The sequence below is a fragment of the Ovis aries genome, chromosome 3, assembly GCF_016772045.2.
Source record: "Ovis aries strain OAR_USU_Benz2616 breed Rambouillet chromosome 3, ARS-UI_Ramb_v3.0, whole genome shotgun sequence".
NCBI classification, from domain to species: Eukaryota; Metazoa; Chordata; class Mammalia; order Artiodactyla; family Bovidae; genus Ovis; species Ovis aries.
This window is the reverse complement of record NC_056056.1, coordinates 5,620,175-6,090,648: the sequence shown is the minus strand read 5'-3', so window position 1 is coordinate 6,090,648 and position 470,474 is coordinate 5,620,175. Positions and strand designations below refer to the sequence as shown.

The following is a 470,474-nucleotide window of genomic DNA, read 5'->3' as shown; positions in this document are numbered from 1 at the left end:
CTCTAAATCCCAGAGGGTTTCTTTCAAAAGAAATTTTGTCTTTAAAACTTTTTACTCTTTTTATGAAAGTTACAGATGAATTCCTCAATGAATCTTAGCTTTGTGCCAGACACTTGGCTACACACTTTATTCACCTCATCTCATTGAAAATTCAAAATGACACTATAAGTGTGTCATTTGCTCAGTCGTGTCCGACTCTGGGCTACCCCATCGACTGTAGCCTGCCAGGCTGCTCCATCCATGGGATTTTCCAGGCAAGAATTCTGGAGTGGATTGCCATTTCCTTCTCCAGGGGATTTTCCTCCCCCAGGGATTGAACCTGGGTCTCCCACATTGCAGGCAGACGCTTTACCGTCTGAGTCACCAGGAAAGCCCAAATGACACTGAGGTAGATGCTTTTAAGTGCGTTTGGCAGAGGAGGCAACTGAGATGGAGAGAAGTTGATCTGGCAACGTTCAGTCAGTTAGCAAGTAACAAAGCCAGGAAACAAACCCTGGCCTGGCTGATCACAAAATCTTGTGTGTTTACATCCTTAATCATCACTGGGCTGCATCTTACTTTAAAGAACCTTGTAGAAATAACTATCCCCAATCATCTCACCGCTGAATTATAAACACTGCTTATACTTCATGCATTTCTTCACAGTCATATTTTTCTATGATTGTAAATATTTTGTAGAGTTATTTAGGTTAAAAGTATTTTAAAAGCAAGTGTTTTACCCTAATTTTAACTTTATATCATAGTTTTCTACATCAAAAAACTCAAATTATTTCAACCACTGCATAACATTTCATTATATCATTAATCCGTAACTTATTTAACCCTTTCTCATTTATACTGTTGTTCAGTCACGAAGTCGTGTCCAACTCTTTTGCACCCTGGTGGACTGTAGCCCACCAGGCTCCTCAATCCATGGGGTTTCCCAGGCAAAAATACTGGAGTGGGGTGCCATTTCCTTCTCCAGGGGCTTGTCCTGACCCACGGATCAAACTCAAGGCTTCTGCATTGGCAGGTGGATTCTTTATCGCTGAGCCGCTAGGGAAGCCCACTTTCTCACTTGCAGATTTAGTTTTTTCCATTCTAAATTTTTATCCTGCCTTTTGTTGGATTTAGTTGAGTATTTTTAGTAGTTGGCTTATTATTAGCTCAACCTTTTGCCTTTTTTAAGTGAGTTCTCTAGGGTTTACAATGTTCGTATATCTTTAGCTTATCACGGTCTACCTTCATGAATGCTATGCCATCTCACAGGTAGTGTAAGCGTGTTATCAAAGTATGCTATCTTAGAAACATTCCACTTTGTGTTTTTGTTGTCATATGCATTGCTTCTACAAAGGCCCACAATAGGTTGCTATTTTTCTTTAGTCAAGTATCATTTTTAAAAGATTAAAAAATAACAAAGGTGTGTGTTTTATATTTATCCTTCTGTAGGAGTGGTAATGTTTCTTTATAAATATTTGATAGCATTCACCAGGGAATCCATCTAGGCCTAGAATGTGTCTTCATTTCAGTTCAGTTCAGTCACTCAGTCATGTCTGACACTTTGCGACCCCATGAACTGCAGCACACCAGGCCTCCCTGTCCATCACCAACTCCCGGAGTCCACCCAAATCCATGTCCATTGAGTCAGTGATGCCATCCAACCATCTCATCCTCTGTCGTCCCCTTCTCCTCCTGTCCTCAATCTTTCCCAGCATCAGGGTATTTTCAAATAAGTCAGCTCTTCACATCAGGTGGCCAAAGTATTGGAGTTTCAGCTTCAATATCATTCCTTCCAATGAACACCCAGGACTGATCTCCTTTAGGATGGACTGGTTGGATCTCCTTGCAGTCCAAGGGACTCTCAAGAGTCTTCTCCAACACCACAGTTCAAAAGCATCAATTCTTCTGTGCTCAGCTTTCTTCACAGTCCAACTCTCACATCCATACATGACCACTGGAAAAACCATAGCCTTGACTAGATGGACCTTTGTTGGCAAAGTAATGTCTCTGCTTTTTAATATGCTGTCTAGGTTGGTCATAACTTTCCTTCCAAGGAGTAAGCGTCTTTTAATTTCATGGCTGCAATCACCATCTGCAGTGATTTTGGAGCCCAGAAAAATAAACTCAGCCACTGTTTCCACTGTTTCCCCATCTGTTTGCCATGAAGTGGGTTTTGGTGGGATGCTTTTAAGGTATAAATTCAGTTTCTATGGTTTATATTGGGTTTACTCATGTCACAGACTTCCCAGGTGATGCTAGTGGTAAAGAATCCACCTGCCAATGTAGGAGGCATAAGAGATGCTGGTTCGATCTCTGGGTTGGGAAGATCCCCTGGAGGAGGGCATGGCAACCCATCCCAATATTTCTGGCCTGGAGAATCCCATGGACAGGAGCTTGGCAGGCCGTAGGGTTGCAAAGAGTCAGACATGACTGAAGTGACTTGGCACACCCACGCACTGCTGTCAGACATTTTTCTCTTCGGTCATCTTTGAGTAATCTGTATCTTTTGAGGAATTTGCCCATTCCATTTAGATTGTTAATTTTATTGGTATCAAACCTTTTCATAGTATTTTCTTATTATCCTTAACTGTCTGTAAGATTGATAGTAATGTTCCTCTTTACTTACCTTAGTGACTTGTGTCTGTCCGTATTCTTTTTATTTTTATTTTTTCAGGGGTTGCTGAGACATGCAGAGAATTTTCACTGATCACATATGTTTACATTTATTTTTACTTGTAGAACAGAGTCACAGATAAGAGCAGACCATTAGTAAGTATTAGTAGGGCTCGGGGGTCTAGCATAGCACCTAGTACACACCTAGCACCCTTTTTGTTCTTAATGTTTATTTTTTAATGGCTGTGTCAGGTCTTCTGAATGGGCCTCTCTCTAGCTGTGGGGCACAGGCTCTAGAACATGTGAGCTTAGACACCCCGTGGCATGTGGAATCTTAGTTCCCTGACTAGGGATCAAACCCATGTCCCCCTGCATTAGAAAGCGGATTCTTAACCACTGAACCACCAGGGAAGTCCCGTCCCTTATTCTTGATCAAAGTAATGAAAAGCTTTTTGCTGTTGTTGTTCCTCTATACATTTTCCCGCTTTTCCGGCTTTCTCTTTTCTGCTGATTTTCAGCAATTTGATTACGATAGGCCTTGTTATGATTTTCTTATGCTTATTCAACTTGGCATTCATTGAGTTGACCCTGTGGCTTTTTATCAAATTTGGAATGTTTGCAGATTTTTTCCGTAAATCGGTTTATCTACCCTACCTCCTCCTTTCTGGCTCTCTAATTATACATATCTTAGACCATTTGAATTGCTCCCTAATCTCTGAGACCCAGGGCATTCTTCTTCTTTGTTTAGTCTGTTTCCTCTCTGAACTTCATTTTGTGCAGGGTCTGCTGCTGTGTTTTCAAGTTCATTGGTCTTTCTTCTATACTGTCAAATCTGCTGTTATCTCAACAAGTGTATTTTTTCATTTCAGGTGTTTTTTTCATCAGTACAGCAGTCATTTTTATATCCAGTTTCTCTCCGCATCAAGCTTATGTTTTCCTGTACACCCTTGAACATACGGAACAAATTCATAATGGCCGTGTTCATGTCCTTTCTGTTAATACTCTCTTTCCTGTCACTGCTTGGTCTGCTCCTATTGACTGATTTTTCTCTTAACTGTGGGATTTTTCTACCTCTTTGTATAGCTCATAATTTAAAAATATTGACACGGGGCATCGTAGCCTTGCCTCGTCAGATTCTCTTGTATTCCCTTGAAGAGTATCGGACTTCCTTAGAGAAGGCAGTTTAGTTACTTATAGATTAGTTTGCCTGGCGGAGGGCACGGCAACCCACTCTGGTATTCTAGCCTGGAGAATCCCATAGGGTCACAAAGAGTTGGACGTGCCTGAAGCAGCTTAGCCCGCATGTGTGCAGATTAGTTTGAGCCTTCAAAGATTTGTTTTTAGGTTCTTTTAGGGCAGCTCTAGTTTTTGTTCTAGAGATAATTTAGCTCTACTTCTAAGGTGTAGTCTATCTAGGGTTCTTACTTGATGACTTGTATTCAGTGAGGTCTCTCCACTCTAGCTGGAGGAAGCAAAGAGTTTCCAGTCCTTTATGAGATTCCCGGTAATTTTTCTTTCCCTTGAGAATTGTTCTTATGTATGCTTATGAGATTTCACGCTGTACTTGGGGAGATTTGTTGTTGTCAATAAGTCGTGTCCAACTCTTTACGACCCCATGGACTGTAGCACACTCGTCTCCTCTGCGCTCTGCTATCTCTCAGAGTTTGCTTAGATTCACGTCCATTGAGTCGGTGATGCGCTCTAACCATCTCATTCTCTGCTGCCCCCTTCTCCTTTTGCCTTCAGTCTTTCTCAGCATCCAGAGATTTGCGCTTGCCCAAGTCTCAGCTGAACCCTATGCCGATGGCCGAGTTCTTTCCCTCAGTAGCTCCCTCTTCTCTGGGAGATGAGGAGTAGCCCCATAATTTCTAATTGTCTTGGCCTCCCTCAAACCCCATCTGCCTTCCTAGCAAGCTCACTAGACTCTTTGCCTCTCCTCTCCATTCTGCAGTTTGGGGATTATCTCCAGGCACAGAGCTCGGCAGCAGTAGGTCTCACCTTGTTTGCTCTTCTTTTTTCACAGTATTGGACTCCCCATTGTCGCATGTCTGAGAATAGTTCTTCCTTGTGTTTTGTTCAATTTCCGTTATCCAGAGCCTGTGGACTCCGTGTGCTGAGCGCGTGGTCTTGGTGGCCCCATGACATGCAGGATCTTAGTTTCCCGACTAGGGATCAAACCCACATCCCCTGCCCTGGAAGGTGGATTCGGCCACTGGCCCATCAGGGAAGTCCCGGCAGGATGGGATCTTAACGGGCCCTTTTCTCTGCAGTATTGATGGACCCAGTGGGCCATCAGGGTTGGAGCCTGGTCAGTCACCGCTCCACGCAGAGGCACTGCAGCATCATGGAATCTGGTCAAGGCAAATAAAAGCTGCCCTTGGTGCATGCTCTGGGTGATCAGGTCAGAAGACCCTTTTTTCTCCTTCATGCTGTGGGGGCGTCGCAACCATCATAGTGAGAGACGGGTGGGGAGGGGAGTGAGGCTGCACAGATCTGAGTTCAGATCTTGCCTCTGCCACTTCCTAACTGGGGACCTGGGGTGACTTCTTTAGTATTTTTTACTGGCATCAGTGTCCTTGGCTATAAGAGCAGGGTAACAGTGGTGCCCACCCAGGGCGTCCCTGGTGGCTCAGTGGTAAAGAATCCGTCTGCCGATGCAGGGGACACGGGTTTGATCCCTGATCCGGGAAAATCCCACGTGACTTGGAGTAACTAAGTCTATGCTCTAGAGCCCGTAGGCCACAGTTACTGAGCCTACGTGCTGCGACTCCTGAGGCCCGCACCCCTAGAGCCCGTGCTCTGCAAGAAGAGAAGCCAGCACAAGGAAGAGAAGCCCCACTTACCACAACTAGAGAAAGCCCATCAGCAATGAGGGCCCAGCATGGCCAAAAATAGATAGATACAATTCTTTTTTAAATTAAAAAAAAATTTTTTTAATGGTGCTCACCCTACACGGGCACTTCTTTATACAGCACCTGTGGATCTTGGGGCTCCTGGCTCCTAACCACAGCCCACGCAGCACACTTTTAGGGAGTAGGCGCCTCCTTGGTGCCAGTTTGGCTTGTGTGACAACTGGATTTTTGGTTACAAAGTCACAACTTGGCAGCTGGGTGCCTTTTGTTTATTGCCAGCTGCTGCCTCTGAGCTGATGAGCCTGAGCCCCGACCAGGGCCACTTTCTTGGCCTTGGGGGTTAAGGACCGCCTCCTACAGCTTTGCCTAAATGCCCAGCCCTGGACATTCTGACACAGGTTCTATTTCCTTGCAGGCTGGGAGCGGTGACCGTGTCTGCTGTGCCCACCGCTGTATCCTCTGGCACTCAGTACAGGGCTTAGCAAATGAGACGCGCTCGGTGAAACTGTATGGAACAAGTGGCAGGATTCTCCCAGGCCCTGTTGGTTATCATTGTGTTGTTTTCTTTCCTGTTTCTAAATCCCCCCATTTCTTCCTCCAGCTCCTGGTTGGGCAATGGGAGGGTTTCTCGTGTCTAGGGGAATCCTGAGAAGTCCAGTGCTGGGAGGCTGGGCCTCAGTAGGATGAATGTGTCGAGCAAGGACCCCCCCAGGCCCCCTCACCTTCTGGGGCCAGGGAGCTGAGGAAGGTGGGGTCCAGGCCACCAGCCAGTCAGGCCCACCTTCCGGTCCTCTCCTGCTTCCCTGGAAGAAACCAAACATTCCTGTTCAAAGGCAGAAGATGAAGTTGGTTTGTGCTGGGGTACAATCTGTAGACACTTGCATATAAGTGTTACACATGTGCACATTTATATGTACACATACACGTGTAGACATGCGTAGACATGCACACACACACAAAAGTGCATATATCAGAGATGGACAGCTTGATAAATTTCTTCCTGTGTATTGACCTGTGTGACCACCACCCAGATAAAGCGATGGAATCTTTCCAGTGCACTAGAAGGCTTCCTGGTGCCATGATGAGACAGGTGGAAACCATAGGTTTTTAAAAAAAAAAAAGGAAAGAATGCCTGCCTTCTTTTTAAACAATATTCCTTTCTGTATTTATTTTTGGCTGTTCTGGGTCTTTGCGGCTGCGTGGGCTACTCTCTAGATGTGGTGCCTGAGCTTCTCATCGCGGTGGCTTCCCCTGTCGCAGAGCGCAGGGCCTAGGTGTGAGCGCTGCAGTAGTCGCAGCTCCCGGGCTCCAAAGCACAGGCTCCGTAGCTGTGCCCTGGGCTTACTTGCTCCGCAGCATGTGGGATCTTCCTGGATCAGGGATCGAACCTGTGTCTCCTGCACTGGGGGGCGGATTCTTTACCACTGAGTCACCAGGGAAGCCCACCTTCCTTCTTTTCAAAACATATGAGGGCATGTTGGGCAAATAAGAAAGCTTCAAGCCACCTGGGCTGCCCCTATCACAGCGGTCCCTGGATGACCGGGGGTCAACGAGGGCATCTTGCTTGTCCAATAAGAGCTCCGTGCTGTGATTGGCTCTTGCCCCGCGGGATTCCAAGAATGGGTGACTGGGTGAAGGAGGCTGCACCTGCCTGTGACTCTCAGCTGATTTATCCTGGGACATCCCTGCTGCCAGAACACCGTGCTCCCTGCCCTGTGCTGGGTGGGGGCGCAACATGGCGGGGTGGGCAGAGAGGGGGCAGGACACAGCCTCCGCCCTCACCAAGCTGCCTCTGGGACCCGGATGGAAGGCATCCCCTTTTCCACTTCCAGTGCTCCAGTGCCCAAACAGAGGGAGGAGGAGCAGAGTGCAGAAGCTGCCAGCAGCCCAGACTGCCTGGCGCGGAGGCTGGACCCTCAAACAGCAAAGGTGGAGCCAAGGTCTCATCACGTCTGGTCCCAAAGCTGGCACTGCCCGCCCAAATGGCGGCATCAGGCACCCGCCCCCACCCGCAGCCTGCCCCCCTGCTTCTCCCCCTCCTTGGGACCCCAGCCAGACCTTACACTCGAGGCTCTCTGCTGACTGTCCTTTCCCACCTTCACACATTTGCTCACGTGAACTGCACCCTTCCCTACCCCCCTTCCTGAAAGCCAAGAGCCCGTTGGGCCCAGGCCGTGGCCACAGCCCAAACCAGCCCACCTGGTGGGGCCACGGTTGGCTTCCCCTGGGTCCCGAGCACCGGGGGGGCTGCAGGGAGGAGGCGGCAGGGCCCTGGCAGCAGCCAGCCAGGTGCCGAGCTGATCTGCACACGTCTCAGGCTGGGGAAAGGGCTCGCCTGGGGTCAGCGCAATCGATATCTCATCTGTAGCCCTCCTAGCGGAAGTGATGGCTATTGGAACATGGTAATGGGTGTTGTCTAGTGGAAGAGACTAATCTTCCCAGCTGTGGTGGGCTCTGCAGGTGGCCTTGCCGCTGCTCACTGGCTGCTGCCGCCCGGGGCCATCCAGGCACTTTTAAAGCCACAGCAGCCTCGCTGCATGCTGGCATCTGTCCTGGTTTCCCGGCAGCTTCCTGGCACGCCTCAGAGGTGACCCTGACCCTGTTTTTCTGGGCACATCTGGGGAGACCGAAGCTAGTGATTCACCCAGGGTCACTCAGTCAGTCAGCCAAGGGCCAGAAATAGATTCTGGTCTTTAGACTCCTGATCCAGTACTATAGGACACACTGGCCACGGCTAACTACAGCCTTGGGCCATACTTGGCCTTTAGGTATGTCAGGGTTTTCCACTGTCTGGCTCAATGCTTCTTTAAAAAAAAAAATTAGATTCAAATGCCATCACTATTGGCCACAGTCGCTACCGCTCCCTAACGCCTCATGCTCCCCGCTGCTTTACACATCTCGTTCCCTGTCTGACCTTAGATCACTGAAGCCAAGGTCTTGGCATAGAGGGGTGAGGAGGAAGAGAATCGGCCTCCTCCCCTGGAGAAGAGGAGCCACTACCCCGCCGTCCTTGCCCTGGCTCACAAGCCACAGCGGTCTGAAAGGCTGTAAGCCCCATGAAAAGAAGGGCTGCGTCTGTTTTGCCCACAGCCATGGATGACCTTCAAGGGCACGTTTCGAAAACATTAACTGAGCAGCTTCTATATTCCAGGCCCCATGCCAGGTTCTGGAAAATATCAGCCCAGCTAACACAGATGCTGGAGTGGCTTTCACAGCCTCACAAGCTGTAAAAAGGACATTGGAAAAGAAAGGGAGGGACTTCCCTGGTGGGAAGTCCTAACCACTTGACCACCAGGGAAGTCCCTCCCTTTCTTCACCTTCCAATGCAAGGGGTGTGGATTCCATCCTTGGTCAGGGAACTAAGATCCCACATGCCTCATGGCTGGAAAATCAGGACATAAACAACAGAAGTAACATTGTAACAAATTCAATAAAGATTTTATTTTAATGGACCACATTTTTTAAAATCTTAAAAAAAAAAAGAGAAAGGGAACCCAGAGGTTGTGAAATCCAAGCCCTTTGTTTTACATTTGAGGGATATTGAGGCCCCAAAAGATTAAGGGATCCAAGTCCACCCAGCAACTGATCTTAATTTTAACATCAGCAGCTTCACCTGCATGAGTGGTAACTCGGCAGTAAGTACTGACCCTCTGGGGGCAGGGGGTGGTGAGGGGGGTAGTCCTAGACACTTGTAGCCTCAAGCAGCTTGATGTCCTAGAAAAGCTGTTGAACCTTTTGGGGTCTCAATTTCCCCAAATATAAAACAAAGGGCTTGGATTTCACAACCTCTGGGTTTCCTTTCTTTTTCTTTTTTTTTTTTTTTTAAGATTTTTTTAAAAATGTGGACCATTTTAAAAATCTTTATTGAATTTGTTACAGTGTTACTTCTGTTGTCTGTGTTCTGATTTTCTGGCCATGAGGCATGTGGGATCTTAGTTCCCCGGGCCAGGGATTGAACCCACATCCTGTACGTTGGAAAGTGAAGTCCTTCCCTTTCTTTTCAAATGTCCTTTTTACAGCTCGTGAAGCTGTGAAAACCACTCCAGCATCCTCTCCATGTAGCTCCAGGGTCCCCTCTGGTGACAGCCGGGAAATCTCAGTGAGGTCAGGTCAGAACTTTAGACGTGGTTCCAGCCCATTTGTCTGAATTCCAGACGAGCCCAGGCAGGCCAGTGAGAAAGGACTCTGGGCTCATTTTGTTGTTGATTTTTGAAATGTTGGAGCTGTGTTTTGCCACAGGGGCGCGATATTTCTTGATAAATAGGCAGATTCCTAAGTTGGGCCCTTCTTGTCTGTTTTACAAGCTACCTGGGTGATTCTGATGCTCGCTGAGATTTGAAAACCATAGGCCTGGAGAGACAGCGGCCGATTGCATCTACTGAAGGGAAAGCCTGATAAAATGGGCCCTGTGATGGTTCCTCATTACCCACCTTGCCTCCATCAGATGCGGGAGGGGCCGAGTGCCTGTGTGTTTAACCAGGACTCTGCAGACTCAGCTGCACTGGCCATGCTTACCAGCCTCCCTGAGGAAGAGGGACAGAGGTTCCAGGGCCCTGCAGCGCTCCCTGCAGACCCATGGTGACAGTGGAGAGCACAGTGGTTGCAAACTCCAGTTAGAACTCAGGTGGACCTGGATTTGGAGCTGATTACTTCATCTCTCTGAGTCTCAGTTTCCCCATCTGTAAAATGGGCCCGATAATCGTACTTACTGTTTGAGGCGGCCTGAGGAATAAATAATACACTTAGCTTAAAACAGGGCAGGCCCCTGGTAACTGTCAAAGAAATGAGAACTGTTGTTCTATTATTATTGGGCTTTCCAGGTAGCACCAGTGGTTAAAAAAAAAAAAAACCATCTGACAATGCAGGTGGCTGTTAAGAGACGAGGGTTCGATCCCTGAGTTGGGAAAATCCACTGGAGGAGGGCACGGCAACCCACTCCAGTATCCTTGCCGGGAGAATCCCATGGACAGAGGAGCCTGGTGGGCTACAGTCCACAGGGTAGCACAGACTCAGACGTGACTGGAGCAATTCGGTGTGCTTGCACGTTCTATTACTATTACTACCTTCTATTTTTTCGGCCACGCTGCGAAGCGAGCAGGATCTTAGTTCCGCTTCCAGGGATCAAACCCGCACTCCCCTGCAGTGGAAGCCTGGAGTCTGAACCACTGGGGCATCAGGGAAGTCCTCGTTAAATTATGATTAATGATCGTTAACTCCACCAGCACCCCCACACACACTTGCTTCCTCCTGGGCCCCTCCCCCTACACCCTGACCCCGGGGTGGGCGCAGGCGCCAATTGTGACTAATCACGACATGAGTCACCCCCACCGGGGCTCCCAGGGACCCAGCCGGCCACTCAGTTAAGACGGTAATGAAGCGGCTGCAACACAGGAGGTCTTCCCATCTGGGACCCCAGCTGACCCGACTCCTGCCTGAGGTTTGAGAAATCGCCATGCGGACTCCAGAACTCCCAGCCCGGCTGTTTATGCCTGGTGTGACCGTTTATTTATGTCCGTGGCGCACAGGACCGGCCGGCTCCCGTCTCTGTTTGTTCTCAGCGTTCTTCCCCGGGGCCTCACCCTGCTCCTGCCAGGCCCTGATCGTGAAGACAAATGTCCCCACCATGGCTGCGGCCAAGGCAGCCCCCAGCCCTTCAGCACCACTCAGAGGTTGGGGTGGGGGTGATGAGACAGGCGTAGGGGTCCACCCCTTTCTCAGGGTGGGAGTAACCCAAGGGTGACCCTCTTACAGCAGTGGGTAAGAGACTGTGAGGCCCCAGGAAAGCTTTGGAAATGAACTCACGTGGGCTCCACACCGGGCACTGCCTCCACTCTCTAGGTGACCCCTCTTGGGGGAACATGATTGCTTCCTCCTCTTTTAAGAAAAATTTGTATTGAAGTGTAACTGATTTACAATGCTGCTTTAATTTCTGCTGCATGGCAAAGTGACTCAGTTACACACATACATACATTCTTTTTTTATATTCTTTCCCATTATTGCTTTGTCCCCAGTTACTGAATCTAGTTGCCTGTGCTACACAGGAGGCCGCTGCCGTTTACCCATCCTATTTGTAACAGTTGGCGTCTCCTAACCCCAAACGCCCACTTCCGCTTGTCCACCCTCACCCCTTGACAGCCGCAAGTCTGCTGCCCAGGTCTGGGACTCTGTTTCTGTCTCGAAGGTAGGTTCTCTCGTGCCGTAGTTTAGATTCCACGTGTGTGATACCACATGGTAAGTGAAGTCAGAAACAAGGCTTTTTGTTTTATTCAATGGGCTGCTTCTTTTATTCAATGACTATTTATTCCCTGTGTCCTAGAGGCTCTGCATTATTCTAGGTGCCCAGGATGTACCTGAAGACACCCCCTACCTCCTTGTCCCAGAGGGATGGCGGTGGTTTAGTTGTTAAGTCGTGTCCAACTCTCTGCAACCCCATGGACGGGAGCCCGCCAGCCTCCTCTGTCCATGGGATTCTCCAGGCAGGAATACTGACGTGGGTGCCATTTCCTTCTCCAGGGGATCTTCATGACCCAGGAATCGAACCTGCATCTCCTGCATTGCAGGCGGATTCTTCACTGCTGAGCCATCATGTTGGACAGTGGTCCGAGCCGCCTCCAAGGACAACGAGCAGGGGCGGCCGTGTGAGAATTGCAGGGAAGGGCATCCCAAGCAGAGGGAACAGCACCTACCCTGGAGGTTCAAGCATCTAAACGGGCTGAGTGGGCTCAGGAGGAAAGAATGAGGGCCTGAGGAGGGGGTGCAGCCGGGTGGCCCAGGGCTGCATGGCCCGGTTTGCTCTAACAGCATCCAGAACAATGGGTGGCTCACGTGGTTGAGAAGAGCATCCCCAAACCCAAGAGTCTTGCTCCCAGAGATCCGAGCCCCTTAGCCCCATCCTCCCTTCCCTCCTGCATCCAGGACTCAGTGAGGCCGGTTGCCCTGCCCTTGGGACCATGTTGGCCCCATGTGCCCTTAGGGGCAGGGTCTCCCTGGGTTGGGGGGGGGCGGTCCCTGCTCTGTCTGAGCCTTCCCAACAAGGCGGCTTTGTCTGACAGCTTGGAGGACCCTAGCACTCCACTCTAAGCCCCCAGCAGTGGCCTGAACAGAGCTCTGAAAGGCGGCTTTATCTGTGTCCCGGGGCAGGTTCCTGGGAAGCAGGCGGCCAGGGCTGGCACACGGGCTGGGCAGCAGCCTCAGGCCTGACTCCTGGGGCCACAGATGCAGAAAGAGGCCAGGGACTGACAGCTACCCTGGGAGGGTACAGTCTGTCAGAGCCCCGCCCCAGAGGGGGACAAGCGGACTCCTCGGGCATGCTGGTCCCCCCTCCCTGCCCCTGCAATCTGCTCCCTCTATCGCACCGGTCAGTGACATGGCCCTTTGTGCGGCCCCTGCCCTTTGGGACGAGGGAGGCAGGTAAGGCTGAGCCACATGCACACAGATCTCGAGGGCCTGCTCCTCACTCCCTTTCTCTGGTCCTGGGAAGCATCAGGGTAGAAACAGACCATTGGGGAGGGCAGCCTTCCAAATGAAAAGGAGCGTCACAAAAGACCTGTGCACCCTGGTGACTCATAAAGAATCCGCCTGCCAATGCAGGGGACGTGGGTTCCATCTCTGATCCGGGGAGGATCCCACCTGCCACGGAGCAACTAAGTCTGTGTGCCACAACCACTGAGCCTGTGTGCCACAACCACTGAGCCTGTGTTCCACAACCACTGAGCCTGTGTGCCACAACCACTGAGCCTGTGTGCCACAACCACTGAGCCTGTGTGCCACAACCACTGAGCCTGTGTGCCACAACCACTGAGTCTGTGTGTCACAACCACTGAGTCTGTGCTCTGGTCCAGGAGCCACAGCTGCTGACGCCTGCACGCCCTAGAGCCCGTGCTCTGCAGCAAGAGAAGCCACAGCAATGGGAAGCCTGCGCATCACAGCTAGAGAGGAGCCCCACTCACCGCAACCAGAGAGAAGCCTGCACAGCAAAGACCCAAGACAGCCAAAACTAAATAGTAAATAAATAGAATGTGTTTCAGAAAGAAAGAAGGGCCAGTGCCCTAAGCCACCTTTGGCGGGCTGGAGGTGAGGATGAGAACAAGAAAGAAATTCCTCCAGCAGTATCTCTGTCCATCCCTGCTCAGCCCCGGTTAATATTCCCCATGGTCATGACGTCCATGACTTGCCTCCCTGGGTTTACCTCTGAGCACCACACCTTTGTGCGGGGGAGGGCAGTCCAATTTTATAGATACGGATGCAGCCTCTTTAGGTAAAGAGGTTAGACTCTCTGCCTAAAGGCACCCAGCTGTTGAAAAGCAGAGCCAGGATTTGAACCCAAGTATGTCTGAGGCCAGAACCCAGGCCCTGAGTGCCGTGCCTCCCAGCTGAGCTGGCTCTGCCCGCCAGACAACAGCAGCGGGGTGGAGAAGCCACACAGCAGCTCCATCTGTGGACACACCAGGTGGAAGAATCAGGAGGACACCTGGTCATCCTCCTGCGGGGGACCCACTTACTGCTATTATCTACTTACTAGCTCTTCTTTAAGGGGCTCTGTTCTCTCTGACAAAAAGTGAGATCATTAGCACCACCAAACTGTACACTTAATCAGTTAAGATTGTGTTTTGTGTATTTTATCACATTTTTCATAAAAGCTTTAATATGCAAACATTTTTTAAAAGTGAGTTTACCAAAGCGTCAAAAGGCAGTAAGCCTATATACAATGGAATGTTACTCAGCCGTTAAAAAGAATGAAATAATGCCATTTGCAGCAATATAGATGGACCTAGAGATTCTCATACTGGGTGAAGTGAGCCAGACAGAGAAAGACGAATATCAGTGATATCACTTACATGTAGAATCTAAAAAATGATGCAAATGAAATCATTTGCAAAACAAATAGATTCAGACTTAGAGAACAAACTTATGGTTGTGGTGGCAGGGATAGTAGGGCATTTGTAGGACTGACATGTGCACATTGCAATATTTAAAATGGATAACCAATAAGAACCTACTGTATATGCAGGGAACCCTGCTCAGTATTATATAACAACCTAAATGGGGAAATACTTTGGAAAAGAATCAATACATATATATGTGTAATTGGATCACTTTCCTGTACACCCAAAATTTTCATGACATTGTTAATCAACTCTGCTGCTGCTAAGTCACGTCAGTCGTGTCCAACTCTGTGCAACCCCATAGACGGCAGCCCATCAGGCTCCCCCGTCCCTGGGATTCTCCAGGCAAGAACACTGGAGTGGGTTGCCATTTCCTTCTCCAATGCAGGAAAGTGAAAAGTGAAAGTGAAGTCGCTCAGTCGTGTCCGACCTCAGTGACCCCATGGACTGCAGCCTTCCAGGCTCCTCCGTCCATGGGATTTTCCAGGCAAGAGTACTGGAGTGGGGTGTCATTGCCTTCTCTACTCCGATACAAAATAAAAAGTTTTTTTTAAAGGCATTGAACACAAATCAACACCAACCCAAGTCTCCCTGACATACTGAGAGACGTGGAAGAGCATTATAAGGAGAGTATATTTATCACAATGGGGTCTGATGTAACTACATGCAAAATCCTAACTCACCTTGTGGGTGACTGACTGGGCCTGTTGCTTTGAGGAAACATCAGTCATTGCATGAGTGGGGAGACGGAGGCACAGAAAGGAGACGCAATGCAGAGCCCGTTGTAGCAAAGCCCAGGCTGGAACCGGCGCCCACTGGCCTCTAGGTGCACCTCACCCGGGGGCGCTGCAGGGTCCAGCAAGGACAGTTAGTGCCACGGAGAGAGTCAATTCCCAGGCAGGTTGATAAGATGCCCGGGTCCCTGAGGAGGAGAGAGGGATCTGAAATTCTCTAAGACGAGGAAAGGACAAATGCTTTTTTCCCCTCTACATTCCTTAGTCTTAGTCACATAAAACCTTTTTTTCTTTAAGCCCAGAACTGATTTGATTATACAACAAACAACTCAGTTGAAACTCTGTACTAACGATTATATAGCAACATTGTACCCTGCTTGAGGACAGTTTCTCCTTCCTGGAAACCTTCTGACTAGTCCTGATATCTTAAAATGTAAATTATGGGAGTGGGTCTGGTAAGATCTTTACAACCTTGAGACATTCTTTTGACTTATTGTCATAACCAATTTAAAAAGTATAAAACTCGCTTGCTAACACTAGCAAAGGCAGCACTCTCTGTCCCCCTCTGATGTCTGTGTCAGAGGCTTTCTCTGTCTCTCTTTATACTTTAATAAAACTCTGCTACACAGAAGCTCTTACGTGATCAAGCCTGGTCCCTGGTCCCGAAGCTAAATCTTCTTTGGAGATGAAGAATCCGACACTGTTCACCATAAGCTATCACCACCAGGAAGCAGAGGGGCAAAAGCCCCCTTGTTCTGCATGGCATCTGAGCTCACAGCCCATCGTGTGGCCACCAGGGACCTGCAGGTGTGATGTCTTTACAGTCCAAGGCCAGGAGCTCTGAGGCATCCCGGGGAGGACCACTGAGGCCGCCGGAAGGGGAAATGGGACGATAACAGCAGCCATCCTCAATGCTCCTCCCCAGGTGCTGTTAAAACTTTCACGCTCGTAAAGCTGGGGAAACTTTAAGGTGAAATCACTTGCCCATATGCATGAAACAAGCCAGGGGCAGAGATGGGACTCAGGTCTGTCACACTCCAGCAACTTCGAGGTGACTACCTAGGAAGATGGTGGGGGCCGGGAGGGAAGTTCAAGCCCCGTCGTTCTTCACGCCAGCTCTGGAGGCCCAGGCAAGCCTTCCCCACACCCACGCGGTGAGAGCTTTCCAGAACAATAAGCGCGTCATGCCGTGCCCCTTCCCTCCCTCCAGCTGACACCCTCCTGTGGTTTCTTAAGGAGTGAAGTCGGTCCCCAGCAGCCTCTGGAGCCTCACCGCCACCTGTCCAGACTCCCTTGTATTTTGTCCCTCAAACTGGCCCCTTCGCAGTTCCTTAAAAGCTCTGTGACCAGGAAGCTGAGCCCCATCTGAGCCCAGTTTCCCCACTGTCAGACGGGGCCATGTATTCCCCACCCCCTGGAGTCTGCTGAAGCAAGGACAGGGTGTGGAGAATTCTGTGCAAACTGTAAAGTGTTGTGCCCCCATTGTGTGGGACAAAGGAGAGCAGACAAGGCCGGGCTGCCCGGGGAGGCTGGGCGTCTAGCCACTTGGGCCATTGTCTAAGCATCCCTAGCATCTCCTGCCTCTCCTACCCCTTGCCGCTGTCCTCGTACTCCCTACTGTCCCCAGGGGACGTAGACCCACCCCCAGATTTACTAGGGCATGTTAAGAACACGGTTTGAAGCCATCTCTGAGGTCATGAGGTCATGGCAGTTTCCCATTGATCTATTTGTCCCTCCCTTGGCCGGAGCCCTTTGCCCCTGCCAGTCCCCAAAGCCGTATCAAACTTCAGCAGCCTCCCCCAAGCCTCGCTGCTCCCAAGCTAGGTCCCAAGGAGTCAAAACACAGAGCAGGGCTTTAAAACACTGCCCCTGGGCGATTTACCAGCTGGGCTGCCCAACCCCTGACCTCGGGAGGAGATGCAATGTATCTCCCTGGTTTAGTTGGATCAATGGTGCTGTGAAAAACAGCCCCAAGTGGCTCAGCTGGGACAGCAGAGAGGGACTCCCCCCACCCTGGAAACCCCACCATGACAGCCACTGAGCTGAGGTCTCCGTGCACATGTGGGCGCAGGACAACCCCAGGCGTGTCCACCAATGTGTTTCAAGCATGAGCCTTTAAGAGCTGGGCTGAGTCCAGCCACCTAGTTTTCAGATGGGGAAACTGAGGCTCGGAGGGCTCCTCAAGGTTACAGACCAAGTTCAAAGAGGTCTCTGATTTTTCCTCTCCCTGCTCAGCACTTCTGCCATCTCCTGTGGGCAAAGGTGGCGGTTCTGGCATTTGGGGTGTCACTGGCACTTCAGAAGGCCGAGATTGTCTTTCCCAAAACCTTCAGATCAGACCACAGTGGATCCAAGTGCCACCAGCATGGAGCTCCCCACTCTTGACTCTGCATATAGAAGTCAGATCCCAGGACAGTCTTCCGTCTCAGCTAAAACAGCCCTCCAAGGACAAAAGCCAGAGGCATCAAGCCAGCCTGTGTTCAGGCTCCTCACTCCCCGAGAGAAAACAGCAGCTTTATTTCAGGAGGAGGGTCACCAAAAGTTGGAGGCCCAGGAGTCCAAACTTTCCTCAGTCATCATGGGACCCTTACACCCAGCAGCAGGACCAGCAGGAAGAGGGGATGGTTCTCCAACCCCCTACATGAAGCAGAGTTCAGGGACCAAAAGGGTCACCTAGGAACTTACTAGAAAACAGAATTAGGGGCCCATTTCCCTAGGGTGTCCTAATCAGAATTTGTATTTTAACCAGGTCCTCAGCTGATTTGCATAGTTAAGGTATGAGAGGTGCTGGTCTCATAAAGTTAAGTAAGGAGGTTGGGAGGGGCGACATGTGTACATGTTAAGATCTTTACCCTGAAGAAAGAGACTAAAGATGAACATAGAAGGAAGGGAGGGAAGAGGGGGGTTGGGGGGAGTGAGGAGGATACCCTACCTGTGTCCAAAAGTATTTGAAGTAACTTCAGAACAGCACATAGCTATTTATTTAAAGACAAACAAAATAGGGAATTCCCTGGCAGTCCAGTGGTAGGACTCAGCATTTTCACTGCCCTGGAGTTCATCCCTGATTGGGAAACTAAGATCTTGTAAGCTGCAAATGTGGCACAGCCAAACAAAGAAGAAAAACACAACAGATCCCATCTGCAAGAAGCAGAGAGAGTGGTCCCGGAAGCAGTGAGACCGGGGTAGTCCCAGTTGGTGGTGGGGGGTAGGTTGGGCAGGACCCCAGTCACTCAGGGTCTCGTGCTACTAGAGGATTCAGATGAAGGGTGACATGTTTCAATTTAAATTTTTGGAAAGATAGTCACTTAAGAGCTTCCACCTCTGCTCTCTAAATGCCACCTGAGTAAGTGAGATTTTCTGCAACCAATGACTAACAGGGAGATAGGAGAGGGGATGTCTGACACTTGGAGGAGGCCTTGGTGGTCCTGAGTACTGGACAGATAAAAGAAGGTGGTGGGTGGGTAGAGGGAGAGAGAGAAAACCAAAGCTAGTCATCCACTGTGCTCACCAATGAAATTTTTTTTAATTTAATTGTAAGTTACACATGGTAAAGAATCCGCCTGCAATGCAGGAGACCTTGGTTTGATTCCTGTTTCAGGAAGATCCACTGGAGAAGGGATAGGCTACCTACTCCAATATTCTTGGGTTTCCCGTGTGGCTCAGCTGGTAAAGAGTCTGCCTGCAATGTGGGAGACCTGGGTTCAATCTCTGGGCTGGGAAGATCCCCTGGAGAAGGGAAAGGCTACCCTCTCCAGTACTCTGGCCTGGAGAATTCCATGGACTGTATAGTCCATGGGGTCGCAAAGAGGTGGACACGACTGAGTGACTTTCACTTTCTTTCACTTTGCATATGGTAAATTGCACAAATCTTAAGTGGACTTGCTGAATTTTTAGTACTTGGTACACCTACACAACTACTACCCAAATCCAGATATAGAACATGTCCAGTATCCTGGAAGGCCCCTTATACCCTCCCAGTCACTCTCCTTCCAAGGGCATATTTGGTACCTATCACAGCATAACAAATGACCACAAACTTACAACAACCATTTGTGATCTCGTGGTCTCCGTGGGTCAGGAGTGGACATGGCTTCACGGCCCTCTGCTCAAGGTCTCCCACGGCTGCAATCAGGATGTCAAGCCAGGCTGCATTTCCTCTCTGGGGCCCAGGGCTCTCTTCCAAGACCTCGTGGTTGTTGGCAGCCTTCAGCTCCTCGCAGCCATAGGGCTGAGGTCCCTGTGTTCTTCCTGGCCATCAGCTTTGGCTGCTTTTGCCACATGACCTCGTGCAGGCAGTTCACACCACAGAAGCTTGCTTCTTCCAGCCGGCAGGAGAATCTCTTCCTCCTAAGGCTTTCCCCTGATTAAGTCTGGCCCACCCTTAAAAGGAACTCGACATCCCAACTGCTTTGGGACGTTAGCTACCTCCACAAATGTCCTCCCTCTTTGTCATAGTCTACTGGCTAAAAGCAAACCACTGGTCCCACCCACAAACGAGGGGAAAGGATTGTGCAGGAGTAAACACCAGGAATAATGTGGGTCATCCTAGGCTCTGTCTGCCAAAGATGGTAATGACTCTTCTGACCTCTATCAGCATTAAGTAGAACTTTACCTTAGGGCTTCCCTGGCGGCTCAGAGGTTAAAGCATCTGCCTGCAATGTGGGAGACCTGGGTTCGATCCCTGGGTCAGGAAGATCCCCTGGAGAAAGAAATGGCAACCCACTCCAGTATTCTTGCCTGGAGAATCCCATGGACAGAGGAGCCTGGTGGGCTACAGTCCATGGGGTCGCATGGGGGATTCTGGACTGGATTCTAGAACAGTAGTAAAAGAACATTAATGGAAAAATTGGTAAAAATCAGATCTAAGTCTGTAGTTTAGTAATATTGGACTAATGACAATTTCTTAGTTTTGACAAATGTGTCATGGTTGCATATAAGACGCTAACTCCAGGGGGCGTGGGTGAAGGATATGGAGGAGCTCTCTGTACTATTTTTGCAACCTTTTCATGGAGCTGAAATTATTCCAAAATAAAAATTAGATTTAAGAAACAAATGAATAACACTGCTAGCAATCATCTGCTACTGGCCGAGGTGGAGTAATGGGTATCAGCTATCCCTCCCACCATAAATATCTGTAAAACAGGATCAAATGTGTAGTTGTTTAGTCGCTAAGTCATGACCCACTCTTGGGACCCCATGGACTGTAGCCCGCCAGGCTCCTCTGGCCATGGAATTCTCCAGGCGAGAATACTGGAGTGGGTTGCCATTTTCTTCTCCAGAGGATCTTCCCCACTCAGGGATCAAACATGCATCTCCTGCATCGGCAGGCGAATTCTCTACTGATTAGCCACCAGGGAAGCCCTGGACCAAACATATGAGGCAGCTGTTTTCAGGAAGTGCAAGGCTGAAATCCCTGGGAGAAGGGAAACCTGTGAGGTAAGCTCCACACTCACTCAGCCTTGGGAGGCAGGGCCCCAACCACAGAGCACAGAGCTAAGGTGCAAGCTGAATACAGCCATCCCCCTGAGCTGGTGAGGGAAAGGTCAAAATGGGGAACTGCTAAAGCAGCTGGTATCTGTGGGGCTGGAGTAGAGGTCGCTGGGCAGTAATGGGTTTCTAAGCAAGTGATCTGGGCTGTGCAAGCTCAGGACAAGACCCCGTGAGTCCTTCCAGAGAGCAGCTGCTATGGGGTGGGGAGCGGAACAGACACTGAAATCCAGCAGTGCTCGGAGAAGTTGGCAGTTCTGGTCCAGCCAGCAAGGAGAGACCCCATTAACATCATGGGCTTCTGGACCTTTCTTCTAGATTTCACATATAAGCTATATGATATGAGTTACACGATATTTGCTTTTCTCTTTCTGACTTACTTCACTTTGCATGACAATCTCCAAGTCTTTTTCCTTTTTTATGGCCTCCTTAGTATTTTTATGTGTAGAGCTTGGTGGCATTTCACATTTTCATGCAACTATCACCACCATCCACCTCCAGGACTTGTTAAGCTTGTTTTCATCTTGTTAAGCTGAAACTCTACGCTCATTTAACAGGAATTCCCCACTTCCCTCTCCCTTCAGCCCAGGAAGGGGTTATTGTTAAACAAGGCTGGGAGGGAAGACTTTCTGAAGTGGTGACATTTAGAAAGCAACCTGAGCTAGCCCTCCAGATGGAGGAGGTGGGGAAGGGATGCTCAAAGTAGCAGGTGCAAAGGCCCTGAGGTGAGAGTGGGGTCATGGGTTCAAGGAGCAGCAAGGAAGCTACTAGTGGGAAGGGGGGTATAGAGGGCAGAAGGGGAGGAAGGCAGGCGGAGGAGAGGAGAGATGGAGGGCAGGTCACATAGCATATTGTGGATAGAGTTGAGGACTTTGGCTTTTGCTCTGAGTGAGACAAAAGGCATCGGGGGCTTTTAGGCAGCGATGTGTCGTGGTTCCTCGCGGCACCACTGCCCTCAAAGGCATGGTCTCCAGTGACTGCTGAGTGAAGAGCCTGAGGCCGGGGCTCAATCTGGAGACCATTAGGATGCTACTGCTGGGTCTGCAAGATCCGTGAGGGGGCTTGGATCAGGCAGCAGGATGGAGCGGGTGGCCCGTGTTGGAGTCAGGATTGGTTCTGAAGGTGGAGACAGCAGGATGGGCTGATGGACTTGGTGTGGGGGTGGGGGGAAGGGCGGAGCCAAGGGGGCCCCAGGGTTCTGCGTCTGTTGAGCTCTGTGACCCAACTTTTTTTTTTTTTTTTTTTTCCCAGCAAGAACATATTACTACTATAATGAGAAAGAGAAAAAAGAGGCTTGGACTTCTCTGGTAGCACAGTGGATAAGAATCAATTCAGGGACAATGTTCCATCCTTGATCCTGGAAGATCCCACGTGCAGCAGAGCAACTAACAATGGCCATGGGCCACAGCTATTTGAGCCTGCGCTCTAGAGCCCGTGCCGAAGTACTGAGGCCCATGCGCCTAGAGCGCACGCACCACAACCAGGAGTAGCCCCTGCCTCTGCGGAAAAAAGGAAAAAGAGATTTAGGAGGGAAGGGATATGTGTACACTTATAACTGATTCACACTGTTGTACAACAGATACCAACACGACACTGTAAAGCAATTATCCTCCAATTAAAAATAAATTAAAAAATAAAAAGCAAAAAAAGAAAGTCTATCTTTTACTCAAGGGGGAAATCATCCTCTTTGCTGAAAGTGATCCTGAGGGAAACATTGCAAGAGGCACCGTCTTTCTCCGGGGGCCCCTTGAAGATGGTTTATCCAACTTAAGGGACTTAAAGCGGCGGCAGGGGCGGTGGTGGTGGTGGGGCCTAAACCCGCCTGCTCGGCAAGTCAGTCTCTTATTCCTCTTGTTCATACTATGCCTTTCCCGTCCTCCAGCTTCTGACCAGGGCTGGCGGGAATGGACAGAGCAGAAGAAGGCCCAGAACAGAGGACTGGGGGTCGGGTGAAGGACAGGGGAAGCAGGAAGGTATCGGTGAGTTGAATTAAATCCTTGCTTCTGGTAAAAAAGAGCATCCTTCTCCTCCATCACCTATTGGGCTGGCCAAGAATTTCATTTGGGTTTTCTCATAGCATCTTAAGAAAAACTCAAATGAACTTTTTGGCCAGCCCAATAGATTCCCAGCCCAGACTGGGTTCCCCTCCATGCCCAGTTCCTCCTGGCCAAGGACTGTCCTTGGCACCTCCCTTCATCCTCCCCTGTGTCACCTCCAGTATTTACCATTGAGGCTTGGAGAATCGGGCTCCTTCTGGTCTCACTCCTGTGCCCAGGCTCACATGGGTTCACTGGCCCTCAGTGTGTCCCCTCCCACTCCTCAGGGATCTCTCTCCTCAGAGCTTTCTCACTACTTTTCTGCTGCCCAGACATCTCCTTTCCTCCTCTTTCTGCCCACCTGAGGCTCTCAGTGTCCCCCACGCCTCTCCTCCTGACCGACCCTTCCAGCCCTCCCCACAGGGCCTCTTCCTCCAGGCAGCCTTCCTGATCCCCCACCAAGATGCCCTCCAGCCCAGGCAGCTCCTCCACATAGCACATCACAACTGTAATTAATAATTATCTGGGGTTTTAAATCATCATCTTCCCTCTGCTAACCTATAAGCTTCTCATTCACTCAGTATTCCCAGCCCCTAGCAGCATGCCTGACCCAGAATCAGGGCTCAAAACATACTTACTAAATGATCTATAACTCAGATAGAGACAAGTGAATCTGAAAAAGCCCCACCCAGGAGCTAGCATGCAAAATGGGCTTTGAAAGTAGATAAAAATGTCAGTAAGCAAACGTAGAAGGATGAGGGTTTCCAGGGAAAGAACTCACCATGAAAAAGGAATGATGGTAAGAAAGTGTATGTAACCTCAGTCCTCAAAGAGGTAAACAGAGGAAAGGAAAATGTCTTTAACCTTTATTGAACAAAAATTCAAGGAATGACTGTCCATCTGGATGGAGGGATGGACAGGTAGGTGGTTGGATGGATGATGAATGGATGGACAACGGGTAAAATCAAATCCTCTCCTTTTAAGAAACAAGACCTGGGAGAAAGGGGGTTAATAAAGATGCCTGCGTTGAACTGAGGTTAAGGAAAGCGGCTTTACCTCCAGACCATACCTTCACTGCCTACCCTTGTGCCAACCGCCTGTCTGCCACATGCCTTCCTGCTCTCGGGACCCCAGTCCCCGACTCCAGCGTCTCCCCCACAGGTACCTACTCCTTTGCTCTCTACTTCTTAGCAAAGTAGAGCAGAAGCCCCATCCATGAGAGTGACCAGGAGGTGGACCCTTTGTCCAAGCCCCTGCCCAGGGAAGGAGGGCTCCCTCCTCCCCGCTCCCTCCTCTGCCATCTCTCGGTGACTTTTGTCCTTGGACCGGCTGCGTGATCAGAAGAGGTTTCGTTCTCTGGCAACTGGGTGGCCATTAGGAAGCAGCAGACGCATTACCATCTCAGTGCACAATGGCTGGCTAATTCAGTTATTCTGTTTCACCTGAAGACTGTCTCTGCCATCCCCAGCCTCTCCTCTGGAGCAGGGCGGGCCCCATCTGTCGGACAGTTCGCTCCAATGTCTGCGGCCATTATGCCTCCACTCGGAAGACGGTGCGTGTGCACGCGAGCGAGCGTGTCTGCCTGTCTGCACTCTCTCCCTCTTGTCTCTTTATCATGCTCCCAGGGCTAAAGAGAACTTGCTTCAAAGAGTGATGTCAGATGTGTGCAAAACAGACCGATAAAACCTAATGCATTCGCTCCCCTTTTGTCTGCCTGGCTCTCCTACTAAACATTTCCCACTCAGAAAGCCACTTAAAACACATCAGCAGTAACTCCACAAAACAGCCACTTGTTGGCTAATTGTGCTAAGCAGCTGCCGGCAGGGTTGGGGGAGGAGTGGGCAGGGCGCCTCTCTGAGAAGCCCCTTTGCTTCCAGTCCAGCTTCTGGGGAAGGGTGCCTAGCCGGGGCATCGCCTCCCTTCTCGGCTGCTGCCCCCGGAGGCTCCCTCTAGGAGAGACGTGGCAAGGCTCATTGGATGGGGGACAGAGAAGAATACAGGCCTGGGCCAGGATGCCCTCCCAGCTCCCCACCAACTTGCTAGGGGGCCCCTGGGGTGGCGGAGGGTCATCACCCTTCTCTAGGACTCAGTTTCCACACCCGTCCCTGGAGGGTTTTGGACTGTGTCATCTAAGGTGGCTTCCAGCTCCCAAAGTCTGCCTGGAGGAGAACTCCAGGGCCTCAGACAGACCCGGGTTCAAATCGTGACTCTGCTCCAGACTGGCCGTGTGACCTGTAGCCCCAGTCTCTCAGAGCATTACCTTCCTGGTGGAGAAAACGGGATGGTTGCAATGCCTAGCCCTCACGGATGCTGTGAGAATTCACGGAGGTGGTGCCTGTGTGGATCTCAGAGAATCACGCTCTGAATGACTGGGGCTGCTTGTTACACAGCACCCTGACCCAGTCTCAGCAAATCAAGTAAGTTAAGTTGAGACCTGAAGGATAAGAGCTGAACCAGCACGAGAGGTCAGAGGTGAAGCAGGGCAGGATCACAGTTGGCATTGGTGGGAATGGTATATGCAAAGGCCCTGAGGCAGAGCTGGACGGGAGGACCAGAAAGGAGTCCAGGGGAAAGGCTAGAGAAATGGCAAGGGCTGGACTAGAGGGAGCCTACAGGACACCATAAGGAGCTTGACTTTATCCTGAGGGCAATAGGGAGTCACTGAAGGGATGAAGGCAGCAAGACATTCTCATGAAATTTCTCTTTTTCAAAGACTCTTATTGACCTCCAGGTGGAGAAGGAGTTGGGAGGTAGGGGTTGAGGGCAGAGACAGGGCTCTCTCCCTCTGCTCCAACTGCCCTAGCAAGTACCAGCGGGGCGGCGGGAGTGAAAGGTCCTCCTGGGGATGGGAAGAGGGAGGAGCCAGGATTCCCGCTCTGGATTCTCAGGCCCCCCAGCTCACTGGCCACTGGCTGGTGTGGCCACTGCCCAGTCTGGAGAGGCAGGGGTTAAGTGCAGCAGCCTTGCAGAAATCAGAGGATTACAGGGCTGCTGGTGACCTGTCCCTTCTGTCAGACAGACATGACGCACCCTGCTATCTCTGGGCTCAACTGTCACTGCCATGCACTGTATCAGGACTCCATTAGGAGGCCCAGAGCCAGCTTGCAGCTGTCAGGCCCGGGGGTGTGCGGATGGCCGGTCCTTCCCCTGCTGTGCCTGCTCACGGGGACCACCCAGTCCACCGGTGCAGGTTGCAGCTTCCACCTGCGGCTTTCCCGGAGGGTGTGGGCTCGGGTCTGAGCCTCTCCACTTTTAGCAGCTTCCTGCTCCTGGACATCGGATGGGATGCTGGATTCTCCGAACGTCAGTTCTCTCATCTGCACAGTGAAGATGGAGGTGGCACCCACCCCAGGAGGCCATAGGGTAGATTCAGCAAGGCTCAAGGCTTCCGCCAAGTGCCTAGCAAACTGGAGCCGCTGTACACTCCCTGCTTCTTTCAGCTCCCTTTCCGCACTGCGAGGTGCTGGCTATTATTATCACCCCATCTTCCACTTCTGCCCGTTTCCCTTTTGGCCTTGTCTTTGGAAGCTCAAAGTCAAAATGAACTGTTGTTCAAAATAACTCATTCTTCCCAGGTTCCTGGTATAATTACCACCCCCCTTCACCATCGCTTCTGATGCCTCCTCTATTTCTGCTTTGAAAACTTTAACTGTCCTTGGTGCATGTGATTTCAGGGGGAAAAAAAATCTTGCAAATGAAAATAACTTAATTGCTTTTTCTGACTTTCAAAGTAACACATGCTCCAGGAAAAACATCCAGACAATACAGAAAGGTAGAGGGAAGAGAGAAACAATGAGATGATTTTGAAGCAGCCTCAAGTCCTTTGTAACAGAGTTGGAATAAAACAGGGGTGCTCCCCACCTGCCCCCCAGCCCCTCCTGGACTCCCTGGCTTCAGCACACACCCCCTAAACCCCCTCTCAAGTTCTTGCTCCCCACACATGCTCTCTAGACTAGGCACTTTTTCCTTCCATTGAACTCTTTTCATTTCAACATTTATGAAGCGTCTGTTTTGGGCCAAGACTCATGATCCAGCCAAGTTGGACTCAAGCCTCTCAGCCTGTGATTAACGGGTGTTGCATTATTTCATTGCCTCAAGTCTAGACTTCTGCTCCCTCGCCTAGATTGTCAGTTCCTTGAGGGCAGATCCGCAGCTTCTGTCTCGCTGTGGCCCCACCCCTGGCATCTACTATTTCCAAGTAGGATTCCCCAGGTTTCCCCGGCGCCTCAGTGGTAAAAAAATCCACCTGACGATACAAGAGATGCAGGTTTGATCCCTGGGTTGTAAAGATCCCTTGGAGAAGGAAATGACAACCCACTGCAGTATTCTTGCCTGGGAAATCCCATGGACAGAGGAGCCTATGGGCCACAGTCCATGGGGTCACAAAGAGTCGGGCACGACTGAGGGACTAAACAACAGCAAGGACTCCCTGGGCGCCTGCAGGAGGGGTGGCCGCCCTTTAGCTCAGTACGCGTGGACTGAGCACATGTACCCAGGCCACGCTTTCTGCCCACTCTAACTCATCCGGTCCTCCTGTCTGCCATGGGATGTGGCTGTCATTACTCCCACTTGGCACATGAGAAAACTGAGTTCAGACAGGTTGGGACGCTTACCCAAGGAACCACAGCAGATGAGCTGAGAGTCAGGATTTGAACCCAAGTTTCTGAGGCTCCTGGGCCAGCTCTGAGCTCCTACACCGGACCGCCTCCTGGCACAACCCAGTAACAGTACAAGGCAGGTGATAAATGCTCTCAGCAAGGCATGTGCAGGACCAGAAGGACAGTGCCATCGTGCACAGGGCCCTGGGAAGGCTCCCTGGAAGAGGTGATGCTTGACTGAGTTTTGAAGGGTGCATGGAAGTGAGACAAACGGGAAACAGGTGGGAAGAATTGAAAGCAGAGGGGACAGCATGTAGGGCTGGTCAAAGGTGCGAGTCAGTCGTGACAGGAGGACCATGGGCTGTTCTGATCACTGCAGGCTGCACGTGGGGTTGGCTGGGAGGTGAGGTGAGTGGGGAGCATGTAAGGCTGAACCGTGAATCCCTTATACACTCTGCTCAGGCATTTGAACTTGAACTTGAACTTGATTCAAACAGCTCCCTGGAATTCTAGGGCTTCGTCAGAGGTGCCCCAGGAACCGGGAAGAAGATCAACCAAAGGGAGGTGGCCCCAGCCCCCACCCCGGTCTCAGGTAGCGAAGCTGTGCTTTCATTGGTTGTGAATTTAGATTTTCAGTGGAAAGTTCCTTTTGAAGGGTTCTGCAGCAAACATGTTTGAAATCGCTCTTGCAGGTTGTAGGATGTTTTCAGCTGGGAGTGACAGGACCAGATTTTTATGGTTTGTTTGTTCTTCAAAAACCTTGGTTGAGCCCCACCCTTCACCCTCCCTGCCCCAGGCCCTAGAGAGGGTGTGTTCAGGAGCTCCAGTCTTGGGGATGCCGTGTCTTAGGACTGAGGTCGGGATCCTTGGGCCCTAGTCCTGGCTCTGCCTGTAACGGGCACAAGCGCCCCCTCTCTGGGTCTGGAGATTTTGCCCCTTGACCTTGAACTTGATCTGTGCCTTTGGCCACAAGCCAAATGTAAATCTATCCCCTGTAGCTTGTCTTCAGGGCAGATGCCCACTGTTTATTTGTTTGTTTGTGTTTTTTTTTTGGCTGTGCTGGGTCTCCTCCCAGCTGCCGTCCCTGGCCTCGGGCTCTCAGTGGCTCCTCAGGGTCACCGCCCCTGACCTCAGACGTGGGGTAGCTCCTCTCGGCCGCTGCCCCTGACCTCGGACACAGGGTAGCTCCTCTCGGCTGTGCTTAGTGAGCCGGCTCGCAGCCGCCTGCCCCCGAGGCCAGGGCCGGTGGCCGGGAGGAGCAACCCAAGGGGTGGTGGCTGCAGGCACAGGAGGGCCTGGAGGAGCCATCCCACATTAAAGGTCAGGAACGGTGGTGGTAAGGAGATACCCCTCATCCAAGGTAAGGAGCAGTGGCTGTGCTTTGCTGGAGCAGCTGTGAAGAGATACCCCACGCCCAAGGTAAGATGGTAGGTGTTGCAAGAGGGCATCAGAGGGCAGACACACTGAAACCATACTCACAGAAAACTAGTCAATCTAATCACACTAGGACCACAGCCTTGTCTAACTCAATGAAACCAAGCCATGCCCATGGGGCAACCCAAGACAGGCGGGTCATGGTGGAGAGATCTGACAGAATGTGGTCCACTGGAGAAGGGAATGGCAAGCCACTTCAGTATTCTTGCCTTGAGAACCCCATGAACAGTAGGAAAAGGCAAAATGATAGGATACCAAAAGAGGAACTCCCCAGGTCAGTAGGTGCCCAATATGCTACTGGAGATCAGAGGAGAAATAACTCCAGAAAGAATGAAGGGATGGATCCAAAGCAAAAACAATACCCAGTTGTGGATGTGACTGGTGATAGAAGCAAGATCCGATGCTGTAAAGAGCAATATTGCATAGGAACCTGGAATGTCAGGCCCATGAATCAAGGCAAATTGAAAGTGGTCAAACAAGAGATGGCAAGGGTGAACATCGACATTCTAGGAATCAGCAAACTAAAATGGACTGGAATGGGTGAATTTAACTCACATAACCATTATATCTACTACTGCGGGCAGGAATCCCTCAGAAGAAATGGAGTAGCCATCATGGTCAACAAAAGAATCCGAAATGCAGTACTTGGATGCAATCTCAAAACGACAGAATGATCTCTGTTCGTCTCCAAGGCAAACCATCCAATATCATGGCTATCCAAGTCTATGCCCCAACCAGTAACGCTGAAGAAGCTGAAGTTGAACGGTATTATGAAGACCTACAAGACCTTTAAGAACTAACACCCAAAAAAGATGTCCTTTTCATTATAGGGGACTGGAATGCAAAAGTAGGAAGTCAAGAAACACCTGGAGTCACAGGCAAACTTGGCCTTGGAATGCAGAATGAAGCAGGGCAAAGACTAATAGAGTTTTGCCAAGAAAATGCACTGGTCATAGCAAACACCCTTTTCCAACAACACGAGAGAAGACTCCACACATGGACATCAGCAGATGGTCAACACTGAAATCAGATTGATTATATTCTTTGCAGCCAAAGTTGGAGAAGCTCTATACAGTCAACAAAAACAAGACCAGGAGCTGACTGTGGCTCAGATCATGAACTCCTTATTACCAAATTCAGACTCAAATTGAAGAAAGTAAGGAAAACCGCTAGACCATTCAGGTATGACCTACATCAAATCCCTTATGATTATACAGTGGAAGTGAGAAATAGATTTAAGGGCCTAGATCTGATAGATAGAGTGCCTGAATAACTATGGACTGAGGTTCGTGACACTGTACAGGAGACAGGGGTCAAGACCATCCCCATGGAAAAGAAATGCAGAAAAGCAAAATGGCTGTCTGGGGAGGCCTTACAAATAGCTGTGAAAAGAAGAGAGGTGAAAAGCAATGGAGAAAAGGAAAGATATAAGCATCTGAATGCAGAGTTCCAAAGAATAGCAAGAAGAGATAAGAAAGCCTTCTTCAGCAGTAAATGCAAAGAAATAGAGGAAAAGAACAGAATGGGAAAGACTAGAGATCTCTTCAAGAAAATTAGAGATACCAAGGGAACATTTCATGCAAAGATGGGCTCAGTAAACAACAGAAATGGTATGGACCTAACAGAAGCAGAAGATATTAAGAAGAGGTGGCAAGAATACACAGAAGAACTGTACAAAAAAGATCTTCATGACCCAGATAATCATGATGATGTGATCACTCATCTAGAGCCAGACATCTTGGAATGTGAAGTCAAATGGGCCTTAGAAAGCATCACTACCAACAAAGCTAGTGGAGGTGATGGAATTCCAGTTGAGCTGTCTCAAATCCTGAAAGATGATGCTGTGAAAGTGCTGCACTCAATATGCCAGCAAATTTGGAAAGCTCAGCAGTGGCCACAGGACTGGAAAAGGTTGGTTTTCATTCCAATTCCAAAGAAAGGCAATGCCAAAGAATGCTCAAACTACCACACAATTGCACTCATCTCACATGCTAGTAAAGTAATGCTCAAAATTCTCCAAGTCAGGCTTCAGCAATACATGAACCATGAACTCCCTGATGTTCAAGCTGGATTTAGAAAAGGCAGAGGAACCAGCGATCAAATTGCCAACATCTGCTGGATCATGGAAAAAGCAAGAGAGTTCCAGAAAAACATCTATTTCTGCTTTATTGACTATGCCAAAGCCTTTGACTGTGTGGATCACAATAAACTGTGAAAAATTCTTCAAGAGATGGGAATACCAGACCACCTGACCTGCCTCTTGAGAAATCTGTATGCAGGTCAGGAAGCAACAGTTAGAATTGGACATGGAACAACAGAGTGTTTCCAAATAGGAAAAGGAGTACGTCAAGGCTGTATATTGTCACCCTGCTTATTTAACTCATATGCAGAGTACATCATGAGAAACGCTGGACTGGAAGAAACACAAGCTTGAATCAAGATTGCCGGGAGAAATATCAATAACCTCAGATATGCAGATGACACCACCCTTATGGCAGAAAGTGAAGAGGAGAGGGAAAAAGTTGGCTTAAAGGTCAACATTCAGAAAACAAAGATCATGGCATCTGGTCCCATCACTTCATGGGAAATAGATGGGAAACAGTAGAAACAGTGTCAGACTTTATTTTTGTGGGCTCCAAAATCACTGCAGATGGTGACTGCAGCCATGAAATTAAAAGACGCTTACTCCTTGGAAGAAAAGTAATGACCAACCTAGATAGTATATTCAAAAGCAGAGACATTGCTTTGCCGACTAAGGTCCATCTAGTCAAGGCTATGGCTTTTCCAGTGTTCATGTACGGATGTGAGAATTGGACTGTGAAGAAGGCTGAGCGCCAAAGAATTGATGCGTTTGAACTGTGGTGTTGGAGAAGACTCTTGAGAGTCCCTTGGACTGCAAGGAGATCCAATCAGTCCATTCTGAAGGAGATCAACCCTGGGATTTCTTTGGAAGGAATGATGCTAAAGCTGAAGCTCCAGTACTTTGGCCACCTCGTGTGAAGAGTTGACTCATTGGAAAAGACTCTGATGCTGGGAGGGATTGGGGGCAGGAGGAGAAGGGGACGACCAAGGATGAGATGGCTGGATGGCATCACCGACTCGATGGACGTGAGTCTGAGTGAACTCCGGGAGTTGGTGATGGACAGGGAGGCCTGGTGTGCTGCGATTCATGGTGTCGCAAAGAGTCGGACACGACTGAGCGACTGAACTGAACTGTGCTGGGTCTCAGTTATGGCATGAGGGCTCTCAGTTGCAGTGTATGAGATCTAATTCCTTGACCTGGGCCCCCTGCGTTGGAGCTAAGGGTCTTAATGACTGGACCGCCAGGGAAGTCTCCTGGATGTCCAGTCTTGATTGGGCAGTGGCTGCCTGGGACAGCGCCTCCCAGAAAGGAAAAATAATCCCAATAAACACGGCAGCCACCGCTAGTCCCCAGTCCCCAGCACTTGCTCTGTGACAAGCACCCGTCATACCGTGTCCCTCTGAATCCTCAGAACCAGTCATCTTACAGGTGGAATAACTGAGGCTCAGCAGTGAGGTCTGTTGCCAAAGACACAGAGCAACTCCAAAGTGGAGGCAGGACTCGAACCCCAGGCCTGTGGCTCCAGCGTCTGCACTCATGGCCAGCAGAAGACAGGGTGGTGGGCTGGCAGCAGCCGTGAGTGCCCACCTGAGGCTGGGCACCCACCTCCTCAGGTCGGCCGGGCAGCGTTTCTAAGGAGGAGGAAGGATGGAGGTTGTGCTGGATGAAAGGGAAGGAGAGTGGACCACTCGGAGCTGGGGTCTAGTCCGGCCTCATTCTCACCCTCTGACTCGACTCCTCCGTGGGGAGGCCCTGCAAGCAGAGACCCCAGCCTGGCCCAGTGGCCCCCTCCGGCCTCTGAGAGAATCCGGTGACTCCACCCCTGGGGCTCCACGTGGAGGCACCTCTGCTCTCCCACCTTCCCAGTTGTGTGCCCCAGCTCTGTGGTGACCCTGTGGGTATCTATGGGCACCTCCCTGCCTTCGATGGTGGGCCATCACTTCCAATCCCAGAACGAGGGCACTGGAGGCTGGCCCGGATGTCTGCACTGCAGGTCACATGAGGGGTCCTCCTGCTCTGTCTCTGGGGGTCCACCCTCCCTCACATCAATCCCAAAAGGAGCAGCCCTGGTCTTGTCCTCAGCTACGCGCTGTAGTCGCTCACACCAGCATCTATGGATTTTGTGGCCTTTCCTGGAGATAGTTGGGCTGGGGGATTGGGTCCCAGAGAAGCCCTTGCTGCCCCCACACTTCTGCTCTTCATCCTCAGCCCCAAAGTCCCCTGCTTTCTTCTTCCTCTGCTGTGCAAAGCACCTCCTGACACCCTCTGATGTCTTAGGGCCCTGCTGGAAGTCTCAACCATCCCCAACCTGAGAAGTCGGCTACGTGGTTTGGCACAGTGGGTCCAGCAAGTCTGACCCTGCAGCAAGTTGTCTGGCGACAGGGATGCTGGATGGAGCTCCATAGTCATCCACCTGGGCACCACGATCGGGGACTGTGCTCGCCTCTGCAGGGGCCCTGCCTCTCAGCACTGGACTCCCTACAAAGGGTGTCATCACGGGCACACCTTTATGGAATGTTCTCTCCAAGAGGGAGCTCGTCGATCTTTCCCGGGTCATCCACATCTTTTTTTATTTATTTATTGCTTCTTTGAGTCGTGCTGTCTCCACTGCTGCGCATGGGCTTTCTCTAGTTACAGCGAGTGGGGGCTGCTGTTTAGTTACGGTGTGTAGGCCTCTATTGTGGGGGCTTCTCTTGCTGCAGAACATGGTCTCTAGAGAATCCAGGCTTCAGTCGCTGTGGCACACAGGCTTTGTTGCTCAGCAGCAGGTGGGATCTCCCCATATCAGGGATTGAACCCGTGTTCCCCGCATTGGCAGGTGGATTCTTAACCACTGGACTACCAAGAAAGTCCCACATCTCCTTTTCTAAGGGGGAAAAAGAAGCTATTCAAACCCTTATCCTAGTGGAATGCTCAAGTTCAGTCCTGTTTCCCAGATACTTCAAGTTTATATACAGTCAGTAAGTCTGTTAACAATTGCCGTTTTCATCTGTCATGAAAAATATCCCCTATGTTTATGTTACAGCCGACTTTTGCAATATCTGGGTGAGAAGAGGAGGCCGGGAGAGTGACTTCTGCAAGTGTTCATCGATTTGTGGATTCAGCAAATATTGTTGAGTTCCTCTTATGTGCCAGGTAGGCCCTGTGCTATGACCTCAGGATACAACTTTGAAAAAGGCAAACAAATGACCCTGACCTCGGGAACTTACAGGCTACTCAGAGGTTTAGCCAGTTAGTATAAAAGTCTCAGGAAGGGCTTCCCTGGTGGCTCAGTGTTAAAGAATCTGCCTGCCAATGCAGGAGATGCAGGAGATAGTGAGTTCAATCCCTGATTCAGAAAGATCACATATCGTTGTCACTGTGGTTGTTCACTCAGTCGTGTCCGACTCTTTGCAACCCCCATGGACTGCAGCACACCAGGCTTCCTGTCCTTCGCTATCTCCTGGAGTTTGCTCACACTCACGTCTGTTGAGTCTGTGATGCCATCCAACCATCTCATCCTCTGTCACCCTCTTCTCCTCCTGCCCTCAGTCTTTCCCAGAATCAGGGTCTTTTCCAATGAGCTGGCTCTTTGCATCAGGTGGCCAAGGTATCGGAGCTTCAGCTTCAGCATCAGTCCTTCCAATAAATATTCAGGGGTGATTTCCTTGATTTCCTTGCTGTCCCAGGGAAGCTCAAGAGTCTTCTCCAGCACCCACATGCCTTGGAGCAGCTAAGCCTGTGTGCCACAACTACTGAGCCTGTGCTGTAGAGCCCAAGAACACAATGCTAAAGCCCTCACACCCTGGAGCTCAAGTTCTGCAACAAGAGAGGTCACCACAATGAGCAGCCCCCACACTGCAACGAGAGAGTAGCCCCTGCTTGTTGCAACTTAGAGAAAGTCAGAGCAGTGACAAAGACGCAGCACAGCCGAAACTACATAAAGCCTCAGGGGAAAGAGGAGAGCATCCCTGAGGAGGCTAGGTCTGGCTGGGACCTGGAGGAGAAGGAATGTTAACCAGCCAAGCAGAGGGGAAGGATGTTCTGGGTGTAGGGAACAGCATGTGCAAAGACTAGGTGGTAAGAGAGCCATAGATCCGTCTGGGGAGCTGAACGATCAGCATGGCTGGAGGGAGGTATCCAGCCAGAGTGAAGGAGTTCAAAGGGGACAGGAGAGACTTGAGGGAGAAGACAAAGGCAGGGGTCAGGCCTGGCTGGACCCTTGGGCCAAGTTTAGGAGTATGGAGGCCGCAGAGGATTATACATTCAGGAGTGGCCCAATCAGATGAGCAGTTAGTGGAGGAAAGTTCAGGATCTGGCTTCAGAACGGTTTAAGTTCAAATCTCAATTCTGACATAAATCATCGATCTCGGGTAAATTGCTCAAGCTCTAAGCCTCAGTTTCTCCAGCTATAAGATGGGCACAATCATAGGTTCTACCGTCAAGAGACACAGAGAGGAGTCAATGAAACAGTGCGTGAAGCCAACAGCCCAGCTCCCACATGTGGTGGGTGCTCCGTGGACCACAATTGCTGGGGCAGACTCTTCGCTCTACCTGCTCACTGCTGTATCTTCACACCCAGGAAATAACAGACACAGTAAACACGTGTCAAGTGAATAGAGAAGCAGATGGTGGATTGGAGAGGTAAGCAGGAGTCAGCCAGGAATTCCTCTTGATTATGGAAGACAAGAAGATTAAGAAATAAGCTAATCCAATTATCAAAATGGGCTTCACAGGTGGCACTAGTGGTAAGAACCTGCCTGCCAATGCAGGAGACATAAGAGACGAGGGTTCTATCTCTGGATTGGGAGGATCCCCTGGAGAAGGGCACGGCAACCCACTCCAGTATTCTTGCCTGGAGAATCCCATGGACAGAGAAGCCTGGTGGGCTACAATCCTTGGGATTGCAAAGAGTCAGACATGACTGAAGCGACTTAACCTGCACGCAATCATCAAAATGTTATAAGCCAGCACAAAAGGTTAAGTAACTTCCACAAAATAGCATTTCCCTGCCCATTGACATGTGCGGGCACAGAGGGTCAATCAGTTGCCCAAGGGCACCCAAACAGAGAGAGCTCTGAGGCTGAAATTTGCATCCAGGTCCTCTGACTTTGAAGTACAACCACAGTGTCGCATGTCCCACCAAGTCCTGTTCCACTTGGACTGGCTCATGTGTTGGCCGCCCACCTGCAGGCATAGGAGGGGACTGGTGGGCACAGAAATCAGTGGTCCCCAGAAGGGGCTGGTCCCGATGACTTTTCAGTACGTCAACAGCTATTGGGATGGCCAAAAAGTTTGTTCAGGTTTTCCATGACATCTTATGGAAAAACTTGGATGAACTTTTTGGCCAACCCAATATTTATCCAACACCTACAGGTGCAACAGGGAGCATGAGCTGTTTGCACCAGATTTATATCTCATGGGGGTGGAGGTGTTGGACGTCAAACCAAGAATGACCAGTGGGTGGAGAGCCATGTTGGACAGGAACAGACAAGCTGATGGCCACTGGCAGGAATGGTGGCTGACCTATGGGGACAGTTCTGTGTCCATTTCCCTCCCCTGGAACCCACGTGCTTCACCAAGCCCTTCAACTAAAGGGTAAAAGTCTGCCCCCCGGGGCCTCCATGTCCCTGCTACAGGACTGCACCCAGGGCCCATCTGATTGGTCCATGCAGCTGTTCAGGATTTTCTGAGTCACCCCCACATGGTTACAGAGAGATCTGAGTAAGGCCCTTAACCCTAACCCTAATCCTGACCCTGATGGCAGAGAGGAGTAAGCTGGGAAGGCTCCTGGAGGAGGTGACATTTCAGGGGTTCTTCAGGCTGAGTGCGAGTTAGATGAGTGAAGAGAGATGAGCAGGGAGCAAGCCAGGTGGAAGGAGACACAGCTGCAAAGGCCTAGCGCAGAAAGGCACAGGGAGGGGAGGAGAGACTGATGAAGCTGGAGGGAGGCAGAGCTTTGGGGGGAGGGGAGGGTGAGATTTGGTTTTTATCCCTGAGCCAGGCCAATGAAGGGCTTATCCCAAGGTCAAAGAACCAGAAGAGGGTCAAGGAAAGGGATGGTCCTTGCTTGGTAGCAGGGGCCAGAGTAGGGAAGGGAGATATGAGTGAGGGGAAGCTGAGTTCTTAATGACGATGGCCCACACGCCATGGAGCAACGAAGGCTGGGGAAGTGAGCTGGAGAGGGAGGCACAGGCCCCCAGGCAAGTGACGGGTCAAATGAGAGCTACAATCCCCCATATGCGCCACCCTCCTAGGATCCTGGGGCCATATGCTCAGACATCATCCTCCCAGAGCCCCAGAGAGAGCTTTCTGGAGCTGGCGGCAGGTTCTAAGGCTCAGAGCAGACAGGTGGGAGTGTTGCAGCCCCCGGGCCTGGCTCCCTGATGCGCCAATTCCAAAAATGACAAACGGAGACCCAATAAGAAGGTTGGAAAATGGACCTCAGCACCTCCGCATGTTTATTGCAGATGTGGAAATAGCTGAGTTGAGAGGGGACCTGCAAGGCAGGGTGCCCACGGGGCAGCCGAGAGGCCCAAGGAAGCTGCTGGTACCCGTGATGGGCAGGAGGCCGAGGAGGGAGAGAAGCCCAGGGAGGATCAGGGAGCAACAAGGACACAGTCAAGGGTGGAAAGGACCAATGTCAAAATGGCCACACACAAAGACCAGTCGTGGTGTGGCCTCAGACTGTGGGGTGTGTGTGTGAGAGAGAGAGAGATGCAGGCTTGGAGGAGCAATTTCAAAAATCTCCAGCCCCTTAGCCCATCTGAAGACCCCCCCTTCTCTCTTCAACCCCGACCACAGAAAAAAATAAAGAGAGAGAGAGAGAGAAAGCGCAAGAGAAAGAAGGAAAACAAAATATCTACAGTTGTCGAGACAAGAGGAGAAAAATAGAGGCAAACATCCGTAATTTTCTCTGTGGGGCTTTGCGGTAATTGAGCCATTTGGATAAAAATAAAGGCAGCAGGCCCCTTAGGTAAGAAGAGCTTTTGCAATCTAAGAAGCTTGAATTATGCGTCTTGTGTCACTTGAAATCCCCCACCTCCCCCTTCCCCGAGCAGCCCAATCCACTTTCCCTTTTCTTCTTATTTTTTTTAAGTACCCTGTCAAATGCCGTCTGCAGAGCAGAGAATTTCAGCTGTCACAACCAATTTCAATTTTTCCCATGTGCTTTTCCCCCCTCGGTGTCCCCGGGGGAGGGGCCTGGCTGAAACCCCCGTTCCCTCCTTCTTGCATCCGCTCGCTCTTTTTATTTATCATTATTGTTAGTATTTCAAAACCAGATTGACATCATACATTTGTTTGAGGAGTGTTTAAGGACTGTGGTTTGCTTCTGGCGGGAAGCGGGGCTTGGCCTTGTAGGTTCCCAGCCTCCCTCCCACCCCTCCCCCATGCACCTCCCCACCTCTACCACCTTAGGCCCCCATCACTTTCTTCTAGGCACTCCCCCCAACCCTGATCCCTACCAGCCACTGGAGAAAATTCAGACCTCAAACACCACACTGATTCTTGAGGTTCTATCAGAACCACGGGAAGCACTCAGGGTCTCGGAGGGGCCCAAGGGGACAGGTGACCTGATTTGACCCACTTCCACTCTTGCCTGGAAAATCCCATGGACGGAGGAGCCTGGTAGGCTGCAGTCCATGGGGTCACTAAGAGTCGGACACAACTGAGCGACTTCACTTTCATGCATTGGAGAAGGAAATGGCAACCCACTCCAGTGTTCTTGCCTGGAGAATCCCAGGGATGGGGGAGCCTGTTGGGCTGCTATCTATGGGGTCACACAGAGTCGGACACGACTGAAGCGACTTAGCAGCAGCAGCAGCCACTCTTTTCCATCTCTCTTATCTTTTCTCTCATCTTTCTTCCCCTCTTGATTTGTGCATTAATTCAGTGGGCATTGAGCCAGGGTCTCCTCCTCTGTGCCCATCCTGCCAGGGTGCTCAACACCTGAAGGTCAGCAGGCACAATCCTTACCCTGGAGGAAATGGCAGTCTGGGGGAGTCAGGTCAAGAGCAGGATGGTACAGAGCCTCTGATGTCCTTGCTGGCGGCCGTGTGAGGACAGCGAGGCACAGCACGGGGCGGACCACTTCCAACTCAGCTACTGTGAAGCCTTCGCCAAGGAGCCACGCTTGAGGTGATGTTTGGAAGCAAATGAGACCAGCCTGCCAGATGAGCTAGGGAGGGGAGTTCCAGACAGAGGGAACGGCATGGGCAAAGTCTAGTGGTGAGAGTTGGATTGTGAGAAGTGATACGAATGAACTTCAGAAGCAGAAGCTGACTCACAGACTTAGAAAACAGACTTACGGTTGCTGGGGGGCAGGGTAGGGAGAAGGCATAGTTAGGGGGTTTGGGATATAGATGTTCACACTGCTATATTAAAAATGGATAACCAACACGGACCTACTGCACAGCGCAAGGAGCTCTGCTCAGTGTTACGTGGCAGCCTGGATGGGTGAGGGGTGTGGGGAGAATGGATACATGGCTGAGTCCCTTCCGCTGTTCACCTGAAACTCCCACAACATTGTTAACTGGTTATATCTCAATACAAAATGAAAAGTTAAAAGTCTGAAAAAAAAAAAGGATAACCAACAAGGACCTACTATGTAGCACATGGGCTGTGCTCAATATTACGTGGCAGTCTGCATGGGTGGGGGGTTTGGAGGAGAATGGCTACGTGTATCTGTATGGCTGAGTCTCTTCATTGTTCACCTGAAATTGTCACAACATTGTTAATTGGCTATACTCCAGTACAAAAGAAAAAGTGGTTTTTTAGAGTTGAATTGAGACCCCAAAGTCACATGCCAAAGTCCTAACCCCTAGTTCCTCAGAATATGACCTTATTTAGGAACAGGATCCTGGCAGGTGGGATTAGTTAAGGTAAGGCTACCCCGGAATCGGAGGGGACCCTCATCCTATATGATCCAGACAGACACACAGGGAGAAGCGGCCGTGTGAAGATGAAGGCAGAGATTAGACGGAGGCTCCTACCAGCCAAAGAACATCAACGCTTGCCAGCAAACCACCAGCTGGGAGAGGCAGAGAACAGGTTCGGCATCACAGCTCTCAAAAGGAGCCAGCCCTGTGGACCCCTTGATCTCAGACTTCCAGACTCCGGATCTGAGAGCCTGTAAATTGCTGCTGGTGAAGCCACCCAGCTTGGGGTGCTTTACAACAGCAGCTCCAGCAAACTAACGTGCGTGGAGAGCGTGAAACAACATGTTCTGAGAAGTGCGCGTGATTCAGCAAGGCGGGTGCTGGGAGTTTGAAAGGGGTGGGGTTGCAGTGCAGCAAGGCCAGATCCTGCAGAATCTGGAACATTATCTGGGGAGCAGAGGTGGGGGGATGGGGCGAGGGCATGAGAGCATTTTAAGCAGCAAAGGGGGTGAGATGGGATGAGCTTTATGTCTGCAGGGTCACGAAAAGTCTGACACGACTTGGCGACTGAAAAACGAAGTAATTTTATTTATTTATTTATTTATCAGTTTTGGCTGTGCTGGGCCTTCGGAGCTGCGCGCGTCTTTTTTCTCTAGTTGTGGCGAGTGGAGACTGCTCTCTAGTTGCATCATGAAGGCTTCTCATTGCGGAGGCTTCTCTTGTTGCGGAGCACAGCCTCTAGGGTGTGAGGGCTTCAGGAAGTGCAGCTTGTGCTCAGGAGTTGCCGCTCTCAGGCTCAGGAGCACAGGCTTCATAGTGGTGATGCGCAAGCTTAGTTGCTCCACGGCGTGTGGGATCTTCCTGGATCAAGGACCAAACCCTTGTCTCTCCTGCATTTAGCAGATAATTCTTTACCACCGAACCATCAGGGAAACCCTCAATTTTTAAAAACTGAAGTCTAGTTTTTAACTATACTTAACAGTGTTGTGTTAATTTCTGTTGTACAGCAGTGATTCAGTTATACGTAGAGATGCATTCTTTTTTAAAATTCTTTCTGACTATGGTTTACCAAAGGATATTGAGGAGAGTTCCCTGTGTTATACAGTAGGACCTCATTGTTTATCCATTCCATACATAAAAGCCTACATCTGCTAACCCCAACCTCCCACTCCATCGCTTCCCCAACACCCTCCCCCTTGGCAACCAGCAGTCTGTTCTCTATGCCCATGGTTCTATTTCTGTTTTGTAGATGTTGATTTGTGCCGTATGTTAGATTCCACATACAAGTGATATATGGTATTTGTCTTTCTCTTTCTGACCACCTCGCTTAATATGATAATCTCTAGGTCCTTCCGCGTTGCTGCAAATGCTATTATTTCATTCTTTTTATGACTAATACTCCATTGTGTGGGTGTATGTACATATATATGTATGTATAGCACATTTTCTTTATCCATTGTTTTGTCAGAGAACATTTAGGGTGTTTCCACGTCTTGGCTATTGTAAATAACACCGCTATGAACATTGAGGTACAAAGATCTTTTCGAATTCTAGTTTTGTCTAGATACATGCCCAGGAGTGAGACTGCAGGACCATACAGCAACTCTATGTTTAGTTTTTTGAGGAACTCCCACACTGCTTTTCATGGTGGCTGCACCAGTTGACGTCCCCACCAACACGGTGTAGGAGGATTCCTTTTTCTCCACAACCACTCCAGCGTCTGTTATCCGTAGACTTTTTAATGATGGCCGATCTGATCAGTGTGTGAGGCGGTTCCTGACTGTACTGTGGATTTGCATCTCGGGTTGAGCTTCGTTAAATGTGCACCCTGGTTGCAGAGGAAGCACTGAGGGGGTGAGGCGTCTTTCTCTCCCACTCCCTTGAATCTCCTCCCCGAGCACCAGCACTCCAGAGCCAGGCCTGCTTTACTCACCAGTGGGTTCTGGGGCTCACAACTTGGCCTGCTCCTCGTGGGCCCCACCCAGAGTCTGTCAAAGGAAGAAACAGTCTAGCAGCTCCAGGGTCCCCTTCCTCTGTTGCCCCCTTGGATAACAGCCCTCACGGAGGACCTGATGTGCGAACACAGAGGCTTCAGACAGAGAAGCAGCCACCTTGGGACCAAGATGAGGATGGTCGTGGATGAGGTGGAGGGCCAGGCACCTGCTTCTCAGTCCCTCTGATCCTCTTTAGTCCACCCAGGCTCCCAGTGTGAGCTGCGTGGTTTTCTCCTGTGTTGCTCCGTCTTCCTCTCTTGTCCTGCTCCCCCTGGGAAAGAGCAGAGAAAGGCCTAGAAAAGGCCAGGGCCCTCCTCCAGGAGTGGGAGGATCTGAGGCACAGAGAGGTTACATGACCTACCTAAGGTCACACAGCTGATAACAGGCAGAGTCAGGGGATTGAACCCAGGAAGTTTGGGCAGAGCCCTCACTCTCAACACACACAGCAACACTTCCAGAAAGGCAGTGCACCTGGTGGTTAGGGTATGCTACCTGGAGTCAGGCTGCCTGCAGCTGAATCCCACCTCCATCCCCACCCAGCTGAGCCGCTGGCCCACTCTGAGCTTTGGTCTCCTCAATGCAAAAGTGGAACACTAGTGGCTCCTACCAGTGGCAAATACTGGCTGCTCTCCACCGAGTTGTTTCCCTGTTCCTCCCAGGTACTCCCAGCCAGACTACATTTCCCAGGCTCCCCTGCAGGTACCATGTGACAGAGTTCTGGACAATGGAATGTAGGAGGAAGTGATGTCGCAGCTCCTAGGCCTGGCTCCTAAAACTTCCTGTGCCATTCTTCCCACTCTCTAAGCTGGGCCCATGAATGACCACATGGAACAGAGTCCCCACCCAACCCCCCTGCACCTCATGGAATGTGAAATGAATAGGAAATGTGCTCTTATTGTGGGGTTATTTGTTAAGATGTTAGGCAGCTCTTATGACCACCATCCCCATCAGCTCTCATGAGGACTGAAGAGTGAATCTTTCCAAAGTGCTCAGCGCAGCATTTGGTGTCTGTGAACCTCTAAGCTAATAAGTTACCATCCTTGTTCCATGTCTGCTTCCTGCTGGAGTGGGAGCCCCAGGGGCCCAGCACTAACCGGGTGTTCATAAATACACATCAGAGGGCTGGTGTGCCTGTGTCTGGCATTTGGGTCAGTGTTCCCTTCCCAGGCCCCCAGTCTGTAAGAGCTGGGCCGTCTGTCACTCTGTCAAGAATACCTTGAGCTGGTGGCTCCTGGCTGCTGTGGCCTTCCTCCTCCCCACAGCTGCAGACTCAGCCCTGCCTCCACTCACAGTGTGAGAAAAACGTGCTAGCACTTACTGCAGGAGCCCCCCAGCCTATGGCTATGCCTCAGAACCCAGGCTCAAAGTCCCTCTGCTGGGGTCTGAGAGCCTTCCCAGGATTTGGCTTCGAGGAGCTGAGAACCCCCTGAGTCAGATGCCATAAGGTGGGCAGTGCTGCCCTGCCTCCTCCCTCTAAATGTCTGCAGGCAGGGCATTATTACCACACAGGACTGTACCTACCAGCCAGCCCTGACTTCCTGCTACTGGGAGCTCCTTGGGAGCGCTGTGTGACTTTGAACCTGCACCTCAACCTCTCTGAGAGGAAGTTTCTTGCTTTTCTGCTCCTAGGGCCAGGCTACTGGCTATGGTGCACAAAGTAAGTGCTCAACCGGTGCCTGGGGTCAAGGCTCAGCTCACCCTTCCCATCCCAGCCGGTACTGCGAGGATGCATCTCGAGTGCTGAGTGGACATCTGCGCAGGCAGCGTCAGGACAGAACCAGGGAAGCCAAGCCCCACGCCCTGCGCCGGGGGCGGGAAGTCATTTGGCTGGAAAATCACTTGTCCACAAGCCCAAGCCTAGTCATGGAGTCGCGCTACCACGAGGGAAATTGCTCTAAATGTGAATCCACCTGCGAGCCTGGGGAAAGTGATTTTGATCCTCATGAGCGGACAGCAGTAGTCCTTCTGTGCACAATGTTTTCAGCCTGTCTGCCTTCCAATCACTCCTAAATAATATGTTTTATTTGGTGTGACTGCTCACAGGGGCCCTGCTCCACCCTGCACTGGCTGCAGAAGCGTAACATTTAAAATCTTATCTGAACAACAAAATTCTGTAAAGCAATTATCCTTCAATAAAAAATTAATTAATTTAAAAAATCTTATCTGCTTTTCATCTGTAATAAGCAAAACAGGTTTCAGGCTCCTGCAGCCATCTTGCCCAGCACTGAGAAGCAGCTCTCCCAAGGATAACTTTGGGTCAAGCCCATTACTCAAGAGACACTAGTGTGGCCCAGAGGGATGGACAAGAGAGACCAGGAGGCTGGGAAACAGCACTACTGGGTTCAAACCTTGAGTCCTCCACTTCCCAGCTGTGTGACTTCAAGTAGGCTGCTTGTCCCCTCTGAACCTCAATTCCTCATCCATGGAAGAGAGGATGAGGTCTTTGCCGACCCATGGTTCCTTTAACTCTGATTTCCCCAGGAAAGAACCTGTAGGGGGAGTTCTTGGTTTATTCCTTACCACCTGCCATGACAGGGCTTCTCTGGTGGTGCTAGTGGTAAAGAACCCACCTGCCAATGCAGGAGACATAAGAGACACTGATTCGATCCCTAGGTCCAGAAGATTCCCTGGAGGAGGGCCTGGCAACCCACTCAGTATTCTTGCCTGGGAAATCCCATTGTCAGAGGAGCCTGGTGGGCTACGGCACACACAGTTGCACAATTGAAGCAATTTAGCACATGCCATAACAGAGGATTCTAAAGTCAGCTTCCATATTTGCACACCCGTGTTCATAGCAGAAGTTTTCACAGCAGCCAAAAGGTAGATACAAGTGCCCACTGACAGATGAATGGGTAAACAAAATGTGGTAAGCACACAGGAATGTTCAGTTCGGTTCAGTCGCTCAGTCGTGTCCAACTCTGAGACCCCATGGACTGCAGCACGCCAGGTCTCCCTGTCCATCACCAACTCCTGGAGCTTGCTCAAACTTATGTCCATTGAGTTGGTGATGCCATCCAGCCATCTCATCCTCTGTTGTCCTCTTCTCCTCCTGCTCTCAGTCTTTTCCAGCATCAGGGTCTTTTCAAATGAGTCAGCTCTTCGCATCAGGTGGCAAAAGTGTTGGCGTTTCAGCTTCAATATCAGTCCTTCCAATGCACACCCAGGACTGATCTCCTTTAGGATGGACTGGTTGGATCTCCTTGCAGTCCAAGGGACTCTCAAGAGTCTTCTCCAACACCACAGTTCAAAAGCATCAATTCTTCAGTGCTCAGCTTTCTTTATAGTCCAACTCTCACATCCATGCATGACTACTGGAAAAACCATAGCCTTGACTAGACGGACCTTTGTTGGCAAAGTAATGTCTCTGCTTTTCAATATGCTGTCTAGGTTGATCATAATTTTCCTCCCAAGGAGCAAGCATCTTTTAATCTCGCATTGTAGGCAGACGCTTTACTATCTGAGCCACCAGGGAAGTCTAAATATAGATTATATTTGTATAAATTATATATTACATTTATAAATGTAAATATAAACATTAGGAATGGGAAAGGGAATACAATGATGGAGGAGATTTCAAAAATGAATAGAGAGGACTTCCCTGGTGGTCCAGTGGTTAAGAATACACCTTCCAGTGCAGGGGACCTGGGTTTGATGCCTGGTTAGGCAACTAAGGTCTCCCATGAAGTGAAAAGTCAAAGTTGCTCAGTTGCTCAGTTGTGTCTAACTCTTTGTGACCCCAAGGACTGTAAGCTCACGAAGCTCTTCTGTCCAAGGAATTCTCCAGGCAAGAATACTGGAGTGGGTAGCCATTTCCTTCTCCAGGGGATCTTCCCAACCCAGGGATCGAACTTGGGTTTCCTGCATTGCAGGCAGATTCTTTACCAGCAGAGCCACCAGGGAAGCCCAAGATGCCCCACGCCTCTGGGCAACTAACCCCACAAGCCATAACTAGAGAAGACCTGAGAGCCACAGCAAAGACCCCACCCGCCACAGTGAAGACCCAGTACAGCCAAAAGTTTAGAAAGATTGAAGAGAGCTGCATGTACAGATCTGGCTGGTAAAATTGAAAATCTGGATGGAATGAATGATTTATGACTTCCAAGGCCTTATAAAATTACCAAAATTGACTTTTAAAGAAGTGAAAAATCAAATAACATATTACCTATGGAAGAGATAGTTAATTTTCTCCGAAAATTCTCTCCCTGGAAAAAGTCTCCAGACCCTGAGAGCTTTATGTCTGGATTACTTCAGACATCCATGGAACAGGTAATCTCAAGATTCAGATTCTTCCATAGCAGACAGAAGAATGGAAGAATCTTCCCAATTTATCTCATGAAATTTGTATAACCTCGTTGCCAAGTGGTGATAACACAGCACTGAAAAAAGAAAACCAGAGACTATGTCTCTTACGAATATATATGCAAAAGTCATGAAATAAAATGGTCACAAAATCAGGATTTGGCAACAGTCATTGCTACTTTTCCTTTAATAACTTGCTACCGGTGTGAATCAGGAATTCATCTTCAAAATTTTTTAAATAAATGTTATTGGAGGATAGCTGACTTACAATGTCATAGAGTTTCTGCTGTGCAGCAAAGTGAATAGCTTATACACAAACCTATGTCCCCTCTTTTTAAATTTCTGTTCCCATATAGTTCATTACAGAGTATTGAGTTCCCATGCTATGCAGTAAGTTCTTATCAGTTATCTACCTTATACATAGTAGTGCATTGGAGAAGGAAACGGCAACCCACCCCAGTGTTCTTGCCTGGAGCATCCCAGGGACGGGGGAGCCTGGTGGGCTGCCATCTATGGGGTCGCACAGAGTCGGACACGACTGAAGCGACTTAGCAGCAGCAGTGTGTACATGTCAATCTGAATCTCCCAGTTTATCCCACCCTACCCCATCCTTCCCCTTTGGCAATGATAAATTTGTTTTCTATATCTGTGACACTATTTCTGTTTTGTTAATAGGTTCATTCGTACAAATTTTTTTTAAAAAGTGTTGGGTGCTTTTATGCATTTTAAGCACAAAAGCATGTCTATATTGAAAATAGCATGGGAGGGATATATAAATGTGAACTATAAAGTTGGTGTGGGGACTTCCCTGGTCGTCCAGTGGTTAAGAATCTGCCTTCCAATGCAGGGGGCATGGGTTCGATCCCTGTTTGGGGAACTAAGATCCCACGTGATGCACAGCAATTAGAGAGGCTGTGACTACTAAGCCTGTGCTCCGAAGCAAGGGAAGGCCACACGTCCCAGTTAGAGAAGCCCACGCACCCCGCAGCCAAGACCCAGCATAGCCAAAATAAAAAGAAAGAAAGAAAAACAAAATTTGTGTGATAGCTCATCTCATGTAGACACAGGCACTGCTGTGGAGGAAGCTTCTTACTGTTAGAGATAAAACCAAGGCTGCAGGGATAAACCAGAAAGACATAGAGCTGTGCCTTTTCATAGGTGTTAAATGCTGAGACCTCCTGGGAGAAGTAGGAGGCTACGAGGACTGGGCTGTTGCTGAGAAGCCTTGCTCTATTTCCTCACGTGTTTATTTATTCCCGTGGGAAACCTTATTGAGCACCCACTCTTCTTCCTTCTGTAAAAATGATTCCTGAGCACTTGCTCTGTTCCAGCCACAGGCTACAGGGCAAACAAGCCCCTGCCCTCAAGCTGCCACTCTCAGAACCCTCTGGCAACAGAGGCAGGCCTGGCTGGATTGGGAGCACCTTCCTGCTGCCGTGCTCCATGCTCCACCCTTCTCGGTCTCTGGCACAGAGTGCAGGTGCTCACAGATTGGGGGCTCAACCCTTAGGACACAGCCCACAGCCTCCTCAGCGATGCCAATCCTAGTAATGGGCACTTCCGACAACCTCTGGCCACTGTTTGCCCGAGCGCTCCCTGTGCATCCCAGGTGTGCTCCATAGAGTAACTCTGGGACATGGCCATTTTCCAGGAGGGACAAGTGGCTTCGTCAGACACTTAGGGGACTTGTCCAAGGTGAGTCAGTTACTAAGGGGGCAAGGCTGGGATTGGGCCAGGTCTGACCCCAGAACCTGTGCTCCTAACCACTGGGTAACCCGGACTGCCTCAGTCCAGGTGGGGCATCCGTTGAAGGTTTCCAGCCAGCTCAGGGTGTTTGGGATTCACTTTTCTCTTCTTTTTTTTCACTCTCTAGTTGCACTGTTCATGGACTGCAGTGACTTCCCTTGTTTTGGAGCTCAGGCTCTAGTGAGCAAGGGCTCAGTATTTGTGGCACACGGGCTTAGTTGCTCCAAGCCATGTGGGGTCTTCCCAGACCAGGGATCGAACCCCAGTCCCCTGCATTGGCAGGTGGATTCTTAATGACTGGGCCACTGGGAATTACCCCATCTGCTACTCAGACTACCTTATGTCCTAAGAATGTTACGAGAGTGGTGGGTATGGGGAAAGGAGGAAGGAGAAGAAGGGGAAAGAGAGATACATCAGAGAAAAGAGGTACTGGGAATCCTGTGGGGTGAAGCCACAAAAATCCCGAGGGGGACTTCCCTGGTGGTCCAGGGCAGCTGCAATATGCTGCTTGGGCAGATCCCTTTAGCTCCCCGAGCCTCAGGTTCCTCATCTGTAACATGGGGATAATTAATAGTACCCAACTCATAAGTCCATAAAACATAGATAATGTAAGTAAATGATTTAACACAAGGCTGCTCCTACTTCAGTAACCTTGACAACACCCTCACCATCATTATCACTTCTTACGATGAGGGGAAAAATGACAGGTAAGTGTTCATTTCCATCCTTTTGTTATCTGACCTCCAATATACATTTTTCACCCACTTAGATATTCTCACTATGCTTTAAAGAATAATATCTTTTCTCAAAATTGATTTCTAATTGGGAACTGTTTTCAGTGTCTTGTAATAACCTATAATGGAAAACAATCTGAAAAAGAATAGATTTCTATATGCGTGTGTGTTAACTGAATCACTTCCCTGTACATCTGAAACTAAGACAACCTGTAAATCAACTATACTTCGATTAACAAAGAAAAAGGAAAATTGTTTTATTATATGAGCAATTCACAAATACACACTGCTTGTTTTTTAAAAGCTACAATTAGGACTTCCCTGGTGGTCCAGGAGTTAAGTCTCTACCTGCAAGCGCAGAGGACACAGGTTCAAACCCTGGTCCAGGAAGATCCCACATACTGCAGAGCAACTAAGCCCATGCTTCCCAACTTCTGAGCCCATACGATGCAACTGCTGGAGCTGCCGCACCTACAGCTCACACACCACAACTAAAGAGTAAGCCCCACTCTCCACAACTAGAGAAAGCCTGCAGGCAGCAATGAAGACCCAGGAGAGCCAAAAAGAAATAAATAAAACTCAAAAGATGTCATTATAGGTAAGACTGAAAAAAAAAAAAAGTGAATGTGAAAGTCTCCCAGTCGTGTCCAACTCTTTGTGACCCCATGGACTATACAGTCCGTGGAATTCTCCAGGCCAGAATATTGGAGTGGGTAGCCTTTCCCTTTTCCAGGTGTTCTTCCCGACCCTGGGCTTGAACCCAGGTCTCCCACATTGCAGGCGGATTCTTTACCATCTGAGCCACCAGGGAAGCCCATTTTACTGCCTGTCCTGTAGGTCCTGCCATTTCCTCACAACTTCCCTCCCCTCCCCATCCCTCTCTAAAATGTTAGTTGCTCAGTCATGTCTGATTCTGCGCAACCCCATAGACTGCAGCCCACCAGGCTCCTCTGTCCATGGAATTCTCCAGGCAAGAATACTGGAGTAGGTTGCCATTTCCTTCTCTAGGGGATCCTCCCAACCCAGGGATCGAACCCAGATCTCCTGCAGTGCAGGCAAATCCTTTACCATCTGAGCCACCAGGGACGCCCACCATTCTCCAAAGGTAACCTCTATTATCTTTTTGCTGCCCTCTCCCTTGGGCGATTTTTTCCTTGCATTTGCAAGCACGTATACTTATCCTTTGAAATAAACTGGGTGGTTTGTGTGTACAGTACATCTGATTTATTTTTACATAAAGGGATTGTACAGATATATTCTTCTACTATTTGCTTTTTTTTTTTTTTTTGCTCAGTAACACCTCTTGATTCACTGATGTCAGTGAGAAAGGAAGGAGGAGGGGAGAGGGTTCCCAGCTGTGGAAACTTCAAGACCAAAGCCTGCAACTTGGACTAGTCATTCCACTGGGGCACTTGAATTTGCTGGGCTCGCCTTTGCTCTCCCCGTGGCTTATCTATTTTATCTTTACAAACAAACCACAATTGTTCTCTGTCTGAATCACCTGCAAGCCTCAGGTTCTGAAACATGAAAACATCTTTCTCTCCCCTCTGTCGGGCCAGACTATCCATTAGACCTTGCCAGTGGGAGGGAAGCTTTCTATGAGCAGCATTTATTTCTTCTTTACAAGATTATGAAAAGACAGCTCAGGGGCTGTGGGTACGAGGCCCAGGCCTGTTGTCAAGGCCTCTTTTCTTGAGCCCCAAGTCCTTGGAAGCTGTGATGATCAACAGGAAAAACCAGACAGACATGTGTCACTGCGAAGCATGGAATACTCACCCAAGGGTTAAAAAGCAGCCTGTGCTTTGACCCTGGAGTCAGACCCTTCCTGGGATTGTGGTGAGAAAGATAACCCACCACCTGGCCTTTAGGACTTTTTGACCCTTAAGGCAATCCCAGCCACTGATTTTGTCTCCAAGATGAAGCACCCTTAGCCAGGAGTGACATTTTGGTGAAAATGCAGCCAGGTTACTTCCTGCTGCCACATGGGGTAGCATTTTCTTTGGAAGCATCACATTTTTCCTGCTTCATGGCAGCCTGGCTCTAGAGAAGTGGTCATTGTTTTTCCCCCTGGCCTCCAAATCCTGAGCTGAGCCAAGTACAACACCAAGCTGAAGAGCAGAAAACCGGTGTTTCTAAGATGGACGTAACATAGGAGCAGGACACCCATGTGACTGGGAGAGAGAAACCTGCCTGCCTGCCATGTGACTGGGAGGGAAGCCTGACAGATATTTCCAGGCTTCACTAGGTTCAGCACACACACACACACACACACTTTTAACTCTATCCCTAATCTGTAGGACCTAAAGACTTGAGGATCTCTAGAAATCTCCAGGTAACAAATAGAGCATGCGCTCCTACAGTAACTGTTCTTTTCCTTTATAACCAGCAAGTGGCCCCCCCCCACCCCCACACCAAATGCCTACTGTATCCTTTGCAGTGTTCACCACTGCCACCACCAGCACTCCAGCCATTTCCGTCCGCTGACTCATGTCTCTTTCCCATCACAGATATCAACTACAGGCTTTCTTAATGGTTTGGTGATTATCTTCCGTCCGTTGTGACTCCTTCCTGGATTTTGTTTCCAGCCCTTGTTCTAACTATCTTGTTCCTGACACCATGTTGTCTTGGTGAGGATGGATTATTGCAGGCAAGGGACTTTCAGAGACCATACCTCAATAATCTATACGCAGGAAGAGCCTTTGTTGGGTGGATGGATGGATGGAAGGAAGGAGGTTTAATGTAACAAACCCTAGCAGTCATTAATTACTCTCTGCGCAGAAGGAAAAAGTTTCACAGGCAATCAAATGATTTTGAGAAAGCCTAGCCAGGAAAGAAGCTGTCTGTTCTATGCATGGTTAAGGATGAGGAGGGCTGAATGTGTCTAGTGGGGTACATGTATTTTATTGACGTATAGTTGATTTACAATGCTGTGTTAATTTCTGCTATACAACAAAGTGACTGGTTTATGTATCTATACACATATATACATGCACACACATAGCTATTCTCTTTCATCTTATTTTCCATGATGGTTTATCACAAAATATTAGATATAGTCCCTGAGGGCACGTATATTTTTGAATGCTGTCTGAGAATGACCCATTTAAATTCATCTTCTTTCAATCAAATCTGTTTCTTCTCTCACATACTCAAACTGTTTTGCGGGTCACTATTTTTAGTGGACAAGAGGTGTTTTTTCCATTGTACCCCCTTCTCTCCTGGTACAAGCTATATTTTCTTCAAGCTCTTCATTCCCTTCTCAGGTCTATGGCTCTGAGATCTCTGAGATCTTAAAACACTATGGCTGAGATTTATAGCTCAACTTTCTTCCCCCAGGATGGCTGATGTAGTCTTTTATTCCCAGCGTATTATAACAAAAGTTTCAGATAGGCCAAAATTGAAAGAATTTAATAGTGAACACCTATTAACCCCACCTCAGTTTCTCCTATGAACATTTCACTACATTATCTTTACCTCCTGTCTATTCACTTACCTGCCCCTCCATTAAGCACTTAATCTATCTTATTTTTGTTGCCTCTCAATGTCAATTGCAGACATCAATACATTTCCTCATAAACCTGTATCATTCAGTACATTTCTTCCTAAAGGTGTATCATTGATTAGAGTACAATATTTATCTGCATGCTTTTTCTTTCATTATAAAATTTACATACAATAAAATACACCAGTATTGACATATGCTAAATTCTGTACATATTGTTTGGCCCAAATTCCTATGAATATGCAGAATATTAACATTACCCCAGAAAGTTCCCTCATTCTCCTTTCCAGTCAACCTCCATCCTCAAATTTCAGAGGCAACTACCATCCTGATTTTTCCACTTGGGCTGTTTCCAGTTCTAGGCTATGATGAAGTTATTGTGATAGTTACTGTATAACTTTTTTTTTAATGGACATAGGTAGATATGTAGGACTGGAATTGCTGGGCTAAAGAGTGGGCATATTTTTAATTTATTAAGAAACTTCCACTCTTCTTCTTTGGTTGTACCATTTTACAGTTCCCAAAACCATGTGTGAGCATTCCAGTTGCTCCATACCTTGTCAATATTCGATATCTTTTCGGTTATGGTTTTAGCCCATTCTAGCCACCCAGCCATTCTGGGTGTGTAATGGTTTTAGTTTGTGTTTGTTTAATGACTAATAATGTTGAGCACATTTTCTTGGGGGATATTGATCATTTATTCATCTTCCTTTGTGGCGTGTCTAATTTTCTTTTTGCCCACTCAAAAAGATACATTCACTCCAATGTTCACCACAGCACTATTTACAATAGCCAAGACATGGAAGCAGCCTGTGTCCACTGGCACATAAATGGATAAAGAAGATGTGGTATATTTATACAAAGGAATATTATTCAGCCATAAAAAGAATGAAATAATGCCATTTGCAAACAATATGGTTGGACCTAGAGATTATCATATTAAGTGAAGTAACTGAGAAAAAAAGACAACTATCATATGATATCACTTACATGCAGATTATAAAAAATTATTCAAATGAATTTATATACAAAACAGAAATTGACTCATAGACATAGAAAACTTATGCTTCAGTTCAGTTCAGTTGCTCAGTCGTGTCCGACTCTTTGCGACCCCATGAATCACAGCACGCCAGGCCCCCCATGCATCACCATCTCCCGGAGTTCACTCAGACTCATGTCCATCGAGTCCGTGATGCCATCCAGCCATCTCATCCTTGGTCGTCCCCTTCTCCTCCTGCCCCCAATCCCTCCCAGCAGCAGAGTCTTTTCCAATGAATCAACTCTTCGCATGAGGTGGCCAAAGTACTGGAGCTTCAGCTTTAGCATCATTCCTTCCAAAGAAATCCCAGGGCTGATCTCCTTCAGAATGGACTGGTTGGATCTCCTTGCAGTCCAAGGGACTCTCAAGAGTCTTCTCCAACACCACAGTTCAAACAAATCAATTCTTCAGTGCTCAGCCTTCTTCACAATCCAACTCTCACATCCATACATGACCACAGGAAAAACCATAGCCTTGACTAGACGGACCTTAATCGGCAAAGTAATATCTCTGCTTTTGAATATGCTATTTAGGTTGGTCATAACTTTTCTTCCAAGGAGTAAGCGTCTTTTAATTTCATGGCTGCAGTCACCATCTGCAGTGATTTTGGAGCCCCCAAAAAGAAAGTCTGACACTGTTTCCACTGTTTTCCCATCGAAGTGATGGGACCAGATGCCATAATCTTCGTTTTCTGAATGTTGAGCTTTAAGCCAACTTTTTCACTCTCCTCTTTCACTTTCATCAAGAGGCTTTTTAGTTCCTCTTCACTTTCTGCCATAAGGGTGGTGTCATCTGCATATCTGAGGTTATTGATATTTCTCCTGGCAATCTTGATTCCAGCTTGTGTTTCTTCCAGTCCAGCGTTTCTCATGATGTACTCTGCATATGAGTTAAATAAGCAGGGTGACAATATACAGCCTTAACAGACTCCTTTTCCTATTTGGAACCAGTCTGTTGTTCCATGTCCAGTTCTAACTGTTGCTTCCTGACCTGCATACAGATTTCTCAAGAGGCAGGTCAGGTGGTCTGTATTCCCATCTCTTTCAGAATTTTTCACAGTTTATTGTGATCCACACAGTCAAAGGCTTTGGTATAGTCAATAAAGCAGAAATAGATGTTTTTCTGGAACTCTCTTGCTTTTTCCATGATCCAGTGGATGTTGGCAATTTGATCTCTGGTTCCTCTGCCTTTTCTAAAGCCAGCTTGACCATCTGGAAGTTCATGGTTCACATATTGCTGAAGCCTGGCTTGGAGAATTTTGAGCATTACTTTACTAGTGTGTGAGATGAGCGCAATTGTGTGGTAGTTTGAGCATTCTTTTGCATTGCCTTTCTTTGGGATTGGAATGAAAACTGAACTTTTCCAGTCCTGTGGCCATTGCCGAGTTTTCCAGATTTGCTGGCATATTGAGTGCAGCACTTTCACAGCATCATCTTTCAGGATTTGAAATAGCTGAACTGGAATTCCATCACCTCTACTAGCTTTGTTCATGGTGATGCTTTCTAAGGCCCACTTGACTTCACATTCCAGGATGTCTGGCTCTAGATTAGTGATCACACCATCGTGATTATCCGGGTTGTGAAGATCTTTTTGTACAGTTCTTCTGTGTATTCTTGCCACCTCTTCTTAATATCTTCTGCTTCTGTTAGGTCCATATCTACTACTGCGGGCAGGAATCCCTCAGAAGAAATGGAGTAGCCATTACGGTCAACAAAAGAGTCCAAAATGCAGTACTTGGATGCAGTCTCAAAAATGACAGGATGATCTCTGTTCGTCTCCAAGGCAAACCATTCAATATCACAGTAATCCAAGTCTATGCCCCAACCAGTAACCCTGAAGAAGCTGGAGTTGAACGGTTCTATGAAGACCTACAAGACCTTTTAGAACTAACACCCAAAAAAGATGTCCTTTTCATTATAGGGGACTGGAATGCAAAAGTAGGAAGTCAAGAAACACCTGGAGTCACAGGCAAATTTGGCCTTGGAATGCGGAATGAAGCAGGGCAAAGACTAATAGGGTTTTGCCAAGAAAATGCACTGGTCATAGCAAACACTCTCTTCCAACAACACAAGAGAAGACTCTACACATGGACATCAGCAGATGGTCAACACCAAAATCAGATTGATTATATTCTTTGCAGCCAAAGATGGAGAAGCTCTATACAGTCAACAAAAACAAGACCAGGAGCTGACTGTGGCTCAGATCATGAACTCCTTATTACCAAATTCAAACTTAAATTGAAGAAAGTAGGGAAAACCACTAGACCATTCAGGTATGACCTAAATCAAATCCCTTATGATTATACAGTGGAAGTGAGAAATAGATTTAAGGGCCTAGATCTGATAGATGGAGTGCCTGATGAACTATGGAATGAGGTTCATGACATTGTACAGGAGACAGGGGTCAAGACCATCCCCATGAAAAAGAAATGCAAAAAAGCAAAATGGCTGTCTGGGGAGGCCTTACAAATAGCTGTGAAAAGAAGAGAAGTGAAAAGCAAAGGAGAAAAGGAAAGATATAAGCATTTGAATGCAGAGTTCCAAAGAATAGCAAGAAGAGATAAGAAAGCCTTCTTCAGTGATCAATGCAAAGAAATAGAGGAAAAGAACAGAATGGGAAAGACTAGAGATCTCTTCAAGAAAATTAGAGATACCAAGGGAATATTTCATGCAAAGATGGGCTTGATAAAGGACAGAAATGGTATGGACCTAACAGATGACCAACTTAGACAGCATATTAAAAAGCAGAGACACAACTTTGATGACAAAGGTCTGTATAGTCAAAGCTATGGTTTTTCCAGTAGTCATGTATGGATGTGAGAGTTGGACCATAAAGAAAGCTGAGCATTGAAGAGCTGATGCTTTGAACTTCCATGTAGGAGAAGACTCTTGAGAGTCCCTTGGACAGTGGGGAGATCAAACCAGTCCATCCTAAGAGAAATCAGTCCTGATTATTCATTGGAAGTATTGATGCTGAAGCTGAAGCTCCAATAGTCTGGCCACCTGGTGTGAAGAACTGACTCATTGGAAAAGACCTTGATGCTGAGAAAGATTGAAGGCAGGAGGAGAAGGGGATGACAGAGGATGAGATGGTTGGATGGCATCACTGACTTGATGAACATGAGTTTGAGACAGCTCTGGGGGTTGGTAATGGACAGGGAGGCCTGGCATGCTGCAGTCCATGGGGTGGCAAAGAGTTGGACACGACTGAGTGACTGAACTGAACTGAACTGAGATGTTCTGGAGGTGGATGGAGGTGGTGGTTGCACAGCAATGTGAATGTACTTAATATCACTGAACCGTACACTTAAAAAATAGTTTAAATGGTAATATATGTAATCACAATAAAAAAGTAAATATTTATTTTAAAATTGATCAGATTTCCAAAACTAAAAATCGTGATATAAACAAGTGTCAGCCCAGAGGAAGAGTAACAAGAACTCATCTGCGGCTGGTGGGATGTGGGTCTTCCTTTGGAAATATTGTCCACGTTGGAGAGCAATTGGGCTTCATCTACCAAAGCTGACGAGGTGTATTGCCTATCACTCCCCCCAGCTCCCAGGAATTTCACCCCTGGGTGTACATCCTAGAGAATCTGCCAAACACTACATAAGCAGACAAGTTCAAGAAAGCTCATTGCCACATCGTTTTGTCACAGAGAAAAGAAACATGGAAACAATTTAAATAGTGATCCATAGGAGAAAGAATATATAATTTCTGGTTTATTCATATAAGGGAATCACAGAGTGAAAGTATCTAAAATATGGCTACATATTTGAACTTGCATACACCTCAAAAATACATGTGGGGCCAAAAAAAAAAAAAAGACACAAAGGATATATAGAGCATGATACTATTTATATAGCATTTAAAAGCATTAAACACACACACACACACGAACACAGTGACCATTAGAATGAATTTGTATAATTTTTAAAGGCATTACACACACACACACACATGAATACAGAGACCATTAGAATGCATATCACCAAGTTCAGGAAGGCAGTTACTACTGCAGAGGGAAGGAACAGGCAAGGATCATGGGGGGTTACACCAGGCTCTTCGCTAGTAACTGCAGTGCTGATTTCTTATGTTGACATTAGGACATGGCTATTCATTACATTATTCTATATAATTTGTGTATGTCTGAAACATTTCATAATAAAAATAATAGATCAGAGATTAAGATAATATGATGGGACATTGCCAAAAGGGTGTTTTCATTAATTTACAGGAATCATTGCTCTTTGAACGTGTTCAGTTCAGTTCAGTCTCTCAGTCATATCTGACTCTTTGCAACCCCATGAATTGCAGCATGCCAGGCCTCCCTGTCCATCACCAACTCCTGGAGTTCACTCAGACTCACGTCCATCGAGTCTGTGATGCCATCCAGCCATCTCATCCTCTGTCATCCCCTTCTCCTCCTGCCCCCAATATCTTCCAGCATCAGAGTCTTTTCCAATGAATCAACTCTTCGCATGAGGTGGCCAAAGTACTGGAGTTTCAGCTTTAACATCATTCCTTCCAAAGAAATCCCAGGGCTGATCTCCTTCAGAATGGACTGGCTGGATCTCCTTGCAGTCCAAGGGACTCTCAAGAGTCTTCTCCAACACCACAGTTCAAACAAATCAATTCTTCGGCGCTCAGCCTTCTTCATAGTCCAATTCTCACATCCATACATGACCACTGGAAAAACCGCAGCCTTGACTAGATGGACCTTTGTTGGCAAAGTAATGTCTCTGCTTTTGAATATGCTATCTAGGTTGGTCATAACTTTTCTTCCAAGGAGTAAGCGTCTTTTAATTTCATGGCTGCAGTCACCATCTGCAGTGATTTTGGAACCCCCCAAAATAAAGTCTGACGCTGTTTCCACTGCTTCCCCATTTGAATGTATACTTGAGCTCAATACTGGGGACACAATGGCAAACATGGACATAGCGCTGCTCTCTTGGAAGTGACGGTCACATGGGAGCATTAATCAGATCATCAGGTGAATGAATGCATGATTTAGAATAGGTGCTCCGATTTCCAGAAAACAGATTGAGAGTTTTCTATGTGGAGTCTAACTGGCCCAAGAGGAACGGCTTAAAGACGCTGACACTGGGAGATGCCCACCAAATAGCCCAGTTGGACCATTCTACACTGAAGTCCACAGTCAACAATCCTCACCTATGCTCACTTAATCAACCACTCAGAAGCATGAACAGGCCACCATGTATTCCGAAACATTTGAGGAAGTCTGCACCATGAAAGATAGGGGCCATAAAGCCTACCTACTTGATTGATAGATAATTACATACATACATACATACAATATAAGAACAATAACCTGTATTCCACATGAAATGTACAATGAGAGTAAACTTTTATTTTAAAAAACTCTTTATCATCCTCAGAGAGACAAGGAAAGATAGTCTACCCAGGAAACAAGAACAAAATGCTGCTTTTTAAAGAAAGGAATGTTGGGAGAGCACAGAAGAGCTCTCAGGAATTAAAAACATGAAAGCATAACTGAAAAACCCTACAGAAAGACAGGAAGATCAAGTTGAGGGAATCATAAAGAAGAGCAAAAGACAAACAGCAGGGAAACAGAAAAGATAGAACAATTCGAGGGCAAGTAGAGGAGGTCTGTTACTCAAATGATAGCTCTAGAGAGATGAATAGAGAAAGTGAGGGGGGGACATCCTCAATGAAATAGTTCAAGATAATATTCCAGAATTGAAGGACATTAATTTCCACATTGAAAGAGTAACTGAGGGGCCAATATAATGGATAAAAAATATATATCCACTTCAAGATACATCACCATGGAATTTCAGAACACTGTAGGAAAAAAGAACCCTGGATATTAGAAGACAATGAATGACGTCGTTGATGTTCCAAAGGATAATTATTTGCAATCCCAACTTCTACAACTATCTGAACAGTTGAGAGGGCAGAGTGGAGATTGTTTTGGACAAGCATGGTGACAGAAAATTTACCTGTGTGTATCCTCACAGGAACTTACTTGAGGATGTAGTACTGCTCTAGGAAGAGCAGGGTGGTATGGGGGCAAGATTGATACTCTTACTATGACGGTGAGATACAGGGTAACTTTGTAACCATCCAATCACTTAACATTGCTCTTAGGAATGTCCCTGTTCCTCATCAGTGCTGGAGAGTCTTAATAATTTTCCTTTACTTTTAGATTTGATGTTGACATGCTCTTTAGCCTGCATTTGAAATCCCAGTGGAAGCGTGACATTAGAAAAGAGGACCTATGAAAACCTCTAAATGGAGAACACCCTGCTCACAAAGAGTTACTGCTGTGAATTCTTTATGCCTCACGGAGGAAGAAAAACTGTGCAGACCCTGAATACCAAGTTTCCCCAAGTTACAAATGACCAGATGCCAAGGATCCTTAGCATAATGAATACTGAAAACACCCATACAAAACCCTTTACGGTAAGGGTCTACCCTACAACATTCCACCTTCATATTTTGTTTCTCTGAATTTTTTTAGAAAATCATGTTACTGTTCAGAAATAGTTGCCTTTTCTCCCTAGAGGTGGATTGGATTTCTCCACCATTTGGCTGGTACTTGACCACTTGGCTTGTTTTGGTCAGTTAAGTGTGAGCAAATGTAATGCCTATTACTTTTGAGGCAGAAGCTTTAAAAGACAGGTCGTGCCTTACCACATTTTCTTTCCTTTTTGCCTTGATGATGTTTGATGTTTGAGACAGAGGCTGTTCTATCAGCTCTGGTTGAAGAGTGAAGACAACGTGTTGCAGAGTTACAGTCTACCTGTGATGTTCGTCATGCAGCATGAATGTTCATGTTCCAGTGAGAAATAACCTTTCTTGTTATAAGCCACAAAGGTTTTGAGGTTTGTTACTGAAGCACAACCTAAGCTCTTCTTACTGATATAATGTCATTTCCAAGTGGCTTCTAGTTGCTGATATCTAAGGAGGCATTTCATTGTCATCAGGAATGTCTTTCTAAACCTCTGAGTGGGAATAGCCTGTTTACATGACAGTCTCATATGCAAAATGAGTAACCACAGAGTATGTGATTTTTTTTAACTTCTGAGAATCTTCTTCCTACCCAATATGAGCAAAATTATTCCCATTCATTAATTTCAGAAATACTGAGAGCCGACCAAATGCCAGGCATTGTGTTAGGTATTAGGGAGAACAATGAACAAGACGATACAGTCCTGGTCTCAGCAGAAGTGTTTTATTCTAGTAAAAAAAAAAGACAGATAATAAGTACACAGTGATTTAAAAGCAACTGCAATACAAGCTAGGATGATGAAGTCTAGGGTGTTAGTAGAACATAGAACACTGACCTGACTGGGTCTGGGTCATTCTCCTTTTTGGTGCTCCCAGAAATATTAACGAGAGTTGTCCAAAGCTACTCAATCACTAAACAGGAAGAATGGGAACCTCATTATCTTATTTAGGCATTCTATAGTCTTTGGAATAAACCTTGAACTGTGTCTTATATTTGGACCAATCACCCTGTTTTCATTCAAAGGGCGAGCCAGCTGGAATTTGAATGAATCAACACAGTACTCAGTCGTGTCTGACTCTGTGACGCCATGGACTGTAACCCACCAGGCTCCTCTGTCCATGGAATTCTCCAAGTAAGAATATTGGGATGGGTTGCCATTTCCTCCTTCAGGAGATTCCAGACCCAGGGACTGAATCTGAGTCTCCTGCACTGGCAGGTGGATTCTTTACCACTGAACCATGGGAGAAGCCCATAAATCAATGTACTCATCTCAGAATTTTTTAAAATATTCAAAACACAAGTATCACTGATACTGGGTCAGCAGAGCCATTCTCATTTGGGAAGGCTGATGCCATATCCTTGATTTTTGTAAGAATAAGAAAGTTAAAACACTAGCAAACCCAGGCTGGACCACAAATAGATGCGTTGGCCTGCCTCATAACAGCACTTGAACAGCAGCAACACAGCCAGCTATGTGATTTCCAACATTTCGGCCAAAAGTGATCATCTCCAATATTGCAATCTTGCCCAATTCTTTTATTTTACCATAACCTGTGGAGAAGGAAATGGCCACCCACTCCAGTACTCTTGCCTGGAGAAGCCCATGGACAGAGGAGCCTGACTGCCTCCAGTTCATGGGGTCGCAAAGGGTTGGACATGACTGAACAACTAACACTACACACCATAACCTAGCAATTAATCCAACTTGGTTTTATTCAATTCAAAATAAGTTTCTAAGTACCTAGGGATACAGGGAAAGATAAGACTCAGTCTCTGCTCTAAAGGGACTGACAGTGGAATAGTGAAGTCACTAACAAAGGAAGAATTGCTCTTGGATTATTGGCCAGTTATGGCTCTTGCTGCTAAGTTGCTTCAGTCGTGTCAGACTCTGTGCGACCCCATAGATGGCAGCCCACCAGGCTCCCCTGTCCCTGGGATTCTCAGGCAAGAACACTGGAGTGGGTTGCCATTTTCTTCTCCAGTGCATGAAAGTGAAAAGTGAAAGAGAAGTCGCTCAGTCTTGTCCGACTCTTAGTGACCTCATGGACTGCAGCCCACCACGCTCCTCCATCCATGGGATTTTCCAGGCAAGAGTACTGGAGTGGGGTGCCATTGCCTTCTCCGGTTATGGCTCTTACTACTTTGTAAAACCTACAGTCTCCTATTAGTCTAACAAAAAGGCTCCAGAGAAGTCACACTAGATTTTATCTTTATTTTCCCTTTCTTAGCACTCATCTTCCTTCATAACTTCAGATAGTGCATACAATGGTTGACAACATGACTCTTCATTAAAATTCAATTCCTTAGCACTATAGGGCTTGGAAATATTAATCACGAGGGTTAAGCCAAAGAGGGGCACCCCAATTTGGACCTGCCACTGACACGATGGGACTCCCCTGGTGGCTCAGATGGTAAAGAATCTGCCTGAAAGGTGGGAGACTCAGGTTCGATTCTTGGGTCAGGAAGAGCCCCTAGAGAAGGGAATAACTACCCAGTGCGGTATTCTTGGGGCTTCCCTGATAGCTCAGTTGGTAAAGAATCCACCTCCAATGCAGGAGACCCTGGTTGGATTCCTGGGTTGGGAAGATCTGCTGGAGAAAGGAAAAAGTTACCCACTCCAGTTTCTTGCCTGGAGAATCCAATGGACAGAGGAGCCTGGCAGGCTACAGTTCATGGAGTCACAAGGCTCGGACACGACTTAGGGACTAAACCACCACCACCACCACCACCGTGACCACTGACAAGATGCGTGTCAAGCCCCTAAATCTTGTTTCTTTGCAGGGGGAGGGCGTTTGCTCATCTGTTAAAATGCACCTCAAAAGCTCAAGGTGTCTCAGTATTAAGATTCCGTCCCTCGCTTTGAAATATCCGTTATCTAGTTACTCAAGCCTTCCAAGAAGCCCTCTGGCAACACTGTTTTGACTCAGCAAGCAGTGAAGCAACGATGGTCTGGTGGTATTCCGTTTCCCTTGAGCCCGAGTTCGTGAAGGAATGTGCCAGAAGACACAACCGCTGGCTTCCACAGAAGCGTCCTTTCAGAGCCGTGTCGCTAAGCAACGCCAGGTGTGGCATTAGCTCATCCTACTGCAAACTGATGAGGCTGCAAGAACTCGGGCCCAGGATTCTGCAAACGTGGGGCACTGACATTTTTCTGGTGCTGTTGCTTGCCCTCCAGCCACCCTCTGGGTCCTCACGGTGCCATTTCAAACCGCTTAGTCCCAATATTCCTAATCGATGGTCACTTTCTGAGAGGGACAGCCAGGGTGCCGTCTAGGGAAAGCCACGTCACTCCTCTCTGGGTTTCCAAACAGCCGACAGCCGGGCATCTCGGACCACAGACACACGCCTCAAAAAGTCTGTCACGACATCGTCGACGGCCCTAGATGAAGTCGCGTCTGGAAATGGCCAGGGAGCGACCGGTGCCCTCAAGACCAGACGACAGGGCCAGCCCCTCCACTTCCGGCTGGACCGCGGTCACGTGCCCAGACCCAGCCCCGCAGACGCGGCTCCTCTCGCGTCGGCGAGCGTCCCGGCTTCCCTTCCGCCGGAAGTGGGGCGACTTTCCCTTTCCGGCTACGGGTCCCCAAGTGGAGCGGGAGGCCGGACAGGGTAGCCGAGCGGCGGTGGCGGCGGCTGCGGCGGCGGCGGCGGCGGCGGCGGCGGCGGCGGCGGCGGGCGGCGGCCGGCGGCGGGGGCGGTAATGGCGGAGCTGGTGCAGGGGCAGAGCGCTCCGGTGGGGATGAAGGCTGAGGGCTTCGTGGACGCTCTGCACCGGGTCCGGCAGGTACGCGCGCGGCCGGCCGGCGGGAGCACAGGAGCCCGAGGCGGGGCCGGTCGGGCCTGATGGGGAGGAGGAGGGGGTCTGGCCTGGGGGCGGGACGTAAACCTGGGCTGACGCCCCAGCTGGGAGCTTCGGCAGTTTCTTGGGGCGCCTGCAGCCGGGAGGAGCCATGGGATGAGGCGCCAGTGGGAGGACCAAGGCCCAGACTCTCGGGCGGGTCTCCTAGGTTCTTGCAGCTGCTGGGAAAGGGTTGATCCAGGACGCCTGGGCCCTGTCGCGCCCTCGCGCCGGGGCGGGGGCTGGACCCGCAGGGCAGCCAGCCTGGGGTTCTGAGGTTTACAGGGGTAGGGAACTGGGGAGCTCACGGAGTGAACCCGGGTCTAGGCAGAAGGGGCCTGTGTCAGGCCCAGTAGCTTCTTAAAAGTGGGGAAACAGCCTGTTCAGACTAGGAATTAGAGGGTAGTTTACTTTTGAGTGTGCTCTGGGAGAGGGAAGTTGTTAAGTAGATGTGGATGGTCCATAAGACATAGACATTCCTTATGGGCCATAGTTTTTCCTCTTTCAGGGAGCATGTGATAATGGAGTCATTCCAGCAGTGAAATTTGACCATCTGACAATGTCGTGCATTTTGTCAGAGTTAAATAAACTGATTTTTAAGAGATTGCAAGCTTCCCTGGAGAATGAATATGGGACCTGCCAGAAATACTCTTTGGTTTCTGGTATGATGCTTAGAACAGAACCTGTATTGTGTGTGAAACTTAGCGATAAGTTAGCTCTAACACTTAAACTTCTTTGCTGAGTGTCTCATACTCACCTTTTCCTATTAATTGTAGGCATACTAACGGATTCTTTAAAAGTTGGGCTATAACTAATTACTGCTTGATTCCTAACAGAAAGCTACAGGACCCATTGTATTAGAAGAAAGTCTCAACTCGGTCGCTTGAAGATATGGTCTTTACACCTCTTTCCAGTATTCCAGGGAAGGGAACCCTACCTGTTTCCCAGATACTGACTTTTCATTTTAATACTGATGCTCCTGTAGACATTACACTGGATCCCAGAAGTTTCCAAACCTGTGGTTCAGCCTAAAATTTTGTCTGATGACTTGTTACTTACTGCCTAGGCACCAAGCAGTATGCTAGTGAGTATCCATCTTAGACTTCAGAGCCAGCCAGTGGCTGTAATGGATGAACAGTGCCATCCAGCTCCCTTCCACCACTCTGCTTGCCGGCGTGTTACACTGCTCTCCTCTACAGTACAGGGTCCTGAACCTTGTTTCTCACTGGCTACTAATAGGTAATGGCTTTTCACTCTGTGCTGATGTGTGACAATCACCTTGTCGGCCTCTGTATCCAGGAAGAAGTATAGTCACTCCCCTAAAGAGCTCAGATCCTCAGTTTGCAGAAGGCCTATAGTTGAACATAAATGAATTTTGAACCTTTGAGAAGACTTTCTGCTTCTCTTGAGCCAGTGGTTGAACTCGTATTCTTGGACAACCTGCTCAAGAGGGAGGGAGACCCTCTGTTTATATGCTGACCTAATGTGGATTGTTGAAGCAGTGGTGTTTACTACTAGCAGAGGAAACTTCACTGGAACTGTTGCCAGCTCTGAAATGCACCATTGACTGGAGCAGTTATAAGCCCAATGGAGACAGTGCTGTAAGTGTGTCACTTCTGAATGTTAACAGCTGGAGGTCGATACTATCTCCAAGGACTGATGGCCTTAAAAACTAAAGAAAACACAGGTTTGTGGCTAATTTTAGGTTTATTTATAGATTGGCAATGGGCACGAATGGGATGTTAGAAATCTAAAATATTGTGTGCTTATAGTAAAGCTTACCCCAAAGGGCCTCGTACTCTTTGGGCATCTGGTGGCGGTGTTTCTACTTCGCCATTGTATACACAGCGTGTTACAGAGGTGTGATCTCCCCTGCCACCGCCCCCCCCCCCCCCCGCCCCCCCCCCAATAATTGGAGATAAAAGACCGTGTATTTCTTTAAATGATTGCAAAGCTTCCCCTTCTCTCAGGTACCCTTGTAAACACCAGGGTCTGTTGGTAAGGCCCTCATAAGTTAGTCAGGGAGCAGTGAGCTGTCTAATGCTCAGTTTATCCAGAATATCACAGTAGAGTCTGAGTTGACCCTGCTGGGATTTGAACCTGTGGTTTCTCTTCAGTCTGGTATGTGGAGTTCAGCACCTAATCCACTAAGCTTCCCTCCTAGCCTCTTGAAGCCTCTTTTCATATCCTTTGGACGCTTTCCAACAAAGGGAGCCAGTTGTTGCTGTTAGTTCGCCCTGAGCCTGGCATTCCTATATCTGAAGGGAATCTCTGAAGATATCATATAAAATTTAAAATCTCTGCAGCATCATGAAGTCCGGTGAGTTAATAGTGTTTGGCCAAAGGGCTCACATAGCCATCTTGTAGGAAAGTACACACACGTAGAAAGGTGTTCTAATTCAATCCCACTGGTGAAGATCTAAAACTGCTGGGTGCTTCTGCTTCCAAATGATTGTGACCAAGCCAGTAGAGAGTCTGTGGAAAGTAACATTTCGACCGGTTTTAAGACCTAGGACCTATTCTTTACCAGCACATTTTTTGGGAGCTGGTGGGCGGCATGGGGCCTCAGAAGTTCCACAGTCTGCCCGGACTTGCTTTCCAGTGCCGCCAGTTCACACTTTGAGCCTGAGCAGTCAATGGTTCGGCCCCTGTGCTGTGAAGACACACCACGTGTCCTTTAACAGACTGTGTGTCCATCATTTAAAGGGCTGTGTTCATTTCCCGCTGCACACCCCTTGAGGAGGGATGCCTTTGCTCACCTCGTGTGTGATGTGTGCGCCTCACGGCAGAGTCATGGGTACTGAATGCTCAGTCGCTGTGCATCCACTGAGACCATCTCAGGCATGCCTGCTGGTTGAGGAGCTCAAATCATCATTTCACAAGGGGCTAATTCTGGTGTGTGCATTCTTTTGAACTTTCTCAGACACTTGAAGAAAAGCAGCATCTGCGGGACATCTGTGGGCTGCTCGGTATTTTACTTTGGTGGGACCCAGTAGAGGACCCTACAGGGAGCAAGTTCCTGGGTAAGGGTTTTCATGATGCGACTGAGTCCCTTTGGGTCACCAGACTTCATCTTTGGTGTGGAAAAGAGTAAATAAACAATGCATTCCACTGGATGCCTCTTAACACCATTCTCATTTTCAGCTGAGGCTTCTTTATCTTTCTCGTAAAATCTGACAGCCCATGTGTATCATCAAACTAATGTTTCTGTTACATGTCCCAAATTCAAATTTGCCTAGACCAGAGATTTCAAACTGGTGGCCTGTGGAATAGAGAAGGCTCAGAGTGGTCCTGCAGGCCTGTACTGTTTGACCACAGGGGTCCACCACTTGATAACCAGAACAATTCCATGCGAAAATGGAAATTTCCAGCTCAGCCCTGGCCACACTGCTCCCATGTTCTGCAGTGAGCTGGACCTGAGTAGCAGGAGCTCAGTAGCAGCTGCCCCTTTGCACGTGATGTTGACTCTCTGGGTTGCCTGGGTTCCCACCGCCTCATTTTATGCTGCCCATTGGATTGCCTAATCAGCAGCTTTTCCCCCTCATCTTTGTCCAAATTTTAAGTCCATACTGTTACTTGAAATTTCTAATGGAGAGAACACTGGGTGGAGAGTTAGGACATCTGAGTCTCCTGCAAATAGCTACATGACCTGGGGCCAGCTCTGCCTTTCCCAGCATTTGATCTGCAAGCTGTTCATAGGTCTTCCATGGAAAGGGCTCATGGCCAGAGAGGTTTGGGGGATACAGGGTTAAATAAAGGTGAATTGGCTTCTTCACTTCAGGACTTCTCGGAGCCCTTGTTGTGTTGTTACGCTCAGTCTTGACTAACTCTTTGCAATCCTCTGGCCTGCCAGGTTCCTCTGTCCATGGAGTTTTCCAGGCTAGAATACTGGAGTGGGTTGCCATTTCTCAGAACCCTAAGTTTGCTTCTACACATAAAGTCATACTAGGGTTTGGGATATGCATTGTAAATATGCCCAAGATCTATGACTTTTTACCCTCTTTTCATGAAACCAGATCATCTCCTGTGGATCAGACCTTAGGAAACATTAAGCTAGATAATCTCAATGGCCCCTTCAAGCTCACAAACATTCAGAGCTTCTGTCTAGCTAGATCTGAAAAAAATTTTGACGGTATTATTTTGATTCTTTTCCTTTCGAATGTGTTGTGTTGGGTGTCTATTCAAGCTTCCCCTCTCCCTAGCTTTTCTGTGCAGTTCTTTCACTCTGTTAAGAATCACCCCTCTTGAAAATGTTTTGTGTGTAGAGTTCAGTTACAAGGATACTTGGGAAAGAATCTCCAATACTTTTGGAAGCATGAACTGCATTTTTATCCTAATGTCAGATGATAGCAAAGCACTTGCAAGACCGAGTAGTGTTCATGGAAATGGTGATGTAATTCAGGTTGCCTGCCGCTATTTGAGGATCTGCTCAGCCCAGGACCCCTTGCTGGGTGCAGGGGCACCAGTAATGATTAATAAGACAAGCTTACCACTGGTTTTATCTTACCGGGATTAGCTCCTCACAACAACCAAGTGAAATAGTCAAGATAAGGGCTATAATTCCCATTTTATATTTGAAAAAAATAAGCCAAATAATAAGTTTTCTCAGAAGCATGCAAATAATTAATGTATGTGATAGTTCTTGGACCCTGTCTTCTGTGTTCTAAGAGAGACTTGGTTCCTTTGTAGTGGTAGTTTTGTAGTTTTCAATTTCAATGAGAATTCTGCATCAGGGTCTTCAAACAAAGCATTGAAAGGATGCTAGTGCAATTAGATGGAACATAAGAGAGGGCTTCCCTGGTAACTCAGAAGGTAAAGAATCCATCTACAAAGCAGGATACCTGAGTTTGGTCTCTGGGTTGGGAAGATCACCTGGAGAAAGGAATGGCTACCCACTCCAGTATTCATGCCTGGAGAACTCTTGGACAGAGAAGCCTGGTGGGCTACAGTCCATGGGGTCCCAAAGAATCAGACATGACTGAGCAACTAACACTAGGGGAAAAAGTAATGGCCGTGTCATCTTTAGGGCCTTTGAGGGGGGCTCCTAGCTGGAAAAGTATTTTGGCTTAGAGCCTCAGCTAGTCATCGTAGCATTTTGCGTATATTAAATTTAGCAAACATTTACTGAGTACTTTCTATGTGCCAAACATTTTGCTGTGTGTTAGTGAGGTTCTTTAACTTTTTTTGGAGTGTGGAACTTTACAAGACTTCCGAAAACTTTGAACTACGTCTCAGAAATATTTAAATAGTTCTGTCTGTTATTTCAGGAGGTTTATGAATTCTCTAAAGCTAACCCCTGGAGCTCCCAGTCAAGGAACCTTTGTCCTTGGAGTACCAGGATGATTGAGAGAGGTCCATGCCTCAAAGAGCTCCCTACAGTGAGGAGAATATAATCAATAACTTCCTCCATGAGATCGCACCACTTAAAGGTAGTTTACACAGTGCTTTGCAAACAGATAATAGAGTGTTTAATTCTCACCAAATGTGGGTGGCCTGTAGTTGTCAGGAAAAGCTACCGAGAAGAGCTGATATCATATTCGATTGTTTTGGTTAATGCCAGTTAATAGGGCAGGATCAGACAGGGCCCCACCTCTAATGACAACAGCAGTAGCTCCCATTCAGTGGGCTTGCGTTGTGGTGCGTGCCAGGCAAGGACTTTGATACAGGTGTCTCATTTGATGGTTGCAGAATACACAGGAGGTGGTGAAGTGTAGTGAAGTGATTATTAAGATGACTGGATTCATTCTATCTGAGTTCCGATTCTGGTTCTGAAAACTACTAGGTTAGTGACTGGCCAAGTTATCTAACATCTATGCCTCAATTTTTCTCATCTGTAAAATGGAGATCGTGGATGGTGGTTTATAAGGATACACACAGACATATAAAACCACCATATAGATGCGTGTATATATTTATGGAATAGCTTGGGAGGTAGAGGTGGGTAGTGACTGAAAGGAGCTTGAGACCAGCTTCGAGGGCACCAGTCATGTACTGTTTCCTGATCAGGATGCTGGTTGCACAGGCATTTTTGTATATGAAAATTCAAGTTAACAACTTGCCTACGTACTTTTCCGTATTATTATTAATTCAGTAAAGGATTAAAATAGCAAGGACTTCCCATTCCTTACGGTGTGCCCAGCATTGTTCCGGGTGCCTTACATTGTTATCTTGGTATCCCCTTGGATACAGTTCCAGCAGACTGGCTCCAAACCCCACGGAATTGAGACTAGTAGCTACTTTCTGAGGTCACTGTGAGGATTAAATGAGGGCACCATCAGACACTTAGTACACAACAAGCTTGATAGTCTGTCTTCATAGTAACCTAGGTAGTGGACTTGACTCTATCCACGGCTCTGGACCCTGCTCTCTGGGACTTGCTCACTCTTGGCCACTGGGTTCCACTGCCCTGGCCACATACTGTTTCTTCAGCTGTGGAGAGCAGAGACTTTCTGTCCAGCCTGTGAATTCATCAGGGGTGAATTCTCCAGGGCAGGGCCACTCGGGGCAACTTTAGAGCAGAGGTTCCAGGGACACAAGTTGGGTTCTTCCTCTCCGAGTGGTGGTGTGCGCTGTTGCCTCTGCTTGCTGGCCTCCTGAGAATCAACAGTGCCTCTTGAGTAGCCCGGACACAGCGTGTGGACGGCTTGCTGCCGCTCAGATGGCCTTGCCTGTTTCCATTGAGTATAAAGTTTTACTGAATGTGAAGCTGTGAAAAGAGACACAGCTTCCTGTTTGGATTTATAGGGTGACCTACTCTGATGACAGAGCTTAAAGATGTGATTGATTAATTGCCCTGGTCCCTAATGTAAGTGAATTGTGTACCACCTTTAAGTGAACCTTCAATATTCTTTTTACTTCATATTTTAAAATCATTGTAAAATTTAGATTTACTTAAAATGTTTTTGAACCTTCATCCATGCACCTCCCCAAATTGCCTTGTGCTCCTTGGAAAACAGTGGTTTTGTTCATCCCTGCATTTTTCAGGGAGCAAGACCACTGAAGGTCTTGCCCAAGGTCATACACTGGAAGGGCCAGCTAGAAGAGCCGGGCTCATGACTGACTACTGGTCCAGTGCTCCCCTTCCCTTCTCCACATTTCCGCTAGCTGCTGGCAGTGGAGGTTAAATGTCATGGCATTGATTTATAAATATTTCCTCTATTACCGTGCTTAAAATAGCACGGATAGTGAGGTAACCCACTCTTGCCACCTTCCCTCCAGAAGGGGGGAAAGTGAATCCAGTAGCAGAAAATCAGGACCAGCGTCCCCTCAAGGTCATGCTTTCAGATAAGCATTGGCATGGCCTTGTTCTTCTTGGAACATCCTGGCTTCTGTGGCTCTTTTCTGGCCTACACCATATTAACGGAAGATGTACCTTGCTTCCCTTAAGCAGCTGCTGTTCAGGATGGTCAGTTACAGGCATGACGAATTGCTGGAGTTCTGTGTACTGGAACTCATTAGGCTTTAAGTCCTCGGGGAGTGACTCTGGTTAAGAAAGCATTAGGTGGAAGAAAGAGGAATAGTCAGCCTAGTGCCAGATTAGTATCATGGACTCTGGAGTCAGGCAAGCCTGTGCTTCATTACTGTTTCTGCCACTTATAAGATGTGTGACTCTGGGCAGGTCACTCAGCTTCTTTTAAGCTTCACTTTTTCTTGTCTTAAAATGGAAATAGTACTGCTAACCTCCTAAAGAATCATCATGAGAGATAAATAAGATAGCATCTTTAAACTGCTCTTAGAGTGCCTAGACATAGTAAACATTGATAACACTTTAACTCTTATTATTTTAGAAGGCATTTAAAAGGGACAGAGGAGCCTGGTGGGCTGCAGTCCATGGGGTCGCTAAGAGTCGGACACGACTGAGCGACTTCCCTTTCACTTTTCACTTTCCTGCATTGGAGAAGGAAATGGCAACCCACTCCAGTGTTCTTGCCTGGAGAACCCCAGGGACAGAGGAGCCTGGTGGGCTGCCGTCTATGGGGTCGCACAGTCTGACATGACTGAAGTGACTTAGCAGTAGCAAAATCATTTCTTAGAACAAGGTTGCATTTGTTTGAATAAATACATACATTGTTTCTCTATTGCTATAAAGAAAGATTACAAAAATCATTGAAAAATACATTATAAATATAAAAATTACAAAGTATATTATAATATACAATGTAATATCAATGTAAATTATGATATAATTGTGTATTATAATGTTAAAATACTTCTAACTTTTGTTTAGCCAAGGTTCGAGTGCAGTTATTGACTTCAGGGCTACAACTCTTAACCATTATCTTGTACTATTTTTCTCCTAGCGAAAATTTCCCAAATTTATAGCTGCCTAAAGCAAACATGATTTAAAAACAAATCTGAAATCCTCAGTCATGTTTTAGGATGCTTGTTGATTTAATCAAAGGTAGGAGCAGAAAAGCTACTGTAACATAATGATTTACTATCTTAGCTTTGGGAGAAAGTGACATTCTGGCAATATATGAAACATAGTATATAAATTATAAGGAAGGCCAAGGACTCAGGAATAACATCTTGGCTACTTTGGAAGGAAGGAAGAAACTCGAAGCCAAGAGGCATCAATAGAAGAGGGTAAAGAGGGACTTCCTGGCGCTGGAGTGGTTTAGATTTTGCCTTCTAATGCCAGGGTTACCAGTTCGATCCCTGGCTGAGGAACTAAGATCCCTTGCCTCACGGCCAAAAAACCAAAACATGAAACAGAAGCAATATTGGAAGAAATTCAGAAAAGCCTTTAAAAAATGGTCCACATTTTACAAAGGATGGAGAGTGTGCCAGATATGCAGAGCTAATCCTGTCTTTGAGGGTGATTCGGCACACATGCTCTTGGGGGACTCCACTGATAATCACACCCTTTTCCCCTGTGTTTCGGGGTCCTCCTCACTGTCTCTTGCCAATATGTTGGTCTGTCTTTAAACCAGTAATCTTGGAAAGCCCCACATCAGCCATTTACCTGCTCAGTTCATTGTGGCAAATGAAAGGGTCTCCGTGGGGGCATAAACTACTGCAGTATCCTCACCTTTTAATCACTTGCTTTCCCAGCTGAGTACTTAAAGATAATTTTTGCATCTCAAGTAAGTAGCCAACTTTCCACTAGCTTATCCAAAACAAATATAGAGAGCAAGATTGCAAGTTGGTGGTAAAATGCTGTTAGGCAAGATTTATATAGTATTTTGTTTTAGAACAAATGGCCACTTGCCTTGAAGTTTGAATATAGGAGATGAGGTTTCTGTCAGCAGTCTCTCTTAACTTTGCGTGTTTAACTTAAAATAATATTTTAAAACAAGCACCTATCCAGGCTACCGTCATCTGTAGCCTCGACAGGGCAGACTCTTGTTTTTTAAGTCCAGATATTAAATTATATTCATGTATATGCTCTGCACGGCATATGATCTGTGTGAAATGGGTGTGGCTGTGTTCTAATGAAACTATTTACCGAGACAGGTAGTTCACCAGCTATGGCTTGCTGACTTCTGGCCTAGAGTAATTCCTAAATGGTCTTGCTACTTTTGTCCCCTTAGAATCTATCTTCCTTGTCCAAGGGAATCTTTTAAAATCATGAATCAGCAAGTTACTTCTTTTACTAAGCCTTGTAGTTGCTTCCCATCACCCTTCATATAAAACGCAAGGCCCAGATTTTTCTGACAGTCCAGTGGTTAGGACTGCACGCTTCCGCTCCTTGGGGCACAGGTTCAATCCCTGGTCAGGGAACTAAGATCTTGCAACCTAAGGGGGTGCAGCATTAATTAATAAATTCTCTATATATACATATAATTCAAGCCCCTTCCAATGACCTCTAAAGCCCTACATGAACTGGCCATTGCCCACCTCTTGGAGTACATCTGGTTCCTTCTATTCTAGTGACATCGACCTCTCTCTCAGGCACATACCTGCCAAGCTTGCTCTAGCCTCAGGGTCTTGGAACAAGCTATTTCCTCTGCCTGTAATGCTCTTCCTCCTCATGTAGGTCTCAGATGACAGCTGCCTTCCCTGGTCACCCCATTTAAAGTGGCCCCTCCTAAGGGCTTTGTGTGTACTTGCTTTTTAGTTAGTATTGTGTATATCAGCAGCTGAAATGATCAGCTTACTGATTAGCTTGTGTACCTGTGACTCCCCCCTGACTCTTCTTCACCACTGAGCCTGGAACACAGTAGGCCCTCAGCTCTTGTTGGTTGAGTTGCCTTGTCTTACAGCCCTGGTATTTGTGAAGTGCTTTCTCATGTGCAAAGCTCATTTGTGTTCAGAGTATGTTGTTATCTTTCCAGAAACTACGAAGCAGATAGTGTTATACCCAGAAGATCTTAGGCAGAGAGGAAAGGTACTTGCCCGACATCACAGGACTAGTAAATGAAAGGATAAGACCTGATCCAGGATACCTAACATTAAATTCTGCCTTAGGTTTTCAGTATCGTGACTGTCTTTGGTCATTTATTTGTCTAAAGTACTTTATGTTGGTTCCGGAAGCTCTCAGACTTCTGGGCACATTTGGACAACCTCAGGAAAGCTACCTCTGAAAGGCTCTGCTCTGGGACATCTGTGCTGGCCGTCCCTTAATCCACCCTGGCTTGTTAGGCTTAACTGAGGGACTAACATCAAGAGCAGTTGTAAACATTCCTTTGATTGAATCAGAGCTAATTTATGTGAGCGTCACATTTAATCCCTAATTCCTAGTAGACAAGTGTAGGAAGCTCTCCACAGCATCTGTTTCTGGCGGAAATTTAATAGCTGTGTTCTGTTCTTTAACTGACAGGTAAACATTAAACGTTAAAGTAGCACTCACAGGTTATCTTGATTTCTCCAGTGCAAGAATCCTTCCAAACTAGCCTGGGCAGACGGTCATCCGCCTGCTGTTTGGACTTCCAGTGAAGAGCAGCGTGTTTTATGTTTTCATGTATTTCATCATCAGTTTATAGGTGTTGAAGTTTTAAGATGACAAACATTTCGAAAGAGCTGTCAGATTTGAACAAATTCATGGCCTTTTAAATATTGCTGGGGAATGTGTTCCTTAAGGAAACCCTGTGTTAAAATATTTTGAACAAAGTTCTTCATATTTTTGGCCTGCTTTTTTCCTTAAAACGTGTTTTAGCTGTATTTTAAGTGATGACTTAAAAATTTGCTTGTGGAAGACAAGTTTTTGGAAGTATCATTTCAAAAGACACATTATTACTAAGACTAAAAGAAAATTCAGGAGTGCAAAGTCCTTGTCCTGTAGCGTTGCTTTAATTAATCTCCTTCGGGTAGAGAAATGGGGTAACAGTCCTTTAAAGAAGACTCTTGTCTTCCTCCCTTGGTGGAGCCATGATTTGTTACTGAGTATTTAAATCTGGTTCTCTCTGTAGATTGCTGCTAAAATTGATTCAATTCCTCACTTGAATAATTCCACACCTCTAGTGGACCCCTCAGTGTATGGCTATGGAGTACAGAAACGGCCCTTGGATGATGGAGGTAAGTTGCTGTGAATGCCTTTGCCTTTCAGGTGGTAGTAAACCTGCCAGTTCAGTTGAAATCTGTGTCAGCCATTTCCTTAACAGCTTTCCCCAGCGTCACTCTAAAGAAGAATGGTTGAGGGGAAATATTTAAGATGATTTTCCTCAGCAATTCTGCAGCGTTTGAGTTCTTATTTGCCTTGATAATACAGGAAATCTTTTCAGCTGGGCGAGAGGGTAAAAGACAGTCTTAAAGCATCAGCTTGGAAGTAATTTGACTGCCTGGAGTTTTGCTTGATTTAGCCCCTGTTATTCCAGTGCGTATGTGGGGATTGAAGTTCCCACTTTTCTCCAAAGAGAAACTGAGATTGGGGTGTGGCTCTGAGGAAGCTGTGACTACAGGCTGACCTTAAAGAAAGGAAGGAGGGGGCATGACCTTCCTTCAGTCTCTGCTGGGTTTGTTTTTTTCTTCTTCTTCACCATTCCCATTTATAACAGGCAGCTAGCAGCATCCATTTCCCTTTCATTCATCCCTTTGTTTATTTCATTGGTTTGTTTATATACCCTACTCATCCCCAGAAGGATTTGAGACCACTCAGAAGTGCATATTACCAGCACTTCGGCTAAGAGACTCAGATGGGTTTCTGCAGAGCACATGGACTTCCTTTATCATGTTTCACCTCCCGCAAAGTGGGACCGTGAAGGGACCCTGTAATACGTGAGGCTGCACATGAATATGCGCGTAGTGGCTGGGCCAGTGTCTGCTCTCCCTGTCCTCTCAGTCTGCACATGTGCACAACCATGTCGGTATGTTCACATATCACAGTGTTAAATGAAAAAAATCAAAGTATACAGCAGTATATATTGTGTAATCTTCTTTTCTTAAAAAAAGTGCATGTTTTATGTTCTTGGAAAAAATGTAATGTGGCATGACTGCTCTCTGGTCTCTTTGAGGATTCTAAAAGAGCTCGGCCATGGGTTTTATAAGCAGAATAATTGTATAGACTCACGGTGCAGATTTTAAGGGTACAACACTCAATTTGGGTGTCAAAGTTCTTGTCTATTTAAGAAAATTATCAGTGTTTATGATCACACACACAAGCTCGTCCCCAGAGCCACTGGAACTAAGGTGACCGTTTACGCTGCTCCTCTGAATCAGTGCACTGTGGTTGTCTTACGTTTGATTGGTATCAGTGATATCTTAGGCTAAATATGAGTGATTTCATTGTCTGCATTTTTGCCTTAGCAGAAAGCTGTCATGCAGAGTAACCTTCTCTACCTTTTCGGGACAATCATGTTTCACTTTCCCTTACAGGACATCAGTGTAAAAATAACACGAAGTGCCCAACTCTGAGCATACGTATCGTTAATGGACAGTGTTTCTCAGGCCACCGTTTCCAGAAATGGAGATCAGTGCATGCCACAACTCTCAGCCTTGTTTTCACCCACTGCATGGTGTTCAAGTGTAAAATTTGTGCTTACAGAGAATAGTATGGCTATGTCCTTTGCCTAATGAGGGCCTAAAAATTTGCAAATGGAACCTTTGGCATCTTGCAGACGTTTTTTTCTCCCAGTAAGAGATAAAGGTTCAATCCCTAGATTAGGAAGATCCCTTGGAGTAGGAAATGGCAACCCACTCCAGTATTCTTCACTGGAGAATCCCATGGACAGGAGCCTGGCAGCTACAGTCCATAGGGTTGCAAAGTCGGACACAACTGAGCGACTGAGCATACATGCGTGCAATCCTTTGCACACCCTTTTGTAAGAATGTAGCTAGTAAGTCACCAGCAAGTCCAGACTCTCGCTTGAAACTCCAGTCCATTATTATATGTATATCGTCACCTCTTTTTTGAGAACCATAATTTTTTGCATGTCTGCCTTTGGGGGACGCAGTTCTTGTGATCAGAGAATGAATGCAGTTTCTCTCCTCCTCCAAAATGTTAAGTCTACTTTTAGTAGGAAAGAACTGAAACAGTACTTTCACCTGGGCCTGGGTCTTCCGTCATCCACAAGCCTGTGTCTCTTACCACAACAACACTGTTTTGAACTACAAGAGATTTCCCTCAGCATTGTGATTTGATAAAATTAACCCTCTCTTCTGTTTAGCAGAATTCCCTCCCCCCCCAAGTTGGTCTCTGTGTAGAATTTGAGATGTGCTGAGGAGCTTAGGGAGAGCTGGGCATCTGGGTCCTGCCCCAGGCTCTTGTCAGTTGTCCCCTGACAGGGCTGAGGTCACTGGGCCAGTTCTGTCCTCGTGACTAAATATGTGGATAAACAGAGCCCGTCATGAAAAGAGATGCTCATGTTTATCAGACAGCTTTCTAAGGATCACAGTCTCAATGTTTGTGAGGTGAAAGCTTAGAAAAGCAGAGACGAGCAACAGGCAGGAATCCCGGCACTTTTTTCTTAGCCATAAAGATTTCCCAGGACTTTGCAGGTTTTTTGTTTGCTTGGTTTGGCTCGGAAATTTTTTGACAGAAGTTCAGCAGATCGCTTAAGCAGTGTGAACTTGCTAACTTTCCTGTGGAGCCGGGTTCTTTGACCTTTAGGAGGTTAAAGTGCAGTCCCCTAGAGGTTTTTTGGAGGTGTTACTTGAGTCTGTTTAAAAGTACTGCAACTGATAAGTCAACCAGAAAGAACTTTTAACTTAGGGCTAATTCGGGACATTGGGATATGCAAGCTCATGTATGAATGGGAAGATTTTCAACAGTGCTAGGCAGTAAACCAGAAAAAAAGATTTGTTCCTGATGCAGAAAGCGATCTGGGGTCGTTATGTTCCAAGGCAGTTTGGAGTTGTCCGTCAGACGGCCAGTTCAGGAGCCACTTGGAACCCAAGAGCTCCATGCCCAGCTTCCAGGGCCGGCCTCGGTCGGCCCCAGACCAAGGCCGGCCCTGGAAAGCGCAGCACTCTGCTGTCCTCCAGCTTCAGGTCAGGTCCTTTGAACTCTGAACATCTGTCGTGGCACCCACACTTTCTCTCGATCTTTGAAGTTTGCCTACCGATTCGGGAAGAGCCCCGCGGGTCTGGGTGTGACAGCGTTCCCATCCAGTACCTTCTTCAGGCTTCCGCTGGACTCACGGAACCAGTTCCATCTCTGGTCTAAGAGCTGTGGCCGCTTCCGGAACCCGGGGGCCCAGCCCTCCCCAAGGTGACCCCCGCCTTCTGCCCTCTAGGCTGGCTCCCCCGTTCTGCGCTCTGCGGCCGCCTCCTCATGGGGCTTCTCTTTGCCTAGCTGACTCCTCAGTCTAGGACTGGCCGTGGCTTCCTCCTGGGGCCCTGTCTTCCTCCTCACCTGTGACTGTCCAGTGCCCTGCTCCCACGCCGCCTCTCCTCTTTGGTTCCCCCAGCTCTCCTGGTCCCCCCCACCTGCCGTTCTCACACGCCTGCCTCAGGAAGGGGTCCGAGACGGCCCTCAGCTTTGACAGCAGTTCGCCCATCTTCCTGGGGCTCATCCCGCGTGCATTCTTCGGGAGGCAGAGACTGTCGCCTCCTGCTCCTTCCGGATTCTGCATGCCATGGTCAGAGAGATGTTTCCTTGATTCCCCTGCCTCGCTCCTGCAGCGAGTGAGCGTTGATTCCCCTGCCTCGCTCCTGCAGCGAGTGAGCGTTGATTCCCCTGCCTCGCTCCTGCAGCGAGTGAGCGCTCCACGTCCACGTTCTCCCTCTGCGCTTCCTGTGATGAGCCTGTAGGAAGTTTTTGAAGAGTAAGCTCCAGATTTAAGAGAACAGAGCTAGCTAAGTGATTTAGAAGTGCAGATTTCCGTTTAATCTGCATCAGAAGTTGGCAAACTGTTTCTCAGGCTTGTAGGCCATAGGGTCTCTGACCCACTCACTGAGCTCTGCCATTGGCATTCGAAAGCACTTAGACCACACCTAAACAAGTGAGCAGGACTGTGTCCCCGAACTGGTTGTTTACAAGAATGGGAAGCCGGCCCTCCTCCGGCCAGCCTTGTCAAATAATTAACTCCAACACTTGCTTAATCCTCAGTTAGGAAGGGGTGTGAGGATCCCCCTCCCTAGTTTCCTTAAACCTCCCTGTCTCAGGTTCCCCTACCCAACTCTTGACTGCCAGAGAAAGCAGGTGATTTCTGGCATTTCTGTGGAGCTGTTGACAGATGGACGGGGCACTCTTGCCACTGTCTCCTCCATGTTTCCAGGGGCAACGGAGCATCTTATCCAGGTTTTTACCCTGGGAGAGATTTAGGTCCTCATGTCCCCGTGAGCTTTTTAGTTGAATCAAACAGACCACACACTGTCCCTGTCTATTCTCTGAAGAGTGGCACCAGAGTTAGAACCTGGGGTAAGTAAAGAGCCGTTCCTGCCATTGTGTGGGGCAGGGCTGGGGGCTGTCACGCTAGTGATTTTGAAAATATGCCTGCCTTTTTACCAAAGGTTCACCTCTGGTGCTTTGGTAAGACCATCTTACATTGACCACCACTTCTGTTCCTCGTGTGGACAGAAATGAAGTGAAGGAAGGAGAGTTCTTAGGTGCGCTGCCAAATGAATCATTTACAGGAAGATTGGAAGGGGTGTGTGTGTGTGTAGTCCTTTCCAAGTTTCGTTTCAGCACTTGTGGCGTAAGGCAAGGAGAAGGAGGAAAAAACAGTGCGGAGGAAAGATTGTTTAAGGTCCCAGGCTTTTCAGAGAGAGAAGAGGGCAGAGAGGTGCCTGTGCTTGGGAGTAGTGAGGGCTGGTTCTTGCAGCTGCCTGGCCAGGGTGTCTGGACCCCTGCCCCTGTTCCTCAGTGGGGAGCATCTACTTTGCATGGACAGGAACATGTACCTCGGAGCTGCTGCTCTTTTCCCCGCGTGGGGGGGTCATAGTGGATGCTGCGGGTATGAAGAGCGGAGACTAAAACTCGGTTCCTAAGGGTCGCAGGGGAAGAAATCAGGGGTGTTGTCAAGTAGTAGTCTTCAGGCCAGGGTGCGTGACGTTTGCCTGGGGTGGACGAGCTCACGGATCCTCCTCCAGCTCTTGCACCTCTGTGCACCCTCTCCCCTTAGGCGGACGGATCTCTGAGAATCGTGTCTGCTGGGGATTCCACGTGGGGCCTCCCTTTCCACACCCTTTCTAATAGCACCCTTCCTTAGTTTGTGGTGGCTCGTCACCAGGAGAGGCAAAGTCCTCAAACACCTCAAAAGGGCTGAGTCTGTGGGTCCAGTGGCGAAGAGCCCACCTGCCAGTGCAAGGGACGTGGGCTCCATGTTTCCATCAGACTAGTCACTGCGCACTTACTGAACACGCGTGTAACTGTGTTAGTAAAAAAGTGTATTAAATACGTATCCCAAATACGTATCCGTATGTAGTCCCTTCTGTTTTCTGTTTCATTTTTTAATAAAGTTGGTTGTGGCCCCCTAAACTGGTTTCATTACTACTGGATGAAATGAAAATAAGCCATAGTGCTGAAAATAAGCATCGCACACTTTATTTTTCCTCATAATTTTCCTCCAGAGACCGCTGGTGGGCGCTGGCACTGGGGAGGGGCGCAGGTGCACCCCTAACACCTCTGCACCCCTGGAGGCTAGGGTAGCTGCTGCTCATCGTGGAGCCTTCTGCTTTCCGCACTAGACTCGAGGCTGGTTTGTTTATGGCTGTGTGGATCTTTGTTGCCGTGCTCGGGCTGTCTCTGGTTGCAGAGAGCAGGGGCTACTCCAGTGGCCGTGCCCAGGCGTCCCACGGTGGTGGCGTTTCTTGTGGCTCGCGGGCCCTAGAGCTCGGGCTCAGTAGTCCTGGCACACGGGCTTAGTTGCCCCAAGGGATATGAAATCTTCCTGGATCAGGGATCAAACCCATGTCCCCCAGATTAGCAGGCAGATTCTTACCTGCTGAACCACCAGGGAGGGTGGAACTCTAAATTGCTTGAAGGCAAATATGACCTTGCTCACCATTTTATGCCCAAGACCCAGCGTGGCGCCCAACACCCGAAAGATGGTGCAGGGGTCACCTGGGCACAGGCATTCACGCCCCTGTGCCCTTTGCTGAGGCACCTCCATCAGTCAGATGAGACTGGTGGTAACAGCCTCTGCCTCCCAGGGCACTTGCAGGACTGGATGAGTTTGTGCCGGTGAGGCACCTAGAGAAGCACCGTTGCAGACTGGTGGTGGGCCTTTCCCGTCACGGGGCACATTCAGCTGCACCTGAGAGGGACATTACTGGGATAAACTTGGATTTACGCTCACTTTTAAAAAATAATAATTTGCTAAATTAGTAACAGGTTACTTGCCCAGGGACTCTCAGCTGAATTTAGCCTGTCAGTGTGTTGTGGGCCCTAGGGCATGAGCTGCTGCATTAGAACACAGGCAGCCTTTGTGTTGTCCTTGGGAGAAGAGCTTTTCAAAGCTGCTTTGGAAACTGCAGGAGTGGCCGCAGCTAACTGCTGCTGTGGCCAACCTTAACCGGGCTCAGAAAGGCGCTGGTCAGAGTCGCGGAGTCGGGAATCCAAGCGCGGGCGCAGGCTTGTGTTCTGAGGCTAAAGAGGAAGGTTTGGTTGGTTGGTCGGTTTATCGTGCCGGTCACTGGAGCACTGTGGGCACGTCCTCCCGGACCTGCCCTCTCACCCGGCCGCGTCCGCTGCTCTGTGTGCGTGTTTTCGGTGTTACAAGCGATGCCGGGCGCTTGGCCCCTTGGGCTGTTTTGAGGCTGGGCGTCGGGGGCTAACCATTAAGATTGTGTGTACTATAAAGCTGGGTATATTCCCCAGTGATATTTTGTTAGCATTATTTTGGAGCGGGTCAGGGGTGGGGGGGTGAATGGAGACTGTTTTTCCTCCTCTCTAAGGTGAAAAAATGTGTCCAGTGCCTTATTTTTTTCAAAGATCATGATTGAAATCAGCAGCAGATGACTCTCCAGAAAGGCGTTCTCGTGTTGTTTTTCCTCATGGATGTTTTCTCTGGGAAGCTCATCTTTCCGTTGCCCAGATGGCCTCCCATTGCAGAGCGTGCAGGGATAAGTGAGAGCCGCACCTGAGTGTGTGCCGCACACACGCGCCAGGAAGTCTGGAGGCCAGGTGAACCATGGTTGGCCAGCAGGTGCCATTAAGAGGAAGTAGGATTGATTTTATTCAGCATTTTTCCTTTTTTTACAGTAAAATGACTATAATTGTTAAATCGAGCTTGCTCGACGTCCCCATATGCCTCCGTCGTCTGACCCTGTTCATCCTGAAGACGGAGAGAAGCCCCCCGTTTGTTTGCCATGTCCCTTACCTAACTGCTGGTTTTCATTTTTAGGTACCAAATGGGACTGTTTCAGAAGGAAGTGAAACTTTAAATCTCACTTTTTCCTCCTCGAGCGCTGGCATTTGCGTGGAGGAGAGAGACGATCTGTGCTGAAGAGTCCAGCAACTTAAAGGGTTGGGTGTGGATTTGAATTTGATTTCACTCTTCAGTGGGGGGCTCCCAGCAGCCCGTCTGTTCGTGGGGTGACAGTGTGCGCCCTTTATTTTCCGTCTCTCTAAGCACCTCACCACCACTTGTCGCCGGAGCAGTTGGCTGTCAGAAATGATACGGTGTGTGTGACCCCCGTGACACATACTTTGCTGACAAAAAGAATTTCCCTTTTTTTGATGAGAACAAAATTTCAAATGGCTTTTGGCCAGGAGCCCTCCGAACATTCTCGTGAATCTCATGAAGTCCTCTGGCAGTGCCACCCTTCCGTGCTGCCGCTTTTCTAGCTGAAGTATCGGCAGATCGGCCACCAGGTAGCAAGGCAGACCCTGAGCCAAGGTCCGGCCACGTTGCCCCAAGCAGGGACTAGTCCCCGCTCTTCGGTGTTTGTATCACGTCAAGACATTTCAGTTTCTTTGTCCTCGCTGGTTTCTTGACCCCAAGGGAAAGAGTTCTGACCGTGAGCAGGGATGCTGAGCGTGACCCTTAAATAGGAAGGGGTGACCAGACTCAGCGGCTCTCTGTCGTGGACCTTCTCCTCCCGCGTGTTGTCCTCTCGCCTGCTGCCTCTGCTGTGGGCGATCCTCTCTCACAGCGTCCAGGGCCTGAGGGGGCGGCGAGGAGTCTCCTCTCGGGCTGGTGCCTGTCCGCTTCTCACACGGAATGGGAATCGTGGACACAGCCTGTGCGGAGTGAGGGTATTTGTCATGCTCAGACTGGAAGCCCAGAACGAAAATGTTTAAGAGTCGATAAAGAGCAGTGCTGTTATCTCTGAGATAAGCAGGGTAAGAGTATATAAGGTCGGTGTTTTGGCTGTAGACCATTATCGTGCCATTGATCAAGGAGAAATATGGTATTGACTCAGTAGCTTTGTGTACTTTTTTGCTGTGTGTTTCTCCAGGCTTTCTCTTCTCCTTTTAAAACATCATAATCTGGTTTATTTTCCTTGGTTGTTTTACGACCATCTCCTCTGCAGTCCAAGAATGACAGGGTTAAGTTCAAGCAGAAAGAAGAGCTGTTGGAACCCTAGATTTCAGATGTCGGACATGTCCCTCTTTGTTCTGAGGCTGATGTAATTGATTCTTCCCCACTTAGCGTGTATCTGTCCTTCTTATAACTTTGCCTGGAGACATATTTTTGAATGCTCTTGTTAGCATTTTGTAAGATTCATTCAGTTCCTTGTGATGCAGTTGGGATGTATACTTTTTCATTGTCTGCTGACTGTTTCCTGGGCTGCATTTTCCAAAGAGAAATACTGCAGATTCAGTTTTTGCTGATGGCTGGTGGAGACGCTCATCAGTAGCTGAAAGAGGAGAAATGAACACAAAGCATAGCAGAAGTGGCGTCGCGGGAGTGTGCTGCAGACTTGGTTTTCATAATTAGAGCCTGTTGGGCACTGTCGTCTCTGTGAAATGGGCTTGAAAGACAGTTGCTCACTCCTAGCGTCCGTGGCGTCCAGACTGTGAGGGTGGCTCAGCGAAGAGGCCCAAGAAGGGAGGAGGCCAGCTCCTCATTCCTCTCCTTGAGATGCTTATGCTCCTGGGAGGGTAGGCAGAGTGGGGGGGATGCCCCGTGGTGTAGCCAGCAGGAACATATGTGCACGTTCTTAGAGACTGCAGCTGCCACGGAGCAGTCCTTAACAATGCTTCTGAACGAGGAGGTTAAATCTTCTCATTTGTTTTAAAAAGGGAAAGAAGGGACCCTGGCCATCTTTACATTGAGTTTGGATCCCAAGCGGGAGGGAGGTAGGAAGTGAGAGGGATTTAGCGAGCAGGATTTTCTCCCAGGCTGCTCAGCATGTGGACACACAGATCAATTTCTTATCCTGCGTTCAGCTGGACACTGGGTTAGAGACTGTTGATCACGACATCCCCTCCTGTTTCATATCATGTAACGCATTCATTTCAGCCACTGAGCCTAAATTACTGTTTGCTTTCTTTCTGCCTTTCTTTTTTTCCCCCTCTCTGAAATGGTAAGAAGTCGTGTAAGGATGAAGTTAGTTTATCCGTGCTAATGCTTTGATTTTTCTTTTTTCTTTCTCTTTGCCACAGTAGGTAACCAGTTAGGGGCCTTGGTACATCAAAGGTAAGCAGTGGGTTATGTTTTATTATTTATTGATCATTTCTAATTGTTTATTGATCCACCATCTGTACTAGAGTGTAAGAAAGTCAGAGGTTGAGAGTGTGAAAAACCATGGGCTAGATTTCTTTTTAAGACTCAACTTTTTTTGTAGCCCTTTCCAATATGGTGTAAGCTGAAGGGATAAACTGATACTTGGTATTAAAAATCAACCATTGTTGTAAAACTGAACTTAAAAGACTTCTGGGATGTTGAAGCTGCTCTTTCTGTCCACATATGTTGAATTTAAAAGTAGAGAATGTGAAAATTGTCCTCCTGATTTGATGGTTTTCCCCATGTTCTGTGAATCATTCACCTCTTTGCTTGAGAAAAGCCATGCTAAAGAAGTGTGACTTGACTGGGCTTTCCCAAGATGGAGCCTAGGTTGCTCCAGGAGTCGGGGCCCAGGATGTGGAAGCCTGGGTGCCCTCCCCCCCCACCGCCTAGTTAGAAGCCTCACCCCAGAACCTTGGATGGGTGCCCCTTGATTTCCCTTCCTCAGTTTCTCCCCACCACTCTCCCATCAACATTGAGGATTTAGAGAGATACAGAGACCTCTGGGCTTTAAAAAGGCCAGTCTGTAAGACAGGATATTTGTGGTCACAGTGCTACCCTTCTAAAAGAGCAAAATATACAGGAAACCCACGAGGCGGGGGGGGGGGGGGGTTCCCTTCCCTGAGGCGTGAGATTGCATGCGGCGTGCTCATTACTGTAACGTGTTATCCCTAACCTTCAGCCCTGGTGATAAAGTTATAGCCGCTTGTATTCTCTGCCTGTTTGGGAGCTTCTAGACGTCACCGGGCACTATCCTGGTGACTTTTTTGTTGTTTCTTTATTTGCTTGTTGTTTGGTGTTGTTTTTTTTTAAATGAATTGAAATACAGTCATTTAACTGAGGTTGTGTTAGCATCACATGTAACTTTCCTATAAAGCCGTAGTTCGTCAGGATTTTACTTTGCAAAACGTTCGTGCTTTGTGCCTTAGAGCAGTTTCAGCCTTGGGTTTATAATAGGGCCTTGTCTTCCCGGGAGCCCAGGGAAGCTCATCTTAACTACATTTTTCCCTCAGAGAGAGTCTGCTAAAATTGTTCTGCGAGCCAAGGAGCTGCCTGAGTTTCTGAGTGGGGCTGGTGCTGAACGCCTTCTAGGAAATTCCCCAAGGACTGTCTCCTGAGAGTAGACAGCTCTGTGCTGCAAGCGCAGGTAGCAGCCTGGCGGCTCCGCGCCCAGGAGCCCGGTTACCTTTCACCACCACCAGGGGACGTCCCAGCAGGGCCCTGGGTCTCTCGTCCAGTGGACCGTTCAGGCCGGCCAAGGCCTGGCGTTAGCATTTACAGTCTAACTGCTGAGGAAGCCAGGGATTCACGTGTCCCCAGAGACGTAGAGAACCCTCGTGCATGTACAGCATGAGGATGAAAGCACGGGAAGCCCGCGGCGGCCGCGGCTCTGCTAAGTGCTGCGCTTTCCCTGAGAACATGCGCTTGATCCAGCCCTTTACGTGATGTGTAAAGATCCAGCTGTGTAAGGGAGGTTTGAAAGTGCTTGCTTTTTTTTTTTTTTTCTTTTAAACTACTTGCATTTAGTTTTCTTCCTAACGTAAATGTTTAGATTTAATTGCTTTCTGGGGTGTTGGGCAAATTGGATATTGTCTACAACACACTATATGGCAAAATTTGAAGAGTTGTTTGAAAGAACCAATGCAGCAGTTGTATTTTTTTTAAAAAAGGCCCATAATGGATGGGGTAGCATTTAACAGAAGTCCCTTGCGGAATAAGCAAGGTAATCATTCTGTACTGGTCAGCACCAATTAGGCCTCAGCGGGACGCTGGTTCATTTGGGACGTCTCATCCCACGAGGCAGATAAATTAGAGGGTGGCCAGAAAGCAGTAAAAAGATGGGAAACAAGGACTGTTGACAAGTAGCTGTCTCTCTCCATCTGAGAGACCAGAATCGAAGGCTAAGCACGCCCCACGCCTCAGAGGACCTTCAGCTGTTCAGCACTGCTGAGGGTAACTTTAGGAAGAAGTCAGTGCTTAGTGGAGCTGATGGTTCCATGAAAGAGGTTTCTTGCTTTGACATAGGGAAAGGGAGGCTTGGGTCTTTGCAAGAAGTGACTGATCAAAGGGGTCTTCAGGGGGGCTACCTTTGCAGATGGTTGTAGACTTGTTGGCCATGTTGGCATGATTTACTTGACACGATTGCCAACATGGGAAGTTTGAGGAGCTGAAAATGATGGCAGAATTCTTTATTCTGTGTATTTTTCCAAAATGTTCTTTGTTGTTTTTAGGGCAGTAATAACAGAAGAATTCAAAGTGCCTGATAAAATGGTTGGATTTAGTAAGTATCCACGTTATATGCTTTTTCCCTGATTCCTGTCCCTCGTGTTCATTGCAACCCCCTTAGCGTGTCTGTCACCTGTAGCAGAATGCTCTGCACACTGCGTTCTTCAGAGCCCCAAAGCGCTGCCCCAAAGCGGGACTCCCTGCGGGAATGTTGGGCCATGGGCTCCCCGCCGACTTCAGCTGGGGTACCTTTCTTGTCTGCTGTGTTTCACGCACAAGTTCTGTGGCTCGCTGGTTTGTTGTGCCGTGAGCCAAGTATAAATGTTTGTTGCGTTAATGAAGTCATCTGCGCATGGTTAAATGTGGAGTAAGGGGCATATCCTGACCCTGTTTCATCTGTTTCAGTTATCGGCCGGGGAGGTGAGCAGATCTCACGGATTCAAGCAGAATCTGGTTGCAAAATTCAGATTGCCTCAGGTAAGGGCTGATTTTTCATAGATCTCAGTGTGGTAGAAACCAGTCTTTATTACAAAGTTTTTCAGACGTAGTACCTCTGCCTGTTGCTTAGGAGTCTGTAGGGGCTTGGTAAGTACATGCGCTGGCTGTTTTCCCTGCAGTGGAGCTGGCCTCCCAGGTGAGAACCAGAAAAACCAGAGCAGAAGCAGGTCCTGGCGAAGCTGCCCGTCTGGCCTCTGGGGAGACAGACCCTCTGCAGCTCTGGGCCCAGTGTGGTCCCTCCCGAACACCTGCTGGTCCCGGACCTCTGTTTTCTGCACCAGAATGTGATGTCAGGCAGAGTGGGGCCTGGAGGAGTGCTGCTGTGGCTCTGGGCTCACTGCTGGGGTCTGCTCACCACCCCCCTGGAGTTGGTGGTCCCTGCCCTTCATGGGAAGGGGCCGGCTGGAGGCTCTGGCTCCGTGAGCATGTGTGAAACACAGCTCAGGACCTTCCCCAGTGGGGTCATTTTGACCACGTGAGATGGAGAGACACACACTGAGGAAGAAGAGTTGTTACTGTCATTTATAATTTCATCAACTGAGTTCGACCGCTTTCCACAGCAGAGGACAGGATTTAGAGGACATTTGACGACAGAAATGTTTGTCATTTTAAAAGATACTTCTATAGTGTCTCGAAGGCAGTTGCTGCTGTTGGCCATTTGTCTTTCATTTTTTTGAACATGAATTTTCAGAGGCAGGTTTTTGTTGTTGTTGTTTGTTTATTTTTAATTGGAGGATAAGTGCTTTACAGTGTTGTATTGGTTTCTGCCATACATCACCATGAATCAGCCATAGGTATACATATGTCCCCTCCCCCTTGAACCTCTCTCCCGAGGCAGTTTTTTTTTCTAGGAACAGAAAAAGGGTCCTGTGTGGTGTTGGAAAGTAAGGTTTTTTTCCCTCTCGTCAAATGGCCCAGAACCAATTCCACATGGATGTCACTGTTCCCTTGGCATATTTGTGCGGTTACTGGTAATAACTCTGATGTGCATACCATTAAACTCCACACTAGTGTGCCTCAGAGCTGCCGGCAGGTACCCTTTAAACTTCACTGCAGGTGGACAAACTGAGGAGCAGTGGGTTAAGTGACTCTGGCACTTACTAGCACACTCGTGGGTCAGGTATGCAGCTGAGGCTGGTAATTAGGACCAACGCAGAGCCCACGGCTGCATCCTTCCCACTGCCCCCTGCAGGACTTGTTTTTATTTGGAGAATCCAGGCTGGAGCTCCCAGCTTCATATTCTTTCTGCAAGCGGGAGCAGACTGTTTTTCTGGGAGCTGGGGCTTCTGTGGGGCTGGTGTAGAAACCAGCCCGAGAGAGACAGTCTATACACAGAGGCGAAGGCGCACGGTTGCCTGATGCCCACCAACACACCTCGTCTTCTTGATTCTTCTTGTAGAGAGTTCTGGGATTCCAGAGAGGCCCTGTGTACTTACCGGAACCCCAGAAAGTATTGAGTAAGTTTATTTTATTTACTTTCTCCTTTTCACTCTTCTTCCTCCTTCCCCAGCCGGGGAGAAATGGAAGGGCAGAATTGTTACTGAATACTGTCGATCTTTGCCGCAGTCTGGCCACGAAACGCAGATGCTTCCTTAGAGGAGGATCTGGGAGGTTGCCATGCCAGGGTAGTTGTTCTGTTACCTTAAACACAGAAGGCATCACCTGTGTTTTTCCAAACCCTACAGAACTTCTCACAGCTGCCATAACACCTGCTTCCTAAAGCAGGTCCTCCAGAGTGTCCGTTCACCCTGCCTGAATGCTCTCATTAACTCACTTCTTCCTTGTTAATAACCTCCTTTACCTGAGCAGGTTTGGATCAGTTAAGCCTCTCTCACTTTGGGAAGCGTTGAGAATCCTGGCATCAGGTCTCTTGCCTGGGGCTGGTCCCATCGCCCTTCTGATGTCTGTGAACCCAGTGAGTCTACTCTTGGTGGCCGTTGCCCCGCTCAGAGGGCCCTGTGGACCAACCAGAGGGTGTTTTGCCTCTTGGGGCCCTGAGAGCAGCCTTGGGACAGGCCTTGCTCTCACACACACATGCCCAGAGACCTGTACCAGATGCGGGCCTCCTAAGTCCCAGAACCTCCTGGGAAGAAGGAGGTGCTCACCCCGAGTCTGCTCCGTCTCCTCTTCCCATCTCCCGAGCAGCGTCGCGTCTGGGGACAGTGGTGCTGAGATTATGTCTGGCTCAGTAGGTAGGGCTGTTTTATTGTTTCCCTTTCTCAGGGAGTCTAGATGAGTTTAAATTCTCTTGTTCTGCTGTAACATTGCAAGCAGTGAACCAGAATAAACACCACTGGCAGGTGTGCATTAGAGGGCAAGCAGGATGCTTTCGCTGGAGTCAAGGCATTTTTCTTCCAGCGCAGGTTAATCTAGTACACAGGCAAAATATTAAAAAGCTGCTGTAACTGAGAAGATGCACACGGCTGACTCTACACAAAGGCTCAGGACTGCAACAGGCAACATCCATTTCCTGCCGTTCACCTTCTTCCTCCTCTTCTAAACATTCCTGCTTCCTGTTCTGCCCAAGCAGTCGAGGCAGCAGGGTTATAACTTGAATAGAAAACCTTTTTCTTTGTTTGCTTCAGTGCGCAGTACAGCCAGCCTGTTCAGTAGCTATTAAAGGAACCACAAAATAGAGCGTACCTGGTGATTCAAAGAACACACACTGCAGGTAACAGCCAGGGGAGATTCTGGTGCAGAAAAGGAAATTGGCCGGACGGAGGCCTCAGTAGGCTGGGCTGCACTGCTTCACCATTACAGTTTCCCTCCCCTCCCCCGCCATCGCCCCCGCTGTCTCCAGGTACATCAGCATACCATTCCAGGGGAATGCAGGCTTTTGACCATCCGAAAAGCACCAAGTGGGTGTACATGGCCCTGCAGTTGAACTGGGGCCCTGCCTCCTTTTCTTCCCCACCCTTGAAACTGAGCTAGTGACTCTTAGCCCTAGCTGAAAAGTCACCCAAGCAGTCTGGTTGGTTATGGAGAAGAAATTCGGAGTTTGAGGGTTCAGATGACGACTACTAACCCTTGCTTTCTTTCTTCCATCCCGTCTTTCTCCTTGCTTTCTCTTCTGCCCTTATTTAACCACCGTCCGTTGAGCGTGTGCTCTGTGAGGAGGGTTGTGCTGGACTGGGGCGCAGAGAGACGCAGGGGGATCAAAGGTAGGCTCTGCCACCGAGGCTGCTGACGTTTGCATAGGAGACAGGCGTGTGTGTGGCATGCACACGAGACACAAGGGCAAGGGCAGACGTGGAGGGGCTGTGGTGGGACGTTGCTCTTGTGGTGTGTGTTGCTTTCAACTTCCAGCCCGGTAGCGTGGCGGATGGCAGAGACCTCCCAGGTAGTGGGGGCAACAGCTGGAGCTGGCTGGAGGGCAGCCTTGACCCCTTCTTGTGTTTCCCCGGTGCTGTTTGTCCCTTCCCGGGCGCCCAGAGCATTCCCTTACCCACTAGTTCTCTTGTTGTTCTTCTCCCTCCCAAAGACAAGCCAAACGGCTCCTGGGGCAGATCGTGGACCGCTGTCGGAACGGACCCGGCTTTCACAATGACGTTGACGGCAATAGCACGGTCCAGGAGATTCCCATCCCTGCGTCAAAAGTGGGTCTGGTCATCGGCAAAGGCGGGGAGACGATAAAGCAGTTGCAGGTGCGTGACCCCCGGCCAGCAGCACTTCAGCGGGCCTTCACTGCCTTCATCTTCCCAGCTCGGGGGGTTTGGTCATGGCTCTGGCTGGCCCGAGCTGGGCTGGCTGTGCACCACGGTGCCGGGCTCCCCCCGAAACCTCTGCCCGAGGGCTTCCACACTTCTGAACATTTACTGTGGCCAGGCTTGATGCCAGCTGTGACACCAAGGCCTGGGGTCCCCCTGAACGGGCAGCACCCACTGTGGCAGTGAAGCCCTGTAGAGACTCTCAGATGAAGATCCTGTGTCCAGAGCTAGCAGCACTCCTGCTCATTAGCTGCCAGGCCGTGGGTGCAGTTGTGCACTTTTCTAAGGCTCAGGCTCCTCTTCTGTAAGAGCAGGGAGGCACTGGCCTCACTGCTGTCATGAACTAAAGTAATGCCCGTTATCTTCATTTATGTGAGACCCTGAGCGAGGTGCCCACTACTGCATAAATGCCTCATGAACTGCTCTGAGCTCCAGATTCCCTCATCTGAGACATGTGGGGCCAGGCGTGCTTTAGGATTTAACGCCCCCAGCAAGTTCCGGGGCTGCACTGCGTAATCAGATGGAGATTTCCATGGCTGAGCATAGTAATAGTCACAGTCACTGAGAGGAGGACTAGAAGTATGCTTCCGTGAGTTTGAGTTAGTTTTGCTGCCAGATTTCATTAGGAGCAAGCTGTTATTTCAGGGCTCAGGGCCTTTGAAGTTGCAGGTCAGGGTTGTGGCCTGTGTGCTGTCGCAGAGCCCAGTCCTCGGAACCAGAAGGCTTTCTGCTGAGGACCTGTGTGCCCCCACAGGAGCGGACTGGCGTGAAGATGGTCATGATCCAGGACGGCCCATTGCCCACGGGAGCAGACAAGCCCCTTCGCATCACCGGAGACCCGTTTAAAGTTCAGGTAGGAGAGAAACCGTGGGTCAGGCAGGTCCCGGGTGTGGTGGCATCACTTGGTGGTGTACTTGTTATGTTTTATGTCATTTGGGAAATTGTAAGGGGGATGGCCCTTGATTTAAGGATTTAAGGTAAGCTATCTTCTCACTCCACGTTTGAGGGTGAAAAGAACTGAATCATGCTGCCCAGTACCAGGGCCGCTGGCCACAGGCGGCTGTTGGAATAGTTCAAATTGAATAAAAAGCGAGTCCTTTATTTACACGGGCCCTGTTTCAAGTGCTCAGAGCCAGCCAGTCCATGGAGGCTGTGGCAGGGGCAGCGCATGCAGAGAGCTTGTCCACAGCACAGACGATTTTGTTGGCTGATGCAACTCTGATCCGATGCAGTTTCTGATGCTGACCTGTGATCAGCTCAGATGCAGGCTCCGTGTGGCTTTTGTTTGTTCTCTCGACCCATTTCGACGAGACAGCTGGCTGAGGTGGGAGGTGACTAAAAAGATGCCCGGACCACGGAAGGCACGTGCGTGCCGTCATCGCAGGCACCCCGTGTGCCTCCGAACACCGCCCCCAGTGCCGAAAGCGGGCAGGGGCTCAGGTCTCAGTCATCCAGGGGCTCCGCCCTCCAGCTCTGTGACTGTTGGCAGGAGTGGGCATGGGAGCATGTCTGTCCCCGTGAGACACGAACGCTCGTTTTTCTGCCGGCCTTCGCTGCATTTTGAATCTCTCCAGAGCGACACACCTTGGATCCAGCCTGGCAGCAACAGCTGTCCTCTGTAGGGGATCTGGGGCTGTGAGCTGGGCGAGGCTACCAGTCTCTGACAAAAGATTTCCCCTAGTTCTTAACACTGCCGTTCAGCTGAGCTCAGGTGATGGTCCCTGGTAGATATCATCTGATAACACTTTTTTCTGGTCGGGGTCTTCATATAAAACAATGATTTGAAAACAGGATTGAGGACAGGTGATTACAGTGGCTGCTCTGCTTAAGTTCCGGTCAGCAACGCGGCCCTTCACGCCCGCCCTTCACTCAGCCCCCTCAGGTCCCCCAGAGTTTCCAGCCTCTTTAAATGTAGAAAGACTGTACCTAACCCTCCCGCACTTGGCTCATCCAGTCCAGCCTGTGGCCTCCACTGCTGTGTGTCATAGAGCTCTTTGGATGGAGGGAAGAACTGGCTGGACAGCAGAAAAGCCACCTCCCAGAATACCTCCACTTTTTCCTTCGCTAGTGGAACATTTGGCTTTTGTAGGAAAGGTACCTGGGCAGAGAGCTTATTTCATTGATGTTTCATGAATTTGCAAGAAAATTATTATAAAGGAAAGTTTTTAGTATTTTTAATTTTAAAACTTTATTTTTTATTTGGGAGAAGCTGTCTGCTGTATTTAGGGTAAACTATTCTTTGGGTTGTTTTTTTTTTTAATTTTCCAAATTTTTTATTATGAAAAACTGCAAATATAAAAGTTGAAAAGATAGTGTAGTGAACATCTGAATACCCTCAACCTGCTTATACCATTTGCGTGTGTGTGTGTGTATATATATATTTTTTATTTTTTTACTTTGCCATTTGTGAGTAAATGGGAGGTACCATGTGACTTTTCTGGGCTTCCCAGGTGGGTCAGTGGTAAAGAACCCCCCCACCAACGCACAAGATGAGGGTTCAACCCCTGGGTTGGGAAGATCCTCTGGAGAAGAAAGATGGCACCCCAGTTCGAATATTCTTGCGTAAAAAATTCCGCGGAGAGAGGAGCCTGGCAGGCTATAAGTACATGGGGTTGCCAAGAGTCAGATGCAGCTGAGCACACGCGTATGGCATTTTGCCTCTAAATCCTGCAGTGTGTATCTCCTAAGAATAAAGCTCCCTTTTTTATTAGAAAGCAGCCTAGGAAAATAGTAGTAATACCGTGACATCATCTTAACAGTCAGTCCGTATTTCAGTTTCTCCAAATGTCCTTGGACATTGCTGTTTTGGTTTTTCTTGTTGTTTGATTTGATTTTTCCAGAACTCTGACCCTTTCTGGGTTCCCACAAGACCTTGACTTGTTACATGTGGTTGCTCCTTCGCCCCGGCTCCTCTGGAACTGGTGCTGGCCTGGGCGGGATGGACTGACTCAGGGACCTCCAGGAGGAGAGGACCCTGGATATGCCTTAGAGATGGTCAGGTGTGGGGCGTGGGCTTGCCAGTTGGGAGGAGGCACTTGAGCTCCGCGAGCCGGCAGGTATTTGTAGGCTCCCGGGCTGACCTCTTGCCTTGACCTCCCTGGAGCTTCTCTGCTGAGAAAGCTACCCCACAGTCAGAGCTCTCAGATACCGCCTCTTCCTGCCAGAAAGAGATGGCACACTGGAAGTATAGTGGGACGACCATAATCGAGTTCTGACCCAGCCCGTGTGTGCTGACCCCCCTGCAGCTTTAGCAGACAGTGAACCCCTATCTGTGGACACTTGAGATTTGATATACATGCCATGCTGCTCGCCAGCAGCCTGCCCCTGTCCCAGGTAACAATAAGAGTCATACAACACAGTGAGTTCTCCCACAGCTGAGCACCTTCTGAGGCTTTGAGCCCAACATAAGAGGGTTTAATCTTTCACCTGGTGTCATGTGTTTTTTCAGGGCTGTTTTCCTTAATGCCTTTTATCTGTATTTACGCAGCAAGCGAGAGAAATGGTCTTAGAAATCATCCGAGAGAAAGACCAAGCTGACTTTCGAGGTGTGCGCAGTGACTTCAGCTCTCGAATGGGAGGAGGCAGTATAGAGGTATGCTCGAGTTACAGGTTAGTAGGCAAGCTTAAGGTTGAAGGCCACGTTCTGTTAGCATTCAACCTTGAGCAAGTTATTTAACGCCTATCTCATCTGCAGTACCCAATAAGTATGCTTGCTTCCCTGGGGGTGTATGGAACGAGTGTCAGCTATAGTGAGGGATGCCAGCTGCGTACATTTCAGGGACTGGAGTCTTTCCCCTGGCTTGGGGTTGTGCTTCAAGGCTTACCCCACTGCCCAGATGAAGACCCAAGTCCAGGTTCTCGCGGTGACCTGTGTTGTGATTGTATCTAACCCCAAGCCTATTTTACTGATGAGGTGGAATGGGGTTGTAATGCATCCTTGATGTTGCTACAGCGTGAGTGGATCTTGCAGACATGATGCTTGATAAACTCAGCCCAAATGCAGAAGGTCAGACATCATGTGGTTCCACCTACATGAAGCGTCAGACTAGGCAGAGAGACAGAAAATAGCATAGAGGTTACCAGGGCAGTGTGGTTTCACAGATACCGACTGCTTATTGGAGTGATGAGAGGGTTTGGGGCATAGGCGTCAGCGATGGTTACACAGCACTGTGATGGTATTTAATGCCGTTGAAATGTCACGTTTACAGTGGTTAGAGTGATAAGTACTATGTTACATGTATTTTACCACAAAAGAGTGAAGGACCATGTACCAATGTGTATGGTACATTTATGCTTATTTCATAGAATTTGGAAGATAAATCTTAAATGTTTTTAAAACTCTTTATCAGGTTTATTCTTGCTTTACTTCATTTTTGTAACTATGTTTGATCAAGTCTCATACCTGCTAGATGCATTTAATGGACAGGAATACAGTCATCAACCACAACATTTTTCCTAAGAGGAAAAAAATATGCTTTATGTATCATTTCCAGCAATGTGTTGTAATAAAAGTCATTGTATGTATACACACTTACACCAGACTTGCAGAAAAGACAGGTTTGCAGGGAAATGCTGATGAGGTTTTGTTTCTCTGTGCTCAGGTGTCTGTGCCTAGGTTTGCTGTCGGGATTGTAATAGGAAGAAATGGGGAAATGATCAAAAAGATCCAGAACGATGCCGGTGTGAGAATTCAGTTCAAACCAGGTTGGTTTTGATGATTCTCGAAATCTTCAGCATTATGAAGAAGTAAAGAACACCTCACAAAACAAGGTCTTTGTTTTGTTAGCCAACTGTGTGTTCTTTACTCTCTCTCTCACCTTTTCTCTCTTTAGCAACATTCTGTTACCAGATTTCCAGTCCAGTTTCCCCTCCAGCCCTCATTTCTTTCTGTGGATTTGCTGGCAGGGTCATGCTTCATGTACCAGAACACACTAGCCCAGGAGTGTCCAGGCCTTTTTCTTTTTTTTCTTTAGATCAGTAAAAGTTAAGGGAGTAGGGTTCAATATTAGCATTTCCAGCTTTTAATTTGCTAATTAAAGATTTAAGAGCAAACACCTTATTTTTTATTTCATAAAATTAAAGATAAAACCATTAAAAAAAAAAATATTGTCCTTCCCTGGTGGTCTAGTAGTTAAGGCTCTGTGCAGGAGGTCCCAGGTTCTATCCCTGGTCAGGCAACTAAGGTCACACAAAGCACCGTGGCGTGGCCAAAAAAAAAATCTTAAGGACAGTTAAGTGTTACAAATTTACTTTTATGAGCAAAATTATCTACAGCGTCTTTATTTTCCTCATCTCTCTGAAAACGGGAAAACATGATAGACATACTTGGAAAATATGGCCATAGCTCAGGTCTGTTTTCAAGTTTAGTTTCTGTGATTTTTTTTTTTTTTTTTAACATTTATTTATCTGGCTACGCTGTGTCTTAGTTGCGGCATGTGAGATCTAGTTCCCTGACCAGGGATCCAACCTGGGCCCTCCGCACTGGTGGCGCGGAGCCCCAACCGCTGGACCACCAGGGAAGTTCTGTGATACCTCTTTTAAACGGCTGTAATTGCATAATGAGGTTTGACAGAGACCGTGCAGAAAGATGTAGCCATGCATGTTTCCCTGCCTAAAATGTGTCCTAAATGTAGAGATGTGTTCTTATTATCCCTTCAGTGGTGGTAGGAACACTGACTGCAAATCAGATTGATGCTTGTTTCCTCCTGAAGCAGGGCTTTTCCTAATCCCATCTCTCCCGTCTTGTTCCGCAGATGACGGTATTAGTCCAGAGAGAGCTGCACAGGTGATGGGGCCCCCGGACCGATGCCAGCACGCAGCGCATGTCATCAGCGAGCTTATTCTCACAGCACAGGTGGGTCCGCCTCTCCAGAGTTCTCGTGTCTCACCCTGGAGAAGCACCCTGGAGCAGTCGCCTCCTCTCAAGTCCCATTTCTAAAAACCGGTACTCTCGTCAGTTACCTCCCTCCAAGGTTACAGCCAGCAGCTTCTCTCTGTCTGTCTTTTAACTGCCTTCATTTTATTTTTTCCCTGCCAGTTTATTATTATTATGCCTTTTTATTATTGCGGAATCTAGATTGTCTTCACAAAAGTAAGTTCCTGACTATTTAAGCCACTTGGAGGAGTCATAGTGCAGCCGGCCGGGTTTCGAACAGTCGGGCACACCCTATTATAAAACAAGTCAAGTCTGCTCTTAGCAGGCACTTCGTTATCGGCCAGAATTTTAAAGCTGTCTTCAGGCACCAGAGTCCGCACTCACGTTCACATTTCTCTGGAATGAGAGCGGGCTCACGTGACACCGTCCCCCACTGTGTAGCCCGTACTCCCCATTGCTCTGGGGAGCTGTTGTAGCTGCTGGTCGGTTGTCATGCCATGTCTCCCAGGTTTGTAGGAAAAGTCAGAGCAGTAGGAGCTGAAGAAAGAAGCAAAAGGTTAGAAGCCATCATCCCAGCTCTACCATCTTTCATGTGGCCTTTGGCAACCTAGCCATTGAGCCCTTCTGGGCATAGTTTTCTCAGCAGCAAGCCAGGGAGGTTGTTTGTACCTGATGGTACACCCCACATGATCCCCTGAGTCATCTGGGGGTGTACCTGTTGAGGTTACAGATCCATGGACCACCACCTTCCCCACCGCCCCACCCCAGATTCCTGAATCAGAATATCCAGGAGTGGCTTGGGCTGCCCATAGTCCCCAGGCAGTTCTTAGGATGAGGCAGGTTCAGAGAAGAGTCATGGATTCCTGTCTGACATCCTTCTTCGTGGTAAGAACTGATGATCCCGGAACTGCAAAGCTGTGAGATGAGGAGGAGACAGCCTTGTCTCCCAGAGCCCAAGGCATCCGCTTGTAGAAAGTCGGCTGCATGTGTGCGTTCTCATGTAGATCCCTAAATCACCTTGTTTGCTGGTCGTCTGTCGCTCATAAAAGCAGAGTGCAACAGGAGGCAGTCGTCAGCTCGGCTTCCTGCTGGTCTAGATTCCCGGTAGACATTCGGTTCACTCTTGGCCCACAGCAGCCGGTTCACTTACTCTGCGCTGTGTCACGAGTCTGTTGAGCTGCCCCTTCCCTGAAGGAGGTCTCAGCTCCACCGGGTTTGCCCTCAACATTGAAAAGATTTTCAGGGCTGCCGCTCCTGAGCGCCTCACAGAATAGAGGCCGGAATGACTGCTTCACCCTGGAGAGAAGGGGGTCTTCCTCTCTTGGCCGCCGGATGTAGGCCTTCTGTCTGCTGGGCGAACAGTAAGAACACATCGGAGGCCCCTCCAGCCCCAGACCACGGGCGGGTGTGCCTGGCTTCCCCTCCCTCTTTTGAGGAATGAGATAACCAGTTTTGGTTGATTTGCTTTTGTTTTTAACCCTTTTATTCCTCTTGCTGGTTGGATTGCAGGGTGCTGTGCTTTAGCCGACCCTTTTCAACCCCATGGACTGTAGCCCGCCAGGCTTCTCTGTCCATGGGGCTTTCCAGGCAAGAGTACTGGCATGGGTTGCCATTTCCTCCTCCAGAGGATCTTCCCGACCCAGGGATTGAACCAGCGTCTCTTAGTTTTCCTGCATTAGCAGGCAGGTTCTTTACCACTAGCGCCAACTGGAATTGCAAGGTAGTCTGACTCTCAGAGCAGTGTCTGAATTGTTCTTTATAGCAAACCCTTGTCGGGGGAGGGCCTGAAGTCATCCTTGCCACTCACATGTCACTTTCAAAAGCCCATACGTAGCTCTTCAGGCTTCTGGTAGGCTCAGCACTGAGAAAACCAGCTCCTGATACCTGTAGACTGGGGCCCAGTGATTAAAACTCCCAGATCAGGGCTCCGGGCTTCAGACCTCGGGCTTTCTACCTGACTGCCTGGTTTAGCTGGGTGTGTTGGTGCTGTTCATGTAGCCACGTGATTTGTCTGCGCACGTCTCCTCGAATGTTCCTGTGATTTGTGTTAATCCTGGTTTTAAAGGAGCACGTCAGAATCTGAAATGTGGGAGAGGTGCTCGGGTCCTGACGTGTGGCTTTGACCGTGTCCTGTCGCTCAGCCTCCTCCCCAGAGAGGGAAACTCGTGCTGGAGGCAGCGGGGAAGCACCACTTGAGCTCCGCTTTCTTCCAGGAGAGAGACGGCTTCGGAGGCCTGGCAGCGGCCCGGGGCAGAGGCCGCGGCCGCAGCGACTGGAGCGGGGGCACCCCCGGCGGCGCCCAGGAGGTGACCTACACTGTGCCGGCTGACAAGTGTGGCCTCGTCATCGGCAAAGGTAAGCGGTGCTGCACTGCTCAGCCTGAAGGCAGACAGGCCGCACGTCCAGTGCCTCCGAAGCACGAGGTTCACGCCGTTTTCTACCCTTGACCAAAGGGGCCAGGTGCGAGGCTTCTGCTGCCTTCCAAGGCACCCTCCTTGCCTGGGCCTTCTCGTGAACGGGGCAGAGCGAGTACTTCATCACCGAGTGGAAACAGATGTTGTATAAGGGAGACCAGCTGCCTGCTGAAGCAGCCTGGGTTGTTGGAAAGGCACAGGTGAGGGGACCCTGACTGTTTGTCAGTGGACTGATTGGGGATTAACTCACTTGCAAGGAACTTGGAGGAACCATTCAGATCATTTCTTCCAAGAAGATTGCTTTCTGACAAGTGCGTCACTTTTTGCCTTACTGGATTTGGGTTTTTGGTCTGTATTGATGAAACACGTGAAAATGACTTTTATCTTTTCAGTATGTTTACCATGAGTAACAGACACCCTGTGGAGGGAAATAAAAATTGGTTTGTTAGTTGTTTCTAGGCATTTTAGAGAACATTAGGTAAGAAGCCCTTGTTACTGGCTAATGTGGCTGCTGCTTCAGTGAAAGGCAAGGGAGAGAGCAGGCCGGGCTCTGGGCCATCTGAGCTGGCCCGGCAAGAAAGGCTGCTGAGAGCAGGTTTGGGCCTCTGAGGCAGTAGGCCCAGCTTCTCCGCCCTCTAGGCAGAGCCCCTGAGCTGGCAGGAAACTCCTGTTCAGCACCGGGTGTTCTGTTTGCTTCTCAGTTCATTTCTTTTGTACGTATCTGACAACATATGGAAGATATAAAAACCATTTTCTCCCAGAGTTTCCCCAATTTCTGTGATCACCAGGCATCTTCTAGCCGTTGGAGGGGTGCTGGCATCCCACGGAACGCGGCCCAGGGACATCTTCACCCCCAGAAAGCCGAGGCTGCCGAGGCTAGTGCCCCCGAGCTGGCCTTCGGTCGTCTCCCAGAGTCCGTTCTGGGCCCTGCTCTCAGACACTGTGTGTTTTATGCTCTTTTAAAACGTTTTATCTCCTGTATCTGTGCTGTCTCTTGGTTATTAACCTCTCAGAGGTGGGAGGAATGACGTGAGTTTGTTCTGATTTTCTGGCAGGGCATATTCATGCTGGGAGGTGTTCAGTGGACATTGTTAGCTGCCCAAATGCTGCGATCATTCAGACATGTGACCCAGACCGTCAGCTGGCCTACTGCCATGACGTTAAATCCAGCTGACGCCTTGGAGTTCGAGAGTCAGATCTCGGTTTTTCTGTGCTTTTGGAGAACGGTCATGTCAGTGAAGGTTTCATGGGAAGTGTCTTCTCCAGAGCTGGCGGAGCCTTGCTGTTGGTGCTGTGACAGTTGCTTGTAGTCGGTGATGCCTCAGCGCTCACAGGACAGCCTGTCTGTCCTCTGTAAGGTCCTCCTGAGTGGTCCCCAGAGGAGGGAGGCGGCAGAATGCAGCAGTCACAGATGCTGTGTCCTACCGCTCCAGGAGCAGCCTCAGGAAGCCAGGATGTATTTCGCTGGGGCGGTAGCTGGGGTCTTTCTATAACTCCCTCCCCACAAGGGCTGGGTCTGAGGTCTTCCTGTTTCCTTGGGAATGGTGCCGGGGTGAGGGGCGCCACCCGCAGGCAGGCCTGCTCCCACCCCCCCACCCCCCACCCCCCCACTACAGCCCTTGGACAGACGCTGCGCCTCCCTGGGCCCCTGCTGGATTTCCATGATAAATACAGCAATGGTGACAGATAGTGTGGCCAGCCCTGCTCTTGTCAGCCAGGCCTTTTAGCAGGTTTGATTAATTGCTTTACGATTTCACGTCCGGCCGGGGGGCCACTGGTGGGTCGCTTCTGCCCCCCATCAGGTGGAAGAATGGAGCAGGCTGCTGAATGTGCCTGGAGACAGCCACCATGTGCCAAGCTGGTGACCTCATTTTGCAGGAAGATGAACTTAAATTAACTCCTTCCGGCCCCTTGCAGTTTTTCGGTGCCTCCTCACTGTATTAGCATGCGCCCGGCGCCTCGGGGAAGAGTCTGGGGCTGCAGGCCCGAGTGCCTGACCTGAAGGAGGGGGCTGCTGGCTGGGCCTGCGAGTTCTCAGTCCCAGGCATGCATGCCCTTTCCTGCTCTTGGCTCCGGGACCAAGCGGTCTGGGCAGAAGTGGGATGTGCAGTGAAGGGTCTCCCACCTGTTCTTAGCTCTTCATCAGTCCCCCCAAACGCTCTTGCCTAGGAGCGAAGCTGCTTACCTTTCATGATGCAGAGAAGAAAATTCACAAGCTGTGGGTAAAGGTCAGTAGTTTGGGGGCCGGGAGGGGCTTGTACCAACCCGGAAGTAGAGCGAAGCTGCTGAAGACTTATGACTTTCTTGCACTGGCTAGCGCTGCCCCCAGGACCATGTGTTTGCTCGAGGCAGAAAATGCAGGGACGCTGTGCTTACACTGTAGCAGATCTTCAAGAAAGCCATCCATTCAGCCTTTGGGTCAGCTGGGCTTCTCTTTTTATGAATTTCCTTTTAAATTGAGCACCACCCTAAACCCAGCTAGCATCCTGCCCAAACTGATGCTGAGCCAGGCTTTCCTGAATGCCCACAGCCGCCTGGTTTCCTTCCTGTGATGCCAAGGGCCGCTCACGCTGCCTTCAGGGAGAACGGCCAGACCCAGGCCCCATCTTGGCTCCCGGGCCCTCGTAGACTCCCCTGGTGCTTTGAGGATGAGATGAGACAAGGTGCAGGCCGTGCCTGTCGATGGGGCCCCTTACTCACCTTCGCCTTGATGCTTTGTGTACATGTGGGTTTCCAGCCATGCGGGTGAGGGGCAGGCGGGTGAGGGGCAGGCTGGGGAGTGAAGGATTGTGGACACATTAGTATGAAATGACAGTTGGAGGTTAGTTTTGACTCTGGGTGGGGAGGGGTGACACAGAGACTGGCCTCTAGCCTTCGCTTTGATCCTCTGAGGCTCCCTGGTACCCTACTCCAGATTTTATACAGACTGTTCTCCTCCAGTTTTATAAAATCCTGTGCTCCACATTCTCCTTGTATTCTGGCTTTACCCCACCCCAAAGAGCAGAGCGGATCTGTAAGTTCTGTGAAATTTGAAAAGAAGAATCAAACCATTGTTACCCCGGTGGAGCTTTTGTTACGCAAATTTCATTAAGAGACTGGGACTCTCCCAGATTTTCAAAGAGTCCAACTACATTTTCGTTAGCCCCACTCCACCCAGGCCTCTGTGACCCCCATCCTCAGCCTGCCTCTCCGTCTAGACCCGCCCCCGCCCCCGGGGAACACAGAGATTTGAGAAGCGACAGGACGGGGAGTTAAAGGCCGGATGGGCTCTGGGTGTCGCTGGGCCTGTGGCCGTCTGTTTGACCTGTGGAGGGAGGGGACCAGCTGTGCGGTGACCCCCCCCGCTGGGGCTGAAGGCCCCCATTGTGCCAGGGAGGGGCCACCGGCTCGCCATCCTTGGGCGGAGAAGGAGGGAGCGCCTTCCCCAGCTGAGCTCACTGTGTGTAAATCTGCAGTCCAGGGCGCCTCAGCCCAGGACAGAGACAGGGACCAGTGGCTGCTCCATGGGCTCCATACCTCAGCCTGGCTCAGAAAGCAAGCCCAGCTTCACCGCAGAAGTCTGGTTTCACAGGTGAGACAGCCCTAGAACCATTCTCAAGCATAAGTGGACAGGACTTGTCAACTCTTAGGACGAGCGCTGGTGGGCGGAAAGCTCCCCCTCCTCCTCTGCGAGCTCCAAGCTTGGGGTTTGCCGCAGTCGCTGCTTACCCTTGTGTCTGTCCTGCCGCCCACAGGGGGCGAGAACATCAAGAGCATAAACCAGCAGTCGGGAGCCCACGTGGAGCTTCAGCGGAACCCGCCCCCCAGCACCGACCCCAGCCTGCGGATATTCACCATCCGGGGGCTCCCTCCGCAGATCGAGGTGGCCAGACACCTCATCGATGAGAAAGTGGGCGTACGTACGCGGGCCCTGCCGCCGGCTCGGGAGTCGCGGGGGTTTCTTTTGTCTGTCCGAGGTACCTGCTTCCCCCCAGAACCTCACACTTCCTGGGCCTCTGGGTCCTCCTGTGATGCAAGGGCCGCAGCCCCCTCCCCCTGTGCCGAGGGGCAAGGTCACGGTGCAGGGACACGGGCCAGGCCCAGACGCGCAGGGTGCCCCTGGCCACCACTGCTCGGCCCGAGCCGCGGCCCCGCAGGCTAGAGGAGCAGCCGGGCGGCAGCCTCCCCCAGCTCTGCCCCTGGACCCCCACGGGCCTCGCCCTGGTGGCCAGCCCCTCAGGCAGCGTTCATTGACTCTGGCTTTAGTTTCAGGCGCCTCAAAGCAGATAAAGAAAGGGAGTGTTGATGGAGGACAGATGGGCCACTGCTCACCTCAGAGGGGCCGTAGAGTGGCAGAGAGAGCCGTGGGCCGGCCTAAGTTGACGGGAGAGTCCAGCAGGTTGGTCCCTCCCCCAGGGCGGCACGCCAGGGCAGGCGCGGTGGTGCAGGACTGGCGGCGTGGCGCATCGCCACCCAAGGGGCAGCAGCCGCCCCGCAGTCAGGCCCTTCCGCGGGGAAGGAAGGCTAGTGAGTGCCGCAGGGTGCCTTTACCCCACGAGTCTCTGTCTCCCCGGAGGCTGTGGTTCGTCCTGGGGCGGGCCTGGGCAGAGGGCACCGGTGCAGCCGGCGGGCAGTGAGAGTTCCCTCTGTGCCCTGACAGGGGACCAGTCTCGGAGCTCCTGGACCCTTTGGACAGAGTCCCTTCAGCCAGCCGCCTGCTGCACCTCATCAAAAGTGAGTCTTCTGCACCTGTGTGGACTGCGAGAATTCCCTGCCCACCTAGGAGGCCCTCCTTTGCAGCTATTCTGGGGATGCCAGCCAGAAGCCCAGGGTGTGGGCAGAACCCATCCCCGTCATCCCTCTGGCCTGTCCATGGCTCACTGACCAGAGCTGGGCTGAGAGCCTGCCCAGAGGGCAGAGGGTCCCCTGGCCTGTCAGCATCCCCAGGGAGGGCTTCCCGCCCTGGGCTGGGTTGGGGAAGGGAGTCTCTTGTGAAAGCCCTTCCTGTGTTGGGTCTTCAGCTCTTGTCTTTATTTTTCCCACTTTCTTTCAGCACCTTTCCTCCAAGGAGCTCAGGGTGCTTCCCAAACATTGCTGCTAAAGTGAACGGAAACCCCCATAGCGCCCCTGTGAGGTGGGTGGCCTGCCTTCACTCTGCACATTGGCTTCTCGGGAGACCTTGGTGCTGGGGGTGGGAGGGGATGACTCTGGTGGGGAGGGGGTGGGGGGGTGACTGGTGGGGAGGGGGTGGGGGATGACTCTGGTGGGGAGGGGGCGGGGGATGACTCTGGTGGGGAGGGGGGTGTGCCCTGGCCTGGAATGAATGGCCCTTGTCCTCCGCAGTGGTCCTCCTGCCTTTCTGACCCAGGGCTGGGGCAGCACCTACCAGGCGTGGCAGCAGCCCACACAGCAGGTTCCAAGTAAGTGATTCGGGAGGAGGCAGGACCGCCCCCCACCCCCCAGACAGGCCTCCTGGGGCTTGGGGCACGTCTCCAGCTGGGGGGGACCTGGGCCTGAGGACTCCTCAAACCTTTCTGTCCCACCAGCCCTGTCCTCCTCAGGGCTGCAGCCTTCACTCCTGTTCCCTGCCGAGGGTCCGAGAGGCCTGCGGTTTGGCCTGAGTGCCCCCGCCCCGCACCCCACCCGCCCCACACTGGGTGCCCACCCGCTCTCTCCCTCTGGTCTCCAGGCGGCTTGGCCTGAGTGCCCCCGCCCCACACTGGGTGCCCACCCGCTCTCCTGCTCTGGTCGGCAGCTTGGCCTGAGTGTCCCCGCCCCACACTGGGTGCCCACCTGCTCTCCCGCTCTGGTCTCCAGGCGGCTTGGCCTGAGTGCCCCCGCCCCACACTGGGTGCCCACCCGCTCTCCTGCTCTGGTCTCCAGGCGGCTTGGCCTGAATGCCCCCGCCCCACACTGGGTGCCCACCCGTTCTCCCGCTCTGGTCTCCAGGCGGCTTGGCCTGAGTGCCCCCACCCCGCACCCCGCCTCCCCTGCACTGGGTGCCCACCTGCTCTCCCCCTCTGGTCTCCAGGCGGCCTCCTCCCTGTCTTCTTTTCTGGCAACATCTTAGGAAGGGACTCTTTCTATCTCCTGAACTTTCAGAAAACACAGTTAGAAAATTTGCTCTCTTAAGAAAACTGATTGTAAAAGAGAAAGAGGTTGCTGGAGGCACACCCACACCCTCTCTCCAGCCTCCCATCAGCTTCAGGGACTCATTCTTATGAGTTCTGTCGCTGGTAAAGCTTATTTTTCATAGGCTTCCCCCATACCCCCCCCCCCCCCCCCCCCCCCACAAAAAAGAGCCAAAAGCCCCACGAAATTGCTTACCTTAGGTTCTTTTGTTTTCGGACATCTGAAGGGCCAGCCTGGTGGTGTTTGGAAAGCGCTCTTCAGCGCCTTGGCAGGCTTCCCTCGGTGCCAGGCCACTGGACATGCTGCAGCTTTGCTCTCAGGGGCTGGGCCCAGGGTTCCCCCCACCCCCCAGCAGAGCGCTGGCTGTGAGCCCTGCCCCAGGCACCTGTCAGATCCATAGCTGGAGAAGCACCCAGGAGTCCAGAGCCTGGCTGGATGGCCTTAGGCGTATACCCCCTTCTCTGGGGCTCCATTTCTTTTGTCAGTGAAATGAAGGATTTGGATTTGATTTCTAAAGTACATGTGAGCTCTGACACTGCATGGCTGTGTTTTTTACCTTCTCTTCCCTGGCATTTTCTCAACAAAACGTTTTACACGTGCAGAATATCCTTAAGAACTCCACCACGAACACCTTCACACCACCCAGGTTCTTCCTCCCCATTGCACAGTGCTCGCTCTCCCCACAGCCCGGCACATCTCCTTTCCTCCTGTTCCACCAGAAGGCACCCCCAGCGTGGGAAGCGGCCTGGGTCAGGGCTCTCCCATGCCCATCACCCAGGACAGAGAACTGGGGAGGAGCCCCTGACTGGTGAAGCTCTCCCCTAAAGCTGCAGGGTTCACGTGCATCTCTGAGGGCCTGGGGGTTCCTGCAGAGCCCACCCTGCTGCTGCCCCAGGCCCAGGTGGGTAAGGAGTCAGCAGAGGCACGTGGGCCGGGGAAGCGGAGCGCAGCTCGTCCTGGTTCTTCAGCAGCTTCATCTGTGCTGTCGCTTGGTTTACTCGGGAATTGAGAACTGATTTTGGCCTGTGAAATCTTGTTGAGAAGAAAACCCCGTTGCCCACGCCCCCCATGTCTGAGCAGGGTGCTCCCTCTGCCCCGTTCCTCACGCCTGGCCTTCTCCGATCGACAGCCTCCTGTCATCAGCGTCCAGGTCCGAGTCTGGTCCTGTCATGGTGGTCCTGCCCCGGTAGGGTGGGGGCTCTTTCCCCAACCCGTGCCCCTCTCAGTCCTCAGTAAATTAACTCTTGGGGAAAGCATTTGACCATGAAACCTGATTTTGAGTATGTCCTTCCTGCCTGAGGATGAGATGGTTGGGTGGCATCACTGACTCAATGGACATGAGTTGGAGCAAGCTCCAGGAGTTGGTGATGAACAGGGAAGCCTGGTGTGCTGCACTCCATGGGGTCGCAAAGAGTCGGACATGCCTGAGCGACTGAACTGAGCTTCCCACCTGCTGCAGGCGGTGATTCTAACCAAAGGAAGGACATTGGTGGGGCCTTCACAGGGGGACACACAGGCCAGCCCTCAGCAGAAGAAAGGTCCCACCTTGTCTGTGGTCAAGTCTAGTAACCGCCCCCCCCCCCCCCCGCCGCCGCCTGATGCCCCAGACTGACTGCTGCTGCTCTGCGCCTCCCACCCCAGCCTTTCCGCACCCAGTAATTCAGAGAGGAGGGCAGGGGCCACCCCACACACGTCCTCTACCCACCAGCCCACCCTGGACAGTGCGAGGCTGGGTGGGGGTCAGGTGTACGTTTTGGCGTCAGTCCCTCGCTGCGTGTACTTCGTCTTGTCATCTTGAGCAGTTTCTGGAACTTTCCCTATGTGTCTCCTGTAATTTTCTCCTTGTCCAGAGGCAGCCATCAGTCTTTGAATAGAAGGGGCAGCGCAGGGGAGTAGTCAGTGCCGTTTGGACTCTCTGTCCATCTGAGGGCCAATCCAGGGAGCTGCAGACAGCGCTCAGGGCCTCAGGCTCCGGCCTCGGAAGCCCAGGTCTCTGACCCAAGGGAGTCAAGGCCGCTCCTGCTGCTTGCCCCAGCCTCACGGGGCTCAGTGGCATCCGCCCCCGCTGGCCTGGGGGGCCCTGCCAGGGGTGGGCCTGAGCCGGCCTGCCTCCTTCCTCCCAGGCCAGTGAGTGAGTGCGGAGAGCAGGGCCCAGAGCCCTGACTGCCTCTGTGTTCTCTGCGCAGGCCAGCAGAGCCAGCCACAGAGCAGCCAGCCTGACTACAGCAAGGCCTGGGAGGACTACTACAAGAAGCAGAGTGAGTGCTTCAGCCTCTGCACAGGGAGGGGCCCGGAGCCCATGGCCCCGTCACCTTCGCCACGTGCCCTGTGTGCGTCCATCTGGGCATCTACCTTTGTCTGCTCCACCCACCCCAACCCTGTCAGCGAGACGCGCGGGCGTCCTTTGCCTTCCTCCCCTCCTCGATCTTCCCTTTCGGGCTCCACACGGGGCAAGCCCCAGCCCGGGCTGTCCATGTGAGAACCCTTGGTTAGACCCAGACCGGCCGGGGGCTGTTGACTGTCGGCCGCCTTGCCACCCGGCCGCTGCCCGGCTCTCCCTGGCCATCGCGGGCACGTGAGACGGGGAGGAGGGAGACTCAGGCTGCGAGAGGCACTGAGGCCGCGGGAGACTCTGAGGCTCTTCTTCCAAAGCAAGCTCTTCGTTGTGCCAGTTTTCTCCACTAAGCCAGTTTTTTTAAAAAGAGGAGAAAGCTTCATAACGGCAACCCCCCAAAAAAACCTGCTGCAAGTGGATCATTGCAGGTGAGTCCTGAGCCCTCCGTGCGCATCCCACAGTGCCGGGCCAGCGCACTCAGGTGTGGCCAGAAGAGGCATCTCGTGTCTTGAGTCTGAAGGGTGTCACTTGCTGCTCTGAAGAGCGCGGGTCAGACACTGTCAGAGAAGCAGCCATCCTGTGTTTGCGATCGTTACCAGGTCCATAGCCCTTCTAGGGCCGGGGCCTGGTCAGCGGGGTCACCGTCGCCTGGAGCAGCCAAACCCCCCCAACCCCCACGGTCCAGATTCTGGACCCCCCTGGGCTGCGATGCCCTGTGCAGGCGCGCGTACACACCCCCGCCGGGGCACCCACTTCCTCGCCTTCCCTTCTCCCACTCTGGCCCCGGGCACTGGCAGGGAGCTGGCTGGACAGACAGATGGACGCCGAGGACGTGGCTGATGACAGAAGCAGACTGTAGGTGTGGTCGGGACCCAGGCGAGGGAGCGCTGACAGCCGTGCTTGGGCAGGCCACGTCTGCCCGGACAGTGTGGGCACCAGGCGCTTGGTCCAGGCGCCCCCTGGGAAGCCTTCCAAGAGGCTCTGGGAAGGGGTCCCTGCAGACTGACCGTGCCCTTCCCCTCCCAGTAACTGGCGCTCTGCTTTGCCCGTCAGGTCACGCCGCCAGCGCCGCGCCCCAGGCCAGCACCCCACCGGACTACACCATGGCCTGGGCGGAGTACTACCGGCAGCAGGTTGCCTTCTACGGGCAGACGCTAGGGCAGGCGCAGGCCCCCAGCCAGGTCTGTAGCCGATCGCCCGCAACACCGGGACCGCCCGGGCCTCCGCTCCCCCTTCCTAAGCCTTCTGCGTGTGCATGACCCCGGCCCAAGCAGTACGGAGCCACCACCTTGGCCCCCTCCTCGCCCCTGCTGGAACAAACTGGAGCCTCTTAGGGACAATAGGTTAGGCAGACCGCCGAGCTGAGCGGCCTCAGTGTCTTCCTCTGGACCCAGGCTCCCAGTTGTAAGTGAGCATGCCAGGCTGAGCTGGCCCCGGGCAAGCATGGCACTGCCCCTGGGGACTGGTGGCCACTGCCCAGTGCTGTTCTTGAAGAGGGCGGGGTGGCCAGGCTGTCACGCTCATCCCCAGTCAGCAGTGAGGGGCAGCAGGCGGAGGGCGAGTGCCCCCTTCAAAGGCCGGAAACCAGAGGGCTCTGTCCAGAAACAGTTTTCTTCCAAATGTGGGGAAGACGGGACCAAGGACTCCCACAAGCTGATGCCAGTCAGGTCCCTGTGGACAGTCCCTTGGTGACCACAGGCCCTGAACCCCCAGACCAGTCTGCCGTCTCACTGGGAAGCTGGGCCCTGTGGGGACAGGAGTTGAGCAGGGGCGGTGGTAGGTGACCGAGGAGGAGTGTCACTCGCTCACTCCCCTCTCCCCGCCCAGATCCCTGTGGAAGGAGGTGCCTGAGGCCTCCTGTGTGAGAGCTTGTCTGGGCCAGATCCCGGGGTGCGAGGCCGGGAAGGCACTTAGACATTGGTGTTCACGCGGGTGTGTGTGTGTGTGTGTGCACGCCCAAGCACGCGTGTGCCAGCGTCCATTACCTCCATGCAGACAGAGCCCCAGACAGCACACCAGCACCTGAGACTGCCCTCAGACTAACCTGTCTCCCCCTTCCTTCCACAGGAACAGTAGGACCGAGACCCGCGGCTCCCCTCCCCTAAAAGCATTGTGAGCAAAAACCTATTTGTAACAGAGGTTTTTAGATTTGCAAACCCTTTGATGAAGAACCTTTGTTTTGTTCTGTGAAACACTATATTTAGATTAACAGAATTTTTCTAAAAATCGGGAGAATTAGTTACTAAAAATTGCTGACAATTTTTGTTTCATTATTTTTGTTCGTTACTTCAAATGTATAAGCTCTGGGAATCTTTTTGGAGCAATACCTGCAAATTCTGGCCCCAGAATGTGCCTCAGAGCAGTGACATTTCAACATGGTGTGTTCTGTTTTTGTTTTGTTCGTGTGTCTTTTTATTTACAGTTTTTTCTGTTGCAACAGAAAAAAGTGGCTTGGAAGTCTTAGGTGGTGTGTAACAAATTCTTTAAAAAAATTTTTAAACAGTATTTAAATATTCTTAAATGTGTAAATTCATTAAATGTTTTACTTCTAATTTCTTGTATCTTGGCTGTCTGGTTTTATTGCATTTTTTAAAAAACTGAACTATTATGTATTGTAATTAATTATGTGCATTCTGAATTGAGACAGATAATTGTATTGCTGTCCAACAGGGATCGGGAGGGGGCATTTTTTAGGGTTTGTATAATTTCTAGAGTTCTAAAGGGGTTAATAATATAAAAATGTTGTTGTGTGTTTAGCAGACGTCTTTTCACGTCTCCATTATCTACCGGTTGCAATTGTGTATCTAAGACCTCCAAGCTTGTTTTAAAAACAAAACAAAAAGCCTTTCTCTATTCTCTCAGAAATATAAATACTGTTATTTTTAATATTAAAAATAAATTCAATATAACTTTTAACAAACACTGTGGAACATTAAACCGCATAAAAATGTAGTAACTATTTTTTAATTCCAAGGTGTTTTTTGCTTTTTTCTTTTAAATATTTTCTTAATATTTGTCAAATTAACTAGATGAACAAATAAATCTAGCATTAACCGCAATATGAATTAAATAATTTTGGTTTAATAAAAGGGATAATATGATTTCCAATGTTTACTGTAGTGTATCTTGTACAGGTAACATGTATTTTTAAAGGAAAGAAAAACGGAATTGAAGCTATTTTTTTTCTTGCATTTTTCAGTTGACCTGGGGGACATTCCGTTTGAGATGTACTGAAGTTACAGTGTCTGGGGGGTTTTCTCCTTTTTTTTCCTTATAATGCTTGAAATGTCTAACTATTAAAAAAGGCAATTGGAAAATGTTATGCATGTGTTTTTTTGTTGTTTTTTTTTTAAAGACGTGTTCTTTTTATTTGACTGACAATTCATTTTACACTCTACATAATAAAATTTCCACAAGACATCTTGTGGGCAAAGTATTTTTCGGTCTGTTTGCTTCCGGTCTTCTTGTTCCTCCCGTGGCCCCTGCCTGCCACCCGCCCCTCCAAAGAAAGGCAAGGCTTCTCAGCCCGTCACCGTGTGCTGCGTGGCTGCGTGGCGGAGCTGACCGGGCACAGCCTGCATTTGCAACTCCTTCGTTAAGCTAATTTTATCTTAATGGCTATGCATCGTCTGACAGTTTTGACTTTAGAGCCTGGGTTACCATCAGCCCATCTTACCTGTCACATCTACGCATCTCTCGATGTGGGTGTGACACCAAGAAGTCAGTAACGGGTCTCCTTGCTGTCATCGTAAGTGGAGCCGGAAGATTCACAGAGGGCAGTCGATCCGGGGGCGGGGGGCGGGGGGGCGGTGATCCACCCACGTCCCCGCTCCTGAGTCAGCTCCCTCCCGCCCACCTCCCCACACACCCCTGGGAAATTTGAACCTAAACGGGGGCAGCCTGGACGTGGCCCGGTGCATCGTTTCATCGGCCGCCCCGCTGGTTCCTTCCACAGCCTGGGGTCCACCCCTTCCATGGATGGGTGCTGTTTTCTCTCAGCCCCACCAGTGGTGGGACCTGGGCAGCTGGGAGAGCTGGAAAGTGCCAGCAAACATGGTCGTTCCGTTTCAGTGTTTTTATGAAGGAGGCAAAAAGCGGTGCCCTTACCCACGGGTTGAAGCCAGGGAGGGTCCTGTGGATTCAGGACATGGGCACGCTGTGGGCCCTGGACTGGAGGGTTTTTGAGGGGGTAAGGAGATGGGCCTTTGAACTCGTTTTCCTGCTTCCTTTCCCGTTGGTGGAAGTGACCAGAGCTCACTTTGAACTGAGCTCTCCCCTTGACTCTGAACTCGCCTCCCTCTGCTGTGAGCCATGTGTGTGAGGCACCTCTTCGTTTAGACACAGGGCTGCAAGGAGGACCCTGTTTAGAACCTCCTTATGGCTCATTCTCATGGCGTGTGACTCCCGTTCTGGTCCCTTTTCTTCTCTCTACCCCAGGCTCTTAAGAGGAGGGGGAAAAAAAGCATCTGTGGCTCCTTTAGGCCAACAAGGGGTGTGGAGAGCCGCCCATCTGTAGCCATTCTGAGGCCTGTTGAGAGCCGGAAGACAAAAAGGAGACGTGGCATCTCTGACTACACCTCTAGAGAATCGACTTTGACGTTGAGAAATTGAATAGTAAAAGCCACTTGGAAAGGAGGGGGTCACGCCAGAGAAGGGCATAAACGCTGATGGTGGGAATGGGGTTTAGGGAGACGGCATTATAGAGAAGACTTCCTTCTAATTCATCTTCCAAGCTCCGTGCCAAAACAGCATTTGGCATGGTTCACAGGGAGCGATTGTGTGATAATGAACCCTAAGGTGTCCCTTAATTGAAGACTGAGCATTGTGGTTTGTGCCAAGAGTCATAAATGGCGCAGGCTTGCGGGAGGATGCATTTTCTTAAATGTATCGGTAAGTACAGATTAGCGCTTGTCCCCAGTGAAATGCCCATACTATAAATTATGGAAATCTCTCTCTCTCTCTGATGCAACCTTTTATTGAGGGGGGTTGGGGTGCAGTACAGCGGGAGGAGGGGGGAAAGTTTGCAAGCATATGAAATTTGGCCTCTCATTAACATGGCGCCCACGGAAGATGGTTTTCATCAGCAGTCTGGTGTCCTGGAAGGCTAAAGTGCTTGAAATGTACCAAGTTCAGCGATTGTGTTCCATTAAGAAAGCTGCATGGTCATCACGGGAAGGACAGTCTGTGTGTTGGGGGAGGCGGCGGAGGCGGGGCAGGGGCCCAGGCTGTCTGCAGAACTCTCGCCTCACCTCCGTCCTCCATCACACGAGCACGCCTAGTCTCTGCCAGCCACCTAAGCTCCGGTTCCAAGGACCCAGCCAGGCTGTTCCCCATCCACCCAAGAGTTTGGGCTCGGGGTGGCGAGTCCTCCAGCCAGGGTGCCTCCATCAATACCCCTGGTCTCAGGTAGGAGGCGTCCCTCTCCAGGGGTGATCATCTGTGACATCCTCACGCAGTCAGGGTGGCTGGGGTACCGACAGCGTGGTGCAGGGCTTGGTCCACAATGGAGTCTGGAAGCCACGGAGCCTCTGCTTCTGGCTGGCTACAGCAGCACTGTTTCCTGAGCCCACGTCTGGCCCGCTGGGACCCAGCTGGGGTTTTTTAAGATGGGCTAATGCAAATGGTCCTGATAGACTCTTCGAGATTAATGGCCAGAAAGTGGACTGACACTCAATTCCGCAGGGGGTGCTGGTCTGGGTCCACATCTTGGATGGGTGGAAGGGCAAGTGAAGACAGCCCTGAAACAATGGGAATCTTTGCTGGCCTTTGTCTTGAGGGCCTGTGAGTCGCATCTCCCAAGAAGGTTCTGGCCCTTTTCAGGCATTTCCTCTACTAGGGGTCTCCACACCTGGGGAGTCTGGCAGGTCCATGCTTCCCCTTTCACAGATGAGGGCTCAGAGTTAGAGGCGAACCAACTGCCTTTATCCACCCAAGAATGCGGGCCTTCCATGCCGGCTTCTCTGCTCTGCTTCCCCTAAGACTTCAATCGAGAGAAACACAACTGCCCGCCAGGAGCTCGTGGTCAAGGAGCGGGGACCCTGCCATCACCACCAAGTGAGATGCTTGGTAGGAGGAGGAGACAGTCGTAGAGCCGATGCCACTGACAGCCACGGGCAAGGCCCTGTTGGTGCACTGCAGTCAGTCATCTTCACTGATGCCGTATTTGCAAATTCACCTACTCACTAAAATGCATTTATAACCTTAAGATCAACACTCACCACACTTTTGTGGTTATTCCTCTCTTTAGCGCACTCTCTTTAGTGCCATGTATTTTGCATTTTTGTGCTTTCTCTGGGTGATTTTGCATTTACAATGACCCCTGAGGTAGCGCTGTCTAATGATGTGCTTTACAGAGAAAACACAGGTGTGAGGTAAGCTTTGTTCAAGCATGAGGTGCTGTTGGCTGTGAGTTCAATATTAACGAATCAACAACAATACTCTGGCCACCTGATTTAAAGAGCCAACTCATTGGAAAAGACCCTGATGCTGGGAAAGATTGAGCGTAAAACGAGAGAGGGCAGCAGAGGATGAGATGGTTAGATGGCCTCACCTACTCAATGCACATGAGTTTGAGCAAGCTCTGGGAAATTGTGGGAGGACAGAGGGCCTTGTGCTGCAGCCCATGGGGTCGCTGCAAAGAGTTGGATACAACTTAGCGACTGAACAACAGCTGTATATAAGAAACATATATTGTGTTTCTTTAAAGAGAAACACAAATGAAGCAAAGTTATGTGCTGGTCAGTTGATGAAAAAATGCAGTGAGCTTATATTTCCCCAAGGAGCAAGGGTTCAGTATTCACAGGTTCAGTGTCTACAACTTTATAGAACATCACATTGCAAATAACAAGAACAGACTGTATCTCACTTTCCCATGAGAGCCCCATGGCTCTGGGTACCCACACAGGAGATGAGGAACAGGTTTGAGTAGGTTCTTGCCAAAGTCACACCCCAGATATGGAGACAGCAGAGCAGGGCTCAGACCTCAGTCTGACTGTAAAACCTGTCCATCATGCCCCGCCAAGGACAGAAACAGACATGTTCGAGGGCCCCCTGAGTTGGTTCTGGAGAGATCTAACAGGGTCAGCCCACAAGGGGAGCAGAGTGGAAGGTTTAAAGATACAAACTCAAGCTTCCATCTCCAATACTCAACAGTTTCCTCATCCACAGAGTGGGGATAACAGCTACCTCCCAGATCTTGGGGCTGAGTTGGGGGATCCATGACTGTATGTAAAGCTCTGGCTTATCCTGAGCTCTCAGAAAGTAGCAGCTTAGAGTAGTCACTGAGTCCACGGCTTCTGACTGCTTTGATGGTATTTTCTGCTCCTCTCTGAGGGCCAGGACAGGCTGAGATCTGTCAAATGTCAGCCTCAGCACGGACCCTTTAAGCTTCCCCTGGGGTCTCTGGGTCTCCCCAGGACACATGATCTGAGGCCCAGCTTCCCCCAAAGTCTGGGCAGCTATAGGAGATGCATGCACGCTCAGTCATGTCTCACACTTTGCAACCCCACGGACTGTAGGCTGCCAGGCTCCTCTGTCCTTGGGATTCTCCAAGCAAAAGTACTGGAGTGGGTTGCCATGCCCTCCTTCAGGGGATCTTCCCAACCCAAAGGTGAAATCCAGGACTCCTGTGTCTCCTGCATTTCAGGCAGATCTCAAAAATGACTTTAAAGCTGCTAGGATTTTGTTAGGGATTGCACTGAATTTATAAGAAGAATTGACAACCTAACAACATTGCCTTCCAGTCTATGAATGTGGTATATCCCTGTCTTATTTAGTTCTTTGATTTTGCTCTATAATTTTCGTGATTTTTAGTATACAAGTCTTGCACATCTTTCCATTGGTTCCTGGATTTTTTATATTTAGCTATTATCCAAAAAGATACTTTTTCCATTTCACTTTGTTGGCTGGCGATAGAAATATAATTTATGCTTACACATTAACTTTGATTCCAGTGACTTTACTTGAATTCTTTATTAATTCTAATAACGTATAGATTTATGTAGCATTTCTATGTACAGAATCACGTCATCTATAAATAACGAAGGTGTCTTTTTTTGCATTCCAATCTTTATGCCATTTGTTTCTTTTTATTGCTTCCTATCACTGGCCAAGACTGCCAGTACACTGTCAGCTGAAAGGAGGGAGGGAGGCCTCATTTGCAGTCTTAGGGCACACTTTCAATAGCTCACCATTCATTATGTGTGTGCAATCATCACGCATACTTTTCATCAGGTGAAGAAGTTCCCTTCTGATTCCACGTTGCCAGAAGTTTTATCATGAATGGGTGTGGAATTTTTCACATGCTTCTTCTGCATTTTTTTCACATGTTTTTTCATGGACATCATCACATGAATTATCTCCTTTTTAATTTTAATGAAATGAATCGCATTGATGAGTATTCAATTTTTTAATTAATTTTTTGCTGTTTCGCAATGTTGTCTTAGTTTTTGCTGTACAGCAAAGTAAATCAGCTATCGGTTCAGTTCAGTCGCTCAGTCATGTCCCACTCTTTGTGACCCCATGGACTGCAGCACTCCAGGCTTCCCTGTCCATCACCAACTCCTGGAGCTTGCTCAAATTCGTGTCCATCGAGTCAGTGCTGCTGACCATCTCATCCTCTGTCGTCCCTTTCACCTCCTGCCTTCAACCTTTCCCAGCATCGGAGTCTCTTCCAATGAGTCAGTTGAAAGAAAAGTGAAACTGTTAGTTGCTCAGTCATGGCCGACTTATTGCAACCCATAGACTGTAGCCCGCCAGGCTCCTCTGTCCATGGGATTTCCCAGGCAAGAGTACTGGGGTGGGTTGCATTTCTTACTCCAGAGGATCTTCCCGACCCAGGGATGGAAACTGGGTCTCCTGCATTGCAGGCAGATTCTTAACCACCAGGGAAGTCTATAAATATATAGAATGTTTCATGACTTTGTCATCCTTGGGCAAGGACTGTGCTAATCTCTATATCATTTCAATTGTAGCGTATGCACTGCCTAAGCGAGCACGATTTTTCAAATGTTAAACTAGCCTTGTATTTCTAGGATAAACTTCACTTGGTGGTAATGTATTATCATTCCAGTTATCATTGGATCGATTTGCTAATATTTTTGTTTAGGATTATTGTGTGCATATTCATGAGAACAATCTATAATCTATACCATAACTTAACCCATTGAAGACCTGAAACGTGCCCACCCACGCTTCCAGCTTAACTCATTCCCATTTGGGTTATACGCCCACCGTTCCTGCTGAGGAAAGTTCTCACTCTGCACTTGGTCTTGGAATTCAGACTGCCGCTATCTACTCCAGCAAAATCGTACCCAAAAGTTCATCACTCAGGTTATTACTGAGTTCCATGCTCAGTTAGAAGCCAGGCAAGAGGGAAATGGCAACCCACTCCAGTATTCTTGCGTGGAGGATCCCATGGACAGAGGAGCCTGGCGGGCTACGGTCCATGGGGTCACAAAGGAGTTGGACACGACTGCGCGACCAAGCACGCAAGACTCTAGCAAGCAGGTCATCTCAGCACGGCCAGCAGTCATTGTGCAGTTAATACCCACAACTAACACCACTGGAGAACCACCTATATACTCAAGGCACTGAGCTTGACCCTAGTGGTCAAGTTCTCCTGTCTCTCCCCCTACAGATCTTCTCGCCCTACAGAGCTCCTCCCCCTATAGAGCTGGCCATGCCAGAGAGGGGCTCCTTTACCCCTGGCAGTGGTTACTTAGCAACTCAACTTTGAAACAAAAAGTTCTTCCCACACGTTCTTTTTGAATCTTCTTCATCAGTTTTATTTAAGAGTTTTCCAAGATAACAAGGTAAGCAGTTCAAATACCATTGTCATGAACAACTGCGTATTTGTCTGAGTCAAGGTCACACCCACACTGTGCAACCGATGCAGAAATAACGTGGATGCTGTGGCTTCCGAGAAACTCATCCCCAAACTCCTAGTTTAGATTCTATCATTAGCCATGGACTGTTGGTTTTGCTGTTTAATCGCTCAGTCATCTATGACTCTTTGCAACCCCGTGGACAGCAGCAGCCCAGGCTTCCCTGTCCTTCACTATCTCCCAAAGTTTGCTCATAACTCATGTCCGTTGAGTCAGTGAGGCCATCCAACCATCTCATCCTCTGCCGTCCCCTTCATCTCCTGCCCTCAGTCTTTCCCAGCTTCAGGGTCTTTTCCAATAGGTTGGCTGTTTGTATCAGGTCTGGCAAGTAAATATGTAAATATGAATTTAGCCATCTCTCACTGTTGAAATGCCACTGTATTTGTTCTCTTTGGTTTTCTGCAGTTTGACGGTGTCATGCCCAGACGCGGCGCTTTTTGTGCATCTGTTTTTGTTGTTTTGATTCTTTTTTTTTGTTTTAATGTTCTCTGAGCTTCCTAGATCTATGGCTGACTGCCTGTCAATTTTTTTAAGTTAAAGTAGAGTTGATTTACAATGTTGTGATAGTTTCAGGCATATAGCAAAGTGATTCATAATATATATATATATACATACACACACACACACACACACATGTATATATATGTGTTCTTTTTCAGATTCTTCTTCCTTACAAGCTGCTGTGTTGTTTGTGTGTGATCAGCTGTGTTCATCTCTTTGCAACCCCATGGACCGTAGCCTGCGAGGCTCCTCTGTCCATGGGATTCTCCAGGCAAGAATACTGGAGTGGGTTGCCATTTCCTCTTCCAGGGGATCTTTCTGATTCAGGGATCAAACCTGGGTCTCCTGCTTCTCCTTCATTGGCAGGTGGATTCTTTGCCGCTGCACCACTTGGGAAGCCCTATAGGTTATTATGAGGTATATTAAGCATGGTTTCCTGTGCTATGTGATACGACCTTCTTATTTACCTAATTTATACTGAGTAGTGTGTAGATATTAATCCCAAGTTCCTGAGTTAGGAGGGATAAACTAGGTGCCTGTCACTAGCTTTTGAAAATTCTCAGCCATCACTATTTCCGATATTCTGCTCTCTCGCTCTTTCTGCTCCTCATGGGGTCCCAGCTTCACAGACGTTACAGCTTTGGAGGCAGCCTCACAGTTCTTGGCTGCGCCTCCTGTTGTTTCTTGTATTCCCTTTTCTCTTTGCACTTCACTTCAGGAAGTTTCTCTTGACATCTGTTCAGATTCACTGAGTCTTTCCTCAGTCATGCCCAGTCCACTGATGAGCCCACCAGAGGCATCCTTTATTTCTGCCATTGTCTTCCATCTCTAGTATTTCCTTTTGATTCTTCTTTAGAGGTTCTGTCTCTCTGCCTAAATTACCCATCTGTTCCTGCATGGTGCCCACTTTTTCTATTAGAACCCTTTATTTAGTAATCAGTTATGTTAAATTCCTTGTTAGAGGGACTTCCCTGGTGGTTCAGTGGTTAAGAATTCACCTTCCAATCCCTGGTCGAGGAGCTGAGATCTCACATGCCACAGGGCGGGAAAGCTCGCATGCTATAGCGAAGAGCCCACAGGACACAGCCAAGACCCAGACAAGATGAAGACCTAGTGCAGCCAAAAGTCAGTCAATCAGTCAATCAATCAATTCCCTGTTTGATAGTTTCAGGCTGGTGTCCTATCTGAGTCTTGTTCTGATCATTGCTCTCTCTCTCTTCAAATTGTATTTTTTTTTCACTTACCTTTTGGCATGCTTTGCAATATTTTACTGAAAGCAGCACACGTTGTATGAGATGACAGGAATGGATGGGTTTTAGAATGAGGGTGCACATTAATCTGCCTAAGAGTAAGGCTGTATGTAGAGCTCTCCATAGATGTAGGTGCCAGAAGCTTCAAATTCTTGAGTGTCTTTTTCTGATTCCTCCCCTGACCTTGGGGTTCCCTATATGCTCCTCCTCAGATAGAATCTGAGACATGCAGCTCTTTCAGTGGCAATGCACCAGTTAGCATCAGTTCAATTCAGTTCAGTCACTCAGTAGTGGCCAACTCTTTGTGACCCCATGGACTGCAGCACGCCAGGCCTCCCAATCCATCACCAGCTCCTGGAGTTTACTCAAACTCATGTCCATCCAGTCAGTGATGGCTTCCAACCATCTCATCCTCTGTCATCCCCTTCTCCTCCTGCCCTCAATCCCTCCCAGCATCACGGTCTTTTCAAATTAGTCAGTTCTTCGCATCAGGTGGCCAAAGTATCGGAGCTTCAGCTTCAGCATCAGTCCTTCCAATGAATATTCATGACTGATTTACTTTAGGATGGACTGGTTGGATCTCCTTGCAGTCCAAGGACTCTCAAGAGTCTTCTCCAACACGACAGTTCAAAAGCATCAATTCTTCGGCGCTCAGCTTTCTTTATAGTCCAACTCTCACATCCACACATGACTACTGGAAAAACCATAGCTTTGACTAAATGAGCCTTTGTTGGCAAAGTAATGTCTCTGCTTTTTAATATGCTGTCTAGGTTGGTCATAACTTTCCTTCCAAGGAGCAAGTGTCTTTTAATTTCATGGCTGCAGTCACCATCTGCAATTAGCATACTAGGGCCCTGCTGGGGCCCTGGGGAGGGGTGGGGGATGGGGAGTACCCTGGCATCTCCCAGTTAAATATCAGCCTTATCTTTATTTTTATACTTCGGTTGCACGGGGTCTTCATCGTGGCCTGCAGGCTCTTCACTGCAGTGCACAGGCTTCTCAAGTAGCAGCTCGAGCTTTTCTTGTGGTGCCTGGGCTCTAGAGCACACGGGCTCGGCAGTTGCTACTAACCCTGGCATTGGAAGACAGACTCTGAACCCCTGGACCACCAGGGAAGTCCCCTAAATGTCAGTCTTTCAGTGCACCTGTGTCTCAGGGTAGTTTCTTCCAGTGGTAGATCTTCACACTTTGCCTCCCCCACCTTCTCTGGCTGCAGCAATTCCAAGCAAATTCCTATCCCGTTTGTTTCTCTCTGAGGTGATTTGGGAAGTCTGGAGGGAGAATTCCCATTCCCCACATGGAATTGGGCTTCCCTGGTAGTTCAGATGGTAAAGAATCTGCCTGCAATGCAGAAGACCGGGGTTCCATCTCTGGGTCTGGAAGATCCCCGAGAGAAAGAAATGGCAACCCACTCCAGCATTCTTGCCTGGAAAATCCCATGGACAGAGGAGCCTGGTGGGCTACAGTCCATGGGGTCACAAAGAGTCGGAAACGACTGAGTAAATAACACACACACACAAGCACACACATGGGATAAGCCTCTAGCTGAACTTCACCAGGATTTTTCTCCTGTCCTCCCACCAAGGACTCTAGAGGGTCTTCACAGATCTTCTCCTGGAGAACCTGGTGGGATTCCTGGAGATAAAACCCATGAAAGTATGAGCCTTCCCCCGCCTCCGAAGACAGGAAACCCTGGGAGTTTCTCAGCCAGTCCATATGCAGCCTTCCAGCAATTCATCAAAATTACCACTGGGTGTTCCTACCAGCCTGTGGCCCCAGGGATTGCTTCAGCTGAGCAGATCTCAGCTGTGATCCTCCAGAGTCCCATCTCTCCAGATGGCAGGGTGACAGCTCGCCTCGCAACCTCAGTTCTCTGATAGACCCAAGAAGAACTGCTGATTTTCCATTCGGGAAGGTGATGCAAACTCAGGGAGGCAGTGAAGGACAGGGAGGCCTGGTGTGCTGCAGTTCATGGGATCACAGGGGGCTGGACACGGCTTGGCGAATGAAGACCAAAAAAAGGTGAAGATGATGATTTCCAAGTTTTCCACATGGCAGAGCTGTACCTGAAAGCCCTGTAATTGTGTTCTAATCAGATTCCTTCCCAAGATCTCACCCAATGAAAGTATTTCACTGCTCACCCAGAATTCAAAGCCCCCCATCTGGGGGTGTGAGAGTGTAGCTTCTGGGACTTCCCTGAGGGTCCAGTGGCTAAGACTCCATGTTCCCAATGCAGGGGGCCTGGGTTCGATCCCTGAGGGGAGAACTAGGTCCCACATGCCAGAACTAAGGGTCCACATGCTGCAGCTAAAGATCCTGCATGCCCCAGTGAAGACTGAATATCCCATGTGCCGCAAGTAAGACCAGGCACAGCCAAATACACACATACATAAACATTAAAAAAAGAAGAGAAAGTACACCTTCTCACTTCATGGTGAGAAAAAATGGGCATGGTAGGCTGGTGGCTCCAAGTACTCCCTTCACAGGAGCTGTAGAGAGGAAGAGGACATTTTGACCAGCGGGAGAACAAGGAGGCGAAGCTTCTCTTCTTGAAACTGCATGGAGAAGGAGTCTCCATCTCTGGCTAACATCTCACGGCGTGGCGTGGGCACGTGGATGTGCCTGGCTTGCTCTGGAAGCATCAACATGCTGAAGGTGGAAACCAGCTGAGTCCTCTTCAGCCTCTCAGTGCCTGGACAGGGCTGGTGCAGCGCGAGTGATCCTTAGATGCTGGCTGAACTAAATGACCTTGAACCAAAGTCTCTGGAACCAGAAGCCACTAGGGCCAGGCTGACCCTGCAGGATATGACAACCCTCAGTCGATCTCCAGGTCCAGCCTGGCACCCAGCAGGCATACATTAAACATTTGCATAATTAAAATAAATACATGAGGGACTGTCCTGGCTGTCCAGTGGTTAAGACTGTGCCTTCCAGTGCAGGGGGCGGGGGTTCAATCCCTGGTGGAGGAAGTAAAGTCCCACATGCCTCTGGGCCAAAAAACCAAAACAGAAAACAGAAGCAATACTGTAACAAATTCAATGAAGACTTTAAAAATGGTCCACAACCAAAAGAAAAAAAAATCTTAAAAATAAATAAATACATGATGGTCTGAGAGACTGGGGTGTCCAGAAACCTCCAGGAAAAAAATCCAATTTGTGACTTACTGGATATCTGAAAGTGAAAGCCGCTCAGTCATGTCCAACTCTTTGCGACCCCACGGACTATACAGTCTCCAGAATTCTCCAGGCGAGAATACTAGAGTGAGTTGCCATGCCCTCCTCCGGGGGAGCTTCCAAACCCAGGGACTGAACCGAGGTCTCCTACATTTGGGGCGGATTCTTTACCAGCAGAGCCAGCACGGAAGCCCTGGATAACCTGGAGTGGCACATTTCCTTTCACTGTAACTGTACCTTATTTGGAAAAGGAAATGGCACCCCACTCCAGTATTCTTGCCTAGAGAATTCCATGGACAGGGGAGCCTGTCGGGCTATGGTCCATGGGATAGCAAAGAGTCGCGCACGACTGAGCACACGGCACACACCTTATTTAACTGGTCTGCAAGTGAGTTTTTGTTTTTCCTGATTGCCCAAAGTCTGCCCTCAGACAAAGAGGAGGAGGGGTGGGAGGATATACATGAGTCTAACATTAAGAAAAATCTCCATCCAATTTGAAATGGATAAGCAACAAGGACTTACTGTATAGACCAGGGAACTCTGCTCCATATTATGTGGCAGCCTGGATGGGAGGGGAGTTTAGGAGGAATGGACACATGCGTGTGTGGGTGATTCCCTTCACTGTTCACCTCAAACTACCACAGCACTGCTTTCTTTGTGTGTGGGTGTTTGTTTTCTTTTTTTCTTTATTCTTTTATTTTATGGGATTTTTTTTGTTTTCTCTTTTTTTCTTTCTTTATTTTTTATCACAACATTGTCAACTGGCTATACCCCATACAAAATAAAAAGACTTAAAAAAAATCTCCATTCAGTCCAGTTGAACACCCATTTTCTGATACATCTAGAGTCCTGAGCATGGGGGCACATGGAGAGCTTTCTTCTCTGCCTTATATTCAGGCTTATACACGGATATGATGATACCACCCTGAGGGCTTTCTTCACTGGCTGTGCAGAGAGCAAGGAAGGCATAGAAGGGAAGGGTCCAGGCTTGGAGAGCATCCACTACTCTTGCACAGCCTCCATTTCTCTGCTGTAGGATGGGGGGACTGTGGAAACCTACCTTGCAGAGTTGCTACATGAGCTCTTCATTGCCTCTGCACCTGCCTGACCCAAGGCTGCAGAGGCGTAAATGAAGCTCTCAGACAGCGGTGGCCCTCACCACTTTATACTCCGTGCTGCGGACTGTTTTGGAGCTAAGACAGCAATGATGATCGGATGCCACGGGAGCGGCATCTCTCTGTGCATGAGACATAGGACTGGAGGCAGGAAGGCCCAGGGAGTCTGAGGCCCCAGCTAGGATGAGTGGGAGCAGGCCTGGCTGGCAGTTGTGGGTCCCTCTGGCTCAGCCTCTCGGGTCTCATGACACACATCCCACTGCCTCGTGTCTACCCATGTGGGAGCATCCGAGGCTGGGCCTTGGCGTCTCCTCCCTAACATCCTAACTGGGGCCCAGGGTTCTGAGGATCTGGGCTGCCCTAGCCTGCTGGCTATGCTGGCTCGATAGCTCCTGGAGGTCCCTAGATGCCACTTCGCTGGGACACAGAGGCTTCCTCATGCCACCCAGAGAAGGTGAACAAGTTCAGAGGCCTCATGGTTCTTTGAATTAGCCCACACCAAGAAAGCTGAGTGCCGAAGAATTGATGCTTTTGAACTGTGGTGTTGGAGAAGACTCTTGAGAGCACCTTGGACTGCAAGGAGATCCAACCAGTCCATCCTAAAGGAAATCAGCCCTGAATATTCATTGGACTGATGCTAAAGCTGAAACTCCAATATTTTGGCCACCTCATGCGAAGAGTTGACTCACTGGAAAAGACTCTGATGCTGGGAGGGATTGGGGGCAGGAGGAGAAGGGTATGACAGAAGATGAGATGTTTGGATGGCATCACTGACTTGATGCACTTGAGTTTGAGTGAACTCCGGGAGTTGGTGATGGAGGGAAGGCCTGGAGTGCTGGAATTCATGGGGTCGCAAAGAGACACGACTGAGCGGCTGAACTGAACTGAACACCATCTTGCCTCCATCCACCCCCGTCATTCTTTCCCTGGCTGAGCATCCGCTGTGTGTTAAGCCCCAGAGCTGGCCCCAGAGACCAAGGAAGATCCAGACAAGGTCTCTGCCTTCCAGGAGCTCCCAGTCTGATCACCAGGCTGTGAATATGGCAGAAGGGAAGGTGAGCAGGTGCAAGGGCCCAAAGATGGTGGAGGAAGGGCCTCTGGAGAAAGAAGGGGGCGGGGAGTGAATGAGTCAGAGACGCTTCCTTGGAGCTGGTCCTAGGCACACAGGAAGGGCTGAAAGCTGGTGAGGGGCCAGGCCAGAGGGCCTGGAGAAAGACAGGCAAAGAAGGGTACCACCCATCTCCCACCTACCCCGGGCCCCAGCCTCCTCTCTTCATCCTTCCTGCCTGCTTTCTCCAGACCCTCTCCCTGTACCCAGTCTCTGTGTCCCAGGCACCCCCATCCCTGCCTCTCCACCATTTCTCTGACTCTCAGAAGTCTCCCCAAGCCCCAGGCTCTTTTGGAATCCCTGCCTCCACTTCCTTCATTTCTCTGCATCCTTGGATCTCCGAAGTCTCAGACTAAGTTTTATCTTGGCCTCTCTTTGCCTCCGTCTCCCTCCATCTCTGCCCGACTCTATCTCCTAAAGCCTGTGCCTTCCCGCGCCCCTCCTGGAGTTCCAGCTTGCCCACGTGCCTCACCCCTCAGCCCCGCCGCATCGATCTGCCAGGACTTCGGCGCTGCCAACCGCTGGCCTGGAGGCCCCGGGCGTGGGCGATACGGGGAGAAGGTTCCAGGAAGCGCAGAGGAGGAGGCACGCGGGCCTCCGCGCCCAGAGAGACTCGCGTGCCAGTCACCTGCCTGCCGGCCTGGGAGCAGATGACGGCGCTCGCCGTGGGAACCCCCGGGGCGCGCCTTTGTCTCCCCGCGGCCACGGAGGCTAATTAGATTGGAGATGGGGTGGGGCGGTCCTTTTTCACGGCGGCGCTGAGGCCGCCACTCCGCCCGACAGCCGCGCGCTAGCCAGCCTGAGTCACGTCTATTGAAACCGTTTCGGCGGACCGCGCCCCAACCCCATCTCCGCAGTGGTAGCTTCTTTGCGCGCGCGAGAGGGGACGCACCCCGGAGCCCCGAATCGGCCTGCGGGAACCGAGGAGACACGGGCCCCAGGCGAGGAAGGAGTTTTCTTAGGCCCTGCGGGCTTGGGGACCAGAGAGACTGAGATTTAGCAGAAGAGAGAAATGGGGGGGAGGAAGCCCAAAGGGTGTGAGGAAGCCGGAGGGGCTGCCGGAGCGCAGGAGAAGGAGAGAGTGCCAGGGACGGAGCGGGAGAGAAGGCGAGACGTGGATGGGGGCGCGCGACGGCTGCGGAGAGCTGGCGGAGCAGGGACGTGGCGGGAGGAGACGGGAACCCGCGTGCGGGCTAGGAGGGGCGGGGGCGGGAGCGCGGGGCGGGGGAGGGCGCGAGGAGCAGCCAGAGGCAGCCCGACCCGCCGACCGCCGGACGCGCGGACCGCGCAGGGGCCCCACTCCCGCCTCGGGGCTGCAGCGCAGGGGGCCAGGGGACCGGGGTAAGCGGCCGGGGCGCCGCGGGTCCGCATTCTTCGTCTTTTCTTTCTCCGGCTCATTCCGGCCGATCGATACCTGCGCGGGCCCTGCCCCCGCCGCTAATATCTTTTTAATGAGTTCGCAGGGCTTAGAGCGAGTGAGAGCTGCCCTCCAGGGTGGATTTTCCCCTGGCAGATGTTTCGGGAGGAGGAGGCGCGCGGGGCCCCCGGGAGGTGGGGACAAATCTCTCCCTCCGAGGGGCGAAGCAGAAGACTCTTCTAAAGTTCAAAAGAAAGACGGGCTTTCACTTGGCCCCCAAAAATGTATTTCCCGGCGGACAATGGGCTCCTTTCTGCGCCTCCTAGGGCCGGCGGGGCGGGAGGGGCGGGAACCGGTGCGCCGCGGCCCCGCCTGACTGACGAGCGCCCCCTCCACCCCGGACCGGGGCCGCCGAGTGAGGGCGCGGAAGCCGGGAGACAGGCTTCCCCTCCGATCACCCCGGGAAGAGAGCAGACCAGACCTGAGCGCACCGGCGTGAACGAACGTGCCTTGCGGGCAGAGGAGCGGGGCCTGGGGAGCCCTAGGCGGCCCCCCTCCCACCCTGTGCCCTGGGCCTCGCAGATGCGGCCACCGCACTCGAAGGGGCTCCTGCGGGTGCCGCGAGGGGAGGTAGGACAGGCCTCCGGCGTCGGGCTGTGGCCCGGGTTCTCTCCGTGATCCGCCCAGCGCGGGTCAACAAGTAGAAATCACCAGCCCGCCTCCGGCCGCCGCGGGGCGCGGATTGCCGCTTCACCTGCCCGGATGTCCACCTGCCCCGCCCGCCCGCCCAGTGCCCCTCAGTCCGTGGCGTCGGCCTGCTCGCCGCCGCCTCCCTCTCTCCACTCCCGTGGGCGCGCAGAGAAGGGGGGACCCCGGGCTATGAGGATGACCTCCGAAGAGCCGCGGCCGATTGATTCGTTCCGCCCGGAGCCCGGGCCGCGTGAATAGGGGCCCGGGCTGCAGCGGCGGCGGCGGAGGCGGCGGCGGCGGCGACGACGGGGATAAAGATGTTGTCCCAGCCAGGGGGAGGGGGCGCGGGGCGGGAAGCGGGGCCATTCACTCCTGGCCCGGCCCCTGGGGAAGCCGCGCCGAAGAAAGGGGGCCGGGGCCTATTCAAGCCCTACGAGCCTCCCACAATGGACCGATATACTGGGGGCCTCTCTATTAACGCCCATGAATATTAAAGAGATCTCGGAGCGGCGGCCCGCGGGCGCGAGGGCGGAGGTGGCGGAGGTGGAGGGGGTGGGGGTGGGGTGTGGGGGCGCCTGCGTGTTCAGGCCAGGCCCGGGCTAGCGGAGGGGGCTTGGAGCGGACACACTCCGCGCCCTGGACCCCCGAAAAAGGACTCGGTTCATCCGCGGAGAAACCTCGGGAAATGCAGGGCTTTCCCTCTCAATCTCAGAGAGGGTAGATGCAATCGCGGGGGCCTTGCTCCCCAGTTCCAAGGGGCCCTAAGACTGGGGCGCGGTTGGATAGGTCGGCGGCTAGACACGAGGCACAAAATGTGAGCGCGCGGTGGAGATGCTCCCGGGCCGCTCCGCCTCCGTCCCGCCCACAGCACCGCTCTCTGCGTTCGCGGGTGCAGGCGAAGGGAATAGGGCTCTCTAGCTGCAGTCACTTCATCTTCTGACCCCGAGCCAAGAAGGTCCAGGACCTAAATGCTGCACCCCGGGACAGAGGAACCGCACAGACTTGGCTCGGTGGGGTGTGGCCCCTGGAATCGGCAAAATTCGCAGGGTATTCATTGGAAAGTGACCTGACCCAGAAAGACACAAGGCGCGAAGAAGCCTCAGTTCACAAAGTCCAACCCAAACCATTGCCCACACAGGGACACCGAGGCTCAGAGAGGAGAAGGGCCGTCCCAGGGATGACAGCAGGCCTCGATCCGCCGCTGTCTCCCGGAGGCGCTCGCTGAGCTTGGCTGCGGCTCCTGGGGGCTCTCCCCGACGGCGTAGTCGCCTCCACCCTGGGCGCATCTTGCTCTCCACCGAGTCTTCCTAGAAACAGAGACCCAGGAGCGGGGGAGACTCCCACGCCCTGAGTCCCTCCGCTCCCCTCGGAGTCGAACTCTCGCCTCAAGCCAGAGCCAGTGTGGCTCTCTGGCGACGTCTGGAAGAAAGTCGAGGTTCCCGGGACCCTGACCTGCGCGCGGGCTGCAGCTTGCTCCTCTGCCGCGCTGCCCTCTGCTGGCGCCACGCCCGACGGTCGCCCCTGGTGCCCAGTGCGGCTTCCCCTGAAGCATCAGACTCGAGGTGACTTCAGGCCTTGGGTCTGAAGAATAGTGGTTCCCGCCTTCCTGACTCTACGCCCCGATGGTCACCCCGGGATGGCAGGAGACCCCTGGGCCGAACCGTGTGTGTCTTGGTGTGTCCGTGGCTGCCAGGTGCAGGGCTGGCTTAGCAAAGACAGGACTCGGCTGCGAAGGGAGCTCTTTGCCAAGGGGCATGAAGACAGTACTCCTTGTAGGAAACCAGGCCCCCTTGCCCCTCTGCCCAAGCCCCCTCTCTGAGGACAAGGCCTGTGTGTGTGTGTGTGGGGGGGGTCCCATTCCTCCAGCTCACCAGTGAGCGAGCCCAAGGCACTGGCCTGAAGGTCCAGAAAACCGGTTATTGGAATCTGACATTGGTGGGAACGGTGCGGAGTTCAGCAGATGAAGGTGCCCTCGGTGCTCCCCATCCCTCGTCTGTGGCTGGGGAGTAGGGGTGGGACTTGAGAGTAACCCTGGGTGGCAGCAAAGCCCGCAGGTTAGCGGTGGCCTTCCCGCTTTGGTTCCCGGCTCCCGGTCTCCCGAGAGAGACTGCGCTCGCCCTCTGGGAAGCCTTGGAATCTTCGTGAAGAGAGTCTGCTGGCCGGGTAAGGTTGAGGTGGGGTGGGGAAGCAAGCAGGGAGAGAGGGAGTGAAGTGGGAGGCCAGCGGTAGGAGGCAGGAAGGGGTGCAGGACGCTGGCGGGCTTCCCTAGGTCGCAGCTGAACTGAAGGAGTCAGGGGGCTCGAGCCTCAAGCCAAGGGAGCAGCGCGGCCCGGCCCCGGGGAGCTCCCTGCAGATGCGGAGGCGTTCGCTCCTGGGCACTGCCGTTCCCGTTGGCGATGCTCCAGGGACCTCTTTCGATCTCCCTACATCCGTCAGGAAAAAGCCTTTGCCAAGCGACCCGCGAATTTCGGTCTGCGGGTGTGCCCTTCCCAACCCCGATCTAGCCCCACCCGAGGACCGGGAGATGTCTCCCGCGAAGCCGAGACATCCCCAGCCCCGACGGCGGCCGCAGCTCCGCCCCGCAGCCCTCTCCGCCCAGAGAGGAGTTTCTCCACCGGCTACCGGCAGCCAGCCGGGCGGTTGCAGAGGCCCGTTTGAAGCGAAGCGGCTGTCTCCGCAGCGCCGTCTGCGCAGGAGTTCAACGCGGGCCTGCGCCGGGCCGGCTGGCTCCGGGGCGACTACCGCAGTCTGGGGCGTGGAGCGCGGGGAGAGCGCGGCACCCGGCGGGCCAGGCAGGGCCAGGGAGCGCAGGGGAGGTGAGTGGCGGCCTGGCCCGGCCGGGATGCAGAGCGCAGATCCGGCCTGGGATCGTGGGTGAGTGCGGGGCCCGAGGGCAGGCGTCTCCTCCTGCCTAGTCTTGGTCCCTGGAGTCCGAGCGAGCCTCGCTACACCCCCTGCCCTGCTCCGTCCCCCTCCTCTCTTCGCCGCGGGCCGAGCCTCCTTCCTGGCCTGGCGCTTCCCAAGGGGAGAGGAGGAGAAAGAAGGGGGGGTGTGCTGGCAGGGCCAGGGAGGGGCGGGAGGAGCGCGGGGTGGGGGGGACCGATCCGAGCGGCCAAGCGCCCCCGCCCCTTGAGCTCTGGCGGCGAAGGCTCCTCGCGCCTGGGCCGGGTACAACAAGTCTGTCCTCCGACGTCAGGGGGTCATTAATAACCAATTAGGAGGGTCACTGCGGCTCCTATAAAGGCGCTGAGATTTTTTGCCAAGGGGAAGACCGACCGGGCCGGGTGTGTGAGAGGCGAGCGCGCGGCGGAGAGCCCCTCGCCGCCCGTTTCTCTGCAGCCACCCGCCTCCCACCCACCCCGCACCGCCCGCCCCCGCCTCCCCGCACCCGCCTCCGCCTCCACCCCTGGCTCTCCAGCCCTTCGCGCCGCCTCTGCCATCGCTGCACATTTCCCGTCTCCCTCTGCCTTCTGCCTCGGGCTCCCTCGTTCACTTCCCTCCCAGCCACCCCCTCGCTTCCCTCTCCCTCGGCCCCTCTTCCTTCCCTATCACAACTATCTTCTCCCGCTCCTGGGCTCCCCCCCAGCTCGTCCAACACATCCCCCGCCTCGGCCGGGCCGTCCGTCCGTCCGTCCGTCCGTCCGTTCGTCCTCGGCGCCGGCGAGCCCCGGGCCGCCCATGATGGGCTCCGTGCTCCCGGCGGAGGCCCTGGTGCTCAAGACCGGGCTGAAGGCGCCGGGGCTGGCGCTGGCCGAGGTCATCACCTCCGACATCCTGCACAGCTTCCTGTACGGCCGCTGGCGCAACGTGCTGGGCGAGCAGCTCTTCGAAGACAAGAGCCACCACGCCAGCCCCAAGACCGCCTTCACCGCCGAGGTCCTGGCGCAGTCCTTCTCGGGCGGTGAGTCGCGCCGTCGGGGCGGATCGCATCCCTCCCTCCCCGCAGCCCCCTGATTCCCGGGCCCACACGCGCGGGCCGCGGCAGGGACCAGAGGGCGGTGGCAGCCGCTCGCGCCCATCCGGGAGTTCCACACGCGGCCCGTGACTCAGTTTCTCGTAAGCCGAGCCGGGGCGCAAGCAGCCAAGCCCGGGCTGGGGGGCGCCTTCACTGCGCGCGGCTCGAAGTCCGAGATTTGGGCGCTCAGGCTGTCGGCCCGCCGCCCCCGCGCTTCCCCAGCCGCCCCTCACCCTCCTTGAGCCGGCGGGTTCCCGGCATTTAAAGCCTTACTAGGCGTGTAATAGCAGTTGACTCAAAAAGAAGGGGTTTTAAATTCATTTAGTTAACTTGGGCTTGACCCGCGAGAGTTCCCACTTAAACCAAGAACTTTAAAAGGCAGCGAGGGCTGGGGAGGGGGCGGAGGGAGGGCGGACAGGAGAGAAAGCGGCGAGAGCGAGCGAGGGAGAGAATGAGAGAGGGAGAAAAGTTTCTTTTCTTTAAGATGTCTCAAGTTCTTACTCCTCATTCATCAACCCGCAAACAATATCTTTCCCCGGCGCTGGCATCTCTGCGCGTCGCCCCCTTTTCCCCCTTTACGATTTCTGTTCCTCTCTTAATTTACCGTGCAGACTAATTCCACTTCCATTCACGCTATGTCAACCGTCTAATCCCCCCTTTTTGTAAGGGGAATTCCTCGGCCCCTTTTAAACAAGTCCCCTCCGCATTGAGCTACAATTTACTGCTACAGCATTCTTCCAGGGCTAATGAATTTAGAATTAGCAATTTCTTTCGAATGGAGCCGAATGAATGCGATCACTTTAACAGCGTGACAAATTGCCGGCCGCGCCGCAATGGACACCGTTTAACCCCCTCTTTCAGCCGGCCCGCTCGCCGGGTATTTTCCCAGGTAGCTTAGAGGGGAACCTTGTAAGACATGAAGGCCGCCCCTGTGCGCCTCTCCGCTCCCACCCCGGCTGCCCGGCCAAGGCAGGAGGACCCCCCCCCCAGGGGGTTGCGGGCCGCCCCGGCTCTTGTCCACCGGGAGAAGCGACTTCGCGGCTGGCCTAGGTCCGGGCACTGCCCTCCCTGGCAAACCCGGATCTCGCCGGGAACCCGGGCACGCCCAGGGTCACCCAGAAAGCGTGAAATACCGCCCGCCGCCGTCGCCCGCCTTTCTTTTTAGCCGCCTCCGCCTCAGAGCCCGACTTCCTTTCCCAGCACGGTCGGAGCGCCGCGGGCGCGGGGTTCCCCGCACCCCAAGCGAAGTCAGAGCCCCTGGCCGAGCCCGGGGTCCTCCGACAGTGCCCTGCGCTCCGTGCCGGAAAGCGCAGCGCGCGCGGAGCCACGGGAGAACCGCCCAGAACCCGAGCCGGGCGAAAGAGTTCTGGGGGGGCCGTCACCTCCTCGTGGGACCGGGCCTCAGTTTACTCATTGGTTAAGGCCTAAACTGCCGTCGGCCCCGCAGTTCTTAAACTTGGCCGAAGTGGAGGGGAAGGGCGGTTGTGGATGTTCTGAGAATTCGTGGAGAGACCCAAAACGAAAACAAACACAAGAAAACTCTCCTAGAAATGAATTCCAAAGGCACCTCTTGCTTTCGGAGGCTCCGCGGGTTGCTGAGCCTTCACCCCCGGGGGGGCGGGGGAGGGGAGGGAAGAGCCGGGCCTCCCTGCCTTCCGCTCTGACCCAGTCCCCCTGCCTGGTGGCCACAGAGGTTCAGAAGCTGTCCAGCCTGGTGCTGCCGGCCGAGGTGATCATCGCGCAGAGCTCCATCCCCGGCGAGGGCCTTGGCATCTTCTCCAAGACGTGGATCAAGGCCGGCACCGAGATGGGCCCCTTCACTGGCCGTGTCATCGCTCCAGAGCACGTGGACATCTGCAAGAACAACAACCTCATGTGGGAGGTAGGCAGGGTCTCTGGGTCGTGGGGGTGAGGGGAAGAGCAGCGTGGACTGCGGGGTGTGGGATGTGGGTGGGGCCCTGGCTGCCTGCCTGACCCACTGCTGGTTCTTCCCTTGCTGGAATCTGTAGGCACTTTGGGCTGGGCCATGACTGGTCCCTGAGGTCGATTCCTTCACCTTGCCTGATGTCTGGAGGTTCCTCCCCAAATCACAAGGCGAAGCCTCTCTCCTCCTGTGAACCTTGGGGAGCACTTCTGGGGCTGGGGTGGGGCAGCACCGGGACCCAGAGAAGTCATGTACCTTGCCCAGAGTCCCACTGGAGACCTGGGAAGCCATTCCTGGGAGCCACCTCCCTGCCACCTGCATTTATCCCCTCACTCCAGCAGCAGCAAAAGAGAGCCCCTCAGAGCCAGCCTTGGACTTGGGGTGATCATGGCTGGAAGGAAGGATGAAGGGAGAGGGTGCTTCCTGGGAGTCGGGCTTCTCAAACCAGATGGGACAATGACAGCGGACACGAGTGCCATTGAACTGGCATAGAGTCCGCTTTCTGAGCATGGAGTCCGCTTTCTGAGCACCGGGCCTGCATTCCACCAGATTGTCTCAGCAGCCCAGTGGATTATTATTCCCATTTTAGAGAAGGAAAGTGACCTTCCATCCAAGGACTTCTGTCTCTCCTCCCAACAGTGCCAGATGCCAGCAAAGCCCCCCCCTCCCCCCCCCCCCCCCGCCCCCGCCTTGGGATAAAGCCAGTCCAGAGCACTTCCGCCTCCTGGGGCTCTCACTTGGAGGAGGTCAGCTGATGCACCCACTCCCAAGTGTCATTTCCCCTCCCTTCCCCAAGGCTCCACCACGACCCCCTCCTAGCAGATGCTCAAGGAGTGGGACAAATCCTGCACGTGGTCACAGGAGCAGCGGGGGACGGTGGGGGGGGAGGCCACGGAGATGCCCCAAGGCCTCTCGTAACCTCACCTCCTCCAACACCTCTGAAGGCCTGGGCCAGCAGTTCCTTTCTCCACTGGCTGCTGGGTTAGGAAGTTGGGCTCCAGGAGATGTAGGAGTGCTTTTGATGGCTCCCACAAAGAGAGGCCAGGCCAAGGTCCCCAAGTGGGCCAGGCTTCCCTTTATAGGCCCCTCTGTGTCCCCCTCTGAGGTCCTGGCCAGCGCTCTCCACTGCTTCCCCAGAGAGCTGGCTGGAGGGGATGCCGTTTTGGTCAGTGATCTCCTGGAGAGACCCCTCTTCATCCGGGGGTGGGGAGGCTGGGGCAGCAGGAGCCTGTGGGGCCCTGGAGACTGACTCCCTATTGGTCACTTCCAGCCAGCCAGCCTCAGGCAAATCGCCATACTGCTCTGAGCCCTCCCTTCCTCCACTGGAAAACTGAGATGATGAGATGATAATAGCTGTGTCCCCTTCCTGGGAGTGCTGGGAGGCTGGAAAGAGACACTGTGTGGATGTGCTTGGTGTGGTGCCTAGCCCTGGCCCCAGGCAGCACACACCACACAGCCCTGCCTCATCCGGCCCCCGATTTACCTGCGCCCAGGTGTTCAATGAGGATGGCACAGTGCGCTACTTCATCGATGCCAGCCAGGAGGACCACCGGAGCTGGATGACCTACATCAAATGCGCCCGTAACGAGCAGGAGCAGAACCTGGAGGTGGTCCAGATAGGTACCAGCATCTTCTACAAAGCCATTGAGGTGAGTGTGTGTATCACTGTGTAGGGGGCAGTGGGGGTACAGCCGGGCTGGGGTGCAGGGCAGTTGTGTCCAGGGACTGTGGTGGAAGCAAGAGGTGTGTGCTGGGGAAGATGCTGGCCTAGCTGGCCCTGCCCAGGCTGGAGGACTGAAGCCCGAACATCATAGTCTCCAGGAGCATGACCTTCAGGGCAAGCTTCCTGCTGCAGATCAGAAAGGACAGAACCTTTGACTGCAAGCCATTGTGAACATCATGGGTGCCTCAATAGCCAGGTCCCGGGATACCTGCTGAGGGGGTCCTGGGATTGAGAAGCCACAGAGATGCAGAGTCATCAGAAAGTGGCCCAGGGAAAGCATCTGGTGGGGAGAGAGGTACTGAGTCAGCAGTGTTTTGGCTGTGCGTTGCCCGTCATCCTGCATGCATGGGCCACCAGTGACGTGTGGGTGGCGTGGATCGCGACTCTAGCCTCAGCTATCACATCCTCATCACTAGAGGCTGGGCTTTTTTAGATGTGGTATGAGCGTGATCGCGTGTAATCCTCATGTGTTTAATCTGCGAGGAAGGCTTCTGTGATCATCTACCATTTACTGGGTCTTACTTGGTAACGGGCAGACTCGGGAGCTTTTACGGGCTTTGGAGTGGGGTGGGGGTAGGAGGATGTTAGCATTGATATCTGAGCGAGTGAATCTTCTCAGACAAGACGGAAAGCGAGATAGCAGGCAGATAGATATCACTTCCCATGATGGGGGTGGGGGTGGGGTGAGGAGCGGGCCAGGCCCAGGGCAGGAGGTTCAAGGGGGATGGAAAGGAGGTATGAAATGCTTGGGCAGAGACAGACAGGCTTATGGTATTTGGGGAGGGGATAATGGCATGAGTGGTGGTAGTTGAGGCAGCCAGGCTGTCGGGACCCTTAAGACCTTGTCCCTTGGCAGGAAAGTTGCTCAGTGTCTGGCGCAGGAGGGGGGCTCGCAGCCCCGCCTCCCCATGGCAGGTTGGCAGCAAGTGCTGTGAGGGGGTGGGGGGGCGGAGGGGGATCGTGCCCCCATAGTCTTCTGGACCCCATGCTTGTGGAAGGAGGCACGGTGCCTCTTGGGGTGGGGCTGGGCTTGGCTGAGTTTGGGGGTGTTCTGAATGACTCCTCCTTCCTTCAGTCCATTTTCTTCCTGCAACTCAGAGCCTCACGTTTTTCTAAGGCTCTGAGGGGGCACTGGACAGTTGTCACTTAATGACAAAACCCCAGGGAATCTCCCAGGGGTGGCAACAGAATGGCCTTTGCTTGGGCCCTGGTGTGGGCAGGAAGTATGTTCCATTGAGGGCCGGACCCAAGGAGGAGCAGGAAGGGTAAAGGGAGGTTGGGGATGCCCTGGAGGTTCAGGGGTTAGGGCTCGGCGCTTTCAATGCCAGGCCCAGGTTTGATCCCTGTCTTGGTACTGAGATCCTACACCCCCTGCTGTGCAAAAAAAAAAGGAAGATGAGCAGTTCTTGGACTGAAGTTTGCATGAGACGGGGTAGAGTAGATACAGGACTGATCCGAACCCAGGCTGAGGGTGGAGGTGCTTCTTATGGGAGAAAAGCCAACCCTAGGATTGGCCTCATGTGTGGCTGAGCCCCACTTCTGGCAGAGAGCACCCCCTCTCACCTGCTCGGTCTCACATGTATCCTTAACATTTGTGCACTGCTCCTTGGCTACCCTGAAACAGATGAGATGGGGGACTCACACTCATTCCATCCCTCCCACCAAGAGACGTGCGCACTCATACACACACACACACGCACACACACAGGGTAAGGATGCCGACGTGATTTTAGCAAAGGACTCCCGACAGCATCAGTCATGGAGACAGGAGTCTCATCTCACTGTTCAGGTCACTGGCTGAGCGCTGAGCAGAGTCAGGAAATAATAACAGACATTTGTACAGAAATTCAGAGTCAGAGGGCAAGGTGGCTAAGATGTGTTTCCACGGAGGAATCTAAGATTATCAGACTTTTAAAAGTCATCTACATTTGACGGGGAATTAAAACTGAAGAAAAGAAGGGAATTTCCTAGTGGTCCAGTAGTTAGGCCTCAGCCCTTTCATTGCCGAGGGCCTGGGTTCAGTCCCTGGTCTGGGAACTGAGATCCCAAAAGCCACCACTCGGAGCGACCAAAAGACAAAACAGAATAAAATACATTTTAAACATTGAAGAAAGAAGATTAGGAAAATATATCCTCCTGGATATGATCTAGATTAGTGGATATCACCAATTTGGCTATCCGTGCTTCTACAGAATTAGCAAGCCGAATGCTGGAGCGAGGGATAAGAAAACACAAAATATCACCCATTTTACTTTAAACAAGTGATGTTGGACACATTTTTTTTTTCTGGTGGTGGCAGTTTTCTTAAAGTGATGCGCCAAAATGTCAGATGCCGCTTACAGGACCAGCTGTGCGTCTGGGTGTGTCTGACTGACTGCCATGCAGCAGGGCTCGGCTGGAAGAAATTCCTGCTGCCCCCCGGCCACTCCCCCAGACGCCTCTGCAGTATGGGGGTTGTTTGTCCTGTGTTTGTGTGAGGGAGCCAAGAAGGGTCTGTGCCATGACCTGTTTTCTTAATCTTCCCGTCACCCAGAACTGCTATGTTTATTTCATAACAGTAACCCGTTTCTTGCGAAAAAAAAAAAAAAGAAAAAATGGAAAGAAGCATCTTCATAAAATAAGCAGAATATACTAATGTGGCTCTGAAATTTTCTATAAATTCAAAAGGAAGGCCGTCCAAATGGAGACGAGGGTGGTGGGTTTCTGGGGCCAGCCGGCCCAGGTGGATTTGGTATCTGGCTGGATTTGCTGGCATGTTATACTAGGACCTTCCTCCCTTTGCTGTCTTCTACCACGGAAGAATTGACTGTAACCTCAGGTGCCTAAAATGACATTTCTAGAAATTGCCCAGCACGTGGCACATGGGCACTACATGTTAATGCATAAGTCTTTTTCTGGGTGATGGGAGCTGGCTCGAAAGCAGACACACAGACCTGTTTCTCCCAGGAAAACAAAAGGGATAAATAAAATTGGCTGCCCTGCGAAGCAAGAAATTTGACCCCCAAATTCAATACAAGTAAAGTATTTAGGAATAATTTATACAAAGTTTGGATTTGGGAACTGGGAAGAAACTTCTCAGGCTTTCCTCGCCCGATGTTTTGGCATAGGACTGTGCCCTGAAATGTGGGCTCTTCCCTTGTTTTCGACTTTTCTTTTTGTTCCAGGCTATTGAACTTCTTCTCCCCCTAGAGCCCAACAGCTCCATCTCTCCATCTTTCTTTTTCTGTGAGGACAGGCTCTATTTTCCTTTCAACCTTGCTCACTGATGGGTGCAGTTAAGGGACTTTGATTATTAATAATAAGCATCATTAATGATGCTACCATCCGTGGAGCAGCTCGATGTGCCAGCACCACGCTAAGGATATTCGCAACTTTCATCCCCTCAGCCTGGGGCTTTCCTGATCCCCATTTTAATGATGATGAAACTGAGGTTCAGGGGGATCTTGGGAGACTGTTGAGCTGTGGTTTGAATTTGTCTGATCCCCGAGCAGAGCCCTTGGTCACTGCGCCATGGGACCTCCCTGACCAATATCTATTTGCTGGAACTCTATTAATTGGTGTGTCAGGACATCTGTGGTACAATGGAAATTGATATTCGTCCAGATGACACCGAGGTCCTTCTGGATGAGGGTTTCTGTACCGCCGGGGGCAGGGGCAGGGGGCATCAGAGCCTCCTGGGAGCATGTTCCATGTTGTGACATGAATTTATATTAGGAAAACAAGCCCAAACCCCCACACATTTTCAACTGATAATAAAAATTCAGAAATGGGTCAGGACAAAACTTCTGGGCTGACAGGGAAGGTGAAGAAGCACACATGGGAGATCATGTAATTTGTCAACTTAGGAGTCAGGCTCTGAAATTCACCCAGAGTCTTGATGATGCGAACTTTATGGTGTGGCATTTGTCTCCTTGGGAACTGCTTTGTTTATTGTGTGTCCCGAGTTAGTCTCTGCTATCCAGAAAAGTGAGCAAGCAGCTGATTCTCATTCTCTGAGCCCCGGTGGAGAGCCCCGGCTGGGCCAGGCCAGAGTGTTGACTGGAAAGAAACGGGGCTAGGGTCTTCCCAGGCGGTCCAAGGGTTAAGACATCACACTTCCACTGTGGCGGGAGGGGTGTGGGTTCGATTCCTGGTTGGGAGACTAAGACCCTACATGCCGTGCAGTGGGCACCTCTTCAAAAGAAAGGAGAAATAGGGCTCCTGAGGGCACTGGGGGTCCCTGCAGAGGACCGTGGCTGTTCTTTGCTCTCAGGCGACCAGCATCCGGGAGCTTCCGGCCAGTGGTACTAGGCTCTCAGGGAACAGGCTGCCGGTTCTTCGGCTCTCCTGGTCTTCATCTCTGGGGCCACTGGGAGCAGGCAGAGGCCAGAGGTCCAGGCCAGGAGCTGCTGCTAATTCCCTGGAGCTCTGATGGGTAGAGAGAACCTTCAGTGCCCGGCCTCCAAGAGGTGAGGCTGCCTTCCCCAACGCTGCTTTGAGAACTGGACACTTCTTTTTTTTTTTTTTTTTTTTCTTGACCGGGATAACCTCAATTACTCTCATGTCATCAGTTCTGATTACTTTGTTTTTAAACATATTTAATTTTGTACCGGGGTACACCGATTAACAACGCTGTGATAGTCTCAGGTGAACAGCGAAGGGACTCAGCCACACATACACATGGATCCATTCTCCCCAAACTGGAAACTTCTTGCTGTCTGGGGATGTGTGTCATTGTCAATTCTAGCAGGTTCTTTTTAACAGATTTTCTTTCTTTAAAAACTCTTCTTTTTGTGGGACTTCCCTGGTGGTCCAATGGCTAAGATTCCACGCTCCCAATGTAGGGTGCCCAGGTTCGATCCCTGGTTAGGGAACTAGATCCCACATGCTGCAAATGAAAAAAATAAAAATAAAAAAGTCCTTCCTGTTGTAACTAAGACCCAGCACAGCTAAATTAATTAATTTAAATGTATATATTCTTTTTGTATAAAAGCAATATGTGCTTGTTAATTCTTAAAACATTGGATGCAGCCTGTAGAAGATATAAGTCAATTTTAATCAACATTAAAAAAAAAAAAAAGGTCTCAAAATGACAAACCCGTCTGAGGGAAGATTCGCAGAAAACCAGAAAACGTGGCTGGGCACCTTGGGTGGGAGAATTACTTTTCCCAATATGCTCCTTTGTGTCTGTCACTGTTTTAATTTTTAAAATCCAGGAGTAAAATTAATTTTCGTCCATCTGAAAAACGTGTCCGTAAATAAATGACTCAAAACAGTCAGTATTAAAGCTCTTATTTTAAAAACATTATCCCCAAGCACCATTCTGAATAACAATCCTCAGAATTCGTGCATTTCCAGATGTTCTCGGCTCCTCATTCATCACCATGACAGTTGTCACTGTTACGTTTATGTTTCGTAATGGTTATCGCTGTCAGTTCAAATGAAAAGGCCGCTGTTGACTTAGGCATTTGACTCCCGGACTGCAAGTCTGGAGATGGCGATGCAGTTTTCAGAGACATCGTGGGGGCTCGCTGACCCCTCTCACCCCACCTCTGGGCTTTCCCCTCCTGCTCAGTTGGTGCCAGCACACAGTGGCACCAGCGTGGTATTGGTGTCCTGGGGGCACACGGGCCAGCCTGTGCTTTTCTTTGTTGTTCTGCCTTGTGGCATGCGGGATCTTAATTCTCCAGCCAAAGATTGAACCCGGCCTTCGGCAGCGGAAGCGCCAAGTCCTAACCACTGGACCTCTGAGGAATTCCCCAGCCTGTGCTTTTGATGGTCACTAAAGGCAGAGCCACGGGCATCCTGGGCCCCCCTCGCCACACTGAAGGCTCTGTGGGGACAACTGGGGGACCCAATACCCCAAAGGTGGATGTCCAGCAGGGTGCGGTCACTGTTTTACAGGTGAGGAAAGTGAGGACTGGTGACAGAAGGCCACTTTCCCAAGGGGGCACGGTCAGCAGGCAGGGAGCCCAAGCGGACCCCGACCTGTGTGGCCCCAGCACCTGAGCCAGAGCCCTTGGCAATACCATCTCCTGAAGGAAGGGGCATGTATAGGTGTCTGGACAGCTGGACCACTGGTCACTTTAGAAGAACTGTGATGTACAAAGATCTGGTGTCATCTGAACATTGAAGCCAGGGGCTGGGACAATGTCGGAGGTGACTGACAGAGTCTTAGAATTGGGGGGACCTCAGAGATCATGCTCCCCACCCCCCTCATTTGAGGAGACAAGCTTAGGAAGGCCGAGTGCTCGCCTAAGGTCACCCAGGGACCCAGGGACTGAAGGCCCACCAGCACCATCTCTCAGCAGCTTCCTTCATAGTGAATTTATCCTGAATACTTTACTCCATTACCCTCTTTTCTAAGGGGTTCACCGAACCTCTCCCAGCTTTTCCAGCAGGGCCTCCAGCTCTGACCTGCTGGCCTCCTCGACGGTGGCTGAGCCTGTGAATGATCAGAGGCCACGAGGACTCTTGCTGCTGAGCCAGATTCTCATTTATCTGCTTTTAGGCATGGCCTAATTTCCCTTGGCTTCTGAGACTGCATGTGATCTTTCCATATTTAAACCCCATCAATCTGAGCGGGCGTGGCACCCTCTGCCAGGCTCCTCGTCACTCACTGACCATGTGGCTTGCCATGACACCCCAAGGGCCGTGGGGTCTGTTGGAAAGGGGCATGGGGACCTCAGGCTGAGTCATCGGAGGATGGACATCGCCTAGGCCCCCTGGAACTTTGTTTCTTCCTCCCCCTCCTCTCCCTGCTTCCCTCCTCTGCAGAGTAGTGCAGAGCTGGCTCTGATGGTTTGAGGTTCTTCCTGGCTCAGACCAGAGGAACGCAGGTGTGGTGAGCAGAACAGTTCTGTGATTGGCAGGGGTCTGCAGGCCAGAACCAAAGGGAAGGGATGGGGGCTTTCTCTGTGACCCTGGAAGCCAAGGAGAAGGGTCCATTCTAGGGTGATTTCAGACAGCCTACATGGAGTCCTGTGTGATTTTTTTGTATTCACTTCAACTAAAAGAGAACTCACCCGGGGACTTCCCTGGCGGCCCAGTGCTTAAGACTTTGAGCTCTCACTGCAGGGGGCACGGGTTCAATTCCTGATCCAGGAACTAAGATCCCACATGCCACGTGATGCAGCCAAAAAACCAAAAAGGACCCACTAGGAAAACAACCCAGCTGTTGCCTGGGGGTGTCCACCTTGCTCTGGGCTGATCAGAGAGTGACCCCCAGGGTGGGTGCCAAAGTCACTCCTCTAGGGTCCAGGCCTCAGGAGGTGATGGGCCTTGCCCGCTCACCTTTGCTCTAGCTGGCTGGGACCTGAGGGTTCTTCACCTTGAGTAACTGCCTGCCACCAGAGGGGTGGCAGGCCCCTGGGATGTCCCAGAGGAAGGGGTCAGCACCACCTCAGGCGTGAGCCTTCCGCAGCCTCCCTGGATTGTCACTGCAGAGCCCTCCCGATGGCAGGTCCTCCCCTGGGAGCAGCAGAGCCCTGTCACTGTGGAGTTCTCTGCCGTAGACCTATCGTTGTTTAGTTCCCAAGTCATATTCGACACTTCTGCAAACCATAGTCTATAGACCACTAGGCCCCTCTACCATGGAATTCTCCAGGCAAGAATACTGAAGTGGGGTGCCATTTCCTCCTCCAGAGGATCTTCCTGACCCAGGGACTGAACTCTCGTCTCCTGTATTGCAGGCAGACTCTTTACCTCTGAGCCATCTGGGAAGCTGTACCACAGGCCTATGACATGACGAGACAGATCCCATTTAAGGCTGGGTGCCCCGGTATGTCTGGAGGCAGAAGCGTTCATTGATCTGAATGCTTCTTTTTTAGCCATTTGCAGGGAGTCATACAGAGGCCTGTGATGGGGAGAGAAGTGTATGTGACATGATGCTGCCTCCTGGATGCGCTGGTTGAGAGATGTTTCCAGAAAACCATTAGGCAGGGTGTAACTGAGAACCACAGGGCGCCCCGCAGCCCATGCTCCTTGGGGATGTCTGGCTTAGCCCTGCAGACCTGAGGGCTGGTTGGCTCTGGTTCCCCTTGGAGAGAAATTACAAGTTTTCTAGCTTTCCTTCTTCAGTTACTTCTGCTTGAAGCATGGTTTCCATCCCATTGTTGTCAGTTTGGGAGAGCGGCCAGGAGGCAGCTCTGGTCCCAGCAGCAGAGCCAGGATGAGACGATGAGAAGCCTGGGCAGAGTGGAGCAGAGGGGCGGAGCATCCCAGGGCCTCCCGTGTCTGTGAAGCTTGTTGGAGATAGCCTGGTAGAAAGGGACCCCAGTGTGGCTCTCTTGGGGCTGCGACTGTATCGACATGTCCATGGTGGGAGCTAGGACAGCTCCTCCTGGCTGTGAGCAGACATCCTCCCCTGGCGGGGGGGCAGGGAACATCCTCCTCTGCTGCCTCCCGGACTTCCTCTTGCCTCCTTCCCTACAGATGATCCCTCCAGACCAGGAGCTGCTGGTGTGGTATGGAAACTCACACAACACCTTCCTGGGGATCCCTGGTGTGCCCGGACTGGAGGAGGAGCAGAAGAAGAACAAGCATGGTAGGTAGTCCCCATGAGTCCACAATGACAACGGACCCACAGAGAGTGAGAGGCTGAGGGTGTGTGTGTGTGTGTTTGGCAGGGAAACTCCTGGCCTCTGGGGACCTTGGTTCCGCCTCCAGCAGTGTCAAGCACAAGGCACTTCCTGGTTTAAGGAGGCTGATGCCCCTGGAGCCACTGCCATGGTCCAGGCATGGATGGAAGACAGTTCTGATTCTGGACAAAACAGACTGTCTGGGGGCAGATTGGGTGGAGGGAGAAGCAGGGTGTGGCAGAGGAGCAAGGGGCCAGGCAGTAAGGACACTGGATTGAATTCCAGTTCTGCTGTGCAATTGTGGGAAATGGCTCTGCGCTCGGTTTCCCGACCTCTAAAAGAAGGATGTTTGTTGGGCAAGATGATGTCTAAGTGCCCTCCCAGCTCTGTCCATGGTGCTGGACCTGGCACAGAGTAGGTGCTCAGCATGCATCTGTTGAATGAAGGCTGAGCAGTGTGTGTGCACGTGTGTGTGCTTGTTGGGCGGTGGGGCGGGGTGGGGGCAGCACTGATCATCATGGTAGAGACCATTCGCTCCAGACCTATTTCCTGCCAAGTATTTGGCTTAACCTTTTACAGGTATCATCCCACTTGGGTCCTCATAAAACCTTTGTGATATTTGGTCATTTTTATTTTTAAAGGACGACTCTGAGGCTCAGGAACTACTGTCTATCCAGCCCTTGGTCTAATGCTTCACACACCATTTTTTTCTGATCCTCATAGCAACTTTTTGCTGTGATAAGTAATGATAACGATGTCATCATTACTTTCATTTTGGGGATGAGAAAAGTGAGGTACAGTTCACTGGTACATAGTTGAAAAAGTGAGTTGCCCAGTCAAACCCAACTCTTTGCAACCCCATGGACTGTACCCCACCAGGCTCCTTTGTCCATGGAACTTTCCAAGCAAGAATACTGGAGTGGGTTGCCATTCCCTTCTCCAGGGGATCTTCCCAACCCAGGGATCGAACCCAGGTCTTCTGCATTGCAGGCAGATTCTTTACCATCAAGGCCACCAGGTACATAGATGGCACTCAGTAAATAAATGTGGGATAAATTAATGAAAGGTTTTGGGGGGGAAGAGGAGTAGTTATAACAGTTACTACCATTTATGCCTAAGTCCAGGCTTAGGCAGGTAAAGTGCTCTGTACAGAGTAGCCTTTGAAGATGTCAGCTTTTTTTGTGATTATCTCAGGAAGATCCCGTGGAGGATGAAATGGCAACTCACTCCAGTATTCTTGCCTGGAAAATACCATAGACAGAGGAGCCTGGCAGGTTACAGTCCATGGGGTCACAAAGAGTCTGACACGACTGAGAGCTGAGCGTGCATAATCCCCGTGAGGTCGTAGTAGGTTCCCATTTTAAAAAAACTTATTTTTCAAAATTTACTTATTTAATTGAATCAGAGGATAATTACTTAACAATACCGTGATGGCTTTTGCCTTACATCAACATGAATGGGCCACAGGGCATCCATGTGTCCCCTCCATCCCTCCCCACCTCCCTCCCCACCTCATCCCTCCAGCTTGTCACAAAGCACCTGGCTTTGGGTGCCCTGCCTTCACGTAGGTTCTCATTGTACTGGATGAGAAACTTGAGGCTTCCCCGAGAGGGTAAGTCACTAAGTCCCCGAGATCTCGCAGCATGGATCTGGAGTCCAACTCCTAACGGATGCCAGGTCAGGGCGCTCGCTGCCCCTTTCCACCCCCTGTGCGGCGCCCCCAATCAGTCGGCGGAAGGGTCACCCCGACTGATTGATGATCCGAGGCGGCTGAGCCCCGGGAGGGCGCCCCTTGGGGAGGCGTACGGGGGGGTGGGGCGTGGTGTCGAGCCGCCGGCCTCGGGGATGCTAACGAGGCTGCTCTCTCTTTCTCCTTCTTCCCGCCTGCCCGACCCCACCCGGACTCTGCCCGCGCGGCCAGAGGACTTTCACCCCGCGGACTCGGCGGCGGGCACTGCGGGCCGCATGCGCTGCGTCATCTGCCACCGCGGCTTCAACTCGCGCAGCAACCTGCGCTCGCACATGCGCATCCACACGCTGGACAAGCCCTTCGTTTGCCGCTTTTGCAACCGCCGCTTCAGCCAGTCGTCCACGCTGCGCAACCACGTGCGCCTGCACACAGGCGAGCGCCCCTACAAGTGCCAGGTGTGCCAGAGCGCCTACTCCCAGCTGGCCGGCCTGCGCGCCCACCAGAAGAGCGCGCGCCACCGGCCGCCCAGCGCCGCGCTGCAGGCCCACTCGCCAGCTCTGCCCGCGCCGCACGCGCACGCGCCCGCGCTCGCCGCCGCCGCCGCCGCCGCGCACCACCTGCCGGCCATGGTGCTGTGAGCCCCTGCGCCTGCGTGCGCGGCCCCGCTTCCCCCGCGCGCCCCCGCTCACCCCCGCGCGCCCCCGCCGCCCAGACCCCAGGCCGCCACGCGACACCTGCCGCCCAAGGTGCTGTGAGCACCTGCGCCTGCGTGCGCGCCCCCGCTCCCCGCGCCCGCGCGTCCCCGCTCCCCGCGCCCGCGCGCCCGCGCCTCCCATTCCCCGGGCCGCCGCGCGACACGTGGCTGTCATCTGTCCCGACGCGACCCCCGGCTGTAGGCGCGCCCCAGAAATGACGCCCAGGCTTACTCTCTTCCCCCCAGTTTCGCACAGGAGGACCCTGAGGGGCGAAGTCCCTCTCCCAGGCCTTCCCTCCCCTCTCCCCGACATCGGCCACCTCTTCTTCAGACGGTCCCCGAGTCGCGCGCCTCTTGAGTCGGCTGACCGGGATGATATAGCCCCCTCGTGGGTGGCCGGAGAGGGGACTGAAAGCCTCCGAGGGTCCTCAGCGAGGGGGAGGGGAAAGGCAGACTCCCACCACCCTCACAGAGAGCCGCGTGCTGGGAATGGAGAGCGACCTCCCTGTCCCAGGGTGGGCACAGCGGGGCTGGCACGCGCCATCTCTCTCCTCCCTCCTCAGGGACTGCTATCCTGCAGTGTCGCCCCCTCCTTGAGAGCTGGGGGCTGGCGGGCTCAGGGGCAGCCAGAGGAGGCCGGAGAGACCTGCCCTTCCCTGCGAGGATGGGGTGGGGGGTGCTTCTCTCCTCCGGGCCACCTGCCCCCCACCCCAAAATGGGCTCCCTGGGGACACACAAGGCACAAATGTGCCAAACAGGCTGAGAAGGAAGGCAAAACCGCGGTGGCTCAGCGGTGAAGAATCTGCCTGCCATGCAGGAGACCAGCTTCGATCCCTGGGTGGGGAAGATCCCTGGAGGAGGGCACAGCAACCCACTCCAGTATTCTTGCCTGGAGAATCCCATGGACAGAGGAGTGCAAAGAGTAGGACACGACTGAAGCGGCTTAAGCACGCACCAAGGCAAAATAGAAGTCCACTCCCTGGGATAAGGCCTGCCTCTCTTTGGGCCTACGCTTCCCCTATCCCCATCTGTAAAATGAGAGAATTGGACCAACGCCACCTCGCCTTCAGCTCTAACGTCAAGCTTGGAAAGGGGATGCGGGGCCCTCCTCACCACCCTCCGGCACCAGGAGGCCAAGACTGGCTTTTCGGCCCGGAAAGCATCTCCGAGCGGTGCGGGATGTCAGGAGGTTCCGCCCTTGGCTCCGTCCGGTTTCCCCACGGTCCGGGCCATGGGCGCCCTCTAGTGTCGCCTTTCCCACCTTGCAGTCATTTACTAGAATCCCGCCTAGGGCGTTTTGTAAAATAAACTATAATGATGAAAAGTATAAAATGTATAGAGTTTTCAAGAACCTGTGCTCTACTTCCAGAAAACGGTCACTTTAACTTTGTATATACTTATCTTAAATGATATTTACGAACCTGTGATATATATTATTTGATTGTACATGTAGAACTGTAAATACATTTGTACCTCTCTTGTATTCTAAAATAAAATTTACTTGGAACATTTACCACTTAGCATCTGAATGGGTCGACGCTTTTGTCTGCATGAAAGGGGAATGTGGAAAATACCTAGGAGTTGGAGAGCGGGCAGGAAGAGTTGTTTCACCTACTGGTTTTTAAAATAACCATCCTTGTCGCAGCTGGGGCATCAGCTCCCCAGAGAGAAGGCCACAGTATAAAGCAGTCAAGGCTCACAAGGCGCTGGGCAGATTCCTCCTAGTTCCCAGCTGACTCTCAAATATCAGTGTCTTGCTTTGTTACTGCCCCCAAATCTTCGCTGCTTTTTTAATTAATTTTCATGGACAGCTTGAAGGAATCCATGCAGCCTGTGCAGGTGGACCAAGATGGACATCAAGTACCCTCCCAATGCCCAGAATTTCAAAACGCTCTGGTGCCCATTTCCAGACCCTCCTTCAGGAACAACAAAGAGCAGGGAGGTCATCAGTGTAGAGCCAGGCCCTGGCTGTCCTCTCCAGGACCTCCTGGCCAGGAGAAGGTGCACAAACTGGGAAGTGTGAGTTCATGCCTGTGCCCCAGCATGTAACAGCCGTGAGGCTGTCACCCTTCCAACCTGCTGGCATCCATCAGGCTCACCTCTCTGTGTATTCTAGCTGTGTACACACACACACACACACCCCTGAAGATGCTGGAATTCACACTTGTACATACAGGCCATGCCCATTTGGAGCTTCAGGTATTCCCAAAGACCCAGTACTTCGGGAACTGATGTCTTTGGTGCCAGTGGGGACATCACTCTTCGTACTCTTCCGCTTCATCCCGTTAGAAATCTTTCTTCGCCTTTGATTCCTCGAGAGACGTTTTCCGATGCCTCTGATGGCCCCTGGCCTTCCCCTCCTCTCACTGCAACGGCATTGTCAGACTTCATAAAAGTCAGTGGGCCGGCCCTTGATCAAAAATCTAAATTGCTTTCTGTAGGTAATTTTATGAAGTTCCAACCGGCAGATCTGAAGGGCAACAGCCCCTGCTCCAGAACCCACCTGGTGGCAGCAGGCTGTAATTGCAGACTGAAGTGCTTGTGTTCGATATCGTTGCTGGCACTAGAGATAACAAGATGAGCAGGGAGGCATTGGCTGCCTGAAGGACTGCACGCACGTGGGGGCTTCTCTGGTGGCTCAGCTGGTAAAGAATCCGCCTGCAATGTGGGAAACTTGGGTTCGATCCCTGTGTTGGAAAGATCCCCTGGAGAAAGGAAAGGCTACCCACTCCAGTATTCTGGCCTGGAGAATTCCATGGGCTTTACAGTCCCAAAGAGTCATGTCCCAACCCAAACAGTCGTGTCCCAAAGAGTTGGACACGACTGAGTGACTTTCACTCCTTGCTGGGAGGCTTGATACTCAAAGCTTAATCTCTTACTTTGTTCACTTTTTCAGCAGGGGGCTCGGGCTCCTTTCCCAAGAGTGCATGTCCCCCTGCTCCCAACAGAGGCACACAAATACACCACCTCCCAGTCAGCCCGCAGATTCAATCCGAAGGGCTTGCTGCATATCATATAGGCATGCGGTATAGACCAGCTGGTCAAAGGGTAAAAATAAATAATTAAGTCTTTTAGGATATTCAAAAATAAAATAAGAAATAAAAACAGATCAAATTACTTCCTTGCTTAGAACACTTCTGTCAGCTTCCCTTTTCCCAAGAATGAAATCCAGGTTCATCTTTGCCTGACTCTGCCCGTCTGCGACTGAACCTGCTCCCTCACCCAGTACACACGCTGCAGCCAGAGGTGCTGGCACCGCGGATGTATGTGCTTCTGCTACTGTCTTGACCTTGTAGCCTGAATCTTGGAAAACTCACTTATTCATTCTTGTAGCTTTGGGAAGTTAGATTACGTAGGACCTCTGTGTACACGATAATGTTGTGTGTGATTAAGGCAGTTTTATTCTTTTTTCCAATCAATATGACTATCATGTCTTTTTTTATTGCATGGTTCAGGACCGCTGGGTATAGAGAGTTCTAGATAGAGGTCACTGCTCTGTGTTTGAAACTCTACTTGGCCATTCACTAGCTGGGTGAACTTGGACAAGTGAATTAATGTCTGTGTGTCTCAACTTCCTCAAATGACAAATGGGGTGATACTTGGCTCCTAAGGAGATTGTGAGGACTAAGTGGGACAATGGATGTAAGTGAAATACATGACTTGGGATCTGGCATGTGGTAAGTGCTCAGCAAATGGAAACCATTGTTAACACAAGGATGCCTTTGGTGGAGTGAAGGGTTGTGGCTGCTTCTATCACCCACCTCACTGGGCATCCCCCAGGGGCATCTAAGGCAGCTGTCCATCACCCCATCTCCTGCCCTTTCCATTAGCCATTATCCTCGGAGCTCTTGAAATGGAGGAACAGATATTCTAAGCTCTCAGCTTCCTTCCCACTTTGGGGCTGGTCTGCTAGGCTGCAGGGCCATGATGAGGTGGGACAGATTAAGGACAACGGCTTGTTAGCACCCATCCTGACTGCTTCCCATGGCATGGCTGCCTTGGGGAAGTCAAACTTTGTGCATGTTGGCTCAGGGCTTCAAGGGTGGGTGTTGTGGGAGAACCAGGCTACCTGGTCTGTTCTGATGGGTCTTTGGAGTCCTGTAGAGGCACTTCTGACACGCGCTATCAAGGTGATAGACAGCTGCCTTAGTCACAAGTCTGCCCAAATGTAAGACAAGGAGGGACAGACTGCCATTCTTAAAATTCGTGGACATGCTTAAGAGCTGCCATAGGCATCAAAACTGTTTCTGATATTTTGGGGAGAGGCAGTCCTCAAAACATGAGGTCCTTGGGTGGAAATCTTTGTGCACGTCTCTGACTGCAAAACTTCTAGGGACCGGGGGCTGGGGGGAGGAATTCCCTGGTGGTCCAGTGGTTAGGACTGCATGCTTCCGAAGAGCTCAGGGCTAGAGGGCTCCTGCTGCCTCTGTTTTCACACTTTTCCTGATTTCCTTTTTGGTTACTTTCACTCAGAGTTCTCTGTGGCCCTCAACCCAACTCCCGAGTGTCAACAGTTCCTGGCCTTCAAGGCTCATTTGAACACCATTGCTGTCAGGAGGTCTTTCTGTCCTCCTCTCAACCCTCTGATCCCTGAGCTCCTGACCGAACACCCTGATGCCTGGGGTAGAAACGCTCCAGAAATGCTTGCGGAATAAGTTCATTCATTCCACAGATGTTTGCTGAGTGCTGTTCTGAGAGTACCTGGGTTTGTTTTTCTATTTTTTCATCCTGTGACTGCTCTGCATGGCATCTGGGATCTAGTTCCCTAACCAGGGGAAAATTCAGTGACAAGAACTAAAACAGGATCAAGTGATAGAAACAGGACTAGTCTAGATAAGGTGGTCAGGAATTCTTCTCCAAGGAGGTGATATATGTGTTGAGATCTAAGTGAGGAGGAGATGCAGGAAGACCTGGGAGGAAGAGCGTTCCACACAGACAGCACCAAAAGTATACACGTCCTCGGTGCCAGCACCTCTGGCTGCAGCGTATGTACTGGGTGAGGGAGCAGGTTCAGTCGCAGACGGGCAGAGTCAGGCAAATATGAATCTGGATTTCATTCTTGGGAAAAGGGAAGCTGCCAGAAGTGTTCTAAGCAAGGAAGTACTTTAATCTGATCTGTTTTTATTTCTTATTTTATTTTTGAATATCCTAAAAGACTTACTTATTTTTACCCTTTCCATTATGGTTTATTTTTAAAAAGTGAAAGTTAGTCACTCAGTTGTGTCGGACTCTTTGTGATCCCATGGACTGTAGCCCACCAGGCTCCTCTGTCCATGGGATTTCCCAGGCAAGAATACTGGAGTGGGTTGCCAGTCCCTTCTCCAGGGGATCTTCCCAACCCAGGAATTGAACCCAGGTCTCCTGCATTGTGGGAAGATTCTTTTACCATTTGAGCTACCAGTGAAGCCCGGTATGGTTTATTACAGGATAGTATATATAGTTGCCTGTGCTATACAGGAGAACTTTTTTTTTTTTTTCTTTATGTGTCTTGCTCATTTTTGTTTCATTTTTAGTTACACGTTTTACTGAAGTGTAGTTGGTTTATTTTGTTGTGTTAATTTCTGCTGTACAGCAAAGGGATTCCGTTTTATGTGCTCAGTTGCAGAGTCATGTCCAACTCTTTGCAACCCCATGTACTGTAGCCCACCAGGCTCCTCTGTCGGTGGAATTTTTCAGGCCAGAAAAATTGGAGTGGATTATCATTTCCTATTCCAGGGGATCTTCCTGACCCACAGATTGAAACTGTGTCTCCTGTGTCTCCTGCATTGGCAGGCAGATTGTTTACCACTGTGCCACCTAGGAAGCCCCACTCAGTTCATATGTATATGAACATATACAGTTTTATACATATATGTGTACACATGCATTCTTTTAAAATTTAATTAACTAATTATTTAGTCACATTGCCATAAAATAATTTTCTTTTTTTCTTTACTTTTGTATACATTCTTTTAAAAAAAATTTTTTTTTCCATTATGGTTCATCAGGCTTCCCTGGTGGCTCAGCTGGCAAAGAATCTGCCTGCAATGTGGGAGACCTGGGTTCGATCCCTGGGTTGAGAAGATCCCCTGGAGAAGGGAATGGCTACCCACTCCAGTATTCTGGCCTGGAGAATTCCATGGACTGTATAGTCCATGGGCTCGCAAAGAGTTGGACACGACTGGGTTACTTTCACTTTGTGGCTTATCACAGGATACTGAATATAGTTCCCTGTGCTATATAGTAGGACCTTGTTTATCCGTATATAATAGTTTGCATCTGTTAATCCCCAGCTCTCAATCCATCCTTCCCCTATTCGCCTGGCAACCACAAGTCTGCTCTCTCGGCCTGTGAGTCTGTTTCTGCTTTGTAGATAAGTTCAGCTACCTCTGGATGCTGTACAGAAACTGGCTGTAGGCATGGTAAAGGCAGAATTAGGGAACTGAGTCAGGCGGTGATGCCATTGGCTTGGGGTGATGGCCCTGGTGCTACACAGATGGGGAGGTAGATGGATATGGGAGGAAATGGTGAATGTTAGACCTGTTCAGAAATTAATATCACTTTGGGAGTTCAGACACCTACTCACAGACTTCTGGACCCCTCTTACAAAACCCCAGTGCTTAAATCTGGGCTCAAAAATCAGTATTTCCAACAAGCCTCTTGGGGATGTGATGCAAAGTCGTCCATCAAGGATCATAATGCCTACCTCCAAGATGAGCTGACTTCGAGGAATGTAAAACATAATTATTTTCTTGTTGTTGTTTTGGCTGCGCCAAGCAGCTTATGGACTCTCAGGTCCCCGATGAGGGATCAAACCTGGGATCCTGGCAGTGGAAGCACAGAGTCCTAACTACTTGACCGCCAGGGAATTCCAATAACATAACGTTTGCTTAATGCAAAGCACCAGACGCTCAGGATGTGCAGGCTCTAGGGTGAAGCAGGTGCAGTCAGGAGGAACATGGCCCTGCCGCCAACTGCTGTGTGAATTCCAGTCCTTTTGGGGGCCTCAGTTTCCTCCTCTTTAAAAAGGGACCTGCAGTGGACAGAATGTTTATGTCCACCCCAAATTCATATCTTGAACTCTTAACCCCAAGGTGATGGTAGTAGGAGGTGGGGCCTTTGGGAGGTGACTAGGTCATGAAGGTGGAGCCTTCCTGAATGGGATTGTGTGCCTTATAAAAGAGACCCCAGAGAGCTCCCTGGCCCCTCCCACCATGCAGGGGTCACAGGGACCCCTTATCTGAACCAGACACTGAACCTGCTGCTATACTAAGACAGATCCACAACCCCAATATTGTGAAAGGCTCCATAAGCACAGTGCCATGAGAACGGGAGGCATTATGGTTATGTCCATGCTTCCTTGAAACTGGACAGTGTCAAGACTATAATCCAGCATGCAACTATAACCCAGGACTAGAACGTGGTCTAGGAGCATTCCCAGGCCTGGCAGCCTGACTGAGCTATACTGCTTCAAAGGACACCACTGCCCTCTTCTGGTCGAGAGCAGACTCAACGGATGCACCCTTTCTCATACTTTTCTTGGCTCTAGCCCCTTCTCCTCTGTCCTCTGTCTTATGAGATGGTTGGATGGCATCACCGACTCAATGGAGATGAGGTTGAATAAACTCCAGGAGATAGTGATGGACAGGGAGGCTTGGCATGCTGAAGTCCATGGGGTCACAAAGAGTCAGACATGACTGAGCGACTGAACTGAACTGAACTGAGCCCCTTCTCCAGGCAAGGAGGAGGGCAAGTGTCTGGCTGTCCACTTACTGATGACCTGTGAGCAATTAGAATCTATATAACTGACTACCTTACAGGGTTGGCTTTCTAGACAAATGTAGTTGTGAGCCACGCTTAGGTGAAAGAAATGCTATCCTTTTGAAGATTTACCAGGCTATTGGTCTGATGGGTCTTCAGGAGAAAACAGACTTAATTTACTGGTCTCAGTGAGTGGTGCTGATGCAAGTTATTTTATTTCATCCTATTTAGAATCCCTGTACTGGGCTGTGCTGTGCTAAGTCACTTTAGTCTTGCCTGACTCTGCGACTCCCGACTCTGAGACTCCACAGACCATAGCCCACCAGGCCCCTCTGTCCATGGGATTCTCCAGGCAAGAATACTGAAGTGGGTTGCCGTACCCTCCTCCAGGGGATCTTTCCGACCCAGGGATTGAACTCGTGTCTCTTATGTTTCCTGCATTGGCAGGCAGGTTCTTTACCACTAGCGCTACCTGGGAAGCCTGCATGAAGAATTATCACCTCCAATTCCCTGAGGTTGAAACTAAGTCTGTTGCGAATGCTATAAAGCATGCAGGGCCAAGGGTGAGGGAGAGGGTAGCACCTGGGGAGAGGGACAAGCGAAATACTCCTGACGCCTAGATAAAACCACATATCCTTCCATCTGTTCATCACTGAACCCTTAGGACAGCTCCTGGCTCATTTCACTGTGTGAGTAAATGTACGCGAAAATCTTTGTATTGTGTCCATTTGTCCTCCCTGACAAAACATACCCGCTTGGCAAGATTTAAATGTGTTCTTAGACGGCTTCTTGCTTTTTCCAAAAGAAATACCAGGGAAATCAGCTCGCTTAAGAAAGAATGGAAACAGCACCTGCAGCACTGTTTGGGGGTGTAGATGATGGTTGGTGCTGAACTAGCACTCACGAAGTGACAGTAATGTAGAATACAGGGGCTACTAGTAACAGTACGAAAAGAGACTCTTTCCTCTGTCCAAATAGTGTTTTCTCCTCTTGATCCTCCTGGTCAATCGCATACCAAAGAAGAGAGATTTCAGCAGCTTTGAATTGGAAGGAAACTCAGAGGCCCACTTCACAATTATTTATAACCCTGGAAAACAGTAAGTGAGATGAGCACAAGAGTTTTGCTGAAAAGTCGAACGCTATGCAACCTGAGATTTTATTATTTGACAAGAGCAGCCTTGCCAATAGTAAAAATGGCAACTTGACTCCTTCCTTCCCTTCGTGTTAACCTAATGGTTGCCAGTAGCCAACATGGAGGCCAGACCGTGAGTTCCCGTTGGCGGCTGTTCTGAGGCCCCGCCCCTATGAGCGACGGCTGGAAATTGCGGAGACGGAAAGCGTGACTCCGAGTGGGGCTGCGCCTGCGCGAGTTATTGGCGCCAAGATGGCGTTGGAGATGAGGCTTCCCGTCGCTCGGAAGCCTCTTAGCGAGAGCCTGGGCCGCGAGAGTAAAAAGCACCTAGTGGTGCCAGGGGACACGATCACCACGGACACAGGCTTCATGCGGTACGTGGGGTTGTGGGGACACTGGGCGGCAGGGGCGGCTGCATTGCTCTCTTTCCGCATCAAACCTGGGCCTGTGTTCTGCATCTAAGTGCTCGCGGTACCCGGGGCGCATCTGGGAGCATCTCAGTTGCCTCGTTTTCGAGGCTTCGGACTTCCTACTTCCTGCTTCTTGTATGTCCCCGTCTGTAGCTGCCTCAGCTCCCCCGAAACCTTCCTGTCCCGATCACTGGTAGCTGTGACTCGTGGGTCCTGTGCCTCAGGCCCCGATTCTGAGGCCTTCCTCGTTGAACCTGCAGCTAGGGCCTCCTCACAGGTTTCGGCGGAAGGGATGGTGGGCGTTTTTGACTTCTTCCACTTAGCCCTCAGCATTCCGTCTCCTAGCCAGGGGCACGGTTTTGGAACGAGCCATTGCTTGGGCTTAAAGAAAGTGAAGTCGCTCAGTCGTGTCCGACTCTTTGCGACCGCATGGACTGTAGCCTACCGGGCTCCTCCGTCAATGGTATTTTCCAGGCAAGAATACTGGAGTGGGTTGCCATTTTGGGCTTAGGGGGCATGCAAATATATTATGTTACATGCACCAGAATAGGTAACTTTGAGTCTGAGGGCAGGCTCCAGCTTAAGGGCAGCTGGGGTTCCGGTCCTGCTGCCGTCACAATATTAGCTGTATCACCTCTCCGAGGTCAGTTTCCTCGTCTGTAAAATAACTATTCCAGAGAATGGTGAGGATTCCATGAAAGTGAAAGTGTGGAAGAGTTAGTCCCTCAGTCATGTCCGACCCTTTACCACCCGGTGAACTGTAGCCCGCTAGATTCCTCTGTCCATAGAATTCTCCAGGCTAGAATACTGGAGTGGGTTGCATTCCCTTCTCCAGGGATCTTCACCACCCAGGGATCCAACCCAGGTCTCTGGCATTGCAGGCAGGTTCTTTACTGTCTGAGCCACCAGGGAAGGATTACATGAGGGGTAATGATTATGAAAAAAAGTAAGACTCACCATTCTATCACCATCACAGTGGTCAACACTACTCATACCTCAGGCAGCCTCTGCCCTCCCCCCATATGCATATGAGAGAGGTACAGCGTTTATTCCATTGCCCTTTAACCTCTTAGTTTGGGATTATTGGTTCCCAGGAAATCTTAAGATTCAGTCCTTTATTCATGCAGTCCATAAATATTATTTGTGGTTGGGGTATAAACTGAACAAAGAGGAAATCTCTGTCCTGGTGGACTTTATGTTCTGAGACAGACAGATGAGAAATAAGCACAACAAACAAGTTATTTAGAATATTTGCTGGTAAATGCAGTAGAAAAGAATAAAGAAGTGAGGCAGGGTAAGTGGAGCATAAGTTGGAAATATGGTGGGGATGGCAGCCGCAGGGCGGGTGACTATTACAAATGGGAGAGTTGAGGAAGGCCTGGTGGAAAAATGCCATTTGAGTCGACTTGAGTACAGTGCAAGAGATGGCCACGTAGGACTCTAAAGAAGGAGTGTTTAGGCAGAGGTGGCAGCCAGCAGAAAAGCCTGTCTTTGAGGCAGGAGGAATCAGATTTGAGGAACACATTGTTCTGGCTGCTAGAGGTCACCTCAAATATTACCCTGGTATCCTTTGTATCTTCCTGTTGCAACAGGGGCCATGGAACCTACATGGGGGAAGAGAAGCTCATTGCATCTGTGGCTGGCTCTGTGGAGAGAGTAAACAAGTTGATCTGTGTAAAAGCTTTGAAAACCAGGTGAGAGCAAAAGGTGTGTATTTTGTGGCATCTGAGTTGCACAGCCAGGTCTTTTCTGCCATGACACACCCCCTACCCCCAGCCCTGCCTGCCCTGTCGTTCTGTAGGGCTGGGATTTCGGGAACATGACTGGAGGAAGGGTAGAGATGACTGTAGGTAAGGGTAGGCTTCAAAGGTTTCCCTACGATATCTGACCTCTTCAAACTTGGGTTCCCTCTCCTGCAAAATGAGACCTTGCCTGACCTCCTGGGTAGGATTTTCCTTGGAATTCACCGAAATAGTGTGTATAAAGTACTTTACACAGAGAGCCGTCTGCCTTGAGGGCTCAGTAAAGGTTAGCCCCAGAACATGAGCCAGTGGGGTTGGAACAGAGTGAGCAGGCGAGTAGTAGGAGCAGATGCAGAGAGGTGAGGTAGGCAGTCTGCATGCCCTGCAGCCACGATAAACGTTTCTGACTTCCACTCTGTGCGGTCTAGGAAGGCCCTGGAGCAGAAGGACCTGATCCGCCGCCCTCTGTTTTAATGGAGTCACTCTGGCTGCTGTTGGGGGCGGGGGTGGGGCAGGGTTAGGGAGCCAGATTCCTGCTCTGTTCTCATCATCTCGGTTGGTGGTGGCTTGGACTAAGGTGATAGCCATAGAAGTGGGGAATAGTGATCAGTTCTGCGTGTATTTCGTGTTCTGCGTGTATTTACTGTGAAAAGCTGTAGGATTTTGTATGTGGGCTTTTCTACACGTAGGACTATGTCTGTGAGAAGAGATCGTTTTATTTCTTCCTTTGGGGTGCTTTTTATTTTCTGCCTACATTGGTAAGGTAGAGGTCTTAGAATCTGCTGCTGGACCTGTCCTGGAGCAGGAGAGAGAGGGGAGGAGGGAGATACACACGGTTCCTCCAAAGACTCCAAGGACTGTGGCTTGAGCAACCGGAGGGGTGGAGTTGCTATTTCCTGGGCCGGTGACAGTTGGGAGAGGATCCATTTGCTATAGTGGAATTGAAGGGGCTGCTAGAAAGCTTTGTTTGAGGTTTCTAACTTACGCAGATTCCTGTTAGGCACGTAAGTGAAGGTGCTGGGTAGCCAGTGGTTGACTAGAGCTAGAGCCTGAATTCAGGGGAATGGTGGACTCATCGGTGGCATTTAAAGCCATCAACTTGGGTAAGCTCACCAAGTGAGTGTGGGCTGGAAAGAGAAGAGGCCCAAGGACTTAGCCTTCAGAGTGGAGGCTCTAATTCATCATTAGAGTTGGGAGGAGGAATTAGGAAAGGGATCCGAGACATGCAGCCAGTGGCTGAGGGAGACGTGAGTAGACCGGTTTGGGAGGTACCTGCCTCACTTTCCTTTCTCCTCCTCTGGCTGATGTGGAACTCGTCTGTGTTCCAGAGCCCACCAGAAAATATCCCTTGCATATCCATTTTTCATGCAGTTAACAAAATAAGGCGTTTCAGACTTAATGAACTCCTTGCAATAAATGGTATAAGAATAGTTGATGGGGACTTTATATGCATAGGAATGTTGGAAGTTGTCAGTTCCTGAAACTTAAGTTCGAACAGCATGGTTATGTGAGCTTACCAAATGTGGTGCCTGATCCAGGCCTGCGTGCTGTTTAACTGAAATCGCAAATGGTACTCGGTCTTGTCATGGAGGCTTTTCACTGATGGAGGACCTTCTGCTTTTTCTTTCAGATATAATGGTGAAGTGGGAGACATTGTAGTGGGGAGAATCACAGAGGTAAAGTCTTATCAGATTGGTTTTTACAAAGTAAAAGTGAGCTGGTGATCTAATGGATGAGATAGTCGTCCTATTACATGCAGTTACACGAAAGAAGGATTCATTGTGTTTGGCTCTTACGTGACCTTTGATGTAAACAGTTTGTTTGTGAACAGTTTGATGTAAGTGGTTTGTCCCATCAGGGGTTATTGTTCATTTGCAGTGTGAGCTCTGGCCTCTGGAGTATGTGTCCAGGTGTGGGGTTCCTTTGTTTTGTAGGTTCAGCAGAAGAGGTGGAAAGTGGAGACCAACTCCAGGCTGGATTCAGTCTTGCTTCTCTCATCCATGAACCTTCCCGGAGGAGAGCTGGTAAGGATCTCCAGCTAGGACTATGTATAGCTTGCTGGTGAGAGTGCTGGGATCCCTTGCTCCACCAGAGAACTTTGCTTTATACTGAGGTTGCCACTTGTACTCCTGTTTGTCTGCTGTGAATTTTGCTGTCTGGATGTACACGTAGGCTTTTCACTTGGCCCACGCCTCCCAACTCAGGCAGCAGTTGGTATGTGGTAAAATCTGGGATGTCTGTGGGGAAATCCCAAAGGAGAGTTGAGAGACGCCCTCTCAGATGCTTGGTGCTAATAGTTTTCCTTTTCTGGGTGTATCAGTTTTGTTCAGTGAAGGTCTTGCTTGAAAACTGTGTTTACAAATCAGCTTTACATGAATCGAATGGCATTTGATTATTCCAGACAACCGCAGTTACCTAAGCTGCTTCCTTTTGTAAAATGCCATGCTTCAGCCTTATCTTCAGGCGAGCATCTATTTACAGAGAGGCTCGTGGTGCTTGGCTGGCTGGAGAATGCCAAGATCCAGGAGGCATGATTCAGTTCCTGAAAGAGCTTAGACTAGCAGGGACTATGAGATAACTGGTCTAAATACCCTGCAGTCCAAGAGTAAACAAGTGTGCGATTGTACAAAAGACATGATTAAATTCCCCGCGAGAAGCTTATAGGGAAAATGAACGGTGGAAGTTGATCCTATCCTTGAAGGAAGGCTAGAATTTTAACAATGAATTCAGGAATCTGAGATAAACGGAAACGTGTGAGCAAAGATACAGTTAAGCAGGAGGTAGCCAGTCCTAGTGGAGCGTGGTGGGCCGCACGGTTCAGGGTCAGACTCCCTAACGTGGCCTTCCTGTGTGTTTCAGAGGCGAAGATCTGCAGAAGACGAGCTGGCAATGAGAGGTTTCTTACAGGAAGGGGACCTTATCAGTGTATCCTTCACCTTGCATTCCAGCATCTTCATGTTGGCTGGGGAATGGGGCTTAGATTGTCGGTCTCTCACAGGAGAAAATGGTAATCCTGGCCTCGACCAAGAGCCAAGGCCTCTGCTGCAGCCTGTCTCTTGCTTTTCTTTTTACATTAAAAAAAAATTTGAGGTATAGTTAGTTTTGGGAGCTTCCCAGGTGGTGCTAGTGGTAAAGAACTTACCTGCTAATGTAGGAGACGTAAGAGACCGGGATTCAGTTCAGTCCTTGGGTTGGGAAGATCCCCTGGAGAAGGCAATGGCTACCCACTCCAGTATTCTTGCCTGGAGAATCTTAGGGACAGAGGAACCTGGTGGGCTACAGTCCAGGCGGTTGCGAAGAGTCAGACACGACTGAGTGACTGAGCGCGCATGCTCACAATTAGTTTTATGTGTATAGCAGAGTGAATCAGTTATACACACACACATATGAGAATATGTAATCTTTTTCACAGCATTTTCCTATATGTGTTATTACAAAATATTGAGTAGAGTTACTGTGCTAGACAGTAGGTTCTTGTTTATCTGTTTATGCATAGCAGTGTGTATATGTTACTCCACGATGCCTCATTTATCCCTCCCCGCCCCATCTCCTCAGCCCAGGCTACCCTGCAGCTCTTGTTCAGACCTGCTGCTGCTCAGTCGGGTTTTTGGGTCTTGTAACTTGTGGTGGCTCATGCTTGAAGCCAGCTCAAAGTTTCCTGGTGATGTTAACTTTTATCCCAGGAACGAGAAAAGGTGGTGTTCATGTCCGGATATTCATGACAGCCGAGGGGGAGAGGTTAGGTCACAGCAGTGTGACCTCCGAGTCCATCTACAGCTGCAGGCGGGACTGGTGGACAGACGCGAGGATGGAGGGGGAACCAGGGACATGGGTGATGAGAAAGTGTTTGTTCCTTCATCACCGACCAGGCTGAGGTCCAGGCAGTGTTCTCTGATGGAGCCGTCTCTCTGCACACGAGGAGTCTCAAATATGGAAAAGTAAGTTGGTCTCTGGGTGTTCTCACTGGATAAGTGAGACTTCAAATCCGTTTCCCGGTCTCCAGCTGTCTCTGGCATTCTGGCCTAAAGCACCTGGAAGTTAAGTGCTAACAGGCTGGCATTGCACATGCTGACTCACGCGGTTGAGGGCTGGTAGCATCGTAAAGCACGACAACACTCACCCTTTTTCTGCGGGGTAGATTGTTCTGGCACAAGAGCCCCTATGACCCTTGGGCCTGGCCCAGCGGCTGTCTCACTCTCTCCCAAGGGGTGCGGTGGCTTTGCACGGCCTCGGTCCTGAGTTGCAGACAACGGAGCTCATGGACTGATGAAACTCGATGGCCCCCGGCCCTTGGACAAACATCCAATCAAGAAAATGGATATTATTGTTAAGAAAGATGGGTTTGTCACTTGAGCCTCTGAAGGAAATTTTGTTGCTTTTCTTGCTATAAGGTGACAAGAAATTATGGAGGCTATTTATTTTTTTTAATGACAGCATGTTTTCCCAAACAAATGATGACTCATTAGTCTTGGCTTTGGGTGAACTTTCTCATTTTCTGAGTGGAAAAGAAACCTCGCTGGTCAGTGGAGTGGCTGCAGCCAGCCATGCCCTCACCCTTGAATCAGGAGAGACAGGCTCACTGCCTGTGCTGACCTTTGTGGGCCCGAGGCCTGTAGCAGACGCGCCATCTGCGGGATGTGGGCCTTGAGCTCACCTGCCAGGACCGGGGATGTATTTGTGCCCAGCCCTAGGCCAGTCCCCTTCTCCAGTGGCATGTCTTGTGGGCAGGCCAGGCGGTTGGGGTCAAGGGGAACAGGGCAGTGCTCCTTGGCCCTCAAGAGGCTCAAGCCCGCATCTTCATTGGCTCCACCTTCTCTCAGCCGTCACACCAGCCCTGGATCAGAGCATGATGACGCTTGCAAAGGAGAATAAATGGTGGAGGAGAGTGTGAGAGTCGCCTTCTGTTGGGTGTGTAAGTGACACCTGCCTCCGGAAGGTGTCTCTCTCTACTGTGCATGCGCGTTCATGCCAGTTATCACCAGCAAGGACCCCGATTCCAGCCTCCCTAGGACACAGTCTGTACTCTGCTTCATAGTCGCCTCACTGGTGATCCTAGTGACTTAATGTACAATATATTTTTTTTTAGCTAGGTCAGGGCGTTTTGGTTCAGGTCTCCCCCTCCCTGGTGAAACGGCAGAAGACCCACTTCCATGACCTGCCGTGCGGTGCCTCAGTGATCCTGGGCAACAACGGCTTCATCTGGGTCTACCCAACCCCCGAGCACAAAGAAGACGACGCAGGGGGTTTCATCGCAAACCTGGAGGTGAGCACACGCCGCCCGCCGTTGCCCTGTTGGATGCAGAGGCACTGAGTGGGTACTGTGCTTCTGCGGCAGGTGGGGGCGCTCCCCGTCTCTCCCTGCTGCGTGGCTGTAGTTTGAGCTGGTTTGCATTTCCACTGAAGTCTGCTCAAAACATCGTGCTGCCCTCTCTTGTTCTGGAGAGATGAAATCAGTGACTTTGATCTCTGCTGGCCCAGATGGCAGTTGCAGGGTAACAGCCAAAAAGCCACTGGGGAGCCATCCTTTTTCATCTTCCCTGGAGTCAGCAGTTTGCTTGGTTTGGAGTCCCAGAGTGATCCCGCCTCAGTTGTACGTGGTTCCTGTGATCTGCTGTAACCATTCACTCATTCTGGTCTTGATTCTGTTTGCCTCCCCTGCTAGCCGGTCTCCCTCGCCGATCGAGAGGTGATCTCCCGGCTCCGGAACTGCATCGTCTCACTGGCAACTCAGAGGATGATGCTCTATGATACCAGCATCCTGTACTGCTATGAAGCATCCCTTCCGCATCAGGTATGCCACCTAGGGCTCCCCTTCTCGCTGTTGTGTGAGCAGGCGTGCCGTGTCATCCGCTCCGTGGCCCCCCACGTCCCTTCACCATGCCCACCAATATGAACTCACCTGGTGGACTCCCTTGTTGGCTGGTAGAGCTTTCCCCGAGATGCTAATAATATTCTCAATGTCTGATATCCATGTGAGGGTTTGTGGGCAGTTGGAGGTGCCAGGTGGGGCTGGTTTATGACAGCGACCCCCTGGACTTCATCTTGGCCATCCCAGTTTTAGCTGCCTTTCTAGGGAATGCTGGAGTAATAGCATTGTTGTTCTTGTTAGCTATATCCCAGAGAACCTTGCTGATTTGTTAAGCTAGTTCTAGCAGATCCTTCCTTGCAATATGTAGCCTCTGATAAACGAAAGGAAAATGGAAGGCTCGTGTTAGCCAGGCTTGGTTTCTACATTTGGGTTGGCTTGATGGTGTGCTTACTGACTGAACAAATTACCTTTTGTCTTTTCTTTTTCAGATCAAAGACATCTTAAAGCCAGAAATAATGGAGGAAATTGTGATGGAAACACGCCAGAGGCTTTTGGAACAGGAGGGGTAAGAAGAAGCATCTCAAGGCCAGGACTGTGTGGACCCAAGCAGAGCAGTCCTTGAAAGTGGAGAATCTGATTGGCAGTCCCTGCATGCAGCTCAGTGAAGAACCGGGAAATTCATCACTGGACCTACATCAGGCTGCCTCTACCTTGAAGACCTGCTTTCTCCTGTTTTAAGGCAAAGCGAGGGGGAATGTGATTACTGCTGCCAACCCCTTGAGTTGCCCACAGACTTCGGGTGCTATGGGTAGTTTCAGACCCTTAAAAGCATTCCGAGTTCCAGCCGAATAGACTCCTATCCTGGAATCATACGGGGAATCTTTTGTCTTGTAGTCACTGTCAACTCACCAGGCACAGTGCCCCATGAAATTGCCCCTATATAAAACATAGCCTCCCTGATCCCCCCAGTTGTCAGTTTTGGCCTCCATTCTCACCTCCTCTGCATCTCGAGAATGACACTGAAGACTGTAGCTTGGTAAAATGAGCCCAAGAGTCAGTGGAAGGACACAGCGACCGGGGAGCCTTTTGCTTGGTTGGTTCTCATTTCCTGTTACATGTTCCTCCTAGTGACAGATGTAAGTACATCCCCGCCAGGCTGCCTTAATCTGTTCTGCCTTTGAGGATGATCTGTAAGAAGCTGAATAATTGAGAGAGAGAATGAATGTTTTGGGTGCTCTGATAAACGTGAAAACAAAGTAAAAAAGTGGAGATGGAAAAAGAAAAGGTTTTCCTCCTATAACTGAAGCAGCAATGCATTTGATTTTGAATAATTCAGGGTTGAAAGGTAAAAACTAGATACTGAAGTTCTGTGTAACTGAGAATGGCTAGAATTCCTGTGTATTTTTCAAATGACTTTCTAAACATGGTGCCCTGATTTGGGTTTGGGGTAAACAGTTCTTTTAAAGTCAGTATATGAGAGTGCTATTTGGTGAGCTGTTTGGTTTTTTTTTTTTTAATTTATGTATGTGGCATCACTGTTTCTGTTCTTGTATTCTGTGTAATACTTGGGAGTTAAATACAGGTGAAGGATGACTTGGGAGACAGAAATTCTTCTGACAGAGGCCCTTAAATTTAAACCCAGAACACCTAGTACAATTTAACCCTAGGACAGTTTCAGTAGTGATTTGGAGCATATGACAGTTTTGAAACATAGCTCAGCTCTTTTTTGTTAAATTGTACGTCTTTATAATATTCAGTCTGTCTCCTGTTTTGAGGAGTTTGCAGTCAACTGAGTGTTGCCCAGGCTATGTTGCAAATGTAGGTTTGCTCCCTGTTTTTGAGATCATGTTCTAGGTTGTATGTCCCTGAAGGGAAGGGAATGGGGAAGGAGGGGAGCCTGCATGCCTGGTTTGGGTTGGTTTTGATCAGGGCTATAAGTGGGTTTGTTGAATGTTTGCCCTTCTCACTTGGTCTGCCAAGCTGCCAGCCTGTAATGTTCACTCAGTATATCCTGAATAGTGATTACCTACTAAGTGGTACTTTTCTTGTGGCCCACTAGAGGGTGCCCTTGTTAAGCATAATTTCAGTAAGTTTTTTTGTTTTTTTTTTTAAATAAAGCTGAAGTTTTTACACCGGTTCTGAATTCCTCTAGCACTGTGTAGGTTGCTTTGCTTTATAAGCGTGAGCACAAAATTAGGCTGAACTACGTCATTCTTAGTGGAATATATGAGCTTAAAGGGATTTATTCAAATTTGGCAACATTTATTTACTTCTGTCAGGCATTTGCTGGGCTCTGGATTCTAGTTTTAAGTCCTTAAGAATATCATTCTACAGTGTTACACAGTGCATCTCTGGAAAAAAATATTATAGTCTGGCTTGGGGGTTCACCTAAAACTAGAAAATAGCAGGAAGTAAATTGTGAGGAGGGATAAACCTTTAAATCAAGTGCTGCTGGCCTCTAAAGCATAGTTAGTCTCAATATTTATGGGAAATAAAGTCCTATTTGATTCTCATGATAACCTTGTAAAGTTTGATATGACTCGTTTATAAATGAAAGCCATTCAGATAATTAAAGTGACTTCATTAAAGCTCATTAGCAACTATGGATCAGTAGGCTTAAGTTCTTTGGATGAATCATAAAGCAACCCTTGAGAGAAGGGGTTGGACTGATAGTGAAAGGATATGGGGTCCAGAAATGTCATTTCCAGCATTGAGACCTACACTTTGGATTGTTACTCATTTTGTACACTGCCTGTCCCTCCCATGTCTGCTGTGGGAGACAAGGATGAGTCCTTCCACCCCTGCGCTTCATTTGTATCCCAGCACCTAGGACAGTGCTTGGCACACGGGCTGAATAATGCTTATGAATGATTTATTAGTTCAAGAAGTGTGGGTTAGAGTTCTGATTTGATTGGTCAATTTTAAGCTAGAGAGTGAAGAATGAAGATGCGTAGGAAATGATGAAAGCGTGAAAAGGAATAAAAAGTGAAATCTTCAAAGAGAAAGGGTGATGGTAAAGATAAGATGATGGGTAAATAGAGGGAACAGGGCGTTGATGCTTGAAGACTGATCTATAAGCCAGGATGACGTTCATCAGCCAGACTACTCAGTGACAGAGCAAAGCTAACCCAGTTAACATCTAAATTCTGCTTCTGAATTCGCTTCACATTCAGTAACTCCAGGGAACTCTATGTTTACAAGCCAGTATCTATAAAATCAGCACCATTTCCCAATCCAGCAGAAATATTTCTAAAATACACAACTGAGCATGCAACACCTATAATGCTACTGGTTTTCCCCTACTATCAGTAGCAATTTCTAAAATATCAACTAACATTAGATCAACAGTTACTTGATATTGAATGGTACAAGAGAAAATTCAAGGCTTTGGAGTAGTATCAATCTGGGCTCAAATTGTCACATGACTAGGCCAGTGACCTTGAGTAACTCACATCTTGGTTTTCTCATCTGTATACAGGGGATAACATTACTTGTGTTACTGGGCTACAATACAGTAAGGATTAAATGAGAATATGGTTTATGAAGAGCGGAAGACCATAGTGTAGATTAGGTGTGATGAGTGGATTCCCTTAGAGATGGGTATATCCTGGCAGGTGCATTGCTCTGGGGAGACTTGGAGAGTGAAGAAGGGGACCAGGAGGGTACATTTTAGTTGCATAAAAATGGGTTATGGCATGTGTGGATCCGGTTGCACGGGTCATTAGCTAGTTCTGTAAACTCAGCAGTTTCGGCTAACATGTTTTCATGTGACTATGTGTACACCCCTGAAATTAGATATTGTAATCTTTTTCTGCTGTTCCCCCCCACCTCCAGTTTTCTTGAGAAGTTGACATACATCAGTGGACAGTTTAAAGATTCTTTCTCACTCAAACACCTATGTTTATGCGATGCCTCCGAAAGGTTCTTAAAATGCTATTAATGAGTGGGCTCCCTGATACTCCAAAGAAACAATTCGTTAGCAATATGTCGATGCTCTCCAGTTGTTTATTTTTCGCTCGTTCTAATATTTATGCTGCTTGGAGTCAAGGTGGAAGTTCGGGGTGAGGGGCGGCAGTGGAGGCACCAAATAACGTCGGTTTCCTGGAGCGAACTAAATTCTCTCTCCTAAAGAAGCTCAAAGAAGCGATCCAACTCCGGTTTTGGGGAAATCCAATCCGCAGTTTTCCCCTTGCTTTGGTTCCTCGCCGGCCTTACCAACCCGCTCAGGGAGACATTGGCCAGCACCGTGCGAGGCCGGCTAGAGTCCACCGGCTCCCAGGAGGGCGGGACCGACGCTCAGGAGCCGGGAGCAAAAGGCCAGGCTCGGGCGAGCGCGGGCGGGGGCGGGGGCGCCGTAGGACCACAAATCCCGGCCTGCCCCACGGGCTACGCCGAAAGTGGTTGGCTGGGAGCTCTAGCCCCGTCGGCCAATGGGATGCAGGAGAGGGAGCTGACCCGGATTCTCGGGGACCAATGGCAGTGCAGGGGAGGCGGGAGCTTCCTTACCACTCCTCTTGCCCCTCTAGAGAACCACATTTAACAGATCGTACGGGGCCAGGCCCTGCAGGGCAGGGGGACCAGAGCCGAAAGAAGCCGCAGCGTCTCCGAAAGCGGTGTCTGGAGGGTCCCGGTCCCCACGCGAAGCGCGCACCGGACGTCATCGGGAGGCGGGGCCGGGGCGGGGCCTGGCCTCGTTGTGGAGCGGCTAGTAATCCATCATGGCGGCCGCGGGGGTCGGTGACCGTCCCTGAGCAGCGCCGGAGCCGGAACCGGTTCCTGGGTCCTGCAGCTGAGGAGCCCGCCTTGCGTTGTCCACGGCCCCTACTTGGGCGGGGAGGCCGGGTCTTGCGACGGAGCCCGGGGGATGTGACTGCCTGGCAGCGGCGGCCCTAGCCACGTCCGGGCCCGGGGGAGGGGGGTGTCTCGGACAGAGACTCCCCCCCCAGGCTCGGGGCAGCTGAGGCCGCCGGGCCTCCTCCCGGTTCTATCCTCTACCCGCCTTCGGGGCCGCGAGAGCCCGTCGTCCCGTATCAGCTCCATCCCGGCTCTGGGACCCTGGGGTTGTGGTCTCTTTCCCCAGACCTGGGGACACCCCGTTTCCTGAGGCTTGGAGGAGCGTCGCCCCCGGAGTAAGCCGCCCGTGCCCCCCGCCCCGGCAGCCTCCCTCTTTACCCCCGAGCCGCCCCTTAACTCCGAATCCCGGCCTCAAGTTTGGCCTCGGAGCGCCCCCCTCATTCAAATCCCTTCCCTGCTGTCAAGTGGCCTCCCCTCCCCAGCCCCCCAACGTTGCTCCCGTGAGCCTGTAATGCCCTGACTTCTTCCAATGTCACCTACGGCCCCCTCAGCCTCAGCCCAGCCAGAAACTTTAATGCAGAGGAAAAGCCTGGACTGGTTTCACAGGCCTTTTAAAAAGCGGACTTAAAAAGTTGCTGGCCATGCATTCCTTCTCGTCAGAGGGCCAGCTCCCGCTGAAGTCGGGGTGACCCGTGTCCTTTTCCGGAGAGCAGAGTAGAGAAAAAGCAGGAGCGGCAGCTAGTGTGGCAGGAAATTTGTTGGAAGATGGAGACACCAAGATAGGGGGTGGGTGACTTCCCCAGGAAAAGTTCTGGAGGAGCATTCAAAGACCGATCCACGTTTCCTCGATGTGTGGAAATCGACACGACTTTAGCCTCACTGACCGTTGTACAGCATCCCCTGTGAATATTTCTCTTTAGGTTTTTCTCCTTGAAAGGGAGGAAACTTAGCCAGTAAAAGACACTTGAAATCCAGGAACTTTGAGGTCGCACTGCAGTTACATTACTTCGAGTTGATAAACTGCGAATATAATCGGAACTCCTGTTTGCACACGTCAACCTAAAATCTTCACTTCCTTTTATTGTGGAAGATGTCTTGTGATTGACCTCAGTTACTGACTGGTGGAGATGCGGTGAATGTGAAATCCCACGTAAAGACCGTTTCCTTCTCAGCTCACTGATCATTCTGAAAGATCTTGAACCCTCTTCTGGAAAGGGGTGCCTATCCTTGCTTTATGGGGCAGCAGCCTGGAAAAGTTCTTGGGGACCAAAGGAGGCCAAGTCTGCCTGCCCTGCACTTTATCAAAGGAGCAGGCAAGAAGGAATCATCGAGGCACGGGGGTCCACACTGCAATGTGTTTGTGGAACACGGTGAGTGCTCTTCAAGATTTCTGGTCCTATTTTCCGCTTTGCCATGCGTAAGGAACTTTGGAACCACAGGGCTTGTGTTGGTTCCTTCCAGTTCTACTTAAAACTTCAGTTCCTCTAGGTATCTTTTAATCTCCGGTGGAACTTTCTTTGTATAAGAAAAAGTTACTTGATGACACTGGATGGCTTTATTCGAAGTCTTACTGCTTATTTCTTGCCTGATTCCCTATCTAATTCACCGTTGACCTTGGACAAGCCATTTTACTATTCCAGCTTCCTGAGAAGGTTGGACTTAGGGGATTTCTCAGGATCCATAGTCCATGATTCTGCTCTGACCTACGGCCTGGGCTCTTCCTTCCTCTGAGGTACATGGATCCTTCACTGCTTTATCTGTGGGGAGCTTTCAATCTTATCCTCAAAGGGGTTTGTGCACTCGCCAGAGCTGAAAACCACAGGCCCTAGTTGACACTAATAACCTTGATCTTTTCAGTCATAAGTAGAACTTGAAAATCCTCACTTTGGAGCTGTGTGGAAACAGCTGAAGGGAGGCCACATTCCTTGTGAACTGAGGAGCCCCAGCTTTCAGTGGTTTCACCTGAGACGGGGAGTAGTCCTATCCTCAGAATGGAGCTTTTTCCTCCTTTCTTGGGGCAAGAAAGGTTGTCTTTGACATTTTTATGAACACCACTGGCATTTGAGTGCTGACAGTACATATTATTCTGGTCACGTCCAGTAATTCTGCGTGAAATTTTAACGCTAAGGATCAGCTTAGACCGATGTCTGTGCCAGGGGCCAGCCACGCACCAATTAATTAGTATCCTGTTTGTACTGTCACAGCCTGACATTTTTCAGACCTAGTACTTATTTAAGTATCAGTCAAGCCCACCCACCCTCTGTAAGCAAATGGAAGACGTGTGCAAGTAGCATATACTTTGAAATTCAGTCACAAATACCCTTAACAACCTGTGACTGCAATAAACAAAGTTTTCTATTCAGTGAACTTGTATTTGACAGTTGAGGTTTGATTTTCTAAATAATCTGGGTACTTGGATTTTACTTTTGCCTTGAAACACGAGTTGTATTTTAGCATTGGTTTTAGACAGGTAAATAGCGTATTATGGTACTTCCCACGATCAAGATTTGTAAGTGAATTATTTGCATTTCAACCAGTGATGATCGTGCAACCTTAGGTAGTGAAAATTGTTCAGTCTCTGAGTCACGTCCGACTTTCTCCATAGACTGCAGCTTGCAAGGCTTCCCTGTGCTTCACTGCCTCCCGGAGTTTGTTCATATTTATGTCCACTGAGCCAGTAGTGCCATCCAGCCATCTCATCCTCTGCCACCCCCAGTGAAAACTGGTACAGACATTTTGGAGAGCTTTGACCAATCATATCTGAATTTAAGATGTACATAGCAGTGACCCAGTAATCTCACTTCTAGGAAGCTGTCCTAGCATGGAATAGTGTAGTGCCCTTGGTGTGCCTTTCACCCCTTCAGAGGGTCCAGAGGTGAAAGCTTTTCACAAAAACACAATTCTAAGATGTTGGGCTTCCCCGGTGGCTGAGCAATAAAGAGTGCACCAGCAATGCAGGAGTTGAGGGTTCTATCCCTGGGTCAGGAAAGTCTCCTGGAGAAGGAAATGGCAACCCATTCAAGTATTCTTGCCTGGAGAATACCATGGACAGAGGAGCCTGGTGGGCTACAGTCCATGGGGTCACAGAGAGTTGGATATGACTGAGCTGACCTTAGCATGCACTCACACAAGACATTATTTGCAATTTTCGCAGTAATGGTGCAAAAGTAATGCAGCTTCTAAGCATGAATCAAGGTTGTGGCAACTAACCATAGCAGCCATTGTGTTCTTCATGCCACGCACTCATAGTAAACTAGTAAAAATACATACATACGTATATTTTTTGGTTTTCACTTAAGGATGTTCCTGATGAAAGAGCAAGAAGTATTAATTTTATCAGTTCTCAAGTATTATGTATACATCTTTGTAATCTTCACTGAAGGAACTGGAAAGTACTTCTGTGTGCTGTTTGTCTCTAGGAAGAGCTTTGGGCAGTGGTTAGTTCAAGCCGAACTTGCTGCTTTTTCATAGACTACCATTTTTACTGACAAACTGTGGTTATTCAGATTTTTAAAATGTATTAAAAAGTGTTTCAAGGAGAACAGCTGGTGGTGTCTGTTGTCAATGAAAACATCTTTGCTTTCCAGCAACAATTAGGGTTTTGGAAAACTTGTATCTGCTCCTGTGAAGTAGAGATTGGTGATAATATTTATAAACACACTATTTTGGTATCTTATAATGGAATACATTATTTGGAAGGCCTGCATGATTCAGTGAACTGATATTTTGTAAATGACAACACATGATGTTATAAAGTCAAGCACAGGTAAAAAAGATTCATTCGAGGGGCAAGATGGACCATTGAATTTTAATGTAACAATACAAATATTAATTGATAAGAGTTTTAGATTCTGTATCAAAACTAGCCTTTAGGAAACTACCACTTACTGAGTTTGGTGTAGCTTCAAAGAACAGTATCTACAGTTATCTACAAATGGGGGTAAACAAGGCATTTCCCAGTGAAAATAAACATGTTTTTTTTTAGGTGAACAAATGAATAATTTAAAATTTTCAGTTTAAATTTATACTATAGTAAATATTGATGAGATAATCTATATAAATAAAAGCACTCGGGTTCTATTTAGTTTTCAAGAGTGTAAAGAGGTCATGAGATAAAAGTTTTTAAACTATTGCTATAGAAAGTCTATCAAGAAGTCATGTAGGGGAGTGAGCAAACAAACAGAAATACGAAATCACATAAGGATGTTTATTGCCAGCATACTGTAAATGCCAACACGGAAAGCTGTCGGTGTAATGATAAGTGGAAAAAAGCAATTGGGGGATCAGTCTGCATGGTGTGGCCCCATTTTTGTAAAACAAAAATTAGCTATTTATTTGTTCATGTACAGAAAAAAGTATAGAAGCATTTAGACTGACATAATTGTTAATCTCTAGGGAATTGGGAGTTAGGTGGAATAGCAGAAAACTTTCACTTTTTACTTTGCATTTGTGATGTTTCAGACTTCATACAACAAATTTGTTCTATTTTGTAATACCCAAATTAGGAGGGTCTAAAGAACAAATTGATGACATCTCAACCAAATAGTCAATTCTTTGTGATAAATATTGTTTAATGAAAGAAATTGCCTAGATCATGTTTTAACTGAAGACAAGTGAATTTCTTTAGACTTTGGGTATACTTTTCCCAGGGGAGCAAATGGTTCTTGATCTCTCACAGGCTGATCTTTCTAGAGTTGGCTAATATCCATATAGTTTGGATTAAAAAACTTGCAGCCATTACATACAGTATTGGACCAGACATGAATCTGGAAGCCCAGAATAATGTTGTGTGGTGTGGTGGTGGTGATGAACCTGAATGGAATGGGCAGCTGGCAGCTTTTTGCTAAGATTATTCAGGTCAAAGGGCTAGCCATATGTACAGGCAACGGGGGGAAGGAAACCATGGTATTGTTTCATGGACCTTCTGTTCCTTCCAAATTTCAGTGTCTTGACTAAAAATTCACTTTTGTGAAAGTTGGTAAAACAGGATTGAAAGCATTCTCTAGTAAACTTGTTTACTTTAATGTGTCCTTCTTTTCTCAGCAAATATTTATTGAGCTCACACCATGTGTTTTAGTCATTGGTGATACATTAGTGGGTAAAAGCACCTCCCTGCCCTCCTCAAACTTACATTCTAGTTGGTGGGGTTGTGTTCATTGTTCAGTCGCTAAATGGTGTTTGACTCTTTGTGACCCCATGGCCTGCAGCATAGCAGGCTTCCTTGCCTTTTACCATCTCCCGGAGCTTGCCCAAACTCATGTCCATTGAGTCAGTGATGCCATCCAACCATCTCATCCTCTGTTGCCTCCTTTTGCTCCTGCCCTCAATCTTTGCCAGCATCAGGGTTTTCTTTCCAGTGAGTCAGCTCTTGACATCAGGTGGCCAAAGTATTGGAGCTTCAGCTTTAGCATCAGTCCTTCCAATGAATATTTAGGGTTGATTTCCTTTAGGATTAACTAGTTTGATCTCCTTCCTGTCCAAGGGACTCTCAAGAGTCTTCTCTAGCATCACAATTCAAAAACTTCAATTCTTTGGCATTCAGCCTTCTTACTGGTCCAACTCTCACATCCATACATGACTACTGGAAAAACCGTAGTTTTGACTATATGGACCCTTGTCAACCAAGTGATGTCTCTGCTTTTTAATATGCTGTCTAGGTTTCTCATAGCTTTTCTTCCAAGGAGCAAGCATCTTTTCATTCCATGGCTGCAATCACCATCTGCAGTGATTTTGGAGCCCAAGAAAATAAAACCTGCCACTGTTTCTACTTTTTTCCCATCTATTTTTCATGAAGTAATGGGACTAGATGCCATGATCTTTGATTTTTTAATGTTGAGTTTGAAGCAAGCTTTTTCACTCTCCTTTTTCACCCTCATCAAGAGGCTCTTTAGTTCCTCATCACTTTCTGTCATTAGAGTGGTTTTATTTGCATATCTGAGGTTGTTGCTACTTCTCTTGGCAGTCTTGATTCCAGCTTGTGATTCATCCAGCCCAGCATTTCACATGATGTACTCTGCATATAACTTAAATAAGCAGAGTGACAGTATACAGCAAAACCTTTCCCAGTTTTGAACCAGTCCTTTGTTCCATGTCCGGTTCTAACTGTTGCTTTTTGACCTGCATACAGGTTTCTCAGACAGCAGCTTATGTGGTCTGGTGTTCCCATCTCTACGAATTTCTTGTTGTTTTTTTCATCTCTTAAGAATTTTCATAGTTTGTTGTGATCCATACAATCAAAGGCTTTAGCATAGTCAATGAAGTAGAAGTAGATGTTTTTCTGGAATTCCCTTGCTTTCTCTATGATCCCGTGGATGTTGGCAATTTGATCTCTGGTTCCTGTGCCTTTTTCTAAATTCAGCTTGTACATCTGTAAGTTCTTGGTTCACATACTGCTGGAGCCTAGCTTGAAGGATTTTGAGCATTACCTTGCTAGCATGTGAGATGAGCACAGTTGTGTGATAGTTGGAACATTCTTTGGCATTGGCTTTCTTTGGGATTGGAATGAAAACTGACCTTTTCCAGTTCTGTGGCCATTGCTGAGTTTTCCAAATTTGTTGGCATATTGAGTGCAGCACTTTAACAGCATCTTCTTTTAGGATCTGAAATAGCTCAGCTGGAATTCCATCACCTCCACTAGCTTTGTTCGTGGTAATGCTTCCTAAGGTCCACTTAAATTCACACTCCAGGATGTCTGGCTCTAGGTGAGTGATCATACCATTGTGGTTATCTGGATCTGGTTAAAAGAATCATTAAGACCTTTTTTGTATAGTTCTGTGTATTAATGCCACCTCTTAATCTCTTCTGCTTCTGTTAGTTTTTTGCTATTTCTGTCCTTTATTGTGGCCATCTTTGTGTGAAAAGTTCCCTTGTATCTTCAGTTTTCTTGAAGAGATCTCTGCTGCTGCTAAGTTGCTTCAGTTGTGTCTGACTCTGTGGGACCCCATAGATGGTAGCCCACCTGGCTCTCCTATCCGTGGGATTTTCCAGGCAAGAGTACTGGAGTGGGTTGCCATTGCCTTCTCGGTGAAGAGGTCTCTAGTCTTTCCCATTGTATTGTTTTCCTCTATTTCTTTGCATTGTTCACTTAAGAAGGCTTTCTTGTCTCTCCTTGCTGTTCTCTGTTGACTGTATCATTCCATTTCTCCTTTTCGCTTTCACTTTTCTCAGCTATTTGTAAGGTCTCCTCAGACAGCCATTTCACCTTCTTGCATTTCTTTCTCTTTGGGATGGTTTTGGTCACCGCCTCCTGTATAATGTTATGAACCTCTGTCCATATTTCTTCAGGCACTCTGTCTACCAGGTCTAATCCCTTGAATCTATTCATTATCTCCACTGTATACTCACAAGGGATTTGACATAGGTCATACCTGAATGGTCTAGTGGTTTTCCTACTTTCTTCAATTCAAGCCTGAATTTTGCAATAAGGAGCTCAGCACCAGCAACAAGTAAAACATAGAGTTGCTGAGGAGCTGAATAACAGAAAAGGGGACAGGGAATGTTAGGGGGTGACTTTAGTTAGGGTGGCCAGAGAGGCTCTTTGAGAAGGTGGGGTTTGAATAAAGACCTAAAGAGGAAGGTGAGGGAGCAAGCCATGGAAATAATGGCTTTCAGGCAGGAGGGGAATCAAGGCGTATGGGGGCCCTAGGTCAAGCTTGCTTAGCAGGTTCGAGAAGCCCAGAGTACCTGGAGCAGAGAGAGTGAAGGAGGGTTGCAGGAGATGAAATGAGGGAGCCGGGAGGTTGGCTGGAGAAGAAAGTGGCCTTGTTGTCCATTTCAAGGATTTCGGCTTTTCCTCGTGTGGTCTTGGGAGAATTTCGAGAGAGGAGGACCACAGCCTGATTCATGCTGTAATGCAGTCTCTGGCTGCCTTGTCCTGAAGGGGAGCCAAGGAGGCAGGATCGAGTCCACCGGCTGTTGATGGCACTAGTCTGGGTGAGAATGGCGCTGGCTTGGTCAGGGCGGTGGCTGCGGTCAAGGGGTCAGATTCTGTGAGAATCTGAAGGCTCTCCTGACTAGATTTGTTCTTAGATGTGGCATGTGAGAAAAGTCAGGGGTCCGGGGACTGAGTGACCGGAAACATGGAGTTGCCTTTTCCTGAAATGGGAGCCAGAGGGTGGGAGGGTGAGGAAGCGGCGACCACCTGGAGCTGCTGCTTGCGCTCGCTGCGTGTGAGGTGCCTGCGCGTGGGTATGTCAGATACGCATACATGCATGCTCCAAGCTTGAGTTCAGGGAAGCACTCCAGGCTGGAGAGGGAACCTGAGGGTCACCAGGTTCTTGATGGTATTTAAAGCTACGAGAGTGGATGACATCCCCAAGGGAGAACCTCCGTGTGTGTTTCGCATAAGCAAGGTGCCGTTCGGTAGTTTATGAAGTTAAGACTTGACGCCTTTATGCAGGATTAGTTTGAATTTTTTTTTTTTCTTTTGTGGGGGTCAAGGTGGTGATATTCAAAATTTTATAAGAGAGTGATTTTAACTCATGTTTAAGTTTTAAATCCCATTTCTCTAGGTTTTTCCACCCTAAATCAGAAAGTTGCGGAGTTAAAAAAATTTTGCACACAAGTTTTCCTGTTTTTCTTGGTAGTAAATGTTTTTAATATAAAATCATTTCAATTTGTAAAGCTTTGTAATGCTTTTCTAGTTAGTACTTTTTAAAATTGAAGGTTTTCTTTCTCTAAATTATTTCTAGATTTTCTAATTTTTAAGTTAGTACATTCTATGTCTTTCAGGGTATTATTTAATTTGTACATATCAGATGTTTTATTATGAGCTTAACTGAAAAATGATTATAAGAAATTATTTACTCTCAGTTTAAAACTATTTCACTGCTTTCAAATAAAACTTTATGCAAGGTAATCAAATAGGAACTTGATAGAGCAACAATATAGTTCTTACTATTGTTAAATTACACTGTGTAACCGTACGGGTTAGGAGGTGGGAAAAAGAACAGCTGTTGAGTCTTATAGGTATTGAAGTTCAGTCAGCTCTTTAAATAAAGGGGTTGTTTGGAAAGATTATATCATGTACTTTATGTTAGGGATTGGGGTTGTGATACATGAACTAAGATGCAAAATTGTGTGTTTGTACATTTCTTCAGGCATCCTGTTATTTTTCATAGTCTAATACATTTTGTATGGCTTTGTTTTTCATAAAATCTTATTCCCCATTTTTTTTAAACAAACTTATTTTTGGCATTACAAGTAAGTTTTTTAAAAATTTTATTTACCTGTTATTTATTTTGGCCAAATCATTTTTGGCTGCACCGGGTCTTCGTTGCTGCACGCTGGCTTTCTCACGAAAGCCTCGCCTGGCTTTAATTGCAGCAGGTGAGGGCTACTCTCTGTTTGCAGCCGGCGGACTCCCCATTGCGGTGGTTTGTGGAGCTCTAGACACTCGGCTTTGAGCAGCTGCAGCTGCAGGGCTCCAGAGCACAGGCCCAGTAGTTGGGGCGCGTGGGTTTAGTTGCTCTGTGGCACGTGGGATCTTCCCGGAACAGGGATCAAACTCATGTGCCCTGCACTGGCAGGTGGATTCTTTACCACTGAGCCACCAGCGAAGTCCCTTGTTCCCCTTTTTAAGAAATAAGCTAATAATGTAGAAGAAAATAGAAAATTCAGAAAACAGAAAAATGGGATTAGTAACGGAGGATGATCAAAGGTGATTTAACTGAAAGAGTTTTTACCTTCTTTAAATGAAGCAGCCTAGCAAAGAAAATAATAGAAATTGGAGAAAAGAAGAAATCACTTTGTATTGTTTAGGGACTTTGCCTGTGCCACAGATCTCCATGTGATAACCACTGGTGTGTTGTGAAGTGTGTTGCAAAGAGATGCATTTAATGAGTGGGAGGGAAAAGGACGAGTTAACATGATTGAGTTGGGAATTATACCCATAGGAGTATGTCAGGCATATTATCTGAGTCTATGGGCTAAAAAGATTAAGACCGCTACTTAGAAGATGAGCTGCAGTAAGGGGAAGCACTCCCTTAGGGCCTTCTGTGTACATCTTCTGTGTCGTGGTTGTGCCCCGGACATCACTATTCTGTGTGTTCAAAACCCATCTGCCTTTCAGCACTCTGCTTGACTCCCTCCTCCTTCTTAAAGGCAGATTTTGATGTGTTGTTTTTAAAGTGTTTAATTCCCAGATATTTGGGACAGTCTAGATATCTTACTGATTTCAAAGTTAATTCCATGTCATCAGAGAACATCCTCTGTAAAACTGCAGTCTTTTGATATTTACTGAGATTAATTTTATGGCCCAGCCTTTGACCTGTCTTACTGAATGTTCTATTTCTACTTGAAAAGAATATGTGTTCTGCAGTTGTTGGTTGTAATTTTCTGTAAATGTGAATTAGATCAAGTTGGTTGACAGTGTTGTTTAAAATCTTCTACAGCCTTACCTATTTTGTGTATACTTATTTCATCTGTACTTTTGCTCAGTTTCTTTTTTGGTGTGTTTTGTTGCCGATCCTCAGATGTTAAAAATCACAGCTATGATAGGTTCGGGGGTTTTTTTGCTTTTAATTCTATCTTAAAAAAAAATTTTTTTTTTAGCTTTAAAACCTTTTATTAGAAAACAAAGATGGTGGGGGAGAAGGGGGTAACTAAGCATTTAATCAAAGAAGCCAGGAAAGCAGAGTAATCCCACAGTACACAAAAGAAGAAGAGTGGCAAGAATGAAAACACAAGCTGAGAGATGGAAATGATAAAAAGTGCCGCAAGCTGGGACTCCCCTGGTGGTGCAGTGGCTGAGCATCTTCCTGCCAACGTCGGGGACTCAGGTTTGATCCCTGGTCCTGGAAGATGCCATGGAGCAACTAACCCCGTGCATCACCACTCCTGAGCCACCTCGCCTAGGGCCCGTGCACCCCACTGAAGAGTAGTCCCTGCTCACTGCGACTAGTGCAAGCCCACTTGCAACAGCGAAGACCCAGCACAGCCAAATAAGTAAATAAATAGACAAAAAAAATTTTTAAATATACCAAAAGCTGACTTTGAAAGAAATTTTATCAAACAGGCAAACATCTAGTGAGATTGATGAAGAAAAAGAAAAGGCATACAAGGGCAATATTTAGAATGAAAATGTAACTATAGATATTCTGTTAGTTTTCATGTCATATAGTTTGAAACTCTGTTAAGTCACCAGACTTTTTTTTTTTTTGGTCCTATTTTTCAGTTGAGATGCTTTCTGTTGATCTACAAGTTCACTAACTCTCTGCAGTTTCTAATCTTCAGTTTCTTTAAAATTTTCATGTCAGATATAATCAGTTTAAATTCTGAAGTTTCCATTTGGTTCTTTTTTATAGTTTGAATTTTTCTATCGAGATTCACCATCTTTTCACTCATTAGGTCCATCTTTTCCTCCAAATTCTTGAAGGTAGAGACCTGTCTGTTAATTCAAATATCTGGGTCAAGTGAAAGTGAAAAGTGAAAGTCACTCAGTCATGTTCGACTCTTTGCAACCCCAGGGACTATACAGTCCATGGAACTCTTCAGGCCAGAATACTGGAGTGGGGTAGCCTTTCCTTTCTCCATGGGATCTTCCCCACCCAGGGATTGAACCCAGGTTTCCTGCACTGCATGCCGACTCATTACCAGCTGAGCCACAGGGGAAGCCCAGTCTGGTTCATCTTGGGGTCTATTTTGATTGATTGCTTTTCCCCTGCCTTAGGAGTCACATTTTCCTGCTTCTTTGCATGTTTAATTATTTTTGATTATGTATCAGACATATGCATGTTACACTGTAGGGATTTTCAATACTTTAGAGAGGTTTTCATTTTGCTCTGACAGGCGGTTAAGTTACTGACATGTTCTTTTGGCCCCGTAGGTGGTTTGTATTTTGTTAGAGTGAGTCTGTTTTTGGATTTAACCTTAGTCCAGAGGCAAGGCCCTTACTGTAGAGGACATTCTTGATGCTAATGCTTGACTTTTCTGGAATCTGGTGTTTAGCAAGGTCTCTCTGCTCTGGACTGGCTGCACGTGCGTGTTTTGGGCCCTGTGAAATCTTGGTACTTGTGTTCACTGCTCACCCTCGCAGCTGATGCTGCCTGTTGAGCCTTATGGAATGTCATCTTGCACGTGCGTCAGCCACCTGCTGTTGTCTTACGCTTTCCGCTTCCCAAAGCCTCCACCTCTCGGATGTCCTGCCTGCAGTTCCAGTTGCCTCAGCAGTCTGGAGTCCAGACTGTCTTCTGCAGTTCACTGGGACTGCTGCTGTCAGCTTGGGTGCCATCGTCTCCCTGCACCATGGTTGGGAAAGTGCCCCGTGCAGGAAGTCGGAGCGTCCCTGCTGTCTTCCTCTTCTCTAAGGGTCACCGCCCTGCCTGTCTTATGCCTGAAAACAGTTGTCTCGTTTATTTTGTCCAGTTTTGCATTTGCTTAGGGCGAATGGATATCTGATACTGCACTGTGGCCAGAAGCAGAGGCTCAGGTCTACAGGTTTTTCAACCCGAGCAGTATATATCTATGTAGATTTCTGTGCTTTGATAGCTTCTTTCATTCCATGTTATTTTTGTAAGACTCATCCATGTTGTTGCAGGTATTGGTAGTTTGTTCATTTTCATTGTTAATTAGTATTCTGGTCTATAAATGTTCAAAAATTTATTTGCACATGCTGTTATTGATGGCCATGCAGATTATTTTCAGTTTTAGCTACTTACAAATAATGCTTCTACGACCGTTCTTATTATGTACCTAGAAGTGGAATCGCTTGTTTACACGGTATAGGCATGTTCTCCGTCAAAGAGCTTTCCAGTCACTGCATCAATGTCGTTCCCATCAGCAGTGGAGGAGACTAAGTTTCTTTACATTCTTGTCAAACCTTGATACTGTCAGTGTTTTAAATGTCCACTTTTCATGGGACTCTGCAGTAGTGTCTCATTGTGGTTTTAATTTGAACTTTTTTTGTAACTCATGATATTAAGTACCTCTTCAGATGTTTATTGGCTATTTGGATATCACGCATATATACACATACATCTATGTGTTTCTTATTGGTTCATAGGAATTGTTTATATATTCTCAATCACTTTTTGAATGCATTTATTGCAAGTATCTTCTCATACTTTGTGGCTTGTATTTTTTTTTCTGTTATTCTCTTAATGCTATCTTTAATGAACCAAAGTTCTTAATTCTAATGTTCAATTTAACAGTCTTTATGATTAGTGCTTTTTTTTGGTCCTATACAAGAAATATTTGTCCACCCCAAGGTCATGGAGAAGTTTTATTCTATTACCTTTCGTATTTAGACCTATAGTTCACTTGAAATTGATTTTCTCTATGTAGAGACAATGGTTTGTTCCCCTCCCCCCATATTTAACTAGTTCTTTAACTGAGAAGAATGTCTGCTGCTGCATAAATCAGGCATCCACGTGTGTTTAGGTCTGTGTGGGGATTGCTCACTTATTTGTTCTATTTGTCTGTCCTGGCACCAGTGTCAGGAAGTCTTAAACACTGTAGCTTTAAAGTAAGTCTTAATAGCCAGTGGAGTATGGAGAAGGAAACGGCAGCCCGATCCAGTATCCTCGCCTGGAGAACCCCACGGACAGAGGAGGCTGGGAGACTGCAGTCCGTGGGGCCGCAAAGAGACGCACAGGACTGAAGCAACTTAGCCCAGAGTAAGACTTGTTCTTCGGGATTGCCTTGGCTATTCTTGGTCCAGGTACCTTTTAGATACATTTCTGGATACATTTTAGAATTACTTTAATTAATTTCTATACCAAGGTATTACTTAGTATCAATAGACAGTAGTAGGTAGTAGATATTAAGGTGGATACTATGTTGATAGCTACACTCTCTTCACTGGTAATGCACAAGGGTAATTGTATCCCCAGAGCCTAGCTGAGAGCCCCTGTTATCAAGTTTGGGGACTTTTCAGTAGGAAATAGTATCTTGGATTTACTGTGGGTTTAATTTAATTAGTAGCTCTCCTCTGAGTGAGGTTGAACATTTTTAACATGCTTAAGGGATATACGTGTTTATGTTGCTGCGAACCGTCTCACCAGGCTCACTGTGTGGCAGATCCTAAAGAGGTAACTGCAGGGCCGGGTTGCTTGCCTGCATAGCCCCTACCGCCCTCGGCTCCTTCACTGCCCTGCATCTCACAAGGAACAGCCCCACCCCAGCCTCCAGAGGGGTTCTCGCCAGGCAGTTTTTAGCTGTCGCTCTGCATTAGAATCTCCTTGTGTGTGAGTCACTCAGTCGCATCCTACTCTTTGTGACCCCATGGACTGTAGCCCATCAGGCTCCTCTGTCCGTGGAATTCTCCAGGCAAGAGTACTGGAGTAGGTTGCTGTTTCCTTCTCCTTAGGGGCTTGAGAAGACTTCCATCTAGGTTCCACCACTCGGGAGGATTTAATTGGCCTGGGGAGATACCTTGGGGAGCCTCAGTTTTTTTATTTGTTTTTTAGCAGAGAGATATTTTGCACAAAAGGATTACTGCCAGGGAGGGAAAGGGGCTGTTGTGCTAGAGAGAACACTGTGACCGTAAGGTCTGCAGAGTGTCTCCTCGTTTTCGTTCTTGTTTTTAACCCTCTAGGTGATTCTGACAAGCAGCCAGGACTGAGCACCCCTGCCCTCAGACCTGCACAGCATCTGAATGACCCTCTGATGGAAAGCAAGGCCTTCTTCCCTGGAGCTGGGGGAGGACGGTCTTTGCTTCTGGCAGTCAGTGTAAACCATGAGGCAGCACCTGCAGGCCGGAGCCCGGAAGCCTTGGGAGGCTCGGCACTGGGGTGGATTGGGGGAGTGAGGGGGACGGTGTAGGACTGCTACTGCCAGCTGACCTTTGGACTTTGAATTATGTGACATCACACTGCTTCCCGATTGTTTAAGCCAATTTTGTGTTGGATTTACTGTTACTTTTGGGCTTCCCAGGTGGCGCAGTGGTGAAGAATTCACCGGACAGTGCAGGAGACACAGGAGATAGGAGGGTTTGATCCCTGGGTTGGGAAGACCCCCTGGAGAAAGAAATGGCAACTCACTCCAGTACTCTTGTCTGGGAAGTCCCCCGATCAGAGGAGCCTGGTGGGCTACAGTCCATGGGGTCGCAAAGAGTCAGACACAGCTGAGCACGCCTGCGCTTTCCTATGACTTATACCACCGGTGTTCTTGCAGAAAAGGCAATACATTTTAAGGTTATTTCACCTTTCCATTTTTTGAAAGAAAAATGGCAGATTTATTAGTCTTATGGATTCCCTGGTGGCTCAGACAGTAAAGAGTCTGCCTGCAATTCGGGAGACCTGGGTTTGATCCCTGGATCAGGAAGATTCCCTAGAGAAGGGAATGGCAATGCACCCCAGTACTCTCGCCTGGAAAATCCCATGGTTGGAGGAGCTCGGCAGGCTACAGTCCATGGGGTCACAAAGAGTCGGACACGACTGAGTGGCTTCACTTCTGCGTTTGTATTCTACTTTCACACTTGTTTTTATGTTTTGTGAAACTGGCAAAATTCTGTCTCATAAGGATGCTTCTCCCTACCACGGACTTCCCTTGTGACTCAGCTGGTAAAGAATCCACCTGCAAAAATAAGTTAAAAAAAAGAATTCACAAGCAATGCAGGAGACCTGGTTCAATCCATAGGTTGGGAAGATGCCCTGGAGAAGGGAAAGGCTACCCACTCCGTTATTCTGGCCTAGAGAAGTCCATGGACTGTATAGTCCATGTGGTTTCGAAGAGTCAGGCACGACTGAGAGACTTTCACATATTTGGGCTTCCCTGATAGCGCAGTTGGTAGAGAATCCACTTGCAATGCAGGAGACCCTGGTTCGATTCCTTCCTGAGTCAGGAAGATCCGCGGGAGAAGGGATAGGCCACCCACTCCAGTATTCTTGGGCTTTCCTTGTGGCTCAGCTGGTAAAGAATTTGCCTGCAATGCAGGAGACCTGGGTTTGATCCCTGAGTTGGGAAGATCCCCTGGAGAAGGGAAAGGCTACCCACTCCAGTATTCTGGCCTGGAGAATTCCATGGACTGTATAGACCATGGGGTCGCAAAGAATCAGACGCGACTGAGCGACTGTCCCTCTCCCTACCACACTGTACTAATTGTATCCCTGAAGTGTATTGCTGGACTGCCTTGTTACAGCACCGCTTTGTTAAAGATGATAGGTTATTTTTATTGCCTTTAAACCCAGTCCTGGGTTGGTAGTGCGGCCTGGCTACTGCCACTTCTTGGGAGACTGACTGGGCCAGCCAGTGCCAGCCCTGGCACAGTGCCTGACCCTCCTGTGCTTGGCTGTTCCTGTGGTCAGCACCCCAGCTAATGTGCTGAGCTCCGGGTCAGTTTAAAGAACACAGGACCTCTGGCTTAAGGAGGTGTTGTGTTTGTTCCGGACTGTTTTACATGGAAGCCACATGGTAAAGCGTGCTGAGTGCCCAGGGTAAAGACTGGTCAAAGACTCAGCTCATTTTCAGTGTCTTCCTTGAGGCCTGCTGGTGACCACTCTTGTCTAAATATTAAAACTGCTTCTGCCTCACCACACTATCTGTTCCTGAGAGATGACAGTTGGAAAACCAGATACAGTCATAATGCAAAGAACCTCAAAGTGTAAGATACAGTCAGAACATTGCCGAAGGGGAAAGAAATGTCACAATAATGTTTATCTTTCAATTGCCCTTCCTTCCACAGTAGTAACTGGCGACATTTGACGAGTACATTCAGGTACTAGTCCAGTCCCTTGTGATACATTAAGTTATTTAATACAACTACAGTTTCAGATACTTTTAACAGCAAGGAAAACATGGAAACTAAGAAGTGATCATTATTAGCACATTTGGAAGGTTTGTTTTGAGAAGCACATCTGAGGTAGTTGCTGGGATCAGGTGGTCTGCGTGGGTGAAGGATAACATAAAAATGTTAAATCGTGCTGTTAAAAGTAATAGTGACAGTTATTACTCTCCACCACCACCACCCCTCCCCACCATTATTCAAAACAAAATATATTGTTCAGTGGCTACACGGTAAGGGAAAGTTTTTATCCTTAGAAAAATGTGTGTTTCATTGGTGATATGTAAGCCTTTTCAGCCTAGTAGGGAAAATGGAGCTCTTGAAATACAAAAGTGCGTTTCTTCTGTTATGCGTTAGCAGGAAGCTGCCTGTATAGCCTTGTCTTACTTTGGCTAAGCCATGACATATGATGTTTAATTAGTAGCACCTGCCTTGGCTTTGTCCTAATCTACGATCATGCCATCATGTCATTGTCAGTTAAATGCATAGCATTTCCTGATTTTTTTTTTTAGGGCTCTTATTTTTGAAAAAAGTTTAATTAAGATGTGGGCATAACAGAGAAATAGCTGAGGTTGTGGTGCTGGAGAAGACTCTTAAGAGTCCCTTGGACTGCAAGGAGATCACACCAGTCAATCTTAAAAGAAATCAACCCTGAATATTCATTGGAAGGAATGATGCTGAAGCTCCAATACTTTGGCCACCTGATAACAAAGAGGAGCTGACTCACTAGAAATGACCCTGATGCTGGGAAAGATTGAGGGCAGGAGGAGAAGGGGGGTGACAGAGGATGAGACGGCTGGGTGGCATCACCAGCTCAATGGACATGACTTTGAGCAAACTCCAGGAGACAGTGAAGGACAGGGAAGCCTGGCGTGCTGCAGTTCATAGGACTGCAAAAAGTTGGACACAACCTAGCGACTGAACAACATCAACAAGGACATGACAGAGAAGCGCCTTCAGGAAATATAAGATGTAGTACTTTAAAAATAGCTACTTTTTTTTTTTTTTTTTACAAAAACAACATATATTTCTGTAAATTATTCAAAGAAGTAATTTAAAGTTCAGTCAGCATTGTTCAAATGCAAAATTAATGCTCTCCTGGGACAAGTAATACGTGATCAAAGTAAGAAAAATGTAGGTGTCCTACGACAGTTTTCAGGGTGCATTGGGGTTAGTGTTTCCAAATTATGAAGTCATGGTTATGGGATGGATTCTGTAAGTTGATCAAACTCTGTATGACTTTCTAAGTTCACATCATTGTTCTGTAAGAATGTGTAATCATGACGTAGATAGTGAGTCAGTGGAGTCAGTAACACATGATTCTTTAATTGAAATGAAGGTTTTGTTTAAATTGGCTTGTGGGAGGACTTACCAGTAAATTCATAATGAATCCCATAATGAATGGCCACAGATAACACAACCCAAAGAGCCATGTCCTTGCACCTGGGATGTCCTTGAATTGCAGGGCTGGAAAGAACTGGAAATTGGCTCCTTTTCTGTGCATAGGTACAAAGTTCCTAAGCTAAGTGGGCGGCTGCTCTGTGTGGTTGCTGGTCGTGGGGCTGCCTGCTCCCACAGATGCCACGGGAGACCTGTGAGCCCACCAGAGTGCCTGTGTTGGCCAAGAACTGTGGGTTACATGGAAGAGGGCAAGACCACCCGTGTCCTCAGCCATTTACAATCCAGCACAGAGAAAAACAAGAACAGGGTAAGGAAAATGTAGCGAAAAGGAAATTGGATGAGAGCCTAAGAAAAGGGATAAAGTAGGTTTGTTGGGATTGGCGACGCCCAGCTGCTTGGCCACCGCATAGTGCCAGGGCTCTGGGGGCTGTGATAAGTCGGACCCAGACCTTCCATGCCCTTAGCAGAGCAGTCGCCAGCCCCATCGCCTGGGCCCTCTGTTGTGGTGCGGTGCTCATTCCTAGGCCTACTAAGGTTACAGGGTCACGTGTACTCTCTGGTTGTCTTTGGTTTGGGCTGAACTCAAAGGAGGGCCATCTGTGAGGGATAACAGTTCTCTTTCCCACGTATGTGGGATGTCTCCAGCTGCGTAGATGTCAGTCATTTTGAGGCTGTGCGCTCAGCAGTGAGTCAGACAGGACGCACACTGGGGCTTTTCAGTCATTAACCAATGCAGTGCACTTAGACAGACTTCTGAGAAGGCCGGATGACTACATGCCAAACCGTTTCTCCCCTGGCTGGAGACTGAGTCCTATTTCAGCAAAAGGGCGTTAGGTGAAGTGGAGGCTTGGACACCAGGTGTTGTCATATACCCCTTACCTGTTGCACCTGCCCCGGTAGTGCTTTCTCTGTGCAAAGCACCATGCAGAGCCCTTGCTGTGTTACTTTTTTTAATTTTTTTTTTTTTTTTTACAATTTATGACTAAGTGTATTCTTTTTCTCAATTAATTTATTTTAATTGGAGAATAATTACAATACTGTGATGGTTTTTGCCATACATCAATGTCAGTCAACCACAGGTATACATGTGTCCCCCGACACACAGCCTGAACCCCACCTCCCACCTGGCATATTATTATTTTTAAAAGTTACCAAATAATGCCAGAGCCCTTACGCTAAAGAACAATCTAAGTGTGGGGTGTTGTAGCTTAAAGCCTTCTGGTGGTTCCTATTATGTGGAGCAGCAGTCTCTATTTTTGTAAAATATCACATACCTTTATCTCTCAAAAATTTTTGAGCCAACAAATTATAGTTCCCAAATAACACCAGAGCCCTTGTGCTAAGGTACAATCTGGCGCTTTGTAGCTCAGAAACTTCTGGTGGTTCCCATTATATAGTGAAGCAGCCTATTTTTGTGAAAAATTATGTACTCTTATCTAAAAATTGAGCAGGTAAACCGTATATATGTATATACATATTATACATATATATATATATATATATCTATATTCATTTTATTTCTTTTGCTGAAGTTGTGTTAGAGTTGAATTGTTTTCACTCGTTTGCTTTTACAGAGACAAAAGTGGGCAAGAATAAAGGTCGGGAGGTGAGAAGGTACTCTCCCTTCCTTAGGACCTTTTAATTGTCTGGTGTGTAGGTGGCTTAGACTGGCCTGCCTAATAGACCACCCTGCAGTTTTGGTTTGCATTTTTCTGTAGAAAGAAAAAAAAAAATAAACAACAGCATAACTCTTGATACCTCCTTGTTTCTCCCTTCCTCCCTTCTGCCTGCGAATTCTGGCTCACAATAGGAAATGGAAACTCCCGGAGTGAGGGGGAAATGACTTTCACATTTATGTTGACCATTCTGAAGCTCTTTCCCTCAGATTTCAGCCTGAACTCTTTTGAGAACAGACTTTAGCTCTTGTTCTTTGAAATGCATATGGAAAATGTTTATCAGCATTGAAATTGGCCCTTTTTTCCTTTCTTTTTTTTTTTTTTTGGCCACACTCTGCTACATGGGGATCTTAGTTCCCCCTGCCAAGGGATGGAACCTGTACCCCATGCATTGGAAGTATGGAGTCTTAAAACCGCTAGTCCACCAGGGGAATCCTGAAATTTGTGGCATTTTTGATCTCCTAAAACTCCCTGTATTGTCTAATTATTAAACTCCTTCTTGTTTGATTGTGGCTGGTTCTGTTCTGGTTCTGTTTTTGAAAGAGAAATTGAAGATTAAGTTAATAAATTAAAGTGAACCTGGGAAAGTAAGGCTTCAGAGAATGAGAGTATATGTTGAATCAAGCCTTCCCAGAAGTGAAAGTACAGACTGTGGAATACACAGGGGCTCTTTTGTACCTTGACAGGTTCCTGCTTCTGTGTCTGCCTCCTTGTTCCAACAGGGAGATAAGGGTGATACTGAAATCATGATTTTTTCTGAATTCAGATTCCTGTTTACCACTTACGAGCAGTGTGACTGCCGACACCAGCATTGGTTTAGTTGATACTAGCTGAGGACATCCTCTGTGCTACATGTTTTGCTCGGTACTAGCAAAGAACTACAGAGCCTCTTGATGAAAGTGAAAGAGGAGAGTGGAAAAGTTGGCTTAAAACTCAGCATTCAGAAAACTAAGATCATGGCATCCGGTCCCATCACTTCATGGCAAATAGATGGGGAAACAGTGGAAACAGTGAGAGACTTTATGTTTTGGGGCTCCAAAGTCACTGCAGATGGTGACTGCAGCCATGAAATTAAAAGACACTTGCTCCTTGGAAGAAAAGCTATGACCAACCTACTGCTGCTGCTGCTAAGTTGCTTCAGTCGTGTCCGACTCTGTGCGACCCCATAGATGGCAGCCCACCAGGCTCCCCCGTCCCTGGGATTCTCCAGGCAAGAACACTGGAGTGGGTTGCCATTTCCTTCTCCAATGCAGGAAAGTGAAAAGTGAAAGTGAAGTCGCTCCGTGTGTCCGACCCTCAGCGACCCCATGGACTGCAGCCCTCGAGGCTCCTCCGTCTATGGGGTTTTCCAGGCAAGAGTACTGGAGTGGGGTGCCATTGCCTTCTCCTGAACAACCTAGACAGCATATTAAAAAGCAGAGACATTACTTTACTAACAAAGGTCTCTCTAGTCAAAGCTATGGTTTTTCCAGCAGTCATGTATGGACGTGAGAGTTAGACTCTAAAGAAAGCTGAGCACCAAAGAATTGATGTTTTTGAACTGTGGTGATGGATAAGACTCTTGAGAGTCCCTTGGACTGCATGGAGATCCAACCAGTCCATCCTGTTGGAAATCAGTCCTGCATACTCATTGGAAGGGCTGAAGCTGAAGCTCCAATCCCTTGGTCACCTGATGCAAAGAACCGACTCATTGGAAAAGACCCTGGTGCTGGGAAGGATTGAAGGCAGGAGGAGAAGGGGATGACAGAGCATGAGATGGTTGGATGGCATCTCTGACTCAATGGACAATGAAAACTCAATGGAGTTTTTTAGTAGGCTCTGGGAGTTGGTGATGGACAGGGAAGCCTGGCGTGCTGCAGTCCATGGGGTTGCAAAGAGTCGGACATGACCGAGTGACTGAACTGAACTGAGCAATACAGCAAGTGTTTTTTTTTTTTTTTTAAGTGTATATATTTACAATTGTATTTATTTGTTTTTGGCTGGGCTGGGCCTTCACTGCTGCTCGGGCTTTTCTTTAGTTGTGGAGAGCAGACGCTGCTTCAGTTGTGGTGCATGGGCTTCTAGTCGTGGTGGCCTCTCTCTTTTGCGGAGCACACGTTCTGGGGCGCGAGGGCTTCAGTGACTATGGCTCCCGGGCTCTAGAGCACAGGCTCGGTAGTTGTGGTGCACAGGCTTTGTTGTGCCAAAGCATGTGGGACCTTCCTGGACCAGGGATCGAACCCATGTCTCCTGCACTGGCAGTGGATTCTTGACCACTGAGCCGCCAGGGAGACCCAGCGAGTCTTTTTAACTTCTCAGAGTCTCTGGTTCCTGATTTGCAAAATTGGAATCGTAGTACTCCCCTTGATTGTACTGTTGATGGGAGAATTAAATGAGATAATAAAAAGTCTAACAAAGCCTGGCACTTAGCCTCTCAGTTCAGTCACTCGGTCATGTCTGACTCTTCGACCCCATGGATTGCAGCACACCAGGCCTCCCTGTCCATCACCAACTCCTGGAGTTTACTTAAACTCCTGTCCATTGAGCCGGTGATGCCATCCAACCGTCTCATCCTCTGTCGTCCTATTCTCCTCTCACCTTCGATCTTTCCCAGCATCAGGGTCTTTTCAAATGACTCAGGTCTTTGCATCAGGTGGCCAAAGTATTGGAGTTTCAGCTTCAGCATCAGTCCTTCCAATGAACATTCAGGACTGATTTCATTTAGGATGGACTGGTTGGATCTCCTTGCAGTCCAAGGGACTCTCAAGAGTCTTATCCATCACCACAGTTCAAAAGCATCAATTCTTCGGCGCTGAGCTTTCTTTAGAGTCCAACTCTCACTTCCATACATGACTACTGGAAAAACATGACTACTTAGCCTCTAACAAATGTTAATTATTGCTGCTCTTATTATTTATAATTCTAGAATCATATACCTGTCAGTAATAAGGATCAGGCCCAAAAGGACTAAACTAGAGGAAAATTAAGAAAGAAACTCTAGTAGTGGTAATGTTGTGATGAGCAGCTCGCCAGAGACAAGATTGCACAGTGTTGGTAATTACGGATTATCTGTAAAATCCATGGGTTATACCTGAACACACAGTGACACTGGAATGCAGTGCCTCAAGAGAATTCTCAAGAAAACCCCTGCTTAAACTGTAAATACTTTTTTTTATTAAAGTACTTCCTTCAGGGTGGTTGGAGGATGTGAGCTGTAGAGATCTTTCCATTCCTGCTCCTTGAAATGTGTGCCTCTAATCACCTGCCCTGAGGATTTCCTTGTCGTTTGGGCCTTCGGGCCGTTCTTGCTGCTGACCAGATGCCTCTTTTTCTTTCCCTCCCGTAGTTTCTTATTTCTTCAGGACAGTTATCTAACCCTTGAATCTACTGCCTGTCATTTCGCACACATTTTTTTTTCAGCCCTTTTGTCAGAGTCTGCATAGGTTTTTATTTGTGAACCTTTGTAGATTCAGGAGGCACAGTTTCATGTAACGTATTGTGGATAGGGACTTCCCAGGCGGTCCAGTGGTTGAGACTGTGCTTCCAGTGTAGGGGGGCATGAGTTTGACCCCTGGTCGGGGAACTGAGATCGTACAAGCCACGCAGCACGGCCAAAATAAATAAATAAAAATAAGGATAATAAAACAATTTAAAAAATATTTATATTCATATATTGTGGTTAGTTTGCTAGAGATTAAGTTCTGAGGTTTTTAAGCAACCCTGCAAGCCTTCAATTTTCCTTGGTCAGAAAGATTTCTTGCATGGGTAAAAGCCTAAGGAATTTAGTGGTCTACCAGAGCCTGGGGGGCTGCAGTCCATAGGGTTGCAGAGAGTTCGACATGAGTGAAGCAGCTTAGCACACACACACCAGAGTATTTGCATTCTTTCTTTGTGTTGTTGTGATGGCTGATTCTCCTCATGACTTTCTAGGCATTTGTCAATTTAAAGAAGTCTGTAGGAATTTGAAGTAAAGCTTACACTCTGCTGGTTATTTGGCAACTGGTTTTCCAGGCCCTTGCTTTCAGCTTCCTCCATCCTTATGCTATTTAGCCATGTTATTTTTCGCCAGCATCTTCATCTACCATAGGATGAAGGGAAGAGGTGAATTTCTTTGAGGCTTTTCCAATGCAGAATTATTTTTTGACTTTATGGTCCTTAGGCTTATGTTTAGTTACTTAGTGAATGTGGGCTGACCCAAATGTCTTTGGAGAATGCTTTGGGCTCAAAAGTTATTTAATTCTTTATCACTGTGTTAGTGCTGATTTAATTACAGAAGATGCGGAGGGAAGATATAGAATAAACTATAAATAACTACCGCTCACGACAACAGGACACAAAATGCTTTCACAGCCCCAGTAACCTTCCTCATGCGATTCCTTTGCAGTCGCTCCCTCCCTCCCTCCTTAGCCGCTGGCAACCACTGATCTGTTGTCGTCTCTGCGTTTTGTCTTTCTGAGAATGCCACATTAACGGAACCATGCAGTGTATAACCTTTGAAGACTGACTTCTTTCACTGAGCATAACACCTTTGAGACGCGTCCAAGTGTTGCGACTAGCACTAGCCTGTTCCTTTTCATTACTGAGTAGTAGTCTGTTGTGCCCGTCACCACGGTGTGCTTATTCATTCATCAGTTGAAGGCCATTGGGGTCATTTCCAGCTACTGATGCGTATGAACAGAGTTGTTATAAACCTCTGGGTACAGTTTTTAATGGGAACATAAGCTTTCAATTCACATGGCATGTTAGTTTCCTATGAATGCTATAACAAATTACCACAAGCAAGAGAAGTTTCTTTCCCCACTGCTTTAGAAATTAGAAGTCTGAGACTAGTACTGCTGGGCTGAAGTCATTGTGTTGGCAGGGCCTTGCCCCTTCCAAGGTTCGAGGGAAGAACCTCTTCCTTGCTGTTCCAGCTTCTAGAGGCCACCAGCGAGCCTTGGCTTGTAACTCCTTCCTCAGATCCCTCCAACCTCTCACTTCCATCTTCTTCTCCTGTTTTGTAGTCCTGTTTCCCTCAGCCTCCCCCTTCTTTTTTCTGTTAGATTCATTTGCTTGTTTTATTATTTAGATTCCATGTATAAGTGATAACATATAGTATTTGTCTTTGTCTGACATTTCACTAAGCATGAAAGACTCTGATGCTGGGAGGGATTGGGGGCAGTAGGAGAAAGGGACGACCGAGGATGAGATGGCTGGATGGCATCACGGACTCGATGGACATGAGTCTGAGTGAACTCCGGGAGATGGTGATGGACAGGGAGGCCTGGCGTGCTGCGATTCATGGGGTCGCAAAGAGTTGGACACGACTGAGCGACTGAACTGAACTGAACTGATACCCTCCAGGTCTATCCATGTCCTTGCAAATGGCGGAATTTCATTCTTCTTTATGGCTTAGTGGTGTTCCACCGTACGTATGTATGTGTGTGTCCACGTGTGTGTGTGTGTCTCACACCTTCTTTACCCACTCTTCTGTGATGGACGCTTGGGTTGCTCTCATATCTTGGCTGTCGCAGATACTGCTGCTGTGAGCACTGGGGTGCATGTATCTATTTGAATTAGTGTTTTTGTTTTCTCTGGATATAGACGTGGGAGTGGAATCACTGGATCCTGTGGTGACTCTGTTTTCGGCTTTTGAGGAACCTGCACGTTGCTTTCTATCGTGGCCAGTTACATTCCCGTTGACAGTGGCCAGGGTTCCCTTTCTCCGCATCCTTGCCAGCATTTGTTACTTGTGGTCTTTTGGGTGATGGTCATCCGACAGGTGTGAGGTGGTCGCTCACTGTGGTCTTGATTTGCATTTCCCTCTTGATTAGTGATGTTGAACATCTTTTCATGTGTCTATATGTTTTCTTTAGGGAAAAAAAAATGTTTATTCACTCTCTCATCCCATTTTCTAATGGTTTTCTTTTTGATAATGCGTTTTATTAGCTGTTTGTATATTTTGGATATTAACCCCTTATCAGTCATATCATTTGCTAGTATTTTCTCTCTTTCTGCAGGCTGTCCTCTCATGCTGTCACTGGTTTCTTTTGTTGTGCGAGAGCCTTTAAGCTTAATTAGATCCCATTTGTTTATGTCTGCTTTTGTTTCTTGCCTTAGGAAACAGATCCAAAAAACTACCTACAATTTATGTTAAAGAATGTTGTGCCTATGTTTTCAAGGAGTTTTATAGTTTCTGATCTTACATTTAGGTCTTTAATCCATTTTGAGTTTATTTTTGTATATTATGTGAAAAATGTTCTAATTATATTCTTTTACATGTTTTCTGAGTATACCAGTTATTGAAAAGACTGTCTTTTTCTATTGTATATTCTTGCTGCCTTTGTTGTAGGTTAACCATAAGCGTGTGGGTTTATTTCTTGGTGTGGGTATTACTAGGTCACCTGTTAAGTTTATTTAGTTTTATAGGAAACCCCCAAACTCTTTTGCAGAGGAGCTATCATTTGACATCCCTACCAGTACCTTACCGTGCCAAAATCCCCGGCTTCCTTACCAACACTTGGTATTATCTTTTTTTTTTTTTGGCTATTCTTGTTGGATATTTCTTTCTGGTTTTAATTTGCATTTCCCTGCTGGCTAATGATGTTGAGAATCTTTTCATGTGAAAACTTTATACTCTTTTTATTGCCTTTATAAGTATGAGGAGGAAAAGAGTGAACTGAATCATAGCTGAAGAAAGACCATGATAGTCTTGGAGCAGAATCTGGCCCAACAGCACTATTATATAGTATCGTTTCACATGCTCATAAGTTTAAGCTCAAAGTCCTTCAAGCCAGGCTTCAGCAGTACATGAACCAAGAACTTCCAGATGCATAAGCTGGATTTAGAAAAGGCAGAGGAACCAGAGATTAAATAGCCAACATTTGTTGGATCATAGCAAAAGTAAGAGAATTTCAGAAAAGCATCTACTTTTGCTTCATTGACTATACTAAAGCCTTTGACTGTGTGGATCACAACAAACTGGAAAATTCTTTTAAGAGGTAGGAATACCAGACCACCTGATCTGTCTCCTAAGAAACCTGTATGCTGGTCAAGAAGCAACAGTTAGAACCAGACATGGAACAACAGACTGGTTCAAACTTGAGAAAGGAATATGATAAGGTTGTATATTGTCACTCTGCTAACTTAACTTATATGCAGAGCATATGATGCAGAATGCCAGGCTGGATGAATCACAGGCCGGAATCAAGATTGCTGGGAAAAATATCAGCAACCTCAGATATACAGATGATACCCCTCTAATGGCAGAAGCGAAGAGTAACTAAAGAGTCTCTTGATGAAGGTGAAAGAGGAGAGTGAAAAAGCTGACTCCAAATTCAGCATTCAACAAACTAAGAACATGACATCCATTCCTGTTATTTCATGGCAAATAGAGAGAAAGTGGAAGCAGTGACAGATTTTATTTTTTTGAGCTCCAAAATCACTGAAGATGGTGACTGCAGCCATGAAATAAAGGACGCTTGTTCCTTGGAATAAAAGCTAGACAGTGTATTAAAAATCAGAGCCATCACTTTGCTGACAAAGGTTTGTATAGTCAAAGCTATGGTTTTTCTAGTAGTCATGTACTGATGTGAGAGTTGGACCATAAAGAAGGCTGAGCACCAAAGAATTGACGCTTTTGAATTTTGCTGGAGAATGGGAGTCCCTTGAACCTCAAGGAGATAAAACCAGTCAATCTTAAAGGAAATCAACCCTGAATATTCATTGGAAGGACTGATGCTGAAGCTCCAATACTTTGGCCACCTGATGCAAAGAGGAGCCAACTCATTGGAAAAGACCCTGATGCTGGGAAGGATTGAAGGCAAAAGGAGAAGGGAGTGGCAGAGGATGTGATGGTTAAATAGCATCACCTACTCAATGGGCATGAATCTGAACAAACTGTGGGGATAGTGAAGGACAGGGAAGCCTGGTGTGCTGCAGTCCATGGGGCTGCAGAGAGTCAGACACGACTTAGTGACTGAACAGCAACAGTACAATACCACATTGCAAGTCTCTTTTATTCCATGTAATGTATCTTCTCTCAGGTTTCTTTATACAGTAGTATCTGAGTTGATGATATTCTTGATCGTGTTTTAAGAGGTGAATGTTATGTAGCTTTCTAATGAATAATTTTAAAAATCTATAACATGTTGATTCTTTACCTAATTATCTTTTTAAATGAAGACTCTCTCCCAAACCCTGTCTCCACCACGACCCCAAGCACGATATGAGTTTATCTTTTTCCCGCTGTCAGGCTGCAGTTCACGCCGGTGTGACGTTGCTATAGATCACTTTTAGGGACATTTAATCATCATTTAGACTAGATTTGAAGGACAACCATTTATCTTCTCCTGAAGCAGCGATAATTTATCGTAATAAATTGTGCTAAGTTGTGTTTTGGTCCTTGATTAAGCCCAACACACTAGCTTCTGATGTGTGAGTTCTTATTGAGTTATGAGGGGCAATTAAACGAATGCTGGTAACCATTATCTGAGAACTAAAAACCTCAGTTCAGAAAGGCATGGCAGAGTAGAGTAAATGAACTGATACAAAATAAACGACGTATCTTTGCATTATTATGTTAGTCTAATTGTGTTCCTTTTAATATGACATTTGGGGTTTAATATAAATAAATAGCACCAAGTTTCAATCTCTGAAAATTGAAGAGCCCATTATTTAACCTAAAAATGGTCATGGCTCAGAAAATGGGATTCCACGTCATTTCCTTGCTACCTGCCAGAATCCACCCCCCTCCAAAGAGGTATCAGTTCCCCTGCTCCGGCTGCATTCTTTGCTTATCACTGTGGTGTTTATCACTCTGTTTTATAATCGCCTCTCTATCATTTCCTCTTACATGTCTTTAGAGCAGAGATTGTGTTTAGTGGCTATCGCATAGGATGTTCAGTAAGTATTCAGTGACTGAGTGTGTAATGAATAGTTGAACCTGGGTGATGTTTTGAGCTTGGAGAAGAAGAAACCAAGGGAAGGTGTGTTAGCTGTCTGAAAATATTTAAAGGATGGTCATGTAAGAGGAAGCTGGTCTCACCCTACACCGCTTTGGACGGCAGAATTACGAGAAGTGGATGGCAGTCACAAAGTAAAACGTGTTTGGGCTCAGTGTGGAAAGAGTTTTCAGACAGGAGAGCTGTTGAGCAATAGCACGAGTGCCTCGGGAAACCAGGATCATTTTATCACTGGGGTTATTCAGAAGGCGGCAAGATACGATGATAAAGAGGGATTCAAATTCAGAGGGGCCTCTCAGGATTCTTCCTTCTCTGAGTATCTTCATTGAGTGCCCTAGGGAACGGTCTCAGGGAGATGATTCTTTAATAAGGGAGAGGAGATGTCTTCAGGTGGCAAAGGAAAAAGTTTGTTAGGAATGGCTTGGCTGCAGTATTCAGGGTGGTGCATGGATTAAGGCAGAAAGGCACTTTGGGCTTGCTTCAGCGATGACCTCAAATGCAGAGCCAAAGATTTTGGGGATATTTGGCAGCCAATGATAGTTACAGAAAGTGAAGTTGCTCAGTCGTGTCCGACTCTCTGTGACCCCGTGGACTGTAGCCTACCACGCTCCTCTGTCCATGGGATTTTCCAGGCAAGATTAGTGGAGTGGATTGCCATTTCCTTTCCAGGGGATCTTCCCAACCCGGGGATTGAACCTGGGTCTCCTGCATTGTAGGTAGACGCTTTACCATCTGAGCCACCAGGGAAGTCGAAAGTTACAGAGGATTCCCATTAATCTGTTAGCATCATCAGAGTATCCCCGGTACTTAGAACAGTAGTTGACACATAGTACCTGTTCAATAAATGTTTGTTGAAGGAGTTTGTCAAAAGATCAGAGCCATGATTTAGCATAATCAGTCTGTAGTTTGAGAAGGAGGTAAGGAGAGCCTGATGAACAGCAGTGATGCCAAGAGCCATCTTGGGTATGGGCTTGACTGGGTTGGTCAGGTGGGCAGAGATGGGCAAGAGGGAAAAGTGATTCTCTTGAACTTCAGTCTGGTAACCAGAAACAGCAGTGAAATACGGCAGTTCCTTGTAGTTCTTGCCTAAGCAGAAGAAGGTGAGGCTTGTTCTGGACGTGCGTTAGTAATGATGTTGGGTTGACAGTTTCCATCCACTCTTCTCACTGTGTTTTGCACACAGCTGCCACTCGTTCACCACTTACTTCCACGGTGTTCATGGTTCCCACGTGACTTGGGAAGTCTAGGTCTCTAGAGAGAATCCACTGTAATGAGAGAGTCAGTGCCTGGTAGGATTTACTCCCTGTAGATTCAGTAAGACGCGCCCCTCACCTGCTTTTCCTCCTCACTCTTAAGGTGTGTTTGATGTGTTAGCTATAATAGTGTGTAAATTAGGAGACCGTTTTGAGCAATTCTCTCCTTTTTTGTATCTTGGAAAAGCTAAGTGAAACTGTATTTTCTTGTGTTTTGGACACCCTGAAGCTCCTCTCCCTGGGCATGTGGCGTTGTGGAATGAAGGCTGTCTCTGCAAACCCAGCTCCAGGGGCGTCTGCTTAGCTGCTGCTCTGCCTGGTCTCCAGAGATGGGGTCTGTGACCTGCCATCGGTGGGCGTCTGCCCCAGGTGGCCAAGGAGGCCGGGGCTCGTTCCAGGACCTGGGCCTTTCACGCCTTTAATTGTGCAGAAAGAACACCCTTTAGCGTCAGGATAAGTTTCTGTCAGAATAGCCTAGTGTCGCCCACACTTCTCCTTTGTTAGAAAGCGATCTGCAGGCTGTGTGGTCGCTTCGTCAGGTATGCCGTTTAGTATTTCTCTGTGAGAGAAGCGGCAACCGCTTTTCTTATGAAGACAAACGGGTTTCGAAATGCAAAGATCAACAAATAGAAGGTGGTTCCCTGCTGCAGCAGCCTGCTTCCAAGTTTATACCGCTTTAGGAAAGCAGCTGAATCTGGGAGGCTTTGTGTTTTCTCACTTCCTTTTCTCCTTGACTTTGGTCACACAGGGTTCACACAGAGCCGAACCCCCCGCCCCAGGTCTCCTGCAGAGAGCTGCTTCTTGGGCTTTCTGCATCTGGGTGGGGAGTTTAATTAATTATGTGGTCAAATGAAAGGCATTTACTTCAGGTCTTCCATATGAAATTGCAACAGACTTTAGATTTCCAGTTAGCTTATTCAGTGGGTCACTTAATTCTTTATGACTTTTAAAACATTTTGATGAATTCAGGCACAACAAAGTTGGTGCCTTTTTTAGCTGTTTTTCAGCACTGCTATAAATGGCTGTTTTGTCTTCTAAACCATTGAAGTCCATTTCACTCTTAACATTTCCTCTTCACCTTCAGACTTACCTTGACAGTGTCTAAGGCAGCCCGATAGTGTTTCACCAAAAAAGAGAAATAGTTAGGGCTGTAGGAGTTGAGGGGAAGATGTTGTTTTATTGCTGCTGTTTGCCAACTTATCTTCAAATGTCTAAGGGAACTTTTGTGCCCATGGTGCCAGCTGGCCACTGGCCTCTGCAGAATTAGCGTTGGCTGGCTACATTCTATTATGTGATAACTGATCTTTGTCCACTTTGCCTTGACTGTAAGGAGGTTTTGAGGTGTGTATGCCTGGGGCATTTTAAAAGGAAATGAAAACCAAACTCTTTCTTGCCCAGTCCTCATGGCTGTGGGATGTGGGCATTTGGAACCAAGCTCTTCCTTGCCCTATGCTCATGGCTATGGGATCAGGGCATTTGGAATCCTCTAGAACCTCAGCCTGGGCAGAGCAGGGCTTCTCTTGGTGTTACCTGCTGGATTCGCTACACAGTTGACCTCAGGAAAAGGGGGAGAATCCTGAATGCTGTGTGGAAAGGGGGGTCTCAGGCCATTTTATTCTTCAGAATTTCCTTCTGACCTTGTGGGAAGGCAGTCTGGGGCCCTCAAAACTTGCCATGTAAGGGAAGAAACAGAGATTGACTCAAGCATTCTTTCTCAAGAGCTCAGAACAAGTTGCTATAAGACAGGCTCTGAGTTCAGCCCACTGGGGAGGTCTGCTCGCCTCCTGGAGAACGCCAGATCCTGTTGAGAATCTAATGTCGTACAAGAAACTGGAGAGTTCGGGCAAGATTCTGAGAAAGCGGAGAAGCCACGGTCTCTCCAGGGCGCCCCCACGCACTGTCTTCTCTCCCCCAGGAGCGTTACCCCAGTTCCCTTCCTTGAAGGGATATCGTTGACATCACCTCGGCGGTCCCCTGACTTAGATTGAGGGCTTACTCTGAGTGGGCCACATGCTGCTGTGTGCTCGACATCTCATGCCCATTTTGCTTTGCAGAGTGGCTAAGAGTTTGGGCCCAGGAGTGAGTCAGACCTGGGGATGGAGTTCTGACTCTGTCTTTACTAGCTTCAGATCTGGCTGCTTGTTTCAGCTAAAATCATACCTGTTTCCTTGGGTTTGGGAGGGCATTCTCTCACTCATCAGAGCAGAGGGAGGCCTGGTAAGTGCCTGACAGCAGTTCCCCAGGGCTGGGGAGGCCTGGGGACACCCCAAAGCTTGCCGACTCACGTAGAGCAAGGGGTGAGCGTTTCCCAGGATGTCTGCCATTTATTATCGTAACTGTTGAGCATACTGTGTCTGGAATTCTCCTAGTCTCTGGCTTAATCCTCCAATCACGCTGCAGCGCCAGTGTCACTGAGTAGCCGCGCTTCCCATCTTCTCAGTGGTGGGCCTGGACGAGAGCCGAGGCTCCTGTCGCAGGCTTGGAAGGCTCAGCCTTGGCCACCTTGCAGCTCTTTAGTGTTCCCACTCCAGCCTGGTTCAAATGTGGCCTCCTTAGGATTGTCGCTGCCTTGCCTACGGATCCTGGGGCTGTCGGGATGTCGTTTTGCTGTGCCAAGGAGAAGCAGCTGCTGGGTTCGGTCTCTTGCCCCCTCCTTAAAGGCAGTCCTTTGGTGTGGCGACTTCCAAGTGGCTGCTATCAAGTGGATTCCTGTTATTCTTGGGCTTGTAATAGACAGCGCCATCCTATCACAGGAGACCTGTTGTTTCTGAATTTCTTTCCGTTCTCTTAACATTCACTCTTACAAATGTCAGGGGTTCTTGAAAGCAGGAAATACTCCATTCTTTTCCAAGTGGCTGCATAACTGATCCTTGTAAGAAGACCCCAAAATATTAGGTGACAGCTTTTCTGCTAAAACATTAGGATAACACATCCTTAACATACTGCTTCTCTACTTTTTAAGGAAGAAAGTTTCTTTTATGTATTTTCTGGGTGGCTAAATGTATCTGCGCCGCCCATCTCCCCGCCCCCCGTGTTTCTGTGACTATTCATGGGCGTTGGCATGTCACTGAAATCTGATGATTGCCTTTGGAGCGGCAAATCACACCTCTAACCTGTCAATCCTTCCCCGCCCTGGAGCTTCTCCCAGCTTTTCCTCTTTCCTCTGTGAAGGAAAGGTCTTTTTTCGGAAGCATTTTAGGACCAGGAGGACAAAAATCAAGAAATGCTGAAATATCCTGTTTTAACCAACTCCCCCTTTAATTTTTTTTGAAAAATCGTTGGTAGACATTGACAGATTTCTTCCATGCGATGTCACGAACATTGCATTTCGCAGCTACCATGTGACTGGAAGATTCTCCCAGTTAAATTATTCTGCTTTGAAATAATATAAATCTTCATTTAGTGGGTTATCCAGCCACTTCTTCAAATTAAAAAAATATATATTCTAAAAGTTAAGTGTTTCCTACCAATGAAATCAATGTTATGTTTCTCTCCATTAAATAAGTGCTCATTATTAGAAAAGAGAACGCGTGTTTTCCCATCAGGTGTGTTGTGTATGTTAAGTCACTTCAGTTGTGTCCGACTCCTTGCGACCCTGTGGGCTGTGATGAATAGTGTGTATTTATACATGTCTTTTGGTAAATACAGATAAGAATTCTTGAACTGCTAGCCATAGGGTATGCATATATGAATTTTTAATGAATACTGTTAAAGAGAACTCAGAAGTATAGAAAGGGATCACAAAGGAAGTAAAAGCCATCCACAATTTCACTGAGCTCTCCGATCCTGTTTAGAGATAACCCACTCTTTGTTCTGTAGAAACCTTTCAGATTTATTTCTCTGCTCAGAGCTATACGCCTCACATATAAAAACTGTTTATTTGCTTTTAAAAAAAAGTTTCACAATACATTGTAAATATTTTCCCATGCCACTGAATGTAGAATATGGTAACTTTTTATTTTGTGTTGGGTGCATGTGTATGTACTTTATAGTGATTGCATATGTTTATACTGATTTTCAAATTGAGCCCTCCCAAAGGAAAAAGGAATAGTTGGGTGCATCAAGTCTGCCCCGCGCTCGTACAGGAATCACCGCATCAGATCCTCACTTCATCTGGCCACGCGCACTGGCCTCCTCTTGCTTTCGGACTTTATGCTTTACAACTTATTTTTCATACAGAAACCTGAATAATCTTTCAGGAATGCAACTGAGATCATATTGCTCCTCTGCTAAAAACCCTCCAGTAGCTTCTCATGTCACTTTAGCTAAAAGCCAAACGCCTAACCAAGATCTGCCCCATCCATGTCCCCAGCCTCCCCCCACAGCCACACCGGCCCCATCTTGCTATTCATTAAACAGGACAGATCTGTTTCAACCGTAGGGTCTTTGCACTGCTTTCTAGTTCCTCTGCCCTGGGATACTGGGTGATGGGCTTTCCTTCCTTTCAGATCCCAGTGCAAATTGAATTCAAGTGAAGTGAACCCCAGAATACATGTACTTGGTAGGAAAACTTAAAAAAACCTAGCCAAGGGGCTTCCCTGGTGCCTCGGTGGTAAAGAATTCGCCTGCCAGTGCAGGAGACACAGGTTCAGTCCCTGATCCGGGGAGATGCCCCATGCCTCAGAGCATCTAAGCACGCGTGCCACCACTATCGAGCCTGTACTCTGGAGCCCGGGAGCTGCAACTGCTGAAGCCCTTGCTCCTAGAGCTTATGCTCCCCAGCAAGGGAGGCCCCAACAGTGAGATGCCTGAGCAGCAACGGAGAGCCAGTACGGCCAAAAATAAATACGAGAAATAAATAAAGTTAAAAATCTAGCAAAATGTAGGCTAGAGCATGTCACCTTATAAATTCCACTACTGACTCCACATTTTGGTCATTCTTTTCATTTCACTTAGTCCATTTATTTTTCTTTTGACAAAATATCTGCTATATGCCAGCTCCGTTGTACTGGTGTTTGGTGGGGTTATAGCATTAAAAAAAAGAAAAAAAAGACAGTCATGATTCTTGCCTTTATGGGGTCCTTTGGGGTCATTAATCCTGCTGTGGAGAAGGCTGCCTGGTGGAATGATTCAGAACTCAAGTTCTGGAGTCAGACTGAAAGTGAAAGTGGTTCAATCATGTCTGACTCTTTGCAACCCCAGGGACTATACAGCCCATGGAATTCTCCAGGCCAGAATACTGGAGTGGGTAGCCTTGCCCTTCTCCAGGGGATCTTCCCAACCCAGGGATCAAACTCAGGTCTCCCACATCACAGGCGGATTCTTTACCAGCTGCACCACAGGGAAAGTCCAAGAATGCTGGAGTGAGTAGCCTATCCTTTCTCCAGCAGATCTTCCCAACCCAGGAGTCAAACTGGGGTCTCCTGAATTGCAGGCAGTTTCTTTACCAACTGAATCTCTCAGGGAAGACTAGTGGGATTCAAAAATGTTGGTCCCACCACTTGTAAGTTTTATAGCCGTGTTTCATTCTGCATCCCAGTTTTCCCATCAGTATTATCTATTTCTGCATGACAAATCTCACAAATCTCCTCACAGTGTAGAGGCTTAAGACAACAAGCATCATGTCACAGTGTCTGTGGGACGGGAATTTAGAAGTGGGTTCGCTGGCTGCGTCTGGCTTGTGGTCTTCAGTGAGACTGCAGGCTGGACGTCAGTTGGGGCTGCAGCCATCTGACAGCTTGACTGGGGCTGGTGGGGGCGGGGGGTCGCTTCCAAGGAGGCTCCCTCACAGGGCTGGCAGGGTGATGCTGAGTGTTGGCGTGAGGCTTCAGCTTTTCGCCACATGGCCCTCTCCACAGGCTACCTGAGTGGCTGCAGAGCAGGCAGTCCAAGAGACCACAAGGCCAAAACCACTGTGTCTTTTATGACCTGGCTACAAAAGTCACACTGTCATTTCTGCCATATCCTGTCGGTTATACTGGCCAGCCTTATTCAGTAAGGGAGGGGACTAAAGTTTGCCAGCAAAGGTCCATCTAGTCAAAGCTATGGTTTTTCCAGTAGTCGTGTATGGATGTGAGAGTTGGACTATAAAGAAAGCTGAGAGCCGAAGAATTGATGCTTTTGAACTGTGTTGGAGAAGACTCTTCAGAGTCCCTTGGACTGCAAGGAGATCCAGCCAGTCCATCCTAGAGGAAATCAGTCCTGAATATTCATTGGAAGGACTGGTGCTGAAGCTGAAACTCCAATACTTTGGCTACCTGATGCGAGTAAGTGAGGTTGCTCAGTCATGTCCGACTCTTTGCGACTGTGGACTGTGAATAACTGAGTTATTTGAAAAGACCCTGATGCTGGGAAAGATTGAAGGTGGGAAGAGAAGGGGATGACAGAGGATGAGATGGTTGGATGGCATCACCGACTCAATGGAGATGAATTTGAACAAGCTTTGGGAGTTGGTGGTGGACAAGGAGGCCTGGTGTGCTACAGTCCATGTGGTTGCAAAGAGTCGGACATGACTGAGCCACTGAACTGAACAGAAGGTGCGGTGGGAATCACTGGGGACCACGTTGGATGCTGACTGCTATACCGGCCCTGCAGTGACCATCCTAACGGTACTCGCATCCTTGGGTTATAGTGAGGATTAAATGAGATTATACGGGTAAAGTGAGGAAAACTCCCCAGGACACAGCAGGCACTGCAGGCATCTCACTTGTGACTCTGTGTTGTCATTAACCACCACCACTGCCTCCTCTGCCCACCCAGATGAGAAGCGGCCCTAACATAATGGGTTTGGGGGGAGGGCAGGAAGAGGAGACATTTAAGCTGAGACTGGACCGGGGGCAGGCTTCGGGGCAGTAAGAACTTTCCAGGCCAAGGGGTAGCACATGCGAAGGTCCTGAGTGGGCAGGCTGCTGAACGGGGAAGGGAGAGTAGCCACGACGGGGCAGAGAGCAGGTCGCACCCAGCTACAGAGGCCAAGATATGGCCATCACCATGCTTTTTAGGGAGAGTTTCTTCTCTAGAAGAACAGCTGTGTTTATCCAGAAGGTAGCAGAGAAAGTAAGAGCTGAACTTTCTGGATTGCGTTTATCCTGCAGAGGGAGGTTTTTGTGTACCATGCATCTCCCCAGAGCTCTTTGTTTTCTCTCGTTACCCCTGGAGGAACCAGGTCTTCTGGTTCAGACTAAACTCTGTCGCTGACCTTTCTACATGTCAGAGGTTCCTTCTCTCATTAGAGGGTCTGGGCTTTTTGTCTCAACAATGTATTTGGTTTACTAAGCAGGATCAGACTCCTGTTCTAGTGAATATGTGCAAAAACCTTGGAAATCTCTACAGATTTCTCATTCCTTGTGCTTTTATGTGTAGGGCCAGGCATTTTGTGTTTTGTGTTCCCGACACCGTGTGTGGATTAATTGAATCATTTCAGGAGATAACAGGTAGTATGGCAAAGACTACCACACTATTGTAAAGTAATTAGCCTTCAATTAAAATAAAAAATAATTTAAAAAAAAGAAGCGCCAGGTAGAGTTTGTGGTGTGCTTGGGGCCTGCCTCCAAAGACTGAATTCCCCCTACCCCTGTTCTTTGTGGTCAGAGTTGCCCATATTCAGAATTTGTTACCTTGCCAAGATGATTGTTTATTCTTTGTTTACTCGTAAATATAAACAATATGCTTCTCTTTGGATTTTGTAGGCCTTTTTGAAATTATATGCAGACATTTGTATATCCACGTGGCGTGTGTGTGTGTGTGTGTGTGTGTGTGTGTGTGTGTGTGTGTGAAGGCCTTTATTGCTTTCTCAGGGCAGTTGTTAGAGATGCGTGGAGCGGCTTTGCTGCAGTCATGATAATGCTGTAGCTGGCAGCCCGGGCCACCTGGGCACTGCTCACCTGCTTCTCTGCCGAGTTCTCCCAGGAGGAGGGAGCATTGCACGCACCTGTGGCAGGATGGAAACCTCGTCTGCCTGGTAGATGTGGCCACGCCACGGTCTATTCTAATCTCCATTCACAAGCACTGAACGATGTTGGCAGTTTCTCTCCCCAGGATCGTCTTCATAATCCATTTTTGTATGTTATTATTTCCTCAGGATAAGTTTTCTAGAAGTGGGATCGCCTGGAAGATGTGTCCAGTAGAACAGTCCACCTGTGCACTGACAATAACAGAGCAGTGTTTATTTCTCTTTATGAAGGAGGAAATTCACATCGCTTTGTGGTGTGGAGCCATACTTCCACCCGACAGCCCCTGTGTTTCTGATCTGTCTCTTAGGCCCCCAAGAGCCCTTTTTGCCTTTTTTTTTTTTTTTTTTTTTTACCATAGCTTAATGCTTTAACAAATGTTGAGATTTTTGAAAGCGTTATAAATCTAGTAGGGCATCATAGTTTGGCACATTTTCCAAATCCTGGCACGGGCCAAAAAAATCAGTCCTATGCAGACACTTGGTGGAAAAAAAAAAAAACCCTTATCAGCAGAGTTAGGTACGGAGACGTCACAGGGACCAGGTGCTGGTCGCCTGATGAGCGCTTCCCCGAGGAGGGCAAAGCCAAAGCAGAGAACTGGGCGAATTCATGAGGGCCTGTCTGGCAGCACGGAGACCAAGTGGGTGCGGGTCATCGCCCACGACAAGTTTCCCAGGGTTGCCGAGAAAGGGCTGCCCAGCAGCGGCTTCCGGTGCGTTGGTGCGCGCCGAGGAATGCGGCCGTGGCCGGGGCACTGCACACACACATGCCGAGCACACTTGCCCTCCCCCCGGCGCCCCCCACCGCAAGCTGCTGGCCGCCAGCGCCGAAGGCGGGTCTGGCCGGGCGGGACTGTTGGCTCTGGGAGAGAAGGGTGATCCCAGACAGACTCTCGCGGAGGACCTGGAGGAAAGAAGGGGAAACCTGTGGTGGACGGCCGCCCAGCCCACGGAGGCTTCTGGCAGGAGGCGGGAGGGCGCGTAGGTGGGCTCCCCCGGGCGGCTGTGTTGGACGCAGCTCGTTAGGGCGCAGCTGAGAGTGAACTCTGTGACTGTGAAGAGGAAGACGGGCAGGTGCTTTCAGCGTTGTTGTTGTTGTTGTTTACGTTAATGGGTTCTCTCCAATCCTGGTCTTCACACTGTGGTCCCGTCCTGTTTTTTTTCCATGGCTGGGGAAGAGGTGACAGCCTGTTTCCATGGCATCGTCTCCCCAAGTCCGGCCCGCTCCCCAGTCCCGCATCTGAGGTGGCAGCAAAAGCTCCAAGAAGAAGAACTAAATCTTAGAAGAATCCTAGCATCCTAGAATAAAGGCTAAGAGCAAGGGAACACCACCCTGGCCCCTCACCACCACCGCCGCCTCTGTTGGGAAAAGTTCTCCGCCTTCCGGCTGGGTCTTTTTCCCCTCCGTGTCTGCTCGCCTGCTGTCAAAAAGACCCTTCTGCAGACATCCATGTCAGACCTTTTCACTTCCCAGTTTTCGTCCTCCGCTGGGTGCTCACCTCAGGAGGGAGTCCCCAGTCTCCCTCCACGGCCTGTGGGCCCTGTGTGGTCTGGGCCTGGTCTCCTGCTCAGACCCCCGCTCCCGTCCTTCCCTCTGCCCACTGCGGTGCTCTGCCCTGTCGGTGCCTGCCCCCCAGCCCTGCTCTGCCCTCTGCTGGGTACTGGTACACCAGCTCTGGTTACTGGCCTTTCAGATCATGCAGTCCCAGCTCACATGGCACCTTTAGGAAAGAACTTCCCCGGCAGAGCGCCCACGCCAGCACCAGCTCTTTCTGCCCCTTTAATTTCTTCCCAACTCGTGCCATCTGAACTCAACCTCGTTTATTTATGGAAATAGTTGGTTGTGTGTGCTAAGTCGCTTCAGTCTTGTCAGACTCTTTGCGGCCCCATGGACTGTAACCCACCAGGCTCCTCTGTCCATGGGATTCTCCAGGCAAGAGTACTGGAGTAGGTTGCCATGCCCACTCCAGAGTATCTTCCTGACCCAGGGATCGAACCCGTGTCTCTTACGTCTCCTGCACTGGCAGGCGGGTTATTTACCACTGGCGCCACCTGGATCTCCCAGCTCTCTATACTCCTAAAATGCGGAGGACCCCTTCATCACCCTACCGTTTTTATTTGGCCACACTGCTCGGCATGTGGGATCTTAGTTCCCCAACCAGGGATTGATCCCATGCACCCTGCAGCGGGAACACAGCGTATTGCTCAGGGAAGTCCTTCATAGCCCTGATCTTCTAAAGGCTTGCTTGGCCTCAGAATGCCCTGGAGAGTCTGACCTCAGGAGGGAATACCAAGTTTTAGTTGTGAAAGAGTTGCAGTTTGTCTGAGAAACTCACTTGATTCTTTCAACCAGCCGCAGAACAGCCCTCCAAAATAAAGTGTGCACACACATCCATCCCCGCCCGCCCTCTACACGCGGAAAAAGGCACCTCTTTTAAACAGCAGTCGTCACCCGCAAATGAGCAAAGGAAATTTTCGCAGGAAAAGCAACAATTAAAATTCAGCCCCCTAACATGTTAAACTTAGTCATCAAAATTTAGACAGAGGGCAATACTGGAGCAAAGGTCTTGGTTTATTTAGAAAGTGAATTAGAAGAAAATGATTAAGTGGAACCTATAGATTAAAGGAGAAGTAACCACAGTACATGGTGCTTATTAAGATCTGAACTCAAGCAAACTGTAAAAATTGGAGTGGTGGAAATGCGTTTATGAGCTGATGGGGGAAATTTGAACTTTAACTGAATATTGGATGATATTTAAGATTTACTGTTAATTTTTAGGTCTTATAACCCAAAGGATCCTTATGTTTATAATAGACTTTATCTTCTAGAAGCACGTATTAAGATATTTATGATTGAAATTATGTAGTATCAGATATATGCTTCAAAATTATTTGGGCCAGAGGAGTGGGCCAGGGTCTAAGTGAAAGATGACCAGCTGTGCGTCGATACTCGCTGGAGCCAGGAAGAGCAGGGCGTGGGGACACGGAGTATGTGGAGTGCCCGGAGGTTCTGATGCTCTTCTGCTTTGAGATACATTTTTTCAAACTCCCATAATGCCCTTTTTTTTAACTGTGAGATTTTATCCCCAGACCCTGCATTTTTGCTTGTAGCTGTCCGCTGGCGCTGAGTCACTGCTTCTCTCAGCTGCATCTCTTAACATGGGGATCTTTCCCTGTGCGCTTCGTTCACGTGTACAACCGTCAGAGCCCACGGCCTCCTCTTTCTCTGTTTCCTTGTTGAGAGAAAGGTTTGCTCGGCAGCCTCATTGGTGAACCTGTGAACTACTTTATGATTTGCCGAGCGTACCACTTCCTGGGAGGCTTGGTGTGAGCCAGCACCTAGCAGCAGCAGGCAGACGACTTCCGTTTTGGGAGCAGAGCCGCTCTGGGATAGAGTCCTCGACGACTCTCGCTGTGTGTCCACCGTCTGATGGGGATGGAGGAAAGGCCGCACCAAGTATCAGGAACGGGAAGACCTCCCCTGGCGGCCACTCTGCACCCAGACCAGGCCGAGAGTCCCTCTGGGGGCCCCCAGAGCCCCTCTCGCATCAGCCCTGACTTGTACCAGTCGGGGGGCTGAGGGGGTTGTTACTGGGTACAGCCAGTGAAGAAGAAAGGCAGTGACTTAGGTGGTGGCCAGGAGTGTCTGACCTGTGCACTGCTGTGTTCCTGGCACAGAGCAGGACTTGTGGAAGGAAGGATTTAGTGTGTCTTTCCAAAGCCCTGGGGCACTTATCTGTAATAGGCCCTCTCGTCGTTGGGTCATTGGGAGAATTAAACTCTCTACGAGGAAGCTACCTTAGAGCATTTGGAAGGAGTTAGGTACACGTTATTAGGGAATGGCTAAATAAATTATGGCCATGGTTCTGTGTAACATTCTGCAGCTGTTAAAGAGATCAAGGCAGCTTTACATAGACACGGAGAGACGTTCAAAACATTCAGTAGAAAAGCAAGTGTAATATGGAATACAATCCCATTCATTCCACAGGGAAAAGTGTGGGTCTGTGTAGGAAAAAGTCTGTTGATGGTGGTTATGTCCTGGGAGTGGAATGGGTGCGGGAGTATGCTATGGAGAAGGGAAGGGGCATTTTCCCCTCGTTATTTCACAGGTGTCTGAAGTTGACATAGAAGAGGAAGCAGTAAAGGGGAAGAAACAGAACTGTGCTTGTTACATAGTTAGCTCAGCAAACTGTAACTTCTATGAAGGGTAGTTATAAAGTTAATAAAGGATAGAGGTTAGTGACAGAGAAAAAAAAATCTGACCAGTTTTTGTTTAACTTTTCTAGAATGCAACTTCTTTAGCTTCTTAAAATACAACTAGTCTTTAATTTGGAAAGCTAAACTGTGGACCTAGTCAGGTTTATTGAGGTATAATTTCCGTATAGTATAAAACTTAACTCTTCAGGGTACAGTTCTATGGACTGTGACGAATGCGTGCCGTTGTGAAATTGCCACCTCATTCAAGACACAGAGCCCTGCCCTCATCCCCTACATCCCCAAGCGCTGCTTCTTTGGAATCGTCCCTACCCCACTCCCTCCTCAGCTCCTGACAACCACGGTGAGCTTTCTGTCCTTATATGTACAGGGCATCGTATAGCAGCCATATAGTGTATGGCCTTTGGAGTCTGGCTTCTTTCACTCAGTGTCACGCGTCGTGAGTCATTCTTGGTGGAGCATTTTATGCGAGTCCCTCCCTTTATCCCTTTATGTCTCTGAGCGGTATCCCTTTGCGTGGACGTGTCACTGCTCGTGTATCCAGCCACCAGCTGAAGGACAGTGCTCCAGCCTTTTAGAGCACAGACTTCTGGCTTTTGCTCTTAGCTTAATTTCTGTGAATTTTGCATCCTTTTTTTTTTTTTTTTTTTAAAAAAAAGAACAACACCCTAGAAGATTGCTGAAATTTTATAATATAGGCTGTTACTTCAGACTCCTCAGATGAGAAGAGCTGCATTAAATACAAATTATTTGGAGATTTTAATTTTTTGTTTATTTGACACATGTAGTGTTTACTGTGCACCAGGCACTGCTCTAAATACTGCTTTACAAATATTTATAAAGTCTCAGGCACATGGTGAGTGCCATATACGTATTTGTTAAATAAATAAATAAAATTGAAAGTTGCCAGATAACCTGCATCTTATACAGAAGAGCTGTGGGGTTGGGACAGCGAGGCAGGAGACCGGGATTGCAGGGCCTAGCAATGTTCGTGCCCCACCTCTCAGCCCTGCCCCAGTTACAGTTGCCGTGGGGATTATCGACTCTGGGTCTCACTAACATGAAATCAGGATCCCAACCTGAACCCTCCTGAAAAGAACAGAGAATATCTTATTAGACTTATATTAAAGTCTGGTCATTTGTGAAAGTAATCTGTCATAAGATACTCTATAAAGTGTGGGCCTCCCCTCCTGTTCTGGAGCACAGAGCGCACTGTAGTGGCATCTGTTAGAAGTGTGCTCACGTCAGTCACCGCATGGTGGCACTCCCTTAAAAAGTGAGATTGGGGAAAACTAGAGGTTTGGGCGTGGAGTTGAGTACGGGCAGCTGGAATGCCAGTTTATGTTCTATACATTTGTGCTTTGAGCTTGAGGGGACAAACCTAGAGCCCTTTCATTCTGTTGGCTCAACAAATCATGCAGATGTCAGAATATAGGAACATTTGTTCTTTCGTAAGCACTGTGGCATATTCATGGTACATTTACCAGTGCTAGACTTTTGAAATGCTGCAGATACCTTCACTCAGAAGCGTGTGTGCTTATTAGGGGGAAAAAAATCTGTAAAGAAAATATCATCGATATTTCTCCTTCTAACACTGGTATTAAAAATGCTGCCTGATAATTACTCTAGGGAGTGCAGTTTTAACGTGTAGTTGTGATCCTCTTGAAGCAAAGTGTACATGCCCTATAGATTTGAAACAGATACTTCCAAACAGTTCTTGCTGTGACTGTCTGGATTTAAGTGATTTGTATCAGAATGTCAGGCTGGTTTGGCTTCCCAGGCGGCACAGTGATAAAGAATCCTCCTGCCGATGCAGGAGACTCGAGTTCGACCCCTATGTCAGGGGGATCTCCTGGAGGAGGAAATGGCAACCCACTCCAGTATTTCTTGCCTGGAGAATTCCATGGACAGAGGAGCCTGGCGGGCTATAGTCCATGGGGTCGCAGAGTCGGACACAGGCACACGGTCGGCCCTTCTGCACCTTTGGGAGATATCTCCCATTGTAATAATTTGCCCTTAAGGATTTTCATTCCCGAGTCTGTTCAGTGATTCATTTGCCAAGTATTTATTGTTTGTTTACAAGAGCACAAGGCATTGTGCTAGAGCTGTGGGAGATTCAAAGATGGTCCTGGTTTTCAGGAACCAAGTTGAGAAGATGAAACACCCAAGCATTTAATTCAAATGCTAGCCATGATTTAGTTCCCATTAAGAGTGTAGGTGAGAAGAATTACAGTGGTCGAGAGGAAGGAGAGCCTGCCACTCACTAGGGTGATAGGTCAGGGGGAGATTTGGGAGTGGTATTGTTTGGTGGGGGGAGATGAGGAGAGAGAGCTTTGGGGCATATGTGGAGGCCAGGAGTAAAGAGGTGGGATTTCACCACAGCCCAGGTTGAAAGGAGTTAAGGGTACAGGACAAAGACTCAGCTTCTGGGTAGAGTGCATGTCAAGAGCCCGAGGAAAGGGAAATACAAGGCCCATAAGGATTAGGTTTTGAACCAACTCTGCTCACCCTCCGGGTTTTATTGTTGAAGGATTTGGGATGGAGTGGCATAATGTCATAGGACTTGGAAATTTAGCATCGCCTGCAAGCACAGATAACAAGGGAGACGTTCACTGGGGACGTGACAGGTTAACTGTTCTGAAAATCCACCTGATAAAAATGCTTAGACACAATGCTTAAACAGATGACATCTTTTAGTAACTTGCAAGAAAAGGGGGAACTCCTCAAGGCCTAAAAAATAACGGACAAACTGAAAATTAGAGGCTCAAGGAAACCACAGCTGTCTTGGCATCATTTGCTGTTTTCAGTAACCAAGAGGCCTTTTCACACCCCGCCCCACCCCCAGATAGTTTTATTGAGGTATAATTGACCTATCAGTTCAGTTCAGTCGCTCAGTCGTGTCCTACTCTTTGTGACCCCATAAACTGTAGCACCCCAGGCCTCCCTGTCCATCACCAACCCCCGGAGTTCACTCAAACTCACGTCCATCGAGTCAGTGATGCCATCCAGCCATCTCATCCTCGGTTGTCCCCTTCTCCTCCTGCCCCCAATCCCTCCCAGCATCAGAGTCTTTTCTAATGAGTCAACTCTTCACATGAGGTGGCCAAAGTATTGGATTTTCAGCTTTAGCATCAGTCCTTCCAATGAACACCCAGGACTGATCTCCTTTAGGATGGACTGGTTGGATCTCCTTGCAGTCCCAGGGACTCTCAAGAGTCTTCTCCAACACCACAGTTCAAAAGCATCAATTCTTTGGCTCAGCTTTCTTCGCAGTCCAACTCTCACATCTGTACATGACCACTGGAAAAACCATAGCCTTGACTAGACGGATATTTGTTGGCAAAGCAATGTCTCTGCTTTTGAATATGCTATCTAGGTTGATCATAACTTTCCTTCCAAGGAGTAAGCATGTTTTAATTTCATGGCTGCAGTCAGCATCTGCAGTGATTTTGGAGCCCCCAAAATAAAGTCTGACACTGTTTCACTGTTTCCCATCTATTTCCCATGAAGTGATGGGACCAGATGCCATGATCTTCGTTTTCTGAATGTTGAGCTTTAAGCCAACTTTTTCACTCTCCTCTCTCACTTTCATCAAGAGGCTTTCTAGCTCCTCTTCACTTTCTGCCATAAGGGTGGTGACATCTGCATATCTGAGGTTATTGATATTTTTCCCAGCAATCTTGATTCCAGCTTGTGCTTCTTCCAGTCCAGCGTTTCTCATGATGTACTCTGCATATAAGTTAAATAAGCAGGGTGACAATATACAGCCTTGAGGTACTCCTTTTCCTGATTTGGAACCAGTCTGTTTTTCCATGCCCAGTTCTAACTGTTGCTTCCTGACCTGCATATAGGTTTCTCAAGAGGCAGGTCAGGTGGTCTGTATTCCCATCTCTTTCAGAATTTTCCATAGTTTATTGTGATCCACACAGTCAAAGGCTTTGGCATAGTCAATAAAGCAGAAATAGATGTTTTTCTGAAACTCTCTTGCTTTTTTCATGATTCAGCGGATGTTGGCAATTTGATCTCTGGTTCCTCTGCCTTTTCTAAAACCAGCCTGAACATCTGGAAGTTCACGGTTCACATATTGCTGAAGCCTGGCTTGGAGAATTTTGAGCATTACTTTACTAGCGTGTGAGATGAGTGCAATTGTGCGGTAGTTTGAGCATTCTTTGGCATTGCCTTTCTTTGGGATTGGAATGAAAACTGACCTTTTCCAGTCCTGTGGCCACTGCTGAGTTTTCCAGATTTGCTGGCATATTGAGTGCAGCACTTTCACAGCATCATCTTCCAGGATTTGAAATAGCTCAACTGGAATTCCATCACCTCCACTAGCTTTGTTCGTAGTGATGCTTCCTAAGGCCCACTTGACTTCACATTCCAGGATGTGTGGCTCTAGGTGAGTGATCATACCATAGTGATTATCTGGGTTGTGAAGATCTGTTTTGTACAGTTCTGTGTATTCTTGCCACCTCTTCTTAATATCTTCTGCTTAGGTCCATACTGTTTGTCCTTTATCAAGCCCATCTTTGCATGAAATGTTCCCTCGGTATCTCTAATTTTCTTGAAGAGATCTCTAGTCTTTCCCATTCTGTTGTTTTCCTCTATTTCTTTGCAACTGCTAATATTTAAAGTGTACAATCTGATAAATTATGATGTATGTATACACCCCTGAAATCGTCACCATAATTGAAATAATGGAAATACCAGTCATTAGGTTTTCTTATGACCTCCTGCAGCCCTTCCCCGTCTGCACTGCCCGTCTCCTGTCAGCCACTTCCCTGTTTTCTCTTCCCATGTGTTAGTTTTCATCTGCATAAAATTCTAGAAAATACAGTCATATCCTGAATACTCTCACCTGTTTTGAGAGTCACCCGTACTGTTGTGTGTATCGGTAGTTTGTCTCTTTTTATTGCCAAATGCGACCGTTTGTCTGGACATGCCGCACTGTGTTTATCCACTCACCTGTTATTGGACGTTCAGGTTGTCTCCATTTGGGGCTGTTACAAATAAAGCTGCCAGAACATTTGTGAACAAGTCTGTGTGGACATATGCTTTATTTCCCTTTGGTATACAGCTGCAAGGTGGAGTGGTTCACTCATATGGTGGGTGTCTGTGAGACCTGTATTTTAAAGGCTTTTTGGGATAGGAGACAAAGTCTGGAGCTTGTGTTAAACAGGCAGGTGGAACTGAGACTATCGTATAAAGTTAGGATTATTGAAGTGCTACCTATATCTCTAGCAAAATGGTAGATTGAAAAAATAAGCCCATTGGCAGATTTTCTTTTTTTTTTTTCAAACTTGTCTGATTTGGCCTGTACTTTGAATTGCTGGGGTGGGGGTGTGTGGTGGTGGTGGGATTCTCCTTGGATAGTTTTTACCCTAGGCCTGCTTTCTCATGCAATTTGTTTGAATTTACCTGATCTATGTAGTCTGGGGAATTCCAAAAAGAGAAATTATCTTAAAGAGATCCTGGGTTGATAGAGTTCCTGGATACTGGCAGTAGTCAATATATATCCTGTTTGGATATAGCTGCCTTTATTCTAGCCTTAGCCCAGGATTCCCACAGATAGAGCCTCTCCAAACATGAGCTCATAATTCTCAATTTAAAAATATGAGGAAATAAGCAACTATGAGTGCAAGAGAGAGGAAAAAAGCAGAACTAGTATGGAGCTTTGGATATTAGAATTATAATATAAAATTATAGCTTAAAAGCAGAGCTAAAATCCTATGAAGAAAGATCTGGAAGAATTGAAAGCAGAGATACATAATCAGTGAAACTAAACGTTAGTGGATGAGTCAAACAATGTATTAGACATAGCTAGAGAGAGTTTTTGTAAACTGGGAATAAAGCTGAAGAAACACCATAGAATACAGTGTAGAAAGACAAAGATGAAAACTGAATATTAAATCTAAAGAAACAGAATGAGATAATTTAAAATAAATAGCAAGGCAGAAAAAGATAAAAGAGAGTAGGGAAAAGGCAGTATTTGAGAAAATGATGCTAAAAATTTCCAAAAATACTGAAACCCAGAAATATTTAGATTTAAGAATCAGAGTAAATCCCAAGTAGAATTAAAATTAGAGAAAGCATTATCCAGGCAAATCAGTATAATATACCACCAAAGGCATAAAGGTGATCTTAAAGGAGTCAAAAAGAAAATTGATTGCCTCCCAGGGAGACTCCTCTGCAGCAGCAGTGGAAACCAGAAGATAGTGGAGCAGTGTTTTAAAAGGGCTCAGAGAACATGATTGCCAAACCTAGAATCTTAAACTCAGCTAAAATATAACTTTTTAATAATCAGGGAATAACGTTTTCAGATAAATGAAAACTGAGCTTTGACCTGGAGCAGACTCTCACAAAGAAACTTTTATACTTTAAGGAAAAAAGGGGAAAGGACCCCAAAAGGCAGAACAGATGTCTGCAATGCAAGAGAGACTGTGTGTGCTTGAGTGGTATAGCCACTGTGAGATACAGAAGTTAAGCCTGAGGGGTCAGTCTGCTCTAGGTGGCCTCTGTGAAATTTGAATCAGGTGAGCTCTAAGTGACCCTCAGTTGACAAGTTGTGGTAACTGATTTCCAGGCACCCTGGTGGCCAGGATGGTATCACACAGGAGAAAGCCTCGGAGGGGCTGGGCAGAGTAGGGAGAGTGCAGACCACCACGGAAGCCGTGAATCTGGGTCGTGTTTACCACAGGGGCTCTTTGTATTAATTTCATATTTGCCCTCCTGGACTTTGCCTTTTTTCTAGGGTTTTGGGAAATTTCCTTGACTACCTCTCATGCTTTAAAAAAAAAAATCAATAATTAATTAAGCTGCCCCAAGTCTTAGTTGTGGCATGTGGGATCTGGCTCTCCCACCAGGGGTCAAACCTCCATTGGGAGTGTGGCCACTGGACCCCCAAGGAAGTCCCTACTTTTCATTCATTTTTTTTTTTTTTAAGAATTTTTATTTATGTAGTTGGTTATTTTTTGACTGTGCTGAGTCTTCACTGCTGCACGGGCTTTCTCTAGTTGTAGTGAGCGAGGGCGGCTCTCTTCTCACGGGCTCAGTGGTTGCAGCTCCCGGACTCTGGAGCACGGGCTTAGCTGCTGCTCCTCAGTGTGTGGGGTCTTCCCGGATCAGGGATCGAACATGTCTCCCCTGCATTTTGCAGGCAGCTTCTTTACCACCGAGCCACCAGGGAAGCCCTCAATTTTTTTTTTTTTTTTTAAATTTCAGCACTCATGTTTTTAACTACCAGAGGGTTTCTTTTTTAATTTTTAAAATCTTTTCTCTAGCATGACATTCTTGATTTCTCAACATGTAATCTTTACGAGACTCTCTGAGGGTATGAATTAGAGGAGTTGTAGGGTCTTGTGTTTTGGTGCTTTAAATTTTTTTTTCCCGCTAAATTACCTGTTCCCTTCAGGGTTAATCTGTTTGTCTTGATCTCTTTCTGTGATGCTCTAGGCTTTCCTCAAGAGTCTGGTGATCCTTGTTGTCCATAGAAAAGTGGGAATCGGGAGGGTGAGTGTGTATGTGGGTGAGTAGGGGAGTTAAGAAACCTTCTCCGGTGGCTTAGTTGACAGCGGGGCATCAGTGGGCTGCATCTGTGCTTTGCAGACTCCTTTGGAGCAGACTCCTCCTTGCTGGTGGGGTGAGTGTCCAGGGGTGCAGAGGTGGGTCAGGTGTGGGTTTTGGCTGTGGATCCTTTTGTGCTCAGGCTTGCATCCCTCAGTTTTCACTCCCCTGTCTCACTTCCACCCTACGTTCTGCTTGCCATCTCAGTGCTTGGAGTTCTCCCGGCACATGGGTTCCCTCTTAACCACTCTCCTCTTTCAAGACTGCACAGCGGTGATTTCCTCCGCTCTGCTTCACCAGGCAATGTGTACCCATCCACTTTCAGATTCTAAAAAAATTTAGTTAGAACTTCTAGTCCGATGACAACCCCACTCTCTTTTCTCTTCCTTGTCGTGGGTTTAGACTTCCTTTGAAATTCCTGTGCTGTAATTTAAAGGCGCCGCCGTCAGAAGAGGAGTTGAGCACGCATGCTCAGTCCATCATCTTTCCCCAGAAACCCAGTCGTTATTTTCCCACCGTTGATGATGATGGATGACTGCAGATAGAGGAAAGCATAGGCCATGAAGCCAAATATACAGAGCCAAATATGGAGCTTAGAATTTTTTAGAGGTTTCTTATATTTTGAAAATTTGTCATTTTCTCCTTGAAAATTAAAAAGTTTGTGGCAATTAGGGAAGAAAAAACTTTCTAGTTGATTGAAAATTATGATTGAGATTTAAATATTACCATATATTGAGAACTAGGACTTAGCCCCTCGTGCGCTGTGTTTGCAGCCTCTGGTCTAAGCAGCTGCCAGGTGAACGAAAGCCGAGCTGGAGCGACAGAGTGGCAGTACCAGCACTGGAGATGTGTATGCAGTTGTTAAGATGATTCAAGTGGTAGTTATGGCAACGGAGATCAACAGAGGGAGAAAGAGGGAGATACTGGAAAAGCAGCCGCACATTTTAGTAACAGTCATTATTCACAATGGCAAAGCTGTTTACTATAAAAATTCCATCCTCCGTTGCCTCTTTGCTGCCCTCCGCCATTTTTTACTTTATGTTAGAGCTTGCTGACTTATGGCATATTGGGGTACAGTTTCACCTCTGATACAAAGTCCTGTAAAGTCTTGAGATATGTTAAAGACTTTAGTCCCCAGTAGTAAATCCCGAAAGGGCCTTGTACTGTTTATCCCTTTATGCTTGGGGAGGGGGAGCGTATACATTTATATAGAGAAATGAGTTCAAAGTGGTGCATTTGATGGTGAACTATCTTAGTTGGGTGCCTCAACTAAGCACCCAGTAATACAGAGCATGTGAGTAATCTGTTACCTGAGGAGCTTCTCTTTAAAACACTGTCATAGGTCTGATACTTTGGGTGGCTAATGTGCCCTCAAGGCTCCTCTGTCCACGGAATTTTCCAGGCAAGAATACTGGAGTGGTTGCCACTTCCTACACAGGGGGGATCTTCCTGACCCAGGGATCAAACCCTTGCCTCTTGTGTGTCCTGCATTGGCGGTAGATTTCTTTACCACTATCGCCACCCATGTTGAAAGGATAAAATAGAAATATGATGAACTTGTGTTTGATTTTGAGAGATACTACAGGCAAAGCCTGACATTATAGCTTGATTATTCGAGGTTTTATTATTTACAGCTGCTCAGCTGTTGTATTAATAGACCCCACTCTGCTTTCTGGCACCACGGATACCTTTTATAATTTGAGTGTTCTCAGAAAGAACACTGTGTGAAAATGGTCAGCCCCAAATGTAAACTACTTTAATAAAAAAAAAAAAAAGGCACGCACATTTATGTTGGTTCAGTCTCTGCCTTTCGGTCATGTGTTTTGGGAAGGAAGCAGTAGGGCTTTTAGGAAATGTGCTGAACCAGGTGACCCTGAAGTTACCTGGCTTTCAGGCCAGGCAGCTGTAGCCTTATTTGCCTTTCTTTGCCACATTGGCGGTGATTGGGACTGTCTGTGTGACTGGTCTCCAGATGAAGCCCCTTGAAGCTTCAGGCTTGGACTCCGTTAACCTCATACTGATTCTTATAGCGAGTGCTTCCTTGCCTCGGGCCTCTGTCCTTGCTATTTCCAGGTGAACTGTTCCCCCGGCTTCTCATATCCCACCCTCTCCTCTCCTTGGCAAACATCACCTCTTCCTCAAGGTCTCATCTTACCTGTCACTTTCAACGAGGCCTGTGCACTCTCAGCCAGATCGTCTAGCGCCTGTGTTAGTCCTTGTTAGCACTTCTCCGTGCTCACAACGAACCCTATTAGTGTGACAGTCATTTAAAGCCTCCCTCCTTCACTAGACTGTCAGCTCTGTGCAGGGAAGGCCCGTGGCTGTCGGGGCCTGCCTGCTCCATCTCCAGTGCCCGCACGGAGCCCAGCGCGCGCCGTGGGCTGCTGCTCCTCGATTTTAAATGGCCGCGTGGAGGTCCGCCACAGCCAGCCCTCCCCGTTTCCCACTCTCCCTGTGATTGCTGGATGCAGATGGGGACTGATGCAGGAGTTGAGGGGAACCATTCGCTGCTGTCTCTGTTAGCACTGGAAGGAATATTGAGTTACAGCCAGCACTCAGTTTTTTCTAATAATGGGGCAGGAGAGCAAGGATAATTGAAATTGCCCTCCCACTCCCCACAAAAAAAAAAAAAAAAATTAGAGGAGGGAGCTGGAGATGTGTAAGAGACCCAGCACTGGAGAAATTTGCACTGGATTTCTCGTTTTGATTCTCCTTTTACTACATAACCAAGTAAGTCTAAGAAAGTAGACTGGACCCCAGATAGGCCGAGAAGGTGGATCTGAGGTCCTGAAGAGGACAGGCAAGCTAAGAAAAGATGTGGAAAAAGTGGTCAGGGTCTTTTACCAGTTGAGAAAAGTTTTCAGACTGTGATGAAATTGAAGATGAGAAGCAGAGCATTCTCGTCACCTGCCCAGTCCTAGCAGTAGTTGTGCGAATGGGTGCCTGATGGATCTGTTGGCTCCCCAGACAGCCTTTGCCTGGATATATTCACAGTCTGTTTTGAAGTTGTACAGAGAAGCTCACTTGCGTCATTCTGAAGATGCAGTGAGTCAATACAGTCCCAAGGGAGCAGTAATGGCCTTAAACAGAAACTTGGAATGAAAAATAGCTGTGGATTTAAAGACATAGTACTTTCTTCCTATGACTTCATTTGGTGCTGGTAAGACTAATTCACAGATAATCCTCTTTAAATGATAGTCCTTCAACACATTTGGAATCCCCCCCCCCCCTTCACTTTTCTTATTTAACCTTTTAAAAAAGGTTAGGTACTTGGTTTGGGGAGACGCTGCTGATAGAATTCTGTATCACTCGTTTGCGCGGTCCTGCACTGCCAGCACAGACACATACACAGACACGCCTCACCTTGGACTTCTCGGTGTAGTTTTCACTCATCATTCTTGACCTCAGTCGTGTTGACATGCAATGGGATTTTCAGTGGAGAAGAATCACCAGAGAAGAATTTTCATTTAACAACTGACTGTATTTATATGTACCGTTTCAGCTGGAATTTTAAATTGGTATCTTTTAATAGAATGGCAGATAACATCTCACTGTAACAAACATCAAGGGGATTATCCAGATTCCTACTTGAAAATGTCTTTTATATCAGCAAATTTGCCAGCTGCATTGTTATCTATTAGTGTGTACTAAAAGTATATTATTTTGGCTTATATTGAGATTAGAGAATTCCCAGTGGAATTTTCCCTCTTAACTCTCTAAATCTGCGTTGCTTTTTTTTCCTCTCGTCTCCTAAACAGTGAGGCTTCTGGGCAGGAAATGAAAGAAGCAGCAGCAATATAGAATAACGCAGTGGTTTTCAAACATTGTAACCTGTGTGGGGAACATATTCTCTAGTACGATTCACTCTGTGTGTCTGAAGAAAATCTGTGAATTAATACACACCCTCTTCATCCTGCACAGTGATTTTTCTATTTTATTTCAAAAAGTTGAAAAATGCTGGGCTATGCCTTACTAGTGGATTTCATGACCAGGAATGAGTCCTGATCCAAGTTTGAAGAGACGGTATAAAGAGTATGGGCCCCAGAGTTTCTCTGCCCAGAAATCCTGACTCCACCGTAACTGGAGTGGGATCTCATAGTTACTGGGTTACCCCTTGAAAGCTTTGGCTCTGACTCCCATGAGATAGGAATGGTGATAACACACACCCACCTCAAAGGATTACTGAGAGGATGCAGAGAGGCCATGAGCTAAAGCTCTTAGCACGGTGCCTGCAGAGACCTCCCCGGTAATTGTATTTAATGGCTGCTTCAGTGGTGGTCAAGGTTCCCCTTATTAAGATGCTGCAGCTGTATTGGCTTCATGGGAAGTCATGAAATTTCCTTTCCTGAAGATGTTAAGAAGGATTGATTGACTTATCAAGAACATTTATTTTATTTTCTTAATTTTTTATTATGAAAATTTTCAGATAAAAATTTCCGGTAAAAACTTGGAATAATAAGTGCAGAGAACAACCAGTCTATCCCTCCCCTTGATTCATCAGCTATTAACAATTGCCACACCTCTCCGTCTCTCTTTACATACAAACACCTCCTTTTTACCCAGCCACCTGGAAATTGCCTGTAGACTCCTGATAGCAGAGAATAAGGACCTTCTCTCTTCTACCAGCGCAGCACCATTGGTGCACATAAGAAAATCAGCATGGATCCAGTAGCATTGTTCAACGTGCGGTCATATGCAAAATTCCCCAACTCACAGCAATGTTTTAAAGATGAACCATTCAAAAGAGTTAAGGATGAACCAGATGGCCTAGGAAGGTCCTCACTCCTGTGAAGATGAAAATAAACACCCAAAGTGTAACTCTCCAGTGGAATATTAAATCAGCTGCTGGCCTCCTTTTATATGAACCACAGAGAGCTGCTGAGATGAGATGGAGCCTGGGGTTGTCTCCTCTGTGTGGGGACAGCCATCACACCTGCAGTAGAGAGAGCATCCTTTACTCGGCCAGCTCACTGAGATGTGCTCTGATAGTAAAGTGAAGCACCAGAAAGGTATCCGCCAAAATGCAGAGAGGTGGAGCAGCAGGTTACATGTGAATTTGGACAGCTGTGAATTGGGAACCCGTGTTTTGTTGGAATTAGAATGTGTCTGGGTAGAAATTTAAGTTCTTCCCTAAAATTGAGAGTGACCAGGGTGTCTTTTCGGAGAAGGCAATGGCACCCCACTCCAGCACTCTTGCCTGGAAAATCCCATGGACAGAGGAGCCTAGTGGGCCGCAGTCCATGGGGTCGCGAAGAGTTGGACACAACTGAGCAACTTCACTTTCACTTTTCACTTTCCTGCGTTGGAGAAGGAAATGACAACCCACTCCAGTGTTCTTGCCTGGAGAATCCCAGGGACGGGGGAACCTGGTGGGCTGCCGTCTCTGGGATCGCACAGAGTCGGACACGATGCGACTTAGCAGCAGCAGCAGCAGCAGCAGTAGGGAAGTTTGTGCGTGTGTGTTTTTTTAAGTACACAGAGTAAGAAAATGAAAGCAACAAAGGAAGGTATTTGGTAGAAAGTAAGGTCTACCTTGCTAGTTTGTCCTGTGTTTTTTCAGAGCTACTTTAATTGTGAAATGTCCATTATTTCACACTTAAAAAGCTCTATAACAGATATTTTATAATAACTATAAATGGAATATAGCCTTCAGATATTGTGAATATTGTGCACCTGTAACTTATATATCAATTATATGCCAGTTTTAAAAAGTGGTTAAAAAATTAAAAATTGAGAAGAAAAACTCTAATATCAGGATGGATCTTATAATAATTCTATTAGAATGCCATGGTTTAATGATACATAAAGTAAATCTGTATCTCACAGTGGCGTCTTAGACGTGATGAAGTTTAATATTGTATGTATATACAAGTCAGTGTGTTCTTTTTGGTTTTTCCCTCTCTTTTAAAGACATATAGTAGTGTAGATGAGTGATAGATTTATATACTACCACCTACTGTGCAGAGATATGAGAGTATTTTTTTTTTCTATAAATCACCAATCTGTCTTCCTCATAAATTGCCATCTTGTAGTGGGGAGAAGTGTTTTAATTAGCCAGTTAACAAGGTCTGATTTCCTTTCAGTTTAAAAATTGCCTTCTGGGTGAGCTCTGAGGCTTCCACATTTCCCTCCTCCCCCTCCCCTGCCCTTCCCCAGGAAAGAATGGCATCTGAGTGGCTTGAGGATAATGAGGTCTTGTGATGAGGCCAGGCTCCGTGCTCGCTGCCTTTGCTGATCTAGTCCCGTCTGGGCCCTTTGTGCAGACGTCCCCGGAGGTGTGTTTGGTAACCTTGCGTTCTCTTTTACTCTTTGTTTCCATCAGGCCCGGCTGACTAGCCTCGTCTGCCTTTTCAGTGCATTCACCCTGTGGCAGATGACATGGCTCTTGACTTGGGGTTTTTTTTTTTTTCCGTGAACCAGAAAAGAACTTCTGAGTCCCTTTCTTCCCACACAGAAACTAAGGGAGGCTCAGAGTGCTTCGATTCAGGCTTTCCCTGTGTCTCGTCCTGCCATGCCACCGCCCCACTTTTATTCTGTGGCCTTCCCTGTGTATGGACGGGAGGTTGTCCTGCAAGGTGGTCCCCTCTCGAGTTTCAAGTGGGGCACAAGCCCGTTATTTCCCCTCTGTCTACAAGCCTGCCCTCCCCTCCCGTCTCTGTGCCAGGTCCCCATTTATTGCCTTTCATCTCCAAATCTGTTTTTCTTTGCCCTGCTTTGTGACATGGGATCTGGACTCTGTAAGCATTTCTTCTTTGCCAGCTGGCTTCATGTTAGGCTTTGTCAGTAGAGGGACAGAGTTGAAGGGACCCCGCAAGGCTATCGAGGGAGAAGGGGTTTCCTTCCCCATTTCCGGTGTGCAATTTTCAGTGGGGCATGGCTTTTCGTGGACTACGCCCAGTGACACTCAGCATCCCTCCCAGACCACCCAAGAGGCCACACTGGGGACTGGCTCCACCCATTCACACACTCTCCTAACAGGTTTCCCCACTGCATGGCCCACGTCCAGAGGCCTGTTTTGCTCCTGCTGGCAGGTGTCCTTGCCCCCAGCTAGCTGTGTGTTCCTGCAATGGAGCAGGACCTCTCTGTGCAGGGTGTGAGCCTCATCTTTGGAGTGGCGGGGAGGCTCTTCCAAGTTGTTAGTTCCTTCGTCGTGTGCTTTCCCTTGGCCCTGGATGACTTAGGGCAGGGGAAGTACCAGCTGGGTGTGTGAGAGCTGGATAAGGAGGTGGTTTGGAATGAAGGCTCGGGATCACGGGGCCGATGTAAGCAGCTTGGCTGGGTACTTTGGCCCTTTAGTTAATGGATGCCAAATAGACACATAGGGACTCTTAAGAACACACAGTTAGAAAGCCCTCTTACTAGTTAACAACTTTTTGTTAGTTAATTCTTTATATTAAAATTTCCCTGTACAAATTACTGCTGTGGTTTCTGTCTCTTGACTGATACGTCTGTCCCTGACTGATACGTCATCCCTGCCCTCAGAATGTTGCAGGAAGGGGCGGTGATGACATGTCTGTCTATTTTGCTTCTTCCTCTTCTCTTCACACTTTGATATGGGAGGCTTAGACCTGCTACTTCTTACTGGTAGGACTTAACTCCTCTTACGTTGTCTCCTCCCTCTTCCCTAAGGCAATAAACGTCTCTGCCAACTTGTCATAGGACATTTAAGTTGTTTTGTTAACACAAACAGTGCTGCAATGAAAATATATTGAAATTAGTCATTAGCTTTCAAAGCTGGTTACCATATAGTAACGAGTAATAAAAGTTGGACTAGTAAGGATGAAGGAAGGACAAAGAAATGACTAGTTGGAATGAAAGGAAAGACTAAATTACTTTTATTTAGATTATTTCTTTTTATATTTTAAAGCTCTGGTATTAGGTATAGACACAGTTAGGACTGTTTAGACTTGAATGGGCCTCTTATCATTATGTATCATCCCTCCTAATCCCTGGTAATACTTTTTGTTCAGATAGCCACTTCAGCTTCCTTTTGATAATGCTTATGTAGTTTTTTCCCTATTCTTTTACTTTTAACCTACCTTTATTATTACCCAAGTGGTAAATTGCTGTAATTTTCTACTTGGAGCCAGACACGTGGTTGCTTGGGACAGGGAATTGCTTGGTCCCCTTAGTCCTGTGCTGGGGCTTTCTTAGCATTCCAGCACTTCCACCCTCTGTGGCACACAAACTCTACCTTCTATGGCAGGTGAAGTCACTCAGTTGTGTCCAACTCTTCGAGACCCCATGGACTGTAGCCTACCAGGCTCGTTTGTCCATGGGATTTTCCAAGCAATAGTACTGGAGTAGATTGCCATTTCCTTCTCCAGGGGATCTTCCCGACCCAGGGATCGAACCCAGGTCTCCCACATTGTAGGCAGATGCTTTACTGTCTAAGCCACCAGGGAAGTCCCTCTATGGCAGGAGTGGAATATAATTTCTCACGGGCTGCTCCTCCCCAGCAATAGCAGACCTCTATATTGTATTAATGACCAATTCAGTCAACGATGTCTTTGCTTCTCCTCCACCCCCAGAAATGGTAGATCTTTGCCTGGATCCTGGGGTGCAGGGAGGGTTTCTTGCCCTTCCCCCTGGTGGATTAAAAAGCATTATTTGAGAGAATTGTCCAGGAAGTGGGCACGACTTTATCCCAAGTCAATACTGGGGGAGGTGAAGCGCTCTCCAGTCTCCCTCTCTGCCCCCAGTCTTTCTCATGAGCATCTGGTATAATCCTCATGGGAAGGAGCTTGCAAGTCAGTCCAGACAGCAGTGATGTTTGGACCCCCCAGAGATCTGTTATACTAAGCCACAACTGTTATAAGAATTCATTAAAATTTCAGCTGTTTCCCTTTTACCTGATTTTTATGACATCCAGCTTTTTCTCTTGTGCTATGTGAAAGGTCGCACAGTCTGTATGTCTTGTCTCTCCTTGGAGGGACTTGCCACTCTTTAGAATTCAGTTCACTTGGTTACCTCGTGACCTCAGCTCTCTTTGATTAGCTCAAGAAATGTTACAATTTTATAGATACTCTTAACTTTTTCTTGTTAGGTTGAGAGAGACTTTTTCTTACAACTTTCTGTATCTTAAATGGGAGCAGAGCTCTGTATTATTTCTTCACCTGTTCCTCAGCAGGAATACTTGGTAAACTGGAGTTTTAGGTCCCTTGCAGATCAGTGTAGGTTGCTAATGCAAGCTCTGTATGTCTGCTTATTCTGTTTTCCACGTCTACCATTGGCTCAAGTTAGATCACCCACTTTTTTTCCTTTGTATTTTGAAATTATTTCAAAATTTACAAGCTATTTACTAGGATAGTATAGAGATTCCCACACGCTCTTTACTTAGATTCATCGATTTTTAGGATTTTTGTCAGTTTACATTTGCTTTAGCCTTCTTTCTTGCACCCCCCCATATGTGTATGTGGATATAAAATTCATTTTTCTGAGTCAGTTGAGGTTGTAATATTTGTCCCTTAATGTTTCAAATATATTTCCTTACAACAAGAATATTCTCTTATTTAACTGCAGTGTGATTACCAAATTTAGGAAAATTTTAACTCTGATGACAATATTCTTGTTTAATCTGTAATCTGTGTTTCCAGCTTTCTCAGCTGTCCCAGTAATGCCCTTTAGAGCATCTCTCCACCCCCACCCCCAAGTGTAGGACCCAGCCGAGGATCCGGGATTGCATTAAGCAGTCATATTCTTTAGTCTCCGGTAATCTCGCACAGTTCCTTAGTATTTCTATCTTGCGCAGCACTGATATTTCTTAACGAATATAGGCCAGTTATTTTATAGAATGTTTTTCAGTTCTGGCCAGTTTCCTTCCTGTTAGATTCAGGTCATGCACCCCTGGTTAGAATACTACAAAAGTCAAGCCATGTCTTTCTCATGGTATGACATCCAGGTACCCACAGTGTCCTTCTGCCTGTCATTAGTGACATTGATTTGAAGTGTGTGGTTTGGATAATTAGTTGTTGGTTTTGCTCTCACAACTAAAAAGCAATCTGTGGGGAAGACATTCTGTGACAATGTAAATAGTCTGCTATTACAAAACTTTACCCCCAGAATAAGCATCCATTGATGATACCCTGGTACATCGATTCGGATGACCTGGAACTTTGGTGGGGGGAAGGAGGGGAGTAGTGTGCCTATGACAAACCTTGGGCTCTCTGAGGATAGAGAAGTGAGTTAGCTGGTGATCCAGGACTATTTCTTGTGAAGCCAAGACTTGAGAGAGGTTAGACTCTCAGAGGAAAGGTGGACTAGGAGAGAAGGACTTTATATAATATCAAGCAGCAAGAAAAGTTTCTGTTTCACTTTTGGCTTTGGGTGGAGGACAAAGTTAAAAAAAAAAAAAGTAACATAAGAACTGTGGCTACTGACCTGCTCTCACATGGATTTGGAAACTGATTTTATACTATTTGTGTGACCCCCCACCCCCCTCCAATAACTACAAGTTGATTCTTGACTTAAAGTGGACCTAGGTTTTTAGTGGTCTTGGGTGCTTGACAGAAGCAAATCAAAGTCTTCTCTGGACTCAAAAGAGTTCCTGTGGGTCATTCCAACCAATGTGAACACACCAAAAAAGCTGACAGGCAGACACACAGAAGATATGAGCAAGCGTCACTAGAAATCATAGTCAGCTCTGACATCTAATGATTTCAGATATTTGAAATATTGGATGTTGAATATAAAATAAATTCACTTAGTAGTTTTTGGAAACAAAAGGAGGAGTTGCAAGTATGAGTAAATAAAAAGATATCATCAAGCAGAACCAGGCAAATTTATTTTAAAAACCAAATATAATGTCAGGAAGTGAAAAGTGTAATCTTTGAAATAAAAATTTCAAGAAGGGATTGAATATGGAAACAGATCTAGCTGAAGAGAGAATTAGTGAACTGGAAGATAAATTTGGAGACATAACAGAGCTTGCAGTTTGGAGAGAGGGAGAGGCAGACAGTGGGTTGGTTAAGAGAGAGTACATAGTGAGAGGATCCAGCTTATGTTTAATTGGAGTTCTAAGAAAAAGATGCTGTGGAGAATGGCCTAGAGGAAATACTGAAAGCAGTAATGGGTGAAAAATTTTATAACTGATGAAATCAAGCCATCCCTTAACATGTGTGACAGCTGCTGCTGCTGCTGCTGCTGCTAAGTTACTTCAGTCGTGTCTGACTCTGTGCGACCCCATAAACGGCAGCCCACCAGGCTCCGCCGTCCCTGGGATTCTCCCAGCAAGAACACTGGAGTGGGTTGCCATGTACTTCTCCAATGCATGAAAGTGAAAAGTGAAAGTGAAGTCGCTCAGTCGTGTCCAACTCTTCACAACCCCATGGACTGCAGCCTATCAATCTCCTCCATCCATGGGGTTTTCCGGGCAAGAATACTGGAGTGGGGTGCCATTGCCAGAGCGAGTGCATCAGTATAAATGGAAACTTACACACCATATGTCTAAATATTTAAAAGTTACAAATGTAACAAACTATTAAATAAAGTATGTTCTGTATTCCTTTCTCGGTGAATATACCACAGCACCCTAGAAATTTAGAGTGTCCAGACTTCGCAGAATTTTGCACTGGCATGTAGCAGCGCACACTGAGCCAAACCCCGGCCTATGGCCTGACCCTCTTCTCCTTCTTCCCCCGGCTGTTTTCTGCACTGCCTAGGAGCCTTGAGCACACACGCATGGATGTTTCACCCTACATATATAATCTCAGTTCATACTTCTCACAGACGTGCCACCTGAGGACACCCTCTGGCATGTGTCCACACTGCTGGTGCCTTCCACTTTTAGAGTAGACATGAGGAAGAGATCCAGGTAAACCCTGACTGTGGGCTGGAGCTGTTTAGGTAGGGGATTCCAGGGTCCCGGGTACCTGAAGTATGCTACACAGGCTCTGGGTGGACATATCCCCTGAACCTTGAGACCACTTGCCTTATGGAGAGAGCTGGATTCTGTTAAATTGTGGAATTGAGGACAGGGGCCTCTCTTGTCCTAAGTTCTAAGGGTGGTAGAGAGAGAAAAATTCTCAGGTTCGGGAAGCCTATTAAAGTCCAAAGCAGTCAAAGAGAAAAGGGAAAGAAGGAAAGAAACACATGTCTAAATATATAGTGAACCTACAGAACATCAAAAACAGAGAAGACTCTTAAAATAGCTATAGAGAAAAGACAGATTACCTACCAAAGAGCAGAGCGATGGCTGGCTTTACTACAGCTAGAGAAGCCCTGAAATGGTGGAACGATATTTTCAATGGAGGCAAAGAAAATAGCTGTTAGCCTAGAATTGCATAGCCATGAAACTGTCTTTCAAGAATGAGAATGAAATAAAGACATGTTCAGGTAAATAAAAAGAATTTACCACTGAGAACTCAGCACTAAAAGACATTCCCAAGGATATATTTCAAAAGGGAAATGACTCCAAGAAAAAAAGTGAAATTTAAGAAGCTGAATAGACCCAGAAAGGTGGATTAACTTGCCTGAAGATCCCAGGTGGTTTAGAGCCTAGCCAGGATTTAAACCTCCAAATCATCTTTCTTCCATCCAGACAGAATGAGAGTAAGAAAGTTGACAACAGAATAGCATTTCTGTCTAGGAAGTAGACCTAGGGTGTCTTGGGGTTCACTTGTGAGGTAAGCCCTGCATGTTTGCCGGGACCCACCATCACTTAGGTTGAGACAGTCTCTGGGAATTTGCTCTGAGTTTCTCATTGCTAATGTGTCATTTTCCCTTTCTCTGGACACTGAAGTGGTTGCTCAAACTGAGAACTTTCTTCTTTATTTTCTGCCCTTAAGAGGCCACATGGTAGCCTAAGGCCGCAAGTAACCTAAAGCCTCTTCTGTGTTGCCAGGGATGTGACCGTTTTCATTTCACTCATGGGCTCTTGATTTTCTTCTTTTTCCTTTCCAGTTTCCATCAGCTTCTTCTTGCACTGACCACCCTTCAGGTGTTTCATCCTTCTCCCAGCCTTCCACAGACCAGTAGCTGCGTCAAGTAAGATTTCTGACGTAGGGTCCTGGGCAGTGCAAAGAGTGGAAATAGCGAATAGGGAGAGTATAAGATGGGTTAAGATGTGTGAAACATGTTGAATAGGATATTTTAAGAGAAAATCAACTAGAATCAAATTAAGAAAAAAAGATTTTTAAGAGCTATTTCAAATAATACTGTACCTTCTGTTTACGTGGTTGTGCTGGCAACATTGGTCGTGTGACATCATCTCATTTGGTGTCATATGAGATGGCCGATATTATCTCAGCTGTATGGGTAAAGGTTGTTGGGCTTAGAGAGGTTAATTGACTTGCCTGTGTTCATGAAGGGACAGAGTCCCAGGACTCAAGCTCATGCCTTCTTGGTTTCTAATCAGATACTCTCCACCAATACCATCTTGCTTTGTATAGTAATGGCTCCTAGATGTTGCTAAGGAACAACACTTTTTAATCAGCCACCAAGAACCGTATGAAATTTGCTTATTTTTAGTATTCCTGTCAGTATTGATGAATTTCTTCAAAAGTTTCTTCCATAGATTTACTTTGCTCTGCATTCCCCTAGTTCCTCCAAGGACTCAGCCTCTACCTGCTTTGTTCTCAATAAGTATTGTGAAGTCTAACCTGGGCCCAAGTAATTATGAATTTTTAACAGATGGTAGTCATACTAATCCGGAGAAGGCAATGGCAATCCACTCTAGTACTCTTGCCTGGAAAATCCCTTGGACAGAGGAGCCTGGTAGACTGAAGTCTATGGAGTCGCTGCAAGTCGGACACGACTGGGTGGCTTCGCTTTCTCTTTTCACTTTCATGCATTGGAGAAGGAAATGGCAACACACTCCAGTGTTCTTGCCTGGAAAATCCCAGGGACGGGGGAGCCTGGTGGGCTGCCATCTATGGGGTCGCACAGAGTCAGACACGACTGAAGCAACTTAGCAGCAGCAGCAGCAGCAGTAGTCATACTAATCAGGAATCCCTATAATTGGAATGTTCTTAAAACCTTTCAGGACATTGTTGATATTATCCTCTGGGTGGATTTTAGAAGTTTCAGGCTGTTTCTTCTGAGAAACAGCTGTGGTCCATATAAGCTGTGTTGCGAACTGCACATTTTGATTTGAATTTTAATACTGAGCTTTGCCTGCTTTTTAAAGAGTGAGGTAAACCCAGCTAATGAGTGCAGTTTCAAACCTGGGCCACCATTATCTTGCTGGTGACATTGGATGGTGGTACATCGCTATCTTGTTGAGTTTAAGTTTGTGACTGCCTTTAAGTCATATGTATTATTTTTTACCTGTAAGCTTACATCCGTAAATATAGCAGAATACATCATAGTCAGGTTCATAAGCTAACTGATTTATTTTGGTCATTTAGTGAGCCTGGGAAAAATCTTTTTTTAAAGGTCTAGTTTAAGATACCTTAGACCATAAAAATATGTGTGTCTCCTGGCCTGTTCTGTCTTTTGAAGGCCAGATTTCATCAAAACAAATGAATCACTGTTTTTTCTTCCTTCCTCATCCCCTAATTGGTTTCCAAAATAAAATGATTAATGGCTGCATTTCTCAACTGCACTGTTTTGATTACAGTCCTGCCACCAGTACTGATGATGCATTGGGAAACACTTTCATAACGGGTGATATTCCTGACTGGGTCACATGACTTCATGAAGGGTTCCCCTGATATATTGCCACTAGGAAGTCTTCAAAGAAGCAAGCTCTTTTTTATGCTTTTGTTATAAGTTAAGGAAAATGATTTTAAATAATGAAACCTTGTTTATGATTCAGACTCCCCTTTTTCTTGAGATGTGTTTTAGTTTTCAGATTGGAAAATAAGTATGCATTTTTTGGAATTCCCTAGAGCATATTTTAATTCAAGGAGTGGTTTTTTTGTTTGTTTGTTTTTTAACCAGTTTGTGTGAAAGCATCATCGGTTGGCCCACTGGCAGAATGTTGTTATTCCTGACTATAGGCCCCTCTCTCCTGGTACCCTGAAAAGAGTGGCTCCCTTCACGTTTCTTCAGCACTTTGATGTGTGATATGGTGGCATAAAGCTATTTGAGCTAGCTAGTGCTAGTGAGACACAAGGGTTTTGGGGGGCATCCACTTGTGCTACGGTTGGGCCTTTTGTTCATTGGTACACTGCTCCTTGCCGTGATTTCTTATAGCAAGTTGGCCATTGAGTGTTTCCTTTATAGCAACAGGAAGGAATAATTACCCAGATATTATGAAGTGGGTGGTTTTAGAATTCCACTTCAGATGGCATTGACCCTTAATGCAGCTGGTTTTACTTAATACATTTTGTTTAAACAAACCCTATTCCTGGAAATAGTTTCAGAATAGTCTGTTCCTTGTAGCTGTTTCTTTGCTCTTATTTTTAAAATTGTTTTCCCAACAATATCATAAGTACATGAGCATGACAGATTCTACTTTTGCATAACTGGCCAGATATTTTTTGTTCAGGTACATTTCTCTGTAAGAGACTCTGATGTCTAAAAATTGCAGCTGGCTGAAGAGATAAATTATAGAATAGGTATTTTTCACTTTATAAACATGAACAATTCTTAATAAAAAGCCATGGTTGGGCTGATTAAGCAATCAGTATATTTTTCAAGTGGGATGTAAATTTCTAATTATTTAAAATTTTATTTATTTATTTTTACTTAGAGGATAATTGCTTTTCAATAAAGTATTGGTTTAAATTTCTATTTTAGGTATGATACTATAATACCAAAAATAAATTTTTAAAAAGACAAATAGAAATAAAAAAATAAGATACTAGCACTCTCCACTCTGACTTTTCTAAAATAAATTTGTATTACTTTATCAAAAAATTTTTAGTGAGAGAATCTTTTTTATATATTGATTTTTAAACTAGTGAATGTATTATTTTATCAAAAACATTATGACAGAAAATAGGGCTGGCTTGGCTTACTAACATAAGGACAGCAATCCTAATATTCTGCAGCATGTTGGAATCCAGTAGGGGGTTCTTTGGAATTTAAGTTCATTGATGTATACCTCAATTAAAAACAACAACAACAACAAAGAAATGGTGCTTATGTAAACCTCAGAACTCTAGAATCTGGTCAAAAGCCGGGAAACCAACAAGTGGAGTCCCAGTGAACCCTTCAACAATAGATATCTATCACTATCCTTAGAAAACAGGGCTTACGGAAATTCACCTTAACACTGTTTGCTTAACAGTGGAATTAGGTTCTTAATTCAACCAACCCATCCAATCAATAATGAATAACTATAGGACTTGGCTCTAAGTATGTACAAAGGTGAATTGGACATAAGACATAGTTTCAGCTGCCTGGGGAATTCACAGTCTAGCTCTTCTTTTGAGCAAAATATTACTTAAGTTGTTGCCTTAATGGTAGGCTAAATCTGTCTTGGAATTAATCCAAGGTGATTTAATTACTATGAAATAGTTACACCAGTAAGACTTAAATTCCAGAGAATGCCCTACTGGACTCCAGCATGCTGCAGAATATTAAGATCCCTGTTCATATGTTAGTAAGCTAGGCAAGCCCTATTTCCTGTGATGACTTTTTAAGAGTAAAATAATGAATTTGCTAGTTTAAAAACTAATGTGTAAATAAAGTAGATTGAGAAGTCATACTCTGACCCTTGTGCGGAACTACTTGGTTATTCCATTCTCATTTCTTGCATGAATAAACACTATAGTCAGTTTTGTTAGATGTCTTTCCATCACTTCGTTGTGCAAACGTAAGCAAAAATGAATTCATATACTTTTAAATCCCATTCTTACACAAAGCTAGAATACCAGTTCAAAGGTGGTCAGGCAGTAGGAATTCTATCTTACTTGGGAGAGGATCAGCCCTTTTTTTCTAGTCAGGACTTCAGCTGATTGGATGAAATCCACCCGCATTAAGGAGGGCAATCTCATCCAAAAACACCCACGTGGAAAGAACCTGAATAACATTTTGACCAAATATCTGGGTACTCTGTGACCCAGTTAAGCTGACACATAAAATTAACCATCACAAGGGTCTTGCCTCAGTTAATGGTAGAATAAACGCTAACCTGGTCTTGCCTAACAACATTTAAGAGCAAAACCCCAAAGGATCAAACTATTTCCCAATTGTATCTCAGAACAGAGCTAAAGAATAGTTTTAGCAATGGAAAAATACCTAGGACCTAATATGGTAAAATTCACAATGGCTGCATCCAATCAAAAATTGTAAGGAAGTAAGAAATACAACCAGTGACTGACCAGCAATGACACAGATGGTACAGTTAGCAAATACGGACATTAAAATAAGTATTATAATTGTATTCCATATGTTTAAGAAGCTAGAGGAAAGATTGCGTTAGAGACATGGAAGATAAACTTCTAGAGATTCCAGATGAAAAATATGCTGAATGAAATTGACGTCAGAATAAACAGCATAGAAGTAAAGATTAGTGGTTTTGAAGACGATGTAAGTTGTCCAAAATGAAACACAGAAAGAAAAGAATCGGAAAAAAATTAATGAACAGGGCATCACTGAAGTGTCGCGCCAAGTGTATATGTAACTGGAATGCCTGACAAAGAAGGGAGTATGAGGGACAGAAGAAATAACAGAAGCGAAGAATAACTGGGGGAAAAAAAAAAATCTCCAAATGTAATGAAGGTGATAAGACCATAGATCGAAAAATCTCAAGAAACTCCAAGCATTAAAAAACATGAAGAAAAATGGTTTCAAGGCACATCATACTCAAATTATTTAAAACTAGTGATAGAGAAGAATGTGAAAAGCAGCCATAGAAAAAGACACATTGCGTATATAAGAATGAAGCTCAGGCTGACAGCAGATTCCTCTTGGAAAACAGTGTAAGCCAGGCGGCCGTGGAGGAACATCTTCAAAGTAACAAAAGAAAAAGAAAATTGTCAACCTAGAATTCTTTTCTTGGTAAAAATGTCTTTCAAAAACAAAGGCAATATAAAATCTTTTTCAGGGATATTAAAAGCTAAAAGAATTCATTATTGGTGGGCCACCACTAAAAATATGTTTAAAAGAATGTTCTTGAAGCAGAAAAAAAATGATACCTGGTGGAAACCAGAGCAACAGAAAGAAAGTAATACACTGGAAAAAGGATAACTATTATTACAAATATGTAATATTTCTTCTCTTTATTTAAACCTCTCTTTAAAAGATATGTCTTTTAAACAAAAGCAAAAATAACACACTGTGGCATTTATACCTTATGTGGAAGCGAAGCACCAATGGGAGTGGGGAAATGGAAGCATACTATTGTAAGATTCTTTTTCTAATATTTATTTATTAATTTGGCTGTGTGGGGTTTGAATTGTAGCCTGTGGGATCTTTCATTTTGGTGCACAGACTCTCCAGTTATGGCACGCAGGCTTAGCTGCTCTACAGCGTGTGGGATCTTAGTTCCCCCACCAGTGATCAAAACCAGGTCCCCCTGCACTGCAAGATAGCTTCTTAACCACTGGACCACCCAGGAAGTCTCAAGATTCTTATACCATATGTGAAGTTAATATATCATTTGCAGATAGACTGTAATAAGTTAAAGATGTATATGATAAACTCTAAAGCAGCAGTTATAGCTAATAAGCCAACAGAGATAAATTGTAATCATGAAGTCACTTACCACAAAAAAGGACAGGCAGAAAAACTTGGAAAAGCAAACACAGAGCCAATTACACATCAGTACTTGTCTTGTTCAGTTGTTAAGTCGTGTCCAACTCTTTGCAACCCCATGGACTGCGGCACACCAGGCTCCTCTGTCCTCCACTATCTTCTGGAGTGTGCTCACATTCATGTCCATTAAGTCATTGATGCTGTCTAACCATAGCAGTACATCTGAAGCTTACTTTTTGAAAAAGAATAGATTGGATAAATATAAAATAACAAGATGATAGATTAAAATCTGTCATTGATATTATGTTAAATAGAAAAGTTGTAAATGTCCCAATAAAAAACAGAGATTGTCAGATTGGATGAAAAAGTAATACCCAATTATATGCTGCCTACAGTGAACGTACTTTTAATATAAAGATGTGTTGTTGTTTATCGCAAAGTTTTGTCCAACTCTTTTGATACAGATAGATTAAAATCAAAAGGGTAGGGAATAATGTACCGTATCAACATCAGTTAAAAGATAACTTGAATGGCTGTATCAGACAGAGTAGATTTCAAAGCAAAACATATTACCAAGGGTAAAGAGAGTCATTTCACAATGATAAAGAGGTCAGTCTAATAAGAATCTATAATCCTAAGTGTTCATATATGTATTAGAGATTCAAAATACATGACTCAAAAACTGATAGAACTTCAAGGAGAAATCCACAATTATATTTGGAGATGTTAACACTTCTCACTCAGCTGATGGAACACATAGACAGAAAATCAGTAAAGATATGGGAGGTTTGAACAATAAAAACAACTCTCTTGGTTTAATTTATGTTTACAGAACACTCTGGCCCCACCTCCAAACAGGAGAATACACATTGTTTTCAAGTGCATGTGAAACTGTTACCAAGATAAGTCCTTTTCTGGGCCATTTAAAGGGTCTAATGCATGTAAGTTGATTCAATTCATAGAAAGTATGATCTCTGACCACAGTGGAGTTAAATGAGAAATCAATAACAGGGAGATACCTGGAAGAGCTTTCAACTATTTGCAAATGAAATAACACACTTTTAAGTAAAACCATGAGTCAAAGAAAAAAAAAATCAAAAGTGAAATTCTTAAGTATTTGGAACTGAATGAAAGTGAAAATGCAATGAAAAATTCGTGGGATCTTTGCTCTTCCTCGAACCTTCCCCGTCATCCTCCCTGCCCCACTGACTGTACTTTCTGTTCCCTGGGCTAGGAAAGTGCTTCCCCCATAGTTCACGCTACCCGCTTTGGGTCTTTGCTCAATTGCCATCTCCAGTGATGGTTTTCCTAATCACTTTATTTAAAATGTTGCTCTCAATCCCTACTCTTCAATGTCAGCATCCCCACCCCTATTAACGTGCTTTATTTCCCTAGTGTTGTGTTTTGGTTTTTTTTTTTTTCAATTTATTGTTTGGCTGTGTGGGTCTTCACTGCCGCTTGGGCTTTTTCTCTAGTTGTGGGGTGCGAGGACCACTCTCCAGCGAAGGTACAGGGGCTCCTCATTGCGGCGGCTTCTCGTTTCGGAGCGCGGGCTCTCGGGCACACAGGCTGTAGTAGCTGCGGCATGAGGGCTCAGCTGCAGCTCCCGGGCTCCGGAGCACAGGCTCAGTAGTTAGCTGTGTTCTGTTGCTCCACGGCAGGTGGGATCGTCCCTTACCAGGGATCCAGCCCGTGTCTTCTGCATCGGCAGGCGGATTCTTCACCACTGAACCACCAGGGAAGCCCTCTCTAGTGGCCTCTACCCTCCATGGAGTCTATAATTTACAAGTTTATTTTGTTGTCTCTCTGCCGCCACCCCACCCCCACCCTGGGCGTGTGAACTATCAAGGGACAGGGGTTCTTTTCCCCTGTATTCTAGCTGTTGTAACCCTGGCGTGTAGGACAGTACCTGGCTCTTAGTAGGTACTCCATACACGTTTGCAGAATATTTAATGTTTATCTCTTAATATTTATATTAATATTTATCTCTTATTTATTGCAGAATATTTAATATTTATCTCTTTTGTTCTCACAAAAAATAAAAGAAAAAAATTGTTAATCCACTATACTCAAATACAAAATTAAAAAAAAAATTTTTTTTTAAAGAAAACCAACTTCCTGTCTAAAGATATATATTCTCAGATTGTCCCATGGTTTATAATCAGGAATTTTTAAACCCATGGACTTATGAGGGGTATTCCTCTCTGTTGTGGTGAGAGTGAGGGGTCATTATGAGAGCAACATTAGTCAAAGAGAACTGTCAGAGGAGTTCTTAGGCAGATAAGTTGTAGAAAGGATAACGTGTGAAATTGAAGCTCTGAAACTTGACCCCTTTTTATTTATTAATTTTTTAAATTCCTTTTAAAGTAAATACTTGCATATTTCTTGGAAAGCTAACGTGTACCCCCATCCAGGCATAAATGTACCCCATTTTGAAGGCTAAGACCAAAGTTTAACTTAACGATGGATATTTGCTGTTTAAACAATCTACAGTGAATGTATGTATATTTGAATGAATATGTGTATATTCACATCCACTTGTGTGTGTATGGATGGCTATATAGAGTAAACCCCCCAAAATATAATCACTGGGTCAGAGCGTAAATAAATTTATAGTTTTGATAGATATTGAATATTGTCAGATTTCCCTTATGGGGCTTTTTGAGACTCAGGAATCAGATATGCAAACCCTAGGCAGGGTCAAGAGCTCATAACTATAGGACAAAGTCAAAGGCAATTCTGTGGCCTTAAAGAGTGGAAAGCTGCAGAATTAATTAAACAGTGCCTTCAGTCCTTAGGAGACTGCAAACCTGCTCAGCCCCACCCCATCCTCATCTTTGTACACCTTACCAGCAGGAAGTTGAACACCCAGGGCTCTGGACACTGTTTTTCATAAAGCTTTCTGGCTCACTTGATCTGGAAATGTTGAGAGGAATCAGTTGCAGCCAGCCAGGGCTGACCGTCCACACTTCTGATGTGATTTGCTGGAGACCTGCCCTTCACTGTCCTGTGGCCCCAATGCTCCTAAGTCCATCTGTGAAGATTGACTGGCTGTGGGCATGGTCTAGATAAGGGAAGCCAGTCTTTGGGTACGATGCTGGCATTTGTAAGTTAGCAAACCTAACTTATCCTGGTCAGGAAAATGCCTGTGGTCATTTTTAAAAAGCCCTTGACAAGGAGAAGCAGAAAGATTTACCTTAGACCTTGAATCATCTTATCGACCAAGAGCTGGGACATATCACAACAGCCATCTGGTACAGCCTTCATTTTGCAGGTGAATGAGGCTCAGAGCTGGCAAAGTGCCTTCCCGAGCCTTACAGAAACCTCCGGAACCCAGGGCCCACTGTCCTGCAGGGCTTCTCTCCATCCGCCACAGCTACCTCTCCTCTGTGGTCACCAGTGCCTTCCCATCCAGGTCCAGGGAGGTTTGCATTAGAGAAAGACAACTCTTTTGCATGGATTTCTGCCACCTGGAATGCCAAAGGATAAAGCTGCTTATCAGTGCCACGTGTACTTCTGATATATATTCATCTTTGAGTCTTGTAGCTAGAAGGAACAGAGGCAAAGAAACCAAATGGTATAGACTGTTCTCACCCCTCTAGGACCACTCCTTTAGTTCTGCTAATGAAATTCTCGCCAGCCAAATCAAGTCCAGTAATGCAGTGCCCTCTCACAGCCCCTGAGGGGTGTTATTCACAGGGAAGCACCAAGCTGGGGCTCTGGCAGTGAGTGGATTCCCTGAAGGAAGAAGGAAATGTTTTTATTACGTTTATAATTTACCTACAGTAAAATGTGCCCCTTTTAGAGGTTTGAGTTTTGACGGTGCTCACAGTCATGTACGGCTTCCCTGGTGGCTCAGCAATAAAGAATCCGCCTGCAGTGCAGGAGGTGCAGAAGACGCTGGTTCCTGGCTCGATCCCTGGGTCGGGAAGATCCCCTGGGAAGATCCCCTGGAGTGGGCATGGTAACCCACCCCAGTATTCTTGCCTGGAGAATCCCATGGACAGAGGAACCTGGTGGGCCACAGTCCACGGGGTTGCACAGAGTCAAACACGGCTGAAGTGACTAAGCCCAGCACACACAGTCCTGAAACTACCACCACCCTTGAGATCTAGAACTGCCCCATCACCCAGGCCTCCGGTCCTGGTTCGTCTGGTTGTCAGCATATCCTCCCAGCCCCAGCAAGCACTTTTCAGTGTTGTTTCCTGAAGATGTTGTCTGTTATATAGGATATCATACATAGAATTGTGAGTCAGAATGCATTCACGGTTCATCTGTGTTGTTCCATGTAATCAACGTGGTTCATTCCTTTTCATTGCTGAGTAGTGTTCTGTTGTGTGATGGTGTGGCAGTGTGTTCATCCACTCAGCTGTTGAAGGACATTTGAGTTTCCAGTTTTTGATGGTGATGAATAAAGCCAGTATACTGTACGTAAGTTCACATATCGGTTTTTGTGTGAACATTAGTTTTCATTTCTCTTGATTAAATAATTAGGAATGGAATCGGTAGGCCATATGCTAAGGGTATGCTTAGCTTTTGAGAAACTACCAAACTGGTTTTCGATGTGAATGTGTTACATTGCATTCCCCATCAGCAGTTCACACCAGTTGCTTCACATTTTTACCAGCACTTGGCATTTTCTCCCAGTCTTGTCCTTTTCATTCTCTCAGGAGTGTCTTTAGAAGAGCAGAAATTTTTAATTTTTATCAGTTATTTCTCTTAAGGTTTATACTTTTGGTATTGTATCTAAAAAATTTTTGCTGACGCCAAGGTCACAAAGATACTCTTCTAGAAGTTCTGTAAGTTTTCATTTAGCATTTATGGTGCATATTGACCAAGTGTCATCATTTTGCATATGGATGGCACAGTGTTCCAGCTCCATTTGTTCAAAAGACCGTCCTATCCCCACTCAACTGCCTTTGTACTGCCTCTGTGGAGAAGCAATTCAACACGTATGTGTGGGTCACTTGTATGCTATTTAGTTGATTTCTATATTCTGAAAGGAAATGGTACTGTACTACTGGTTTCTCCACTGGAAAACCTTTCCTGACATCTCTAGGCAGAATGTCTAGGCTCTTCCTGGGTCGGGGAAGATCCGCTGGAGAAGGGATAGGCTACCCACTCTAGTATTCTTGGACTTCCTTGGCTCAGCTGGTAAAGAATCTGCCGGCAATGCAGGAAACCTGGGTTCAATCCCTGGATTGGGAAGCACCCCCTGGAGAAAGGAAAGGCTTCCCACTCCAGTATTCTGGTCTAGAGAATTCTGTGGACTGTATAGTCCCTGGGATCGCAAAGAGTCAGACACGACTGAGCAACTTTCACTTCACTTCTAGACAGAATTAGCCACTTCTTCTGGGCTCCTGTAGCTATTATGCATATACTTATTATTGAAATTTTCTAAACTGAAAGATGGCTCAGCTGGTAAAGCATCCACATTCAGTGCAGGAGACTGCCTGCAATGCAGGAGATCCGGGGTTCGATCCCTGGGTCAGGAAAAGCCCCTGGAGAAGGAAATGCCTACCCACTCCCGTATTCTTGCCTGGACAATCCCACAGACAGAGGAGCCTGGCGGGCTACAGTTCATGGCGTCTCAAGAGTTGGACATGACTTGGTGACTAAACCAACCACAACCTTTCAATTCCTTGTTTCAGTGTCTGTTCCTCTTTCCCACGTCTCTCTCAAGACCAGCATCTTGAGAAGCCTGGAAGTGTGTCTTCTTCCTTTTTATCGTCTTCATCACCACTGGCTCTATAATGTTCGTTGAATGAGCAGCCCATTCTCAAATCTCTGATGACAAGTCAAATCTTTGATTAACAAGTAATAAGAGTTTTATGAGAGCAAAGTCAAGGGTCAGACAAGGATCAAGAAGTGAAGATAAACACCCACATCTCTTTAAAGCAGGAACTGTCTCTTATTCTAGTTTGATGTGACCTCTGTTTTGCCAGGCATGCATGGGGTGGATCCATGATACTAGGTACAGCTGGGCTATTGGTGGAATCTTGGCTTCGGAGCATGCCGGCTTCTTGAGTCCCTCTTCTTGTGGGATTCCTTCATGCTGGGCTTCAGTCACAGCGGCTTCATTGGGAATACAGTCTTCCCTCAGTACGTCCTTTGAGTTTTGGTTTTGTTTCCTTTTTTTGGGCCGCACTGCAAGGCCTGTGGGATCTTAGTTCCCTGACCAGGAATGGAACCCATGACCCCTGCAGTGGAAGCTCAGAACCCTAACCACTGGACTACCAGGGTATTCCCTCCCTTGAGTCGCTTTGGAGATCAGACAAGAAAAAGTAAAGGAGAAGTCTGGACAGTATTGAGAATTATTGACTAATTAACTTTTGCAGTTCCTTTGTTTGTCAGGAACTTCAGACGCATGAAATATTCCTTCCTAATTAATTCCAGGATTTAACTGGTTGCTTCTCCTTGGACTTCGGAAACGTAATATTTACCACCTAGACATTTTTCCTACAATAAATCTTAAATATTCTTAACATCCTGTTCTCAACTAATTTACCATGATTTTCGGTTTCTATGAGAAGTTTAACAGTTTGGACTGTGTCCAGAAGATGAGTGGTACCAAGGTGCATATTTGGGAACTCAAAAGTTGCGTCCCTGCAGGCTCTGTGAAGGTGGAGGCTGGAAACTGCAAGGACTCGTGAGCATGTCTGAGTGCTTCTTATGAATGGGAGGCATGTTTCTGTGCATTTCAGTGTTAGTCTTCGATGCACCAGGTATCCTGGTTGTACATCCAGTCCTCCCCCACACATACACTCCTCAGCCAGGAATATGCCAGGAGACAGGACAGGTAGCAGGGCTGGGCGGAACTGTTTCACGTTTACCCTCTGGGAATGGGGCTCTTGGTAGAATCATCTCGAAATGAGATGCTACATACCCACAACGCACAGTAGGTTTTTGGTTCACAGCAGGGAACTGAGCGGCCAGGCTCTCTCACCCTCTCTATGCTCTCCAGTTAGGAAATGGAGTCAGAATCGTAGAACGCATTGCTTGCTTTCTTTTTTATTAACATTTTTTTGAGGTAAGATTTACATGCTATAAAATTTACCATTTTAGTGTACAATTCAGTGATTTCTAGCAGATTTATAGAGTGTGCAGCCATCACCACAGTCCAGCTTTAGAACATTTCCATCATCCTAAAGAGATCCCTCGCGCCCCTGCAGTCAGTCCCACCGCTACCCCCAGGCAACCTGTAGACCTGCTTTCTGTGTCTGTAGATTTGCGTTTTCTGCCCGTTTCATATAAATGGAATCATACGCTATGCGGTCTTTGTGACGGGCTTCTTTCACATCACCGTGTGTTTTTGAGGTTCATCTATCCTTTGTGGCTGTTGTTGAGTGGCTCCGCAGTGTCCACCTCTTTTGTGACCTCATGGACTGTAGCCCACCAGGCTCCTCTGTCCATGGGACTTCCCAGGCAAAAATGCTGGAGTGGGTTGCCATTTCTATTGTAGCACCTCATTCGCTTTTGTTACTGAATATTAACTCCATTCTTTGGATATACATTTTGTTTAATTCATCAATCGATGGATATTTGGATTGTTTCCAGTTTTTGACCGTTACGAACAATGCTACTGTGGACATTCATGTGTTGATACGGTTTCATTCCTCTAGGGTAGATTCCTTAATAGTAGAGATTTTTGGGTCTTACAGTAAATTTGTGTTTAACTTTTTAAGAAACTGCCAAAGTATTTTCTGTAGCAGGGCTGTACCATTTTAGGTTCCCACCAGCTGTTCAGTCGCGTCTAACTCTTGGCGACCCCATGGACCACAGCACACCAGGCTTCTAGTTTCCCTACATTCTCACCAGCACTTGGTTTTGTCTGTCTTCTTGATCATAGTTATTTGGGTGGCTGTGAAGAAGTACCCCATTGTGTTTTTAGCTTCCCTTTCTAGAATAACTAATGATGCTCAGCCTCTTTTCACGTGCTTATTAGCCATTCATATTTCCTTTTTGGTGACACTCCAGTTAAAAATCTTTGTATCCATTTTTTATTTGGTTTGCTTACTGTCTTATTGAGTGTTGAGTTCTCTGTGTTCTGGATGCAAATTATTTCTCAGATATATCATAGAACACAGAATCTTCTAATCTTCTTCACACCAGTCCTGGAGACTGTGGAAGGTGAAAGGGACAGTTGAATACTAGTAATAACAGTTAATGTGTAATATTTGAGTCTTTGCTATGAGCTGGATACTGGACTGTGTCTTTCACAGCGATTTATTTAAAACACTTTCTCAAATTCTACAGGTTATAGGGCAATTTCAAATGCTTGCTCTTTGATTAACAGTTTTTACTAGATAAAGAAAAGAAACAGTTGATTTGGGAAATTCTTAGCTTTATAGGAGTTAGAACTGGTCTTTTAGTATTATGGTAAAGAATAAATGGCTGTTGTGCAGACACAAAATATCAGTGGTTTGAACAACTGCATGTTTATTTCTGGCTTCTGGAACAGTCGGGCGTTGGCAGTCTTGCATGTGTATGAGGCCTCCACAGACTCTATCTTGTAACTTTTCAAGTGTAGATTCTACTTCATGATCCAAACGGCCACTCCAGCTAGCCTGTCCCCTTGCAGGCAGTGGGAAGTAGAAAATGAGAGGGAAGCTGTTCTCATTCCTTTTAAGAACGTGGCCCAGAAGTTACACGCATCACTTCTGCTCGCCATGTTGCTCAGAGGCTCATTCGTGTCCGACTCTTTGTGACCCCATGAACTGTAGCCTGCCGGGCTCCTCTGTCTGTGGGATTCTCCTGGCAAGAATACTAGAGTCGGGTGCCATTTCCTCCTCCAGGAAATCTTCGAACCTACAGTCACTTGCATCTCCTGCATTGGTAGGCGGGTTCTTTGCCACTGGCGCCACCTAGCTCTAGCAGAGCGCCACCTCTGCTCCCCATATCATTGGTTAAAACGTCAGTTCTGTCGCTCAGTCGTGTGTCTGACTCTTTGCGACCCCATGGACTGCAGCACGCCAGGCCTCCCTGTCCATCACCCACTCCAAGAGCTTGCTCAAACTGATCTCCATCGAGCTGGTGATGCCATCCAACCATCTCATCCTCTGTCATCCCCTTCTCCTCCTACGTTCAGTCTTTCCCAGCGTCAGGGTCTTTTCCAGTGAGTCAGTTCTTCACATCAGGTGGCCAGAGTATTGGAGCTTCAGCTTCAGCATCAGTCCTTCCAATGAATATTCAGGGTTGATTTCCTTTAGAATTGACTGGTTGGATCTCCTTGCATTCCAAAGGACTCTCAAGAGTCTTCTTCAACACCACAGTTCAAAAGCATCAATTCTTCGGCACTCAGCTTTCTTTAAAGTCCAGCTCTCACATCCATACATGACTACTTGAAAAACCGTAACTTTGACTAGATGGACCTTTGTTGACAAAGTAATATCTCTGCTTTTAAATATGCTGTCTAAGTTGGTCATAGCTTTTCTTCCAAGGAGCAAGTGTCTTTTAATTTCATGACTGTGGTCACCATCTGCAGTGATTTTGGAGCCCCCAAAATAAAGTCTCTCGCTGTTTCCATTGTTTTCCCATCTATTTGCCATGAAGTGATGGGACCGGATGCCATGATCTTAGTTTTCTGAATGTTGAGTTTTAAGCCAACTTCCGCTCTCCTCTTTCACTTTCATCAAGAGGCTCTTTAGTTCTTTTTCACTTTCTGCCATAAGAGTGCTGTCTGCATATCAGATCTGCGTATCTGAGGTTATTGATGTTTCTCCCGGCAATCTTGATTCCAGCTAAAACTTAAGTTACATGGTAATGACTAGGTAAAGAGAGACTAGGGGCCATATGTCCATCTAAAACTTAGAGGTTGAGGGTGAGAGAGGAGAACAGATGTTAGAGGCCATTGTTGGGCTTGGCGGTTCCTATAACTAGTCTGTGTGGGATTCTCATGACTTTTTCATCAAAGAAGGTCTAGTTGATACGCTGTTATTGGCCTAAACCTTTTGGAGGAGTTCATTTTACTCTTGTTTTAGAATTGTTCTTAATGGTGAAGTAGCCATAAATACTAAATATGAATTATTATTACTTAGGGAATGTGACGATACCCTAGTGATCAAATACAGTTCTGGAGCTGCTTGACTGAATATAGATTTTATATACCAGTGGTAGGAAGGTGGCAGACAAGAGGACACCCTCAGCTTTGTTTTGTAGCTTTTCAAGTGGCTCTTTCCCCCGACAGTGCCGTTTAATGAGCAGTTTCTCCAGTGTTAACTGTAGCTGCTCTTCTCTGGTTAATCTGTAGTTCTGTATTAATATGCCAGATCTGTCTCTTTAGGAGGAAAAAGAGCAGCAGTGTTTCGTTTAGAGATGTCATTGCTTCTCTAAGGACTGCAGTAATTTCTAACAAGTGTAGGGAAGAAATCTTCTGAATCCGTTTGTCCTTTGTATGTTTAAAACCTTGACAACAAAACAAATTGGTACTGAATGTTTGGAAGAAACAAACATTAACGCTCCCTGAGCGTTTCATTTCTAGGTTTTTCAGGCCTTGCTAACAATTACCAAGAAATCCGCTTTCCCGGGTGCAGCTCTGCTGCTGAGAAGGTTTTAATATCGAGGGAGCCCATACTTTCACAGCCCATTTCAGCTGCCCCAGAGATAACTTGGATAAACACGGGCTCCTCCACGTACCTCCTAATCCCTGCTGGGTCTTACACTGTGGGGAGGTTCAGACAACTTGTTTTCTTTCCCTTCTGGCCCTTCTCTCTACACTCCCCTCCAGCTGCCTCCTTCCCCCCACCCCCAAAGTAACGTGATCCCCTAGGCCTGCTCTGCTGCTTTCGCAGATTCTTTTAGTCTTACAGAAAGAGAGGAGAAAAGATTAACCATTGATTTTCCAGTTCAGACGGAACAACACTATAAAAGCCAAAAGCAGTGCTAGTGTTTGAAAATAAAAGGAGTACTGTTTATAAATAACCAGCACTGGGCTTTTCTTTTTTCAACCAGTTCTACTTAAGTGAGCTTAAATTTACTTTATTATAAAGAAAATAGTTTGAAGCCTTTAGATTTCGGCAACATTGCTCTTTTTTATTTGTCTTGTAGATTTCTCAATCTTTATTCAATATTCTGATTAAAAACAAACAAGACTTTCCACGATTTAAAATAAAATTCTGTGGCATTTATTTTAAAAGTTAACCAAAATGAAAGGGACAAAGACAATTCATGAAATCATGCGAAACCTCTTTAAATTGAATTCAAGCAACTTAGAGTTTAATAAAAATATCCCAAACTATTTCTGTTTAATAACATAACTGTTTATAATTTAAAGTTATGTGACTGGATTTAAGAATTCAGGCATTGGTGGTTTCTTCACTACCAGCAATATTAAGATTTGAGACCTGTAGCTTGCAACAAATTTTAGATACTTTTTCAGCCTCATATCCTAAAATTAGTCTGTCAGCTCTTGCCTATGGGTGCCTCGTGGGCGTCATATAAGGAAAAAGTCTAGCAAGGTAATTCAGAGATCCGGGCTCTTGCTCTGGCTCTGTCGCTAACTGGCTATAAGACCTTGTCAGGTTACTTAACCTGCCTCAGTTGTTTCATCTGTAAAATGGTCAAATGAGACTCTGATTTAAAATGATTAAAGTTTGCAGACCTGTTTTCATTTTTACTACCTCCCCCAAGCACTACTGGAACAGCAGTAAGATGATTTTTTTTTTTTTTAAGTGAAAATGTATAAGGACAAAAAGAACCCAGCAAGAAAAGCAGATAAGAAAGGCAAAAATGTGTTTTGAAACTGGAAGGCAGTCAAGAGCGTGGTAATAGGACTTCCCTGGTGGTACGATGGATAAGAATCCACCTGCCAATGCAGGGGACACAGGTTCGATCCCCAGTTGGGGAAGATTCCATGTGCCACAAAGCAGCTAAGCCCCCCAGCCACAACTACTGAGCCCGCACGCTCCAACTATTGAAGCTTTCGAGCTAAAGCCCGTGTTCCACAACAAGAGAAGTTACCACAATGAGAAGTACCACAATGGAGACCTAGCACAGCCAAAAATAAAGGAATAAACTCATTAATTAAAAATAATTAAAGAAATACATATATATATATATTTTAAAAGTTGTAATAGACCTAGCAGAATCAAAGAAACTAAAGCCTAACCTCTTCTGAGAGAGACACTGATTAGAAGTAAGCCAGTTATAAGAATCTGAGAGGGAAAAAATAAGAAATTGGAGTCTTTAGTACTACAAAAAGCAGGGGGTGATGAGGCTCTTACCTGAAATCAAGGGGATCAGTGGAAAGCCTGTAAAAGAGTTTTTAGATTCTTCATACCCCTTTCCATCCCTGTACAGCCAGATGACCACTTCTCCTTCCCACTTTCGTGAGACGAGAAGTGTTATTGAGAAATTGCCCTATAAAGACTCCAGACTCCGGGGTATTACCCCCAGCAGAGGTGTGGGTACACCATTGGGCTGAAACCGGTGGGGTGGGCAAGAGCAGATTCTTTTTTGAGTCTGCATACTGAATAATGAGATTCTCCAGCCTGCTTCCTAACAGAGAAGAGATGGAAAGAATCCTTTCTAGAAAAAAAAAAAAAAAAAACAAAACCAAAACTGAATGGTCTCAGAGAAAAGCCGACTTGGGCATTCTCTTGATGGAAAAGCAAGCTCACCACCTCCCTTCATCTAAGTCGATGTGTTGCGCCCTTTCTGTGCGCACTTTCTAGCTCCTCCCCCATGTATAATGAATGGACAGCCAAATTAAAAGTGCATGATAGATAAAGGGTAAAAGAAATTCACAGAGAAAGGGAACACAGTGGGAATAAAGACAATGTAGGAAACAGAAGAAGAGTTCAGAAGAACTATACAGGAGGCTTGGAAAATAGTCGCTCTCAGAAAGCAAAGCATAAAGCAAAGACTCAGACAACAAAACAGAACAGGTAAGAAGGTTAGAAGCTCAATCCCAGGGCTTTAGTAGCCATCTGGCAGGACTTCCAGAAAGAGACACCTGAGAGCAAATGGAGGAGAATTTATGAAACAGTGTATATCAGAAAAATTTCAGAACTTAATGAAGTGAGTATTTTCTGGAGTTCAGTGACTTAAATCTTTGAATTGGACTGGCTCCCTGAGTGCACGGTATAATATATGAAAAAAGACTCACTCCAAGCCATCTCATTGTAAAATCTCAAAACACTGAGAATATTAGAAGATCTTAAAAGCTTCCAAAGACAAAAGCAGGTGATATATAAAAGATCAGGAGTCAGAGTGGATTTATATTTCTAAACAACAGAACTGAGAACTAGAAGATAGCAGAGAGATAGATGCCTTCAAAATTAAGCAGGGAAAATGATTTTCAACCTACAATTTTATACCCAGCCAAACTCACTGGAATGGAAAGGCATTTTTTTCAAATATGCACCTCTCCCCAGCCCCAGGAAGCTACTGGATGGTGAATTCCAGCCATACGAGGATGTGAGTCAATAAATATAACTGAGGCTATTTTAAATGTTTTGTAATATTTGGAAAAACTACTACTAGTTTTTTAACAGATATTTGAAATGTTTGGGGAAAAAACAGTAATAGATATACAGAAAACTAATCAAATGAAGAAAATCAAGGCAATTATTAGGTTGGTGCAAACATAACTGTGGTTTTGGACTGTGAATTTTAAATCATAAATATACATCTTTATTAATCAAGAGAAACTGTTACAATCAACACATTTTTTTCCAATGGGAAATAAATTTGTTTATTCTTTTAGCATAAAAATCTGTGCTTTGGCCTATGACGACCCCTTGGAAAGCATTTTCTGCCTCCTGCTGGTTGTGGCAGCATTCTCCCTGCAAAAAGTTGTCAAGATGCTTGAAGAGGTGGTAGTCCGTTGGCAAGAGGTCAGGTGAATGTGGCAAAACTTCACAGCCCAACTCTTTCAACTTTTGAAGGATTGGTTGTGCCATGTGCAGTTGGACATTGTCATGGAGAAAAAGTGGGTTCTTTCTGTTGACTAACGCCAGCTGCAGGCAATGCAGTTTTGGTGCATCTCATCGATTTGCTGAGCATGCTTCTCAGATGTAATAGTTTCGCTGGGATTCAGAAAGCTGTGGTGGATCAGACGGGCAGCAGACCACCAAACAATGACCGTGACCTTTTTTCAGGTGTGAGTTTGCTTTGGGAAGTGCTTTGGAGCTTCTCAGTCCAGCCACTGAGCTGGCCATTGCTGGTTGTCGTATAAAATCCACTTTTCATCGCACATAGAATAAGAGAAGACAACACTTCAAAACGATGATTTTTTTTTTGACCTGCAGTCAGCCCGTGAGACACCCACTTACCGAGCGTTTTCACCTTTCTAGTTTGTTTCAAATGCCGAATAGCCTTAGGTAGAATGGTCAATGTTGAGTTCTTCAGCAGCTTCTCATGGAGCTGTAAGAGGATCAGCTTCGATGATGGCTCTCAATTGCTTGTTGTCAACTTCCGATGGCTGGCCAGTAGGCTCTTTACCTTCAAGGCTTTCATCTCCTTTGCAAAACTTCTTGAACCATCACTGCACTATCCGTTCTGTAGCAGTTCCTGGGCCAAATGCATTGTTGACGTTGCGAATTGTCCCTGCTGCTTTATGACCCATTTTGAGCTCGAATAAGAAAAATCACCGGAATTTGCTTTTTGTCTAAATCATTTCCATAGTCTAAGATAAAATTCGCAGCAAGTAATAAGTCATTAGCCAAAAAAAAGTGAGACGTGCACATTAAAATGATGTATAAAATAACCACATTTATTTAAGAATGTATTCCAATATCAAATGGCAAAGTTAACAGTGCAGAACTGCAATTAGTTTTGCAACCTAATAATATCTCCAGGATAAACAAAGTTATATAATAAAGGAAACATTCACAGTATATTATTGGTGGAGCAATGAACAATATTTATGTCATCGCAATAATGATCAACACTGACCGTTGTTGATTTAACCAAAAATTATGATTGTATTGTTATGGGAGATTGGAGACGGTGATAGCATGGTACTACTATAACCAGTTAATATAGCATGTGGAAAGTTGATGAATCCAGAAACAACAATATGAGGATATTAAGAATCTGAAGAAGGCTGCCTTTGGAGAAACAGACAAGGGGATGGAGTCAGGGGACTTCTGATTTTATTGGATGACTTTTTAACCATGTTTTTAACCATGTACTTTTATTACTTTGATTAAGAATAAAAATAAGACTATTTAGGGCATACCAACAATACTAGTTTCCTCTGGGAGAAAAATCGCTTAATAGTAATGTTTGACTTGTCAATTATAAAAATATAGTAAAATCTTTCTAGAATGAGATTTTCTAGAAAGTGGAGGTAATTACCCTAAAGCAGTTCAGATGTGCCTCTGCACCCCACCCCCATTGAGAATTGTAGGTCTGGAAGTACCAAAGGGAGTAACACAACAATCAGTGTTTTGCGAAAGACCGTCCTATGGGTAGACCGCACATCAGGTTCTCAAGTTCTGGGCCTGAAATAGACTTTCACTAAAGATGTGCGGTGTGGAGTTTGTGTTTTGCCACCAAGCTGTGGTTGTAAAACTTTGTCTTTAGAAGTTAAAGATAGGACTCTCTGTGACATTTGAACCCTGGTTGCTACTCTTACCCCATAACTAGTGTTTCTTTCCCTTAATAAAATAAGTTGATTTCCTTGTCCCTTGGAAAACCTCCAGACTGCTTTCACTCCCTTGGACTGTGTTTTCTGGAATCATTTTCACGTATCACATTTGTTAATTTTAGCTCTTGACTTGGTCCCAGTAAGACTTAGGCAGGAACACAGAACATCACCTGATACAGTAAGAGTCCTCTTTTGGAAATAAAAATACTGTTCACTGAGCACCTTCTCTGCATGGGGCACTTTTCATACACTATTTCTAATTTTCATCACCCAGCGAGATGGCTCCTCTTAAGACCACCCCACAGTTTTACAGACTAGAAAACTGAGTGACTTGGCTTTGCCACCACAGTGAGTGGAAAATCTGAGACTGAGAATAAGGTCGTGTGATGTCATAGCTCTTTCAGCCTCACTGCATGGCCTCCCGTCTCACCTGGTTCCCCCACACCAGAGTACCTGGACCTTTGTGACACTTGACCAATAAACAGTGTTATCTCACTGAAAATCTATGATACTTAAAGAGATGCATGCATGCCCTTTATTTAGGGGCAAAAGTAGGTATGGTTGATATGTTCTTCTAAGCCACATTTTCCTGTGGATTGGACCCATCACTTGGGAGCCTGGCAGGCTCTCACTGGACAGTGTCTGCACATCAGAGGATGTAGTCTCTGTTGGCATGTGAAATAGTGAAATAGCAAGCATGTACATACCTCAAGATCTTTGCTCTTTCCTCCTAAAGTTATTAACTGGGCTGGAAACAGGGAAGGGATCAGTCAGATCTGGGATCATTTGGTCCTGGGGGTCCCAAAGCAGGCACCATATCAGATTTCATGTCTCCCTTAAATCCCTACCGCCATCCTGCTGCTCCCAGGTAGAGCTTCCACATCCCGCCTCCAGCATCCATATCCTGCTTTCTTCCCTGGAGCAACTTCTGTGGTGGGCCCTTTCCTATCCACGCCCTGCCCCCAGCAACTACTTTAGGAAAAAAAAAGGACTGAACTCCAGACTTTAAAAAAGTTCATTCTTTATCCAAAATTTTCAGAGAAAAGTCCTCTTTTGGTAACTTGTTTTCAGTTCAGTTCAGTTCAGTTGCTCAGTCGTGTCCTACTCTTTTCGACCCCATGAATCGCAGCACGCCAGGCCTCCCTGTCCATCACCACCTCCCAGAGCTCACTCAAACTCATGTCCCTCGAGTCGGTGATGCCATCCAGCCATCTCATCCTCTGTCGTCCCCTTCTCCTCCTGCCCCCAATCCCTCCCAGCATCAGAGTCTTTTCCAGTGAGTCAACTCTTCGCATGAGGTGGCCAAAGTATTGGAGTTTCAGCATCAGTCCTTCCAATGAACACCCAGGACTGATCTCCTTTAGAATGGACTGGTTGGATCTCCTTGCAGTCCAAGGGACTCTCAAGAGTCTTCTGCAACACGACAGTTCAAAAGCATCAATTCTTCAGTGCTCAGCTTTCTTCACAGTCCAACTCTTCACATCCGTACATGACCACTGGAAAAACCATAGCCTTGTCTAGATGGACCTTTGTTGACAAAGTAACTTGTTTTAGAGTTATACAATTTCTTAAATGCAGAAACTGCTTTCAGATGAATAAATTTTAGAAATATCCATCCCTGTTTGTCCTATTTCCAGGGAAAACAAGGAGGAGCTCTTCCTTCTTCCAAAACAATGGTTGTCAGACTTATGTATGCACGCACATCATCTTCAGATCATGTTAAGATACCACCATTCCTTATATTCGGATTGTGTTAAGTCTAGACTGGAGAGCAAGAGTCTGCATTTTAAACAAGCATCCCAGGCAATTCAAAATAGGTTGTCCATGGACCGTGCTTTTAGAAACACAGCGCAGATCACATATTTTAATGTAAGTAAGCAAAGAGTCGGACACGACTGACCAGCTGAACTGAACTGAACTGAAGGACCTTTATTCTTTCTCATTATTCTGAATACATTTTAAAATATTCTTAAATAGTTCTAATTCCATCAGCTGTTTCAAGACATTTTTCAATAGTTAATAATTTTTATTTCATCCTCTGGCTTTGCTACAATTATCCACCTTTCACTTAAATTACAAATTATGTCCATTTTGGAAAGTTCAAGGGCTTTAGACCTTACTAATTCCTAACTATGTGAACCTGGACAGACTGTTAACCTGTCCCTGTGCCTGCTTACCCCTCAGTTTCCTTACCTGTGAAATGGAGTTAAACTATAGAAAATCTATAGGATTGTTGGAAGGTTTGTGCCTGGCACATATTAAAAGGTTATTCCTTTCCCAAACTGAGTACAATGTAGCAAACAAGTTACTTCACAATCTTTTAGATTTGTTTTCCTTTAAAAAAAAAAAAAAAAGTTAATGGCCTTTAGGCTTAAGATTACTTAGAGGAATGCTTCTTGGGCTTCTGTTCTAGTAAGTAGACTGGAGCTCTCCTATCTGCTTGTAGCAGAATGGTTTTTGTACTTGTGAGTGAGTTTCAAAAGCATCAAAACTTAGATCTGGAAAGAATAGTCGTAGTTTAATTTGGTAGTGGGGAGCTTGGCAATATTTTCAGTGTTCATTGCTGCGAATTCAGTGTTTTCCCAGACCTGTTGATGTATGGTTTTATAACTATTTTAAAAGATCTGGACACAGTTTATAAGCATTACTCATTTTAAGATGTTTTAAAGGGATAAGTTCATTTTAGACTCAAGAGCAGAATATTAGTAATAGTCATTAACTTTTTAAAATAAACTTACATCTTAATATAAAATATAGCACATGCAAATATCTGGACCTGTTTTAATTGATAGAATTCAAGGATATGGTTAAAATTGCAAAAATGCCCACTGTTCTTCTCATTAAGGTGCCTATTTGAATATAGCCCATCACATTACATCTGAAATGCTATATATTGACTGACTTTATTATAGTCTGATCCAAAGCCCTTGAACTTTCTAAAAGGTACCAACACAGTAGTTTTCAGCTTATTTGTATTGGTGGCACCCTTTGGGATTTTATTTTTGGCATTATACTTGGAGGTTGAAAGGTTCAAGTAACAGTTGGCCGTCATTATATACGGGCTGTTTGACAGAATGATAGTGTCTCCCAGCATCTATCAATAGATGGCATCCACAGTCACTTGTCACCTCATAGCCCTGTGGCCCTGTGTCTCCAGGCAATGGGAAGTGCTGTGTCTTCTTAGCTGCTCATGAGGTCTGACCTGGTACCACAACACAAACCACAGGTCACTTAGACATTTTGTATATGAATCAGAATTTGACAGGACATCTCTGAAAAATTAATGCGGCTGAGAAACACTGTGATACACACTAGTCACATCTGGTCCAACCTTGAACTGTCAGGTTTTGGCAGACCTGAGTGAAGGTCTTGTTACTTAGCCATTCCTAGTATAGTGAACATACCCAGATTTTTGTCATTACAGGATAGGTTGGACCACAGCTTTGCCTCTGGGACTGATGACTGTAGCATGGTAACCTTAGTTATTTAGCCAAAGATAAAGATATATGTAGCTTTAATTTACTTGGGATTTATTTTTGGTGAGAAGGGACTGCATAATCCACTGGTTAGGAGCCTGATCCTTGGAGCCAGGCAGACCTGGGGGTAGTCCAGCTCAGACTTTGGGCAAGGTGTTTGACTCGTCTGAATTTCAGATTTTCACCTGAAGAATCAGGATGAATTCTGTTTTCTGTACAGAATAGTTGTGCACAGGTAATGACTGGACGGTGTTTCTCACAGGAGTCTGACTCGTAGTAGAATCTCAGTACCCCTCAGCTCTTAGTATTCCTGGACGCTATGATGTATACTAACTTGATTTTTCTCCTGTTGCAATTTAGTTATCTAACACTGTTTAAACAACTTCTCCTTCCTATACTTACTGAAACGTTTCCAATTTTGTTAAATTATTTGGTATGTCTGGATTCGTATTCCACTGATGTAGATTTCCCGTTTGGTGCCAAGTCACACGGTATTGTTATTTTTTATGTTGTTATATGTGATGATATTGTCTATTGGAGCCAAGCACAGCAGTGAGTGAAAGTAGCTCAGTCGTGTCTGATTCTATACAGCCCATGGGATTCTCCAGGACAGAACACTGGAGTGGGTAGCCTTATCCCTTCTCCAGGGGGGAAATGGGTTTTAAATAATGTTTTCCCCTCCCCCGATGGCACACACCAAACAAGAGAAAGAAAAATGAGGCTTCTTAAAGAAGGGGTGCAGGCCATGCCCCTCATCAGGGGGAGACTAAACTCTCTTTATTAATAATCAGACATTGTGTTTGACCTCACACGTCTCCTTTGTCTCCTGGTCTGGATGTATGACTTGACAAATGTGTTGCAAACTTGCGTAGTACTGCGGGTTGCAGCTCTCTGATTACTCACTCCTCAGACACCCACTGAGTTGGCCTTAATCACAGTAAGCTCACCGAATAGAAATGAGACCAGTATTGATAACTGCAGAGGAATCTGCCTTATTCACCAACAGTCAGGGGACACGGGGTTGGCCGGGGCACCGCGCCCGGTGCAACTCGCTCGGCCTTCAGCGGTGCAGTTGGGGGTTGGGGGGTGGGACCTCCTCCCAGAGATGCAGGAGGTTCCTAAAAGTGATGCTGAGCAGGCCCGCCCTCCCCCGACTTGCCTGCCATAGTTGCTGGTGTCTTTTCTTGGGGCGTCAGGACAGTACTTCGAAACTCGGAGAACCAAGACGTGCCGCGCTTAAAATCGCCATCCCCCCGCTTTCCTTAACGTCGAAACCCGCGAGGCGTCGGTTTTGGACGGAAGCCCGGGCGGGGCGGAACACGGGGCAGCCCTTGGGTGCGGGCGCGGCGCGCAGAGGGTTAAGGCGGCGGGGGCGGGCCTCGCGGGGCCGGGCTCGGGGCCCCTTTGTTAACAGGCGCGTCCGGAGCCGAGACCGGGAGCGGCCGCGGGCGCGGGGCGGCGGGGCAGGCGGCATGGCCGGGCCGCGGGGGCCCGGGGCGGCGCGCGGGGCGAGCCGGGCCTGAGCCCGCCGCGGAGGGCAGCCCGGGGCGCGGGCTCCCCGACGCCTCCGGCGCGCCAAGATGTTGGAGATCTGCCTGAAGTTGGTGGGCTGCAAATCCAAGAAGGGGCTCTCGTCCTCCTCCAGCTGCTACCTGGAAGGTGAGCTCGGGGGAACGGGCCGAGGATGGCCGCGTGTCCGCCGCCTGGCCGGCCTGCCTTCCTAGGCCTCGCCCGGCCGCGCGCGCGCGCTCCCTCGGCGCCCGCCCTCTCCCCCTCTCCCCTCTGCCTTCCTCCTTCGCCCTCTCCCGCTCTCCGCTTCCTTCGCCCGCCCCTGGGCGCCGCCGCCAGCGCGGAGGGTGCGGGGCGCCGGGCCCCCTCCAGCCCACCCCACCCCCGCGCGCACTAACCCCAGGGTGTCGGAGGAGCCCACACCGGGAGGGCCGAGTCGCGGGGCCCTCACGCCTGCGGGGTCTCCCCGAGAAAGTTTGAGAACGCGAAGCGTACAAGGCCCAAAGGGCCTCGTGAGCCCACGTCGTGGAATTTCCACTGCTAATTGGGAATTACGCGTCCAAAAGGTCGACCCGTGTTTGTGAAACAGACGATTTTCATTAAAGTCTCGTGGACAAAAGGGAACACGGCTCTACCATTTATGGATACAGAATTTGAAGTGATCTTTCTACACCATTCCTCCCCCCCCCCCCCCCAACACACACACACACTCTCTCCATCTTATCTACGGACCACGAAGAGGTCGTAAGAATTCTTAAGACTTCTGCGGGGAGAAAAGAGAAGTTTCACCGCATTTTAGGAAGATTTTGAATGAGTCCAGGGCACTTGGAGGAGGGTCAGCTCGTGTTAAGTTCCTTTCGTAAAGCCTCAGAGCCCGGGCGGTTCACTTTTGCCCTCTTCCCATTCTACTCCCCTTTTCTTCTCTAATCCCCCCACCCCCCCGCCCCTTTTTCCCTTTTCCTGTGTGTCTTTGTTTTCTGTCCTGGTAAGGTGACAACTGGAAAAAAAAAAAAAACAACTGACTATGATGAGTGGCCTTCATTTTGTAGCTTCAGGATGAAGCGGAAATTTATCTGACTTGAGGACTCGTAGCCCCAGACTATTGGCTTTCAGCAGAAAAGTTAATTGTACTTTAGGGATGTAAATCTGCTTGCATTTGTCTGTCCTTTTTATTTAGGACTTAAAACAGGAGTAGAAATGTAAAGCTCCTTTTAGAACAAGTAGAATTCCGGCTGCTGGAGTGCCATCGGAGTTGTAACGTTTTTCTCTTTAAAATGAAGGAGAAATGAACAGGAGGCCTTGTTCATTGTCTCACCTACTTTTCTTTTCTCTCCAACTTTTTGACCCAAGGGTCTGCATGAAGTCACAAGCGCAGCTCAAACCATAAACACCAGTGGTACAGACGAAATCAGTTGTCCCTTCTTGCCATGAGACGTGTATATTGGCCGCCTGGGAGAAGGCGCAACTAGATGGAGTGGGCTCACAAGATCTAGCGTTTAGAGGGAGAAAATGGTTTATTTGTCCCTAGAAGTTGGCATGTGAGCCGCCAAAATCATCTTCAGTTAATATGTTGCTTATTTTCCAAGTTGCTCAGAATTCTGAGCACATTCTCATTTACATCTGTAACGAGTTAGTGTTAGGCATCACCATCCATTTTGCAGATGATGCTTCAGGCAGAGTAGATGAATGGACTTTTGTAGCCGCAGAGATGGAGGAAGGTTTAGGTTGCAGCATTGTTGTGACATTGTTTTGTATTCCCTGGAGGTAAACAGTAGATTTAGTTCTTACCTGGATGGTTTAATTATGGGTTTTGGGTTTGTTTGTTTTTTTTTTTTGGAGGCGAGGGTTTACAAAATCTGATGTGTCTTGAAATGACGTTGACTCTCAAGTTTAAAAAAAAAATTCTGATTACAGCAGACTACCTGGCATTAAGTCTCCATCTAGGAAAGTATCACTCTAGGAATTCTTTTCTGTTACTGAGTTTTCCTTCTTTCATTGTTAAGTTTAATTGGAGAAGGTAAATGAAATCATTGTTTTGTAGTTGAAGGAATTTAACAGACCTAAGTGATCTTTTCTTAAAGACTGGATGTGCTGTTAGCTGCTTGGGAAAAATATTTCTAACATCTGGATAAGTAATCCAGCCTTTTTGTTTTTACCGACATCCTAAATCAGTCAGTGTTTATTGACACACACTGGGAGCCCAGGTGTCCCAGGTGCCCAAGAAAATCGAATATGATCAAGTTTTCCATTGAGAGTAAGTTCAGCCATATATGCAACTTGATCATGCATCTATTTCGATTTAGGCCTAGATGCTAAAGCAACAATTATTAAATGCTTACTGTATTCTAAGCACTGTTTGAGCATACTATGTGATTTTATTTGCTTATTTCTCATGATAGCCCTTTGGTTCCTTCCATTTTATAGATGAAGAAAACTTGATGCATCTGAAAGTTAGAAAGCTCGTCTAAGGTCACAGAGCCCACAAGTGGTGGTGCCAGGACGTGAACCCTTACTGTCTGGCCCCAAAGAGCCCAGATTTAGCCACTATATGCTTTACCAGCTATGACTGTTCATCTCTTTTGGAACTCTCTGTGGATGTTAAAATAGTATCTTCAGAAACACTCTAAAGCCTGAAACAGGGATTTTTTTTTTCTTTCTAATACTGATTAAAAATGACTACTTTTAGCAGTAAAATTTAAAATGTTTAAATACTTATCAGAATAGCTGTACATCATTAAAAAATTCTTAAAGGTTAGTGAGAAGAAATTCTGTTCTTCATCCAGAAACCTCACTTGAGTTTCTTGTGTATCCTTCTAGAAACATTTTATGCATATATAGGCATTTATAGCATTTAACGTCCATGTTCCAGCTTTGCAAAAATGTATGTTTATAGGTATATCTGTCCTTTATGGCCATATTGAACTTTACGATCTTAGGTCTACTTCAAACACGAAGTTTCTGATTAGTTTCTTCTCTCTCCTAGAGGTGTGAAAGAATCATGAACATTCGCCAATTGAATTCTCCCTGCCCCCCCCCCAGTTTACTTTGACTTGTTCGTGTGTTTGTGTTTGCGTACACTGTGCATGAATCTTACATGTGGACGTGTTCTGTGAAGTGAACTCTTTGTGAACTGTCAGCACTTATTTTAAGGGCCCACTTTGAAACGCTTCTATTCAGCAGTTAGCTTTCTGGTGGAGGCTTTGTGTGGTGCCAGCCACACAGATACACTTTTAGAACTCCTGCCTCACAGAAGCTCATGCTCTCTTTCTAAATACTCTCTTCTGAGGTCATCAAATACTTCCCTTGTTTAGTAACAAAGAAAAATCTGAAGCTCTTTCTGTAACCAAATAGAAAGCCAGTCAGTCCTTTTCATTTGAGGGTTACATTGACATTGTTGAGCATCAATGAGGTGACAGTTCTTTGGCACCAAGCACTTCATAGACATCCTCACTTCATTCTCATACTGACACTATGAGGTTTCTAGAGAGGAGGAGGAAGAAGGGCCCCAGTTCAGTTGGGTAGGAAAAACATTTGAATATGGAGTCAGGCGAACCCAAGTTTTCTTCATGTCTCAACTCTTCTGCCTTCTTACCTCCAAGACCGAGAGAACAAACATTCTCTGGCCAGCCCACCTTCAAGGATTGTTTCTGAGGATCCAGGAGATGAGTCACAGGAAAGCTTTGAGACCAATGAAGTGCTAAGTGTATGTATTTATACTGATGTGAGGCTCCTTTGGGATGTCCTTAAATCCAGGCAGTATTATGGCTAGAATGTTGCCAAGGTCCTGTTCTCCTGGGAAGCACACAACTCCCAAGCCAGCCCGCCTGGCCCGGATGTCAGCCATCCTGCCAGTGAAGTGACTGTGGCATGTTGCTCTCTGAGCCTCGGTGTTCTCATTTCTAATAAGGCTCATCGTAGTCCCTGCCTTCTTGAGTTGGGAGATTCACATCAGACATTTCATTTAAACTGTTTAGCACACAGCAAGATGTTAGCAAATGTTAGCTGTTGTTAAATATTTCATGGTCTAAAATGTTGGCATTGCCAATTGCTGTAATGGCTGAAGTGTGATGATAGAATTTGAACTAAACCCACCCATAGTTTTTCTTGTTAAAAAAACAATTTGTTTCCAAGTTTGCTTTGATGCCTATAATTAATACTTCCTGTCCTTGGTTTTAAGGAAGAGTATCTTCTCTTCCTCTGACCCTTTCTTACTCCCATGGTGAATATTTTAATTGTGAAAGAAAAATCCTGTTGGCAGGAAGAGATGCCATAGTTGGCATCTTATTTCTCATCTCTAGAGATGCATTTCCACAGCTCCAAACATGTGAAAACTGAAAACTTCATACTACTTATTACCTTATTGTAAAATCAGGCCACAATTTTATCAGTGTAATCACTGATCTGAAATAGAAACAGGAAAAATTATTGATGGATAGGTTTTAAAAATGCATAACATTGTACAGGATGGTGACCATAGTTAATAATGGTATATTGTATATTTGAAAATGACTTAGAGAGTAGATCTACGTTCTCCTCACAAGAAAAGTCATTTGTAACTGATGGATGTTAACTAGACTCCCTGTGGTAATCATTTCATAAATGTGCACATATCAACTCATTATGTTGTACACCTTAAATTTAGACAATGAGGTATGTCAATTCCATCTCAATAAAACTGGAAAAAATAAAACCAGAAGTATATGGAACCAAGAACCAAAGATCAGATGAGACATTGAAAGAATTTAACTTTTCCTCCGTAATGATGATCTGGCATTGAGAGTGCAGAATCCTAACCACTGGACCACCAGGGAATTTTCGTGTTTTTTACTCTTTTTTTAGTGGAAAAATTTTAAACCTGTAACAAAAGCAGACAGCATAGTGAAGTCCCTTGTACTCCTGTCCATCTTTAATAGTTATCACTTATGGTCAGTCTTGTTTCTTGCCTAGTGAAGTTCCAAAGCTGTTTGGAAAAATAGCTTGTTAGCTGCTGACTTCTGAGAGACTTAACTTTGTCCTCAGATACTGACAGTTGTTATTCTCTGAAATTGGCTTTCGAATGCTTCTGTCTTAATCCACACCTTCGATGCTTTGTTATATACTGTCTGTGTTAGGTGGTGGTGATAGAGCAGACAGACAGAAGGAGGAGGAGGTACAGACTAGGAGACAAAGGCAAGAAGACAAGTTGAGACAGGAGAGGCGGAAACCAAAGATGAGAGCGAAGGGGGCGGTTAGGGCTAGGACAGGGCCAGAGGGAGGGCGGGGGAGGGGAACAAGAGAGGCCCAAGTGGAGAAGGAAAAGAAAGAGCCAGAAAAGAAAGAGCCAGATCACGAGAGAGCAACGCTGAGACTGAGTGAGACTGAGAGACAGGTAGCCGATGGAGGGATTCCTGGAGAGAGAGCACGTGAGGCGCTTCACATCTGCTTCCATTTCCTGCACTCTCGAGTACGCTCATAATAGAGGCTACTCAATGGGTTGTGGGGATTTCGTGCAGATAAAGTGCTTGGCACAGTGCTGGCACTCAGCAGGGATCAATAAGTACTAGCTGTTGTTCCCTTACATTCAGTTGCATAAACTTCAGCCTTATTACTCTTAAATTCTACCTAATCCCTATCAGTCTTATCAGTCCTCAAATTTAGCCAACAGCGCTATACACTGAATACCTTAACCTTAAAATTTAACTTAAAGATGGGCCATGAATAAATAGAGTTGACCATTGTGTTTTGGAGACAAAATACCTTTATTGGGGTTACATTCGGTTACTCCAGTTTTTGTTGTTGCCTAAGTCGAGTTCCACTCTGTAGCCCCACAGACTGCAGCACACCAGGCTTCCCTGTTCTTCATTGTCTCCCGGAGTTAGCTCAGATTCATGTCCACTGAGTCAGTGATGCCATCCAGCCGCCTCATCCTCTGTCACCCTCTTCTCCTTTTGCCTTCAATCTTTCCAAGCATCAGGTCTTTTCCAATGAGTCGGCTGTTTGCATCCGGTGGCCAAAGTATTGGAGCTTCAGTATCAGTCCTTCCAGTGAATAGTCAGGGTTGATTTCCTTTAGGATTGACTCCAATTAAGGTTATTCCAATAGTAATGCCCGATGAGACGACGTTCTAGGGAAATTGCCTTCCATTGGGCAGCCTCTTCACTTCACTTGGGTCTAAGTGACCCAGGAGCCTTAATGATGCTCTAACAGAAAATAGGAAATGCGAAATGAGGGCTTACATACCCTTCCAAGCCTGGCAGGCAGAGGAGGAGGCGGCTTTCAGTCTGTTGCAAATGGCCTGTGACAGAATAAAAAGGCTTTTAAGGTTAGTGGGCTCACTGTGGCCACTTTGACTCTGGGCCAGTCCTAACCCTTTCTTCCCTCACAAACAAGAAGTCTGTGGAGGCATCTCGGCCTGTTAGGAGACAGTAATGAATCCTGTTTCTTTTGAAAGCACAGAGAAAGGTACTTTCATGCTACACCTTGTTTTAGGTTCTTGGCTGTGGTGTACATTCCATTTAAAAAGTTACTGTATTTCCTAAATCTTGCTAAGTTTTCCTGGTTGGGTTGCATTTGCTTCTCATCTTTCCCGTCTGCCACTTCTGCTGTTCTTACTTAAGGTTGACAGGTCATTAAGGTGCACTCTTCAGTCATGACAAACGCAGGATTTTCTTACAACTGAGTTCATTCTAAGAAACCCTGAGCAGGGCTGAGTCATATATTGTATTAGGCAGGGAAACTGAAGACTGTGAGAAGAACGCTCCATCTCTGCCCCAGAGGAATTTACATTATTGTGGTAACAATAAGAGAAGGGATGATTACCCTTTGTTGCGGTGCCCTGGTGCCAGGCTCCATGCCCGCATGGGTGCGGAGAACGTCTCCACCAGCAAGTATGCCTTGACCCCGCCTGACGGCCCGACTCGGTTTTGAAGCCATTGTGCAGTTGAGAAAATGAGGCTCAGAAATTAATATCTTAAAGACATGGTGGGCTGTGATTTGAACAAGCCTTGTCCACCCTGGAGCCCAGGCTTAGTGTCCCACGAGGGACATGGGGGCAGATTCCTCACGGCGCCCTTACGGACATCAGGTCCTTCCCGAGTGTGAGGCGAACCGGAAGTAATCAGCCAGAGGTGAGGGGGGGGGGGGGCAGAAGGACCAGTCAGAGGTTTCCTGGAGATGGTGCGGCGGGAGGATGAGGAGGGGCTAGGCATTCCAGGGGCAGTGACTGGCCCTGGCCAAGGTGCTCACCGCTGAGGCAGCAATGGGGAGCCCACAGGGGCATATGGGAGGAGGCTGAAGGAAGAGCAAGCGTCCTGCGGGGGAGATGGTCCTTCTGGAGCTCGGGCTCCTCCCGCAGAGGTGGCGGCAGCAACAGCCCCCGCCGGTGTCTGGGGGAACAGTGTCTCCTACATTGTCGGGCCAACTGCCAGCTTCCCCGTGAGGCACAGGATAGCCCTGTTCCTCACATCGCCTCAGCTGACCGCGCCAGTAAACGTGACCGAGGCCCACAGGTAGGGCCGCCTCCCAAGCTTTCTCTTCGGCTTCTCGGCCGGCGGCCATCTTGGTGGATTTTAACAGAAGAGCGACTTGGGTCAGATCTGCCTTTTTTTAGGAAGACCGCTCTGGTGGCAGTGCGGAGGTGGAACGAGGGGTCGGATCAAAGCTGGGAACCAGTCGAGGGTGTGGAAAGTACAGGCTTGCTGAGAGATTTGGGAGGAAAAGTGGCCAGGCTGTGGGTGTGCGCTGACTGGATTGAGAGGGAGAGGGGTGTGAATGTTGAGTTCAGAATGACGTGAAGGTAGTAAAGTCTTATATGTCGGTCCTTGTACTCCATTTTTAGTCATCATAGACTTCATTGACAGTAGATTCTTAGAAAGTGACACGAAATTCCGTTGTTTTGTTTTTACTTTCTGGTTGAGCCAAGGGGGACGGGACTGTGTATCTTCAGAAGAGTTAGTATCCGAACTGCCTATCTGGACAGAGGTTAGGATGGAAAATTCTGTTTTCTAAAATTGACTGCCTAGGAGTATCACAATATAAAAAGGTTCTCAGCAATAGTTACACCTTGGGCCAATTTAAGTAACTTGTTAAAAAACTTTTTTAATTTTTTAAAAGGGATTTCTCTGGAAGCCCATCTAATTTATTGCCTATAACACCCCTAAATGGGAAGTAATGGAAAGAAAATTATTAGTTCTTTTTACTTAAAAAGAAAGAAACTTGCATAATCTGGACTTCACAGGAACTTACAGCGACCCCCTTTCTAGGCCTGTCTCTTGTCCGGTTGCTGGGTTCTGCTGAACTATGTCAGTAGACATGAACCTGCAAGGCCCTTGGGGTCTGGGATGACATTCAGAGGCTCCATGTCCTTGGATAGAACAGTATTTAAGACTTTATTTCACTAAGTGCTAACTGAAAATTAGTGTTTTATCTTTTTCTTTTTACAAATGTATGTAACAAACCACAGTAATATTAGCAGTGCTTGTGACTTTGCCAGCAGTAGAACTCAGATATTTTCATATCATATAACAATTGTGATTATTACCTAAATTCATCGCTGCTTTGAAAGGACAGCTACTGCTGGAGCTTGCAATTTAATGTGTTAATAAAGGAGCGTATATTTAATGCATAGTAAAGAAACACTGTATTACAGATTACTTTCAAAAGATACTTTGAGGACTGTTTGAGTACAGTTGTTCTCTTCATTGCTCCATGTTTATTTGATGTGTTTGCAGACTTTATTCTGAGGAGTTCCTGGGCATCAGCAGAGGGCTCACAGCACAGCAGAGGTGAAGCCCCCTCCCTGAGTAGGCTTGATGTGTCAGGCTGACCTTGGGTCCCTGTGTTAAGCAGGCTTCTCTTGCTGGGCATGCTCTCATTCAGAGTCTACTTCCTTCCTAACCCTGCTGAGTTCTCCCCACTTCACAACTCCTGGTAGTCCATGTCTGTGTCCTTAAAAATTAATCCACAGGACAGCGCTTGTCTTCTGTTAGACTTTTTGCTTTGAGGGTATGTACATTTCCCTGAACGGTTGTTTCTCCATCAAGGAGCAGAGGCTGTGTTCCTTGCATCCTTACCTCATTGCCCTACCCTTGCTCCCCAGCAGCTGACACAGTGTTTTGGGGGCACATTGTGTTCAGAGTGTAAAGTTAATGCCAAGCCTTATTCAGCTAAACTTGTTTTTTAGGTTTAACTGCTCTGGGTGAGGGTGTAAATTACAAAATAAAGGACCATGTAGAATGTAGATAAAATGACTTTCATCGAGTTCAGATTGTGGGAAATCATCCTTTTCCTCTAGGCTTATATTATAAAAAGTTGTATCAGACTGTTATAAACTGACTTGAGAATAGTCTGAGCATGATCTCATCGGTTGGAACCGAGTGTGAAATAAAACACGAAGCCGTCCCTCTTTTTTGAAGGATCTGTTTTATAGATTTTTAAATTACAGAGATTCCTTGAACTGGAGGATCATATTGAAGGGGCCACAAAGGAAATAAGACTAAAGCGACCAGGATTTAAATAATGGAATGTGACCAAAAGTGAAGGGGGTGTTTATCACGTGTGACATGCCCTGTCCTCTCTCCCCTCCTCCCTTTCCCCTCCACCCCCCCCCCCCCCACCCCCCCCTGCCAAGAGCCACGAGGTGGACAGTAATGACTGCCACATAGCCTGGCTATCTGACTCCGGCAGGAACCGTGAACTTGTACAATCACCAACAAGAAGGTGGGAAGCTTTCCTGGAGGTGAAGCCTCCCTTTCCCTCCCCTTCACCCCTTCCTCACTTGTATCCCTCCCACCTCCTCCCCACCACTCCCATCCCCTCCCGCTTTGGGACTGAAGTACCCTGTTCCCCTCCTCCTTGGCAGTGGCAGCTTTAGCAGCAGCCCTTGAGAGTCTAGACCAGACATGCCATATGGGAGAATCTTTTGTAAACATTTTTGATCAGTGACTCACAACTTTTAAGAAAGAATTATTTTGTATAAAATGATCTTTAAATTATACTTTAAAGACCCAAGCGCTTTTCTTCGAATGCTGTCCAAGGAAGTTAATCACTCACAGCTCCAGTGAATTCTGCGGCACCATTCTTACAGACTTCTCAGTTTGTTGTCACGTTGGAGCCATAACTTTGGAGCACGTTTAGATAGCACCATTCTTGGTGTTCAACTGGCTAATTAATGACTTTTCCTGAGTTTTGTGGGTGAGTGGAAACCTTTTCATGACGGATATGGTAATAACAAAAAGATTTCCAGTGAGGTGAGAGGCATTCTTGAAGATAAAAATGTTAAATATTTTAAAGCTATGACTCAGGATGGCGCAGAAAATGTTAAACTAACATTTTTAAGAAGAATAGATGCAAGGATTTCTTTATCCGTTGGCAGAAGAGGGGAGCTATTTTGGGCATCGTTTTTTTAATGAATCCTTTGAGCTCCTTTAAGGGTCCATCCGGGGACTGGCAGGAAGTTCATGTATTAGTCAAGAAAGATTTAAGTACATTCTGCAACTTGGGCCTTGTAAGCTGTGATGATTTTTAAGGTTGACGAGCATCGTTCACTATGAAATGAAGCAAGGAACTTGGCATTTATTCGTCGTGAGTCAATTTTGACATCAGCCTGGATTGGGAATTGACTGGAAGGTTTTGGTGTTGGACTGTGGCTGCACTTCAGCGTCTCGATCCAGAGGCATGCATGAGCAATACTTCCCTTTGGGCTTTGGCCATTAATTTGTGGAATGGAGCAAGAACTGGAGAGGAAAATCGAGAGGCTGCCTTGGATTTCCTGACGTCCTGTTGAATCAAAAAGCAGTGGGAGGCCCTTTCCTTCCTGACAGAGAGGCCTCATCCCCTCACATGAAGTTCTCAGCATCTGTCTCCATGTGAGGGACAGTCCCCCTTTAATAATCCACACTTTAAATCGATAGTCACCCCTGGGCTGGTGTCTGTGTTCTGCCCATTCCAGGTGTTTTCCAGGCCACTTCCCCCGATTATGTAACTTTGATCAAATCCAGATGCTGCAGAATGTTTGATAGAAGAGGTCAGATGGCCTTTGAGAAGAAAAGCATTTCTGTATTCATGACTCTGGTTTAATTTCCTGTGTAGCCCTGGTCTGCCAGAGCCGTGTGCTCACGCCCACGAGGTTGGGATCCTGCAGGGAAAGGCACATGGACTTTTTCAGGACGAAGAGAAAAGAGTCCCTCCTCCCCCTGTGTACTTTTTCATGTTAGATGATCAATTATATAAGCGTCAGCTGGCTTCTTCATGACCGTTTTTCTATTCTTGTAATTGTTCTCTGGTTATAGAAACAATTCACATTCATGATGAGAAGTATGCCAGGATATAGAAAAGAAAAAAGAAAACTTAAAATGTTTGTAATCCCACCACCCTGTGTTAAACTACTGTTAATGGTACTGTTGACAACTACCATGCATTAACTACTATTCACATTTTGGTGTATAGTTCCTTCTGGACTTTTTTCAATTTTTATAAAATTATGGATTGTTATAATATGTTTCCAAGTTGCTAGATATGTTTTTCCAAAAATATTTTGAATGACATTATGACTATATTCTATTTTATGGATGGACGACAAACTAACCTATCTTAATGGATAAATATTTTGTGCTTTTCCTTTTTGGTGCTGTTATTTTAAAAATCAGTACATATAAGTCATTGGAGAAGGAAATGGCAACCCAGTCCAGTATTTTTGCCTGGAAAATTCCATGGACAGAGGTGCCTTACGGGCTGCAATCAGTGGGGTCTCAGAGAGTCAACACAGCTGAGTGACTGAGCATATACAAATCATTGTTTGGGTCTCCTGGGATAAATTCCTCGAGGTGTATCTAAGGTGATGGAACTCCTCAAAGACTCAGTTCAGCTCCTGTTTCCAGTTTTTCTCCTAAAATGTTCCAGCAGTGTCTACATCAACTACTAGCACTGTATGAGAATGCCCATTGCATTGAAGTTTTATACTGTTAGCCTCAAGAAAATGTCCCTGCCCAACTTGACAGAGAATTTGCCTTTCTTTGATTACAAGAAAGGTTAACATGCTCTCCTTGTTTAGTAGTAATTTAAATTTTCTGTGCATTGCTTATTCATAGTTTTGGTTTAGTGGGAGTGTGTATGTTAGTCACTCAGTCACTTCCGACTCTTTGTGACCCCATGGACTGCGGCTCACCAGGCTCCTCTGTCCGTGGAATTCTCCAGGCAAGAATACTGGAGTGGGTTGCCGTTTCCTTCTCCATTTTTCAATGGAGGAGGGTTTTATCTTTTCCCTTTCGATTTTCAAGAGTTCTTTTATGTTAAGGTTCCTTTGCCTAATAAGTCTGCTTAATAAACGACCATAGACACTCTTTTGACTTAGTTTCACTTAACTGACTCTCTGCAGCGCGGAACGGCCTGGCTCCCTTCAAAACACACGCCTCTCTGGTGCCCACAGAGTCGAGCAGCCGCTCCTCTGCCACATTCTGCTCCCACCCTCTGAGTCACAAGCACACCCAGAGCCACTTGTGTTTCTTCCCACACCCCTTTTTTTCAGATATTCTGGTTTTATTACTCGGTTCATATGAAACCAGTGAAATCCAAATGTGAAGAGATTTGTCTATGAAAATTTAGGTCAGTGCTTTAGAGAGACTCTATAAATGCAGGTGTCTTTTAAAAAAATTGTTTCAGGACTAGGTGTGAGTGACACAACTGTGAACAGTTGGAAGGGATTGTCCTGGGATTTTATAGCGAGTGGCCCACCCTCTTCCTCCACCTGCAGGAATGTAGAGCTGGAACTGAGATGAGGCATCATGGGTGGATGGTAAGACAGCATCCAACTCTAATCACACACCCACGCTCAGGACAGTCCTCGGCCCTGTCGTCAAGACTAGCAAATCAGTGTACATTCAGGCGGGGCTAGAGGATCTCATGTTTTAATTTTCATGAATTCCCTGCTGTAACCAGCTTTTTTGGTTGATTGGTCAGCCTCTGGTCACGATGGCACTAGATATGCTTTTAGAGCTATGTATACTGTAAGTACTCAGAGAACAGGGCCTAACACATCTCACTAAGCCTTTTGCACATTCTAGGAAATGATAGTGTCACAAGACCCTCTTCCTTGAAATTCTCTTTGCCTTCATGATTCACAGGATGAAATACCAAGCGCAGTGGTGACGTAATTTGGGACTTACTCTTTAGAAAAACAATTCCTGAAGATTCACTGTGGTCAGTAATACAAAACTAGGGTAGAAAGGGCTTCTTATTTATGTTCTATTGGTTTATTTCAAAGAGATTGTTTAAGAGTGTTTGTTTCTGAAAGTTTTCCAGCTGTGTTTCTGGAAGGTTAGCCTAGTCTCCCAGATACTTTAGGTGCCTCTAGTGTGTCCTTTGAAGTGACTACTGGAAAATCATGCCCACCCCTGAGATGAGTGTCATTCCCCAAGAAAACATGTTTGGGAAAAACATGTTTCCCATAAAAAAGGGAAAAACTGAAACAATTTTGTTTTCTTGCTTTTGTGTTTTGGCATAAAAATCAGAATTTCCCACTTTCCTCCTTTTTAAAAGTTTGATTTCTTACTGTAGTGTCCTTAAATGAGCATTCGGATTTCACCCCATAATATTCTACAACTGTAAAGATCTACTTGGAGTAGATTTGCTGCCTTGAAAGAACCTGTGGAGAGTTTGAACAGAGTTCGAAGAAAAAAAATCGAAGACACTTCAGGAAAAAATACTGAACTGTGTTTAACCCCTTAGTGGGTAATAATCACACGTTCCTAACATAAAAGATGTTGATTGGTTTTCAACTTTTAGAATATACTTTGGCGATGGCACCCCACTCCAGTACTCTTAGCCTGGAAAATCTCATGGACGGAGGAGCCTGGTAGGCTGCAGTCCATGGGGTCACAAAGAGTAGGACACGACTGAGCGACTTTGCTTTCACGTTTCACTTTCATGCATTGGAGAAGGAAATGGCAACCCACTCTAGTGTTCTTGCCTGGAGAACCCCTGGTGGGCTGCCATCTATGGGCTCACACAGAGTCGGACACGACTGAAGTGACTTAGCAGCAGCATAGACAAAAATGGAAGACTTTGTTATGACAAAATAGAAGAACAGAACTTTTACACAAAGTAAAAGAAAATGAAAAGAAGGCCTACTTGGAGTATGTATGTGGGGAAGCAGGGGTAGGTAGACGGAAGGGTAGGAAGTTAATATCCTTATCTTGTGAGGTAAATCATTGAGAGATACTGACTCTAGCAGGGAGAACAGGAAATTAAAGTGGAAGTCTGTTACTGAAAATAGAAAGGTAAGTAGTTGAGGCTGGTGTGGGAGAGGGAAGGGCAGTTGTAATGATAGGATAGCTTGTGTTTAGAGAGATAGAGGCGATCACCAAAATAAGGCAACTGTTACCTCTGGGTAACAGAAGAGTGGGATGGAAAATGTTTGTCCTTCATTATAAGCTCCTCAACGCTATTTGATTTTTAAATTATGTATGTATGTTAACATTGGTACATTTGAAAACATTTTAAAGCAAGAACCTTTTGCTCTGTATTATAACATAAATTACCAATGGCAAAGAGGTGTGCGGGTGGACCGTCTCTTTCTCATATAATTCATTTTGAGTTAAAGAACTTAAAATTTAAACCGTTTGGCAACAGTAAGTAGTTACCTCTCAGGAGTGTAAATGCTTACAGTTTTTCACAAGATTTGGAAATAGAAGAGTCTCATTTTTTAACCCCCTTTTTTGTTAGTAAGTAGTATGTACACATATTAAGAAGTAAAAGTAAACCAGGAACGTATAATGTTCGAAACACAGATTTTGCTCCTGAGAATGAAACTCTTTTCCATTTCTTCTCTTTCTCTTCCAGAAGCCCTTCAGAGGCCAGTAGCATCTGACTTTGAGCCCCAAGGTCTGAGCGAAGCAGCTCGTTGGAACTCTAAGGAAAACCTTCTTGCTGGTCCCAGTGAAAATGACCCCAACCTTTTCGTTGCACTGTATGACTTTGTGGCCAGTGGGGATAACACTTTAAGCATAACTAAAGGTAAAGGAGCTGTGGGCAGCTGCTGCTGGTTGCAGGAGACAGAGATGGGGGAATGTGGCTTGACTGGCCCCACCTGTGCTTGTTGAAAGAGCGGTTTGGAGTGCAGAGAGAGCCAGAAAAACTAGGAGCATCTTTATGAGAGTCATTTTTCCTTCAGGAGAAAAGTTCTTGAATAGTTCTTAGCAAAAGCAGAGCTTTCTCTATTTTGTATTGAAAAAGACATCTGGACCAAACACTGAAAACACTTTTTTTTTTTTTTTTAAGAAAAAGTATTTTTCTACAAAAAGCTTCCTTATATTAGAAACTAGGGCACTTGAATAATAGATTTATAAAAACTGTGCCTATGTATTTATCTACATATTCACTGTCAACGGGAAACTGCATACTCATGCAGTTCTAAGTGCATCTATTTATGTGGACCTGCTAAAATGCTAAAATGAAGTAGGTATTTAGGAATTTGGAGGGGTTTTTTTGTTTGTTTTTTTTGTTTTTTTTTAGTAATCACAGAAGAGTGAATGAGAATGAACGTGTTAGCTTTTAAACCTGACGAGTCCGGTTCGGGTTCTTTTCTTCTAAGGTGAAAAGCTCCGGGTCTTAGGCTACAATCACAATGGGGAGTGGTGTGAAGCCCAAACCAAAAATGGCCAAGGCTGGGTCCCAAGCAACTACATCACGCCGGTCAACAGCCTGGAGAAGCACTCCTGGTACCACGGGCCTGTGTCCCGCAACGCCGCTGAGTACCTTCTGAGCAGCGGGATCAACGGCAGCTTCTTGGTTCGGGAGAGCGAGAGTAGTCCTGGGCAGAGGTCCATCTCACTGAGATACGAAGGAAGGGTGTACCACTACCGCATCAACACTGCTTCTGATGGCAAGGTAGGCGGCCCTAGGCAGGGGTACCGATGGGCCGGGATGGGGGCCAGAGAACCTGCTGCTGGGCTGCTAAGTTCTTGCAGCAAAGCAAGAAGATGTTTGAAACAGCAGGCATCATCCCACTAATCTGGTCAAAGACCCTCTGTGGAGGAGCAGTCGTGTGCAGTTAGAGGTCCGCAGCGTGATGTTCTTTCATTGTCCTCCTGGAGTGGTATGGTCAGCAGTTTCATAAGACAGGTGGACTGTTGGGTTGTGGACATACTTCTTACATTAAGACTCTCCCTTCTTAGAAAATCTCTTGTTATAGTAATTTATCCTTAGTGAGAATTCACACAATGGATGGTTATTTTTAAAGTGAAAGATCACCTTAATAGTACCTCTCCAAAACAAGTGTGGTACGTGGCCTTCTTCCTGTCGATAAAATCACGTGTGAATGTAATATATTTAAATAAAGATGGGATCACATTATACCCATATATTTCCAAACCTGAGCTATAGTTTTGTAAAGGAGTTGATATATATGGTTTCTTGATCTTCCCATAAACAGTCATTAAGAGTCCATGAAGGGAAAGGAGAAATTTACATTTACTGAGTTCCTACTATTCTTTTAAACCTCACCTTAGTCCTCAGGACAGATAGTGCTTTTATCTACATTTTTGCATTAAGGAAATGAATTTTTGAAAGTGAAAGTCACTTAGTTGTGTCTGACTCTTTGCGACCCCAAGGACTAGACAGTCCTTGAAATTCTCCAGGCCAGAATACTGGCATGGGTAGCCTTTCCCTTCTCCAGGGGAGCTTCCCAATCCAGGGATTGAACGCAGGTCTCCCGCATTACAGGCAGATTCTTTATCAGCTGAGCCACAAGGGAAGCCCAAAAATATTGAAGTGGGTAACCTATCCCTTCTCCAGCTGATCTTCCTGACCCAGGAATCGAACTGGGGTCTCTTGCATTACAGGCGGATTCTTTACCAACTGAACTGTCAGGGAAGCCCCCAGTGAAGGTTTAGAGGGATAAAATTTCTTTATTGAAGATCACATAGTGAGTCATCAATGGAACCAGGCTCAGATTCCACTGTCTGCTTCATGCTGTCATCAAGGGTATAGATAGGTGGATTGTCAGCATGGGTCCAGATGGTGTATGTATTTTTTAATAACATGTATTGCGTGCATATGTTTTAAAAAAAGAAAATCAATTGCCATGAAACATAATTCTGTCCCCTAATTCAGTTCCCCTGCCCGGAGGCAACTACTATGACCAGTTTCTCCCATAGTTCCTCTGTGTATACTTGTTTATACTTTTTAAGAAACACAAGTGATACATAATCTACACTGTTCCACATCTTGCTTTTCCAATCTAATAATATATTTTGGAGATTGTCTTATGGCAGCACATTCAGAGCTGCCTCATTCTTCTTAATGACTACATAGTATGGATTTTTTTTAAGCAGTTCCCTATTGGCCAATTTTTGGGCCGTTTCCAGTCTTTTGCTATTATAATGCCATTTTGAGGTGGATTTCAAGCCTTTTAAAAAAAATCTTGGCCCACTGTATGAAAAAAAAAAGAGCTTTACACCACCATCCCATATATACAGTAGTAACAGAAGGTTCAGGAAATCCTACTCATTACTCTTACTGTATGTAATGCACTCTGATATTTTGTATACCATTCTGTTCTGTTTCATTTAAAAACATTCTGGGCATAATCCACTAAATTTATTCCGTAGACCCCACTGGTAGGTCATGACCAGCATTTTGAAATTACACTGCACATACTTCTTTGTGTACAGTCCAAGTTATGCAAGATAAGTTGCTAGAACTGATTGAAGGTTATACATATCTAAAACCCAGAGTGCGGCCTCATCAGCATGCTTTGCAGATGGTGCCAGATTACTTTCTTTAGGAATTGTGCAGATGTGTTTTCTCACCAGCAGTGTTGTGAGAGTGTGTTCCCTTTCCCCTCCTTAGCAGTCTGTTCTCAGACTTGCAAAAACCTATCACTGACTGGTAAAGATGATATCTCATTATATTTACTATACCTGTGCTTCCTAAATTAATCTTTTCTTATACATTTGAAGTATACCAAATTTACATTTGCATTTAGGTATATTCTCTTTCATTGGTCTGTCTCTTCATATACCAATACCAGACTTTTTAATTGTACAACTTTAAAATATATTTTAATATCTGGTAGGGCTAGTCCTTTTTTTTTGGCCAAACTTCGGTGGCAAGCAGGGATCTTCATTCCCTGACCAGGGATCAAACCCATGCCCCCTGCATTGGAAAGCAGAGTCTTAACCACTGGACCAACCAGGGAAGTTCCTAGTCCCCTTTTCTTAATCTTGCTAGCATTTTCGTGGCTATTCTCACACATTCATTTGTATCATATAGACTCACAGTACATGTCTTTTTTCAGTGTTCTCATCTGATGTTTTTCTGATCCTTTCCGTCACTGCCCATGTCTTTACACCAGCACCAGAGTCTGTCTGTACGACAAACAGCATAGGCTGCTGTTGACGGGCGCCCAGAGTGCGGCCTCATCAGCATGCTTTGCAGGCCATTGTTCTCAGCCCAGCTGTGGAGCCAGGTCCTTCCATTCTGCAGATATATTCCAGGGTGCTAGGCCCTTTGCAACTTTGCCTTCAGGCCACAGGGGAGCCTTTTCAGTGAATTAGAACAGAGTGCACCACCCATGGCGGGGAGGTGATTTCCTGGAGCTGACAGCTTGCTTCCCATCTGTGCTGTTTACCCAGGGCGAGCCATGCTGCACCGCAGTAATCAGGCAAGGTCTGTACTGAACAGGATAATGGTTTCTTTTCCCTGGAGTTATTTAATCAGCATCCTTGGAACAGATGCAGGGCAGGCATGATCTAGTTTGACAACTCATTAGCTGGGGGTTGGTCTGAAATATTGTTAAAGCGGGGGAGAGAGCAAGGCCTGCGTGGATACATGATCTGTAGCATTCATCTAACGAGGAAGCCCAGCTCCCTGTCTGGAAGCTGGTGTGTGCCAGGTGGGTTCCTTTCATTCCAGGTAGTCCACGGGGAGCTGACCAGGCAGTGTCCATTACTGGGCAGCTCATGAGTATGTCCTAGGTTTCTTGACCCCCCCTCCCCTCCTCTGCCCCGCCCCCAGCAAAGACTCTCCGTTCAGCTGTCCCAGCACCTGGAGACTTCTCAGCCCATGGGGTCATCAGGTCACACTCGAGGGGACTCTGTTGGGTGGGGTCGTATTCCTGGAATGAGTGGAACAGCCTCAAAGTCGGAGGGAGGGGGAGGTATTACAGCGGCACATGGGACAACGTGGCTCGGCACTGAAAAACGCAGCTCGCATAGCAGAGCTTTGATGCAATCCTTTTTGGATTTCGAAGGGGAAAATTTAAAGTTTGGTGGGAGGAATAGGCCAGGGTTGAATAAGTCTAATTCTTATTTTCAAATTAGCTAATCTTTAGGAAACAACTGAAGTTTTAGAAGATTCTTCTCTCAGGCCCCACAGGATTTCTTTCTGCCTCCACCCTCTTGGCTCTGGTTTCAGCAGCCCTTGTGGCTGGTCCGTCAGCCTCGGGCCCCAGAGCCCAGGACTCCGGGATTCTCAGGCGAGCCTCTTGGAAGGGCCATACCAAACAGCCATTGTTGTTTCCTGGGTGTCCTGCGAGGTTTAACAGTCTCTAGATTCCCTGGGGTTTGGTTTTTGTTCTTGATGCTTTCTTAAAGCCTGGAACCCTCTGCCAGCAGAGTTAAAGCGGAATTAAAGGCTGCTGTTCCTCCTCCACCACCCACCCCCGTCCTTCTCCCCTTGTTTGGTTATTTGTGTCTCTATCTTTCTTACTTGGCGGGACGCCACTGCCAAGCCCCATAGCTCCTCACAGCCCTCGGTAAGTGTTTTTCCTGCCTTTCTTCAACGAGCCGCCCAGTTGGCGTTTATTTTCACGGGCTGCTGAAGTCAAAGATTCGGGGTTGACAGGAGCAGAATCTGGGCCTAGCTTTAGCAGAGGTGGCATGACGGGGCACCACCTGTATCACCTCTCATGTCTTTAAGACCTGCCCGCCCTGACACTGGCTCAGCAGGTGCAGGCACCTGGTGAAAAGCCTGCTGAACCAAGCTGACCTTCCCTAGTCCAGGAGACCAGGGGGAATTATTAGTGAGGACTGCCTTCCTGCTGGTGTTTGAGGAGCTTGGGAGTTGCTGGGCAGGTGTCACTTCTGGCCTCACAGCCTGTAAATCACACATCCGAGTTCGGACGCCAAGGTCTGAGGCAGCCAAAGGTTGCCCAAGTCCGATGAGCCCGTGAGCCTGGCTGTCAGGAGGAGAGCTGTTCCTGGTGAGTGTCTCTGACAGGCCCCATCTCTCGGGTCCCCCGCGTGATTAGGAGGACGTGCAGCCCTGGCTGAGCACCCAGAGTGTTTACGTAACTGGGCGCATAGCGTGGTGACATGCCAGTCATAATGCTCATTTCACTTTCCCCTGTGCACATGCCATGAATTCCTGATGACGATTCCCCCAGTTCACTAAGCAACATGCCGCTCACAGAGCAGCCCTAAGCAGAAGGAGGCCCCCAGACTTGACTCTTAGAAGATGGCTGTGCCGTACGTTGAAGGGAGAGCAGTGTCAATATTTAATAAGTGTCGGGATGTAAATTTTATGTTGAAAAATGAACTGAGTCTCAGGGTCTGTAAATTTAATTATTGAGAAGGATAAAGTTTGCCCAGTCAGTGAAACCTCCCATCATTCTGAAATCTCTTAACCAAGGAGCTTGAGAGGGAATCAGCTGAGACCAAGAACAAATTCTGCATAAACTAGGGCTTAGGGGAGCCATTAGCATTCTGTGCAACTGAGTGAACTTGATCCTCAGGTTGGAGAGCACCGCTTTCAAGCTGACGGGGAGAAACGGGAGCCCAGCAGGCGGAACAGGCTCTTCTTCTGCCTGTGCTGTGCACAGATTTCCAGGCTGGGAGGGTCACTCTGGTCCAAGGGGGATGCCTTCTTGGAATGGCTTTTCCCTCCTCTCATCACTCCTTGGTAGGAAAAGTGCCCACCAGCTGAGCAGCCAGAGAGAAAAGGACTTGGGGGTGGTCTGCAGCCTATAGTGGTGCAGTCAGACTTTTCCAGAAGAAGGACAGGGGTTAGGAGCTCTCCCTACGTCCCCCACTCCGTCATCTTTGTGAACGGCAGGTGCACTGGTGACTTAACACTGACTGGGGTGTCGTGTCATCAGTGTGCAGACATTAAACTGAGGGCAGTCTCAGCAGTGCCCTCCTCTGCCAGCCCCCAATCCTGCCTCATTCAGAGGGCCTGCGGGTGGCCCATGGCCTCTCCCTAGAGCGGTTCACTCATGGCTTGGTCCTCGGCGCTCTGAGGTGTGAAGGTGGGGCCTCCTCACCCTGACTGGTCCTTCCACCCAGAGGCGCCCTCTTCCTGAGGGACAAGCTCCCCAGGGCTGCAGAATCGTTCTGCATGGTTCTTAGGGTTAGAATTTTATTTTAGTAGAATTGCTATAAAAAGAGTGCAGATTATAAACCTGTAAGCCAGAATCATTCCTGAATATTCATTGGAAGGACTGATGCTAAAGCTGAAACTCCAATACTTTGGCCACCTGATGCAAAGAACTGACTCATTTGAAAAGACCCTGATGCTGGGAAAGATTGAGGGCAAGAGGAGAAGGGGACGACAGAGGATGAGATGGTTGGGTGCATCACTGATTCGATGGACATGAGTTTGAGTAAACTCCAGGAGTTGGTGATGGACAGGGAAGCCTGGCGTGCTGCAGTCCATGGGGTCGAAAAGAGTTGGATATGACTGAGCGACTGAACTGAAATCACAATTTGCCACTGGCTTGCCTGATTTTTAAAAATTTGTCGTCTTCGCAAGCAAAGAAAGATCTCTTATTAAGCACTCCGGTTTACCTCTTGAGAGCTATAGGTGGGATCTACTTATATATTTGTTGTTATTTCCTTCCTTTAAACTGTTTTTACTGCCTAAAATTGCAGACATGCAGAGAGTAACAAAGCCTTCTGTTGCCAACAGCTGAGGCCACAGCCCTGTCATAGGTGTTCTGGGCTTTTTCTTCCTGTGTCTTTTTTTTCCTTAAGTAGGGAGTTAATAGAGCTGCAGCTGACTGATCCTGTTCCTTCTGTCCCTCTTGCCTCAGGCATCACCACTGTCCCAAATCTGTATTCCTTCTTCCCACATCTTTGCAGTTTGGGCAAGGCTTACGAACACCTAGTCGTGATTTTAAAGATCCGTTCCACCTTGAGTGATTGTCAGCTGCCCTCAGTAAGCTAGCAGAGTCACTTGTATGCCTGGATCCCGAGTGTTCTCTGTGAATTTTAATGTGAATTGGTTTTGGTAAGGAAATACCCCCTCACTGCATCATTGAACCAAAAAGAAGGAAGAAAGATAGCCGTCCTGTCCTCGTGCTGCTCTCTGCCAGCCTCTGCCTTTGCCTTCCTCCCCTTTGCATGTTCAGATGAAGATGCCACATGGAGGGGTTCGCTGTGTGGGTGCTCACCTGCTATCAGTCTCAATTTGAGACTGACGTGTATTTGTGTGTCTGTCCCTTTTCCTTACTTCCCTGTGCTGGAGGGGGCTGTGTGGCCTCTGTGTAGCCCTCCATGCCCCCACTCTGTCCTGAGAGAGAGCTGGCAGGGCATCCCACATGGGCACGCCACGGGCATTTGCAAGTCTTGGCCTTTGATGCTTCCTACTCAGCCCAAATCGAGGGAGTAGCAATGAGGAGATTTATGTTTTATTTAGTGATTTTCACCTCTGATCACTGTTGTTGCTGTTCCGTTGTTAAGTCATGTCCAACTCTTTTGCAGCCCCGTGGACTGTAGCCCTCCAGACTTCTCTGTCCATGGGATTCTCCAGGCAAGAAATACTGGAGTGGATTGCCATTTCCTCCTCCAGGGGATCTTCCCTACCCAGGGATCAAACCCACATCTCCTCCATTGGCAGGCGGATTCTTTACCACTGAGCCATCAGGGAAGCCTGATCACTGTTTAGTTCTAGATAATTATATCATTATAAGTTTAGGGTAATAAACATAATTATTATAATTCATTTTCATTTTAATCAGCAAATACTAAGTTCTCCTGTTTATTAATTTAACCAACAGCATTTATTGAGTACCAGTTATGTGCTTGTATCTTTTTCTGGACACTGGGGACACAGGATAAAAGCGGATGGCCGAAGGGCTCTATTCTCATGAAACTGGGATTCTGGTAGGTGGAGACAGACAGTAACCAAGCAGGTAGACCAGGAATCATCAGCCTGAGGTAAGTACAGTGCGGAGAAGTAAGACAGGTGATGAGAAGACGGGCGCTGAGCCGTGACTTTGCGTTGGCCAGTCAGGGAATACTTCATGGATGCTGCCAGTGTGCTCAGGCTGGTTACAGAGAACCAGACGTGGCGGTCAGGCAGGTGGAGGATTTCACAGAGAAACACAGCGTGAGTGATTTTTCTCCACCCGGGGTCCTGTGTGGAAGGTGGTTCCTCTGAGGGGCTGCTGTGTGTTAAGGCTCCGCAGACAGAGCTGGCCTCCTGAGTCGCTGGGTTCTGCTCGCTGGCTGAAGGCTGTCCCTGTCTCCTCAGCTCTACGTCTCCTCAGAGAGCCGCTTCAACACGTTGGCCGAGCTGGTCCATCACCACTCCACTGTGGCCGACGGGCTCATCACCACTCTCCACTACCCGGCCCCCAAGCGCAACAAGCCCACCGTCTACGGCGTGTCCCCCAACTACGACAAGTGGGAGATGGAGCGCACGGACATCACCATGAAGCACAAGCTGGGGGGCGGCCAGTACGGGGAGGTGTACGAAGGCGTGTGGAAGAAATACAGCCTGACGGTGGCCGTGAAGACCCTGAAGGTAAGCCCGGGACGTGCCCGGCAGGCCGTCCAGCGAGGCCAGGCGCTCGCGGCGCCTCAGTTCCGGGGAGCCCTCCGACGCCTGCCTGCACGCCCAGCCCCAGGCCTGACTCCCCGGCACACGCCGTCTGGGTTTCTATGAGCGGGTTGACTCACTCTCTTATTCTCCACGTGTTTCCACATATGCTGAGAGCTGAGAAGTGCTATGGGGTTTTTTTTTGGTGTAAAACGATTAGTCATTTGAAGGAGTTTTTTCATTCTATGGCAAGGGTGTTTTAAAGCTGCAGCTTTCCGTTCAGTTTGTGTGGCATTTGAATCACTTCCTATTGAGTTAAGAGGGCGGGGGTGGGTGGGCAGGGAATCTCTTGAGTTTTGTAGGAAACAAAACCAAATCTGTGGGTTTTTTTTTTAGATGTGAGAGCAGATGCACCAGGTGTTTCTAGTAGGTTCCAGTTCTCTGTATCATGTGTCCAGACGCCTGGAAAGACAAGTGTGGGGCTGCCCCCACCAGGAGGCGTTAAGAAAACACGAGGGCTTCTTGCTAACTCAGATACTGTCTATTCTGTGCCCTTACCTGTGGCTTTCCCGCTCAGCTGATGCCTAGTGTTTTTCGTGTCCAGGCGGCTCTTAGGATGCCCAGGGAGGGAAGTTTTCATTTGCAGGCCTCCACCTCCTTAAAAGTGTGACCCACAGTTTTAGCTGTGGCGAGAGTGTCCCCTAGTGTTGACCTGTGTGGTTTTCACTTGCTGTGCCCAGAAATGGGAGAGAGGGGAGCTCCATTTTTCAGCTATTGGCAGAGAAGCAGAACTGAAATACCCACCCCTGGGGAAAACGAACCCGAGTGTGTACGTGCTTCTTTTCGAAGGTCGTTCGGGTACATGTGGCCAGAACGCCTGCCCTTTTGGGACCCAGTTAATGCCCTGATGCTCTCACTCAAAGGCATGACAAAATAGAAGTTGTGGTTTCCGGTTGCTGCGAAGTGACACTTTAGAGAAAAGATCCCATTCTTTAGTCCCAGAGACCAAAGGTGGCTTCCTGGCCTTCGTACTGAGCGCATCCCATTAGCTTGGTCCTTGGATGCAGGATTGATACACTTGGTGGGGGGGATGGCATGAATATTTTGAGGACTCCTGTATATTTTCCAGATAGTGAAGAATTTGGTAAATGCTTATCAAGTTTTAAAAATCCTCTCATTTGCCAGACCCTGAGCTTAACACTGGGATTGTGAAAAAGGAATTGGACAGACTTCTGGCCTCGGGCCGCACCTAGGCAGTTAGAGCGGTCTGTTTGGAAGAAGGCAGTCTGGAAAGTGCAGGTGCTAGTCTCTCAGTCGTGTCCACTCTTTGCGACCCCATGGACTGTAGCCCACCAGGCGCCTCTGTCCATGGAGTTCTCCAAGCAGAAATACTTGAATGGGCAGCCATTCCTGTCTCCAGGGGATCTCCTTGACCCAGGGCTCGAACCCGGGTCTCCTGCACTGCAGGCAGACTCTTTACTGTTGAGCCACCAGGGAAGCCCTGCTCGGTTGTCTAGTTAGTAGGAGAAATGGGTCGGTGTGCCACTCCCTGCACCATGTGTGACGGAGGCTGTGATCGCGACAGGAGCTCGGAGCTGTAGCGCCACGTGGGGACGAGAGGAGGGATGGGTGAGTGCTGCTGGCCAGGGAGAGGGCAGGATGGACCCTAGCCAGCCACAGGAGGAACAGGGTGAGCAAGGGGACGGAGCTGGGAGAGGGAGGTAGAGGGCAGAGTGGACTCGGCATGTCTCAGAGCCCTCGAGCCCGCCTGAGGAGCTGGGGTGCTATCCCGGAGGCAGTGGGGCACCCTGAAGGTTTTGATACACAGGAAGAAGGTGATCGGATTCACTGCTCCTGGGGCAGCCCTGTCAACGGGCTTTGAATGAGCTCAATGGAGGCCTGGCGACGGCACGGCGATGCGTGCTCCCACGTCCCCATGTGGCCACAGCTGCAGACCAGACCCCGGGAGACAAGGCCTTGGCTGGCTTGCAGAACTGGTCAAGGCCCAGGCGCTACCCACATGCTTGCCAGGATTTGCCAAAGCCAAACAAGAGGAAAGGCACAGGCAGACAGCGGTCTGGGAGAGGCCTATTCGAAAACTTGAGGAGGAGGTAGCAGCTGCACTTGGGGAAACCGTAGCCCACTAGCTGTGCTGAGCCCTTGTTTTCTGAATGACTGAAGAAGATGCTTCTAGAGGAGAGGCTCCCTGGAGCTCAGGGGGGTTTTATTCTACCTGTATATCACAATTAACTGGAAGTGGGTGCCTTCCAGAATGTACTTCTCTAATGATGTGTTATTAAGCTTTTTATACTTTTAATGATTTTCCCTAAGAGCCTTATTAACTTATGATCCTGCAGTTCATGAAAAAAAAACTACAGAACATAGTTGCATAGATTTCTGTGACCAGTCAGTCATTCCCAGTGGCAGCTAATTAGGGAAGGGGGAGTGTGTCATTTTCTAGAGGTGGATTAACCCAATAATAAGGTACTGAGCAATGGCTAAATAAATGATCCCTCCTTCTAGGCCACTCTGCTCAGAAAACATGTGCACAGTATGTTTCTCGCTTATCAGATCAGCCTGGTGTCAGCATTTGGGGCGTTCATCTCCACTACAGACGTGGAGAGTTTGTGTGGGCTCTAAGTGACAGTGGTGGCTGTCGTTTACTGATGCTCCCAACGTGCCTGGCAGAGTCTGAGTGCTTCATGCTCTGCATAGAGCATCTCATTTAATCCTTCCAACCTGAAGAGAAGGCTGCTGATTACCCCGACCATTTCAGAGGTGAGAGACCTGAAGCAGGGGGAGGTTCACTAACTGGCCTGGCGTCAGTTGCATGGCTGGCAGTGACAGAGGCAGGGCGTGGACCCAGACATCCTGCTGCAAAGCCCAGATCTTTCTAAAAATTGTTACGCAGCGTCTGATTCCTCGTATACCATGATGAATACACAGAAACTACAGTTGCGCACCTTAAAAATCACCTTTCCCCAGCCCCACCCCCACCCCATTCCCTTCCCCCACAGGCTGTGACCTGCCTTTCTCTTGAAGACACCTTGGGAAGTCCTCATGTTCTAGCCCAAGCTTTTGTCCGATTAGCCAGTTCTCACTGAGGCCCTCTTTATCCTTCCTGTTTGGTATCGCAGGGCCCTCTGCAGACAGAACCAGACCCTCCTTAACCAGCGGGGGAGCAAGGCCCTGCTTTTAACCACCACTGTGTATTGATCCTCCAGGCAGCACTGGTCTCTTCCCTTCAGGGAAAAAGGAAGACCAGAAGAGAGAAAAAGGGGACTGTAGGTTGACCCCTTTTCATACTGATATGGGGTTCTCAAGGCAAGAATACTGAAGTGATTTGCCATTCCCTTCTCCAGTGGACCACATTCTGTCAGACCTCTCCACCATGACCCACCCCTCTTGGGTGGCCCCACGGGCATGGCTTAGTTTCATTGAGTGGGAGAAATATCAGTAACCTCAGATATGCAGATGATACCACCCTTATGGCAGAAAGTGAAGAGGAACTAAAAAGCCTCTTGATGAAAGTGAGAGAGGAGAGTGAAAAAGTTGGCTTAAAGCTCAACATTCAGAAAATGAAGATCATGGCATCTGGTCCCATCACTTCATGGGAAATACATGGGGAAACAGTGGAAACAGTGTCAGACTTTATTTGGGGGGGCTCCAAAATCACTGCAGATGGTGACTGCAGCCATGAAATTAAAAGACGCTTACTCCTTGGAAGGAAAGTTATAACCAACCTAGATAGCATATTCAAAAGCAGAGACATTACTTTGCCAACAAAGGTCCATCTAGTCAAGGCTATGGTTTTACCAGTGATCATGTATGGATGTGAGAGTTGGACTGTGAAGAAAGCTGAGTGCCAAAGAATTGATGCTTTTGAACTGTGGTGTTGGAGAAGACTCTTGAGAGTCCCTTGGACTGCAAGGAGATCCAACCAGTCCATTCTGAAGGAGATCAACCCTGGGATTTCTTTGGAAGGAATGATGCTAAGGCTGAAACTCCAGTACTTTGGCCACCTCATGAGAAGAGTTGACTCATTGGAAAAGACCCTGATCCTGGGAGGGATTGGGGGCAGGAGGAGAAGGGGACGACGGAGGATGAGATGGCTGGATGGCATCACGGATTCGATGGACGTGAGTCTGAGTGAACTCCGGGAGATGGTGATGAACAGGGAGGCCTGGAGAGCTGCGATTCATGGGGTCGCAAAGAGTCGGAGCGACTGAACAACTGAGCAACTGAACTGAACTGAGGTTGACCCCTGTGGTGGGAAACTGGAATTACAGCAAAGGCCTCCTCATGGGGAACGTTTAGTTTGAATTTTGACAGTCTTGAGCTGCCTAGTAAAAGTTTGTACATCAGTCATCTTTGTATAAAACAGCTGTGTAAGTAATATAATTTGAAAAAGTCTGCCATTGATCTAATTGTGTTAATATTGACTCATAAGCTAGCTGACAAATTTACTGTTAAAATAGTGGAAAATAGCACTGTTGAGAAAAGTTGGAGCTTAGCCCCATCTTCAGCTGCTGACCTGTTTTTCCAGTAGGTGATATATATACATAGTTCCCTCCACCCTTGAGTGTCATGTCCTTCTGGAAATAGTCCACACGTGTGTTCTCTTTTTAACCATGTGGTAGCCTGCTACAGATACAGCTCTGAACCTTCTGTTGCTGTATCTTGGCAGTTCCTCCTTGACAGTACTCGGAAGGTGGCCTTGGTTTTGGTCGATATTTTAGTATCTTACCAGCCTTCCGTAGACATGCGTCTTCTCTCCTCTCCTTTGCTGTTACACGCAGGGTACAGGGACTCTCCGTGTTTGCACGTGTGGGAGACTGAGCTGGAAGGTCAGTTCCTCTGAGAGGAAACTGCTGGGTCCACGTGCTCGTACCGGCGCGCACTCCAGCACCCGTGCGGAGGAGGTGCCCGTTCTCCGCACCTGCGCTGGCACAGTGTGTGTTCGGTTTGGGTTCTGCATTTGTCACTCCCCCGGCCCTCCCCCAGGAAGCTGGTCTTACTGGGGAGCTCCAGTCACAAGCAGACAAGGGAAGGCCCCAGGACACCGGGAACCCTGGCCAGTCTCCGCGGTCGCTCTGGCTTCGTGAGGAGCCATGTGCTGGGGAGAGGGGCTGCTGCCCTGTCACGTGGGTTCCCTCTGGCCATGGAGCTCAACACGGCTACACTACTGAGGACCAGAGTCTGGGGTTCCTCTCCAAGATCGTCCCTTATGGACTTTTCACTTGTGCTTTAAGCCCCCCCCCCCGATTTGTGAACCAGCCGCCTTCCTCACTCTAGCTCAGAACCTCCCCTGTCTCTCCCGCGTGTTGATCCTGGTCGAGCTGATGGTGCGGGGTGGCACTTCAGTGTGCTTGTAACTGCACTCCTCTGACGCTGGGTAAACACGAAACGTGGAAGCTGATCTACCTTAGACACGAGCCCAGCCCAGCCAAGAGAGAGGTCTGGAGAGGAATGAGAGCTGGGCTGGACTTAAAAATGGTGTTCTCTCCTGTGCCGTAGAGTTCCTGCTTTTGGGGATGAGGCCAGTGAGCAAAAAGGATGAAGCTACCTGTGACTTGTTGAGTCTGAGAGAATGTGAAAAAGACCCCAAAACCAATGTTAAGTAAAGAACCAGCCTGTCTTCCATACAAGCAATATGTTTAGCCTGCTTCTCAGGAATAGATATCAGCTGTCTTAATAATAGTGACAGTGAATCCCCCAGAGTGGTGATGACCGTGTTCTGAGTGCTGCCCTTGGCGCTGTGTACGAGCCAAGTAATGCCTTCTTTCCGTTCGGTAGGCAAGACGACAAGTCCAGCGATACTGTCACCTGTCACGTAGGTGACTGACCGTGGTGACACAGCAGCAGAGCTCGGTGGGGATACCTCACGAGCATCCTCTTAACCACTGGGCCAGCCACAGCTTTCATCCACATCCAGTCAGGCCTCGTGAAGAGAGGCCAGGGGACCCATCTCCCTCCTTGACAGACAGGACTGAAATTCACAGCCTTTACTCACAGTGTGGACTTCGCCCTAATCATTCAGAATTCCTTTTATTTTACTATGTAAATGGACGAAACCTCTTCAAAAAGGTGATGGAGATTTTTTAAATGAAAGGACTATAACAGGATAGCATCAGGGATATTTCCAGTTTAACACAGCTACCAATGTAGGATGCTGTTAGTAGTTTAAGTTAAAAATTGAACCAGGCCTGCTTCCAGCAGGGGGAGACAAGTTCACACAAGATTGTCCTGAAAGACAAAAAACAAGGAGTTATTTATACTGTCCACATGCCGTGTGTGTGTCTGCATGTGTGTGTGTGAGTGAGTGAATGAGCGGAGAGAGAGAAGGATGCCTTTGAAAGCCGAAGAGTTCCTTTGCTCGTCCACGCCCCTCAAGACCTGGAACATGGTTCTTGTAGAAGAGTCAGTAGCTACAAGAGCAGTATTACTTCAGAAATGATCTCACTCTGCGTGGTTCATTAGGGGGCCTTTACGCCGACAAGCCTTCATTCAAGGGCTGCTTGTTGAACCTACTGTTGGCTGAGCAGGAGTCGTACAGGCCCTGGTCCTTCCCGTGAGTGGCATTGAGTCCCGTGGTTCCGGCAGGCACTTGCCCCCCAGCCATCCGTAGTAGTGTGTCGCCCTGGTAGATCAGAGCCCGCCACCCCAGAGACAGTGGGGTCCTGCAATGCGGGAGACCTGGGTTTGATCCCTGGGTTGGGAAGATCCCCTGGAGAAAGGAAAGGCCACCCACTCCAGTATCCTGACCTGCAGAATTCCATGGACCGTGTAGTCCATGGGGTCTCAAAGAGTGGGACATGACTGAGCAGCTTTCACTTTCACCCTGGTAGATCAGAGCCCACCACGCCAGAGACAGTGTGGTCTGCTCAGCGTGCTCAGGACAGAGAGGACTTGAAGAATTAAACAGCCAGGAAGGTGGTGGCAGGGGTGTGTTCTTTTCCCACCCATGCAGCTTGACACAGACACCACCCAGGATGTTTAACTGACCTTAGAATGGCTCACCTTTTTTTAAAAAAAACAACTTTCTTTCTTTCTTTTTGGCTTTCCTGGGTCTTGGTCGCTGTATGGCTTTTCCCTAGCTGCGGTGAGTGGGGCCGCCACTCTCGAATTGCGGTCCGTGGGCTTCTCAGTGCAGTGGCTTCTCTTTTTGCAGAGCACAGACTCTAGAGCACTCAGGTTTCCGTAGTCGCAGCACGTGGGCTCAGTAGATGCTTAACAGAATCTGCAAACAATAAACACTGGAGAGAGTGTGGCGCAAAGAGAACCTTCTTACTCTGTTGGTGGGAATGTAAATTGATACTATGGAGAACAGTATGGAGATTTCTTTAAAAATTAGGAATTAATTGTGGCTCATGGGCTTAGTTGCTCTGCAAGGCACGTGGAATCTTCCCAGACCAGGGATGGGACTCAGGCCTCTCGCATTGTTTGGTAGATTCTTTTCTTTTTTAAATTTATCTAATTTTAATTGGGGGATAATTGCTTAACAGTGTTGTATTGGTTTCTGCCATACAGCGACATGAATCTGCCATAAGTATACATATGTTTCCTCCCTTTTGAACCTGCCTCCCACCTCCCACCACATCCCACCCTCTAGGTTATCACAGAGCACCAGTTGAGCTCCCTGCTTCCTGCAGCAAATTCCCACTGACTGTTTTACATATGGTAATGTATATGTTTCTATCTCAATTTGTCCCATCCTCTCCTTTCCCCACTGTGTCCACAAATCTGTTGTCTATGGGTCTCTAACACTGCCCTACAAATAGGTTCATCAGTACCATGTTTTTAGATTCCATATGTAAGAGTTAATATGATACTGGTTTTTCTATTTCTGATTTACTTCACTCTATGTAACAGGCTCTAGTTTCATCCACCTCACTAGAACTGACTCAAATTTGTTCCTTTTTATGGGTGTGTATTATTCCCTTGTATATATGCGCCACAACTTCTTTATCCGTTCATCTGTTGAAGGACATCTAGGTTGCTTCCATGTCCTGGCTGTTGTAAATAGTGCTGCAGTGAACACTGGGGCACATGTGTCTTTTGAAATAGTTTTCACAGGGTATGTGCCCAGTAGTGGGATTGCTGGGTCATACGGTGGTTTTAAGGAATCTCCATACTGTTCTCCATTGTGGCTGTTATTAACTTACATTCCCACCAACAGTGCAAGGAGGTTCCCTTTTCCCCACACCCTCCCCAGCATTTGTCGTTTGTAGATTTTTTCATGATGGCCATCATCTCATACAGTGAGGTGATACCTCATTGTATTTTGGTTTGCATGTCTCTAATAATAAGCAATGTTGAGCATCTTTTCGTATTTATTAATCATCTGTATGTCTTCTTTAGAGAAATGTTTGTTTAGGTCTTCTGCCAGTTTTTTTATTGGGTTGTTTGTTTTTCTGATATTGAGCTGCTGCTGGGTGGATTCTTTACCACCGAGCTACCAGGGAAGCCCTCACCATTTCTATAGGGCAGTAAATTATGTCTGCGTTTCAGTCCCACCAAGCCCTGAGCTGAGTGATTCAGGGCGCTGACACATCCTCACTGGTCCTTCTTCGCTGGTAAACACGATTGACCAGAGCAGGACAGCGCTCAGTAGAGGGCGACCTGTCCTCTGGAGGTCATCCCCAGGTGCCAGGGTGGGAACCGGCAGCTACAGTGAGTAGGACACTTTAGCTCTTTGTTTCCCAGAGGGGCCGCAGGTACAGTGTAAAGAAAGCTCCACTTTTAAAGTAGTTGATAAAGCTTTCTTCTTGGGGAACCTGGTTTTCAAGACGTGCTCTCCCTGTCTCCCCTGCAGTCTTGCTCTTCAGACAGACTCAGACTCCATGTTGAAACCTGGGAGGGTAGGGTCTCACTTCCCTCGTTGGCCTTTATAGCAACAGACTACGTCACATCTCATCCATTCGCTTCTTCCTTTGGTGGTCAGAAAAGAGGTCTCCCCGACATAAGCCCACCCCCATGATCTTGATAACAGGGCCAACCCCAGGACCCAGCATCGCAGCACTCCACCCTGATAGGTGAGGAAATGTAGAAATATTGTCACGTTTGCTCTGGGCGTATGCTAATACCTTTGTCTCCCCTTGGCATTTAAATACTGTGAACTCGCTAAAACGTGGTGTGGGCTGGTGATCACATTTATGAACCCGTTGCTAGGGGAGCTGCTAGTGAGGCTTGTTTTAGGATCTGAGTAAATTGACCTGACAGGTAGTGGCGATTGCTTCATTAAGGGCTGCTTGAGACCACGTTCTTAAGAAACTCAGCGTCCTGTCTTGCTGCCACATCTTGAGGCCCTGGTTCTTTGGTAGTGCTATACATCTTTTTGTGTCATCAAGGTCCCTTCTCTTGAATCAAGTACCTTTGGGATTCTTCAAGTGATTTTTTTTTTTTTTTAATGTTAAACGTTTTGGGAGTCCTTGGAAACCAGCCGTTCCTTAGGGAAGTGGTACCACCCTTGTGGTGGTTGCCTTCACACATCTCCCTCCCTCCCCGTAAACTTCACTAGGTGATGGAAACAAGTAGTCTGCATGGAGTCACCAGAGCAAGTCACCAACGTACCTAGCCGGCTTTGCTGTCGTGCTCAGGGTGAGAATTCAAAAGCTCCACGCCATAGTGGAAAATTCTTTGTGCTGTTGGGCTGATGACTGGCTACCTTGGAACCTGTCCAGAAGGATGCCGTGGTTGAAACTGGTGGACCAGGATCATTGCCCGTCAGAGCTCCAGCTTGTGTTAACCATTCAAGTCGTACTTCCCCACTAGAACACTTTCCTTGCTGAGATAATGTCATCACTTCTTTCTTTCCTACAGGAGGATACCATGGAGGTGGAGGAGTTCTTGAAAGAGGCTGCAGTAATGAAAGAGATCAAGCACCCCAATTTAGTACAGTTACTTGGTGAGTGTGAGGAGCTCTGAACTTTGAATTAAATTCTCCAAGTGATACAGGCGCTATTGGAGCAGAGGTGAATGGCTCACTGCCTTAAAGTTTCTGGTCTGTACGTCTGTTCCCCACCTGCATCAGCCCTTGGTACAAAGAGGCCTGTGTTGTATGGGTGTGTTTGTGTGTGTGTGTGTCCATGCACCCACACAAGTGAGAGATGGGGTGTGTATGTGTCCATGTGCCCACACTAGTGATGGATGGCAGGTGTGTGTCCGTGCACCCACACAAGTGAGAGATGGGGTATGTGTGTGTGTGTCCATGTGCCCACATGAGTGAAAGAGAATATAATAACTTTTAGTTGATACCCGAAAGTGGTCAAGCACAAGTCTCAAATCAACATCTTGAAACGTAAGAATTTCAGAAGTTCCTTCCTGAAGCGATTCTGTACGTAGAAATATCCATATATCCATTGGGGTGATGACTTAGTGTGTTTGATGTGGCCCGGCCTCTGCTCTTGAACTCAGTGGCAGCCTCTTTCCTGTTGAAGCCCATGGGCTTGAGAGGAAGAAAAAAGGGGGGGACCACGTCCCTCCCACGGAAACATCATCTCAACCGGCGAGTGCATGGAGTCATCGCAGGACATGGGACCAGGATGTAGGGCAGAGTGAGAATCCGTCTCAGAAGCCTCATTCTTCAGGGCTCATCTTTTCTGGTGTGTGTTCCATTGGGAGCGGAGCGGCACGCTGAAGCCTTGTCTCGTTGGCAGGGGTCTGCACCCGGGAGCCCCCGTTCTACATAATCACTGAGTTCATGACCTATGGGAACCTGCTGGACTACCTGAGGGACTGTAACCGGCAGGAGGTGAACGCCGTGGTGCTGCTGTACATGGCCACTCAGATCTCGTCTGCCATGGAGTACCTGGAGAAGAAAAACTTCATCCACAGGTAGGAGCCCCAAGAGGCCGCCCTCCCCGCACCAGCAGAGTCACGGGGCAACAGTGGGACCCGGGCATCCTTTTACAAAAAAACACCCCAACCTACAAGGTCTTCTGGCTCAGCCTCTGACTTTTTTAGTGCTGGCAGCTGCTTGAACCTTGGAGCAAAGGCAAACACCAGGTTCCTGACGTTGCCAGGCTGAGAAGTATTTCACTGCAGAATCATTTTGGACTAAGAGGAATACTGAGTGAAGTTTATCAGAAGGCGCCCCTTTTCATTGACAGGGCTCCCTGTGACATAGGGCACCTGTTACTCCTCCAGGGCTGGGGCTCATCAGTAGTGTTGTGACCCCTTCCCAGCAGCCGCTGGCGTGTTTTTTCCCCACAAGCTCTCAGAAACGGCCCTACATGGGTTTTGTTCCCGTGTTGTGTGTGTGTGTGTTTTCCCCTCCCTTCTGGTAATTATCATTTCATTCTCCACTTAACTTGCTGTCATCTGGTTCAGGGATGTTTCCACCATTGTCAGGATTGTGTATGCGTAGTTCTAAATTAAGCATCTTGGCTGCTTCAAAGCCTGGAGTGTTCTGACCTTCAAGCATGCCACAATTATCTTGGTCTCCACATTCTTTGCTGGTGGAAATGGCTTCCTAGCAGAGTGACGGCCTGTGCAGGACAGGGCCTGATGGGCTTTGCCGGAGTCCTCTATACAAGATGTTCTCCAGCCACCGTGGTGACCTTTCCTTCCCAATTAACTCAAGTATGAAACCTGTACACGGAACTTCGTAGTGAGGAGTAAGAGGAGCGTGTGTGAACTGCTGGCGGTGCCTTGTATGACAGATTTTTCTCTGCTCCATGAGAGTCTGCTTCAGAGGCTCCTGTCACTCAGGAAAGTGAACCCTCTGAGGCTGCAAATTGAAATTTCTTGACTTCTGGTTTGCCTTGCATGGCTCGGTTCATTCTCTCTTCATTCACGCAAACTTAAAATGCTTTACTGAAATCCTATTAGGCACAACCCTCCTGAATTTCCTTTCCCTCTCATTGCTGGTGATCAGGCTATCTCACACAGCCATCGCCTTCAGCGGGTGCCTCTTCTCACCCCGCACTCCAGGTTGCCTTGAGATTTCATGGTTAACGTCCGTGAACCAGAGATTAGGCTCCTGCCTCCATGGGAGAATCAGGAGGCGAAAGGAAGCCGATTATACAGGAGAGAATCCATAGGATACATTTGGATACGCATCAGGAAGAAATAGGAAAGTGGGAAATACAATTTGGATAAAGAATGTCGTGGGCTTTATTTTATCCTGTTGAGTCTAAATAGGACAAGCAGAGACTCACGCTGAGTAAGTTTCTCGAGATCAAGGCCTGGCCTGGATGTCCGCTCCTGGTGCCTGGCACAGGGTAGTAGTCGCTGAACAGACTCCTAAGGACACTGTCCCCAGGCATCAGTCAGTGCTCTACTGTGAATTCACTACCACGTACAGCCACCCTAAGAAGCAAGCACTGCTATCATCATCTTCATCTTATGGGGGAGAGAACCGAGTCCTAGGGTGATTTGCTCACTCCAGGTCCTGGGGCCAGGGAGCCTGTTCCCCTGCCACCCTCTATAGGTAGAGCTTTGTGGTTACTATTTACAAGTAGATGTATTTGTTTAGGATCTCCCATTTTCCCATTGTGGGTGTTGCCCCTTGGTAAACAGTGGTGGAAGATTTGTAAAGCTGACAGCCAGCCAGGAGCTCACAGATAAACTGTTTCCTTTCCCAGAGATCTTGCTGCCCGAAACTGCCTGGTAGGGGAAAACCACTTGGTGAAGGTGGCTGATTTCGGCCTGAGCAGGCTGATGACAGGGGATACCTACACAGCCCACGCCGGGGCCAAGTTCCCCATCAAGTGGACGGCACCCGAGAGCCTGGCCTACAACAAGTTCTCCATCAAGTCGGACATCTGGGGTAAGGGCCACTGCTTTGGTTTTGTCCTCGCCTTCGTCTAGGGTGGGGCTGTGTCCCCATTTTGCTTTCTCTCCTTGCCTTTTCAGTTCCTTTTCCCTTGCTCTTTCATTTCTTTCTCATTGCTTCCTTCTCTTTTTGTTTTTTTACTTATTTTTCAATTTTAAAAATCTCTTCTCCCATGTTTTCTCTCCTAAATGAGGTAAAAGTGAGGGTTTTTTTCCTCTTCCAAAATAATTCAGATGAACTCTTTCCCCCAACTTAACAACTTTATGTCTTCTTCACTGTTAGATTGCCTGGATGTGCAGGGCAGCCAGCCCGCCCTGCAGGCACCCAGGGTCCGCCTCTGTGGAGAGAATGCTGCAGAGTCTGGTTTGAGATTCAAGTAGAATGTTCCTCTCCAAAGCCTTGTGTGACAGTATTTTATTTTTACTTTTTGTTATGCAGATTGTCAGCAGGCAGTCAAGGAGGCAAGAGTTGCCTGGTGACTCCAGGCACTTGCCACCCCCAGCTTTGCTGTCTTCACCTCGTGGTACCCTCTCACCCTATACCCCCCGCCCAGCCCCAACTCTTGTTATTTCAAAATAAATTCCAGACAGCATAATGTTTTGTCCATGAATATTTCATATGTCTCTTAAAGACGGCTTTTGTGTTTGTAGAACCGCAAGTTGAGTTTAGTTTCTGAATTTTGTGTGCTTAGTCACTCAGTTGTATCCGACTCTTTGCAACCCCTTGGACTGTAGCCCGCCAGGTTCCTCTGTCCATGGGATGTTGTTTCAAGCCAGAATACTGGAGTGGGTTGCCATTTCCTTCTCCAGGGGATCTTCCCGACTCAAGAATCGAACCCATGTCTCCTGAATTACAGACAGATTCTTTACCTGCTGAGCCATCAAGGAACCGGTTTCTAAATAGTAGCAAATATCAATGTTTAAATTTCCAGTTAATCATAAAAGTCATGCTTTTTTTTTTTAATCTGTTTGAATTGGGGTGAAAATGCAAATTTCCCAGTGCAATTAGTTGATGATATTCTTTAGGTCTCCCCTAATCTGTAAACTCCTTTTTTGTCTCTCTGTGTCTCTCGCTGGTTGTTTGTCGAAGAGGTCCTGCCATTTGTCCTTTAAAGTCTCCCACATTCCGGATTCTGCTCACTGTCATGTTCCTCAGCCTTCACTGTTCCCAGAAAATGGGTAGTTGTACCTAGACACCTTGATCACATTCGGGTTTGACTTGTTTTGTTTTGGTAAGAGTACTTCATAGGAAGGAGGGTACCTTTGATCAGTAGCCCCGTAATTCTTGATTTTCCCTCTGTCTAGAGCCACTGATGGTTGCCAAATGACAGTTCCTTGGTTCTGTCATTCCTTATTCATTTATGAGCTCCATACTTCTATAAGAAGAAACTTCCTCCCTCCTACCATCTGATTACAGTAGGGGGTACAGTTCATACAGGAAAGACAAATATAAACTTCCTTGCCATTATTAACCAGTTTCCAAGATAACAGATTGATTTCTTAATACCCTCCAGTGGTGACCAATTCAGTTCAGTTCAGTCGCTGACTCTTTGCGACCCCATGAATCGCAGCTCTCCAGGCCTCCCTGTTCATCACCATCTCCCGGAGTTCACTCAGACTCACGTCCATCGAATCCGTGATGCCATCCAGCCATCTCATCCTCCGTCGTCCCCTTCTCCTCCTGCCCCCAATCCCTCCCAGCATCAGAGTCTTTTCCAATGAGTCAACTCTTCACATGAGGTGGCCAAAGTACTGGAGTTTCAGCCTTAGCATCATTCCTTCCAAAGAAATCCCAGGGTTGATCTCCTTCAGAATGGACTGGTTGGATCTCCTTGCAGTCCAAGGGACTCTCAAGAGTCTTCTCCAACACCACAGTTCAAAAGCGTCAATTCTTTGGTGCTCAGCCTTCTTCACAGTCCAACTCTCACATCCATACATGACGACAGGAAAAACCATAGCCTTGACTAGACGGACCTTAGTCAGCAAAGTAATGTCTCTGCTTTTGAATATGCTATCTAGGTTGGTCATAACTTTCCTTCCAAGGAGTAAGCGTCTTTTAATTTCATGGTTGCAGTCACCATCTGCAGTGATTTTTGGAGCCCCAAAAAATAAAGTCTGACACTGTTTCCACTGTTTCCCCATCTATTTCCCATGAAGTGATGGGACCGGATTCCATGATCTTCATTTTCTGAATGTTGAGCTTTAAGCCAACTTTTCCACTCTCCTCTTTCATTTTCATCAAGAGGCTTTTTAGTTCCTCTTCACTTTCTGCCATAAGGGTGGTGTCATCTGCATATCTGAGGTTATTGATATTTCTCCCAGCAGTCTTGATTCCAACTTGTTTCTTCCAGTCCAGCATTTCTCATGATGTACTCTGCATATAAGTTAAATTAGCATGGTGACAATATACAGCCTTGACGTACTCCTTTTCCTATCTGGAACCAGTCTGTTGTTCCATGTCCAGTTCTAACTGTTGCTTTCTGACCAATTAGGTTTTGCTTTTCTTTTGTAGTATTATTACAGGCTCTTGGATTTAATTATATTTGAGTATATTATAGATTAATCCACTGCAGCTGTTTTTTAAAATTGATATTCAGATCGTCTCAACTTTGGCCCATCGGAACTTCAAATTATTCCTGGTTCTTTCTGACAAAACCCTATAGTCTTCTATAGCATCTGTGCTATCTGAAATGAATGAAATACTCCAGGTTCATTCTCTGCCCCAGACCTGAACCACCCACTTCTCCAAGGAATTCAGGTTCCTTAGTGGGACCTGGAATTTCAGTGATTTCGTTAGATTTTAATGGAATTTTTTGAATTGGAAGGGACCTTAGAGATAACTTCACGTACCCAGGAGAGGTGCCTGTTGGAGGCACGCTGCTAGTTGGTCACTGAGCGGCGACTAGAAATGGCCTCTTCAGTTCTAGTCCTAGGCGCCTTCCACCGCATCTCCCAACAAGATGGCCATGCTCCCTTAAAGACCCTGGAGGGGCTGGTCACCCCAGGCCCCTCCTCTACTATAGCATGTGCTAGTCCGTGGGTGTGAGTGACCGGAAAGCCTAATTCTGTCCTGTTCTGTCCAGGGCTGTTGGTAATTAAGAACCTCATAAAATGTCAGAGTGTCTGGGCTGCTTCTGAGGGTATAACTTCTGAAATCTGCTGCATAGTTAGCCAGTTTTGAATGCGGTGCAGTCAAATCTTAAACGCGTCTTGAACAGTCTTGCTCTTTCTTTTTTCTTTTAGCATTTGGAGTGTTGCTTTGGGAAATTGCTACCTATGGCATGTCACCTTACCCAGGAATTGACCTGTCCCAGGTGTATGAGCTGCTGGAGAAAGACTACCGCATGGAGCGCCCGGAAGGCTGCCCAGAGAAGGTCTACGAACTCATGCGAGCATGTGAGCCTCCCCCTGCTGGTTCTGATGTGGGCTCTGTAGGCAACCCAGTGCAGGGCGTGTGTGTCAAGTGAGGGGTTAAAAGTGCTCCATTTCCTCTCTTCTTTCCCATTCTTCAGAAGCAACTACTGTACAGTTTGGAACTTTTTTTTTTTTCCATGTTTCTATGCGCTTTTATTCATATATAGTATTTTACGTATGAGGGTTTTTTGTTTGTTTTTCATGCAAAAGAGACCGATGGATACCAAGCCTGGGTGGATAAAAGTCACTCAGAATATTTGCCTACTATACAAGAAATTTGCATTTATTAATAAGAACCCCAAGTTTTACAACCCTGTGAGCTGTAGCCCGCCAGGCTCCTCTGTCCGTGGGATTGCCCGGGCAAGAATACCAGAGTGGGTTGCCATTTCCTTCTCCAGGATCTTTCCAACCTAGGGATCCAATTTGCATCTCCTGCATCGGTAGGAGGATTCTCTACAGCTAAGCCACCAGGGAAGCCCATATATATTATGGGCCCTGAAATTTCAGCAATTTACATACACACATACATACACACACACACACACACACACGTGTGTGTGTGTGTTATATGTGTGCGTAAGTGCTACGTGTATGTGTGTTATGTGTGTGTTATAGGTTGTGTGTGTGTAAGTATGTAACGTGTGTGTGCATATATAAAATGTATAAAAATTTATCACCTCAACTTTTTTTTGTACTTAGCAGTGGAACAGGCCTGTGTTTCCATGTCTGTGATTCAGAGCAAGTGCACCCTCTTTCCCCCACTTCCCTGTCTCATATCTTTATGTAGCTGTCTGGCATCTATTGCATGATTTATTCATTCATCCAGTCTGCTTTTGATGAGCATTTGGTTGCTTTACACATTTGTTGTCGTTGTTTTTTTTTTTTTGTCATTATAAATAAGGCAGGAACCAGCACCCTCAAACATAGACCTCTGTGCACTTTGCTAGTACTTCTTGAAGTTGAACTGTTGGTTCAGGGAGCTAAGTGCATTTTAAATTTTGATAGGTTTTATCATCTTTTTCTCAAAAAGGTTATATGAATTGATACTCTCAACAGAAGTTTCTGAGAGGGACTCTATGTCTTCACCTAATGGGATTTAGTCATCCCTTAATCCTCATTTTAACCTTGTTTTAATTAGTACATCTTTTCTGATGAGGAACTTGGGCTTTGATAACCATGAAATAAGGGTAAGGTAGGAAGCAAGCTATTGGCTTTAGTAACTTTCTATGTTTGCTGGAGGCAGGCCGGTAAAATCCTATTTGTAAATGTAGTTGTTGCTGTCAGCCTGTCTCTGGGATTTTAGACTCCGTATTCCTGCCAGTATGTAAAATTTTCTCAAATTCTCAATGTCTGTAATAGGACACAGTGACATTCATCACTTTAACTTGTCATAGCAAAAGATGCTTAAGCAGGATTGGAATGTTAATTCCCAGACTTTCCACTGAGAATGTCTCGTCCCCCCATGTTTGCGAGGCATCGTGGGCAGTCTGACTTGGGTCTCATCTGCAGGTTGGCAGTGGAATCCCTCCGACCGGCCCTCCTTCGCTGAGATCCACCAGGCCTTTGAAACGATGTTCCAGGAATCCAGCATATCAGATGGTAAAGTGCCCGTCCTGGGGGTGCCCGTGGTGGAGAGCGAGGTCGACCTGGGAGGGACAGCCATGTGGGGCCCAGCCCAGGCCTTCAGTCCACTTCCTGCTAGAGCGTGTGGGCCAGCATCTCGCCGGAGACCAGAGAGTGGAGCAGGGGTGCTGAGGGTGGCTTTCCGTCTCTTGCAGCCAGGGTTCTGAAAGTTGCTCAAGTACTGTTTCTTCAGAGTGTGTGTCCCTTTTCTGTAACCGTATATAGTTTACTACTGTTGCCTTAAGAAGAGAAAGCCAACATACCACAATGATACCACTGCTGATGACTGCTGGTTTTGTTCTTAATTTTTTTGGTGTTTCTTAGAAGTGGAAAAGGAGTTGGGGAAGAAAGGCATGCGAGGGGTTGCAGGTACCCTGCTGCAGGCCCCAGAACTGCCCACCAAGACGAGAACCTCCAGGAGAGCTGCTGAGCACAAAGACACCCCCGACATGCCCGAGACACCCCACTCCAAGGGCCCAGGAGAGACTGGTATGTGCCCACCCCCCACCTGCCTCGGGGGCCCCAGGGAGTCAACCCTAAACTGAAAGGCAGGCACATCCCTCATGAGTGGGCCAGCTGCAGAGAGGAAAGTTCTCCTTTTCTCTGCACTCTCTACCCACCCCACCCACGGCCCCCATCAGGTAGGAGCCATTGCTTCCACAGTAGGCAGAGATGTTCATGAAACCTACAGGAACAAGCCCACCTTTTCATGTATCATTCACACTGTTTGTGGTTGTTCTGCACTGTGGACAGATAGAGCAATAATAAACACTGAACCAAACAAAGAGCAGCTCGTTGTGAAAGCACTGATACGAAAAGCTCCCTGGTGCTGATGGAGCCATGAGACCCCCGGGGCAGAGCTGGGGTCCTCATTGTCCCTGAGAAGAGGCTGGTGCTGTCCCCTTGACTAGCGAGGGCGGTGGGAGCACTGCAGGAGGGGTTAACATGAGCAAACATGGACCCAGTGCTTCCTGTGTGCCAGGCTCTGCTCTGAGCAAGGCTGCTCTGGTTTTGCAGTCGCCCCAACCAAAAAGAAAATACAGAAGTATGGATTCCAGAGCAGACCAACTGGGTGGAGATGTCTGCAGTGGGCCAGGTGTCTGGGTTTTAGCTGCCTCTAGGGGATTGCTCTGATGGGCCACATACTCTGGGTGAATGGGAAGGGACAGGACAAAGCCAGAATCTACAAGACCCCATGATTCCAATTTTTTTCATCATGTTCTTGTTCAGTCACTCAGTCGTGTCCGACTCTTTGCGGCCCTGTGGACTGCAGCACACCAGGCTTCCCTGTACTTCACCATTTCCTAGAACTTGGTCAAACTCATGTCTGTTGAATCAGTGATGCCATCCAACCATGTCCTCTGTCGTCCCCTTCTCCTCCTGCCTTGAATCTTGCCCAGCATCAGAGTCTTTTCTAATGAATCAGTTCTTGGCATCAGGTGGCCAAAGTATTGGAGCTTCAGCTTCAGCATCAGTCCTTCCAGTGAATATTCAGGCTTGATTTCCTTTAGGATGGACTGGTTTGATCTCCTTGCTATCCAAGGGACTCTTCACGAGTCTTCTCCAACACCACAATTCAGAAGCATCAATTCTTCAACATTCAGCCTTCTTTATGATCCAACTCTCACATCCATATATGATGACTGGAAAAACCATAGCTTTGACTGTATGGACCTTTGTTGGCAAAATGATATCTTTGCTATCTAATACACTGTTTAGGTTTGTCATAGCTTTTCTTCCAAGGAGCAAGCATCTTTTAATTTCGTGGCTGCAGTCACCATCTTCAGTGATTTTGGAGCCTAAGAAAATGAAGTCTCTCATTGTTTCCCCATCTATTTGCCATGAAGTTATGGGACGCGATACCATGATCTTCGTTTTTTGAATATTGAGTTTTAAGCCAGCTTTTTCACTTTCCTCTTTCATTTTCCTCAAGAGGCTCTTTAGCTTCTCTTCGCTTTCTGCCATAAAGGTGCTGTATCTGAGGTTACTGATATTTCTCCCAGCAGTCTTGATTGCAGCTTTTGCTTTATCCAGCCCAGCATTTTGTATGATGTATTCTGCATATAAGTTAAATAAGCAGGGTAGCAATATACAGCCTTAACATACTCCCTTCCCAATTTGGACCCAGTTTGTTGTTGCATGTCTGGTTCTAACTGTTGCGTCTTGACCTGCATACAGGTTTCTCAGGAGGCAAGTAAGGTGTTCTGGTATATCCCAGCTCTTCCATAGTTTGTTGTGATTCACACAGTCAAAGGCTTTAGCATAGTCAATGAAGCAGTGGTAGATGTTTTTCTGGAATTTTCTTGCTTTTTCCATGATCCAGCAGATGTTGATAGTTTGATTCCTCTGCCTTTTCTAAATCCAGCTTGAACATCTGGAAGTTTTCGGTTCATGTACCGTTGAAGCCTAGCTTGGAGAATTTTGAGCGTTACTTTGCTAGCGTGTGAAATGAGTGCAGTTGTGTAGTAGTTTGAACATTCTTTGACATTGACTTTCTTTTGGTTTGGAATGAAAACTGACCTTTTCCATTCCTGTGGCCACTGCTGAGTTTTCCCAATTTACTGGCATATGGCGTTTACACCATCTCTTAGGATTTGAAGTAACTCAACTGGAATTCCACCATCTCCACTAGCTTTGCTCACAGTGATGCTCCTAAGGCCCGCTTAACTTCTCCCTCCAGGATGTCTGGCTCAGGTGAGTGATCACACCACCGTGGTCATCTGGGTTATTAAGATCTTTTTTGTATAGTTCTGTGTAATCCTGCCACCTCTTTGTAATATCTTCTACTTCTTTTAGGTCCATACTATTTCTGTCCTTTACTGAGCCCATCTTTGCATGAAATGTTCCCTTGGTATCTCTAATTTTCTTGAAGAGATCTCTAATCTTTCTCATTCTATTGTTTTCCTCTTATTTCTTCACATTGATCACTTAGAATTTTCCACAGTTTGTTGTGATTCACAGTCAAAGGCTTTAGCGTAGTCACTGAAGCAGCAGTAGGTGTTTTTCTGGAACTCTCTCGCTTTTTCCGTGATCCAGCAGATGTTGGCAATTTGATCTCTGATTCCTCTGCCTTTTCTAAATCCAGCTTGAATATCTGGAATTTTTCAGATTTCTTATCTCTCCTTGCTATTCTTTCATCATGTACCCATATTTTAAAAGTTGAATGTGTAGCTCCTGTACATAGGTATTGTATATGTACTGCTGCACAAATACATTTACTGTGAAATAGAGCAAAAATATACACTTAAAAGGTTTACATAAGAGATAAATTATCCTGCTTTCTTTGCACACTCCCTGGACCGTCTTGCTTGCCCTGCTTCGACAGCATGTAAACTATCTAGAACCTGGCCCCTCCATCCTTCTGTTAGTCGTCCTGATGTCAGGAAGTGGGACAGCGGTGGGGAGGAGGGGCCACTCTGAGAACTTTCGGCTTATTAAAAGGCCAGTGATAAGCCATCATGTTCATTTACCCCCCATCAGTATTCATCTGAGGGGTATTCTGATATGTAATCTCATGGCGTGCCAAGAGTGTCAATTAGCTGTTCAGCCCCTGAAACAGAGCTGTGCATAATTCATTAGAAATTCACTCTCTTCGCCTTCCTCCGACGGGGCTGAGGTTTGGGGAGGGCCTTGACTTGCCCGGATCTGGGAGTCCTGTGTGCAGCCTGCTGTTCTGACAGATGCCCCGTCCCTCAGTGTCCCAGGTGCTGATGGCCACCGCGCTGCTCCCGCCCTCGGAGGGAGAGCTCTGTCACTCACTCGCGGGGAGCTTGGCAACGCCAGAAAGATTTCTTAGACACTGTTATTCATATTTAAAGGATGCCCATTTAAAAGTTTTAAAAGGTCACCCTTCTAGTTCCCCGAGCATAATAGCCTGTTGTCACTGCACTCTGTGGCACGCGGCCCCTCTCCCTCCTGCCCAGCCTTGCGGGAGCCGCAAGCAGCCGCCTGGTGGGAGAGGCCCAGCTCCTGACCCTGTGCTTGGCCTCGTCTGCCTTGTACCCTCCAGATGGTGGTGTGCAGGGGCCTTTTCTGCTTTAACAGGGGTGGGGCAGTGGGCGCGGGTGCCACAGCTTTTTGTTCTGCTGTCTTCAAGGAGAGAGAGCTTAGCTCTGCCCAGTAATGACAACACCAACATGCAGTGCCAACAGCTACTGAGGATTCCGTGCCAGGAGCTGTGATAAATGCCCACATCCCTTCTATTCTCACTGCAGCACTCCAGGTAGCTCTAATGTGCTCCGTTTCATCGATGAGGAGGCCGAGGGTGAGCAGAGAGAAGTCACTCGCCAGGGTCGGGCAGCCCAACCACACACGCAGGCCTGGCAGAGCCCAGATGCAGGGCCTTTCTGTGAGGAGAGGCCGCCGGCCCGTGCGAGGCCAGGCTCTTCGCTTCTGGCCTGGACTCGTTCAGCTCTTCCCTGTGTGTTTCAGATCCTGTGGACCATGAGCCCGCTGTATCTCCACTGCTCCCTCGAAAAGAGCGGGGTCCTCCAGATGGCGGCCTCAACGAGGATGAACGCCTGCTTCCCAAAGACAAGAAAACCAACCTGTTCAGCGCCTTGATCAAGAAGAAGAAGAAAACTGCCCCGACCCCTCCCAAACGCAGCAGCTCCTTCCGGGAGATGGATGGCCCGCCCGAGCGGAAAGCGGCCAGTGAGGAGGAAGGCCGGGAAATCAGTAACGGGGCACTGGCGCCGGCACCCCTGGACACAGCGGAGTCGGCCAAGATGCCGAAGCCCAGCAGCGGGGCCGGGGTCCCCAATGGAGCCTTCCGGGAGTCTGGGGGCGCGGGCTTCCGGTCGCCCCACCTGTGGAAAAAGTCCAGCACACTGACCAGCAGCCGGCTGGCTGCCGGTGAAGAGGAGAGCGGTGGTGGTGCCAGCAAGCGCTTCCTGAGGTCCTGCTCAGCCTCCTGCGTGCCCCATGGCGCCAAGGACACAGAGTGGCGGTCAGTCACCCTACCTCGGGACCTGCAGTCCACCAGCAGGCAGTTCGACTCGTCCACCTTCGGAGGCCACAAAAGCGAGAAGCCGGCCCTGCCTCGGAAACGGGCAAGCGAGAACAGGTCTGACCAGATGACCAGAGGCACGGTCACCCCGCCACCCCGGCTGGTAAAGAAAACCGAGGAGGCCGCCGACGAGGTCTTCAAGGACGCGGCTGAGGCCAGCCCGGGCTCCAGCCCGCCCAGCCTGACGCCAAAACCGCTCCGGAGGCAGGGTGCGGCTGCGCCTCCCTCCAGCCCTCCCCACAAGGAGGATGCCGGCAGGCCCAGTGCCGCGGGGACACCCGCCGAGCCGGCACCCCCCACCAGCCGGGCCGGGCCAGGAGCTTCCGGAGGGCCCAGCAAGGCCGCCGCCACTGCTGCAGAGGAGCCCCGGGGTAGGAGGCACAAGCCCGCCTCCGAGTCCCCGGGGAGAGACAAGGGGAAGCTGTCCAAGCTCAAACCCGCCCCACCGCCCCCGCCACCCACCTCCGCTGGCAAAGCCGGGAAGCCCTCGCAGAGCCCAAGCCAGGAAGCAGCCGGGGAGGCAGGCGCTGGGGGGAAGGCGAAACCCGTGGCTCTGGCTGTGGACGCCGTGAACAGCGACACCACCAAGCCTGGCCAGCTGGGAGAGGGCGCCAAGAAGCCTGCACTCCCATCCGTGCCAAAGCCGCCGGCATCCACCAAGCCGGCAGGGACCCCAACCAGCCCCGCCCCCACCCCCACCACCTTGCCGTCAGCACCCTCTGCCCTGGCAGGGGACCAGCCGTCCTCCACCGCCTTCATCCCACTCATATCAACCCGTGTGTCTCTTCGGAAAACCCGGCAGCCTCCTGAGCGGATTGCCAGTGGCGCCATCACCAAGGGCATGGTGCTGGATGGCACCGAGGCCCTGTGCCTGGCCATCTCCAAGAACTCGGAGCAGATGGCCAGCCACAGTGCCGTGCTCGAAGCCGGCAAAAACCTCTACACGTTCTGCGTGAGCTATGTGGACTCCATCCAGCAAATGAGGAACAAATTCGCCTTCCGTGAGGCCATCAACAAACTGGAGAACAACCTCCGGGAGCTGCAGATCTGCCCAGCAACAGCAGGCGGTGGCCCGGCGGCCACTCAGGACTTCAGCAAACTTCTCAGCTCCGTGAAGGAGATCAGCGACATTGTGCAGAGGTAGCAGGAGCCGGCGGCGCACGAGGGCTCCCTGTGTGTGCCCGGGGCAGCGGGCAGGCGGCCGCCAGGACCCGCGTGTGGGAACCTTGGCCCAGAGCTCTGCACCGGGCAGAGCAGAGGCCGCCATGGAGCGCGGCGCCACGACTTAGTCCTGCGCTCGCCGCCCCCCTCCGCCGGGCCCCCGGAGCCTCATCCAAGTTCTGTCTGTGGCGTTCCCGCTCTCTGGACTGCCGTGGGCACGCCAGCCTCCTCCCTGCGTGTGGGGCTTCAAAACTGAGCCCTCAGGGCCAGGCGGGAAGGTCGATGAGCACTTCCTTTCCATCTTCCACCCTGGAGAACCTCCACTGGTTCTGCGTTTGCCCTCTTTGTCTCGAGGAAGGAGCACCCTGAATGGGAGCTGAGTCAGCAGGGCCTGGGGACTGTCCCCTCCACTCACCCCAGGCAGCGAGTGTACCCTCCCCTCACTCGGGCCGCCTGCTGAGGACATGTGTCCAGAGCCACATCCTGGGAAGTGCGGCCCGGGGATCACCCCACTCCCCACCCCCCCGCACCATCCCCCCATGTGAAGGACGGCTCTTGACTGGGGGCTGAGATAGGCCAGGGTGCCGCCACCAGCCAGCCTCTGGGTCCCGGTCTAGGGGGAAGCCAAGGAGTCTGCGATGGGGAGAGTTTCCTCGCCGTCCTCTCCAGGTCCTCAGGGCCCCATCACCTGCTCTCCTGTGACATGCACTGCTAATCCTGGATAGAAAGCTTGAGTCTGGAGGGTAGCAGGGTCGCGGGGGAGCACACAGGGGCTCCAGCGGCAGGAGGGGATGGCGAGCGTGGGGGCGCAGCCAGGCCCAGGATGGCCCAGAGCGGGGCCTGGCAGGTCGGCAGTGAGCACAGTTACCTTCCTTCCAAATTCCCAGGGGCCCCTGATAAGGTGCTCAGTCTTCACTTCCAGTTGCTCTCTTTCATTCCATCATGCTCCTTTAAGGCAGAGTAGATTCTTGCAGGGCTCTTTGCCTGGTGACAAGTCAGTCTTCAGCTTTCCAGAGTTCTTGAAGCATTTCCAAACTGCCCTTAGCACAACTGCCTCCCCAGCGAGAAGGAGCCGCCATCGGGTGCCCAGCGCGCACGTAGGAGGAAAAGGACTGGGGCACCAAAGCCCCGCCCAGCGTGGGCCATGCCCCAATGGGCATGTAGCTTATGTAATTACCACGAGCAACACTTAACCTAATGTTCCGGTGGGAGTCATCAGGGATGAAGAGAATCAGACAAAGGAAACCCCAGGAAGTGTCTCAGAGAGCAGTCTTCAGCGTCATCTCCCCAGGCTGCCCAAGACTAGGCTCGGGGGCAGGAGCCCACATGCCCTTGACCTTGACCTGGAGCAGCTACTGAGGAGTGGGCCGGTACCTGCCTGGGCCTTGCTCAGGAGAATCGGAGGAGAAACCAGGAGGAGACCGCGTCCCACCCGCTCGCCAGGCCGCCCCGTGCCCATGACCTCGCTTGGGCCCTGTTTGTACACTAATCACCTGAGTTTGTCTTTTATTTCTCTGATAGAGATGGTTTCCTCTGGGTCGTTTTATGCTGTTTTCACAGCTCCTCACCTCTTTGCCCCCCCGGGCTGCTGTGCTGCGCAGACCGAGGGGGGTGTGTGCCCGAACACCGCCAGTGGCCTTGCAGACGAAGCGGAACGAAGCCCACCAGGTCCCCTCCACTGCCCGTTTCTGAGGTACTTGTCTCTTCCCGTTCACACGATGTGCCACTATATTTTGCATTTATACTTTGGTATTACACTCTTTTATAGACTTGCCCTTTTATAAATGACCTGTAAATAGTTTCCCACTGTCCTCCCTTCTGCAATGCCTATGGTGTCTTTTTTTTTTTTTGGTCCAGTACATTTTGTTTCTGTATATGACTCTGTTTTTTTGAATCCACGTCTCTCCTCCGTAGTATTTTTTAAATAAATGTTTACAACACCAGACCTTGGGGTAATTGCTGTGGTCCATAATTCTTCCCTGTCATCCTCAGAGCCCTGGCGTGTGCATGGGCCGGGAGGGAGCCAGGCTTTCCAGAAGCGGCTGGGCTGTGTCGGATCTCACACGACAGGAGAGAACAGGAGTGCGGCAGAACCCCGCACCGGCCGTGTCACCAGCCAGCCCTCACGTTGGGCCCCTCTGTGCCCTCGAGCCCTGCTTGCCAGCGGCCTGGCTTGGCGGCAGCACTGAGAACAGGCTGTGCTCCCATGCGGGCCGCGGCCGTCTGGCGTGGGAAAGGAAGACCAGCGACAGCGGTGCCGCCCGTCCCTGAGATGGGGAGGGGAAGGTCACGTCCGGAATGCCTCTCTGGCCTGAAAGTGTTCAGCCCTGCCCACGGGCTTTTTCTTTTTCTCCTTGCATTTGAATTCACTTTCAGCCACTGTCATCAGTCCCCAAAGCGCTGTCCACTCAATCGTGTTCAGTGCACCAGGCATCTTATTTCTCGGTGGACGAAGATGAGGAGGGTGTGCCAGCCTGCGAGGGGATGGAGCCACCAGCCAGGGCCACAGCATGACTTCTCCCGCGGGGACCTCCCGAGGGGGTGTTGGCGTGTCCTCAATATCCGTTCTCCATTTGATGCCAGCTGGTGGCTGGGAAAGTGGACGTCGGGGAATTGAGTAGCTGCCCCTTGCTAATGATACTTATTAAGCTAGCAGGCCTGTCAGAGGACGCACTTCCTGTCCACCAGAGCCTCTTTCCCAGAGACCTGGGCAGCGAGCTGTGCCGCTCCGCAGCGGGGGCAGTGGAAACACCAGCCCGGAGACGAGGTAAGCGGGACCCACGGTGTGTGCTCAAGTGGCGTGGCCCCAGGCGGCACCGGGGCACAGGTCTCCTCGTCTCACGGAGGCAGAAACGGGCCCAGGCCACCGGGTGGGTCAGTGGCAGAGCTGTCGCTGGACACCAGAGCTCCCGAGTTGGGGACTTTTCCACGGGGAGCAGGCTCTTCGTTTGAGTGGCATCTCTGAAGTCTGAAAGAGGACGTGGTGTTGCAGTGACAGTCCCCGCTGACGGCTGCTTCCCCTGGGTCAGCCATGCATGGGTCCTGGACTCCTCACGGCAGCCTCACAAACAGGGTGAGCTGTCCCGTCTTCCCACTGCCCAGCAGAGAGCTCGTCCAGTCACAGCTCCCACGCGGTGAGACCAGGACGAGGCCTCGTGTACGCGCCAGTCACCCTGGCAGCCGTATCAGCATGAGGCAGGGTCTCAGAAGGCTCTAATCCAAAGTAACGTCTTCCACGAGTGTCAGGCAAGCTGAAGAAGCTTCCCTGGGTCTCACCATTCTAGGTCAGTGGTCCTGAACCTCTTAGGTCACAGAACCCCTTGAGAACCTAGTGAGGACTGGAATATAGCCCCAGGAAGACATCTCTGTGTATACACACGATGGTGGCCAAAGGTCTGAGTCGTGCCTTTGAGGTCCAGAACCAAGGAGGGGGCATCAGAGGGCCAGGCCCCAGAAGGCGGGCAGCTGCTATTGACATGGTTACCTCAAAATGTATAAGCCTCCAGCCTCAAAAATTTTTAAAAACCTTTCAGATCCCCAAACTGAAAGCAATCATCAAGAGGGGAACAGAATAGGTAGGGGTGGTGTGTTCACGCCATGGAATGTTGGGGGGCACTGGGAGTGGGAGGGGACAGACACCCCACTCCATGGTACATGGTGCCAGGCAGCTGCCAGACCCAGCACAGTGATGTTTAGACGGGCACGTGGTCTGGTGGAAGAGGTCAGAGGGTGGGCGACACTGGGTACGTAGCCTGGGTGGTGCCGGCTAATGGGTGTGTCACTGGCTGGAAACTCATCCAGCCACGCTTAGAATTGGGGCACATTCCACATGTATGTTCGGTTGCACTGAAGATTTTCTTAGAATTTCAGCTTCCAGGGGAGTGCTTTTAGCTACTCTACAAATGCACTCCAAGTGCACTCCGCACCACATGGGAAACCCCCACACTTTCAGAATTAATAAGGGAGGTTCTGTGACCATCTTCATTTCATGGGTGGGAAAGCCAGGTTCAGAGATGTGCGGCAGCTAGCCCGGGGTCACACAGCACGTGCCTGCTTAACGCCTACTGCGCCTGACTCATCTGGCGACAGTCCAGATGGCCACAGCACGATCCGCGGAGACCGGGGCTCCAGGGCCAAGCTCACCTCCCCTCCTCCATCGTGAAAGAGGGGAGGTGAGAACTACAGCTCGCCCAACCCTGTCTGTCGGCATCAGAGGTGTTTTATAGACAGCACTCCTCAGCTGAGCACTCGGGGTGGGGGACCCATGTCGACGTGCTGTCTTCATATAGAAGATGTTAGGTGGGACAAGACTGCCCAACCGTGGTGTCCCCTGTCTTTGGTGCCAGCCCTCTTCCATGGTTGCCCCCCATCTCAGCCCAGGGCCCCGGCTCCCTGCCTGGATGGTGAGAGCGCCCTGCCTGAGTCTGGGTCCCCCCTGGTGTGTGTCTTGCAGCATCTTTGGCGCCAGGCGCTGTTGGGACGAGTTGACGCCTCACTTGCTGCAGCTGCTGGTGATGGTCTGCTATTGCTCCCGCCCCCAACATCTTTTTTTCCTGGACATTTTTATTAATATTTCAAACATGCAAGAAAATACTGGCAAATATTCCCCATCCATTTTAAGAGCTAAATACCTGGAGATCTGCACACCAAGATGGAGTGTTTTGTGTGTGTGTCTTGAATGCTTAACATGAGCGAATGCGTCAGCTCCCAGGTGCCTGGGCCAGAGGACAGCACGGCCACGCCAGGTGGAGCTGGCCAGGCCACCGGGGGAGCATAATCGCCCTGCTTCCAAAGCAGATGTTTTCCGAAGAGCCTCACCCTCACTAATCTGGGGAGTAATCTCCATCAAGGAGAGGGGGCTGTGTGGGGATGGCAGGAGAGACCCCCAAGCCTTTACAGAGCCGGGGGGTCGAGAGGTGTGGGGAGGTTAAAGAGGAAGGTTAGCCAAATGCAGTGGAGTGGATTTAACAGATCAACGCCCGTAGCAGTTTGATTGTTCTCATTTTCAGGTTTATTGAGCTTGAATGTACAAGCAACTGGAGAGGACAGCTTTGTTGATTTCTGTTGAATGATGAAAGCCTAATGACAGGTTATCCACTTTTGAAGGCCCGCCCCTCTCCCCCTCCCCGCTTTATCTCGGATTTCTCCACCGAGGTTAACCTAATCCTAGTAAATTAAAAGCCAGCCGGTGCATACCCACAGCGTGCGTAAGCACGTTTGGGAGCGTTTTCCCCCTCGGTGACCTCCAGGTTCTCCGTTCTCACCGTGAGTGACTGCGGGGGTGGTCCTTTAGTCCCGAGAGTAGAAGTCGCCGAGCGCACGGGACAGGGGACCTTGCTGCAGGGCGTCCCTCTGCCCTTGGTCTGTTGTGTTTCCCCCGGTGTGCCACGAGCACATTCTCTGGCTTCTTTGTGTGTGTAAATGAGCTACGGGCTGGAGTACTTACTCCAGGATGCTGCCTCGCCTCCCCCTGTATCTGAGTGGAAGTGAGCACGTGCGAGCACATGCCTGGGTGACAGCCCAGGCTAGGACCCCGCCTGCCTCCTCTGGCCACCTCGTGTTGTACGGCCTCCGCAGCGGGGCTTTCCTTGACTGGTTTCATGAGCTTTCCCTCCGTGGCTTCAGGGCTGAGTGTTTGCTTCTTTCACCCACAAAGACCACCACCCCCCCGCCCAATCAACCTGTCACATTAGCAGCAGACCTCCCGGCTCCTCCCTCCCTCACCAGTGGCAGAGGCCAAAAGGTACGCCGTGCCTCCCAGACTCAGCGTCACTGCCGGCCCCATCACCACGGCCCTGAGCCCAGGACATGTGCTCTAAGCAGCTTGCTTCAACATAAGGCGAAGCTCCAACTCCTGCGTCCCCGCCCCTGCCCACATCCCATTTGTGCTCCCCAGTCAGCCCGCCTCTTTTTGTGGCTCAGATCTGTCACCCCTTAATGAAGTGACTTTCCAGGCTGCCGAGGATTGAGAGCTGCTACCGGGGAACCTAAGTCTCTAATAGAATGGGAAAAGCACTGTGAAATGCTCTGAGGTGCCAAGCTGGGCCCAGGCCCAGTGTGGTTCTAAAAAGGCTAATAAGAATCTACCAATTAATTGTGACAGCTCAATGGAGAATTATTCAATTGTGAACAGGGGCAAGCCATGGCTCCCAAGGGAGGAAGAGAGGTGTTGCCATGGCAACATCGATACAGGTTCTGGTCCTGGCAGTTGAAGCCAGCCAGGGAGTGAGGAGCATCAGACTGCTGAAGCTGACTAGGGTCAGAACGCAGGACTCACCAAAGCCACATTTGAAGGAGATGCTCCGCCTCGCCCCAGGGCTGCCCAGCACGGGCTTCCCTCGGGGCAGAGCAGTTGCTTTCAGAATTCTCCTCGCTTGGAGAAAACCAGGGCAAGAGCTGTCTAGCGCAAGAGGAAAAATGCACCACCCCGTGTGTCTTTCCCTGTACCTCTGACCATGGATATTTCACCAACTGCCAATTAAGGAGATGCCTGGAGAGGTGTGTGGGGTACAGGAGACACGATTTCCATCTCCCCAAAGTCAAGGCAACTCGAAACTCGGGAAGCGAAGTTCCCAGGGCACAGAGGACCTGCAGGCAAGAGTCAGGCGGGCTTCCCGTCACAGTTTGCAGTCACTACAACTTTTATTTCAAAAGACAATACATTCACATTCTGAACACTGGACACTCAACCTTGCTGCAGCAAAAAAAAAAAAAGTATTCCTTCCTCATTCACCTCCCACGAGGCTTCTCGGCTTGGCAAACCTTGTACCACCAATGAAGACAGTTGTCAGAAGGGCTGGGCAGCGGGTTCCGAGTGGCATTGCAACACCGCAGCAAGGTTTTCTTGTCAGAGGGATGTTGTCTTAATGGGATGGAGAACAAGATTTTTTTTTTCCATTGTTAACTTTCAGAACCACAGTCTGTACCCAGTGGAATGTGCTCGCTCACAGTCGCACTTCAGATGTCAACCCCTGACGTCCTGGCAGAGACTGTCAAAACTTGGGTTATCCTACAGAATCACTCAGGCCACCTACCTTTAGGCCAGAGCCAGCACAGCCAGCTCTGCCTGTTCAGATTCGTGGTCCAGGGGCATCCTCAGCTCCAGGCCCCCAGAGGAGGGGGCTGAAACGCAGCAGACTGCCAGGGGGTGGTGCCGGATGTGGTATCTCTTGTTACCTTGCTTTTCTGGTCTTTTGAGCTCCTTTTTGACACCATCCAGGGTTTTTTTGCTTCAGCAAAGTTGGAAATCAAAAGTAAGCACCCACCTAACCAATCCTACTGCTTTTATAATTCCTATTGTTGTCCTTTATAAGAAGACCCCACACCTTCTCATGTCTTGGTCTTTTGAGGCCAGAGGAGAAGCGTGTGGAAACGGCGGGGATGGGGTCGGGTGGCCCTTCCCAGGATCACTGACCCCTTCATCCCCGGCCAAAGCGGAAGCTGAAGCCCCCTTTCTTCCTGCTGTAGCCATTGAGCTCCTCAGCCAGAGTCCCCAACGGGCCCCCCACCTTCTCGGCCTCCTCCAGGAGGAGGCCAGTGGCCTCGCTGCCGTCGTCCTGCCTCCCGAGACGCAGCTTGAAGCCAGCACGCGCCCTGCCCAAAGCCCGCAGCTCCTTGGCCATGATGAGCAGGGCGTGTGGGTGCGGGGCTCTTGGCCACCCAGGGGGGCCCCACGGGAAGGGGCGTCCCCCTGCTGGGTGCGTCCAGCTCATTTCACGTCCGATGCCCCCTACGGCGTCCACGGGCTCCTCTGTGTCCAACACTGGGAAGCAGGCACCCAGGGGCAGGAACAGGAGGTAGGGCAGGGAGTAAGGGTTCCACATCTGGTCCAGAGGGGAGAGAGGAGGAGGTTACGGGCTGCACCCCGGGGCCACGCACAGCTGTGCACATGCTTCCCGGGGACCCAGGCCACTGTCAAAGGTGTGAGCTGGCGGCTCGGTTGAGCCCAGCCTGCAAGCAGCGTGAGGAAGTGTCACCACATTGGGGGACCAGGCCCTTATTTTCTTAGCAGGTTCAGGAGCCAGCCGCGCCAATTAGGCTGGTTCTCCCTCTCCTGCAATCTTTTGACGGCCTTGGCAGCTTAGCACACTAATACCACTGCCGCTGGGATGGCTTACAGGCGGCCCTGGGAGAGCTGAGCAAATTTGGGCTCATTCTTCCCTTATTATAATTATTGACTCTTGGGCCGTATCATCTCAGAGCCATAGGGTAGAGTTAATAGCATCTACCCCTCTTCGTTTTCAACTCGATAATAAATGGGTCTGGTTAAGCTGTTTAGCGGGGATGCTCTGCTCGTGTCTCTGCGACGTGGAAGCCAGTTGCTCCCGAAAGCAGGAACCAGATCTGACGGCCCGGTCTAACTCAGACATCCTCCCAGAGAGGAGTGCTTACCAGTGCCTGCTGAGCACCAACTGTGTACCTGAGTGACAGTGATAGTTGCCCAGTTATGTCCAACTCTTTGCGACCCCATGGACTGTGTAGCCCGCCAGGCTCCTCTGTCTGTGGACTTCTCCAGGCAAGAATACTCAAGTGGGTTGCCATTTCCTTCTCCAACTGTGTAATCTGGCTGCGAGGTAAACCTTTGCCTGCATGGTTGCACTTTACCTTCACAGTAAACCTAACTTGAAGCCCTGTTATTCCCGTTTTTATTTTCAGGCAAGAGAACTGTCAGAAAGGCTAAGAGACTGTGCTCAGGACCCACAGCTAGAAAGTAGAGGCTCTAGGGTTCCCGATTCTAATGGCCAGGGGGCTTCTTGGACTGTAGGCCAATTTAACCATCCCTACCTGATACTGTCCTGGAGGGCCTCCCTTATTCCCTTCTACAGAGAAGGCAGGATCCCCAACCGGATGACGGGCCCAAGATCTCAGTTCTGTAAGTGACAAAGCTGGGAGGCAAGCCCGGGTCTAATTGGGCTGGACGCGGGAATGGCTCCTCTACCCCCTGCACGGTGGTCCATGGGGATACGAAACAGAAATAGAGCTTCCCCCCAGTGCCCCTGCCTTGGCAGTAACTGCTCGTCCCCTCGCAAAGGAAGCCTCTTTGGGAACGACCACGTTGGGTGGGACCTGGCTGGTCCTCTGAGGAGAGCTGAGGCTGGAATAGAGGGAGCGTGTTCTGGAGAAGACAGCCCCGGCCTCCCAGAGCTCTTTCCAGAAATGGCTCCCTTGAAGACATTTCAAAATGTACTCAGCCCAAAAAGCTTTAAAAAAAATATTAAAACATGTCCTCCCTCCTCTTCCCAAATCCAGCCCTCCTACGCCTCTCTCATCTCCTGAGACTGGAGCAACCTCTTACCTGCCTCAGGGAAGCCTCTCCGTCAGCATCTGGGTGAAGTGGGGGCTTTTCTCAAGGGCTTTCCTCCCCACAGAAAGTGAGGCAGACAGCTTTGAGATCAGGTGGGAGTCCAGCCGGTGGATGAGTCCACCTGGGAATAGCCTCTGGGTCTCAAAAGAGGGGGCACCTTCTCTCCTTCCCTTTGGGGGGAGCATGGACCCCTTCAGGAATCCAGTGGGAGCTTGGAACCTCCACACCAAAAACTGGACCCCAGCACAAGCTGGGGCTCAGGCCCCATCATCCAGGACTTGGCAGGAGAAGACAGAGGGAGGCCCAGTGCCGGGCCCTGGAGGGCACCCGTGGCCAATCTCTGCCTGCTCCAGGCAGCAAGATGAGGTGCCGGTCACCACCCCTCAGGGCCTTCCCAACCCTGTGGGTCCCCAGGATTCCTACCGCCTGCGCCCAGCTCCCGACCTGCAGGAGGCCTGAGTGCGATTCCTGCCAGGAATGGAGCGGCCGTACTCACGGTGCTGCGGGTCTGCTCCCAGCTGGGCGGCTGGACCTGGGCCAGGCTGGGCAGAGCTGCTCTGGGTTCTTGTCCAGGAGGTGCAGCTCCCGGGCGCTCCCTGCTTTATATAGCGCCCTCACAAGGGGGCCCGTGCCCTGGGCACTCCTGATTGCTGCACATTCCTGACCCTGGGATTCCATTGGGGACCTGGTAGTGAAGGATGGACTGCGTGGACCGCGTTGATAAAAGACCCAACACAAACAGGATGTGGTCTGATGAGAAGCCAGACAGGGCCGCCCTTTGGGCAAAGGCAGCCTTGCTTGGAGGAGCTGGGGCGCCTCGTTCACTGTGAGTCACAGTTGTGGCCCTGAGGTCCCACCCGGCCCGGAGGAACCCTAACGGTCCTGCCTTTGTCGGATCTGCTTCCCGGGCCAGCACCTCCACCCCCAGGGGACTCAGGAGGCCAGACGGCTTGGAGCCCACCCTGGCCTGTTGCACGGGTGAGGTGAGGAGCTGTGTTCGGTGCCACAGGTCGCCTGCTCCAGAGCCTTACGAGGGGCATCAGTGCCAGGAAGCTGAGCTGGGCAGCATGAGAGGGCATGGAGAGGGGTGAGACCAGCCCATCTCTCAAGTCCACACCCCCTAAAACACTGGAGAGTGTGCCTTTTTGCAGGGAGGCTCAGTCCCACCAGGCTCCACTGCCCAGCGCGGCGGGCCCCACTGAGCCTCACCTGGGGAAGGATGGACGGACCCGCGAGTATGCTCAAACCTCGTCCGCCTCTCTGCCGCAGGCCGTGGAGACGGGGCTGTGAGCCCAGTGTGGGGCTCGTCGAGGCCTGGGTGAAGGTCACGGTCGTGGAGGGCACTGGCGTTGGTCACTCCCCAGCCGCGCACTCACTGGTAGTTTCCCCCGTGAGCTCAGAGGCCCAGGTGGGGAGTGCACGTGCGGTCACCTGCACCACCTCCCCACAGCAGGGCACAGGGCTGGGGGGGCGCACCGCGGGTACACAGGTCCCTGTGGGGTCCACTGGTCCCTCAGCATCTCACACCTCAGGGCACTCACCCCACAAAGCCCGGTGCGCCCCTCCACCTGCCCTGTGTGTGATCACTGAGCACCCCTGGGGCCTGCTGGGCATGGGGTGGGGAGCGGGTGGGCTGCGGGCTAAGCCAGGGCACGGGGCCCCTTGGGCAGCATGTTCTCCAAGGCACCAGCCAAAGGGGCATGGCCGGTGCCCAGCACAGGGAATTGCTCTCCTGGGGGCCCCCACTGGCCCGTAGCAGCCCACAGACCCAGGAGCATCCCTCCTGGCCCCTCCCCTCCCCCACCCCTTCCTCGTCCACCGTCAGTGTCAGGGGAGACCAGCAGGAGGTGCCCAGCACAGCCCCAGCCTCTGTGCCTCGCCCAGCCTAGATTTCCCAGAGCGTGCCAGGCGGCGAGGTGAGCAGGGGCTTGGCGAGGCTTCAGCTGCCCGGCAGTTGTCTGGGGGTGGCTGTTCAGGCCGGACTGAGTATTGAGCCCGGTGGATTCCGGCTCCAGGGCCCTCACCCTGCTGACCTGCATTGGCTTTGCCTGTGAGGTACTGGTGTGCCTGAGCGTTCAGTTGCTTCAGTGGTGTCTGACTCTTTGCGACCCCGTGGACGATGACTTGCCAGGCTCCTCTGTCCATGGGATTCTCCAGGCAATGCTGGAGTGGGTTGCCATTCCCTCCTCCAGGGGAATCTTCCCGACCCAGGGATCGAACCTGCGTCTCGGGCTCCTGCATTGCAGGTGGATTCTCTGCCGGTGAGCGACCGAGGTGCTAAGGAAAGGGGTGGGAATCACCCCACATGGGAATAGATGGCCTTAAAGACCCTTCCCCACTCCCAGCGACCTGAGGAAGGGGCTAGAGTCTTTACTCCCCTCATGGTGACGGGTGGGGAGACAAAGGCACCGAGATCAGAGCTGTGTCCTGGCGCTCCTGTCTCCAGCCCCGCCTGTGGCAGGAACGAGGTCAAGAGGAGGCAGGCAGCGCGGGCTGCCTCCGGGCCCCTTGGAGGGGTGTGCTCAGCCTCTTTGGTGAGGGCGAGGACTTTGCAGGCAGGCGCAGGCAGAGGGCACACCGTGTGCCGACTGGAGCAGGTGCAGAGCCAGGTGTGTATATGCGCGTGCGCCTGTGCATACGTGTGTGAACGTGTGCGTGTGAGCTGGGAGGTGCGGGGCCCTTTCATCTCCCTGGTGAGTGCTGGCTGGTCGTGACATTGGGTGTTGGTTGATGACCAAGCGCAGCCCACAGTGGGGTCACTGACTCGCTCTGGGGCCTTGGGCCAGATGCTTGCCCTCTCTGTGCCTCAGTTCCCATGGGCGTCAAATGAGGCGGTTTGGTTCCCAGGCTGTGCCCTGCAGAATTCCTTAGGGATGGCTGGGAAGACTGGGGACAGCAGAGGTGGGGGTGAGCCCTGAGGGCCCCCTCCCTCCCCCTAGGAGGAAAGTTCCACCTGGCTGTTAACACACTGGGCTGAAGACAATTCTGCTGTGAGAACAGCCCCTGGCGTGGTTCAGGACGGGGGTGGGGGTGGGGGGGCCGCGGGGTCCAGGGCTCTGAGAAGTGGCCACAGAAGGTCCCAAGTGTTGGGTGTGGGTGGGGTAGGGGGCAAGACTGGGGGCAATCAGGAGTCCTCCACCCCAACCCTGGAGCTGGGGCACCCGGAAGCAAGTCTGATGTCAGATTTGGTGCCAAACATCCCAACCACAGGGGCTTGCCAGCAGCTCCCCAGGACATCTGGCCCAAAAGATTGGTTTCAAGTCCCTTCCCGGGCTCCTCAAAACCCCTGGACTTCCTCCAGGGAACGAGCCCCACTCCTGGGCAGGAGGGGGTAACAACTGTAACACGTGGGGGTGACTGACACGAGGCGGCAAGTGTGACACTCTGTAGGAGGGCGGGTGGGGTCTGTCAGGGTCAGCTTCCAGAAGCAAAGGCTTTGCCTGGCACCCCCAGTGAGCACAGGAGGCTGTGGGGGAGGGGGTCCCGGGGCCACCAGGGTCCAGGGGCCACCAGGCTCCCTGGGAAGCCGTCCCTGCAGAGTGGTGGGGCTGTGTCCCGGGATGTCCAAGCTGACCGGCGGCCTTTGCCCTGGCAGAACCTGCCAGGAACCCGCGAGGCGACACAGCCTGGCTGTGGTAAGGCCCCTGCCTCGGATCTCAGATGCCTTCCTCCGCCACGCTTCAGGCTCACGTGAGCCCCTAGGGTCAGACTCCCCCCTGCTCAGCCACAAGGCAGCCGTGGCCTCGGGCAAGTCTGATCAGTGCCTGAACCTCCAACTCCTCCTCCTGATGGGGGCCCACAGCAGAGCCCACACTGTGGGGAGGGGAGTGTGAACCACAGGGCACAAGGCAGGTGGGCCCAGGGTGGAGGCTGCTGGCGTCCAGGGGAGCCCGGACAATGCCCTCTTCAGAAGCATTTGCCTCCTAGTCGGCTGATCCCCCTCAGAGCTCCCAGGCGTGCCAGCTGAACCCTCCTTGCCCTGGGACTCTTACCATGTGGATTCTCCCCTGGGTAGGTTTAGTCACTCAGTCATGTCTGACTCTTGGAGACCCCATGAACTGTAGCCCAACCAGGCTCCTCCGTCCATGGAACTCTTCAGGCAGGAATACTGGAGTGGGTTGCCATTTCCTCCTCCAGGGCATCTTCGTGATCCAGGGGTTGAACCTGGGTCGCCTGCACTGCAGACAGTTCTTTACCAGCTGAGCCACCAGGGAAGCTATTTATTGGTCGCTAAAATGCCAGCACCCCTTGTCAGCTCCGAGAACCTCCGGGTGCCTGAGTCACCGGACCTCGGAACGGTGCTGTGAGCCGGGCCAGAGGAGTTGGGTTGGGTGGCAGAGGAGCGGGGTCCCCCTGGGGTGTGGGTGTGGCCGGTGGGAAAGCAGGCACCCATGGCCACCTAGGTGACTTCCCGAGGCCTGGCTCAGGGGTCTCACCCCGCGGCGTCCCCGTGGGCCTGATTCAGCGCCGTCAGCGGGCAGGACCACATGCCCGTCAGCGAGGACACTTTGTGGAGGGGACCGATGCTAAGGACGGTCCAGGGAGCCTTGGGCCGCAACTTCGGTCTACACAGGCCAGCAGTGCAGACACCCCAGCCCGGGGGTCCCCTTGCAGGCCAGCCCGAGGCAGGACACTGGGCACATTCACTTCCCCTGGCCCCCACCAGGTCCCCAACGCAGGCACTTGATAAATACTGGATTTCATTACAGCAACTCAGGGGACTGCTATGTCCTTAAGCTGTAAATTTGTTTAACAGTAACAGTCGTTAGGGACTGATTTTCTGAATGGGGCTTCCCCGGTGGCTCAGTGGTAAAGAAGTGTTGTCTTAGTTGCTCAGCTGTCTCTGACTCTTTGCGACCCCGTGAACTATACCCCGTCCGGCTCCTCTGCCCATGGAATTCTCTAGGCCAGAGTACTGGAGTGGGTAGCCGTGCCCTTCTACAGGGGATCTCTCCAACCCAGGGATCGAACCCAGGTCTCCCGCATTGTGGGCGGATTCTTTACCAGCCAGGGAAGTGGTAAAGAATCCACTTGCCAGTGCAGGAGACACAGGGGTTGTGGGTTTGACCCCTGGGTCGGGAAGATCCCCAGGAGGAGAAAACGGCAACCCACTCCAGTATTCTTGCCTGGAGAATCGCATAGACAGAGGAGCCTTGCAGGTTACAGTCCATGGGGTTGCAAAGAGTGGGACACGACCGAGTGCTTGAGCACAGTGACCGATTTTCTGAATGAAGAGTCTCCACTCCTCAGGACTGCAGCCCAGCCACAAGAGAGACCCACTGAGACCGACTGGACCCTGGGGACCGTGATAGGAAACAAGGGCCCAGGCTCAGCCTCGGGAGGTGCGCTCTTGAGGCGGGAAGGCCTCCCCTCTCCCACCCCGATGCCCAGGCTGCTGGGCAGGAGTGGGGCTGGTTCTGCCCGGGGTCTCGTGCAGTTCCTGGGGGTACGAGCTGTCTGGGGAACAGGGGTTGCCCGTGTCAAAACAGCCACCCTGGGGAGTGTGCACAAGGCAGTCCTGGCACCCTGGGGTGTCTGACCCACCCTGTGGGGCACCGAGCAGCGGGAGGCAGAGGCCCGAGTCGGTCACCACGAGACTTTTTATTGGAGACAGGACCACACATGACGCCAAGTGTACACGGGCCCCACGAGCACCCGTCCCGGGCTGGGCTTTGTCCCTCATGTGGACGGTCAGGTAGCCTGTGGGTACGACAGCATGACCAGGTCAGAGCCCAGTGGACACTCCTTACCCCCCATCCCCATCAAGGTCCAACATCAGCCCCCCCGGGCCTGCCAAGTCCTGCGAGCTGTGTGGGCACTCGGGGTTTGGGGGCAGCCCTCTCCCTTCTCACAGATGAAGAAACAGGCCCTAGGGGGATGCCGGCCAACCCATCAGACCAAAGCCTCGTGTCCTCATCTGCACGCCCCTTAACAGTCTCTCCCGTGAGCATGTCAGTCCTCAAACTCCACGTCAGGGCCCTGTCCCGGGTCCCCCGACGTCGGCACACACAGCGTCCCCACCTCCCTCCCCTTCTGCTGAAGTGTAACACGACCAGCGGGTCCTGTAGATGGACCCCACGAATCCTCTGAACCCTGGGTGACGGGGCTCCCAGCTTCTGGGCCAGAGGTCTACGTGGATGAGGGTGCGTGGCCATGGGGGACCCGGAGGCGGTGGGTGCTGGGGTATGTGGCTGTCACTTCTGCTCCAAGACCAACGTGACAAAACCTATTCACAGGCAGCTGCAGGGGGGCCATGCCATCTGAGAACAGCCCCCGGCTCCATGCTCAACTCCTGCTGACTGTGCCGAGGCCTTCAGGCTGGAGACCCAGGGCCCGTCCACGCTATGAACGCGGGGAGCTGGGGTGGCTGGCTGGGTGGCATCTCAGAGATGGATCCAGAGTTTGAGCGTCAAGGATTGAGGCTGATCCCATAAAACCTACCTGTGCCTATGGAAAGGAACTTTCGGAAGCGGGGAGAGTAAATCCCCTGCCTGAGGGTCCCAGTAGAGAGAGCCCCCCGCCCCCCGCCACCGCCACTTGGTTCTCGCCTTATCGGGGAAGGAAGGAAAAAGCAGGAGGGGGTTGATCAGGCAACGTGGTATGGCTGGGTCACAGGCAGCCCACTGTCAAGCCATCGACTCCGTCATCGTGATGGTGGGTAGGCGTCCGGGTGCAGTGACCGTGGGTCCCAGGTGGCCTTTACACGCGTCTGTCACCTCTCCATCTCTGTCGTGCTCTCGCTGCCCCTCCCCTGGCTCCCCCAGCACGCCCTTCCTTCTGTGGTCACTCCCATCTCTGGTGATAGCCGCGTGCACTGGAATCACACTGTGGGCTCCTCCAAGCCAGGGTCCAGGCCTGCCTTGCGCACCTCAGCCTCCTGGCCCTGGGAAAGGGTGCCCTTTAGGAAGGGGGTGCACTGGCCTTGGCTGTCCTCACCACAACGGGCCGTGTGCCCAATCAGCCAGCTTTCGGTGCGGCCGTGTCCCTAGAGATGCTAGACCTGGGTTGCGGAGGGGGACCTGGGATATCCAGCAGGAAGGAACCAATGTCTCCAGGTTGGTCTGACACTCCTAAAAGCCACCCTTGCCCGGCCCCCAACCAGGCCGAAGCTGTGGCTGGTCTGTTCCTGGGCCAAGCCCTGGTATGAGCGCCCCTGAGCCTCCTGACGCACACGCACATCTGTGAACCCATTAACATCACGCTCATGAGGAGCGTGTTTGCTGACAGATCAGAAATCGCTTGGCACTTTCTAAACAGTGGCTGGCACTGCGAGGCTGGCAGCAGAAGCTGGCTCTGGTCTGGAGCTGGAGGAGGGAAGGGGGGTCCCCAGGATGAGGACGCAGGGCTCCACATGGCCTCTGCTCCTTGGCTGGGGGGGTCCCAGAGGCCGGGGGCGGGGGCGGCTGGCTCTCTTGGTTTCTCGAGGATGGGGAAGGGGCCAGCAGGGGGCCCCGTGTGGCCGTCTTACACACATCTCCAGCACACCGCCCCCCCCTGCCTGCACCTGGCACTCCTGTTACCACCCTGGTGACTCGGCTGTCATCGCCAGTTCCTTGGCTGTCTCTGATTCCAGCTGAGGGCCAGGAGAGCGGGGACCGGGTCTTGTCTGGAAAACCTTGCCAAACGCCCAACAACCAGGTGAAGCTGGAGGGGACCGGCCAGGTCCCCTGGCATGTCAGAGGCCCTCGGGGCCTTTCCTGCTGTTCGTGGCCAACTCTGGCCAACTTTATTATTATTGAAGCACAGACCTTGGTGGGAAGGGAACAGAGGGCTGGATCCCACACTCCCCACTTGACTGCCTTCAGGTGTCCTGGTTAGGTATCACTTCTAGCCCCTGCCTGAGGAGGGGGTCACTGGGATGCCCACCCTCTGGGCCGCTCTCCTGGCCCTCTCAGGTCCCTACAGGCGGAAACTCGGCAAAACAGCCCTGGGCTTGGTTCTGACACTAGGACCCCAAGGCTGGTTGAGCAGGACGTCATGGGCTGAAGTCCCCACTCTGCCCCTCCTGGCCGCTGGCCTGGGGAACCTGCGGTTCTTGTTATGCAGGAGCAGTAACAGTGCACTGAGCGTTGAGAGGATTTGATGAGAAAGGTCTCTGAATGCCTGGGAGGTGCTTCAGTCTCCCCCACTTGCCCAGTGACACCCTCCCTTTCCCCTGACCCAAGGTGGCAACACCCACAGTCAGCAGCAGGGGGCGGCCTCCCCATTGAGACAGCCATGTCCGGGCTGACCAGGTACCAGCCACCAAACCCCTCTGGGTCCAGCATTCTCCGTCCAGCCCGCTCCTCGGAGGACCTAGGATTCCAGAGTCCCTGCTTGGAAATTGATGGTGCGGGTGGCACAGCCCTGCCAATGCCCCGAAAATCAAGAGGTCTTCACCGGCCCAGCACAGGTCCTGTGCCTCCCACAGGCAGGAGGATGGGGTAGGGCCAGACTTCAGCTACCCCTGGAAGGCAGGAGGATGGGCAGAGAAGCCAAGGGGACTGGGGACCTCCCAGGCCTGAAAAGACATCGGGAATCAGGGTGGGTGGGTGGGGAGGGCTCCAGGGAACGGATCTCAGTCACCCCGGGGTGTGAGTTCCTGAAGGCAGCTGCACCCCAGCCTGGCCTCGGGACGTAGAGGGATGTGGCCACCTAGCCTGTGGGCACAGGCAGCCCTGAGTACCACGACTCCCCAGTCCTTGGGAGAGAAGGGGACCTCCAGGCACCAGGGAAACTGAGGCGGGGTCTAGAGGGTCAGAGGAGGCTGGCGTCGGAGCTGCCTAGAAATAGCTGACCCTTCCCTCTCTCTGTCTGCTAGAAGAGCTCCAGGGGTGCCATCTGCCCCTCTTCCGCCACCCATGACTCCAGATGTTTGGGCTGGCAAAGTGGAAGGGCTGCCAGGAGCACATGGCCGACTCCTGGCCAAGGCTGAGGCAGACACATGGCCCATGGAGCTAAAGTCCGGGCAGGCAGAATTTGGGGTGGTCAAATTTGCCCCGCCCCATCAGCAGGGGCAAATTGGGGGTGGGGACTGTGAAGGTGCTGTGTGGCCTCACTCGTTGAGGGAGTACGTCTGGTCGGGGTTGGCCTGGCCCACCCCATGGCGAGGGCAGGTCAGTCATGCACGGGCAGGCGGGCATCTGGGCAGGAGCAGAGTTGGGGTGGACGCGGTGACGGCGGCGGGCAGGGCTAGGGGCGTAGTGACGGCGGGGGCGGGGGCGAGGGGTGGGGCGTGGTGACAGCAGGGGCGGGGAGAAGGGCGGGGCGTGGTGCCTGGGGGCGGGGAGGGGTGTGGTGACTGGGGGCGGGGAGAGGGGCGGGGGCGTGGTGTGGGGGCGTGGGCGTGGCGACTGGGGGGCAGGGAGAGGGCATGGTGGGGGTGCGGCGTGGTGACGGGGGCGGGGCGAGGGCGTAGTGGGTGGGGAGAGGGGCGGGGCATCATGGGTGGGGCGGGGCCGGAGCGCGCCAGTCTAGCGGTCCTCACGGACCGGCCGGATCTTCATCTCGGAGAACTTGAGTGAGTACTGCCAGCCCGTCCAGGAGGACCACTCGACGCCGTCGGCATAAGAGGCGTGTGCGCCGCGCAGGTACTGCCCGTTGAGGTTGGACGTGTGGCAGTTGCGGTACCACCAGGCTCCGCGGTAGAAGGCGGCGCAGTTGTTCTCCGAGTGGTCACTGTCACGGTCCTTGGTGGTGAACTTCATGCCGCTGTGCTTCAGGAGGGAGTCCCCTGCGCAGGTGCACACAGGTGTGTGTTCAGTGGGGCACAGGTGTGTGCACATGCTTCCCGTGCACGATGCACACACGTGAGCGCGCGCGCACCTGCCCCCTCCCACACCTTTGGTGTCCACAGGCAGCCCCAGAGCCACCCTGATGGTCCCAGCGGCTGTCCCTGCAGCCTCTCCCTCCTTCTAGCTTTGTCACACACCCTGTTCCGAGTTTTCTTGCCTCGGCCTGGGAGGAGAAACCCAGCCCAGAGTGGGTGGAGAGGCTCAGCAGAGCTCAAACTCCAGATGTGCTGATTCCCGGCGCTGGGCTCTTTGCGCATCTGCAAAATGGGTGGTTCTGTGGGAGAGGCCCTGCAAGCTTTATGTGGCTGGGATGAGGACTAGCTGGGGATTTGGTGGTGGTGATGAGAAGCCTTGATGCTGGCCCCTGGCCTGGAAAGACTTCCTTTTGTCCTTCCAGCTGGGGAGGTGCTTGGGCCGCCCCGATCCTTCCCCACCCCCAACCGCAGCCTGGACCCCTACCTGCCGTGCCCGAGTAGTCGGCCACGGTGAGCGGGTATCCGTCTTCCTCAGGGTCCACAGAGAAGAGCCCCACGCCAAAACTCCCATAGTGGGCATAGGCTGTGCCATTGTCAAAGTCCTCTAGGTCCACATGTAGCTCGTAGGCCGCCTGAGTGGTCAGAGCGTGGATCCTCTTGAGCCCTGAAATACAGGAGAGAATGATGAGAGAAGTTGGTGGCTGAGGAAGTGACCTCCCTGGAAAGAACCAAGGGGAGACGAGAGCTAAGCTGATGTGGTTGGTGACAGAAAGAAACTACTACCACCAAGGGTGTACTTTCAGCCCTGGGCTGCTTCCTTCTTCCTGCAGAGCTGTGTTTGGCAGGAAACAGGACCGACGGTTTTTCATGTTTTGTGTTTTTCGTGTTTGCTTTAAATCAGGCTGTGCTTCCCAAATGTTTTAAGCTGAAGGCTGGTAGAAAGGCTGCGGGAGTCAAGAGGAGTCTGGAAAATCTTCTGGGTTAGGGGTGGTGGAGCCTCTATCTTCTCTGACACTCTGGGCTCCAGCCAGATGGGATCTGGTCCTCACGTGCACTCCCTGGCCCGACAGCCTTTGTACATGCTGTTCCCTCTGCCTGAGACACTTTTCCCAACTCTCCTCACCTGCTTTGATGTTGTTCTTTAGTCGCTCAGTTGTGTCCAGCTCTTCACAACCCCATGGACTGTAGCCCACTAGGCTCCTCTGTCCATGGGGTTTCCCAGGCAAGAATACTGGGGTGGGTTGCCATTTCCTTCTGCAGGGCATCTTCCCGACCCAAGGACAGAACCCACATCTCCTGCATTGGCAGGTGGATTCTTTACCGCTGAGCCACCAAGGAAGCCCCCTCACCTGGTTACTTTCTGTTCATTTTCAGGTCTCACTTCCTCAGGAAGACTGCTTGACTTCCTGTCGAGGTGGAGGACCTCTGCCAACCCAGGTGCCCCCTGTTGGTGCTTATCATTCTGGTTCCAGCTGCCCATTTCCATGTCGGGCTCCCCCCTCCACCAGTGTGGAAGCTCCATGCGATCAACATGACTGTCCTGCTCACTGTGGAACCCCAGCATCTGAGGTGGGCCAGCTCACAATAGTGAAGTGAAAGTGAAGTCGCCCAGTCGTGTCCAACTCTTTGCGACCCCCTGGACTGTAGTCTACCAGGCTCCTTTGTCCATGGGATTTTCCAAGCAATAGTACTGGAGTGGATTGCCATTTCCTTCTCCAGGGGATCTTCCCGACTCAGGGATCGAACCCAGGTCTCCCACATTGTAGACAGACGCTTTACCGCAATAGGTGCTAGTAGACGAGAGGCAGAAGACCATGCCTGGCTCTGGACACCCCTCAGCACACCCTGTCCTACTTCCTTCCCTGCCCCGTCCCTCCCCTCCTGCGCTCTCCTGTGCCCACCCTAGGGTCTCATGCCAGGCCCTCCCCTTCCCCTTCCACCCTGCCCCCGCTACTCACACTCAAGGTGCTTCCCTGCCAGTTTGATTACCTCTTGATTAAGAGGGCTTTTAATTAAACCCCTTACAAGTTATTGGCACCAAGTGACATTTCATCAGCCTGTCCCTCCTGCCTTCCTTTCCTGCGTGGGTCAGCGTGTGCATGCCCCCAGGGCGGGAGGGCTGTGTTGGCTCCTCCCCAACCAGCCCAGAGGGAAGACTCCGGTCCACGTCCAGGGCAGAGAAAAAGGAACCATGACGAGAGCAAAAGCCGTCCAGACAGCCAGAACCTCCCTGCATCCACTGGAATCCGTCACTGAGGACCCGGCTGCCGGAGCCCAGGGACCTCGTCTCTCTGGGCTAGAGCCTCATAGCAAGCTGCTGGCCCTCTCTGGGCCCCAGGCTGCACACCCGTGGAGTGAGGGCCAGAGGGCTTCCCAAGCTGCAAAGGGCAGACCATAGGCACCACTGGCAGAAGCCCCCACCCCCCAGACAGCACTTACAAATGCCAGGCGCTGCTATGAGAGCTTCACGTGGATTAATGAAGCCGGGGGGATTCGAGTGAGTCCGACTTAATTAAAGGGTCCCTGTACAGCTCTTAGAACAGCGCCTGGCCCACTGCACACATGATCCAGGTGTTTGCCACTGCTGTCATGATGCAGTGAGACGGCTGCTAGTATTATCCGTGTTTCATAGAATAGGCGCCAAGAGGTGAAGTCACTGGCCCAGGTCCTACAGCTGCTAAGTGGCAGAGCTCAACCCAGGCAGGCTTGCCAGATTCTGTGCGCTCATTTAGTTCTTGCCCAGGACAGAGGATCTGATCCAGGAATAAGGCAAGAGGGAGCCCAGCCCTGTGGGGATGCTGGAAGATTCCTTTCCCCACCCCCGAGTGGGCCCCATGGACCCCCATTAGGACAGCACTCTGCCAGGATAAGCAGAGTTCCACTCCTTAATGAGCCAGCCTAATGCCTACAGGGGGCCCCGGGGCAGGTGTCCTGAGGGAGGGGCTGGGGTCTCCCTCCTCTCCACCCTTCCTCCCCTCAAAGCCCTCTTCCCCCCTGCCTCCACCTCCCTCATCTTTACTCTCTGGGTTTCTCCAGTCCTTGTTGATCCGCCAGGATGCTCACAACCCCTACTTCCTTGGACCCCTTGGGTGCTTGGAGTTCCATCCCCACCATCCATCAGAGTTCAGATCACAGAGCATGAGGAAGAAGATGCGGAAACATACTCAGACCCCCTATGTCATCCCAGTGAACTCCCAGGTGGATTAAAGAGCTGAACCTACCACTGAAAACTGAAAAGGCATTTTAAAAATAGACATTTTTATGACACTGGGAGAGAAAAACAGGGCCTAAAACTCAGAAGATATGAAGAAAAAGACTAGCACAATCAACTACATAAAAAAAAAAAAGTTAAAACTCCTAGGAAATAAGCAGTAATGTTACCCAAAAAAGAGAGGCTGAAAGACAAATGACTGGGAGTAACTATGTATCAGGGGTATTTGACAAAGAATCAATAACCTTAATATATAAAGAGCTCTCATAACTCAATAGGAAAAGACACAACACTGGATGAGAAGGTGGCAGGGGAATGTGGAAAAGCAGAGGCAGGGCCCAGCACAGGCCGGTTGAGTTCTGGGCTCCCGCTGACATGCTCATCGGGGCTCCCTGCTGCCAGGAGCTGGCCAAGGCTCCACTTAGATGCTTTCCCTGCACTCAGTGGCTGCTGACAGATTTCGGTTAAGATGCCAGGAGCGGCGGGGGCACCAGTGCTGCCCTGGAGGGGGGCGGTGCTGACCCTCAAGGGGAGCGTGAGGGTCGTCTTGGTCTTCCAGCGCCTGCATCGGCCACAGCTGCCTGAGCCGACACAGAAACCAGGTCCCAGGGCGCCCCCAGCAGGACGAGCACACATCCTCGCGGGACCCACCCACGGCGGACGCACCGCCCTGGGCTTCCCGCTCCTACAGCGCGTTCCACTGGACGCTCAGGTCCCCTTTCTATGCAGAACCTGGGAGCCGACCTGGGCATGAGGAGGCCACGGAGACCTGGCTGGCATCCTTGTGAGGAGGGGGCTCGTGCCTGACAGCATGCATTGCACAGGAGAGGGCGGGCCAGGCGTCGGGCGGGGGTCTCACCTAGCCAGTGCTCCCCTGTGAGCTTGCCGAAGCCATCGCGGTATGCCTCCCAGCCTCGGAAGAAGTTCACGGAGCCATCCTCCCGTCGCTGAAACACCTGAGAGGGGATTGAGAATGCAGAGCTGGCCCCAGCCTTCCCAGGACCTCACATGCGTCCCTTGGCCCCCCACTGCCCCTCACCCGCCCCTTCAGGGAGCACAGGGGCTGGGCCTCATGTCTCTTAACAGCTCTCGCTGGGACCTGGACCGGGGAGGCTCATGGTATCCCGAGGCAGGGAGACTGACCGAACGCCCCCAGGCCCTGAAACGCCCCCTCAAGGAGGAACTGGGGTGGACTGGGGTGCAGTGGAGAAAGCCAGACTTCCAGACCCACTCTGCTGCCTCGCTGTGTGACCCTGGACTGGTCCCATATCTGCAGGGACCTCAGTTTCCCCACTGGTCAAATAATAAGGGGGTGAACAAGGGTCCCTGTACCTTTTCCTGGGTCAAAACAAAACTGAACAAAAGCTCATTGTAGAGTTTTTAAAGACTAATAACACACATACACACACACACACACACACACACACACACACGGTGTCCCTGGTGGCTCAGATGACAAAGCGTCTGCTTGCAATGCAGGAGACCTGGGTTCGATCCCTGGGTTGGGAAGATTCCCTGGAGGAGGGCACAGCAGCCCACTCCAGTATTCTTACCCGGAGAATCCCATGGACAGAGGAGCCTGATGGGCTATAGTATATGGGGTTGCAAAGTCTGACACGACTGAGTGACTGACACCTCACTTAACACACACACAGACACACACTGGGGCTTGTCTGGGTCTCTCAATACGCCCCTGCTACATTCATGTACATCCGCCCCAACCCTATTAAAAAGCCCCTGGTAGGAGATCGGCAGGGGGCCCTGGGAAAGCAGAGCTCTGGCCACCTCTCAGGGGAGCACCAGAAGTCCGCAGCCAGCCGCCGGGCCGCTTCTGTTCTTCATTTTAATAACATTCTTGATTTGGGAGTCCGGAATCCCATCGGTTAAATTGCTTTGAAATAAGTAGCACGCTGGTCCAGGCCAGAGCTGCCTTGAGTATTTACAGGATCCGCTGACAATCCTGTTCCCCCGCTCGCCGCCCCCCCGTCCCCGCTCCGCCCCCAAGCCTTTCTGTCTAACAAGACTTTTTCTTGCTCATTTGCAGAGGCAGCACTCGCCCCCACCGCCTCCATCTGCGCCGGTGTCTGAGGTGTTAGAGGTTTGGCCGCCGCACAGAGCCACCCGATCCATTGCTAAGCAGCCGGACTTCAGCCGCCTGGAACCGCCCTGTGCGGCGTCTGCCGGTAACTGCGGGTCTGTCCGCTTGGCACGGTCCATCACCGCGGCCGCTCGGGCAGCTCTGACGTCAGGTGGCGGGAGGCGACACCTTTTTCCTTTGCTTCGCTACCTTCAACCCGGCCTGGCCCTGACACGTGAAAGTCCTCAGAAGGGACGGGAGCAGAAGGAAATTCGATCAGGCTCGGAGATCAGAGAGCCGGTGGAAAGCGGGTATTGATGGCTGCGGATTGGGACTCTGAGCACGCGCCCTTTGAAAAGCCTAATCCTGGCAGAAGCTCAGACACTCCCCCGAGAAGGCTTCGGACAGCAGAACCTGTTTCTGCAGGAAGAGCAGGGCTGGGGGGGCGGGGGGGGGGGGGGGGGGGGGGGAGGGCTGCAGGGGCCGAGGAGAGGGGCAGGGGCGGGGAGGACAGCGGTTCCCAATCTGGGCTCTAGAGCTCGGGTGCTGCCGCTTAGAGTGCCAGCCAGTGACGCTGCCTCGCTGAGCCTGTTTCCTCATCTGTAAAATGGAGATCTCAGCATCAAACCCCGCTGACCACTGGCTGTAGATAGCTAAGATTGTAAAAACACAACAACAAAAAGAAACTGCCTGCAATGCAGGAGACCTGGGTTCAGTCCCTGGATGGGGAAGATCCCCTGGAGAAGGGAATGGTAACCCACTCTAGTATTCTTGCCTGGAGAAGTCCATGGACAGACCAAGGGGTTGCAAGGAGTCGCACAGGACTGAGGGAGTAACACTTTCACTTTCACCCACAGACAGTCCGCTCAGGGCCTGGCACATGGGCGGTGGTCAGCCCATACCCGCCAAGGAGCCCCACAGCCCCAGGACATGGGCCACCAGGGCCTCCCCTCCTCCCTTCTCTCCCTGCCCCCGCACCAGGCCATATTCCTCCCAGACTTGGGCATGTCTCCTCCAGAACTGTCCCAGGGGCCTGTCCCAAGTCTATTCCCCCAAATGTCCCACTGAGCACATCCGTGTCAGGAACCAGCTGGGAAATCCAAGTCAGGGCCCTTGGGGCAGGGAAACATGGCGTGAGGCCTGGTTGAGGGGATTCCCACCCAGGCCGGAAGCAGGGCAGATCAGAGGAATAGTGGATGGCCAGAGGGGCTGGCTTCTGGGAGGGGATCCAGGGTGACCCTGGAGCAAGAGCCCATCCTGGCCCCTGCATGTCCCAGTGTGTGGTCCAGGAACATCATTCCTGCCCCCGGGGCCACGCTTGCCTCACCCACCGCTCAGCCCGCCTCCCAGACCTCAGCGAGGAACAAATCACAGAGGAGTTGGTATCATGATTGCCATCGCTGTTGTTTTTCCTGTTCCCGCTATTATGAAGTGGAAAGTGGGGGTGTCACCCTTGCAGGCACAGGCAGGACACGAACCCTAGCCACTGGGACAGACAGACCAGCTTGGGCTGAGAGCTGAGCACAGCTGACGCTCAGGCCAAGGTCTCCTGGCCCGGTGCACACACTTCCTTACCCTGGGAGCCGGGTTCTGGGCCCCCTGACCCGCCCCACTTTCCACTGCAGGAGCTCGGACACTGGCCAGAAGTCAGGCAGCTATGAGTGGACAGTCTGACTCACCCCGCACTCTGTAGCCTGAGGCCGTGCTGGACACCGGGAAGTCCGCGTCTCAACACCCACATCCACATGCTCACTTGCCACCCACCAGGGAGGGGCATCCCAAACCTGCCCCCTTGTCTCCTTGGCAGGCCTCTCAGGGCCAAGAGCTGATCTCTCAGCATCCCCCCATCTTCAGCCCCCCTTTCCTGCTCCCTTTCCAGGCTGGGTGCCAGAAGCAGGCAGGGCCCCGGCTGGGGCTCAGTCTGGGTGAATGATCAGAGGTGGTGAGCACACATTCCACACCACGGGGGCCTCCTGGCCTCTCTCCTCCACTTGGGAAGCACCTGCCGTCACTGAGAGCAGCAGATGTCTTGACAATCCACCGCAGCTCAGAGGTCAGAGCATCGTTTGCCAACATGGGCGCTCTTCCGAGTGGTAACAAACCATGACGGACCCCTTCCAGGGCTGAGACACAGCTGCGCCGCAGCTCCAAAGAAGTGGCTTTTAGACTCTTGGACCGTGACCCAGGGAAATGTAGTTGACATCCTGACACACATACTCACAGCTCTTTGTATCTGAAACAAAAGCTTCCTGAAACGATACTTGTCCTTCAGATGGATGGATGTTAATATTTTCCACCCTGTTCTTCTGTTCTATTCCACTCCATTTCATTAAAAAAAAAAAATTGTTGCTCACAACCCATTAAATTAATTTCTCCACCAGCCAGTGGATCACAACCCGCAGTTTGAAGTTGTCGGCCTTTGCCATGGGCTGTCTTGATCCCACAGCTCCAACTCTGGGTGACAGAGCATGCCGGGCAATGGCTGGGATCTCAGACTTGAAAGCCCTGGTCTTGCCCTTGAGCTGACCACAGCATGCCATGCGTTCCAGGTGGGCACAGGCCACAGGTCATCCGCAGGTCCTCCCAGGCTCCCAGGAGTGTTTCTTCAGGGTGAACTGCAGTCGTGGCTTCAGATTTTTGGAAACGAGCTGGGCTTTAGGGACCCTGGAGGGCCAGATGTCACCCACCAGAAGGCCTTCAATTACAGAGCAAGGATCAGCCAGACAAGAAGATACAAAAAAGAAAGCAAGGGACTTCCCTGGTGGTCTAGTGGTTAAGACTCCACGCTTTCACTGCCAAAGGCCTGGGTTCAATCCCTAGTCGGGGAACTAAGATTCCCACAGGCTTCTCAGTGTAGCAGGAAAAAAAAAAAGACCTCTCGGAACTTCCCTGGTGGTCCAGTGGCTAAGACTCGGCATTCCCAATGCAGCGGGCCCGGATTCAATTCCTGGTCAGGGAACTAGATACCCCATACTACAACTAAAATGTCCCATGTGCTTCTGGTAAGACCTGGCACAGCCAAATGAAAAAAAGGGGGGAGGCAAGTGAAGGATTGAGGCGTCTACCTCCCCCTCCTCCATCCCGGCCACAGAACAGGAGTCTCCATTTAGGCAAAAAAGGTGGGGGAAAGGTGGGGAAACAAACGATTAATTTTAGGGCTAAAATATCCACTGGCCCAGCTCTTGGGGCCTCTCCCTCGGGTTCCGGCTGCAAAGTGATTGATGGAGAAACGCTCCCGCGGCCTCTTGGGCAGATGCCACGAGTGGGAAGACAGACGGGCGCGTTTTTCTGGTGCGGATTCTCAGAAGCCAGCCGCCTGCCGCCCGGCATCTTCCAAGTGCCGCTCGAGGAGGCTCTGCCAAGGGAGCGCTGGGCCCACATGGTCCTGCAGATGGTACCCGGAGGTTTCAAAGGAAGGAGCCGCTGCATTTGGGCGGCAGGAGGGGGTGGGGGGAGGAGCAGAGCGGCCGACTGTCCCCTGTTTGTCAGACAGGCTCCTGGGGGCCTGTCTCGCGCTCTGCAGGTTCAGCGTCCTCTGGGCCTCTTCCTCCGATGGGCCCCGGCTGATCTCGTTAGCCATGCTGCCCACAGTGCGGAGACCTCCTGAGAGTCGGGGCGGGGGCCTGGCTCTGTGGTCACCCCATTGCCTTCAAGGATGATCTCAGTCCTCCCCGCCACAGCCCCGGAGGAAGGGGTTCATGCTCCCATTTGACAGATGAGAAGACTAAGGTTTGGAGAGGTGGTGCGATCTCTGCAGAGTAGGAGTGCCTCAAGGCGGGGGCCCACTGAAACCTGACGCAGGGAGACTGAAAGTACACAAAGCTGAGGGCGGCCCGGGGGTGCCCCATGGCTAAGGGGGTGGACGTTGCCCCCTAGGCCCGTGAGCTCCCCATCCCTCCCTCATCATAGCTGAGCTGAGCGGGTCCCAGGAAACGCACTGGGCTGGCACCCAGGAGATTCAAGTTCTAGCCAGGCTCCAGCCGAGGGCCGTGCGACCATCTGAGTCTTGGTTTCTCTCTTCCGCAAAACGATAGGGTTGCTGCTGCAGACCCCGTGTGGTGTGCCTGGACTGGTGGGGGGACTCAGACCTTCAGAGAGCTCACAGCCCCAGGAGAGATGGATGCACAGGCCAGCAGCCTCAGGGCAGAGCAGCTCCCAATCTGAGGTGTTCTTCTGATATTTGTGCCTCAGTTTTCTCATCTGTAAAATGGGAATTATAGGAGCTCCAACCCACCAGCATACGGGTGACATGGTTAAATGGGCTGGTTGATAACACAGCATTCCATAAGGGTCACACTTGTTACATTTGTCCGGAGCTCAGAGGAGGATGAGCCACCTGCTGGGATGGTTGGGAGGGTTGGGTCCTAGAGGACTTCCTGGAGGAGGAGATGTTTGGGTGGACTGCAGATTGAGCAGGGTCTTGGCAGGTGGTCAGAGGAGCTGAGGCACAAGAGACAGGCACAGGGTGGGTCCAAACACTATGAAGTGGTGGGGGGGAGTCTCTGCCGCCATCGAAGGGTCCCCAGGAGGCAGCATCTGAGATTTTTCCTCGACTCTGATGAAGCTGCTGTGGGAACCAATTACAGGCAGAACTGTGTTGGTTTTGCTCCACCAGCCTTCCCAGGCCTCCTGAGCAGGCGGTTCCGGGAGGAGGGGTGGCAGGCTATGGCAGAGGCGGATTTTTGTCTCTAAAGAACAAAGAACTTAGACGTGGAACAAATGCAGCCCTTCAAAGCCGGCCCCTGGGGACGCTCTGCCGGCTTTCCCAGGAGGCAGTTGCTCCTCCAGTCCTTTCTGGACACCTCTGGGCAGCAGCTCCCAGCGCCTGGGCTTGCTAGCAAGAGCACAATTGCTGGAATAAGGCTGAACTGAGTTCAAATCTTGGCTGTGCCTCTCGTGGGTCGTGTGACCTCAGACAAGCTACAGGACCCTTTCTGAGCCTTAGTTCCCCTCTCTGTGAAAAAGAAAAAGGTCCCGTCAGGGACTTCCCTGGGGGTCCAGTGGCTAAGACTCCGAGCTCCCCACAGAGGGGGCCTGGGTTTGATCCCTGGTTAGGGATCTAAAGCCCTCACGGTGCGACTCAAGATCCTGCAGGCCACAGCTAAGACCTGGGCAGACAGATAAATACATATATTTTCAAAGGCCCCATCAGCAACCCCTTTGTCAGCCCTGCAGGGTCACAGTGAAGACGCCACGCAGGAAAAGGCAGGTGTGAGCCCGGCGGGTGGGGGAGGGACACGGTATGCCTAACCTCCCTCTCTTTCAGAACCAGCCGCCGAAGCCCAGAAGGAAGTGGGCCCACTCCTGTCTGTGACTGCAAATGGTACCCCTGGGCCTGGCGCCCCGCCACGTTTCCCAGGCTTGGCAGGCGGCGGCTGTCGGCTCCAGGCAAACAGCGCTCGGAGCTGCCATTTATCAGATGCTGAGGCGACGGGCTGAGCTCCACATGCCCCCGCCTCCAACCCCGTCTACATTCAAAGTTTGAAAAATCCTAATCGCTCCCGGCGGATCACTCACGGACCAGAGGGGTGCCGTCAGCAGTGGATGTGGTCATTACTAGCGTGCACTTGGAGGGCTCCCCCGGAACACTGGGAAGCCCGGTGACAGCCACTGATGTCACGCAGGTCTCCTTCTGCCTCCGCAGCCCCTGGGACACAGGGAGGAGACCGCACCCTGATGGACCCCCAAGTCCTGCTAGGAGGCGACCCCAGTGTGTACCACAGCAACACCCGCCCCCATCACCTGCATCCTGGCATCCTGGCTGAGGCTGGGAGCTTTCATCTCTCCCGAGCCTGATCCCCTGCTGGGCTGGGCTCTGTTCAGGGGTTCAGCTCCTTTGATGTCTTCCCAGTAAGAGAAGGATTTTCCTCAGCCTGGGGAGCACAGGTAGGGAGGGAATGGACATGGTGGGAGGGGAGGTTTGCTCTCGCAGTGGAGCCAATTAGAGACCTGTCTGAGTCGGCTGACCCTGCACGGCAGTAAAATGCCTGGCAGAGAACGCAGGCTTGGGCACTCGACTGGTGGGGCCAGGGGAAAGCTGGCGGCACCGTGGATCTGAGCGGGGGGCGCAGAGCAGAGTCAGTCCTATTGCAGGTCCCCGCGGTAGGAGACGCTGAACTGGACCTGACTTCTGTGACCTCGACTGGTGATTATGCAAAGATGAGGGCTTGGCAATCAGGCCGGCTGGCAGCTCTGCTGAAACAACCCTGGCGGGGACAAGGCTATGTCCCCAGGGGCCGAAGGGCAGGACAGTGGGGGACCCAGTCTGCGGACGCCGGCTGGACCCTCCTTCCAACCACAAAACCCGAACTGGGCCCTGGGCCTGGTCATCCTGTTCCCCAGGCCCTGAAAGGTGGCCAGCGTAAAACACAAGGGCCACCCCACTGGCCAGATGAGGAAGGGGACGCCCCCAGAGGGAATGTGACCTTTCCAGTTTCTCAGGGCCCCGGGGATGAGCTGGAAACGGCTGCTTCATCCCACGCATCACCCTTCCAAATGAGGAAATTTGGCTTCTGTTTTTAACACATCTTCCTCCTCTTTAAGAACACTGCTTGGGATTCCCCCAGCGGTACAGCGGTGATGACTCTGCCTTCCAATGCAGGGGGCGTGGGTTCAATCCCTAGTCGGGGAACTAAGATCCCACATGCTGTGAGGTGCAGCCAAAAAGGTGAAAAATAACAAAAGACACTGTTTGACCGTAAGATCCTACAGGGTAGAGCCAGTTCTTCTGTTCTCAAGGAATTCCTAAGGCTCAGCAAGGACCCTTGGTGCCCCTCCCTCTTCCTCTGCCCCTGCCCCACAAGCAAGCAGCATGTGGGGGATTCTGACGCCCACCCCCCAACCATGAAGAGCACTGCTTTATTCCCATTTAACGGGTGAGAAAAGTGAGGTTCCAAGAGGGGAAGTTATGCCGCCAGAAGATGCCAACGGCTACCCATCCGGCAAGTATTTAGGAGCATAGATGGTGTGGCGGCATCGTGTGGATGCCTGAGCTACGGGGGCCACCAGGTGACCAGCTGCTGCCCTGCAGAGCTCTAGCCTGGTGGGGACGCAGACAGACAACGCCTGACAGGTGCAGAAAGGGAGCACGAGGGGGGGACCCGGGAGGACTCTCAAATGACCCAGCGACCAAGCTGGGCCCCTTGCCCAGGGTCACAGGCGAGCAGGGGGCAGACTGTGCATCCTGCCTTCCTCCTCCTTTTGCGGGGCGGGTGCGGGTGGGGTGCACGGGGCAGGGTCAGCAGTGGCCTGGCTCATCAGCTTGACCCCGTGTGGCCTGGGTCACTGTGGTCAATGGTGAGTGTGGAGAGGGGCTGGGGCTCCACCAGGGCCAGTGGCCACATCAGCAGAGAGGCCACCTTGAGGCCTGTGCCCCCTGTCCCCTGGCCTCATCCCCACATGGTGACTCCCACGCTCTCTGCAGGGGTTCAAGGCCCCTGCAACCCCCGCTCCTGAGCTGCTGGCACATTCTCCGCCTTGGCCCCACGTCTCTGGGTCACTCCCTCCCAAGAGCCCACCGTGCCCCCAGGGAGAAAGCCCGACTCCTATAGCATCTGCAAAACCATGCTACCCAGGCCCTGCCTGCCTCCCTACCCGTGCCTGGCCCCCTGAGGGCTACGTCAGCAGAACGGAGCCACCAAGGTCCCAGAACAAGCCCTGCCCTGCTCCGCGCCACCCACCGCACATGTTCCCTTTGCCTGGACATTGTTCTCACCTCATCCCCCTGTGCCCCAACCTCCCAGTCCAGGAGCCTCTCTGGCTGCCCCAGACAGGGTAAGGGGGCTCTCCTCTGGGGTCTCCCTGGACCCCTAGCCCTGCAGCCCCCATACAGGTTGGCTGACTTGTCTAGTTCCCTGCCAGGCTGGCACCTTGCTGCGAAATCCTCTGGCTGGTGGTTGTCACCCCATGGTTGAGCCGTAAACTGACAAGTGACGCCTGGTTCCACGAACTCGCGTGAGGCTGGGCTGCTTACTTGCCAGGTGCGTGCGTGCTGAGTCACTTCAGTCGTGCCTGACTCTTTGCGACACTATGGACTGTGGCCAGCCAGGCTCCTCTGTCCGTGGGATTCTCCAGGCAGGAATGCTGGAGTGGGTTGCCATGCCCTCCTCCAGGGGATCTTCCCGACCCAGGGACGGATGAACCTGCATCTCTTACGTCTCCTGCATTGGCAGGCAGATTCTTTACCACTAGCACCACCTGGATGACCTTGAACAAACCTCTTGCCCTCTCTGAGGCAGCCCTGTGGGTCTCCAGGGGTTGGAGGAGGGCTGGAGCAGTACCAGCAGGGCCACAGTAAAGTGGCCACTGTAAAGTGCCCCTAGGCAAACAGGGATGCTGAGTGCCAACCTCTTGCAGTTCCGGCTCTCTGGGAAGCAGGTTCTGGTTGGCGTGTCTGGCCCCAGGCACCCTGTCCCCCGTGTTGGCACTCGAGGCCTGGCAGTTTGGACATGGAGCCTAAATGAGGATGGATGGTATCAGGGTCCAGCAGAGCAGCAGCCAGCTCCCTCCCACACAGCAACTGAGTTTCTGAGAGATTCCGTGTGGCAGGGAGGTGATCCTGACAGATGCCCAGAGGTATCCGGGAAAAGATTGCTTTTGACGGAAGCCCAAATGGATATTAACGTCTGTGGGCCTCGCTAGCCCTTCTCTGCTGAGAATGGCCTTTCTTCCAGGCTGGCTGATCCAGGTGTCTGGGCGGGAGGGCTGGGCAAGCCTGTGCACCTCATCGACTCCCCTCTCATCACCCCCGAAGCCCAGGCCCAAGGAATTACCCGCCTCCCGGCCCCAACCCTGATTGACTTCCCGGGAGACTGGCTTCCATTCCACCCAAGTGGAAGATGCATGGTCCGGGCCGGCATCCTGGTCTTTCATTAAGCCTGTCCTAACCCTTAACTCTGATTTCTCGGCTCTGGCTGGTGTATCAGAGCTGTTCTGCCCGCCAAGGGGGTCCCAGAGGTGGAGGCCATAACTCAGATGCTCCAAGATGGGAAAACAAAAGTGCTTTTAGGCTCAGATGTGAGTCCAGTGCATTTAAACGCTCCTCTCTCCGGAGCTTGTAGGGACATTTAGAAGAATGTTTGTCTCGGGGTCCTCGGGGGACTCTCAGCGGCTCTCACACCAGCTCCCGATGGCAGCTCTGCCCTCCGAGAGCATCTGCTTGGGCCCTGCCCACCCGCCTCTCTCCGGCCTCCCCGTCTCGCCTCCTGCTCCGTTTGGCCGACCCCGCTGCCCTCACCCTTGTATGCCAGCATGCACCCCCCAGGTGTTTAGTTTTGTGGCTACATTCCCCCTGCAAAGGCAGAGTTGAGGACTTGCGGCGCAGACAGGGGGAGACCTGTGTGTCAACCCTGCTGTAGAAGGGGCTTCTCCGCTGGCTGATTAGGAGACCTCCAGGTCTTCAAACCAGGGCCTCTGCCCCGCCGCGCCACCTCCTCCTTCTCTTGGCCCCAGGGAGGTCTTGGGCCACATGCGGCTCTCACCCTTGTCTTTCCATTGCTCCCAATTCCCATCGGGTCAGGAACCAGGAGGTGCAAGGAGATGGCAACGGCTCCTCACCAGGAGGCCCTGGGGGCGGGGGCTCTGCTCACAGCAACGTGCTGCCCCTTGTGTCTCTTGCACACGCACCATCTACTGAGTAACTGAAAATCTCCACCCTGGAACTCACATTAGCAGCCGACAGTCCCAGGACCCAACCTCAGCAACCCCCTCACCCCTCCAGAACCACTGCCCAGGGTGGGGGCGGGGGCTGCAGGCTCAGGGAGTGGAAGGCGGCTCCACTCAGACTTCGGGATCTGACACCTGCTCCTAAGTGGCCCCCACATGTCAGCACATGCCCCCCACTTGCCCTGTGGAGGCTTTGGTGAGATCACAGGCAGGTTTGCGATGGCTGGTGAGCCCCTGGGCAGGGCCAGGCAGAGCACCCCGGCTCATGTGCACAGCCTCCTGGGTCACCCCGGCATCTGCCCAGACCACCTGCAGGGCCCAGAGGAGGCAGGGCCTGGCCCAGCCTGCCGCACACCCCGGGAGACTCACCGTCCAGCCGCCTCCATCTGTGCGCATGTCACAGTAGACCTGGAAGCCGGCGGGGTCGTGTGTGGGGAAGACGGAGTAAACGCCGTCCTCCTGCTGTCCGCTCAGGAGGACGTCCAGACAGTCACGTGGCCGAGAGCCTGAGACAGGGAAGACCGTCAGGGCACTGGGCCCCACACTCACGTTCCTGCCCACTCTCCTGTGTCCCTGGGTCTCTGACTTGTCTGTCCAGCAGTGTCAGGTGGGCTCCAGAGCACTGGCCTTGGGGGCAGACTATGGCTCTGCCTCTCCCTGGGCGGATGTGGTGAGTGAGCACCCTCTCTGAGCCTCACTCTCCTCATCTGGAAAATGGGTGCAGTGAGCTCCACCTCATCGAGCTGGGAGAGGGGTCAACAGGAGGGTATAGGTAGGGTGCTCAGTGCTGCCCGGCAGCAGGAAGTCCTCGGCACACAGAAGCAGTGTAGCCTTGTCAGTTGGGCAGGTGGGGGACGTTGTGGGAATGAACCTGGGCACCCAGGTCATCCAAGGAAGGCAGTCCCCATCTCACTCACCATTGGCGCAGCCGCGAGGCCGCGATCCCCTGGCAGGTGCCCTCTGAAGGTCAGCCTTGACGTGGGGTCGGGCCAGCCCCCGGTCCCTCTGCAGGGCATCCAGGACATCGCTGACTGAGTTCACCAGGTGAGCCATGTGGCCTTGGCTCTCAGAGAGAAGCTGTAGGGCACAGAGGTGGGTGGAGCTCTGAGTGGATGGGGCACTGGGTGGGTGGAGCTTCAGGTGGGTGGAGGCACTGGGTGGGTGGAGCTCCAGGTGGGTGGGGCACTGTGTGGGTGGGGCTCCAGGTGGGTGGAGCTCCGGGTGGAAGGAGCCCTGGGTAAGCGGAGCACTCAGTGGGTGGATTGCTAGATGGGTGGAGCTCCAGGTAGGTGGAGCTCCTGGTGAGTGAGCACTGGGTGGGTGGAGCTCCGGGTGGGTGGGGCACCGTGTGGGTGGAGCTCTGGGTGGGTGGGGCACTGGGTGGGTGGAGCTCCAGGTGGGTGGAGCTCCTGGTGAGTGGAGCACTCCCTGGGTGGAGCACTTGTGGGAAGAGCACTCGGTGGGTGGAGTATTGGGTGGGTGGAGCTCCAGGTGCCTGCGGGCACTGGGTGGGTGGGGTTCCAGGTGGGTGGGGCACCATGTGGGTGTGGCTCACCCCGTGAGTGGACCACCAGGCAATAGCTCTGGCGCACACACACTAGTCCTCACGGTGGAGGCACTCTCCTGGTGCAAGCTCCTGGCTTACTCTGGCCACCGCCCACGGTGGTCTCAGCCCCGGTGTGCAAAGGACGGAGGCTCAGGTGGGAGGAGACACCGCAGGCCCTGTTCTTCATCCATTTCTGTGCCTTCAGCCCAGCTGAACTGACTAAACGAGACCCCGCTGTTCAAATCCCAGCTCACCCACTTGCCAGTTACATGGCTGCAGGTGAGTGATTAACCCAGCCTTGAGATGGGGCTAACCTAGCCTCTCTGGCCCAGGTGCCTTGGGGATCAGTCACAGCGTGAGGCCCCCAGCAGGGACTCAGCATTCAGCACCTGGTTGCCTGCCTCAGTATGGGGATTCATGAGGCACCTTCCAGATTACAAAACATCTTCACTCAACATCTCTTCTCATCACCCAGCAAGGCTACAAAGCAGGGGTGCTGGGTCTGCCCTCCACAGGTGGGACCCTGGAGGCCTGCACCCCTGATGTCCACCCCTTCACCTGACCCCATAGCATTGCCAGGTGGAAGGGCTTGAGGTGTCATCCCCTTGTTATAGATGGGGAAATTGAGGCCCAGAAGGGGAGGTCCCCCACAGGCTGACTGGCAGGAAAGGAACCCAGGGCTGTGCCATCGTGCAGGGAGCCTAAGGTGGGGGCAGGCCGGGCGATGATTTGGACCCAGGCTCTGGTGTTGATTTTGAGTTTTGGCTCAGGACCCTCCTCCAATCACTTTCAAATAACCCTGGAAGGGTAACTAAACCCCTTTCACATTACTCTCCTCCCCGCGAACCACCATGGTGGGCCCTGTTTTCTGGGGAGGGGGGAAGGTTCACGACAGCATGTGTTCATGCTTCTTTCTTGATTTGTACCGTTCCCACTGTGATCGCAGTCCAGAGGTTTGGGGCTCAGTTAGTGCAGCTCTGTTCCACCTGGGGTCTCTCGGTTGTGCCTGATGCCTGAGGGGTCTGTGGTCTGTCACCTCCCCACCCCAGGGCTCTAGCGGGAGGGAGGCAGGGTCATAGGCAGACTGCAGTCAGCCAGCGAGCATGCAGCTTGCTGGGTCTTTACACACCAAATCTGTCACTGGCCAGATAATAGCTCGTTCGAGGAAGGGAAATAGAAATATACAGTGCCAGCAGTTCACAAAATATGATTCTCAGCTTGTCCGGGAGCAGGGGCCCGACAAAGCTTTTAGTTTCCTTGTCAGTTTCCCCTCTGCTGAGCAGGTGATTCAGTGGGGGCTCAGGCCCAGGGAAGAGGCACCCAGACAGGTGGAGAGAACATTGAGGCGGGGTGGCAGCTTTCTCCCGGGGTTTTATTGCAGTGTCCTGGAGACAAGCCCCATTGGAGGAGCCCTGTGGTAGGATGCAGGCAGCCCCAGGGAGCAGGGGCAGGGGGCGGCCCTGCGGGATGTGAGCAGGAAAGATCACCGAGCCCATCGGTTCAGTCGAATCTGTACTGCCCATCCTTCTGTGACGAGGCAGACACACTCGAGAAACTCAGGCACAGCCAGCTCTTGCTAACGGGCAAGGAAGACCTCAGTTTAAACCAGCAAATGATTAAAGTTGAAAATGTACATAAAAACATGCCCCGAATTAATGGGGAAAGTCAGTCCCTGCTCGCTGAGCCGCACAGCTGCATTCAAGAGGACTTGGCGACTTTCAGAGGCAGTGAAATCCGAGCTGCTGTTTCCAGCACTTCTCAGTTGTTGGAGCTTAAACAAGTCGCTTTGCCACGCTGAGCCTCGGCCTGCCACTCCGTAGAATGGGGGTAACGATTCCCTCCACTTCCTGGGCTTCCCTTGTGGCTCAGCTAGTCAAGAATCTCCTGCAATGCGGGAGATCTGGATTCGCTCCCTGGGTTGGGAAGATCCCCTGAAGAAGGGAAAGGCTACCCACTCCAGTATTTCGCCCTGGAGAATTCCATGGACTGTATAGTCCATGGGGTTGAAAGAGTTAGACTTTCACTTTCACTTCATCACCTCCAGGGGCTATTGTACTGCAAAGTGTTTATTACACACAGTGTGGACCGAAAAAAAGATTTTCAGTGGTGGCTGCCCATAGGCCGAAACTTCAGCTTACAAAGTTGCTACCATCTTAATAAAGGAAGTGGGAATGCGTAGACAACGTCCCTCACGTGCCACACGCCCACCGAGCCCAGTACAGCTATGAGTGCCAGCATCCTACTGGGCATGGACCGTGCTAGCCCCGTGTTACTGGTGAGGAGGGCAGTGCCCCGCCCAGGGAGGGCACTGGAGGTGCTCAGGGACCCACAGCGGGTCCTCAGTGAAGCCTTGACTCTACTGACTCAAACCGTGAGGGCAGGAACTCAGCTCTGCTGCTCCCGGGCCAATGGGTCTTAGACATCTGTACATCAGTGCACAGGAGTCGCCCAGGTGCTTGTGGACCTGCTGGGACCCAGGGGTTTGGGGGTGAGGTCCAGGGACATGCCTTTTAACGAGCAGCTCTGGTCACTCCAACAGGGAGTGCTGTGGGCATTGCTCTGAGAAGCCCAGGTCTCCGGCTGACAGCGGAGGGTCTGGGAAGCTCTTAGAAGGGGAACTAGGAGCTATAGCAGCATGGCTCTGCAAGACACATGGTCTCTGAAATCACCTTGAGTCTGTGGGAAATGAGTCAAATTAAACATTCTTGTGAGAAGTGAATATATCAGGTGAGCCGAGGCAGTGCTGGGCCCCAGAAGAGCCATTAGTCTTCAGGGGATGGCTCTAGGCCTCCGTGCAGGTGAGCGGGTGGGAGGCCCAAGGCTCCCACCCAGTCCCCCGCCCCTGCCCTGAAGGTGAGTGTTTGTGGGCGGGCCAGGCTGTCCAGGGCTGAGCCACGGGGAGAGCGAAGTGAGGTGCCCAGATGCCCCAGAAAGTCTGGAGGTCTCCCCGACCCCTGAGGATGAGGGGCAGGGCCGCTGCAGATGGAGGGGCAGCAGGAGGGCAGCTGAACACCCCCCCAGGATGGGGAGGCCGCCTCCCCATCAGTCACCCTGACAGGATGACAAGGACTGTAATTTCTCCAGCTGCAGCCTTCGGGGGAGGGAAAAGGCCCGTCACTCTTGAGCTGGTGAGTGACCAAATGCCTGGCCATCTCACGTGTCCGGAAATGGGCTGGACCCATGGCAGGGGTGGGGCTCGCCTCCCAGTCCCTAAGGACCTAAGTCATGGGGGTGGGGGGTGGGCAGCAGATAGAGTAAAGGCTGGAGGCTGGGCAATGCTCCAGAGGCCAGATGCCAGGCCTGACCTGGCCGCTGTGCACAAGCATGTAGTGAGCCGCTTCAGTCGTGTCTGACTCTGTGACGCTATGGGCTGTAGCCCCCCAGGCTCCTCTGTTCAGGGGATTCTCCAGGCAAGAATACTGGCATGAGTTACCATGCCCTCCTCCAGGGTATTGTCCCAACCCAGGGATCAAACCTGTGTCTCTTACATCTCCTGCGTTAGCAGGCAGGTTCTTTACCACTAGTGCCACCTGGGGAGACCTGGCCACTGTACCCCGGACAAATCACTGCCCCGCTCAGGCATATCACTGTCCCCCGGCGGGCACATCGCCCCACGTGGAGCCCTCCCGGGTCTGGTAAGGGCAAGCGGGAGGTGGACTGCCACTCTGCAGCCAGACAGGCCAGGCTCAGGTCCCCAAGCTGTCATTTTCAGCAGGGTGCCCTTGAGTGAGGGTCTTCGCCTCCCTGAGCCTCGGTGTCCTCATCTGTCAAGTGGGGCAATGATGACTCACCCGCCCCATAGGCAGGCGCCCAACGCCGTGCAGACCCGGGAAGGGAGAGCTGCTGTGGTGACCCAGCAATGCTACAAATCATTGCGCTGTCTCAGCGGAACAGACGCCTTGGGGCCTTAGTTTTCTCTTCTGGAAAACGGCAGAGGCCCAGTGAGCTGATCCTGAACCCTGACTCCACGAGGGGGAAGATTCTTGCTGGTGCTGCAAGCGTGGTCAGTGTTAGAAACCCTTCACCCAGACCTACTGATGCGTGCTGGGACCTACCTGGCTGGGCTCTGGTCGGGGCTGGAGTGGGGCGGAGGTGTTGGGGACACACTAAGGGTCGGGTTGAGCTCTTCAGTTGGCACCCCCCTTCCCTGGAAGGCTGTGGGCGTCAAATGGCAGTGGATGGGGTGACCTGGCGGAGGGGGTACAGCTCTCTCTGACCACATGGCACAGCCGAGGGTGGGGGTGCTTGCCACTGAGCACCACATGACCTTGAACTTCTATTAGCCTGATGGAGGCCACGTCCTGCGTCTCCTGTGTCCATTGGCACAGGTGCGCCTGGGAAGCCCCTCCAGGCCTGGATTTGACTCGATGGATGGATTTGACTGATGGATGGACTACTGCCTGCCATGGAGACCACACTAACACCCAGGTCACCAGGATGGCTGCACGAGCTGTGTGACCTGGGGTGAGACTCCCACCTCTCTGAGCCTCATCTGCTTGTCCGCAGACGGGAATCACAACAGCCCCTGGCCCTGGGACAGAGTGACGCCGTGGGCAGCAGGCACTCAGCAGGGCCAGCAGGTGGTGGCAGCCCCCCCACCCACCCCTGCCCAGATCCTGAGGGAGGCACAGACCCCCCACCCTTACCTGGATGAGGCGACCCTGCTCGCTCTGGAGGGCACTGAGCCCCTGGCCCAGGGCACCGTGCCCCTTCCGCAGCCCGGAGCACTCGGCCTGCAGCTCCGAGGCCCGGGCAAGCAGCCGAGGGAGCTGGTCCGCCAGCGTGTCCAGCAGTTCCTGCTCCTGCTCGCCCGGCAGCCTCGGCTCGGCCTGGCGCTGGCTCAGCGCCTGCAGCACAGAGGCCTGGGCGCCCTCGAGGCGGGCGAAGCCGTCGGTGAGGTCAGGGCACCGCGGGTCAATGAGGATGCTGAGGCGCGAGCTGTCGGCCCTGTCCACGGTGACCAGCGCGCTGTTGGCCCCAGCCGGCCCGGTGCTGACGACGGGCGGGGGCGCCGTGCCGGGCGCGCGGGCGTGGTTCACAAGCAGCACGGCGCTGGTGGCCGCCACGGCCAGCAGCACGGCGAGGGACAGCAGCACGGTACACAGCACACAGCTGCAGCTTGGCCGCTGCGGGCCAGCCCGGGCACACGGACGCAGACAGGACAGAGGGCAGGTGGGAGAGAGAAGGGACAGCATCAGGGGCAGGCCCGGGCCTCCGGCTCCAACCCTCGGGCAGGGCCCTCTGGCCTTTGTGAAGCCTGGGCGAGGCTCCTTCTGGGGGACGAGGGAGGGGAGTCTCAGAGAAACAGAGCCCCAGAAGGGAGATAGAGAAACAGGCCCGCACCGGCCGCCCCCCAAGAAGGCAAGAGAGGCAGGGAGACAGAGATGGGGATGGCGACAAGAGGAACCAGGGCAGAGAGCCAGGAGATGGAGGGACAGTCCCTTCTCCCACACTGCCCCTGCCCCTGGCGGGCACATCACCGCACGTGGAGCCCTCCCGGGTCTGGTAAGGGCAAGCGGGAGGTGGACTGCCACTCTGCAGCCAGACAGGCCAGGCTCAGGTCCCCAAGCTGTCATTTTCAGCAGGGTGACCTTGAGTGAGGGTCTTCGCCTCCCTGAGCCTCAGTGTCCTCATCTGTCAAATGGGGGCAATGGTGACTCACCCGCCCCATAGGCAGGTGCCCAACGCCCATGCAGACTCGGGAAGGGAGAGCTGCGATGGTGACCCAGCAATGCTACAATCATTGCGCTGTCTCAGCGGAACGGACGCCTTGGGGCCACGGGCTGCTGTCACTGTAGGTCTTTTCAACCCAGAGCACCCACACCCTGCGTCCTGAAGCCACTGCAGGCCCACGAGGCTGCCGTGAGTCCCCAGGCCGGGGGTGGCCTCCTGAGCACCTCCCCACCCCCTTTCCTCTCCTGCCTGCCCTTCCTTCCTCCCCCTTTTTCACAAAGCACCCCTCCACCCCCTGGACCCAGTGCAGCTTGTAATTAAAGGAGGCACCGTGATGGAGCACAAATCCAGACTCACTGGCCCGCATCACTCACGGCCCAAGGGAAGCCTGTGGAGCAATCACAGCCTTTGACACACGGGGACACTGAGGCCCACAGAAGGCCAGGGGCTTGCCCACAGTCACCCTGCAGATGAGAAGCTGGGCTAGGACTGGACCCCCGCCTCCCGCCTCTTCCCGGGGCCAGGAATGTCCAAGCGCTGAATTTTCCCCACATTTTCAACTTTCTGAATCCAAGAGGCATCTTTAAATGAGTTAGTATATTAAAGCACTTGGAGCCATGCCTGGCACACTCTGTTTGCGCAATAAATATTAGCGGCTTTTATTATCTCATGATCAGTGTGCACAGAGCATCTGGAGGTGTCGGGTTTTTTATTTTCCACCCAAAGTGCTATTTCTGTGTCATTGATGCTAGAATGTCCCTTCCCCCCGCTTTTTTTTTGTCTCCATATCTCAACATCTCTGACATATGGGAGGATCTTACAATTGTGATTGACAACTTTCTTTCTTGGTGACCCATAAAATAGCCTCTAGGGACATCCCTGGTGGTCCGGTGGTTAAGACTCCATGCTTCCACTGCAGAGGGCACAAGTTTGATCTCTGGTCAGAGAACTAAGATCCCATGTGCAGCAGGATGCAGCCAAAAAAAAAAAAAAACAATCCAGCCTCTTATACAATGTTTTTCTATGAGAAAATATGGTAGAGCAAGTAGCTACTTTTCCCTAAATTCAAATTCTACAAGTAACTCCTGAATCTCCCATTTGGCACCAGAGGAGGAGGGGGTCAGGGGTCTGTGTTGTTGGAGAGACAAAGGAGAGGGTTCCTTAGCCTGTCCCTGCAGTGATGGGACTCAACATTCTACCCCACCTCTCCACACCTGCCCAGACATGCTAGGACTCCACACAGTGGCACGATTTACTCCAGCCAGACCTGAACACGTCAGCTTCCCTCCACCAGCTCTACACAGGCTGCTCCCTCAGCCTGAGGCATCAGCTTCCCCTCCTTCTCTTCCACAGCTAAACTCTCTTTCTTCAGGGCTCAGCTAGATGTCACTTCCTCCAGGAAGCCTTCCTAGACTGTTTCCTCAGCCCTCCTCCCAGTTTGGGTGAGGCTCCTCCTCAGTGTTTCCTCACAGCCCTTGCTCCTCCCTAACAAATACAGTCATCGCCTTTGACTGCATTCATTCACTCAAACATCCATTCAGTATTACCTGGTGTTCCCCTCGAGCCAGGGTCCAAGCCAGTCCCTGAGGGGTAGCAGTGGACAGTCATGCCAGCCTTGCCTGTAGGGACCTCGTGTCCCATGGACTATGACTGTTACCCTCTTTGGGGGCATGATCCCCTTGGAGATGATGTGGATACAAGGGAAGCTAGAATTCTGGGGCCTGCAGAGCCCAGGTCTAGGAAACCCGCTCTAAACCGTGAGCCCCACCCTCCCCCAAAAGGCATAGAGCGGCTGGTTGTTGGATGGATGGAGGGCAGGACGGGCGGGCTAGGTCATTTCTCCATGACCTTGTTGGCGTAGGAGGTGAAAGCCCTGGCACCCATGGTGCTTGGCAGGGCAAAGGGTCATGACCTCCATGCTGAGCCCTGTGCCCACCCGGGATGGCCTGGCACAGAATGAAGGCGGCCTCCAGGCTGCCCCAACCTTGCCACGAGTCAGCAGGATCCATGGGGCGGACATTGCATTGTTACCGCTATCACTTGAGTTTATGCTATGTTCCCACCACTGAAACCTCCAAACACCCCCTTGTTGTGGTTGGTTACATTTTGCAGATGGGAAAACTGAGGCTCAAAGAGAGAAGAGCCTTGCCCAAGGTCACAGGAGCATTTGAACCCAGCCCTGGTTGACTGGGTTCAAACCCATCGCCCGTTTGTGCGGCTGTTGCTGACCATCCAACCACAGTCCTGCCTTGTGGGAAGCCTGGCCAGGGTTTGAGACAAAGCCCTGTGTCAGCTGGTGAGTCCCTGTCAGTCCCCTCCCGGACTCCATTGCGAGACACCTTGCCCCGAGCAGCTCTGAGTGCCGTCCTCCACAGGAGAGTGTTAAGGTCCCCAGCTGGGGAGGCAGAGCGGCCAGCCACGTCCCCCGTGTGCGTCCCCAGGTCCTCTTGGGCATCTGCTTCCACCCAGGCCCTAGGTCCCTGGCGGGAAGGCCAAGGGTGCAGAGGAGGGGGCACACTGGAGAATGTTGCAGGGGTTCCCCCGAGGGGCAGGGGGACGCCGGAGCCTGGAGATGAAACCGGCCACTCAGCAGAGGAGAATCAGTCTTCAGAGATCACCTTAAACATGAAGTGCTGTTCGCTTTTATAGGCTGTAGTTTACGTGCCTTGCAAAGAAATCTATCCAAGACCATAAGGGGGGCTTCGGGTGTGAGCCGCCCAGTGGAGCGTGCGGGGGGCTGGCATTTAACTCATCAGCCCTTGGCCAGGGCAGAGTGGTGCATGCCTGGGGTCCCCACCTCCCAGGGGCAAGGAGCCTGTAGATTGGGAAAGTATCCCAGGTCGGGGGTGGGGGGCATTCGAGGAACCCCAGGGTCTGAGACCTGCTGCTGGGGCTAAACACTTGTGCAAGCTTCCGGCTGCGGGAATGTGGCTTCGTCCCCTGCATGAGCCTTAGTGCTGGCCCGCGGTCCAAGGCGGCCCAGGACTCCCCAGCCAGGGTAGGACACGGTGGGCTCATGCCAGGGGAGGCAGGAGGAGAAAGCCCCAGAGCTGCCTCATTAGAGGGGGAGCAGCATCCTGACTGCCTCCTCTGAGTCCCCAGCCTCCAGGGATGGCCACGGGGTCTGGCTGAGACCAAGATGCTCTGGAAGAAAGGGCTCCCGGTGGCAGTGCTCTGCCTGCACTGTACCCCACGTCTTATTTATTTTAAGGCCATACTGTGCAGCATGTGAGATCTTAGTTCCCCAACCAGGGATCGAAACTGTGCGCCCTGCCCTGGGAGTGTGCAGGGGGCCACCAGCGGGCCACCACGGAAGCCCCTTTCCCTGTGTTTATAAGGGAGCTGGGTCATGGTCCCACGAGCAGGCTGAGACTACACTCCTTGTAGCAAAGTGGGAAGAAGAAAACCTCCCCCAGGGGGAGGCCAGGCAAGGTGAGATCCAGGTGCAAGCCGCTCCCAGCCCCCATCTCCTAGGAGCACCCCAGCCCCAGAAACACACTGTGTGGGTCTGCATTAGGAAAGCCAAGGTGCGGCAGTATGGTCTGAGCCTGGCAGAGACTCAGAGTTGCACCTAGGCTTGTGGATCGTCGCGAGCAGGGCAGCCCAGCCCCTGCCCAGCCCAAAGACCCTGCGGGAGACTTTCTCCTCTCTCCCCAGGAACGCACATCTGCTCCCCCAGCCAGGCAAACAGCGCCTGACCTGGGCTGGGCTCTGATGCTTTGGCCCTGGGAGAAGGAGCGTCCCAGAGATCCCTTAAAAAGAGGAGGTGGTTGTTCTGCTCAAAATTCTGCGGGGGGGGGGGGGGTCCCAAAGACTTAGGAAGAGGGCTTGCTGGCTCACTCTATGAGTCCTAGGGGAAGAGCTCTCTGTCTTGCCAGAGGCCTCTGCACATGACCCACGCTGAAGGCCATCTGAAGCCTCAGGCCACCAGGAAGGCCCCAGGAGACTGGCCAGAGGTGTTCTAGGGACAAAGAGAAGGGTCTGGGAACTGCCTGTGTCCACCCCTCCCAAAGGAGCTGAGCCACCAGCCCTGTCACTCCTCAGAGAGCACTCAGCTCTGAGTCCATTTCCGATGAGGGAGGGTCTCTTGATGTGTCTTGTGAGGGTCTTGCTCACCCTCCGCACCCCTCAGATCTCCAGGCCTCCAGCCCACTGACCCCTAAACCAGGCTCGTTCCACCCCAAACCTGAGCCCTCCTGAGAGTTCCACCCAGGGATGATATCAGCCTCACTAGCCCCCTCCAAAACAGGGGACCTCCCTGGGCTCCCCTCCCTCATCCCCACCCCCAGCCAGCACCTGGCTGGGTCCACTCTGACCTCCTCGAATCCCCAGGGCCCCTCTGTTCCTATGGCCCCCCAGCCCTGATCTGGTCCAAGCCGCATCGTCTGCTTTAAAATCACAGCAACCATCTCCCCATTAGCCTCCCCACCTCCTCCCAGCCCTACCAACCAATACCCCACCCAGAGGCCCAGGACCCTCCTGATGGCAAAGAACCCAGGACGCTCCGCTCAGACCACCATGGGGCTGCGGAGGCCTCAGGAGCAGGTCCCGCCCCACCCCCAGCCTCTGCTATTGCCCCCTCCCCCCATCCCCACTCCTGCCCAGCTCTCTCAGCCGCCTGCCTGCGTGCTAAGTCACTTCAGTCGTGTCCGACTCTTTGTGACCCTATGGACCATATCGCCCCGCCAGGCTCCTCTGTCCATGGGATTCTCCAGGCAAGAACACTGGAGTGGGTTGCCATGCCCTCCTCCAGGGGATCTTCTGCATCCAGGGATCGAACCTGCATCTCTTAAGTCTCCTGCACTGGCAGACGGGCCCTTTACCACTAGCATCACCCGGGACGCCCCCTCTGTCATTTCCCCCAACACACGCTGGTGTCACAGATCTGGCAGACACTGTCCAGCTTAAATGCCAGAGTGATCTCTGACCTCCCACCCCAGCCTCCAGCCTCCTCATCACTGCCGCACGCTGGGCTGGGGGTGAGCTCCACGGGGAGGGGCTCAGGAAACAGAAGGAGAAAGGAGTCTTTGACTGGCAGGCCCTGTTCTCTTCAGCCTCCTTCCCTTCCAACCCGGACACAGTGACCTCTGCCCAAAGCCCAGGCAATGAGGACAGAGGCAGCATGGTTTTCTTTATAGTGCCCATCGTGGTTTGTCATAATCCCATGATGCGAGTGTGTTCTTCCCAAGAGACTCTAAGTTCCCGAGGCACAGGTTTACAGCTGTCTCTCCTAGAAGAGGGAGCGACTCTATAAATAGCCACTGAGTGAATTAAATGCAGCAGGGTTTAGGTTAGACATCAAGAAGAACTTCCCAATGAGAACTGTATTCCCTGTATGGAATATTTTTCAAAGTTTTGAAAATATCAAGAGACACTGCCTGGGATGGTTCAGAGGTTGACCTCCTTGTGGGGTGGTTTGACTCAGGGATTGCTCAGAAATGAGCCTCCCCGACCCCACAACCCCCTGCAACAAGAGAAGATAGTTACAGGGTGACTTTCTGCCCCACACTAGAAGATTAGGAGAATTATGACTATTTCTGGGTCCTTTTATCTGAGCAACTCTGAACTCCTGGCAAATATCCCACCATCACCTGCTGCCCTAAGGGTGTGAGAGCCCCTTGGTTTCACAGGGGGAGAAGTGAAGCTCTAATGAAGTAGGCACCTTGTCCAAGGTCACTTGGCAAATGAGGAGCTGAGGCTGGACAGGCCCAGGATACAGCCGGCCCGAGGCTGTCCGCAGAAACAGCAACACTTGGATGTAGGCCCTTCAGTGGCAGTGGGTACGGTGTGTGCCCTGGAGAACCACGCACTAGGTACCAGAGCCCTCTCCTTGAGAATTACATAATGCGCCCAAGTGGGAGGAGCCAAGGGCAGCCAGCCTCTCTTCCCTTAGTCTTCCCAACAAGGCTCATCGGCCACCCAAGTTCAAGTCCTGGCTGCAACTCTCAGCCTCAGTTTCCTCATCTGTTTAATGGGTCGATCATTCCTGCTGCCAAACTCCTAGAGTGGTTTGACTAAGAAACGAGAAGTTATGCAGATGAGCACAGCTGGCACTCAGACTGTGGCTCTGGGACCTTTTCTGGAGGAAGTACCTTGTTAGAGAACCTCAATCAGAGCCTTCTGGAGGGAACTGGGTGGTCATATTGCTTTCCCTGGTGGGCAAAGAGGCGATCAGGACTTTGACAGCCTGGCAAATGGGTCAGGCTGCTCTGAGAACCACCTTCCTCAAGGGTGTACAGCGCTTGACAGTTTGCAAAGCACACCATTAATTCACTCAGCTCTTGTTAAGTCCTTGTGAAGTGAGGAGGAAGTAGAGATTGCTGTTCCCATTTTACAGATGGTAATGTCCAGACTCAGAGAGGGGATGTAACTTACCCAGTCGCAAAGCATGTCAGTGGTGGAGATGAAACTAGAAGCGATGGATGCCAGAAGGCCAGGCCCAAAGGAACCCTGGCTCCCTTTTGACAGTGGGCACAGGAAAGGGCTTGCCTCCTACCTGAAGCTTCAGACAAGCCTGGAGCTGGCAATGGGACAGCCTGTCTACATGTGGGATCACCAAAGGGGTGGAGTGAGAAGGTGGTGTTTGATATTGGCCCAGGCCGCTGGGACCACAAGCTCTTGGTAGCCTCCGATGCCAAGGGGCAGACAGCTGGGCTCTGGCCTGGTGGCAGTTGGAATATATACCCCACGACGCAGCAGAGAGGCCAGGGCTGACCCAGGAGGCCTTACAGCCACATTTCAAATAGATCCCCCAGAAGCCACCTCCCCTTGAGACACATCAGCACTCGCTGCTCTCCCAGCTCCTCCTGGCCGGGTTTCATGCAGTTCATTTCAGCAAAAATCCCTCAACTCCCAGTCTGAGCTGCATGGAAAGACAGGAGCTTGGATCCAGGGGGAGACCCCAGGATGGGGGCCCAGAAGAAGTATGTGTCCAAAGGGAGCTCCTGCTAGAGGAGGGACCAAGGCTAGGGACCAAGGCAGAGATAAAGGCAGCTGAGTGGCACAGGCTAAATGCTGCTGGGAATCAAGGCGGAGCCTAAGGGGCATCAGGCATCGGGGAGGGCTTCCTGGAGGAGGTGGCATCTGAGTAGGTTTTGAAGTATATGTAGGGTTTCCCTGAGTGAAGTGTGTGTGTGTGTGTGTGTGTGTGTGTGTGTGTGTGTGTGTGTGTGTGTGTTTGGGGGACGATGAGGCAGCAAACGTTTGGAAACAGGCAGTCTGGTATCATTTGCTTGTTGGCAAATGACAAGCAGTCAGTACCTGTAAGGGGGCTCACAGGAAAGGAGAATGGACCAGGATGCATTGGGAGAGGGACGGAGTCAGATCTGCTTTGAAACTTTGCTCTCCCGCTAACATGCTGTGTGACTTGGGTGCATGCCTCGACTTCTCTGCGCCACCATCCTCCTGCGACAAGGGCACGTGCACCCCTGCCTCCCCACCCAGGCTGCTGCCGACAGCGAGGGTGTGCAGACGGTTGGGAAAGGGCTTTGCAAAGTGTGGAGGCATGTGGCTCCAGACAACGCTCGCTCAGGCTGCCGCTCCCGCTCCCGAGAGAGTGAGGGGCCCGCCAAGGCCCGCCCCTGCCACCCCCCTCCTGCCTCTGCAAACAAGAACTGTTCCTTCCCCAATGACATCTGTCTGGGAGAAATTTGAAATTTAAAACGGGCAGCTCCATTATTTCCTCTCCTTGGCTAGCAGACCTCGGCATCTCGCCTGCCTGCCCCAGTCCCTGGGCAGCCCAGCCTGGGGCGGCCCCGGGGCTGCCCCTCCACTCGGCTTCCCATCCCTAGCCCCCTCTCCGGCCAGCCCTGGAGCTCTGCCCTCACCCGCCTTCCAGTGCACAGCCCTGGGCATCCTCCACAGCCCCCTGAAGAGGCAGCACAACGCATGGGATGAACAGACCTGCAGCCCAAGGACCCGGGGTTCAAATCCCAGGCGAGCCACAGGCCTGGGGCAGAAGCAACCCTCTCTGAATCCTGCTTCCCTTGTCTTAAAGCTGGAGAATCACAATATCCAGTGTTCTTACAGGAGGCAAATATTTATTGACCCTCTGCTGTATGAGGGTAGGGATAGGCTGGCTAAAGGGTGAGGATTCAGAGGAGATGAGGGGGAGGGGGTCGCATGCCAGGCGCCTAGCACGGGGTGCTACCCAGGGTGGGATACTTGGTAAATGGTTCAGATGCCCATTGTAGAGATGAGGAAACAGAGGTTCGCGCTCAAGGGCTGGTGACATTGTGAACTCTATGGGTCCCTTACTTTCTCTGCCCAGGCGTGCACCTGAATCCGTTGGAGGAGCAAGGGGGCTCCTGCAGGGGTGCCGCCCCCATCGGCAGCCCGAACCCCAAGTTCAAGGGTCTCCTCTGGAGCCAAGGAGGGTGCCCGCCCCAATTCGGGCCTGTCGAGCCTCACGGGAGGTACACCCCAAACTCCAGCCCGGGTGCCCAGCCCGCCGGTCGGAGCCGCCACCGCCTCGCCCACCGCGCGGGACGCCCGTGTCCCCACGCCCCGGGCCCGCGCGTACCTGCGGCTTGTCGCGCGGCCGGTCCTCAAGTTGGGAAGCGCCGCCCATGGTCTTCCACCGGTCGTTGACCATCTTCCGGCAGGACCGCTGGCGGGGACGCTGGGCGAGGCGCGCCGCTGCGGAGCGCAAAGGCGCCGAGGTGGGCGCGGGCTCGCTCTGTTCGCCGGCTTCCCGCCTCGGTGCCCCGCACCTGGACGGCCCGGGCCAGCGGGCGGGTGTGCGAGTGTGTGTGTGTGCGTGTGTGTGTGCGTGCCGGCGTGTGCGCGGGTGTGTGCGGGCGACAGCGGGAGCGGGAGCGGGAGCGCGAGAGCCGCCGACCGCCCGCCGCCCGCCCGCCGCTCGCGCTGCGCGCCGTCCCCGCTCCCGGCTCCCGCGCCTCCCCTGCGCGCTCCTCCCTCCTCCCTCCCTCCTTCTCAATCTCCGTGTCTTTTTTGTCTCGGACTCTCTTTGCCTTTTATTGCTCCCCCGCTCTCCCTCTGATACACACGCACACACCGCGGACGGCGATGGGGAAACTCCACCTCCCCAAAGGCTAATTAACAGAGAAGAGGCGGGCCGGCCGAGACCCCCGGGGCCAGCCCGGGAGGACAGCAAAGAGCCGCGGGCAGCCCTCCCCTCGCCGGGCCCCGAGGGGCTTGAGAACCCCGGGGGCCGCCTCCTCGCAAACTTCCTCCCGGGCCGGACCCGCGCCAACTCACCGTGCGCGGGGAGCGCGGCGCCGGGCAGGCCCCGGGGGCGCCCCCGGGGGGCCTTCGGGCGTCTCCGGGGAGCGGCGCCGCGCTCCTCCCGGCCCCCTCAAGGCGCAGCGGCTCACCCTGAGACCCGGCGGGGTCCGGGGGCGGGGGCAGCCGAAGGGCGCCCCCTGCGGGTGTCCGAGATCTGAGTCCGGGTCCCGGGGCAAGTGCGCCCAGGCCCGGAGTCTCCGGTCACCAGGGACCGCCCTCTCCCGACCCTGACGCGCGAGGCCGGCCCTGGGGGCTCCTCGGCCAGAGCCGGTAGGCCTGCGTCCGGTGCTCGCGGACGGAGAGCCGGCCCCACGCCTTCTTCTCGCCCAGGCGGCCCGCGGTGTCGCGTGCGAGCCGCTCCGCGCTCTGCCCGCGCTCGCGGCCGATCGCCCGCATTCCCCGGGCGCGCCCAGCGCTGCCTCGGCCCCCGCCTCCTCCTCTGCCCGGGAGAGGAGGGATTTGTGCCGGGAGGGGGCTTCTTAGTCGCCCCCTCCCACCAGCAGCACTTTAAAAAGCATTTAATCCGCCCGGTGTAGCCTTCTGAGGTAATTGACAAAAGTCCTTAATCTGCTCTGTTAACGAGCTGCTATTGTGACTCCTGACCGGGAGGCGCCCACACGACCGAGGCCGCGCTCCCGGCCGGCCGCCCCCTCCCCCGGGCCGCCGTCAGAGCCTGACCGACTGCCCCTCCCCCGCCCCTCTCTGCCGGGGCCCCCCCATCTTCGGCTCCCCCAGCTTCAGAATAGACTCCCGTGTTCCCTTCCCCACGCTTCTCCGCAGAGCTGTGTTCAGGCTCCCGGGGCGCCTTGGCCCGCCAGGCTGTTCCCTGGCACCGTCTCCGTCTCTCTCCCACCGGCTCCCAGTCTGTCGCCCCGTACTCGTCCCCTCCCGGAGCCCTCACGGGTGCAGCAGACTGCCTGGGGGTGGGGGGGCCCTGAAAGCTGGGGTTGGGGGGCACTCGCTGCCCCTGGCATCCGAGTGGACTGTCATTCACCCACGGAAGGTGGATTCTCAACCTGCCAGCCGCCTCCTCCTTCCAGAGCTGTCTACCAGCCTTACCTGCAGCCTACTCCCCAGGCCCAAGGGAGGCAGTCGGCCGCCTGGGAGTTTGGGTCCCCCAGCATCGACTGGGAGTCGGGGACCTGGGTTGGAGCCCTGGTCCCTGTGCCCTTTCTCGATGTCATCTTTCACTTGAGGCCTTTCCTGTAGGTTAAATGGATTGGCAGGGGGGCCATCAGCCTTGCGGAGAGGCATGTGGTGACCGAGTGGCCTGGGGCTAGCAGCTGTGCCTCTGAGCCTCGGGTTCCCCACGGTTGCCAAAGGGCCAACATCAGCCTCTTCAGAGGGCCCTTGTGAAGTTCTGAGAGACAGTGCGTTGAAACACCTGGCAGGGTGAGACCTCAGACTTTCCTGCTGTGACCTTGAGGAGACTCTCCAAGCCTGGGTCTCCTCACTGAACAAGAAACTGCCACCTCCCCCTTCTAAATGGGGACTTGTGAGGTTTGCAGACGTGAGGCGGGAACTGCAAACCTGAGTCCGGTTTGGGAAGAGGAGGTAAGCTCCAGAAGCGTCACTGTGCAGACAGAAGGTCACCCTCTGGGGGACTCTGAGCTTAGATTGTGAGTGGAGGGAGTGCTAAGGGCCAGCAGACTTTTGGGGTATCTGCTCTGGATGGGTGGGGAAGACATCCTAGAGGAGGGGGTGGGGCACTGGGCTGTGAAGGTGGAGACACCTGGAATGTTGGGGGCAAGGCATTCCAGGCAGTGAAGCCGTAAAGCAAAGGCAGAGGATGGGAAATGATGGTTCCCCGGCACAGGCAGGTATCAACCAGAGGACGCCAGCCGGAGGTCCTGCTCCCAGGCCTGCAGAAGGGCGGTTGGACAGGTAAGCGGGGGCCACCTAGCGGCTGCTCCGAGCACTGTTTGCGGTCAGCCTGTCTCACGCGCTGGGCCACAGATTCCTTACTTTCCTGCCTTCTGGGGTGTGGTGAGTGCGGGGTGTGGTGAGTGCGTGTGTGGGAGTGGTCTTCGCCCATGACCCCCGCTGTGATGGTGGCCCCTGCTCAGTTCCCCCAGAAGAAGAGCCCGCCTAGAAGAAGGGGGCCGCTGGCCTCTGCGCAGCGCCTTGCAAGCTGCCCTGTCTGGGGGAGAGGAGGGTCCGCCCTCTTTGTGTGCTCCAGGTCTATATGAGCAGACGGGCAGCTGACCGTACAGAGGGGACAGTGCCCCTCCCCCTAACTTCCTAGTTGGTGTCCACAGAGCCCCCGGGAGGAGCCTAGGTGTGCTCAGTGGAATCAGGGCTGGACCAGGGCACTCCAGCCAGGACCTCAGGGCAGCTGCTCCGGGACCCCGCCCACTCCCTACACATCCCCTCACCCTTCTCCCTCTGGTTCGCTGATTCCCCGTGCTCCTGTCTTTCCTGCCTTTGGCCACTTGGACATGATGGCCTCACCAACAGAAATCCCTCATGGGGGATTTTGAAATTCCCAAAAGAAGGGCTCTGATTCATCCTGCTCATCTTTTGGAGCCAGGACGTGTCACTCATAGGTCATCAGCTGTCCTTGGCCAGGTGCCCACCATAGTGTGAAGGAGGGGATGGCTGTGGGGTCCTGATGCATGGTACCCCCTTTTCTTTGCAGGGGGGGGTACAGGACAGGCTGTGAGGCCTGCCAGCCTGAGAGGGATGGAAAGGAGGAGACCCTTCTCATCAAGGAGATGAGCATGGCCGGAGATGCCGGGCCAACAACATTCAGGTTACTGCTGTCCGGCTCGCTGGGATCCACTGCCCCTCATTCCTACACTCGGCCCTGCGCCGGGCACACAGCATCCTCCCAGCCACCCTCATAAGTGAGCGATATTGTTATCCTTGTTTCACGGATGACAAAATTGACTCCCAAAGGTAAGTTACATAACTTGGGTAAAAGTGCTATTAGCAAAAATGATATAAATAATAGCTACCATTCAGAAAGCATTTTTCATGTGCTGTGTACCGTTCATCAGCAATAGATCTTATTTCACGTGGTTCTCCACAAAAGCCCGTGGATGTTATCGATATACCCATTTCATAGATGAGGCAACTGAGGCTCAGAGAGGTTAAGTCCCTCAGCCAAGATCACACAGCAACTGATGGAGCCAGAATGTGAACCGAGGGCTCCTCACTGCTGGAGTGCATCTTCCTTTCTTCCTCGCCTCTGTCCTCTTGCTTGGCCAGCGCTGGGCCAGCGCTGGGAAGCCGGCCTGTGGCAGGAGCTCAGCACACGTGGGCTGAATGTTGAATATGCTTTGTCTCATGGGGACCGGCTGGCCGGGAGGCTGGGACCTCTGGCCTTCGTCCACCCAGCCTCTGCCCCGCGCTGCCAAGGGCGCTTGACTCTCACTGTAAAGCTGTCTCAACTTCACTCTGACAGTTACATTTATCATTAAAAATAAATTTATCTTGGCTTCCCACGGCATGGAAAGCTACCATGCGGTGATTCAATGGGCTTGTCACCCCTCACGGTTAGGCACGGGGAGCGGAACAACTGGATGGTCTCCAGCGCTGGCTCTTCATTTTCTGCGGCTGGAGGCAGAAGCGTACAGTGGGCTGACATTTAATTTAGAATCCAACATACCTTGACATAAACCCATAATACAAAGGCGGGGGCGGGGGTGGGGGCTGCCAAGCCCGGCGCGGGTGGGCGGCGGTGGTGGGGGGAGTCCAAATGACAGGGCGGGTTTCTTTCGTTTTATTTTTTATTTTTGCTTTGTCAACACTGAGTGGTGATGACAGGCTAGAGGCCGCGATCAAAGGCAGGAATTAGCACGGAGTGGACGTGCGTGTGTGAGCGTGAGCTTTTGGCGCTGATGCGCTGTGCATGGGCGGGTGGGTCTGCGCCCCAAGTCCCCTGGGATGCTGTGCGTGGCCACCTCTGCCGTGGGTCTGTCAGAGGGCGCCAGGGAGATGCAGGCCGAGGCTGAGGCCGGAACCCAGGAGCAGGATAACTCGGGCCTGGTGGGCGAGACGGGGCCTCCCTGTGGGTCTCAGTGTCCCCAGCCCTCTTCCCACGTCCTCTGAGACGTGATCAGCACTCTGGAAATATGGAGCAGGGGGGCAACACTGGTATTTTCAAAGCTGGAGGCAGAATTCTGGCTTTTTATTCAGCAAAACATCCCGATGGACTACTTGGGTGTAAAAAGCTGAGGCTCAAGCTTCACTGGGGAGGGAAGGGCAGGACCTGGAGAGGCGGGGAGGCAAGAAACTCGGAGAAATGTGGTTTCGGCAGAAGCAGCTGGAAGGGGAGGGGATGTGGGGGAGGGGAAGGGAGGCAGAGGGAACCAGAGGGGGAGGGGCTGAAGCCCACCCAGCCGCCTGGGGGCCTGGGGAGAAGGCTGGGCTGGGAACCCCAGCGCTGATGTGAGTGTGAGTGGGGTGTTTGTGGTTTCCGAGCTGTGATACAGGAGAGCCCATCTGTTATCCCCCAGTCTTTGGTTAAGAGTCTGCTCTGCTCAACAACCTGTGTTGGAAAGGCTTGGGAGAAATGAAGGAAGTGGGCCCTGCCCCTACCAAGGTGGTCGCAAGGCACAGTGAAGGGTCGGCTATGGCAGGGGACAGGAGGGATGCTACAGCTGTGGTCCAGAATTCAGGCCAAGCAAGAAATCCAGCTGGCAGGTGATTTAAGCTTTTGTTATAGAGGAATCAGGGTAGGTGCTGTTTTGCTGAATGCCCGCTATGCACCGTGTAGGTGACTTGAATTTTCTCACGGAAACCCCGGCCGGTACCTAAGAGGCAGATTGCTAGCATTTCTTATGCCACTTCACAGATAAAGGAACAGCTGAAGCACGTGAAGGCCGAGTGCCTTGCTCAAGGTTATACATCCGATAAAATCACAGCATCAATTTGACCTCCGCATTCTGGTCCCAGAACCCACTCCTTTAGAATTCGGGGACCCCTATGTGGCTAACCCTCAGGTTCCCGATGTTTGTTGTTCAATGAAGGAGACTGGGTGAAGAAAACTAAATCTCTTGCAACCAGTGGCCACATCCCAGCCCACACGTGGCCAAACCCTCAAAGGCGGTGTGCCTGTTTCTCTGCTTGTCTCCTGTTCTGGGCGCTGTGATACTGGGTTCACCGTCTTGAGTCCCTGCTCTGCTAATTCCGTTGCGCCTGCTTCCCCGTGTGTTTTCTAATTTTGGATTGCGTGTTCCAACTTGGTCAGAACTTTATCTTCGGGAATCCGGTGTGTTCTGAGCTGAGAATTTGTCCTTCTCTGGAGGAATGGCTTTTGTTTCCACTAGACAACTGAAGATGCTTCAAACTCAGAGCTACTTTAAGTTCTTATCTTGTATGTAGAACGAATTCAGACCCCAAATCCTCATGAAAACAGATTTCCGTTTGGTCACCCAAAGTGGAAACTTTTTCCTGGTCCTTTTCCCTTCCCAAGGTGGAATTTTTCCTAGCCTGCCCATCTCTAGGCAGGTTCCCTAGCCCTGGTTCTTCTTGATTTCTGCCCCTGTTGATTCCGTCTTTATTTTTCAGTCTAACTACACATTTAAAGGAACTTCTGTGGTATCATATCCACCTTTTGCAGGCGTCTGTTGTTGTGGTAGGTGACTGTGGTGGTTTAGTCACTCACTCGTGTCTGGCTCTTTGTGACCCCGTGGACTGTAGCCCGCCAGGCTCCTCTGTCTGTAGGATTCTTCAGACCAGGATACTGGAGTGGGTTACCATTTCCTTCTCCCGGGGATCTTCCTGCATTGCAGGTGGTTTCTTTACCGACTGGGCCACCAGATAGCAGTTGAGTCTACCATGTTATCAAAAACACAAGTCTAGTCTACCATATTCAGAGAAGGCAATGGCACCCACTCAAGTACTCTTGCCTGGAAAATCCCGTGGGCGGAGGAGCCTGGGAGGCTGCAGTCCATGGGGTCGCAAAGAGTCGGACACGACTGAGCGACTTCACTTTCACTTGCATGCCTTGGAGAAGGAAATGGCAACCCACTCCAATGTTCTTGCCTGGAGAATCCCAGGGATGACGGAGCCTGGTGGGCTACCATCTATGGGGTCACACAGAGTCGGACACGACTGAAGCGACTTAGCAGCAGCAGTAGTCTACCATATTATAAAACACACAAGTCCCTTCTTCTCTCAAGACTTCCCTGGTGGCTCAGACGGTAAAGCGTCTGCCTACAGTGCAGGAGACCCAGGTTCGGTCCCCAGGTTGGGAAGATCCTCTGGAGAAGGAAATGGCAACCCACTCCAGTACTCTTGCCTGGAAAATCCCATGGACAGAGGAGCGTGGTAGGCTGCAGTCCACGGGGTCACAGAGAGTCGGACACGACTGAGCGACTTCGCTTTCACGTCTTCTCTCATGCTTATTTACTTTTTTTAACTAAAAAAATAAATTCTAATTTATGTATGATAAAATGCACAGATCTTTTTTAAAAGATTTTTTGATGTGAACCATTTTTTAAAGTCTTTATGGAATTTGTTACAATATTGTTTCCGTTTTGTGTTTTGGTTTCTTGGCCACAGGCAGGTAGGACTCCTAGCTCCCCGACCAGGGATGGAACCCATACCTCCTGCATTGGAAGGAGACGTCTTAGCCATTGGACACCAGGGAAGTCCGCAAATGCACAGACGTTAAGGGCAGAGTTTGGTGAATTTCAGCCGTCACTCCTGTCATTTCTGTCACCCTAGGAAGTTCTCTCCTGCCCCTCCCCCGCCGCACACGGTCCCCCCAGAGGTAACCCCTGCTCCGCCTTCTATCACCACAGCTTCGTTCTGCCTTTTCCTAAAGTTCATGTAGTGGAACCACCTGGTGTGTGCTCCTTCGGATCTGGCCTCCTTCCCTCAGCGTTGGGCTGAAGAGATGCGTCCATGTTGCGTATTTCGGTCGTTTCTTCCTTTTTACTGCAATAGTATTTTATTTATGGTTCTGCATAATTGGCTTAAGCACTTCGCTGGTGATGGACGTTTGGGCTGTTTCCATGCGGGGCTGTCAAGCCCAGCGTTGCTGTGAACATTTGTACGCCCGTGCTGGTACACACATGTACACAGTCCTTGGAATCGCTGGGTGACAGGGTGGGAGTAAGTTTAGCTTGATAGGAAGCAGCCAAGTTGCTTTCCAACGTGGCTATACACCCTGACACCCCACTAGCCGTGTCTGGGGGGTGCGGGTGCCCTGTGACTCACACCTGGCTTCCTCCCAGTGCGCCTGTGGATGCCACGTGGGTGATGGTGGCTCTGATGGGGGTGCTCGAAGCCCCATCGCTTGCTCCCTCAGTCATTCTGCGAACATTTCCGGAGCACCTCCCCTGCTTTGTCTCATTCATTAGGGCCTCGGGATGGCTGGGCGGCCTGCCCGCTGGTGCCACTCTGCCCATCAGGGTGCCCTCTCCCATCACACCCACCTGAGGGTCTGTCTTGCAGCCGTGGTCTGGAGGGCAGCTCGGCTGTCATCTGCGCTCTGGAGTTGATGTCTTGCTCAAGCCTCAGAAACGTGTCAGCGTGTGGAAGAGCCTGTCAGTCATCATTCTATTTCCCAGCCTCCCCGCTCTCTCTAGCCGCACTGCCCAGTACCCAGCAGCATCAAGGGCTGAAGGCCGTGCCTCCTGAAACAGTGGTCCAATTGCTTCGCAGCGTGGTTATAGCCTTTGCTACCCCCATTAGCAGCATGAGGGGGAAAATAAAATTCAAAGCCCAAATTGGACTTCCCTGGTGGTTCAGTGCCTAAGACTCCACGCTTCTGCTACGGGGGGCACGTGTTTGATCCGTGATCATGGAAATAAGATCCCACATGCGGCATGGCACAGCCAAAACGAAACAAAAAAATCCCAGGTCTCCCCGAGAACAAGGCCCCGGCCACGTGCTTGTGGTGGGCATATCTCCTTGTTAAACTCCTGCTCCTTCACGTGGGTGGGCATGCCCTCAGTCTCCTCCTTCACTGAGGGTGTGGCCCCGGCTTTCTGCTGGGTTCTGACTCCCTGCCTTCCCGGATCTCAAGGCCTTGGAGCGGGAGGTTCCAGGTAGCCTCTGTCCCATGCTCCAAGTCTCACCTGAGTGACAGAGGAGGCTAGACAGAGAAAGCCCGGCAGGCAGACAGGCCCCCGGGAGCTCCTCTGGGTCAGAACATCCCAGTGGGGATTGGCCTGCCCTCCACGGGGGCCCAGGGCTCAAGAGCCGTGGTTCCTGTACCATCTGTGTCCCCTTCTGGAGACCCATCTGAAAGCCCCGTGCACCCAACACCAGACCCGCTGAGCACTGGCTGAGAAACAGATGGGACAGACTGTGGCAGGGATGACTGTGAGGAGCCCAGGGACGGGAACACTCAGACGGGAGCCTTTTGGGCTTAGGTTCGCAGGTAATGCCTTCTGTCCATCTGTGTTTCTGTTTTCAACTCATCAGTTTTTCCAGTTGTAAAGATCGCCTAGTTTAGCTAGGTTACCATTTGGGAGTTCTTCCTTCCAGTCTTTCTTCTAAGTATTTGCCAGAGACTACGGGGCTGTGGCACTAGCAAAGGCTCGGGAGTCTATCTGTATGTACCGATACATAACACAGACAGGAAAGAATCTTGGCAGTGTTTTTCTGAGCAGGCCGGTGAGGCTGAGATGGGAAAATACCAGCAGCACTTATTCAACATTTACCAGATATCAGTGCAGTGGGCACAGCTGAATCTCTGTCCATGTGGGTACTCATGGTTCCAGAATGTGCTGTACCTTCTCCCCCAAGGGCAGCCCTTGGCCAACAACAGAGTGGAGTCAGGAGAGTGAGAGGTAAATCCCCAGCTCCCTCGCTGTTTGTTGAGGGCATGGTCTGGCCCATTTCCCAGAGTCCCCTGGGGCTGGTGCTGCAGATTCCACGGTGTGATCTGATACACATTCTCCCCACCATGCTGTCTGCCTCCCCCCCCGCCATCTCACCCTCCTCCTCCCCTGGCAGCGCTTCCTGGGATCACCTCCAAACAAACCGCTTGTGTTTATGTCTCTGCTTCTGGGAAAGCCCACATAAGGCAACCAGGTGTTCTGTGTATACGCTTCACCTTCGTCTCCATTCCTTCTCACAGTCATTCAGCAAATTCTAGCGTCACCGCACTCCGCTTGCTGCTGCTACTGTGTGCCAGACGTGGACCGTGACCAATGCGCCGATGCAAGTCGCCGGGCATCTGGGCCCCAGTGACCAGGTCTCTCCCTTGACCCAGAGGAGGGCCCCAGGCGGCGGTGGAGATGGTTATTTCTGGCACACATCATGTTTTACCAGATGGAGGGCCTGCGATACATAGCTTCGCGTAACCTGATTGTGAGAACTGGCCCATGTTCTTGGTGATTCCAGAACTCGCTGTCAGAGTTAGGCTTGTGTCAGAGCAGAACGCCACCCGGCAATGCAGGAGACATAAGAGACGCGGGTTCCATCCCTGGGTTGAGAAGATCCCCTGGAGAAGAAATGGCAACCCACTCCAGTGTTCTTGCCTGGGAAATCCCACGGACAGAGGAGCCTGACAGGCTACAGTCCATGGGGATCACAAAGAGTCGGACACGACTTAGTGACTAAGCGACACCACCACAAAGCTATCAGCTAGTATGTACGGGAGGGGATCTCTGCACCAGGAGCTGAGCTTAGCCTGCTCAGAGTGCTGATTCATCAGACCCTTACAGGTGCCCATAGCTCAGTCCCGTTATTCTCCCCATTGACAGAAGAGGAAGCGGAGGCACAGAGAGGTCACCACTGTAGACTGGAGATTTACATCCGGGTCACCAGACTCCAACTCCAGAGGGGTGGGAAGGGGACATGGCGTTTACAAGCCTGGCTCATTGTTAGACATTTATCTCTATTTTCCAGTTGTAAACAATGCGCAGCAGCCTCCTACCACCCCCCATTGCTGTCGGCCTTGCTAATTACTTCCTTAGGGTAGATTTCCAGGAAGAGAATTACAGGGTCAAAGGACGGCACTGTCTTTAAGACTCTTCATCCCCATCGCCCTGCTCCGGCCTTGCTTCTGGAATCTCTCGCCTTCTTTCCCACACCGTCTTGAGCCAAGCATCATCGGGAGGTGTCCAGCCCTGGCCTCCTTCCACCTGGCCCCCTCGTGCCCAGATCTGCACCTGACCTCCAGCCTGACATCCCGGGTCCTGTCTGTATCCCTGCCAAGGAGACCAGAGGCTCTCAATGAGTCAGCTTTTTTCCAGAAAGGATGGGAGAAGGGAGGACAGGAGTGTCTTAATGGAGGGACTATGGTTGCTCCCAGCATGCAGTCGGGGCTTGGTTATCACTGAATGAATGAACAAACAAGCAAGATGCCTGGCCTGCCTAGATCCACTGCTGGTTGCCCAGCAGCTCCTTGTGAAGCAGCTTCCCCACTCTGAAGCCCACAGGGCCAGCTGCCATGCCCACAGGGCAGCCCCCCACCACTGGGGGGCAGGAGGGAAGGGACCCCTCAATTTTGCAACTGAAGCCCCAGAGCCATCCCTGGTCCCATCTCCACTGTGCATGTGACAAGTGCTTTTCTTTCTGAGATGAGTGCTCCAGCCAGGGCTCCTTTGCTTAAGCCAGGTCCCTGCCAGGACACTTTGGAGCTCACTTTTCTAGTCTGAACAAACCAGGGAACAAAAATGCCTATTGTATTGGTTATCAACTGCACCATTACAAATTACCCTGAAACCTAGCAGCTTGAAACAACAAACACTTATCATCTCACACAGTGTATAGGGGCCAGGACTTCAGGAGCAGCTGGGCTGTGTGGTTCTTGCTCAAGGCCCCCCTCTGGAGGGTGCAGAGAAAATGCTGACAGAGCTGCATCATCTGAAGGCTTGACTGGGGCTGGAGGGACCCACTTCCAAGGTGGAGAGCGTACGTGGCTGCTTGGAAGGAGGCCTCAGCTCCTCCTCGCCACATGGCCCTCTTGAGAGGATGACGAGCATCCTTACAGTATGGCCCCCGGCTTCCCCCATAGGAGCAGGTCAGAGAGAGCAAGGGAAGCCACCGTGTGTTCTATGATCTACAGTTAGTAGTCATCCTCCATCATTTCCTCCACATTCTGTTCATCAGAAAGAAGCCCCTATGGACAGTCCACACTTAGGGGGAGGGGAATTAGGTTTGCCCTAAGAAAGGAACGGATATTTTTTTCAAAAGCCCACCACAGCTGCCTCCCAGGGGTGCTGAGAATACATGGAGATGGATCTGACAAGCTCTGAGCCTGGCGCTGGGCACCCATAGGCCCTCTGTTTTATCTATCCAGCACCCAACCTGATTACAATTATCCAACACCCAGTCTATGTCAAATGGCACCAACAGCTGAGTCAAAACTGGGATCCAGAGTGGATTTGCCTGCAGCCTCAAAGAACTGGTACACCTGGGAGATCCTGATGCAGGCAACTAATGCAAGAGGACTTTCTGCTTTAGGTATTCAGGAGGAGAAACGAGGCAGGGTTGCCTGGAACAGTTGTCCAGGCTGTGCGCTGCACAAGGGCACCTGGCTATGGGACTTCCTTGGTGGTCCAGTGGCTAAGACTCCAAGCTCCCAATTCAGGGGGCCTGGGTTCAATCTCTGGTCAGGAAACCAGATCCCACATGCCACAACTAAAGATCCTGTGTGCTGCAACGAAGACCCAGTGCATCCAAATAAATGATGAATTAACATAATTAACGAAACAAAAAACAAGGGCACCTGACTGAGGGGGTGAGACCTGAAATGGGCACCTTTCCCTAATTCACCAAGAGCACAGGATGGGATGGTGGGGCTGCAAAGGCCTTAGCATGTGGCTAGAAGGCAAAGATTTGGATAGGATGGTACAGACTCACCCAGAACATTCAAACCAGCAGTGGTTCCCTGGAGAGACTGAGACTCTGGACCCAAGAGTGTGGCTAATGGGCAGGAGGGGGTTAAGTTCAGCTCAGCAAGGGGAAGGGGCCTTGTCACCATGCCTACCTCAGCTGCAAGGGTGAGTCAGCACCTCCATGGACGCAGTCACCTCATCCCTGCTGCCTCCTGGGACTGGGAGAAGGGCCTGGCCAGGAGCCTACTTGGGGGGCTGGAGTTCTGTAGGCACAGAACTGGAGCCACCTGCTCCTGGGGCCCTGAGAGCCCGCCCCAGAACCTCCAGCAGTAACTAGAGCTTGGCAAGAGGGCTGGGGCCTGCCCTGGGCAAGGAGGGCCCTCTAGATGCACCTGGTTCATCCCGGGGGCCACAATAGCTGTTATCACCTCCACCACCACTTCTGGGGGTGGGGGTGTGGCAAGAGCAGCTTCTGGAACCTAACCCCAAAGCAGGCCCTGTTTAGCCACATCAGGCCCCACAGTGTCAGAAAGGAGAGTGGGAAGCACAGTCCCTTCCCCATGCTGATCCTGCCCCGCGTGGGCTCAGAGGCCCCTTACTCCGATCACGTGAGAATCCTGCCTTCTGGGCTCAGTCCAGGCCTCTCACTCCCAATCCAGGGCCTGGCTCACCCGGCATATCCAACCCCCTTCCCCGGGATCACTGCACTGGGCCCCCACTTGCCTCCTGGCTTGCACCCCTGGGGCCTGCCCTGCCCCCTTGGCCTGAGCTTGGGCGTACTGGGATCCCTACCCCCACTCCAAGGAGTGCGCTTCCAACACAAGGCCTCAGTGTCAGCCCTGCCCACCTTCCAAACCCTACAAAACCCTTGGCCCAGAGCTGGAACAGCCATTCCCTGAGGGTCTGCCTTGTGCCCAGCAGTCAGGGAGGCAGACTGTCCCCTCCCTCCAGGGCACCCAGGTGATGGGAAACAGCAGGGAGTGTGGGGGCCGCAGAGGAGGGGGTTGGCTCAGGGCTGTGTGGGGGTTAGGGGGAAGCCAGGGCCTCCCAGATGCCCCCAGCTCCAGGCACCAGCTCTGTTCGGCCCGGAGCCCCACGGCTGAGCCCTGAACTCAGAGCTGACAGCCGTGCTAATCCCGTCTCAGGCTGGCAGCCGTGGAGGGGGCACTGAGCCACCCCAGAGAGCTGCTTCGGAGTCCCCATTCGCCGTGGATGGCAGAGTGGTGCCACTGGGAGATTAGCTACACCCAGCTGGTCCTCAGCAGCTGGCCCCCCGGCACCCAGAGAGGAGGCAGCGGGCTATTAAGGAGAGTCCCGGGAAGGGGGCGAGGCAGGAGGAGGGCTAATCAAGTCTCCTGATTGTAATTGTCCGAAGGTGCCGGCCTCCTCATGAACGCGGGGACCTGGCGGCCTGCCTCTGCAGCTCCACGGGGCTTCTCCCTGCTGGGGCCATGCTGGCTAATGTTCTTTCAGCATAACTCTATTTAAATTCACATTTCCATCATCCCCCAGAGAAGCCGGCGAGAGAGCTGAGCTGCGTGGTATAAGCCAGCAAAGGATTAGATGGGGTGGGTGTTATTTTTTCCTTTTCTTTTCCTTGTAGATGGAGGTGAGGTTACTGGGGGTCGCGGTTCTAGAATCCTGCACTATCAGAGTCAGAAGGGCCATGAAGCCATCCAGTCTAACACCCTTCAATGTCTGGGGGGAAACTGAGGCCACAGGGCCCTCAGCACATGGAGCAGGGGCCCCTCCACAGATTCCTTCCGGGGCAGGTATCCAGGAAAGACTCAGAGCCCAGATCTCTTGCCCCTTTGGAACTGGCAGGTGGGACCACCTCTCTTGAAGCTGAAGCCCCTCAGAAGCCCCCCAGAGGCCCGCCCCTCCCCGGGTGCTGGCTGAACGAGCTCCTGTCATGAGTCACCTTTCTCCAGAACACAGCTGGGGCCTCGTTTGTTCCACTGGAGGCCCCCAGGGGCTGGCAGAGGCCATGGCCTCCTGCGTGCGGAGGAGGGAGCAGGTGAGGGGTCATCAGACGGGGACCCAGGCACGGGGCCAGCTGTAGCCGCCAGGCCAGGAATGTGGCTCCCTGGGGAGGCTAAGTGATGGGGGAGGGAGGGGGAGGGGGGAGAGGGGGACCCAGAGGGAGGAGAGGGCCCTCCCTTCGTCCTGCTGCCCACCTGGAGGGTGGGGGAAGCGTAGGGCAGAGACAGGCGGCAGCAGGGGAGCGGAAGTTAGCCGCGTTTGGGATGAAACTCATGAATGCCAAAAATGTTCAGAGAAGCATCTGGTTTTGTTTTTTTTTTTTCAATCTCCTCCACTATCAACAGCTTGGGTGCTGCGGAAGGGGCTGCAGCCCAGCCTGGAGGTCCCCCCCGCCAAGAGGCCCTGCCACCCTGGGAACAGTGAGTTCTGTCTGTGATTGACCTCCTCCAGGCAGCCAGGCAGAGCCCTGGGTTGCCTGGTATCCCCAGGACCCACAGCTCAGCCGCTCAGAACGGCTCTTCACCTCCGAGGCTCCTCATCTGAGACTGGTGGGCGAGGGGGAGCTTTGGCTTCTAACCCACTGGGATGTACTGGGTCCTCTCCTCCAGGGTGAGGACGGTCCATCCTTGGGTGGGGGGGATTGGTGGCAGGGTAGCCTCCTGTGTGGATCTCAAGGCTCTGGGCTGCTACCACTCGCCCCAGCGTGAGCCCTCTGCTACAAGCCCATGGACCAATATGTTATCCCATTCCGCGGCCTGTGCTGAGTCCCGACCCAGGCTCAGAGAGGCTGAGACACCCACCTATGATTGCACAGCCAGGAAGTGCCCTCATCGTACCCTGGGCTGCCCCCATTTAGGTGCCCAGGTGCCTGCAGTCTGCCTCCTTTTCCATAAACTTGTCAGCATCCGAGTCGAGAGGGCTTATAAGGAGCAGGATGGGGTAAACCACGCACTTGGCCACCCCAGGGCTCCAGTCCCAAAGGGACCTGGGAAAGGGGGTGAAACTGAGGTTCTCATAGGATACAGTTTGACCAGGAACTCGGGGACCTTGCCCCAAACCCTGGTTTCCCCAGCCCGGAGGCCCCCGAAGGAGCTTAGTTCCAGGGATGATGATGGTGAGTGGGAGGCAAAATGGGACCTGAGTGTGCATCCAATTCCAGGAGGTTCTGTGGGAGTTCTGTCCAGTCCTGAGCAACTCCAGTCTCAACTGCCGAGATCAGAGTGGGCCAAGAGGTGGTTCTGACCCCAAGTCTCTGCCCGGAAAGGAAACGTCAGTTCTCCCCCTTCAGGCCCTGGGACCATCTCTCAGCTCACACAACAGGTGTGAGGCCTCAGACCAGAGTAGGAAGAAGGCAGGTGGCCTGAGGCCAGGATGGGCTCTGCTGACCGCCCAGCTGGGGACGCTGGGCCCAGACACTGGAGAGGGATCTCCAGCTTCTAGAATCTTCCGACTGCTGAATCTGAGGACCAGAGGCTCTTAGAATCATGAAATCAAAGGCCTCCCAGGATGTTTGGGATAATATTTCTTTTTAAAAAAAGAAAAGTGAGAGATAGCAAATGGCAAAGGAATTTGGTAATTCTTCCCAAATGTGAGCACGGCTGATTCCTTTGTGCCTCTTGGCGGGTGGGTGCGGGGTGTCTGGGAGGGGGTGGGAACACAGAGGGGCTGCTGGAGAGGCTGCCCGGACACCTGCTGCTTCCTGAGCCGGAACCAGAGACTGGCACCCACTCCAGATGTCGCCTAGCCCCCCCCCACCCCCACCTTCTCCTGCTAACTCCCACCCCTGCGACTGGGTCCCTGCTAGCCTGGGATGCCACTGTGACCAGGACAAGCCCCCAGCCCAGACCCCCTCCCCTCAGGCCCTGCCCCACCTCCCCCATCTTCAAATGAAGTCTCTGGATTTGATTTTAGCCGAGATACTCTGTTTAAAAGAGATCTTTTTGGAACCCCGTGGTTGGAGAGCAAAGTTGTTCTTGAGGGGTGGGGAGGGGGTGCTGAAGGCCCCTGGCTCCCTGCTGGCCTGCCAGCCACCCCCTTCAGCCCCTCCTGCCTTCAGCCCCACAGAGGCCCTCCGCAGAACCTGAGCTGGCAAGACAGACATCTTTAACCCCTGGCCTGGAGGGATGCTCTGCAGAGGTAACATCAAACCTGCACACGCTGGAAAATCCTCAGAGTCTAAGACAATGGGTCAGCTCCTCAGATGCCAAGGGAGCCTGGGCTCCTTGCCAGGCTGGCCAGCCGCTCTGCTCACATCTGTGACCAGCTGAGCAGGGGCCCGGATATCGGCCAGCAGAGGTCACTGAAGGAGGTGGGGGTTGGTGTGTCTGCTCTGAGAAGGGGCCTTTTCCCCCCAGCCTTGCCCTTGAAACCTTCCATGGAGCAAGTCTGGGGGGAACCCTTGAAACCTTCCATGTGGCACGTCCTAGAGTCAGAGGTCCACGTGCGGGACTGTGGGTGCCGGTCATGTGCCATCTCTGCACAAGGGCCCTGTGATGGAGGGGGCGGGGACAGCTGGCAGGGCAGGGAGGGAAAGGGTGTGTGATAAGGGCTGGTGGGAAGAGCGGTCAGACTCTACATCCCCTGCATGTCCTGCTGGGGACGGAACTGGGAACTCACTGATGGTTTCAAACAGGCGCTTGATGTCATCAGATGGCGCTTCTGGAAGTCCACCTTGATGACAATGGGAGATGGACTGGGGGCCCATGAGGGGCTGCACAGGGGCCAAGAGAGGCGCTGCCCACTTGGACCAGCCTGGGGAAAAGAGGGGGAGTGGGGAGGACAGAGTGGGCGGGGGTGAAGGAGAGGTGGGTGTCAAGGGGTGACCAAGCAGGCATCTGGTGCAGGCATTTCAATGATGGGGTGCTTTCAACAAGGAACCCAGGTGGGGACCAGGCTTGCAGGGGAGTGGGTGTAGATCTGAAGCTTTCTACTGATACCCTAAGCTGGGGGGAACCCCTGAAACCTTCCATGCAGCGAGTCTTGAAGGCAGAGGTCCATGTGCTGGACTGTGGGTGCAGGTCATGTATCATCTCTGCACACAGAATGATCAAGGGTTAGAGATGCCGCGGCAAGTCTCAGGGACTCCCAGCTTGAGAATTCCAGGTCACCGTCCTGGGCGGGGCACCTGCCGTGTGGCCAAGGAGAGCTTCCTCCATCAAGTGGCCAGGGCAGGACATCGGTAAGGACTGGTGGCCTCCTTGTGGGAAACCCCTGTGGTCCCTGGAAGGCTCTGGGTGGCTCTAAGAGTAGACAGAGGCCACACAACCATGTGGATGGTGCTGCTTCAGGCGCTCAGTCGTGTCTGACTCTTTGCAACCCTGTGGACTGCAGCACAGCAGGCTTCTCTGTCCTTCACTGTCTCCTGGAGTTTGCTCAAACTCATGTCCACTGAGTGGATGATGCCAGCTGACCATCTCATCCTCTGTCGTCCCCTTCTCCTCCTGCCTTCAATCTTTCCTAGCATCAGGGTCTTTTTCAATGAGTCAGCTCTTCCTTCACATCAGGTGGCCAAAGTATTGGAGCTTCAGCTTCAGCATCAGTGCTTCCAATAAATATTCAGGGTTGATTTCTTTTAGGATGGACTGGTTTGATCTCCTTGCAGTCCAAGGGATTCTCAAGAGTCTTCTCTAGCACTACAGTTCAAAAGCATCAATTCAGCCTTCTTTATGGTCCAACTCTCACATCTGTACACGACTACTGGAAAAACCATAGCTTCAGCTAGATAGACCTTTGTCAGCAAAGTGAGGTCTCTGCTTTTCAGATGGTGAGGAGCAGCAAAGTGAGTCCTGTGGCTCACGTGGATTCGTCAGAACTCATAGCTGCCGGGCCGCTGGGATGTAGGAGGGTCAGGAACAGCTCTTCTAAGATGCCGTGACTCTATGAATCTGTGACCTCTGATTCCCAGACACTGACGTCTGAGTCAGGGATTGGGGCGTGTCACAAGCAAAACTCCCAGGAGGGCTGTCTCCATGCCCTACTCCCAGGGATGCCTCCTGCTGACCTCTCGCCTTTGGCAGTGACCCCTAACACGAGTGGAGGGTCAGAGGATGGAGATGAGGTGGGGGGCAGCCTTCCCACAAAGGTCCCACAGGCTGGGGGCTGCTTGAAATGGGGCCAGGCCAGCCTGAGTCGCAACCCTACTCACACAGCTCCTCAGACATCCACATGATATTAATAATGGAAGGGCCTGCACTTGGCTCCCGAAGGAGCTTGGAATGCCAAGCTGTCCCACCACAGACAGATGAGGGGACTCGGGTGAGAGGGGGGCTGCCATGGGCAGGGTGGCTCTCCTGCAGCCTGCCCCCACCCCTGGGGGGCTGTCTGAGCCTCTGTAAGAATGCTTTGTTAAGCCCCATTAAATATGCATCACCCCCTTTAAACTTTAATGGAGTACTTTGAGGTGTCGCATTTTTCACCCCCTGGGATGAGTGAGGGTTGAGCTGCTGAGAGTTGATGTCTGGCACTGGGTGGGGACACCCCTCGACCAGGACCTGGTCCTTGGACAAAGCACAGCTGGGAGACACTACCCACGGGTGCCGATCTAACCCTGGCAAGGGAGGGTCCTTCCAGTAGAGTTTCTTCTCTGGGCAAAGCTGGGGCCAGCAAACTTTTCCTGTAAAGGGCTGGCAGCAAATGCTTTAGACTTTGTCGCATGTGCCTCTTAGGTTTCTTTCTGCAACCCTTTAGAAACGTGAACACCTTTAGCTTACCGGCTGGAGTTGAATTTGACTGTGGGCCATAGTTTGCCAACGCCAGGGCTACCATAGTGTGCCCAGAGCAAAGGGCTTTGGAATCAGGCAGTCCTGGGCCAGGCACGGTGACCTTTGAAATAGTCATCAAGCTGTGCAACTTCATTCCACTGATCAGAACAGGTGCCAGTTGTGAGCAGGGCACATGGGGACCTCCCTGCCTGGGTCCTCCCGGCTCTGCTGCCCACCCCCCATCCTGTGGATAACCCCCACCTTGGGACATCTGTTTTCTCTCTTTTTATAAAGTGGGTACACAAATGGGGCCTCGAAAGACTGCTGTGAGAAGTAAATGAGATAAGATGGGAAACACTGACCAAAGCAAGCCAGGCGCTTGCACCTCAGGCTGCCCATCAGAATCATCCCAGATCCTGAAAAAATACTCTGGGCACAACCACCGCGAAGGAACAAAGTGAAGTTGTCTGCTTTTGCTACCTCTGTTCAACATAGTGATAGAAGTTCTAGCCAAAGCAGTTAAGCAAGAAAAAGATAAAAGGCATCCATCAGGGAATCCAAATCAAAACCAGAGATACCGCTTCACACTAATTAGGAAGGCTATATATTGAAAAAAAAAAAAAAGGCAGAAAATAGCAAATGTTGATGGGATATGGAGACATTGGCTCTCTGTGCGCTGCTGGTAAAATGTAAAATGGTGGCTCCTCAAAAAATTAAAAATAGAATGATCAGTAGTTGCACTTCTGGGTACATTCTGAGAAAATATTTTCCCAAAAGAATTGAAAGCAAAGTCTCAAAGAGATATCTGTATACCCACATTCATAGCAGCTTTATTCACAGTAGCCAAAAGATGGAAGCCGGGACTTCTGTGGCGGCCCAGTGACTTAGACTCCGCAATTTCGATTCAGGGGGCCCAGGTTTGATCCCTGGTCAGGGAACTAGCTCCCACATGCTACAGCTAGAGATCCTGTATGCTGCCACTAAGAACTGGCACAGTCAAATAAAGAAATATAAATATTTTTTTATAAAATGGATGCCCAGTGTCCATCCATGGACGGATGAACGGACAAACAAAATGTGGTACGTCCGTACACTGGAAAATTGCTGAGTCATGAAAAGGAATGACGTTCTGATGCATGTCACAGCATGGCAAACAAAAGAAGCCAGACCCGAAAGGCCGCATACCGTACGACCCTGTTTATATGAAATACCCAGAACAGGCAAGTCTGCAGAGACGGGAAGTAGAATAAGAATAAACGGTTGCTGGGGCCAGGGAGGGGATTAGGGGAGGTGAGAATGGAGACTGACTCTTTAGTGGGTATAGGGTTTCCACTGGGATGATGGAAAAGTTCTGGACACAGATGATGGAGATGGTTGCAGGACATGGTAGATATATTGAATTCTATCACATTGTACACTTTAAAATGGTTAAAACGGCAAATTTTATGTTTTGTGTTTTTTACCACTATAAACAATTATCAGGAGACGTCCAGGCTGGTGGAACTGGACTGTGCTGTGTGGGCCTCTGATGTGCAGCCAGGGTTGGGTGGCAGACACCTAAGAGGAGGTCTTCAGGAAGTGTGCATTTGGAGATGAAGCTCTCGGCAGAGGGGGAGTGGGACAGAGAGGGGAGCACTTTCTCTCAAACCCCGTTCTACGGAGCCCTGAGGCCCATGCAGCGTGTGTGCTGCAGGAGGGCTGGACCGTTGAGCCGGCGCTCTGCAGAAAAGGAGTCCAGGGCTTCCCTGGTGGCTCAGGGAAGAATCCGCCTGCCAAAGCCAGGAGACACGGGTTCAACCCCTGGTCCAGGAAGATCCCCCGTGCTGCAGAGCAGCTGAGCCCGTGTGCCGCAGCGGTGGACACTGTGCTCTAGAGTCTGGGAATCGCGACTACTGAGCCCACTTGCCACAGGTACTGAAGCCCCACCGCCCGCGAGCCTGTGCTCCACAATCAGAGAAGCCACCACCAGGAGAGGCCCAGGCACCGCAACTGAAGAGCAGGTCCCGCTCGCCGCAGCCAGAGAGGCCCACACAGCAGCGGAGACCCAGCACGGCCAGAAGTAGGTCAATTATTCAAAGAAAAAGGAAGAGTCCAGTTGCTGCTTTGCTGGTTATGGTGACAATTCGTACACCAGGATGGGGAAGGCCTGTTGCTCCCTGCGGAGGAAAGACTCCAGGACCAAGCTCCAGAGATGAGTCCCAAGTGGCCACTGAGCGAGGCCCCGGGCCCCAGGAGGTGTTGCTGGGCAGGAGGGTGGCCAAGAGCATGGGCTGGGGTCCCAGCCCTGCTATCGCAAGCCGTGTGACCTGGATCTGACTCCTCCCTCTCCCAGCTGTTGAACAAAACTGTGAAGATCTCCCCTTCCTGCCGTGGCAAAGCTGAGAGGGGGCAGCGTGTGGGCCTGGCAAGGGGCGGACGTCCAGCAGATGCTCCAGTGGTGGGCGCGTGGATGCGGCCCAGGCTGGTCTGATGGGGTGAGACAGGCAGGCCCCTGAGACGGATGTCCAGCCCCAGCGCCTTGCCCCCTGCCCTGCTCTGGGGGGCACGCCAGCCAAAACGTGAACCTTGCACAGAAGCGGATGTGCGTTATTGCTGAGCTCGGAGGAGGAAGCCTGAGGTCCCTCAATCCACGGGTGGCCAAGGACGCTCAAAACAGCCTCCGAGGAACAGCGGAAGGGACAGGAGGTAGCTGGTTTCTAAAATGCTGTTTAGTTATCAGTAATCTGATAGCCAGACAATTCACACATGTTCAAGAAGGGAAGGAATGAATGAGTGAGCAGAGCGGGGGATGAATGAGTGAATGGTTCTCTGCCCTCCAGGGTGGATGTTCACCTGTTGTTTTTTTTTTTTTTAATTATTTAAATTTTATATTGGAGTATAGTTGATTTACAATGGTGTGTCATAGCAAAGTGATTTAGCTATACATATTTGTATACCCGTTCTTTTTCAGATTCCCTTCTCATAAAGGTCATTACAGCCTATTGGGTAGAGTTCCCTATGCTATACAATAGGTCCTTTTTGATTATCTGTTTTATATATAGGAGGAGAGCATGACAACTCACTCCAGCATTCTTGCCTGGAGAATCCCCTGGACAGGGGAACCTGGGCGGCTACCGTCCATGGGGTCGCAAAGGGTCAGACACAACCGAAGTGACTTAGCACCCACACAGTGTGTATATATTCATCCCAGCCTCGGAATTTTTCCCTCCCCTGACCATTGCCCTTTGATAATCATCCGTTTTCTATGTCTGTGAGTCTGTTTGGTAAATAAGTTCATTTGTATCATTTTTTTAGATTCTGCATGTTAGCGACGTCCTGTGAGGTTTGTCTTTGTCTGCCTCACTTCACTTAGTGTGACCGTCTCTAGGGCCGTCCACGCTGCTGCAAACGGCGGCATTCCCTTCTTTGCAGAGTAATATTCCGTTGCGTGTGTGCAACAAGGCTTCTTCATCCGGTCTTCTGTTGATGGGCGTGTAGATTTCTTCCCTGTCTTGGCTATTCATTCACCATACTTAACACAGGACTTGGGCTGTCTGCTCCTCAAAGTGGTAGAAACATACCTGAAGGCTGACAGAACAGGAGGGAGCCAGTGTCCCAGCTCACCTCTGTGAAGGCAGTTCTGTGGCCTCAGGCGAGTCACTTCTCTTGTTGGCCCCCATGCTCTCATCTGGAAATGGGGTCTCTGCGTTTCACTCACTGCTGGACTCCCGAGGTCCCCAGATGGACCTGGCACATCAGAAGTTTCTAGAAAGGGTAACTGCTGATGGACTAGTAGTTTCTGTGGTCGTCACCTCATTTAACCCTCGAGACCACCCTGGGAGGCAAGAGTTGGGCCTCCTCCATTTTGCAGATGTAGAAACTGAGGCAGGTGAGAGGTGGGCTGGCCCCGGGTGGGAGGTCGCAGCCTCGCCCGTCCCTCTGACCGTCATTCCGAGCATTGGGGTAGGAGTGACCACATGCCTGCCCCCACTGCCTTAGAGCGGGAGGACCAAGGACAAGACCTCGAGGCTGGAATGACAGCGGGCCCAGGACTCCAGCAGCTTCACTCGAGCTCCCTAGCAGGCTCAGACTGCCCAGCTCTCCTCCCCCGCCTCTTACGTCACTCTCCCACAGCCGCCCGATCCCCCGTGTCCCCCATTCTGCAGGTGTCCGCCTGCAACCCTGTCTGTGTCTGTGCACACGTCTGTCACACGTGTCCGGTGTACGGTGGGGCTGTTGTGTATCTCACTGTCTCTCTGTGTGTCTCCCTGTTGTTCATGTATTTATCTGTGTCTCCCTCTCCATCCCCCTCTCTCTGTGGATTTCTGCCTGTATCTCTCTCTGTCTTACCTTTCTGTATAGAAGGGTCTCTCTCTAGTCTCGTTCCTGTTAATCTGCATCTCTCCAGGTCTCTCCGTGTCTCTCCGTGTCTCTCCGTGTCTCTCTGTGTCTCTCCAGGTCTCTCCATGTCTCTCCAGGTCTCTCCAGGTCTCTCTGTGTCTCTCCATGTCTCTCCAGGTCAGTCTCTCCCGCTCCCTCTGTCCCTCTCCTTCAGTGGAATATCGATCAACCCAGTTTATTATGCCTTGCTTCTTCTCAGAACATTTGCCTTTGAAATTGCAGCAGGTGGGCTGCGGCCTCGGGTGGCCCCTGGAGCTGCACAGGCCCCCCGGCCTGCTGGGGACCCAACCGGAGGGTGCGGGGTCTACCCCCCCACCCCCTATTTGTGCAGACCCCAGACCGACCCCCCGATGTCTCTGTCAGCACCTGCGGCTCCCGGGCCATGGGGACCAGATGAACAGATGCTCTACTATTTGGAGGGAGAGCCGGGCCAGGGTCCCTGCACCCCCATCTCCCTGCTCTGGCCCAGTAGTGGCCCCATCTTTCCATGTCAGCTTTCCTTCGCCAGAGCTAGTCACATGTCTGTGTCTAACATCCAGAGGGCACGAGCTGATGCCCAGTGTAGGGCAGGAATGACTTCCCAGACCTCATCCCCAGGCCTGCCTCCCTGTCCCTGCCCCTTTGTTCCCTTAACCCGCAAGTGGGCAGCATGATCTGAACCTCGGTCACCCTGCCATATCCATGGGCCAACCATCACGTATTTACAGATCCTTTTCTTCAAATCCACTCATTTGTTTGTTCGCTTTGCCAGGCAAGGAGAGGGGCCCTAATTCAGGAGTGTCTAACTGTCCCCCTGCACACGGAAGATGCTCCAAGCATGCAGGGCCACGTTGGCATATATCCAGGGCTCCCCCACAGTACCTGCGCCGAAAGTCCTGATGCATAAAAGATACATGAGGCCCTGAGCTATGCTTTCCTGGCGAGGCTTGTATTAGACCTGACGCAGTGCGTGCAGTGATGGAAGTGTGATGTGTGCGCCTGTCACGTGGGCATCTACAATGTGCCCCATGGCATCCTAGCAGAGAGCAGGAAACAGAGGGGACACCAAGCTCTGAATGAGGATAGCCAGCCCCAGGAGAGGCCATGGGTTGTTGGGGGGGGCGGGGCGTGGGTGAGAGCCCAGGGCTGGGCACCTGGCTGTGCTGGTTTGAATCCTGGCTCCGCCACCAGCCAGGGGTGTGACTTACAGCAAGTAAGGTAGGGACTCTGGTGTCTGGCCCTGTGCGTGCGTGCTAAGTCACTCAGTTGTGTCCGACTTCTTTCAATCCCATGGGCTGTAGCCTGCCAGGCTCCTCTGTCCCTGGGCTCCTCCAGGCAAGAACACTGGAGTGGGTTGCCACGCTGTCCTCCAAGGGATCTTCCCAACCCAGGGATCAAACCCACGTCTCTGAGGTCTTCTGCATTAGCAGGAGGGTTCTTTACTCCTAGCCCAACCTGGGAAGCCGGTTAGATCCCCAGAGGCCCCTAATGGCACTGGTGCACATCTGCCAGCTCCCCCAGCTTTGCCGAGAACAGTTTACAGCCATTGGCTTCAGTTGACACAGAAGCCCAGCCGCTCCTCGAATGAGACAAACGCCAAGAGTACAGTCTATGTTCCCGTGCTGAGCCCAGGGCCCGACCTGAAATCACAGCCTCGTTGGCCTTCTCTTTCCTGGTCCTGCTTCCCCTATTCCTTCTGGCTTCTCCTGGGAGCACTTCCTTTATAAAATCACTTGCCCTAAAATCCTCAACTCAGGTCTGCTCCTGGAAGAGTCCACCTAACATAAGCAGGTGACTTTGCCTCTCTGAGCCTCACTTGCCTCATCTGTAAAATGGACGTAACATTCCTCACTACTAGCACGAGGGGTCTTAGCATGGGGCCTGGCTCACAGTAAGGGCTCACTAAATGAAATCTCTTCTGATTACTGTGGAACACACAGCCGTCCTGTCAGTAAGGGTACTCAGGAATGAGGCACTGCCCCTCGGGCAGTCGGGATTGTCCCAGTTCACCTGCCCAGTGACTGGGGAAAAGCAGCTTTAGAAATGTCTGTTGGGACTTCCTGGCGGTCCAGTGGTTAACTCTGTACTTCCACCGCAGGCAGCAAGGGTTCGATCCCTGCTTGGGGAACTAAGATCCTGCATATCACGTGGCGTGGCCAAAAAATAGAGAAAGAACATGTCTAGCCGCCTCTGAGTCCTGTCCCACCCACCTTTTCCCATCAGAGTTTTCGTCCTTGGCTCTCTGATTAGAACCGCTCTGCCCAACTCTCAGGCCATGGGTTGGTGCCTTGGGGGTGGTCGGTTAGGAGAGTGAGTTTGTCCTCTAATGTGGCCATTTCCTGGAGGCGTGGCCAAGGCCGCATGGGGCTCCGAGTTAGAGAGTGATGATGTTTTACCTCATGAGTGAAGCCATCCTCATTCCAGGCGGCCTTGAGGGTCTCTGAGCAGAGGGCAGAGCTGATGGGCTGTAAAAAAAAAAAAGAGCCGTGGGTGGGGGCCGCCTGGACCCCCGCTCACCCCTACCCCAGGACACCCACCTGGGTCTGAGAAAACCCAACTGGCCCGGAACCCCTTGGCAAGTCACGCTGCATCCCCCCAGGCTTGTGGCCATGTCTATAAAGAGTAAGAGTAAGGGGTCAAGGCAGAGACATGCCCTTGCCCCACGCAGGCCAGGGCGAGCCTCTCTTCCCAGTCCAAGGGAGATGGTTTGCTGTTCTGCAGGCTGGTTCAAAGAAAAGGAAAAGGAAAAGGAAGAGGGAAGAGGGAAGAGGGAGGCTGGTCTCGGTCCTGTGCCCTTCAGTTCTTGGGTAGACTTCCCAGCCAGGCCATCCAGCCCACCGCATCCGTGATTAGGGCAGTGCTGGCCTATTGGAAGGGGCGCCCACCAAGGGCAGCATCTCACTCAACCCCCTGCCCCAAGGGGAGGGACACTATTACACACACCCCACCCACACTGTTCTGATGAGCAAAAGGCTACCTGCCTGTGAAGAGGGGAATCAAGGTCAACCAGGGTGAGCTCTAACCACTGGAATGCTGTGCCCAAGTCTGTAGAATCACTGACCCACACAGGTCCCTCCGAGGCTCTGCCCCTGCCCCCCAGGGTAGGGGGACATATGGGACCCGAGGACTTTCCCCACAGCCGGGCCCGGCTTCCCCATCCCCCCAGGACATATCTCAAACCTGCAGTTGGGGTTTTCCAGCTTCCCCAGAGCTGCCTTTATTCTTATTAAGTCGGCAGGCCCCGTGGAAGGAGGGCATCTGATTCTTTCTGGCTCTCCCCCCCTACCCTGCCCCTCCCGCTCCCACCTTTCATCACAGAGGAAAAAAAAAAATCCCAGGAAGATGACTAACATCAACTCAGCCTGAGTTGCCAAGACAACCTATCCTGCCCGCCGCTGGCTGGTGGGAAGGCAAAGAGGCTGGAGGGGAGACCCCACCCACGCTGGCCCTCCCCCAGGGCCCCCACACTGCAGCGGGGCACCCCTGCCACGGGGCTTTTGGCCCCACTTGAAGGCGATGGCTTTCATCTGCGAGAGGCGGTCGTTGCGGTACATTTCATCCTCTCAGGTTCCTGGTGCCGAGATAATTGAGGAGGGAGAGACGAGCCGATGGAACGAAATCCTCTCCACGGTGGAAGGAGCTGGGTCACGCTGCTTCCTCCTGCTGTCTGCTGCCTGCCCCAGGCAGGGGTGTGTGGGCAGGATGGCACAGGGGCCAAGACGAGGGGGCCCTAGGGGTCAGACTTGCCTGAGTGCCAACCCCAGCTCCACTGTCTCTAAGCTGCGTGACGCTGGGCAACTTACTTAACTTCTCTGAGCCCCAGGACTGACTCAGACACTAGTTATAGCCTTCGAGCGTTCACTGGGACATCAGACAAGAGATGGTGTGGACAGCTCCTCCCGGGCATGTGGCACCCAGGAAGCAGACAGTCAGTGACAGGGATGCCACCCCCACCCCACCCCAGCCTCCAGAAGAGAAGGCATCGGACGGTCACGTGGAGCCGGCTGGGTGCCAGGCCCTGCTCGGGGCCCCAGGAGGAAGCGTCAGACCCTGTGTGCAGTCGGTTTGTGTAACAGGTGGGATTCAGAGAGAGTGAGAGCTACAGCCCTGCAGCATTCTCTCAGCAAGGAGGGCGAGGCGGTGGAGGCCCACCAGGCTGGTGTGACTCGGAGCCCAAGGTCTTCCCCGGAGCCCACCTTCTGCAAGCAGCAGCCCCGCTTTGTGGCTTCGGCAGCGGCGGACACGGGGCCTGCAGCTGACAATGGTGGGGAGACTGGAGCCTCCTCCAGCCCTCGGAGGGGTCCGGTCTCCTCATGACCACCCACTCCTCCGCCGACTCTGGCTGGGCCTCTTCCAGGGCAGTGGTCAGGCTTTCTACCCCACCCCCTCGTCCTTGTAGTGACCTCAGAACCGCAATAAAAGCCCCAAGAGACACACAGAATCCAATCACCCATCATTAGGAGTCCTCCACGTTGCCTCTAACGTCAAGGAAGGAGAAGAGTCCCGGACAGGAGGAATCAGTAACCTGATTAGCTGAATCCAGTCCTCTGGGGAGGGGGCAGACATGGTGAGGGGCTTCCGACGGGCTGAGCAGAGGAGAAAGAGGGGCCCAGCAGCATGAGCCCGCCAGCCAGGGGGGCCCAGGGAGCCCCGTGCTTTCCAAGCTGGCTTAGCATCGATCAGCCCCAAGAAGCTTTCGGAGGGCAAATAGGCACCCCGAGACTTCCCTGGTGCCTTGCAATGCAGGGGACATGGGTTTGATCCCTGGTTGGAGAACAAAGATCTCACGTGCCACAGAGCAACTAAGCCCGCGGGTCTCAACTACCGAGCCCTCTCGCCTCGACTAGAGAGTCCTTGCATCGTCACAGCTGATCCGTGTTCCACAACCAAGACTTGATGTAGCCAAATAAATAATATTAAAAAAAACTAAAGAATAGGCATCTTTAAGAGAATCAAAACAGCAGTATCAATATCTTTGTCTGAAGTGTGTGCAGGTTGAGCGGCTTACGCATTTCTGTTTCAGGAGCGTTTTGCTGTTTAAAGCACTAGTTCAGCCTTGTGATTCGAATTTAAAATATGAGATTGAGCACTTGATTTAGACTTGGGATTTGAGGTTGTACTCTTGGGAAGTTTGTAAACAGCGCTGGAGTTTATAGATTCCGTATATTAGACCTACAAAGGATGCACTTAATTCTGCAGTGAGGCTGGCTTCTCAGTCAGATCACTGCAGTACCTAAAGGAAAGCGGGATGTATTCAATCTGTTTATGCCGTTTCAAAGGCTTTAAGGAGTTTGATTAACTAGTTTTGCAAATGGGAACGAACGGTGATCAGTGGCCCTTGAAAGAGATTGTGTAGATGTGCTGAATTTATAAATATAGAAATAGAAATAAAAGAGCTAGATGTCAACTGAACTTAAGAAAGCACAGCATTTTTGTTTTTATTTTTATTTTTTGGCCACACCATGTGGACTGCGGGATTTTGGTTTTCCGACCAGGGCTTGCACCCGGGGGATTTCCCTGGTGGTCCAGTGGCTAAGACTCCACTCTCCCAATGCAGGGGGCCTGAGTTCGATCCCTGGTCAGGGAACTAGATCCCACATGTTGCAACTAAGAGTTTGGGTGCCACAATTGAAGATCCCCTGTGCCGCAAATAAGGCCTGGTGCAGCCGAATAAATAAATACATATATATTTTTTAAATGGCTTGAACCTGTGCCTTCAGCAGTGAAAGCTCAGAGTCCTAACCACTAAACTGCCAGGGAATTCCCAGAACAGCATTTTTTTTTTTAATATGGAACATTCATGAATCAGATCTGAACTTTTAAAGTCAAAGGCGTTGTCTGAGTCACCTTTTCTGAGCACAAAAGTCACCCAGGGAACAAACCAATCCCAAGGCTACATTCGTGCCTCCTTTCTCGACTTCCTCCCGTGCACCCCACCTGCCATGTCCCTTCCCAAAGGTGAGCTCTGGAGGTGACAGGCCTGCTTGGACTCATGGGTTTACGGTTAACAGGATAACGTCTGACTGCAGCGGGAAACACCAGGACCTTTGAATCTGGCCTTGGTCTCTAATGGTGGGGCTGCCCGAAGCCTTTAGCTGACCCTCCCAGAGGGAAGAAGCTCCAATATGAACCAGGAAATGTTCAAGGTACTTCACCAGACAGCAAAAGCTAACACAGCTACAGTATTATTATGAGCAGGGATAGTAGCTCACGCGATCACCATAAGGACCCGTTTCACAGAGGAGGAGCCTGAGATGCGGAGCTGTGGGTGGCAGAGCTGGGACTTGCCTCCAAAGAGTCTGGTGGCAGAACCTTCGCTCTTCATCAGGCTCTTCTCCTTCAGCCTCTCCCCCAGCCTCCCACCCCCGTGAAGCAAGACACCGTGGTCCCACTGTGCAGACCAGTCAACCGAGGCTCAGAGAGGCTGGAGACTGGCTCAAGGCTGCGTGGCCTGCATGGGACAGAGACTTTGCAGCTTGTGGCCCTTCCAACATCTGTGCAGCCCAAATCCAGCGGGGCAGGTGGATTTCCACCCACAGTCCCCGGATGGTTCTGATATAATTACAGTCGTGGCCAGTGTTTAGCAGGCAGAGCACAGGGGCTCAGAGTACATGGAGCAGGGAGACCGGGACTGGACTGGGCACTGGAGCGGGTGCAGGGGAGGGGGACGGTGGGGAAGGGGCAGGCCGGTTCCGGGTGGGCAGCCCCTCGGAGGTGTTTCCTGGCTTTGGACTTATTCCTGAGACCAGCTTGAGGTGATTGGAGGGTTCTGAGCACAGTTAGACTCATGTCTGAGGGCCGTCTGTCACCGGAGGGGAGCAGGACCAGACAGGGCAACCAGAGAGGGCACTGGAGCCTGGGCCAGTCTGATGGCTGGAAACTGAGCCAGGCGGGTGCATGGAGATGGCTTCAGAAGGCAGCCTGCACAGGGCTTGGCAAGGATGGCTTGGAGGAGAAACTGGACATCAAGGAGGACCTCCAGGGACTGACTGGGCCCGGGCACCTGTGTGGACCTCCCCTCTCCACACGGAGACCCTGGCCCACTGCACCAAGGCCCAAAGCTGAGGGCCTTCCGCTGGCCTGGAGGGCGACCGGAGGGACGCAGAAGCACGGCCGCAGGGCTGGCTGCAGCAAACCAGCTGCCCTGAGGTGCCCTCACAGCGACCTGAACCGCTTAACACCCCCCAGAGGAGTCCGGGTAATTCAGTCTCTCTGTTTACTCCCACGGTGAGTGCCTCTGAATCTTTCAACTTGACTGCTGACTGTATCAAAATTCCCGTGGTAATTGGATCAGGTGCAGTATTTTCCATGAGGATATTAAATCAGGCCTTCTGCCCGCGTCCAGAGCGATCCGTTTCGGAATATAAAGACGCAGGAGATGGCATTACCCGAGGAATTTTTCCTCCTTTAAACTTTCTCCCCCACTCTTAATCATGGCAGCTCTTTATTTGTTGCCAAATAAATTGGGTCGTCCTCCCCTCTCCCAGTTATCAGCCAAAGGAAAGGAAAGACGCCTGGGGGTCGAAGAGGGAGGCTGGCAAGGGTGTGGGGTGGCAGAGCCCAGGTTTGCCCAGGACTGTCCCACCTCTAGGGGACCTGTGGGCCCAGGCGGAGTGGTCAATGATGTGTGTGTGTGTTGCAGGGGGAAGCGGGGAGGTGTGGATAACCAACCACTTCACTGCCCCCGGTCTCTCCATCAGGCCCCTGGGAGGGTCACAAGGTGGAAGGGGGGTGCTATGCACTTGGACGGGAGTCCTTGGTCAGCCAACCTTAAACGGGGGACTTTTTTCCCCAATATTTATTAATATTTATTTATTTGGCTGCATCAGACCTTAGTTGTGGCACACAGAATCTTTATTATGGCACGTAAGATCTCATTACCTGACTGGTGATCGAACCCGGGCCCCTGCGTTGGGAGCACAGAGTCGTAGCCACCAAACCACCAGGGAAGTCCCAAGGTGGGGCCTTCTGATCAGCTGCAACCTCTGTGGGAGAAAGCTCCAGGTCACAGCAAAACTCAGAGCTGGGAGTTGGAAGCTCAGAGGCATTTGTTGTTTTAGAAATAAAAAAGATGGGGGTAGGGAACTATTAAGGTCACATCAGGGGTTGAAGAGGCCGCATCAAAATGACTGTTGTTCCCTGGAGAAGGAAATGGCAACCCAGGCCAGTCTTCTTGCCTGGAAAATCCCATGGACAGAGGAGCCTGACAGGCTACATACAGTCCATGGGGTCGCAAAGAGTCAGACACAACAGCACACACGCACAGTCAAAAGTAAAATATATTTTTTTAAATGGCTGTTGTTTGGAACAAGGCAAAGACGGTGGTCGCATGACCATGTATCAGCAGTATTAGTCACCAGATCGTAAGCTTTAAAACGGATACTTTGGGGACTTCCCTGGTGGCCCAGCGGTTAAGACTTCACTCTCCCAAAGCAGGGGCCCAGGTTCCATCCCTGGTCAGGGAACTAGATTCCACACGCCAAGTTCAGGTGCTGTGACATGAAGATGCTGCATGCTGCAACCGAGATCCAATCCAGCCAAACAAAAACTTTTTTAAAAGTGTTACCTCTATGTGACAGGAGCTTCATGTTCATTCGGAACAGTGGCTCCACCAGATGCCATGTTACCCGCCACTGACTTGCTTCAGTTATTCAGCCAGTATTGACTGAGATTCTGTTCTGTGCCAGACCCTGGTGTAGGCTCTGGGGATGCAACATGGAGCAGAACATAGGTGCTTCCCTTGGAGAGCTGGCATCTGGTGGGGTGCAGGGGGGACAGAGGACAGCAGGAGGGGAGGCCCAGGCCCATCAGGGCCCATCGGGACCTCAGCTTTTACTGTCAGCAAGCTGGGAGCTTTAGGAGAGTTTTAAGCAAAGGAGGGTTTTAACCTGACAACTGATCCCTCTGGCTACTGAATACAGGATGGACTGGAGGGGCCAGGGAGCAGCCTAGGGACCCCAGATGGGTGGCCAATGCAGTCATCTAGGTAAGAGTCAGTGGTGAAAATACAAATGAAAGCCACAATGAGATCCAGTACATAGCCACCAGAATGGCTAAAATTAAAGACAGATATCACCAAGTGTTGACACACACCTGGAGCAACAGGAACTCTTACATATTGCTGTGGGAGTGTAAAATGTCACTGCCAACCGGAAGACGTGCTTGATATTTTCTGGCAAAATTAAACACACCTCTACCTACCCTACAACCCAACAATTCCACTCACAGCCATATACCCAAGAGAAATGAGGGCTTATATTCACAAAAAGACACATACCAGTAGCTTTCTTCGCAACTGCCTCAAACTAGAAATAGCTTAAACGTCCATCCACAGGAGAATGAATGAAACAATTGTGTGTCCACAACAATGAAATATTACGCAGCAGTGAAAAAGGAGGCGCCCCTGATATACTCAGTGACATGGATGCATCTCCTCTCCCCTAATGCAAACAAATCAGAAAAGAGACACTAAAGAGTACATATTAATATTATACAGTAGCATTTTTCTGAAGTTTTAGAACCTGTGGAGTGACTTAGAGTGACAGAAGTGGTAGCTCCCTTAGGAAAGGTGACAATGACAAGGAGGGAGCAGGAGGGGACCTTCCCTAGTGATCCATGTTCTTGGTCTTGATCCTGGTGGTGTTTTTACAGGTATAACGAGTGTGCTTAGTCACTCAGTTGTAGCTGACTCTTCTCAACCCTTTTGAAGGCAGCCTGCCAGAGTCCTCTGTCCATGGGATTTTTCAGGCAAGCACTGGAGTGGGTTGCCATTTCCTTCTCCAGGGGATCTTTCTGACCCAGGGATCAAACCTGAATCTCCTGGGTCTCCTGCATTGCAGGTGAATTTCTTACCCACTGGGCCATTGAGGAGACCCCTTTAGAGGTACATATCTACGGAGAAGGAAATTGCAACCCACTCCAGTATTCTTGCCTGGAGAATCCCATGGACAGAGGAGTCTGGTGGGCTACAGTCCATGGGGTTGCAAAGAGTCAGACATGACTCAGCGACTAACACACATCCCTGGAAAAATTCATCAAGCTAGCGAACAGCTGACTCATTGGAAAAGTCCCTGATGCTGGAAAGGATTAAGGGCAGAAGGAGAAGAGGGCGTCAGAGCATAAGATGGCTGGATGGCGTCACCGATGCAATGGACGTGAACATGGGCACACTTCGGGAGATGGCGGAGGACAGGGAGGCCTGGCGTGCTGCAGTCCATGGGGTGGCAAAGGGTCGGACACGACTGAGCGACTGAACAACATGTATTTGTTGATGCATTTCACTGCATGTGAAATATGCCTGGGTGGGGGGAGAAAACTGTCATAGGATGAAAGAGAAAGAATCCAGGCTCCAACCAGGTATCAGGGTGATAGATGTACAGGCAGAGGCAAAGGGCCTGTAGAAACTCACTCCCCATCTGTGAGCTCACTGCTTCTGGGCCTTCACACCACATGGTGCCAGCCACCGCCTGCCCTTCCCCATGGACCCTGCCCCTTACTCTGGGTGGAGGCACCCCAGGTGGGCAGATGGGCACCGAAGGGGGCAGGTGGCCTGAGGAAACGCATATTTATCTGGGAGACTCAGCCCATTTGTCTGATGGGGGAGGGGCTGGTGGTGAGCACCGAGGGACCAGATTCCTGATTATAACTTCATCACGGGCGCTGGCTATTCGGGAGGCGCTGATATTTATGGAATAAATACGACGCGATTTATGGCTGTATCTCCCTCTGATGTCCCATCTGATATGCAATTCAATTTCTTTTATTGTCTTTGGGCTCTTGCCATGGAGGAGAATGCATAAATAAATAAATATATGGGCAAATGGCAGCCGGCAGGCCGGGCCGGGGCTGCCAGCCCGCCGTCTCCAGTCCCATATTAGGCCCATCGATCACGGGTTATGAAGCCCAAGCTTGTCCCCCGGCTGGGATGGGGAGCAGACGTGCCGGTCACTCCTAGTTATTTAGGGGCCCCCGCTGGCAGGCTGCCCTGCCTGCCCTCTGCCTGCCAGAGGGCCCAGGCAGCCCTGCTCAGGACCCAAGGCAATGCCAGTCACTTGAAGGGACCACCATCCCACCCCCCAGGCCCAGGTGTCCCAGCTCTGCCGTGGTGGAGAACACCAAAAACTGCAGACATGTGCCCCTTGCCTGCTCGCCCATGGGGCCCTCACGCCAAGTGGCCAGGCCACGCTTCTGCTGTGGAGTCAGGCCACATCTTGAAAACCAAGCGGGGGGCAGCTCTGAGCCTTGGGGACTGGCATAAGTCCCCCTGCTTGATCCTCGCCTCCCCATCTGAGGGAGGGGCAGCAGCCTTCATCCCCCAGGGCAGCTTCCAAGACACGGGACACGCTCTGCACACTGGGCTGGGTGTTCACATAGGCACTGTCCAGGCACCGGCAGCTTGAGGGGCCTCGGGAGCGGGCAGACCTCAGCCCTGCCCTCAGCCAGCCCTGCTCTGGGGCTGACAGAGGGCTCTGTGGCCGGGCCCCTGCCCTTTGCTGAGGACACAGTTTGGAGAGGCCTGAGGCAGGCTTCAAGGCTGCCCTCCGCAGCTGTCTGTGGCCCTGTCTCATGCGGACTCCCACACCCCGCGATCTCAGGAGCCTGCAGCAAGCACCCCTCCCTGGGGCCCTCGGGAATTGTCTTCCAGAGGCCTGAGGCTGGGTGCCCCCTCTGTCTGCATCTCCCCAGCCTGGCCAGGCCACGGGGTCTTTGACCACCCTGCCCGAACCCTCAGGCTCCAGGGCCACATCCCTTCTGCCACCCTCCCCGCTCCCCATTGGTTCTAGTCTCTCTTCTTCCTCCAGCTCCCATGGGGCCTGCCCGCTGGATCCCTCGTCTCACAGCTCCACAGCCTTCAGCTGGCGTGTGCTTACCCCCAGCTCTGGTCCTGCCGCACATGCACACATGCCACAGTTACACACACACACACACGCAGGTGCCCACAGCCCACACCCACATGCAAAACACACATGTCCATGCATGCATGCACACACATGCACACACACACGGCACACACGTGCCCATGCCCCACACTGATCACAGGCATACATGCTGCACGCCGCATGCGCACATAACACAGCTCATGCGTGTGCACACACGCACGTGCACGTGTGCTTGTGCGTGCACACACACAGGTATCCAAATGAAAGCCTGACAGCTCCAGCACATCCCCGACACAGCAGTGTGGGAAAGAAAAGCAATTTGCGAAGAGGATCTCCACTGAAGAGAGAAATTTCCCTGCTGGGGGCGGGACAGACAATTGACCTCGGTTGGGAAGGAAGAGGGTGTGCCAGCGGCGTGAGCAGCAAGTGTGCAAGTGCTCTGTGACCCAGGCAGAGCAGCCCGGATGCTCTCGGAGGGAGTTCTAACCTGACATGGATGCTGCGGGCTCTCCCTTGGGTGGTTTGTCCTGGAAATTGGGGCACGTGGGGGAAGGCAGGGTGGAGAGGCTGCTAGAGAGTCTGAGATAACTGAGTTCAAACCCCAGCTGACCACCACCCCACCCACCCCACCAGCCAAATAACTCTGGGTGAGTCACTTTGCTCCCTGAGCCTCTGTCTTCCCGTCTGAAGCATGGGTCGATACTGCTTCCTAGAAGGATCCCGTGAGGAGGAGCCTGATGGTTGATGTGATGAGGCTGAGGGTTCACCCCTCCACGGCTGCAGCACATGGGGGCCTCTAACCCCCCGTCCCCACGGCTACCACTGCCTGTGGGACCACACTCCGCACTGCCCCCTGTCCTCCAGGTGCCCCTCAATGGCCCACACCCTCCTAGGGGAGGCACAGCCTTGGCAACCTCACCGCTTTATTTTCTAGATGTTCCTACTCCCACCTCTGCCTTGGATTGGCCCCAGCAGGCGGCATAAATTTCCCGCAGCCCGTGAGGGAGCCCCGTTAAGCCAGCGCTGGGAACGCTAACGGCCCGCCTGGTCCCAGGCCGAGAATCCCAGCCTCTCCCTGACATTTGCAAAGTTCACGTTTTCAAAACAGAGTCACGTGAAGGGCGAGGTGCATTTGTAGATCACTTTCTGGTCGTGAGTCATGGGCTGGCGAGCTCCCTCCCTGCCCTCAGCCTTCACCCGCATTCACCAGCAGCCTTGCTCCCAAACCAGAACCTGGGCCTTGCTGCCAGATTACTTTATCCCTCGCTCCTTCCCTCCCTTCCATCTGCTTCCATACACTCACTCATTCACTCCATACTATTCATGGACCACTGAGCAGACACCCTGCCTGGGGTGCACGTTGAGGACAGAGCAGGAAGCCACCAGACCCTCGTCCTCTGGGGCCAGCAGCCCAGTGGGAAAGAGGAACATGAAACGATGATGGGTTAGAAGTGCCACGAGGTCAGGGCTGGAGCATCCTGAGAAAGCAACATCATCCCGAAGTCTGAGGCCCAGAGGAGGAGCAAGAGTCAGGCTGGTGAGAGGAGGCAGAGACACCAGCAGGTGCCAAGGTCCTGGGGTTGGAAGGGACCCGGCAAGTCTGAGGGTCTGGAAGGTGCTGGCCAATGGCGCAGGGGTTCTGGGGTCTCAGGATCTGAGTTCTCAGAGGCTGCCTTGACCCAAAAGGAACGTGAGCTCCTGCAGAGGCATGCAGATCTAGGGGACAGACGGGGGTCTGACTCAGGTCTGGGGGTCCCGTCTTGTTCCCAGTGGTGCTCAGAGTGATGATGAAGAGTCCCTGGGGGAGCTGGAGGCTTATCTGTGCCTTCCCCTCCCTGGCTGGGTTCTGGCGCTGACTTATAATCGCTGTTCCCGTGTCCTCAGCTGAAAGAAAATTGTGGAAACGCAATTACTGTTTAAGCTGCGGCAGGGACTGCTGGCGGGGACCAGTGTCTGCGCGTAACCGGTCACTCCGCTGAGGACGCTGTGCCCTCATCTGCTGCTCTGCGTCCCATGGATTCAGCCCACCATTGTCCCCGCTGGGCAGAGGAAGGGGCGGGGAGCACAGGAGCCTGCCCTCAGGAAGCTCCCAGTCTGCTGGGAGAGAAAGACCACAGACAGACGAGCGAGGACGAGTCGTGTGTCAATTGTGCGGGTTAGGGAGGAAAACGCTGGGCCGTGCAGGAGCAGGAAGCTCAGGGGAAGGCCAAGGACGGTCTGGGTCAGACTCTCCACGTGGGGACCCTGGGGAAGGGAGGGACGTGGAATCTGGGGGAACCGTGCTCCAGGCACAAGGCGCAGCACGTGCGAAAGCCTTGAGGCAGGAGTGGGCTCTGTGTGTGTGGGAAGGGGACCCGTGTGGCTGGAGCTGAGCGGCCGAAGGGAGAGGGTGGCAGGTGCGGTGGGCGAAGTGGGGAGGGGGCCCCAGATAGTGCTCCTAGTGGGAGGGTAGGGTCCCTAGAACTGGGGGCAGAGGCCGCGTGAGGAGAACCTAGGGAGAGAGGTGCTAGCTTCCCACGCGCACGCATTCGTCCAGCACCACCGTCATCTTTATCATCGCCCTCTCCGTCATCCCACCGTCGTCACTGTCACCATCCTCACCATCTTCATCACCGCCAGCAGGATTCACACATCCATCCATCCATCCATCCAGATGCTCTCATTCTGCACGCGCTTTCCATTCACTCACCATCCCTTCATCACGCATCACCCTTCACTCATTCACTAGGCATTCTGCAAGCATCCATGTTGCTGCCTCCCCAAGGGATGAGTCACACCCCTTCTGCCTACCCTCCAGGGGCCCCTAGTCTGGCAGGGGTGGGGTGGGTGCAGACAAGTAAGAAAGCCCCCCGAGGAGCAGCTGCGCTGTGTGATCCACCCACAGGTTGGGCCCTATGTCCCAGTGTTCCTGGCTGACCTGTCTCTGGGTCACTTCAGCTGTGTGTGGGCAGTGTCTGGCACAGCAGAGATGTGACTGAGTGGGCTCGGCCACGGGGTCTCCCCAGGGAGTGCCGAGCCCAAGGATTACTGCACTGGACCTGTAGTGTCCAGAGGAAGACAGAGGGGACCTAGGAGGAGCCAGAGGCTGGGTCTAGGGCTAGAGCCTCTTACTCGGGGGGAAGGGGAGGATCTGGCCCCTTAGGAGAAGTCAGAGAAGGGAGGCTGCTCTCTGGCAGCCCCCACATGGAGTCCAGCTCTTCAGCAGGACATGTGAGGCTGGCCCTTGCCCACCCACCAGCTTACCCTTTGTGCCACCTCCAACCCGTCTCTTCCAAAACTCCTGTCTCCAGCCACTCTGGACTCCCTTCAGTTCTTTGGTTTTGCCTGTAAGCCATCTACATGCTGTTTCCCTCCCTTGGAATGTTCATTTCCATCCCCTGTACTGGCTATCTCCTCCTCTCTGGGTCTTAGCTGAGACCTCACCTCCTCCAGGAAGCCTTCCCTGACTTCTCCAGACCAGGGTAGGCACCTTCTCTTTATTCTCACTTCCCCAGTGCTTACTCTGATCACTCTGTGTTATCATCAGTTCAGTTCAGTTCAGTTCAGTTCAGTCGCTCAGTCATGTCCGACTCTCTGTGACCCCATGAATCACAGCACGCCAGGCCTCCCTATCCATCACCATCTCCCGGAGTTCACTCAGACTCACGTGCATCAAGTCCGTGATGCCATCCAGCCATCTCATCCCCTTCTCTTCCTGCCCCCAATCTCTCCCAGCAGCAGAGTTTTTCCAATGAGTAAACTCTTCGCATGAGGTGGCCAAAGTACTGATCTTCAGCTTTAGCATCATTCCTTCCAGAGAAATCCCCGGGTTGATCTCCTTCAGAATGGACTGGTTGGATCTCCTTGCAGTCCAAGGGACTCTCAAGAGTCTTCTCCAACACCACAGTTCAAAAGCATCAGTTCTTCGGAGCTCAGCTTTCTTCACAGTCCAACTCTCACATCCATACATGACCACAGGAAAAACCATGGCCTTGACTAGACGGACCTTAGTCAGCAATGTCTCTGCTTTTGAATATACTATCTAGGTTGATCATCACTTTTCTTCCAAGGAGTAAGCGTCTTTTAATTTCATGGCTGCAGTCACCATCTGCAGTGATTTTGGAGCCCCCAAAAATAAAGTCTGACACTGTTTCCACTGTTTCCCCATCTATTTCCCATGAAGTGATGGGACCAGATGCCATGATCTTCGTTTTCTGAATGTTGAGCTTTAAGCCAAGTTTTTCACTCTCCTCTTTCACTTTCATCAAGAGGCTTTTAGTTCCTCTTCACTTTCTGCCATAAGGGTGGTGTCATCTGCATATCTGAGGTTATTGATATTTCTCCCAGCAGTCTTGATTCCAGCTTGTGCTTCTTCCAGTCCAGCATTTCTCATGATGTACTCTGCACAGAAGTTAAATAAGCAGGGTGACAATATACAGCCTTGACGTACTCCTTTTCCTATTTGGAACCAGTCTGTTGTTCCATGTCCAGTTCTAACTGTTGCTTCCTGACCTGCATACAGATTTCTCAAGAGGCAGGTCAGGTGGTCTGGTATGCCCATCTCTTTCAGAATTTTCCACAGTTTATTGTAATCCACACAGTCAAAGGCTTTGGCATAGTCAATAAAGCAGAAATAGATGTTTTTCTGGAATTCTCTTGCTTTTTCCATGATCCAGTGGATGTTGGCAATTTGATCTCTGGTTCCTCTGCCTTTTCTAAAACCAGCTTGAACATCTGGAAGTTCACAGTTCACGTATTGCTGAAGCCTGACTTGGAGAATTTTGAGCATTACTTTACCAGCATGTGAGATGAGTGCAATTGTGCGGTAGTTTGAGCATTCTTTGGCATTGCCTTTCTTTGGAATTGGAATGAAAACTGACCTTTTCCAGTCCTGTGGCCACTGCTGAGTTTTCCAAACTTGCTGGCATATTGAGTGCAGCACTTTCACAGCATCAGCTTTCAGAATTTGAAACAGCTCAACTGGAATTCCATTATCTCCACTAGCTTTGTTCGTAGTGATGCTTTCTAAGGCCCACTTGACTTCAGATTCCAAGATGTCTGGCTCCAGATGAGAGATCACATCATCATGATTATCTGGGTCGTGAAGATCTTTTTGTACAGTTCTTCCATGTATTCTTGCCACCTCTTCTTAATATCTTCTGCTTCTGTTAGGTCCATACCATTTCTGTCCTTTATCAAGCCCATCTATGCATGAAATGTTCCCTTGGTATCTCTAATTTTCTTGAAGAGATCTCTAGCCTTTCCCATTCTGTTGTTTTCCTCTGTTTCTTTGCATTGATCACTGAAAAAGGCTTTCTTATCTCTTCTTGCTATTCTCTGAAACTCTACATTCAGATGGGTATATCTTTCCTTTTCTCCTTTGCTTTTCGCCTCTCTTCTTTTCACAGCTATTTGTAAGGCCTCCCCAGACAGTGTTATCATCACCAGTCTATTATTGGAGTCCCCCAAGTGCAGAGACAATTTCACCAATGCATCATTCTGTCCCCTGTGTCCAGCCTGGGCCCTGGCATGTGGACTCAGTAATTGTCCAGACAGTGAGCGGATGATGAGTGGACAGCCAGTCATACCTCCTTTGCAGTCCAGCCTCTGGTCCCTGTACCATCCAGAAGAGAGGGGCAACATTTACCCATCTGGGCCCCCTGGATTTGAAGGGCTATCCAGGGTTGACTCAACCCTAGACCCAGGCCCTACTCAGGCTGGGGACAGAGCAGGGTTGAGACAGTTGCTGTACTGAGGGGTGGCATGCCCCGAGGCCAAACATGTCCCTGGGCCTGTCTGAGCTTGTTAACTCCAGGGAGAAGATGTTCACTGAGGGTGACAGCTGAGGGGCCCCTGTCAGCTCCCATTAGCATGAGCCCTCCCTCTCCGCCCTGCCTCCCATCCCATCTTTCAGGTCTCCACTGTGCTGTCACCTCTTCCAAGAAGCCTCCCCTGATTGCCCAAACTAAACTTACTTCCTTGTCCTGGCCCCTTATCTATCTCCTTCGTGGCTTTTACCATAATGTCACTACCTAATTTATCAATTTGTTTCCCGGTCACTGTCTGTCTCCCTAATTGTCTAGGAAACAATTAGGATGAGATTGTGAAATACCCACTGCCTGCAACACCAGCGGCCGGCATAAGTGCAGTCCAAAGGAGTGGATGAATGAATGAGATGAGAGCAGAGTGGAAAGTGCATTAACTCTGGGACCAGGCATATAGGGCTTGAATCCAGGCTCTGGGGAGGACCAGTGGGGTGGTCTTGAGCAAGGACCTGCCTCTGGCTGAGCCTCGGCCCGCCTCCCGGTCTGAACTTCCCTGCAGCTGGTGTGCTCAGCCCAGCTGGGCCTGGCTCCCAGAACGCCTCTGTGATGGCCGCCTTGTCCTTGGTCAGAGGTGCAGGATGGTCACTGAGAGGGGCAGAGGATGATCACAGTGTAGACAGACGGGCTTGGGCCTGACAGCAGGGTCCTAGGGAGCCAGTGTAGCCCTCTAGACCCCCAGTTTTGACCTCCTGCTTGTCTGCCTGTCTGCTGAGCAAGTGAAATCTACCCACTTGACAGAAAGGAAGACTGAGACCCATTCATACAGACAGAGAACTCAGACTTAAGTGCCTTGGAGCCAGACAGTGCATCATGAAAAATCACCTAGACCAATGCTTTTGCTGTCCCAACAGGGAAAACGAGGTGCCCCAGAGGGACAGTGCCCAGTCAAGGTACCACGATGACTCTGGGCCAGCCCCGGCTCCTTCTGAGGCTGGGGGCCGGGGCTGCTCCCCCTCTTCTAGTGCCCCCAACTCCAACAAGGCTAGGGAGCTGTCAGGCGGGATCAGCAGGGTCCTGGCTCCATCTCCCCAGATTTAATTAACAGGCCTTTCATCTCTGTCCTGAAGGAATCTGCTCTCTTCTGTCTTCTTAATTAACATTCATTAAGCAAATCAGAACAGGGCTTTTCTCCTCCTTTCTTTGCCTGGAAGGTTTTAACCCTTGGTAGGTGGACTGTAGGGAGGAGAGTCTGTGCCTCTGCTTGCAGCTCCAAGCGAGAGGTCAGGCCTCTGCAGGAGCTCCCCAGGTCCTTAGGATACGCAGAGCCCCTCCTGGCCCCCACCATCAGCCACACCCGGACAGCAGGGCCACCTCCCACGACACCTCCATGCCGCCCGGATTCTTGAAGGAAACTAACATGGGTTCTGCTGCTCAAGAGGCTTCCCATCATCCTAAGACGATGAGTTAGGACACTGGGCAGGTTGTGGGCCCTCCAGGCTGCAGGAAAACTGAGGCCATGTGCCCCCGTGGCTTCTGTGACCCCACAAAGACTTGGGCTTCAACTCATGTGTGTGCGCAGACAGGGCACAGGCCGCAGGGCACGGATCCTTTTGCTGGGATCATGGCAGGTCCTGCCTAAAGCTGACCTTCAGACTAGTCTCTCCCTCTCCTTTCACTTTTTTTTTTTTAAATTTTTGGTCATCCTGCTCAGCTTGTGGGGTTTTAGTTCCCCAACCAGGGATCAAGCCCATGCCCCCTGCAGTGGAAGCACGGAGTCCTAACCACTGCGCCACCAGGGAGATCCCACTCAGCGCCTTCACTTGATGGAGGCTGGCAGCATGCATCTTTGGTTGCCCTTTTGTGGTTCCTAATGGCAACTCCCACAGGTCTCCTGGCTCACTTCCTGAAGCTGTGCAAGTGTTTGCTGTCCCTTTATCATGCAGATGTCAGGAGTTATCCTGAGATTTTGTGGGTGCACAGACATCCCATGTTTGGGGGCCACATTCCTAGATGGCTTCCTGGCATCTGGGAACCCCAGCCCCTCCTTGACTCCCATCCTGGGAGAAGCTGACCCCAGGGATGGGAAAGGCCTGGGCAAATATGAACCACGTGCCGTCTCTGGGCCTCGGTTTCCCCATATGTGTAACCAGTGCCCCTGGGGCCCAGTGACTTTATTCTGGTCCGTGGTCCACCATCTGTGTGGGACAGCAGAATTGGCCTTGGTCTCCAGGGGGCGAAAGGAGCCGGTCCTGTAATGTGGCCAATGTCGCCACCTGGTGGTGGGTTGGGGCGGGGGAACAGGACCAGCGGGACCGGGAGCGCTGGGAGGAGACATTCAGGCAGACGGAGGTGGCTATCCAGGCAGGATGGTTCCCTCGAGAGCCGCTGCCAGGAGCTGGGTAAGGCCAGGGAGCACCCAGCTGGTGCCTCTTAAAGAAGCCATCATCTCAAACCCGGCTCCTGTAGGATAATCCTTTGCCAGCCATGTGGTTCCTGCTCAGTTCCCAAACATTCCCTGAACTGTATGTTCACACAATGGGGACACAAGGGTGAGGTACCCAAGGTCCCTGCCCCCCCACAAACACACAACCCTCAGCAGCCGCAGAGCCTCTTCAGGACAAAGCCCCAGTTCATCACCATAGTGCCCAGCATCCCACTTCATCCAGCCTCTGCACCCTGCTCCAGTCTTAGTCCCCAGGACTAGCCCCCCACCCAGAGCTGCAAACACCCATCAAGCTTCCCTAGCCATTCAGACCTCAGACCCTTTGCACATGCTGTGCCTGAGATGCCCTTTCCCCCATTCATCCATTACCATATAGTTTGCTTATCACCTCTTCTGGGCAACACCCTCTAGGTCCAGGCAGAACTATCTACCCTGCCCTCCTTACGTCCCCAGTTCCCCATGCACAGCCTTCTGTTACATCCTATCACCCTTTTCATGGACATCAGTGGCTATGGTGTCTAATTCTGTTTTATTGACTACGCCAAAGTCTTTGACTGTGTGGATCACAACAAACTGTGGAAAATTCTTCAAGAGATGGGAATACCAGACCACCTGGCCTGCCTCCTGAGAAATGTGTATGCAAGTCAAGAAGCAACAGTTAGAACCGGACATGGAATAACAGACTGGTTCCAAATCGGAAAAGGAGAACGTCAAGGCTGTATGTTGTCATCCTGCTTATTTAACTTATATGCAGAGTACATCATGCAAAATGCTGGGCTGGATGAAGGACAAGCTGGAATCAAGACGGCTGGGAGGAATATCAATAACCTCAGATATGCAGATGACACCATCCTTGTGGCAGAAAGCAAAGAATTAAAAAGCCTCTTGATGAAAGCGAAAGAGGAGCGTGAAAAAGTTGGCTTAAAACTCAACATTCAGAAAACTACGATCATGGCATCCAGTTGAATCACTTCATGGCAAATGGATGGGGAAACAATGGAAGCAGTGACAGACTTTATTTTCTTGGGCTCCAAAACCACTGCAGATGGTAACTGCAACCATGAAATTAAAAGACACTTGCTCCTTGGAAGACAAGCTATGACCAACCTAGACAGTATATTAAAAAACAGAGACATTGCTTTGCCAACAAAGGTCCGTCTAGTCAAAGCTATGGTTTTTCTAGTAGTCATGTATCGATGTGAGAGTTGGACTATAAAGAAAGTTGAGCACCGAGGAATTGATGTTTTTGAACTGTGGTGTTGGAGAAGACTCTTGAGAGTCCCTTGGACTGCAAGGAGATCCAACCAGTCCATCCTAAAGGAAATCAGTTCTGAATATTCATTGGAAGGACTGATGTTAAAGCTGAAACTCCAATATTTTGGCCACCTGCCTCATTGGAAAAGACCCTGATGCTGGGAAAGATTGAAGGCGGGAGGAGAAGAGGACGATAGAAGATGAGATGGTTGGAGGGCATCACCAGCTCATCATGGACATGAGTCTGAGTGCACTCCAGGAGCTGGTGATGGACAGGGAGGCCTGGCGTGCTGCAGTCCATGAGGTCACAGAGTCAGACAAGACTGAGGGACTGAACTGAACTGAACTGAATGGATCCTCCGCCCACTTCTACCTTCCCAGTCTCAAGCAACATCTGATAGTCCTGAGCATGTTTAGAAATTTATTCCTATTTTTTTTAGAGTTTTTCTGGGAAAGGTACTAAGTTTTATCAAGTGTTTTCTCTAGCATCTATTTATATGAGCGTATGGCTTTCTCTCTTGGTTTACTAATTTTAATGAATGGAGAACATAAGGGGGCATCTCCTGGGGGTGGGGGAAGGGAAGGCTTCTCTCTCAAGTGATGTTTGCGGATGAGACACAAATCCTTGGTCACAAATATCAGGTTAAAATCTCTGCTTTGAGAGCAGAGAAAAGCCAGCAGCAAAAGCAATTTTCAGAGTTAATGGAAGCGTGCAGACGTAAGGAACCATTGTAAGATCCTGCCTAGGGTGACTTCACTGCTGAGAGGAAACATGCAATGGGAAAGACCAGATTTTTTAAAAACCCGCATGTCCCCTTTTATCTCAGGACTTGAAAGGCACTGGGGAGAGGTTTCCCCGTCAGCAGCCATTGAAACCTCACAACCGCGGTAATGAACCTGTATCACCACCCTTCCCATTTTACAGATGAGGACACTGAGGCTCAGAGAGCCAAGGTTCCCCCGGCAGAGCCAGGGCAAGGCAGCCAGAGAGCTGAGTCCCCAGCCGGGCACTCCCGGGCACGTCCACCAGGTGGGGGTGAGCGCCCAGAGACGGAGCGGTCGGGAGCTGGGGGTGCCGCCTGCCGTCCGTCCCTCCCTCCCGCAGTGGGGCCCGCCCGCCGAGGGGAGGCGCGGTCCGCGCCCACCGGAGGAGCCGGAGGCGAGGCGGGCTCGCAGAGCCGGGCGCGCACAGCTGAACGCAGGGTCGTCGGGGGCCCCGACCATGGGCACAGCGGCGGCGCTCCTGCTGAGCCTGGCGCTCCTGGCGCCGCGCGCGGCCGCAGCGGGCATGGGCGCGTGTTACGACGGCGCGGGGCGCCCGCAGCGCTGCCTGCCCGTGTTCGAGAACGCGGCGTTTGGCCGGCTCGCCGAGGCCTCGCACACGTGCGGCCGCCCGCCCGAGGACTTCTGCCCGCACGTGGGCGCCCAGGGCGCGGGGGCACCGTGCCAGCGCTGCGACGCCGCCGACCCCGCACGCCACCACAACGCCTCCTACCTCACCGACTTCCACAGCCAGGATGACACCACGTGGTGGCAGAGCCCATCCATGGCCTTCGGGGTGCAGTACCCCACCTCGGTCAACATCACCCTCAACCTGGGTAAGCGCGCTCGGGGTGGGGGGACGGCACCACTGCCCCCTCGTCCCCTCTCCCACCGTCGCGGGCCCCTGGGTTAGCCATAGGATCCAGACTGGGCGGGGGGTGGGGGGGCGTTGCTCAGGAATGGGACCGCGAGTCCTGGCCTGCTGCAGCCCATGGGGTCTCAAAGAGTCCGCTCCTACTGGGAGACTGAACGACCACCACAGCAGGAATGGGACCTATGTCCAGCGCCATCAGGAAGGATAAACTGATGGGTGTCCCTTGGGTCTGGGAGGGGTGGGAAGCCTCCTGGGAGCCCTTTACAGAGCAGTGGATTTGGGTGCCAGAGCCGTGCCAAGATTGTCCATCCTAGACCCGGAGCTGTTCCTGCGGAGGAGGGGGGTGACCCACCAGGGGGCAGCTCGTTGGCTCCCTTGGGCCTGGGCTCCTCGTCCTGGCTTATCGGGTGACTTATGGGGTTCAGTGACCCCTGAGGTTGTGTGCCGTCCCTGGGGGTGTCCTCGGGGATGGAGCCAGCCTGTTCATCACAGGGAGGGTTATCCTCAAGGCAGGAGCCAAGTTTCACTGGGCTGCGGGGTAACTGGACCGGATGGCCTGGCCCCTCTGCTGTTTCCAAGCATCCCTCCACCCAACCCCAGGCCAGGGCGCAGGAGCCCTTGTGTGTGTGTTCAGTAGTGGCCAACTCTGCGACCCCATGGACTGTAGCCCGCCTGTACGTGAGATTTTCCAGGCAGGAATACTGGAGTGGGGTTGCCATTTCCTACTCCAGGGCACCTTCCCGACCCAGGGATCGAACCCATGTCTGTTGGGTCTCTTGCATTAGCAGGCGAAGTCTTTACCACTGCAGTGTCTGGGAAGCCTCTTAGGTCCCTGGCAATCAGAATCTGGAGTCCAGACCCAGCCCTTCACTCCTGGCACTGCCCCCACTGCAGGGAATGGAAATAAAACATGCCCTCCTGGCCCTCCACTCCCTCCAGAGCCCTTTCAGGGAGGGAGTGTTTCAAACTGTCCCTACTCCCTTATCTGTGGGTTCAAAATCTCCCAAAGCTTTGAGAACTCAGAGTATTTTTATACACTCATTTTGGCTGCTAAACCTGCCCTGAGGCTATTTATAGACCTTGTTGATCCTAGAGTGAATAGTCATACATTTGGTTACTGAGATGTTATTTGAATATGGCTGTTGGCCCCAGACCCAGCTGGGGGTGTTAACACAGTCCATGGTAAAAGGGCTGTATCATCTTTCCAAACTCTGGAAAGTTCTGAATTCTACACTACATCTGGAGACTGGATAAAGAATTGCGGGAATGTATCCCTATTTTTCAGATGAGAAAATTGAGGTTCAGAGAGGTTAAGTCTTTGGCTCAAAGACACACAACTGCTCAATGTTACCGGCCTCTGTGTATATCCAAGAGACGAGCATAAACTCCTCGACATGCATTCCACCCACCCGTGGAGTCTGTTCTTCCCAGCTCTGGGTGACAGTGCCTTGGGGAGGGCGGGGAGATGGGACCGAAGTGGTGGGTGGGGGAACACTGAGTCTTCTCAGAAGAGCAGGCTGGTGCTGACTGCCACCCCAAGAAGCTCAGTTGCTCTGGGGTCTTGATGGGCCTTGACACCTCCCACTGACCTGCCAGGCCTGCCAGGTGGGGCTTGTCGATGGAATGGGACGGCTGGGATGGGGCAGGGTCTCTGTCCAGCAGGGCGACAGGAAGCCAGTGCATGGAAAGAGGCTGGGGGAACTGGCTGGACTGGCCTGGCAGGACCCCAAGGCCACAGGAGGAGGAATCTGGGGCTGGGTGGAGGCTGTGGGAGACACTCTGTTCCGTGACAGAGGGTGTGGGATTGGCTGATGTGGGGCTTGTGTGGGTGGAGCCTGGGGCAGGCACAGATGAGGCAGGGGTGAGGGGGGTGGGGGGGCATCGGTGAGTTTCGTCTGGGGCACTTCCCGTTTATTTGCGCTGTGTGCGGGCCCTGTGTGGGGCACACACACATAGACACACATAGACACACCATACACACGTGCATACACGGTCACACACACTGCACACACGCACACACACCCCACAAACATGCACACACACACACCACACACGCACATAGACACACCATACACACGTGCACACACAGTCACACACACGCACACACACCACAAATGCATGAACATGCACGTCACACACAAGCAACACACATGCACACATGCCCACACACGCACATACATATACACCACACACACGCACACACACCACAAACACGTGCGCACACACCACAAACGCATGCACATGTGCGCCACACACAAGCACACGCAAACACACACCACACACGTGCACACACCACAAACACACACACAGACACACCATACACACGTGCACACACGGTCACACACACTGCACGCACGTGCACACACACACAGGCACATACACACCCCAAACACACGCACACACACGCAGACACACCACACATGCACGCACATACACATGCTCACACACCGCACACACATGCAATACGCACCCCGCACATACACACTTACCACACATACACATAGGCACACACATGCACCACACACCGCACACACCACATACCACACATACACACTCACACACCACACACACACACCATTGTTCTTCCCATTGTGTTGTGTTGTACAGCACCAGGCACGCAGGAGGGGCTCTGGAAGGGTCTGCACAGGGAGTGAGTGAGTGCAGCATCACCTCCTCCATCCTGTGCTCTGGGCCCAGCTCAGGGCTCTCTTTTGCTGCTCAGGACTCAGAGCAGCCTTTGCCATCGCGCCCAGCACAGCCGCTCACTGCACGAACGCTACCCCCTCCTCGTGCCCTGTCAAATGGGGTGAGAGCCGCCCCTCCTGGGTGGTTGTCCCGGCCCCCCAGCTCAGGTTGGCCCAGTGCTTACAGGAGCTGGGTCCATCCTTGTGTGTGACCGGGGGCCTCTGCTCAGAGCGCCTCAGGCTGTGGCTCCCCTTGAAGGTGGCCTCTTCCGAAGGGCTTGAGAAACATTCGCCCAGCTGGCTCCCAAAACATGTCCTGACCCCGGGTTCCGTCTATGCAGGAGGGGTGCTGGGAACCCACAGCAGCCCTGGATGTGGCCCGTCTTTGGTTCCATTCCACTTTGGGTCTCTCCACCCCGAGCCACGGATGACGCAGTAACGGGGAGAACAGGTCTGGGGTCTTCAGGAGCTCCGAGTGGGGGCCCGATCTCAGAGGAGGTGGTTCGGGGAGCCTCTCCCAGCCCTCAGGCCTCCACTACCGACCTCGCCCCCTCTCTCCTTGACCTCGTGGGTGGCAGCTCGGGAGTGGGGGGGCCCGGGTCTTCTGGAGGGAGGGGGGTGAGGGGCGGTGGAAGAATAGGTGGCCGTCCACCCTGGAAGGAGGTCGCTGCTTTCCCAGCCCCCCGCAAGCTCGCAGACATCTGCTCTGAATCCCTGAGTCCTGTCGCCCAGCTGAGCCTTCCTGTCTGGGATAAAAGGCAGCAGTGGGGGCTGGAGGCTCCTCGGCCTCCACGGAGGCCCTGGAAAGTGGACAGGCTGGAGCCGGGGGTGGGGAGAGGTGCAAGGGTGGAGGTGGCTGTTCATCGGGGGATCCTTCCCATGTGCTGGGAACCCCACCAAGCCTGCACCCCCATCCCAGCACCATCTGATCCTGTATAGACAGGGAAGCTGAGGCTCTGAGCGTGAAATCAGTGCCCAGGGTCCCACCGGATACCTTGGGACCCTCCCCACCATGCTCTTGCCCTTGTGGATGATAAGCGTCCAGGTTAGGCCCGTTGGAGCCTCAGCCTTTGGCTAGGCTCGGGTCAGTGGGGTCTCCCTTCTGCTTGTCCACTTTCTTGAATTCCCAAGAACCTCCTGGAAGGACCCTTAAGTCCCTGAGCAGGTGAGCCCTGAGCCCCTGAGCGGGAAGGCCGCAGGGGTGTGGGGGATGGGCTCCCGGCTGGGGGCTGACCCCGGGTGGACCAGTTCTCCGGCATCCAGCATCCAGTCAGTGTCTGCCCCGCATCATGGAGCGAGAAGACAAGCTAGGCCCCTGGAACCATGTGGATGAAGATTTACGCTCTGGGGACATACCCAGAGCGGACCTCCTGGAGATCTGAACGATGGCGGGAGCTGATATGAGAAGGGAGGACCTTCCAGGTCAAGGGGACCACACAGGGGGACTAGGAGGCCGCTCTGTGTGCTCTTGGACCTGGCGGTCTGGCCGGCCAGAGAGGAGGGAACAAGAGGATAGCGGGGCCTGGCCCGGTGGGAGCTGACGTCAGAAGGACCTGCTGGCCCCTGCGGAGCCTGACGCGGGCTGTGTCTCCCGAGCCCTGGCTCCACTGCGTCTTCCTGTCGAGTGGGCGGCCGTGTTTGCATTGGCCGAGGCCAGTGCCGGGGGGGACCAAGTCCTCCTTCCTTCTCCCTGGGGGCTCTGGCTGGAATGCTGGGGCCCCAGGCAGGTCAGGGGGTCAAGGCAGCAGCCATGACTAGCTTCCACCACAGAAGCAGCCCCCCATGGCCCTGGGCCCAGCTGGCCCTGGCCGCCTCGCCTGGCTCTGGGCTCAGGATCGATCCGGCCGTTGTAGGAGCGGGAAGTCCCCAAACCCAGGAAGATGCAGGCAGCCTCCGGATTGCCCCTTTCTCCCCAACTCTGGCCGCGTCACCTCCCCGTCAGCAGGGCCGATGATGGCCGGAGACGGCCTCTCTGCTCTCCGTCTTTGCCTTTGCTGTGGCATTGGCCGGGGTAACTTCCTATTCCCGCCTCTCTCGGATCACCCGTATCTCATTCATAAAGCATCCGAGTGCCTACCGCGCGCCAGTCCCTGTGCCAAGCAGTGGATGAGCATGTGGATCCAGCAGTGGACAAGCTGCTCTCTCCCCTGCTAGGCTCTGAGGTCACCTCCTCCAGGAAGCCTCCAGGTTCCGGCACTGGGCAGAGGGCCTGACTCTGTGTTCTTGCAGCCCTAACCTTCCCCTGTCACAGTCTAGATCATGAGTGTGAGCTTTTGGTTCGTTCATGTCCATCACTGGCTCCAGGCAGCAGGGAAAATGCCTGTTTTCACAGCTGTCCCCCAGCACCCAGGGCCTGCCCTGTGCACTGGTGCTGTTGGTTGGGTGGATGAATGGAACAGCAGCGAGCATTTAATCACGTGTGTGCCAGGGACTATTCTAAGTGCTCTGCAGTCATTTATTCATGAATCCTTCTTATTGTGATGCCCGTTTTGCAAATGGGGAAACTGAGTCACTCCGTTTCAAACACATGCCCAGTTCACACTAGGGGGGTTAGGTATTTCGCCCAAGGCCACAGAGCTGGTAAGCATACAGTGGACCTGGAATGTGAACCCCGATTCATGAAGGCCATACCGTATTTCCTCCCGGCAACAAGGAGCAAGTGGGTGAATGTGTGAATGACCGCCGCCCCCTGCCCCCAGCCTTCCAGATAAATCCCGACTCCTGAGCTGCAGCCCCGCCCTTCCTCCTGGCCCTGTGCCTCTCCTGCCCAGCCTGCGCTCCAGCTGCTTCACCCCGTCCCTTCCCTTGCTCTCTCGTCTCCCCACCCTGTGCCCTCTCCCCGTCTCATGCCCCCTGGCTTTACCTACTGGGGTCATGGTTGACATTTGGGGCTCCCCCTGCACCTATAGCCCAGGCTCCCACCTGAGCCCTTGACTGGGTCATTCAAGCGTTCACCCGAAAGCCAGCTCTTGAATGTCACGCGGGTCCAAAGATAAAGGCACCGTGTAAACCGTGCCCGTAGCAGCATTGTCCACGGTAACTGAAGGCTGCAAGTAACCCCAGTGTCCACTGATGAATGAACGAGCGAAATGTGGCAAGAGTCACACAGTGGGATGTTTTCAGCCTTAAAAAGGAAGGACACCTGGGTCTGACCGCTGCTGCTACATGGATGAACCTCGAGGACGTTATGCTCAGTGAAATGAGCCAGACACAGAAGGGTGGATGAACGCACCATGATCCACGCATAAGGGTCCCTGAAAGAGTCATGTTCATCAAGATAGGAAGAGAATGGCAACCCACTCCAGTATTCTTGCCTGGAGAATCCCATGGACAGAGGAGCCTGGCGGGCTACAGTCCACGGGGTCGCCAAGAGTGGGGCTAACACGGGGTGGGAGAGGAAGAGAACTGTGGACAGCTAGGCCCGAGGAGCCCTCTGTGGCGCCCCTGCAGGCCGGGAGCAGCTCTCCCCACCTGGTTCTCATGCCCTTGGTGGGCAGAGCAGCCTCACCCCCGCGTTTCCAGCTCAGCTCTGCACCCTGCCCCCTTCCAGCCCCATCCCCAGGCCACTGCGCCCCAGATGGCTCCAATTAAAGGGTTTTGTTTTGTTTCCATTTTCCCAAAATAAGCCTCTCCTTCGGAGCTCCCTGTGCTCGGTCAGTGCCGGATGTGGGCCGGCCTGCTTCTCTGACCGCCCTGGTGTCATTCCTGGGCTTTATGGCCCAGCTGGCTGGAGAGGACAGCGCCGGGCGCCTCTGGTGCTGGCTTGGCTGACTTCAGAGGTTCTCAGGGGGCACAGGCACCTCCTTCCTGGGCAACCCCTTCTCTCTGAGCCCTGAATGGAGGGTTGTGGTTCGGTGACTTTGGGGCCGACAAGCCTGCGGTTGAGTAGAGATTCAGCTGTTTTCCACGTGACCTTGGGCGAGTCCCTGTCTTCTGCCCAAGCCTCGGGTTCCTCATTAGCGAGATGCACACAGCGATGGAAGCGTTCGGGGGTCTCTGAGATACAGTGTACGTAGAGCACTTAACAAGGTGCCTGGCGGGACTTGCCTGGTGGTCCAGTGGTTAAGACTCCAACCTTCTGATGCAAGGGGCGCATGTTCAATCCTGGTTGGGGAACTAAGAGCCCACATGGCTTGTGGCCAAAAATACGTAAATGCAAATTAAAGAAGACTTAAAAAAATAATACAAGGTGCCTGGCACATAGTAGGTGCTCAGTAAATGCCGGTTGTTGTTAAACAGACTTATTCAGAGGTCATGAAAAGCAGACTCTGTGATAGCCTCAACCATGTTGTCAGGGTTGCCTGTCTCCACTTGCTTGCTGGATTATACCCTCCTAGAAGGTGTTAATGGAAAAGGCAATGGCATCCCACTCCTGTACTCTTGCCTGGAAAATCCCATGGGCAGAGGAGCCTGGTAGGCTGCAGTCCATGGGGTCCCAAAGAGTCGGACATGACTGAGCAACTTCATTTTCACTTTTCACTTTCATGCATTGGAGAAGGAAATGGCAACCCACTCCAGTGTTCTTGCCTGGAGAATCCCAGGAACGGGGGAGCCTGGTGGGCTGCTGTCTATGGGGTTGCACAGAGTCGGACACAATTGAAGCAACTTAGCAGCAGCAGCAGCAAAAGGTGTTAATAAAAATCATGCTTCATCTGGCAAGCATTTATGGAGCACCTGCTGTGTACTGGGCTTCCTAGGTGGCGCTTGTGGTGATGAATCCCCCTGCCAGTGCAGAAGACATAAGAGACGCAGGTTTGATCCCTGGAATGAGAAGATCCCCTGGAGGAAGAAATGCCAACTCACTCCAGTATTTTTGCCAGAAGAATCCCATAGACAGAGGAGCCTGGCACGGGCTATAGTCCATGGGGTCACAAAGAGTCGGACACGACTGAGCATCTGAGCACATACTGTGTGTTGGGAAGATCCCCTGGAGGAGGAAATGGCAAGCCAATTCCAGTATTCTTGCCTGGAAGATTCCATGGACAGAGGAGCCTGGCAGACTGAAGTCCACGGGGTTGCAAAGAGTAGGATGACTGAGTGACTGGGCACGTACACACTGTGTGCCAGGCACGATGCTCAGCTCTGAGGATGCACTGCCCCGTCCCCAGGAGGTCACAGTCGAGTGGGAGGGACATGCAGGTCTTTACAGAACAGGGCAAAGAGACTTAGGGAAGCTGGGGAGCACTAGTGAGATACCCAGACCCACAGCCCATGGATGAATAGCCATCAGGAAGGTTGGAAGAAGGCAGTTCCACGCAGGACTCAGGCTGGGGCATGTGATCAGTCTGCTAAGCCAGTAGGATGAGCAGGGATGCATGGTAGTCAGCCAGGTGAGGAGCAGAGGGAACAGCATTCTAGGCAGAGGGAACAGCATGTTGGGTGGCTGGGAGGTGGGAGCCATGTGGTCCTGAGCAGTGTCGCCCCCTAGTTAACAGTTGGGGATGACACCAGTGTGTTCCCAGCTTTCTTAACGGGAGCACACCTGTCTCAATCACCCTGAAGCCCTATTGGCCCCACAGCTTGCAAAGGTCTGGGTCAAAGCTGCAGTTTTCATTCTTGTCGCTGCTTAGAAGACCTCAGTTCCTTTCCCAGCCTTTCGGCTGCCTTTGGCAGGAACCTTTTCATCACAGAGCAGGGATTACGCTGCTTTCTTCGCCCTTCTAATTAATTCTTGTAACAGAAAGTTGCTGCCGTGCCTCTGTGATGTTCCTGCATCTTCTCTCCCCTCCTGGCCTGGCAAGGAAAGGGAAAAGCCGTGATGTTTCCTCGCGTGTGAAGTTCCTCATTTGCATGAAATCTCAGTGGCTGCCTTTTTCCGATCATGCTTCTAGCTGCCAGCTACCTTTTAAGTGGCTCCAAGCTCCCCTCCTGTGAGGTGTCTAGCTGGATGTTTACAGAGGAGTCTGGGTCGGTGGACCCAGGGCAACCTCCACGAGCATCCTTTCGTGAACGCACGTCTGGGGCAGGTCCCCACCTGGTTCCAAGGCCTGACGCCTGCTCAGAACAGAAGCCGCCGCCCCAGACACTGGCTCTGTGTGGGACACATGCTTTCTTTTAAGGGACTCGGAGTGACAGTGCCAAGCTGTGCTGTAACTTTGAAAAACATCTTAAAACAGAACATGGCAAGGCGGTTGCTTTTTAAATTTTTTTTTTAAAAATTTGTGTTTTCTCCAGTTTTTAAATTAGAACAAGCTTCATGAGAAAAAGGAACTGGGAGAATGGAGAACAATTGAAGAGGAAAGAAGAGCCCCGAGCCCTCTGCCCTGAGGACAGTCATGCTGACGCGTTCGATGTCTTTCTTTTCTGCCTCTTCTTTGGGGATTTTTAAATATCAGCTGATGATTCCCAATGTAGAATCGTTCGTCTCCTTTTTTCATTCAGTATTTTGACTTCCCCACGTAATATAAACTCATTGTCAGCTGTTCCGGTGGATTCAACTAGCCTGTGAGTTTATGCCCTACAATTTATTGAACCCTGATGGCTCCAGTTTTCCCCTGTTATAAAAGCACTTCCTTGATGAACTGACTCGTCGACTCAGGCTCAGTGCCTTGTCTGACTTCCCAGAAGTGGGATTTCCTTTTTCTTTTTTTTAACCAAAGCCCGAGAACATGTTTATGGCTCTGTGTCGCCACACTGCATTCCCCAGGGACCAATATGTATACTCTTGCCCCAGTTTTTCTTTTATTGTGGTAAAATGCACATAACATAAAATGTATTAGCATAACCTTTTTTAAGTGCCGAGTCCACTGGTATTAAGTACTTTCGCATAGTTGTATCACCACCATCCACCCACCAAATTTTTTCATCTTCCTAAACTGAAACTTTCAGATTGGAATGAAAACCGCCCTTTTCCAGTCCTGTGGCCGCTGCTGAGTTTTCCAAATTTGCTGATGTACTGAATGCAGCACTTTCACAACATCATCTTTTAGGATTTGAAATAGCTCAACTGGAATTCTATCACTTCCACTAGCTTTGTTCGTAGTGATGCTTCCTAAGGCCCACTTGACTTCACATTCCAGGATGTCTGGCTCTAAGTGTGTGATTACACCATCGTGATTATCTGGGTCGTTAAGATCTTTTTTGTACAGTTCTTCTGTATATTCTTGCCACCTCTTCTTAATATCTTCTGCTTCTGTTAGGTCTATACCATTTCTGTCCTTTGTTGAGCCCATCTTTGCATGAAACGTTCCCTTAGTATCTCTGATTTTCTAGAAGAGATCTCGAGTCTTTCCCATTCTATTGTTTTCCTCTATTTCTTTGCACTGATGGCTAAGGAAGACTTTCTTATCTCTCCTTGCTATTCTTTGGAACTCTACATTCAAGTGGGTATATCTTTCCTTTGCTCCTTTGCTTTTTGCTTCTCTTCTTTTCACCGTTATTTGTAAGGCCTCCTCAGACAGCCATTTTGCTTTTATGCATTTCCTTTTCTTGGGGATGGTCTTGATTCCTGTCTCCTGTACAATATCATGAACCTCTGTCCATAGTTCATCAGGCCCTCTGTCTATCAGATCTAGTGCCTTAAATCTATTTCTCATTTCCACTGTGTAATCATAAGGGATTTGATTTAGGTCATACCTGAATGGTCTAGTGGTTTTCCCCACTTTCTTCAACTTAGTCTGAATTTGGCAATAAGGAGTTCATGATCTGAGCCACAGCCAGCTCCCAGTCTTGTTTTTGCTGACTGTATAGAGCTTCTCCATCTTTGGCTACAAAATCAATCTGATTTTGGTGTTGACCATCTGGTAATGTCCATGTGTCAAAATTCTCTAAACTAGGCTTCAGCAATATGTGAACTGTGAGCTTCCAGATGTTCAAGCTGGTTTTAGAAAAGGCAGAGGAACCAGAGATCAAATTGCCAACATCTGCTGGATCATCGAAAAGCAAGAGAATTCCAGAAAACATCTATTTCTGCTTTACTGACTATGCCAAAGCCTTTGACTGTGTGGATCACAATAAACTGTGGAAAATTCTGAAAGAGATGGGCATACCGGACCACCTGACCTGCCTCTTGAGAAAGCTATATGCAGGTCAGGAAGTAACAGCTAGAACTGGACATGGAACAACAGACTGGGTCCAAACAGGAAAAGGAGTACGTCAAGCTGTATATTGTCACCCTGCTTATTTAACTTCTATGCAGAGTACATCATGAGAAACTCTGGGCTGGAGGATTCACAACAAGCTGGAATCAAGATTGCTGGAATAAATATTAATAACCCAGATATGCAGATGACACCACCCTTATGGCAGACAGTGAAGAAGAAAAGAGCCTCTTGATGAAAGTGAAAGAGAAGAGTGAAAAAGTTGAGCTTAAAGCTCAACATTCAGAAAACGAAGATCATGGCATCTGGTCCCATCACTTCATGGCAAATAGATGGGGAAACAATGGAAACAGTGGCTGACTTTATTTTTCAGGGCTCCCAAATCACTGCAGATGGTGATTGCAGCCATGAAATTAAAAGACACTCATTCCTTGGAAGGAAAGTTATGACCAACCTAGACAGCATATTAAAGAGCACAGACATTACTTGGTCAACAAAGGTCCATCTAGTCAAAGCTTTTTCTGGTAGTCATGTATGGATGTGAGAGCTGGACTGTGAAGAAAGCTGAACATAGAAGAATTGATGCTTTTGAAGTGTGGTGTTGGAGAAGACTCTTGAGAGTCCTTTGGACTGCAAGGAGATCCAACCAGTCCATCCTAAAGAAGATCAGTCCTGGGTGTTCATTGGAAGGACTGATGCTGAAGCTGAAACTCCAATACTCTGGCCACCTGATGCAAAGAGCTGACTCATTGGAAAAGACCCTGATGCTGGGAAAGATTGAGGGCAGGAGGAGAAGGTGACGACCGAGGATGAGATGGCTGGATGACATCACCGACTCAGTGAACATGGGTTTGGGTAGACTCTGCAAGTAAGTGATGGACAGGGAGGCCTGGTGTGCTGTGGTCCATGGGGTCACAAAGAGTTGGATACGACTGAGCGACTGAACTGAACTGAACTGAAACTGTCCCCATTAAACACTCTCGCCCCCTTCACTCACCGTTCTACTTTCTGTTTCTATAAATTCAGCTACTCTAGGGCTCCCTTCAGCAGTATATACACTGAATTCAACTACTCTAGGAACCTCATGTAAGTGGAATCACCTAGTACTTGTCCTTTGATGACTGGCTTAATTTGCTTCACATAACATCCTTGGTGCTCGTCCAGGTTGTAGCATGTGTTAGAATTTCCCTGCTTTTAAAGTTTGAATAATATTTCATTGTGGGATGAGCCATGCTTTGTTTCTTCATCATCCATCCATGCACACCTGGGTTGCTTCTACCTCCTGGCTATCGTGAATAATGCTACTGTGAGGATGTGTGTGTCCAAATATTTCCTCAAGACCCTGCATGATTCTGGGGAGTATATACTCAGTCGTGGAATTGCTGGATCATATGGTAATTTTATTTTTAATTTCTTGAGGAACCGCCAAGCTGTTTTTCACAGCAAGTGCATCATTTTACACTCCTACTAACAGTGCACAAGGCTTCCAACTTCTCCACATCCTCGCCAACGCTTGGTATTGTTATCTGCTTCTTTTAAAAAAATAATAATAATAATAGCCTTCCTAGGCCCTTCTCTGGTGGTCCACTGATTGGGACTCCATGCTCGCAATGCAGGGGGCCAGGGTTCAATTCACGGTCAGGGAACTCTATCCCGCATGCTGCAACTAAAGATCTCACGTACTGCAACTAAGAGCTGGGGCAACCAAATGAATTTTAAAGATAGAATAAAATAATAGCTATCCTAATGGATGTGAGGACCAATTTTTAAAAATATATAAGACAAATTTATGGAAACATAATTTACCATCCAGTGCACCCAACTCAAGCATACAATTCCGTGCTTATTAGTATCACTCATAGAGTTGTATACTCATCACCACAGTCCATTTTTGAACACTGTCATCACCTCCAAGGAAACCCTGTACCCATTAGCAATCATCTCCCCCTAAGTATTCTCCCACCCTCTAAACCCTGAAAACGACTAATCTACTTTCCATTTTTCTGACCGTGCCTATTTGGGACATTTAATATAGGTGAAATCATACTGTATGTGCTCCGTGGAATTAACGTCTTTGTATTTTCGACTGTGCTGGGTCTTCTTGCTGCTCGGGCTTTTCCTCTCGTTGCGGAGAGGGGCTGCCCTCTAGCCGCGGTGTCCGGCTTCTCACTGCCGTGGCTTCCGTTCTTACAGCGCACAGGCTGGAGCGGGCTTCTAGCTGCGTATTCGGGCTGAGCTGCATGCGGATCTTCCTGGACCAGGGCTGGAACCCATGTCCTCTGCACTGACAGGTGGATTCTTTACCACTGAGCCACCAGGGAAGCCCGGCTTCCTTTATGTATCATCTTGTTTTCAAGGCTCATCTCCCTTGTAGCCTGCGTCAGCTCTTTACTCCTTTCTCTTGCCAAATAATATTCCTTTGTGTGATATACCACTTATTATTTTTTCATTTATCTGTCGACAAACGTCTGAGTTGTTTCCGGTCTTTGGATTTTATGAGTAATCCTGCTGTAAACATTCGTGTGGAGGTTTTTGTGAGGACATATGTTTTCATTTTGCTTGGGCACACGCCTGGGAGTGAGACTGAGGAGCCGCGTGGTAACTTTATTTTAACCTTTTAAGAGACCCCCAGACTCTTTTCCAAAGCAGCTGCACCATTTTAAACTTTTACCAGCTGTGTACAAGGCTTCCAGTGTTTCCACATCCTTGCTAACACTCCTTTTTGTCTTTTTATTATATCCATCTTAGGGGAGTGGAGTGGTATCTTGTAGTTTTGTTCTGGGTAGTCATGTTGAACATCTTCTCCTGTGCACATTGGCCATTTATATATCTTCCTTGGAGAAATGTCCATTTTTTCAGTTGGGCTATCTGTCCTTTTTTTTGGGGGGGGGGTGGAGCCACGTGGCTTGCAGGATCTTAGTTCCCTGACCAGGGATAGAACCCGTGCCCCCTGCAGTGAAAGCACCAAGTCCTAATCACTGGACCCCCAGGGAAGTCCCCAATGATCTTTTTATTTTTGAGCTGTAAGAATTCTTTATACATTCTAGATAAGCCCCTTAACAGATACATGCTTTGCAAATAGTTTCTCCTATTCTGTGGTTGGCTTTCCATTTTCTCAGTGGTGTCAAGAAGCACAGGAGTTTTTGGTGAAGTTCAGTCCGTCTGTTTTTTCTTCTGTCACTTGTGCCTTTGGTGTCCCATCTAAGAAGGCTTTACCTCACCCAGGTCACGAAGATGTACTCTTTTATTTTCTTCTAAGAGTTTTATAGATTTAGCTCTCACATAGGGCCACAATGTTTTAAACAGAAGACTGAAGTGACTTGTCCTCAGTGGGTAAGGAAGACTGTGGACAGTGATGGAGGTGGCAGCAGCAGGGCAGGCCTCCTGGGGCATCCAGAACCGGGCAGAAAGGCCAGGGGAAGAAGGTGGATGCAGGAAGGGGGCCTTGACAAGTTCTCTGCTGCTCAGGCACGCCTGACTCTGTGCGACTCTACGGACTGTAGAGTCTCAGGGCCTGAATCCACGTCTCTGAAGTCTCCTGCAGTGGCAGGTGGGTTCTTTACCACTAGCACCGCCTGGGACGCAGGTTCAATCCCTGGGTCGGGAAGATCCCTTGGAGAAGGGAATGACTACCCACTCCAATATTCTTGCCTGGAGAATCCCACAGACAGAGGAGCCTGGCGGGCTACTGTCCAGAGCATCGCAAACAGGCAGGCACAATGCACAGCTGTTAAATTGGGAGATAAGGCCATGGACCCCAGAGCTGGAGACTTCTCTTGAGAAATTTGGATTGAGGAGGAGTTTGATGGAAGCAGGGGAAGAGTGAATCCCAGGGAATTGCATTAGGATTGGGGGCGGGGGGGGCTTGAAACAGGCATGTCTCCAGACTCCAGGGGTCTGAGATCACTGGGAGGGAAGGAGGTATAAAAAGGCACAGCTGGGAGGTCTGGCTTTGTTGGGGTGTAGTAAAAGAAATAACTTTCTAATGGCAGAGCAGACTTCAGGTTGTGGCACTATCCCATTGCTGGGGCAATTTGAAGCAGAAAGAGATTGGCTGAGTCGGAGGTGTTACATTGCTGATTGCTGGGCAGGGGGGCAATTGGCCTGATTAAGGGATGGCAAATGCCTGGGAATCATGCCAGCATTGTCCTCTCTGGTGTCCCTGACAGGCATCATTAACTGATCATGGCATGCCCCGCGCGGTGCTCCAGACAGCCTCTAACGATCCATCCAAGATAGTTTATGCAGCCCAGCCGTTCTGTTCTCCCTGGACCAGGATTCTGACTCTCCCTTCCCTTCTGTAAAATGGGTCCACATGTTCCCACTGCAGGGAAAGCTTACGAGATCACCTATGTGCGGCTGAAGTTCCACACGAGTCGACCTGAGAGCTTTGCCATCTACAAGCGCAGCCGGGCGGGGGGCCCCTGGGAGCCCTACCAGTACTACAGCGCCTCGTGCCAAAAGACCTACGGCCGGCCCGAGGGCCTGTTCCTGCGGCCGGGCGAGGACGAGCGTGTGGCCTTCTGCACCTCCGAGTTCAGCGACATCTCCCCGCTGAGCGGGGGCAACGTGGCCTTCTCTACCCTGGAGGGCAGGCCCAGTGCCTACAACTTTGAAGAGAGCCCGGTGTTGCAGGTTAGAGGGGAGTGGGACTGGAGGGTGGAGGGGAGAGGCTGACCCGGACACTCAGGTCCAGGGGACCAGAGGGAAGACTGAAAGGGCAGGAGGACGCAGGGGGCTCTTCGAGATCCCCTGGGTTTTAGATTCTAAACAACAGAAGCTTTTGTTGTGCCTGAATCTTTTGTGAATGGCTGATAATGAAAGAGATGGAAGAGGTTGCCCTGTGACAGCCACCAACTCAGCTAGCCCCTTTCCCCTGGGGAAACGGAGGCTCAGAGCAGGGGAAGGGACTTTCCAGGGGGGCGTGCGGGTGGGTGGAAGGGTCCTGAGTGCCCTGACTCCTAGCTGGAGCCCCTGCCAGAGCTCCCCGCTCTGGGATGGATGGCCTTGCCTGCCCCATGTGTCTCCAAGGGCTGTGACGAGGATGAAAGGGAAACGTGAAAAGCACCCGCGTTTGGACTCGTGGAGTCGTGGTTTCCGTGCTGCCAGGCGGAGCTGTCCGACAGGACCTCCTGCGGTGACAGAAGAAAATGACCCCAAGCTGCGCGGTGCGGTGGGGGTTGCCACGAACCACGCGTGTCTGTAAGAACACGTGAGGTGTGACTAGCACGACTGAGGGACTAAATTTTCAACTTTATTTTAGTTTAATGAATTTTAATTACTAGCCCCATGGGGCTGGCTGCTGCCACCTTGGATAGTCAACAAGGTCGCCAGCAGAGTGAGTGGCCTTTAAGAGATGCTTATTCACCCTTTGAAGGTGAGATCGTAGAAGCTCATTGATCTCATCTCCATGGCAGAGCGCTGTGGCCGTGGGTGTGCACCAGGTCCCCGTATCTTGCCCATCTGAGTCCATTCATGGGGCAATCAATCCACCTGCATCTGTGCCATCTTGGCAGCGTGCCAAAAGACCTACGGCCGGCCCGGGGGGTCCCCTGTCTTGTTGCCCCATATGTCCTGGATGTTATCCCTGATGAGAAACAGCCTTTGCAGAAATGAGCCCCTTGCAGCCCCCCAGGCAGAAACCAAGGTCAGAGAAAGAAACCAAGGTCAGAGACAAAGAAAGGCAAAGTCACGCTCCCCTTCTTTCCCCTCTGGGCGCCCCCAGGGTGGTGCTTCCTCCAAGGATGGGGAGCATGTGGGGTGGGGGTACCCAAGGATGTAATCAATTATGGTGTTGGAGAAGATTCTCGAGGGTCACTTGGACTGCAAGGAGATCCAACCAGTCCGTCCTAAAGGAAATCAGTCCTGAATATTCACTGGAAGGACTGATGCTGAAGCTGAAGCTCCAATACTTTGGCCACCTGATATGAAGAGCCAACTCACTGGGGAAGACCCTGATGCTGGGAAAGATTGAAGGCAAGAGAAGAAGAGGGTAATAGAGGAGGAGACGGTTCGATGGTTTCACCAACTCAATGAGCATCAGTTAGGGCAAATTCCTGGAGATAGTGAAGGACAGGAAACTCTGCTGTGCTGCAGTCAAGGGGCCGCAAGGAGTCAGACGCAACTGAGCGACCGAACAACAACAACGAGGGATGTGTTCGTGTGACTGCTGCGTCTTGGATCCCCCCATTCCCCATGGAGGGGGCCACAGGCCTGGGGTAGAAGGCTGACCCTCTGCAGGGTGCTGCCTGGGGCAGAACCACTGCTGCCTGGAGCCGAAGCTCCCGCCTCCTGCTACTTACCATTGCATTCTGGCCCCCGGGTGTGTCCAAAATCAACGCGAGAGCCCACTTGCAGTTTTAACTGGGCCATTGCGGAAGTTGCAGAAACCCATTGCGTGGGTCCCCAGTTTGCCCAGAAGCGACCTTCAGGGAGTGACCTGTACAGTTTGGGCTAAGGGAGCAAATTCCCCTTCCCTCTCCCAGCTCCCTTCCCGGTGTCTCAGGGAGAGCCTGATGCTGTCCCCACGGTCATTGTCTTCACAGACTGATGAGCAGGTCATAGGCTGCAGGGCAGATGCAGGAACCCAGAGGAGGGCCCCTGCAGACCAAGACCTTGGCGGGTCATTGCCCTCTGGACTCCACTGATATGATGAGGGCATTGCGGTTAGATGCAGGAAGGCAGGCTACCTAGTGGCTAAAGCTGGGACCCTGGGGGTCAAACACGAACCCCAGCTCCTCATGCACCAGCCCTGCAGCTCGGAAGCACAGCACTTACCTTCTCTGAGCCTCAGTCTTTCGGGTCATGTTGTTGTTCAGTTGCTAAGTCGTGTCTGACCCTTTGCGACCCCATGGACTGCAGCACACCAGGCTTCCCTGTCCTTCACTATCTCACTCTCTCCCAGAGTTTGCTCAAACTCATGTCCATTGAGTCGGTGATGCCATCCAATCATCTTATCCTCTGCCGCTCACTTCTCCTCCTGCCTTCAATCTTTCCCAGCTTCAGGGTCTTTTCCCATGAGTCAACACTTTGCATCAGGTGCTTCAGCCTACTCGTCTGTAAAACATGGCTGAGAATAAACCCTCCCCATGGGGTTATTGTGAGGACCTAAGTCATAACTACCAGAGAAGGCGATGGCACCCCACTCCTGTACTCTTGCCTAGAAAATCCCGTGGACAGAGGAGCCTGGTGGGCTGCAGTCCGTGGGGTCTCTGAGAGTCAGACACGACTGAGCGACTTCACTTTCACTTTTCACTTTCATGCATTGGAGTAGGAAATGGCAATCCACTCCAGTGTTCTTGCCTGGAGAATCCCAGGGACGGAGGAGCCTGGTGGGCTGCCGTCTATGGGGTCGTACAGAGTCGGACATGACTGAAGTGACTTAGCAGCAGCAGCAGCAAGTCATAACCACACAGTAAGTGTCAGCTGTTGCACCTTCCAGCTTAGGCAGCAGTGATTTGAGTTCTCCACGGGCACTGTCTCCAGACAAAGAAGACTCTTAGTGCCTCAGCTGTGCTCTGCTGGGTTCCCACCCGGGCCTTGCCCCTTGCTTCTCAGCTGCCCCAGGGACTGGCGAGCAACATCAGCAATATCTGGGCTCGTGTGGAAATACAGAGTCTCAGGCCCCACCTCTGATCAGAAGCTGCTTTTTAACCCGATCCCTGAATGCACACTGACATTTGGGAAGTGATTCAGAGAGTGACACCCCCGGGGGAGCTGACAAACTCCTCCGAGCGCTGAGGTCCCTTCTGAAGTTTTCTTAACTCCTCCCTGGCTGAAGCATCCTCAGGCAGAGGTCCTGGGCCCCAGGTCATGGGCTTGAGAGTTGCTGAGCCTGAGGGGGACCGGGGAGGCCTGCTGGCCTGAGTCATGCTGGGGTGAGAAGTCAAGACTCTGCCAGGAGTTCATTTCCTGTCCTGATGGGCCTGATTGCTAAACCAGGGGCTCCTGGGCTGAATTAAAAAGGTGATTAACATTCAGCTGGAGCCACCTCTGATTGTGACACCAGGCCGATGAAAATGTCAGCCCTCACGTGGGCTCTCCCCCAAGTCCCCGCCAGCTCTTCCAGGGGGAAGCCTCTCCTCCCGCCATCAGCAAGTATTTACCGCGTTGTCTGCTCCGCCAGGCAGAGCCCGGGGCTGGGGATGCCGCGAGGACCCCGAGTCCCTGTTCTCATGGGGCTGTGTTCTGGTGAGACGTGTCACCTGGGGCAAGGGCCTTGTCTGTGGGAGGCAGCTCCTTAGCCCGTGAGAAGCCTGTAAACCCAGGGCTCTGGGACGCGCCCTCCCTCGGCTAACCTCTAGCGTGGCAGTGTAATTCTACTGGGAGGAGTCGGGGACCCGCGTGACACGGTTTTAAAAGGGCTGCTCCAGCCCTTCACCCAGCACCTCGGCCACTTGGCGGACTCCATGCCCCGCCGCTGACACTGGCTTTTCCTCCTCCATCACCCTCCTGGGACAGACGTTATCCCTTGTCCCACTTCACAGATGGGAAGGATGTGGACGTTCCAAGACACTGAGCTGCTTCCCTGAAGCTGCAGAGTCAGGATGGGGCTGGGCACCCAGGTTGACATGGCCCCAAAGCACAGGCTTCTTATTTCTGCCGTGTTCTCAGGGTTTGTCTGGGCTGGGCCTGTCCCTGCGTGTCAGGAGACCCCACCACCGCCGCCACCACCACCCCCAGGCCACAGGCTGGACCTCCCAGCAGAGCAGGGTGGGAGCACAGCCTGGAAGCACACACTGCTGATGGTGCCCCTTCCCCTCCGTCTTGTCCCCCAGGAGTGGGTCACCAGCACGGAGCTCCTCATCTCCCTGGACCGGCTCAACACGTTTGGGGATGACATCTTCAAGGACCCCAAAGTGCTACAGTCCTACTACTATGCCGTGTCGGACTTCTCGGTGGGCGGCAGGTAGGTGGCAGGCAGGGCAGCAGTGGGGACAAGGGTGGCTACCGTGGAGGGTGGAAAAAGTGGAAAGGGGAAGTGTCACGGTCAGTCACATCCAGCTCTTTGCGACCCCATGGACTGTAGCCTGCCAGGCTCCTCTGACCGTGGACTTCTCCAGGCAGGAATACTGGAGTGGGGAACCATTCCCTTCTCCAGGGGATCTTCCCCAGCCAGGGATCCAACCCAGATCTCCTGCATTGGCAGGCGGGTTCTTTACCGTCTGAGCCACCGTGGACTGTAAAGAAGCCATTTCTGGTGCTCTGAGTGATGGAGGGTTTGGGGAAAAGCCAGAGCCTGGTCCCCTGGGTCCAGGATTCAAGACCTTCATGACCTGGCTGCATCTCGCCTCCCGCACCCCTTCCACTGCTCTTCCCACATGAGCCGTGTTTCTGCACCACCTGTGGGACATGCCAGCCCTTTGCACCTGCAGTTCCTTCTGCCTGGCGGCCCCTCCCCCTCCCTTTCCTTCCTTTTTTTGGGCATCAGACAGGTGCGCTCATCCATTCATGCCACACGTGACCGTGTGCAGCAGTGTTCCACGCTCCCATCTAACACACAGAGCCTGTTACATTTTTCGCCCACCCACCATTCCATGGGACATGTGCTCCAAGTAAGACTGGTTTACAGTGGCCTCGAGCAGGCCCGGGACCCCAGACTTTCAGCTTCACTTCTTTAAGCAGCACTCACAAGCTTATAACCGATGGAGCCAATCAACCTCGTTCGTCCCCAAATCTTGTAAACTTGGGTACAGTAGGGTTTCCCAGGGACATTCGCATTGTTGAAAAAGGCTTTGAGGCATCTCTGCATAGGAGGAATGGTTCAGGCTGCTCCAAAGCCCCTCGGCCCATGACCTGGAAAGGTCGCTGTGGGAGGAGCCACCGTGCTTCCGTGCTTCTCCTGGGGATCGCCAGGCCCTACTGTCGGGACGCCTGGTCCTGGCCCACATACTCCTCAAGCTCCAGTCACTGCATGTTGTCGTTTGTCTGCTTAAGCATCTCGTCTCTCCAAGAAGCAAGGATCATCGACATCTCAGGCCTGCCTTACATGTAGGCACCCGGTACTGGGCCCTCCAGGCACATGTGACATCTTTAATCTAGATGCTTATCGGGCTTCTTGGAATGGAGAAAACAGACAGATGTGTTCTGGCCCCAGGCAGACAGTCACCAGATTAGACCCCAGTAACCACAAACTAATTAGAACCCAGTACCCGTGAACTGTGGTGTTGGAAAAGACTCTTGAGAGTCCCTTGGACTGCAAGGAGATCCAACCAATCCATCCTAAAGGAGATCAGTCCTGAATATTCACTGCAAGGACTGATGTTGAAACTCCGATACTTTGGCCACCTGATCTGAAGAACTAACTCATTTGAAAAGACCCTGATGCTGGGAAAGATTGAAGGCGGGAGGAGAAGGGGATGACAGAGGATGAGATGGTTGGATGGCATCACTGACTCAATGGACAAGACTTTGAGTAAACTCCGGGAGTTGGTGATGGACAGGGAGGCCTGGCGTGCTGCCATCCACGGGATCGCAAAGAGTTGGACACAATTGAACTGTACTGAACCACACCCCAGAGTAACAGGGACGGGAGACCAGGGCAAGGTGTGCCATTGGTCAGGGGGACCACCCTGCAGATGGGGACCCCACAGGAGGTCAGGGAGCCCCGATGAGGCTGGAGGAGGTGAGGGGCAGGCATCCCAGTGAAAGAACTAGTATGCGAGACCCAGGCTTGAGGAACGAGGTGACAACCCTGTGGCTGGAACGGGGGACACAGAGACGGCTGGAAGCTTGTCTGGACCGTGGACCAGGTTTGTGCAGTCAGTGGGAAGCTGCTGAAGGATTTGGCCAGGTAACAAGAGGGTTGGATTTCTAAAACACCCCAGCCCCTGACAGCATAAGCAGGGAGACGAGAGGAGAGAGAAGTTGGTTGTGGAACTTCCCAGATGGTCCAGTGGCTAAGACTCTGTGCTCCCAATGCAGGGGGCTCAGGTTCGATCCCTGGTGAGGGAACTGGATCCCACATGCCTCAACTAAGAGTTCATATGCCGCAGCAAAAATCCCACATACTGCAACCAACACCAGGCGTAGCCGAATAAATAAATATAAGTATTTTAAAGAAGAAGCTGGTTAGGCAGAGAGGATGGGAGAGGTGTGGGTCTGAAAGCTAGTTAGGATGGGAAGTCAGCTCGACATGGGAGTGGTGGCCCAGGAGGGTAGGAAGCAGGGGCTTCCAGAAATCAGAGGTGCTTGGACGGGGTGCAGAGAGATGGGTATCCACGAAGGGAGCATGGGTCCACTGTCCGCACTTGGGGCGTCTGCACCCCTCTGAGGCAGAGGCTCGGGAGTGAAGGAGAAATGGCGGAGTGTCTGTGAGGACCTCTCTGCCCCTTCTCCCCCGACCCCGACTCCACACTTGACTCAAGTGAAACCACCCAGGGGCAGGGCCCCTCCGAGGATGGTGGATGTCAGTGAGCTGCAGCGCCTGCTGTCAGGGGGCTTTGGGACAGAGAACATCTGGGTCCCAGCTGCCAGAGCCGGACCACCCTCAGGCCAGCAGCTGGCTGGGGACAGTGGCCCGGCAGCCTGTGTCCCTCAGTGGCCCACAGGAACTGCACTCCTTCCCTTGAGGTCGGAGGGCTTCATGGAGGAGGCAGTGTTTGCAGTATCCCATTGGGCCGAGAGCAGTCCCTTATCCTGAGATGGGTGACCGCTGTCTTCCGAGACTGCCTGGTGCCCGCCTCACCTGCCAGAAGTGCTGGGCATTACCTACCTACCCTGAGCTCCCGGAGAGGAGCCAGTGCCCCACCAGCAGTGGTTGGAGAGTCTTCAGCACCCACTTAGGATGGAGCATGAAACGCAGCTTATGGGGAGACACCAAGTGGGCACAGAGGAGTGTCCAGGAGCTGGGGGTCGGTGTGGACTAGGAGAGAATGGGCTTCAGATTCTAGCTCTGCTGCATGGCATCTGTCACGCCATGACCTGAGCCTCAGTTTCCTTTCCTGTGAAATGGGGATAGTTACAGTCCCTTCCACCGTGGTGGTGAGACTCCAGACAGATGACGTGAGCTGACTGCTCAGCTGGGGGCTGAGACAGAGAAGTCTGGGAGCCGGGAGCCATGGCCATCGTCTGAGCAGCCCAGTCTGGCCACTTGGGGTCGGGGTGACGGTCCCACAGGGTCAGGTTCAGTGGAGCAGGCTGTGTGATCCTCCGGGCACCTTTGTTCCTGCCTGATTCCACCTGTGTGACCCTGGGGGAGGGTGGGCGGGGCAGGCCCAGGACTGCTCTCAAAGGCACAGCCTCACCGGAGCCTTGAGATGAGTTGGGGGCTGTCCTATGTGTGGGGCAGTCTCCTTCCCATCCCTGTAGACGCAAAGGAGCGGGCATGGGGTGGCCTCCCTGGCTGCCCCCACCTCCACCCACTGCCCTGAGAGCTGGCCCACCCTCTCCCTACCCAGGAAACCGAGATGACTTCTTCCCCTGGGTATAGCACCCTGAATGTAGGGTCATAGTGGGCTTGTGAAGTCATGATGGGTTTATACATGTGCGGAGCTCAGAACAGCCTGCTGTGGTCGGCTCTGTTCCTGTTGCCCTGAGCCCAGAGTAGGTGTGGAAGAAAGCTCGAGTGGTAAAAAACCCACCTGCCAAGGAGACATAAGAGATGAGGATTTGATCCCTGGGTGGGGAAGATCCCCTGGAGGAGGGCATGGCAACCCACTCCAGTATTCTTGCCTGGAGAATCCCATGGACAGAGGAGCCTGGTGGGCTACAGTCCACGGGGTCGCAAAGAGTCGGACACGACTGAAGCGACTTGGCATGCAAAGCTTCACAGCTGAGCGGTAGAGTCAGGGGCTCCCCTGAAGGCCGGGGCTACCTGCTGATTAACCCTTCCTGTGCTGGCGCCTCCCCCAGTTGCAGACACCCTGCCCCCATGTTCTTTCCCCAGGTGCAAGTGCAACGGGCATGCCAGCGAGTGTGGCCCGGATGAGGAGGGCCGGCTGGCCTGCCGGTGCCAGCACAGCACCACAGGCACGGACTGCGAGCGCTGCCTGCCCTTCTTCCAGGACCGCCCATGGGCGCGGGGCACGGCCGAGGCCGCCAACGAGTGTCTACGTGAGTGTCCCAGGACTTTGGAGGCCAGAGGCGGGGAGGGGGGTTGCAGGCTTGGGAAACCAAGCCCCCAGCCCTGCTTCTGGGTGGGCTGGCAGTAGCTTGGGGCTGTCACCCCCACGTAGGGACCCGGAGGAGCTGAGGGAGAGCTGGACGGGGCGTTTGATCCTCAGCCCTTGCCCCCACACACAGAGCCCCAGACCCAGTCTCCCCAGTTGAGGCGTGCGTGGCGGGAGGGCTGGAAAGGACACCCAACTTGTTCCTTTGTTTTCACGGCTCCAACCGCAGCTGCTAATCAAAACCAGGCCACCCCGGGCCCTGGGACGGTGCTGACCTGCCCACCCATCCTCTCCCGCAGGCCCCCAGGCAGCCCTGGGATGCCCGGCCCGTGTGATGTGGCCAGGGCTGCCTAACCTCAGAGAGGCACACTGCAGAGGCTGGTGGCGCTTTACCTTCCCCCGCTGGGGGCTCTTCCCCGCGTGGCGTGCCCCTTTCAGCCTCGCTGTGTCCCCAAGCCCTGCCTGCCTCCCTTTCCCCCCGACAGTCATCAGACTTGCTAAGCCCTCGCAAGTGTAGCTGGCCATTGCTGGGCACCAGACCCCGCCTGGTTCCATGCTGGTGGGAGGCACGTCTTCCCACGCACGCGCTCCTGACGGCTCAGCCTCTGGACCCACTGTGCTCTTGGGCCTGGGCTGCTGACACAGAGACCCAGGGGGGAGGGAGGGGACAGTCTGTTCCACGGAACAGGATGCTGTCTGCAGGAGCCTCCCAGGGCCACTGTGGCCCTAATGAGTTCCTTCTGCCCTCACTGGCCTGCCTCCACCAGGAAGTCCTCCTGGAGCCAAGGAAGCTGGCTGGCTCACCATTCCCAGCCTGGGGCTGACTCCATGGTGGGGACACCAAAGGTTGTGTCTTCACCCCTGAGGTCACATCTCTGTCCTCCCAGCCTGAAAGCTGGGCTGTATACCTGACCCCTCTCACCCACCAAGTCCAGGCAGCCCTGAGCCCCGATTTTGATCACATTCATGCCCCTCCAACCCGGCTAACTGTGTCCTTCTGCACAGCCAACACATGGTCCAGCCAGTCACCCCTCCTCTGAGCGTCTAAGACCCCACCTCCCTGCCCTCTCTACCCCCTCACCCCATCCCCTGCCTGCACCACTTTCAAATGCAAATACAATTGCAGTCACCCACATTCTTGCTCCAAGGTGAAGTCCACTGACCCTGACTGCCCAGCCTCCCTTGATCAAGCCCTGGCTGACCTCCTGACCTCATAGCTGCCCCTGCACCCCTCTCCCTCCCGTCACACTGCACACCGCACCCTCCCATCGCATGACATGCCACCTCCCACCCCGACCCTGGGCGAAGCCTGCTCCTCTGGCTGTGTCACAAAGGGCCTCTTGCCTCCGCCTGGGACTTTCCTTCCCTTCCTCCTCCTTTGCCCTCCCACTTCCCTCCTGCTCACCCTTCAGTCCCTTTAGCTGTGACTTCCTCCAGGAAGGCTGGCGCCTCCCTGCTTCTCCCGTCACAGCCCCTCCCCTGCAGGATGTTCACCTGCTTGCTGCATCTGTCCTTCGTCAAACAGTGGGACCATGTGTGCAGGAACTGAGCTCCTACTGTTCACAGGTCCACCCCACGCTGGGCTCAATATGGGAGCCAAGACGGAGCTGATCCTTGATACATACTGCTTCTTGAAAAAATGTATTAATGAGTGAATGAAAGGTGACTTGTATTTTTCATGCCTCTGGGTGACCTCATGGTCACTGGGGATCAGATTCACACACCATCACGGCTTGGAGGGTCCACAGGGGGAGCCAGGCTGCTGCTTTGGAAGGTAACAAGTCTGTGACCCATGACCAGGTGACTGTAGGCCTGGCTTGCCTGGGAGGGTCCTGTGTTGGGTGTGTTTTATTAACAGTGCCTCTCTTCTTCTTGAGAGTGTCCTATTTTGGAAGATCAACCACCTGGTCTCCAGATTGTTGATCAAGCCGGGCCTGAACTCCATCCTTGGCCTTCCTCCTTCATCCTGGACCTTCCTCCAGCTGCCTGCTCACTCACCGAGGAGGCTGATCGGCACCTGCTCCCCTCCTACCACGTGCCTCAGCCTTACACTCACACCCTCCCCCTGCCTCCTGCCCACAGCTTGCAACTGCAGCGGCCACTCTGAGCAGTGCACCTTTGACCGGGAGCTCTTCCGCAGCTCAGGCCACGGTGGGCGCTGCCTGCGCTGCCGTGCCCACACAGCTGGGCCGCACTGCGAGCGCTGCCAGGAGAACTTCTATCGCTGGAACCCACGGATGCCCTGCCAGCCCTGCGACTGCCACCCAGCAGGTGAGTGAGCCGCCCCGCCCCGCCCCCACAACCTCACCACCGCCGCAGGCCCCTGCTGCCCTGCGCCCTTCCTCCCCAGGCTCCCTGCGCCTCCAGTGCGATGACTTGGGCACCTGCGTCTGCAAGCCCATGGTGACGGGCTGGAAGTGTGACCGCTGCCTGCCTGGGTTCCACTCGCTCAGCGAGGGCGGCTGCAGGTGAGGGTGGCAGGGGCGGTGGGTAGAGATGGTCCGCAAGGGCACGTGGCAGTGGACTTGGGCTGAGCGGCGGGAAGCAAGCGGGGAGCTCCTGAGCCCCTCAGAAGGCAGAGTCGGTGGGCATTTGGATAGATGGGTAGAAGGTGGTACCAGGGAGCAGAAGAGGAAGCAGAGTTGAAGGCTGACCCCTGAGGTTCTGCTTTGGGCATCTTGGCAAAGGGAAGCCATTCTTAGCAAGGGGGACACAACTCAGGAAGACACTGAGTCTGCAGTGCTCGGGATGGGGAGAGGCACCAACGGGGAGAGAGACAGGCCGGGGCTGCTGGGGTCTGGACCGCAGAAGGGGGATCTACATATCTGCTCTCACCTGGTTGAGAAAATACACAGCGACCAAGAAAATGAAGCCGTTATAAATCAGAAGCACTTTTAAATGAATTTGGCTTTGGTTAATTTCAGCAGTCTTCTTGGATATTTGAAAGGCAGTGGAAATGGCATGGGGAAGGTAAGGGAGGCTCTCGCTCACAGAATACCCAGTGGTTCCAGCATCACACTTGCCATTGGGTGGGGACCGGGATGCTTCTCCAGTGTCTCTCCGGCCTCTGGACTTTTGCACATGCCACTTCTCTGACCCCGGAGCACTCTCCCTCACTCAACACCCACTGCCACCTCCCCCTGGCCTGTGTCTGAACAAAGTCCTACTCGTCCTTTAGTTGTCAACCAAGGTACAATCCCCCCACTTCATCCCCACCCCAGGCATCTCGTTGGTGCTGCCATGGACTCGGGTATGTTCTCTCTCCTGTAGCTTGTATCAAAGTCCAGCACCCACCTGTTTGCCTGTCCATCCTCACTGGACTCTAGGCTCTGTGAGGACAGGAACCATGTCTTGTCAGATGGATGGGCAGACAGATGGGTGGATGAGAGAACAGGTGCGTGGGTGGGTGATGGATAGAAGGGTGAATACGTGGATCAGTGGATGGAAGGATGCACAGATGGAGGAGTGAGTGGATGAATGGACAGGCGGATGGACAGGCGGGTGGGAGGGGGCAGATGGTTAGCTATTCAGGTGAGTGACTAGGTCACTTCCTTTGCTCAGCGGAAACCAGGGGGCAGGCTCTTGGGTCAGCCTGCCTCCTGTTCCTCTCGTGCATCAGGAAGGATAGAGAGAGTCCTTCCCATGAGGATGGGCTGTTCCCACTCTGGAGCTCTCTCGTTGGACAACCTCCTCTTGTCCTGTCTCTTTGGCAGACCCTGTACCTGCAATCCTGCGGGCAGCCTGGGCACCTGTGATCCCCGCAGTGGGCGCTGCCCCTGCAAAGAGAACGTGGAAGGCAACCTGTGTGACAGGTGGGTGAACTGATCCAACAATGAGTCTGCTGGCAGAGACATTGGTGGTGGTGGGAGGAGCACATAGCATGTTCCTCCCAGACTTGGGCAACCCCACCACCTGGCTCTCTTCTTAGAGCACAGCGAATCTGATACCCAGGAAGTCATCCAAAGACTTTATGACACTGCTTGTACTGTGACACACCACCACTGATAGTTCATAAGCTGTGAAAATACATCTTCTTGAAAAGAAAGAGCTAGAAAGGATAGGCGAGATCATCTAATCCAGGGATAGCAACCACATCTTACTGGTACCACAATCCTCCCATCTCTGGCCCAGGGCAGACATCACTAATGGAACACTACCACCACCCTCCCATCTCCCACCCAGGGCAGACATCACTAATGGAGGGCCATCACAACCCTCCCATCCCACACCTAGGGCAGACATCACTAATGGAGCACTACCACAACCCTCCCATCTCCCACCCAGAGCAGACATCACTAATGGAGCACTACCACAATCCTCCCATCTCCAGCCCAGGGCAGACATCACTAATGGAGCACTACTACAACCCTCCCATCTCCCACCCAGCACAGACCTCACTAATGGAGCACTACCACAATCCTCCCATCTCCAGCCCAGGGCAGACATCACTAATGGAGCACTACCACAACCCTCCCATCTCCCACCCAGCACAGACATCACTAATGGAGCACTACTATAAGCCCCCCATCTCACACCCAGGGCAGACATCACTAATGGAGCACAGCAATCTTTACTGCGAGCTCTGCTGTTACCTTAGAATCCTTCTCCATGCCCTGCTCCAAGAAGCTCCAACCAACTGAGCTGAGACTCAAGCTTGTTTGCCATCTTTGCCATCCTGTCGTGGTACAAATGGAGGCCCTAAAGCTCAATGAGGCAGAAGGGCTTTTCCCTAAGCTTCCTGCTCAGGCGTTCCGGGGCCTCCTAGCCCCAGCAGTGGGCTGGCAGACAGATGTGGGTTTATGTTCTTGGGCATCTTCATCTCCTCTTCCTGGCTTCGTCTCTGACCTCTGAAGCCTTTACAGCCAGCGTGGGGCGTGCCAGGGCCTCTTTGATCCTCTGGCCACGGAGTATGTGGGGGGACCTGGCCCAGCAGTACATTGTGGACTCCACTATTGCCAGATCATGTTCCTCTACTGGGTCAGGAAGACGCCCAGCCTTGACTCTCATCTTGGGCAGCCCCAGGCCTCTTCCTCACCTTGTCTGTGTGTGGCTTGTGGGTCCTGGAGTGGGAGGTGGACACCCTCCTGGGTCTTCCTCCCACAAAACCTCTCAAGTTGAAGAGACAGAGTGAAGTTGGGGGGCTAGATCCCACTAACTCTATTCTGCTGCCTCTACCTTGAGGAGGTTCGCCTCTCAGCCTCTCTTTACCCATCTGTGAAGTGGGAGGACTGGGTGACAGGTTTGTTGGAGCAGCCCAGCATTGAGGTAACTGGCAGATTCTCAGGAATCAGATTCCTCCACCTGGGTTGGTCTGAATGGAGTTTCTGGGCAACCCCCCAACATCGTGCAAACCAGGAATCTGTATTTGTAAAAGGCATCTGCAGGGCTCATTGGGAAAATGGCTGATTCTGAGGCTGGGGTTGAGAAAATACAAGATGAGCCTGAAGCATTTTGTAGAAAGCAGAGAAGTGCTTAAAAACAGAACCAGACAGAGACAAACCCCCAAAGACCCAAACCAGGACGGGGGTCTGTGTCAAAAGGACATGAACACCAACCTGAAAGAGCTCCCAAAGCTGGAACAAAATAAATAATAACAATATTGGATTATAACCCAAGAATAAAATAAATATCCATAAGTCCACACTGACATAAACAGATGCCTGAGTAAATAAATACACGGGGACAAATCCTCCTTGCAGAAGAATTCCACAGAAGATTTAGAAATGGAGAAGGAATGAGGGGAATACAGAATCACAGTTAGAATATCAGAGTAACAGTCACTGTAGGCCGGAGCTGCTGATAAACGCTGAAATTCGTGGGCAGAACTTGAAGGAGAAACAGGATATTTGCATAGCCCTCAAACATCTCCCTCAAAAAATTTACCAATGACTGGGACTTCCCTGAAGATCCAGTGGTTAAGACTTCGAGTTTCCACAATACGGGGCATGGATTGGATCCCTAGTTGGAGAACTAAGATCCCTCGTACCCTGTGCCCCCCAACCAAAAATTTTACTACCTACTCCAGTGGTTTCACCATAGGTCCACAATTCTTTGATTATTTCCCCCTCCCATAGGTGGAGCTTAATTCCTTTCCTCTTTAGTCTGGGATGGATTTAGTGACTTGCTTTTGACAAGTAAAATATGGCAGTTTTGCAGTGGAGGAACCTGGTGGCCAACGCCTTAACAAAGTGGTGAAGGTTAACATCCCCAGTGATGTCATACATGACCAGGACATCACAGGGGTATCAGTTACCCCAGTAAGATGTGACAAGAAGGGCACTTTCTCCCCCGAAACCCTTGGTCCCAGTCTGATTATGAAAAACCTCAAATAAACCCAAACGGAGGGCATGCTACAAAGTACTTAACCAGTACTATCAAAAGTATCAAAGAAAGACCTACAAGCTATTACAGACAGAGATTAAAGATACAGTGAAATACAACACCATGCCCTGGATCAGATCCTGAAGCAGAAGACAGACATTTGTGGGGAAAGCGGGAGAAAGCCTAATAATGTGTAAGGTTCAGTAAATAACATTCAGTTCAGTTCAGTTCAGTCGCTCAGTCGTGTCCGACTCTTTGCGACCCCATGAATCACAGCATGCCAGGCCTCCCTGTCCATCACCATCTCCCGGAGTTCACTCAGACTCAAGTCCATCGAGTCAGTGATGCCATCTAACCATCTCATCCTCTGTCGTCCCCTTCTCCTCCTGCCCCCAATCCCTCCCAGCATCAGAGTCTTTTCCAATGAGTCAACTCTTCGCATGAGGTGGCCAAAGTACTGGAGCTTCAGCTTTAGCATCATTCCTTCCAAAGAAATCCCAGGGCTGATCTCCTTCAGAATGGACTGGTTGGATCTCCTTGCAGTCCAAGGGACTCTCAAGAGTCTTCTCCAACACCACAGTTCAAAAGCATCAATTCTTCGGCGCTCAGCCTTCTTCACAGTCCAACTCTCACATCCATACATGAACACTGGAAAAACCATAGCCTTGACTAGACAGACCTTAGTCGGCAAAGTAATATCTCTGCTTTTGAATAGGCTGTCTAGGTTGGTCACAACTTTTCTTCCAAGGAGTAAGCGTCTTTTAATTTCATGGCCGCGTGAATCAGTGTTAAATTCTTGGTTTTGATAGTGCACCCTGGTGAGATCAGATGTTACAATTAGGAAAAGCTGGGTAAAGATGCCATGGGAACTGTGTCTGTCATGTTTGCAACCCTTCTCTAAATCTGAAATTAAAGAAAACTCCCCAGTGACTGCGGGCTGCAGTTGGGCTAGCTGGGCTCCCTGAACACAGCCAGTTCACCGGCCCCCCGGGGGCGTGTCCCGCCTCCCTTGCCTCCCTTGCAGATGTCGTCCAGGCGCGTTTAACCTGCAGCCCCACAACCCCGCCGGCTGCAGCAGCTGCTTCTGCTACGGCCACTCCAAGGTGTGCGCGGCCGCTGCCGGTTTCCAGGAGCACCACATCCTCTCCGACTTCCGCCAGGGTAAGAAGTGATCCCCGCAGCCGCCTCCGAGGGCTCTGCTCCCAGCCCAGGTGGGATGGCAGGCCTGCTTTGAGGACATCCAGTGATGGAGGGCGGAAAGGAGGGGCAGCCTCAGGCCGCAGCCCCAGCGCCTCCCACAGGCCCACACAGTGGCCATGGTCCTCTGTGCCCTTCTGCACCCCCAGCACCTTCCTGCACCCCCAGCACCTTCCTGCGCCCTGGCTTCCTTCCAGTCCTTGCCTGCTCCCTCAGTCTCCAGTAGGAGCAGGGGAGGGGATGGGTATATGGCAGCCTCTGGAATCTCAGGGGGATTTTCATTTCCTCCTCGGACCCCTTGGCATATCCTAGTGCTGGGGATCCAGGCTTGGTCCCCTGGCCTCCATTTATTGAGCGCTTGCTGTATGCTTGACACCCTGCTGAGCTCATTATGTGCATAGAACCTGAGGGATTCCCTGGCAGGTAGATACTCTCATTCCCATTTTACAGATGGGGCAACCGAGACCCAGAAAAGGGAGGTAACATAGCTTAGCTGTTGGCACCCCAGGTTCATTGGCTCCTGAGTTTTGCTCTTCATGGCTGTGCACAGCCTTCTTTCTGAGTCCAGGGTCCAGGGTCCCCAATTCCAGGTGGCTCTTTAGAGCAGGAAAGCAGTGGAGCTCTGCACTCTGCCAAACATCATAGCCTGAGTGGGTCCCAGCCATGACCCACTGACCCTCCTTCCCCAACCCCACCTCCAGCATCTCCTCCTCAGGGCCGTTTCTGGGGCGCCCCAGATGCAGGGGGCAGTGCGCCCTCTGCTGGACTGAGAGGGGCTTGGAATGGGGACAGCCCTGTGGTCACCTGGCCCGGAGTCAAGCATGTCAGCATCAGACGGGACTCATTTTAGAAATCCTAGGAGAGCATCGCGATCTGCCCTCACTCGGCCCTGGGTTTGACGGTTCAGTCTCAGCATCCCATGTGATCCCACAAACACCCTCAGCCGGCGCTTCTCAAACTTCTGGGTCTCTGGATCCCTTTATGCTCCTGAAGATCAGAGACAATCTCAAAGTCCTTTTGTTTATGGGGATTGTGTTTTCTGGATTAGACATTAGAACAGTAATTTTTAAAAGTATCTGTGCATCAATTCATTTACAAATGACTATAGAAAACTTATAACAAAAAAAAAAAAAACTTCTGCCTGTGAAAAACAACTTTTTAAAACACAAAAAATTTGGGGACATCCCTGGTGGTCCAGGAGGTAGAACTCTGCACTTCCGGTGCAGAGGCTGAAGGTGCGATCCATGGTTGGGAAACTGAAACTCCATATGCCATCGTGGCATGGCCAAAATTAAAAAAAAAAAAAGACAAAAATCTTTGAGAAGAGTGGTACTCATGTTACATTTTTGCACCTCTCTTTAAGCTCTGGCTTAATAGAAGTTAGCTGATTCTTACCACGGCTTCTGCCGTTTAGTCTGTTGTGATATCACACATCTTGTAGCTCCTGGAAAGTTCTCAGCGTGCGAAACAGGATGAAAAATGCAAATGACATTTTAATGTTACTAAAAAGATCGTTTGACCTCATGATCTCCCCTGAAAGAGTCTTAGGGATCCCCCAGGGTGTTCAGACAAACTTTGAGAACTGCTGCTGGGGCCATAAGTACTTCATTGCCCTCCTTTTGCATATGAGAACCTAGCCTCAGAGAGGTTAAGAAACTTGCCCAGGGTCACACAGCCAGCAAGGGGGCAACCTAGCCTAGCACCGAGGAGCTCCAGACTTCCCCTTTCTGACCTCTTTCCCTTTCTTCTTCCCTCCCTCCTCACCCCTTGGGAGCCCCAGGTCTCCACCCTATTCTCCAGCTGTCTTCTGGAGAGTCTCTCCTGGAGGCCACTTGCTCTGTGCCTGACTGCTTGGTGAACTGCTGGGGTCGGGGGAGGGAAGTGGACCGAACTGGGACTGGGTTACCACCCCTGCCTGGTCACTTCCTAACCAGGGGGCCTCCTTGGGTGCAGTGAGGTTCAGGGCACGCACACTTGGAAGGACAGGGGTGGTGAGGTCACAGACGAGGGAATTCCCTGAAGACCAAAAAACCAGATCAAGCCCGGTCTCATGAGAGACGGCCCACCATGGGGTTCTGGGGCCATGTCCTCATGTGTGCTCAAAGTCCGTTGATGGGGCAGGGCGGCCTCAGAGGTCAGCGATGACCTTGCCCCAGCAGAGGCGACTTCCCGAAGCTTCTAGCTTCTCTCGGGGCCCCGTCCCATCCCACGATCCTGCCCTGATCTGGGCTGGGGCTCCAAGCTGCCTAGGTCTGGGCACAGAGCGAGGTCCTGGCTGGCTCCCCTCCCCACCTGACCTGTCTCTAGAACAGTCTCTCCCACTCTGGGTCCTGTTGTTTCAGGCAGCACTCATGCCTCTGGGGGTTGTCCTTGGGACCCAGGGAAGGGTGTGAAGTGGGAGGGGGCAGAGGTCACCCTCCAGGACCTCATGGGGGGCGTGTGTGTTTGCTGTCCAGGAGCCGAGGGCTGGCGGGCCAGAAGCATGGGGGACCCAGGACATCCTGCACGATGGAGCCCAGGGGGCCTCCTCCTGGACCCAGAGGACGAGGAGGCAGAATTCACAGCACCAGGTACCCGCCGGCACAGGCGGGGGGGGGGGGGGCTGCCTGTGTACCTGCCCTGTGACCGCTGTCACAAAGTGCCACCAACCCAGTGGCTAATGTGTTCCGTTAGTGTTCTGGAGGTCAGAAGCATGAAATGAACTTGCTGGGCCGAAATCAAAGTGTGGTCTAGCTGTGCCCCTCCTAGAGCTTCTGGAAGAGAGTCCCTTCCCTGGCCTTTTCCAGCTTCTCAAGGTGGCCCGCACCCCTCTGCTCATGGCCCCTTCCTTCCTGAGGGCAGAGGCCTGAAAGAACGATGAGGTGTCTGCTGGTCCCCTTTCCTTCTGAGCGGTGATTTTCCGCTTAAGTGAAAGTAAAAGTCGCTCAGTTGTGTCCGACTCTCTGTGATCCCATGGACTATATTTAAGCGCTTGACTAATACAGAGAAACGACAGTCAGAAGGCTAGGTGAGGGCCCCTTGGTCCTTGGTGTATCTGCCCTTTTTTGGCTAGAAGCAAGTTCTGATTCCCATGGAAAAGGTGGCCTGTGGGGCCATCAGCCCCCCCAGCTTAGTCACGCATGTAGCCCTCTTACCTGGGACTTGCTGGAGCCTCACTGAACTCCCACATATGCGGGTCCCTGAGGACTCTGAGCTCATGGGGCGTCTGGCATCGTGAGTGCTACGTGAACGGGCAGACTGGTGCCACCAGACATACGGTATCTCCACCACCAGGCATACTGAATCTCCTCTGCTCCCACTCGGACTCTCTTGTCCCATAGCACGTCACTTCCAAAAGCCAAGTTTCAAGACAAAAGTCTTAAGAATGTCAAGATAGGATAACCAACAAGGACCTACTGAACAGCCCACGGTGCTCTGCTCAGTGTTATGTGGCAGCCTGGATGGGAGGGGGGTTTGGGGGAGAATGGATTCATGTGTGTGTGTGGTTGCCCTTTGCTGTCCTTGCTGAAACTATCACAACATTGTTAATCAGCTATGCTCCAATATAAAATAAGTTTAACAAAAAAAATGAGTGTCAAGATAGTGACAGCAGAGCATTAAACTGGGTGTGGGACCCCCGGTGATTGGCAGGGTCTGGGTGTGGGACCCCCGGTGATTGGCAGGGTCGCATGCCCTTGAAGCCAGCTCTGGCTGTGGAGATGTGGGCAGGCCACCCTCAGGATCTTCTGTGCAGGGTCCCTTTGAGTTTGTAGTTTTATCTTTTGAGAGTTTAATTGCCAATAAAAATCAATATAGACATTAAAAATCCAGCTAATTAAGTGAGGACTATCAAAGCCTTCTTCTCTTGTCTTCAGAGAAGTTTCTGGGAGATCAGCGATTCAGCTACGGGCAGCCCCTCACACTGACCTTCCAGGTTCCCCCTGGGGGCTCCCCACTCTCCACGCAGCTGAGGCTGGAAGGGGCGGGCCTGGCCCTGACTCTGCGGCATTCCGACTCACCCCACACCCCGGACTCTGGGCAGGCTGGGGAGGTGCGGCTGAAGTTCCTGTAAGTGTCCTGCTGTGTCCTGAGTGATGGGGTCGGGTGGTTGGGGTGGGCCCTGAGATCCAGGCACATCCGTTCCCCTGCGGTCTGGGGGCTCCTGCCAGGGGGTTCTTGGCACCACTGGCCCCTCTCACGACCCCTGGCCTCAGGATCTGCTTTGACCCTCCCCCCGGCCAGGCTGCAGGAAACCTCCGAGGAAGTGGACCCTCCGCTGCCCCCCTTCCACTTCCGGCGGGTGCTCGCCAACCTGACTGCTCTGCGTATCTGGACCAGTGGCCACAGCACCAGCTCTTCCGGTCAGTAATGACCAGGACACTCCCCAGCCCCCGAACCAGCGAGGCCCCCGGGGGCTCTTTCATCATAGCCTTATGGAGTCTTCACAGCCGGCGGTTATCGGCCCCACTTTAGCACAAACGGGTCTGAGGCTCAGAGAGGTCGAGACACTTGCCCAAGGTCGTATAACCAGTAAGGGCAGCAGGAATGGATCCTGAGGACAGAGGCAGGGGCTGGACAGGTGAGGAGGCTGAAGATGAACAGCTCTAAGGGATGCAAAGAAACCAAGAACCTGACGTGGCCACACCAGGGTGGAATCCACCCCTGACAGGAGGCTGGACCCTGGGGGGCTCTTCGATGATGCTCGTTAGAGGTGTTGCACCTAGAAAAAGCCTCGTTTCCAAAACCTCTCAATCAGCCTGCTGAGTCATCACAGCCTCAAGCCTTCTTTCTCACCACCTCTCATCCTGGTCACTGAGTGATCGCCTTGGTGGTCCTCTCACTCTCCCTGGTTCCTCTCTCTTTCCTAGTGTGCTTTCTCTCCTCCTCCCCCGACCCCGTGCCTATATGTGCCTAGACCAGGCACCCTCCGTATCCATTTTTAGGACAGATCTGTGGCTCAAAGATAAGGGATCCACCTGCCGATGCAGGAGACGCAGGTTCAGTCCCTGCGTCAGGAAGATCCCCTGGAGGAGGAGATGACAGCCCACCTCAGTATTCTTGCCTGGAGAATCCCATGGACTGAGAAGCCTGGAGGGCTGCAGTCCACGGGGTCACAGAGTCAGACATGACTGACTAGCTGAGCACGCACACACGCACCCCTTTACTATCTGGAAATTCATGGATATTATAACCCGCTGCTGCCAAGTCGCGTCAGTTGTGTCCGACTCTGCAACCCCATAGACGGCAGCCCACCAGGCTCCCCCGTCCCTGGGATTCTCCAGGCAAGAACACTGGAGTGGGGTGCCATTGCCTTCTCCAGTGCATGAAAGTGAAAAGTAAAAGTGAAGTTGCTCAGTCGTGTCCGACTCTTAGCGACCCCATGGACTGCAGCCCACCAGGCTCCTCCATCCATGGGATTCTCCAGGCAAGAGTACTGGAGTGGGTCGCCAGTGCCTTCTCCGATATTATCACCTACCTAGACACAATTTTTAAAAACCAATATAATATGCTAACTGTAATACACAATAAATAAAAAGTGAATGATATTTAGAAATAACCATATGGGGACTTCCCTGGTGGTCCAGTGGCTAAGACTTCATGTTACCAACGCAGGGAACCCAGGTTCAATCCCTGGTCAGAAAACTAGATCCCAATCGCTGCGAATGAGAGTTCACGTGCCACAACTGAAAAGCCCACATACTGCAACCAAGAGCTGTGTGTGTGTCTGTGTGTGTGTCAGTCTCTGTGTGTGTGTGTGTCAGTCGCTGTGTGTGTATATGTCAGTCGCTGTGTGTGTGTGTGTGTTAGTCGCTCAGTCGTGTCCGACTCTTTGCAACCCTATGGACTGTAGCCCACCAGGCCCCTCTGTCCATAGGATTTCCTAGGCAAGAATACGGGAGTGGGTTGTCATTTTCTCCTCCGGGGGATCTTCCTGACCTGGGGATCGAGCCTGGGTCACCTGCATTGCAGGTGGCTTCTTTACCATCTGAGCCACCAGGGAAGCTTCAGATAAAGGTCTTTTATCCTCACGCAAGCATGTCTTCAGGTCAGATTCCTCAAAATGGAAATGTGAGGTCAAAGAGTGTATGTTTTCTGTTTTAACGCATGCTGCCAAAGTTTGCTTCAGCAAGGCTGTATCTCTCTATATTTTGATGCCGTGTCTACTCTCTTTGTCTATTTGCCTGCTCAATGTTGACAGATAGTTTTTCTATTTTGCCCCAAGTTTCTAGTAGTTTTCTGTGGGAGAGTTGGTCTGATAAGAGCTACTCCTGTGTTACTAGAGGCTCCCAATTCATCTTCATACATCCCCATGTGTGAGTTCCCCAAGCCCCCATCCTCCGCCATCACTACTCTGGAAAATGCTCACCAAGCTGAGGGTTGTGAGCAATATTAGTGTTTATATGTACATATTTATTTGTTTGGCTGTTTCTTTATTTATTTGGGTCTTAGTTGCAGCATATGGGACCTTTTTTCAGTTCTTGGCGTGCAAACTCTTAGTTGCAGCATGTGGGATCTAGTTCCCTGACTAGGGATCGAACTTAGGGCCCCTGTATTAGGAGCACAGAGTCTTAGCCACTGAACCACCAGGGAAGTCCCGTAAATATATGTATCTTTAATAACCAGTGAGAGTAAGGTTCTTGTAAAATTCCCAGCCATATAAATTTCTCCTTCTGAAAGTTACCAATTTTTCCTTTGCCCTTTGTCCTTTTTTAAAAATTGCAATTGACCCATGGACGGCCTTTGTGTATGTGGGCCAATACCCTGTTACACAGGTGAGTAGGAAGGTTCGGGGGAGAATCACGTGCATGGAGCCGTCTCCTTCTGTCTCTCTCTGAAGGTCCCGTGCTGCTGACTGAGGTCCAGCTCACATCTGCCCGGCAGGGGCTGTCCCCACCAGCCTCCTGGGTGGAGACTTGTTCGTGTCCCCAGGGCTACACCGGCCAGTTCTGTGAGTCCTGCGCTCCAGGATACAAGAGGGACACGCCCCTGGGGGGTCCCTATGCCGGCTGCGTTCCCTGCACCTGTAACCAGCATGGCACCTGTGACCCCAACACAGGTAGGTCTCCCTGCACCTCCGCCACCCCCAGGCCACCTGGGCTACACCCAGAGCAGCGAGAAGAGCACTGACCTGAACGGGGCCAGCTGCGTGCGTGCGAGTGATCAAGGATACTGATAGGATGGTGTCCTCAATTTCCTCCATGTGCTCAGTTCAGTTCAGTCCAGTCGCTCAGTCGTGTCCGACTTTTTGCGACCCCATGAATTGCAGCACGCCAGGCCTCCCTGTCCATCACCAACTCCCGGAGTTCACGCAGACTCACATCCATTGAGTCAGTGATGCCATCCAGCCATCTCATCCTCTGTCGTCCCCTTCTCCTCCTGCCCCCAATCCCTCCCAACATCAGAGTCTTTTCCCATGAGTCAACTCTTCGCATGAGGTGGCCAAAGTACTGAAGTTTCAGCTTTAGCATCATTCCTTCCAAAGAAATCCCAGGGCTGATCTCCTTCAGAATGGACTGGTTGGATCTCCTTGCAGTCCAAGGGACTCTCAAGAGTCTTCTCCAACACCACAGTTCAAAAGCATCAATTCTTCGGCGCTCAGCCTTCTTCACGGTCCAACTCTCACACCCATGTGCTAGGCACCGTTTTATAAGCTGTATCGTTGGATCCTGCAAAAAGCCCTGGAGGTGCCGGGATCCTTCCGGTCCCATGTTACAGGTGTGGGACCAAAAGTGCAGGGAGGCAGCTTGGCCAGTAGGTGGCAGAGCTGCTCCTCTCTCAGGTCACTGCCAGAGACGGTCACCCCCACTTGCAGCAGAGGAAAGCCCAGCAGGGAGACCACGGGCCCTGGGCCGGAGCTGCCAGACTGGGCCTGGACACTAGCCTCTCACACGGGAGGTGGGAGGGCCGGTGCCCTGCTGCTCTTCTGCAGCTTCTAGGATCTCTGCAAAGGGAAATGCCTTTTCCCCGCTGTCAAAGGACAGTAGACTGGGAATCAGCAGGCCGGCCGGGGTCGGGGGCACCCACAGCACGAGGGGCTCCTTCCTTCTGGTGCCCAGGCAGGCATCATTAATCGAGCCAGATGGAGCCTCGTGATCCTTCCATGCCGGACTCTGGGAGGGTCATCTCATGAGATGGGACTGGTTTGTTGTCCCTCAGAGCCCCTTGCCTTGGAACAACTTCCAGCTCCGTTTGGGCAGGTCTTCATCTGTAAGGGTGGTGGGGGCACAGCGGTCACTGCTGCCCTTCCTGGGAAGATGGAGGAGTAGTGAGTGGGTGGGTGCTGGGCAGAGACAGAGGCCATGGAAAGCACCCCCTGGGTGCCTCCCCGTGCTCTGCTTGTCCACCCCGGGTCCTCTCTCTTTCCTCCTGTTCACCCCAGTCCTTGATGAGTGCTGCTGGGGGGGTGCCTCTGGGAAGGGGTGCTCTTGCTTAACCCCTTCTTAGCCAGGCTCCTCCCTTAGTCCCTGGTAGTGGCTCTGAGCAGGCTCTGGACGCCATGGGGCTAGAGAAGGGGGGTTGCAGTGTCCCCTTCATTAGAATCAGTGGGCAGAAATTCCCTGGTGGTCCGGTGGTTAAGACTCCACGCCTCCACTGCAGGGAGCATGGGTTTCATCCCTGGTCGGGGAACTGAAGATCCGTCGTAAATAAATAAATAGAAGCCAGTGGGCAAGGAGGGGAGTTCCATTCTATGAGGCCAAGAAAGCCTCTGGAAACCCACAGACCCCCTAAATGGGTTTCCTCACATTAAGGCCAGAATCCTGGGTCTGTGTCACTGTCCCTGAGCTTAAGAGGGCTTGGAGGCTTTAATTTACAGAATAAAACACAGAAACCACTGAGGAAGGGGAAAAGGAATACTAGAAGCAAATGCTAGCAGTATCGTCAGCCGGTTCAGGTATAGGTTTCAGGTTATCAAATAATAGTGATGACAAGTAATAATTGTGTGTCAGAGGCTGTGCATGGCTGCACTGAATCGTGATGAAAACCTGTTGCGATCAGAGTCATGTGTGCCCATTTTGCAGGTGAGGAGGTTGAGGCCCAGGGGTGCCCAGCTTCTCATCATCAGTAAGTGGTGGACGTGAACCCAGGTGGATGCTTCATCCCCGGGCCATGCTGTCTGCACCGTGGAAGAGGCCCCACCCCAGTTCCCACCCCAGGACATGCTCGGTGGCCCCCGTGTAGCAGCCTGCCCCCTGTCTTGAGCAGGGTCTGGGTTCAGGTGGCGGTGACCAGGTGCTTGTCTCGCCCCTCAGGGATCTGCCTGTGCGGCCACCACACCGAGGGCCCGTCATGTGAGCGCTGCTTGCCAGGTTTCTACGGCAACCCCTTCACAGGCCAGGCCGACGACTGCCAGCCCTGCCCCTGCCCTGGACAATCGGCCTGCACGACCATCCCAGACAGCGGAGAAGTGGTGTGTACCCACTGCCCGCCGAGCCAGAGAGGTGAGTGCCTGGGGACCCTGCCTCTGCCAAAGCTCCAGGAGTGAGTCCTGGGTCCACAGATGAGGGAGGGCCTCGCTGAGGGGTGTCAGGCCTGACCTTTGGGAATCCTGAGTCTCATAGTCTGATAGCCAGGGCCGTGGGCTGCTGTGGGTTCACTGAGCATATCCAGGTGGGAGTTTGGAAATTGTCGTGTCCAGTCCTGCCCCAACCCACAGAGCCTGGGTTAGTAGTTTAAGACGGAGCTCTAGAATCTGTATTCCTGTCATGTTCCTGGGTTATTCTTTTACATAGTTTGGGTGGAAAACCTCTGATTGAACTTTCAGCTTTTAAAAAATGTCGCCATGGGAATTCCCTGGTGGTCCGTGGTTAGGACTCGGAGCTCTCAGTGCTGTGGGCCTGGGATCAATCCCTGGTCGGGGAACTAAGATCCCACAAGCCATGCGGCGTGGCCAGAAAAGCAAACTCAGAAACAAATAAATAATTTAAAAATGTCGCCAGGTAATGTGTGATGCAAAACTCTCCCAGTCCCCAGTCGTCTCCCTGTTCCTCATTCCTGCTCCAGGAAGCAGAGTCATCCTAGACAGCTGATCGTTTTTAAAAAAAGAAAAGCACACAACAGCTTTATTGAGATAGTATTCATATACCCCCTGACTCACCCATTTAAAGTGTGCAATTCAATGGTTTTTTTTTCATATTTGCAATTACTGATTTTTTTTTTTTTAGCAAAATACACATAACTTGCCGTTTTGACCATTGTTAGGTGTAAAATTCAGGGGCCTTAAGTACATTCCCGGTGTTATGTAACCATCACCGCTATCCACCCACAGAATTTTTTATCATCCTAAATAGAAACTCCCAACCCATTAAATGATTATCTCGTAGCTCCCCCCGCCCCATCCTCTGGCACCCACCATCCTAGTTTCTGTCTCTCTGAATGTGAATGTCCCGGGTGCCTCAGGTAGGTGGCCTCTGACAATATTTGTCCTCTTGTGACTGGTTTGTTTCACTTGGTGTAACGTGCCCATGGTCTCAGGTACCTGGCTCTGCATCTGGGACCACTCTGAAAGCAGCTCCCTTGGGACTCCCCGGGCGGCCGGTGGTTAGTGCTGCGTTTCCAATGCAGGGGTTGCAGGCTCGATCCCTGGTCGAGGAGGTTCTGCACGCCATGTAGTGTGGCCCCCCAAAAAACTGAAAGCAGCTTCCTGACCACTAGCAGGTTGGGGAGGTGCTCCAGAGCGGGGGTCCCCAGGAACTGCGGGAGTGAGGTCCCACCTCAGGACCCTGCCCCCCACCATCACGCTGCCCATGTTTCCACAACCTTCCCCACATTCCCTGGCTCCCCACCTGTGGCTGCCCCCAGTCTACAACTCAAGGGGACTCCAGTCAGTGAGAGAGGGCGGACAGAGGAATTACCCAAGAGAGGACTTCAGGGGAGGAGAGCACTGCTGTGCGAAGGAGGAGCCCTGGGAAGGATGCGAGGGTGGACATCAGGGCTTTGTGCCAGCTCATGTCTTTATCACGCCAGCATCCTTCAGGTCCTGCCAGAGCTCAGCACACAGGGGACTCAGCCACGCAGTCTGATCCGGGACTGACCGCAGTCAAGTCCTGATCCTTGTCTGCCTCGCTTGCCTACCACCCTGACCCCTCGCAGCTGCCTCCTGCCGGGGAACTGTCCTCACCCAGTCCCAGGTGGACGGCAAGTTAATTGCAGGGACCACATTCTTCATCACTGGCTTCAATCTCCCCCTTGGCCATCTCACTCCATCTCTGTTTCAAGGTCTCAAAGCCAGACCCTAGCCTCTACCTTCTGAACTCCATTCAGATTTTTCTTTTCCTTCCTTTTCTCTTTTGTCTTCTGCTCCTTAGTCATCGCCCTCTCCAGGTTCAAGGCTGCCTGCCTTTCATCGCATTAACTTGATTTCTACCTTAGTGATGAACTTTGAGGACGTCGGGAGCCCACAGCTCTTCGGGAGCCCACAGCTCTTTTTCACGACAGTAGCTACTTTTTAGATTATAAATTAAGTAATACTCATTGTAACCAATGAGTAAATTGTTGGGAAAAGTGTAAAGGAACGTGAGTGCCTACAGGCACGAAGATCATTTAAGATGCCCATCATCCCAGCACCCTCAGGTCCCCCCGTTGTCTGTTTCATGCAGATATGCACAGAAAGGTAGGCATGTTTACCGAGAACAGGCTGACACTGCATGAAGCCTGCGGAACAAGGATGGCCCTTGATCTGTGTTCAGAGTGGGCTTCCCAGGCCATGAGCCTCCAGAAGCCTCCTCACACACTGTCTTTTCTGAGACTCACAGTAACCCTATGGCTGGAAGATGAAGCCACAGCACCAGATCAAACTCAGGAGGCAGGGCAGGAGAAGGAAATAGACAGTCCAGAGGAAGGTCAGAAGCCATGAGAAGCAGAACAGGCAAAGGGGCCAGAAACCACAAGGAAGAAGCAGCCCCGGCTGAAGGAGAGAGACGGCGGAGGGGATGGTGACAAGGAGGGTGGCAGTGGTGTTGAAGGCGGAGACAAGGAAGATGACGACAGAGAGGGATGAGCGACATATGGATGAAGGTGATGAAGACCGTCAAGTGGATGCTAATGATGAAGGTGGAGATGGTGATAAAGGTGTCGATAACGAAGACGCTGAGTGATGATGGAGAGCAATGCTCAAGGTCATGAGGAAGATAAGGGTCAAGATAATGACTGTAGCGATGAGAATGATGGATGAAAATGATGGCAGAGGTGACGTCCACAGAGCTTCCTTGGCTCAATGGTAAAGAATTCACTTGCCAACACAGGAGACGCGAGTTCAAGAAGATCCTGTGTGGTGTGCAGCAGCTAAGCCTGGGTGCCCCGACTATTGAGCCCGTGCTCTAGAGCCCATGGGCCGCAACTACTGAAGCCCACGCACCTTAGAGCCCTGCTCTGCAGCCGGAGAAGCCCCAGCCGCGAGAAGCCCTTGCTCTGCAATAAGAGAGTAGGTCCCACTCTCCGCAACTAGAGAGAGCCCCGCGGGCAGCCGCGAGGACCCAGCACGACCATAAATGAATAATGCTAAATCAGCCGTGGGCGAGAGATCAACCGGACCCCACATCATCCGGCCGCCGCTCCCCTCTGCAGACAAGGGTTGTGACGATAATGATTATGTGAGGAAGAGGATGGTCAAGGCGCTGATGAAGAGAATGGTGAATGAGGGCCTGATGGCTAGGAGGGTGATGATGGTGAATGGATGATGCCAGCCACTGCTGCTGATCGTGAACCACGTGCCAGTATCTGGGCTTAGTGCTTTGCTCGCCTCAAGGGTCCTTTGAGGTCACTGCCTTTATTGTCCTTGCTCTGCAGACACGGAGTCCAAGTTCAGCAAGCCCCAGCGGCTCGCTTAAGACCACAGGGCCAACTGATAGCCCCCTGGCCCCAGGTCAGCCTGACCCCAGAGCCCGTGCTCCACTCCACCAGGAGCCTTGCAGGCGCTCTCTTGGGTTCCCACCCACCCTCACCCCTCATGGACCCAGCAGGCCAGGCCCCTCATTCCTGCTCCTCCACACAAGCCTTCTTCTTTCCCAGGGCGGCGCTGTGAGATCTGTGATGACGGCTTTTTCGGGGACCCACTGGGGCTCTCTGGGCGCCCCCAGCCCTGCCAGCCATGTCAGTGCAGTGGAAACGTGGACCCCAACGCTGTGGGCAACTGTGACCCCCTGTCTGGCCGCTGCCTGCGATGCCTGTACAACACGACCGGTGTCCACTGCGAGCACTGTCAGGAAGGCTTCTACAGGAACGCCCTGGCCCCTCGGCCTGCAGACAAATGCATGCGTGAGTACCAGCCTCCCAGGCCCACAGGGCGGGGCAGGGCAGGCTCCTTCAGCAGATCCAGCCGGCTGTTCTGCAAGGCTCCTGTGCAGCCTTAGGCAGGTTACTCACCTTCTCAGTTGCCCTGTCGAGAAAGTGTAAGGGTTTGTTTCTTCTCCAAGGTTCTTTCGGCTTCGGGATCTGATCAGCTCTGACCCTGTGATTTTCTTTGTTTGTGGTTTTCCTGCCCAGATGATGTAGCGCCGATCTCATGCTCTGCCATCGGCACCTGGGACTGTCCCAGACGGCCTGCGGCCCTCATCATTTTGTCCTGCCCTTGGGCTTCCAAGATGCTCAGCCCTTGGGCCTTCGAGGCGTGCACCAGCCTGTGGCAGGCTTCCAGGAGTGCCCCAGGGAGAAGCTCAGCATTTGCCCCCCTACTCCACGCGGCCCCTGTTGGCCTCTTATTCTTAGGGGGGCCCAGGAGAGCAGAGTCAAGTGACCCAAAACAGTAGGAGCCAGGTCGGCCCCTAACCCCCACAACCTAGTTTCTGGCCTTCTCTACAGCCTTGTAGGGGGCTCAGAAGGGCCACCTGTCACCACGGCCATCTGACCTGTCTCTCCAAGGACATAGAAAATGGGCTGAGACTAGCGCCCGGCCCTGGAGCCTTTCTTCAGAGACCACTCAGGAGTCTGAGCTGAATGGGAGTCATCTCCCTGGGCTCCCCACCTTCTCTGCCTCTCTGGGACCCCTCGAGGTGGGATAGGTGGTCTGCGGGGTGCCCTGACACCCTCTCCTTCCCCTATTCCCATCCCCCAGCCTGCAGCTGCAACCCGGAGGGCTCAGCCAGTGAGCAGAGACCCTGCGACCCAGCGACCGGCCAGTGCGCCTGCCTGCCCCACGTGACCGGACGGGACTGCGGCCACTGCAGCCCAGGCTTCCACGACCTCCAGCCCGGCAGGGGCTGCCGGCGGTGAGTGGGGCGCGGCTGGGGTGCCCTTCCCCTGGCGGTCCCCCCAGGACGGAAGAAGCCACCAGGGAGCCTCCAAGCCCACTGCCAGGTGCCCTGCACTGATGGGGGACAAGGGGAACGGTCCCTTGGGGTCAGATTCACCGCCCTGCCAACTCAGGACGCAGGCCAGGAGCAGCCCTGAGGGATGTCCAGGCAGGCAGGAGCTGGTTCGGTCTCTGCTTCCCTCCTCGGTAACTCGGTCACTCTGTGACCTTTGCGGCCACAGCAGCAGCTTAGATGGCGTCTTTAGAGAGCAGCGGAGGACTCCAGGGACATGCCCCGTGAAATAAATCGGTTTCTTTCTGAGCAGACTGTCTCTCTCATGCTTTCAATACGCCAGTTGCCTTGTGATTTCCAACTGACAGGTATAGGCCCAGATGTATACATGAATATGTCCCCATACCCTCTTCCGGGGGGTGGAGGGGAGGATTTTGTGAGACTGTGCCTCCTTGGCTACAGCTTGGAGGAGGCTGTCGGACACGTTCCCGCACAGAGATAGGCCCTCGTCCGCAGAAGGCAAGGTCCCGAGGCCCCGCGCCAGCCTGAGATGACAGAGGCAGGGCTGGGAACGGCCCAGAGCTCGTCCAAGACCTGGGTTCCTTCCCTTCCCTTATTGTAGCTGCAAGTGCCACCCGTGGGGCTCCCTGGAGGACCAGTGCCACCCCAAGACTGGGCAATGCCCCTGCCGTCCAGGCGTCGAGGGCCAGACCTGTGACCGATGCCAGCTGGGTTTCTTCGGCTTTTCCGTCAAGGGCTGCCGCGGTAAGGAAGCCGGGTCCTTCCCGGGCTGCCCGGAGACGGAGGCTTCTAGGAAAGAGGGTCAGCGGGGGATGGCCGAGCAGCAGGAGGGAGACAGATCGGATAAGGGGCAGGTCTTCTTGGAGTAACTGTGGGAATGTGGAGTGGATGAACAGAGCAGAGGAGGGGCACGGGATCGAATCCTAGATGCTACTACTGACCTCCTGAGTGCCTGGGGCCATCAGATCACCTCTCTGGGCCTCACTTATACGTGGACTGCATGGCTATCCTAAACCTGCCTGGTCCTCAGATCCTGGGAACACTGAAATATCTCAGGTTCTTGGTCATCGCCTCCAACCGTCTGAATCAGTCCCCTGGGAATGACCCAGGAAGGTACTTGAGCTGCCCACGGGGATCGGGAGCATCTGGGTGGCCAGAGTTGCAGGGCATCTGGGGGTTCTGGTGTGGGGTGGCCATCAGGGTGCCCAGTGCCATCTGCACACCCCCCCCAGACTGCAGGTGCTCCCCGCTGGGTGCCACCTCGCCCCAGTGCCACGAGAACAGCACGTGTGTGTGCAAGCCTGGCTTCGTGGGCTACAAGTGTGACCGCTGCCAGAACAACTTCTTCCTCACGGCCAGCGGCACGCAGTGCCAGGAGTGCCCGCCCTGCTACGCCCTGGTGAAGGAGGAGGTGAGCCCTCCCCGTCGAGGCCCTGCCCAGGCCGGCTGTTCATTTCATGCCCCCAGCGAGCGCCTGCTCTGTGCTGGGCACTGGGAAGTGCCCGCTTATCTTGAGCCCTTGGTCTTTCTGGGACCACCGGCCACCTTCTTCTTGTGCTCATCCAGCCATCTGGCTCAGCTCTCCCCTCTCCCCTTTCCCAGCTCCTGAGTGGACAAGAGAAAAATGGCCCCAGCCTTGTGTCCTTCCCCACTACCAGGCCGAGGTCTCACACTTACTCACATTCCCTGGGGATGAGGACACAGGTGGCCCTTAGTGGGGAGGGTCAGGGGGAGGGAGATGCTCATGCTGGAACACAAGTAGAACCTCAAGCAGGGAGATGACGTGGAGCAGGGGTCAGGAGCATGACCTCTGGACCCCAGGAGCGTGACCCCCCAGCCGTGTTTGTTAGTTGTCGTGTGTCCAGGCAGGTGACAGCCTTGGTAAGCTTCAGTGGGTCTCTCTCACTCCAAAATGGAGATGGTTCAGACCTGCGACCCCTTTCATGAAATCAGTGAGGCCAGCTTTTGGAATGATGGTTCTGTAGAAAGACAGGATGCTGTGTGATGGATATTGGGTACCACTCCCAGCAGCGCCTGGGCCAGCTGCCCTAGTCAAGCCCGTTGACACATCTACAGGAACTCAGGTGAATATTCGCACCAAGAGGGTAGATAAAGATCACAGGTAGCCTTGTTCAGAATATTCACACCAAGAAGGGAATAAAGAATTTAGCCTTGTTCTAAGTGAATTCAGGGATTTTTAAAAAAAAAAACCTGATTTTGCCATCCTATGCAGAATGGAAATCTTTGAGGATTTTCAGAGCATTTTGGACTTCAGAATCAAGGAGAGAGCTTGGGACCTGTATCCCCCACCCCTTAGGGTGGTTAAAAGGTGAATGTGAGCTGGCGCGTGGCTGGTGGTCACTCACACCTGGCTCCTAGTGAGGGCTCCATAAATGCATTTCTTGTTCATATGATTGAAAGAACGGGGCTAGGAGATGGAGCAGAGCGCTGTCACTCTATCTGCAAGGATCACGTGTCTGCTCCGTGCCAAGTCCTGGGAACATGGCAGGACAAATGGAAATCCTCCTGAGGCTTCCCTTCCCATCCCCCCTCAGCAGGACAGAGGTGTGATTGGCTGAAGGCCAGTAGGTACCATGGGTGTGAGAAGGGAAGGGTCAGCTCCAAGGATGGGGGGGGAGGTATACAGTAGGTTCCCAGAGGTCCAATGTATCCTTTGCTTTAAGGCCTAGATTAGGATTGGAGAAGGCAACACTTGTGGGGATGGCAGGCCAGGCAGAAACCAGCAGAGGTGTCCAAGCAGGACTTCAGGCCACCAGCCTCACACACCCTTCCCTCCCTGACCCTTCCAGGCTGCCAAGCTGAAGACCAGGCTGACCCTGATGGAGGGATGGCTGCAAGGGTCTGACTGCGGCAGGCCCTGGGGACCGCTGGACATTCTACAGGGAGAGGCCCCACGGGGGGATGTCTACCAGGGCCCCCACCTGCTGCAAGGTACAGTGGGAGAGCAAAGTGGGAGACTGGGAGGCCAGGGGATGGGGCTGGCTGGTCAGATGCCCACCATGGAGCCCCTCGGTCTGGCCTCAGGACGCTTCAAGGGCTCTGGGCTCACCCCTAGGAGAACTCGCTTGCTGGTAGAGCATGTCTGACTTCCCCGGCTGTGTGAGCCCCTCCTGCCCTGCAGTCCTGTCAGCCCACGGACCTCTCTTTCAGTATCCCTTGCCCTGTTGTACTTTGTAGCTTTGTTAAGATCAGTCTCTGACTACAGCCTCAGTCCCCATGTCCCCTGCACCACCTAGACTATACCGGTAAGCTCAGTGAGGGCAGGAGCTGGGTTCATTCACTGAGTCAGTCACTCACCGAATGAACATCGAGGCGCTGTCCCAGGTGCTGAACAGGTAAAGTTCCTGCTGTCTTAACTGTTGGCCATTTTGCTCACTGCTGTATCCCCAGCATAGAAAAGTGAAAGTGAAGTCGCTTAGTCATGTCCGACTCTTTGTGACCCCATGGACTGCAGCCTACCAGGCTCCTTGGTCCATGGGATTTTCCAGGCAAGAGTACTGGAGTGGGTTGCTATTTCCTGCTCCAGGGGATCTTCCCAACCCAGGGATTGAACCCGGGTCTCCCGCATTGTAGGCAGACCCTTTACCATCTGAGGCACCAGCACAGAAAGTGAATGGCAAATAGGAAACAAGACTGTCATTAAGTCGAGGTGTGGCTCTGGGACACTGATGGGGGCGTCAAAAGCCAGTTGGTTATTTTGTCAAGTTATATGTTCACAAGCGCCTGTACTCCTGCAGCAGCCCCAGGTGAGCTGAGCACCAGTTTGCAAGACGCACACAATAGGGAGCTGTCAGACGCTGTGCATTACATGTCCACTCTGAGCCACGCCCTGGATTACAGAGCTGGCTTGGGGAGGTTTCCTGGTCTCTCAGGTCCAGGAAGCACTCGCAGTGGTTCTAGACGGCCTGGCTTCCCTCCAGTCCTTTGTCTGTGGCTCACTTCCTGCGTGGGGGACCTTGGGTCATGATCTGCCATCTCTGGGCTTCAGCTTTTGCATCTGTAAAATGGGGGAGGCTCTTCCTTTACAGCCAGTGCTCAGGCCTGCTCGGGGAGTCAAGCTGTGCCCTGGAGTAGAGGCCACAGTTGGGGCACCTTGAGGCTGTGGGTTTTACTGTGAAATCTCGACTGCTCTGTGACCCCCTGGGCTGGGGGCTTTCTGCAGGGGCCCAGGAAGCCTTCTTGGAGCAGATGACAGGCCTCGAGGGTGCTGTGAAGGCTGCCCGGGAGCTGCTGCAGGCGCTGGGCAGGAGTGCCCGCTGTGCCCAGGCTGGAGCAGAGAAGACCTGTGTCCAGCTGGCGGACCTAGCGGCAGCACTGGAGTCCTCAGAAGAGGAGATTCTGCACGCAGCCACTATCCTCGCATCTCTGGTACCCTAGGGGACTCCCTCCCCGATCCCTCCCCCGACTGAGCCTGGGGCATGTCCCCGCTTTGGGAGGCTCAGTTTTCTCATCCGCAGAATAGCGGGTCACACAGTGGCTCCTCTGCCCATTCAGTGAGATGATGTTCACAAAGCATGAGGCATATTCCAAGTAGACAGTGAATGCCCAGCCAGTGGCAGGCGTCGTTACTGTTGTTTCCAAGCTCTAGGGCTCCACCCACTGGATGCTGACTTTGCAGCTGGCTCTGAGCATTTATACATTAAATATAAATTGGAGAAGGAAATGGCAACCCACTCCAGTATTCTTGCCTGGAGAATCCCATGGACGGAGGAGCTTGGTGGGCTACAGTCCACGGGTCACAAAGAATCGGTCACGATTGAGTGACTTCGCTTTCACTGAGCATTTATACATTAAGTGGTGTGGCCCAGTTCTCCCAATAATTGAGCCAGGTACAGCCCTGAACCTTCAGGGATGGGCCATCAGCTCCCTCTGACTTCCTTCTTTCCTCTAAAGGTGATTCCTCAGGAAGGACTCGGCCAACCTGCCAACTGGAGCCAGCTGGCCACAGAGGCACGTGCCCTTGCCAGGAGGTGAGCCCCTAGGCCCCGGGAGCTTGGTGAGGTTGTTATGCCCAAGTCTCGAAATCTCCCAATGACCACCAGGGAGCTGATATCTGATGCAAAAGCAAGAGAGTTTTTATTACCAAGCTCGAGCTGGGGCTCCCACGTTACCGACGCAGCGGCTAAGGAGAGGAGCCTCGAACTCTGGGTTACATTGCTTATATAGGGTACTCTCGCACAAAAAATTCGAAAAACAGGAGTTTCCGGGTTGGGAGACGTCTAATTAGTTACCTTCTGTGGAAGGGTTAGGTGTTGGGTTCTGATTGGTTTTCATTTCCCGGGCTGGCCATGGGTTCTGATTGGTTCCCATTTCCCAGGTTTAATTTGAAAGTCCTGAACATAAAGTCAGGAGATCCTGATCTGGGATCTGATTGGCTCGCAGGTGGTGGGGGTGAGGTCAGGGGATTTCCAAAGACTCTTTCCTCAGAACTCTAAAATGGAGTCTTTTTTTTTTTTTTTTTTTTGGCAAAATGGAGTGGCTTAGGCTCTTCAAGGTCCTGTCCACAGAACCATGCAAGGAGACCAGCCCTTCTCCTGAGGGCTTCCAGGCTTGGGGCCAGCCCAGTTGAGGTGTCCCCACCCCGAGAAGATGGAACTATTGAGTACACGGCTGGATGGTGGGGGAGAGCTGTGCAGGATGCTCACAGCATCTCTGAGCCCAGAGACAGGGGGGCGAGGTGTGGGTGGAGCTGCTATATTGAGATGTAAGCCATGCAAGTCAACCGTTTAAACTGAACAGCTCAATGGTGTTCAGTATATTCACAGAATCAAGCTATTATACCATCCCCACAGTCAGTTTTAGAACACTTTCGTCACCCCCCCACCCAGAAACAAGTCCCATACCCATCAGACATCACTCTCCAGTCCTCCTCACCCTCCCGAGCCCCTGGTAACCGCTCATCTGCTTTCTGTCTCTATAGATTTGCTAACCTGGACATTTCGTATGCGTGGAGTCATACACGTGGTCTTTTGTATCTGGCTTCTTTCACTTAGTGTAAATTTTCAAGGTTCACCGGCATTGTGTGTTGTGTCAATACTTCATTTTTTTTTTTTTAACAACCAAATAGTATTATTCCGTGGTTTGAATGTGTCACATTTTGTTTATCCAGTCATCTATTGACGGATATTTGGATTGTTTCATCCTGTGCCTTTAAGGAGCAGCTTAAGATCCTCAAGACACAAGCTCTGAAACACTGTGTCCCTTTGGCTGTACTTCACCCCTGTAGGTCCATTTTATGGATGAGCAAAGAGACTCAGAGAAGTGAAGTGACTTGCCTAAGGACAAATGGTTAGCAGCGATAGAGCCGGATTCAAACCCAGGCTGTCTTGACCACTCTTTTCTACGCTGTCTTTATTAGGGTGACCGTATAATCTATTGTCCAAGCTGAGATTTTATGTGTGATGAAAGGCCCCATTGTACATTTTGCCAGGACAGCCGGCATAAACCCAATATAACAGGAAGAAGGGGCTTGGTCCTCTTGCCATCAAGTCTTCGCTGCCTGCCAGGCACAGAGGGTAAAGGAGCCTGGCCCCCGTGGCTGCACTCTGCGTGGGATGGTGCGAGGCTCACACAGGGGGTGCGGGTTTGCACCTACACCCTCTTCCGTGTGAGTTCCTGGTGATGGTCAGGTGGGCATTTTCACACAGCCACAGGGACACCGCTACCAAGATTGAGGCCACGGCTCGGAGGGCCCTGCTCGCCTCCAACACCAGCTATGCATTTCTCTGGAGCCTGGTGGAGGGCCGAGCAGCCCTGGAGGCCCAGCAGGAGCTGGAGGACAGGTGAGACCTCCCAAGTGTGGGTCGGAGCCTGGGTTGGCTTCCTGGAGCCCACAGGGCCTGACCAGAGGCCAGTGGTTCCAGAAAAACCTCCCTTCCCTTGAGTCCTGATGTTCCCTGGGGTGGGGTAGGATGCTGGGGTCTTGGCTCTGCTTGGTGGTGAGTTATAGGAACCCACTCATGCCTAGAGGAGGAAATGACAACCCCCTCCAGTATTCTTGCCCTGGGGAATCCCATGGACAGGGGAGCCTGGAAGGCTATAGTCCCTGGGGGTGGCAAAGAGTCGGACATGACTGAGCACACACACTCTCGCCTGGGGTGCAGCTCAGCCTATGGAGAGAAGGGACAAGAAACATGAAGGAGGAGGGTCCAGGTCAGCACCTCCTCCCCCCACCCCACCCCCACAACTTCCGCACCCCCACCCCAGGCCCTGGGGAGTGCCTCTCAGGCACTAGCTTTCTTCTTGGCCCCTGATTCTCTGCTGAGGAGGGGGTGGCCCCCTCCTATCCCCCCCATTCAGAGGGTCAGCAAAGACCCACCAACATCTCACTGAGCCCAAGTGGACTTCCTAGATGAAAGACTCTGATTGGCCCAGCTTGAGTCAGGTGGCCCATCCTGAACCAATCAGTATGGCTGGGTGAATCACGTGACTCACTCCCAGAGGTAGGGACGCTGGTTCCCTAAAAAGGGATGAGGGATGGGAGTGACCTCGGGGGGTGGCTTCCCTCATAGCTCAGTCAGTAAAGAATCTGGCTGCAGTGCAGGAGACCCAGGTTCAATCCCTGGGTCAGGAAGATCCCCTCGAGGAGGAAATGGCAACCCATTCCAGTATCCTTGCCTGGAAAAAAGTCTTATGGACAGAGGAGCCTGGTGGGCTGCAGTCCATGGGGTTGCAAAGAGTCAGGCACGACTGAGTGACTAACACTTTCTTTCTCAGGGGGTGGTCCACTCCAGCAGTACCCATGGTTGGGGGAACTGGTCAGGGAGCAAGATGTGGACAGCTGGATCAGAAAGCTATCTTAGTTGATTGATTGATTATAGCACTTTGGGGGAAAAGGCCCCCAGAGCGATCATGCGACCCAGGGATCTCTCTTTACCTGGAGACCAGCATGCCCAAGGTCACCCAAGGGCATCAGGGCCTGGGCTGCTATCCCTCCGCCAGCATCAGGCCTTCTCCTCTTGGAGATTCATCCAGAGGAGCCAGACATTCACATTACGTGTGACTCTCAAGTGGAAACCGAGCGGGAGCCCCTTCAGAAAAGCGTGATTGAATTAAGCGAACGGAGGAACAAGAATGTAGCGACTCTGTGGCCTTTTCATTCATGAGGAAGCTGCCAAGTGGCAGCCAGCTTCTGAGGCCAGCTGCTGGGTATCCACTCCACAGATGGTGGCTCTGCCCGGGAAGTCGCCAGAGCCCTCTTCCATCGGGGATTCTGGTGGGGGCGGGGGGTTGCGGCCGGGACAGCGATAGGGAGGCACAGCCTACACCCGCTCACAGGCCACCCTGCCTCTGTCTCCCCGCAGGTACCAGGAGGTACAAGCAGCCCAGAAGGCGCTGGGCACAGCTGTTGCAGAGGCGCTGCCTGAAGCTGAGAGGGTGCTGGCCGCCGTGCAGCAAGTCGGCGCAGACTCGGCCCTGCGCCTGGCCTCACCAGTGGCCCCAGCATCACCGGTCAGCTCAGCTGTCCTTGGAGCTCTGCGTGGGGTGGGGATGGGGGAGAACGTGGCAGCTGGGAAACCAGTGTGGCCCAGGCAGAGGCAGATGACGTGGCTTATTTTTAGCTCGATAGCGGTTGATTAAAAGATAAGGCACCTCCATGGCCTGGCAGAGTGCCTGCCTGGCACAGAGCTCAGCCAATCTTAATTATTGAAAATAATATTAAGGCCGAGGTCCCTGCTCCATCACTGTGGCATTGGCAATGACACCAGGCAGACATGGAGTTAAATCCCAGCCCCACCATTCAAGTTCTGTGACCTTGGCCAAGGACCTTCCCCCTCTGTGCCTCAGTTACTTTGTCGGATGGAGCTCACCCTTTAGGTTATTTCTGGGCTATATCCATCACGGGCGGGGAGGGCATTCATGGCTCACCTCTGGATAAATCATTTCATCATGACCTCTCAGTAATCCTGAAATCCCAAAACTGGGGACCTGAACTTGAAAAAAAAGACTAAACAAGAAATATATCTGGGACCCAGCCGGTTGGGACTGACGGGCCCTAGGCTAAATGCTCAGGGTCTTTGGTTCTCCCGCTGTGTATAAAAAAGGAAAACATGGGTAGTGACATGTCTGGCTCTGAGTGCTGTCCCAGATACTACTGAAGGTGTTAGGTAAGAAGCAGTCCCCACAGAACAGTCTGAGTTCAGAAGTACAGGTTATTGGTCCTCTCCGTTAACACCTTTCCCCTCCCCAGAGTAAAGCTAGACAAAGGGCCAGTTGGGTTGGACTAGATACTGGTTTTCAGGCCCCTTATCCTTAAAAGGAGCCCAACCTCAGATACTCAAACATTCCTCGGAATCATTCTGCTTGCCTCAAACAAACAAAACCAGGAAGTCACTGCTCAGCTAGGATTCATTTCTGCCATAGAAAAAGAAAACAATCTATTGAGGGTGTTTCTCTGACTGGCTGTTTCCAGGTATAAGATTATGAGTAATCCTTATCTACCTACAATTGGCAGCTTCCCCTGTAGCTCAGTCGGTAAAGAATCTATCTGCAATGTAGGAGATCTGGGCTCGATTCCTGGGTTGGAAAGATCCCCTGGAGAAGGAAATGGCAACCCACTCCAGTATTCTTTCCTGGAGAATCCCATGGACAGAGGAACCTGGAGGGCTATAGTCCATGGTGTTGCAAGAGTCGGATACGACTCAGCGACTAAACCACCACCACCACCTACAGCATACCAGTCTGTGTACTTAATTCAGGATGGAATTTAGAATCAAGTAGGGAGTCTGAGGGAGGAAACGCAGGTCAGGAAGATCAGCTGAGTTGCCTGAGGCCACGCTTCTAGAAATTGCTGGGGCTGGAATCAGGCCGCAAGTGACAGGTTCCCCAGCCTGGCTTCTCTCGCCCTGGCTCCTCTGCGTCTTGAGGGTCCACATGCAGCCTGACCCCCACTGTCTCTGCCCCTGGGCTTCTCCCATCCCCCTGCCCCTTGGATCTTTCTTGCCTGAGCCCTCCGTTTCCCAGCAGCCTCAGAAGTCCCAGGCCGAGGCCATGAGCCTGAAGGTGCAGACGCTGGAGAAGACAGTCACGTCGAGGGAGCGCATGGTGACCGAGGCTGCCCGGTCCCTGCAGGCCACCGCCCAGGCCGTGCTGCAGGAGATGGAGCCCCTCACGCAGGTGGGCTCTCATCCTTTGAGGCAGCACCTGGAGGAGCTTGGGGCTGCCCCAGGGGTGATCTGGGGTCAGGGATTGCAGGGGAGGTGGGGGCAAAGACCAGAGCAGTTCTTTCTGCCCCTCCAGTGCCTCCCCGCCAAACTCCCGACAACCTCAGTCAGCATGTACCACGGCAGGAGGTCCTGACTGCCCGAGAAGGGGTAAAGGTGTGAGAGGAGGCAGGATGGTTAGACAGACAGAGCACCAGCAGTGTCCAGGGCCTGCCTACCACCCTCTGCAGTGTTAATTACGTCTGGAGGAGTCTCATCCATTCAGTCTCCAATTCGTTAGTTCACTTGCCAGATATTTTAGCAGACACCTACATCACTCCTGCGCTCAACCCCACAGTTGACAGCCCCGAAGCGGAGGCAGTGCTAAGTAATCACAGAACTCAAGAGTTATGGGGTGAATTTAGCCCAACCCAGTGGTTTCCAGCCTATTAAAGTATAAGCACCCCTTCAGGTATGGTTTTTTTTAAACTTTTCATCTGAAAATAATTTTAGACTTAGAAAAAAGTTGTGAAGAAAATCCAAAGAATTCCCCTATACCCTTCACACAGATTACCCTTCTATTAACATTTTACCTAACCACCTTATAAAGATCAGAGTAAGGAAATCAACGTGATATTTACACGATGAGCCTGATCTACAGACTTTATTCAAATCTATCATCCACTTATCCCAGCAGTGGCTTATCCCACAGACATCTTTATTGTCCTTTTAAAGACAAGGCTCGGGGGAGAAGCTTGTTGCCAGCATCCAAAGAGCTGGGCCTTGTGCCTGTCACTCGCTGGGTGAGCTGTGCTGTGTTAGGGTCTCCTGGGGTGGTACTCGTTGATCTAGTCCATCCCCCTGGTCCGGGGAGCAGATGAGGCCACAGCAGGGTCAGGACCAGACCCCAATGTGCAGTGACCAGCCTGAGCACAGTGCCTCCCACCTTCCCTCCCAGGAATGCCTCTGCCAGGCGTTTGGACTTAAGACATGAGGGCTCCCTGGGCAGCATCTGGTAGCTCTTTAAACCCACATGATTGACTGATTGACCGAAATTCATGTGACATAAAATTATCCCACTCCTTTTTTTTTTGGCCAGGCTCTGCAGCATGCAGGATCTTGGTTCCCTGACCAGGGATTGAACTTATGCCCCCTGAGATGGAAAGGTGAAGTCCTAACAACTGAAACACCAGGGAATTCCCTAAAATTACCCATCTTAAGTGTACAACACAGTGGCGTTTAGCACGCTCACCGAGTGTGCAACCATCACCTCTCAATTCGGAAACACTCGTCACCCCAGAAGGAAACCCTGGAAGGGAAACTTACACCCATTAAGCAGTCACTCCTCAGCCCTCCCTCCCCCAGCCCCTGGCAACCACCTGCTTTCTGTCTCTGTAGATTTACCTACTGTGGACATTTCATAGAAATGGAGTCATGTGATATGGGCCCCTGTGTGTCTGGCTGCTTTCGCTTACCGTAATATTGTCCGGGTTCATCTACATTATGGTACATATCAGCACTTCATTCTTTCACATGTGATGACGTGTGAAAGTCACTCAGTCGTGTCTGACTCTTTGCAACCCCATGGACTATACAGTCCATGGAATTCTCTAGGCCAGAATACTGGAGTGGATAGCCTTTCCCTTCTCCAGGGGATCTTCCCAATCCAGGGATTGAGCCCAGGTCTCCCACATTGCAGGCAGGTTCTTTACCAGCTGAGCCACAAGGGAAGCCCTGAATAATATTCCACCGAGTGGATACACCACATTTTGTGTATCCATTCATCCATCAAATATGTATTGAGTATCCAGCCTTATTTAGTGCTGAGCTTCCTTGATAGCTCAGTCAGTAAAGAATCCATCTACAATGCAGGAGACCCAGGTTCGATCCCTGGGTCGGGAAGATCCCCTGGAGAAGGAAATGGCAACCCCCTCTGGTATCCTTACCTGGGAAATCCAATGGATAAAGGAGCCTGGCGGGCAACAGTCCATGGGGTCACAAAGATTCGGACACGACTCTTAGCAACCGAACCACCACCATCACCTTATTTAGTGACAGCGGGGAAGAAACTAATTTCCTAGGAGTAAAAGTTGTGTAAGAAACAGATTCTCTGTTTCGCATCCTCTTGCTGAGATACAGCAGCATTCTGAAAAGAAACTTTCAGTCATCCATCTTTCTTTTAGTTCTTTGGTTCCAGCGTTCCTTTACTATTTTGTGGGACAGAGAAGCTCTTGGGAGAGATATTCAAAGTGTAACATTGACAGAGTAAGACAAGTCAGGTAGTCCTGGTAAACAGCGTAATTCCGCATCTGTTTTGGTGCCCTTTGGGGACCTTGTATATGTGGGTTTGGTGCCCACCTGACCCGGCTCTGCCCAGCACACCTCCAGCACCACCTGCCCAACCCCTCCCATCTCTCTCCAGCTGCAGCAGGAAGCCAGAGCCGCCCTGACCCGAGCTTCCTCATCTGTCCAGGCTGCCACGGTGACTGTCATGGGAGCCAGGGCTCTGCTGGCTGACGTGGAAGGTATGTGTGCCCTGCTCGGCCCCAAGCTCATCAGTGCACAGACGCGCGTGACAGACCCCAGGGATCGGGCCTCACCCTGGGCAGGCCTGGCTGCAGGGGCCAGAGGCCCAGTCACGTGAGCATGAGCCAAAGAGACCGTTGCCTCCGCCTCTCAGGACCTCCCTTTCCTGTCGCTGCTTGTCTCTCCCCATCTCACATACCGCTCACCCTGTTCTTGCCCACATGGCCATCCATCACCAGACCACACACAGAACCTCTCAAGAGCAGATGGGAAGAGAATCGGATGCTGTCAGCTGTCCATCCCTGATCCAGGCCACTCTGGCTCAGTCACCTGGTACAAAAATGGCTGCCCTGGTCCAGCCTCCAGTGGGGCTACGGGAAGGGATTCGGAGTTTCTCTTTAGAAGGGAGCGTGGGTTGATGCCAGTCCAAGTCTCTCTTGAACTTTAGGGAAATGAGGCCAAGTGGCCCCATTTTACAGATGAGTAGACCAAGAAAGGAAATTCTGCTGCATGAAATGTGGAACAGCCCTTAGCCTGTAACTGTTCTGCCAAGAGAGTGTTTGTGTTCAAATAAGTTTAAGAAATGGGACAAGCTGTAGATCTCCCTGAGGCCTTGCAGTGCACACCTTAGAATACTAAAGGCTCTGAGAAGTCCTGCAATAAAAAAAAAACAGGTTCACTTTTTATTGGCGTGCCTCCATGAAGCATGCGGGATAGTTCCCACACCAGGGATTGAAAATGTGCCGCCTGCAGTGGAAGTGCAGATTCTTACCCACCGGACCGCCAGGGAAGTGCCCCGGGTTCACTTCATATAAACTTAGTTGACATTATACCCTAGCATTTCTCAACACCCTATGGAACTAGGACTCCCCAGCGTGCCCTTTCGGAGAAGGCAATGGCACCCCACTCCAGTACTCTTGCCTGGAGAATCCCATGGATGGAGGAGCCTGGTAGGGTATAGTCCATGGGGTCCTAAGAGTCGGACATGACTGAGTGACTTCACTTTCAGTTTTCACTTTCATGCATTGGAGAAGGAAATGGCAACCCACACCAGTATTGTTGCCTGGAGAATACCAGGGACAGAGGAGCCTGCTGGGCTGTACCGTCTAGGGGTTGCCTAGACGTTGCCAACCCCGTCTGGGGTTGCACAGAGTCGGACATGACTGACGTGACTTAGCAGCAGCAGCAGCAGCAGCAGCGTGCCCTTTAAGAAATACTGGTTTTGTGTACAAGAAGCAAAATAGATCTAACCTTTGGATTATCCTCATAGAATGATTATGTACTATTATGTCCTTGAAAATTACAAAGCTTGATTCTTTTTAAAATTTTATTTTGTCCACCATGGGGGGCAACCCAGAATGAGATGGTTAGATGGTTAGATAGTATCACCCACTCAATGTACATGAATTTGAGTGAGCAAGCTCCAGGAGATCGTGGAGGACAGAGGAACCTGGCGTGCTATAGTCCGTGGGGTTGCAAAGAGTCGGACACGACTTAGCAACTGAACAACAACTGTAATCAGTACCCCTTGGGATAAATTTCCCTTAGAATTTGATCTGAAAGGAAAGGGGAAAGTCTTTCTTTCTTTATGGAGAGACACTGCCTTTTATTAGATAATAAAATCCGTGTGAATTGTCGAATTTCCCCTTTTGTCTTGGCTGCTAGGAGGCTAACTGGTGAACAGAGCATCTGGCCCTGCACTGGCATGGTCCTGATTTTCTGGCTCTTCGCACTCTTCCTCGTCCTCCGAGTTACATATGGCCCTTGGTTTTTCATTTTAATGGTCCAGTTGATCTATCATGATAAGCTGCCTCAAAGCCTTTGTAGAAATGGGCGGTCCATAAAAACACAGAACTGAATGGATCTTTCTATATACTGGGCTGTGGCTCCCATCTCCACTGGCTCAGGCATTGACCACCATGTAACCCTGTGACTTGTATGTAGAGTTGGCCCAAAAGTCCATTTGAGTTTTTCCATAAGATATTCCATAACCGAAACAAGATCTTCCCAGCTGGTTCAGTGGTACAGAATCCACCTACCAATGCAGGAGACTCAACAGACCTGGGTTCCATCCCTGGGTCGGGAGGATCCCCTGGAGGAGGAAATCGCAACCCTCTCCAGTATTTTTGCCTTGGGAACTTCCATGGACAGAGGAGCCGGGCAGGCTACATACAGTCCATGGGGTCACAGAGTCAGGCAAGACAGCAAACACTCACGCAACCAACTTTTTGGCCAATCTGATATCATAGTATCACGTGAATCTTTACACTCACAGAGCACTATGTCTCATTTAGGTTTTTCCCGGGTGATCCTGAGAAGTAACACACACAGGTCTCGTATGTCTTATTCCTCATTGTCCGAGGGTCTGGGGACGGTCAGCTTCCAGTGGGGACCTCCTGTTGGGCTCTCCAGGCATGAGCCCAGCCCTCCTGACACAGCCTCGGCTGGGTTTACAGGAATGAAGCCGAGGTTTCCTCGGCCCAAGGACCAGGCCGCGCTGAGGAGGAAGGCGGCCATCGTCCAGGACAGGATCCTTGCAGACTCGAGAAAGAAGACTAAGCAGGCAGAGAGGATGCTGGGAGATGCGGCTTCTGTCTCCTCCAGGGCCAAGAAGAAGGGCAGGGAAGCTGAGCTGCTGGCCCAGGACAGTGCCAAGGTCAGGGCCAGGGACATGACTCCTGGGGCGTCCATGTCTTCAGGGCCTGGGGGAGGACTGGCATAGAGGAGGTGCCCTTCTGTGGGGCAGCTGCCCTCCCACATTAGCCCCTTTCTGTGTGCAATGCCGAGTGCTCTGCACTGAACCAGGGGCTCCCAGGCTCTGAGCTCTGGAGCTTCACGTGGGTGACCCTGTTTATTTCACATGAAATTGATGTCACTGCAGTCCCTGTGGGACAGGTGGGGACCCTGGGGCCCAGCCTGGTTCAGTAGCTTCAGTCACATGAGCAGGACTCACACCTCAGTGTGTTGGGCTCTACTCCCTAAACCTCTAGGCTTTTCTTGTTTAATTGGGGCCAACTTTGAATCGATGTGAATCTCCCCAGCACCTTCACTGGCTTTGTTGCTTGGGTCCCAAGTGAACTGGCCTTATTTTTTTTAAGTGTATTCTTTTTAAAAAAATTAATTAATTTGACTGACCGGGGTCTTAGCGGCGGCACTCGGGATCTTCACTGCGGTGCACAGACTCTGTAGTTGTGGCACTCGGGCGTCAGTAGTCTCAGTAGTCGTGAGACATGGACTTATTTGCTCTGAGGCCTGTGGGATCTCAGCTTCCTGACTGAGAATCGAACCCGTGTCCCCTGTATTGCAAGGCAGATTCTTAGCCACTGGACCACCAGGGAAGTCTGCTAAACTGCCTTCACAGCTGCCTAGAGGAAGTGCTGGATTTGCAGGCGCCCCCAGGCTTGCTTCTGGTCCCGTTGTTTCAATTCCGGCCAGCTCCTCTCCTCTGCAGCTGTCTCCTTGTCTCTGAAATAGCTGGAGTTTCTCCTCACAGGAGAGATGGGTAGGGTCCAGCGACCTGCACCGCGCCAGCATCCGGTACATACCTGTTGAATGAATGAATGAATGATCGTGGAGGGATGAAGTGAAGTGATGACCGCTTGGCGTGATGACCATTAATATCCTTTACCTCTAAAAGGACTCTCCTGGGGACTTCCCCAGCAGTCCAGTGGTTAAGACTTCACCTTCCAATACAGGGGGTGGGAGGTTCAGTCCCTGGATGGGGGGCTAAGATCCCACATGCCTCACAGCCAAAATATTTTTAAAAATCCATCAAATAGAAGCAATATTGTATTACATTTAGTAAAGACTTCAAAAAATAATCCACATTAAAAAAAAAAAACTTAAAAAAAGGAAAAGAAGGCCTCCTTCCACTCACCCTCCCCTCTCTGCTGCCTCCCACCCACAGCTCGCCAAGGCCTTGCTGAGGGCAGGGAAGCAGGAACACCGCCGGGCTGGCCGGCTCTCCAGCCAGACTCGGGCAACCCTCGGACTGGCCTCCCGGCAGCTGCTGGCCTCAGAAGCACACAGACAGGAGCTGGAGGCCGCTGAGCGGGTACGAGACCCCCACCCTTTTCCCTCCTGATCCCGGACACCAGCTGGGAGCCGCTCAAGCTTTTCCTCTCCCCCTGCCCTCCAACAGGATGGTGCCAGGCTGAGCCAGATGGAACAGCAGATCCGGGAGTCACGCAGCTCCCTGGAGAAAGACATCAAAGCCTTGTCAGAGCTGCTCACCAGGCTGAGTAAGGAGACCCCAAGGCCGGGCCCTGGGCCCCTGGGTCCCTGGCACACCTCTGGGATCTTTCTGTGAGGCCCAGTCCAGGGGAAGGTTGTCTCCTAGCCCTCCTATCCATTGCTTCTGGCATCCTGAGCCTTGTGGTCGTAACTGCTCCAGGCCCCCTCACATAAGGCAGGGTTGGGGTCCAGAAACAAGCTTACTTTGTGCCTCCAGGGGCTGCTAGTCAGGAGGAGGGAACGCTCACTACCTGCCCAACACCTGTAGGCACCAGGTGACTGGATCCGGCCTCAGTGGTTGAGGATTTCAGAGAAGGAGAGAGAATGTCACAGGAGCAAGCGTGGTGCCGGAGACCAGGTGCTGGCTTGGGATCAGATAGACCAGGATTCAAGTCTGGCACTTTGCCTTCCTGGGCTGTGAGATCTTAGGAAAATCACTCACCCTCTCTGAGCCTCAGTCACCCAATCTGTGAAATGGGGTCACCGGGGGTAATTTACAGGGTGCTTGCCACACTGTGCGGTGTGTGCGTGCCTGTGTGCTCGGTCGCTTCAGTCGTGTCCAATTCTTTGTGACCCCATGGACTGTAGCCCGCTAGGCTCCTCTGTCCATGGGATTCTCCAGGCAAGAATACTGGAGTGGGTTGCCATGTTCTCCTCCAGGGCATCTTCCCAACCCAGGGATCAAACCCACGTCTCTTACATCTCTCACATGGGAAGGTGGGTTCTTTACTGCTAGTGCCACCTGGGAAGTGTGGTGAGTCAGTAAATCATGAAGGGGACAGCCCCCAAGATGTGGAGCCCTCGAGCAGGGGTGAGGGGCTCAACTGCCTAATAGCAGTTAGGCTGAAGTGCTAAACTTCAGTGACCTTCAGGGAAGCAGTTGGCTTGACTGGTAGCTCAGTTGGTAAAGAATCTGCCTGCGATGCAGGAGACCCCGGTTCAATTCCTGAGTCAGGAAGCTCCTCTGGAGGAGGGATAAGCTATTCACTCCAGTATTCTTGGGCTTCCCTTGTGGCTCAGCCGGTAAAGAATCCACCTGCAGTACAGGAGACCTGGGTTCGATCCCTGGGTTGGGAAGATCCCCTGGAGAAGGGAAAGGCTACCCACTCCAGTATTCTGGCCTGGAGATTTCCATGGACTACAGTCCATGGGGTCACAAGGAGTCGGACATGACTGAGCAACTTTCACTGCTGAAGTGAACAGCATGCCGTTTTAAAACACACAAAACGTTAAATTTGCACGTCAATGGCATTAGGTACAACATTCACCTTACCATGTGGCCTATCACCACCACCCATCTCCAGAACTTTTTCACCATCCCAAGATGAAGCCTGTCCTCATTATACACAAAGCCCACTCCCCCACCCCCAGCCTCTGGCAACCCCTGTTCTACCATCTGTCTCTGTGAATTTGGGGTTGTAGGCACCTCACCTAAGTGGAATCATACATTATGTGTCCTCTTGTGACCGGTCTATTTCACTCAGTGTGACATCCTCAAGGTTTGTCCATGGGATAGCATGCATTTCAATTCTCACTGTCAATAAGATAAGGGGAAATCAGCGTGTTCTGCATTTTGCCTGAACACCAGGCCCCCACTCAGCTATTCGCACAGACAATCGGATCTCATTTGAACCTTTCCAGCCAAGGATCCTGATGCTCCTGCTATTCTGCAGATGAGGAAACCGAAGCACAGGAATTTAAGTAATGTGCCCGGGGTCCCACAGCCAGTCAGCAGGGAGGCTGTGGGTCACACTCAGGTCTGACTTGACTCAGAGTGTGTCCACTCATAGCCACGAGTCTATACCCACAAGAACTCAGCACACTGGACACGATTCGGCCCAGCCTGAATCAAACGCTCTGTGTGGGTAAAACCATTCTCACCATTGTTGTCATTCACTCATTCACGCTGGCACTGGGATTGACCCGGAGGTGTAGGAGTGACCACGCACACCTAGACCCTGTCCCCACCCCAGGAGACCCAGCGGGGCAGGCAGAGTGGAGGCTGTAAGCTCCTCCGAGGCCAGGCTGTTTGGACTTTGCGGTGGATGGTGGAGCCTCTGAGGGTCTTTGCTGGGAGCATCTTCCCTCTGCCTCTTCCCACCCCGGGCTCAGCTCCTGCAGCTGCCTGCCCTCCTAGCCAGCCTTCGAGGCCCAGGACACTCAGGGCCATGGGGGCCTCTGGGGTCTGTGGGTTCAAAGCCATTTAGGGACTTCCCTTCTGGGATCCAGTGGCTAAGACTGTGCGTACCCAGTGCAGGGGGCCTGAGTTCAATCCCCAGTCAGGGAACTGGATCCCACAGGCGGCAACCAAGGGTTTGCGTGGCCGCAACTAAAGATCCTGCATGCCGAAACGAAGATCGAAAATTCCCACGTGCCGTAACTAAGACCGGGCACAGCCTGATGAATTAATTTTTAAAATGCCATTTAGAATTTGTTCCCTTGTCCCCACCACTCTTCCGCCTGGCTCAGCTGTCTTCCCGTTGAGTGTCACCTTAATGACAAGCTGACAAAGCCCAAGCAGGGGAGACAGCCAGTGGATTCCATGCCACCACCATCACCCAATTCATAGGTGAGCACCCGGCCCCACCCGCCTCGTTTCACACTTGGAAAGTCTTCCGGGGGAAGTCTTTCACCCCAAGCAGCAAAACTAATCCAGGCCCCAGGGCCAGGACTAGACCCCCGCTGCCCGCTTCCCAGGCCTGCAGCTCCTCCTGTCCCACCCCCCCTCATTCTCATGCCAGAGACCTTTCTTTTCACCTGGTGTCCCTGCATCCCAGGTGAAATCCATCCATAAGCGTACTCGCTCAGCGAATTGACAGCTTGGGGGAGCCAGCAGACACGTGGGGACCTCTCTCTCATACACGCTGCTTTGTAGATGAGGAAACCGGGGCTCAGGACTCACCCAAGGCCTTCTCTTCTTTAACAGTAATAGTATTGCCAGTACTAAAGCTTAACAGCTTCTCCATGCCACCCGAGGGAAACTTCCAAGGTTGGCACATAAGCTTCAGTCAGTCGGTCAGTTCAATCGCTCAGTCGTGTCCGACTCTTTGACCCCATGAACCACAGCACGCCAGGCCTCCCTGTCCGTCACCAACTTCCGGAGTTTACCCAAACTCATGTCCATTGAGTCAGTGATGCCATCCAACCATCTCATCCTCTGTCATCCCCTTCTCCTCCTGCCCTCAATCTTTCCCAGCATCAGGGTCTTTTCAAACGAGTCAGCTCTTCACATCAGGTGGCCAAAGTACTGGAGCTTCACCTTCAACATCAGTCCTTCCAATGAACCCCTAGGACTGATCTCCTTTAGGATGGACTGGTTGGATCTCCTTGCAGTCCAAGGGACTCTCAAGAGTCTCCTCCAACACCACAGTTCAAAAGCTCCAGTTCTTCTGCGCTCAGCCTTCTAAGCACATGAGCTTGGTGGCGTACAAACCTGGCCCAGCCCCTCTCCTGCCTCACCACGCCGCCCTCTTGGGCTTTTGCTTTCCTGATAGCTGGGGGGGGGGGGCAGCTGGGGTCCTGAAAATCTGGGGTTGGGAAGGGCCCTCCAGGGGTGGGGAGCCGGCCCCCTCCCTAAGTCGGTCTGTGCTACTCTGTGCAGGGTCGCTAGACACCCAGAGAGCCCCAGCCAGGGCCCTGAACGAGACCCAGCGGGCACTGGAGCGTCTGAGGCTGCGGCTGGGTCCCCCAGGGGCCCTGCAGGGGAAACTGAGGCTCTTGGAGGAGGAGTCCAAGCTGCAGGAGCTGCAGATCCAGAGCTTCGAGAGCGACCTCGCAGAGATCCGCGCTGACAAGCAGAACTTGGAGGCCATCCTGCACAGCCTGCCCGGGAGCTGTGCCAGCTGGCAGTGAGGGCTGCCGGGCCCCGAGGTGCCCCCAGACCCTGAGGTGCCCCCGCTCCCCGGCCCAGGGCCTGCACACCCCCGGAGGTGCGCTGTGCAGACACACCTACCAGAGCCTGCTGCTTCGCACCCTCCCGAGTCCATGCTCACACTCCCTCCCCTCCGGCAGGAGTGAGTGTGCATTCAGAGCTCACCCAGGCGGCTATGGTGTGCACACCCCCAACAGCGTGCACTCCCACGCCGTACACGCCTGCACGCGTGCAGGTACACGTGGGCACCTGTGAGTGTGCACAGCGCGCACGTGAACTAGTCCATCCATGTGTGCTGCGCCTCCCTGCTGGACTCTGAACACCTTGTGACATACCCTGGCAGGGTCGGTACCCAGGAGGCTGAGTCGGGGGCCATCTGCAGAGATCCAGGGCGGGTTCAGCCACAGCCCCCATCTCCAGACCTGCCCTCTCTCCTGCAGCGCCCCCTCTAACCTATCTCTCATCCACCATGAACACCCAGCCCAGCCGAGGGACCAGGAAGGTCAAGAGCTGCAAGATGCTAAGGCTTCCCGGCAGAGGAAGCTGAGGCCCAGGGCTCCTGGGGCCCCAGGGCAGCCTGCTTGCTCGGCTGGCTGGGGCGTGGCCCACCCAGGAAGGAGCCTCGTTGTTGGCTTCAAGGAGTGTCTCCCTTCTCAAGATCCTGGGACTGGGTCGCACTCACTGAAGGAACCGCCAACCCTGGGCCCGAGGCCCCTTGTAGGGTCATGACCCTTTAAGGGGTCATGGCCTGTCCAAAGAGCTGGGTCTCATGGCCTGAGAAGGCCTGGGTTTTGGAGCTCTTTGTGACCCTGCCAACCCTGGTTGTCCTTTGACTGATCAATACTTCCCAAACTGGCCGCGCAGCCCTGCCAGCCCCACCTGCCACAAGGCAGGCCCAGCCAGGCACTGGGCGGGGAGGCCTGGCTGCCTTTCTACCCTGTCATGCCGGGGAATCCCCATGCAGCCAGGCCCCCTGCCGACCTCTGCCCAGGAGTCTCGGCATCTCCTCCTGGCTCTCCTTCCCTTCCCCGGGCTCTCTTCCAGCAGATGGCAGGACCCTGGCACTGGGAGGGTGAGCACCTGGCACGGGGAGGAGCCTAGCCCCTTCCCAATGCCCTTCCTGCCTCCCCCGCCCCCAGCAGGGGCGACAGGCAGCAGCTCAGACCAACTCTGTTTAACCAGTTCTGTTTAACGTGGCAATAAAGGACTCCTTTACTAGCTGGTGGTGTGCCTCCGGTCCAGCAGGGGCCTGGGCTGTGGGTGCACCCAGCGAGCGGGTGGCAGAACATTTGGTGACGCCTCTCGGCCTACGTGAGGGGCTAGGACGATGGCAGAGCTGAGCCCACCGGCTTTGCCAGTGCCTTCCCACCGCAGGGACTCTGCAGGGGTCCTGCGACCCCAGCCATCCGCCCTCTCTTCTCTGCTTCAAGGGGCTTATTAGACAAAGTCTCGGGGCTGGGAGGGGGCTTCTCTGGTGGCTCAGACAGTAAAAAAAAATTACTTGTGACGCGAGAGACCCAGCTTCGATCCCTGGGTCAGGAAGATCCCCTGGAAAAGGGCATGGCTACCCACTCCAGTATTCTTGCCTGGAGAATTCCACGGACAGGGGAGCCTGGCGGGCTACAGTCCATGGGGTCAGACACTACTGAGTGACTAACACTTTCACACTTTCACAGGGGCTGGGGGAGCCTGTGGGGTGGGGTGCAGAGAGGTTCTCAGCTGACCCCTGGCTCAGGCTAGAGACACTGAGGCAGGAAAGGAACTCAACACCGGTGTCCAGTGGTGCAGGAAGGCTCAAGGAGGGACCCCAGTGAGGAGAGGAGGGCTTGGGGCCAGGCCTCAAAGGGTGGGGAGACAGCAGGGAACATTCCAGGCAGGAGAGTGGGCAGCAGCCCAGTATTTGCAGGGTGGGGGCCTGGCCTGCACGGGTCACTCTGGGAACCCAGGTTGAGGGTGGGATTCTGGCGCATGCTCAGTCAGGGCTCTTGACCACAAGGAGCACCCCCTCCTGCTCTGGTTTAAGCAGAAAAGGGGCATTTGTGGCCAGGGGCCGGAGGCTTACCTCTCCCCTCCTTTCTGTCTTTCCCCTTGTTCTCTGCCTCTGCTCTCTCTGTGTTTACTTTTTTTCTCTCCACAAAGCAGCTTTCTTTGCTTTTCCTGTGCTTTGATGGAAGAGAATGTCCTCACTACCCCTACCGTCTCCACCCAGACCCACTGTGGCCCCTCTGTTGACTTGTCATCAGGTCAGATGCTTAGCAGAGACAGGCTAGAAACTGTCCTGATTCCAGCTTTCCATGAGAGACCAACCCAGCTCAACCAGATTCCCCTACTCCTGGTCAGAATAACAAGGATCTCTCTGGGCTTCCCTGGTGGCTCAGATGGTAAAGAATCTGCCTTCAGTGCAGGAGACCCAGGTTCAATCCCTGGGTCAGGAAGATCCCCTGGAGAAGGGAATGGCAACCCACTCCAGTATTCTTGCCTGGAGAATACTGGTGGGCTACAGTATCATCGGGTTGCAAGAGTCGGACACAACTGAGCGACTAGCACTTTGACACTTCCTTTCTTTCTGGGCCCAAGGCCGTAATGAGAGCTGGGCTGTGCCTCTCCCATCTCTGCCAACCTCTGGGGGACAGCATTCAGAGAAGAGGTGTGCTCCTCCATGGAGAAACCAAAAGCTGAGGCCAGGGTTGGCGGGGTGCGGGGTGACATGGTGCACAACAGTGACCCGAGGAGGGACCAGGTAGATCTGGGTGGGGAGGCCAAAGCAGGAGGGTTTTACTCTCCCGAGAGTTTGATGACTGATGCCTGTGTAAGTGGTGCCAAGGAGATGGGGGTTCTTTGAAGACCTCTAGGGCAGGGTCTGATGCCCCCCAACCCCTCTTCCTGGCTGACAGAGGCACACAGCTGCTCTGATGCCTGCTCTTGGCATTCCACTTTTATCTGCCCAAGCCATAGGGGGCTCAGCAAAGCCCTGTCCCAGCATCCCCGACGGGTGGAGAACAGGCTTCTTCTCTGCTCCGTGGTGACGTACCTCGGGCCTGACATCTCGTGACTCATGCAGTCCAGGCGTGCCTGGTGTGGAGAGCTGTTCTCTGGCCCCAGAGGTGGGGCTGTGGCTGGGTGGAATGCGGCAGTTGCTGAACATCTGGCTAGGCATGCAGCCCAGCAGCTGAGCAGTGGACGACAGGGCAGCCTCTGCCCTGCAGAACCAACCAGCCCAACACCCAGGGCAAACAGCTGTCTGAGCCTCGATCAGGAAGGGCATGATCAGGGCCCCATTCTAAGTTTGGATGTTAACCGAAAGGTTGCTGGTTCGGGCCCACCCAGGGACGGGCCTATACTTTGGGGCTTCCCTAGTGGCTCAGTGGTAAAGAACCCACCTACCGTGCACAAGATGCGGGTTCGATCCCCGGGTTTGGAAGATGCCCTGGAGAAGGAAATGGCAACCCACTCCAGTATTCTTGCCTGGGAAATCCCCATGGAAAGAGGATCCTGGTGGGCTAGTCCATGGCGTCGAAAAAGAGTTGGACAGGACTTAGCGACTAAAACAATAAACATTCTAAGTCCGCTCTCTTCTCTGGTGTCCAGACGGAGTATCTCCTTTTAACCCAGGGTTATAATTTCTACCTGCTTAAACCACCCTCATGGTAATAAAATTTATAATAGCCCCAGCTGGGTGAGAAGCATTGTTTCCTCCATTCTGCAGACCAGGAGACTGAGGCTCAGAGAGGTCAAGTACCTTGACCAAGGTCACACAGCTGGCCTATATCCAAACCCTAAGTAGGGGTGAATGGGCCTCTGGAGAATAACTGGCTGTGCTGGGGAGGTGGGACCTGCTGCCCTGGCATCAATCTCCACCTTGGGTTGTCCCATCTCCACCAATCTCCACCTGTGTAGTCCTCTCCTTTGGGACAGCCTAGCCACTTCCCTCCTTAGAGGCAGCAGCAGAAAAAAAAGAGAACCAGCTGGCCCCAGGACTTCAATCCTAGGGGTGAAAATGGAGGCTTTCTGCACCCAGTCCCCAGGGACCTGCTCATTCAGTGGGCGTGTGGGTGGGAAGCGGTGACCAGGTATGCTGTTCGCCTGTCCTAGTTCCTGTCAGTGCTGTGACCCATGCATAATTAATTGTTAGGAGGGCCACTGGGGATTCCCTGGTGTCTCCACGGTAAAGAATCTGCCTGCAATTCAGGAGACTCAGGTTCAATCCCTGGGTCAGGAAGATCCCCCCCCAAGATGGGAATGGCTATTCATTGCAATATTCTTGCCTGGAGAATTCCATGGACAGAGGAGCCTGGAGGGCTACTGTCCATGGGGTTGCAAAGAGTTGCACACGATTGAGGGACTAACCACTTTTCACTTTCTTCCAGTTCTTGAGACCTGCTGTTTCAGAAACTAGAGGCTTGGTTTATCATCCTGGTGGACTTGTACTCCAGGCTCCAACTTTCTGACTTTTCTATAACGTGGAGCGGTGCAGTCCTATTTCACAAAGTTTTGAGGATTAAATGATGTAACATATATATCCTGCGTTGGTGCCAGTGAGTGATCAAGGAAAAGGTTTTATAAACAAAACACCAACTCGTTCTAATTGATTTCAAGTGTTGGTGATACCCGAGAGACACTGTCGTTATGCGTTTTCTCAGCAAGCTACAAGCGTGTACATCTTTCAAGAGTTAAGAGGAAAGTTTGGGAACTTTGGGCCTGCCTTTCTGAAAGTACGTGCTGCGCAAAAGGCGAAAGGAGAGTTCAACTCCC

At 50.8% G+C, this 470,474-nt stretch overlaps 8 protein-coding genes and 1 pseudogene across 19 annotated transcripts; 6 read left to right on the top strand and 3 right to left on the bottom strand.

Moving 5' to 3' along the window:
- Positions 1–62,939: 62,939 nt before the first annotated feature.
- FUBP3 (far upstream element binding protein 3) lies at positions 62,940–110,687 on the top strand. 9 transcript variants are annotated; one of them, XM_042245519.2, is made up of 22 exons: positions 62,940–63,152; positions 64,043–64,893; positions 65,371–65,526; positions 66,130–66,229; positions 74,558–74,663; positions 84,079–84,112; positions 86,431–86,480; positions 86,831–86,902; positions 88,323–88,380; positions 90,405–90,567; positions 91,385–91,483; positions 94,118–94,222; positions 95,232–95,334; positions 96,384–96,484; positions 98,719–98,860; positions 102,654–102,814; positions 103,559–103,632; positions 103,952–104,032; positions 104,242–104,318; positions 107,217–107,288; positions 108,419–108,546; positions 109,433–110,687. In XM_042245519.2, exons 7-22 carry the CDS (start codon positions 86,468–86,470, stop codon positions 109,439–109,441), a joined length of 1,458 nt encoding a protein of 485 aa, XP_042101453.1. In that variant the 5' UTR covers positions 62,940–63,152; positions 64,043–64,893; positions 65,371–65,526; positions 66,130–66,229; positions 74,558–74,663; positions 84,079–84,112; positions 86,431–86,467; the 3' UTR covers positions 109,442–110,687. The 9 variants fall into 9 exon arrangements, with proteins under 9 accessions (XP_042101453.1, XP_060269747.1, XP_042101455.1 ...); XM_060413764.1 differs by lacking the exon at positions 65,371–65,526; XM_042245521.2 differs by lacking the exon at positions 66,130–66,229.
- A 5,574-nt stretch (positions 110,688–116,261) lies between these two features.
- LOC114114197 (U6 spliceosomal RNA) lies at positions 116,262–116,361 on the bottom strand (annotated as a pseudogene).
- A 13,478-nt stretch (positions 116,362–129,839) lies between these two features.
- Positions 129,840–144,931, top strand: PRDM12 (PR/SET domain 12). Its single transcript, XM_027968320.2, has 5 exons — positions 129,840–130,344; positions 132,090–132,280; positions 133,816–133,971; positions 142,458–142,569; positions 144,525–144,931. The coding sequence occupies exons 1-5, from the start codon at positions 130,122–130,124 to the stop codon at positions 144,929–144,931; spliced, it is 1,089 nt and encodes a 362-aa protein (XP_027824121.1). The 5' UTR covers positions 129,840–130,121.
- Positions 144,932–154,094: 9,163 nt separating this feature from the next.
- EXOSC2 (exosome component 2) lies at positions 154,095–165,805 on the top strand. The gene is made up of 9 exons (XM_004005581.6): positions 154,095–154,233; positions 155,862–155,963; positions 157,642–157,687; positions 157,946–158,035; positions 158,871–158,936; positions 159,881–159,949; positions 161,098–161,274; positions 161,674–161,802; positions 162,309–165,805. Exons 1-9 carry the CDS (start codon positions 154,112–154,114, stop codon positions 162,387–162,389), a joined length of 882 nt encoding a protein of 293 aa, XP_004005630.1. The 5' UTR covers positions 154,095–154,111; the 3' UTR covers positions 162,390–165,805.
- A 708-nt stretch (positions 165,806–166,513) lies between these two features.
- ABL1 (ABL proto-oncogene 1, non-receptor tyrosine kinase) lies at positions 166,514–305,071 on the top strand. 3 transcript variants are annotated; one of them, XM_027966272.3, is made up of 11 exons: positions 166,514–167,984; positions 270,225–270,398; positions 270,976–271,271; positions 278,856–279,128; positions 288,966–289,050; positions 289,802–289,979; positions 291,731–291,915; positions 295,164–295,316; positions 296,844–296,933; positions 297,282–297,446; positions 301,389–305,071. In XM_027966272.3, the coding sequence occupies exons 1-11, from the start codon at positions 167,849–167,851 to the stop codon at positions 303,107–303,109; spliced, it is 3,456 nt and encodes a 1,151-aa protein (XP_027822073.1). In that variant the 5' UTR covers positions 166,514–167,848; the 3' UTR covers positions 303,110–305,071. The 3 variants fall into 3 exon arrangements, with proteins under 3 accessions (XP_027822073.1, XP_042103990.1, XP_027822074.1); XM_027966273.3 differs by lacking the exon at positions 166,514–167,984 and adding an exon at positions 255,308–255,560; XM_042248056.2 differs by lacking the exon at positions 278,856–279,128.
- LOC132659370 (uncharacterized) lies at positions 167,144–167,430 on the top strand. The gene has a single exon (XM_060411660.1). The coding sequence runs from the start codon at positions 167,144–167,146 to the stop codon at positions 167,240–167,242; it is 99 nt and encodes a 32-aa protein (XP_060267643.1). The 3' UTR covers positions 167,243–167,430.
- A 5,473-nt stretch (positions 305,072–310,544) lies between the features above and the next one.
- On the bottom strand, positions 310,545–310,949 carry QRFP (pyroglutamylated RFamide peptide). Its single transcript, NM_001126369.1, is given in 1 exon segment — positions 310,545–310,949. A coding segment is annotated over 1 exon segment (405 nt).
- A 10,891-nt stretch (positions 310,950–321,840) lies between these two features.
- On the bottom strand, positions 321,841–353,038 carry FIBCD1 (fibrinogen C domain containing 1). Its single transcript, XM_027968319.3, has 7 exons — positions 352,870–353,038; positions 343,322–343,801; positions 338,047–338,206; positions 337,499–337,635; positions 326,249–326,345; positions 322,663–322,842; positions 321,841–322,142 (listed from the first exon to the last, which is right to left on the bottom strand). Exons 1-7 carry the CDS (start codon positions 352,939–352,941, stop codon positions 321,883–321,885), a joined length of 1,386 nt encoding a protein of 461 aa, XP_027824120.3. The 5' UTR covers positions 352,942–353,038; the 3' UTR covers positions 321,841–321,882.
- Positions 353,039–398,877: 45,839 nt separating this feature from the next.
- LAMC3 (laminin subunit gamma 3) lies at positions 398,878–466,940 on the top strand. Of its 2 annotated transcripts, XM_027966271.2 has the most exons (28): positions 398,878–399,301; positions 414,393–414,697; positions 418,840–418,970; positions 422,949–423,115; positions 425,254–425,442; positions 425,522–425,639; positions 426,885–426,983; positions 430,517–430,653; positions 433,146–433,259; positions 434,544–434,736; positions 434,911–435,029; positions 437,507–437,725; positions 439,920–440,108; positions 443,677–443,922; positions 444,719–444,872; positions 445,531–445,673; positions 446,162–446,340; positions 447,740–447,881; positions 449,113–449,318; positions 449,844–449,920; positions 451,598–451,732; positions 453,254–453,401; positions 454,917–455,066; positions 457,515–457,617; positions 460,075–460,274; positions 461,526–461,672; positions 461,760–461,859; positions 465,453–466,940. In XM_027966271.2, the coding sequence occupies exons 1-28, from the start codon at positions 398,926–398,928 to the stop codon at positions 465,701–465,703; spliced, it is 4,737 nt and encodes a 1,578-aa protein (XP_027822072.2). In that variant the 5' UTR covers positions 398,878–398,925; the 3' UTR covers positions 465,704–466,940. The 2 variants fall into 2 exon arrangements, with proteins under 2 accessions (XP_027822072.2, XP_042103989.1); XM_042248055.2 differs by lacking the exons at positions 460,075–460,274; positions 461,526–461,672; positions 461,760–461,859; positions 465,453–466,940 and adding an exon at positions 457,858–460,043.
- The last annotated feature ends 3,534 nt before the right edge of the window (positions 466,941–470,474 follow it).

Bases quoted from the DNA above. Each gene is read 5' to 3' on its own strand.
- ABL1 (XM_027966272.3), top strand. From the start codon at position 167,849: ATGGGGCAGCAGCCTGGAAAAGTTCTTGGGGACCAAAGGAGGCCAAGT. The intron at 270,399-270,975 runs GTAAAGGAGCTG...TTTTCTTCTAAG, and splicing joins CACTTTAAGCATAACTAAAG to GTGAAAAGCTCCGGGTCTTA. The intron at 296,934-297,281 runs GTAAAGTGCCCG...GGTGTTTCTTAG, and splicing joins GGAATCCAGCATATCAGATG to AAGTGGAAAAGGAGTTGGGG.
- PRDM12 (XM_027968320.2), top strand. From the start codon at position 130,122: ATGATGGGCTCCGTGCTCCCGGCGGAGGCCCTGGTGCTCAAGACCGGG. The intron at 132,281-133,815 runs GTAGGCAGGGTC...ACCTGCGCCCAG, and splicing joins ACAACAACCTCATGTGGGAG to GTGTTCAATGAGGATGGCAC. The intron at 142,570-144,524 runs GTAGGTAGTCCC...CCGCGCGGCCAG, and splicing joins GCAGAAGAAGAACAAGCATG to AGGACTTTCACCCCGCGGAC.
- FUBP3 (XM_027966276.3), top strand. From the start codon at position 63,069: ATGGCGGAGCTGGTGCAGGGGCAGAGCGCTCCGGTGGGGATGAAGGCT. The intron at 88,381-90,404 runs GTAAGTTTATTT...TCCCTCCCAAAG, and splicing joins GGAACCCCAGAAAGTATTGA to ACAAGCCAAACGGCTCCTGG. The intron at 90,568-91,384 runs GTGCGTGACCCC...GTGCCCCCACAG, and splicing joins AGACGATAAAGCAGTTGCAG to GAGCGGACTGGCGTGAAGAT.
- LAMC3 (XM_027966271.2), top strand. From the start codon at position 398,926: ATGGGCACAGCGGCGGCGCTCCTGCTGAGCCTGGCGCTCCTGGCGCCG. The intron at 414,698-418,839 runs GTTAGAGGGGAG...CTTGTCCCCCAG, and splicing joins AAGAGAGCCCGGTGTTGCAG to GAGTGGGTCACCAGCACGGA. The intron at 433,260-434,543 runs GTACCCGCCGGC...TCTTGTCTTCAG, and splicing joins GGCAGAATTCACAGCACCAG to AGAAGTTTCTGGGAGATCAG.
- EXOSC2 (XM_004005581.6), top strand. From the start codon at position 154,112: ATGGCGTTGGAGATGAGGCTTCCCGTCGCTCGGAAGCCTCTTAGCGAG. The intron at 157,688-157,945 runs GTAAAGTCTTAT...TTTGTTTTGTAG, and splicing joins TAGTGGGGAGAATCACAGAG to GTTCAGCAGAAGAGGTGGAA. The intron at 161,275-161,673 runs GTGAGCACACGC...CTCCCCTGCTAG, and splicing joins GTTTCATCGCAAACCTGGAG to CCGGTCTCCCTCGCCGATCG.
- LOC132659370 (XM_060411660.1), top strand. From the start codon at position 167,144: ATGTCACCTACGGCCCCCTCAGCCTCAGCCCAGCCAGAAACTTTAATG.
- FIBCD1 (XM_027968319.3), bottom strand. From the start codon at position 352,941: ATGGTCAACGACCGGTGGAAGACCATGGGCGGCGCTTCCCAACTTGAG. The intron at 337,636-338,046 runs GTGAGTGAGATG...TCCCTGTCTCAG, and splicing joins GCCTCGCGGCTGCGCCAATG to GCTCTCGGCCACGTGACTGT. The intron at 322,143-322,662 runs GTAGGGGTCCAG...GCACCTGCGCAG, and splicing joins CGACTACTCGGGCACGGCAG to GGGACTCCCTCCTGAAGCAC.